The sequence below is a fragment of the Panulirus ornatus genome, chromosome 7 (assembly GCF_036320965.1).
Source record: "Panulirus ornatus isolate Po-2019 chromosome 7, ASM3632096v1, whole genome shotgun sequence".
NCBI lineage: Eukaryota > Metazoa > Arthropoda > Malacostraca > Decapoda > Palinuridae > Panulirus > Panulirus ornatus.
In genome coordinates, this window is record NC_092230.1 from 34,119,057 (window position 1) to 34,606,354 (window position 487,298).

At 42.7% G+C, this 487,298-nt stretch overlaps 4 protein-coding genes across 8 annotated transcripts; 3 read left to right on the top strand and 1 right to left on the bottom strand.

Annotated features, from left to right (window-relative positions):
* Window positions 1–54,882: 54,882 nt before the first annotated feature.
* On the bottom strand, window positions 54,883–323,919 carry LOC139749512 (serine/threonine-protein phosphatase PP1-beta catalytic subunit). Of its 3 annotated transcripts, XM_071663462.1 has the most exons (8): window positions 323,791–323,919; window positions 176,237–176,367; window positions 124,875–125,006; window positions 114,764–114,994; window positions 97,469–97,645; window positions 85,792–85,943; window positions 74,829–74,963; window positions 54,883–59,153 (listed from the first exon to the last, which is right to left on the bottom strand). In XM_071663462.1, the coding sequence occupies exons 2-8, from the start codon at window positions 176,286–176,288 to the stop codon at window positions 59,049–59,051; spliced, it is 984 nt and encodes a 327-aa protein (XP_071519563.1). In that variant the 5' UTR covers window positions 176,289–176,367; window positions 323,791–323,919; the 3' UTR covers window positions 54,883–59,048. The 3 variants fall into 3 exon arrangements, with proteins under 3 accessions (XP_071519563.1, XP_071519562.1, XP_071519564.1); XM_071663461.1 differs by lacking the exons at window positions 176,237–176,367; window positions 323,791–323,919 and adding an exon at window positions 129,196–129,272; XM_071663463.1 differs by lacking the exons at window positions 176,237–176,367; window positions 323,791–323,919 and adding an exon at window positions 129,146–129,219.
* LOC139749511 (dnaJ homolog subfamily C member 28) lies at window positions 128,675–188,426 on the top strand. Of its 3 annotated transcripts, XM_071663459.1 has the most exons (9): window positions 129,612–129,719; window positions 138,483–138,606; window positions 144,241–144,354; window positions 145,486–145,617; window positions 149,647–149,805; window positions 161,923–162,131; window positions 177,780–177,924; window positions 182,760–182,897; window positions 183,075–188,426. In XM_071663459.1, the coding sequence occupies exons 3-9, from the start codon at window positions 144,247–144,249 to the stop codon at window positions 183,330–183,332; spliced, it is 1,149 nt and encodes a 382-aa protein (XP_071519560.1). In that variant the 5' UTR covers window positions 129,612–129,719; window positions 138,483–138,606; window positions 144,241–144,246; the 3' UTR covers window positions 183,333–188,426. The 3 variants fall into 3 exon arrangements, with proteins under 3 accessions (XP_071519561.1, XP_071519559.1, XP_071519560.1); XM_071663460.1 differs by lacking the exons at window positions 129,612–129,719; window positions 138,483–138,606 and adding an exon at window positions 128,675–129,163; XM_071663458.1 differs by lacking the exon at window positions 138,483–138,606 and having other exon boundaries at window positions 129,601–129,719.
* LOC139749320 (serine/threonine-protein kinase 32B) lies at window positions 226,752–431,266 on the top strand. The gene is made up of 11 exons (XM_071663046.1): window positions 226,752–226,900; window positions 243,444–244,081; window positions 370,195–370,250; window positions 381,920–382,085; window positions 389,996–390,155; window positions 396,363–396,400; window positions 413,524–413,613; window positions 416,343–416,560; window positions 418,671–418,796; window positions 420,561–420,698; window positions 431,099–431,266. The coding sequence occupies exons 2-11, from the start codon at window positions 244,030–244,032 to the stop codon at window positions 431,264–431,266; spliced, it is 1,212 nt and encodes a 403-aa protein (XP_071519147.1). The 5' UTR covers window positions 226,752–226,900; window positions 243,444–244,029.
* Window positions 431,267–433,080: 1,814 nt separating this feature from the next.
* On the top strand, window positions 433,081–442,472 carry LOC139749513 (uncharacterized). Its single transcript, XM_071663464.1, has 2 exons — window positions 433,081–433,266; window positions 434,887–442,472. Exons 1-2 carry the CDS (start codon window positions 433,165–433,167, stop codon window positions 436,114–436,116), a joined length of 1,332 nt encoding a protein of 443 aa, XP_071519565.1. The 5' UTR covers window positions 433,081–433,164; the 3' UTR covers window positions 436,117–442,472.
* Window positions 442,473–487,298: the final 44,826 nt, after the last annotated feature.

Below are 487,298 nucleotides of genomic sequence, written 5' to 3' on the forward strand. Positions count from 1 at the left end.
GGCCCAACCCACCCACATGCACATGCATATACATACACGTCCACACATGCACATATACATAACTATACATTTCAGCGTATACATATATATACATACACAGACATACACGTTTATACACATGTACATATATATTTATCATACTTTGTTGCCGTCTCCCGCGTTAGTAAGGTAGCGCGGAAACAGACGAAAGAATGGCCCAACCCACCCACATACACATGTATTTACATACACGCCTGCACATATACATACCTATACATTTCAACGTATACATACATATACATACACAGACATATACATATATACACATGTACATATTCATACTTGCTGCCTTCATCCATCCTGTCACCACCCCACCACACATGAAATGGCACCCCCCTCCCCCCGTGCACGCATGAGGTAGCACTAGGAAAAAGGCCACATTCGTTCACACCCAGTCTCTAGCTGTCATGTGTAATGCACTGAAACCACAGCTCCCTTTCCACATCTAGGCCCCACATACACATATATATTTGAATTTTAGGGAGAATAAAAAAGATGTTTTGGAAGGAGGTAAATAAAGTGCATAAGACAAGAGAACAAATAGGATCATCAGTGAAGGGGGTAAATGGGGAGGTAATAACAAGTAGTAGTGAAGTAAGAGGGAGATGGAGTGAGTGTTTTGAAGGTGTGTCCAATGTGTTTGATAGAGGTGGTGTGCGAAGAGAGAGGGGTCAGGGAGAATGACTTGGTAAACAGAGAAGAGGCAGTGAAAGCTTTGCAGAAGATGAAAGCCAGGAAGGCACCGGGTTTAGATGGTATTATTGTGGAATTTATTAAAAAAAGGGGGCGACTGTGTTGTTCAGTGGTTGGTAAGGATATTCATTGTGTGTCTGGTTCATGGTGAAGTGCACGAGGATTGGCGGAATACATACAGTGCCATTGTACAAAGACAAAGGGGATAAATGTGAGTGTTCAGCTTACAGAGGTATAAGTTTATTGTGTATATCTAGGAAATTATATGGGAGGGTATTGATTGACAGGGTGAAGGCATGTACAGAGCATCAGATTGGGGAAGAGCAGTGTGGTTTCAGAAGGGATAGAGGATGTGTGGATCAGGTGTTTGCTTTGAAGAAATTCTTAGAAAGACAGATGGATTTGTATGTAGCATTTATGGATGTGGAGAAAGTATATGATAGAGTTGATAGAGATGCTCTGTGGAAGGTATTAAGAGTATATGGTATGGGAAGTAAGTTGCTAGAAGCAGTGAAGAGGTTTTATTGAGGATTTTAGGCATATGTAAGAGTAGGAAGAGAGGAAAGTTATTGGTTCCTAGTGAATGTCAGTTTGTGGCAGGGATGTGTGATGTCTCCATGGTTGTTTAATTTTCTTATGGATGGGGTGGTTAGGGAGGTGAATGCAAGAGTTTTGGAGAGAGGGACAAGTATGCAGTCTGTTGTAGATGAGAGGGCTTGGGAAGTGAGTCAGTTGTTCGCTGATGATACAACACTGGTGGCTGATTTGGGTGAGAAACTGCAGAAGCTGGTGACTGAGTTTGGTAAAGTGTGTGAAAGAAGAAAGCTGAGAGTAAATGTGAATAAGAGCGAGGTTATTAGGCTCAGTAGGGTTGAGGGACAAGTAGATTGAGAGGTGAGTTTGAATGGAGAAAAACTGGAGGAAGTGAAGTGTTCTAGATATCTGGGAGTGGATATGATTGTGAAGCGTAGGCTATAGATAGAGTTGTGCAGAGGATGGTGGATGTGTTGGAAAGGAGATGTTTGACGACAATGTATAGTGTGAGGTGGTTTGGTCGAGTAAGTAATGAAAGGATAAGAGAGATGTGTGGAAATAAAAAGAGTGTGGTTGAGAGAGCAGAAGAGGGTGTATTGAAATGGTTTAGTCACATGGAGAGAATGGTGAGGAAAGATTGACAAAGAGGATATATGTGTCAGAGGTGGATGGAATGAGGAGAAGTGGGTGACCTAATTGGAGGTGGAAGGATGGAGTGGAAAAGATTTGGGCGATCAGGGCCTGAACATACAGGAGGGTGAAAGGCATGCAAGGAATTGAGTGAATTGGAATGATGTAGTCTACCTGGCTTGAGGTGCTGTCAGTGGATTGAACCAGTGCATGTGAAGCGTTTGGGGGAAACCATGGAAAGATTTGTGGGGCCTGGATGTGGAAAGTGAGCTATGGTTTTGGTGCATTACACATAACAGCTAGAGACTGAGTGTGAACAAATGTGGCCTTGTTGTCTTTTCATAGCACCACCTTGCATGCACACAGGGGGAGGGGGGTGCCATTTCATGTGTGGTAGGGTGGCGGCGGGAATAGATGAAGGCAGCATCTATGAATCTGTACATGTGTATATATGTATATGTCTATATATATATGTATGTATTTATACGTTGAAACGTATAGGTATGCATATGTGCGTGTGTGGGCGTTTATATATATATACATGTGTATGTAGGTGGGTTGGGCTGTTCTTTCATCTGTTTCAATGCGCTACCTCACTAACGTGGGAGACAGCGACAAAGTATAATAATCATATATATTATCCTTGGGGTAGGGGAGAAAGAACACTTTCCACGTATTCCCTGCGTGTCGTAGAAGGTGACTAAAAGGGGAGGGAGCAGGAGCTGGAAATTCTCCCCTTTCCTTGCTTAATTTTCCATGAGGAACAGAGGAGGGGGCCAAGTGAAAATATTCCCTCAAAGGCTCAGTCCTCTGTTCTTAATGCTACCTCACTAATGTGGGAAATGGCGAATAGTATGGAAAAAAAATGTGTACATATATATATTCATTTATTTATTTTGCTTTGTCGCTGTCTCCCGCGCTAGCAAGGTAGCGCAAGGAAACAGACGAAAGAATGGCCCAACCCACCCACATACACATGTATATACATACCCATCCACACACGCAAATATACATACCTATACATCTCAGTGTATAGATATATATACACACACAGACATATACATATATACACATGTACATAATTCATACTGTCTGCCTTTATTCATTCCCATCGCCACCTCGCCACACATGGAATAACAACCCCCACCCCCCTCATGTGTGCGAGGTAGCACTAGGAAAGACAACAAAGGCCACATTCGTTCACACTCAGTCTCTAGCTGTCATGCAATAATGCACTGAAACCACAGCTCCCTTTCCATATCCAGGCCCCACAGAACTTTCCATGGTTTACCCCAGACGCTTCACATGCCCTGATTCAATCCATTGACAGCACATTGACCCCGGTATACCACATCGTTCCAATTCACTCTATTCCTTGCACGCCTTTCACCCTCCTGTATGTTCAGGCCCCGATCACTCAAAATCTTTTCCACTCCATCTTTTCACCTCCAATTTGGTCTCCCACTTCTCCTCGTTCCCTCCACCTCTGACACATATATTCTCTTCGTCAATCTTTTCCCACTCATTCTCTCCATGTGACCAAACCATTTCAAAACACCCTCTTCTTTCTCAACCACCCTCTTTTTGTTACCACACATCTCTCTTACCCTATTATTACTTACTCGATCAAACCACCTTACACCACATATTGTCCTCAAACATCTCATTTCCAGGCACATCCACCCTCCTCCGCACAACTCTATCCATAGCCCACACCTCACAACCATACAACATTTTTGCTTTCCGAGATAATGTTCTCGACCTCCACACATTCTTCAAGGCTCCCAGAATTTTCGCCCCCTCCCCCACCCTATGATTCACTTCCGCTTCCATGGTTCCATCCGCTGCCGAATCCACTCCCATATATCTAAAACACTTCACTTCCTCCAGTTTTTCTCCATTCAAACTTACCTCCCAATTGACTTGACCCTCAACCCTACTGTACCTAATAACCTTGCTCTTTTTCACATTTACTCTCAACTTTATTCTTTCACACACTTTACCAAACTCAGTCACCAGCTTCTGCATTTTCTCACCTGAATCAGCCACCAGCACTGTATCATCAGCGAACAACAACTGACTCACTTCCCAAGCTCTCTCATCCACAACAGACTGCATACTTGCCCCTCTTTCCAAAACTCTTGCATTCACCTCCCTAACAACCCCATCCATAAACAAATTAAACAACCATGTAGACATCACACACCCCTGCCACACACCTACATTTACTGAGAACCAATCACTTTCCTCTCTTCCTACACGTACACATGCCTTACATCCTTGATAAAAACTTTTCACTGCTTATAACAACTTGCCTCCCACACCATATATTCTTAATACCTTCCACAGAGCATCTCTGTCAACTCCATCATATGCCTTTTCCAGATCCATAAATGCTACATACAAATCCATTTGCTTTTCTAAGTATTTCTTACATACATTCTTCAAAGCAAACACCTGATCCACACATCCTCTACCACTTCTGAAACCACACTGCTCTTCCCCAGTCTGATGCTCTGTACATGCCTTCACCCTCTCAATCAATACCCTCCCATATAATTTCCCAGGAATACTCAACAAACTTATACCTCAGTAATTTGAGCACTCCCCTTTGTCCCCTTTACCTTCGTACAGTGGCACTATGCAAGCATTCCGCCAATCCTCAGGCACCTCACCATGAATCATACATACATTGAATAACCTTACCAACCAGTCGACAATACAGTCACCCCTATTTTCAGTAAATTCCACTGCAGTACCATCCAAACCCACTTGCCGACTTTCATCTTCCGCAATGCTTTTACTACCTCTTCTCTGTTTACCAAATCATTTTTCCTAACCCTCTCACTTTGCACACCACCTCGACCAGAACACCCTATATCTGCCACTCTATCATCAAACACATTCAGCAAACCTTCAAAATACTCGCTCCATCTCCTCACATCACCACTACTTGTTATCACCTCCCCATTAGCCCCCTTCACTGAAGTTCCCATTTGTTAACTTGTCTTACGCACTTTATTTACCTCCTTCCAAAACATCTTTTTATTCTCCCTAAAATTTAATGATACTCTCTCACCCCATCTCTCATTTGCCCTCTTTTTCACCTCTTGCACCTTTCTCTTGACCTCCTGCCTCTATTATACATCTCCCACTCATTTGCATGATTCCCTTGTGAAAATCGTCCAAATGCCTCTCTCTTCTCTTTCACTAATAATCTTATTTCTTCATCCCACCACTCACTACCCTTTCTAATCTGCCCACCTCCCACGCTTCTCATGCCACAAGCATCTTTTGCGCAAGCCATCACTGCTTCCCTAAATACATCCCATTACTCCCCCACTCCCCTTACCTACTTTGTTCTCAACTTTTTCCATTCTCTACTCAGTCTCTCCTGGTACTTCCTCACAAAAGTTTCCTTCCCAAGCTCACTTACTCTCACCACTTTCTTCACCCCAACATTCTCTCTTTTTTTCTGAAGACCTCTACAAATCTTCACCTTCGCCTCCACAAGATAATGATCAGACAACCCTCCAGTTGCACCTCTCAGCACATTAACATCCAAAAGTCTCTCTTTTGCACGCCTATCAATCAACATGTAATCCAATAATGCTCTCTGGCCATCTCTCCTACTTACATACGTATACTTGTGTATATCTCTCTTTTTAAACCAGGTATTCCCAATCACCAGTCCTTTTTCAGCACATAAATCTATAAGCTCTTCACCATTTCCATTTACAACACTGAACACCCCATGTATACCAATTATTCCCTCAACTGCCACATTACTCACCTTTGCATTCACCTCTCAGCACATTAACATCCAAAAGTCTCTCTTTTGCACGCCTATCAATCATCATGTAATCCAATAACGCTCTCTGGCCATCTCTCCTACTTACATACGTATACTTGTGTATATCTCTCTTTTTAAACCAGGTATTCCCAATCACCAGTCCTTTTTCAGCACATAAATCTACAAGCTCTTCACCATTTCCATTTACAACACTGAACACCCCATGTATACCAATTATTCCCTCAACTGCCACATTACTCACCTTTGCATTCAAATCACCCATCGCTATAACCTGGTCTTGCACATCAAAACCACTAACACACTCATTCAGCTCCTCCCAAAACACTTGCCTCTCATGACATATATATATATATATATATATATATATATATATTTTTTTTTTTTTTGTCGCTGTCACCCGCGTTTGCGAGGTAGCACAAGGAAACAGACGAAAGAAATGGCCCAACCCACCCCCATACACATGTATATACATACGTCCACACACACAAATATACATACCTACACAGCTTTCCATGGTTTACCCAAGATGCTTCACATGCCCTGATTCAATCCACTGACAGCACATCAACCCCGGTATACCACATCGATCCAATTCACTCTATTCCTCGCCCTCCTTTCACCCTCCTGCATGTTCAGGTCCCGATCACACAAAATCTTTTTCACTCCATCTTTCCACCTCCAATTTGGTCTCCCACTTCTCGTCGTTCCCTCCACCTCCGACACATACATCCTCTTGGTCAATCTTTCCTCACTCATTCTCTCCATGTGCCCAAACCATTTCAAAACACCCTCTTCTGCTCTCTCAACCACGCTCTTTTTATTTCCACACATCTCTCTTACCCTTACGTTACTTACTCGATCAAACCACCTCACACTACACATTGTCCTCACACATCTCATTTCCAGCACATCCATCCTCCTGCGCACAAGTCTATCCATAGCCCACGCCTCGCAACCATACAACATTGTTGGAACCACTATTCCTTCAAACATACCCATTTTTGCTTTCTGAGATAATGTTCTCGACTTCCACACATTCTTCAAGGCTCCCAGGATTTTCGCCCCCTCCCCCACCCTATGATCCACTTCCGCTTCCATGGTTCCATCCGCTGCCAGATCCACTCCCAGATATCTAAAACACTTCACTTCCTCCAGTTTTTCTCTATTCAAACTTACCTCCCAATTGACTTGACCCTCAACCCTACTGTACCTAATAACCTTGCTCTTATTCACATATATATATATATATATATATATATATATATATATATATATATATATATATATATATATATCTTTCTTTTATACTATTCGCCATTTCCCGCATTAGCGAGGTAGCGTTGAGAACAGAGGACTGGGCCCTTGAGGGAATATCCTCACCTGGGCCCCTTCTCTGTTCCCTCTTTTGGAAAATTAAAAAAAAAGTGAGAGGGGAGGATTTCCAGCCCCCTGCTCCCTCCCCTTTTAGTCGCCTTCTACGACACGCAGGGAATACGTGGGAAGTATTCTTTCTCCCCTATCCCCAGGGATAATATATATATATATATATATATATATATATATATATATTCTTTTCTTTCTTTTTCTTTCAAACTATTCGCCATTTCCCGCATTAGCGAGGTAGCGTTAAGAACAGAGGACTGGGCCTTTGAGGGAATACCCTCACTTGGCCCAATTCTCTGTTCCTTCTTTTGGAAAATTGAAAAGAATACTTCCCACGTATTCTCTGCGTGTCGTAGAAGGCAACTAAAAGGGGAGGGAGCAGGGGGCTGGAAATCCTCCCCTCTCGTTTTTTTTAATTTTCCAAAAGAAGGAACGGAGAAGGGGGCCAGGTGAGGATATTCCCTCAAAGGCCCAGTCCTCTGTTCTTAACGCTACCTCGGTAATGCGGGAAATGGCGAATAGTATGAAAAAAAAATATATATATATATATATATATATATATATATATATATATATATATATATATATATATATATATATATATACGAATAAAGTGTATATGAACGCGCACCTTCATAGAACATACAAAGCTCCAACAGCCAGGATCGAACCTGGGACCCCTTGTGCAAGAGGCAGGCATGCTAACTGCTAGGTTAAGGGACTGTATAATAGGAAACAACTATTCGAAATACTAAGTACTCGAATACCCTTCGTCTCACAATGTATGTATTGTATGTTCTATGAAGGTGCGCGTTCATATACACTTTATTCGTATTCATATAACTCCGCGTTGTACAGTCAGGTTCGGTAAAACGCTATCAGCTGGCTATGTGTTCTGTTCGGAAACAACCGATAGACCCCGTTGCTCACCATTGTGAGACGAAGGGTATTCGAGTACTTAGTATATCGAATAGTTGTTTTCCTATTATACAGTCCCTTAGCCTAGCGGTTAGCATGCCTGCCTCTTGCACAAGGGGTCCCAGGTTCGATCCTGGCTGTTGGAGCTTTGTATGTTCTATGAAGGTGCGCGTTCATATACACTTTATTCGTATTCATATAACTCCGTGTTGTACAGTCAGGTTCGGTAAAACGCTATCAGCTGGCTATGTGTTCTGTTCGGAAACAACCGATAGACCCCGTTGCTCACCATTTGAAACGAAGGGTATTCGAGTACTTAGTATTTCGAATAGTTGTTTCCTATTATACAGTCCCTTAGCCTAGTGGTTAGCATGCCTGCCTCTTGCACAAGGGGTCCCAGGTTCGATCCTGGCTGTTGGAGCTTTGTATGATATATATATATATATATATATATATATATATATATATATATATATATATATATATATTCCTATGAGTCCACGGGGAAAATGAAACATGAAAAGTTCCCAAGTGCACTTTCTTGTAATAATCACATCATCAGGGGAGACACAAGAGAGAAGTATAACAGTCAGTTCATATACATCGAAGAGACGAAGCTAGGACGCCATTTGGTAAACATGTGATTGGTTTTGGACAATCACATGTTTACCAAATGGCGTCCTAGCTTCGTCTCTTCGATGTATATCAACTGACTGTTATACTTCTCTCTTGTGTCTCCCCTGATGATGTGATTATTACACGAAAGTGCACTTGGGAACTTTTCGTGTTTCATTTTCCCCGTGGACTCATAGGAATATCTTGATCACGCGCAAAATTGTGATCCTTTCCAACAATATATATATATATATATATATATATATATATATATATATATATATATATATATATATATATATATATACATTAAATAACCTTACCAACCAGTCAACAATACAGTCACCCCTTTTTTAATAAATTCCACTGCAATACCATCCAAACCTGCTGCCTTGCCGGCTTTCATCTTCCGCAAAGCTTTCACTACCTCTTCTCTGTTTACCAAATCATTTTCCCTAACCCTCTCACTTTGCACACCACCTCGACCAAAACACCCTATATCTGCCACTCTATCATCAAACACATTCAACAAACCTTCAAAATACTCACTCCATCTCCTTCTCACATCACCCCTACTTGTTATCACCTCCCCATTTGCGCCCTTCACTGAAGTTCCCATTTGCTCCCCTTGTCTTACGCACTTTATTTACCTCCTTCCAGAACATCTTTTTATTCTCCCTAAAATTTAATGATACTCTCTCACCCCAACTCTCATTTGCCCTTTTTTTCCACCTCTTGCACCTTTCTCTTGACCTCCTGTCTCTTTCTTTTATACATCTCCCACTCAATTGGTGAGGTGCCTGAGGATTGGCAGAATGGGTGCATAGTGCCATTGTACAAAGGCAAAGGGGATAAGAGTGAGTGCTCAAATTACAGAGGTATAAGTTTGTTGAGTATTCCTGGTAAATTATATGGGAGGGTATTGATTGAGAGGGTGAAGGCATGTACAGAGCATCAGATTGGGGAAGAGCAGTGTGGTTTCAGAAGTGGTAGAGGATGTGTGGATCAGGTGTTTGCTTTGAAGAATGTATGTGAGAAATACTTAGAAAAGCAAATGGATTTGTATGTAGCATTTATGGATCTGGAGAAGGCATATGATAGAGTTGATAGAGATGCTCTGTGGAAGGTATTAAGAATATATGGTGTGGGAGGCAAGTTGTTAGAAGCAGTGAAAAGTTTTTATCGAGGATGCAAGGCATGTGTACGTGTAGGAAGAGAGGAAAGTGATTGGTTCTCAGTGAATGTAGGTTTGCAGCAGGGGTGTGTGATGTCTCCATGGTTGTTTAATTTGTTTATGGATGGGGTTGTTAGGGAGGTGAATGCAAGAGTTTTGGAAAGAGGGGCAAGTATGAAGTCTGTTGGGGATGAGAGAGCTTGGGAAGTGAGTCAGTTGTTGTTCGCTGATGATACAGCGCTGGTGGCTGATTCATGTGAGAAACTGCAGAAGCTGGTGACTGAGTTTGGAAAAGTGTGTGAAAGAAGAAAGTTAAGAGTAAATGTGAATAAGAGCAAGGTTATTAGGTACAGTAGGGTTGAGGGTCAAGTCAATTGGGAGGTGAGTTTGAATGGAGAAAAACTGGAGGAAGTGAAGTGTTTTAGATATCTGGGAGTGGATCTGTCAGCGGATGGAACCATGGAAGTGGAAGTGGATCATAGGGTGGGGGAGGGGGCGAAAATTCTGGGGGCCTTGAGGAATGTGTGGAAGTCGAGAACATTATCTCGGAAAGCAAAAATGGGTATGTTTGAAGGAATAGTGGTTCCAACAATGTTGTATGGTTGCGAGGTGTGGGCTATGGATAGAGTTGTGCGCAGGAGGATGGATGTGCTGGAAATGAGATATTTGAGGACAATGTGTGGTGTGAGGTGGTTTGATTGAGTGAGTAACGTAAGGGTAAGAGAGATGTGTGGAAATAAAAAGAGCATGGTTGAGAGAGCAGAAGAGGGTGTTTTGAAGTGGTTTGGGCACATGGAGAGAATGAGTGAGGAAAGATTGACCAAGAGGATATATGTGTCAGAGGTGGAGGGAACGAGGAGAAGAGGGAGACCAAATTGGAGGTGGAAAGATGGAGTGAAAAAGATTTTGTGTGATCGGGGCCTGAACATGCAGGAGGGTGAAAGGAGGGCAAGGAATAGAGTGAATTGGAGCGATGTGGTATACCGGGGTTGACGTGCTGTCAGTGGAGTGAATCAAGGCATGTGAAGCGTCTGGGGTAAACCATGGAAAGCTGTGTAGGTATGTATATTTGCGTGTGTGGACATATGTATATACATGTGTATGGGGGGGGTTGGGCCATTTCTTTCGTCTGTTTCCTTGCGCTACCTCGCAAACGTGGGAGACAGCGACAAAGTATAATAAAAAAAAATAAATATATATATATATATATATATATATATATATGTATGTATATATATATATATATATATTTTTTTTTATTATACTTTGTATAGGGGATTAAGAATACTTCCCACGTATTCCCTGCGTGTCGTAGAAGGCGACTAAAAGGGGAGGGAGCGGGGGGGCTGGAAATCCTCCCCTCTCGTTTTTTTTTTTAATTTTCCAAAAGAAGGAACAGAGAATTGGGCCAGGTGAGGGTATTCCCTCAAAGGCCCAGTCCTCCGTTCTTAACGCTACCTCGCTAATGCGGGAAATGGCAAATAGTTTGAAAGAAAGAAAGAAAAAAGATATATATATATATATATATATATATATATATACGAATAAAGTGTATATGAACGCGCACCTTCATAGAACATACAAAGCTCCAACAGCCAGGATATGTGTGTGTGTGTGTGTGTGTGTGGGTGGGTTGGGCCATTCTTGTCTCTGTTTCCTTGCGCTACCTCTCTAATGCGGGAGACTGCGGTTAAGTACGATATATAAATGATTATATATTTATATATTATTTCATTCATACTTGATTGCCATATCTTGCATTAGTGAAGCACTGCTAGGAACCTACAAAGCTAGAGCACATTCGCTCACTTCCATGTGTAGTGCATTTATTGAACCCGCAACCCCTTGTCCACTGCAGGCCCCACAGACCTTTCTCTGGTTTACCTTCCCTGCTTCACATTTCTTGGTTTGTTCCATTGACAGCACTTTGATCCCTGTATACCACATTGTTCCAAATCACTCTGATCACTTAAAATTGTTTCAATCCATCCATTGCCGATTTGCCCTCCTCCTTATCTTATCCACTTCTGACACATATATTCTCTTTGTCAAACTCTCCTCACTCTTTCTCTCTGTATTTCCAAACCATTTCTCTCGACTTCACTCTTTTTATTACCAAACCTCTCTCGTACCCTTTTATTACTTATTTAATCAAGCCATGTCACACCAGATATTTTCCTCATACATTTCATTTATAACATCCTCTTTTGCACATCGTCATCTACAGCCAATACATCATATCCATACGCTGATTCTCCCCTGCACACCCTTATCTATAGCCCATGCCTTGCATCCATACAATATTGGTGGGGCTACTATACCCTCAGATATAACCACTATTGCCCAACCAGATTTTCCACACATTCTTTGCTCCCAAAACCATTCTTCCCTCACCCAGTGTGACTCACTTCTGCTTTCATGGTTCCATATATTACCATGTCCACTCCCAAGTACCTGAAATACTTCAATTTATCCAATTTTTCTCAGTTTTACATTCCAGTCCTCCAGACACCCATCACAACAACATTACAAACACCATTTCAGTATATCCCAAGACTCACGATGCACTTACTATAAAGAGGGTAATGAGCACTTCTCAGTTGCCCTGCACTATCTGCATATAGATGCAAACTCAGTATTGCAAGCTTTACAGCTTCTGGTCCCATGTGTTGGACCTGCCCAGCTTCCTAATTACTGCAGGAGCCTTTTAAGGATAGAAGGGACTCCTGGGGCTGGATGTATCTTACATAGTATAGTTAACTCTTAGTATAATTAGGTACATTCTTTATGAACTTGCCTCAGATAAGTGTCATAACTGACTGATACAAAAGGTTTTAGGGTGGGTGAGCTAAAATTCAGGAACATATCCCAGTCTCTTACATGCAGTAGTGCATGATAATACATACTTATTACATTCAAATACTGTGTTGTTTCCTTATTTTTTAAATACTGTATTGCTTTTGTCTCCTCTTGAAATCCCTAACATGCAATGCTCCTTGATGAGCTGAGTGGTGGGTGAGGGCTGTCTGGGAATGGTTTGTGATGTCCAACTGGAAACTGAATATGACTCCCAGATTTTTAGCTGTGCATGTTAATGTGATGTACAAATTGATTTTTTTATCTCAGTGCAAACACAAAAAGGAAATAGATATTTAAGTAGTGTGTTCTTGATGCATATCTTTGTATATGCTGTATACTTTTAACCCCATGATGCTTCATTTAGTATGATTCTGCCTTGCTTTGAGCAGTGTACATTAATGTTTTATACAAATTAGTATTTTGTTTTTGTACACCAGAAAAAAAAACGTTATATAATTTTATTTTTTTGCTTTATGAATGAACTTTTGATAATATCATCTTTTGTTGCACAGAAAGTCAATAGTCAGTCCCATGAGTGAGGATGGGCATTGAAAGGGAGAGAGAGAGAGAGAGAGAGAGAGAGAGAGAGAGAGAGAGAGAGAGAGAGAGAGAGAGAGAAAGATGTGGCAGGGCTACCACACCCATACTCATCCCTCCTTCCCCTGTAACACACTCCCTGTAACGGTTGGGTTTTATGATTGGTTGTTACTGTATTTTAACTTTCCTTCTTTGATTTTATGTTTAGTATATTCATAATACTTTTACATTTTAGATTATTATTGTTCTCCACAAATGTAATAGAAATGATAATAGGAAATCAGGGAGGGTATCCACCAGTTGGTATGCTCTATCCATACTGAACATATTGATGTCAAATTGCAGAAAATTTGCAAATTCTGGTGAATCTAATGGTTCCTTAAGCAAAGTTCTGGGACATTTGTAGGAAATTAGGTGATTTCTTGGACCACATCATCACCCTTCAACTGAAACTCCACCACCAATCTTTACCACCATGTTCACCTGTGTCTGCATGTTTGCTTGTACTGAGGAATGCTTTTGTCAGCATTTTAATTCCTTCTTACAGTATTCATATGATCTTTACATGTAATACTTTGTGTAATTAGGTTCATTGTGTATGAATTTGTGATTGTATGAAAGAACTTTTTGTACACTCTTTTATTGTGTCAAAATTGTATGTTTATTAATTATATTCCATACCATGTATAGTTTTGGACATAAATTTCTTGACATTCTGTGGTGGGCAGTAATGATATCTGGGAGTTCAGTAACATAAGTGATTGGCAGGCAAGAATGTTTACTTGTATTGTTTTTAATATCCAGTTGAAAACAGATGTATGGGTACTGAAATCATTGAATTTATGTTCCTTAAGTCAAACTAAAATGGCAGATCAGTGCAAAAGCTAACTTAATATCTTGCAAATGAAAGTTTTCTTGAATTCATCATCATACATCAAGAGATGTGACCTTTCATGGAATAAATTTCATGGAGGGGAAAATATATATTTAAACCTCATTCTGTATATTCCTATATTAAATAAACAATTAGTGAAAGATGTAGACATCTTACACTACATTTTTCACATGTCAGGATAGATATTCTTGGTCTTTACTCATACCGAGAAACCTAAGATCTCCAAATGTCGTTAACAATGCAGACTGATTGCTAAACTTTACAATATTGAACTATCACACTTATTAGGGACTGGTAGACCATATATAATTCAAGATCAATTAAAGTTTCCTTGTCAGATATGTGGTTTCACTTAATTTTGATCCATCAAGTCCTGCAGGTAAGCATTGAAACGATTGCATGATTAAGAAATTTTATGATAAATTGCTTCATAGCTACTTTGCATGTTTTAGAAAAAGGGAGCCATATTATATACTTTATATTATAATTTCAAGTGCTGAAGTGGGGGATAGTAATGCTGTTTCCTGTGGGGCATGGTGGCATCAGGAATGGATTGAAGGCAGGAATGAATATTTATTTTATATTTATTATACTTTGTCGCTGTCTCCCACATTAGCGAGGTAGTGCAAACAAACAGACGAAAGAATGGCCCAACCCACCCACATACACTCGCCTATACATACACGTCCACACACGTGCATATACATACCTATACATTTTAACATATACATATGTATACATACACAGACATGTATATGATGTTATCAAGTTTGTGGCAGGGGTTCAGAAAAGTTCCCCGACTCATTCAGGTATTTCATCTCAACAACTTTCTTCGACTCCCAGGACGTCCTCAAACACCACAGGTCCGTACCTGTGTTATTTTTTGGTTTAGAAAAGCTCCTCGAACCACTCGGGTATTTTATCTCAACTTTGTTTGACTCCCAGGATGCCCTCAAACAACACAGGTCCATACCTGTGTTGATTTTAGGTTTAGAAAAGTGACTCTAACCACTCAGGTATTTTATCTCTATCTCTACAAATTTATACGACTCCAAGATTGTTAAAAAGCACCACAGGTCTGTACCTGTGTCGATTTTAGGTTCAGAAAAGCACCCCGACCCATTTGGGTGATTTATCTCAACAAATTCCTTCAACACATGATGTCATCAAGCATCACAGGTCCGTACCTATGTTGATTTTTGGTTCAGAAAAGCTCCTTGACCCATTTGGGTATTTTATCTCAATAACTTTAATAGACTCCCAGGATGCCCTCAAACACCACAAGTCCGTACCTCTGTCAATTTTAGGTTCAGAAAAGTGACTAACCACTCGGGTATTTTATCTCAGAATCTTCGTTTGCCCTCCTAGAAAAGTGCCTCGACCCATTCAGGTATTTCATCTCAACAACTTGGTTCGACTCTCAGGATGCCCTCAAATACCACAGGTCCATACCTGTGTCATTTTTGGGTTTAGAAAAGCTCCTCGAACCACTCGGGTATTTTATCTCAACAACTTTGTTCGACTCCCAGGATGCCCTCAAACAACACAGGTCCGTACCTGTGTTGATTTTAGGTTTAGAAAAGTGACTCTAACCACTCAGGTATTTTATCTCTACAAATTTATACGACTCCAAGATTGTTAAAAAGCACCACAGGTCTGCATCTGTGTCGATTTTAGGTTCAGAAAAGCACCCCGACCCATTTGGGTAATTTATCTCAACAAATTCCTTCAACACTCATGATGTCATCAAGCATCATAGGTCCGTACCTATGTTGATTTTTGGTTCAGAAAAGCTCCTTGACCCATTTGGGTATTTAATCTCAATAACCTTAATAGACTCCCAGGATGCCCTCAAACACCACAAGCCCGTACCTCTGTCAATTTTAGGTTCAGAAAAGTGACTAACCACTCGGGTATTTTATCTCAGAAACTTCGTTTGACTCCTAGAAAAGTGCCTCGACCCATTCGGGTATTTCATCTCAACAGCTTCGTTCGATTCCCAGGATGCCCTCAAACACCACAGGTCCATACCTGTGTCATTTTTAGGTTTAGGAAAGCTCCTCGAACCACTCGGGTATTTTATCTCAACAACTTTGTTCAACTCCCAGGACGCCCTCAAACAACACAGGTCCGTACCTGTGTCGATTTTAGGTTCAGAAAAGTGACTCTAACCACTCGGGTATTTTATCTCTACAAATCAGTTCGACTCCCAAATTGTCAATAAGCACCACAGGTCCATAACTGTGTCAATTTTAGGTTCAGAAAAGTGACCTGACCTTTTCAGGTATTTTATCTCAACAACTTTGTTGGACTCCCAGGACACCCTCAAACACCACAGGTCCGTACCTGTGTCGATTTTTGGTTCAGAAAAGTGACTAACCACTCGGCTATTCTATCAACAACTTTATTCAACTCCCAGATTGTCATAAAGCCCCACAGGTCCATGCCTGTGTCGATTTTAGGTTCAGAAAAGTGATTCTAACCACTCAGGTATTTTCTCTCAATAACTCCTTTCGACTCACAGATTGTCATAAAGCACCACAGGTGCTTATGACAATACGTACCTGTGTCGATTTTAGGTTTAGAAAAACGCCTTGAACCAATCGGGTATTTTATCTCACCAACTTCATTCAACTCCCAGGATGTCATAAATCTCCATAGGTCCGTACTTGTGTCGATTTCAGGTTTGGAAAAGCTCTCTGACCCATTTGGGTATTTTATCTCAACAACTTTGTTGGACTCCCAGGATGCCCTCAAACACCACAGGTCCATACCTGTGTCGATTTTCGGTGCAGAAAAATGACTAAGCACTCAGGCATTTTATCTCTACAACTTTATTTGACTCCCAAATTGTCAAAAATCACCACAGTTCTGTACCTGTGTTGATTTTAGGTTCAGAAATGCGCCCCGACCCATTTGGGTCATTTTTATCTAACAAATTCCTTCGGCTCAGGATGTCATCAAGCACCACAGGTCCATACCTGTGTCGATTTTAGGTTCAGAAAAGTGCCTCAAACCACTTTAGTATTCTATGTCAACAACTTCATTCAACTTCCTGGACGCCTTAAAACACCACAGGTCTGTACCTGTGTCGATTTTAGGTTTAGAAAAACACCTTGAACCACTCGGTTATTTTATCTCACCAACTTTATTTGACTTCCAGGATGTTATAAATCTTCACAGGTCCGTATCTGTGTCGATTTTAGGTTTGGGAAAGCGCTCCGAACCATTTGGGTATTTTATCTCAACAACTATGACTCCCAGGACGCCCTCAAACACCACAGGTCCGTACATGTGTCGATTTTAGGTTCAGAAAAGTGACTAACCACTCGGATATTTTATCTCAAAAACTTTGTTCAACTCCCAGATTGTCGTAAAGCACCACAGGTCTGTACCTATGTCAATTTTTGGTTCAAAAAAGTGCCCTGACCCATTCGGGTATTTTATCTCAACAACCTCGTTCGACTCTCAGGATGCCCTCAAACACCACCTGTGTTATTTTTTGGTTTAAAAAAGTTCTTCGAACCACTCAGGTATCCTATGTCAATAACTTTGTTCAACTCCTAGGACTCCATAAAACACCACAGGTCCGCACCTGTGTCAATCTTAGGTTCAGAAAAGTTACTAACCTCTCGGGTATTTTATCTCAACAGCTTTAACCGACTCCCCGATTGTCATAAAGCACCGCAGGTCCGTACCTGTGTCGATTTTAGGTTCAGAAAAGTGCCTCAAACCACTCTAGGATTTTAATTCAACAACTTCATTTGACTCCCTGGATGCCTTAAAACACCACAGGTCCGTACCTGTGTCGATTTTAGGTTTAGAAAAAAACCTTGAACCACTCAGGCATTTTATCTCACCACCTGCATTCGACTCCCAGGATGTTATAAATATCCGTACCTGTGTCGATTTCAGGTTTTAAAAAGCGCTCCAGCCCACTTGGGTATTTTATCTCAACAACTTTGATTGACTCCCAGGACACCCTCAAACACCAGTAAAAGTGGCTCTAACCGCTTGGATATTTTTTCTCAGTAACTTCATTCGACTCACAGATTGTTATAAAGCACCACAGGTCCATACCTGTCTCGATTTTTCGTTCAGAAAAGTGCCCCTACCTGTTTGTTTAGTTCATTTCAACAACATTGTTCGACTCCCAGGATGCCCTCAAACACCACAGGTCTATACCTGTGTCGATTTTAGGTTCAGAAAAGTGTCCCTACCCATTTTGGTAATTTTTCTCTAACAAATTCCTTCGACTCAGGATGTCCTCAAGCACCACACATCCGTACCTGTGTCGATTTTAGGTTCAGAAAAGTGCCTCAAACCACTCTAGTATTTTATGTCAACAACTTCATTTGACTCCCTGGACACCTATAAATGCCACAGGTCCATACCTTTTTCGATTTTAGGTTTGGAAAAACACCTTGAACCACTCGGATATTTTATCTCACCAACTTCATTTGACTTCCAGGATGTCGTAAATCTCCACAGGTCCGTACCTGTGTCGATTTCAGGTTTGGAAAAGCGCTCCAACCTATTTGGGTATTTTATCTCAACATGTTACTTTGTTGGATTCCCAGGACACCCTCAAACACCACAGGTCCGTACCTGTCTCGATTTTCCATTCAGAAAAGTGCCCCTACCTATTCGTTTAGTTCATTTCAAAAACATTGTTCGACTCCCAAGAGACCCTCAAACACCACAGGTCCGTATCTGTGTCGATTTTAGGTTTAGAAAAGCCTTCAAACCACTTGAGGTATTTTTTCAACAACTTGTTGACTCCAGGAGCCTAAACACCACAGGTCCTGTACTGTGTCGATTTTAGGTTCAGAAAAGTGCTCCACCACTTGGGTATTTTATTCAACAACATTTGACTCCAGGGCTAAACACCCAGGTCCATACCTGTGTTCGATTTTAGGTTCAGAAAAGTGCTCAACCACTCTGAGTATTTTTATGTAAAACTTCATTCGACTCCAGATGTCTATAAAGCACCACAGGTCCGTACCTGTGTCGATTTTGGTTTAGAAAAGTGCCTAACCATCTAGTCATTTTATTCAACAACTTCATTGACTCCAGGATGCTTAAACACCACAGGTCCGTACCTATGTCGATTTTAGGTTTAGAAAAATACCTTGAACCACTCGGGTATTTTATCTCACCAACTTTATTCGACTTCCAGGATGTTATAAATCTTCACAGGTCCGTGCCTGTGTTGATTTCAGGTTTGGAAAAGCACTGCGACCCCTTTGGGTATTTTATCTCAACAACTTTGTTTGACTCCTAGGATGCCCTCAAACACCACAGGTCCGTACCTGTGTCGATTTTAGGTTCAGAAAAGTGACTAACCACTCGGGTATTTTACCTCAAAAACTTTGTTCGACTCCCAGATTGTCGTAAACACCACAGGTCCGTACCTATGTCAGTTTTTGGTTCAGAAAAATGCTCCCATTCGGGTATTTCATCTCAACTTTTTTCAACTTCCAGGACGCACTGAAACATCACAGGTCCGTTCCTGTGTCATTTTTTCGTTTAGAAAACTTCTTTCAACCATTCATTTGTTTTATTTCAACAATTTTTTTCGACTCAGGATGCCCTCAAACAAGACTGGTCTGCCGAACCTGTGTCGATATTAGGTTCAGAAAAGTGACTCTAACCACTTGGGTCTATCTCTACAAATTTATTCGACTCCCAGATAGTCAAAAAGCACCACAGGTCCATACCTGTGTCATACCTGTGTTGATTTTAGATTCAGAAAAGTGACTCTAACCACTCAGGTATTTTATCTCAATAACTCCGTTCGACTTGCAGATTGTCATAAAGCAGCACAGGTCTGTACTTATGTCAATTTTCGGTTCATAAAAGTGCCCCGACCCATTCCAGTATTTTATCTCAACAACTTTGTTTGACTCCCAGGACACCCTCAAACAAGACTGGTCCGTTCCTGTGTCGATTTTAGTTTCAGAAGAGAGACTCTAACCACTCGGCTATTCTATCTCAACAATTTTATTCAACTTCCAGATTGTCATAAAGCACCACAGGTGTCGATTTTAGGTTCAGAAAAGTGCCCCGACCCATTTGGGTCATTTTTCTCTAACAAATTCCTTCGACTCAGGATGTCATCAAGCACCACAGATCCGTACGTGTGTCGATTTTAGGTTTAGAAAATTGCCTCAAACCACTCTAATATTTTATGTCAAGAACTTCATTTGACTCCCTGGACACCTTTAAACACCACAGGTCCATACCTTTTCGATTTTAGGTTTGGAAAAACACCTTGAACCACTAGGGTATTTTATCTCACTAACTTTATTTGACTTCCAGGATGTTATAAATCTTCACAAGTCAATACCTGTGTCGATTTCAGGTTTGGAAAAGCGCTCCGACCCATTTGGGTATTTTATCTCAACTTTGTTGCACTCCCAGGACACCCTCAAACACCACAGGTCCGTACCTGTCTCGATTTTCCGTTCAGAAAAGTGCCCCTACCTATTCATTTAGTTCATTTCAAAAACATTGTTTGACTCCCAGGAGGCCCTCAAACACCACAGGTCCGTATCTGTGGCGATTTTCCATTCAGAAAAGTGCCCCTACCTATTCGGGTAGTTCATTTCGGAAACATTGTTTGACTTCCAGTAGGCCCTCAAACACCATAGGTCCGTACCTGTGTTGATTTTAGGTTCAGAAATGCGCCCTGACCCATTTGGGTCATTTTTATCTAACAAATTCCTTCGGTTCAGGATGTCACACAAGCAACACAGGTCTGTACCTGTGTCGATTTTAGGTTCAGAAAAGTTCCTCAAACCACTTTAGTATTTCATGTCAACAACTTCATTCGACTCCCTGGACACCTTAAAACACCACAGGTCCATACCTGTGTTGATTTTAGGTTTAGAAAAACACCTTGAACCACTCAGGTATTTTATCTCACCAACTTTATTTGACTTCCAGGATGTTATAAATCTTCACTGGTCCATACCTGTGTGAATTTCAGGTTTGGAAAAGCGCTCTGACCCATTTGGGTATTTTATCTCAACAACTTTGTTGGACTCCCAGGACACCCTCAAACACCACAGGTCCGTACCTGTATCAATTTTAGGCTCAGAAAATTGACTCTAACCACTTGGGTATTTTATCTCAAAAACTTTGTTTGACTCCCAGATTGTCGTAAAGCACCACAGGTCCATACCTATGTCATTTTTTGGTTCAGAAAAGTGCCCTGACCCATTTGGATATTTTATCTCAACTTTGTTCGACTCTCAGGATGCCCTCAAACACCACCTGTGTTATTTTTTGGTTTAGAAAAGTTCTCCGAACCACTCAGGTATCCTATGTCAACAACTTTGTTCAACTCCTAGGACGCCATAAAACACCACAGGTCCGCACCTGTGTCAATCTTAGGTTCAGAAAAGTTACTAACCACTCGGGTATTTCATCTCAACAACTTTAGTCGACTCCCCGATTGTCATAAAGTACCACAGATCTGTACCTGTGTCAATTTTAGGTTCAGAAAAGTTCCTCAAACCACTCCAGTATTTAGGTCAACAACTTTATTTGACTCCCTGGATGCCTTAAAACACCACAGGTCCGTACCTGTGTCAATTTTAGGTTTAGAAAAACACCTTGAACCACTCAGGCATTTTATCTCACCAGCTTTATTCGACTTCCAGGATGTCATAAATCTCTGTAACTGTGTCGATTTCATGTTTCGAAAAGCGCTCTGGCCCACTTGGGTATTTTATCTCAACAACTTTGTTTGACTCCCAGGATGCCCTCAAACACCAAAAAAAGTGACTCTAACCATTAGGTTAGGGTATTTTATCTCAATAACATCATTCGACTCGCAGATTGTCATAAAGCACTACAGGTCTGTACCTGTGTCGATTTTCCGTTCAGAAAAGTGCCCCTACCTATTCGGTTTGTTCATTTGAACAATATTGTTCGACTCCCAGGATGCCCTCAAATACCATAGGTCCGTACCTGTGTCAATTTTAGGTTCAGAAAAATGCCTCAAACCACTCTAGTATTTTAGGTCAACAACTTCATTTGACTCCCTGGATGCCTTAAAACACCACAGGTCCGGGCCTGTGTCGATTTTAGGTTTAGAAAAACATCTTGAACCACTCGGATATTTTATCTCACCACCTTCATTCGACTCCCAGGATGTCATAAATCTCCACAGGTCCGTACCTGTGTCGATTTCAGGTTTAAAAAAGCGCTCCGACCCATTTGGGTATTTTATCTCAACGACTTTGTTGGACTCCCAGGACACCCTCAAACACCAAAGGTCTGTAACTATGTTGATTTTCGGTTCAGAAAAGTGCCCTTACCCATTTGGGTAATTTTTCTCTAAAAAATTCCTTCGACTCAGGATGTCATCAAGCACCAAAGATCCGTGCCTGTGTTGATTTTAGGTTCAGAAAAGTGCATCAAACCACTCTAGTATTTTATGTCAACAACTTTATTTGACTCCCTGGACACCTTTAAACACCACAGGTCCATACCTTTTTCAATTTTAGGTTTGGAAAAACACCTTGAACTACTCAGGTACTTTATCTCACCAACTTCTTTCGACTCCCAGGATGTTATAAACCTCCACAGGTCCGTACCTGTGTCGATTTCAGGTTTGGAAAAGCGCTCCAAACCATTTGGGTATTTTATCTCAACAACTTTGTTGGACTCCCAGGACACCCTCAAACACCACAGGTCCGTACCTGTCTCGATCTTCCGTTCAGAAAAGTGCCCCTACCCATTCGTGTAGTTCATTTCAAAAACATTGTTTGACTCCCAGGAGGCCCCTCAAACACCACAGGTCCGAATCTGTGTCGATTTTAGGTTCAGAAAAGTGCTCCGACCCATTTGGGTATTTTATCTCAACATCTTTGTTGGACTCCCAGGAAGCCCTCAAACACCACAGGTCCATACCTGTGTCAATTCTCCGCTCAGAAAAGTGCCCCTACGTATTCGGGTAGTTCATTTTGAAAACATTGTTTGACTCCTAGGAGGCCCTCAAACACCACAGGTCCATACCTGTGTTGATTTTAGGTTCAGAAATGCGCCCCAATGCATTTGGGTAGTTTTTATCTAACAAATTCCTTCGGCTCAGGATGTCATCAAGCACCGCAGATCCATACCTGTGTCGATTTTAGGTTTAGAAAAGTGCCTCAAACCACTTTAGTATTTTAGTTCAACAACTTCATTTGACCCCCTGGGTGCCTTAAAACACCACAGGTCCGTACCTGTGTCAATTTTAGGTTTAGAAAAACATCTTGAACCACTCAGGCATTTTATCTCACCAACTTCATTCGACTTCCAGGATGTCATAAATCTCCGTACCTGTGTTGATTTCAGGTTTTAAAAAGCGCTCCGGCCCACTTGGGTATTTTATCTCAACAACATTGACTCCCAGGACGCCCTCAAACACCAGAAAAAGTGACTCTAACTATTAGGGTATTTTATCTCAATAACTTCATTCGACTCGCAGATTCTCATAAAGCACCCCAGGTCCGTATCTATGTCGATTTTCCGTTCAGAAAAGTGCCCCTACCTATTCGGTTAGTTCATTTGAACAATATTGTTCGACTCCCAGGATGCCCTCAAACACCACAGGTCCGTACCTGTGTCAATTTTAGGTTCAGAAAAATGCCTCAAACCACTCTAGTAATTTATGTCAACAACTTCATTTGACTCCCTGGATGCCTTAAAACACCACAGGTCCATGCCTGTGTCGATTTTAGGTTTAGAAAAACATCTTGAACCACTTGGATATTTTATCTCACCACCTTCATTCGACTCCCAGGATGTCATAAATCTCCACAGGTCCGTACCTGTGTCGATTTCAGGTTTAAAAAAGCGCTTCGACCCATTTGGGTATTTTATCTCAACAACTTTGTTGGACTCCCAGGACACCCTCAAACACCAAAGGTCTGTAACTATGTTGATTTTCGGTTCAGAAAAGTGCCCTGACCCATTTGGGTAATTTTTCTCTAAAAAATTCCTTCGACTCAGGATGTCATTAAGCACCACAGATCCATACCTGTGTTGATTTTAGTTTCAGAAAAGTGCATCAAACCACTTTAGTATTTTATGTCAACAACTTCATTTGACTCCCTGGACACCTTTAAACACCATAGGTCCATACCTTTTTCAATTTTAGGTTTGGAAAAACTCCTTGAGCTACTCGGGTACTTTATCTCACCAACTTCTTTCGACTCCCAGGATGTTATAAACCTCCACAGGTCTGTACCTGTGTCGATTTCAGGTTTGGAAAAGCGCTCCAAACCATTTCGGTATTTTATCTCAACATCTTTGTTGGACTCCCAGGACGCCCTCAAACCCCACAGGTCCGTACCTGTGTCGATTTTAGGTTCAGAAAGGTGCCTCAAACCACTTTATTATTTTAAGTCAACAACTTCATTCGACTCCTTGGACGCCTTAAAACACCACAGGTCCGTACCTGTGTCGATTTTAGGTTTAGAAAAACACCTTGAAGCACTCGGGTATTTTATCTCACCAATTTTATTCGACATCCGGGATGTTATAAATCTTCACCTGTTTTGATTTCAGGTTTGGAAAAGCGCTCCGACCCATTTGGGTATTTTATCTCAACAACTTTCGACTCCCAGGATGCCTCAAACACAACAGGACTGTACCTGTGTTGATTTTCTGTTCAGAAAAGTGCCCCTACGTATTCGGATAGTTCATTTTGAAAACATTGTTTGACTCCTAGGAGGCCCTCAAACACCACAGGTCCGTACCTGTGTTGATTTTAGGTTTAGAAATGCTCCCCGACCCATTTAGGTAATTTTTATCTAACAAATTCCTTCGGCTCAGGATGTCATCAAGCACCACAGATCCATACCTGTGTCGATTTTAGGTTCAGAAATGTGCCTCAGACCACTTTAGTATTTTATATCAACAACTTCATTCGACTCCCTGGATGCCTTAAAACACCACTGGTCTGTACCTGTGTTGATTTTAGGTTAAGAAAAACACCTTGAACCACTCGTTTATTTTATCTCACCAACTTTATTCGACTTCTAGGATGTTATAAATCTTCACAGCTCCGTACCTGTTTTGATTTCAGGTTTGGAAAAGCGCTCCGACCCATTTGGGTATTTTATCTCAACAACTTTGTTTGACTCCCAGGACGCCTGAAACACCACAGGTCCGTACCTGTGTCGATTTTAGGTTCAGAAAATTGACTCTGACCACTTGGGTATTTTATCTCAAAAACTTTGTTCAACTCCCAGATTGTCATAAAGCACCACAGGTCCGTACCTATGTCAATTTTTGGTTCAGAAAAGTGCCCTGACCCATTCGTGTATTTTATCTCAACAACTTTGTTCGACTCTCAGGATGCCCTCAAACACCACCTGTGTTATTTTTTGGTTTAGAAAAGTTCTTTGAACTGCTCAGGTATCCTATGTCAACAACTTTGTTCAACTCCTAGGACGCCATAAAACATCACAGGTCTGTACCTGTGTCAATCTTAGGTTCAGGAAAGTTACTAACCACTCGGGTATTTTATCTCAACTTTATCCGACTCCCAGATTGTCATAAAGCACCACAGGTCCGTACCTGTGTCGATTTTAGGTTTAGAAAAGTGCCTCAAACCACTCTAGTATTTTAGGTCAACAACTTCATTTGACTCCCAGGATGCCCTAAAACACCACAGGTGTGTCAATTTTAGGTTTAGAAAAACACCTTGAACCACTCAGGCATTTTATCTCACCAACTTCATTCGACTCCCAGGATGTCATAAATCTCCATACCTGTGTCGATTTCAGGTTTCAAAAAGCGTTCAGGCCCACTTGGGTATTTTATCTCAACAACTTTGTTTGACTCCCAGGATGCCCTCAAACACCAGGAAAAGTGACTAACCATTAGGGTATTTTATATTGATAACTTCATTCGACTCACAGATTGTCATAAAGCACCACAGGTCCGTACCTATGTCAATTTTCTGTTCAGAAAAGTGCCCCTACCTATTCGGTTAGTTCGTTTGAACAACATTGTTCGACTCCCAGGATGCCCTCAAACACCACAGGTCCGCACCTGTGTCAATTTTAGGTTCAGAAAAATGCCTCAAACCACTCTAGTATTTTATGTCAACAACTTCATTTGACTCCCTGGATGCCTTAAAACACCACAGGTCCATGCCTGTGTCGATTTTGAGTTTAGAAAAACATCTTGAACCACTCGGATATTTTATCTCACCACCTTCATTCGACTCCCAGGATGTCATAAATCTCCACAGGTCCATACCTCTGTCGGTCAGGTTTAAAAAAGCGCTCCGACCCATTTGAGTATTTTATCTCAACAACTTTGTTGGACTCCCAGGATGCCCTCAAACACGTAGTGACTCTAACCACTCGGCAATTTTATCTTAACATCATTATCCGACTCCCAGATTGTCATAAAGCACCACAGGTCCGAACCTGTGTCGATTTTTGGTTCAGAAAAGTGCCTCAAACCACTCTAGTATTTTAGGTCAACAACTTCATTTGACTCCCTGGATGCCTTAAAACACCACAGGTCCGTACCTGTGTCGATTTTAGGTTTAGAAAAAAACCTTGAACCACTCAGGCATTTTATCTCACCAACTGCATTCGACTCCCGGGATGTCATAAGTCTCCACAGGTCCGTACCTGTGTCGATTTCAGGTTTCAAAAAGTGATCCATCCCACTTGGGTATGTTATCTCGACAACTTTGTTTGACTCCCAGGACGCTCTCAAACACCACAGATCCGTACCTGTCTTGATTTTCTGTTCAGAAAAGTGCCCTACTTATTTGTTTAGTTCATTTCAAAAACATTGTTCGACTCGCAGGAGGCCCTCAAACACACAGGTCTGTACCTGTGTCGATTTTAGGTTCAGAGAAGCGCTCCGACCCATTTGGGTAAAATATTTTATCTCAACATCTTTGTTGGACTCCCAGTACGCCCTCAAACACCACAGGTCCGTATCTGTGTCAGTTTTCCGATTAGAAAAGTGCCTTTACCTATTTGGGTAGTTCATTTCAAAAACATTGTTTGACTCCCAGGAGGCCCTCAAACACCACAGGTCTGTACCTGTGTTGATTTTAAGTTCAGAAATGCGCCCCGACCCATTTGGGTAATTTTTATGTAACAAATTCCTTTGGCTCAGGATGTCATCAAGCACCACAGGTCTGTACCTGTGTCGATTTCAGGTTCAGAAAAGTGCCTCAAACCACTTAAGTATTTTATGTCAACAACTTCATTCGACTCCCTGTATGCCTTAAAACACCACAGGTCCGTACCTGTGTCAATTTTAGGTTTAGAAAAACACCTTGAACCACTCAGGCATTTTATCTCACCAACTTCATTCAACTTCCAGGATGTCATAAATCTCCGTACCTGTGTCGATTTCAGGTTTTAAAAAGTGCTCCGGGCCACTTGGGTATTTTATCTCATCAACTTTGACTCCCAGGACGCCCTCAAACACCAGAAAAAGTGACTCTAACCATTAGGGTATTTTATCTCAATAACTTCATTCGACTCGCAGCTTGTCATAAAGCACCACAGGTTCGTACCTGTGTCGATTTTCCGTTCAGAAAAGTGCCCCTACCTATTTGGTTAGTTCATTTGAACAACATTGTTCGACTTCCAGGATGCCCTCAAACACCACAGGTCCGTACCTGTGTCAATTTTAGGTTCAGAAAAATGCCTCAAACCACTCTAGTATTTTATGTCAACAACTTCATTTGACTCCCTGGATGCCTTAAAACACCATAGGTCCATGCCTGTGTCGATTTTGAGTTTAGAAAAACATCTTGAACCACTCGGATATTTTATCTCACCACCTTCATTCGACTCCCAGGATGTCATAAATCTCCACAGGTCCATACCTCTGTCGATGTCAGGTTTAAAAAAGCGCTCCGACCCATTTGAGTATTTTATCTCAACAACTTTGTTGGACTCCCAGGATGCCCTCAAACACGTAGTGACTCTAACCACTCGGCAATTTTATCTTAACATCATTATCCGACTCCCAGATTGTCATAAAGCACCACAGGTCCGAACCTGTGTCGATTTTTGGTTCAGAAAAGTGCCTCAAACCACTCTAGTATTTTAGGTCAACAACTTCATTTGACTCCCTGGATGCCTTAAAACACCACAGGTCTGTACCTGTGTCGATTTTAGGTTTAGAAAAAAAACCTTGAACCACTCAGGCATTTTATTTCACCAACTGCATTCAACTCCCAGGATGTCATAAGTCTCCACAGGTCCGTACCTGTGTCGATTTCAGGTTTCAAAAAGTGATCCATCCCACTTGGGTATGTTATCTCGACAACTTTGTTTGACTCCCAGGACGCTCTCAAACACCACAGGTCCGTACCTGTCTTGATTTTCCATTCAGAAAAGTGCCCTACCTATTTGTTTAGTTCATTTCAAAAACATTGTTCGACTCCCAGGAGGCCCTCAAACACAGAGGTCTGTACCTGTGTCGATTTTAGGTTCAGAGAAGCGCTCCGACCCATTTGGGTAAAATATTTTATCTCAACATCTTTGTTGGACTCCCAGTACGCCCTCAAACACCACAGGTCCGTATCTGTGTCAGTTTTCCGATTAGAAAAGTGCCTTTACCTATTTGGGTAGTTCATTTCGAAAACATTGTTTGACTCCCAGGAGGCCCTCAAACACCACAGGTCTGTACCTGTGTTGATTTTAAGTTCAGAAATGCGCCCCGACCCATTTGGGTAATTTTTATGTAACAAATTCCTTTGGCTCAGGATGTCATCAAGCACCACAGGTCTGTACCTGTGTCGATTTTAGGTTTAGAAAAGTGCCTCAAACCACTTAAGTATTTTATGTCAACAACTTCATTCGACTCCCTGTATGCCTTAAAACACCACAGGTCCGTACCTGTGTCGAATTTAGGTTTAGAAAAACACCTTGAACCACTCGGGTATTTTATATCACCAACTTTATTCGACTTCCAGGATGTTATAAATCTTCACAGGTCCGTACCTGTGTCGATATTAGGTTTAGAAAAACACCTCGATCCACTCATGTATTTCATCTCACCAACTTCATTCGACTCCCAGGATATCATAAATATCCACAGGTTCGTACCTGTGTCGATTTCAGGTTTGGAAAAGCGCTCCGACCCATTTGGGTATTTCATCTCAACAAGTTTGTTGGACTCCCAGGATGCCCTCAAACACCACAGGTCCATACTTGTGTCGATTCTAGGTTCAGAAAAGGGACTAACCACTCGGATATTTTATCTCAAAAACCGTTCGACTCCCAGATTGTCGTAAAGGACCACCGGTCCGTACCTGTGTGAATTTTTGGTTCAGAAAAGTGTTCTAACCCATTCTGGTATTTCATCTCAACAATTTTGTTGGATTCCCAGGACGCCCTCAAACACCACAGGTCCATGCCTGTGTCATTTTTGGGTTTAGAAAAGCTCCTCAAACCACTCTGGTATTTTATCTTAACTTTGACTCCCAGGACGCCCTCAAACAATACAGGTCCGTACCTGTGTCGATTTCAGGTTTCAAAAAGCGATCCAGCCCACTTGGGTATTTTATCTCGACAACTTTGTTTGACTCCCAGGACGCCCTCAAACACCACAGGTCCGTACCTGTCTTGATTTTCCGTTCAGAAAAGTGCCCTACCTATTTGTTTAGTTCATTTCAAAAACATTGTCCAACTCCCAGGAGGCCCTCAAACACACAGGTCTGTACCTGTGTCGATTTTAGGTTCAGAGAAGCGCTCCGACCCATTTGGGTAAAATATTTTATCTCAACATCTTTGTTGGACTCCCAGTACGCCCTTAAACACCACAGGTCCATATCTGTGTCAGTTTTCCGATTAGAAAAGTGCCTCTACCTATTTGGGTAGTTCATTTCGAAAACATTGTTTGACTCCCAGGAGGCCCTCAAACATCACAGGTCTGTACCTGTGTTGATTTTAAGTTCAGAAATGCGCCCCGACCCATTTGGGTAATTTTTATGTAACAAATTCCTTTGGCTCCGGATGTCATCAATCACCACAGGTCTGTACCTGTGTCGATTTTAGGTTCAGAAAAGTGCCTCAAACCACTTAAGTATTTTATGTCAACAACTTCATTCGACTCCCTGTATGCCTTAAAACACCACAGGTCCGTACCTGTGTCGAATTTAGGTTTAGAAAAACACCTTGAACCACTCGGGTATTTTATCTCACCAACTTTATTCGACTTCCAGGATGTTATAAATCTTCACAGGTCCGTACCTGTGTCGATATTAGGTTTAGAAAAACACCTCGATCCACTCATGTATTTCATCTCACCAACTTCATTCGACTCCCAGGATATCATAAATATCCACAGGTTCGTACCTGTGTCGATTTCAGGTTTGGAAAAGCGCTCCGACCCATTTGGGTATTTCATCTCAACAAGTTTGTTGGACTCCCAGGATGCCCTCAAACACCACAGGTCCATACTTGTGTCGATTCTAGGTTCAGAAAAGGGACTAACCACTCGGATATTTTATCTCAAAAACCGTTCGACTCCCAGATTGTCGTAAAGGACCACAGGTCCGTACCTGTGTGAATTTTTGGTTCAGAAAAGTGTTCTAACCCATTCTGGTATTTCATCTCAACAATTTTGTTGGATTCCCAGGACGCCCTCAAACACCACAGGTCCATGCCTGTGTCATTTTTGGGTTTAGAAAAGCTCCTCAAACCACTCTGGTATTTTATCTTAACTTTGACTCCCAGGACGCCCTCAAACAATACAGGTCCGTACCTGTGTCAATTTAAGGTTCAGAAAAGTGACTCTAACCACTCAGGTATTTTATCTTTACAAATTTTTTCAACTCCCAGATTATCAAAAAGCACCACAGGTCCGTACCTGTGTTGATTTTGGGTTCAGAAAAGCACCCCGATCCATTCGGGTAATTTATCTCAGCAGTTTCCTTCAACTCTCAGGATGTCATCAAGCACCACAGGTCTGTACCTAAGTCGATTTTCGGTTCAGAAAAGCTCTTTGACCCATTTGAGTATTTTATCTCAACAGCTTTTATCGACTCACAGGATGCCCTCAAACACCACAGGTCCATCCATACCTTTGTTGATTTTAGGTTCAGAAAAGTGACTCTAACCACTCGGATATTTTATCTCAAAAACTTCATTTGACTCCTAGATTGTCGTAAAGCACCACAGGTCCGTACCTATGTCAATTTTTGGTTCAGAAAAGTGCCCCGACCCATTCGGGTATTTCATCTCAACAACTTTGTTTGACTCCCAGGACGCCCTATAACACCGCAGGTCCGTACCTGTGTCGATTTTGGGTTAGACATAGGGACATATGACTCTACCACATGGGTAATGCTGCAGTTAGGGCACATGTTCCATGAATTTAGTTGTAATTTATCAGTATGGCATGATGCCATGAATTATGACTATCTATCTATCTGTCTCTGATGCCCGTTCCTTCCAGGCACTTTCATCAAGGGGAAGGCCACGGGAGAAAGGTCTCCACTTGTTCTTGTATGACCCCTTAGCATACACTTCCACATATTCTTTCACAATTTTTCTCCCTCCGATATTTCTCTACTATACTTCCCCATGTTGCTGGTGACCAATAACTCCTTTCAAGTAGCTCATTTCCACACCCTGAATTCTTGACCAGTGTGACTCGTTTCATCTTTGTTTCAGCTATGCTGTCAACAAATTCTCTCGTCACTTCCATACATCTCTACCCCTCGTTATTCTATTAAAGAACCCAACCTCTCTTCTGTCTTGTACTGCTCTCTCCCTCCATATCACCAAATTACTCAAGACAACTCATAAACACTTAAATTCTCCCACCTCTTCCAATCTTTCTCCTCCTATATCCAAAGCACAGTTTTGTACACTTTCTTCTTTCTATATATATAATTTTGCCGAATCTATACTTACACTGTTTCCTTTCAAATACCATTATCTTACTTTTACTTGTATTAACTTCAATTGCTTATGCTTACTCACATCATAAAACACACAGCCTTCTGCAACTCCTCTTCACTCTCAGCAAACAGTACAGCATCATCCACAAACAGGATTGCCATTACCCTTTATACCTCACTGCCACGCTCCATCTCTGCAGCCCCTTTCCCTAGTTTTGCCTTTATCTCTCTTATCATTCCATCCATATGTATATTAAAAAGCCATTGTGACAACACACAACCCTGCCTCACACTCACATGTGCACCAAAACTTTTGCTCAACTTTCCATCCACTCTTACACATGCATTTACTCCTATATAGTAGAAGGCTTTCACACCAGTTATCCCTTCGTCCATATATCCTTAACACATCCCGTAAAGTATTCCACTCAACTGTCATAAGCTTTCTCCAGCTGCATACAACTTCTTATCTTTGTCAAAATACTTTTCCACTGTCATCTTCACAGAAATCTGATCAAGACATGTGCTACTTCTTCTAAAACCCCCATGGTACTCACTTAATTCAGTCACTTCCATCACTCTATCAATCAACATTCATGCATACACTTTTTCTGGTATACTTAACAGACTTTCTCCCTATAACTGCTACATACATCCTTAGTGCCTTTTTCATTGAATAAAGTAACAATAATAACTTAGCTAATCCTCAGGCGCAACCTTCTGTCCTTCTTGCTATAAGTCCGTTCATGTAACAACTGCAGCCTGACCTTCTCCTATTTTCTGCAATTCTTCAAAATACTCTTTCCATCTTCCTTTCACTTTCTCCTTTTGATTTAGCAAATCCGCTTTCTTCCCACATCAATATTTCCACTCTAACATCCACCACCCCATTCCTTCTTCACCTCCTTCCAAAGTAGTTTTTTAATATCCCAAAACCTTCCACTAAACTTCCTCCTAAAATCTTCATCTACTCTTTCTTTGCCTTCCTCTCTCAGCTTCTTAATATTCCGCTTACATATTTTTGTATTCTTCCATTGGTACATTCCTTCGAGCATTCTGCCACATGCCTTTTTCTTCTCTTTTGTCCACCATGCATTTCCCTTTTTATTCTTACATCTCATGACCTTATATCCCACAAACATTTTACACACTTCATTCATACATGACTACATTCCTACATTTACTGCACTTCCTTCTAAACATTCAGTCACCCTACTTTCATACAGCACCCTGCATTTTTTTCATTCATTTTCTTGCTTAACACTTTTAACTCTCCATTCTTGCTTACACCATACCTCCATTTCTACCTGATCCATCTCCAAATAATCCTCTCGCAACTCTAGCATCTAGGATGGTCTTTATCAATCTTTCATCCATTGCCACATAGTCAATGAAACCCTTTTGCTCTTCTGTTCCATCATTACAACCACATTTATCTCATTCTCAAAACAGTGATAAAAAGATAATGCACCTAAGTAGTTCATTAACAGACAGGATTTCTATCAGTAAAATTAACAGAAGAATGTATAACAAGGCTGTAATCATTAGAATGAACAAAAGGAGGGCAGTGTAAAATTCTTTATTAACTGACCACTTTTTACAAAAGGTTCTTTTTGCATTACTTTGGCCAAATTTCCACTCCACATCTAGACTGAAAACTCATTCTCTCTGTAACAAACCTGTACTCATAAAGATTTTGTAGACAAGCAATGTTCTGTTTATGTGCCTTTACTTTAAAGTTACTTCCTAAAACAGAGACTTGATTATTTCTTTTGCTACACTCAGAAATCAAAATACAACACTCATTCCATGCTTTTGTGGTTTAAACGCATCTATTTTCTAAAGTTTTCAATTGGTATTATGTGGATGGATTATTTACCTGTGGATTTTGCTGAATAATAGTATAAAAAAATTTACTTTCCAATAATTAACCAAAGATCTATTTATACACACATGAAATGGGTCAGTTACACTGAAAAATGTAAAAAATAACTAACTTGCTAAAGAAAGCAAAAAAATATCAGAAAGAAATTATGGATCACCTGAAGACCCCCCCCCCCCTACACACACACATACAAATATTTAAAAATAGTTCAGGTTAAGGTACTTGAAAAACAAAATGTATCTTTAGGTGATCTGAGAAAAAAAATTTGTAATGAAAGTGCCCTTATAACACTAAAATACAGCAAGTCAGTGAATAACTAATTCAAACATTGCATTTCACTATGGGTGTACATAAAGTTGGATACATACACCAGTTAGCAATTATGAGACAACTGTTGATCCAAGGACATTTTAAGTACTAATCCATTTGGGAAGACTCTTAAGACAAGACTGGACTTCTATCATTCTCACACCTATGTGGTTCCAAGTCTGGCCATAAGGAGGTATGTATGTTTAGGCAAGATTCTCAAGGGTCAAAAAAAGGAGTAAACTACCAAATTCTACAATAACTGTAGTCGCCTTATGATATATTGCTAATTGTCTTATAAATGCTTTTATGCCAGAACATTCACTTCCCACAGTAAATTTTCATATTCAAGCTAGTTTGAATAAAAAAGCACGGCATACTAAATATGACAATGCTCAGTCAAACAAGATATTAAGCAATTTGAAAGTAGTTCCAATGCAGAAATTTTACAATGTATGCACTTTAAATCTTGGGATTAATGAAATCCTTGCGAGACTGAAAACAATGCATTTTTAGTTTCATTTCTTCCATCTTTAATGCAACTGCTTGGGTTTAGAAAATATAAATGGCTCATATTAATAAACTTTAAACCTTTAGTTATTTGTGAGCTCACTAAAGGTTAATTTTTCCTGTATTCTGACATTTTTTTTGTCTCTCCCTATGTGCCACCAATATTAGCCAAATTACAAAGTATTTCCCATTTCTGTGGCAATGAAATGTTCTAGAACTCTTTAGCAAACATAAGCCTTAAAAGTAATACTTACCAGTGAGCATATTCCATGTTTAGATTATCACTTTTTTGTCTAACACAAACCATCAAATTACTTAGAGAACCTTGCAAGAGTTCTTCCTTTATTTCCACTGACTATTATTTTATACTTTAAACAACAAAATGCTCATTCCTGTTTTGCAATTCCATTCTGTCACCTTCTGAAATACATACATTTTTGATGCTCCACACAAAATTAATTCCCTAGTATCCTTTATTTCCGTTTCAGCAATATCATATAAAATGCATCATACTATTCTGGCTTTATATAAACTGTACATAGCAAATTAACAACCCTGACCCAGTATGAATGATAAACCCCACATCTTCCTACATTTCAAGTAAATCCAAGCAATCACAAGCAACCCTGGGTGAACTCTGAAACTAAATAAAGTGTATCCTAAAACATTTCTCGTACTAAGCAAATATTGCAGATTGCTGACAAAAAAACAAGTAATTTGAAGGTTAACAAGTCTTCACTTAATGTTCTTGCTTTAACCAAGATACTTCTTTCCAATCATAAGCTAAAATTTGACTATTCCTTTCAGTAATGGGGAAGTCTAAAACAATTTACATCGTGGTAAACCTTTCACAATGAAGTATTAGAAATGTTCAGTACTGGTGAACAAAACAGAAAAGGCAGGGCATCTAAATGCTCCTAAAAACATACCTGTAGGGTGTAACATATTACAGCTCTTTACTTGCAAGTATTACTTATGGGACCTACAACACAATAAAATACTCAATACTTGTGACAATCAGATGGGTGCACTCAAAATTTCAAAAAGATGAAAGGGTAACGGTCATTGTTACAGCTTGGATGATCCACTTTAAAACTGAATCATCCATATTTGTACGACATCTGAGACAGCTGGTTAAACCACCCCAAAAAAACTACCATTTGTATACTTTTCAGGTATTTAGGTCAAATAAACATATTTCCCAAGTATTTTGATAAAATATAAATATATCTTAAGAATAAATACTGGCAGACCATATTATAAGTGTGACACATTTAACTTCCAGATGTCAACTTTAAAATGCCTTGAATCTAATAAAATGCTTTCTCTCATTCTGTACTTTTTTGTACCTTATAGTCCCACTAATGTGCAGGACTTGAAGAAAAAAGTCTGTGGAGATGGGGACAAAACTTACCTTTGATAAAAAATGAAAAATTCCAGACTTACTAAACAATATGGTTCCCAATCCAAAATTCTTCAAATACTACATAAATCTTAAGAGTGTACTAACTCTAATACTACTTATAGATCCACATATGATGCAATTACAAGTGCTTGCATCTGTCTTTATCAATGTCAGTTTCTTTGTTTTTTTGCTCTCTCTCAAAAACAAAACCAGTTTTATAAACTGCATTTAGGCTGCATACTTTATTACATTTCTTGCTTTACTGTGAGCCTTGCTTTCCGTTTAATACACTTGTCTTAATTTAAAGGTACATATGAACATATTTCTAAGCTCCTGTGTCTTGCTTACATTTGGTTACCTTATTATCAAACAACATGAAACATTTTATTCCCATAGATAACATTTATGTATTTCATGACTGTGGCCATACTTATGTACAGTACATATGATACATAGTGATTTTAAGTGAAAAAAAATACAAGGTTAACAGACTATATATATATATATATATATATATATATATATATATATATATTCCTATGAGTCCACGGGGAAATTGAAACATGAAAAGTTCCCAAGTGCACTTTCGTGTAATAATCACATCATCAGGGGAAACACAAGAGAGAAATATAAGAGTCAGTTGATATACATCGAAGAGACGAAGCTAGGACGCCATTTGGTAAACATGGCGTCCTAGCTTCGTCTCTTCGATGTATATCAACTGACTGTTATATTTCTCTCTTGTCTCTCCCCTGATGATGTGATTATTACACGAAAGTGCACTTGGGAATTTTTCGCGTTTCATTTTCACCGTTGACTCATAGAAATATCTTGATCACGCGCAAAATTGTGATCCTTTCCAAAATATATATATATATATATTGGCCATTTTCTGCATTAGTGAGGCAGCGTCAAGAACAGGTGACCGAGCCTAAGAGGTGAAAATCCTCATTTGGCCTGCATCTGTTTCTTTTGGAAAAACAAAAATTATATATATATATATATATATATATATATATATAATTTTTATCATACTTTGTCACTGTCTCCTGTGTTAGCGAGGTAGCGCAAGGAAACAGACGAAAGAATGGCCCAACCCACCCACATACACATATATACACATAAAATTAAATATATATATATATATATATATATATATATATATATATATATATATATATATATATATATATATATATTTTTCATACTATTCGCCATTTCCTGCATCAGCGAGGTAGTGTTAAGAACAGAGGACTGGGCCTCTGAGGAAACATCCTCATCCAGCCCCTTCTCTGTTCCTTCCTTTGGGAAAAAAAAAAAAAAAAAAGTGAGGGGAGGATTTCCAGCCACCTGCTCCCTTCCCTTTTAGTCGCCTTCTACGACACGCAGGGAATACGTGGGAAGTATTCTTTCTCCCCTATCCCCAGGGAATATATATATATATATATATATATATATATATATATATATATATATATATATATATATATATATATATACGGGAGCGGGGAGCTGGAAATCCTCCCCTTTTTTCTTCCCAAAGAAGGAACAGAGAAGGGGGCCACATGAGGATATTCCCTCAAAGGCCCAGTCCTCTGTTCTTAACGCTACCTTGTTAACGCGGGAAATTGCGAATGGAATGAAAAAAAAAATAAATATATATATATATATATATATATATATATATATATATATATATATATATATATATATATATATATATATATATGTATGTATATGTGTGGACGCGTATGTATATACATGTGAATGTGGGTGGGTTGGGCAATTCTTTTGTCTGTTTCCTTGCCCTACCTCTCTGACGCAGGAGACAGCAACAAAGTATAATATATATATATATATATATATATATATATATATATATATATATATATATATATATATATATATATATGGTGGTTTGATCGAGTAAGTAACGTAAGGGTAAGAGAGATGTGTGGAAATAAAAAGAGCGTGGTTGAGAGAGAAGAGGAGGGTGTTTTGAAATGGCTTGGGCACATGGAGAGAATGAGTGAGGAAAGATTGACCAAGAGGATATATGTGTCGGAGGTGGAGGGAACGAGAAGTGGGAGACCAAATTGGAGGTGGAAAGATGGAGTGAAAAAGATTTTGTGTGATCGGGACCTGAACATGCAGGAGGGTGAAAGGAGGGCAAGGAATAGAGTGAATTGGATCGATGTGGTATACCGGGGTTGACGTGCTGTCAGTGGATTGAATCAGGGCATGTGAAGTGTCTGGGATAAACCATGGAAAGCTGTGTAGGTATGCATATTTGCGTGTGTGGACGTATGTATATACATGTGTATGGGAGTGGGTTGGGCCATTTCTTTCGTCTGTTTCCTTGCGCTACCTCGCAAACGCGGGAGACAGCGACAAAGCAAAAAATATATATAATATATATATATATATATATATATATATATATATATATATATATATATATATATATATATATACTTAGTCACTGTCTCCTGTGTTAGTGAGGTAGTGCAAGGACACAGAAGAAAGAATGGGCCAACCCACCCACATACACCTGTATATACATAAAAACCCTCACACGCACATATACATACCTATACATTTCAGTGTATACATACATACACAGACATATACATATATACACATGTACGTATTTATACTTGCTGCGTTCATCCATTCCCATCGCCACCCTGCCACACATGAAATGGCACCCCCCTTTCACATGCATGCCTGCAAGATAGCACAAGGAAAAGACAACAAAGGCCACATTCGTTCACACTCAGTCTCTAGCTGTTATGAGTAATACACCAAAACCATAGCTCCCTCTCCACATCCAGGCCCCACAAAACTTTTCATGGTTTACCCTAGATGCTTCACATGCCCTGGTTTAATCCACTGACAGCACATTGACGCAGGTATACCACATCGTTCCAATTCACTCTATTCCTTGCACACCTTTCACCCTCCTGTATGTTCAGGCCCCGATCACTCAAAATCTTTTTCACTCCTTCCTTCCACCTCCAATTTGGTCTCCCACTTCTTCTCGTTCCCTTCACCTCTGACAATATCCTCTGTCAATCTTTCCTCTCATTCTCTGCATGTGACCAAACCATTTCAAACCACACATCTCTCTTACCCTTTCATTACTTACTTGATCAAACCACCTAACACCATATATTGTCCTCAACATTTCATTTCCAACACATCCACCCTCCTCCACACAACCCTATCTATATAGCCCATGCCTTGCAACCATATAAAATTGTTGGAACCACTATTCCTTCAAAAATACCCATTTTTGCTTTCCGAGATAAAGTTCTCTCCTTCCACACACTCTTCAACGCTCCCAGAACCTTCATCCCCTCCCCCACCCTGTGGCTCATTTCCGCTTCCATGGTTCCATTGATATTTGGGAGTGGATTTGGCAGGGAATGGAACCATGAAAGCTGAAGTGAGTCATAGGTTAGGGGAGGGGACGAAAGTTCTGGGAGCATTGAAAAATGTGTGGAAGGCGAGAACATTATCTCGGAAAGCAAAAACGGGTATGTTTGAAGAAATAGTGGTTCCAACAATGTTTTATGGTTGCGAGGCATGGGCTATAGATAGATTTGTGCAGAGGAGGGTGGATGTGCTGGAAATGATATGCTTGAGGACAATATGTGGTGTTAGATGGTTTGACTGAGTAAGTAATGAAATGATAAGAGAGATGTGTAGTAATAAAAAGAGTGTGGTTGAGAGAGCAGGAGAGGGTGTTTTGAAATGGTTTGGTCACATGGACGGAAACATACATACCTATACATCTCAACGTACACATATATATATACACACACAGACATATACATATATACACATGTACATAATTCATACTGTCTGCCTTTATTCATTCCCATTGCCACCTTATCACACATGAAATAACAACCCCCTCCCCCCTCATGTGTGCGAGGTAGCGCCAGGAAAAGACAACAAAGGCCCCATTCGTTCACACTCAGTCTCTAGCTGTCATGTAATAATGCACCGAAACTACAGCTCCCTTTCCACATCCAGGCCCCGCAGAACTTTCTATGGTTTGCCCCAGACGCTTCACATGCCCTGGTTCAGTCCATTGACAGCACGTCGACCCCGGTATACCACATTGTTCCAATTCACTCTATTCCTTGCACGCCTTTCACCCTCCTGCATGTTCAGGCCCCGATCACTCAAAATCTTTTTCACTCCATCTTTCCACCTCCAATTTGGTCTCCCACTTCTCCTCGTTCCCTCCACCTCTGACACATATATCCTCTTTGTCAATCTTTCCTCACACATTCTCTCCATGTGACCAAACCATTTCAAAACATCCTCTTCAGCTGTCTCAACCACACTCTTTTTATTACCACACATCTCTCTTACCATATTATTACTTACTCGATCAAACCACCTCACACCACATATTGTCCTTAAACATCTCATTTCCAGCACATCCACCCTCCTGCGCACAACTCTATCCATAGCCCACACCTCGCAACTGTACAACATTGTTGGAACCACTATTCCTTCAAACATACCCATTTTTGCTTTCCGAGATAATGTTCTCGACTACCACACATTCTTCAAGGCTCCCAGAATTTTCGCCCCCTCCCCCACCCTATGATTCACTTCCACTTCCATGGTTCCATCCGCTGCCAAATCCACTCCCAGATATCTAAAACACTTCACTTCCTCCAGTTTTTCTCCATTCAAACTTACCTCCCAATTGACTTGACCCTCAACCCTACTGTACCTAATAACCTTGCTCTTATTCACATTTACTCTCAACTTTCTTCTCTCTTACACTTTACCAAACTCAGTCATCAGCTTCTGCAGTTTCTCACATGAATCAGCCACCAGCGCTGTGTCATCAGCGAACAACAACTGACTTACTTCCCAAGCTCTCTCATCTACACAGACTGCATACTTACCCCTCTTTCCAAAACTCTTGCATTCACCTCCCTAACAACCCCATCCATAAACAAATTAAACAACCATGGCGACATCACACACCCCTGTCGCAATCCTACATTTACTGAGAACCAATCACCTTCCTCTCTTCCTACACATACACATGCCTTACACCCTCGATAAAAACTTTTCACTGCTTCTAACAACTTGCCTCCCACACCATATATTCTTAATACCTTCCACAAAGCATCTCTATCAGCTCGATTATCATATCCCTTCTCCATTTATATATATATATATATATATATATATATATATATATATATATATATATATATATATATATATGGTATGGTATTGGGGTGACTGTATTGTTGACTACTTGGTTAGGATATTCAGTGTATGTATGGTTCATGGTGAAGTGCCTGAGGATTGGCAGAATGCATGCATAGTGCCATTGTACAAAGGCAAAGGGGTTAAAAGTGAGTTTTCAAATTACAGAGATACAAGTTTGTTGAGTATTCCTGGGAAATTATACGGGAGGGTATTGATTTAGAGGGTGAAGGCATGTACAGAGCATCAGATTGATGAAGAGCATGTGTGGTTTCAGAAGTGGTAGAGGATGTGTGGATCAGGTGTTTGCTTTGAAGAATGTATCTGAGAAATACTTTGTAAAACAGATGGATTTATATGTAGCATTTATGGATTTGGAGAAGGCATATGATTGAGTTGACAGAGATGCTCTGTGGAAGGTATCAAAAGTATATGGTGTGAGAGGTAAGTTGCTAGAAGCAGTGAAAAGTATTCATCAAAGATGTAAGGCATGTGTACGAGTAGGAAGGGAGGAAAGTGATAGGTTCTCAGTAAGTTGGTTTGCGGCAGGAGTGCCTGATGTCTCCATGGTTGTTAATTTGTTTATGCATGGGGTGTTAGGGTGGTGAATGCAAGAGTTTTGGAAAGAGGGGCAAGTATGCAGTCTGTTGTGGATGAGAGAGCTTGGGAAGTGAGTCGGTTGTTGTTCGCTGATGATAAAGCGTTGGTGGCTGATTCGTGTGAGAAACTGCAGAAGCTGGTGACTGAGTTTGGTAAAGTGTGTGAAAGAAGAAAGATGAGAGTAAATGTGAATAAGAGCACGGTTATTAGGTACATTAGGGTTGAGGGACAAGTCAATTGGGAGGTAAGTTTGAATGGAGAAAAACTGAAGGAAGTGAAGTGTTTTAGATATCTGGGAGTGGATTTGGCAGTGGATGGAACCATGGAAGCGGAAGTAAATCATAGGGTGGGGGAGGGGGCGAAAGTTCTGGGAGCATTGAAGAATGTGTGAAAGTCGAGAACATTATCTCGGAAAGCAAAAATGGGTATGTTTGAAGGAATAGTGGTTCTAACAATGTTATATGGGTGCAAGGCGTGGGCTATAGATAGAGTTGTGCAGAGGAGGGTGGATGTGCTGGAAATGAGATGTATGAGGACAATATGTGGTGTGAGGTGGTTTGATCGAGTATGTAATAATAGGGTAAGAGAGATGTGTGGTAATAAAAAGTGTGGTTGAGAGAGCAGAAAAGGGTGTTTTGAAATGGTTTGGTCACATGGAGAGAATGAGTGAGGAAAGATTGACCAAGAGGATATATATGTCAGAGGTGGAGGGAACGAGAAGTGGGAGACCAAATTGGAGGTGGAAAGATGGCGTGAAAAAGATTTTGAGTGATCAGGGCCTGAACATGCAGGAGGGTGAAAGGCATTCAAGGAATAGAGTGAATTGGAACGATGTGGTATACCAGGGTCGACATGCTGTCAATGGATTGAACCAGGGCATGTGAAGTGTCTGGGGTAAACCATGGAAAGTTCTGTGGGGCCTGGATGTGGAAAGGGAGATGTGGTTTTGGTGCATTATTACATGACAGCTAGAGACTGAGTGTGAACGAAAGTGGCCTTTGTTGTCTTTTCCTAGGACTACCTCACACACATGAGGGGGGGGAGGGGGTTTTTATTTCATGTGTGGTAGGGTGGTGATGGGAATGAATAAAGGCAGCCAGTATGAAGTATGTACATGTGTATATATGTATATGTCTGTGTGTGTGTGTGTATATATATGTATAGGTTGAGATGTATAGGTATGTATATTTGAATGTGTGGACGTGTATGTATATACATGTGTAAGTGGGTGGGTTGGGCCATTCATTCGTCTGTTTCCTTGTGCTACCTCACTAATGCAGGTGACAGCGACAAAGCAAAATAAATTATTAAATTAAAAAGTATAAAAAAAAAAAAAATATATATATATATATATATATATATATATATATATATATATATATATATATATATATATATATATATCTTTCTTTCATACTATTTGCCATTTCCTGCATTAGCGAGGTAGCGTTAAGAACAAAGGACTGGGCCTTTGAGGGAATATCCTCACCTGGCCACCTTCTCTGTTCCTTCTTTTGGAAAATAAAAAAAAAAACGAGAGGGGAGGATTTCCAGCCCCCTCGCTTCCTTCCCTTTTAGTCGCCTTCTACAATGTGCAGGGAATACATGGGAAGTATCCTTTCTCCCCTATCTCCAGGGATAATATATATATACATATATATATATATATATATATATATATATATATATATATATATATATATATATATATATTTTTTTAAACTATTTGCCATTTCCCGCGTTAGCGAGGTAGCGTTAAGAACAGAGGACTGGGCCTTTGTGGAATATCCTCACCTGGCCCCCCTCTGTTCCTTCTTTTGGAAAATTAAAAAAAAACGAGAGGGGAGGATTTCCAGCCTCCCGCTCCCTCCCCTTTTAGTCGCCTTCTATGACACGCAGGGAATACGTGGGAAGTACTCTTAATCCCCTATCCCCAGGGATTTATATATATATATATATATATATATATATATATATATATATATTCTTCTTTTAAACTATTCGCCATTTTCCGCGTTATATATATATATATATATATATATATATATATATATATATATATATATATATATATACACAAACAAAGTGCATAGGAACGCGCACCTTCATAGAACATACAAACCTCCAACAGCTAGGATCGAACCCGGGACCCCTGTGCCACAAGTGAAAATGCTACCGCTAGGCTATGGGCCAGGCCAATAGCCTAGCAGTAGCATTCCTACCTGTGGCACAGGGGTCCCGGGTTCGATCCTAGCTGTTGGAGATTTGTATGATATATATATATATATATATATATATATATATATATATATATATATATATATATATATATATATTTAATTCATAATTGACCCAAGACTAATTTCTATGACAGAGGCCTGGTGTTATTCAGGAGCTTTTAGATAGGACCTTTCTGAAAGCACCTGCAGTGTTACTTCAAGTAGCAGGGAAATGAAGGCTTGCTTGAAGGGAGAAGTTCTTAGAAGAGATAGTATTCCAGTGATAAAGCCTTTTTAAAGGTGACTTCACATGCGGTGTACCTTCTAGTAGGTGGATACGGCAACAATGTTTGCTTTGAAGAGTGTGTATGCATTTGAGAAATGCTTCTAGGGCCATATGGATTTGCGTGTGGCATCTACGGATCTGGAGAAGGCATATAATATGGTAGATAGGGATACTTTCTGCAATGTCTTAAGCATGTATAGTTTTGGAGGTAAGCTGCTAGAAGCAGTGAAAAGTTTTTAGCAAGGGGGTAGGGTGTGTAAAGAGAGGAGAGTGAATGGTTCTAAGTGAAGGTTGGTCAGTAGGGGTGTGTGATGTCACCATGGCTGTTTAATATATATATGGATGGGTTGGTGAGGGAGGTGAGTGTGAAAGTCCCGGAGAGAGGGGCAAGTGTGCAGTCCACTGAGGATGAGAGCTTATGATGTGAGACAGATATTTGCTGACGAAACATCACTGATAGATCTGAGTGTGAAGCAGCAGAAACTGGTGACTGAATTTGGACGAGAATGTGAAAGGAGAAAGTGGAGAGTGAATGTACATAAAAGCAAGGTTATTAGGTTCAGCAGGATTGAGAGAGAAGTTAGTTGGTAGGTAGTTTGAATGGAAAGAAATTGGAGAAAGTGAAGTGTTTTAGATATCTGGGAGTGGACACTGCAACAAATGGGACTATGGAAGCAGTGGTGAATCATGTGGTGGCGGACGGGATGATGGTTCTGGGAGTGTTGAAGAATGTGTGGAGAAAACTTTATCTGAGAGGGAAAAAATGGATATATTTAAAGGGATAGTAGTCCCAACAACATATGGATGCAAGGCATGGATGACAGATAGGGTCATGCAGAGGAGAGAGGGTGGATGTATTGGAAATTAAATATTTGAGGCCAACATTAGTGTCAGGTGGGTTGATCGAGTAAGTAATGAAGGGTTAAGAGAGATGTGTGGTAATGGAAAGTGTGTGGTTGAAAGCAGAAAAGGGTGTGTTGAAATGGTTTGGACATATGGAGAGCATGAGCAAGGAAAAGTTAACAAAAGGGATAAATAAGTCATTAGTGGAGGTAATAAGCAGAACAGGAAGACTAAATTGGAAAAGTAATTGAGGCCTGAAGATACAGGAAGGTGGAAGGTGTGCAAGGAATAGAGCGAATTGGAATGATGTGGTATACTGGGGTCAATGAGTTGTCACTGGACCAAACCAAGGCACGTGCAACATCCGGGATAAACCATGGAAAGGTCTGTTAAACCTAGATGTGGACAGGGAGCTGGGGTTTCGGTGCATTACACATGACAGTTTGAGTATGGACATGAGCAGACGTGGCCTTTCTTTACTGTATCCTGGTGCTACCTCACTGATGCTGGGAGTGGCGATCAGGTGTGAGGGAGAAGAAAAGAATGTATATGTATCATTTTTTCATTTCTTTCATGCATTTATGCTGTTTCCTGTGGGGAAGGGTGGTGTCGGGAATGGGGACAGCGAACAGGTATGAATTTGTAGAAGTGTATGTGTATGGATACACACACACTAGATATTCCTATGAGTCCACGGGGAAAATGAAACACGAAAAGTTCCCAAGTGCACTTTCGTGTAATAATCACATCATCAGGGGAGACACAAGAAAGGAATATAACAGTCAGTTGATATACATCAAAGAGACGAAGCTAGGACGCCATTTGGTAAACATGGCGTCCTAGCTTCGTCTCTTCGATGTATATCAACTGACTGTTATATTCCTCTCTTGTGTCTCCCCTGATGATGTGATTATTACACAAAAGTGCACTTGGGAACTTTTTGTGTTTCATTTTCCCCATGGACTCGTAGGAATATCTTGATCGCGCAAAATTGTGATCCTTTCCAAAACACTAGATATATATATATATATATATATATATATATATATATATATATATATATATATATATATATATATATATATATTTTTTTTTTTTTTTTTCATACATATTCGTTATTTGCCGCATTAGCGAGTAGCATTAAGAACAGAGGACTGAGCTTTAGAGGGAATATCCTCACTTGGCCCCTTCTCTGTTCCTTATTTTGGAAAATCAAAAATGAGAGGGGAGGATTTCCAGCCCCACACTCCCTCCCCTTTCAGTTCCCTTCTACGACACGCATGGAATCGTGGGAAGTATTCTTTCTCCCCTATCCCCAAGGATAAGATATCATTTTATATCCCTGGGGACAGGGGAGAAAGAATACTTCCCATGCATTCCTGCGTGTCGTAGAAGGTGACTAAAGGGGATAGGAGTGGGGGGCTAGAAACTCTCCCCTCCTTGTATTCTAACTTTCTAAAGGGGGAAAGAGAAGGAGTCACAGGGGGAGTGCCCATCTCCTCGAAGGCCCAGACTGGGGTGTCTAAATGTGTGTGGATGTAACCAGGATGAGAAAAAAGAAGAGATAGGTAGTATGTTTGAGGAAAGGAACCTGGATGTTTTGGCTCTGAGTGAAACGAAGCTCAAGGGTAAAGGGGAAGAGTGGTTTGGAAATGTTTTGGGAGTAAAGTCAGGGGTTTGTGATAGGACAAGAGTAAAGGAAGGAGTAGCACTACTCCTGAAAGTGGATGGAGAAAGATGGGTGATTATTGGGGCCTATGCACCTGGGCATGAGAAGAAAGATCATGAGAGGCAAGTGTTCTGGGAGCAGCTGAGTGTGTTAGCAGTTTTGATGCAAGAGACTGGGTTATAGTGATGGGTGATTTGAATGGGTTATAGTGATGGGTGATTTGAATGCAAAGGTGAGTAATGTGGCAGTTGAGAGAATAATTGGTGGACACTGGGTGTTCAGTGTTGAAATGGAAATGGTGAAGAGCTTGTAGATTTATGTGCTGAAACAGGATTAGTTATTAGGAATACCTAGTTTAAAAAGAGAGATATACATAAGTATACATATGTAAATAGGAGAGATGGCCTGAGAGCATTACTGCATTATGTGTTAATAGATAGATGCGAGAAAGAGAGACTTTTGGGTGTTAATATACTGAGGGGTGCAACTGAAGGTTTCTCTGATCGTTATCTTGTGGAGGTGAAGGTGAAGATTTGTAGAGGTTTTCAGAAAAAAAGAGAGAATGATGGAGTGAAGAGAGTGGTGAGAGCAAGTGTGCTTGGGAAGGAGACTTGTGTGAGGAAGTACCAGGAGAGACTGAGTGCAGAAAGGAAAAAGGTGAGAGCAAAGAATGTAAGGGGAGTGGGGGAGGAATGGGATGTATTTAGGGAAGCAGTGATGGCTTGCGCAAAAGATGCTTGTGGCATGAGAAGTGTGGGAGGTGGGCAGATTAGAAAGGGTAGTGAGTGGTGGGATGAAGAAGCAAGATTATTAGTGAAAGAGAAGAGAGAGGCATTTGGATGATTTTTGCATAGAATTTGGGCAAATAACTGGGAGACGTATAAAAGAAAGATGCAAGAGGTCAAAAGAAAGGGGCAAGAGGTGAAAAAGAGGGCAAATGAGAGTTGGGGTGAAAGAGTATCATTAAATATTAGGAAGAATAAAAAGATGTTTTGGAAGGAGGTAAATAAAGTGTGTAAGACAAGAGAACAAATGGGAAAATCGGTGAAGGGGGCTAATGGGGAGGTAATAACAAGTAGTGGTGATGTGAGAAGGAGATTGAGTTTTTGAAGGTTTGATGAATGTGTTAGACGATAGAGTGGCAGATATAGGGTATTTTGGTCGAGGTGGTGTGCGAAGTGAGAGGGTCAGGGAGAATGATTTGGAAAACTGAGAAGAGGTGGTGAAAGCTTTGTGGAAGATGAAAGCTGGCAAGGCGGTGGGTTTGGATGGTGTAGCAGTGGAATTTATAAAAAAAGGGGGTGACTTTTGTTGACTGGTTGGTGAGGATATTCAATGTATGTATGACTCGTGGTGAAGTGCCTGAGGATTGGCGGAATACATGCATAGTGCCACTGTACAAAGGCAAAGGGGATAAAGGTGAGTGTTCAAATTACAGAGGTATAAGTTTGTTGAGTATTCCTGCTTAATCATATGGGAGGGTATTGATCGAGTGGGTCAAGGCATATACAGAGCATCAGATTGGGGAGGAGCAGTGTGTTTTCAGAAGTGGTAGAGGATGTGTGGATCAGGTGTTTGCTTTGAAGAATGTATGTGAGAATTAGTTAGAAAAGCAGATGTATTTGTATGTAGCATTTATGGATCTAGAGAAGGCATATGATAGAGTTGATAGAGATGGTCTGTGGAAGGTATTAAGAGTATATGGTGTGGGAAGTAAGCTGCTAGAAGCAGTGAAAAGTTTTTATTGAGGATGTAAGGCATGTGTACGAGTAGGAAGAGAGGTAAGTGAGTGGTTCCCAGTGAATGTTGGTTTGTGGCAGGGGTGTGTGATGTCTCCATGGTTGTTTAATTTGTTTACAGATGGGGTTGTTAGGGAGGTGAATGCAAGGGTTTTGGAGAGAGGGGCAAGTATGCAGTCTGATGCAGATAACAGGGCTTGGAAAGTGAGTCAGTTGTTGTTCGCTGATGATACAGCGCTGGTGGCTGATTTGGGTGAGAAATTGCAGAAGCTGGTGACTGAGTTTGGTATAGTGTGTGGAAGAAGAAAGCTGAGAGTAAATGTGAATAAGGCTATTAGGTTCAGTAGGGTTGAAGGACAAGTAAATTGGAATGTGAATTTGAATGGAGAAAAACAGGAGGAAGTGAAGTGTTTTAGATATTTGGGAGTGGATTTGGTAGCAGATGGAACCATTGAAGCAGAAGTGAGTCACAGGATGGGGGAGGGGGTGCAGGTTCTGAGAGTGTTGAAGAATGTGTGGAAGGTGAGAATGTTATCTCAGAGTAAAAATGGGTATGTTTGAAGGAATAGTGGTTCCAATAATGTTATATGGTTGTGAGGCATGGGATATAGATGGGGTTGTGCAGAGGAGGGTGGATGTGTTGGAAATGAGATGCTTGAGGACAATATGTGGTGTCAGGTGGTTTGATCAAGTAAGTAATGAAAGGGTGAGAGAGATGTGTGGCACTAAAAAGAGTGTCATTGAGAGAGCAGAAGAGGGATTATTGAAATGGTTTGGTAACATGGAGAGAATGAGTGAGGAAAGATTGACAAAGAGGATATATGTGTCAGAGGTGGAGGGAATGAGGAGAAGCGGAAGACCAAATTGGAGGTGGAAGGATGGAGTGAAAAAGACTTTAAGTAATCAGGGCCTGAACATACAAGAAGGTGAAAGGTGCACAAGGAATAGAGTGAATTGGAACGATGTAGTATACCAGGGTCAACGTGCTGTCAATGGATTGAACCAGGGCATGTGAAGCGTCTGGGGTAAACCACGGAAAGTTTTGTGGGGCTTGGATGTGGAAAAGGAGCTGTGGTTTCGGTGCATTATACATGAAAGCTAGAGACTGAGTGTGAACGAATGTGGCCTTTGTTGTCTTTTCCGAGCGCTACCTCACGTGCACTTTTTTTTTTTTTTTTTTTACATGTGTGTTGGGGTGGCGACAGGAATGGATGAAGGCAGCAAGTATTAATATGTACATGTGTGGGCATTTATGTATATACATGTGTATGTGGGTGGGTTGGGCCATTCTTTTGTCTGTTTCCTTACGCTGCCTCGCTAACACAGGAGACAGCGACTAAGTATAATGAAAAAATAATATTATAATATTCATCATACTTGATCGCCGTTTCCAGCGTGAGCGAGGTAGCGCCAGGAAACAGACGAAGAATGGCCCATCCCCTCATATACACACATAATACATAATTGCCCATATATATATCAACATATAAATACACACACAGACACATATATATATATATATATATATATATATATATATATATATGGGAGCGGGGGGCTGGAAATCCTCCCCTCTCGTTTTTAATTTTCCAAAAGAAGGAACAGAGAAGGGGGCCAAGTGAGGATATTCCCTCATAGGCTCAGTCCTCTGTTCTTAACGCTACCTCGCTAATGCGGGAAATGGCGAATAGTATGAAAAAAAATATATATATATATTTACTCATTTTTTATTTATTTTGCTTTATAGCTGTCTCCAGCATTAGCAAGGTAGTGCAAGGAAACAGACGAAAGAATGGCCTAACCCACCCACATACACATGTATATACATACACATCCACATATGCAAATATACATACCTATACATCTCAATGTATACATATATATACACACACAGACATATACATATATATACATGTACATAATTCATACTGTCTGCCTTTATTCATTCCCATCGCCACCTCGCCACACATGGAATAACAACCCCCTCCCCCCTCATGTGTGTGAGGTAGAGCTAGGAAAAGACAACAAAGGCCCCATTCATTCACACTCAGTCTCTAGCTGTCATGTAATAATACACCGAAACCACAGCTCCCTTTCCACATCCAGGCCCCACACAACTTTCCATGGTTTACCCCTGACGCTTCACATGCCCTGGTTCAATCCATTGACAGCACGTCAACCCCGGATGGAACCATGGAAGCGGAAGTGAATCATACGGTGGGGGAGGGGGCGAAAGTTCCGAAAGTGTTGAAGAATTTGTGGAAGTCGAGAACATTGTCTTAGAAAGCAAAAATGGGTATGTTTGAAGGAATAGTGGTTCCAACAATGTTATATGATTGCGAGGCGTGGGCTATAGATAGAGTTGTGCGCAGGAGGGTGGATGTGCTGGAAATGATATGTTTGAGGACAATATGTGGTGTGAGATGGTTTAATCAAGTAAGTAATAACAGGGTAAGAGAGATGTGTGGTAACAAAAAGAGTGGTTGGGAGAGCAGAAGATGGTGTTTTGAAATGGTTTGGTCACATGGAGAGAATGAGTGAGGAAAGATTGACCAAGAGGATATATGTGTCAGAGGTGGAGTGAACGAAGAGAAGTGAGAGACCAAATTGGAGGTGGAAAGATGGAGTGAAAAAGATTTTGAGTGATCGGGGCCTGAACATGCAGGAGGGTGAAAGGCATGCAAGGAATAGAGTGAATTGGAACGATGTGGTATACTGGGGTCGGCGTGCTGTCAATGGATTGAACCAGGGCATGTGAAGCATCTGGGGTAAACCATGGAAAGTTGTGTGGGGCCTGGATGTGGAAAGGGAGCTGTGGTTTCGGTGCATTATTACATGACAGCTAGAGACTGAGTGTGAACAAATGGAGCCTTTGTTGTCTTTTCCCAGCGCTACCTTGTGCACATGAGAGGGGAGGGGGTTGTTATTTCATGTGTGGCAGGGTGGCAATGGGAATGAATAAAGGAAGTAAGTATGAATTATGTACATGCCTATATATGTATATGTCTGTGTAAGTATATATATATATATATATATATATATATATATATATATATCGGGGGGCTGGAAATCCTCCCCTCTCGTTTTTTTATTTTTTTTTTTTTAATTTTCCAAAAGAGGGAACAGAGAAGAGGGCCAGGTGAGGATATTCCCTCAAAGGCCCAGTCCTCTGTTCTTAACGCTACCTCGCTATCGCGGGAAATAGCGAATAGTATGAAAAAAAAAATATATATATATATATATGTATACGGTGAAATGTATAGGCATGTATATGTGCGTGTGTGGACGTGTATGTATATGCATGTTTATGTGGGTGAGTTGAGCCATTCTTTTCGTCTGTTTCCTTGTGCTACCTCGCTAACACGGGAGACAGTAACAAAGAATAATAATAATAATAATAATAATAATAATGATGATAATAATATATATATATATATACATAATATATATAAATATATATAATATATATAAAAATAAAAAGAGCGTGGTTGAGAGAGCAGAAGAGGGTGTTTTGAAATGGTTTGGGCACATGGAGAGAATGAGTGAGGAAAGATTGACCAAGAGGATATATGTGTCAGAGGTGGAGGGAACGAGGAGAAGTGGGAGACCAAATTGGAGGTGGAAAGATGGAGTGAAAAAGATTTTGTGTGATCGGGGCCTGAACATGCAGGAGGGTGAAAGGAGGGCAAGGAATAGAGTGAATTGGATCGATATGGTATACCGGGGTTGACGTGCTGTCAGTGGATTGAATCAGGGCATGTGAAGCGTCTGGGGTAAACCATGGAAAGCTGTGTAGGTATGTATATTTGCGTGTGTGGACGTGTATGTATATACATGTGTATGGGGGTGGGTTGGGCCATTTCTTTCATCTGTTTCCTTGTGCTACCTCACAAATGCGGGAGACAGTGACAAAGCAAAAAAAAAAAAAAATTGGATGGTATTGCAGTGGAATTTATTAAAAAAGGGGGTGACTGTATTGTTGACTGGTTGGTAAGGTTATTTAATGTATGTATGACTCATGGTGAGGTGCCTGAGGATTGGCGGAATGCGTGCATAGTGCCATTGTACAAAGGCAAAGGGGATAAGAGTGAGTGCTCAAATTACAGAGGTATAAGTTTGTTGAGTATTCCTGGTAAATTATATGGGAGGGTATTGATTGAGAGGGTGAAGGCATGTACAGAGCATCAGATTGGGGAAGAGCAGTGTGGTTTCAGAAGTGGTAGAGGATGTGTGGATCAGGTGTTTGCTTTGAAGAATGTATGTGAGAAATACTTAGAAAAGCAAATGGATTTGTATGTAGCATTTATGGATCTGGAGAAGGCATATGATAGAGTTGATAGAGATGCTCTGTGGAAGGTATTAAGAATATATGGTGTGGGAGGAAAGTTGTTAGAAGCAGTGAAAAGTTTTTATCGAGGATGTAAGGCATGTGTACGTGTAGGAAGAGAGGAAAGTGATTGGTTCTCAGTGAATGTAGGTTTGCGGCAGGGGTGTGTGATGTCTCCATGGTTGTTTAATTTGTTTATGGATGGGATTGTTAGGGAGGTAAATGCAAGAGTTTTGGAAAGAGGGGCAAGTATGAAGTCTGTTGGGGATGAGAGAGCTTGGGAAGTGAGTCAGTTGTTGTTCGCTGATGATACAGCGCTGGTGGCTGATTCATGTGAGAAACTGCAGAAGCTGGTGACTGAGTTTGGAAAAGTGTGTGGAAGAAGAAAGTTAAGAGTAAATGTGAATAAGAGCAAGGTTATTAGGTACAGTAGGGTTGAGGGTCAAGTCAATTGGGAGGTGAGTTTGAATGGAGAAAAACTGGAGGAAGTGAAGTGTTTTAGATATCTGGGAGTGGATCTGGCAGCGGATGGAACCATGGAAGCGGAAGTGGATCATAGGGTGGGGGAGGGGGCGAAAATCCTGGGGGCCTTGAAGAATGTGTGGAAGTCGAGAACATTATCTCGGAAAGCAAAAATGGGTATGTTTGAAGGAATAGTGGTTCCAACAATGTTGTATGGTTGCGAGGCGTGGGCTGTGGATAGAGTTGTGCGCAGGAGGATGGATGTGCTGGAAATGAGATGTCTGAGGACAATGTGTGGTGTGAGGTGGTTTGATCGAGTGAGTAACGTAAGGGTAAGAGAGATGTGTGGAAATAAAAAGAGCGTGGTTGAGAGAGCAGAAGAGGGTGTTTTGAAGTGGTTTGGGCACATGGAGAGGATGAGTGAGGAAAGATTGACCAAGAGGATATATGTGTCAGAGGTGGAGGGAACAAGGAGAAGAGGGAGATCAAATTGGAGGTGGAAAGATGGAGTGAAAAAGATTTTGTGTGATCGGGGCCTGAACATGCAGGAGGGTGAAAGGAGGGCAAGGAATAGAGTGAATTGGAGCGATGTGGTATACCGGGGTTGACGTGCTGTCAGTGGATTGAAGCAAGGCATGTGAAGCGTCTGGGGTAAACCATGGAAAGCTGTGTAGGTATGTATATTTGCGTGTGTGGACGTATGTATATACATGTGTATGGGGGGGGTTGGGCCATTTCTTTCGTCTGTTTCCTTGTGCTACCTCGCAAACGCGGGAGACAGCGACAAAGTATAATAAATATAAAATATATATATATATATATATATATATATATATATATATATATATATATATACACACACACACACACATGTACATATTCATACATGCTTGCCTTCATCCATTGCTAGTGCTATACCACCCCTACAGGAAAAAGCATTGCTATCCCCAACTTTAGCAAGGTAGCACCAGGAAAACAGACAAAAAAGGCAGCATTCACTCACACTCTGTCTCTAGCTATCATGTGTAATGCACTGAAACCACAGCTCCCTATCCACATCCAGGCCCAACAGACCTTTCCATGGTTTACCCCATATGATTCGCATGCCCTGGTTCAGTCCATTGACAGCACATCAACCCCAGTATACCAAATTGTTCCAATTCACTCTATATTTTTTTCACGCCTGTCACCCTAATGTATGTTCAGGCCCTGATCGTTCAAAATCTTTTTCACTCCAATCTGGTCTCCCACTTCTTGTTCCCTCCATCTCTGACACATATATCGTCTCTGTTAATCTTTCCTCACTCATTCTCTCCATATATCCAAACCATTTCAACACACCTTCTTCTGCTCTGTCAACCACACTCTTTTTATTTCCACACATCTCTCTTATCCTTTCATTACTTATTCAATAAACCACCTCAAACCACATACTGTCCTTAAAAATTTCATTTCCAACACATCCACCCTCCTCCATACAACCTTATCTATAGCCCATGCCTCACAACCATATAACATTGTTGGAACTACTATTCCTTCAAACATGCCTATTTTTGCTCTCCGAGATAATATTCTCTCCTTCCACACATTCTTCATTGCTCCCAGAATCTTCGCCCCCTCCCTCACCTGTGACTCACTTTCACTTCCATGGTTCCATTTGCTGGCAAGTCCACTCCCATATATCAAAAACATTTCACTTCCTCCAATTTTTCTCCATTCACACTTACAGCCCAAAAACGGGGTGAGTGAAGGGGCTGAAAATCATCCCCTACAGTTTTACTTTTCCAAAAGAAGGAACAGAGAAGAGGCACATATAAGGAGTTTTCCCTTTAAGGCTCGGTCATCTGTTCTGGAACACTACTTCGCTTATGAAGGAAATGGCGAATGTGTAAAAAAAAAAAAAAAAAAAAAAAAATGTATATATATATATATGATTTTCCTGAGAAAAAAATTCATGATTCTTCTTGTAATGTAAATATGATTTAGACAGGTTCCAAAGGATCAATTAATAATTTCAAATCCTCAACATTTGTCAAGGTTTTTAAATGGAGAACATTACAGCAAGGATGAGCTTGTAAAGCAATGTCTAACAAATTTTCATCAAATAAAGCTTCAAATACTTAATGTGTTGTTCAATAAATGAGAACGGTAAATTAATTTAAAAATAGTTTAATATTAATACTAATATCAACTGTATACATTTAAGTATTTACAAGCACATCCATTACCTCATCTGGTTGCATTCCTAGAAAATTAGTTTTCTGTACACAGGGTAATATACACACACTATATACACTAACACATTAAGGCAACATAGAGTGATATCAAATTCAACTACAAGGATTTCACCTTATTACTACTGCATAGAACAAAGCATCTTTGCCTGACTGCTACGCTTTTAATATGGGAGATCTCAATGACATACAAAATACCCCAAAAGAATATTATAAAGTTGTCGTTTCCTTTTTCTGAATCATAAAAGCAGTTCAGTTGACTTTCAACACCTGATTGGTTCCAAACACTAGAGACCGACAGATCAGTACCTGAGATTGTTTATTTAATTGGCAAATTTGAGGTTTTAATTTACTACTTTAATCCTGCATAAGCATCATGTACACAATGGAGCTCGAGCATTTTCTGCATTTAGAAATATGTAGTAATATTTCACAGTAAACTGAGAAAATCATACATTATTGTGATGCTCATGACTCACAATCTCAATTTTCAGGACTTAAGTTCAAGTTTCCAGTTTCACTAATGCGAATTTGCATGGCCTAATTCTTGACTTATCCCAAGGGGCACTTTTTGTATCCAAGAGAATCTGAGGAACCGATGGATATAGAAAGACTTAACAGTTCAATAAACAGTGGTATCTCACTGGGTACCACCAAGTTTTCAGAACTTCAGACAAGATGTATGGAATGGTTCCCTCACAAAGTGACACTGGTCCCACGTTCACAAAGAAATGCAACTTCACAGTTATTTCCCTAAAAAATGATTTTAATACCACATTGTGACACCGCATTTGTGAATAAATTTCAATGGTAAGATTATCAAATTAAAATGTTTTCTTAAAATGAATAGAATGTGGATGCTATTTGGTACAGCATCTTATGAAGAAAGCTCAAATAATTATAGGGCTGTTACTGAGAATACATTGGGAACAAATATTTTCCTTCTCATAAATACCAATTAAAAAGAAAGAAAAACATGACATTGAGTGAACTTGATGTTGCCCTCCAGTGCCCTAAATCAGTGTATAATACACTGATTTCTAGAGTGAAACGTCTTCCAAGGGATGGATGGATAGCCAATGCCAACCCTCACATCACTGCCCTCATAATGAACAATCATGAATTTGTCTTGATGAAGGGTAAAAGCCCAAAATACTGCTTAAGGTGTCTGTTAAGTAAATCTGATGGGGTTAACATTGCTCTTAACAGGTTTAACTTAAGTATTCAATGACTGAATGTCACAGAAATCAACAGTGATTGTGACAAATGATTTCTTACACTGAATTCCAATATCAATTAGTATCAACTAGAATATATATATCTATATATAGTTGGCCTACTTTGTTACTTTATTGAAAGACATATTCAATCTGACAGATAACTACATGAGGCACGTTTTAATATTAATATTCTTTTTAAAGTGGAACCGCTACCTAATTAAATATCTTTATGCAATAAATAAATTTTTGATTTTTTTTACACTTTTGCTATTGGTTCCAACCTTCACCCACTACATTTGTCTAAACATCAGATAAATGTATCACTGCAGAGAGGTACTTTATCCTTGCACAATGTGCAAGAAATTAACATTCTTTTTTTGAACATGTATTAACATCATTGGTGTAAGGAATACGACAAATCCAAGTCTGTTCTAAGTGCTATAAGATGCTTGTCAGTCAAGGAATACTCCCTTCATATTGGCTGCATCTGAGTTTAGCACATGGTTAAAAGTGTACATACCATTATGTAACAAAAAGGCAACTTTTGATTGTTAAATAACTGCTTGCAACTCACACAGATGAATGTGGCAAATACAACTGGGGACACTTTTCAATGTCTATGCATGTATTTCTTTTACAGCCACCAGCTTTTTGAACTGAATATCAAGAAAATCCAATGATGCTGCAACATTACAATTTACAGCCAGTTCTTAGAACAGATTTTACCTAGTGCCAAGATTGTGGATAATGGTATGGCTTTTTATCACTGCTGGAACAAGGCTACAACTCAAACCTGACAATTCTATATCTACAGACATATCAAGAAAACCATGCAGGGGAAGACATGACTTATCTATCCAGGACCCACATTTTTAATGTTGCATGAGATATCCTTAATTACAAGAATGGTTTGCAACACAGGTACTAAGGCAGTCAATAAAATGCCAAACTAAAAATACATTTATGATCAATACCTTAATTTACCAAATCCATATGAAATAATCATCGACATGCATTACGGTAAATATAAGAAATAATTCATCTGGCATATGGTACAATGAAGTACCATCTAAGCTTTACATCATCTGATAAACCTCAACAACTGGTGAACCAAATCTAATCTTAATGAGATAAATGTACTCTGAGTTGATTTACACCACATTTGAGAATTTAAATCATAATTTGTGTGTGCAGGTTCTTGAGCCCCATAATCAGGACACATACAGGAAGCAAAGCACTCATTATACAATAATGCAAACTAAAATACTACCAACAGCATATTCCAAAGTGATCTCATTTTATTCTTCACTCCATTACACAATCAATGACATGAAACCCCTAAGAGAGTAGGGTCAGAATACGCTAAGAGTGCATCTGATGCTAACATTCTGTCAGGGCTGTGTTTCTTGTTGGATGTATGTACCTCTCCAAATATGGGTTTAAGAACCAGAACTGCCCTGATTGGCTGTGAGCCCCATTTTAGTTCAAAATATGTATAGCTAACTTTGCACATATGTAATGAATCATTTAAACTATGACTGCAAGTGGACTAGCCTAAAAAATATTATACCATACTTCAAAATAAATCATATATAGAGAAAGAATGTTTAGGTTCATTAATGGTATCATAATCTAGTGGACTGCTGTTATTTCAAATTAAATGAAATAAAAATCATCAACCATGAATAAAGCTATGTATAACTGATGCAGGTCAAATTACAATGAAAAACTCACACATTCAAGACTGAACTAACACTCAATACTGTGATGTTATGGACCTACAATTACATTACATAAATGCAAGGTTAATCATCTTATATTTGTCTGCAAACTACCAGCACTGCTGATGTTACATTGCTGATTATTTGCAATTCATAATACTACTGAGGAAAATACTTAGTTTCTATAGTCTATCTTCACTGTTCATTCTCAACAGCGGGAAAAGTCCTCAGAATACATTCTTTTAAGAGGACTACTTTCACTTTCCCTATATAGAGAACCTAGCAATTCAATGCAAGTGATGAGATGTTAACCATAACCAACTCCAATGCTGCTATTCCACACACCACATGGGCTTGACACTTGCTTTTTCTTTGTAGAATGTATTTCTTATTTTTTTTGCTGTGGTCGCTGTTGTCGATTCGGTGGATTGGGACGGTTTTGGTTTAGTCCACTGTACTGGTATTTCGCTTTCTTCTCTGATGGTTTTAAAATCTGTTGGAAAGAAAAATGCATTCAGCAATATTCCTCTATAAGGAAAATTTCTCATTCTATTAGCACTTTTAAGCAAACACCATTTCCTGCACTGCAAAAATACACTGATGAGATTAGCTTTCTTCTCTGATGATTTTAAAATCAGTTGGAAAGAAAAATGCATTCAGCAATATTCCTCTATAAGGAAAATTTCTCATTCTATTAGCACTTTTAAGCAAACACCATTTCCTGTACTGCAAAAATACACTGATGAGATTTGCTTTCTTCTCTGATGATTTTAAAATCAGTTGGAAAGAAAAATGAATTCAGCGATATTCCTCTATAAGGAAAGTTTCTCATTCTATTAGCACTTTTAAGCAAATACAATTTCCTGTACTGCAAAAATACACTGATGAGATTACAGTCTTTCCAAAACAAGTGGAAGGAACAATAAAAAGAGAAAAAGCAAGAAGGTAGAAGGACAAAGTGAAAATTGCTTTGAATTATAAGGGCTTTAACATGCAGGAAAGTGTGAGGCATGCATGGGGACAGGTGAGAAAGAATTTTTCCCATTGGAGGCGACTAAATGGGATGGGAGTGGGGGCTAGAAACCCTCCCCTCCTTGTATCTTAACTTTCTAAGAGGGGAAACAAAGTCATGCAGGGAGTGCTCATCCTCCTTAAAGGCTCAGATTGGGGTGTCTAAATGTGTGTGGATGTAACCAAGATGAAAAAAAAAGGAGAGATAGGTAGTATGTTTGAGGAAAGGAACTTTGATGTTTTGGATCCGAGTGAAACGAATTGCAAGGGTAAAGGGGAAGTGTGGCTTGGGAATGTCTTGGGAGTAAAGTCAGGGGTTGGTGAGAGGTCAAGCATTACTGAAGCAGGAGTTGTGGGAGTATGTGATAGAGTGTAAGAAAGTAAACTCTAGATTGATATGGGTAAAACTGAAAGTGGATGGAGGGAGATGGGTGATTATTGGTGTCTATGCACCTGGTCATGAGAAGAAAGATCATGAGAGGCAAGTGTTTTGGGAGCAGCTGAGTGAGTGTGTTAGCAGCTTTGATGCATGAGACAGGGTTATAGAGATGGGTGATTTGAATGCAAAGGTGAGTAATGTGGCAGTTGAGGGTATAACTGGTGTACATGGGGTGTTCAGTGTTGTAAATGGAAATGGTGAAGAGCTTGGAGATTTGTGAGCTGAAAAAGAACTGGTGATTGGGAATACCTGGTTTAAAAAGAGAGATATACATAAGTATACATAAGTATGAGAGATGGCCAGAGAGCATTACTGGAATACATGTTAATTGATAGGCACGTAAAAGAGAGACTTTTGGATGTTAACGTGTTGAGAGGGGCAATTGGAGGGATGTCTGATCATCATCTTGTGAAGGTGAAGATTTTGTAGAGGTTTTCAGAAAATAAGAGAGAATATTGGGATGAAGAGAGTGGTGAGAGTAAGTAAGCATGGAAAGGAGACTTGTGTGAGGAAGTACCAGGAGAGACTGAGTGCAGAATGGAAAAAGATGAGCAAATGACTTAAGGGGAATGAGGGAGGAATGGGATGTATTTAGAGAAGCAGTGAGGGCTTGTGCAAAAGATGCTTGTGGCATGAGAAAGGCGGGAGGTGGGCAGATTAGAAAGGGTAGTGAGTGGTGGGATGAAGTAGGATTATTAGTAAAAGAGAAGAGAGAGGTGTTTGGACGATTTTTGCAGAGAAGTAGTGCAAATAACTAGGAGATGTATAAAAGAAAGAGGCAGGAGGTCAAGAGAAAGGTGCAAGAGGTGAAAAAGAGGGCAAATGAGAGTTAGGGTGAGAGAGTATCATTAAATATTAGGAAGAATAAAAAGATGTTTTGGAAGGAGGTAAATAAAGTGTGTAAGAAAAGAGAACAAATTGGAACATCAGTGAAGGGGGCTAATGGGGAAGTAATGACAAGCAATGGTGAAGTGAGAAGGATATGGAGTGAGTATTTTGCAGGTGTGTTGAATGTGTTTGATGATAAGAGTGGCAGGTATAGGGTGTTTTGGTTGAGGTGGTATGCGAAGTGAGAGGGTCTGGGAGAATGGTTTGGTAAATAGAGAAGAGGTACAGAAAGCTTTGCGGAAGATAAAAGCTGGGAAGGCGGTGGGTCTGGATGGTATTGCAGTGAAATTTATTAAAAAAGGGGGCGACTGTGTTGTGGACTGGCTGGTAAGGATATTCAATGTATATATGGTTCATGGTAAAGTGCCTGAGAATTGGCAGAATGTATGCATAGTGTCATTGTACAAAGGCAATGGGGATAAAAGTGAGTGTTCAAATTACAGAGGTATAAGTTTGTTGGCTATTCCTGCTTAATTATATGGGAGGGTATTGACTGAGAGGGTAAAGGCATGTACAGAGCATCAGATTGGGGAAGAGCAGAGTGGTTTCAAAAGTGGTAGAGGATAAGTGGATCAAGTGTTTGCTTTCAGAAATGTATGTGAGAAATACTTAGAAAAACAGATAGATGGACTTGAATGCAGCATTTACTGATCTGGAGAAGGCATATGATAGAGTTGATAGAGATGGTCTGTGGAAGGTATTAAGAGTATATGGTGTGGTAAGTAAGCTGCTAGAATCAGTGAAAAGTCTTTATCAAGGATGTAAGGCATGTGTAGAAGTACAGAGAGAGAAAAGTGATTAGTTCCCAGTGAATGTCAGTTTGCAGCAGGGGTGCGTAAAGTCTCCATGGTTGTTTAATTTGTTTATGGATAGGGTTGTTAGGGAGATGAATGCAAGAGTTTTGTTGTGCATGAGAGGGCTTGAGAAATGAGTCAGTTGTTCACTAATGATACAGTGCTGGTGGCTGATTCGAGTGAGAAACTGCAGAAGTTGGTGACTGAGTTTGGTAAAGTGTGTGAAAGAAGAAAGCTGAGAGTAAATGTAAATAAGAGCAAGGTTATTAGGTTAAGTAGGGTTGAGGGACATGTAAATTGGGAGGTAAGTTTGAATGGAGAAAAACTAGAGGAAGTGAAGTGTTTTAGATATATGGGAGTGGATTTAGCAGCGGATGGAACCGCAGAAGCGCAAGCGAGTCACAGGGTGGGGGAAGGGGCAAAGGTTCTGGGAGTGTTGAAGAATGAGTGGAAGGTGAAAAAGTTATCTTGGAGAGCAAAAATGGGTATATTTGAAGGAATAGTGGTTCCAACAATGTTATATGGTTGTGAGACATGGGCTATAGACAGGGTTGTATAGAGGAGGGTGGATGTGTTGGAAATGAAATGTTTAAGAGGGTGTATTGAAATGGTTTGGTCACATGCAGAGAATGAGTGAGGAAAGATTGACAAAGAGGATATATGTGTCAGAGGTGGAGGGAATGAGAAGTGGGGGACCAAACTGGAGGTGGAAAGATGGAGTGAAAAAGATTTTGAGCGACTGGGGCCTGAACACACAGGAGGGTGAAAGATGTGCAAGGAATAGAGTAAATTGGAACGATGTGGTATACCGGGGTTGATGTGCTGTCAATGGATTGAACCAGGGCATGTGAAGCGTCTGGGGTAAACTATGGAAAGTTTTGAGAGGCCTGGATGTGGAAAGGGAGCTGTGGTTTCGGCGCATTACATATGACAGCTAAAGTTTAAGTTTGGACGAATGTGGCCTTTGTTGTCCTATCCCAGCTCTTCCTCGTGCACATGTGGGGGGAGGGTGTCAATTCATGTGTGGCGGGGTGACGGCGGGAATGGATGAAGGAAGCATGTAACATATGTATTTTGCTTTGTCAGTGTTTCCCGCATTAGCGAGGTAGCGCAAGGAAACAGAAGAAAGAATGACCCAACCCACCCACATACACATGTATTTACATACATGTCCACACACGCAAATATACATACCTATACAACTCAATGTATACATATATATACACACACAGACATACACATATGTACATATGTACATAATTAAAACTGTCTGCCTTTATTCATTCCCATCGCCACCTCGCTACCCATGGAATAACAACCCCCTCCCCCCCTCATGTGAGCGAGGTAGCGCTAGGAAAAGACAACAAAGGCCCCATTCGTTCACACTCAGTCTCTAGCTGTCGCGTAATAATGCACCGAAACCAAAGCTCCCTTTCCACATCCAGGCCACACAGAACTTTCCATGGTTTACCCCAGACGCTTCACATGCCCTGGTTCAATCCATTGGCAGCACGTCGACCCCGGTATACCACATCATTCCAATTCACTCTATTCCTTGCATGCCTTTCACCCTCCTGCATGTTCAGGCCCTGGTCACTCAAAATCTTTTTCACTCCATCTTTCCACTTCCAATTTGGCCTCCCACTTCTCCTCATTCCCTCCACCTCTGAAACATATAACCTCTTGGTCAATCTTTCCTCATGCATTCTCTCCATGTGACCAAACCATTTCAAAACACCCTCTTCTGCTCTCTCAACCACACTCTTTTGATTACCACACATCTCTCTTACCCTTACATTACTTACTCGATCAAACCACCTCACACCACATATTGTCCTCAAACATCTCATTTCCAGCACATCCACCCTCCTGCGCACAACTCTATCCATAGCCCACGCCTCGCAACCATACAACATTGCTGGAACCACTATTCCTTCAAACATCCCCACTTTTGCTTTTCGAGATAATGTTCTCGACTTCCACACATTCTTCAAGACTCCCAGAATTTTCGCTCCCTCCCCCACCCTATGATTCACTTCTGCTTCCATGGTTGCAACCGCTCCCAAATCCACTCCCAGATATCTAAAACACTTATTTCCTCCAGTTTTTCTCCATTCAAACTTACCTCCCAATCGACTTGACCCTCAACCCTACTGTACCTAATAACCTTGCTCTTATTCACATTCACTCTCAACCTTCTTCTTTCACACACTTTACCAAACTCAGTCACCAGCTTCTGCAGTTTCTCACATGAATCAGCCACCAGCGCTGTATCATCAGCGAACAACAACTGACTCACTTCCCAAGCTCTCTCATCCACAACAGACTGCATACTTGCGCCTCTTTCCAAAACTCTTGCATTCACCTCCCTAACAACCCCATCCATAAACAAATTAAACAACCATGGAGACATCACACACCCCTCCCACAAACCTACATTCACTGACAACCAATCAGTTTCCTCTCTTCCTACACGTACACATGCCTTACATCCTCGATAAAAACTTTTCACTGCTTCTAACAACTCACCTCCCACACCATATATTCTTAATACCTTCCACAGAGCATCTCTATCCACTCTATCATATGCCTTCTCCAGATCCATAAATGCTACATACAAATCCATTTGCTTTTCTAAATATTTCTCACATACATTCTTCAAAGCAAACTCCTGATCCACACATCCTCTACCACTTCTGAAACCACACTGCTCTTCCCCAATCTGATGCTCTGTACATGCCTTCACCCTCTCAATCAGTACCCTCCCATATAATTTACCATGAATACTCAAGAAACTTATAACTGTAATTTGAGCACTCACTCTTATCCCCCTTTCCTTTGTACAATGGCACTATGCAAGCATTCCGCCAATCCTCAGGCACCTCACTATGAATCATACATACATTAAATAACCTTACCAACCAGTCAACAATAGTCACCCCCTGTTTTTATATATTCCACTGCAATACCATCCAAACCCGCTGCCTTGCTGGCTTTCATCTTACGCAAAGCTTTTTCTACCTCCTCTCTGTTTACCAAATCATTTTCCCTAACCCTCTCACTTTGCACACCACCTCAACCAAAACACCCTATATCTGCCACTCTATCATCAAACACATTCAACAAACCTTTAAAATACTCACTCCACCTCCTTCTCACATCACCACTACTTGTTATCATCTCCCCATTTGCCCCCTTCAATGAAGTTCCCATTTGTTCCCTTGTCTTACGCACTTTATTTACCTCCTTCCAAAGCATCTTTTTATTCTCCCTGAAATTTAATGATACTCTCTCACCCCAACTCTCATTTGCCCTCTTTTTCACCTCTTGCACCTTGACCTCCTGCCTCTTTCTTTTATACATCTCCCACTCATTTGCATTATTTCCCTGCAAAAATCGTCCAAATGCCTCTCTCTTCTCTTTCACTAATAATCTTACTTCTTCATCCCACCACTCACTACCCTCTTTAATCTGCACCTCCCATGCTTCTCATGCCACAAGCATCTTTTGTGCAAGCCATCACTACTTCCCTAAATACATCCCATTCCTCCCCCACTCCCCTTACATCCTTTGTTCTCACCTTTTTCCATTCTGTACTCAGTCTCTCCTGTTACTTCCTCACACAAGTCTCCTTCCCAAGCTCACTTACTCTCACCACTCTCTTCACCCCAACATTCTCTCTTCCTTTCTGAAAACCTCTACAAATCTTCACCTTCGCCTCCACAGGATAATGATCAGACATCCCTCCAGTTGCATCTCTCAGTACATTAGCATCCAAAAGTCTCTCTTTCGCACGCCTGTCTATTAACACGTAATCCAATAACGCTCTCTGGCCATCTCTCCTACTTACATATGTATACTTATGTATATATCTCTTTTTAAACCAGGTACTCCCAATCACCAGTCCTTTTTCAGCACACAAATCTACAAGCTCTTCACCATTTCCATTTATAACACTGAACACCCCATGTATACCAATTATTCCCTCAACTGCCACATTACTCACCTTTGCATTCAAATCACCCATCATTATAACCCGGTCTCGTGCATCAAAACCACTAACACACTCATTCAGCTGCTCCCAAAACACTTGCCTCTCATGATCTTTCTTCTCATGCCCAGGTGCATATGCACCAAGAATCACCCATCTCTCTCCATCAACTTTCAGTTTTACCCATATCAATCAAGAGTCTACTTTCTTACACTCTATCACATACTCCCACCACTCCTGTTTCAGGAGTAGTGCTACTCCTTCCCTTGCTCTTGTCCTGTCACTAACCCCTGACTTTACTCCCAAGACATTCCCAAACCACTCTTCCCCTTTACCCTTGAGCTTTGTTTCACTCAGAGCCAAAACATCCAGGTTCCTCTCCTCAAACATACTACCTATCTCTCCTTTTTTCTCATCTTGGTTACATCCACACACATTTAGACACCCCAATATGAGCCTCCTTTCTCCCCTATCTCTAGGGATAGGGGAGAAAGAATACTTCCCACGCATTCCTCACATGTCGTAGAAGGCGACTAAAGGGGACGGGAGCGGGGGGCTAGAAACCCTCCCCTCCTTGTATTTTAACTTTCTAAAAGGGGAAACAGAAGGAGTCATGCGGGGAGTAAGATATATACATGTGTATATATGAATATGTCTATGTATATGTATATAACATCGGTGAAGGGGGTAATGGGGCGGTAATAACAAGTGGTGGTGATGTGAGGAGATGGAGTGAGTATTTTGAAGGTTTGTTGAATGTGTTTGATGACAGAGTGGCAGATATAGGGTGTTTTGGTGAAGGTGGTGTGAGAAGTGAGAGGGTCAGGGAGAATGATTTGGTAAACATAGAAGTAATGAAAGCTTTGCGGAAGATGAAAGCCATCAATGCGGCAGGTTTGGATGGTATTGCACTGGAATTTATTAAAAAAGGGGGTGACTGTGTTGTTAACTGGTTGGTAAGGATATTCAATGTATGTATGGCTCATGGTGAAGTGCCTGAGGAATGGTGTAATGCATGCATAGTGCCAATGTACAAAGGCAAAGGGGATAAAGGTGAGTGTTGAAATTACAGAGGTATAAGTTTTTTGAGTATTCCTGTTAATTATATGGGAGGATATTGATTGAGAGGGTGAAGGCATGCACAGAGCATCAGATTAGGGAAGAGCAGTGTGGCTTCAAAAGTGGCTGAGGATGTGTGGATCAGGTGTTTCTTTGAAGAATATATGTGAGAAATATTTACAACAAATGGATTTGTATGTAGCATTTATGGATCTGGAGAAGGCATATGAAAGAGTTGATAGAGATGCTCTGTTGAAAGTATTAAGAGTATATGGTGAGGGAGGTAAGTTGCTAGAAGCAGTGAAAAGTCTTTATCAAGGATGTAAGGTATGTGTATGTGTAGGAATAGAGGAAAGTGATTGGTTCCCAGTGAATGTTGGTCTGTGGCAGGGGTGCGTGATGTCCCCATAATTGTTTAATTTGTTTATGAATGGGGTTGTTAGGGAGGTGAATGCAAGTTTTGGAGATAGGGGCAAGTATGCAGTCAATTCTGGATGAGAGGGCTTGGGAAGTTAGTCAGTTAATGTTCGCTGATGATGCAGTGCTGGTGGCTGATTTGGGTGAGAAACTGCAGAAGTTGGTGACTGAGTTTGGTAAGGTGTGTGAAAGAAGAAAACTAGGAGAAAATGTGAAAAAGAGCAAGGTAATAATATTAGGTTCAGTAGGGTTGAGGGACAAGTCAACTGGGAGGTAAGTTTAAATGGAGAAAAACTGGAGAAAGTGAAGTGTTTTAGATATCTGGGAGTGGATTTAGCAGAGGATGGAGCCATGGAGGGCAGAGAGGGAGGGGGGTGAAGGTTCTGGGAGCATTGAAGAATGTGTGAAAGGCGAGAACGTTATCTTGGAGAGCAAAAATGGGTATGTTTGAAGGAATAGTCGTTCCAACTATGTTATATGTGTGATGCATGGGCTGTAGATAGGGTTGTGCAGAGGAGGGTGGATGTGTTGGAAATGAGATCTCTGAGGACAATATGTGGTGTGAGGTGGTTTGATCGAGTAAGTAATGAAAGGGTATGACAGATGTGTGATAATAAAAAGTGTGTGGTTGAGAGAGCACAAGAGGTTGTACTGAAATGGTTTGGTGACATGGAGAGAATGAGTGAGGAAAGATTGACAAAGAGGATATATGTGTCTGAGGAGGAGGGAACGAGAAGTGGGAGACCAAATTGGAGGTGGAAAGATGGAGTGAAAAAGATTTTGAACGAATGGGGCCTGAACAAACAGGAGGGTGAAAGGTGTGCAAGGAATAGAGCGAATTGGAACGATGTGGTATACCGGGGGCGACGTGCTGTCAATGGATTGAACCAGGGCATGTGAAGCATCTGAGGTAAACCACGGAAAGTTTTGTGGGGCCTGGATGTGGAAAGGGAGATGTGGTTTCGGTGCATTACACATGACACCTAGAGTCTGAGCTTGGACGTATGTGGCCTTTTTGGCCTATCCCAGCTCTACCTCGCGCACATGTGTGGGGAGGGGGTGTCAATTCATGTGCAGCGGTGTGATGGCGGGAATGGATAAAGGCAGCATGTATGAATGTGTACATGTGTATATATGTTTATGTCTATGTACGTATATGTATATAACATTGGTAAAAGGGGCTAATGGGGAGGTAATACCAAGTAGTGGTGATATTAGAAGGAGATAGAGTGAGTATTTTGAAAGTTCGTTGAATGTGTTTGATAATAAAATGGCACATATAGGGTGTTTTGGTCAAGGTGGTGTGCGAAGTGAGAGGGTCAGGGAGAATGATTTGGTAAACAGAGAAGGGGTAGTGAAAGCTTTGCGGAAAATGAAAACAGCCAAGACAGCGGGTTTCAATGGTATTGTAGTGGACTATATTAAAAAAGGGGATGACTGTGTTGTTGACTGGTTGGTGAGGATGTTCAATGTATGTATGGCTTATGGTGAAGTGCCTGAGGAATGGCGTAATGCATGCATAGTGCCATTGTACAAAGGCAAAGGGGATAAAAGTGAGTGTTGAAATTACAGAGGTATAAGTTTGCTGAGAATTCCTGCTGAATTATATGGGAGGGTATTGATTGAGAGGGTGAAGGCATGTACAGAGTATCAGATTGGGGAAGAACAGTGTGGTTTCAGAAGTGGTATAGGATGTGTGGATCAGGTGTTTGCTTTTAAGAATGTATGTGAGAAATACTTAGAAAAACAAATGGCTTTGTTTGTAGCATTTATGGATCTGGAGAAGGCATATGATAGAGTTGATAGAGATGCTCTGTGGAAGGTATTGAGAATATATGGTGTGGGAGGCAAGTTGCCAGAGGCAGTGAAAAGTTTTTATCGAGGATGTAAGGCATGTGTACGAGTAGGAAGAGAGGAAAGTGACTGGTTCTCAGTGAATGTCGGTTTGTGGCAGGGGTGCGTGATGTCTCCATGGTTGTTTAATTTGTTTATGGATGGGGTTGTTAGGGAGGTGAATGCAAGAGTTTTGGAGAGAGGGACAAGTATGCAGTTTGTTGTGGATGAGAGGGCTTGGGAAGTGAGTCAGTTGTTGGTCGCTGATGACACAGTGCTGGTGGCTGATTTGGGTGAGAAACTGCAGAGGCTGGAGACTGAGTTTGGTTAAGTGTGTGAAAGAAGAAAGCTGAGAGTAAATGTGAATAAGAGCAAGTTAATTATTAGGTACACTGGGTTTGAGGGACAAGTCAGTTGGGAGGTAAGTTTGAATGGAGAAAAACTGGAGGAAGGGACAAATCAATTGGGAGGTAAGTTTGAATGGAGAAAAACTGGAGGAAGTGAAGTGTTTCAGATATCTGGGAGTGGATTTAGCAGCAGATGGAACCATGGAAGCGGAAGTGAGTCACAGGGTGGGGGAGGGGGCGAAAGTTCTGGGAGCGTTGAAGAATATGTGGAAGGCGAGAACATTATCTTGGAAAGGAAAAATGGATATGTTCGAAGGAATAGTGGTTCCAACAATGTTATATGGTTGCAAGGCATGGGCTATAAATAGGGTTGTGGGGAGGAGGGTGGATATGTTGGAAATGAGATCTTTGAGGACAATATGTGGTGTGAGGTGGTTTGATCGAGTAAGTAATGAAAAGTTAAGAGAGATGTGTGGTAATAAAAAGAGTGTGGTTGAGAAAGCAGGAGAGGGTGTACTGAAATGGTTTGGTCACATGGAGAGAATGAGAGAGGAAAGATTGACAAAGAGGATATATGGGTCAGAGGTAGAGGGAAGGAGGAGAAGTGGGAGACCAAATTGGAAGTGGAAGGATGGAGTGAAAAAGATGTTGAAAGATTGGGGCCTGAACATGCAGGAGGGTGAAAGGTGTGGAAGGAAAAGAGTGAATTGGAACGATGTGGTGTATCGGGGCCAACGTGCTGTCAATGGATTGAACAAGGGCATGTAAGTGTCTGTATAAACCATGAAAAAATTTGTGGGGCCTGGATGTGGAAAGGGAGCTGTGATTTCAGTACATTATACATGACGGCTAGAGACTGAGTGTGAACGAATGTGGCTTTTGTTGTCTTTTCCTAGCGTTACCTCACCGCGTGCGGGGGGAGAGGGTTGTCATTACATGTGTGGCAGGGTGGCGACGGGAATGAATAAAGGCATGAAATATGAATTATGTACATGTGTGTATACCTATATGTCTGTGTATGTATAGATATGTATACATTGAAATGTATAGGTATGTATATGTACATGTGTGGGTGTTTATGCATATACATGTGTATGTGGGTGGGTTAGGCGATTCTTTTGTCTGTTACCTTGTGCTACCTCGCTAACGCGGGAGACAGCAACAAAGTATAATCAAAGATAAACAAAAAAACAAAAAAAAAGAAAAAAAAAGAAAAAAGGAGTTTCAGAAGGAGGTAAATAAAGTGCATAAGACAAGAGAACAAATGAGAACATCGGTGAAGGGGGCTAATGGGGAGGTAATAAGAAGTAGTGGTGATGTGAGGAGATGGAGTGAGTATTTTGAAGGTTTGTTGAATGTGTTTGATGATAGAGTGGCAGATATGGGGTTGTTTTGGTCGAGGTGGTGTGCAAAGTGACAGTGTAAAACAGAATGGTTTGGTAAACCGAGAAGAGGTAGTGAAAGCTTAGCAGAAGATGAAAGCAGGGAAGGCAGTAGGTTTGGATGGTATTGCACTGGAATTTATTAAAAAAGTGGGTGACTGTGTTGTTCATTGGTTGGTGAGGATATTCAATGTATATATGGTTCATAGTGAAGTGCCTGAGGATTGGAGGAATGCATGCATAGTGCCATTGTACAAAGGCAAAGGAGATAAGGGTGAGTGTTCAAATTATAGAGGTATAAATTTTAGCATTCCTGGGAAATTATATGGAAGAATATTGATTGAGAGGGTGAAGGCATGTACAGAGCATCAGACTGGGAAAGAGCAGTGTGGTTTCAGAAGTGGATGAGGATGTGTGGATCAGGTGATTCTTTGAAGAATGTGTGTGAGAAATACTTAGAAAAACATATGGATTTGTATGTAGTATTTATGGATCTGGAGAAGGCATATGAAATAGTTGATAGAGATGCTCTGTTGAAAGTATTAAGAGTATATGGGGTGGGAGGTAAGTTGCTAGAGGCAGTGAAAAGCTTTTATTGAGGATGTAAGGCATGTGTATGTGTAGGAAGACAGGAAAGTGATTGGTTCCCAGTGAATGTCGGTTTATGGCAGGGGTGCGAGATGTCTCCATAGTTGTTTAATTTGTTTATGGATGGGCTTGTTAGGGAGGTGAATGCAAGTTTTGGAGATAGGGGCAAGTAAGCAGTCTGTTCTGGATGAGAGGGCTTGGGAAGTGTCAGTTATCATTCACTGATGATACAGTGCTGGTGGCTGATTCAGGTGAGAAACTGCAGAAGCTAGTAACTGAGTTCAGTAAAGTGTGTGAAAGAAGAAAGCTAGGAGAAAATGTGAATAAGAGCAAGGTTATTAGGTTCAGTGGGGTTGAGGGACAAGTCAATTGGGAGGTAAGTTTAAATGGAGAAAAACTGGAGAAAGTGAAGTGTTTTAGATATCTGGGAGTGGATTTAGCAGCAGATGGAGCCATGGAAGCAGAAATGAATCACAAGGCAGGGGAGGGGGAAAGGTTCTGGGAGTGTTAAAAAATGTGTGGAAGGCAAGACTGTTATCTTGGAGAGCAAAAATGAGTATGTTGGAAGGAACAGTGGTTCCAACTATGATATATGGTAGTGATGCATGGGCTATAGATAGGGTTGTGCAGAGGAGGGTGGATGTGTTGGAAATGATATCTTTGGGGACAATATGTGGTGTGAGGTGGTTTGATCGAGTAAGTAATGAAAGGGTAAGAGATGTGTGGTATTAAAAAGAGTGTAGTTGAGAGAGCAGAAAAGGGTGTATTGAAATGGTTTGGTCACATGCATAGAATGAGTGAGGAAAGATTGAGAAAGAGGATATATGTGTCAGAGGTGGAGGGAAAGAGAAGTGGGAGGCCACATTAGAGGTGGAAGGATGGAGTGAAAAAGATTTTGAGCAATCGGGGCCTGAACGTACTGGAGGGTGAAAGGCATGCAAGGAATAGAGTGAATTGGAATGATGTGGTATGCCTGGGTCAATGTGGTCAATGGACTGAACCAGGGCATGTGAAGTTCTGGGGTAAACCATGGAAAGATTTGTGGGGCCTGGATGTGGAAAGGGATCTGTGGTTTTGGTGCATTACACATGACAGCTAAAGACTGAGTGCGAATGAATGTGGCCTTTGTTGTCTTTTCCCAGGGCTACCTCAAGTGCCATTTCATATGTGGCGGGGTGGCCACGGGAATTGATGAAGGCAGCAAGAATGAATATGTACATGTGTATATATGTATATGTCTGTGTATGAATATGTATGTATACGTTGAAATGTATAGGTACGTATATGTGCGTGTATGTATACATATGTGTATGTGAGTGGGTTGGGCCATTCCTTCATCTGTTTCCTTGCGCAACCTTGCTAACACGGGAGAGAGAGCAGTGTGGTTTCAGAAGTGATAGAGGATGTGTGGATCAGATGTTTGCTTTGAAGAATGTATGTGAGAAATACTTCAAAAACAAACAGATTTGTATGTAGCATTTATGGATCTGGAGAAGGAATAAGATAGAGCTGATAAGAGATGCACTATGGTGTGGGAGGTAAGTTGCTAGAAGCAATGAAAATTTTTTATCGAGGATGTACGGCATGTGTATGAGTAGGATGAGAGAAAACTGAGTGGTTCCCAGTGAATGTTGGTTTGCGGCAGGGGCATGTGATATCTTCATGGCTGTTTAATTTCTTTATGGATGGGGTTGTTAGGGAGGTGAATGCAAGAGTTCTGGAGAGATGGGCAAGTATGCAGTCTGTTGTGGGTGAGAGGGCTTGGGGAGTGAGTCAAAGGTTGTTTGCTGATGATACAGTGCTGGTGGCTGATTCGGGTAAGAAACTGCAAAAGCTGGTGACTGAGTTTTATAAAGTGTGTGAAAGAAGAAAGCTGAGAGTAAATGTGAATGAGAGCAAGGTTATTAGGTTCAGTAGGGTTTCTAGCAACTTACCTCCAAGACCATATACTCTTAATACCTTCCACAGAGCATCTCTATCAACTCTATAATATGCCTTCCCCAGATCCATAAATGCTATATACAAATTCATCTGTTTTTCAAAGTATTTCTCAGATACATTCTTCAAAGCAAACACTTGATCCACACATCCTCTACCACTTCTGAAACCACACTGCTCTTCCCTAATCTGATGCACTGTACATGGCTTCACCCTCTCAATCAATACCCTCCCATACAATTTCCCAGAAATAATCAACAAACTTATACCCCTGTAATTTGAGCACTCACCTCTATCCCCTTGGCCTCTGTACAATGGCACTATGCATGCATTCCACAAATCCTTAGACACTTCACCATGAACCATTTTTCTTTTTCTTTCAAACTATTCGCCATTTCCCGCATTAGTGAGGTAGCGTTAAGAACAGAGGACTGGGCCTTTGAGGGAATACCCTCACCTGGCCCAATAAATTTTTCAATAAATTCCACTGCAATACCACCCAAACCTGCTGCCTTGCCAGATTTCATCTTCTGCAAAGCTTTCATACCTCTTTTCTGTTTACCAAACCACTCTCCCTGACCCTCTCACTTTGCACACCACCTCGACCAAAACACCCTATATCTGCCATTGTATCATCAAACACATTTAACAAACCTTCAAAATACTCACTACATCTCCTTCTCACTTCATCTCTACTTGTTATTACCTCGCCATTAATCCCCTTCACCGATGTTCCCATTTGTGTTCTGCACTTTATTTACCTCCTTCTAAAACATCTTTTTATTCTCCCTAAAATTCAATGATACTCTCTCACCCAAACTCTCATTTACCCTCTTTTTCACCTCTTGCACCTTTCTCTTGACATCCTGCCTCTTTCTTTTATATGTCTCCCAATCATTCGCACTACTTTCCTGCAAAAATCGTCTAAATGCCTCTCTCAACTCTTTAATTAACAATCTTACTTCTTCATCCCACCGCTAACTACCCTTTCTAATCTGCCCACCTCCCACCTTTCTCATGCCATAGGCATCTTTTGCGCAAGCCATCACTGCTTCCCTAAATACCTCCCATTTCTCCCCTACTCCCCTTATGTCATTTGCTCTTAACTTTTTTGATCCTGCACTCAATCTCTCCTAGTACTTCCTCACACACACACACACACACACACACTCCTCGAAGGCTCAGATTGGGGTGTCTAAATGTGTAGAGGGGAAAGTGTGGCTTCTGATGGGCATATATCTATAGAAGTGTAGTCTCAGACTCAGTTGGGAGGGCATCTCTTTAGCACTCCTTAGTATGTATATGTTTTCCTGACTTCTGCTTGTGTTTCCTTTGCTACAATATTTCAATCCGTCCAATGAATTGCATTCATTCACAAAGTGAAGTTAAAAAATGTAATGTAATTTCTCAATAACCGAGCATATTCTAAGAATTGGGCATGGTTGTTCTTAAGGATAAAACATGTGATATTAATGTCTTACCTGAAATGAGCAGAGCAACGTTTCATCCACTGACATCATTCCCCCGGCATTGTCAAACTCCCCACAGTAGTTTGGAGCAGAAAACAATGTAACCAATTGTCTTTTGGCAAAGAATTCATACCCATCTTCAACAACCTGCAATGTTTGATAATGTTCAATGATATCAACTTGTAGAGCTTTAAATGTTGTTTCTGAAATGACTTTTAATACATAGAAAACTGTGTAATTCAAGCTATACTTAAAAGCATTGTAATGAAAATCCCACAAGAAATGTCGTGACATTAAACACTAAATGTATAACATTGAATTTTTTTTTTTTTGTAAAACTGTAAAATACAACATATTATGGCATTTAAAAATTAACACTGTAACATACATGTTTTCAACAGAAAAATTACCCAATATTTAGCTTAAGGAAAAACTAAAACATTTATTATTAAGTAAGAGAATTATAAGCCTATACTCTGAAAAATCAATATTAGTAGCCACCTCCCTCATAATGAACATGATGCCTTCTGATTGTAAAATGGTAAGGAGACATATATTTATTGCTAATTCTTAAAAGCTACTTTCATTGATTCAGAAACAAAATGTGATGTGCAGATCCACTGTAGATGATTAACTTGGCCTCACAGCAAGATCTCATTAAATCATTATATGATTTAATTTGGCCACTTCAAGAACCTATTAAATCCTAAAAAAAGGTATCTTTTTTCTATGGAAGCAATGTGGCATAAAAGCATTCTCGAATTGAAGCCAAGTTGGTTAAATGTAAAATTAAGAGTTCATTAAAAATAAAATGCAAAGGAAACCTAAAATGAGTTTCTTCGGTGTCTGTACACTCAATTCTTGAAAGTCAAAAGGTTACATGAAGAGGGAAGATGAAAGAAGGATAACAAAGCTTCACTGTGCAAAGAAAAGAGGCATGATAATAGCCTATCCTCATGTGGATGCTCTCCACACAGAAATTATTGAAAAAAGCCAGCTGTATACTATGGTCCACATCCTAGGATGTTGGGGTATACACACTCTTTGACTGACATGACATTGTTTTCCTCCTGTACCACAGGAGGAAAACAATGTCATGTCAGTCAAAGAGTGATAAATGAAGAGAGGTAATAGGAGGAGAGGTAGTAAGGTGAAGGACTTTCACTCCACTCTTGCTAAAAAAGAAAGAGGAAAGAAGAGCCACCCCAGATAAGCTTGGAATACTCAATAATGGGGTAAATAAGAGCCCAGTAAAGATTGAATAACTTGTCCAAATAACAATAATAATTCCAGCAACTTCAGGCAAGCTTAGCTTTTGAGAAGCAGGTTTTATAACATTCATTATGTGGGATTTCCAGCAGACAGTAGAGAATACTGAAGGGTTAGACTGTAGTGTCTTGAAGTCTCCTATGAAGTCCCATAATATATGCATTACATACATATGCAAAACTAAGTTCAGCATCTGAATTACAGTGAAATGTCTTTAATCCAGCAATCTACTCTTTGGAAACCCTCACACTTTGGGAGACAAAATTTGACCTAGTTTGGCAAAATTTCTATAGTTTGGAAAAATGCCTCTCTTCCATCAGTTGCCATGGTTGCTTGGGTACTTCTCGGTCAGCCACTGTAATCTTTTGACTCGTACTTTTGAGTTATTTTTCATGTAATTTATTGCAAAATGTTATGAAACAGTATCCAATAAAATCATCAAGAACTGGGAAACTAAGCAAAAATAGAGAATATTATCATACGATTGAAAAGATCACTTCCTCATGAGATTAGAGCCATGGCCAGCTATTGTGAAAGCATGGGCATGCACCTGATACAATGACTCATTTTTCTATGTAAATGCATATTCATTATCATGCTACACTAATGGTTCATGTGATTTAATGAACATTAAAATAGAAGAATATATAAAACTTCAGAAAAACTATGTAAAAATAGAGAAGGCTATCCTGAACTTAAAGAATAGTTTGCTCCTCACAATGGGTTCAGCCATGGTCACCCACTGTAACAGTGTGAACAAATGGCTAACATAATGACTCATATTTGTATATATATATATATATATTTTATTTTGCTTTGTTGCTGTATCCCGCGTTAGCGAGGTAGCGCAAGGAAACAGACGGAAGAATGGCCCAACCCACCCACATACACATGTATATACATACACGTCCACACACACAAATATACATACCTATACATCTCAATGTATACATATATATATATATATATATATTTTTTTTTTTTCTTTTTTTTTTTTATACTTTGTCGCTGTCTCCCGCGTATTGCGAGGTAGCGCAAGGAAACAGACGAAAGAAATGGCCCAACCCCCCCCATACACATGTACATACACACGTCCACACACACAAATATACATACCTACACAGCTTTCCATGGTTTACCCCGGACGCTTCACATGCCTTGATTCAATCCACTGACAGCACGTCAACCCCTGTATACCACATCGCTCCAATTCACTCTATTCCTTGCCCTCCTTTCACCCTCCTGCATGTTCAGGCCCCGATCACACAAAATCTTTTTCACTCCATCTTTCCACCTCCAATTTGGTCTCCCTCTTCTCCTCGTTCCCTCCACCTCCGACACATATATCCTCTTGGTCAATCTTTCCTCACTCATTCTCTCCATGTGCCCAAACCATTTTAAAACACTCTCTTCTGCTCTCTCAACCACGCTCTTTTTATTTCCACACATCTCTCTTACCCTTACGTTACTTACTCGATCAAACCACCTCACACCACACATTGTCCTCAAACATCTCATTTCCAGCACATCCATCCTCCTGCGCACAACTCTATCCATAGCCCACGCCTCGCAACCATACAACATTGTTGGAACTACTATTCCTTCAAACATACCCATTTTTGCTTTCCGGGATAATGTTCTCGACTTCCACACATTTTTCAAGGCCCCCAAAATTTTCGCCCCCTCCCCCACCCTATGATCCACTTCCGCTTCCATGGTTCCATCCGCTGACAGATCCACTCCCAGATATCTAAAACACTTCACTTCCTCCAGTTTTTCACCATTCAAACTCACCTCCCAATTGACTTGACCCTCAGCCCTACTGTACCTAATAACCTTGCTCTTATTCACATTTACTCTTAACTTTCTTCTTCCACATACTTTACCAAACTCCGTCACCAGCTTCTGCAGTTTCTCACATGAATCCGCCACCAGCGCTGTATCATCAGCGAACAACAACTGACTCACTTCCCAAGCTCTCTCATCCCCAACAGACTTCATACTTGCCCCTCTTTCCAAGACTCTTGCATTTACCTCCCTAACAACCCCATCCATAAACAAATTAAACAACCATGGAGACATCACACACCCCTGCCGCAAACCTACATTCACTGAGAACCAATCACTTTCCTCTCTTCCTACACGTACACATGCCTTACATCCTCGATAAAAACTTTTCACTGCTTCTAACAACTTGCCTCCCACACCATATATTCTTAATACCTTCCACAGAGCATCTCTATCAACTCTATCATATGCCTTCTCCAGATCCATAAATGCTACATACAAATCCATTTGCTTTTCTAAGTATTTTTCACATACATTCTTCAAAGCAAACACCTGATCCACACATCCTCTACCACTTCTGAAACCACACTGCTCTTCCCCAATCTGATGCTCTGTACATGCCTTCACCCTCTCAATCAATACCCTCCCATATAATTTACCAGGAATACTCAACAAACTTATACCTCTGTAATTTGAGCACTCACTCTTATCCCCTTTGCCTTTGTACAATGGCACTATGCACGCATTCCGCCAATCCTCAGGCACCTCACCATGAGTCATACATACATTAAATAACCTTACCAACCAGTCAACAATACAGTCACCCCCTTTTTTAATAAATTTCATATATATATATATATATATAATTTCATATATATATATATATATATATATATATATATATATATATATATATATATATATATTTTTTTTTTTCTTCAAACTATTCGCCATTTCCCGCATCAGCGAGGTAGCGCCAAGAACAGAGGACTGGGCCTTGAGGGAATACCCTCACCTGGCCCAATTCTCTGTTCCTTCTTTTGGAGAAAAAAAAAAAAAAAAAAAAAAAAGAAAAAAAAAAATGAGGGGAAGATTTCCAGCCCCCCGCTCCCTCCCCTTTTAGTCGCCTTCTACGACACGCAGGGAATACGTGGGAAGTATTCTTTCTCCCCTATCCCCAGGGATATATATATATATATATATATATATTTTTTTTTTTATACTATTCGCTATTTCCCGCGATAGCGAGGTAGCGTTAAGAACAGAGGACTGGGCCTTTGAGGGAATATCCTCACCTGGACCTCTTCTCTGTTCCTTCTTTTGGAAAATTAAAAAAAAAAAAAAGAAAAAAAAAAAAAAAAAAAAACGAGAGGGGAGGATTTCCAGCCCCCCGCTCCCTTCCCTTTTAGTCGCCTTCTACGACACGCAGGGAATACGTGGGAAGTATTCTTTCTCCCCTATCCCCAGGGAATATATATATATATATATATATATATATATATATACATTAAATAACCTTACCAACCAGTCAACAATACAGTCACCCCCTTTTTTAATAAATTCCACTGCAATACCATCCAAACCTGCTGCCTTGCCGGCTTTCATCTTCCGCAAAGCTTTCACTACCTCTTCTCTGTTTACCAAATCATTTTCCCTAACCCTCTCACTTTGCACACCACCTCGACCAAAACACCCTATATCTGCCACTCTATCATCAAACACATTCAACAAACCTTCAAAATACTCACTCCATCTCCTTCTCACATCACCACTACTTGTTTTCACCTCCCCATTTGCGCCCTTCACTGAAGTTCCCATTTGCTCCCTTGTCTTACGCACTTTATTTACCTCCTTCCAGAACATCTTTTTATTCTCCCTAAAATTTAATGATACTCTCTCACCCCAACTCTCATTTGCCCTTTTTTTCACCTCTTGCACCTTTCTCTTGACCTCCTGTCTCTTTTTATACATCTCCCACTCAACTGCATTTTTTCCCTGCAAAAATCGTCCAAATGCCTCTCTCTTCTCTTTCACTAATACTCTTACTTCTTCATCCCACCACTCACTACCCTTTCTAATCAACACACCTCCCACTCTTCTCATGCCACAAGCATCTTTTGCGCAATCCATCACTGATTCCCTAAATACATCCCATTCCTCCCCCACTCCCCTTACTTCCATTGTTCTCACCTTTTTCCATTCTGTACTCAGTCTCTCCTGGTACTTCCTCACACAGGTCTCCTTCCCAAGCTCACTTACTCTCACCACCCTCTTCACCCCAACATTCACTCTTCTTTTCTGTCGGTGGATTGAATCAAGGCATGTGAAGCGTCCGGGGTAAACCATGGAAAGCTGTGTAGGTATGTCTATTTGCGTGTGTGGACGTGTATGTATATACATGTGTATGGGGCGGGTTGGGCCATTCTTTCGTCTGTTTCCTTGCGCTACCTTGCTAATGCGTGAGACAGCGACAAAGCAAAATAAAATGTAAATAAATAAGAATATGAAAACTTGTTGTTCTTTATATGGTGAATATCAGTGGTTGGAACATAAGAATCTAGTATCATTTTGCTTTAATTTCATTATAAAAGGCTTTATAACTGAAAACCTTACAATGTACTGCAATGTTTCATCATTACTTTAAAAGAATATTAAATAAAAAGCACTAATTTCCTTCAAATCTGCAAACTTTCAAAGAATAATATATCAAAAACACTAATTTCCTTCAAATCTGTTTCTAGTGTGAATTCTTACTACTGTTCTACAAATTCTAAAGTACTTCTCGGATATCGCTATCATTCTGGGAGCCAATGTTCAGCAAACATCATCTGTATAACAAAAATAGGTAAATGAACAGATATACTGACATACAAGAGGTGGTAATACTAGAAAAACAATGATATATTAATATAAGTTGCCTGAGAGTTAGCAGAGAGCCTTTGTAATGCCAATGTATGAAAGCAGAGGAGACAATGCCAATGTATGAAAGCAGAGGAGACAAAAGTGAATGTTCAAATTAAAGGGGTATAAGTAGGTTGAGTGTACCTGTTAAGTTGTATGGAAGAGTGGTGGCAAAGGATGGTTGAATGTACAAATTTTCAGAATGGGTTGGAAAATGTAATTTCAGGAGAGCTACGTAAGGGACGTATGGATTAGGTTTTTTTTTTTTTATACCTCGTCGCTGTCTCCCACGGTTGCGAGATAGCGCAAGGAAACAGACGAAAGAAATGGCCCAACCCCCCCCATACACATGTACATACACACGTCCACACACGCAAATATACATACCTACAGCAGCTTTCCATGGTTTACCCCGGACGCTTCACATGCCTTGATTCAATCCACCGACAGCACGTCAACCCCTGTATACCACATCGCTCCAATTCACTCTATTCCTTGCCCTCCTTTCACCCTCCTGCATGTTCAGGCCCCGATCACACAAAATCCTTTTCACTCCATCTTTCCACCTCCAATTTGGTCTCCCTCTTCTCCTCGTTCCCTCCACCTCCGACACATATATCCTCTTGGTCAATCTTTCCTCACTCATTCTCTCCATGTGCCCAAACCATTTCAAAACACCCTCTTCTGCTCTCTCAACCACGCTCTTTTTATTTCCACACATCTCTCTTACCCTTACGTTACTTACTCGATCAAACCACCTCACACCACACATTGTCCTCAAACATCTCATTTCCAGCACATCCATCCTCCTGCGCACAACTCTATCCATAGCCCACGCCTCGCAACCATACAACATTGTTGGAACCACTATTCCTTCAAACATACCCATTTTTGCTTTCCGAGATAATGTTCTCGACTTCCACACATTTTTCAAGGCTCCCAAAATTTTCGCCCCCTCCCCCACCCTATGATCCACTTCCGCTTCCATGGTTCCATCCGCTGACAGATCCACTCCCAGATATCTAAAACACTTCACTTCCTCCAGTTTTTCTCCATTCAAACTCACCTCCCAATTGACTTGACCCTCAACCCTACTGTACCTAATAACCTTGCTCTTATTCACATTTACTCTTAACTTTCTTCTTCCACACACTTTACCAAACTCAGTCACCAGCTTCTGCAGTTTCTCCCATGAATCCGCCACCAGCGCTGTATCATCAGCGAACAACAACTGACTCACTTCCCAAGCTCTCTCATCCCCAACAGACTTCATACTTGCCCCTCTTTCCAAGACTCTTGCATTTACCTCCCTAACAACCCCATCCATAAACAAATTAAACAACCATGGAGACATCACACACCCCTGCCGCAAACCTACATTCACTGAGAACCAATCACTTTCCTCTCTTCCTACACGTACACATGCCTTACATCCTCGATAAAAACTTTTCACTGCTTCTAACAACTTGCCTCCCACACCATATATTCTTAATACCTTCCACAGAGCATCTCTATCAACTCTATCATATGCCTTCTCCAGATCCATAAATGCTACATACAAATCCATTTGCTTTTCTAAGTATTTCTCACATACATTCTTCAAAGCAAACACCTGATCCACACATCCTCTACCACTTCTGAAACCACACTGCTCTTCCCCAATCTGATGCTCTGTACATGCCTTCACCCTCTCAATCAATACCCTCCCATATAATTTACCAGGAATACTCAACAAACTTATACCTCTGTAATTTGAGCACTCACTCTTATCCCCTTTGCCTTTGTACAATGGCACTATGCACGCATTCCGCCAATCCTCAGGCACCTCACCATGAGTCATACATACATTAAATAACCTTACCAACCAGTCAACAATACAGTCACCCCCTTTTTTAATAAATTCCACTGCAATACCATCCAAACCTGCTGCCTTGCCGGCTTTCATCTTCCGCAAAGCTTTTACTACCTCTTCTCTGTTTACCAAATCATTTTCCCTAACCCTCTCACTTTGCACACCACCTCGACCCAAACACCCTATATCTGCCACTCTGTCATCAGACACATTTAACAAACCTTCAAAATACTCATTCCATCTCCTTCTCACATCACCACTACTTGTTATCACCTCCCCATTTACGCTCTTCACTGAAGTTCCCATTTGCTCCCTTGTCTTACGCACCCTATTTACCTCCTTCCAGAACATCTTTTTATTCTCCCTAAAATTTACTGATAGTCTCTCACCCCAACTCTCATTTGCCCTTTTTTTCACCTCTTGCACCTTTCTCTTGACCTCCTGTCTCTTTCTTTTATACTTCTCCCACTCAATTGCATTTTTTCCCTGCAAAAATCGTCCAAATGCCTACTATCAGTAAATTTTAGGGAGAATAAAAAGATGTTCTGGAAGGAGGTATGGATTAGGTGTTTGCTTTAAAAAATGTGTGTGGAAAGTACTATGAGAAACAGAAGAAATTGTATTTCTCATTCATGAAACTATAGAATGTGTATGACAAGGCTGACAGAGATACTCTGAGGAAGGTGTTGCAAATATCTGGTGTGGGAAAAAAGCCACTGGGAGCAGTGAAGAGTTTCTATCAAGACAGCAAGGCATGCGAGTGCAAACAATAACAAAGAAGGGCAAGTAGTACCAGGTAAAGGTGGGTCTATGGCTGGGGTGTGTGATGCCACCATAGCTGTTTAATTTGTTTACACATCAAGGGATGAGGAGGTGAATGTAGGTAGTCTTGGGGAGAGGAGCAGGTATGCAGTCCGTAATGTGGTACAGGTGTCACAGAGGTAAGTCTACTGTTTGCAGATGACATGGCACTGGTGGCAGATTCAATTGAGAGACTGACCAACCTGCTGTCTGAGTTTGGGAGAATGTGTGATAAAGAGACAGTTGAGAGTAAATGTGAATAGCGGCAATGTTATTAGGCTTTACGGTGAAAAGAGACAGGTTATTTGGAGTGTGAATTTACATGGAGGGAATTTTGAGGAAGTGAAGTGATTTAGAAACCTGCAAGTGGATATGGAAGAAAATGGAACCAAGGAAGATGAAATCAGCCATAGAGCAGGAGTGGGGGCAAAGGTCCTGGGCACTTTGAGGAGCATGTGAAAAGAAAGCTCACTGTCTTTAAGGGTAGAGAAGGGTATGTTTGATAGAATATTAGTACCCCTGGTGCTGTATGAATGGAAAGTGTGGTCCTTAAACAAAAATGTAAAGAGGGTTGTTGTGCTGGAAATGAAATGTTTGAGGACAACATGTGGTGTAAGAAGGGTTGATGGAATACGTAATAACTGGGTAAGAGAAAGGTGTGGTAGTAAGAGGAGTATGTATGAAAAGGTTGAAGTGATTGTGCTGAAGTGATTTGGTCGTATGGAGAAGACAAGCGAATATAGGATGACTTAGAGGGTATAAATGTTAGGTGTGGAGGGAATAAGGTTAAGGGGGAAGGTTAAGGGGGAAGGTTAAGGGGGAACCAAGGAGGAGGTGGAAGGATGGAGTGAATGATGCTCTGAAGGTTTGAGGCTTGAACATGCATGATGGCATAAAGCATGCAAAGGATACAGCAAACTGGAGCTACGTGGTATACAGAGGATTATGTACTATCAATGAGCAGAACCAGAACATATGAAACAATTGAAGGAAACCACAGAGGTTTGTGGGGCCTGGTTGTGCATAGGGGGGCTGAGCTTTCAGTGCATTATACATGATAAGCAGAGAGCTGATGGGAGTGACTGATGTCACATCTTCATCTGTTCCTGTCATAGCACTACCTCAATCATACAGGAAATGGCAAATGAGTTTGAAAAAAAGTAATACATCTGTAAACAACATACATACAAGAACACCATCAAAATACGTAAAAAATATACATACAAGAACACTATCAAAATACATCCTATAAATAAAACTAAAGAAAAGGATACTAATCCATGAGCTATTCAGATGACAGCAGCAATGTGCCACACATTTTGACTGAGTGCAATCCCAGAGAATTGTCAGATGGAACTGAAAAGGTTGATTATGTTAACCCTGTGACGGCTGCTATTTGGGAAAGGGTAGGCCTTAATAATGACCAAGCAACTATGATTACCCAAGGGTCATCTGTAAAGGGTGAGTGAAGGCTGGTGCCTCCTCACCTGACTCATACCTTCCCAAGGAATATCTCATGCTCATGGGACAGACCAAAGATGATGATAATTCATAAGATATAGCAGTTATCAAAAGAATCTACATGATGAATGGAAATGCATGAAATCTAAGTCGAATTTAGAAGCCACTTGAGTACCTTATGAATGAGAGCCTATAAAAGAGAACACCATTACATGTGACACAAGAAAACCTAAATCATAAGAGTTACCGGTAAAGGCACACTATAAAGGAGATGGATACACTCAGTGACTAAGTTCAAAAGGGACTAAAAGTATTTCAAATGATGTCAAGCCCAACAGAATAGTTCTGTTTTGATGGATGTGTAAAAGGTAATGCAAGTCAAATTTAGTAATTCACTGTACACAAGAGAATTGATATGAGGTGCCATGAGGATGGAAGAATGTTCACCTGGTACAGACTGGGGATGCTTCTGAATGCTATATTCAGCCTTATACAATTGATCAAATATATATCAAATGAGAATATAGTAAAAAAAAAAATACAGAATGTAGAAGAATTCCAATATATTCTTAACTGGAATTTTCAAGTTCTGTAATAATTTCTTACTCCATTTACAGATTTTATAGCTTTTTTCACTATTCACCATCAACACTGGTGGAGAATTTCACATGCTGTGTCAAAATTGTAGTTTTTCTTAAAACTTGCAGCCATCCTTATTTCAACATCATGAAAAATACCTTAACTCTCCATTTTCTTATCAATTACACATTCTATCCAATTCTAATTGCAAAGATATTCACCCTTGAAAAATTTCTACTGTAACACATCATGACATGTATTTAGAGCACTTTTCATATACAAACTTCCTCATTTTCACTATTTACAGTTTAAACATTTCCTTACTTGATGTGCTCTGCATATCAAATCCAAGTCGTGGCGGTTCAAGAATTTACTAACAACATCGGCTCCAAATGTGAAGGAAACTCCACGATCATTCTCACCCCAGCCTTGTACATCCTTATCAGGGTCTGACCATAGTAAGTCACACAGCAAACCTAAGTATGGAAGATTAGAAAACAGCTTACAATAACTGTCTCCATTTCTTATCCATATCAACGTATGTTTATACATAGTCATAAAATACAATACCCTTACATAAAGGCCTGAAAGTATCAATTACAAGTAATATAGGTATGAAGCCATGCTAGAGATGTTCTTGGGCCTACCAGTATTATTCTTTTAAACACTTTTGCTTCTCCTACTTCAGAAGGGCATTATCTGGAATATATGAACAATTACTTCATTTGCACATCCACTCTCAAGCTGTTATGCACAATGCACTGAAACAAGAGCCTATCATCCACAACCTAGCCCTACAGACTATTCCAAGGTCTACCTTAAAAGCTTCTTATGCCCGGTTCAACCCACTTGCATTGTGTCATATGCCATAAACCAAAAAAATCAAATGCATTCTTTCACATGCATGCTTTTCATCCTCCTCAGTGTGCAGGCCCTGATACCCCAAAGCCTCCTTCACTTCATCCTTCTGCACTCTCTTGGTCTTGTCCTTCCCCTTCCTTCCTCCTTCTACTTCTGACATATATCCTCCCAGTTAGTCTTTCACTGTTCATCCTCATCCTATCTAAATCATTTCAGCAAACACTTGTCAGCTCTTTTGATCAGATGCCCATTCCCTCCAGGAACTCCCATCATGGGGTGGCCATGGCAAAAGAGTCTCCACTTATCCGTCCTTACAAGCTTCCCTTGCTTACACCATTTCATGCATTCTTCCACTATTTCTCTCCCTCCAGTATTCCTCCACCCTATTTGCCTATGCCAAAAGTGGTCTTCCACTCACACAAACCCCTTTAATTGTACTATCACATGCCAAAAAACCTCAAAGTAATATGTTTCACCATTCTACCACTCCACAATTAACTCCTGCATTTCCTGCTATAGCACATCACTCATACACCCTTTCACTTCTTTCTTCATTCCATCTAGTCACATCACATGATCTCAAATAGCTCATTTCCACAGCCTGGATCCTTGATCTATGTGACTCATTCCATGTCCATGTTTTGGTTGCATAGGTCAGGGTTGGGAGGACTATGCTGTCCTTTAATCCTTTCTTCACTTCCAAACTTACACCTCTACCCTTCATTATTCTATTAAGGGACCCAATGACTCCTCTACCCTGTACTCCTATCTCCCTTACCTCTCCTTCCATATCACCAAACTTACCCAAGACAGCTCCTAGATACTCAAATTCTCTCACTTCTTCCAGTCTTTTTCCCACCACATCCACAGCACAATTTAGTACACTTTCTTCTTTCACTCTATGTGGTTTTACAAAATCTATAATTTCACTCTGTTTCTTTCCAAACATCATTACTTTACTTTTACTTGCATCTACCTTCAATCGCCTACACTTACACACATCATAAAGCACACTTACAAACTTCTGCAACTCATCTTTGCTCTGCAAACAACATAGTATCATTCACAAACAGGCTTGCTACTAGCCACCATATATCTCACTGACATACTCCATCTCTTCACCCCTTTTCCCTAGTTTTGTTTTCATCTCTCTTATCACTCCATCCATATATATATCAAAATGCCACAGTAACATCACATGGTCCTCCCTCACACCTACATGTGTCCTAAAACTTTCACTCAGTTCTCCATCCACTCTTACACACACATTTGCTCCTCTATAGAAGGCTTTCACACCATCCAACAGTTGTCCCCCCTACACCATATATCCATAAAACTTCCAACAAAACATTCCACTCAACTGTCATAAGCTTTCCCCAGATCTATAAAAGCTATATATAACTTCTTACCTTTCACTAAATACTTTTCAATGGTCATTTTTACAACAAAAATCTGAACTACCCATTCCCTAACTTTGCTAAAACCTTCTTGCTCTTCACTTATTCTGCATTCAATCACTTCCATCACTCTGTCAATCAATATTTTCTTGGTATTCTTAAAAGACTTATAACCCTATAGCTGCTACACACATCCTTTGCACCTTTTCCATAGAATGAAGGAATGATAATAGCTTCTACCCAATCCTCAGGCACAACCTTCTGTTTCCATGCTAAATTACATATAAGATGCATCCACTCTATCATGCTTTCTCCTCCATGCTTCAGCATTTCAGCTGTAATCCTATCCATTCCAAGTGCCTTTCCTACCTTCAGCCTCATTATTGTGCTTCTTACCTCCTTTTTTGCTGTAAGCCCTTGCGATTGTATCCTCTTCCTTCCATTCTCTATTCCCATGCATGTAACAACTGTTGCCTCCCCTTCTCCCACATTTATCAGTTCTTCAAAATACTCTTTCCATCTTCCTTTCACTTCCCCCTTTTGATTCAGCAACTCCCCTTCCTTACTTCTCACATCAAGATTTCCACTCTTACATCCACTTCTTTCCTTTTTGACCTCCTTCCAATATAGTTTTTTTATTATCCAAAAACTTTCAATTTAACTTTCTTCCATAATCTTCATCTACTCTTTCTTTGCTTTCTTCTATCAGCTCCTTAACATTCCACTTACATATTTTGTATCCTTCCCTCCTCCTTTGCTGAGCTTCCACTGGTACATTCCTATTGAGCAATTTACCATGTCTTTTTCTTCTCTCCCACAAAATTTTTAACATCTTCTGTCTACCATGCTTTGCCCTTTTAATTCCTGTATCTCACAACCTTGTATCCAACTACTGATTCTACAACCTTTAACTGTATTTCTCTCAACATTTTAAACATCTCTCACACATGACTATATTCCTACACTCACTGCACTTCCATCTAAGCATTCAGTTACCTTCCTTTCATACTCCTCCCTGCATTTTTTCTGATTCATCTTTTCGCTTGCCAGCACTTTTACCTCTCCATTCTTTCTTACACCATACCTCCACTTCTCTCTGATCCTCATCCCTGACAAGAACTGCAAAATGGCCAGAATCTCCAAAGAATCCTCTCAAGACTCTAGCATCTAGTACAGCCTTTCTCAATCTTTCATCCACTGCAACATAGTCAATCAAAGCCTTTGCTCTTCTCTTCCATCATTCCTCATCCATGTATATCTGTTTATCATCTCGTGCTGAGAAAAGGTGTTTGCAAGTTATAAACCCCACTCAGCATAGATATCCACAGGATAACTTCCATTCTCATTTACTCCAGGCACACCTAATTTACCAACTATCCCACCAATTTCATCACATCCCACTTTTGCATTCCTATCACCCAATACAACCACGTTTCTTTCATTCTTAAAGCCGTTTACAGAGTCATTCAAATTCCCCCAGAAAAGCTTCATTTCATCCTTACCTCATACCGTCTTCATATTTACTGGCACGTATACATATACCCATGCATAATTCACAATCCCAATCTTTCCTTTCACCCACACTATTTTTGATCCATTCCATCCATGCTCTGTAACACCCTCCCATACTCTTGGTGATAGCAGAATTGCACATACTTCTTTTTCTCCTCTCCAATAATTTTCACTCATTCCTGTCCATACCACACCTCCTTCCATGCCCTCCCATAACTTCCATTCATCATTTTCATTTTCACTCCACACACCCTGCCCAAGGATATGGGTTACCCCAATCCCTAACACACCCACACTAAAACTTTTAAACCCCTTAACAATTTCCCTCCTTTTACTCTCACCAGCCATCCTATTCAAATTCAGCACCATCACTCTCCATTGCTTACTAACTTATCTCTCTCTTCACAATCCCATGCCTTGCAAAACCAATCCAACTTATATCAAATACTGACCTCGGGCATTTTATTTAAACATGTCAACCATCTTTCATGCTTTTGCTTTAAGGACCAAGCTCCACATTCATAAAACACTGCCAGGACTACTATACCTTCAAACATACCCAACTCTGCCCTACCACACACAACATTTCCTCTCACAAACTCCATAATGCAAACAGGATCTAAGCCCCCTCTTCCACACTATGATATTTCAGCCCCAAAGTTCCTTGCAATACCATGTCCACCCCCCAGGCAACTACAGCACTCTACTTCCTCTATTGTATTCAAACTTACAAACATCCTGTGTTATAACCCTAATACAACTCGTTACTTTACTATAATTCAAATTTACTCTCAGCTCCCTCCTTTCACATCACTCCCAAACTCTGTCACCAGATTCTAGAGTATTTCTCTGGAGTCTGCCCATAAAACTGTGCCATCTGCAAACAGCAAATGATTAATCTCTCATCTCTAATCCCCAACTCAAAGTATACTAGATGTATACCAATGTACTAGAAAATTAAGGAATAAAATGTTTGCATAGGAGGAACATGACACTGCAATCTTACTGTCTGCTGCAAAGTTTTATCGTCTTGAGCTGAGTTATTTTTAGACATTTATACACATTTCAGAAGCAAAAGTGCCTGTAAATACACACATACATTATCTCCAGCTTTACTCTTTTATGACAGACAACTATATAACAACAAATCAGCAAAGGAACTGTAAAGATAAGTAAAGAAAATTGGAAGTCTAAACATGGATTTAAGAAAGCAAAATATTATGTAAACTCTATTGCAATACTTGGGCATGTACTGGAAGATCAAGAGAAGATATACACATCAATTACACATCAAGAAGAAGCCCATGACACAGTTAATAGAAAAGTAATTTTGAAATCTGAGACCTTAAATTTGGTGTACACTAAAGATTTCTAAAAGTTAAAACTTTTGTAATGGACATGGTTTTGCTTGTGTGAAAGTAAATGGTGCATTAGTGAGTGGTTTAAAATAAACATGGGAGTGCATCAAGGTTGTGAAATATCACTATGGTTACCATATGTTTGTATGGGTGAGGCACTACGTAAATGAGTGTTAGGTGAAGTAAATGCAGTGAACTGCTGAACTATTGTGAAACAGAATGGAATCTATCATATTTACTGTATACAGATGCTGCTGCTCTATTAGCTCAATCAGAGGTGGAGGTGGACAGAATGAAAGATTGCCCTGAAGTGTCCAGGTGGATCCTGAGCATACATGAAAACAAGAACACAAGAATGAAAGCCTTTCAAAATAAGGATGCAGGTGAGAGGACAGGTTGAAGGTACAGTAATCCCTCAATTTAATGGACTGCAATATAATAGATTTCGGATTTAACATGCAAATAATAATACAGTACATTAATAATAATTTGGATGGTATTGCAGTGGAATTTATTAAAAAAGGGGGTGACTGTATTATTGACTGGTTGGTAAGGTTATTCAATGTATGTATGACTCATGGTGAGGTGCCTGAGGATTGGTGGAATGCTTGCATAGTGCCATTGTACAAAGGCAAAGGGGATAAGAGTGAGTGCTCAAATTACAGAGGTATAGTTTGTTGAGTATTCCTGGTAAATTATATGGGAGGGTATTGATTGAGAGGGTGAAGGCATGTACAGAGCATCAGATTCGGGAAGAGCAGTGTGGTTTCAGAAGTGGTAGAGGATGTGTGGATCAGGTGTTTGCTTTGAAGAATGTATGTGAGAAATACTTAGAAAAGCAAATGGATTTGTATGTAGCATTTATGGATCTGGAGAAGGCATATGATAAGAGTTGATAGAGATGCTCTGTGGAAGGTATTAAGAATATATGGTGTGGGAGGCAAGTTGTTAGAAGCAGTGAAAAGTTTTTATCAAGGATGTAAGGCATGTGTACGTGTAGGAAGAGAGGAAAGTGATTGGTTCTCAGTGAATGTAGGTTTGCGGCAGGGGTGTGTGATGTCTCCATGGTTGTTTAATTTGTTTATGGATGGGGTGGTTAGGGAGGTGAATGCAAGAGTTTTGGAAAGAGGGGCAAGTATGAAGTCTGTTGGGGATGAGAGAGCTTGGGAAGTGAGTCAGTTGTTGTTCGCTGATGATACAGCGCTGGTGGCTGATTCATGTGAGAAACTGCAGAAGCTGGTGACTGAGTTTGGTAAAGTGTGTGAAAGAAGAAAGTTAAGAGTAAATGTGAATAAGAGCAAGGTTATTAGGTACAGTAGGGTTGAGGGTCAAGTCAATTGGGAGGTAAGTTTGAATGGAGAAAAACTGGAGGAAGTAAAGTGTTTTAGATATCTGGGAGTGGATCTGGCAGCGGATGGAACCATGGAAGCGGAAGTAGATCATAGGGTGGGGGAGGGGGCGAAAATCCTGGGAGCCTTGAAGACTGTGTGGAAGTCGAGAACATTATCTCGGAAAGCAAAAATGGGTATGTTTGAAGGAATAGTGGTTCCAACAATGTTGTATGGTTGCGAGGCGTGGGCTATGGATAGAGTTGTGCGCAGGAGGATGGATGTGCTGGAAATGAGATGTTTGAGGACAATGTGTGGTGTGAGGTGGTTTGATCAAGTAAGTAACGTAAGGGTAAGAGAGATGTGTGGAAATAAAAAGAGCGTGGTTGAGAGAGCAGAAGAGGGTGTTTTGAAATGGTTTGGGCACATGGAGAGAATGAGTGAGGAAAGATTGACCAAGAGGATATATGTGTCGGAGGTGGAGGGAACGAGGAGAAGTGGGAGACCAAATTGGAGGTGGAAAGATGGAGTGAAAAAGATTTTGTGTGATCGGGCCCTGAACATGCAGGAGGGTGAAAGGAGGGCAAGGAATAGAGTGAATTGGATCGACGTGGTATACCGGGGTTGACGTGCGGTCAGTGGATTGAATCAGGGCATGTGAAGCGTCTGGGGTGAACCATGGAAAGCTGCATAGGTATGTATATTTGCGTGTGTGGACATATGTATATACATGTGTATGGGGGTGGGTTGGGCCATTTCTTTCGTCTGTTTCCTTGCGTTACCTCGCAAACGCGGGAGACAGCGACAAAAAAAAAAAAAAAAAAAAAAATCAATAATAATAAAAAGAAATAAAGTCTTAAACACTCCACCATGTGCATTTCATACCACACTTGTTTTTTGGTAGCTTGGGGTAGACTCGCTTTGTTTCAGTCTGAGTCTGCCTCAAGCTATTGTGTGGTCAGGTTCTATACAGAGCGTTTCTGTTACCTCAAAATTGTGACTTTATCTATTAAACAATTTTACAATCCTTACAATTCAAAATGGCATCAAGTGATTGTAAAAAGTGCAGGTAGTCCCTCCTCACTTTATTATAAATTGTCCTTTCATAGGAGAGGGGCGGAATCATCTCTAATCTGACTCCTGCCTCCAACTGCCTGGTGAGCATTCCCACGTTGCCAGGTGCCCGACACCCAATTATCATACTACACACTAAACCCTACACCCCCACTCATGAGATTCTGGTAACTAAATGTGACATTTTGTTACAAAAAAACAAAAACAAAACTAAAAACAAGAAAACAAAAAAGAATGAAAATTCAACAAGGAATAAGGCAAATATACACACAAATCACTGGTCAGCAACAATACACTTCCTTTACATGTGAGTAGAACAAAAATGAGATAAATTAGTGTGTTCACTCTTCAAAGGAGTCACCACAAACATAATTTTGCAAATGTGCAGGTGGTGTCTCACAGTGAGGGCACTGCCATCTGAGGCTAGGTGTTGGCACAACTTGGAGCAAAGCTGCTGCTTGTTAGTGCTTCCCTTGATCCATGGGTGTTATGGGGACTGGCAAAACCCAGGGGTGTAGGTGATGTCAGTTTCACAAAGGCAGGGGGCTACTGCCGTTCAGCTTCACTGAGCATTGTCTATGAGGCTTCACCTCCACTACCACACCCAACCTATCCCACACCTTTGAAGTGACATCCTGAATGCAGACAGTGGTGTCCACGGACAGCTCGGGCAGCATAGCAGCGTCACCTGCTGGACTGCCCTGAACAAGAGCCAGACCCTATGCTATGGCCCACTCCCTGTTTCACAAAGCAGTTCTCCATAGCCAGTATATCAGATAGTGTTGCCAGAGCACCAGGACACAATCTCGCAACTGTCTTCCTGCTGCCAGCTGTGCAGGTGACTTATCCCCCTCTTAGAGGGGTGTCAGATACTGGAACAGCTTTGCTGTTGTGCAAGCTACATCCAACACATGTGCTGCCTCTCAACACCTGATTGGCTACCTTTACTGTTGCTTTAGTGCATTCATTGGACTGGGGGAAGTGAGCTTAGGAGATGCAGGCCATGATTCCCCATTCTTTTGTAGAAAGCTTCCATCTCCTCACAACTTAAGATTGGTTTCCCCATCTGAGGCATTTCCTTGGGTGCGCCTCATGGTCTGAAGAAGGTGAGCAGCCTTGCGATAACTTGGGATTCTCCTGTGTATGTTCAAATCCTACTCTCTGCACCATGTAAGAGGTGCAATGAATGCAGGTAGTCCGTCCTCACTTCATCATATAGAAGTACCCTTTCATAGGAGAGGAGTGGCATCACATCTGTCTCTATTCCCATGTTGCTGAGTACCTCCCACCCAACTAACATACCACATATTAAACCCTATATTGATTGAGGAGTTAGAAAGCGTATGAATTTAAATGTAGTACAGAAATAGGTCACATTTAATTTAATGGACTTTTGGCAATAACGGACACCCCTTCCCCCCTTCAGTCCATTAAATCGGGGGTTTACTGTCAATAGAAATATAATCAAAACATGAATAAGATTATAGAATACAGCACTGGAGGCATATTCAATTGAAAATCTACAGAAGCTGGTGGCTGAGTTTAGAAGTGTATGAAACGGCATCTTAGCTAAGTCTCTTCCTTGTACATCAACTGACTGTTCTACATCTTCTACCTCATTCTTGCATCTCCCCTGACAATGTGATCATTACACGAAAGTTCACTTGGGTATTCACACTTGCTGCCTTCATCCATTCCCGTCACCACCCCGCCACACATGAAATGGCACCCCCCCCCTCTCCCCGTGCACGTGTGAGGAAGTGCTAGGAAAAAACAATAAAGGCCACATTTGCTCACACGAAGTCTCTAGCTGTCATGTATAATGCACCGAAACCACAGCTTCCTTTCCACATTCAGGCCCCACAAAACTTTCCATGGTTTACCCCAGACACTTCACATGCCCTGGTTCAATCCACTGAGAAGCACGTCAACACCAGTATACCACATCGTTCCAATTCACTCTATTCCTTGCACGCCTTTCACCCTCCTGTATGTTCAGGCCCCAAACACTTAAAATCTTTTTCACTCCATCCTTCCATTTCCAATTTGTCTCCCACTTCTCCTTGTTCCCTCCACCTCTGACACATATATCCTCTGTCAATCTTTCCTCACTCATTCTCTCCATGTGACCAAACCATTTCAATACACCCTCTTCTGCTCTCTCAACCACATGCTTTTTATTACCACACATCTCTTACCCTTTCATTACTTAATCAAACCCCCTCACACTACATATTGTCCTCAAACATATCATTTCCAACACATCCCCCCTCCTTTGCACCAATAATCACCCATCTCTCTCCATCAACTTTCAGTTTTACCCATGTTAATCTAGAGTTTACTTTCTTACACTCTATCACATACTCCCATAACTCCTGCTTAAGGAGTAGTGCTAGTACTTCCTTTGCCCTTGTCCTGTCACCAACCCCTGACTTTACTCCCATGACATTCCCAAACCACTCTTCCCCTTTACCCTTGAGCTTCATTTCACTCTGAGCCAAAACATCCAGGTTCCTTTCCTTAAACATACTACCTATCTCCTTTTTTCTCATCTTGGTTACATCCATACACATTTAGACACCCCAATCTGAGCCTTAGAGGAAGATGAGCACTCCCTGCATGACTCCTGTTTCCCCTTTCAGAAAGTTAAAATACAATGAGGGAAGGGTTTCTAGCCCCCTGCTCCCGTCCCCATTAGTTGCCTTTTATGACATGTGGCAAATGCGTGGGAAGTATTCTTTTTCCCCTATCCCCAGGGATAAAATGTATGATATTCAATGTATGTACAGATGTATGATATTCAAAGTACAGATAATGGTGAAGTGCCTGAAGATTGGTGGAATGCATGTATAGTGACATTATACAAAGGCATATGTTTGTTGAGTATTCCTAGGAAATTGTATGGGAAGGTATTGATTGAGAGGATGAAGGCATGTACAGAACATCAGATTGGGGAATAGCAGTGTGGATCAGGTGTTTGCTCTGAAGAATGCATGTGAGAAAAACTTAGAAAAACAGATGGACTTGTATGTGGCATTTATGGGTCTGGAGAAGGCATATGATTGGGTTGACAGAGATGCTTTGAGGAAGGTTTTAAGAACATATGGTGTGGGAGGTAAGCAGCTAGAAACAGTGAAAGTTTTTATCAAGAGTGTAAGGGATGTGTACGAATAGGAAGAGAGAGGAGTGATTAGTGTCCATGGAAGGTCGGTCTGTGGCAGGGGTGTGATTTCATCATGGTTGTATAAGTTGTTTATGGATGGGGTGGTTAGGGAGGTAAATGCAACAGCTTTGGAGAGAGGGGTGAGCATGCAGTCTGTTGCAGATGAGAGGGACCCGGGAAGTAGGTCAGTTGTTGTTTGTTGATACAGCACTGTTGGCTGATTCAAGAGCAACTGCAAAAGTTGGTGACTGAGTTTGGATGAGTGTGAAAGAAAAAAGATGAAAATAAATGTGGATAAGCACAAGATCATTACGTTCAGCAGGGTTGAGGGACCATGGAGTCACGTGGAGGGAAAGAGGACAAAGGTTCTGGAGGTGTTGAAGAATGTGTGGAAAGAGAATATTATCTTAGAGAGAATAAATGGGTATGTTTGAAGGAATAGTATAGTTCCAGCAATATCATATGGTAGCAAAGTATGAGCTATAGACAGGGTTGTGCAGTAGAGGGTGGATGTGTTGGAAATGAAATGCTTAGAGAACAATATGTGGCGTGAGGTGATTTGATTGAGTAAGTAATGAAAGGGGAAGAGAAATGTGTGGTAGTAAAATGAGTGTGGTTGAGAGAGCAGAAGAGGGTGTGTTGAAATGGTGTGGACATACAGAGATAATGAGAGGAAAGGTTGAGAAAGGTTGACAAAGAGGATATATATGTGTTGGAGGTGGAGGGAACATGAAGAAGTGGGAGACCAAATTGGATGTGGAAGGATGGCGAAACAGACTTTAAGCAACTGGGGCCTGAACATGCGGGAGGGTGAAAGGTGTGCATGGAATAGAGTGAATTGGAACAATGTGGTACACTGGGGTTGACATGACATCAATGGACAGAACCAGGGCATGTGAAATAATCTCAGCAAACCATGGAAAGGTCTGTGGGGCCTGGATATGGATAGGGAGCTGTAGCCTTGCTGCATTACACATGACAGGTACAGAATGAGTGTGAGCAGATGTGGCCTTTTTTTGTCTGTTTCGTGGCACTACCTCACTGATGCAGGAGGTGGTAATGCTGCTTCCTGTGGGGCAGTGTGTGTGTGTGTGTGTGAGTAGATGTGTTCTTTCTTCGTATGTTCCCAGCACTACCTTTGTAACATAGGAAACGGCGAAAAAAAAAAAAATGAATAGGATGAACAAATGAAAGAGGTATTTCAGGTAAGAAAGCAGTAAGAGTGATCTTGGGTCAAGTAAAACTGAAATGCTTTGCGGGTGTAGGAGGTCCTAAAGGTATCTGTCAATTATATGTTCTCAGTCATACCTGTGTCTGGGACATCTGTAGGTCTCATGATGCGACGGATTTGTTCCATGCTTTGTAAGTCAGGACTTAAGCCTCCATGACAGCAGAATATCTTTTCATCAATAATAGCAGCAATGGGAAGACAATTGAAGCAGTCTGTGAATGTCTTCCAGAGTTTGGTACCATATCTTCGTCGGCCTGAAAATGTCAAGTTATAACGGTACTTGTTCTCGGCATATCTAATATCAGCTATAATGGAGTGACTGCAATAATTTGTTGGGTACACTCCTAGAAATAGAATGAATATTCTGGGGCTGCTTATCAAAATCTTTTTTAACATTCTTAATATGAAGGTATGGTTTCCTAAGAAGTTTAGACTTAACTTACACAGAATAAAAGCATAAACAGAATGGCTCCAAAAAGAATGAAAAAAAAAAAAAATTCAGTTCTGAATTGAAAATTTTTGCTTCTTGATATAGTTGCAATCATTCTAACTTACACAGAATAAAAGCATAAACAGAATGGCTCCAAAAAGAATAAAAAAATCAATTCTGAATTGAACATTTTTGCTTCTTGATAGTTACAATAGTTACAATCATTCTACCTGTTGATGTGCACTATATCAGATAGTAAATGACAATACTAGCTCAACCAAATGTCTGTTTTAACCATACATAATGATTAACCTAAGCAATATCAAAGAAACTAAGGATTCAAACAAAACAAGTAGTATGCCCACCCCAAACACAACACTACACTTTGTTCACCTTAGTCAATCTGGAATTTCATAATTCTACAGCAGTCTACACTAGAATACCACTCATGGGGTGGATATCATGATTAGTCTAGTCTATGTCATACATGTGATAATATACAAAATGAAATCCAGTCTGTCACAAAAAATGTTTTTTCTCTCATACACCAGGAATATGTACTATATCCTTTATTGGCTCAGACATGGAAAACGGGAACAATCATTATCTTGCAATCTAACAATTTAGACTTTCTCCAATTTAGACTTTCTGTAACTTGAGTAACTTGAAACTAATATGCATATAATCTATCCATCTATCTACCATCATCTCTTAATGCCTGTTCCCAAATGGAACTCACTCAAGGGGGTGGCCATGGCAATGGAGTCTCCATAACTAGTGAACTCCAGTGTCGCATCTTTGCCTTTAGTACCTCACCCTTAATAGGCCAGTGGCAGAAGGCAACTCTTGCACAGTGTTTGCAGAGACTCCTACCTAATGTTCCTACAGTAATAACTGTTCAGCCAAAACAAATCCAAATATTCTGCTGAAAATATAGCTCATAAGCATGAATAATATTCAACTGAAAGCATTAGAGTACATATGAGCATATCCTGAAAAGTAAGAAACAGCAGTTCTTACCAACTGTAGTCTCCTGATTCTATTACAATTTGCAAAACACTGTGAATGCTAGAAATGGCCTCAATCTATATCAAGAATTTATTTCTGCTAAATCTAATCCCATTTATGTCAAAGAAACAAACATGTAAATGTCTTTTGTTAACACCTTTTCAATGGAGACAGTAACAACTGATATAAATGTTCTTACTGACTGAAGGACATCCTCTTCCAGTCAGTTCTACAAGGCATTTCCTCATTCACTATTTGGTTTCTCTTCAGGCTCAGATACCACTCAAAAGGGACTGATTTCAATGTTCCTGTTAAGTGTAGGACATCCTCTTTCAGTTACTTTATGAGACATTTTTCCCTCTTAAACTCTGAGAAATTCAAATGGTTCATCTTCACAATTTAGTTTCTCTTCTCACCAAGACACTATCTTTTGGTTCTCAATAAAGATCATCTCTCAAGGCTTCCTTGGCATTAATGCTAAAAAGTTCATCAAAGCTAAAGAAAATTAGAAAGGTGTTCCACAGAACACTTACATCACCAGCAGTGCAGCACACTTATTAGGAGTAAAATAAGAAAGGGTACAAATAGTTTGGAAAATATAAATGTATGACAATCCAAGGCCTAAAATAGTTTTGATAATACAAAAATATGAGTGAACCAAAGACCATTGATCAAAGTAATGTTTATGATTACATACTTAAGACATCTCACAGAAAGTTATGTTCTGCTTGAACACATATAACAGCATGTTAATTGCAAACAAGATACCCATAAACTTGTACTCGTCCCTTTTGACTGCAGTTTATATGAAAAATTTGAAAGAATAACTATCTGCAGCAGAGAAGATCATTACAATTATTTGCAATACAACAGAAGCTGTGTTACCAAATGATCAATGATAACAATCAGTATTTTGGCCAGGGGTAGATAGTTAACAATATAGTCCCAACAATAAAAAAACATAATGATATCGCTGAGATGCATTTTGACACACTATGTCCACGCTGTAATATAAGAACAACACCACAGTAACCCTAAGCTGAGCTTTCTGGAAATGGATGTACTGAAAGTGTCTCAGTTTAAGAAAAAAAATCATTTATGGATTCTAAGTGAACAATCTAAATAATCTTCTTTATGAATATCAAGTCACCACCACTGTGTTCACGACGATGAACTTTCTACAAGTGCATCATCTAATAAAAAGAGTCATAGCCTTTGTTATATTTGATTCTTAAATGGAAGGGATGGTTTGGATAGTCTATCATGGCGGAAAAAATAAAAATGATACGACAGTATACAAAAGTTAGAGGGAGAGGAATTGTAGTTGACATGTCTGACAGCTTTCAATATGAAGTGAGGAAGGGAAAATGTTTCTTCTTCACCTGAACTTGGTTTGCCACTCTACTCTTACTTCAAACATCGGTATAAGCATTGGTGGTCAATAAAATGCATACATTTAAAAGCATTTCAATGAATCTTTTGTTGTGGCCCTTGTCATCTCCATAGTATTTAAGGAGTGGTACAAGTCTTCCCCTTCCAAATTCCCTTCCTTTGGATTTATTTTATTTATTTATTTTGCTTTGTCGCCGTCTCCCGCGTCAGCGAGGTAGCGCAAGGAAACAGACGAAAGAATGGCCCAACCCACCCACATAGACATGTATATACATACACGTCCACACGCGCAAATATACATACCTATACATCTCAATGTATACATATATATATATATACATACACAGACATACACATATATACACATGTACATAATTCATACTGTCTGCCTTTATTCATATTCATTCCCATCGCCATCCCACCACACAAGAAATAACAACACCCTCCACCCTCATGTGCGTGAGGTAGCACTAAGAAAAGACATCAAAGGCCACATTCGTTCACACTCAGTCTCTAGCTGTCATGTAATAATGCACCAAAACCACAACTTCCTTTCCCCATCCAGGCCCCACAGAACTTTCCATGGTTTACCCCAGACGCTTCACATGCCCTGGTTCAATCCACTGACAGCACATTGACCCCGGTATACCACATCATTCCAATTCACTCTATTCCTTGCATGCCTTTCACCCTCCTGCATGTTCAGGCCCCGATCACTCAAAATTATTTTCACTCCATCTTTCCACCTCCAATCTGGTCTCCCACTTCTCGTTCCCTCCACCTCTGACACATATATCCTCTTGGTCAATCTTTCCTCACTCATTCTCTCAATGTGACCAAACCATTTCAAAATACCCTCTCCTGCTCTCTCAATCACACTCTTTTTATTACCACACATCTCTCTTACCCTATTATGACATACTTGATCAAACCACCTCACACCACATATTGTCTTCAAACATCTCATTTCCAGCACATCCACCCTCCTCCGCACAACTCTTATCTATAGCCCACCCCTCGCAACCATATAACATTGTTGGAACCACTATTCCTTCAAACATACCAACTATTTTTCCCTAATGCACAACTTCTCTAGCCAATCCATTGCAGTGATCAGTGATGAAGTGACTTTCCCCTCCTACTCTATCAGCAATGGTGTCCTTCAGCATTCTGACTTATCATCAATTCTCTTCTCTCAATAAATGATCTGTCTTTAAGATCTAACCCTATTTACTTTTATGCTGGTGATTCTAATTTACATTCTTCAACTCATTTACCCTCCTCTCCTCATTATAACAGTCATTCTCTTTTTCATACAAAACACATCTCTCTTCACCCACACCAATGCAATATCTCAGAATGGGGAATTACATACCTGGTTAAATCTAATAGTCCTACAATGCAAATTGTACATGCATCTCTTTCTAAATATCATTCTATTTCCCTCTGTTAAATTTCAAAACACCACATTTATCCCTGCAATATCTTAAACATGATGGCCATTAACATATTCTCCATTCTATCCTAAAACCACACATAATCAAATAATCAACATTACAAAATTTGCTTTCCAAAGCAAGGGGGTGCTGTATAGGTGCCATGATTACTTCTCTAGTTAACAGGTTTTTCAAATCCACAGGGAATTTATTTTTCCCAGCATGGAGCATTGCTCATATACTTGGAGGCTCTTCCTCCAGACTTCTTTATAAGCCAGAGAGGAATTAAAAGCCTTCTAGTTAATAATTTCATTAGAATGGAATTAAAAGCCTTCTAGTGCATTACTTTCATTAGAGTGGAATTAAAAGCTTTCTAGTACATTCATTTCATTATAGTGGAATTAAAAGCCTTCTATATCATCTCTTCCCAACCATCTCTCTCTATCAATTGTGATGCTGCTTCCTTCTCCTTATGTTCATGTATTATTTCGGCTACTGTTCTCAAGCTGTCAGCATGTGTTCCTGCCATCAAGGCTTTACCCAACTTACATCTGTCTGCTGATTCCCAAAGTTTCTGTAAAGAAAACAGCCATATGAAAATTAACCATCATGATATCTCCTCTTCTTACAACCTTTCTACCTTCAGAAGTAAGGTTTACAATCACCCAAGGAGCTCTTTCTACCTTCAGAAGTAAGGTGTACAATCACCCTAGGAGCTCTGATACATTCCTTAAGCCTTTTCCTTTCCTGTTTCCTTTCACCGTTCTGCCTATGCCAAGTCAGGGAGAGGGGGTACCGACATGTGTGGGGGAGGAATATTGGAGTTCTGTTTTTCTTTCCTTCCCTTAAACTTTACTTCTGAGTCTACTCTTATTTTATACAAAGACAGCAAGGCAAGGGAGAAAACACACACACACACACTGAATATCGGAACGTCCATTTGACCTTACGGGACACACAGTCATCCTCGAACTTGACCTGAAGACCGGGCTCAGAGTGAGTTTATCCTCATCAAGTTTGATCTGAGTAACTTGTTTCATCGCAGCCAGCCATCAGCTGGCAGAGTTTGGGACGGGCGCATTCTATAGCATGAACTTGAGTCACTCATGACTCAAGTTTCATTTCGGAGATCTTGTGCCTCTGAAGATCCATGGGTCGAGTGAGCACTTGGCAAGTTCTCCTAACATCCTAAATAATTACCCGAGTGACTTAGCGGCAATTAAAGTTTGGAATGGACGTAGTTACTGGCGAACCGACGTAACTAACATCCCCCCCCCAACCCCACCACACACACACAACTTTGCGTTAAAATGCTTCAACATTCGTGGCGAACTTAGGGCCATTTGAGGCATATTCCTCGTTCTCTTGCATGAGTCTTTCCCTCCTTGTATTTCTCCTCTCCCCTCTCACGATATATTTCTTTACACGAATTTTTTTTATACTCGCTGTTGTTGTGCATTCCCAGCTGGGGCTGTAATGTTACCCTCTTTCATACGTTCGTGTAAATTTTAGAATAACATTACATTCTCCCGCGCGGAGGAAGGGGGGGGGGGGGGGGGGACAAGGGTGTAAAGATTCGTAAAGGGATATCGAAGGAAAGGCATTACTACGAAAGACTCATTCGAGAGAACACGTTATATATGTATATATATATATATATATCCCTGGGGATAGGGGAGAAAGAATACTTCCCACGTATTCCCTGCGTGTCGTAGAAGGCGACTAAAAGGGAAGGGAGCGGGGGGCTGGAAATCCTCCCCTCTCGTTTTTTTTTATTTTTCCAAAAGAAGGAACAGAGAAGGGGGCCAGGTGAGGATATTCCCTCAAAGGCCCAGTCCTCTGTTCTTAACGCTACCTCGCTATCGCGGGAAATGGCGAATAGTATGAAAGAAAGAAAGAAAGCACTGATGGTGAATGACAAGAAAATTTTGAAAAGCATACTTCTTTCATTCATACCTATTTGCCGTTTCCATCATAGTAAAGCAGTAGCAGCAACAGTAAACTAAACCCTAAAGAAAAAATCTTTTCTTACTTGTTTCCTATGTTCTTTCATAAGGAAATCTAACAGCACAGAAAAAATGGATTTTCAACCCCCTTTTCCTGCCCCTCTTAGTTGCCTTCCACAATATACAGAAGATACACGGATAGTATTCTTCCTAGCCTATCCCCAGGGATAACTACCTCATCACTCACACTAAAACCACGAGTGAGCATGGAGAGCAACATTAGTGCGGAGAATATCAGAAGTGATTTGCCCTGGAACTAGTTTGGTTCTTTACTATCATGTATAACCAGAGTTCATCATCCCAGGATTACGTAAAGAGAAAATCAATAGTAACGATGAGATATCTTCCATATGAACAAGGCCAAGCCTAGGATGATAAGGGATGCAGGTTTTGGTCTCCCTCCTAAAGTGATCCCCCCAAAAATAATTTCTGAAGTCACTTATTTCATCATTTCTAATGCTGTTGTTCTTCACTCTTCTCATCAACCAATATGAATGAGGGATTCCTCCTCATCACTTAGGTCTTGTAACAATCCTAACTATTTTCTATTGTGTCACTATGTATGTATAATCAATAGATCAATGGCCATGACCACAGTGAAGGTTGTTGGGGGTAATGAGAGCAGATCTTTTTCCAGCACCTTATTAGTAAAGGATGAAACTTCTCTTAAGTTACTACTGACATGACAAGTCAGATGGATTCTTAAAAAGAGACAGAAAACATGAGTATACCAGATGATGATGGCCACCATTCCCCAATTGTGCATCAGTCATTATAGGTTGCTATTTAAGGGTTAACATTAGAGAAAGGGGGGTAAAATCCATATTCAAAATGTGGGTCTCAAGCCATTCAATCGTTCAGATGCTGGGAAACAACTGTAAAAAGATTAATGAGTATATGACAAAAACTTTTCAGGTAATGTTCTATGTTAAACTTCTTTTCATAAGTGGCATAAAGTAAGCAAAATCCAAACCAGTGTTATGGATTTGTGTCATAATTCTTTAATGCTTACAAACAACTGTATAAAGTTTAAAAAGTATTAGACTCAGACTTTTCAAGCTGTGACTATGGTTGTTTCAGATTAAATAATTCTATATGCAGCATAATTCATATAAAATCTAACTACATGTATAGGTCTCATGCCATTCAATTCTATAGATACTGGGAAATAAGAGTATAAAGTTTAGAGAGTAACTGAATTATATTCAAAAAGCTTTGACCAAGATTCTGCTGAAGATCAGAGTGCGGCTCCTAATAATGGATGGACGTAAACAGACAATGGGTATGCGGGGTACGACACTGACCATGAACAAAATTTTCCCAAGTGTCTGCTAAGCCATGCATGCAATATTAAAATTTTCCACCTGTTTTCCAACTGCATTTTCTAATTTGATGATGACACTTTCGGACAATTTCTCTATCGTTCTTGACATAATCATGCTTCGGGAAATGATATATTATTCCTCTGAGTGATTATTTCATCTATCTATATATTATACTTAACCGCAGTGAAAAGTTTTTATCGAGGATGTAAGGCATGTGTACGTGTAGGAAGAGAGGAAAGTGATTGGTTCTCAGTGAATGTAGGTTTGCAGCAGGGGGTGTGTGATGTCTCCATGGTTGTTTAATTTGTTTATGGATGGGGTTGTTAGGGAGGTGAATACAAGAGTTTTGGAAAGAGGGGCAAGTATGCAGTCTGTTGTGGATGAGAGAGCTTGGGAAGTGAGTCAGTTGTTGTTTGCTGATGATACAGCGCTGGTGGCTGATTCAGGTGAGAAACTGCAGAAGCTGGTGACTGAGTTTGGTAAAGTGTGTGAAAGAAGAAAGCTGAGAGTAAATGTGAATAAGAGCAAGGTTATTAGGTACAGTAGGGTTGAGGGACAAGTCAATTGGGAGGTAAGTTTGAATGGAGAAAAACAGGAGGAAGTGAAGTGCTTTAGATATCTGGGAGTGGATTTGGCAGCAGATGGAACCATGGAAGCGGAAGTGAATCATAGGGTGGGGGAGGGGGCGAAAGTTCTGGGAGCGTTGAAGAATGTGAGGAAGTCGAGAACATTATCTCGGGAAGCAAAAGTGGGTATGTTTGAAGGGATAGTGGTTCCAACAATGTTATATGGTTGCAAGGCGTGGGCTATGGATAGAGTTGTGTGGAGGAGGGTGAATGTGCTGGAAATGAGATGTTTGAGGACAATGTGGTGTGAGATGGTTTGATAGAGTAAGTAATAACAGGGTAAGAGAGATGTGTGGTAATAAAAAGAGTGTGGTTGAGAGAGCAGAAGAGGGTGTTTTGAAATGGTTTGGTCACATGGAGAGAATGAGTAAGGAAAGACTGACCAAGAGGATATATGTGTCAGAGGTGGAGGGAATGAGGGGAAGTGGGAGACCAAATTGGAGGTGGAAAGATGGAGTGAAAAAGATTTTGAGTGATCGGGGCCTGAACATGCAGGAGGGTGAAAGGCGTGCAAGGAATAGAGTGAATTGGGACGATGTGGTATACCGGGGTCGACATGCTGTCAATGGATTGAACCAGGGCATGTGAAGCGTCAAGGGTAAACCATGGAAAGTTCTGTGGGGCCTGAATGTGGAAAGGGAGCTGTGGTTTCGATGCATTATTACATGACAGCTAGAGACTGAGTGTGAACAAACGTGGCCTTTGTCGTCTTTCCTAGCACTACTTCGCACACATGAAGGGGGAGGGGTTTTTTATTTTCATGTGTGGCGGGGTGGCGATGGGAATGAATAAAGGCAGCCAGTATGAATCACGTACATGTGTATAAATGTATATGTCTGTGTGTGTATATATGTACACGTTGTGATGTATAGGTATGTAAATTTGCGTGAGTGGACGTGTATGTATATACATGTGTATGTGGGTGGGTTGGGCCATTCTTTCGTCTGTTTCCTTGCGCTACCTTGCTAACGTGAGAGACAGCAACAAAGCAAAATAAATAAATATAAATAAATACTTAACTGCTGTCTCCTCTGTCGGCGAGGTAGTGCAAGGAAACAGATGAAGAATGGTCCAACCACTCATATACACATATACATACATAAACACCCATACACACACATATATATACATATACATTTTAACGTATATATACATATACATACACAGACACATACATACACACACAAGTATATATTCATACTTGCAGTCTTCATTCTTTCCTGTCACTACCCCACCACACAGGAAATACCTTCCCCACACCCACAGCAAGGTAACGCCAGGAAAAAAAAAAAAAAAAGGGCCACATTCGCTCACACTCAAACTCTAGCTGTCATATGTAATGCACTGAAACCACAGACCTTTCCATGGTTTAACCCAGACGCTTCAAATGGCCTGGTTCAATCCACTGACAGCACGTTGACCCGGGTATAACACATTGTTCTAATTCACTCCATTTCTTGCACGCCTTTCACCCTCCAGTATGTTCAGGCCCTAATCGCTCAAAATCTTTTTCACTCCATCCTTCTACCACCAATTTGGTCTCCCACTTCTTGCTCCCTCCACCTCTGATACATATATCCTCTTTGTCAATCTTTCCTCACTCATTCTCTCCATGTGTCCAAATCATTTCAACACACTCTTCTGCTCTCTCAGCCACACTCTTTCTATTATCACACATCTCTCTCATACTATCATCACATACTCGATAAAACCACCTCATACCACATACTGTCCTCAAACATTTCATTTCCAACACATTCACCCTCCTCTGTAAAACCTTATCTATAGCCCATGCCTCGCAACCATATAACACTGTTGGAACTACTATTCCTTCAAACATACCCATTTCTGCTAAGATAACAGTCTCGCCTTCCATACATTCTTCAATGCTCCCAGAACCTTCGCCCCCTCCCCACCCTGTGACTCACTTCCTCTTCCATGGTTCCATCCACAGATAAGTCCACTCCCAGATATCTAAACCACTTCACTTCCTCCAGTTTTTCTCCATTCAAACTTACCTTCTAATTAACTTGTCCCTCAACCCTACTGAACCTAATAACCTTGCTCTTATTCACACTTACTCTCAACTTTCTCCTTTCACACACGTTACCAAACTCAGTCACCAACCTCTGCAGTTTCTCACCTGAATCAGCCACTAGTGCTGTATCATCAGCAAACAACAAATGACTCACTTCCCAGGCCCTCTCATCCACAACAGACTGCATAATCACCCCTCCCTCCAAAATTCTTGCATTCACCTCCCTAACCACCCCATGCATACACAAATTAAACAACCATGGGGACATCACACAAACCAACATTCATTGGGAACCAATAACTCTCCTCTCTTTCTACTCATACACATGCCTTACATCCTTGGTAAAAACTTTACACTGCTTCTAGCAACTTATCTTGCACACCATATACTCTTAAAACCTTCCACAAACCATCTCTATCCACACTATCATATGCCTTTTCCAGATCCATAAATGCTACATACAAATCATCTATTTTTCTAAGTATTTCTCACATACATTTTTCAAAGCAAACACCTGATCTACACATCCTCTACCACTTCTGAAACCACACTACTCTTCCCCAATCTAATGCTTTGTACTTGCCTTTACCTTATCAATCAATACCCTCCCATACAATTTCCCAGGAATACTCACAAACTGTAACTTGAACACTCACCTTTATCCCCTTTGCCATTGTGCAATGGCACTATGCATGCATTCTGCTAATCCTCAAGCACTTCATCATGATCCATACATACAATGAATATCCTTACCAACCAATAAACAACACAGTTACCCCTTTTTTTAATAAATTCTACTGCAATACCATCCAAACATGCCACCTTGCCAGCTTTCATCTTCTGCAAAGCTTTCACTACCTCTTCTCTCTTAACCAAACCATTCTCCCTGACCGTCTCACTTCATACACCATCCCGACCAAAACATCCTATATCTGCCACTCTATTTTCAAACACATTCAAAAAACCTTCGAAATACTCACTTCATCACTACTTGTTATTACCTCTCCATTTACCCCTTTCACTGATGTTCCCATTTGTTCTCTAATCTTACACATGTTATTTACCTCCTTCCAAAATATCTTTTTATTCTCCCTGAAATTTAATGATACTCTCTCACCCCAACTCTCATTTGCCCTCTTTTTCATTACCTGCACTTTTCTTTTGACCTCCTGCCTCCTTTTATACATCTACCAGTCATTTGCACTACTTCCCTGCAAAAACTGTCCAAAGCCTCTCTCTTCTGTTTCACTAACAATCTTACTACTTCATCCCACCACTTACTAAACTTTCTAATCTGTCCACCTCCCACCTTTATCATGCCACAGGCATCTTTTGCACAAGCCATCATCGCTTCCCTAAATACATCCCATTCCTCCCCCACTCCACTTTTGTCATCTGCTCTCACCTTTTGCCATTCTACACTCAATCTCTCCTAGTACTTCCTCACACAAGTCTCCTTTCCAAGCTCACTTAATCTCACCACTCTCTTCTCCCCAACATTCTTCTTTTCTGGAAGCCTCTACAAATCTTCACTTCACCTCCACAAGATAGTGATCAGACATCCCTCCAGCTGCCCCTCTCAGCACATTAACATCCACAAGTCTCTCTTTTACACATCTATCTATTAACACTTAATCCAATACTGCCCTTTGACCCTCACTCCTACTCCTAATCACATACGTATACTTATGTATATCTCTTTTTAGACCAGGTATTCCCAATCACCAGGCCTTTTTCAGCACATAAATCTACAAGCTCTTCACCATTTCCATTTACAACACTAAACACTCCATGGACACCAATTATACCCTCAACTGCCACGTTACTCACCTTTGCATTCAATTCACCCATCGCTATAACCCTGTCTCGTGCATCAAAGTTGCTAACACACTCACTCAGCTGCTCCCAAAATACTTGCCTCTCATGATCTTTCTTTTGATGACCAGGTGCATAGGCACCAATAATCACCCCTCTCTCTCTGTCCACTTTCAGTTTTACCCATATCAATCTAGAATTTACTTTCTTACACTCTATCACATACTCCCACAATTCCTGCTTCAGGAGTAGTGCTAGTCCTTCCTTTGCTCTTGTCCTTTCACCAACCCCTGACTTTACTCCCAAGACATTCCCAAACCACTCTTCCCCTTTACCCTTGAGCTTTGTTCACTCAGAGCCAAAACATCCAGGTTCCTTTCCTCAAACATACTCCCTATCTCTCCTTTCTTCTCATCTTGGTTATATCCACTCACATTCAGACACCCCAGTCTGAGCCTTCAAGGAGGATGAGCACTCCCTGCTTGACTCCTTCTGTTTCCCCTTTTAGATTTTTGAATACATGGAGGGGAGTTTCCAGCCCCTCGCTCCCGTCCCCTTTAGTTGCCTTCTACGACATGCGGGGAATACATGGGAAGTATTCTTTCTTCCCTGTCCCTATCTGAGTGATGGAGTAAGTAATAAATTTTTCATTAAAAGTCCTACAAATTATATTGTGTTCATGACATTATGTGGAATCTGTTAAAGTGCTTGAACATAATGGTTATTCAGTGCTACTTCACATAAAAAAGATCAGAAACTTAAAAAACTGTTTATACAGAATCACATGTTTTGACTTCCTATAAGAAGTTCACCAACCTTTTAACATTAACAGTAATGCTTAAAATCTCTCCTATGCTTTTATTTACCCATAGTTAGAATTCATGTAAAACTGAGAGACTCCTATATTTTTGGCATTCCATTTGCACATGCTCCAAAGTAAAAATACATTTCTAGATGCTCCTACATTTAATGACCATGGATCAACACAGTAGACTAAGAACTGTCTCAGCATGGTAATTCCTGCTGAAAAAGTAAGGCCATACTTCTACATCTTTTTTCTATCTTCCATAATTTTTTATTCTTCTGTGTTTCTAAGTCCCATCAAGCTTGCCTATAAAATCATTGTAACGTATAACTCTCATGTATACACAACTTGATGTACCAGCTTTAACCTCAGCATCTGCTGTTTCATTACTGTTTATACCCACATGTCCAGGACATCAACAGAATTCTTTACTCTTATGCTCTGAGTGGACTGATACCATCAAGACCTTCCACAATGTTTACTTACTACATTGCAGCTTTTCATTTATCTATTTACTGCCAATAAATCTGCTCACAATGGGGTGGCTCAAGTACATACAACCATTTAACTGTGGAATACCTCTAAAATGGCTTACACCAAGTGAAATTTTTTCATCTTTTTCATTGCAAAATATGTCTGTATTACATACTAGTAAAAAAAATACCCAAAAAAATAGTATACTTACCTCCATATCAAGGGAGGAAGCAAGTAGAGAGCAAGTGTACAACAATGATTTTTTTCTAAGAGTAATTTTACACTACATTTTCTTTTCAGGTGTGATTTCACACTATACACACTATGTGCACCACACAAATATGTACTACTTACCGATTATTTACATACCTATACCGGCAGAACTTCACTTACATGAGTAAATGAACAAATGATTACAGACGCTCCTTGACTTATGATGGAGTTACGATCCGATAAACCTATCATAAGTTGAAAATACATCTAATACATCTAATACTGTACATCTAACCTACCAAACATCATAGCTTAGCCACAGCATCATGAGAGAGTATCATGCTGCATATCGCTGGCCCAGGAAAAGATCAAAATTCAAAATTTGAAGTATGGTCTCTAATAAATGTGTATTGCTGTTGCACCATCACAAAGTTGAAAAATTGTAAGGCAGGAAGCATCTCTTTATAATCAAAAGTATAAACACCAATACTGCAGTAATGGGGGTCCCTGTTATCTGTAAGGGCTGCATAAAAATATGTGCTTAATATGAAAATGAATTTATCTTAAAGCTAATAAAATATAAAAAAATGGGATGAATTCCAAAGGTTAATCTGTATTAGGCCCTTATCCATTTCTAAGACTTTTCCTTAAATTCAAACAATATATTTTCTCATACTTGTTTACCATTTCATATGTTAATGAGCTATCACCAGAAACAGAGAAAGAATGCCCTCAGTTGCTCACATTCACACTCTACCTGTCATGAACTTAAACCAGTAACCCTTATCCACAGCCAAGACCCACAGACCTTTCCATGATTTTCCCTGACTGCTTCATACATCCAAGTTCAGCCTAATCACTGCTCATCATCCCCTGTACATCAATCATCTCTATCTCATGCATGCCTCTGACCCTCCTCCATGTTCAAGTCACAATAACTCAAAGCTTCTTTCATCTCATCATTCCATCTCCTTCTCAGCCCATCCCTAATTCTTGCTCCTTCCAATGCCAATATGTATATCCTTTTCATCAGTCTCTTTTCACTCATCCTCTCCATTTTTTTCCATATTTGCTAAGACGACATGGGAAACTGAATGCCCTAATCATGGCTACCACCCATTACTGTAACACTACAAATACTGTTTCAAAATATCCTAAGACCCTTTATGTTCACAATGCAACTACCATAATAAAGACATCGACCACTTCTTACTCAACTGCAGTGTAACTTTTTGCACATAGACAGATATACATCACAACATTCTAACACCAGTGGACATGACTAGCTTCTTGAGTGTTACAGGAGCCTTATAAGGGGAGAAGGGACTTATTGGGCAGGGAGGAGAGGTATGGTTACCTAGTCTAAGCCAGGTACTCATTTCATCAACCAGCCCCTAAGGGAGGATGAACAGTTGGGTAAACTGTATACTAGAATACACGACCAGGATATGAACAAATACAAACTCGACCCCACGCGGTGTTTGAATGCCTCATGGTCAGCAACACTAGCCACTATCCCATGATCAGTAACACTAACCACTACACCATGGAGGACCATACCACTTCAATGTACCCTGTTCTGTTCTCTCAATCATACTCAGCTTACTAATAAAATCTTTGCATAATCAACTCTTCTCACACCACATAATGTCCCCCGGCATTTCATTTCCAACAAATCCATCCTCTTCACTTCTCTTGCATTTAGGGCCCTAGACTCACACCCACTGAACACCACTGGAAATAGTAAACACTTCTGCCCTTGTCTATATACTATAGCACTGCAAAGCATTCCACCAGTCCTCAACATACTAACATAGAAAATCCTAATAAAGCAGCAACACTGTCATTCCTTGCCTGAGATATTTAACTGCAATTCAATCCAGGTATGGTTTCCACCATCTCTGTTCACCAAACCATTCTCCATGACTCTCTTACTAGGCGTATCTCATCATCCCAAACACCCCAAATAGGAAACTTTATCATTTAACACATTCAAAAGCCCTTTAAAGTATTCACACCATCCTCTCCTTACCTCTTCTTTGCTTGTTAACACTACCCCATCAGCTCTCCTTTCAAAATAATTTTTCATTCCCCCCAACATTTACTAATACTCTTGCATGTTACTCCTCACTTCCTATCTTTTTCAGGCCTTGCACCTTCCCCTTGACCTCCTGCTTTCTCATGTACATCTAATCACTCACACTCCTTCCCTGCAAGAATTGCACACACACCTTCTTTCTCTTTTACTAGCATCAGAACTTCCTGATGTCTACCATACCCTTATCCCATTTTCAGGGCAACACACACTTCACCCATTCATGTAAGCAATACCTCCTTAAATACCTTACATTCCTCATATACTCCCTCAATCTTATTGATCTTACTGACTCTTACGTCATTCTTCATACACTCTCTCTTGGTATTTCTGCCCACAAGTCTTTTCCAAACTCAAATACTTTCACCACCTTTTCCATCCACGTCACTTCTCCTTTTCCTAAAGCCACAATAATCTTTCACACTCACTTCTATTAAGAAGTGATCAGACATCTCACCAACTGTCTCTCTGGGCAAATCTCCTTTGCACTCCCGTTAATCACTAGATATCATAATGCCCGTCAACCCTATCCCTTCTCACCCACACATCCCCACATACTTACCTTTCTTAGACCAGGTGTTCCCACTCACCAGTCCTTTTGCAGCACAACTTACCAAGCTATTCACCATCTACATCTACAATGAGTACCCCATGCCCCTAATTACATCATCAACTACCACATCAAATACTTTTACATTCAAGTCTCCCATCACTGATAACTGAAATCCTCGCTCTAAACGTTCATGTGGCACTAAATCAGCTTGCCCAAAAATTGTCTTACAGTCTTGAATACCAGAGGGAGAAATACATGAAAACATATGTATGACAACGAGCAGGAAAAAAAATGTTTTGAGCCTAAAAGCAACCTGACGAGGATGATACAGACTTATTAGTCAAGGGTTATTCCCGGAATCATACCAAAAATGCATAAGACAGAGATACATGAATTGTTGCTGGGACAAAAGCCATCAATATAGTCTATACGTAACAGCTGTAGATTGTATAGACATTGGAAAGAAAAAATTCTAAGTGCAAGGTGCAAAGCATAAATGGTGATTGAAAAGAGGATGTTCTACTGATAACTTGATGATTTCCCTTGACCTAACTGCTGACAACTTTTTGCATAATTAACTTTAAGTGCTTGTCATACATTACCTGTTATTGATATGAAGTCAACAGTGAAAGCTGATGAATACTGCTGAGAAGAGTGGTACTATGGTTAGGGTTTGAGCTAACTACTCAGTTTAAATGTGTGGATTCCAGCAACTGGATGACTGGGATGGTCAGGTTGTCTCTTAAACTTCTATCTTTCACAGTTATCATATGATCTACTAGGGTAGTAAGAGTGGACAGAGTATGTGTAGTTTCAGAGTCAGAAACATAAATACTGGTCAAAATTACTTAAATATTTATCCCAGTGGGGATAGGGGAAAAGAATACTACCCTTGAATCTCTTCTGAGTCATATCATGGCAAATAAAAGCAGCAGGAGTACATGGGTGTGTGTGTGTGTGTGTGTGTGTGTGTGTGTGTGTGTGTGTGTGTGGTGGGGGGGGTCATCCTCTTTTGTATTACCACTTTCTAAAAAGAGGAACAAAAGGGGCAAAGTGAGGATTTTTCCTTGAAGAATAAGTTCCTGATGCTAGCACACTGAGGGAAATGCCTTAGGGTGGCCTTAAATTTTCAGGTTTTAAGAATGTTAATACTTACATTCATCAAAGAAGCCATAGATCCTGTTGATTGATGCACATTCATGGTTACCCCGTAAGAGGAAGAAGTTCTCTGGATACTTGATCTTGTACGCCAATAACAGACAGATGGTTTCTAATGACTGTTTGCCACGATCTACGTAATCTCCGAGAAAAAGGTAGTTGGACTCTGGAGGGAAGCTGCCATATTCAAACAGCCGCAACAAGTCTGTATACTGGCCATGGATATCACCTAAAGAAAATGAGGAAAATCTTCTATTTAGCATTCTATAATATCCACTACTTCTCTAAAATTAGCTCTTGGGTCATGTCTCTACTTTCACATTTCAGTCTGGGATTTAATGATCAGTACAAAGACAATAAACAACTCAAACAATATGCTATTAATCTAAACTTTCTGCTGCCTCCAATGAAATTTCAAAGCATCACTGTAAAAGCTTGAAAATTAACAGTCATCCCTAGTTCTTGCCTTAATCATCCTGCCAGCTAGAGTAAATCATTTGAAAATAATCATTAAATAATACTATTTTTAGCTTGAAAATTAACAGTCATCCCTAGTTCTTGCCTTAATCATCCTGCCAGCTAGAGTAAATCATTTGAAAATAATCATTAAATAATACTAACTTTATATACCTACACAATATCAATTCTGTATCAAAAAGCTTCATTAGGAGCTTGTTTTCAGATGCTTCTGATATAACTCTGACTTTAAAGTGCAATTCTGAATACTTCAAACTTGTCTCCAATCAGAATTTAGGAAAACCCTGTCATTGATAAGTATGACTCTCACAGCTTGTCCAGTAAATGTATTAATCATAATTTGACCCAAATCATCCTCAACCTTTTCGAAAGAGTGATTGCTGGTATACTAAGAGACCCAGAAGAAAATTATCAAGTTGTGCAACAATGTGTAGTGGTAAACCATCAGTTTTGTGATAGCTGAAAGTATAGTTTAGTTATGCACGATTGTTTTTTCCTTAATCATCCTTCCTTCTACTTTTGTGATGTGATGATTTACCAGCTGCATGCATAAAACTGTCATCGACATTTCACTTCCTACAGTCCATTTGAAAACAGTAGGGTAATGCTTAAGCTTTAGAAATTCTACACGAATGGCCTCATTTCTTAGACATATGAGAGTTTCCATAAATAGGTAATATCTTTCATATAGAGAATCAAAGACCTCCCCCCTACCTGAGAGAGGTTGCAATATCACAAACCTGATCCTAAAGGAAGAAAACGAGTTACCAGATCAATGTGTTTCAAACCGACAAATGTACTATCTAAGTGAAAGTAACACAACCCTACATGGAATCAGGAGTCACATGAGGTCTTAACATGCTTCCACAACAAGAAATCTTTCCATGGTTTTCTCCAGCCCCTTCACTTACCCTAGTTCATTCCACTGACATCACATCAAACAATTCTTCCAATTCACCAATCCCTTGCACGCCTTTCACCCTCCTGCCCATTCAAGCGCTGAGCATTCAAAATCTGTTTCACTCAAACCTTCTCCAATTTGGTCTACTCCTTCTCCTTATCACCTCCACTTCTGACACAAATATCCACTTTGTCAACCTCTACTCACTAATTCTCTCCATATGATGACAAGAGTGGCAGATATAAGGTGTTTTGGTCGAGGTGGTATGCAAAGTGAGAGGGTTAGGGAGAATGATTTGGCAAACAGAGAAGAGGTAGTAAAAGCTTTGCGGAAGATGAAAGCCAGCAAGGCAGCGTGTTTGGATGGTATTGCATTGGAATTTATTAAAAAAGGGGGTGACTGTATTGTTGACTGATTGGTAAAGTTATTTAATGTATGTATGACTCATGGTGAGGTGTCTGAGGATTGAGGGAATGCTTGCAAAGTGCCATTGTACAAAGGCAAAGGGGATAAAAGTGAGTGCTCATATTACAGAGGTATAAGTTTGTTAAGTATTCCTGGTAAATTATATGGGAGGGTATTGATTGAGAGGGTGAAGGTATGTACAGAGCATCAGATTGGGGAAGAGCAGTGTGGTTTCAGAAGTGGTAGAGGATGTGTGGATCAGGTGTTTGCTTTGAAGAATGTATGTGAGAAATACTTAGAAAAGCAAATGGATTTGTATGAAGCAGTTATGGATCTGGAGAAGGCATATGATAGAGTTATTGATAGAGATGCTCTGTGGAAGGTATTAAGAATATATGGTGTGGGAGGTAAGTTGTTAGAAGCAGTGAAAAGTTTTTATTGAGGATGTAAGGCATGTGTACGTGTAGGAAGAGAGGAAAGTGGTTGGTTCTCAGTGAATGTAGGTTTGCGGCAGGGGTGTGTGATGTCTCCATGGTTGTTTAATATGTTTATGGATGGGGTTGTTAGGGAGGTGAATGCAAGAGTTTTGGAAAGAGGGGCAAGTATGCAGTCTGTTGTGGATGAGAGAGCTTGGGAAGTGAGTCAGTTGTTGTTCGCTGACGATACAGCACTGGTGGCTGATTCATGTGAGAAACTGCAGAAGCTGATGACTGAGTTTGGTAAAGTGTGTGAAAGAAGAAAATTAAGAGTAAATGTAAATAAGAGCAAGGTTATTAGGTACAGTAGGGTTGAGGGTCAAGTCAATTGGGAGGTAATTTGAATGGAGAAAAACTGGAGGAAGTAAAGTGTTTTAGATATCTGGGAGTGGATCTGGCAGCGGATGGAACCAAAGAAGCAGAAGTGAATCATAGGGTGGGGGAGGGGGTGAAAATTCTGGGAGCCTTGAAGAATGTTTGGAAGTCGAGAACATTATCTCGGAAAGCAAAAATGGGTATGTTTGAAGGAATAGTGGTTCCAACAATGTTGTATGGCTGCGAGGCGTGGGCTATGGATAGAGGGTGGATGTGCTGGACATGAGATGTTTGAGGACAATATGTGGTGTGAGGTGGTTTGATCGAGTAAGTAATGTACGGGTAAGAGAGATGTGTGGAAATAAAGAGTGTGGTTGAGAGAGCAGAAGAGGATGTTTTGAAATGCTTTGGTCACATGGAGAGAATGAGCGAGGAAAGATTGACCAAGAGGATATATGTGTCAGAGGTGGAGGGAACAAGGAGAAGTGGGAGACCAAATTGGAGGTGGAAAGATGGAATGAAAAAGATTTTGAGTGATCAGGGCCTGAACATGCAGGAGGGTGAAAGGCGTGCAAGGAATAGAGTGAATTGGAACGATGTGGTATACCGGGGTTGGCGTGCTGTCAATGGATTGAACCAGGGCATGTGAAGCGTCTGGGGTAAACCATGAAAAGTTCTGTGGGGCCTGGATGTGGAAAGGGAGCTTGGGTTTCGGTGCATTATTACATGACAGCTAGAGACTGAGTGTGAACGAATGGGGCCTTTGTTGTCTTTTCCTAGCGCTACCTCGCACACATGAGGGGGGAGGGGGTTGTTATTCTATGTGTGGTGAGGTGGCGTCGGGAATAAATAAAGGCAGACAGTAAGAATTATGTACATGTGTATATATGTATATGTCTGTGTGTGTATATATATGTGTACATTGAGATGTATAGGTATGTATATTTGCGTGTGTGGATGTGTATGTATATACATGTGTATATGGGAGGGTTGGGCCATTCTTTCGTCTGTTTCCTTGCGCTACCTCGCTAACGCGGGAGACAGCGACAAAGCAAAATAAATATAAATAAAATAGAAAAGATTGTTCTGTATCATCAAGTCATCGAAGGGGGATACGGTTACAAACATTCTGCTTGTCTGCCAGTACCATGCTCCGAACTAACCTACATAATAAGGGTACTAAGTAGGAAATGGTTTATCATTTACTGCCTCTCAGTTCATGTCCCATGCATGTAACAGTTATGTCTTGTGGATATATGGGAGGAGCTTCACTTAAGAGACTCAGGGAGTCAAGTGTCTTTTTCAGTATCAGCTTCACCATCTCTGAGACTACTTAAATATTGAACTTAATCCTGGGATTCACCTGCTTTTGCCCTTGCACGTTTTACTAGTTGCTGTCTACCTATGTAGCAGAGGTACAACTAAAAACTGGGAGTCTTACACTTTGGTCTAGGCCTTAGGGGAATGTTGATTACCCACCTATGGTATCCATAATTGAGTCTTACACTTTGGTCCAGGCCCTTGGGGAATGTCGACTACCCACCTATGGTGTCCATAATCAAGGTTTTTTTCCTTAATATAGCCTTCAGATCATCTCTCAACAGGAGTTTCTGGCATTTCCTCTACCTGAAGCAGCATTACTCGTGAAGACCAAAGTGTCTTGTGCTGACAACTGCAGAACAAACAGAGAACCTGATGATCCTCATATGAAGTACATTTCCCATGGCAATCGTACATCCTCTAAATGTTTCTTCACCCCTGAGAGGTATTCAGTATGCTAAGGATGGGTTTCAACACTTACCAAAGCTAAAATGCTTTTTGAACAAAGATTATTGCCACATTTATGTCTTTCAAAAAAAAGCCACATCCTGTGGGAGCCTATCATTTGACACACAATCTTGATAAATCTTGATAAATGGAGACCCATTTTTCTCTTGGACAGACCACCAGCTGATACAGGATCTTAGGTTCTGATCTTCTGGTGCATCAACCTTGCACCTCTCAAAGCATTCAGACTCTGTTACAGTTGGATTTCAAGCTGATCATGTCCATCTATTGGCTCAGTACGATTCTCTTCAGGCAAACTTTCTACAGTTTAAAGATGAGGGAGATCCTTTCAAATTTTCAAACTAAGGTAAGGACTCTCTTGTTTGACTCTTATGACCCTAAGCTAGATATACTTTTGAGGAGTTCAAGCCTTCCATTTTCTGGTTTCAGCCAGCATGTTTCCCTTCTGATAACTTGTCTAAACCTTTTCTGACGAATCAAGAACATTTACTAGGTTTTAGAAGACAATGAGTCCTTCATAAACTTTGGTTATGGAGGACAATGACTCAGACCCTAGAGGTTATTATGAGGAAGGGGATTCAGGAGTCTCATTCAAAAACCAAAGAATCATGGGAAAAAAGATGACACCCTGTTTTCATTTATTATTGACTATAGGTCCTGGCTTCTTTATCATGGAAACAATTTCTTGCCAGTGGGTTACTACAAATTGAATATTAATTCATAAGGGGGCTTGGTTCTGGTTGTACTCAGAATTTTCTCTTCTATAACAAACTGGACATGGAAGGATGGAGGGAAAAAGATTTTGAGCGATCGGGGCCTGAATGTAGAGGAGGGTGAAAGGCACGCAAAGAATTGAGTGAATTGGAACGATGTGGTATACCAGGGTCGACATGCTGTCAATGGATTGAACCAGGGCATGTGAAGCGTCTGGGGTAAACCATGGAAAGTTTTGTGGGGCCTAGATGTGGAAAGGGGGCTGTGGTTTCAGTGCATTACACATGACAGCTAGAGACTGAGTGTGAATGAATGTGGCCTTTGATGCGGGGGGAGGTGGTGCCATTTCATGGGTGGCGGGTTGGCGGCAGGAATGGATGAAGGCAGCATGTATGAATATGTATATGTGTATGATATGTCTGTGTATGTATATGTATGTATACGTTGAAATGTTACCTATTCATATATCATACTTTGTCGCTGTCTCCCGCATTTGCAAGGTAGCGCAAGGAAACAGACGAAAGAATGGCCCAATCCACCCACATACAAATGCATATACATACACATCCACACATATACATACCAATACATTTCAACGTATACATATAAATACATACACAGACATATGCATATATACACATGTATATAATTCATACTTGCTGCCTTAATTCATTCCCACTGCCACCCCGCCACACATGAAATGACAACACCCTCCCCTCGCATGTACACAAGGTAATGCTAGGAAAAGACAACAAAAGCCACATTCATTCAAACTCAGTCTCTCGCTGTCATGTTTAATGCACCAAAGCCACAACTCCTTTTCCACATCCAGGCCCCACAAAACTTTCCATGGTTTACCCCAGACGCTTCACATGCCCTGGTTCAATCCACTGACAGCATGTCGACCCCAGTATACCAGATTGTTCCGATTCACTCAATTCCTTGCATGCCTTTCACCCCCCTGCATGTTCAGGCCCCAATCGCTCAAAGTCTTTTTCACACCATCTTTCCACCTCCACTTTGGCCTCCCACTTCTCCTCATTCCCTCCTCTAACACATATATCCTCTTTGTCAATCTCCAATTTGGTCTCCCACTTCTCCTCATTCCCTACTCTGACACATATATCCTCTTTGTCAATCTTCCCTCATTCATTCTTTCCATATGACCAAACCATTTCAAAACACCCTCTTCTGCTCTCTCAACCACACTCTTTTTATTACCAAACATCTCTCTTACCCTTTCATTACTTACTCGATCAAACCACCTCACACCACATATTGTCCTCAAATATCTCATTTCCAACACATCCACCCTCCTTCGCACAACACTATCTATAGCCCACACCTCGCAACCATATAACATTGTTTGAACCACTATTCCTTCAAACATACCCATTTTTGCTTTCTGAGTTAATGTTCTCACCTTCCACACATTTCTGAATGCTCCCAGAACTTTCGCCCCCTCCCCTACCCTGTGGCTCACTTCTGCTTCCATAGTTCCATCTGCTGCCAAAACCAATCCCAGATATCTAAAACACTTCACTTCCTCCAGTTTTTCTCCATTCAAACTTACCTCCCAATTAACTTGTCCCTCAACCCTACTGTACCTAACAACCTTGCTCATATTCACATCTACTCTCAGCTTTCTTCTTTCACACACTTTACCAAACTCAGTCACCAGCTTCTGCAGTTTCTCACCCGAATCAGCCACCAGCCCTGTATCATCAGCGAACAACAACTGACTCACTTCCTAAGCCCTCTCATCCACAACAGACTGCATACTTGCCCCTCACTCCAAAACTATTCCATTCACCTCCCTAACAACCCCATCCACAAACAAATTAAACAACCACGCATCCTTGTCGCAAACCGACGTTCACTGAGAACCAATAACTTTCCTCTCTTCCTACTCGTACACATGCCTTACAACCTTGATAAAAACTTTTCACTGCTTCTAGCAACTTGCCTCCCACACCACATATTCTTTATACCTTCCACAGAGCATCTCTATCAACTCTATCATATGCCTTCTCCAGATCCATAGATGCTACATACAAATCCATTTGCTTTTCAAAGTATTTCTCACATACATTCTTCAAAGCAAACACCTGGTCCACACATCCTATACCAATTCTGAAACCACACTGCCCTTTCCCAATATGATGCTCTGTACATGCTTTCACCCTCTAAATCAATACCCTCCCATATAATTTCCCAGGAATACTTAACAAACTTATGCCTCTGTAATTTGAGCACTCACCTTTATCCCCTTTGCCTTTGTACAATGGCACTTTGCATGCATTCTGCTAATCCTCAGGCACCTCACCATGAGTCCTACATACATTATATATCCTTCCCAACCAGTCAACAACACAGTCAACCGCTTTTTTAATAAAGTCTACTGCAATACCATCCAAACCCACTGCCTTGCCGGCTTTCATCTTCCACAAAGCTTTTACTACCTCTTCTCTGTTTAGCAAATCATTCTCCCTAACCTTCTCACTTTGCACACCACCTCAACCAAAACACCCTATACCTGCCACTCTACCATCTAACACATTCAACAAACCTTCAAAATACTCACTCCATCTACTTCTTACATCACCGCTACTTGTTATTACCTCCCAATTAGCCCCCTTCACTGATGTTCCCATTTGTTCTCTTGTCTTACGCACTTTATTTACCTCCTTCCAAAACATCATTTTATTCTCCCCAAAATCTAATGATACTCTCTCACCCCAACTCTCATTTCCCCTCTTTTTCACCTCTTGCACCTTTCTCTTGACCTCCTGCCTCTTTCTTTTATACATCTCCCAGTTATTTGCACTAATTCTATGCAAAAATCATCCAAATACCTCTCTCTTCTCTTTCACTAATAATCTTACTTCTTCATCCCACCACTCACTATCCCTTTCCAATCTGCCCACCTCCCACGCTTCTCATGCCACAAGCATGTTTTGCGCAAGCCATCACTGCTTCCCTATATACATCCCATTCCTTCCCCACTCCCCTAATGTCCTTTACTCACCTTTTTCCATTCTGCACTCAGTCTCTCCTGGTACTTCCTCACACAAGTCTTCCTCCCAAGCTCACTTACTCTCACTGCTCTCTTCACCCCAACATTCTCTCTTCTGAAAACCTCTACAAATCCTCACCTTTGCCTCCATAAGATAATGATCGGACATCCCTACAGTTGCACCTCTCGGCACATTAATATCCAAAAGTCTCTCTTTCATGCGCCTATTAATTAACATGTAATCCAATAATGCTCTCTGGCCATCTCTCCTACTTACATACATATACTTATGTATATCTATCTTTTTAAACCAGGTATTCCCAATCACCACTCCTTTTTCAGCGCACAAATCTTCAAGCTCTTCATCAATTCCATTTACAACACTGAACACCCCATGTACACCAATTATACCTTCAACTGCCACATCATTCACCTTTGCATTCAAATCACCCATTACTATAACCCGGTCTCATGCATCAAAACCACTAACACACTCATTCAGCTGCTCCCAAAACACTTGCCTCTCATGAACTTTCTTCTCATGCCCAGGTGTATAGGGACCAATAATCACCTATCTCTCTCCATTAACTTTCAGTGTTACCCATATCAATCTAGTTTACTTTCTTACACTCCATCACATACTCCCACAACTCCTGTTTCAGGAGTAGTGCTACTCCTTACCTTGCTCTTGTCCTCTCACCAACCCCTGACTTTACTCCCAAAACATTCCCAAACCACTCTTCCCCTTTACCCCTGAGCTTCGTTTCACTCAGAGCCAAAACATCCAGGTTCCATTCCTCAAACATACTACCTATCTCTCCTTTTTTCTCATCTTGGTTACATCCACACACATTTAGACACCCCAATCTGAGCCTTCGAGGAGGATGAGCACTCCCCACGTGACTCCTTCTTCTGTTTCCCCTTTTAGAAAGTTAAAATACAAGGAGGGGAGGGTTTCTGGCCCCCCGCTCCCGTCCCCTTTAGTCGCCTTCTATGACATGAGCGGAATGCATTCTTTCTCCCCTATCCCTGGGGATAGCAGAGAAATGTATAGGTATGTATATGTGCGTGTGTGGGCATTTATGCATATACATGTGTATGTGGGTGGGTTGGGCCATTCTTTCGTCTGTTTCCCTGCGCTACCTCGCTAACGCAGGAGACAGCGACAAAGTATAATAAATGAATAAAAAAATACAACCATCTCCATGGAAAAGGAAACATGCCCCTTCAGGGTTCAGACAGATTGGTGCTGTGTTCTAAAGGATATAACAGAGATCCTCATGGTGGTTAAATCAAATTCTAGGTGAGGCAAAAACATTTCTTTGAACTTCCAGACTGCCTGCTTACCATGGAGGAATTTTTTGGCTGATCTTGAGATGATCAACAGCCCTGATAAAAGCTGACTCCAGTTTCACCGTTTTTTAAGCTTCTTTTGGAAATGAGAATGCTCAATCTGTTTTAGACTTTCCCCAAAGCACTGCCATACTTAAAGGTACAACAAAGTCCCCTTACTTGGAGGTAAGTAATATTTCTCCTTGCCTTATCAAGTTTAATGGACTTTGGAGATAATCAACCCTCAAACTGTTTGACCTGTCTGCCTTCCTGCACATTACCCTAGAAGGTCTTTTCAAACTCTCAAAAGATATATCCACCCTGTGTGAATAATGTCACTCGCTGATGGAACATTCAATTAACCTGGAGCTCCTCAAGGGAATCTTAGGGTATGCATTTCACCCATTACCTTTCTCTTTCCCTCCTTTGAATGAGCTCGGTGTTTAGATAATGAAAGAAATAGACTGTTTTAAGAGAAGGTGAAAGGACACTTTTAAAGGTAAGGAGAAAAATAAAATCTGTGATATGATAGGCTTTCTATCGGTCTTCCCATGATCTTATGTTAGCATTCAACTCCCTCTTTATCTTATCAAAACTCTCCTTCCTATAGGTTTCCCAGAAGAAGTCTTTGGAACACACCTGACCAAACTACTTATCTAAAGCTAATCTACAAAAATTCTCTCACCACAGATTTTAAGGGGAGCTTCTAGTTCCAGAAGAATTGGCTGTTGTAGAAATATTTCCCTTGACTTAAGACAAAGTCCCCGAACTTCTGCCTCTGTCATCTGAACAGTCTTCCCTGGCCGACATCCTCGCACTGTTGACAAAGATAAAATATTGCAAAATCAATGACCACATAAGAATTATAAAAGGTTAATGCAAATTAAGGTTTACTTTAAATCTAAATAAGAAGCAATAAACTGTATTTTGATCCCCTCTACACTCCTATCCTGGGTGATTTACAATTAAACCAATTCCATTATTTCACTACCATACAACCTATATTAGCACTTCACCTCCCAGCTTATCTTTTTCTGGTGGAATCTCCAATCACAGATAAGTGTAAATCATGGCTCAACCTTAATCAAAATATCAAAAGGGTTAACAAGGGGTAGAAAAATGGAGAATAACATGGAAAATCTACCATTAAAAATGTGGTGTGTTATTACTGTTAGGGAAGACCTGAGAAGGTTAAGAGCTCTAAAGCTTCCTTGTTTAAGAAACAGATATCACTATGGCCATCTGTGAGTTATATAGTGACAAAGTGAGGCAGTAGCTTGCCAAGTATTATATGGTCTTACTAATGCATGAGGTACACAAGTAACCAGATCTCTTGGTCAGAAATGAAAGTATTATCTGTAGAGATGGGAAAGTAACACAACACTGCAGTACAGTCCAAGTGGTTCAAAGTTAATTTCAGAAGAAGAGAGTATAAACGTAAAGCTAGAACCTACCCACATGTGAAAGCAGTACTCCATACAAGGACTGATCAGTCAATTGTATAGCTGAAACACTACTATGATCAAAAGAATCTAAAGGACTGCATCTAAACAGGGCTCTCATTTTCTTAGATGCAAACTTGGCTATTGTCCAATATGGGGTTTTCAAGACAGGTGAATGTTACTGTGATACTGCATATATTTAATGTGTTGAATTACAGATACATCAGAAGAGATGGGAAAGCTGTGAGAGATATCATTAAGTGATAAGAAGAAAATTGGCTTTAAAGGCATCAAAATTACCAAGCCATTGGGAAATCCTGTCCAAGTTTATAAGGGAAGAGGAGGAATGCAGCATTGAGTTGTAAGTATATGAATGTATCTGGAAATCTGTAAAGGGAGGAAATCACGAATGAGAAGGAGGAAGAGTGTATAAGACAGGACAGAAGCCTGGGAACACTGTTGTTGATAAGGAAAGGGCATGATCCATCAAGAGTTAATGAAAGTTTAGCTTGAGAGGAAGCTAATGAGGGAATAATTTTTAGTGAGGAAGGAAAACCAAAAGAGGGGAACTTGAGGATGAGACACCAAAACCATACCATCAAAAGCCCTTAATATATCAAGGGTTACTGTACTACATAAAATTCTCCAACGTTTGCCAAAGATGATGACTATGCATTAGGAATGCAAATAAGGATATCACCAGTGGATCTTCCTTGTGAAAGCTACACCAATGATCAGTGAAAATACTAGATTCAAGACGTTTATGTAAATGGGAGTTTAAAGGGGATTAAAATCTTTGGAAACAATAGAAGCCAAAGCAAAAACATAACAATTGGAAGGGTGAGAACAGTCATTTTTTTTTTTTTTTTTTTGATAGTATGTGTCTATGCATGTTTCCAAGCAGAGGGAAAGTTTTGGATTTCAAATGTATACAAAGTTGAAAAGCAAATATAAACAAGTTTGGAAGCACATACCTTTAAAACAAAATGATGAATGTCACTTAATCCCTGTAGGTTGCTTGTGTCCATTGAGAGAAGAGCTTTTTGGGTTGTAAGAATAAGAGTATAGGGATAGGCACAGAATTAGGATGATACACATGAGGTGAGGGGAAGTAAGAGTCAACCAGGGTAGAATATGAGCAGCCAAAAAGAGTTGCTTATCAATGAGAGAGAAAGCTATCACCAAAACAGAAAAGAAGGAAAGCAATGCGAGTTGTTTTTGATGCTTTTGGCTAAAGACCACAAAAAATCCATCAGTGGATGAAGAGAAGTTGTCCCACAAGGGGAAAAAAGAATGATAGATTAGTCCTCCATGGGCATTTCTGCAATCACATTGAATTGCAAATATGAGGTGTAAAAAAATGTAACCATATATAAGTTTTACAAATTTCAGAGGGAGCTTGGCTCTCGTGGGGGCTGGGTGGAAAAACCAGCCTAACCTCTTAGGCCCAGTGCTTAGGCCCCTCATCACTGGCAGGCCACCCTAGAGTATGGGGCCTGTACCTCCTGAGTTGTAGGGAGGTTTAATCTCAAACAACAACAAAAACAACTTTACAACTTAAGGATATAACAAAGTAAAAACTGTTTACTTGGTAACACAGAGGTCCTTGATCTTTATACATATTTGGTTCACTGAAAAACTGTTATTCATCATTCTCTAAATCATAGTGGCACCTGCACAGGACTGACTGATATGCTGCAGCACCATCTTCAACCGTAATTTCTTTAAAAGCATTACTGGTCTGTCTTTGAGCTTTTCATTTGTATAAGGCTTCTCAGTACACTCAGTTTATTGACAAAAAGTCTCAGTATAAACATGGTCTTCTGCACTGACGGTCCAGGCTAAGCCTAGACTGCCAAGTCAGGTAGTTGGCTGATGAAGCAGTTAGAATCCACCACCTGTAGGCCCACATAGTGCTCACAGTCTGGCTAGTTTGGTACACTCTGCACGCACTTGTCCAGTGCACTCTCAAAATTCTCTAGCGTGCATGCCATGGTGGTTCTATTGATCGCAGGCAAGGTGTTGAACCTTGGGCCCTGGTTGATTAAAGTGTACCCTAAGTGCATGTCACATCTTTGAATTTCATAAGTAGTATTTTACAGTCTTCCATGCCTGTTGTGCCAATGGAATGATAATTCCGATTGCATAAGTTGGGAACCATGCCTTCTAAGATTTTTTAGGTATCGATGATTACCTCTCCCATTTGTGCTCCAAGGACTATAGCTTAAGAGATTTCAGCCATTCCCAGTAATTTGGTTCCTTTACCACTCTGTGTGAGGAATGCAGTGATACTATATTTGTCCAGTCCAATAAAATTTCAAGTGGTGGGCCTAAACTGATACCTCAACTGGACTTTTGAGTCTGTGAACAAGGCGTATAAAGGAAGGTTCAAGACAGGCCACTCAATGCACAGCAGTACTATTAAAGTGAGAGAGCCACAAAACAATAAAAGCCAAAACAACCAAATCAAATCAAAAATGACATTTCCATTGATGGGTGAGATTAGCAGAAGCTTTGGAAGTCTGGGGATATGAGTCAATCTGCATGTGCTGAGTTCACTGGGCTGACATGCATTACATGAGCCAGCCTATCAGTAACCTCAAGAGTTCATTTTAGTAAAATTACCGTTTCAGACATCCACCTGCTCATGATAGATATGAAGGTTGGAATCATTCAAAAGACATCAAAAGCCATCAAAAAACCAATTTCTACCAAACCAAGCCTAACAAATATATCCTGATCTTACAAAATTTGATAAATGTCCAAAAATACAATAATACCAGTATCAATACCATTTCAAACATCTAGCAAATTTTATAAGGCACAATTAGGTCTGTTAAGTAAGGTGAGGGTTGGTTGAAATAGTTTTTCCAGTGGTTTTTGAAGCCTTTTGAATGACTCATTTCTATTGCACACAAGTGGATATAGGAAGAGGTAATTTTCCCATAATACCTTCATATTTTCATGACAACATTATTTGTATCTATCAATTACTTTTAAAAATTCTAATAATCTATTCACTTTGAAGAACTTTAGACTTTCATTACTATGGCACAAAAGTGGATATAGGAAGCAATTTTCCCATAACTTATTTTTCTTCATGACATCAATATCATTTGTATCTATAAATCACTTTTTAAAATTCTAATAATCTATCTAAACATGATTAAATCAACTTTGCCTCTGAAATTCCCGTTAAGACCTGTTTAAATAAGGATGATTTTTATAAAGGGACCCTTATGTGCACCTATACGATATGATTTCTGATCATATATTTTTTGCTAACAATCTGAATGACATCGAAATACTTCTGCTTTATCGAAAGATCCAGGTGTGAATGACATTTAGGCATGAGACTCCCAATCAAAAGCTACATGCAGGTGTGCCAACCCGAGAATAAGGCTAGTCAAGCCTGTCAAAACATAGGGACCGAGACTCGAGCTTTGACTGCATCCTTTTCCGTGCCTTAAGAGGGGTACATACATCCCAGTTCCTTTCTAACTCTGGTTCTTACCTTCAAACAATATATGAGGTAGTTAGCATCGTGGGACGAGCACAACATACCTTCTAACAGGCGAGAAATTAAATTATCAACGTCGAGCTCTGTTTCGGCCATCTTGCAAAACTTTGTTACATGTGTTCGATTCTTAAATTGACATTAAATTTGCATGTATATACAATCCCTGTAATCAATGTGAAGGAAACAAAAATGTGTAAGGTATACAAAAATAATGCAAATGTCATATATAAAATATTAGTATATGTCATATCAATTATGTTTAGTAGAGTACATAGACCCGTAGCTCTTGCCAGAGTCTGGAACAGAATCAGACAAAATATAGATACCGAAGAATAAATTTAGCTTTATTAAAAGAGGATCTCCTCTCGACTCCTAAGTAGGTTATTTCTCCCAATGTTTAGACAAAGAGTACTCTATCTCTTCAGAAGGATTATGGCTTTCTCAAAGTACTTATACACATCAGCTGTTAGCGTAAACAAACCCCTTAGGAACAAGTGAAGTGTGATAAAATTGAAGAATTTATGTTCTCACATTTGATACCGTGTCATGTCCATCAGTCAAACTCTCAGTGAGAATATATTTACTTTCCACTTTGCCTTAGTTTGCGAGTCATGTCTAATTTACTATGTGGTTGTCCTCAGCAGTGTGTTACATAATGGATAATCAAAGTTAGATGCACATAGGAAAACTTTCATAATGCTTTGGCAATTTAGTTTTCATATTGTATTAACTGAATTTGAAATTATCTTGAACCACATTAACCTACATCATACTTAAGACAGATGTCAGACTATCCAAAAAGAGTGAAACCGGAACCGGTACCGGTCCCTGATTTCTCTAGGCTCGTAAATCGGTAGGACTGAGTTTATGTTTTTTTTTTTACGGTGATTGAAACGGCATAGGTAAAACATACCCCAATCAAGGCCATCTCTAGTAAAAGTGAATGTACACGAAACATAGAATTAGATAGGGTCCATCAGGTGTTTGTAGACCTGACTCGTTAGGGAAGAACGGTTATATGAAGAGATAGATAAGAAAAAAAAAAAGAGAGAATTCCACAGCTCATCTGTTCAAGGGAAGGAGGAGGTATCTTAACTTCCACTGCTTGAGTGGCCATTCCCCACACAGAAACTGAGGAAAGCAGCAGCCAAACTTGTGCTGCGGTAGACGTCTAAACATTGGGGTTGGGGACAAGTGCAGACAGCTCTTAAGAACGATGGCCAACATAATATCTACAGAGCAGAGAGAGAAACAACAAACGACAGCATGGTATAAAGAATGTTGAGGAGAGGTGATATCAGGAGAATTATTGAGATGAAGGCTTTCAATTCCGTTTTAATAAAGAGAGGTGGAGGATGAGCCACCCAAGATGTGCGAGGAGTATTCCAAACGTGGGTGATTTGAAATGGATGGCTTCAGCAGAATTGAAGATGGTACCTGTATAACACCCCGAGATTTTAGGAAGCAGACTTTGCTATGTTGATTATGTAGGGTTTCCAGGATAAAGTAGAGGATATGGTTATGCCCAACATGTTTATATTATTACAGGGTTGAACAATAGTATTTTTTTTAATTTATCAGAAGGAAACAAATTATTCATAGAGACAGACATATGGAGAAATTGCATTTTAGCATATCAGATTTTAGTGTTACTGCTTCCCCACTCAGAAATGTTGCATAGGTCTTGCAATGTGTGTTTAGGTTATGTCCTGAGTTAGGTCCTTAGGATTATTTTTAGGACACCTTTGAAAGCTACAGCTTTCAGGCAACTTAATGAAGAACAACATAAATTTCAAAATCCACCAGCAGCCAGCATAGGTGAAGGTAACTGGGCTGTGTGACCGAGGGTGTAGTCAGGCCGTTAACCTTCAGCCACATGCTAGAATCGACCTCATTGGACTAGGACAGAAGAACAATGTTACTTCAATCAGTCAATTAGCCTCAACACCTGTGAGGCATGTTGGAATTGACTCACTGGACTTGATCCTAAAACTTGTTTTACTACTATCAGCAATAACATTACAAACTTTAGGGATCTCACGATTTACATGAGTTATATTCTTGAAAATGGTTGCCTAAATCAAAAACATATAGATCAAATAATATTATTAATGGAGATTTAAAGGGTTTTCATTATTGATAAGACAGAACCAAATATAATACCAGTGAAAAATTACAGTATACACATGCAAAGAAATAATTTTTTTTATAAAATACATATAAAATACATGGAAGCGGAAGTGGATCATAGGGTGGGGGAGGGGGCGAAAATTCTGGGGGCCTTGAAGAATGTGTGGAAGTCGAGAACATTATCTCGGAAAGCAAAAATGGGTATGTTTGAAGGAATAGTGGTTCCAACAATGTTGTATGGTTGCGAGGCGTGGGCTATGGATAGAGTTGTGCGCAGGAGGATGGATGTGCTGGAAATGAGATGTTTGAGGACAATGTGTGGTGTGAGGTGGTTTGATCGAGTGAGTAACGTAAGGGTAAGAGAGATGTGTGGAAATAAAAAGAGCGTGGTTGAGAGAGCAGAAGAGGGTGTTTTGAAGTGGTTTGGGCACATGGAGAGAATGAGTGAGGAAAGATTGACCAAGAGGATATATGTCTCGGAGGTGGAGGGAACGAGAAGAGGGAGACCAAATTGGAGGTGGAAAGATGGAGTGAAAAAGATTTTGTGTGATCGGGGCCTGAACATGCAGGAGGGTGAAAGGAGGGCAAGGAATAGAGTGAATTGGAGCGATGTGGTATACCGGGGTTGACGTGCTGTCAGTGGATTGAATCAAGGCATGTGAAGCGTCTGGGGTAAACCATGGAAAGCTGTGTAGGTATGTATATTTGCGTGTGTGGACGTATGTATATACATGTGTATGGGGGGGGGTTGGGCCATTTCTTTCGTCTGTTTCCTTGCGCTACCTCGCAAACGCGGGAGACAGCGACAAAGTATAAAAAAAAAAAAAAAAAAAAAAAAAATATGAAAAAATGAATTTCATTGATGAAACAAAATGACAAACTGAATCCTGATGGGGTCTTCTCTTCAGGAGAAATTTATGTTCTCAGAGGTGGTCTCTTTCAAAATAATCCAGTCTCCACACTGCAGGTCCAGTGATGATTGCCTTATTCCAAACTTAAGCCTGCATAGATTAAAGAAAAGGTGTAAATGGACCATGCACATTATTCTAAAAATGCCATTAATCAATTGAAAACATTGGTTTATTAGCTGTGATTTATTTTCCAACTAGCTAAAGTACTTTGCCTGATCTAATAGTGTACTTTTGCTAGAAACACTTCCTGCCTCATCTTGGTTAACTTTCAGTGTTGAAAGAGCATGTCCACAAAATCAGTCTTGACATGATCCAAAGATGTATCATCATTGTCAGGTAATTTTATGATCATCTGCCTTGTTCTCTAAACCTTGCTAAAAGCCTTTCAGTTTCTCTCACAGAAGACTCATAAAGATGTGCTGTCATTGGCATGGCTGGAGGATGACTGACACTGAGGAAAAGTTATCAAGCATTGTCACCTCAATGATCACCCAGGTTTGGATTGGATTGAATTGGATTACAAAATATAGGCTTATAAGCCAAGCACTGGAGCATCTAAGGCTATTCAGCACTCTTAATACAGTCTAGAATATTCTTAGAAATTAATTTTCACTCAAACAAGTGACCAATTCCAGTTACGATAGACCAAGAAGGAAAGAACAAAAAGTATAGCAGAAAACAGCCAAAATGTGTTCGTGTGAGAGCTCAAACTTGACCATTGCAGCATAGTTACACCTACCAGGGAAAGGAAGATCCCTGCTGCTATAGCTCAAGCCATCACTGCTCCACACAAACCCCACCACTGCATTAAGGTCCATGTAGATTGGGGGACCCAAATTTGGTGTATGGCCTTGAAACAGCGGCTCAAAATTTGAATCCTAAGTATCCATCTAAAGGAGTCATCAAAGTCATGTAATTATTCATTTGGTATAGTTAAGGGGCTAAAGATAAGCATGAGATTTGCCCTCTTTTAAATCTCTCAGACTACCCCTTCCTCAGTTGCCCTGTTAAACAGTATTTTGAGTATCCTGAGTATGAACATCCTGTTTAGATGTCAGAACTTTTCTTGTGCACAGTTGCTCCATTTATACAAAGGATTGATTCATGTTGTATGGAGTACTGCTTTCACATCTGGGATGGTTCTAGCTCTTCATCCTTACTTGACAAAGTTGACTTGAAAGTGGTTCAACTTATAAACTCTACCAGGCCTTCTCCCCAACTTGACCTTCTTGCCCTACACCCCAATGTTCTTTCACTTTCCCTCTTCCATAGGTACTAATTTTGTTTTTGCTCTCAAGAGCCAGCTGCTTATGTGCGAACACTACTAGTTAGAACACAATACTCAGCAAGCTGCTGCCTCACTTGATTATTGTGTGGCTGTTAGCAACTCAAGGATAGGCCATTTTCCTAACTGTTTCTTTCCCTACACTTTGAACCTTGGAACTCTCTACCTTCTCATGTTTTTCCCAATAGCTATGACCTAGAACATTTTGAAAGAGAGGTTTTTCACTTCCTCAAAAGTTCATAAATACTTTCCCTTGTCTCTGGCCTTTCATGATCCTCTCTATATTTCAATTAAAGCCAGACCTTATGTGGACTTTAGTCTGTAACTGGAGCCTTCAACATAATAATATAAAAAAAAGGCAGCTCACTGATATCAAAGAGTTACTTGGATATTGTATTGAAAATCTGCATGTAGCAGTGAAGCAGAAATAATTGTTGGCACAAAGAATTAATTCATTTAATCTATTAACAAGGATCATGTGTTTTCATATATGAACCAAAGTGGTGCATTTACTATAATAGAATGGACCTATGTTGATTAGTAGGTCTATTTATCTTACAGTGACCAACATGGAAAAAATGCCTAAATCAAGGCCCCAGACGCTTCACATGCCCTGATTCAATCCACTGACAGCACGTCAACCCCGGTATACCACATCGATCCAATTTACTCTATTCCTTGCCTGCCTTACACCCTCCTGCATGTTCAGGCCCTGATCACTCAAAATCTTTTTCACTCCATCTTTCCACCTCCAATTTGGTCTCCCACTTCTCCTCGTTCCCTCCACCTCCGACACCTATATCCTCTTGGTCAATCTTTCCTCACTCATTCTCTCCATGTGCCCAAACCATTTCAAAACACCCTCTTCTGCTCTCTCAACCACGCTCTTTTTATTTCCACACATCTCTCTTACCCTTACATTACTTACTCGATCAAACCACCTCACACCACACATTGTCCTCAAACATCTCATTTCCAGCACATCCACCCTCCTGCGCACAACTCTATCCATAGCCCACGCCTCGCAACCATACAACATTGTTGGAACCACTATTCCTTCAAACATACCCATTTTTGCTTTCCGAGATAATGTTCTCCACTTCCACACATTCTTCAAGGCTCCCAGGATTTTCGCCCCCTCCCCCACCCTATGATTCACTTCTGCTTCCATGTTTCCATCTGCTGCCAGATCCACTCCCAGATATCTAAAACACTTTACTTCCTCCAGTTTTTCTCCATTCAAACTTACCTCCCAGTTGACTTGACCCTCAACCCTACTGTACCTAATAACCTTGCTCTTATTCGCATTAACTCTTAACTCTTAACTTACTCTTAACACCTACAGAATAGATAAAGAGTGCAGCAGCATCACAGTCCACTTTTTTTGGCCTATGTGTCTTGATGGGCCTTGGGCTGCAACCCCATCAGCCCCCTGTCTAATCTGTCACTGGTCTTATCTGCCATTATGTGTGTGTGTGTGTGTGTAATGATTTTTGAAGTTGAATAAATCACTGAACAAGCTGTCAATCAGTCTTATCATCATTCACTGTCATTATATCACCAGTTATTAATAATTTGGGTGAGGTGAGAATGACATTGACATTAACAGTATGATATGCAGTTATTTAAATGAATAGATGTATAATAATAGTTCATTGGATGTATGCAGCCATTTGGCTAAAAATACACAGGTGAAGTACTACAGATATCACAGAACTGGGAGACCATGATAGTTATTAATTAACTAATCATGCAAGAGCTAAAGATTAGGGTGAGTTGGATATTTCCACACTTTGGATAAGCATTAATGTGAGGTACTTCTAGATAGCCAGGGAGGCAGATATGCAGGAATGTTTACAGAGTCAGTGTTATGTTTCATTATATGTAATGAGCTTGATTGAACATAAGAATAGTTACTGTAATGCAGTGGTAGACATACCACATAGTCTAAGACGAGATTGAGCTGTTCACTTGCATAGCTGTGCACTGGTTCTTGTATGGTTTATGAAGTTCACAATGTTAGGTATAGGATTGTTCTAATATCTGTATGTATGAGCTCTGATTAAAACAAGTGATTTGTAGTGACAAGTGGCAGTCTTTGGTGGAGGAACGGTGGAGTGAGAGGATGTCTCCATGATAAGGGTGTAGCAGCAGTTTAGTGCTATATTGCTGCATGAGCTGCCAGTGTTTGTCAGAGGTGGTGGACAGGTTCAGCATAATAAGTGTCTCTTGGTAAGTGGTATAAGAAGGGCCCAGGATGATTCTGCATGCCCTTTTCTGCACTTTTTCCAGCTGATCCCTCTGTGTAGCTGTTAATGAGGAGGACAAGGCTGGGGAGGCATAGGTTAGCTTAGGTAGAATGAAGATGGTGTGATACCTAATAATTTCAGTCGGTAGAGAAGATACAGACATTATGAAGAAAATTTGATGATAGTGATAACATGACTCCTCCAATTTAACCTGTTGTCTAGTATGACACCAAGAAGTTTGAAATTTCCAACTACATGGAGGATGTTGGGGCCTAGTGTGATGTCAAGGGACAGGATGTTGTCTATGCCTAGGTTGATATGCATCATCACAGTTGTGGTGTGGTTGATAGTGATGTTGTTGGCTGAAGTCTACTCCTTAAGGTTTCTGATGATTTGCTGAAGGGCAGTGAAGTAAGGAGATTTGATTTTGATAGTGATGCCAAAGATGGAGTCATCAACGTACTTCCAGCAGTGGTTTGTGTCCTTCAAGGCATCACTGATAAGTAAAGAAAGCAGAGCTGACCCCCATCTTGGTGCCCTGTTAAGGTTAGTGATGCCAATGTGGCTCCCCTAAAGTGGATGGTTTGGTGTCACCCAGTCAGGAAGTTCACCAGCCATGAGATGAGACACCCATCCAGTCACAGATCAATAGCCTTCTATATGATGATGTTATAGTTCACCAGGTCATAAGCCTCAGTGACGTTTATGAAGGCGAGTGCCACTGAGGTCTTGCATTTCTCCAAGTTGAGGTAAACGAAGTCTAGGAAGCTGAAAAGGCAGTACGTGAGGCTATGCTTATACTGACTTGAAATGTAAAAAATCTCTGAAATAGCTATCTATCATCACTGCATCATCATTCAACTATTATAAATTAATAATAAGGATAGGTCAAGATACCCATAGGGTGAGATCAATATTGGCCAAAATATTTTCAGGTGCACAGCTTTATTTTTTGTACATGTCCATGAGAATAGTGGCCAAAATGACACTTGTAGAACAGAGTGTAGCAGCATTGCAGAGTACAGGAAAAGATGGCTGAATATGTGTTGTGCAAGGAGAATAAATGAAGTTGAAGGCTTTTGACTCCACTCTGGTTAATAGGGAAGTGGAGGATATTTGAACAGTACTATATATTAGGGTGAATGATACCCCTGTAGACCTACAGTAGCTGGTCACAGTAAAAATTATTCCTAACTTTTAGGAAGTAGGCTTTGTAATGTTGATTATGTGGGGTCTCCGAGGTACAGAAGAGTGGAGGATGTGGTTAAGTCCATCATGTTTATACACCCCCTCCCTGACATACATCCGAGTTCTGTTCTGACCAACCAATTGGATCTTGAAATTGACGAAAGTTAGACACATGTAGACTTTGTATACCTGTACAGCATTCTCTTTTCCTCCTCAATTTCTATCATGATTATCTTGCTTTTTATTAACCAGCTTTATTTTATAATTCTGTAGTTTCTTTTTACCTTTTATTTGAAATTATTTTCTTCATATTTCATAATTTTTCTTTTGTAATATATGTTTTTCTGGTATGTATGGATGGTCAAAGTTACACAGGTTGTTAGTAGGGGAGAGTCTGTAATATTACAGGGCTGAATTGTTGTGTTTTGAAAGTTAACAGAGGGAAGTGAGGGGCTTGTCGATTGAATTATATGGAGAAATTGTTTTAATTCTAAAATTTAACTAGATTACTGCTTCTCCAAGATGTTGCACTGGACCAAACAGAGGAGGGAAATGTGTTCAGTACATGCAAGTGAATAAGTGTTAGAAGGAGGAGGAGAACAAAGTAAGTTGAAATAAGGAAAAGTAGAATCATCAGCTAATGAATGAATAGATATATAAGTACAAGAGAGAGGATCATGTATTAAGAGAAGGGCAATAGGACAAAACCCCGAGAATCACCACTGTTGATCGAATAAGAGGGGAAGTAACTCTGTCAGTGACTAATGCACTGAAACTGCCAGGGAGGAAGCAATGTTTTATGAAACAGAGAGAATGGAAAAACCAAAGACAGCAAATTTAAAAAGCAGACATGCCACAACCAGCCAAATGTATTGGAGATGTTGAGGGCAAAAGTTTCAACAAAATGAGAAGAAAAGAGGAGAGAAAATCACTTAGAACTGCAAAGCCCATATTGATGATCAAAGAGAAAGGAATGGTATTCTATGTGTTTGAGAAAGTGAGAATTAAGGAAATTCAAAGACAGAGATACCAAAAGTAAGATCAATTCAACAATAGTTGGAGGTGTTAGAATGGTCTCCGTTTGTTGGGATGGGCTTCACCAGGGTATGCTTCCTAGAAGAAGGAAAAGTCTAAGTCTTAAGACAAAGGAAGGGTAGGTGAGCAAGGATTGGAGATAGCTCAGAGGCACACTCCTTTAGGACTCAAGGGTATGCCATTTGGGCTACATACCTTATCCATCTGAATTTAGAGCACTTTGGAGACCTTGTGTGAGGAAAATGTAGATGGCATAGTTTCAGAGGGAAGAGATGGGGACAGAAGATTAAAAGCAAAATCATGCAAAGTTCAATTAGAGGAAAACAAGATACCAAAAGAAGTGTCTTTATCAAAGGATTAATCCACCCTTATAAGGAGTATTGCTCTCACATCTGAGGTGGTTTTAGCTCTGCATCCTTACTTGGCAAAGTTGAGTCGAAAGCAGTTTGACTTATCAGCTCTTCCAGGCCAACTTCAAAACTTGAATCTTTTACCGTACAGCACAATGATAGTTCACTTTCCCTCCTCTACAGGTATTACTTTAGTGCTTGCTCCTGAGACTTGGCAGCTTATGTGCCTGCAACACGAGGTAGACCACGCAATACTCAGCAAGCTGCTGCATCACATGCTTACTGTATAACCTTTGGCAACTCAAAGGTGGGCTGTTTTTTTAACTGTTTCTGTTTCTTTCCCTGCACCTCAAGCTTTTGGAATTCTCTACCCTCTCATGTCCTTCCCTGTAAATATGACCTGGCATTTGTTAAAAGACAGGTTTTTCACATCCTCGAAAATTTGTAAATACTTTTCCTTGTCTCTTCTGTTTCTCTTTCATTAATATCTTTTTTTTTTACTTCAACTGTGGCCTGGCCTTGATGTGGAATCTTCTCTGTAACTGGAGCTTCCAGTGGAAAAAAAGAAAAAAAACCCTGAAGAGGTAGTTGATTTATCAGGTTGGATGAGAGAGTTCAATTACAGATGTTGTTCATGTTTTTGATTAAGGACCAAGAAGATTTATTAGTAGAAGTCAAATCAGCACCAGTTATTTTTGTGAAGGTGTGCTTAGCTTCACAAAGAACAGGTTTGCTGTGATTTTGAGCAGATATGAAAACAGAGTGGAATTCAGGAGAAGGGAGATGCTTCATGGCTCAATACCCTTGTCCTCAATGCAACATGCATCAGAGCAGGAGTGATCAAACCATAACTGGAGCGAGAAAAATTTGGCAGAAGGTGGTATGAAGGATTCCATCCAAGCCAGGATAACTTCTCTATGCATTCAGCACAACATGAGGTATCATAGCCAATGAAGCAATTCCTGTCCCATAGAAAGTCAGTAAAGAAGCCAGGCTAGGATGACTGCTGAGCTCCTCTGAAGTGGTAAAGTTGGCATTTCACAGGAGAGATGGGTGTGCTCAATTATAAGTGACAGAAATTATTTGTGGTTGGAGGATCCTAAGGGGGCACAAATACCATCGTACAAATATAGTGAGAGGGTTCAGAAGTGTCTCCAAAGGGTTTGTCAGAAAGTAGAGAGGACTCCTCGGTCAGCATTCTGTATCAAGATTTTTGACAGTATGCAGATAGAATTTGTACAAAAAACTGTTGTAGAGTCAATGTATGGATTTGGATTGATTCCTATTTCATGGCATTTTACCTCTCAAATTAGATCATAAATTAGTGCTTATTTGGCTCTCACATTGCTTGGAAACATTTATTGAAATGGTTTATGAAAGGCCTTACTCTGAAAGCCCTGATGTTCATTGTATTGGTCCTTGGAAGCATCTCTTCATAATTAGAAAAACTGAGAACAGACTGAATAACTTCAAGTCTCTTCCTAGGTATAATATTGGAAATTTAGGGAACTTGAGGACCAGTGTGTATTGACCTATAATATCTAACAGAGGGCAATTTATGATAATCCATTGTGAAACTTATTTATAAAAAGGCCTTCATTACTGCCAGCAGTAAATGGAACACTTTTTCTGGTCCATTCATTTTTCACTGTGGGTGACTATGTCAGATACCAATTTGTCAAAATTGCAGACTTTCACAAGAATTAGGATCTTAATTATTCACATCATACAGCAGCTTTACTTTTCACATGGATAATGCAATTTTTGCTGTGGCATCATAATATGCTGTCTTTTCACTCAACTGATGTTTCATCCAAGTCCTTTTTGGTACATATTTTTTGGTGGCACACTAAACACACTTTCTGACATAACAAGGATTGTCCTTTCTTGTGAATTTTCAGGCTCGGCATACATATGTTTGTCCTAGTCCCTGATAACCACTTCTTTATCCACTTTATCAGTATCACTTGAAAGCCATGTTCTTCATCTAATTCTGAATCCTTTTAGCAATTAAAATCTAATGGATTTCTTCTTATTTATGTAATTTTAAATCTTTTTCTTTGAGCTAACATTCTGAATAGAACTTAAAAAGGAATAAAAAGACCGTAGAATTTATGACCTTGCTGATGTGTCTGTTGTTAAGTTCTAAGCTTTTAATGTATAACAAACAGAAATTACTACAACTAATTACTCATGAAGAAAGTGACTTGTGGACCACAGGAATGCAATTGTCATATTGCACAAATATTGATGCCATGCAAAAGAATTATATTCAGTATTAAACAAGACTTTCCTTAAAGATTTAGGTGCTGCCTTACTTGATAACCATTGTTTAGAGATGAATACAGCACAGTATGTTAGCAGTTCTGTATTTTTAGGAAATCTTGAAACTCAGGAGGGTTCACAATGTTTTTCTAATCAAAAACAACAAAAAATATATTAACAACAAAAGCTTTTACCCAGTATTACCTTTTTTTTTTTTTTTTTGCCGCTGTCTCCCGCATTTGCGAAGTAGCGCAAGGAAACAGACGAAAGAAATGGCCCAACCCACCCCCATACACATGTATATACATACGTCCACACACGCAAATATACATACCTACACAGCTTTCCATGGTTTACCCCAGATGCTTCACATGCCTTGATTCAATCCACTGACAGCACGTCAACCCCAGTATACCACATCGCTCCAATTCACTCTATTCCTTGCCCTCCTTTCACCCTCCTGCATGTTCAGGCCCCGATCACACAAAATCTTTTTCACTCCATCTTTCCACCTCCAATTTGGTCTCCCTCTTCTCCTCGTTCCCTCCACCTCCGACACATATATCCTCTTGGTCAATCTTTCCTCACTCATTCTCTCCATGTGCCCAAACCATTTCAAAACACCCTCTTCTGCTCTCTCAACCACGCTCTTTTTATTTCCACACATCTCTCTTACCCTTACGTTACTTACTCGATCAAACCACCTCACACCACACATTGTCCTCAAACATCTCATTTCCAGCACATCCATCCTCCTGTGCACAACTCTATCCATAGCCCACACCTCGCAACCATACAACATTGTTGGAACCACTATTCATTCAAACATACCCATTTTTGCTTTCCGAGATAATGTTCTCGACTTCCACACATTCTTCAAGGCTCCCAGAATTTTCGCCCCCTCCCTCACCCTATGATCCACTTCCGCTTCCATGGTTCCATCCGCTGCCAGATCCACTCCCAGATATCTAAAACACTTCACTTCCTCCAGTTTTTCTCCATTCAAACTCATCTCCCAATTGACTTGACCCTCAACCCTACTGTACCTAATAACCTTGCTCTTATTCACATTTACTCTTAACTTTCTTCTTTCACACACTTTACCAAACTCAGTCACCAGCTTCTGCAGTTTCTCACATGAATCAGCCACCAGCGCTGTATCATCAGCGAACAACAACTGACTCACTTCCCAAGCTCTCTCATCCCCAACAGACTTCATACTTGCCCCTCTTTCCAAAACTCTTGCATTCACCTCCCTAACAACCCCATCCATAAACAAATTATACAACCATTATTTACCAATAATGTTTGCCAGCGCAAAAACATATAATCTAAAATTGCAGGGAAAATACAGGAGATATATCAGTTTAAAGTACACAAACGTACCTTTCCCATTGTCCTTTGAGAGAAAACGAAGAGGCCTTAGCTTTGTTAGGATCTCCCCAAGTAGAGCCTTATCAGTCTTTGTGGTGTGCATTAAAATCTCCTGCATACAGGATTTCAGCACTTGAATGTTAAGAGATTAATGCTTCATGGCAGTGTCTAATATATATAGCTTTATATATATATATATATATATATATATATATATATATATATATATATATATATATATATATATATATGTTTATTTATTTATTATTTACTTAATTTGCTTTGTCGCTGTCTCCCGCGTTAGTGAGGTAGCGCAAGGAAACAGACGAAAGAAATGGCCCAACCCACCCACATACACATGTATATACATACATGTCCACACACGCAAATATACATACCTATACATCTCAACATATACATATATATACACACACACAGACATATACATATATACACATGTACATAATTCATACTGTGTGCCCGTATTCAATCCCATCGCCACCCCGCCACACATGAAATAACAACCCCCTCCCCCCAAATGTGTGCGAGGTAGCGCTAGGAAAAGACAACAAAGGCCACATTCGTTCACACTCAGTCTCTAGCTGTCATGTAATAATGCACTGAAACCATATATCCTGGAAACTGCTTGGAATTACTACTACTTTTTGGGAGGCTGGGCAAGAGTGTCATCAGCTGCTTTGTGTCATTTGCTATGTATATATATTTTAGAAGTTTGTACAACACTAAAGTCATTGGTGTGTAGGGTATGTTTTCACTATAAAATTGAATATTAAGATATATGCCTCAGGGATTTAGGCGAAGTTTTCTTAGGTTCTCATGATTTATACAAGTGTTCACTTACTTTTATATTAATTTACCCTATATTTGTCATGCTCTTCATAGCCCTCCCTATTATTATATGATCATAGATAAGATATATTGTTTTCAGCTCCTGGTCTTGACTTATTCTCCTCAATAAATTGTATGATTCTATGAGAAATTCTGTTAGACCTCACCATTAAATAGGAGGCAAAACTATACTTCAGCATTACAACTTTATCTCCCCTTTAATTAAGTGCAGGTGAAAACCAGTAACATGGCCATCTGGCCAGAAACTTTAGTTTCTAAAGCTTTGAATTGATAAAATCATAGACTGACTGCTATACATATTCACCATAGATATTGATGATAATGAGAACATGAATGAAAGCTAGACCATGCAATACTTGGCAAGCTGCTGCATCACATGATTATTATGTGGCTATTGGCAACTTACGGGTGGGTTGGTTTGATATCCATTTCTTTCACTACACCTTGAAGCTATGGAACTCTCAACCATCTTGTGTCTTTCCCAATAACTATGATTTGGCACATTTTAAAAGATGGTATTTCAGTCCCTCCAAAATTTGTAATGCTTTCCCTCGTCTCTTTTCTTTGCCTTTCATGAATCTCTATATTTTAACTATCCATGACTGGAGCCTCAAACATCAAAAAAAGGAAGACTATTTACATTAGAAAAAAAACTCTCTCCTTGTATCTACAAAGTTTGCAGATACTAATATTACTTTATTTACTGACATAATTTAAAAGCTCTTCAAAGGCAAGGTTATATGTATCAAGGTTAAATGCATAGGAAATTCTAACAAATCATCATATAGTACTATGAGTTTCATACTTTTGTACACCTAGTGATATCCATACTAACAATTGTAGTTGCTCTCACTGCTCAAAGGATGATATAACTTGACAATAAATTCCATTCAGAATTATATTAATACTTTGAGCTAACAACAAAGATTGCACACTATAGTATTTATTGAATCGGTATTTTCGTTCATTTGATGATTTTACTAGACTTCTCTCTTAATGCGACTGCTTAGTAAGTGCTCCTCTCTTAGAATGCACATCTTGTAAAGCAATTTTCAATTATGATAAAATTACCCTTATTTACTCTGAGAATCCACTAGAATTTGTTGAGAATCTGTAAACATTTGTCTCGTAACACATTTCTCATGAAATCTCTCATGATCATTAGAATAATTCATGCCATAATCATTTCATGTATGCCAAAAATATTTTAAGTAACACATCTTTATTACCAGCAGATTTAAGAATAAAGATGACCTTTACTGGTTCCTTTTTTGTTTCTGAATTATGATTTCCCTATAAACAGAAGTGTGAGGTTAAAGAGTACATGATAATTTTTACTGAAATATTTTTGGATATAGATCATTAATACCCAGAAAATTATGTAATTTTAAACATTATTCACAAGAAGGGTTCAAGTTTTCTGTGTTTCCAGATTAAAATGCTGACATTGTCTCGGAGGTTGCTCTTTTCACAAGTGCTTTTCATCAAGTGTGGGAATTATTGGATTTGTACACAAGGCTTTCACTCTGAAAAAAGAGACTATTCAGTAAGTTTCTATAACATAGAATTCTTTTCCACTTGGCCTCTCATTTTTACATGATTTATGTTATTCAACATATCATAGTTAATATTGCATATGGTGGCTTGCAGCCTTTCATAAATACAGATGTAGTTGCTTAAAGCAAACTTCCAACTTAGAGGTATCCTTTGTCTTATATGTCTGTTAACATTTTTTTGTACATAATCATCTTTAAATCTCAATTATAATCTCTAAGAAATAATATGATGTGCATATGATTTATCTTGTTGAAAGCAGAATCATGTAAAGGAGTAAAATTAGAAAGAACCTTGTATATTGAAATATTTTTCCAATTTATGTGCAGATGTGAAATTACTGGTTTTCTAGGTTTTGAGAAAAAAGTGTAAACAGTTTAGACAAATATATCATACAGTATAATAGAAATTATGAGAAGACATAAGGTAAATAGTGAAGATGAGGAAAATATGTGTCAAGAAATCAAAAGCAAGGTACATTGATGAAAGCATGTTGAGATGACATGGTCATGGGATGTATGGCAGATGTTTAGCAGAGAAAGAAATGTTACAGTATTATGTTTGAAAGGGAGGAGAGATATGCGATGAAAGAGATGGATCGCTGCAATATTTGAACTGTTGAAGTTTGCAGGCACTTCATTTCAGATATGGTTGTGTATGTAAAATGATGGGTGTCTGTGTGCGAGGGTAAAAATGTGAAAGTTGATGTTTATCTCTTTTGATGACTCAACTTGATGTGCAATGATGATTATTAAAAGTTCCCTTTAGCATGCAAGACATTTGATTGGATGTGTTTTTGTGGTTGTTTGTATGTGATCCACCCTAGTTACATTGGAAGAATCAAAGATGATCCATGAATCTGAATCAATAGAATTTCTTTAGTAATTTTGTTTTTGAATTATATTCAGTGGAGGTAACTTTTCAGTCACAGTGCTCTACACGCATAGTTATCACCTATTCTGAAACATACTGGAAAAGAAAAAGATTACTTTACAGTATAGTATTATAACCCAATAGCACTGTAGTAACAATTTGCAAGTCCATTAATTTTCAGAGTAAGATTAAGATGTTTATGGTCTTCTTAATCTTTTATTTAATTCTCAATTACTGTTTTTTGTCTCAGCAATACTTTGAAGAACTAGGTCTCCCAAACAACTGTGACCAAGGGACTGTGCGTGATGCTTTTATTAAATTGACCAAAAAGTTCCACCCTGACAGTGGCCACCCAGAAGCTAATGCTGCAAAGTTTCAGCAGGTAAGAGGAATGGAGAGAGAAGAAATTACTTTAAGTGTTTCAAGTATGTATATATCTCTTCATTTATTTATCTGAGTGCTGCAGGAGCTTCATACAAGGGGTTCCTGGGAAAGGAAGGTATAAAATTTATTTGTCTGTATTATGAATGACATCTTTGTATTTAACTACATCTCATGTCATTTCTTGCAGTCAGAGCAGTCAACCTGCTTTAAAAGGTAACTGCAACTGTAGACAATTTATGAACAATATGACTGCATTTCATCAATGTCCGTAGTCATTGCAAGTATGTTATCCATCAAGCTAAGCATTCCTTTATTCAATGGAAGTGAGATAACCTCTCCTCATCATCCACTGATGTGTCTTTCTGGTCTTTGGCTAAGGGTATTTCTAACAACATCTGTTGCTCTATCTTGTCTTCTCTGTTCCATTCTGATGGTGCTATAGCTGTCTCTCCCACTAACAAGCAACTCTCTCTGCTTCCCATTTCTCCTCTAACTCCATTTTGGATGACTAACATTATATCATCCCCTAATGCTTCTCTTATCAATCCCAATCCCATGCCCCTTCCCAAAATCTCTTTGGACTATCTGAAAAGTGTCTCTCTCTCTGGACAAAAGCAATGCTTATGGTCCTGATGGCACCCATTCCTGTGTACTGAAGTGTGCCTCTGAACTTGCATATATGCTTGCTTGTCTGTTCCATATCTGTGTGAAAACCTAAAATTTCCTTCTCCTTGGAAGCATGCTTTGATGCATCCCATCCCTGAGAAGGGTGACTGTTCTGACCCCTCTAACTAGTGTCCTACTGCTTTGACATCTACCATTTCCAAAGTCTCTTAATTCCTCCTCAATTCCCATATCCTTAGACACCTTGAAACTCACAGTCTTCTCTCTGATCACCAGTACAGCTTCCATAAGGTGAGATCCACTGGTGATATACTTTCCTATCGTACTTATGTCTAGTCATCATTTCTGAGAGATTTTACTTGACATATCCTAAGCTTTTGACAGGGTGTACCATCGGGGTCTCATCTCTAAGTTCCCCTTTTTTGTCTTTCTCCCTCACCTTGTTCCTTCATATCAAGCTTCCTGTGACTGATTTATCTCTGTAGTTGCTGATGGATCAGCTAACCCCCTCCCCCTTTCTCCTTTAATAAGAGAGTCCATCAAGGTTCTGTCTCCTGTCCCCTATACTTTTTCTCCTTTTCTTTTACAATTTTCTCTCCACAATAATCAAACGTACTCATATGCTGAAGACTTAGCATTGCATACATCCACATCCATCAACTCTGCTCCTTCTCACACTCAATCTGCATCTGGTCTTGACACAGCTTCCTCAATAAACTCAGACTTAGACAGGATATCTAAGTGGGATGGACATAATCTAGTTAAATCTAATGCCTCCAAGACCCAGTTTCTACCCATCTTTCTTTTGAAAACTCCTCATAACTTTTGTCTATCCTTTGACAGTTCTGTCATAACACCTGTTGAGTCACTGAACATACTTGGTATTACTGTAACATCCACTCTTTCTTGAAAACCCCACAATATGGGAATAACTAAGTCTGCTTCTAAGAAACTGGGTGTCCTATTTTCTTCTAGATAGTTACTCCATTTATACAAAGGATTGATTCCCCCCTTGTATGGAATACTGCTCTCACATCTGAGGTGGTTCTAGCTCTGCATCCTTACCTGACAGAGTTGAAAGCAGTGTGACATAAACTGTACCAGGCTAACTTCCAAATTGACCCTCCTGCCCTATGCCACAATGTTGGTTCACTTTCTCTCTTCTACAGGTATTACTTCATTTTTGCTCCTGAGAGCTGGCTGCTTGTGTGCCCCTACCACTAGCAAGATCACATGGTACTAGGAAAGTTGCTGCATCATATATTTACTGTGTGGTCGTTGGCAGCTCAAGGGTGGGCCTTTTTGATAACTTTCCCTACACCTTGAAGATTTAAAACTCTCTACCTTCTCATGTCTTTCCCAGCAACTATGACTAAGCACATTTTAAAAGACAGGTTTTTCACTTCCTATGATATTCATAAATACTTTCCCTTATCTCTTTTTTTTCCCTTTCATAATCCTCTGTATATTTCAGTTAAGCCCGTGGACTTTTGTTTGTGACTGGAGTCTTTAACATAAAAAAGGGACTTATTTTCTTTATTTACTCAATAACATATCTTACATTTAGATTTTCAGTGACAGTTTTATATTTTTGTTGTCAGCTGTAGTCACAGTCTTTTGAAAATTAATTGATAAATGTATTACATAGATTCTGTGTTATGTAGACATTCATTGGTGGGGTCAGACTAGTTATGTTATAATTAACAAACATTATTTCTTTAAAGAATTAGAGACAACTAGTTGTTGCTTTATTCTCATTTGCTAACATCACACATCTGTATGTAATGGAGAAAGAGAAGTATTACAGAAAAAAAATCACATGTGGATCTCTTTATAAGCTTTTGAGACTTGGTTAAGTCCTAAGACAAAGATATAAGCTTTTGAGACTCAGGTTAAGTCCTAAGACAAAGAGAATGTATAGGATATTTTTTAACTTTATGTACAAATCTAGTCAATGTGGCATTTTCAGTCTGCAATTGGTGTTTTACTCATTTTTTTTTCTTTGTACACATATCCAGTTTCTTTTACCAATAAAAGCAGCTTTATGCAAACAGTCTTAAAAAAGTAGCAGTTCTCAGCAGCAGCACGTAAATAATATTCCTTCGTTAAAAAAAAAATCAATCTTCTCATTCTTTTGGCATTAGCTTCTACCATTTCATTCAAATGTTATTTGATATTTATTACAGGTACACCACTGATTTTCTGGCACCCTTGATTCCAAAGCCTTACCGGATTAAACATTTTGCTGGACCAACCATTGTCATGTAATAATAATTCATCAGCACACCTCTAACCCATTAATTATACATCTCCCATGTGTCTAAAGTATACCAAGGACTGCTGGAAATTCAAATTAAACAAATATTAAATGTTTGAGCACCCAAAAATGGTAAGTCTGTCCTTAGATTGTTTGAATCCTGTGGGGTCTTCTTCGTCTTCTGTTGTTAGTGTTTTCCTAGGTGTGCATCACCAGAATAATGCAGTTTTGTCTGCATTACACACCTGCTCAGGACTGAGGTGCTCGTCAGCTATGAGTTTCGCAAATTCGTCCACATACTCAGCAACTCCTTTGTGGTTTGCAGACTGCTTTTCTCTGCACACTTTATTCATGGAAATTCCATGACACTTCTTGAATCTTTGAAGCCATTTTTCACTATAGTCTTGCTCATGTTGTAATTTAAGTTCTTTATGGAACAACTTAGCCTGGTCCATTATCATATTACCTGACAAGTCCACTCCATCACTCCAACGCTGTCGAATCCATTCCATCATCACTTGATCATGCTCAGTACTCTTACCATCTTTCATAGTTTTTCTAATGGTCATTTGCTTCTTGCATTCGCTGTCTGCATAGAATTTCAATATTTTCTCCCTTTGCTTCTTTATATCATAAACAGTTGATGAACCAATACTGTAGATGTCACACAGCTTCTGCACCAAAACACCACTGTCCATTTTTTTCAACAGTTCTACTTTATCTTGGATCGATATGGACTGGTGTTTATGTTTGACACCACGACTGACACTCTCATATGTCTTAGAAGGCATAGCTAGGGTTAAATTTCAGCAAAATAAGCTAAGAATCTCCCAGAATTTGCAGTATCACCACGAGCAAGTGCAGTGTAAAGGATGTAAATAAGTGTGACCTACACAATGCCATCTGTGGCCACCCAGTAAACTAGTCTGGTGGCCGCCGTACTTTCAAGTTCCCTTGCGTAATTTTGTCCGGACTAAAGGAGGTGCCGAACCATTAGTTGCCGGATGTTGTACTTGTATTTATCTGTTGAGCTGTGCCAAGAAAAATTTAATGAAGCTAGACAATATTTTCACAATTTCCCACCACCAAAGGAATAATCTGACATTTATCAATACCCAGAGCTGTAAATTCCTTGTAATTTCACAGGTAGAACAAGCCTATCGTAAACTCTTACACAAATTTAGTAGTGATCGATGGAATGACAACAACTGTGAGGGAGAATTTGGTCTGTATTATGATCAAAAGAGGAAAGATCAGGCAAGAGAAGAGGAGGAAGAGGATGAAGACAATAGATATAATATTAAGGTAAGAATCAGAGCTCCTCATTGGTGCTTACTTTCTTTTATGCCAGTTCTTTATTTTCAGTATGACTATCAAAGATTTTGATTCTTATTTGTTTCTTTATTTGTAATATCATTCCATAATGCGTCTCTTTGAATCTGTTTTAATTGCTAATATTAAAAACTTTAATTTGTCCCTAGGCAACTTTAAAGCCCATCCTAGCCTTAATCAAATCATTATTAGAGAATTGAAAAAACATGAATACATAAAAAAAAAAGTTGTTCAAGACACACCCAGCTACCCAGGTTGACCCCCGCCACGTGATCCTCCTTAATCACTTTCCCTTTTAATGATTACTGCTAGCCGAAGCAAAAAGTGGTCAGTGTATGCTGACATGTACTACACGGCAGTACTCTAGCATGAAGTTGGGATTTAAATAACTTTGATCAGTACTGGCATCTGATGAGGTGGATTGTCACCTTGAAACATGTCATGCCACGTATAGAAAAATTCCATGTTATAAATATATATATATATATGAAAATAAAGTAAAATAAATATATATATTTTGCTTTGTCGCTGTCTCCCGCGCCTGCGAGGTATATATATATATTTATTATATTATTATTATTATACTTTGTCGCTGTCTCCCGCGTTTGTGAGGTAGCGCAAGGAAACAGACGAAAGAAATGGCCCAAACGCCACCCTATCTACCCAACGCCACACCCACCCCCACCACGAACCCCCACGCGTCCCCCCCCACACACCCCAAACCACCACCAACCAACCCGCCCCCCCCCCACACCCCCACTTCACCCGCCCCCCCACCCCCCCCCGACCCCCCCGCCCCCCCCCCCCCCCCCCCCCCCCCCCCCCCCCCCCCCCCCCCCCCCCCCCCCCCCCCCCCCCCCCCCCCCCCCCCCCCCCCCCCCCCCCCCCCCCCCCCCCCCCCCCCCCCCCCCCCCCCCCCCCCCCCCCCCCCCCCCCCCCCCCCCCCCCCCCCCCCCCCCCCCCCCCCCCCCCCCCCCCCCCCCCCCCCCCCCCCCCCCCCCCCCCCCCCCCCCCCCCCCCCCCCCCCCCCCCCCCCCCCCCCCCCCCCCCCCCCCCCCCCCCCCCCCCCCCCCCCCCCCCCCCCCCCCCCCCCCCCCCCCCCCCCCCCCCCCCCCCCCCCCCCCCCCCCCCCCCCCCCCCCCCCCCCCCCCCCCCCCCCCCCCCCCCCCCCCCCCCCCCCCCCCCCCCCCCCCCCCCCCCCCCCCCCCCCCCCCCCCCCCCCCCCCCCCCCCCCCCCCCCCCCCCCCCCCCCCCCCCCCCCCCCCCCCCCCCCCCCCCCCCCCCCCCCCCCCCCCCCCCCCCCCCCCCCCCCCCCCCCCCCCCCCCCCCCCCCCCCCCCCCCCCCCCCCCCCCCCCCCCCCCCCCCCCCCCCCCCCCCCCCCCCCCCCCCCCCCCCCCCCCCCCCCCCCCCCCCCCCCCCCCCCCCCCCCCCCCCCCCCCCCCCCCCCCCCCCCCCCCCCCCCCCCCCCCCCCCCCCCCCCCCCCCCCCCCCCCCCCCCCCCCCCCCCCCCCCCCCCCCCCCCCCCCCCCCCCCCCCCCCCCCCCCCCCCCCCCCCCCCCCCCCCCCCCCCCCCCCCCCCCCCCCCCCCCCCCCCCCCCCCCCCCCCCCCCCCCCCCCCCCCCCCCCCCCCCCCCCCCCCCCCCCCCCCCCCCCCCCCCCCCCCCCCCCCCCCCCCCCCCCCCCCCCCCCCCCCCCCCCCCCCCCCCCCCCCCCCCCCCCCCCCCCCCCCCCCCCCCCCCCCCCCCCCCCCCCCCCCCCCCCCCCCCCCCCCCCCCCCCCCCCCCCCCCCCCCCCCCCCCCCCCCCCCCCCCCCCCCCCCCCCCCCCCCCCCCCCCCCCCCCCCCCCCCCCCCCCCCCCCCCCCCCCCCCCCCCCCCCCCCCCCCCCCCCCCCCCCCCCCCCCCCCCCCCCCCCCCCCCCCCCCCCCCCCCCCCCCCCCCCCCCCCCCCCCCCCCCCCCCCCCCCCCCCCCCCCCCCCCCCCCCCCCCCCCCCCCCCCCCCCCCCCCCCCCCCCCCCCCCCCCCCCCCCCCCCCCCCCCCCCCCCCCCCCCCCACCCCACCGCCGCCCCGGGGGGGGGGGGGCCATTTCTTTCGTCTTTTTCCTTGCGCTACCTCGCAAACGCGGGAGACAGCGACAAAGCAAAAAAAAAAAAAAAAAAAAAAAAAAAAAAATATATATATATATATATATATATATATATATATATATATATATATATATATATATATATATATATATACATATATATAAGTTTCTATCGAGGATGTAAGGTATGTGTACGTGTAGGAAGAGAGGAAAGTGATTGGTTCTCAGTGAATGTAGGTTTGCGGCAGGGGTGTGTGATGTCTCAATGGTTGTTTATTTTGTTTATGGATGGGGTTGTTAGGGAGGAGAATGCAAGACTTTTGGAAAGAGGGGCAAGTATGCAGTCTGTTGTGGATGAGAGAGCTTGGGAAGTGAGTCACTTGTTCTTCGCTGATGATACAGCGCTGATGGCTGATTCAGGTGAGAAACTGCAGAAGCTGGTGACTGAGTTTGGTAAAGTGTGTGAAATAAGAAAGTTGAGAGTAAATGTGAATAAGAGCAAGGTTATTAGGTACAGAAGGGTTGAGGGTCAAGTCAATTGGGAGGTAAGCTTGAATGGAGAAAAACTGGAGGAAGTGAAGTGTTTTAGATATCTGGGAGTGGATTTGGCAGCAGATGGAACCATGGAAGCGGAAGTGAATCATAGGGTGGGGGAGGGGGCAAAAATTCTGGGAGCCTTGAAGAATGTGTGGAAGTCGAGAACATTATCTCTGAAAGCAAAAATGGGTATGTTTGAAGGAATAGTGGTTCCAACAATGTTGTATGGTTGCGAGGCATGGGCTATGGATAGAGTTGTGCGCAGGAGGGTGGATGTGCTGGAAATGAGATGTTTGAGGACAATATGTGGTGTGAGGTGGTTTGATCGAGTAAGTAATAACAGGGTAAGAGAGATGTGTGGTGATAAAAAGAGTGTGGTTGAGAGAACAGAAGAGGGTGTTTTGAAATGGTTTGATCACATGGAGAGAATGAGTGAGGAAAGATTGACAAAGAGGATATATGTGTCAGAGGTGGAGGGAACGAGGAGAAGTGGGAGACCAAATTGGAGGTGGAAAGATGGAGTGAAAAAGATTTTGAGTGATCGGGGCCTGAACATGCAGGAGAGTGAAAGGCGTGCAAGGAATAGAGTGAATTGGAACGATGTGGTATACCGGGGTTGACGTGCTGTCAATGGATTGAGCCAGGGCATGTGAAGCGTCTGGGGTAAACCATGGAAAGTTCTGTGGGGCCTGGATGTGGAAAGGGAGCTGTGGTTTCGGTGCATTACTACATGACAGCTAGAGACTGAGTGTGAATGAATGGGGCCTTTGTTGTCTTTTCCTAGCGCTACCTCGCGCACATGAGGGGGGAGGGGGTTGTTATTTCATGTGTGGTGAGGTGGCAATGGGAATGAATAAAGGCAGACAGTATGAATTATGTACATGTGTATATATGTATATGTCTGTCTGTGTGTATATATATATGTATACGTTGAGATGTATAGGTATGTAAATTTGCATGTGAGGACGTGTATGTATATACACGTGTATGTGGGTGGGTTGGGCCATTCTTTTGTCTGTTTCCTTGCGCTACCTCGCTAACGCAGGAGACAGTGACAAAGCAAAATAAAATAAATAAATAAACAAATAAGATACATATATATATATATATTCATTTTATTTATTTATTATACTTTGTCGGTCTCCCGCGTTTGCGAGGTAGCGCAAGGAAACAGACGAAAGAAATGGCCGAACCCCCCCCCCATACACATGTATATACATACGTCCACACACGCAAATATACATACCTACACAGCTTTCCATGGTTTACCCCAGACGCTTCACATGCCTTGATTCAATCCACTGACAGCACGTCAACCCCGGTATACCACATCGCTCCAATTCACTCTATTCCTTGCCCTCCTTTCACCCTCCTGCATGTTCAGGCCCCGATCACACAAAATCTTTTTCACTCCATCTTTCCACCTCCAATTTGGTCTCCCTCTTCTCCTCGTTCCCTCCACCTCCGACACATATATCCTCTTGGTCAATCTTTCCTCACTCATTCTCTCCATGTGCCCAAACCACTTCAAAACACCCTCTTCTGCTCTCTCAACCACGCTCTTTTTATTTCCACACATCTCTTTTACCCTTACGTTACTCACTCGATCAAACCACCTCACACCACACATTGTCCTCAAACATCTCATTTCCAGCACATCCATCCTCCTGCGCACAACTCTATCCATAGCCCACGCCTCGCAACCATACAACATTGTTGGAAACACTATTCCTTCAAACATACCCATTTTTGCTTTCTGAGATAATGTTCTCGACTTCCACACATTCTTCAAGGCCCCCAGAATTTTCGCCCCCTCCCCCACCCTATGATCCACTTCCGCTTCCATGGTTCCATCCGCTGATAGATCCACTCCCAGATATCTAAAACACTTCACTTCCTCCAGTTTTTCTCCATTCAAACTTACCTCCCAATTGACTTGACCCTCAACCCTACTGTACCTAATTACCTTGCTCTTATTCACATTTACTCTTAACTTTCTTCTTTCACACACTTTACCAAACTCATATATATATATATATATGAGGGGGGAGGGGGAAGGTATTCCATGTGTGGCGAGGTGGCGATGGGAGTGAATGGGGGCAGACAGTGTGAATTGTGTGCATGGGTATATATGTATGTGTCTGTGTATGTATATATATGTGTACATTGAGATGTATAGGTATGTATATTTGCGTGTGTGGACGTGTGTGTATACATTGTGCATGGGGGATGTTGGGCCATTTCTTTCGTCTGTTTCCTTGCGCTACCTCGCAAACGCGGGAGACAGCGACAAAGCAAAATAAATAATAAATAAATAAATATATTTTCATTATTATTATTTATTATACTTTGTCGCTGTCTCCCGCGTTTGCGAGGTAGCGCAAGGAAACAGATGAAAGAAATGGCCCAACCCCCCCCCCATACACATGTATATACATACGTCCACACACGCAAATATACATACCTACACAGCTTTCCATGGTTTACCCCAGACGCTTCACATGCCCTGCTTCAATCCACTGACAGCACGTCAATCCCGGTATACCACATCGCTCCAATTCACTCTATTCCTTGCCCTCCTTTCACCCTCCTGCATGTTCAGGCCCCGATCACACAAAATCTTTTTCACTCCATCTTTCCACTTCCAATTTGGTCTCCCTCTTCTCCTTGTTCCCTCCACCTCCGACACATATATCCTCTTGGTCAATCTTTCCTCACTCATCCTCTCCATGTGCCCAAACCACTTCAAAACACCCTCTTCTGCTCTCTCAACCACGCTCTTTTTATTTCCACACATCTCTCTTACCCTTACGTTACTCACTCGATCAAACCACCTCACACCACACATTGTCCTCAAACATCTCATTTCCAGCACATCCATCCTCCTGCGCACAACTCTATCCATAGCCCACGCCTCGCAACCATACAACATTGTTGGAACCACTATTCCTTCAAACATACCCATTTTTGCTTTCCGAGATAATGTTCTCGACTTCCACACATTCTTCAAGGCCCCTAGGATTTTCGCCCCCTCCCCCACCCTATGATCCACTTCCGCTTCCATGGTTCCATCCGCTGCCAGATCCACTCCCAGATATCTAAAACACTTCACTTCCTCCAGTTTTTCTCCATTCAAACTCACCTCCCAATTGACCTGACCCTCAACCCTACTGTACCTAATAACCTTACTCTTATTCACATTTACTCTTAACTTTCTTCTTCCACACACTTTTCCAAACTCAGTCACCAGCTTCTGCAGTTTCTCACATGAATCAGCCACCAGCGCTGTATCATCAGCGAACAACAACTGACTCACTTCCCAAGCTCTCTCATCCCCAACAGACTTCATAAATAAATATATATATATAAATATATAAATATATATAAATAAATATAATATATATATATATATATATATATATATATATATATATATATATATATATATATATATATATATATATATATGTGAATAAGAGCAAGGTTATTAGGTACAGTAGGGTTGAGGGTCAAGTCAGTTGGGAGGTAAGTTTGAATGGAGAAAAACTGGAGGAAGTAAAGTGTTTTAGTTATCTGGGAGTGGATCTGGCAGCGGATGGAACCATGGAAGCGGATGTGGATCATAGGGTGGGGGAGGGGGCGAAAATCCTGGGAGCCTTGAAGAATGTGTGGAAGTTGAGAACATTATCTCAGAAAGCAAAAATGGGTATGTTTGAAGGAATAGTGGTTCCAACAAAGTTGTATGGTTGCGAAGCGTGGGCTATGGATAGAGTTGTGCGCAGGAGGATGGATGTGCTGGAAATGAGATGTTTGAGGACAATGTGTGGTATGAGGTGGTTTGATTGAGTAAGTAACGTAAGGGTAAGAGAGATGTGTCGAAATAAAAAGAGCGTGGTTGAGAGAGCAGAAGAGGGTGTTTTGAAATGGTTTGGGCACATGGAGAGAATGAGTGAGGAAAGATTGACCAAGAGGATATATGTGTCGGAGGTGGAGGGAACGAGGAGAAGTGGGAGACCAAATTGGAGGTGGAAAGATGGAGTGAAAAAGATTTTATGTGATCGGGGCATGAACATGCAGGAGGGTGAAAGGAGGGCAAGGAATAGAGTGAATTGGATCGATGTGGTATACCGGGGTTGACGTGCTGTCAGTGGGTTGAATCAGGGCATGTGAAGCGTCTGGGGTAAACCAAGGAAAACTGTGTAGGTATGTATATTTGCGTGTGTGGACGTATGTATATACATGTGTATGGGGGTGGGTTGGGCCATTTCTTTCGTCTTTTTCCTTGCGCTACCTCGCAAACGCAGGAGACAGCGACAAAGCAAAAAAAAAAAAAATATATATATATATATATTATCCCTGGGGATAGGGGAGAAAGAATACTTCCCACGTATTCCCTGCGTGTCGTAGAAGGCGACTAAAAGGGAAGGGAGCGGGGGGCTGGAAATCCTCCCCTCTCGTTTTTTTTTCTCTTTTTTTTTAATTTTCCAAAAGAAGGAACAGAGAAGAGGGCCAGGTGAGGATATTTCCTCAAAGGCCCAGTCCTCTGTTCTTAACGCTACCTCGCTGTCGCGGGAAATGGCGGATAGTATGAAAAAAAAAAAAAAAAAAAAAAAAAAAATATATATATATATATATATATATATATATATATATATATATATATTAATATATATATATATATATATATATACATATATTCTCCCCTATCCCTGGGGATAGGGGTGAAAGAATACTTTCCACGCATTCATCATGTGTCGTAGAAGGCGACTAAAGGGGACGGGAGCGGGGAACTGGAAACCCTCTCCTCCTTGTATTTTCACTTTCTAAAAGGGGAAACAGAAGAAGGAGTCACGCGGGGAGTGCTCATCCTCCTCGAAGGCTCAGATTGGGGTGTCTAAATGTGTGTGGATGTAACCAAGATGAGAAAAAAGGAGAGATAGGTAGTATGTTTCAGGAAAGGAACCTGGATGTTTTGGCTCTGAGTGAAACGAAGCTCAAGGGTAAAGGGAAAGAGTGGTTTGGAAATGTCTTGACAGTAACGTCAGTGGTTAGTGAAAGGACTAGAGCAAGGGAAGGAGTAGCACTACTCCTGAAACAGGAGTGGTGGGAGTATGTGATAGAGTGTAAGAATGTATACTCTAGATTGATATGGGTAAAACTGAAAGTTGATGGAGAGAGATGGGTGATCATTGGTGCATATGCACCTGGGCATGAGAAAAAAGATCATGAAGGGCAAGTGTTTTAGGAGCAGCTGAGTGAATGTGTTAGTAGGTTTGATGCATGAGACCTAGTTATAGTGATGGGTGATTTGAATGCAAAGTTGAGTAATGTGGCAGTTGAAGGAATAATTGGTGTACATGCGGTGTTCAGTGTTGTAAATGGAAATGGTGAAGAGCTTGTAGATTTATGCACTGAAAAAGGATAGGTGATTGGGAATACCTGGTTTGAAAAGAGAGATATACATAAGCATACGTATGTAAGTAGGAGAGATGGCCAGAGAGCATTACTGGATTACGTGTTAATTGATAGGCGAGCGAAAGAGAGACTTTTGGATGTTAATGTGCTGAGAGGTGCAACTAGAGGGATGTCTGATCATTATCTTGTGGAGGTGAAGGTGAAGATTTGTAGAGGTTTTCAGAAGAGAGAATGTTGGGGTGAAGAGACTGGTGAGAGTAAGTGAGCTTGGGAAGGAGACTTGTGTGAGGAAGTACCAGCAGAGACTGAGTACAGAATAGAAAAAGGTGAGAACAAAGGATGTAAGGGGAGTGGGAGAGGAATGGGATGTATTTAGGGAAGCAGTGATGGCTTGTGCATCACTGCTAATGGGGAGGTGATAACAAGTAGTGGTGTTGTGAGGAGATGGAGTGAGTATTTTGAAGGTTTGTTGAATGTGTTTGATGATAGAGTGGCAGATATAGGGTGTTTTGGTCGAGGTGGTGTGCAAAGTGAGAGGGTTAGGGAGAATGATTTGGCAACCAGTCACTTTCCTCTCTTCCTACATGTACACATGCCTTACATCCTCGATAAAAACTTTTCACTGCTTGTAACAACTTGCCTCCCACACCATATATTCTTAATACCTTCCAAAGAGCATCTCTATCAACTCTATCATATGCCTTCTCCAGATCCATAGACGCTACATACAAATCCATTTGCTTTTCTAAGTATTTCTCACATACATTTTTCAAAGCAAACACCTGATCCACACATCCTCTACCACTTCTGAAACCACACTGCTCTTCCCCAATCTGATGCTCTGTACATGCCTTCACCCTCTCAATCAATACCCTCCCATATAATTTCCCAGGAATACTCAAACTTATACCTCTGTAATTTGAACACTCACTTTTATCCCCTTTGCCTTTGTACAATGGCATTATGCAAGCATTCCACCAATCCTCAGACACCTCACCATGAGTCATACATACATTGAATAACCTTACCAACCAGTCAACAATACAGTCATCCCCTTTTTTTAATAAATTCCACTGCAATACCATCCAAACCCGCTGCCTTGCCGGCTTTCATCTTCCACAAAGCTGTTACTACCTCTTCTCTGTTTCCCAAATCATTCTCCCTAACTCTCTCACTTTGCACACCACCTCGACCAAAACACCCTATATTTGCCACTCTATCATCACGCACATTCAACAAACCTTCAAAATACTCATCCATCTTCTCACATCACCACTACTTGTTATTACCTCCCCATTAGCCCCCTTCACTGAAGTTCCCATTTGTTCCCTTGTCTTACGCACTTTACTTACCTCCTTCCAAAACATCATTTCATTCTCCCTAAAATTTAATGATACTCTCTCACCCCAACTCTCATTTGCCCTCTTTTTCACCTCTTGCACCTATCTCTTGACCTCCTGCTTCTTTCTTTTATACATCTTCCAGTCATTTGTATTATTTCTCTGCAAAAATCGTCCAAATGCCTCTCTATTCTCTTTAACTAATAATCTTACTTCTTCATCCCACCACTCACTACCCTTTCTAATCTGCCCACCTCCCACGCTTCTCATGCCACAAGCATCTCTTGCGCAAGCCATCACTGCTTCCCTAAATACATCCCATTCCTCCCCCACTCCCCTTACATCCTTTGTTCTCACCTTTTTCCATTCTGTACTCAGTCTCTCCTGGTACTTCCTCACACAAGTCTCCTTCCCAAGCTCACTTACTCTCACCACTCTCTTCACCCCAACATTCTCTCTTTTTTTTTTTATTATACTTTGTCGCTGTCTCCCGCGTTAGCGAGGTAGTGCAAGGAAACAGATGAAAGAATGGCCCAACCCACCCACATACACATATATATACATAAACATCCACACACGCACATATACATATCAAGTATACATATATATACACACACAGACATATACACATGTACATAAATCATACTGTCTGCCCTTGTTCATTCCCGTCGACACCCTGCCACATATGAAATAACAACCCCCTTCCCTGCATGTGCGCGAGGTAGCGCTACGAAAAGACAACAAAGGCCACATTCGTTCACACTCAGTCTCTAGCTGTCATGTATAATGCACCAAAACTACAGCTCCTTTTCCACATCCAGGCCCCACAGAACTTTCCATGGTTTATCCCAGACACTTCACATGCCCTGGTTCAATCCATTGACAGCACGTTGACCCCGGTATACCACATCGTTCCAATTCACTCTATTCCTTGCACACCTTTCACCCTCCTGCATGTTCAAGCCCCGATCACTCAAAATCTTTTTCACTCCATCTTTCCACCTCCAATTTGGTCTCCTACTTCTCCTCGTTCCCTCCACCTCTGACACGTATATCCTCTTTGTCAATCTTTTCTCACTCATTCTCTCCATGTGACTAAACCATTTCAAAACAGCCTCTTCTGCTCTCTCAACCACACTCTTTTTATTACCACACATCTCTCTTACCCTTTCATTACTTACTCAATCAAACCACCTCACACCACATATTGTCCTCAAATATCTCATTTCCAGCACATCCACCCTCCTCCACACAACTCTATCTATAGCCTACGCCTCGCAACCATATAACATTGTTGGACCTACTATTCCTTCAAATATACCCATTTTTGCTTTCGAAGATAACGTTCTTGACTTCAACACATTCTTCAATGCTCCCAGAACTTTTGCCCCCTCCCCCACCCTATGATTCACTTCCGCTTCCATGGTTCCATCCGCTGCCAAATCCACTCACAGATATCTAGAACACTTCACTTCCAGTTTTTCTCCATTCAAACTTACCTCCCAATTGACTTGCCCTTAACCCTACTGTACCTAATAACCTTGCTTTTATTCACATTTACTCTCAGCTTTCTTCTTTCACACACTTTACCAAATTCAATCACCAGCTTCTGCAGTATCTCACCCAAAAATCAGCCACCAGCGCTGTATCATCAGTGAGCAACTACTGACTCACTTCCCAAGCCCTCTCATCCACAACAGACTGCATACTTGCCCATCTCTCCAAAACTCTTGCATTCACCTCCCTAACAACCCCATCCATAAACAAATTAAACAACCATGGAGACATCACGCACCCCTGCCGTAAACCGACATTCACTGAGAACCAATCACTTTCCTCTCTTTCCACTCATACACATACCTTACATCCTTGATAAAAACATTTCACTGCTTTAGCAATTTACCTCCCACATTATATACTCTTAATACCTTCCACAAAGCATCTCTATCAACTCTATCATATGCCTTCTCCAGATCCATAAATGCTACATACAAATCCATCTGTGTTTCCAAGTATTTCTTACATACATTCTTCAAAGCAAACACCTGATCCACACATCCTCTACCACTTCTGAAACCACACAGCTCTTCCCCAATCAGATGCTTTGTACATGCCTTTACCCTCTCAATCAATACCCTCGCATATAATTTCCCAGGAATACTCAACAAACTTATACCTCTGTAATTAGAACACTCACCTTTATCCCCTTTGCATTTGTACAATGGCACTATGCATGCATTATGCCAATCCTCAGGCACTTCACCATGAACCATACATATATTGAATATCCTTACCAACCAGTCAACAACACAGTCAACCCCTTTTTTAGTAAATTTCACTGCAATACCATTACATTATTATTATTTCTATTATTATTATTGTTATTATTATTATTATTATTATTATTATCATTATTATTATTATTATTATTATTATTATTATTATCATTATTATTATTATTATCATTATTAGATTCTACTGTTTCTCCTGCTGTCTCAATAAATTGAAACGTGAATGAATTTGAATTGATTATTAAAATTACTATTTAATAACTAATGAAGAGTTATTAACTAGTTAATTATTGTTGGAGAACTTTCTGATTTGCAGGGTAGGAAGGACCTGAATGGCAAGGGAAAACCATATGTTTCATGACTCATTCTACATAAGCAAGGAAACAAGTCCTCCATTCAGCAAAACCTTTTTATCCTGCAGCACACAGCCTCTCAACACCGTCAGTATTTGAGCTATGACGGAATTGGTCTAGGGACACCATCTCAACGTCAGAAGCAGTATACAAGTTATAAGGCCCTTAGAGCTTCAACAAATGTGGTGGATTACAAAGTACAAAGGCTATCATCACAATATCCAGAGACTGCACTGATTGATAAGGACAGAGCTGCCGCAAAGAAGATTCGTACCAGGTAAGATAACAGTTTTGTTGAGGTAGCAGTGCAGCTGATACCATAGTATTACAGCAGAGGTAATTAATGGAAAAAATAAAAGGCTTCAAGAAAACTAATCAGAAAAAAGAAGAGTAAGTAATAAGGTGTGGTAAAGAGTAAGAATAATGTAAAGAAAACATTTTTATGCTCATGACATATGGGCACTACACATGATATGAAAGTGGTTTGTAAAGCCCGTTAGACTTTTGAAGAATGGAAACAAAGCTTAGAGAAAGGATTTATTAAAGATTAAGTAGATAAGAGAGATTTACATTATTTTGAACGGAGTGATTACTAATGTGAAAGGTGAAATCTGATGGTGGTGCGATGCTGATGGATATCGAGAGAATTACTAAAGATGAGTAACTGAATCTGGGGAGCTGGAATGGATGTAGAGGAAGGCCACAAGTAAATTGGAAGTACAAAGTGAGGGAATTCATGGATACCTGGGCAGTAAGTTGGGAAATGTAAGAATTTCATAATGTGTATTTCATATTTATTTGATGAGGTTGGTGTCAGTATCATAAAATGTGGCTTCCATCAATGTAAGCATAGTGGCTCGTTCAGATATTTCAGTTAACATTCTGGATATTGTTTATCCATAATTTTAACCTTTAAATGCCAGGAGTCTTCATATGAAGACTTACACAGCAAGCACTAAAAGTCATCATGTGAGTGTTATTTTAGTGTCTGCAGGCTTAGCTTAAGCCCATCTGCCAATATTTTGATAGTCTGAATTGTTGTAAAGTGTTGTCTTGGTCGCAAAGGAGCACATTGCTGAGATTACCAATTTTTGGACAAAATTTTGAAGTGCAATTTTTTTCATACTTTTTTGCCGTTTCTTGTGTTAGCAATGTTGTTGGGCCTGGGAGAGATGAAGAAAGACTGCATTCACTCATGTCCGCTCATTAGCTTTCATGTGTAATGCAGTGAAATCACAGTGATTTATACCATGAATATATATGTAAATAAATGTGCTTATTCAAAGCATAATAGAAGTATCTAGCAATACCTTGATCTTAAGCTCCTTTGTGATTAATATTAATTAATTAATGTTATGACCCCCAGTTTTGCAATATCTCAACTAAGTATTTTCAGCCTAATGACTGCTCAAATTGAATAATCTATTCATTATGATTATATTATTACTTTTGTTGATTTCATACCATAAATATTTCCAAAGTTGTGGACCATTCCGATCATTATTTTTTAATTTTTTTTAATATACTTAGTCGCTGTCTCCCACGTCAGCGAAGTAGCGCAAGGAAACAGATGAAAGAATGGCCCAACCCACCCACATACACATGTATATATATATATATAAATGCCCACGCCCGCACATATACATACCTAAACATTTCATCATGTACATACATATACATAACCAGACATAAGCATATATACACATGTACATATTCATACTTGCTGCCTTTATCCATTCCCGGCGCCACCCCGCCACACATGAAAAACAGCACCCCCTCCCCCCTGCACACGTGGGGTACCACTAGGAAAAGACAACAAAGGCCACAATCGCTCACACTCAGTCTCTAGCTGTCATGTGTAATGCACCAAAAACCACAGCTCTCTTTCTACATCCATGCCCCACAAAACTTTCCACGGTTTACCCCAAACGCTTCACATGCTCTGCTTCAACCCATTGACAGCACGTCGACTCCAGGATACCACATCGTTCCACATGCCTTTCACCCTCCTGCATGTTCAGGCCCCAAACACTCAAAATCATTTTCACTCCATCCTTCCACCTCCAGTTTGGTCTCCCACGTCTCCTCGTTCCCTCCACCTCTGACACATATATCCTCTTTGTCAATCTTTCCTCACTCATTCTCTCCATGTGACCAAACCATTTCAATACACCCTCTTCTCTCTCAACCACACTCTTTGTATTACCACACATTTCTGTTACCCTTTCATTACTTACTCGATCAAACCACCTCACACCACATATTGTCCTCAAACATTTCATTTCCACCACATCCACTCTCCTCTGTACAACCCTATCTATAGCCCATGCCTTGCAACCATATAACATTGTTAGAACCACCATTCCTTCAAATATACCTATTTTTGCTCTCCGAGATAATGTTCTAGCCTTTCACACATTCTTCAATGCTCCCAGAACCTTTGCCCCCTTCCCCACCCTGTGACTAACTTCAGCTTCCACGGTTCCATCCAAAGCTAAATCCACTCCCAGATATCTAAAACATTTCACTTCCTCCAGTTTTTCTCCATTCAAACTTACCTCCCAATAAACTTGTCCCTCAACTCTACTGAACCTAATTACCTTGCTCTTATTCACATTTACTCTCAGCTTTCTTCTTTCATACACTTTACCAAACTCAGTCACCCACTTTTGCAGTTTCTCACCCAAATCAGCCACCAGTGCTGTATCATCAGCGAACAACAACTGACTCATTTCCCAAGCCCTCTCATCCACAACAGACTGCATACTTGCCCCTCGATCCAAAACTCTTGCATTCACCTCCCTAACAACCCCATCCATAAACAAATTAAACAACCATGGAGACATCATGCACCCCTGCCGCAAACCGACATTCACTGGGAACCAATCACTTTTTTTTCTTCCTACTCGTACACATGCCTTACATCCTTCATAAAAACTTTTCACTTCTAGCAACTTACCTCCCACACCATATACTCTTGATACCTTCTACAAAGCATCTTTATCAACTCTATCATATGCCTTCTCCTGATGCATAAATGCTACATACAAATCCATCTGTTTTACTTCTCACATACATTCTTCAAAGCAAACACCTGATCCACACATCCTCTACCACTTTGAATCCACACTGCTCTTCCCCAATCTGATGCTTTGTACATGCCTTTACCCTCTCAGTCAATACCCTCCCATATAATTTCCCAGGAACACTCAACAAATTATACCTCTGTAATTTGAACACTCACCTTTATCCCCTTTGCCTTTGTACAGTGGTTCTGTGCATGCATTATGCCAATCCTCAGGCAATTCACCATGAACCATACAACCAGTCAACAACACAGTCATCCCCTTTTTTAATAAATTCCACTGCAATATCATCCAAACCTGCTGCCTTGCCGGCTTTCATCTTCCACAAAGCTTTCACTACCTCTTCTCTGTTTACCTAATCATTTTCCCCTGACCCTCACACTTTGCACTCCACCTCGACCACAACACCCTATGTTTGCCACTCTATTATCAGACATTCAACAAACCTTCAAAATACTCATTCCATCTCCATCTCACTTTACCACTACTTGTTGTTACCTCCCCATTTTCCCACTTTACCGATGTTCCCATTTGTTCTCTTGTCTTATGCACTTTATTTACCTCCTTCCAAAACATCTTTTTATTCTCCATAAAATCTAATAATACTCTCTTACCCCAACTCTCATTTGCCCTCTTTTTCTCCTTTTGCACCTTTCTCTTGACATCCTGCCTCTTTCTTTTATACATTCCCCAGTCATTCGCACTATTTCCCTGCAAAATTTGTCAAAACGCTTCTCTCTTCTCTTTCACTAACAATCTTACATCTTCATCCTACCACTCACTACCCTTTCTAATCTGCCCACCTCCCACGCTTCTCATGCCACAAGCATCTTTTGTGCAAGCCATCATCGCTTCCCTAAATACATCCCATTCCTCTCCCACTTCCCTTATGTCATTTGCTCTCACCTTCTTCCATTCTGCACTCAATTTCTCCTGGTACTTCCTCACACAAGTCTCCTTTCCAAGCTCTCTTACTCTCACCACTCTCTTCACCCCAACATTCTCTGTTCTTTTCTGAAAACCTCTTCAAATCTTCACCTCCACAAGATAATGATCAGACATCCCTCCAGTTGCCCCTCTCTGCATGTTAACATCCAAAAGTCTCTCTTTCACACGCCTATCCGTTAACACGTAATCCAATAATGTTCTCTGGCCATCTCTCCTACTTACATACATATACTTATGTATATCTCTTTTTAAACCAGGTATTCCCAATCACCAGTCCTTTTTTCAGCACACAAATCTACAAGCTCTTCACCATTTCCATTTACAACACTGAACACCCCATTTACACCAATTACACCCTCAACTGCCACATTACTCACCTTTGCATTCAAATCATCCAATCCTATAACCCTTTCTCTTGCATCAAAGCTGCTAACACACTCAGCTGCTCTCAAAACACTTGCCTCTCATGATCTTTCCTCTCATGACCAGGTTCATAGGCCCCAATAATCACCCATCTCCCTCCATCCACTTTCAGTTTTACCCATATCAATCTAGAGTTTACTTTATTACACTCTATCACATACTCCCACAACACCTTGCTTCAGGAGTAGTGCTACTCCTTTCTTTGCTCCTGTCCTCTCACCAACCCCTGACTTTACTCTCAATACATTCCCAAACCACTCTTCCCCTTTACCCTTAAGCTTTGTTTCACTCAGAGCCAAAACATCCTGGTTCCTTTCCTCAAACATACTACCTATCTCTCCTTTTTTCTCATCTGGGTTTACATACACACACATTTAGACACCTCAGTCTGAGCCTTCGAGGAGGATGAGCACTCCCTGCTTGACTCCTTCTTCTGTTTCCCCTTTTGTTAAGTTAAAATACAAGGAGAAGAGGGTTTCTAGCTCCCTGCTCCCATTCCCTTTAGTTGCCTTCTATGACACACGGGGAATGCATGGGAAGTATTCTTTCTCCCCTATCCCCAGGGATTATTTTTGAAATAATATTTTCAGTATAGAAAACTAGTAAGACAGGAATTAATATTTTGGAAATCTGGGAGTTTTGGCATAGATTAAGACTTTTTCTTTAAGTGTGACAACCATGGGTGAAGCAGTTGCTGGATTTCAAAACTTTTTGAATTCTGGGGTATTGATATTCCTAAAGGGTCTTGAAAGCAGATGAAATAAATCATGTCTTTACCTGTTGAGTTTTTTCCAAGTGTACAAGTTCCTGTTGGTCTTAAACATCATTAATATTACCTATGTGCTTTCATGTCCTTCATTTATACTGAATTCACAAGGGGTAAGTTATTGCTCTCTATCTATCTATATCTCTGATGCCCGTTCCCTCTGGGAACTCTCATCAAGGGGTGACCACGGCAAAAGTCTCCACTTATCCCTGTCATTACATGCCACCTCCATATACACCATTCCACGGATTCTTTCTCTTTCTCTCGCTACAGTATTCCTCCACCCTATTTGCCCATGTCACAGGTGGTCTTCCACTCACACCAACCCCTTTAATTGTACTATCATACACTCTTCTTGTAAACTCCCAGTTTTGCATTCTTTGCACATGCCCAAACCACCTCAAGAGTATTACGTTTCACCCATTCTACCACTCCACAATTCATTCCCTTTGCTTTCCTTGCAATACCACATCTCCCATACACCCTTTCATTTCTTTCTTCATTCCATCTAGTCACACCACATGTTCTTCTCAAATAGCTTATTACTATAGCCTGGATTCTTGACCTTGGTGCCTCATTCCACATCCAAGTTTTGGCTGCATAGGTCAGGTTGGGAGGACTGTGCTGTCCCTTACTTCCCTCTTCACTTCTATACTTACACCTCTACCATTCATTATTCTATTAAGGGACCCAATGACTCTTCTACCTGTACTGCTCTTTCCCTTATATCTCCTTCCAAACCACCACAGTGACCCAAGACAGCTCCCAGATACTTAAATTCCCTCACTTCTTCCAGGCTATTTTCCCCCCATATCCACAACACAATTTAGTACACTTTCTTTTTTCCCTCTATAGGGTTTTACAAAATCTATACTCTCACTCCGTTTCCTTCCAAACACCATTACTTTATTTTACTTGCATTTACCTTCAATCTCCTCCACTTACATCATAAAACACACTTACAACCTTCTGCAACTCCTCTTAACTCTCAGCAAACAACACAGTATCATCCATAAACAGGCTTGCCACTAGCCACCATATCTCACTGCCACACTGTCTCTGCACCCCGTTTCCCTAGTTTTGCTTTCATCTCTCTTATCACTCCATCCATATGTATATCAAAAAGCAACGATGACATAACACAGCCCTGCCTCACACCTACATGCATCCCAAAACATTTGCTTAGCTCTCCATCCATTCTTTCATACGCTTTCTCCAGATCCATAAAGGCTGCATACAGCTTCTTACCTTTTGCTAAATACTTTTTCACGGTCATCTTTGCAACAAAAATCTGATTCACACATCCCCTACCTTTCCTAAAGCCTCCTTGCTCTTTACTTAAGTATTCTGCATTCAGTCACTTCCATCACTCTGTCAATTACTACTGCATACACCTTTCCTGGTATACTTGACAGACTTATACCCCTATGAATGCTACATACATCCTTTGCACCTTTTCCTTTGAATAAAAGAACAATGATAGCTTTCACTCAATCCTCAGATACAACCTTCTGTTTCCATGCTAAATTACTTATAATGTATCCACTGTATCACACTTTCTCCTCCATACTTCAGGATTTCAGCAGTAATCCCATCCACTCCAGGTGCCTTTCCTACCTTCAACCTCATTATTGCCCTTCTTACCTCCCTATTTGCTATAGGCCTCTGCACTTGTATCCTCTTCCTTCCATCCTCCATACCCATGCATGTAACCACTGCTGCCTCTCCTTCTTCCACATTCATCAGTTCTTCAAAATACTCTTTCCATCCTCCTTTCACTTCCTCCTTTTGATTCAGCAATTCCCCTTCCCTACTTCTCACATCAAGATTTCCACTCTTACATCCACCTCTTTCCTTTTTCACCTCCTTCCAGTATAGTTTCTTATTATCCCAAAACTTTTCTCTTAACTTTCTTCCAAAATCTTTATCTACTCGTTCTTTGCTTTCCTCTGTTAGCTTCTTAAAATTTCTATTTACCAATCTACCATATGCCTTTTTCTTCTCTTCCACAGCATTTCTAATCTTTTCTCTTGCCAAAATTCATTATAACCTAGCTAGGATTTGCATTTATGTCATTATGCATAAAAAAAACAGTAAGTTTGAAGAGTAAAGTTTTTTTTTACACTTGTAAATATAAAGCATGCCACATTGGATGTAAATAAAAAGCATGTCAGACTGCTAATGGTAACAGGATGATTAATAAGACATGGTGAACTGTGAAGCTAGGATACGTCATAAAGAAATTTTCTTGTGTCAATAGCACTTAATCATGCAAAGTCTGGCACCACACTCTGCTAATTTTTTGTATTTTTATTTTTCTAGCTGAGATGGTATGGGCAATTGAATGCCTTTATGAAGGCCACCCAATTAATGCTACATGCATATAAATACCCTAGCCTGAGCCAGGTACCCATTTGATCAAACCTTACGGGAAGATGAACACTTGGGTTGACATTGTACCAACTACTGTGACCAGGATTCAAACTATTTCATAATAAAAATCATCAAATCATATTTTATTTCTGATGAAAGAGTCTAATGAAAACTTGATAAACAATATTAATGTTTGAAAAGAAGCATTGTAAACATCAGCAGTCAAAAATATTATGATCATCTGCTAGTTGTCTGTCTGAGCAGTAACAGAGAAACTTTTAATATGAAGTTGCTAAGATGATGTTAAAAAACCCAAAACTTTTCCATAAATTCATTAGGGGTATACACATATCTACATCTACATTGACAGTCAGAGTAGAATTCATGGTAGAATACTTAAAATGGCTAGAATAAACTACCAAAGAATTAAGAAATATGAATATACTAAAAGGAACTAAATTCATCAATAGAAACAGGACTATATATATATAGGGTTAGGGAAAATGATTTGGTAAACAGAGAAGAGGTAGTAAAAGCTTTGCGGAAGATGAAAGCCGGCAAGGCAGCAGGTTTGGATGGTATTGTAGTGGAATTTATTAAAAAAGGGGGTGACTGTATTATTGACTGGTTGGTAAGGTTATTTAATGAATGTATGACTCATGGTGAGGTGCCTGAGGACTGGTGGAATGCGTGCATAGTGCCATTGTACAAAGGCAAAGGGGATAAGAGTGAGTGCTCAAATTACAGAGGTATAAGTTTGTTGAGTATTCCTGATAAATTATATGGGAGGGTATTGATTGAGAGGGTGAAGGCATGTACAGAGCATCAGATTGGGGAAGAGCAGTGTGGTTTCAGAAGTGGTAGAGGATGTGTGGATCAGGTGTTTGCTTTGAAGAATGTATGTGAGAAATACTTAGAAAAGCAAATGGATTTGTATGTAGCACTTATGGATCTGGAGAAGGCATATGATAGAGTTGATAGAGATGCTCTGTGGAAGGTATTAAGAATATATGGTGTGGGAGGCAAGTTGTTAGAAGCAGTGAAAAGTTTTTATCGAGGATGTAAGGCATGTGTACGTGTAGGAAGAGAGGAAAGTGATTGGTTCTCAGTGAATGTAGGTTTGCAGCAGGGGAGTGTGATGTCTCCATGGTTGTTTAATTTGTTTATGGATGGGGTTGTTAGGGAGGTGAATGCAAGAGTTTTGGAAAGAGGGGCAAGTATGAAGTCTGTTGTGGATGAGAGAGCTTGGGAAGTGAGTCAGTTGTTGTTCGCTGATGATACAGCGCTGGTGGCTGATTCATGTGAGAAACTGCAGAAGCTGGTGACTGAGTTTGGTAAAGTGTGTGAAAGAAGAAAGTTAAGAGTAAATGTGAATAAGAGCAAGGTTATTAGGTACAGTAGGGTTGAGGGTCAAGTCAATTGGGAGGTAAGTTTGAATGGAGAAAAACTGGAGGAAGTAAAGTGTTTTAGATATCTGGGAGTGGATCTGGCAGCGGATGGAACCATGGAAGCGGAAGTGAATCATAGGGTGGGGGAGGGGGCGAAAATCCTGGGAGCCTTGAAGAATGTGTGGAAGCCGAGAACATTATCTCGGAAAGCAAAAATGGGTATGTTTGAAGGAAGAGTGGTTCCAACAATTTTGTATGGTTGCGAGGTGTGGGCTATGGATAGAGTTGTGCGCAGGAGGGTGGATGTGCTGGAAATGAGATGTTTGAGGACAATGTGTGGTGTGAGGTGGTTTGATCGAGTAAGTAATGTAAGGGTAAGAGAGATGTGTGGGAATAAAAAGAGCGTGGTTGAGAGAGCAGAAGAGGGGTGTTTTGAAATGGTTTGGGCACATGGAGAGAATGAGTGAGGAAAGATTGACCAAGAGGATATATGTGTCGGAGGTGGAGGGAACGAGGAGAAGTGGGAGCCCAAATTGGAGGTGGAAAGATGGAGTGAAAAAGATTTTGTGTGATCGGGGCCTGAACATGCAGGAGGGTGAAAGGAGGGCAAGGAATAGAGTGAATTGGATTGATGTGGTATACCGAGGTTGACGTGCTGTCAGTGGATTGAATCAGGGCATGTGAAGCGTCTGGGGTAAACCATGGAAAGCTGTGTAGGTATGTATATTTGTGTGTGTGGACGTATGTATATACATGTGTATGGGGGTGGGTTGGGCCATTTCTTTCGTCTGTTTCCTTGCTCTACCTCGCAAACGCGGGAGACAGCGACAAAGCAAAAAAAAAGAAATATATATATATATATATATATATATATATATATATATATATATATATATATATATATCCCTGGGGATAGGGGAGAAAGAATACGTCCCACGTATTCCCTGCGTGTCGTAGAAGGCGACTAAAAGGGAAGGGAGCGGGGGGCTGGAAATCCTCCCCTCTCATTTTTTTTTTTTTCCAAAAGAAGGAACAGAGAAGAGGGCCAGGTGAGGATATTCCCTCAAAGGCCCAGTCCTCTGTTCTTAACGCTACCTCGCTATCGCGGGAAATAGCGAATAGTATGAAAAAAAAAAAAAAAAAAAAAATATATATATATATATATATATATATATATATATGGTGACTGAGTTTGGTAAAGTGTGTGGAAGAAGAAAGTTAAGAGTAAATGTGAATAAGAGCAAGGTTATTAGGTACAGTAGGGTTGAGGGTCAAGTCAATTGGGAGGTGAGTTTGAATGGAGAAAAACTGGAGGAAGTGAAGTGTTTTAGATATCTGGGAGTGGATCTGGCAGCGGATGGAACCATGGAAGCGGAAGTGGATCATAGGGTGGGGGAGGGGGCGAAAATTCTGGGGGCCTTGAAGAATGTGTGGAAGTCGAGAACATTATCTCGGAAAGCAAAAATGGGTATGTTTGAAGGAATAGTGGTTCCAACAATGTTGTATGGTTGCGAGGCGTGGGCTATGGATAGAGTTGTGCGCAGGAGGATGGATGTGCTGGAAATGAGATGTTTGAGGACAATGTGTGGTGTGAGGTGGTTTGATCGAGTGAGTAACATAAGGGTAAGAGAGATGTGTGGAAATAAAAAGAGCGTGGTTGAGAGAGCAGAAGAGGGTGTTTTGAAGTGGTTTGGTCACATGGAGAGAATGAGTGAGGAAAGATTGACGAAGAGGATATATGTGTCGGAGGTGGAGGGAACGAGGAGAAGAGGGAGACCAAATTGGAGGTGGAAAGATGGAGTGAAAAAGATTTTGTGTGATTGGGGCCTGAACATGCAGGAGGGTGAAAGGAGGGCAAGGAATAGAGTGAATTGGAGCGATGTGGTATACCGGGGTTGACGTGCTGTCAGTGGATTGAATCGGGGCATGTGAAGCGTCTGGGGTAAACCATGGAAAGCTGTGTAGGTATGTATATTTGCGTGTGTGGACGTATGTATATACATGTGTATGGGGGGGGGGTTGGGCCATTTCTTTCGTCTGTTTCCTTGTGCTACCTCGCAAACGCGGGAGACAGCGACAAAGTATAATAAAAAAATAATATATATATATATATATATATATATATATATATATATATATATATATATATATATATATATATATATATATATATATTTTTTTTTTTTTTTTTTTTTTTTATACTTTGTCGCTGTCTCCCGCGTTTGCGAGGTAGCGCAAGGAAACAGACGAAAGAAACAGACGAAAGAAATGGCCCCACCCCCCCCATACACAGGTACATACACACGTCCACACACACAAATATACATACCTCAGCTTTCCATGGTTTACCCCGGACGCTTCACATGCCTTGATTCAATCCACTGACAGCACGTCAACCCCTGTATACCACATCGCTCCAATTCACTCTATTCCTTGCCCTCCTTTCACCCTCCTGCATGTTCAGGCCCCGATCACACAAAATCTTTTTCACTCCATCTTTCCACCTCCAATTTGGTCTCCCTCTTCTCCTCGTTCCCTCCACCTCCGACACATATATCCTCTTGGTCAATCTTTCCTCACTCATTCTCTCCATGTGCCCAAACCATTTTAAAACACCCTCTTCTGCTCTCTCAACCACGCTCTTTTTATTTCCACACATCTCTCTTACCCTTACGTTACTTACTCGATCAAACCACCTCACACCACACATTGTCCTCAAACATCTCATTTCCAGCACATCCATCCTCCTGCGCACAACTCTATCCATAGCCCACGCCTCGCAACCATACAACATTGTTGGAACTACTATTCCTTCAAACATACCCATTTTTGCTTTCCGGGATAATGTTCTCGACTTCCACACATTTTTCAAGGCTCCCAAAATTTTTGCCCCCTCCCCCACCCTATGATCCACTTCCGCTTCCATGGTTCCATCCGCTGACAGATCCACTCCCAGATATCTAAAACACTTCACTTCCTCCAGTTTTTCACCATTCAAACTCACCTCCCAATTGACTTGACCCTCAACCCTACTGTACCTAATAACCTTGCTCTTATTCACATTTACTCTTAACTTTCTTCTTCCACACACTTTACCAAACTCCGTCACCAGCTTCTGCAGTTTCTCACATGAATCCGCCACCAGCGCTGTATCATCAGCGAACAACAACTGACTCACTTCCCAAGCTCTCTCATCCCCAACAGACTTCATACTTGCCCCTCTTTCCAAGACTCTTGCATTTACCTCCCTAACAACCCCATCCATAAACAAATTAAACAACCATGGAGACATCACACACCGCTGCCGCAAACCTACATTCACTGAGAACCAATCACTTTCCTCTCTTCCTACACGTACACATGCCTTACATCCTCGATAAAAACTTTTCACTGCTTCTAACAACTTGCCTCCCACACCATATATTCTTAATACCTTCCACAGAGCATCTATATATATATATATATATATATATATATATATATATATATATATATATATATATATATATATATATATATATATTTATTTATTTATTTATTCATTTATTTATTTATTTTGCTTTGTCGCTGTCTCCCGCATTAGCGAGGTAGAGCAAGGAAACATAAGAAAGAATGGCCCAACCCACCCACATACACATGTATATACATACATGTCCATACACGCACATATACATACCTATACATCTCACTGTATACATATATATACACACACAGACATATACATATATACACATGTACATAATTCATACTGTTTGCCCTTATTCATTCCCGTCACCACCCCACCACACATGAAATGACAACCCTTTCCCCCCGCATGTGTGCGAGGTAGCGCTTTGAAAAGACAGCAAAGGCCACATTTGTTCACACTCAGTCTCTAGCAGTCATGGATAATGCACTGAAACCACAGCTCCCTTTCCACATCCAGGCTCTACAAAACTTTCCATGGTTTACCCCAGACGCTTCACATGCCCTGGTTCAATCCATTGACAGCACATCGACCCCGGTATACTACATCGTTCCAATTCACTCTATTCCTTGCACGCCTTTCACCCTCCTGCATGTTCAAGCCCCAATCACTCAAAATCTTTTTCACTCCATCTCTCAACCTCCAATTTGGTCTCTCACTTCTTGTTCCCTCCACCTCTGACACATATATCCTCTTTGTCAATCTTTTCTCACTCATTCTCTCCATGTGACCAAACCATCTCAATACACCCTCTTCTGCTCTCTCAACCATACTCTTTTTATTACCACACATCTCTCTTACCCTTTCATTACTTAATCAAACCACCTCATACCACATTTTGATCTCAAACATCTCATTTCCAGCACATCCACCAAATTGGAGGTGGAAGGATGGAGTGAAAAAGATTTTGAGTGGGGGGATGCTATTTCATGTGTGGTGGGGTGGTGATGGGAATGAATGAAGGAAGTAAGCATGAATATGTACATGTGTATATATGTATATTTCCGTGTATGTATATGTATACGTTGAAATGTAAAGTTATGTATGTGTGCATGTGTGGGCGTTTATGTGTGTACATGTGTATGTGGGTGGGTTGGGCCATTCTTTGTCTGTTACTTTGTACTACTTCGCTAATGCAGGAGATGGCAATCAAGTACAATGAAGTAAAATCTAAAATATGTACATATCATTATTATCATTATTTCATTATACATAATCGCTGTTTCCTGCATCTGCGAGGTATTGCCAGGAATACAGACAAAAAGGCCCCATTCATTCACACTCAGTCTTTGACTGTCATGTGTAATGCACCGAAACCACAGCTCCCTATCCACATCCAGGGCCCACAGACCTTTCCATGGTTTATCCCAGATCCCAGATGCTTCACATGCCCTGGTTCAGTCCACTGATGGCACGTCGACCCCACATCATTCCAATTCACCTTGTTCCTTGTATGCCTCTTACCCTCCTGTATATTCAGGCCCCAATCATTCAAAATCTTTTTCACTCCATCCTTCAACCTCCAGTTTGGTCTTTCGCTTTTTTTTCCCCTCCACCTCTGACATATCCTTTTTGTCAATCTTGCCTCATTCATTCTCTCCATTTGTCCAAACTATTTCAACACACCCTCTTCTGCTCTCTCAACCATGCTCTTTTTATTTCCACACATCTCCCTTACCCATACATTACTTACTCGATCAAGCCCCCTCACACCACATACTGTCCTCAAACATTTCATTTCCAACACATCCACCCTCCTTCGTGCAACCCTATCTATAGCCCATGCCTCGCAACCATATAACATATGTAAGAGATACGTAAAAGAGTGTGTAGTGGGAAATCATGCCTGGAAAAAAGTTTATAATTTGATTATGTGCATGAAGAATGAAATCACTCCTGGCAAAAAACATAATTATCTTTTAAAATACTTACATAGATGAGGAGCATCCATACCACCTGCTCTGTCCTTCTTCCATCCACTCATCACCCTTCCACATCAACATAGAGGAGAGTGCACTTCTTTTTTGGACATTTTCTCCAATATCATATTATGTACACATATTCTGAAAAAAAAATGGTCCTTTCTGCATTAGACGAAGGTAATTTCTGAGGAATTACATTGTTAAAGGGTTACAAAAACATTAAAAATGAAACTTTCTATCTAATCAGAAAGTGTGAAAATACAGGTGTATTTCTTTAATATTCATAGCAGTGATCAATAAACTTGCTTCATAATGTTGATGTAAGACTTACTACAGTATTTGCTTTATATAAATTTGCTGTGGAATCATATATGAACAAAAGCATTCAATGAAATATGACAAAATCATTACCTCAGATTGATAAATATTGTGAATATTCATATATTAATGGTATTATGCATCTCTATAATGGTGATGCTGGTATAAGACTTGCATTCTGTTGTATATGTTTTACCAGTTCTATTTACATCTATGATGCCCACTCCCTTTGGGAATTCCCTCAAGGCAAAAGAGTTTCCATAATTGATGAACTCCAGTGCTGCTTCGTAGCTTTTTGAGCCTCATCCTTAACAGAGGGCAACTGTGGTTCAGTGTTTTCAAAGGCCTAGGAACCTAATGTTCCTAGCACTGGCACTGGACAACTGTGATGCAGTGTTTTCAAAGGCTCCTACCTAATGATCCTAGCAACTACTTTTACCTAATGTGTATATGTTATCACAGAGTAATGATTTTTCTGCAAAAGCATGTAATTTTTTTTTGTAAAACAAAAACAATGTCACAGAATAATGATCAGAGACATTTTCATTTATGATGACTGTGGGGTGTACATGCCTTGTTCACCTCAGGACAACAGGAGGACTTACACCCATACACACAAGAGTATTGGTTATTTCCAGTCCAAAAATGTACGTGAAGATTTAAGTATTGATAGGTAATTACATAGTTAAAGTGGTGTAGAAGGCTTTTGGTCCTTAATTTTAAGGTTAAAATTGAGTAAACATGAAAGTCACTTTCCTGTGATGGGATTGAAGCCTAAGGAGAAGTAAAGGGCAGGTCTTTCATTTCACCCATTAAAGGAGTTGGTCTGGATGTGCTGAGAGGAACTTCAAAGCTCTGCTCTGGCTTGGAAGCATCAAGCAAGGGCATGGTGCAGTAGCTGTAGTTTCTGAACTAGGATTTCTACAAGGCTTTGATGACATCCATAGCTGTTCTTGCAGTGTCACTGGTTTAATATAATTAGGTTTCTTTAGATCCAGGATGAGTTAGTGTTAGGTTTTTACCTAGAAGTTGGAATACTTGGAATTTAATGAGCACCAATACCCTTGTAAGTGCTGATTTTGGGAGTTGCTGGATTTTAGAATAGCTGATTTGAGATATTAGTGTATACAGTACAAGATTTGAATGACCAGTTGACAAGTAAAGCCAAATTAAAATCAACTGCGATTTTTATTTGAATTTTAAACTAATTTTGATGTTAACCAATATTGTTTCAGATATGGCATTGAACGAATAGTGGATGACATGATACAAGAAGCAATGGCAAAGGGGGAGTTTGATAATCTCTCCAATGCTGGGAAGCCACTGGAACAACAGAACTTCAACCCATATGTTGATACTGTTACACATAAACTTAATCAGGTGTCTCTCATTATCATTTTTGTGATTTTTGATAAACTTACCTTTTAAGAGACTTTTTCAGTATTGCAGGCATGTGAATTCAAGAAGGAATTACAGAATACAGTATATCAAATTCAGTCAAAGCCGGGGAAATAAGTAGCTTTAATTGATTTAGAAAAAATGCTGTCAGAGAGCACAAAAGATCTGAGTTCAGTTTAGAGATCAGGAAGCAGTAGTGTAGAAGGGCCAGGACTACACTAACCTTTGTATAAAAGGCATCTCCCAGTGAAAGTGTTAGACAGCATTAAAGTTGCTAAGTATTTCACAGGAAAAGGTTTTGTGGGTACTCACCTGGAAGTGTATTTTTTAATTTGAATCATTCTGATTCATACACACTGGATACTCTTGGATTTGTTCACATCAATTTTTTCATACTTGTTTGCTGTTTCCCATTTTATCAAGGTATTGGCAGGAACAGATGAAAAGTGGCCTCATTTACTCATGTATATTCTCTAGCTTCCATGAATAATGAACCAGATACAGATTATCATCAACAGACAAGTCCCACAAATCACTCTGTAGTTCCTCCTGGCTGCTTTATATACCCTGGTTCAGCCCATTGTTGGCACATTGCTCCTTGTATACCACACTGCTCCAGAGCATCCTATCCCATGCATGCATCTCACCCTCCTGAATGTTCAGATCATGATAGCTCAAAAAGCCTCTTTCACACCAACCGTATACTTCCCCCTCTGTACTCCCTCTCCTACTTTCTCCTTCCACTTCTGACAGGTAGATCATCTTTGTCCATATTTCTTTGTTTAATCTCTCATTATGCCCAAACCATTTCAGCACACCCTAGTCAACTCTCATGAATCAGACTGTGCTTCCAGGGGTGTATCTCGGGGAAATAGTGCCTATGGCAAGCACTGAAATTGTGCCCCTGTCCAAACATATGACACCAATATATTTCATTTTTATTACCTCCACCAAGGAGATTATGTTTTTATCGGTATTTGTTTGTTTGTCTGTGAGCAACTTTCAACAAAAGTTATGAACAAGTTTTGATGATATTTTCAGGGAAGGTCAGAGATGACACAAGGACCAATTGATTAGATTATGAGAGTGATCCAAATCATTGTCTGGATCCAGGACGCTATCACGGAAATATCAATTTTTGTGAATAACTATCGAACTAATAATGATATCAATGTGATTCCAAATGCCAAAGATATGTTTTCATGGAAAAAATCTAAATTTTTAGGATTTAACAATGCCATATGGGTGATAGGAGCTGCCTTGGCAGAGGTTTGCACTTTCCGAATGCAATATCTATTTTATTCAAATATATCTAGAGAGTATTGTAGTAGGATATGGAGAGAACTATTCAAAAGAAGAATCCAAAAGACTCTGTGAAATGGAAAACCGAATTTAGGAATTGTGAGGTAAATGTGTGATCAGGATGAGATTATTAAGAAAAATAACCAAATCCAACCACCCTTCATTGAATAAAAGTTTTATTCAAATATATATCTGGGCTTTATATAAGAGTTTTGTTCAAGTATATATCTAAGACTATGTATTATATTTGTAGACATAAATATTTAGGTTAAGCAGAAAGTCTCACCAGAACATAAATTAAACTATAACCTACTTAAGCCAGAGGTACCCAAACTATGAAAATTACACTGTAAAATTAATGCTGAAAACCATTGGTTCTTTGAATAGTAAATAAAAAAAGTAGTATGAACTTAAAAGTATTTTTGGAAATATATGTATATGTAGGTTTGCGGCAGGAGTGTGTGATGTCTCCATGGTTGTTTAATTTGTTCATGGATGGGGTTGTTAGGGAGGTGAATGCAAGAGTTTTGGAAAGAGGGGCAAGTATGAAGTCTGTTGGGGATGAGAGAGCTTGGGAAGTGAGTCAGTTGTTGTTCGCTGATGATACAGCGCTGGTGGCTGATTCATGTGAGAAACTGCAGAAGCTGGTGACTGAGTTTGGTAAAGTATGTGGAAGAAGAAAGTCAAGAGTAAATGTGAATAAGAGCAAGGTTATTAGGTACAGTAGGGTTGAGGGTCAAGTCAACTGGGAGGTGAGTTTGAATGGAGAAAAACTGGAGGAAGTGAAGTGTTTTAGATATCTGGGAGTGGATCTGGCAGCAGATGGAACCATGGAAGCGGAAGTGGATCATAGGGTGGGGGAGGGGGCGAAAATTCTGGGAGCCTTGAAGAATGTGTGGAAGTCGAGAACATTATCTCGGAAAGCAAAAATGGGTATGTTTGAAGGAATAGTGGTTCCAACAATGTTGTATGGTTGCGAGGCGTGGGCTATGGATAGAGTTGTGCGCAGGAGGATGGATGTGCTGGAAATGAGATGTTTGAGGACTATGTGTGGTGTGAGGTGGTTTGATCAAGTAAGTAACGTAAGGGTAAGAGAGATGTGTGGAAATAAAAAGAGCGGGGTTGAGAGAGCAGAAGAGGGTGTTTTGAAATGGTTTGGGCACATGGAGAGAATGAGTGAGGAAAGATTGACCAAGAGGATATATGTGTCGGAGGTGGAGGGAACGAGGAGAAGAGGGAGACTAAATTGGAGGTGGAAAGATGGAGTGAAAAAGATTTTGTGTGATCGGGGCCTGAACATGCAGGAGGGTGAAAGGAGGGCAAGGAATAGAGTGAATTGGAGCGATGTAGTATACCAGGGTTGACGTGCTGTCAGTGGATTGAATCAAGGCATGTGAAGCGTCTGGGGTAAACCATGGAAAGCTGTGTAGGTATGTATATTTGCGTGTGTGGACGTATGTATATACATGTGTATGGGGGTGGGTTGGGCCATTTCTTTCGTCTGTTTCCTTGCGCTACCTCGCAAACGCGGGAGACAGCGACAAAGCAAAAAAAAAAAAAAAAAAAAATATGTATATAGATAGTCTTTCTTATCCCTGGGGATAGGGGATTGAGAATACTTCCCACGTATTCCCTGCGTGTCGTAGAAGGCGACTAAAAGGGGAGGGAGCGGGGGGCTGGAAATCCTCCCCCCTCGTTTTTTTTTTAATTTTCCAAAAGAAGGAACAGAGGGGGCCAGGTGAGGATATTCCAAAAAAGGCCCAGTCCTCTGTTCTTAACGCTACCTTGCTAACACGGGAAATGGCGAATAGTTTAAAAGAAAGAAAGAAAGATAGTCTTTCTATAGATATATGTATACAGATATTCTTTCTATATATATATGTATATAGATATTCTTTCTCCCCTATCCCCAGGGATAGGGGAGAAAGAATGCTTCCCACACATTCCCCGCGTGTCGTAGAAGGCGACTAAAGAGGACGGGAGCGTGGGGCTAGAAATCCACCCCTCCTTGTATTCTAACTTTTTAAAAGGGGAAACAGAAGAAGGAGTCACGCGGGGAGTGCCCATCCTCCTCGAAGGCTCAGACTGGGGTGTCTAAATGTGTGTGGATGTAACCAAGATAAGAAAAAAGGAGATATAGGTAATATGTTTGAGGAAAGGAACCTGGGTGTTTTGGCTCTGAGTGAAATGAAGCTCAAGGGTAAAGGGGAAGAGTGGTTTGGAAATGTTTTGGGAGTAAAGTCAGGGGTTGGTGAGAGGACAAGAGCAAGGGAAGGAGTAGCACTACTCCTTAAACAGGATTTGTGGGAGTATGTGATAGAGTGTAAGAAAGTAAACTCTAGATTGATATGGGTAAAACTGAAAGTGGATGGAGAGAGATGGGTGATTATTGGGGCCTATGCACCTGGGCATGAGAAGAAAGATCATGAGAGGCAAGTGTTTTGGGAGCAAAATTGTAACGTAGAAGCAGTAATACAACTGATAGTAGCAAAATATTACTATAGTTGAAAAGTAGGCAAGTTTCTTTTTCATCTCAAAACCAAACTGTAAAAAATGTCAATTGGGTAGCATATGTCAAAAAACAAACCTGTTGAATGGCGCCCCCTTCAAGTGGCACCCAGGGCACCTGCCCAACCTGCCATACCATACACCACTGTGTGCTTCCTACCACACCTCACTCTTACACTGTCCTTACATGTTCAACCTGCCTTACACTACATATTGTCATCAGGCATTTCTTTTCTTGCATGTTTACCCTCCTTCATTCTTTTACATTTAGGGCTCACAACTTGCACCTGTGCTACACTGTCAGGATACTTTATCTTCAAACATATCCATCTTTGCCCTAACACTGACCTCTCCTATGCATTCTTCAATGCCTCCAGCACCTTTTTGACTCACTTCAGCTCCCAATGTCTATTCCCAGGTACCTAAAGTACTACACTCCCTCCAGGTTCTCCTCATTCATACTCACACTTGAAACATTCTTCTTGCTCCCTTACTATACTTCATTATCTTTAAAGTGCTTTTGTTCACATTTATTCTCAACTTCCTCCTAAACAAATGTGTGGATGGAAAGCTACTAAATGCTATAAGGAGTCTTTCTCAGGAGAATCAAACATGTTTGAGTAAGAAGGGAGAAACAGTAGCTCGAAGTGAAGGTGGGTCTGCATCAAGGGTGTATTGTGTTAGTATTGTTCAATTTGTTCATGGATAGGGTGGTGAAGGGGTTTGATGCAAGCATCTTGGAGTGAGGGATGGGTCTGCAGTATGCTAAGGATGGGGAGGGATGCTCTACTGGTTGCAAATAACAGGCTCTTATGGTTAACTTGAGAGGAAAACTCCAGAAGCTTGTGTGAGTTTACAAGTGAGTGTGTGAAACATCAAAATTTCAGGATATGATTACACAAAATAAACTAGTAGGAGAGCTCGCAGAAGTCATGTGAGAAAAGACAGACATTATAAAACAAAAGGATAAATTTTTCTTTGTTGACTAATATTTTTTCCCTTTGTAGGTATTGATTAATAATGGCTATGCACCAGAATGGGTAATGCTAGAAAAAGAAATAAGAGAAGACCGAATGCATCTTCGAAAATTGCTATGGAAGGAGCGAGAAAGACTGGGTTCTTTGCCATTAACCCCTCAAGATGAGGTGATTTAGATATTTTCTTATAATTCAAGAATGAATAAAATCTGCAAAGAAGCATGTAAAAAATGTGTATGTAGAAAAATAGTATGAAAAATTTTTTTATGTATAAGAATAGTAGGTGAAAAATGAGTATGTCTGAGAGCCATATTTCATTTTCTTTCATAGTGATATTTGTTACAGGTACTGTGGAATGCATCTCTGGAACAGCTTCAAGACAAAATCATAATGATGAATAAGAAAATCAACAAATATAATCTGTTAGTTCCTTTGCTTAATCAACAAATGGTGCACTTCCCATTGCAGTTGGAAGCTGAAAAGGCTTTAAAGCAAGGTTTATCAAAGGATCAAATACCAAAGAAAGAGGATAAAAAGATCACCCCTAAAAGAAGAAAATTTTTTAGACCATGGAATATCCTAGGAATATTTAGGAATTTATAGTCTGAGGGTCTTGTTTTTTATATTATGCAGTGTTCAACTTTCAGAGTTGTAGATTTCTGTTGAATTATTAAGTTATTAAACTAGCCTATATTTGGTAGTAGTACATACATAAAGTTTTAAATTATAACAGCACAAATATGGTTACCCATGGGGGCTGAAGTGAGTCATAGAGTGGAACAGGGTGCAAAGGTTGTGAAAGCATTGAGGTGTTTCAGTGGTCACTGTCTATGAGGGCAAAGATGGATGTGTTATGATATAGTAGTACCAACATTGTTTTATTGGTACATGCCTTGGGTCCCAAATAGACAAGAATGGAAGATGAAGGACATGTTCGAAATGAAATGCCTGAGGACAGTATGCAGCGTGAGGAGGGTTGATTAAATAAGGAATAATAGTATAAGAGAAATGTGTGGTTGTAACTGGAGTTTGACTGAGAAAGCTGATCAGGGTGTGCTAAAATGGCATGGAATATGGAGAGGATGAGTGAAGAGAGAATGACTAAGGGGATAAACATGTTCATCCCAGAAATGGAGGAAGCAAGGGGAAAGGGTAGACTGACAAGGATATGGAAAGATGGACTGAAAGAGAGTTATTGGGGCTTGAACATTCAGGAGGATGAGGGGCATACATGGGGATAGAACAAATTAGATCAATGTGGTATACGGGCAGCAATGTGCTGTCAGTGGTAAAATAGTTTCAGGAAGTGGTGAGAGGAAACCACAGAATTAATGGCTTGGATGTGGATGACAGCAGTGGTTTTGGTGCATTATTTCTGACAGCTAGAGAGCAGGATTGAGCAAATAAGACCATCTTAGTTATTTCTGGTACTACCATGCTAATGTGGGAAATGGGAAGTTATAAAGAAATGGGGTATTGTTTGAGGAATTTTGATTTTATCTCATGAATATGAATACTATTTGATGTGGATTTTATTGTGTGTACTACTGTCTATGCAATGAAATTAGTGAGAGAGGTGCAATGTAGTATAATTCATTAGTGAGAGAAGTTGCCAGAGTATTAGTCATCACTAATAAGTTTTACCACTGTATACCATCAGTAAAGAGGTTTATCACTATATACCTCCAGTGAAGGCAGTTTACTGCTTTTATATATGCACCATCATTGATTGTCATACGAAAGCATGGATGTCACTTTACTACAATTGTAGACCAATGGTTCCAGCACTCTTCCAAGTTGGATTCGACATCATTGCAAACATCCTACTAACTTTAGTATGAAGTCTCCGCAGTTTAGAAAGGTTCCTATTTTTCATGTTTTTTAGTGTTAGAATTTTGTTAGGTTTCTTTCCTTTAGCAAAGTGGGAATCTAGGTTTTCTGAGTCCTTTTTGGCCTTTCTTCAGTACCTTTGCCTCTCTTGGGAGTTATGAAGCCTGTCAAAGTATTTTATCTCACAATTAAGTTTTGTAAAATATTTCTGTCTAGATATGATTTTATTCTGAGTATCAACAGCATCTCAATTTTGTTTTAAGTCAACTGAATATTTTGTCTTTCATGAGATATGTAAAAAACATCACTTGTGTTTTGGCAGCAACCAGGTTTCTTTGCATGATATTCAGTTATTCCTAAATATTGCTGAGTATTTCTTTAGCTATACAAAAGCAAGTAAAGGAAACACAGCAAGGATTTTTATCAAAAGGGCCAATCTACAGAAGGAAACTAATCTGGAATAGGACACCTGAGTTTTATAGCTCCTTTGCTTATGAATGGGTATAAGTTTTGAGTATAATTTCTCTCTTGTGGATACTCCAGAAACTGCCTATGGCAACTTTGTGCTTAAAGATTGCCTGATTAGAATTTTTGTTAAAGCTTTTTGTAAAAGGAACCCAAAATATATAATCCTATGCAAATAATTCTAAGTTTTTAGGTATCTTTTTCATGCCAAAAGGTGCTAAATTACCATCAGACTTTGGTGTTTTACAAATGTCACAAAATCAGTAAAGGCTATAGAACTATTTTGTGTGAATGTGTGTATAAGGCATAATGCATCTGTGACTTTTGGAAGTCTCGGTATGCTTTAGGAAATGAAGGCAATCTTTGAAGCACTGTAACAATCTACTTCCTTACCAAAAGGCAAGACTGATCAAATTCTTTCATGTTTGATAACTTATTTTCTTATGTCATAAACCAATGTTTCTTGAAAAATAGGGAATTAATGATAGACATTTTGATGTCCTTAGATGAGAACTCTTTCCTACACATTTTCGAAGCAGGCTGATTTTTTTAGTGGACTACCTGTTGTGATCAAAATGTATGGCCAGAACTTCCTTTAAACCTAAGAGAATTGTGCCACATTTCAAGTATAGCTCCATGCAACTGGAGGCACATTTATAAATTCCTCAGTTCATAATTCATATCCAAAGCAGTGTATACTGTCTTGAGAATGGAGCCAATGAAGTCCGGTATCTTTTTCCTTTTTTCCTTTCTTTGTAGGTTGTGGTGACCAAACTTTATTCTGGTGAGGCAAGAGTACTGTAGGTGTTTTGTATGTTCTCTTCAGTTTGTAGTTTCCCATGTTACTCCAGAGGTTGAAGCAAACTATTCACTACAAATGTTTCCTAGAGATTCTCAGTTAGTTTGAAGGTCACCTGGTGTTTGATATTCATCCTCAAAGCATAGCTCTTCAAGTTTTATTCGTTATTCACTTTAATTAGGTCAAATGGATTTTCTAAAATTGCTGTTAAGATCTACATAAAGGACATTTATCAAATTTTCCTATTATAGGTATATCTGTTTCTAGGGGTAAAAACCTCAAATATTGTGAGAGGTTTTCATATTAAGTAAGAAGTTGTATTCAATTTTCCAGCTTTTCAAGCTATTTTCCTTAAAAGAAAGTACAGGATGAATAGTGCTATTGTTTCAGCTTTAATTGACATTATAATTTTAATTTACCATTCCAGCTGTGTAATGGCAAGTGTATACCCATAGGAAGCTAAGATCCTTTACCTAGGGTACTGCAGTTTACACCACATGGAATAGTTGAAACCCTTCACACAGATGGCAGAGGAATGAAGCCCTCACATTTTCAATGCTGAATTACCTGTAGCAAATTACCAGCCCTCTTATCATGTTCCAGGTTACATACATGTGGCTACATTCCCAATGCTATAATTCTGTCTTCCTCTTTTTTCGTACGTGTCATACCTACACAGTCTTGCCTCTTGTGAGTTCACCTAACTGCACCTCATCCTCTATTTATCCCTTCTAAATACTGATACTGACACTTTGATAATAGTGACTAGACTAATTAATATCAGTCCTTCATGACTTTTCATGGGAAGATGACTGCCTCTTCTTGTATGACTCTTGTCTATGCTGAGGGTAAAGTAGAGGTTATTGTTAAGCAGTGTCACATATCCCCATTTTTTCTATGACCAATCTGTGGCTCAGCCACTCTTATTACAAGGCAACTCAGGTGAAGGACCTGTCATACTGAATCTAGGAGAACTCTCCTACCTCTGACTCACATTTAACTTTCATCACCTGATATCAATGCAAATGTGTTAATCATGAGGTGAAGCATTCTTTTATCAAAGGGAATTGTGACAACCTGTTCTTCCACTGATAGGTCTTTCTGGTATTTAGCAAAAAGCATCTGTGACAGCTTCAGACATACTATCCTTCCTTTGCTTTTCTATGAAGAGCAACTAATTTTGATTCTCTTTGTTCCTCTAACTTCATCTTGGAAGACTCCAACATTCTCTCAACTCCTTGACACACCTCTTTACCAATCCAATGTTCCTACATATTACCATCATCTCATATAACCATAAAAGCACTTCTCTCTCTGGACTAAAGTGAGGAATATGGACCACATGTTACTCTTTCTACTGTTTGGAAGGCATGCACTTTTAAACTTGTGCCTATGCTTGTCAGTCTTTTCTGCTACTGCTTAGAAACCAAAACTTTTCCTTCATTGTGAGAACACCTATTGGTACAGCTTTTCTGAAAGATGGGCAAACTTGAACTTTTCTAACAATTGTCCTGCTGCTTTAGCTTTTATTGTTTTACAATTTGCAAATTTCCTGTTAACTTACATTTTCATAAGCATCTTGACTCTCACAGTGTTTCCTTTTATTGATATGGCTTTTGTCAGGAAAGATACATCAGATTTCCTTTCTCGTCTTACTAGTGTCCAGTCATCCCTCCCCGAGGGACTTTATGGAACCCTGTTTTGTAGCCTTTGATATCTTGGAAGCTTTTGATAGGGTTTGGCATCAAGGTCTGATCCCCAAGCTCCCCTGTTTTGGCTTTCCTTGCTCACTGTTGGCTCATATGTAGCTTTCTTTCGGGCTGGTCTGTCTCCACAATAATTGATAGATCAACCATTTCTTTTTCCCTATCAGCACTGATGTTTGATAGCATTCTGTCCGGTCTCTTATTTTGTTTCAATTTTTATCAGTGATTTCCTTTAATCAACTGATAACCAAATGAAATGATATGCTGATGATTCAACGCAATTTATATCAGACCTGCTTCATCTTCCCTCGCTTGATCCAAGTCTTATCTCACTACAAATGCCTACATAAACTTACATTTGTACAGGCTTTCCCAGTAAGGCAGAGGTAACCTTGTTACATAAGTCTAATGCATGTAAAGCCTACTTTCTCATTTTTTTGTGTAAAATTCCTCACAGTTTGTTAATGTCTGATGGTTCTTTAATTCCAACACTAAACACAATAATCAGTAACAGTTAATCTGTCTTGGAAATCCCAAATTGGACAGATAGCTAACTCTATCTTCAAAAAACTGAGAGTGCTGAAAACTTTTCTAAACAGTTAGATACAAGGAACAAATTTGTCCATTTATGAAGAGGTGACTGCTCTCACATTACAGGAGATTCTAGATATACAGTGCACATATGGTAAAGTCATATGTAAAGTAGCACAGCATATCAGCTCTATCAGTTTATTCACAATTTTTTTTTAACTATGGAACATTTAGAAGTTCATGTATTTTTATATTTATAGTGGAATTCAAAATTCTTTTTTTCATTTTTATAAAAATCTAGTTGATGACAAAGTGTCCTATGGATATATGGTAAAATAGATATGAAAATATATGAATTAAAAAAAAGAATGTGTATTTTGACTGAAACCACAGTGACCCTAAAAAATGACCATTAACAGTGGAATTAAGAATGGTATTCACCAAAAACTTTTTATTCCTAGAAAATTATCTGTTATTGATGTCTGCTTTTGATTAATAATTCCTTCAGCACCTATAGTAATGAACAAAGCTAGCAAAAAGCACACACCAAAGAAATATAGCCCAAATTTCAACTCACTAGTTACACACCTCATAAAGCAAAGAATACAGCTCAGATACAACCATTCACCATCAACAGAATCAGAGAACAAATCCAAATTATAAACTGCACCATCACTAACCTAATCTCTTAAAGACAAATTGAAAACTGGCACTCAAATTGGTGAATCACAAGACCCACACCAACCAACTCTGATGCACATTAAAGAAAATCCATTCTTATCATGCCAGTCCACTCCCCTTTCATGAAACACCCCTGACCCATTCCAGTGAAATTCCTTTTCCCAAAAAACACACAAACATACTCTTGAAACCATTCAAAACTCAGCCACAAACCAACCAAATCCCAAAACAGGAAGGTCATGTGTCACCTACACAAAATCCAACCAGAAACAAATGCCCACCCACTCCCACTGATGTAAGCAATGCAATTAAAACCATAAAGAACTCACCTGCTACAGGCCCTGACCAAAATATTGGACTGCACATAATTCATTAAGGCCCATTTGCAATCCATGCACTTAACAGAGATCTTCAATGACTCCTGACTAAACAACAACCAGCATAATACCAATCCTAAAACCTCCAAACCATCCAAGTTCCCCTCCTCCTACAGCCCTGAGTCACTTCTATTATTATCCAAACTCAGTGAAAAAGTGATCAACAAAATCAAATAAAACATCTCTCTCCATCCAACACAGCATGGCTTTAGACCCAAATCTATCACCATACTACACATTGAACTTGCACAACACATCCTAGGTGGATTTAACTTACCATACCTATCTTCAGCAGAGTCCTATTTGACACTGTACCTTGACACATCTTTACACAAAAATTACTTGAAACCAACCTCCATAACAGTGACAAAAAAGTAGCTGCCAATTTCATGGCTGGCCACCATTCCAGAGTCACTTACAACAGTGTCACCTATGAAACGCTTAACTCTACAATGGATTCCTCATGGAGCAGTTCTCTCTCTGAATCTCTCCAATCTCTTCCTACATGACTTCCCATTACCTCAGGTAAACCTCAATTTGAAGGTCCTTTCATATGCAGGCAACCTCACAAACATATCGCAACCTAACACCACAGTAGCAACTGGAACAATCACTCACCCAGAACAGAATGTCTGCATCTCCACGGAACACTTCAATCACTCTTTTAACCCAATGACATGAATACATGAATACAACTCACATCCTCTAATTATTTTGAACAAAAAGACTCCCACTGAGCAAAACGCCAAACATTCTAGCACTCACAATAATCATTGACTGGCTAGCTCCAAAACACACAAAACAGCACTCAGAACAATCATTGGCTGCCTAGCAAGGGCAAACAGTCAACACCTTCACAATGAAGCAAAGAATCTCCCAGTACTGCCCCACCTCAACATGTTTGGTACTCATTTTATGTAACAGCACTAGCTGTCTCCCACTGAAATCACTTTATAATTAACCATCAACCCCAAGTAGAAATAAAAAAAAACCTTTCTCATTCTTCAGAAACCTCTAGTCACAGATCCCCCCACCAACAACAAAAAGAACACTGTCAGAACATATAAATACTGAAATATTCAACAACATAAAACAGCCAACCTCCTCCCACAGTCTTCATCTCCACCCCACAAGACAAATATGGTGACCCATCAGTAACCATTCACCAGAGACAAACACATCACTCTCCCATGTATGCTCTCAATATCACCCATCATTAAAACCCTACAAACACCATTTCAACATTTCCCAAGACCCTTCACACCCAAGATACAACTATCATAAAGAAGACGTTGGGCATTCACTGCTCAATTGCTCCACACTGCATAGAGACACATACTCAACATAATGTGTTATGACCTATTCTCCCGATTGGTGAACATGGCCAGCTTCCTGTTCCCTGCAAGAGCCTCAAAGTAAGTAAAGGACCATATATATATATATATATATATATATATATATGGGGATTGGGGAGAAAGAATACTTCCCACGTATTCCCTGCGTGTCGTAGAAGGCGACTAAAAGAGAAGGGAGCGGGTGGCTGGAAATCCTCCCCTCTCGTTTTTTTTTTAATTTTCCAAAAGAAGGAACAGAGAAGGGGGCCAGGTGAGGATATTCCCTCTAAGGCCCAGTCCTCTGTTCTTTACGCTACCTCGCTAATGTGGGAAATGGCAAATAGTATGAAAGAAAGAAAAATATATATATTTTCTTTCGTCTGTTTCCTTGCGCTACCTCGCAAACGCGTGAGACAGCGACAAAGTATAAAAAAAAAAAAAAAAAAAAAAAATATATATATATATATATATATATATATATATATATATATATATATATATATATATATATATATATATATATAAAAAAAAAAAAAAATATATATATTATATTTTTATTATTCTTTATTATACTTTGTCGCTGTCTCCCGCGTCTGCGAGGTAGCGCAAGGAAACAGACGAAAGAAATGGCCCAACCCACCCCCATACACATGTATATACATACGTCCACACACGCAAATATACATACCTACACAGCTTTCCATGGTTTACCCCAGACGCTTCACATGCCCCGATTCAATCCACTGACAGCACGTCAACCCCAGTATACCACATCACTCCAATTCACTCTATTCCTTGCCCTCCTTTCACCCTCCTGCATGTTCAGGCCCCGATCACACAAAATCTTTTTCACTCCATCTTTCCACCTCCAATTTGGTCTCCCTCTTCTCCTCGTTCCCTCCACCTCCGACACATATATTCTCTTGGTCATTCTTTCCTCACTCATTCTCTCCATGTGCCCAAACTATTTCAAAACACCCTCTTCTGCTCTCTCAACCACGCTCTTTTTATTTCCACACATCTCTCTTACCCTTACGTTACTTACTCGATCAAACCACCTCACACCACACATTGTCCTCAAACATCTCATTTCCAGCACATCCATCCTCCTGCGCACAACTCTATCCATAGCCCACGCCTCGCAACCATACAACATTGTTGGAACCACTATTCCTTCAAACATACCCATTTTTGCTTTCCGAGATAATGTTCTCGACTTCCACACATTCTTCAAGGCTCCCAGAATTTTCGCCCCCTCCCCCACCCTATGATCCACTTCTGCTTCCATGGTTCCATCCGCTGCCAGATCCACTCCCAGATATCTAAAACACTTCACTTCCTACAGTTTTTCTCCATTCAAACTCACCTCCCAATTGACTTGACCCTCAACCCTACTGTACCTAATAACCTTGCTCTTATTCACATTTAACTTTCTTCTTTCACACACTTTACCAAACTCAGTCACCAGCTTCTGCAGTTTCTCACATGTATCAGCCACCAGCGCTGTATCATCAGCGAACAATAACTGACTCACTTCCCAAGCTCTCTCATCCCCAACAGACTTCATACTTGCCCCTCTTTCCAAAACTCTTGCATTCACCTCCCTAACAACCCCATCCATAAACAAATTAAACAACCATGGAGACATCACACACCCCTGCCGCAAACCTACATTCACTGAGAACCAATCACTTTCCTCTCTTCCTACACGTACACACGCCTTACATCCTCTATAAAAACTTTTCACTGCTTCTAACAACTTGCCTCCCACACCATATATTCTTAATACCTTCCACAGAGCATCTCTATCAACTCTATCATATGCCTTCTCCAGATCCATAAATGCTACATACAAATCCATTTGCTTTTCAAAGTATTTCTCACATACATTCTTCAAAGCAAACACCTGATCCACACATCCTCTACCACTTCTGAAACCACACTGCTCTTCCCCAATCTGATGCTCTGTACATGCCTTCACCCTCTCAATCAATACCCTCCCATATAATTTACCAGGAATACTCAACAAACTTATACCTCTGTAATTTGAGCACTCACTCTTATCCCCTTTGCCTTTGTACAATGGCACTATGCACGCATTCCGCCAATCCTCAGGCACCTCACCGTGAGTCATACATACATTAAATAACCTTACCAACCAGTCAACAATACAGTCACCCCCTTTTTTAATAAATTCCACTGCAATACCATCCAAACCTGCTGCCTTGCCGGCTTTCATCTTCCGCAAAGCTTTTACTACCTCTTCTCTGTTTACCAAATCATTTTCCCTAACCCTCGCACTTTGCACACCACCTCGACCAAAACACCCTATATCTGCCACTCTATCATCAAACACATTCAACAAACCTTCAAAATACTCACTCCATCTCCTTCTCACATCACCACTACTTGTCATCACCTCCCCATTTGCGCCCTTCACTGAAGTTCCCATTTGCTCCCTTGTCTTACGCACTTTATTTACCTCCTTCCAGAACATCTTTTTATTCTCCCTAAAATTTAATGATACTCTCTCACCCCAACTCTCATTGGCCCTTTTTTTCACCTCTTGCACCTTTCTCTTGACCTCCTGTCTCTTTCTTTTATACGTCTCCCACTCAACTGCATTTTTTCCCTGCAAAAATCGTCCAAATGCCTCTCTCTTCTCTTTCACTAATACTCTTACTTCTTCATCCCACCACTCACTACCCTTTCTAATCAACCCACCTCCCACTCTTCTCATGCCACAAGCATCTTTTGCGCAATCCATCACTGATTCCCTAAATACATCCCATTCCTCCCCCACTCCCCTTACTTCCATTGTTCTCACCTTTTTCCATTCTGTACTCAGTCTCTCCTGGTACTTCCTCACACAAGTCTCCTTCCCAAGCTCACTTACTCTCACCACCCTCTTCACCCCAACATTCACTCTTCTTTTCTGAAAACCCATACAAATCTTCACCTTAGCCTCCACAAGATAATGATCAGACATCCCTCCAGTTGCACCTCTCAGCACATTAACATCCAAAAGTCTCTCTTTCGCGCGCCTGTCAATTAACACGTAATCCAATAACGCTCTCTGGCCATCTCTCCTACTTACATATCCGTACATATCCGTGGGGATAGGGGATTAAGAATACTTCCCACGTATTCCCTGCATGTCGTAGAAGGCGACTAAAAGGGGAGGGAGCGGGAGGCTGGAAATCCTCCCCTCTCGTTTTTTTTTAATTTTCCAAAAGAAGGAACAGAGGGGGGCCAGGTGAGGATATTCCACAAAGGCCCAGTCCCCTGTTCTTAACGCTACCTCGCTAACGCGGAAAATGGCGAATAGTTAAAAAAAAAAAAAAAAATATATATATATATATATATATATATATATATATATATATATATATATATATATATATATATATTATTATTATTATTATTATTATCATACTTAATTACCGTCTCCCGCGCCAGCGAGGTAGCGCAAGGAAACAAGACAAAAGAATGGCCCAACCCACCCACATACACATGTACATACATAAACGCTCACACACGCACATATACATACCTCTACATTTCAACGTATACATACATATAGATACACAGACATATACATATATACACATGTACATATTCATACTTACTGACCTCATCCATTTCCGTCGCCATCCCGCCACACATGAAATAGCATCTCTCCCCCGCAACAAAGGCCACATTCGTTCACACTCAGTCTCTAGTTGTCATGTGTAATGCATCGAAACCACAGCTCCCTTTCCACATCCACGCCCCACAAAACTTTCCATGGTTTACCCTGGACGCTTCACATGCCCTGGTTCAATCCATCGACAGCACGTCGACCCCGGTATACCACATCGTTCCAGTTCACTCTATTCCTTGCACGCCTTTAACCCTCCTGTATGATCAGGCCCCGATCGCTCAAAATCTTTTTCATTCCATCCTTCCACCTCCAATTTGGTCTCCCGCTTGTCCCCGTTCCCTCCACTTCTGACACATATATCCTCTCTGTTAATCTTTCCTCACTCATTCTCTCCATGTGACCAAACTATTTCAACAGGCCCTCTTCTGCTCTCTCAACCACACTCTTTTTATCACCACACATCTCTATTACCCTTTCATTACTTACTCAATCAAACCACCTCACACCACATATTGTCCTCAAACATTTCATCTCCAACACATCCATCCTCCTCCGCACAAACCTATGCACAGCCCATGCCTTGTAACCATATAACATTGTTGGAACCACTATTCCTTGAAACATACCCACCTTTGCTCTCCGTGATAACGTTTTTGCCTTCCACACATTCTTCAACGCTCCCAGAACTTTCGCCCCCTCCCCTACCCTGTGACTCACTTCCGCTTCCATGGTTCCATCTGCTGCTACATCCACTCTCAGATATCTAAAACACTTCACTTCCTCCAGCTTCTCTCTATTCAATCTTACCTCCCAGTTAACTTGTCCCCCAACCCTACTGAACTCTTTTTCACATTTACTCTCAGCTTTCTTCTTTCACACACTTTACCAAACTCAATCACCAACTTCTCCAGTCTCTCACCTGAATCAGCCACCAGCGGTCTACTATCAGCGAACAACAATTGACTCACTTCCCAGACCCTTTCATCCACAGCAGGCTGCATACTTGCCCCTCTCTCCATATATATATATATATATATATATATATATATATATATATATATATATATATATATATATATATATATATATTTTTTTTTTTTTTTGCTTTGTCGCTGTCTCCCGCGTTTGCGAGGTAGCGCAAGGAAACAGACGAAAGAAATGGCCCAACCCACCCCCATACACATGTATATACATACGTCCACACACGCAAATATACATACCTACACAGCTTTCCATGGTTTACCCCAGACGCTTCACATGCCTTGATTCAATCCACTGACAGCACGTCAACCCCGGTATACCACATCGCTCCAATTCATTCTATTCCTTGCCCTCCTTCATGTTCAGGCCCCGATCACACAAAATCTTTTTCACTCCATCTTTCCACCTCCAATTTGGTCTCCCTCTTCTCCTCGTTCCCTCCACCTCCGACACATATATCCTCTTGGTCAATCTTTCCTCACTCATTCTCTCCATGTGACCAAACCATTTCAAAACACCCTCTTCTGCTCTATCAACCACGCTCTTTTTATTTCCACACATCTCTCTTACCCTTACGTTACTTACTCGATCAAACCACCTCACACCACACATTGTCCTCAAACATCTCATTTCCAGCACATCCATCCTCCTGCGCACAACTCTATCCATAGTCCACGCCTCGCAACCATACAACATTGTTGGAACCACCATTCCTTCAAACATACCCATTTTTGCTTTCCGAGATAATGTTCTCGACTTCCACACATTCTTCAGGGCTCCCAGAATTTTCGCCCCCTCCCCCACCCTATGATCCACTTCCGCTTCCATGTTTCCATCCGCTGCCAGATCCACTCCCAGATATCTAAAACACTTCACTTCCTCCAGTTTTTCTCCATTCAAACTCACCTCCCAATTGACTTGACCCTCAACCCTACTGTACCTAATAACCTTGCTCTTATTCACATTTACTCTTAACTTTCTTCTTTCACACACTTTACCAAACTCAGTCACCAGCTTCTGCAGTCTCTCACATGAATCAGCCACCAGCGCTGTATCATCAGCGAACAACAACTGACTCACTTCCCAAGCTCTCTCATCCCCAACAGACTTCATACTTGCCCCTCTTTCCAAAACTCTTGCATTCACCTCCCTAACAACCCCATCCATAAACAAATTAAACAACCATGGAGACATCACACACCCCTGCCGCAAACCTACATTCACTGAGAACCAATCACTTTCCTCTCTTCCTACACGTACACATGCCTTACATCCTCGATAAAAACTTTTCAATGCTTCTAACAACTTGCCTCCCACACCATATATTCTTAATACCTTCCACAGAGCATCTCTATCAACTCTATCATATGCCTTCTCCAGATCCATAAATGCTACATACAAATCCATTTGCTTTTCTAAGTATTTCTCACATACATTCTTCAAAGCAAACACCTGATCCACACATCCTCTACCACTTCTGAAACCACACTGCTCTTCCCCAATCTGATGCTCTGTACATGCCTTCACCCTCTCAATCAATACCCTCCCATACAATTTACCAGGAATACTCAACAAACTTATACCTCTGTAATTTGAGCACTCACTCTTATCCCCTTTGCCTTTGTACAATGGCACTATGCACGCATTCCGCCAATCCTCAGGCACCTCACCATGAGTCATACATACATTAAATAACCTTACCAACCAGTCAACAATACAGTCACCCCCTTTTTTAATAAATTCCACTGCAATACCATCCAAACCTGCTGCCTTGCCGGCTTTCATCTTCCGCAAAGCTTTTACTACCTCTTCTCTGTTTACCAAATCATTTTCCCTAACCCTCGCACTTTGCACACCACCTCGACCAAAACACCCTATATCTGCCACTCTACCATCAAACACATTCAACAAACCTTCAAAATACTCACTCCATCTCCTTCTCACATCACCACTACTTGTTATCACCTCCCCATTTGCGCCCTTCACTGAAGTTCCCATTTGCTCCCTTGTCTTACGCACTTTATTTACCTCCTTCCAGAACATCTTTTTATTCCCCCTAAAATTTAATGATACTCTCTCACCCCAACTCTCATTTGCCCTTTTTTTCACCTCTTGCACCTTTCTCTTGACCTGTCTCTTTCTTTTATACGTCTCCCACTCAATTTCATCTTTTCCCTGCAAAAATCGTCCAAATGCCTCTCTCTTCTCTTTCACTAATACTCTTACTTCTTCATCCCACCACTCACTACCCTTTCTAATCAACCCACCTCCCACTCTTCTCATGCCACAAGCATCTTTTGCGCAATCCATCACTGATTCCCTAAATACATCCCATTCCTCCCCCACTCCCCTTACTTCCATTGTTCTCACCTTTTTCCATTCTGTACTCAGTCTCTCCTTGTACTTCCTCACACAAGTCTCCTTCCCAAGCTCACTTACTCTCACCACCCTCTTCACCCCAACATTCACTCTTCTTTTCTGGAAACCCATACAAATCTTCACCTTAGCCTCCACAAGATAATGATCAGACATCCCTCCAGTTGCACCTCTCAGCACATTAACATCCAAAAGTCTCTTTTTCGCGCGCCTGTCAATTAACACGTAATCCAATAACGCTCTCTGGCCATCTCTCCTACTTACATAAGTATACTTTTGTATATCTCGCTTTTTAAACCAGGTATTCCCAATCATCAGTCCTTTTTTAGCACATAAATCTACAAGCTCTTCACCATTTCCATTTACAACACTGAACACCCCATGTATACCAATTATTCCCTCAACTGCCACATTACTCACCTTTGCATATATATATATATATATATATATATATATATATATATATATATATATATATATATATATATATATATATATATTACTCACCTTTGCATATATATATATATATATATATATATATATATATATATATATATATATATATATATATATATACTATCCCTGGGGATAGGGGAGAAAGAATACTTCCCACGTATTCCCTGCGTGTCGTAGAAGGCGACTAAAAGGGGAGGGAGCGGGGGGCTGGAAATCCTCCCCTCTCAATTTTTTTTAATTTTCCAAAAGAAGGAACAGAGAAGGGGGCCAGGTGAGGATATTCCCTCAGTGGCCCAGTTCTCTGTTCTTAACGCTACCTCGCTAACGCGGGAAATGGCGAATAGTTTGAAAAAAAAGTATATATATATAAATATATATATATATATATATATATATATATATATATATATATATATATATATATATATATATCCATACAAACATCCAACAGCCAGGATCGAACCCGGGACCCCTGTGTAACAGGCGGGAGCGCGTTCATATGCACTTTATTCGTATATATATATATATATATATATATATATATATATATATATATATATATATATATATATATATATATATGTGTGTGTGTGTGTGTGTGTGTGTGTGTGTGTGTGTGTGTGTGTGTGTGTGTGTAAAACACAACAAAGAAATATGTTAGGATGTGAAATTATTCAGGCTATACATTTTTTTCTTATCAACTGTCTTAAGGTAAAAAAATAGGAAGAACACGTTGCATATGTTTAAGGGACATAACTTTTTGGATTGAGGATACTTGCACAAATATTCAGACAAACGTAAAAAACTGAAAACGTTTTATATGTTGGGAGGTCTGTTGGGAGGAGCCGCCGCCAGGGGGCTCAGGTGGTGGAGGTTATCACGCTAGAAACACTTAACTCAAGGGTCCTTGAGTCGGACTCGGCTCTCAGGGACTCTTGGCTTTGACGTGGAAGGCTGAGGGAGCCAGCAGGTGAGGCTGCCCGACCCATCACGAGACACTTGCCGTCTGCTGGCGTGTATTATGTGCAACACGAGGACGCTTTGCCTGCAAGTGCGTATGTATCCAGGTACATCCTGACGCCTAGCCTTCTGTAGCGGCACATGCTCATACACTGTATCCCGGAACGAAGGCTCTCCGTCATAGGCAAAACACACACACACACACACACACACACTTGCGATCATCACCAAAACACTCCATATCTGAACTAGGAGGGTTCGAACTCATGTTGTGGAGAACTGCAACGAGGCACAAGCACTCCAGCACTATAGGCGACAGTCTTGTTCTTCAGGTTACTGATCTTGACTCAATAAATATTTACTTTATTCTTACGATTCTGAAAATGTCCTCATCTGTGATTTGAAAAAGACCTGTGTCTATCAACTCCCTTCACATAAATCAATAACTCTTGATTTCTTCCACTACCATAATCAGCCATGTTAGCAAGACCCAGTGATTTGTTGCTATTTGAATTCAGTTGTATATATATATATATGTCTTCGTTCAAGTGTGTTTCTTTCATGAAAATCTATGTCGTGTATTTGAGGATATCTTGGTTGCAATGTGTCATTCAAGCGACTTGTTTTTCCCTACCTCTCTTAGTATGACCTATGTCAACACTACACATCACTTTTGTGTACACAGTTCACTAACACGAACCAACACGGTGCTGTCTGCTATCCTCACCACAGAACTAACGTGTCAGAAGACTAACTTCAGTCAGCACATCTAGAGCTGCTATGTAAATACCGCTTTCTTAAAGTGGAAACAATACCCACCTTCGTCCATGACCCTCTCTCTCTCTCTCTCTCTCTCTCTCTCTCTCTCTCTCTCTCTCTCTCTCTCTCTCTCTCCAACACTAGCCCTTCTACCGTCCCGTCAGGTGCCTCACGATAATCTTCCGTCTCCCGTCAGATGTCTCACGATAATCTTCCGTCTCCCGTCATATATCTCACAGTAATCTTCCGTCTCTTTCTTACATCCATCGTCCTCTTTTCTCTTCAGGATCTCAATATCCCCACTACTTAATGTCTATATTTTCTCTTAATTTCACGGAACGCAAGTCAAGGAAACAATGGCATAGCCAGCAACGTAGGGAGGTAAGGGGCACAGCCAGCAACGTAGGGAGGTAGGGGGCACAGCCAGCAACGTAGGGAGGAAGGGGGCACAGCCAGCAACGTAAGGAGGAAGGGGGCACAGCCAGCAACGTAGGGAGGTAGGGGGCACAGCCAGCAACGTAGGGAGGTAAGGGGCACAGCCAGCAACGTAGGGAGGAAGGGGGCACAGCCAGCAACGTAGGGAGGAAGGGGGCACAGCCAGCAACGTAGGGAGGTAGGGGGCACAGCCAGCAAGGTAGGGAGGTAAGGGGCACAGCCAGCAACGTAGGGAGGTAAGGGGCACAGCCAGCAACGTAGGGAGGAGGGGGGCACAGCCAGCAACGTAGGGAGGTAGGGGGCACAGCCAGCAACGTAGGGAGGAGGGGGGCACAGCCAGCAACGTAGGGAGGTAGGGGGCACAGCCAGCAACGTAGGGAGGTAGGGGGCACAGCCAGCAACGTAGGGAGGTAGGGGGCACAGCCAGCAACGTAGGGAGGTAAGGGGCACAGCCAGCAACGTAGGGAGGTAAGGGGCACAGCCAGCAACGTAGGGAGGAGGGGGGCACAGCCAGCAACGTAGGGAGGTAGGGGGCAGGTGAGACCGCATGTGTCACCAGATGGGTGATAATAGCAACGCAGGAAGCAGGCGCGCGTGCTGGAGGGTCGAACCCCAAGCCATAAGAGGACCAGACTAGTGTCTCTCCAGACCTCCCTCAACCCCTCATGCGTATGCCCCTCCTTCCGTCCCTTCCACCTCAACCCCTCATCAATATCCCCCTCCTCCTGCCTTTCCTTGGGCTCCTTCCACCTCAACCTCTCAGCCACATACCCTCCCTCATCCGCCCTTCACCAAACTGAAGCCTCCATTTGTATCTAACTCCCCGGGAAAAGGTCTGCTGACGCAGAAGAGCGGTGAGGCTCATGCAGTAGTGAGGCAGGGCAGGGGTGAGGCTCCTGCAGTGGTGAGCCGCCTGGCCTGAGGAGTCTCTAGATCATGAACTTCAGACCTGATAACTGATGGTTCAGTGGGTTATGCACAATGCCTTCAGCTGGTGTACCAACGCTTGTCGAACTGAATTATGGAAATAGAATTACTTTTGTGCTGAATGTGTTGTACATAACGAGCATTGGAGATGCTACCACTGTGGCTCCAGTGTGTAGGCCAGCAAGTGCTCCGGGAAGAATGTATATAAAGGTCAAGAAGTAAGACTTGCTATGAGGTTCCAACACCCAGATGAGGGCAGGGTGCGAGGTCAAAGTCGCCTCCGGGGATGCTAAAACTCACGAAGGAGAGAGAGAGAGAGAGAGAGAGAGAGAGAGAGAGAGAGAGAGAGAGAGAGAGAGAGAGAGAGAGAGAGAGAGAGAGCATAATTGGGCTGGGGGAATTACCAGGGGGGGGGGGGTGATGGGATTAGAACCTCTCGAAGACTAGAAAGACGTGAGACACACACACACACACACACACACACACACACACACACACACACACACACACACACTCAGCACTTTAGAGTTCGTCAGATAAATAAACACAATAGCTTCTCCACTTCACAACAGGATACCTGAAGCCACTTTCTTCTCTCTCTCTCTCTCTCTCTCTCTCTCTCTCTCTCTCTCTCTCTCTCTCTCTCTCTCTCTCTCTTCTCGTAATGATCCATGTTGTATAAGTCAGCTCCTCAAGAAGAATACAGAAAGTGATTTTCTTTATATTTGTGCTGTGTCGTATATCTACCAATACAAATGGAATATCTACCAACTTTAGCAGGCGATCATAGTTATTCAAATATCAATTAATTTCCATCTCACGCTTAACCCTCGGCAAACGAATGATCATCATCTGATTAGGTTCACTAGTTAATCGTATTACTTAGTAATTAATTCTGTACTGATGGTCTGCATCCCCAGTTAATCACGAGTTATTCATCAACTCTGCAAATGAAGTTGGGACACTAACCACAGGAGTGGGAGGACATAGCAATAGATCCCTGTGTGGCCAGGCACAGTGAGCAAGCACTGGACGAGCCTTGGTTACACTGAAAAAAATTCCCTTGAAGATGGTATAGTGCCGAGGGGGTGGATGAGAGCAACTGTTGTGTCTGTCTGGACTAATTTTAAGGACGGAGATCGGGAACTTACTTTGAACCACAGACCAATATCTCTGACAATAATGGTTTGGAAAAGTGCTGAAAATAGGTAATCAGGAAGGAAATAGATGATGACTTGCGAAGAGCAAGTGGGAGTGAGAGGCAACATGGGCTCAAGGGAAGGAGGTCATGTCTAACAAATCCCTTGGACTTTAACGAGTGAGTGAGCTTTCGTTTACACAAGAGCTGCCCAGGTGGACTGTGCCTTAGTGGACTGTTGGAGAGCATTTGACGCTGTCCCACAAAGAAATTAGGTAAAGAAGATGGATTTCTGGGAGAATAAAGAGGAGATTACTCTCATGAGAAAATAATCTTTGAGGATAAGAGCAGATGGTACGTCAGAGGAGCCCTCTTGAAATGGGTTGGGGGTCCCTAAATGGCGTGCTCCAGGGCTCGGTCCTGGGACCATTGCTCTTCTCGATCTATGAAAATGATTTGTTAAAAAGAGTGAACATACACCTAATCATGTTTACTGATGATGTTAAGCTTAGAAAGACAAATGAATGAGGAGGACTTCATCTCTTTACAAAGAGGATTGGATAATCTCAATAGATAGTCTGATACATGTTGGATGATATCTAATCCGGATTGAATATAGTAATGAATTTGGGACACAGTGAAGAAAGTCCTCGATTTGAATGTAATAACAGTGAATAAACCACCGGAATTTGTATGCAAGAACAAGTTGGAGTCGAGCTTGTATGCATACTGTAGGCAGAGAACAACAAACCTAACAGGTCTGTAAGGATGAAAGTGTCTGCTGGCAAATATTAGAATGACTTTTAATTACATAGATAAGGAAATGTTCAAGTTTATCATAACGTACATTAATCCTACATCAGAATATGCCTCTCACATTTGGTCATCGCATTCAAAGAAGCCACAAAGAACTAATAAAGAAGATCCCGAGAAGGGCGACAAAGATCTGAAAAGAGAGAACTTTGTCACATGGAGAGGTTAGAAACAAAGATTTTCCTATTTTAGAAGAGAGAGAGAGAGAGAGAGAGAGAGAGAGAGAGAGAGAGAGAGAGAGAGAGAGAGAGAGAAAGTGATTAATCATAATCTCTAAAGGTATAAAACAGTTTGGGTAAGTCGACTGCCAACAATTATTCAAAAGATACAAAGGCAGAGCAACCAGAGGCGATGACTTAGTCAAGCAAGAGGCAATGACCGAATCAAGCAAGAGGCAATGACCGAATTAAGCAAGAGGCAATGACCGAATCAAGCAAGAGGCAATGACCGAATCAAGCAAGAGGCAATGACCGAATCAAGCAAGAGGCAATGACTGAGTCAAGCAAGAGGCAATGACCGAATCAAGCAAGAGGCACTGACCGAATCAAGCAAGAGGCAATGACTGAGTCAAGCAAGAGGCAATGACCGAGTCAAGCAAGAGGCAATGACCGAATCAAGCAAGAAACTTGTTATAAAATATGTGAAGAAATACTCTTATAGTATGATGATAGTAGTGGATGACTGGTAGTATAACAGCAGTGGATGACTGGTGGTATGACAGCAATGGATGACTGATGGTATGACAGCTGTGGATGACTGGTGGTATGACAGCAGTGGATGACTGGTGGTATGACAGCAGTGGATGACTGATGGTATGACAGCTGTGGATGACTGGTGGTATGACAGCTGTGGATGACTGGTGGTATGACAGCAGTGGATGACTGATGGTATGACAGCTGGGGATGACTGGTGGTATGACAGCTGTGTATGACTGGTGGTATGACAGCAATGGATGACTGGTCGTATGACAGCTGTGTATGACTGGTGGTATGACAGCTGTGGATGACTGGTGGTATGACAGCAGTGGATGACTGGTGGTATGACAGCTGTGGATGACTGGTGGTATGACAGCAGTGGATGACTGGTGGTATGACAGCAGTGGATGACTGGTGGTATGACAGCTGGGGATGACTGGTGGTATGACAGCTGTGGATGACTGGTGGTATGACAGCTGTGGATGACTGGTGGTATGACAGCTGTGGAGGACTGGTGGTATGACAGCTGTGTATGACTGGTGGTATGACAGCTGTGGATGACTGGTGGTATGACAGCTGTGGATGACTGGTGGTATGACAGCTGTGGAGGACTGGTGGTATGACAGCTGTGGATGACTGGTGGTATGACAGCTGTGGAGGACTAGTGGTATGACAGCTGTGGAGGACTGGTGGTATGACAGCTGTGGAGGACTAGTGGTATGACAGCTGTGGAGGACTGGTGGTATGACAGCTGTGGATGACTGGTGGTATGACAGCTGTGGATGACTGGTGGTATGACAGCTGTGGATGACTGGTATAAACTAATGAAACTATGGATGTGGACAGTATAAAAAAAAGTATAAAAAGTTGTATAACAGTAGAGAACGTTCACGAGATGGAGCCACGCGAGTGTAGAACTCCCTCCCCGTACTGAGGAAATAGGTAATTACACACACACACACACACACACACACACACACACAAGCACAGAAACACATACACAGACAGACATACAACATACATGCACACCCACACGCATCAGGCGTTACGGGACCTGGAGGAAGAACATAAGACACGAAGGAATGAAATCAATGGTCGTGCAGCGTTTCATCTGATGATAGAGGAAGTTAGGGACGTGAGAAGTATAAACCACAGAGTGATAATCTAATCACATCATCTGAAGGGATTCAGAAGGAACATAACCTGAGGAAAAGAGATCCACTGAATGAAATGGTTCGGACGTCACTGAGATAGAACAACAAAGAGATATGGTCATAACACAAGCACCAGAGGATCTGACAACAGAGGTCAGGGAACCACAGCGAATTCTGGACCTGATGAGTCGAACCAGATGGTACTGGTTGACGTAGTGGAACACACTGGGGAACACTGGCAACTAAAGGCCCTAATCATGGTGGCTATGATATATATTCAATCTATCTATCTATCTATCTAACTACTTTCTAACTCAGGAGTCCCTTTGTCTTGACCAAAGTCTCGCAGCGCTCAGGAAGCCGGCCATGTCCACCTGGAGGGACCGAGGTCATAAAGCAGTGATGTGTGTGTATGTATGCGGGACATCTGAGCTGTATATGTGCTCAGTGTCATCACTATGGTTGTTGCATCGTAGGCATGGTGGGTCCTGGGATGGGTTGACTCGGTGTCTGTAGTGATGTAAGGACGGGCGATGTCCAGAGCAGAGCCGGGAGTGTGACTCGTGTTTGTCTGGGGAGTGTCGTTCATAGATGGATGTATGCCTGGTGTGCGGGAAACAGAATTGGAAGGGAAGTTGCTTAGCTCTTGTCGGGTCATTTTAGTGTGTGTGTGTGTGTGTGTGTGTGTGTGTGTGTGTGTGTGTGTGTGTGTGTGTGTGTGTGTTCTGTCATTATTACGGTTACCGGGTGTGAGAGAATTTGTGAATAAAGATTGCTGAAGTGTGAGGCAAGGGAAAGCTTTGCACTTCTGCTAAGGGGTTGATGGTTAATTATGGAGTCGTTTGGACGGGAAGGGTCTAGTGCTGTTGCAAAGGAATGTTGCCAATCATGCTGAGGTGAGATTGTATTGGGTGGATCTTTGTTTCATGGTGTAAGCGATGAGTATTTGTGGTTCTTCAGCAACCAGCGACTGTTCTGAGTGCGCTATTTTCTATGGTTTCTTGGTCTGTCATGTTTTCTTTTGAAAGGGTGGAAGATCTGGCAGGTGAGGCGTACTTTAAGAGTGGAGCGGAGAAATTGTTTGCAAAGGACGCTAAAAGATTCTCTTTCAAGTTCAGATCTGGTGCAGTGGTGTTCTGGGGGCATTTGTATATTGCTTTTGTGTTGTTATTCGTATGGGGAGTAAATGTCACGTATGTGTTGCATGAGATGCCTAGGAGTGATGTGATGTGTGTGAGATGAGTGAAGGACATTTCACCTCATCAAGTGGGAAACAACATGAGTTCAGAAAGAAAAGATCTTGCGTAACGAATCTACTTAATGTCTGTAAGAGTCAGCAAGAACTTCGATAAAAAGTCATGGGTGATTGGATTGTATATACTGGAAGCGCTAGAAAGCCCTTAATATTCTTCTTCATAGGATGCTGATAATATGATGATGATGCTAAACGTCTAAGATGGAGCCCCAGGAGGAGGACTGTATAGATATGTTAACCTAACCTAACTGTAAGAAAACAGATGACTTACGTCATAGGATCCTTCTCAAGCTGGGCCAGGGTGACAAGTGAGGTCCCCCAAGGCTCCCTGCTGGGGATATTACTATTACTGATGAACGTGGATGATATGACGAACGAGGTGGACTCATCCCTGAGTATGTTTCCTGATGATGCTAGAATTATGAAGACAGGACGAAGCACCAGGGATATGATGCAATATCGGTCGGACGAATGGCGAATAAAATTCAACCCAGACAAATGTAAAGTCACGAAGATGTGAACAGACCAGACAGTGAGGGAAGCTGACTATGTTTTGGTCAGTGTTATAATGACCTACTGGTTCAAGGACAGTGACATGTTCAGAAACACACAGACACAGACACACACACACACACACACACACACACATATATATATATATATATATATATATATATATATATATATATATATATATACATCCAACATTCACTGTTAACAATGAAAAACCGCAGCAGCCTGGTCCCCTCACTTGAGAAACCACATAGAGTTGCTGGAAAGAGTCCAAAGAGACGCAACAAGAGTGGCACCAGAATTGAAGGGAACGAGTTTTGAAGAGATGAGAGAAGCCATCAACCTACCCACACTGGAGGAAAGAGGAGTAGGAGGAGAAATGTTAACGGTAGATGAATCTACGACGTTTACATACAGGAGAACAGTTCTATGACGCTGGAGGAGAGTCCGGAACAAGAAGACAACTAGAAATTAAGCAAGAGGGACGTGGGGAAATATTTCCTCAACAAAACAAATGTGGACGAGCGGGATAAGCAAAGTTACTAATGAGTGAACATGGTTGTTGCCTCTGGGGAATTCAAATTACGACGTGACAGCAGAACAGGAAGGCTTGGGGGGGGGGGGCACACACACACACACACACACACACACACACGAGCGTGACGGTCCTGCTTGTATGTACCAGCAGGTGACACACCCACCAACCACCCCAGGACTGGCCATCAGGTGACACACCCACCCATCCACCCCAGGACTGGCCAGCAGGTGACACACCCACCCATCCACCCCAGGACTGGCCAGCAGGTGACACACCCACCCATCCACCCCAGGACTGGCCAGCAGGTGACACACCCACCCATCCACCCCAGGACTGGCCAGCAGGTGACACACCCACCCATCCACCCCAGGACTGGCCAGCAGGTGACACACCCACCCATCCACCCCAGGACTGGCCAGCAGGTGACACACCCACCCACCTCAGGACTGGCCAGCGGGTAACACCCACCCACCTCAGGACTGGCCAGCAGGTAACATCCACCCACCTCAGGACTGGCCAGCAGGTAACATCCACCCACCTCAGGACTGGCCAGCGGGTAACACCCACCCACCTCAGGACTGGCCACCAGGTAACATCCACCCACCCCAGGACTGGCCAGCGGGTAACACCCACCCACCCCAGGACTGGCCACCAGGTAACATCCACCCACCCCAGGACTGGCCAGCGGGTAACACCCACCCACCCTAGGACTGGCCAGCGGGTAACACTCACTCACCCCAGGACTGGCCAGCGGGTAACACTCACTCACCCCAGGACTGGCCACCAGGTAACATCCACCCACCCCAGGACTGGCCAGCAGGTAACATCCACCCACCTCAGGACTGGCCAGCGGGTAACACTCACTCACCCCAGGACTGGCCAGCGGGTAACATCCACCCACCTCAGGACTGGCCAGCGGGTAACAACCACCCACCCTAGGACTGGCCAGCGGGAAACATCCACCCACCCCAGGACTGGCCAGCAGGTAACATCCACCCACCTCAGGACTGGCCAGCGGGTAACATCCACCCACCTCAGGACTGGCCAGCGGGTAACATCCACCCACCTCAGGACTGGCCAGCGGGTAACATCCACCCACCTCAGGACTGGCCAGCAGGTAACATCCACCCACCTCAGGACTGGCCAGGAGGTCGGCTTTAAGGTACAGTCTGCCCCCGGCCACAGGGCACCGTCTAAGTGTCTACCTGCTGGTGAAGACGGTGCCTGGGGTTAGGTGTGGGGCTAGATATAGGGCAAGGCCTGGGTACAGGTGTGGGGCCAGGTGTGGGGCCAGGCGTGTGGCGCGGTGTGGGGTGGAAGGAGGGGATAGTTGTGGGGCCGGATATAGTGGCAGGTCTGGGGGCCTCTTAACTCAGGTACCAACTTTGATGCTCTCCTCTGGACCTTAGTAATAATTCTTTTTGCTTTTTAGCTGCAGTGACCATACCTGAGAACAACATTCTAGCTTTGGCTTTATGTAGGAAGTTAACAGCTAACTGAATTATTCCTTATCCATATGCCTGAATGTAATTCTACCGTCAGCAGACAAATGGTTTCCTTTCAAATACTATCATGTCACTCTGGCAACAGGTTATGGACGGTGTCAACACCGGAGTTTCTCTCACATCTAGACTCCAGCAACATTTTCAGGCTAGATAATACTTCTATCAAGGCCTTCTTTCAGAGCGTCCCATCCTTATCATTCTAGATTCACTTGGGTTGCATTTCATCGAACATGTATCAGACAGACTTGGGAATCTGTCTATCTACTCCTATAAGTTGATGCAAACCTTCACGCTTTTCACTTCCTTTTGTAACGAATCCATAATGTGATAAGTGACTTACATAGATAAATTAGTGTATATTTCCCTTCCACTGAGATAATCTTCTATCCAGTGAAGGAGTATCTCCGTTACTCCAGCCAGGCGATTCAGCTTCGTAACCAGCCTTCCCTGCAGTATAGTGGCGAGCCTCATCTGCCAGTGTAGACACAAACAATCCATCCAGTCTTCTCGTTTGTTTACAACAGAACTCCATCACTCGGAAGAATCTAAGTGGATCGTGACACGCGAGAGCCTTTCCCTATAACCGTACTGTATCTTACTCAAGTAATTTCTCCTCTACAGGAAGTCATTTACTTTGTTGCATGATTAATCCTCTTCCCGGTACCTGACAGACCACAGTCGTCATGTGATCCGATATTCTCGGTCTTTTGTTTTCGAGGTTGAAGACGTTTGCTCTATTCCACTCCCTTGACACTACACATTTTTCCAGCGACGTTTTGAACATTCCAGTCGGTTTCTTAAGTATGACCTCACACACCTCAACCACACAAGGACAAATTTCATCAGGACCATAAGCCTTGTGTGGCTCAAGATTCTTGAGTATTCGGTTCACGTCTTACTCTTAGGTATTTCACTGCTGTCCAAGACCAGAATCTTCCCTTCCCTGGTGCTGGGGCTGACGTGTCCTCCCTCCATGATAACAATTTTGAACTTGTCATTCAGTTCCTCACACATCTTTACATCATCCTCTACAACTCTTCCCTTAGGATCCCTAAGTCTCATCAGTTGTTCTGTAACCAACAAGTTACTCCTGATGGATAAATGGAAAAGTTTTTGTTTATCTCCTGCCTTGTCCAGAATATTCTTTTCAGACTTTGTTTCTCCCTCCTTTCTTCTCTCTCTATACTTGCTCCTTGCTCTCTCATACCTTATATGTTGCCTGGCTGGAGTGTCGCCTATAGCTTTTGGTACAGCACATCAGGAAGATACTTCGCTTTTCAACATCTTCGATTAAACCATTCCTTCACCTTCCATAACCTTTTCTTTATATCTGAGGCTAGAGGAACACATGTTCCTACGTCTTGACTGTACATTTCACAGAACCTTCCACCACAATACCCTGTAACCTGGCTCCTGAACTCCATTTTTCCAGTACGGTACGGTAGAAAGTGGAGTTGCGTGGTTTTCATGATTTTATCTCCTCTTTGAGTCTGGTCTCATATCTGTTCTTTTCACATTCTCATTTACCACGTAATCAAAGCGGAGTAGGACGTGTTCACTTCTCCCAATTGGTGCATAGTGCATGATATTATTAATATCTATGCTAGCACGAGTGAAGATAAAAATCAGTAATGACAATGTATCACTCCTCAAATTTTTTTTCTGTATAAGTTCTAAGAACTTGCGTCTTCATGATTCACCATATGGCTACATGAGAAGCCAAATGTTCCAAATCTTTTTTCTTGCGAGTGAAATCCTCCCATCATAGCACTTTGCCCTGGCTAAGGAATGCGTGTTTATCTGTTTTCTGTACCTTCCTGGTTCTTTCATTGTCATCATTGCAAATTCATTCTGGTTCATTATCATTCTATGGAGGATTATCTATCATACACGTCTATCCAATGGGTCTTCTTCCCATCAGGTATAGTATTGTTTAAGTGACTCATCTTCCATTATTCCCGAGACTTAAGGTTGTTTCTTATCAAGAGACTCAGTCCTATTCCTCTTTTGTCATCTCTTTCCCTCTTCAATATCATGTATCTCTGTGGACAGAACACGTGAGACCTTATCTTATCTCTCTCGTACGTTTGGTCTCCATAACTCCAACAGTATCAGGTGTGTTTTCCCTGATACGATCCCTGAACTCCAACTCCTTACCATGTAGTACCCGCTCATCTGCATTTGTATACACTACTTGCAGTCAGACATCACCATCACTTGACATTCATGAGCTATCTGCGGGGTCGTTGGGAGTGGTAGGTAACCCTTACACCTCTCACCTAATGTCTCCTGATATCTGCCTCCTGACCATAACCTCTCTCTCTCTCTCTCTCTCTCTCTCTCTCTCTCTGGTCTACCACCTCTGTCTAAAAGTTTTTTGTATCCTGCCTAAGTACCTCCCGGCTACATGACTCTTATTCTGGTGTGCGTGTGTGTGTGTGTGTGTGTGTGTGTGTGTGTGTGTGTGTGTGTGTGTGTGTGTCCAAGAGTTGTCTCCTAAACCCGATAAATCATTACTAAGGTATTCTTTTCATCAATGATCATATTTATTGTCCAGTAAACTAATCTTATGTACTTAACAAAAGAAAAAATGATACAGCACAAAACAACATCAATACAGTACAACTACATGAAACTGCAAGAGAACTTTGCTCCTGAAAGCGTTGTTGTTGGAGACTGTATGTTTCCTGATCCGTGCGGGGGACCCCACCATGGACGGGTCTTCTCCATATTTGTTTATAATTCTCCAGTGAAGAAGAACTCGGGAGGGTAAATATCCCTGGGGCATCTAGCCCCGGGGCGGCCTGTGGGAGGAGCCTGACGCCCTGAGGGAGGTGGGGAGGGCCAGGGGGTCGTAAAAGAAGCGGAGTTAAAAAAAAAAAAAGTGGGAAAAAGGCAGGAAGGAAGAAGTGGTTAAGGAGACGAGGAAAGAAGAAGAATAGGACAAAGTTTGAGATGTGTGGTAGGGTCAGAGTGGGAGGGTGGAGAGAACCTGGAGCTACTGAGTAACGCCTGATAGTTGACCAAGGCTAGAGAGACCAGGGCTCTGAGAACAGGAGTTGACGGGAAGTTTTGTATGGAAAGGTTAGAGTTGAAGATAGATGAAGAATGAAAGGTTAAGATGATGGAGAGAGTGAAAACTACGGAGATACGTGAGACCAAATATCTGGCGTCTTGCTGAATTAACCCAGCTGGCGTCCACCTGAATTAACCCAGCTGGCGTTCTGCTCAACCAAACCAGCTGGCGTACTGCTTAACCAACCCAGCTGGTGTCCTGCTCAACCAACCCAGCTGGCCTCCTACCTAACCAACCCAGCTGGCGTCCTGCTCAACCAAACCAGCTGGTGTCCTGCTCAGCCAACCCAGCAGGCGTCCTGCTGAACTAACCCAGTTGGCGTCCTGCTCATCCAACCCAGCTGGCGTCCCGCTCAACCAACCCAGCTGGCGTCCTGCTCAACTAACCCAGCTGGCGTCCCGGACTGTCATCACACACATAGTAGACAAAGTCTGTGGTTGGGGGAAACGAGGTCCCCCTCTTCTGCCCCTTGTCCCTCATTTCCTCTCCCATCTCCCTCCCTCGCCACTCATACCCACCATTCTCCCCTTCCTCTCACTCTCACCCCACCCCCGACGCTCTCCTCCAAGCCCCTACGAGAGACCTTGATAGTTCCTCTAAACTCAATATTTACCCAAGTTATCAAATTTCCTCTGATATTTACGGGGGACGATGGGATACCTGGTGGTCATGGGTTGTTTGAGAGAGAGAGAGAGAGAGAGAGAGAGAGAGAGAGAGAGAGAGAGAGAGAGAGAGAGAGAGAGGTATCTGTGTAGTGTAGGCCTCAAGCTGGGGGAAAGTACTAACTGGATGAACACCAAGTCTATATGTAATTATCTGTTCATACAGTACGGGGAGGGAGTTCTACACTCGTGAGGCCCCCAGCCCTTGAACATTCTCTGGTATCATATAACCTCTTAAAGTTCTGTATGGGGTCCACATTCAGACGCATCATTCAGTGGTTTGTGTGTGTGTGTGTGTGTGTGTGTGTGTGTGTGTATGTGTGTGCGTGTGCGTGTGTATGTGTGTGCGTGTGTGTGTGTGTGTGTGTCTGTGTGGACATCACAGCAATATTGGTTTCATGACGAACGGACATCCGACATTTCCAAAAAATGTCGTATGTTTTCAGCGCACAGCATAAAACTACAGGAGTATGACTCGATCCTTGACACCAAGACTTTCAATGTCATTGTTCACACACACACACACACACACACCACTGGGCAGCGTGTTGTGTCGTATTCTCAGAGCACATCAGCTCTGTCACATCATACTTCACCTTGAGTTGTAAACTGACCCAGAAATAAGCCTCTGAGGTGTTACAAGGTAACACCAATAACCCCTTGCCATGTCCGGTCCTCAGACTACACCAAACTTCCGGGGTTTCGACCGTGACCCTTGCTGTGTTGTGACCTCACCTCAAAAACGTAAAATTACCAAACGAACTTCCCTGGTCTGGTCGACGCCATGGTAATGGCAGTCGCCACCAGAGGTCTCTCTACTTCTCTCACTCTAACTAACAACGTTTCAGTGTCTTTAAGAACGTTCAGGGTCTTGAGGAACGTTCAAGGGTCCATAAAAAACATTCAGGGTCCTTAAGAACGTTCAAGGTCTTTAAAATACTTTTCAGAGACTTTAGGCAAAGAAGAGACGTTTCCAGAAGTCTCAAGAATCTTTCATAAGTCTTCAGGAATATTCGAAGTATATCCATGAATCTATAAAGCTCTCAACACTGTCAATGGAAACCTTGAGAGATTTCGAAGATCTTTAGAGTTGGATTCAATGGCTTTCATCAGAGACATGAAGGCCATAAACAAGGTCAGCGGCGACCACGCCTTCTTCAGTAGCCTCCACCAGCAGGTTACACAGGCTATCACAAACCTTCAGTGATACTCCAAACACTCTGAATAAACTTTATAGGAGTTGATAACCCTGAGCGTTTGTAAGTACGTAATTTCCATGGGATCTGAAGATCAAATATAAGGCTTCCTGAATCCCCTTCCCTCGTAGGCGTTTAAAAGACCTCGATCAGAATTCGATAGCTTTCATAATACTCAAAAAGCCTTATTAATCCCTTCAGGAACTTTGTTTCAAACGCTCTATAAATCTTTAAGAACTTCCTTACCTCCACCTTAAAGATCGTCAATACCACCCATAACTCAACAAAAAAAAGACTCCATATTCTCCTACAAGACTCCAGAAAAAAAGTGAAAAGTTACAGAGTTTTCATAAGCCTCCAAGAGCCTCCCCAAATCTATAATTGTTTCCATAAGTTTCCAAAATTCTGTAGCGGGGTTCATCAGCCTAGGAAACCTTCCGTCAACCCACAAGAGTTTCTCTAAACCTTCAGGAGTCTTTAGAATGCTTCAAGAGTTTCCATGAGCCTCCAGGAACTTCCAGAGGCCTTCAAGAGTCTCTCGTCATCCTTCCTGCAGGCAATCACGACAGATGCGGTCTGCATGGAACGGACAATCGCCAGGTATTTTTATAAATATTCGACTATTGATGAAGGAGAACCCCTCCCCCTCAGGGTAACCACGGAGAGGGGAATGGAAGGGGAAGAGAGGGGAAGGGAGGATTAAAGGGATGGGAGAGAGAGAAAGAGAGAAGTAAACAGAAGTAGAAAATTGACGGCGATTTTGGCAGGTCAAAACGTGATATCTTTTCCTCCCAGGATGTGTATAGACGCATGAAGTTTGCTTTACCCTGAGCCAGGGTTGCTAGGGCTCGCGCAGACTAACTGATTAAATAGTAAACCACAAATTTCCTCACAAAGTTGTCTTGATGACATGAGTCATGTTTAACGTTGGTCTGGGTCAGGCACGGCAGAGGTACGTAAGGAAGGTCAAACACGGCTAGGATAGGTAAGGAAGGTCATGCACGGCTAGGATAGGTAAGGAAGGTCAAGTACAGAGGGCTGAGGTTACGAAGGTCAAGTAAGTACGGCTGCGAGAGGTGGTTAGAAACGATACGTTCAGTTGCTTAAGGAAATTTGCTTGTAATGTTTGATTATGAGTACCTACCTCGGTACCTATGACCAGATGTTGCATCACGCACCCCACACACACTCTTCATCTGCCACACACATTCTTTATCTGTATCACGCACCTCCACACACTCTCCCTCTTCAGCACGCACTCCCCACCACACGCATCCTCTAGACCACGCACTCCCTACACGCTCTTCCTCAGCACCACGCACCCCCACAGACTCCTCCTCTTAACATACCTCAGAACACCAACATTCTCACAATCCCTCAGTTCTCACAATGCCTGACCTTACTTACTATACTCCTTGTCTCCACTTCTGCCACGTCCTTATCATTCTCATTGACCTTTCTCATCATACGTACTGAGAAACGTAGATACAGGACTCCATGGACGTGGAGAAATATCGGAAAAGGATATGTGAGCATGATAGAGATGCGAGTTTGAAGGTGAAAGGGAGAGAGTATTGGGAGAGGGAAGTGAGCGTAGAAATTGTGAGGGGTGTGGGAACAAACGGAGTTAGAGGGATGAGAGGCAGCGAGGAAATGGATTAAAACATGAACTGAGAGAGAGAGAGAGAGAGAGAGAGAGAGAGAGAGAGAGAGAGAGAGAGAGAGAGAGAGAGAGAGTCAAAGGTCTCCTCCCAAATACCAGGGATCCCAAAAAGCGCTGCTTTAATACGTGGAGAGACTTCAACAGAGCCACTCATCCCCTTTGTGAGGTCCTTGCAAATCCAGTCTTGCGTACGAGGGGGGTCCTAGACCTTGGACGGGTGGGTAGGGGGCGAGGGGAAGAGGAGGAGGAGGAGGAGGAGGAGGAGGAGTGTAGTAAAGCTGAAGAAGTCTTGTGTGTCCACAGGTGAAGCTTACTCCCACCACCACCACCAACCCCTGAAAACATCCCATTTTCGTATTCCAGTCTCCCATTTTCTTCCATTAGGAAGGGGGGTACTTTCCTTTATTTCTTTCTCCTGCAAAATAACGACCAAGATTTTTTTTTTTTTTCCAACAGTAGAAAAGGACGGCAGATATGTTACTGAACGAATGATTTAAAGAAAACGTTCCTACAAATGTTAAACTCGACCACCGCGGAATACTCTGGTTAAAGAAAACGTGTTTGACTCCACACAGGAGAGAAGCTACGCTGGGGATGAACACGAGGCAAAAATCTTGCGTCTTTTGGGCTTGGCTATGAATTCCGTACGTACGTATTAACACAAAACTCCCCGACTGTAATATAACCTGGAGATGACTTTGACATAACCCGGTCTTTACGAAACAAACCTGGATCTGACCTATATAACCCGGATCTGCTTTGACTGATATAATCTGGATCTGACCGATGTAATCTGGTTCTGAATGTAATCTAACCGGGATATGATCAATATAATCGAGACTGACTATAACAAAACCTGGCTCTAACATACACTGAAAATGACTGCCCCGTAACCCTGATCTGCCTGTAATATAACCCGGGTTTGACTGTAATGTAACCTAAATATGATTTTGATATAACTCAGTTCTGACTTTACCACAGCCTGAACTGACTGTGATATACTTCGGCTTTGATCGCAATCTGGGCTGGATTGAGTGTAATACAACCTGGATCTGACTGGACGTGACCCGGATATTACTGTAGCATAACTCTGGGTTGACTAATATAATTCGTAACTCACAACAATATAACACGGGGCAAACGCCACTATAACCCGGATATGAGTGTAACATAACCCCGGTCTGAGTGTAACATAACCCGGACCTTAGAAACAGCTGACGTGTATCTAACACGACAAGACAACGGCTCAGTAAAGAATGAGTCTTGGGCTCAGTCTCTCAGGGCACCACGACACGACGGGAGACTGAAGGGACGCCCAACATACGGGGGGCAACGACCACACGACCATACGGCAGACAACGACCACACGACCATACGGCAAGCAACGACCACACGACCATACGGCAGACAACGACCACACGACCATACGGCAGACAACGACCACACGATCATACGGCAAGCAACGACCACACGACCATACGGCAGGCAACGACCACACGACCATACGGCAGGCAACGACCACACGACCATACGGCAAGCAACGACCACACGACCATACGGCAGACAACGACCACACGACCATACGGCAGACAACGACCACACGATCATACGGCAAGCAACGACCACACGACCATACGGCAGGCAACGACCACACGACCATACGGCAGGCAACGACCACACGACCATACGGCAGACAACGACCACACGACCATACGGCAGACAACGACCACACGATCATACGGCAAGCAACGACCACACGACCATACGGCAAGCAACGACCACACGACCATACGGCAGGCAACGACCACACGACCATACGGCAGGCAACGACCACACGACCATACGGCAAGCAACGACCACACGACCATACGGCAGGCAACGACCACACGACCATACGGCAGACAACGACCACACGACCATACGGCAAGCAACGACCACACGATCATACGGCAAGCAACGACCACACGACCATACGGCAAGCAACGACCACACGATCATACGGCAAGCAACGACCACACGACCATACGGCAGACAACGACCACACGATCATACGGCAAGCAACGACCACACGACCATACGGCAGGCAACGACCACACGACCATACGGCAGACAACGACCACACGACCATACGGCAAGCAACGACCACACGATCATACGGCAAGCAACGACCACACGACCATACGGCAAGCAACGACCACACGATCATACGGCAGGCAACGACCACACGACCATACGGAGGGAACGACCACACGACCATACGGAGGGAACGACCGCACGACCATACGGAGGGAACGACCACACGACCATACGGCAGGCAACGACCACACGACCATACGGAGGGAACGACCATACGGCAGGCAACGACCACACGACCATACGGCAGGCAACGACCACACGACCATACGGAGGGAACGACCACACTTCATTTGAATAACGTAAAGTGTGCGCATCCCGATCTGGAGCGGGCAGGGCGACTGGGAATTCTTTATTTGGGATACGAATTCCGGTGGGGAAACGAGGACAGTGGAGTAAAATACAAATTGGAAAATTGTCGGTGGTCCGATTTTCGGTCAGAGATAATCCAGTTCACTATATAACATGCAAATACCAATTCATTTCACGTTGGTATATTGTTTTTACCTATTTGAAGTATTGGGTTTGGTCAGGATTGTGTACCGGTGGAAACTATATAAATAAAATAGATATATTCTTTAGTGCATGTAAAGAAATGGCAAGAAAAAGGTTTATCTTCCGAATTGAAAATAATATATTATACTCATTTCTCGTCAGTTAGAACCAGACTCGTCCTGGTTAAGTTATATATATTCTATGTAACACGTACAAATGGTCCGAAACCATCAACAGTTTCCCGGAGGAGGAATATATCTGGTGCTGCAGACTTTGATGTCTTTACCACCGACCACCGATCCGACCACAGATCGTAGACCACCGTCCCGACCACAGGCAACCGACCCGCCCAAAGACCACCGTCCCGACCACAGACCATCGTCCCGACCACATACCAACGACACGATCACATACCACCGTCCCGACCACAGACCACCGACCCGACCACAGATCATAGACCACCGTCCCGACCATAGGCAACCGACCCGACCACAAACCACAGTCCCGACCACAAACCATCGTCCCGACCACATACCATCGAACCGATCACAGACCACCGTCCCGACAACAGACCACCGACCCCACCACAGACCATCGTCCCAATTACAGACCACCGACCCAACCACAGACCATCGTCAAGACCACAGACCACCGACCCAAACACAGACCACCGACCCGACCACAGACCACCGACCCGACCACAGAAATTGGTTTACTGACCTTTTGAAGACCCAGTTCAAGCTTCGTTTTCTATAAAGGAGTTGTTGTCCGTTTGTTGAAATAGTTGAAAAACATTTATGTAATATTAAAACAATAGAAATGCATTAAATCTTTGAGGGATGTATTTTTACGGATTAGTTCACGTATTTTCTATTACATCAAATATTTACCTCGGTGTCCTCAGTTCTCTGTTTCATATTTATTCTAGAAGTCTATATTTTTCCTCTCAATGTTTCATTTTCCATTCCCTGCCAAATCTAATATCCGCCTTGGAATAGGCACGTAAACCTCATCACTACCTCAGTATAAATGACACTACGCTCCACTTCACTTGTTTACTTCGAAATTATTCTCCTACTTGATAAACTGAATATACATAAACATTTATATATATATATATATATATATATATATATATATATATATATATATATATATATATATATATATATATGGCGAAGGATGGTTTGAGAATGTACCAGAGGTAAAGTCTGGTATTAGTGTGTGGACGGGAACAAAGGAGGGGATGGCAGTTTTACTGAAGGAGTTGTGGGAATGTGTGGCGTGAGGGGAAGCGAGCCCCAGACTGAGGCGGGGAATATGGAAGTAGATCACGCAAAGTGGATGGTGTCCTGTGTAAGATTGGCTGGCCTTCAGCAGGACCCCGTGGCCACAAGGGCCATATGCATACTGAAGGTGTGTACGCTTCCTGAACACCTTAAGAATGTGTTAGATTTTTCTTTTTTTTCTTAGGTTAGTGGTTAGCAGACGACCTTGATGGCCATAATGACCGTGACAGTAGTTACGTCTGAGGCGCCACCAGCCAACCCACCTGGAGCCGCCACCAGGCAACGTGGACGGCCACACAACCTGCCACCACTGCCCATCTTCTCTATATCCCACGTATCTCTTCTCTGGTCACTACCCTGAGGGTGTTCCCCCTCTCTTGACTTCAGGTTACCTCAGCTCAGGAGGTCACCTTGACCTCTCAGCCCCTCTAGATGACACCTCGGTCTCCCAGTTGGTTACCTTAGCCTCAATCTCCCTATTGGTCATCTCGGCCTAATAACCGCCCTTGGGATCACCTTAACGTCTTAGCCTCTTTAGAGGCCAGTTCGGTCTCGTGGCCCTCCCTGAAGGTCACGCAAGTTTTGCAGACGCTCTGGCCTCGCAACACCATAGGGACCTCCAACATCGCCTTCTCTCTCCTATAGCAGCACCACGAGAACCAGGCATGACCTCCTTCCTCCTGCAGCAGCACCACCTCCTTAAGCAATATCATGGGACTCCTGCCTCGCCTCTCCTGCACCAGCAGTAGCTACTGTCCGGGAAGCATCACGCCCTACTGTACGTTGAATAAAGGCCCTCTTGTGTTCCACGAGTTTTTATAAGCTTCTCTGTCCTCACCGTCTTCACGACAGGAGTAAACATCCTCATCACCAAACCTAAATGGTTGTGTTGATGTTATCATCAACACTCTGCTCACACTCACGTACATCCGCCTTAGGTCTACCCATGTTAACATAATGCTTCAAAACGAAACATTGGTTAAGACAAAGAAAATCATGATCAGTCTCATGTTATCGTACATGAGGCAGCCCCGACATGACTCAGATGGTAATCTGTCGTTAAGGAAAACGTGTTACAGATGGTTTCCTCATGTATGTTGTGTGACCCCAGCTGACCTGTCTCCCTCGGGGTCATGACTCAGTGCAGTCATCACCCACTGATCAAGATGACAAGACCAGGCAAGCCCACACTGAGCTGTGGTATAATATACCATTTTTCATTTGAAGACACAATTCTCACATGTTGGCTAAGTGTGTCTGTATCAGGCCCTGGTAAAGTGCAGCGTTGCCATTTCATCATTTTGATACAAGAAAATGTTTTAGGTGAACGCTGGCAGACGCCGGCGTCCTGCTGGGCAGGATGTTGTGACCTACAAAAAGTTTATTGCCCAGATTTCAGCCCGAAGTGAAGACAGTGAGTGATCTACTTGATAACGAAATATCTATGTATGTTAAAAACACTGGCGATGTTCTCGCTTGTGCTCAATGCAGTCAGTCTATAAACTTTAAAAAACAAAACATGGTCAGACGCACTGAACACTGGCACAAGGGATTTTTTTTTTTTTTTGCAAGACCAAAATGGCCAGCCAGTTGCCTTACGTTAAGTCGTTTCGCAGAACATAATGACCTGCGTGTGTGGGGGGGGAACCGTGATGACGTCACTCGTGTCAAGGTCGAGGGAATCGATGTAGTCACGTGTGAACTGACGCACAAACGAAAGAATCTAAGATCCTTCTGTGGCTACAAACAAGTCTACGTCATAGGAACCTCCCTATTAGAGGCGTAATGATAATCATTCCACGCATGGAAGATCTGCAGACAGTGTACATACATTCTGTGACGCGGGAAAACTAAATCCAGGTTAAGTTAGCGAGTCTGTGTGACTCAGATATAGTTTAGCTAGTGAAGTATAGCACGTCTTAAGGGTGAATAAAAAGTAAAGGTGTGTATGAGAGAGAGAGAGAGAGAGAGAGAGAGAGAGAGAGAGAGTAAACAAACTGTACTTGATGAAAACTAATGCTTCCCTCGGTTTTTGAGTCCGGAAGTTGACCCTGGCTTCGGCAGACCATCCTCGACAGCTGGAGGGGTTTACTTGCCCTATTGCGTCTCATGACCTATCTAACGATAGAGTTATATCTCGGGTCAAGGCAAGGCAGCTCATTCCAGATACCTGGCCGGTAATTATCTTATTAATGATTCAGCGAAGCCGGATACAGGGATCCTGATGACATGTTTATTAATTTACGCTAAGGGGTAAGACTGGGCGGACGTGAGCCGTCTAGCGAGAGATGGCGACTCTCACATGAAAGTTGCTATTCACTCGACTGCTGGGTATTTAAGAACACCCACATTGGCTGATCTTCTGTCAGCGTTAATTGATGGTTCGGGTTAATGACCACTAAGAAGATGGTAACCATTATGGTCATCATAGGATTGTGGGGCATAGTAAACCTTACTGTGGCACCGCTGGAGTAGTTGTTGTGTGGTAAGGTCACACCATTAGAGGGATCATTGTGTGGTAGGTCACACCATTGGAGAGGTCCTTGTGTGGTAAGGTCACACCACTGGAGAAGTTGTTGTGTGGTAAGGTCACACCACTGGAGAAGTTGTTGTGTGGTAAGGTCACACCACCAGAGAGTTTATTGTGTGGTAAGGTCACACCACTGGAGGTATTTTTATAAGGTCACACCATCGGAGAGGTTATTGTTTGGTGAGGTCACACCACTGGAGAGGTTATTGTGTGGGAAGGTCACACCAAAATTAACTTTCCACATCTTCATAATGTTTTCTCAACTTTCTATAACTCTTCATAACTTCATAACTTTCAGTAAGTCTTTATAACTCTCTATTCCCTTATAACTTTCCATATTTCTTCACTGCTCTCTACAATCCAGCACAGTTTTTGATATTCCAGCTATCCATAACTCTTCTCAAGTCTTCATGGTTCTGTACTAATGTCCACAACTCTTCATAACCCTTCATAAGTCTTCATGGATCTCAATAACCCCCTTTAATTATCCATGTCTATCGGTAACATTAAAATCTTACATAACTTTCCACAGTTCTTCATAATAACCCTGCATGGGTGTTTATAACCCTCTACAACACTCCATGACATTTCATGGCACTTCACAACTCTTGACAAGTCTCCATAACTTTCTGTGACCATGTGTAACTCTCCACGGCACTGCATAACCTTACATAGCTATTCATAACTATCTAACTTCATCCACAGCTCTTCACAACTCGTCATAAATCGCCACAAGCATCCGTAACTCTCCACAACTCCTCACGAATTGCCACAACCATCCATAAGATTCTTTAGCTATGTATACGGCTTTCTGTAACAACCCATACATCTCTACAACTCCCTATGACTCTCATTGCCTCACTGTAACTCTCCACACCTCTCCCCACACACCTCTCCCCACACACCTCTCTGTCGTGCGGGCCGTTCTGGGACGAACCTCTGCCACTAACAAAATCACCATTACGTCCTTATCAAGAAAAACGAACCACAAATTACACAGACAACACAGCGTTTGACGCATCGCGTCTTCCCAATTTAGCGTCCGAAGTTATAAATTCACGTTTCCTGCAATTTCTGTTTCCATCCCCTTTCACATTTGTGCAAATGAATGCAAGTATTCACTTGACATGCATGGGAAATTCAGGAACTGATGTCTTCAGATGTGCTCCCTTGAGTGAAATTCTTGGACAAGTTCTTTCAGCACACACACAATTCCGGCGTCAGTGTGTCTGTCTTGTGGTTATGTATGACGGATGGCCAGGCTTACGGTGGTCTTTGCTGGATTATGAAGACCAGGGTCATAACCTGGTCAATAATGAACTTCGGTTACTAATGTCAAAGTGATGTTAGTGAGAACTACAATACACGGATGGGAATCATGAGACCAAATAGAGTACAATGACTGACACGTTCAGGATAAAGTTTATACAAACATAATATCATAAAGATAGGTAGTATCAATTCAACAGATTGACAGAATGAATGTAATACCGACAGTCATATAACCCAAGTACACTTTCGTAAACTTAATGTCCGGGTAGTTTGTAGGTGACGTGTTCAGAGAAGGACCAGTGAGTGGTCCCAGGCAAGCGACTCTCACAGAGCTGGATCACGGAGGTGAGGGCAGCCACCTGCCCTGCCATCATCACGTGAGCGAGGAGGAGGAGGAGGAGGAGGAGGAGGAGGAGGAGGAGGAGGATCAGGAGGAGGAGGAGGATGAGGAAGAGGAGGAGGAGGAGGAGGAAGAGGAGGAGGAGGTTGGCCCAAGAGTCACAGGTGAACGTTGTGTCAACATTGTATGAAGAGTTACGGGAGAAATCCGTCCCTCAGTTCTGTGGTTATTTTGAGAACAGTCTCCTGTGGTATCAGGAGTGGCAGAAGGATGTGTGTGCATCAGGATAGAGTGAATTACAGGGATGTGGTATACAGGAGGCGACGTGCTGTCAAGGCATATAAGCAGGCGGAGGAAACTACCGTGGGGCTTGGTTGTGGATAGCGGCTGAGGCGCATGTTACATGACAGCCAGAAAATGGATGTGAGCGGATGAGGTCTTTCTTCCTCTGTTCCTGCCGCTACCTTGCTGACGTGAAAAATGGCGAGCTAATAAGTAAAACACACACACACAGACACACACACACACACATATATATATATATATATATATATATATATATATATATATATATATATATATATATATATATATATATTTTTTTTTATTTTTTTTATTTTGCTTTGTCGCTGTCTCCCGCGTTTGCGAGGTAGCGCAAGGAAACAGACGAAAGAAATGGCCCAACCCACCCCCATACACATGTATATACATACACGTCCACACACGCAAATATACATACCTATACATCTCAATGTACACATATATATACACACACAGACACATACATATATACCCATGCACACAATTCACACTGTCTGCCTTTATTCATTCCCATCGCCACCTCGCCACACATGGAATACCATCCCCCTCCCCCCTCATGTGTGCGAGGTAGCGCTAGGAAAAGACAACAAAGGCCCATTCGTTCACACTCAGTCTCTAGCTGTCATGCAATAATGCCCGAAACCACAGCTCCCTTTCCACATCCAGGCCCCACACAACTTTCCATGATTTACCCCAGACGCTTCACATGCCCTGATTCAATCCACTGACAGCACGTCAACCCCGGTATACCACATCGATCCAATTCACTCTATTCCTTGACCGCCTTTCACCCTCCTGCATGTTCAGGCCCCGATCACTCAAAATCTTTTTCACTCCATCTTTCCACCTCCAATTTGGTCTCCCACTTCTCGTTCCCTCCACCTCCGACACATATATCCTCTTGGTCAATCTTTCCTCACTCATTCTCTCCCTGAGAGAAAATATATATATATATATATATATATATATATATATATATATATATATATATATATATATATATATATATATATATATATTATACTTGTTCACAGTTTCCCACGTTAGCAAGCAGACAAAGAAATGGCCTCCTTCGTTCACAACCATTCTCTAGAGATGTGTGTGTGTGTGTGTGTGTGTGTGTGTGTGTGTGTGTGTGTGTGTGTGTGTGTGTGTGTTCAGTTTCCACCACGACTGCAAAGGAAAGATCATCTTTAGCGAGGCTGTATCACTGGGAGTAACGTCTCGCCCAGAACGTCTTCCTCTAGGGGGAATTCACGTTTCCCTTCCACTACAAGTAGCGCAGGATCGCCTGGAGAGAGAGAGAGAGAGAGAGAGAGAGAGAGAGAGAGAGAGAGAGAGAGAGAGAGAGAGAGAGAGAGCTCCTGGGCAACACCTCCCCTATCACAGCTGGTCCTGGGGTCATAACAGATGCCACCTTATGAGCTGGAGCCACGCTCAGAAAATTGCATGTTGTCATTCCTCAGTGACCTGAACAGCGAGCAAGTCGTGTATGAACTAGACACTTTCATGATCACAAATATTGTGGACAAACCTATGAGCTCCTTCATGACCTGACCTTACCGTTGGTGACCCTACACGTGCCTTTGTTGATCACAGATTGCTTGACCTTCCTGCTTGACCCTCATCTGTTAATATGGTCAAGCGTCTTATATACAAAGCTTTTAAATGTTGAACGATTACGTCAAATTCTAATCAGAACACAAGAATGTTGATACAATTAGACCTGACCTGGGTAAGAGTTAGGTCAGGCTGAGACGTAGAAACGATACACTACTTCCGTACACACGGCAGATAACGAGACGTTGGTGGTGGTGTCATGCAACATGCACGAGAAGATAACGAGACGTTGGTGGGAGAGGCTGGCAACAAAGAGAGACATAACAAGAAGTAATGTTGGTCTTACATTACACACCTAACATAACCTGCGGGAAAAATGTTCACACTTTAAATTTCTGTTGCGGTAACGAGTACGTGGGGACCACTCCCAGTGTGGCTATCTGTACGTGGGGGCCGCTCACAGTGTGTTGTCTAGCTGTACGTGGGAGTTACTCTCAGTGTGGCTATCTGTAGGTGGGGGCCGCTCACAGTGTGTTGTCTAGCTGTACGTGGGAGTTACTACTCCCAGTGTGGCTATCTGTACGTGGGGGCCGCTCACAGTGTGTTGTCTAGCTGTACGTGGGAGTTCCTACTCCCAGTGTGGCTATCTGTACGTGGGGGCCGCTCCCAGTGTGGTCGTCAAGCTGTACGTGGGAGTTCCTACTCCCAGTGTGGCTATCTGTACGTGGGGGCCGCTCCCAGTGTGGTCGTCTAGCTGTACGTGGGAGTTACTCCCAGCGTGGCTATCTGTACGTGGGGACACTCCCAGTATGGCTATGTATCTGTACGTGGGGGCCACTCCTAGTGTGGCTATCTGTACATGGAATTCTGTCGCCTCGTATTGCTATCTGTACGTGGGAGTCTGTCACTGTAGTTATCTGTACGTGGGAGGCCAAAGATAAGGGGTCTAGTATACGTGATTTCCTATGTTAATATCTCCGTGCATATCCTCTCTGATAACGACTGTCCACAAGTGAATGCAAGACACTGGGTGTTTGTCCTATGTTAGCTTGGTTAAGTATGAGCTCCTTTGTTATCACGACCACATGGGATAGGTTATCTTATCCCATGTTAGGTTAGGTTAGGCTTTCTCTTGCCGTGTGTGGGAAGGGAAGGAAGCGTTCTGTGGGTCTGACTGACCCCAGCAATCTTTAGATTATGGTACAGACGTCCCAGGTCATCGTGAAAGAGGACGCAGTCGAGGCCTCTTAGCGACGCTGTGGAGGTTGGTGGGGGTGGGGGAAGAGGTAAGGACGGAAAGGGGGATTGAGAGGGTGTAAGAGTGAGGGGAGAGGTGAGCGATGTGTGGGGGAGAGGGAGGGAGAAAGATAAAGTCAACCGCGGACGAGCAAGACTCACAGGAACAAATTAACTTGATTTATCATCCTCAACTGTTGCGTCTCCTGGTGATTACAAGGGAGGTTACATCAGAGAGAGAGAGAGAGAGAGAGAGAGAGAGAGAGAGAGAGAGAGAGAGAGAGAGAGAGAGAGAGAGAGAGAGAGACGACAGACAGAGGAAGTGAGTTGGGGTGAGCGCGCGTAGGTCGGTGCGAGACACATGGGGTCCAGTCAGTCAGTCAGTTCAGTGCGCCACTGGCAGTGTGAGGTGGAGGGTGTGATCGCTGAGCCTCTGCCGGACCAGACCCGCTTGGCCGACTCACTCTGCCACGAACAGATCACACTCCATGTGTCAACTCGCTCGAAGTGCGACTTGAAGCGCTTACGTAATTAGCAAGTGTTGCATGATACAGGAAAATGCTAATGATAAACACATAATACAAGTGTTAAGTTATACCTGAGGTTACTGAAAGTAATTACTGACACGAAATGAGAAGAAAACCGCACGAAATTAAAATGAGCTCAAACGTGTGTGTGCCAGTGAGACTGTACTGCTGTTATGTATATGTAACACTCGTAACTCACACATTACGACTCAAGTAACATGTGATACACAAGTAACGGTGCTACTCAGGGTCCAGGAAAAGTAATAAAGCCAAGCAAAAATGTTACTTAACTAAACAGTAGTTCAAGTAGCAGTGATAACCAGAGAAGAGTAATAGTGATACTGAAGTTATTAAGATCAAGTAACTTTTACTGAAGGTGAAGGAGCAGTCGTACTAAAACTGAGATCAAGTAACAGTGCTAGTGAGGGTTAAGTAACAATAATGTTTATACAGAAGTAATACATCTACTGAAGGTTAAGTATTGATGCTGGCTGATGTCAAGTAACAGTGCTACTTAGAGTTAAGCAGCAATGTCTATCAGGACTAAGTAACAATGTTTCCTAGGACCAAGTAAGAATGATTACTGGAATCAAGTAACAATGATTGTTCGGGTGAAGTAACAGCGCTACTAGAAGGCAAGTAACACAGGGTCAATTAACAATGGATATCAAGGTTAAGTAACAGCTCAAGAAACAATGATGCGGCCAAGTAACAGCCATCGAAAGTCAAGTAACAGTCATAAGGGTTAAGTAACTGCGCTACCGAAAGTTATAACGCTACAGGTGGGCAGGTATGAGAGGTCAAGGTCACGTAACTGTGCTACCGAAAGTCACATCCAAAGGTCAAGGTCACGTAACTGGGCTAACGAAGGTCACATCCAAATGTCAAGGTCACGTAACTGGGCTAACGAAGGTCACATGCAAAGGTCAAGGTCATGTAACTGGGATAACGAAGGCCACATCCAAAGGTCAAGTTTACGTAACAGTTACTATAAGTAAAAGTTAGGATAAAAGTAACAGCTACTTAAAGTCAAGTATCAGTTCCTTGAGATAAAGTAGTATCTTAACATTCAAGTAACGGTTACTGCTGAAGATAAACTACCAAGACTAAACAAGAGCTACTTAAGCTGATGTAACAGTTATAGAAAGCCAAGTAACAATTATCTAAGGCCAAGTAACAGATAGATAAGGTCGGGTAAAAAAAAACACGTAAGGTCAAGTAACAGATACTCGAGGTCACGTTACAAATGGTTGAAGCTCCGTTTTTAAGTTCCTTCATCAAGAACCAATCACTGATGATCAAGTGAAATGTTCCTTAAGGTCGAGGAAGAATGATAACGAAGCCTGAGTGCTACTTGACCTTACACAAAATTGGGTTGGACGAGTTACTGCTGAGCAGGAGGAGGAACACAGGGCTCTGCTGCTTTGTATATGAGGGAGGAAGAGCATGAGGGGAAGATGTGAGTATAAGAATGAGGAATATGAGGGGAAGATGTGAGTATAGGAATGAGGAGCATGAGGGGAAGATGTGAGTATAGGAATGAGGAATATGAGGGGAAGATGTGAGTATAAGAATGAGGAGCATGAGGGAAGATGTGAGTATAGGAATGAGGAATATGAGGGGAAGATGTGAGTATAAGAATGAGGAGCATGAGGGAAGATGTGAGTAAAGGAATGAGGAATATGAGGGGAAGATGTGAGTACAGGAATGAGAAACATGAGGAGAAGAACGAGTTGGAAATGACTGAAAACAAGTCAAGTGATGAGGTAATGATGAGGAATGAGGAATGAGGAGGCATCGAACACCTGGATATATGAGGCGGGGGAGGGGAGGGGGGAGGTGGGATGGTTAAGGGGAGGGGTGAGGGGAAATGTGAAGGGAGGGGCGAGAGGAGAGAGTGAAGGGAGGGGGAAGGGTTTCGGAAGTTGGTGAGGGGAAATAGTGAAGGGAAGGGGGGGGGAGACGCTGACGTTAGGAATAAGGGGATATACTGAGGGAGGGATGAGGGGAGACAGTGAAGACAGGATGAGGGAATAATGAGGAAAGGATGAGGGGAAAATGAGGAAAATTGGTGAAGGGAGAGGAGAGGCGAGGGAAGGGTTGTGAGGAAAAGTGGAGATGGGAGATAGTGAAGAAAGGGGTGATAGGGAAGAAGACGTTGGGGAGATAGTAAGGGAAGGGGGTAGGGAATATAGTGAGGGGAGAAAGTGAGTGGAAAAGTGAGATGGTATAGTGAGGGGGAGATGGAGGGAGGTGGTTGGGAGATAGGGAAGGGAAGGTGACATAGGGAGGGTAAAGGTAATTGGAGACAGCAAGGAATAATAGTGAGGTGAGAGGAGAGGTGAGAGGAGAGAGTGGGGGAGAGGAGAGGAGAGGTGAGAGGATAGGAGAGGAGAGGTGAGAGGAGAGGTGAGGAGAGGTGAGAGGAGAGGTGAGAGGAGAGGTGAGAGGAGAGGTGAGAGGAGAGGAGAGGTGAGAGGAGAGGTGAGAGGAGAGGAGAGGTGAGAGGAGAGGTGAGAGGAGAGGTGAGAGGAGAGGAGAGGTGAGAGGAGAGGTGAGAGGAGAGGAGAGGTGAGAGGAGAGGAGAGGTGAGAGGAGAGAGTGGGTGAGAGGAGAGAGTGGGGGAGAGGAGGAAAGTGATTAGAGGAGATAGTGACTGGGAGAGGATGCAGTGGAGGGAGGGGTAATGAAGGTATTGTTAGGGTGAGAGAGGGGAGAGAGTGAGAGTGAGGGGAGTGAGCAAAGGGAGGTATGAAGAGGTAATGAGGTAGAGGGGTGTGGAGTGTGAGTGAGGGTGGGGGGGGATGGGTGACGAGATATAATGAGGGGAGGGGTGAGGGGAGGCAGGGACGTTAGTGGTGAGGGTGAAGGGAGATAAAGGGGGGAGGGAGGGGTGTTTAGTGAGGGTGAGGGAGGAGGGAGGGGTGTTTAGTGAGGGTGAGGGAGGAGGGAGGGGTGTTTAGTGAGGGTGAGGGAGGAGGGAGGGGTGTTTAGTGAGGGTGAGGGAGGGGTGTTTAGTGAGGGTGAGGGAGGAGGGAGGGGTGTTTAGTGAGGGTGAGGGAGGAGGGAGGGGTGTTTAGTGAGGGTGAGGGAGGAGGGAGGGGTGGTTAGTGAGGGTGAGGGAGGAGGGAGGGGTGGTTAGTGAGGGTGAGGGAGGAGGGAGGGGTGTTTAGTGAGGGTGAGGGAGGGAGGGGTGTTTAGTGAGGGTGAGGGAGGGGGGAGAGGGGGTTGACGAGATATAATGAGACAGGGAGTGAGTGAGTGAGTGAGTGAGGAGAGACAGTGAAGGAGAAGAAAGGAGCGAGGGATGTAGTGGAAGAGATGAGGGGTGAGATGAGATAGTGAAGGGTGAGGGGAGATGGTGAGGAGACGGGGAGTAGTTATGAAAGATAGTGAGGGGTGGGGTGAGGGGGAAGAGCAGGGGAGGGGAAGGTTGAGAGGAGAGAGTATGGTGAGAAATGTGGTGGATGAGGGGGAAATAGTGAGGAGAATGAGAGCAGGAAGGTGGATGTATGAGGGGATATAGTGAGGATAATGGGAGATAGTGAGGAGGAAAGTTGTTAAGGGAGATAAGTGTAGAGTGAGGGGAGCAGGGAAGGATGAGGAGGAACTGTGAGGGGGGAAGGAGGAGTCATTGGAGGGAATGAGGGGTAGAGGGTTAGAAAAGGTGATGAGGGGAGGGAAGGAGAAGGGGGAGAGAAAGTGAGGGGAGAGGTGGGGATAGACAGTGTTGGGGAGGAAATGGGCGAAGAAATATATATAAGGGAAGGGTGAAGGGAGATAGTGAGGGGGAGGGGAGATAATGCCATGGAAGAGAGGGGATGATGAGAGATGCTGAAGGACAAGGAGCGGTGAAGAGAGACAGCGAGGGATAGGGAATGGACGATGAGAGATAATGAGGGATATGGAGAGGCGATGAGAGATACTTACGAATATGGGTGGGATGAGGAGAGACAGTGAGGATGAGGGTAGGATGATGATAGTGAGGGTGAGGGTAGGATGATGATAGTGAGGGTGAGGGTAGGATGATGATAGTGAGGGTGAGGGTAGGATGATGATAGTGAGGGTGAGGGTAGGATGATGATAGTGAGGGTGAGGGTAGGATGATGATAGTGAGGGTAAGGGTAGGATGATGATAGTGAGGGTGGGGGTAGGATGATGATAGTGAGGGTGAGGGTAGGATGATGATAGTGAGGGTGAGGGTAGGATGATGATAGTGAGGGTGAGGGTAGGATGATGATAGTGAGGGTGAGGGTAGGATGATGATAGTGAGGGTGAGGGTAGGATGATGATAGTGAGGGTGAGGGTAGGATGATGATAGTGAGGGTAAGGGTAGGATGATGATAGTGAGGGTGGGGGTAGGATGATGATAGTGAGGGTGAGGGTAGGATGATGATAGTGAGGGTGAGGGTAGGATGATGATAGTGAGGGTGGGGGTAGGATGATGATAGTGAGGGTGAGGGTAGGATGATGATAGTGAGGGTGGGGGTAGGATGATGATAGTGAGGGTGAGGGTAGGATGATGATAGTGAGGGTGAGGGTAGGATGATGATAGTGAGGGTGAGGGTAGGATGATGATAGTGAGGGTAAGGGTAGGATGATGATAGTGAGGGTGGGGGTAGGATGATGATAGTGAGGGTGAGGGTAGGATGATGATAGTGAGGGTAGGATGATGATAGTGAGGGTAGGATGATGATAGTGAGGGTAGGATGATGATAGTGAGGGTGAGGGGAGACAAGAAACACATGTAGTATGGGAAGGGGAGGGAAGTGGGAGGGATAAAGACGGGAAGTGACAGAGAGAGACTCACTTAGCCATGAACATCTGAAACCTCACAAGAGGAGGAGGATTAGCACGAGAGGAGGAGGATTAGGACGAGAGAAGGAGGATTAGCACGAGAGGAGGAGGATTAGGACGAGAGAAGGAGGATTAGCACGAGAGGAGGAGGATTAGGACGAGAGGAGGAGGATTAGCACGAGAGGAGGAGGATTAGCACGAGAGGAGGAGGATTAGCACGAGAGAAGGAGGATTAGCACGAGAGAAGGAGGATTAGCACGAGAGGAGGAGGATTAGGACGAGAGAAGGAGGATTAGCACGAGAGAAGGAGGATTAGCACGAGAGGAGGAGGATTAGGACGAGAGAAGGAGGATTAGCACGAGAGAAGGAGGATTAGCACGAGAGGAGGAGGATTAGCACGAGAGGAGGAGGATTAGCACGAGAGGAGGAGGATTAGCACGAGAGAAGGAGGATTAGCACGAGAGAAGGAGGATTAGCACGAGAGAAGGAGGATTAGCACGAGAGGAGGAGGATTAGCACGAGAGGAGGAGGATTAGCACGAGAGGAGGAGGATTAGCACGAGAGGAGGAGGATTAGCACGAGAGGAGGAGGATTAGCACGAGAGAAGGAGGATTAGCACGAGAGAAGGAGGATTAGCACGAGAGGAGGAGGATTAGCACGAGAGAAGGAGGATTAGCACGAGAGAAGGAGGATTAGCACGAGAGAAGGAGGATTAGCACGAGAGAAGGAGGATTAGCACGAGAGAAGGAGGATTAGCACGAGAGGAGGAGGATTAACACGAGAGAAGGAGGATTAGCACGAGAGAAGGAGGATTAGCACGAGAGAAGGAGGATTAGCACGAGAGAAGGAGGATTAGCACGAGAGAAGGAGGATTACAAACATGCTAATGTACTATAATGACAGTGAATAATTAAAGTAAAAATTAGAGGGAAAAATCATAATTACTGAAAAGGAAATGAGTGTTCATTAAGGACTGATCATAGAATAAGTCAATTTAAGATTTTCCAGCACGAGGAGTTTTAACATCTGATGACATGATATGTAATCAAGGGTAACGTAAGTAGCAGCTCCAGCAACAATAATCAAAGGATAATAGGATTTGATTCTACAATAAGTAGGGAAAAATATTATGATACCATTCATAGTACTGGCAGTAGTTGTAGTATAGCAGCAGCAGCAACAGTTGTAGTAGTAGTAGTAGTAGTAGTAGTAGTAGTAGTAGTAGTAGCAGTAGTAGTAGTAACAGTAGCAGTAGTAGTAGTGGGACGAAAAGAACACGACCCACGTCAGGTGGTGAGTGTGGCAGGTGCCAGGTGGCAGCGTACCTATGATGACATAGTGTTTACTGAATGATCCTTTGTGTTCATAACAGTGTTACTCTGGTGGAAACCGTGGAAAATAAAGTGTTGTATACAACAAGCGGTTAACTGCTGCACCCACCTCTCAAAGTGAGTGGACAATAATGTTACACTTCCCTCCCTCACTCCCTCCCTCCCTCTCTTCCTTCGTCCAAACTTCTGAGGAAAAGATTGGCCTCAATTGATACTGGAGGATCAGCCACCGATCACACAGGCAGCTCAGTGCGCCCTCCCTCCCCGCCTGTGTGGGACCCGCTGGCCGCACGAGTTGCCCACCGTCTGCCTGCCCCGCCACATGACTGCCATCACGTGAGGCCAGGGTGGGCTCGGAGGGCGTCAGCTGCTGTGCTTCAGGAGGGCTGGGTGGCAGGTGGTAGTTGCCCTCGTGGAAACCTACGTCTCCACAGGTGTGGGTCTACCGGTGGCTCTCAGGGTGGGGTGGGTGAGGAGGGCTGCTCCCTTCCGGATGATACAGACGCCCTCATACCACACCCCTCACCACCTGGTGCTGGCTGAGGCAGTCGTAAGTCTGCCAATAAGGAAATAATATAATGGCTCGAGTCCGATTCTGAGGACACCAGGGGGACTGATACACTACGTCATGACGTAACTGGATCCTAGACACGTCTCACGTGATCTGAACACAACAATGTATTGTAGTCCATATCATTATCATGCAGCCTCAAGACCCTTTCTCATTGATCCAGAGGCTCCTGCAGCTTCAAGAATGCGCTACACTCAGTAGCAGGGGCAAGAAGGACTCATATGAAGGAAGAAGTTGTTTGAGACGTGTGTGTGTGTGTGTGTGTGTGTGTGTGTGTGTGTGTGAGCGGGATTTCCCAGCCTCCTCTGTTGCCTTCCACTCGACCAGCAGTTCTCACGTCACTGTGGACCTGCAGCAGTCAAGGTGTCGAGTGTGAGCGGCGGGGAGGGGGGCACGTGTTATCTACACACACCATCAACATACACACCACACTCTTGCTATCTTACCTATAAATATTAGGTTAAAAAAGAAACAGAAAATAACTGAAAACGCTGCTGCATCCACGCGGAAATTAAACGACAGAAAAAAAGAAATATACCTTCAAGTTAAGGAAACGGTGGGAGAGGGAATAACAAAACCTTTCCCTTACTACGTGGTTATCGTGAGGTGGTGATGATCTGTATGTACACATTACCTCCAGCTCGGGACACGACGCCGCACGAAGTGGACCAGGTATTCGAGGTGGATGTACAGGTGTACTACATGTACACTGCTGAGGTTGCAAGATACATTGTTTGTGATGATCAGAATGATCAACTTGCTTTATCAAGAGTTCAGTTTTAGGATGTAGAGTACGGCTATATCTATCGGTCTATGACAGTCATCGGTAGATAGATAGGTATTAAGGGTAGATAGGTAGACAGACAGGTAGGTAGATGGGTAGTAAGAGTAAAGAGGTAGATAGAAGGCATTAAGATGTCCACGAAACGAGTCTCTCAAGAGTGGACGACACCTATACATGGGTGGGATCATCGCCAGTTTATTCATCGTTGATTCGTCTGGATGAATCGCAAAACAGAAATTATATTGTTAATGATACTCTGTCCACGTTAGATTATGACCCTCCCCCACCCCCAACCACCTCCACCCCCCCTGTACAGTCATAGCATCAATAACCCCCCCCCCTTTTCTCTTCCAGCCTGACACGCTTCATACATAACAGATATATTAATGGAAAAATGAATTATTTTATAAATATGCTAGTAGCTAAATAGATAATGGAATAAATGAATACAAAATTACACATGCAGAGAAATAAATGAATGAATATTGAGAAAGATGAAGCCTGACATTTCAGCCATTGTCATAAAGGTATATATATATATATATATATATATCAGGGCATGTGAAGCGTCTGGGGTAAACCATGGAAAGCTGTGTAGGTATGTATATTTGCGTGTGTGGACGTATGTATATACATGTGTATGGGGGTGGGTTGGGCCATTTCTTTCGTCTGTTTCCTTGCGCTACCTCGCAAACGCGGGAGACAGCGACAAAGCAAAAAAAAAAAAAAAAAAAAAAAAAATATATATATATATATATATATATATATATATATATATATATATATATATATATATATATATATATATTATAGACAAAGTAGTAAAGAAAATATATGAAGTCTTATTACTCTCTCAGTGATCTTATATATCATGTTGAGGTCAGTATCTATGTGGCGTACAGACCGGCAGTCCAGACTGTCACACAGACACACGCTAACATCCACCCATACATCCACCACCAGCCTCCACCCACGTACTACGTCATCCACCTCATGTTCGGTCGACAGTCAGGGGACGAGCGTCACCCAGAGGACGACACTCATAGCAGAGGTCAAGCCTCTCTTGACCTACACCCACCCACACTAGGGCTGGACCTACACCCACCCACACTAGGGCTGGACCTACACCCACCCACACTAGGGCTGGACCTACACACACCCACAGTAGGGCTGGACCTACACCCACCCACACCAGGGCTGGACCTACACCCACCCACACTAGGGCTGGACCTACACCCACCCACACCAGGGCTGGACCTACACCCACCCACACTAGGGCTGGACCTACACACACCCACACCAGGGCTGGACCTACACCCATCCACACCAGGGATGGACCTACACCCATCCACACCAGTACAACTGGCTCTGTGTTCTGCCTCCCTGTACTGGTGAGATCATACTAGGTAATGTATGTAATATTCTCAGTGGTTTTGGAGAGCTGTTGTTACAAAGGATGTAATTGTGTCCTAATGTGTACGTTGGTAATTTACATATTCAATTTTTCTTTCTTTTCATAAGATTATTTCTATAATCAATTTACATATTTTCTATAACTACTAATATACAAAGGTTACAGACAGGAGGGGCTATACAGAATACGGAATTCACCAAAGGGTAAGATCAATACCATACACAGAAATATGTAAATAATGTGGAAATAATATAAATCAGACGGGTCGTATAAGACGTGTTCGTGTAGTATATAATATGTAAAACAGCATCGATGATGATAGTGAGGGTACATCCACAATATACATTATAAAATGTACATACAATACATTACATACAGAGCGAACATTATAGAATACAGTAAAGTACAGCATAGAACACGTAGATGATACCAATATAGCACAGAACATATAATATAGTACGCATGCAGTACAGTATCAAACATACACAACACAGTATAGACCACAGAACAAAATATAGGATACAAAGAAGTTTATAGAAGACAAAATACATTATAACACACACAGAGAACACCATACAGAACACACATTTCATTATCAACACACAGAACACAAGGAACAGTATATAACATGCCAATCATACAAAACACAGTGTAGAGCACACAACACAGTATAAAACACACAGAACATTACAGAGCACACGATGGAGTACAGAACACACAAAACTATCACCACAGGACAGAGAACACAGCAGAGATCGCACAGTATACAACACACACTGGAAAAAAAGGTAAAATGCCAAGGGAATGGAACAGGGTAAAATCATGCCCATCTATAAGAAAGGAGACAGAGAGGAGGCGCTGAACTACAGACTGGTATCCCTGATGAGTATGGTCTGTAAGGTAACAGGGAAAGATAACCACAGAACAAATGGATGACTTCCTATAGAGGAAAAGGTCAAGGGTAAGGGACCTGTTGGATTTCTACAGCAGAGTGAGCTGTGTTCTAGTCAAGAGAGGAGGCTGGATGGATTATCTTTTAGACGTAAAAAGTGGTGTGCCACAAGGATCAGTTTTGAGACCGGTTTTTTTTCCTCATATACGTATGCTATTGATTTTGGTAATGGGTTATATTGTCAGGTATCAAAATTCGCAGACGGTATTAAGGTGAGAAATAAATATGTAACAGAAACTGAAAGTCTGTTGCTTCAAACAGACACAGGCAAACTGATAGACTGGGCTCACAGGTGGCCAATGAATATTGATATCAATAAGTGCAAAGTTTTACATATCGATGGTAAAAACGAGAAGGCAAACTACATTATGCTGAAGTACAAAAGGTAAATGAGGAAAAGGCTTGGGTGTAATAATCTTTGTTGGTCTAAAACTAAGTAAGCAGTCCACAGAAGCTTTAAAAGGGGAGAACAATATTCTTGGGTTCATAGGTATGGCTTTCGACTTCAAGTCCAGGAAAATCACCATCATTTTCAATAAGTAATTCCTGGTGCTTCTCCTGCTTGCACAATATGTTACGTCATCATCACTCACAGGAAGGTGTCACCTGATGACAACAAACCCTCCAGTGGTGTCAGGTTATGACGCGGAAGAATTCTCCATTGATGTCGGCTTATGAGACAACCAACCCAGTACTCTCCCTTCCTGCCAGTACTCTCCCTTCCTGCCAGTTCTCTCCCTTCCTGCCAGTTCTCTCCAGCCACTCCCAGCCTCACCCATAGCAGTAGTCAAGAAGATCAGCGAAGTCTGCTCAACAGTTTTGCTTCATGGGAAAATTGCGCAACAGTTTCGGGTTTCGTCTCGTTACAGAACCCCCCCCCCCCCTCTCTCTCTCCCTGTCTTTTATTCCCTCGTTCTCCCTAATTGAGTCATTTCTCCCTTCCCCTCCCTCCCCCTCCTCCAATCCCTCACTCTACAAGGACTACAATAACTATCTCGGCCAAGCTGAACGGGCGAGTTACACAGGCGAGCGACGCAGTGAACGAGGCCGTCCAGCCGTGAGGACGCACCTCTCAGCTGGAGGGACGACTCAAGGAAGCCATGAAGACGTGTGGCTGCTGATGGGGCATCTCATGGAGGTCATGAAGACGTGTGGCTGCTGGTGGGGCATCTCATGGAGGTCATGAGGACGTGTGGCTGCTGGTGGGGCATCTCATGGAGGTCATGAGGACAGTTCATGGAAGGGACTAGCCTCATGTTTCCGTACGTGGCCGCTGGAAGTTTAATAAATTTATAAATGTTGCTCTCGCGGCAACGACCAGGCTTAGGCTGGTATCGACCAGGTCCAGCCTGGCAACCCAGGAGGAGGAAGTAAGGACGACCAGGAACAACTTCAACCACAAAACTTATAAACGCAACATTGGCAAAGAAGGGAAGAGAGAAGAGTAAGTGAATGAGAGGAAACTAGGGAGACCCAGACACGACAGATGATAAGATGAAGGGGAATAGACGTCTTGGTATGAACCTGGGGGGCGTGAGACCCCTGCTCGAGACATGTATGTACCTGGGGGGCGTGAGACCCCTGCTCGAGACATGTATGTACCTGGGGGCGTGAGACCCCTGCTCGAGACATGTATGTACCTGGGGGGGGGGGGGGGGGGGGGGGAATGAGACCCCTGCTCGAAATATGAGAGTCGAACGAGGCAACTTGCCATGTTGGTGCTGCTTGTGCCACAGTTACACAAATTTAAATTAGTACCACAAAGACTTGTGAATATGAAATGAGGAGACAACAACTTGTAGACACACGACACACAATTCAGTAAAACGGACGAACAAAACATAACAGAACTTGGTGATACACGGCGAGAAATGTTCCAGTGAGCAGATAACAACATGAGGGAAATCCTGACCGACAGGTATTATTAGGGTCAACAACACACACACACACACACACACACACACACACACACACGAGAGAGAGAGAGAAAGACAAACAAATAGATTAACATGTAATAAATGAATATATATATTATCATCTATCTATACATTTTCTTTCTTACTAGTTCGCCTTCACCTGAGCACAAGGAACAGACGAGATGAGGCTTCATCTGTTCACATGCACGGACACCAGAGCCCCCTGTACACAGCCAAGCCCCAAGACCTCTCCTTGGGTTCCCCTAACCACTACACATGCCCTGCTTCAGCTCACTGACGTGTCGCCCCCAGTAAACCACGTAGCTTCTCGCTGGTGTTACCGGGCTCCGCCTGCTCGGGGTTATACCTCGAGTGAAAATGAACTTCTGGAAATAACACAGCCTTGAACTTCGGGAACTTTTAGAAGGATCTTGGATAAAACCAGGACTCTTTCATAGCACTGGCCCTGGGGTAATTATAAATGAAATACACCCTTCTTTCCCGCGCACGCCTCTCACCCTCCTGTATGTCCAGGCGTTTCCCTCCATCCTTCTGTTTCCTTCTCGGCCTTCCGCTTCTCCTTTCTCCCTCCATTTCTGACACATATCGTTTTATTCTCATTTCACTCATTCTCTCCGAATGTCCAAGCCATTTCAGCATACTCTGTTCAGCTTCTCAGTCATACTCAGCAAGCATATAATTTCCAACACGTCCCTACACCTATACACCTCCACTACTACTCCCCATTCACCATATAATACACTTCAGTTCCCATTGTTCCTCCCACTGCCATTTCCGCTCCCAGGTATCTGAATACTCCACTTTCTCCAGGTTCTCTCGGTCCAGATGCACATTCAAACCATACTGCATCTTTACCCTGCTAAACCTCATACGTAACGTTACTTTCATTCATATTTACTCTCATATTTACACTCCCCCAAACTCAGACACCAGCTTCAGCAGTTTCTCACTCTGGTCTGCCACAAGAGCCGTGTCATCCGCAAACTGCAACAGCCTCACCTCCCAGCCCCACCCAGTAGCATCCAACCAAACAACCAACCAACCAGTCATCCAGCCAGGCAGGCATACATCCAAATAGTCATCCATTAGACAGCCAGACAGTCTGGCAAGTCAAACAGTCAACCAGCCAAACAACTGACCAGCAAAATAACTAACCAGCTAAGCAGACAGCCAGCAAACCAACCAGCCAGCCAACCACCACGCCAGGCAGCCAACCAAAAGGCCAGCCAGAAAAAGAGCCGGCTAACCGGTCAGCAACCCAGACAACCAATCAGTCAGCCAGTCAGCCAGCCAAACAGTCAGCCAGCCAACTAGTCAGCTAGCCAGCCAATCAAGCAGAAAGTCAGCCTCCTAACTAGCCAGCCAGTTAGCCAACCGGCCAACCAGCCAGCTAACCAACCACCAAACCAAATAAACAACAAGGCGGCCAACTAGGCAGACAAGCAACCAACCACCAACCGGTCAGCCAGCCAACCATCTTATCAACAAACCAGTCAACCACCTTATCAAAAAGCCAGCCAAGCAGACGGCCAAACAACCACTCAGACAACCAGCTAACCAGCCAGCTGACCACCTTGCCAGACAAGCAACCAACCAATACGACAGCTGGCCAATCAGTCAGCCAGCACACCAGCCAGACAACCAGCTGACCAGCCAGCAAGCCAGTCCACCATATGGTAGCTTGAGAACCAGGTCGCCAACTAGCTAGCCAGTCAACTGGTCAGTCAACTAACCAATTAGCCAACCAACCAGCCAGCCAGCACATGAGCTAGCCAGTCAACCAGTCACTTAGTCAACCAGCCAGCCAACCAGCCAGATAATCAACCAAACAATCAGCCAGGAAACCATCCAAACAGCTAACCAGTCAGCTAGCCAGCCAGGCTGCCAGACACCCAGCTAAGTAGCCAGCCAACCACCTAGTAGGCCAGCTAACCAACTAGCCAACCAACCAGATAACCAGTTAGCAAACATACGTATATGTATATACGTCTCCAGCCAGCCAGCCAGCCAGTACACACACACAGCGGCCCAGTATCTGAGGACCGACACATGTCCACTTCCGGTGAGATTACAGGAAGGTCTAGCTGCTGCTACTGCTGCTCCTGCTGCTGCTGCTGCTCCTGCTGCTGCTGCTGTCGCTGCTGTCGCTGCTGTTGCTGTGCTGCCGACACGAGCACTAAGGTCAACATAGGATTTCGTTATAATGACAAGTTAATCATTTCTGATCAACATATCATCTCGTCAATTGATTGTGAATAATTCCAGTTCATGAATATGATTTACATTTAGAGTTTATCTTGAGTCGAAGCTTGATTATACACTTTCATTATATTTTAGAATTTAAATTTTCTGAAGAGGAACATCAATAATAGTCATGATAATCAAGTCTGATATTACTCCAATGGTGATGTCTTCACTCTCTCTCTCATTCACTTCTCATTCTCTCTCTCTCTCTCTCTCTCTCTCTCTCTCTCTCTCTCTCTCTCTCTCTCTCTCTTTACAGCTCTCCCTATCTCTCTTCCTCTACCTCTACCTTTCTTTACCTCTCTCTATCTATCTCTTCCTCTACCACTACCTCTCTCTACTTTTCTCTTCCTCTCCCTTCCTCTTCCTCTCTTTACCTCTCCCAGAATTATCTCGTTCATCTCTTCTCCTTACGTCTCTCACATTCCTTCACTTCTACAAGCAAATCTTCCATCTCACCATTTCTGACCAGTCTATCACATGGTTCTAACCACTCAAACTGCCTTTATTGACCAGTCATTCAGTCCAATAGGACAAATGTATCTATCCACTTGATCAATGTACTCGTCTAATGTGGTCAGTATGGTTCACATTTCTATCTTTCTTCATCTTACTCCCATAACTTCGATCATTTTCACAGAGATCTTTCATTCGTTTGGTCTTCTTTCATTCTTTCATCCACTTCTATCTCCCGCCCCCGTCAACTTGCTCTATAGTGTTAGCACTACAGAGCGGGTCTCTTCAAATCTCTCCCGTCATCTCCTGTCTGTTTACCGTCGTCAATTTTCATCCCCGTCCATCTCTCAGCGATCATCCGCGTCAAAATCCGTCCCCGTCAACGACTCCCTTTCCTTCCCCCATCAAGTCAATATTTCCCTTCCATCAACCATTTCTTCCCTGCTGCGTCAATATTTCCTCCCACGTCAACATTCCGCCGATCTTAACCCCATTCCACGTCAACACAGCGCCACGCCCCTACCTCCATCAACCACGCCACGCCCCTGCCAAGCCATACCCTTCCCTCCCGTCAACTCCCACAACAACAACAAAAAAGAGACCTCCCTCACAATGAACTAGATTCCTTTGAAGGTAAAACCCCAACAAGCAGGGATTTAATATTACAACACAAATCACGAGACATAAATTCTCAAGAAACACTTGCATTAATTACGAAGCGCTACGTGTTACCTCATTCGTGTGTGTGTGTGTGTGTGTGTGTGTGTGTGTGTGTGTGTTACAAGGCTGCCTCACGAGTATGTGAGGAATCTTCGTACGTAACCAGTTATCATGAGTAACGAAGACTCATACCATCAAGGTGTCAAGTATGAGTAACATGAGTAATATGTTGAGTACAGGAAAGGGTGACCCAAGGATGCAAGACATTCTAATGGTCTTGAACACAGGGACAGACATAAGTGGTGAGTCTAGTGAACAGGAGGATATAAGACTTTCCTGATGTGTGATGGGGAAACATGTGCAACAGACTAGAGAGAGAGAGAGAGAGAGAGAGAGAGAGAGAGAGAGAGAGAGAGAGAGAGAGAGAGAGAGAGAGATGATGATGTGAGGAAAGGCCCGGCCATCAGGGAGAACAGGCAGGGAACGTGAGCAGTGAGCGGCTCGGGGAGAGACGGGAAGAAGAGAGGGCAGGGAGAGTGGCCTTGGACAGGGCAAGGAGAGTGGCTTAGAGTAGCCTGGGAGAGTGACCAGTGAGAAGCCAGGGAGAGTGACCAGAGAGAATAGCCTGGGGGAGAGTGGCCAGGGAGAGTGACTGATGTAAAAGCCCCACTAAACGTTTGTACGTCCATAAAGGCGACAATAACATTTGTGAGTCAAGGAATGTGGTCATTAGAGTGAGAGTGGGAGGGGAGAGCGTCACAGCGAGGAAGGAAGAGAGAGAGAGAGAGAGAGTATCTTCCTCTTCATTATACCTGAGGCGGGAGAGCCTTGCAGGTGGGGGAGAGTGTGGGAGAGGTGTACAGTGGAAACTATTATGTTGGAGAGGTGGATGGTGGAAAGTACTGTGTGGGAGAGGTGGAGGGTGGAAAGTACTGTGTGGGAGAGGTGGAGGGTGGAGAATATTGTGTAGGAGTGGTAGATGGTGGAGAATATTGTGTTGGTGAAGTGGATGGTGGAGAATATTGTGTAGGAGTGGTGGACGGTGAAGAATATTGTGTTGGTGAAAAGGAGGGTGAAGAATATTGTGTAGGAGTGGTAGATGGTGAAGAATATTGTGTAGGAGTGGTAGATGGTGAAGAATATTGTGGTGGTGAAGTGGATGGTGGAGAATACTGTTTTGGTGGAGAGGATGGTGGAGAATACTGTGTTGGTGGAATGGATGGTGGAGAACATTGTGTAGGAGAGGTGGATGATGCACATCAAACAACGAATCAAAGGAAAATGATCAGTAAAATTATTCGAATAACAGGCAACCTCTTACAAAAACGAGACAAAAATAACCAGTTGACAACTCACAATTTTCCCCTCGATTTACAGATATTTCTGTCTTTTTCCAGATTAATATTTCAACAAACCAAATTGGCCTTTAATGGACAGATGGATTTCATCAGGATACATAGACTGAAAATAGACTGAGAATCCAAATACGTAAACTGGATACGACATCTAAGTGTTGTGAAAAGCATTATGTAGGAAGACTGGACACTTGGGCGGTTATAGTGTGATGTATGTTGATGTAAGACAGATAACTTGGCCTCTACCCACAGGCATGATATCCCAACAGGTGTCGCACAATGACAGACGCAGCCTAGCGCTGCCATCTGGTGCCAAATCTTGAAAAAAAAGGAGAAAAAAACAGTGTGAAGAAAAATGTACGTATTATTTGTAGAATATGTGAGCAAATGAATTACAGGTAAAGAAAATGTAGATAAATACTATGTGAGGAGTGAGTAGAGACGAATAATAAAATTAAGAAAACTTAACGAAGAATCTTTCCTGTGATGTGACCAACAGAGAACGGGAAAGTGACAGGTTCATGATGATGAGCAAGAGACGTGAGGAATGGAAGTGAGTGATGATGAATAAGTGGTAGAGAGCAGGCGAGGAGAAGAGGCGTAGAGTGACAGCTGCCGAGCCACCGCCATGGGCGCCTTCATCTCCAAGAGGAAGGAGTCCTCACTGGACGGCGAGGAAAGTAAGTATGGCTTCTACTGTTGGTAACAGACTGTATATATGTACGTGAGGAACGGGGCCCCGTTGCTACTGAGACGGGGTCCCGTTGCCATTGAGACGAGACCCCCGTTGCCACTGGGACGGGGTCCCGTTGCCACTGAGACGAGACCCCGTTGCTACTGAGACGGGGTCCCGTTACCACTGAGACGAGACCCCGTTGCCACTGAGACGGGGTCCCGTTGCCACTGAGACGAGACCCCGTTGCCACTGAGACGAGACCCCGTTGCCACTGAGACGGGGTCCCGTTGCCATTGAGACGGGGTCCAATCGTCAACAAATTGAATCCTTCGTTGCCCGCTTTGGTAACGAAGGGTCGGGGATTCGTTCCTGTTACGTCGTCCAGTTCGTTTTCGTAACGCAGGTCGTGCGACGCAGCGGGGATGGCACGTCTAGCCTCCCGGTGCGTCTGGTCGCAACAGATACAAACATCAGACAATAAAAGACGCAGGAAAAAATTGAATGTAACCCAAGTTCAGGTGAGGTTTAATCTCGGAAGCTCTTGTGAAAAAATCATTTTTTTTGTGTAAAAAATGATCGTAAAGTGACTAGTTCATATTGTATAACTCTCTCTCTCTCTCTCTCTCTCTCTCTCTCTCTCTCTCTCTCTCTCTCTCTCTAGGCAGATCAAGAAATAATACATGTTAGTGTTGGAGAGAGAGAGAGAGAGAGAGAGAGAGAGAGAGAGAGAGAGAGAGAGAGAGAGAGAGAGAGAGAGAGAGAGAGAGAGACAATTATGGTATAGGCTTAAATTGAAAGCCTACAACCTATATAGTAGCATTTTCCGGCTGTAAAGCAACAGGCTACAAGCTCCGACTACAGACTGTGGTCTACGAGCAACAAGCCACAAAACAGGGAGCTTAAACCTACCTAGCACAAGCTACAAGTTGTAAGTTACAACCAACCATCTTCAGGGCACAAGGTGCAGCCTACCAGCTTACAAGGCACGTCCACAACCTCGGAGTTGTCATTAGCAACAATATGAAGTACACTAAACAGTGTCAAGCAGCAAGTATAAAAGGCAACCAAGTGTTAGGTTTTATAGCCAGGAACATATAGATTACAAGACACCAGAAACAATTCTCACACTTTATAATTCTCTAGTAAGACCACATCTTGAATATGTAGTCCAGTTCTGGTCCCCAAACTTTAAAAAATACGAGGAAAACTAGAGTAAGTACAAAGATGCACGATAAAACTGATCCCATCCTTTAGAAATCTGGCATACGAATAGAGGCTAAAACGATTGCATCTCTTCTCCCTTAAAAACTGTAGACTTCGCGGCGACTTAATCCAAGTGTTCAAAATTCTGAACAAGTTCGATAAAGTAAATCACGAACATCTTTTCGAAATGGAAGAAAGTACGGATTATTATGGATTAAAACTCAAAGCTAAAAGATGTAGTACGGACGTGGGAAAATGCTTCTTTTCCTGTAGGTGTGTTGAGTACTGGAATAAGTTACCGTCAAACGTAGTGAATGCTGAGACTATAAACACCTTCAAAAGTCATTTAGATAAACTATTTCATAAATTCAGGTATACTGGGAGAAAAAGCCATAAATACATGTATAAACGACAGCGTTAACGAGGACACTTGAAGGCTAATGTTGCAGCAGCGGGGAGTCGGTGATAGCTTAACAAAACTGCGGAGCGGAATTTCATTTTCTTGTCAATATATATATATATATATATATATATATATATATATATATATATATATATATATATATTCATATTTCTTTTTTTTTTCACTAGACAACCCAGTCTGGGCCAATCATGCCTCCGGTTGTCTTTCTCATATAATTCTCATATCAAAAAAACACCTTTCACAGTAATTCTTCCTGGGGAATTTATGTAACTCCAGTATTGGTGACCCACCCTGGGAGTGGGGAAGATACGCAAGAAAGCGTGGGATGTGTGTGTGTGTGTGTGTGTGTGTGTGTGTGTGTGTGTGTGTGTTGGCGGAGCGTGGGGGATGATGCGGTGGGTATAAAGTTATGGTGATATGTTTAGGAGGTGTGTAGGGGTTTAAAGGGGTCAAAGGAATACAAAGGAATTCAAACAGCAACAGAAGAGAAGCTGTTTGTGGTAGTGAAGGCGACCACACACTTAGAAAGTGGTGAGGTGAGAGAAGTCAAACATGCAAGTGGTCGAGAAGTTACTGCCCGCAGACCTTACATGTGCAGAAGTGACATTACCATCTGTGGTGGGCATGACGGGAAGTGGTGTGTGTCCTGGAAAGCAACCATGGTGATTGTGTCACCCACTAACTCGTAAACCATTCCATATGTTAACAACCATATTAAAGAAAAAGGCTTCGCCTCATCCGAGGTAAAACGTTTGGTTATCATTATGAAATTATTTCAACATCTTTTCTAAACTGACAAACATTATGTCGTCCAGCTGGGGGTTATAAGATCTTTTTTTCAGTCCGGGAATCATCATGGTTGCTCGCCATTATGTTTTCTTTATTGTGTGTCTGTCTTTTCTCAAGAAGATTGACACATCCGAACACAATATTTAAGGCGGGAACGCAGAGCGAGGATTAAATTTTTAGGTTGAAATTCGAATATTTTACCCACGAAGCCTTGAATTTTGTTTTCCTGTCGTAAATTTACTGCTTCTGATGACAGCTACTTAGCTTGATGTCATCAGAGATTATCACTCTTGTCTCTTTTCCTCAGTTACCTTTTGTAGCTTAATAGACTTCAGACAGAAGCTTGCCTTCAGGTCTTGACTGAAGCTGTAAAACTTTACACTGATCAATACTGAAATTCACACGCCGCCTGTAAGCCTAGTCAATCTGTTTGTTTATGTCATCGTGCAGCTCTAGACGTTTTAATTTCTGTTGTGGCTTTCATTTACATCAAATATCTTGCAACGTTAACTATCATTAGTATTTGAAGCTTAACTGTTTATCACTACTCTTTGTTGACGGCCAGTCAACCAATTTTCTAGCCACCGAAGTACAACCTCATCTGTTTCCAGGTCGATGATATAGTTAATGAGCAGCATGGGTCCTGGGAGTGAACCCTGTGGCACCCCACTTGTCACGTGAAGCCAGCCGGATGATCACCACATTCAATATCATTTGTCGTTTCCATTCTGAGAGCCAGTCCATAATCCTAGCCCAGACTGAGTCTCCTCTGCTATAAGCTTCAATTTTACTCAGGAATTTTCATGTGGCTTTGTTGAAGGTTTTAAGAAATTACAAGTATATAAAGTCAAAGGGTATTTTGCAGCCCTGAATATCATATATATTACTAAATAATTAAATCATTCGTTAAACAAACTTTTTTCCCACAAACCATGGTGATGGTCGAATGTCAGTCTATTGTCTTCTTGGAATTTCACGATTTTGTCTCTGATTATCTAAATTTTCTGTTAAACAAGGTCTGTCAGGGGAGTCCACAAGACATAAGGTTCAGATAGTGAATTTTCTAACTACTTTTTTGAAAATTAAAGGGAAGTCATTTCTATGTTGTTACCAATTAGGGTGCCATTTCCACTCGACAATGAACCAAAAGTGTATTTCTGTTTTATTTTCTTCCTTCTAACGTAGTTAGGGAATTCTTTAGGACTTTTCTTCATGTGAAAAATTCTTATTTCTCTAAATTTTTCCCGCTGCTTCTGATTGTTGTCCTGTAGTCTCTCTGAAATCATATATATATATATATCCCTGGGGAAAGGGGAGAAAGAATACTTCCCACGGATTCCCTGCGTGTTGTAGAAGCGACTAAAAGGGAGGGGGGGGGGGGGGGGGCTGGAAATCCTTCCCTCTCGTTTTTTTTAATTTTCCAAAAGAACGAACAGAGAAGGGGGTCAGATGAGGATATTTACTCTACGGCCCAGTCCTCTGTTCTTAACGCTACCTCGCTAATGCGGGAAATGGCGAATAGTATGAAATATATATATATATATATATATATATATATATATATATATATATATATATATATATATCCCTGGGGATAGGGGAGAAAGAATACTTCCTACGTATTCCCTGCGTGTCGTAGAAGGCGACTAAAAGGGAAGGGAGCGGGGGGCTGGAAATCCTCCCCTCTCGTTTTTTTTTTTTTAATTTTCCAAAAGAAGGAACAGAGAAGGGGGCCAGTTGAGGATATTCCCTCAAAGGTCCAGTCCTCTGTTCTTAACGCTACCTCGCTGACGCGGGAAATGGCGAATAGTTTAAAAGAAAGAAAATATATATATATATATATATATATATATATATATATATATATACATATTTGACGGTCCTGTTCTCTGCCGCTTTACTTACATACCCAGCAAACCTTTCATTTACTTTTAATCAAAGTATCAGTTCCCTTAGTCGTTCAGTCTGGCCTCTCCCTCACACAGCCACTTTTCACTCACCAGGGACGCTAACTCTCTCAATAGCAGGTATTGTCGTCTGCAAGTTTCTCCACATTTTTTTTCCCAGTGTCCGCGACTAAGAGTCTGATCCAATCTACGTTACCTGAATCGCGGGCGCAATCTGTCGCAGTCTGCCAATCTAAAAGTAGGTATCGGAATGTTGCTTTGTTTGGAATCGAGCCTTGAGAGGACGGAGAGAGTTTGGTGAGGGTGGGACCCTGGCGTGGGAGGGAAGGTCTGTGAGAGGAAAGCCGGTGAGAGGCTGCTGTGGGAGGAAAGGTCAGCGAGAGACTGGTGAAGAAGGAGGACGATGGTACACATGTGGGAGATGTGTGAGAGACGTGTGGGAGATATATGGGAGGTGTGTGGGAGTTGTCGTGTGTGGGAGATGTGGTGGTAAGTGGGAGATGCAAGCCTCATTATCCCTCTTGACACGATCTCAACATGGAGACTCCTGGGCCAGCGCCCCCTACACATGATGCTAACTACAGTGTGGGAGAGAAACTCAGAGTACTTCAGTAGGTTCAAGGTGTCCTTCTTTGTGGCTGAAGTGGGTGTTCTCTGGGTCAAGTTACTCCACCAGATGCTCTCTCTCTCTCTCTCTCTCTCTCTCTCTCTCTCTCTCTCTCTCTCTCTCTCTCTCTCTCTCATATGTGTGTGTGTGTGTGTGTGTGTGTGTGTGTGTGTGTGTGTGTGTGTGTGTGTGTGTGTGTGTGAGCCAAGTCCATGAAGGAGGGCAGGAAACTCCCTGGGTGAGTATTTTCCCCGACTGTGTAATAAGTGCAGCGAGTTAATGACAGTGATGGTAATTACCCCCTGAAGCTGGGGTTAATCAACAGGTCTCCTGCTGGAGAGTGCGAAATCCCGAGGCCCTCTGATGAGAGAAAGAGAGAGAGAGAGAGAATTATAATAATCTCTCTCGTGTGTTGGTTGACCCAACACTTTTCTCAAGCATGTATAAAAACCTTAAACTGCAGGTTGCGCCATCAGCAGCCTTGGTGCACCCGAGGACAATGATCAGGATATTAAACTATCTCTTCATTCTTCTGGTCAGATGATCTCAAATATTTGAAGTCGGTCCCTTTCTAATAGATTCCCAGGGATCATGTAGCGGCTCTGATTCTTCCCAGAGGCGAGGTTTTTAGTTATATCCTTCTTAAGGACTTACTGCCCGTTGTCATATGTAAATCAGCACACACGTCATTCTCTTCCTTTAATCTTTGATAACTAAGAAATAGATCGCAGATCGCAGCAAAACACCGGCAAAGTGGTCAGACAAATGGGAGTTGATATTTGAAATGGACAAATGTAATTTCATGCAGTTTGGAGATAAGAATATTAAACACGACTGTAAAATGAATTTCGCTGGCTAGTTCAAATAAAGAGAAGGATCCTAGAGTTGCAGCAGTCAGTAACAGTTTAATGTACAGTAAACAGTGTTAAGCAGCAACACTTAAAAATGAGAACTGGATTCTGGGTTTTACAGCTGGGTACATCAACTATATAAAATTGGTAACAATACTGACTCCTGTAACGTGCTAGTGGGATAACACCTTAACATGCAGTCCAAATCTAGTCCACAGACTACAAAAAGGATGTAGTAACAGTGGAACAAACACAAAGATGAACGACAAAACTTATTCCAGTTCTGAAAAATCTGCCGTATGATGCGAGTCTTAGATATTTTTATTTTCTACGACGCGTCCGTCCACTTCTGCGTTACATACTACCAATATTTAAGATTTGAAACAAATATGATAACATTAATCACGAGTATCCTTTTAGGATCTAAAAATATACAGTTACTGTTTAGAAAATGGAATAAAACTTGGAGGTTAAAGGTGCAATACTGACGTGGGGAAAAGTCTCTGCATATTAATGCGTTGAACATTGGAAAAAGATGTTGTGAAATGTTGTTGATGCAAAGATTATTATTAATACTTTCAAAAAACGATCAGACAATATTCTCATCAGTTCTGGTACCCAGTAAATGAATGCAAGAAGAAAATATACATATGTATTAATTCTTTCCTCGTTTCAGCGTAGTCGTGGGTGGGATTATGTAAAAACATTTGTCTTGGGGAATTTTTTTCTTTCTTTCCTGTTAAATTCCACGCAGGTTTACTTCACGACTGCCCGGTATTTCTTCCAATCTCTCTGCTACCGGCTCTTGTTACCAGTGGGAGTGTAGGATGGGGGAGAAAGCAGTCTTACTTTTCTATCTTTCCCTCATCCACCCATGTTAGAAACAGGAATGCCATATAGACATTACATAGACATGGGTCAACAGACCTTTTATTTAGCTACCTTTCTCTTGTAAATTACTTTTACCTTCATTGAATAAGCTTAATTCAGCTCAGAACGAACTGACAACACTAGCACACGACAACAACGTGACAGTAACAACTGAACTATGCAAATGGCTGGTCTACCCAGTCAAGGCCATCATTCATTTCAGTCATCGCAAAAGAATAACGGATTTTGGGTCACTCTAAAGTGTCTGGAATTTTCAGCTTCTTTGTAGAGTGAGTGAGTGGGCTTCACAAACTGCTTGTAAGTTTCAGTCATTTCATGAATTGCCTAGTTCTGTACATCTGACTGTAATATACACATATTTCCAACCCTCAGCTACATTACCTCCCGTTAGCAATTTGTGAAACATTTCGGTGATAGGATATATCAACTGTCGTCTTAAATACTCTAAAAAAAAAAAAATGCAGCTAGGCTACCATAGCAAGTCGATCTGTTAGGTTTAATTCGGTCAGGTATTTACGTATTTCATAATTGTTAATTTCCGTGACCTTTCATTTTTCCTTGTCAGATCCTCGAAAATCGTGTGCAATTGAGGTACGCATAATTTTTCTTCGCTCGTATAAACACAGTTGAGTGATATTTGATGAGTATGAAGGCCATTTTCATCTTATCAGTTGCATTATCAGGTCCTATTGTATGTATGTCGGGTTTTAACGACCATCCACCTATAGGAGGTCACTAGGCTAGGCATCATTCTATCATCTGATCTCACTGACCAGGAACCTATCATGTGACCCACAAAAAATCCAGAGAAAATCAGAACGAAGGTATGTGTTGTACACAGGGAACGCGGCATAATAACAAAGTACGAAAGTAGCAGTTGTAGTAGTAGTAGTAGTAGTAGTAGTAGTAGTAGTAGTAGTAATAGCAGTAGTAATAATGATGATGAAAATTATGAATCAGTATGATTACACAGTGATAAATCACATTACCTTGATCACTCGAATCTCCTTAAGGAAAGTAATCTAATTACCAATCATAGTGTAATCATTTCAATGTCCATTGTCTAGACGTTTTATCAATTCATGGCGCACTTGGGTGAGTAGTGGACATAGAATCAGTAAATGGTTAATCGCTACCATTCGGTTTCATAGCTGGCATGATGGAGGCAAGTCTTCCCGGATATGTGGCATATCGTGTGTTCTGACGGTACAGTTCGCCCTTAACCTTGCAGAGCCAACCTCTTCCCTTCTCTTCCTGCGGAAGGAGGTGTCCCACTCAGCCATTTCCTTCGTGATTTTGTTATGGATGCTCAGGTGGGTCCCCTGACTTTGCCACGGTAGATTAATGGACCATCTTTCCCTACAGAGAGGCGAAAATTGCACCTCTTAGGGGATGCCGTTGACCTGAAGTTCTGCAGTTGACTTTAAAAGTCGGTTTGTCTGTTCACTGCCGGATGCACCAGAGCGACCAGGGCTGCATGATGGATCCCCCACATACAGTATACCCAGCTGGTCCATAATGCAGCCCTGATTTTCGTTTGAATCCGTAGCAGGACTGAATATCACTGGCACCGTCAGTCGCAAACAATTCCGCATGAAGACAAATAACAGATGTACGTTTTGGCCAACTGAACGTGAGGTCACATTCACAGGGCCACACACTCCCTCACCTCCCAACACATTCGTCTGTCGTGGAGACGCCTGTGTACAGGTGGGAACAGTCAGGATGGTCAGTAATGACTCCCATTGTATCTTTTACGTTCTCTCTTTGTGTGACAACTCTGAAGAAATTTCTTTTGCGTTCTTTCTTTGTTTTATACAACTGAGGAACTCCTTGGTTTATATATGACATTTAAGGAAATTCTTTTTTCATTTTCGCGTTTACATTGTCTCATGACCTTCTTACATTCCCTTTTTATTTTCACAGTTCTTCACGAATTTCATTGTTTTCGATTAAATTTCTTAACTATTTCTTTCTTTTGGCAAATGAGTTCTTGTGCTCTACAAGTTATCTTGGCCGGTGTTGAGGTGACATTGTCTCTTGGTACGTCAACATTCTTAACAAGAAGTTATCTGTTATCTAGGAACACTCCATATATTCACCACTCAATTCAGGAGCTTTAACCAGTTCGTATTGCTAATTTCATATAATTTCCTTAAAGTTAGCTACTTTGGAATTTGGGATCATGCGTTTCAAATCGGTGATTTCATGTACTGTATTTACTATGATCATCTTTAAACATATGAGAATCTAACATATAGCCATAATATTCTTAGATTCACCTTTAGTGACGATATTAGTTCTCACCTGTAGAACGGAAGTCATATCATCGGAAATGTTTGAGACAATGTGTCATCAAACTATCGTAGTATATCCTCTATCATAGCCCATGGTTAGCACAAGGTGTTTACCCCACTTACTCCTCTTACCACAGAACTGGTCTTGTCTTACCAGAGTCCACCAACCAGAATGCTACCACGATCATCCTGTCCTTCATCCTACAGTACACTAAACCTGTATTGGATTAGCATCTCCCTGGCTTGACCTCCTCCTGCTGCAGGCTGATGATGTACGTCTTCTTCACTGGCTGGAAGGAACCATAGTCTTCTGATTTCGTTTCCATACCCACCATCTTGGTCTTGTTCAACCCCATCTAAAGTCTCCTCTGCTCTGCTGAATATTCAATGCTTTGGCACAAGCCAAACCTGCATCAGTTTTCCACAGCTTCACCTTATCATCTGACTCCCAAACGCTTCACTGGTCTTTCCTCATGTCTACTCTCTCTCTCTCTCTCTCTCTCTCTCTCTCTCTCTCTCACACACACACACACACACACACACACAACACACACACACACACAAAACACACACACACACACACAACACACACACACAAACCACAATACACATAGAGACTATACTTGTCTCTTTCCCTGATGCCTAGGAAGTCTCGGGTCAGCTCCCTCATGTAACTGGGACAGGTGACCATTTTCTTGGCGCCTGGCTGGCTGGAGACTGTAGGGGACGTGTGCATTCGCGAGAGAGAGAGAGAGAGAGAGAGAGAGAGAGAGAGAGAGAGAGAGAGAGAGAGAGAGAGAGAGAGAGAGAGAGAGAGTACTACTTACAACGAGGTCTTGCCTAATGGCAGGGACTAGTGGGTACCCGAGAAACATCTTGGCTTACAAAGAAGAGTCAAGTGAGTGAGGCGTCGTCAAGTGTCATGTGTGAGACGTGGAGATTATACGCTTGTAGACTGAAAACCAGCAGCCCACGTTTGGCCGAGGCTGAAAGAGGAGACTGTTACTACGGCCGATGAAGTGAAACTTAACAGCCACTGAAGTGGTAAGGATTTGCAGCCGGAGAGAGAGAGAGAGAGAGAGAGAGAGAGAGAGAGAGAGAGAGAGAGAGAGAGAGAGAGAGAGAGAGAGAGAGAGAGAGAGAGAGAGAGAGAGAGAGAGCGCAGGGAGGCTGGTAGCCTGCAGGCTCCTCCTAATTGGATACTTTATAGTAATTCACTGGGTTTAATTAGAGCCGGAAGAAGTCGCCTCACTAATGAGATAAGAGTCATTAGCTGTCCTCGTCTGCGTCTGCCACCACATTAATATTTGTGACCTAAAATTATATATATCTTACTCTAAAACTATATATATATATATATATATATATATATATATATATATATATATATATATATATATATATATATATATATACTTCTTAAGTATGATCCTACTGTGGAGGGGAGGTATAGGTGATTCTCAAGTCATTGATAATTCTACAGACATCACATCCACATCCTCGAGCCACAACTTCCAGCCACAACCTTTAACCACAACCTCCAGCCGCACCCTCTTGCCGCTACCTCCAGCCACAACCTTTAACCTTACTCCCATTACCTTATTTTCCTCATATGCCTTTCATGCTCACATTCTCAGAAAACATAGAGAAAAATTTATATTTCCACACACACACACACACACACACACACACAAACCACACACACACACATATATATATATCTTTCTTTCTTTTACACTATTCGCCATTTCCCGCGTTAGCGAGGTAGCGTTAAGAACAGAGGACTGGGCCTTTTTTGGAATATCCTCACCTGGCCCCCTCTGTTCCTTCTTTTGGAAAATTAAAAAAAAAAAAAACGAGGGGAGGATTTCCAGCCCCCGCTCCCTCCCCTTTTAGTCGCCTTCTACGACACGCAGGGAATACGTGGGAAGTATTCTTAATCCCCTATCCCCTGTGATAATATATATATATATATATATATATATATATATATATATATATATATATATATATATATATATATATATATTCCTATGAGTCCATGGGGAAAATGAAACGATAAGTTCCCAAGTGCACTTTCGTGTAATAATCACATCATCAGGGGGAGACACAAGAGAAATATAACAGTCAGTTGATATACATCGAGGAGACGAAGCTAGGACGCCATTTGGTAAACATGCGAATGTCCAATCGCATGTTTCATTTTCCCCGTGGACTCATAGGAATATCTTGATCACGCGCAAAATTGTGATCCTTTCCGAGAGAGAGAGAGAGAGAGAGAGAGAGAGAGAGAGAGAGAGAGAGAGAGAGAGAGAGAGAGAGGATCATCAGGTGGGTTGCGGGTTGTGAGCGGGTCATCAATAAACATGACGTGTTTATTCACCAGTTGGCACCCTCTTAATTACCTGACCTTCCCACTGCCAGTTGCCACAGTAAATACGAAAAATGTTTAAAGATAGTAAAGCAAATTTGGAAAAAAAGATTGAGTACGTATATACCGTTATATATTACTGACAGTTTTATACCGTCATAAACCTTTTTCTCATATAATATCGTATCATGCACATGGAACGTTCAAATTTTTTTTAAAAATTTGAAAATTTTCAGATATGTTACGTTCTTCAAACTAGCGGAAAACTCGTGCCGAAAAGAAATGAAATATTACCAGAAGCTAAAAAAAAAAAAAAATGAATTTAGTGATGAAAGCAGTGGATAATAAAACTGAATGAAGTTTCTGGTAAGGGGAAGGATTTTCAATAAATTTCATTCTCCCAGCGAGATAATCGGTCCATCAACCAATCCCGTTTTCCTTCTTTCCTTCTCTTACCATGTTCACAGAATGAGATCAGCTGTTTTATGGTATTGTTGTGGTAACACAGCTGATTGTTACCGCCAGGGACCAGCTGATGTTTGATATGGAATAACTAAATATTTCCTACACTTGGCTAAGGAAACGTTTTCTATATCTGGCCAATAAGATTATTTCTCTTTTTATTTGACTTCATGACATTCTTTTTTTTCACTCTCGATCGTCACACAGCTTCGAGTACTCGGCCAGGGACGCCTTCCTCGTCCGAAAAAAAGTTTCAATATTCCACCAAGGAAACTTTATTTTTTTTGAACTTGGCTCAAAGCAATATTTGCAGCACTGGGCCACACAACATTTCCTATCATCACCTGGAATTTTGATCAGCGAATTTGAACAATATTCTCCTTTTTTTCCTATTTTTTTTTTTTCTTTTTCATTTTACGGTCAAGAGAACGTCGCCAACATCAAATCTGTTAAACCTGTTTCCTCCGTCCTGATCAGTAACAGTGTAGCCAACGTCTGGCCAAGAGAAGGCAGGAACTTTGCATCCGGCCATCATACAGAAGTCCTGGCCTTTGGCCAACATGATGTCTTCTGTGCTGGGTGGGTCATGCAGTGTTAGCCCGCTACCCTCTGGAGTCATGCGGTGTTAGCCCGCTGTCCTCTGCAATCCTAAACTTCCACGAGACAAAAATTTTCAGTTACTACGCGCACAAGAATGATGATGGATGACGCAGGCATAGAGGCCGCCTCGTTGATGTATTCTGCCGCAACTTTGACAAAGATGGTCACCAGTCGTCTGGGACGAGATAGTGCCATAATGTCGAGCATGGGAGCTGCTGACATCAAACCTGAACCTCACTGAGCTGGAGGTTACCCCTCTCTCTACCTGAAGCTTTGACCATCAAGTTCCATCTCTCGCAGCGTGATGAACATCTCCTTCATCAATCAAATCTTCTTGCAATCATCATGAATAGAAAGCGAATAACGAAAATCTTATTCACTTCATTCAATTTTTTTTTGTTGAACACGACGCTGCCACGGTCAATGATCTCCAGTGAGTGAACTTGAACGCCGATCAGTGTCTAATGAATGAGTTCATTTTCAGTGCACGACGTCATCCACATCCAATGACGCCACTACGTTGAACGATGACGTCATGCTACCGTTAAATGATGACGTCATGTTACCAGTGTAGCCACACGTGACAGTCGAAAACACAACCACAGACTTCCTCATTAATCTATGATCGCATTATCATTTTTTCTTATTCTATCTCGGTGAGCAGTTGACGAGTGCTTGGCACTCTGATACAGAGTGAGTGGCGCGACCCACGCTGATAGATATTAAGGGTTGTTCGGCATACTGATAGATAATGAGGGACGCTAGCCATGACAACAGAGAATGAGGGGTTGCTGGCCACACAGGAAGATAATGAGGGGCACTAACCACGACGGTAGATAATGAGGGGCGGTAACTACGCTGATAGATTATGAGTGGCGCTACCCACGCTGGTAGATAATGAGGAGTGCTAGGAGGGCTGATAGATAATAATGGGCACCAGTTATGCTGATAGACAGACATTGCTCTGGTTCATCCTTTGATAAACAGGTTAATTAATCACAGAGAATCCTTGTCATTTGTTCACTAATTAACGTGAAAGGTATTGATTATATACAACACTGTCAAAGTCTTTTACTTAACAATATGGAGAAAATCATGAAGGAAACGAGAAAGAACAAGATAGCACAAAAGAAAATGGAAAATAGATAAAGAAAATGGAATATCTTAACAAGACAGGATATAACTTTTCCTTTATAGCCACAGTCGTGCAAAATACCTCCAGAGCCACTCATTTACCTCACATACTAAGCCCGTCTACTTATTTATTTCCTCTACACACAACCTGCATCGACCGTTGTGACGTAGTGACAACAATGGTGAGGGAGTGTTGGCAACACTGGCAGTCACTGACCCCAGCTGGGTTTTGTTTACCTTGTGTGCCAGCGGCCCCGTCCCTGACCTGGGCTGACTCGCTTACCTTATGTACAACTGGCTGGGCAACGTGGAGTGCCAGGGCGAGGCAATGATGGACCTCACAACCTCAGACGAAGCCCTGGCTCAGTGGATGGCCATAGCTGGGAGGTGAACAAGGAAGCGACTGGAAAATGTCTGGAGCTCACTTCACAGAAGCGTTGCGAGACAGACTACACGTTATAACCTCACGGGTCAGCCAGTCGTGACTACACACGACCAGGGTATCCGCCCTGTATGTTCTAGAGAGGCAGCGGCATCTGGCTAGACGGGAATCACCCCAGTACAACATGACAAGAAGAGGAGGTGAGGAGGATGTGAGGAGGAGGAGGATTGTGGAGGTGGAGAGCACCCTGAAGGGTGCCGTCAGTGTACTGGCTCAGGTGCAGCAGCCACAGGGGAAGACTAGCACCAAGCTCAACATTCCCAGCAGCGAGGTCGTCCTCCACTGGGCACGAGAGATACAGGAGAGGATGAAGCGATGACACTGGCGATACCTCACACGATAGTCTATTATAGACTCGAGAACCGATAAGGTGTAACAGGTGTGTGAGCCCTGTGCATGCCAGAGCCAGGAGGTGGCCAATGAGGAGGCAATGTAGGCTGTCTGTCCTACCTGCTCAGGTGATCATTATGCCTGGAATCGGATCTGTCAACTAAAGCCTCGAACAAAGCTTTAGAGAGCGAGCGAGACTCTATGAGACGGTCGGTCATCCCTGCTTGAGGGTCTCGAATCTTGGCCTATGAACCGCTCCAGTAGTTTCATGCGAATCCCTGAAGTACACCAGACTTCCTGCCTCTCACGAAAGTTACCAAAGTCTCCTCCCTGCGGACGAAGGCCCCAAGACCCAGTACCCTAACTCATCTAGACTTCCTGATGAAAGATCAGGGAAAAGTTAGAGTGAACACACCACTGAGAAACGGTTTCTGAGAACTACTGACTTACGCGTCGTCTGGTGGAGTGGTGGAGAGTCTGGCAGATAGTGTTGGGGAGACCTTACAAACATTACGCCAGACGACCTCCACTACAGAGGAGAGGGGAAGTCATTCAAGTTCCGGGCGACAACAAGTCAAAATTCTGCGAGTAAACACCCCACTACAGCACCAGAAACAGAGTCGAGCACAACATACGGACCACAACAGCTACGTACAGTGGCACGTCAGGACCTGCAACCCCCGGCACCCACCAGCCACCAGCCTCATCGTCCGATCACAGACAAGTGATCGTAATCCAGCAGCAGACAGTGTGCCACCAGCCTCACTGGCTGGTACAGACATACACTACCCACCTCAGGCTCGGAGGAGGACCCGCATGTATCACAGAGATTGTCTACGATATGGCGGACGATGACGGAGTGAACAGGTCAGTGGAGATGACGAGAGATACAGGATCCGACACAACCTGAGCCACTCATCATGGCAGAGTTACGGGATCTGCCACAACCTGGCACTCACCATGACAGAGTTACGGGATCTGCCACAACCTGGCACTCACCATGGCAGAGTTACGGGATTTGCCACAACCTGAGCCACTCATCATGGCAGAGTTACGGGATCCGACATACAACCTGGGTCGCCCATCAAGGTCATCCAGTGGTGTGTGGGTGCCACCATCTTCGCTGCAAAAGATTAAGCACTGCTTTCACAAGGTGAACTCCTTGCTCCAGTCAAAGGACTGGTTTTAACCTTAAGTATATAACCTGCTGTAAGTGTATCATCATTTATAAGTGTAGCATCTGGTGTAAGTGTATCATCTGCAGTAAGTGTATAACATCTGTTGTAAATGTATTATCTACAGTAGGTGTATCATCGGTTGTCACTGATCAGCTAGTGCGATGGTGTGCGAACAATATGCAAAAATCATCAAACACAAAGACTCATTCCCAAAATTTACGATCAGTGTAAAGAATATACTGAGGCTTCTCACTGACTTGACCCGAGACCCTACTGACAACACGGAAACTGGGGGCCATGATCTGGCTCATCAACTCCTTCACCATCATAGAAACTACCGTACGATTTCCCTCCCACTACACCAACCCATTACTGCTTCTGATCACCAGCCATGGAGCACCATCACCAACCCATCCATCACTAGGATGGGGCATGATGAACTTCAACACCTTGGTCCGACCCATCACGAACATGGGGAAGATCACCAACCCATTAGATCCCTCCATTACCAAGCCGAGGGACGATCACATACCCATTAGTCCGACCCATCACCAACATGGGGGACGATCGCCAATCCTCCAAGGTTTAAAAGCTTTGTCGATGGGGACCAAATTTAATTATGCGGGAGGCGAGTGGCAAGGTTCGAACCACTTCGGTCTTGAGGGCTGCTTCATGACTCTGCTTCACCGATGTGGTTCATGGGCTCCTCTACGTTTGTGCGAGCCGTGAAAGACAATTTGCTATTCGTTATTGATGCATCGAGTGAAGTCTGGTTGTGTCAAGGGATTCATCAGGGAAAATATAAAAGGCTCGACGGTGGTTTATTGGTTTACTTGTGTTTCAGACGGTTCATGTGGACCCCTCAAAGCTCGTGCCGAGTTCCGACGTCTATCATGAGCAAAGTATTCAATCCCTCATTTGCATTCAGTACCAATCGTCTGCCATGCCAATCAATTTTTTTCATCCTCTAACATGTTCATCTATTCTTTTATTTCTGTACCTCCCTATTCATCATATCCATTCTATCTCACAGATGCTCGCTCCATCTATCCATTACCTCCATCAACGCAAGTATTCTCCTATCCAAGTACGTATCTCTCCACTTCTGTTTCATCTACGTATCCTCACTACTGATGGTCGCGACTGGAACAGACTCTGTGAATACAACGAGATACAATCCGTCAAAACACATCTTTCATGATCTGAAGCCAAACACTAAAACTCGGGAGGGGAAAACTGACGGTTCTAAAATGGAAAATGTCCTGGATAATATCTGTGAGTTGAGTGGTCATTCACCTTCCCTTCGTCAATATCCCTGGTCAATAAGAGACTCCTCTACCGGTGACACTAGGTCAACGATCCTTCTCTGGTCAATATCCCCGGGTCAATGACGGGTCCTCTCCTCACCCATACAACCTCACACCCCCTCCAGCTCCGCCATTGGTGACTGAGGCTCTTACTTCTAGGGTATATTGATCCATGGTTGACACACAGTGTCTATTGATCCATGGTTGACACACACTGTCTATTGATCCATGGTTGATACACAGTGTCTATTGATCCATGGTTGACACACAGTGTCTATTGATCCATGGTTGACACACAGTGTCTATTGATCCATGGTTGACACACAGTGTCTATTGATCCATGGTTGACACACAGTGTCTATTGATCCATGGTTGACACACAGTGTTTATTGATCCATGGTTGACACACAGTGTTTATTGATCCATGGTTGACACACAGTGTCTACTGATCCATGGTTGACACACAGTGTCTATTGATCCATGGTTGACACACAGTGTCTATTGATCCATGGTTGACACACAGTGTCTATTGATCCATGGTTGACACACAGTGTCTATTGATCCATGGTTGACACACAGTGTCTATTGATCCATGGTTGACACACAGTGTTTATTGATCCATGGTTGACACACAGTGTTTATTGATCCATGGTTGACACACACTGCATCATCTAATCCATGGTTGACATTCGTCGTCAGCAGGTACTGAGCCGGTCCACCAAGAACTTAAAGGACGTATTTGTCTTATATTGTGATGACAGGGCTGTGTGTGTGTGTGTGTGTGTGTGTGTGTGTGTGTGTGTGTGTGTGTGTTGAAGTCTCTAACTCTATGATAAACCCACAATCCAAGGTCCTTCATATCCACACCACAGATTACAAATTTCATTTATTTTTTCACCATCAAATTAGGACATGAAATTGCAGATCTTTGGCATCAAAAATATCTGTTACTTGATACTACTGAATGGAGGAACAGACCTGTGGGTCCTTGCGAGGCTGTTTGCGGTAGTGGAAGACGTCAGGAACATAGATATCAGTGCGGCATAACAAGATATTAAACAGATGAGGAGATATACCTATAAATATTATATGTAAATAAGGAGGAGCAAATAATGCCACCTGGGGACCTGGAAGCATTTGGTTGAAAATATGGATGAAATCCGAAAATTATCGAAAGTGTAGCAAAAACTTCCCGAAGCTTGAGTTGACCTAGAAGCTTTCAAGGTGTTTTTCAACTACCGTTGTTGGTCAATCATTCCATACGTTTACGCTACTGTTGAAGAAAATGTACTTCGCCTTATTCGAAGTAAAACATTTACCCACGAGTTTGTATCAGTTACCACAAATGGAATCCGATAAATTTGACCATGATCGGCTGCCTCGATCGCAGCCATCAAATGCCTTTGATAATCTTCGGTGCCGGTAACAAATGACACCTTAACCCTCTCATTCCTGCTGCTCTCATTAAGTTTACGTTGTGTTGCCGGCGTTCATAGCTGTTCTTACTCAGCCCAGGTAGCTCTAAGCTCGGATTACACTATTCTCTTTGTCTTTCCTCAAGTTGGATGACCCAAACTGAAGACAGTAATCCATCTGGGGACGCACAGGTAAACTGTACTGTGAAAAGTGACTCCCTTGTCGAAGAAGTTTCATTTTTTTATTTGCTCCTTTCGTACTGTATCTAAGCACTTCTTCGTAACTTTAGGTCATCCGAAATTATCCTCCCCAAGGCTTTGTTTTCCCTTTCATGTGCGTAGGTGTACAGAGATCTTATCGTAATTGTTTTTTTTTTTTTTAATCACTGATGTGTAAAACTGAACTTATCGATATTCAGGTACATTTGCCACCTGTGAGACCTGTCCGTCAGTTTGTGTATGTGAGCTTGCAGCTGTGGACTTTCACTTTCTGCTGTTGCGTTATTGTCCACCTTATTATCGTCCGCCAATTTTGATATCTTACAGCACAGTCACATTACTAAAGTCACTTATATGTCATATTAGAAAAAGAACTGGCCCTAAGACTGATCCCTGGGGGCACAGCACTTGTTACATCAAACCATTCTGATCCTTGACCATTAACCACTGCTCTTTGTTTACAGGCAAACAAGTAATTTTCTAAGTACCGCAGTACAACGCCATCTATACCTCCGAAAATCTAAAAAAGTGACATAAGCTGCTTTACTTTCTTCATATATGTTGATAATATCTTAAATGTAAATCAAGAAGGTTTGTCAGATAAAAGCTACGGCGTCCAAAGCCAAAGTTTAGGTCGTTAAATGGAGATCAGAACGATTTCTGGTCTTATCTGTACGATGGATGCTATAACTTTCCCAACAGCAGACCTCAAGGTTAATGGGAGATAATATCCGGGAGGAGACGTGGTATCTTTTCTGATACATCAGTGTAACACTGGCTTGCTACCAAGCCAGTGAAACTTCCCCATAGTTTGTGACAAACGGAAAAAAGTTTAAGTATCTCATCTTTGGTGTCTGTTGTTGTTCTCAGGTGAAACTTAACGGGATCTGCCGTTTTCATTTCCTTTCACTCCGTTTAATGCCGACAGTGTATCATGTTCGTGTGGGTCAGTATGTTGCAATGTGTTATCCTCCACTAGAGATGGGACCAGCAGGAGCTATGATAAATGTGGATCATTTAAGACCTTTACCATGGCTTCATTGTCGTGATCCAAGTCATTATTTTCCATAAGTAATGAATCAGTTGACTGGGTAGTGACGCTCTTGCATCTAACTTAAATATAAAATGTTTCATGATTTCTTAAGCTATTTTCAGCAATATACCCTTGATACGTTTGACTGAAAGCATTGGTTTTTTCTACAAGTAATTCACTGCATCGTGTTGGTAAATGCTCTGTAAGAATGTATGAATTCATTCTTGAATAACATATCGTTGTTTATATCACTGTTCCACCGTCAACTTCACTTAGCTATGAATGTATCACTGAAACTTGGCCCAAGTTAGGTCTATCCGTTTTCATTGATGATGTCATCCTAGCCTGACCCGTTAACAGCCATGGATGATCATTAAGACTTGGCGCCTCAAATCTTGACAATTTGTACCAAACTTTTCCCCGTTCGCCATGTTACGGACGAGATCATCTTTCATAGCCAAAACTTTGTCTATTTACGTTGTGAGTGGGTTGATCGACGCACTGTATTAGGGCACTATCAAAGTAAGGTAAGGTCCAGGCCACAACCAAAGTTGCTAGAAGGGAGATTCTCGCCACTGAGAAATAAATAAACTAATGTCCTCCAACCTAACCTAATCCTACTCCAACAAACCAATCTAAAAACATAAACCAATCTTGCCCAGACAAGGTAATCCCAAGATCTAACCTAATCCTTGCCATATAAGCTAACCCCAAACAAAGTAAGCCCAAGATAGGCTGCATACTGATCATCCTTCATCTTAATCAAGTTACCTTGATGATGAAGTTATGGGGAAGCCACAGCTTCTTGGAGTCAATCACGCGGGATAATAATTAAATTTGCTTATATTACCAACTCGGGGAATTATTTCAAAATGATCGCGTCTGATGATATTTGGGAATCCTTACGATAGCCAGAGAAAAATACTCTCTTGACTGTGGGACGTGGAATTAAAAAGAGATGTCGGGAAAACACTTTCTTAATCATGTAATCTGGAAAACTTTCTTGATTATGTATTCTAGACTTAAACATATGAATGATAAACCTTCTTGACTGTGAAACCTGGAATTAACAAAGACTAATACCAATCTTTCTGGGTTCTGTAATACAGAATTAGAGTGAATAGCAAACTTTCTTGACTATGTAACGAGGAATTAACCGGTGAGAATAAACCTTCTTAAGAATGTAATCTGAAATATAACATGTGAACAAGTGACTTTCCTAAGCATGTAATCTGATAGTAACACATGTGAGTAAAACCTCTTCATTAAGTAAACCGGAATCAAACATGCAAAAATCGCCCAAATTCTTTCTTATTACTAGGATGAAGTACTTCAAACGTTCATGCAGTGGTAGAGGATGTGTGGCTCAGGTGTTTGCTTTGAAGAAAGTAGGTGAGAAATACTTAGAAAAACAGATGGATTTGTATGTAGCATTTATGGATCTGGAGAAGGCATATGACAGAGTTGATAGAGATGCTTTGTGGAAGGTATTAAGACTGTATGGTGTGGGAGGTAAGTTGTTAGAAGCAATGAAAAGTTTTTATCAAGGATGTAAGGCATGTGTACGAGTAGGAAGAGAGGAAAGTGATTGGTTCCCAGTGAATCTCGGTTTGCGGCAGGGGTGTGTGATGTCTCCATGGTTGTTTAATTTGTTTATGGACAGGGTTGTTTGGGAGGTGAATGCAAGAGTTTTGGAGAGAGGGGCAAGTATGCAGTCTGTTGTGGATGAGAGAGCTTGGGAAGTGAGTCAGTTGTTGTTCGCTGATGATACAGCGCTGGTGGCTGATTCGGGTGAGAAACTGCAGGAGTTGATGACTGAGGTTAGTAAAGTGTGTGAAAGAAGAAAGCTGAGAGTAAATGTGAATAACAGCAAGGTTATTAGGTTCAGTAGGGTTAAGGGACAAGTTAATTGGGAGGCAAGTTTGAATGGAGAAAAACTGGAGGATGTGAAGTGTTTTAGATATCTGGGAGTGGATTTAGCAGCGGATGGAACCATGGAAGCGGAAGTGAGTCATAGGGTGGGGGAGGGGGCGAAGGTTCTGGAAGTGTTGAATGAATGTGTGGAAGGCGAGAACGTTATCTCGGAGAGCAAAAATGGGTATGTTTGAAGGAATAGTGGTTCCAACAATGTTATACGGATGCGAAGCATGGACTATAGATAAGGTTGTGCGGAGAAGGGTGGATGTGTTGGAAATGAAATGTTTGAGGACAACATGTGGTGTGAGGTGGTTTGATCGAGTAAGTAATGAAAGGGTAGGAGAGATGTGTGGTAATAAAAAGAGTGTGGTTGAGAAAGCAGAAGAGGGTGTATTGAAATGGTTTGGTCACATGGAGAGAATGAATGAGGAAAGATTGATGAAGAGAATATATGTGTCAGAGGTGGAGGGAACGAGAAGTGGGTGACCAAATTGGAGGAGGAAGTATGGAAAGAAAAATATTTTGAGCGATCGGGGCCTGAACATACAGGAGGGTGAAAGGTGTGCAAGGAATAGAGTGAAATGGAACGATGTGGTATACCGGGGTCGACGTACTGTCAATGGATTGAACCAGGCCATGTGAAGCGTTTGGGGTAAACCATGGAAAGTTTTGTGGGGCCTGGATGTGGAAAGGGAGCTGTGGTTTCGGTGCATTACACATGACAGCTAGAGACTGAGTGTGAACGAATGTGCTTTGTTGTCTTTTCCTAACGCTGTTTCATGTGTGGCGGGGTGGCGACGATAATGGATGAAGGCAGCAATTATGAATAAGTACATGTGTATATATGTATATGTCTGTGTATGTATATGTTTGTATATATCTGTGTATGTATATGTATGTATACGTTGAAATGTATAGGTATGTATATGTGCGCGTGTGGACGTTTATGTATATTCATGTGTATGTGGGTGGGTTGGGCCATTCTTTCGTCTGTTCCCTTGCGCTACCTCGCTAACGCAGAAGACAGCGACCAAAGATAATAACAATAACAATAATAATAATGATAATAATAATTATATTGTTAATGAATGAATATATATTATATATATATATATATATATATATATATATATATATATATATATATATATATATATATATATATATATACAGAAGACAACTCCACCCTGGGGCCATACACTGGCGACGCACTCAGAGTCGTCCTTCTCCCGTAACAGGTTGTAATACAAGCCTCAGAGACGAGCGTGGGTTAGCCTCGTCTTGCCCCAGCCCTCCCACCAAGACCGTGCGGACGAAGACTCGTCAAGGCAATCGGACGGGTAGATGAGATGTAAATAGAATAAGCGAGTCTCAGGCGCCGGGCCCGGGGAGCCCTCTGGGGTGGGAGGAAAACTGTCTAGGGGTGTCTGGGGTGACGATCAGGGGAGAACAGCGCTCTGTGGGGAGAATGAAACATCGAGGGATAAATGTACAAGGTTGTGGGGGGAGATAAGAGGTGTATGGGAAGGGTCTGATGTGATGATAAGTGGCAATAGACTGTGGGGTGATTAAGAGGGAGAGTAAACGGACATGTAGTCTCCCCGCGGATGAAAAAACACCAAAATCAGGGGAGTTAAGGATAGTGAACAGGATAAGGGTTTCTGGGGAGGTTACTTGATGCAGGACGAGTACCCTGTATACTCTTTGGAAGACAAACGAAAGGGAAGAGTGTGTGGTGGTAATTAGGGGCGACAGACGTGTTGGGGGGGAACTTAGGAGACCGAGATGAATTGAACGGGAGTGTGGCCTGTATAGTGAGATAACCAAGAAGGTAATTAGGACTTCTCGCGAGATTAAAAAGTGTACTAACGGAGATGGAACTGTAGGCTGTATAGAGAGCATATAAGGGAGATAGCGGTGCGTGGGGAGTTAAGGGATCTTATGAAAGACTATAAAGTAAATGAGTCCAGACTCTATGGGGAAGTTATCCAGAACGACAAAGGTGTTTGAAATGTGTTTGGGGAGGAGAGAAGACAGAGCCATTGGGTGATGAGAAGAGTTTGTGGTATGTATGGGGAGATTAGATCTAAAAACAGAAGAAAGGGTGAAGGTATTGTGGTGTCTCTGGGGAGAAAACAATGGGGTCAGGGAGCAGGGCCGAGGTTGGGGAGACAATATGGGAAGATTACATAAGAGGAGGAGGAGGAGGAGGTCGAGCAATACTATGCATTTCTGCTTGAGGTATTATCTATCTAGGTCACTGTCTCTCTGGGTAACTGCTTATTTTAGTCACTATCTGGGTTCCTGTCTAACTGGGGTCACTGTCTATCTGAGTTCCTGTCTTTTTAGGTCACCGTCTATAACGATACTATTTATCTGAGTCAGTTGTGTGTGTGTGTGTGTGTGTGTGTGTGTGTGTGTGTGTGTGTGTGTGTGTGTGTGTCGATGAGTTGTTCAATGATGACATCATCAAACTGGCAAAAAAAAAAAAAAACTAAAATATCGTGATCAGCTCACCCGCTACTCTTGTCTCTTCCATAGTGGACAAACGTAAGGTCTGTATGTAGCCTTTGCCTGTAACTCAGTTTTCTTGATTCCGATAACATCTTTGTTGTCCTCCTCTAAACCTTCTCTATCAGCTCTTTGTACTGCTTTAGGTACGGTGACCATACTTAAAAAGCATACTCTAACTGTGGCCTTATGTAGAATATGAACACTTTGTTGAATATTTCCTGAATATATGTTTGCGTGTGTGTGTGTATGTGTGTGTGTGTGTGTGTGTGTGTGTGTGTGTGTGTGTGTGTGTGTGTGTGTGTGTGCGTGTGTGTGTGTGTGTGTGAGATAAATTCTTTGTGTTCATACCTATTCATTCTCAGTTTTCGTCGAAATTTCTGGGGAATTTGCGAGAAAATCCCATCAAATCCCTCATCTCATGCCTAGAATAATCCCTTTTAGGTTGAAGGTTCCAGCCACGGACGAAAGTCCACATCAAGGCCGGGCCTTACTTGAATTAAAGAAGAGGTCAATGAAACGAAAAAGCACAGACAAGGAAAGGTACTTGCATGTTTTAGAGGAAATGAAAAACCTGTCTTATAAAACGTGCGATGTTATAGTTATTGGGAGAACCATGAGAGGGAGGAGAGTTCCAAAGTTTCGAGGTGTAGGAAAAGAAACAGTTATCAAAACGGCCTACCTCTGAGTTGCCAATGGTCACCCAGTAATCATGGGACGCAGCAACTTGTCGATTTTTGCGTGGTCTAGCTAGTGGTGGGGGCATACAAGCAGCCAGCTCTCGGGAGCAAAAACCAATGTAATACGAAGGAAAGTGATCCAACATTGCGGCGTAGGGCAAGTGGGTCAAATTTTGAAGTTAGTCTGGGACAGTTTATAAGTCGGGTCGCTTTCAACTCAACTCAGTCAAGTAAGGATACAGAGCTAGAACCACCCCAGATGTGAGAGCAGTACTCCATACAAGGATGGATCAATCCTTTGTATAAATGGAGCAACTAATAATTGTTATCTCATACTTTTAACGGTTCCTCGAAATCCCTCATTAATCAACTTCTGTAAAACACTAAACAATCATGTGTTATCTCGTATCCTTTACCAAATTTTCCTACAACAGCTAAAATTTATCCATAACGGATCCTCTTGATTATTTCATAATGTCTTTCTTCTCTTCCAGCTAATTCATCTATAGCATTCATATTAGATCGAAATACACAAAAAAAATCTTTAATATTTACGAGGAAGTATCTACCAGGAATCTCTTCCAGTATTATTGTAATCTCTCTTTGTAAACTCTACCTGTAATCCCGAGGCTTATCAAAATTCATTGGTAAAATTCTACTTTAATATCCTAGCGTAATCCCCCCTTTCTCTATACCCTCGTAAATCCCCCCCCTTGCGACCCCGATCCTGTGCCTTAATTCACCTAAATCCCCCAGACGCTCGGGCTGAGGCCTGACCTAATTTGCATACATCGTTCAAGCCATCAAAAGTCTTCACCGGGAACACAGTCGATCAGTCTTTCTTTTGTAACTTTTACAAAGTCTTGGCCAGGTAAAGTTCTGTGGCATCTTTGATTACTTTTGTATCCCAGGCGTTCTGTACTGTATGCCGGCAGACTGTCTGGACATTTTTTTGTCCCTATCAATACATTTACATACATTTTGGATATGTTCTTTAAACTCTACGGATAGTTTTCACTTATGAATGACGTGAGTTTGTCAACATATGTACTTTAAATGTTTAAGGTAAGTAATTTGCTCTTCCCTGATGTTTACATTTAACGTGTATTAACTCAAGTGTGACTGCACCAGGACCCATTTTACAAGAGCTGTTGCAGCACCATGGTGGCGCTACTTTCAGTAGCAGGGAAGTTATGGACTCTTTGAGAGTGAGAAGTTCCTGGACGGGACTGTCCTTCCAGCGATACAGCCTCGCTAAAGGTGATTTTTTTTTTTTAGCACACACGATGCAACCTCGAGCAAGCGAAGTCCGGTAACACCAACTTTATGTGTGTAACTTCACACACACACACACACACACACATACACACACACACACACACACACACACACACGTACCTCGCCACACAGGGTTCGAACACCTGACCTTAATCTAACTGATTTGGTTGACCAGCAGCAGAGAGGCCAGCCAGTCTCACATGAGCGGCCGTCCACACACCAGCTGCCTGCTCTACTGCTGACCCTCACACCAGCTACCCAATATCTAGGGCCCACTACCAACACACGGAGGTCGGTCAATCAGCCAACTGCTGGTTAACGAATTCACTGCCGGTTACCGAGTCCGCAATACGCCACTGTAGGTCGTCCGTGGTTAACATTTATCTGACTCCCCTGCCGAGGCGGACCACAGCATCAGCCAGGGGTGTGGGAGGCTGAAACAGCCGAGTGGTATGAACGAAGTCACTCCTGTGTTGATCACCTCTCCAGTGATGAAGCTGTTTAACATACAGACGACCTTCCTACCGTCTGCCAAAGACTCTCGCCATCTGCCTCACAGCTCCCCCTCCCCAGCCCCAACATACCCGCGTCAGCCACTTGAATTTAAGACAGTATCACGGTAAGGGCGCTCCAGTACGCCGCCCAGTACCTCACCTATGGAATTGGACCAGGTATTCTGGGCTGAACTAGATGAACCAGTCCGTCATCCCCTCCATCAGTCAAAGTGCTGCCGTATGTAAGGCTCCGGGTCTCGCCAGTACTGAGGTCAGCAACCTCACAGCCTCCCAGCGTAGCACCATCCACTACCATCATGTTGTTGTCTGGGTTATTCTGTGAATGTTTTCTGTCTCACTGGGTGTTGCACAGACCTGGCAAGTCCCGTAAACTCTCAGCAGCATCGCAACCTAGAAAGCACAAACCTCTTTGGCACAATAGGGGACCACCCCAGACCTCGGCTCCTCTAACAACTCATTCAAGAACTGCCCATCACGCTGGTCCTCCCATCTCCCTCCAACCATCGACGGGACCTCATCCAGTGGTTCTTGGTGAAGCTGATGCATCAACCTCACCACCGTCACCTCCTACCACCAGAGATCCCTCGTCTCCAGGTTGCAGTGGGGCACCACAACCACATGGAGGCCATCCTAGCTGGTACAGACCACAAGAAGAACAGTGCCATCCCAACCATTGTGAACATCATTAGTAATTACTACACTAACAACATCATCAGTAACCACTACACTAACAACATCATCAGTAACCACTACACTAACAACAGACTCTTTGTTTAACTTTGTTTAACTCTAACCTTTTATCAGGGCTCCGTTCTCTATATTGCTCTATTTTCCATTGTATAGCATCAATGTCTGGCTACAGACAGTTCAATAATCCCTTGATCACTATTGTTGCTATTATCATTATTATTGTAATTATCATCATTACCATTAAAATACCAACCACACACACACACACACACACACACACACACACAGATACACACGCACACACACACACACTCACAGGGATATATATATATATATATATATATATATATATATATATATATATATATATATATATATCATACAAACCTCCAACAGTCAGGATCGAACCCGGGACCCACATACAAACCTCCAACAGCCAGGATCGAACCCGGGTCCCGGGTTCGATCCTGGCTGTTAGAGGTTTGTATGTTCTATGAAGGTGCGCGTTCATATGCACTTTATTCGTATATATATATATATATATATATATATATATATATATATATATGTATATATATATATATATATATATATATATATATATATATATATATATATATATATATATATATATATATATCATAAACATACATACGTTAAAATACGTCTTTCTTCCCCCTCCAACGCCTGTAATAAAGAAATCGAGGCCAAATGATTGGTGGATGGAGAAGTGTGTGTCGGCCACAGGCTGCGTTCGTGTGTGTATGTAATTATTTATTTGTAATTACTTATTTGTTCAGTATAGGGAGGGAGTTCTGTACTAGCACGGCCCTATCGTGTGTGTGTGTGTGTGTGTGTGTGTGTGTGTGTGTATCTGTTTGTGTGTGTATCTGTGTGTGTGTGTATTTGTGTGTGTGTGTGCGTGTATGTATATGTGTGTGTGTGTGTGTGTGTGTGTGTGTGTGTGTGTGTGTGTGTGTGTGTGTGTGTGTGTGTAACTCACAAAATAACAACTAGTACAGCAGATATACTGAGTAACAGCAAGTATGGAGAGAGCAGGTACAGGAAGGAATAACAGATACACCTAGTAACAGCAGGTACACCTAGTAACAACAAGTACACCTAGTAATACCAGGGAGACCTAGTACAGAAGGTACACCTAGTAACAGCAGGTACACCTAGTAACAGCAAGTACACCTAGTAACAGCAGGTACACCTAGTAACAGCAGGTACACCTAGTAACAACAGGTACACCTAGTAACAACAGGTACACCTAGTAACACCAGGTACACCTAGTAACACCAGGTACAAGCAGTCAGAACAATTCCTAAGCTGTTCTTCTGTCGTACAACCTCCAGGAAACACCAGAGTCTCGGGGGGAAATGAAGGAAATGATTGATATAAAAACTGATGGTGTGCACCTGTGTGTGTGGCCCAGGACGACCCCAGCCGACGTACACCTCGCAAGATATATCCTCCTCTGATAGATGGACTTGTGGATAGATAGACGGACAGATAGATAGACAGATAGGGAGATAAATGGAGAAAGAGATAGATAGATAGATAGATAGATAGATAGATAGATAGAGAGAGAGAGAGAGAGAGAGAGAGAGAGAGAGAGAGAGAGAGAGAGAGAGAGAGAGAGAGAGAGTCATTCATAAACAATCAAAGTATATAAAAGGAAAAAGAAATGTGTAGATTTGAAACATGGACAAAAGCTTATAACATTGTGAAGAAGCACGTTCCTCAGTGGCTCAAGGTACAGTGGGTCTGGTCGTGGCCACTGGCAAGACGCGACGGCTCCAGTGGACCGACAGACTCTCCTGTGTGCCCACTAGATTAAACTCAGTGGGGATTACAAGCGCCAGGTTAAGTTCCTGGGATTATTTTTCCAAACAATGCGGAGCGCGGGGTTAAAATTCTTGGGCGAGTTATTGCTCATTTTTATTTCCTTCAGAATTTCATTTTAAGAATTTTGTTGGTTCGAATATCTGGCGAGGCTGATAAAGTTTTCTCGTGTTATCATGATCGTGTTATCATCTCTGTCGCTCGCTCGAAAATGAACCATTTTCCTTATCATTATTTGGGTTGGTTCTCTCGCCCTAATTACTCAATAATTATCACCCTGGTGTAATTACTAATTGGTTAATGAATATGTGATTACGTAAATGAGGGAGACACACGCGCGCACACACACACACACACACACACAACAGGACCTGGCACCAGTGTAACAGAGAAGCCCCAGAGGATCAGTGAGTCTGTAGATGGAACACTTCGCACGGCTGAGAGACGACAAGAGTCACCAGGAAGACATCTGGTCCAGCACATGAAAAGTGGTGATCGTCCAGCACCAGTGATGGCTGGCATAAGAGTAGATTTATACGCAAAGCCAGAAACATAGAGCTTGATGAATGATAATGACTGGACAGAGCTATACAGTGGGTGGCACCAGGACAGAGCCATACAGTGGGTGGCACCAGGACAGAGCCATACAGTGGGTGGCACCAGGACAGAGCCATACAGTGGGTGGCACCAGGACAGAGCCATACAGTGGGTGGCACCAGGACAGAGCCATACAGTAGGTGGCACCAGGACAGAGCCATACAGTGGGTGGCACCAGGACAGAGCCATACAGTGGGTGGCACCAGGACAGAACCATACAGTGGGTGGCACCAGGACAGAGCCATACAGTGGGTGGCACCAGGACAGAGCCATACAGTGGGTGGCACCAGGACAGAGCCATATAGTGGGTGGCACCAAAGTTAGAGACAATGATAAACCAGAAGGTAGACGCTCGTTAACCTGTAATCATTCTTAGACGTAGGAAGATGACACACAACTAAACAGAGCGAACGGGAAGAAGAGACGAAATGCACAGTAAGATGTTACTGGAGATTACTATCCCGTGCATGCTTTTCACCCTCCTGCATGTTCAGGCCTCGATTGCTAAAAATCTTTTTTCCACTTCATCCGTCCATATCCAATCATGGTTTCACGCTTCCCCTTGTTCCTTCCAAGTCTGACACATATATATCCTCTTTTGGTCAACCTCTTTTCCTCATTGTCTCCATATGTCCAAACCATTTCAGCACACCCTCTTAAGCTCGGCTGTCTACCATCTACCACAGAGAGAGAGAGAGAGAGAGAGAGAGAGAGAGAGAGAGAGAGAGAGAGAGAGAGAGAGAGAGAGAGAGAGAGATGAACTTTGCCCTGGCAGGATGCGGGGGAATTTCCGGTCCATCGGGCAGTGATGGGTCCAGTCTTACGGGCCCATCGATTTCCCCTCAGCGGCTGGAGGTGCTGGATGGGGCCGGCCACCCTCGTCTTGGGACGAAGGAAAATGATGGTTTGTTGTCAACTTTGGCGGCGGGTGATTGGTCGTTTGTCGTCAGCCGGAGGAGCAAGGCCAGGCGCTAATTCCCACTCGGCGACCCCCTCAACCGTTCTGGGGTGACAGCTCTCCTCTCAGCACTCGGCTGAGAGAGGAGAGCTGAGGACAAACTAGATCCATTGGTGATTGATGGATGGTTCTCCTCAACGACTCGAGACAATGGATGGTACGTCGCCGACATGAGATCTTGAAGGGAGAAATGTTTCCCAGTCTGGTGAGGCGGTGTGCGTCTCATGACTCATGAATCTCGTCAAATATAAAAAGGAAATTGAGGAACAGTTGTGACGATCTTTTCCTTCTGCAGACGTGGGTGAGCGATGGATGATGTCACCATCCTCGCTCACCTGCTGAGGAGGAGGAGGACTGATGGCTCGTCGTCAGGCTCAGAAGTGAGGGAGTGAGGGCCAGACGTGAGGGAGTGAGGGTCAGACGTGAGGGAGTGAGGGCCAGACTTGAGGGAGTGAGGGCCAGACTTGAGGGAGTGAGGGCCAGGCGTGAGGGAGTGAGGGCCAGAAGTGAGGGAGTGAGGGCCAGAAGTGAGGGAGTGAGGCCCAGAAGTGAGGGAGTGAGGGCCAGACATGAGGGAGTGAGGGCCAGACTTGAGGGAGTGAGGGCCAGACTTGAGGGAGTGAGGGCCAGGCGTGAGGGAGTGAGGGCCAGAAGTGAGGGAGTGAGGCCCAGAAGTGAGGGAGTGAGGGCCAGACATGAGGGAGTGAGGGCCAGACGTGAGGGAGTGAGGGCCAGACGTGAGGGAGTGAGTTCCAGACGTGAGGGAGTAAGGGCCAGACATGAGGGAGTGAGGGCCAGAGGTGAGGGAGTGAGGGCCAGGCGTGAGGGAGAGGCCCAGACGTGAGGGAGTGATGGTGTGTGTGTGTGTGTTGTGTGGCCGTGATGGGCCCATCCTCGTGAGGTCTCCACACCAAGTATTTGTTCTTAACTGTGGTCGTCTGGTGTTGATGGCGTCTCCATAACGCGAAGAATGATGGCTTCCCCTTCACCTCTCCCCGCGGTGGACCGATATTTTACTGTCACCTTCCGGGCCGCTAGACCGACGGAATATTCACGATTTACCGGAGCCTCAACTCATACCAGCCGGATGGCGCTTCGTCGTCCGTGAATCAGGAATAATGATGGTATATCGTCGTGTGTGATGATGGACTGGTGATGGTATTACGTCATCTGTGATGGTGGAGTGTTGATGGTTTATCGTCGTGTGTGATGATGGACTGGTGATGGTATATCGTCATCTGTGATGGTGGAGTGTTGATGGTTGACCACCTGCTCGTGTTAGATTTGTGGAGTTACTGTGAGACTTGGCTACTCATGATGGCAGACGTGTAGCCTCTCACTGTGCATAACTAACATCCGAACACTAAGAAATACATTTCATATTAAATTATAATTCACGAATATGTGTGTGTGTGTGTGTGTGTGTGTGTGTGTGTGTGTATAAAGTAGCAAGGAATCATGAGAGAGTCCTACAAATCCATGGCCTCTGGTCCCCAGCACCACAGGGTGTTAAGAATCCCTGGGTATTCCGCCTGACTCTACTGCTAATGAGAGGGAGGGTTCAGACAGCCCCTCCCACGACCTTTCCCTCTCTAGTAGACCTTCCTCTTATTCTGTTCACTATGCCAACACTCGTGGTCTCTCTCGTGACTTCTCTGTTGACTACCATCAGTCAAGTACATCTAATATCATATTTCTCTCTAAGACTCATTTGTCTAATGATGTTCTCATCATTCGCCCCTTTAATACATCCAACTATGATCTGCATTCACGATTCCAGTTCAAAGATGGTGTCTGTGCTCATTCCACCATCAGTACACCTGCTGTCTGCCTCAATGACTTTGAGTCCCCAAACTCTGAGATGTTGTGTGGCTCATGATCTGTCTCCCAGCTACCACACTTGTCCTCTGTTTCGCCTACTGTTCGCCTAATTCTACAAATTTCATATCTTTTTTCTTCGAGTATCTCAACTCCTGCCATGAGACTGTGACTTCCTCTCACCCGCAAGCCGAGATCCTCGTCTTAGGGTTGAATTCCTCCCATACGGAGGGTGGAGGTGGTTGAAGCCCTCACGTTCTCCATTCTTAATGATCTTGAGCAAATCATCTCCCACCCTACTCACATCCCTGACCGCCGTGACCACTCTTAATATTCTGGATCTGTTTTTCACCTCTTGTGCATCCCGCTGTAACTACACAGTTTACCACCAGTTGGTTCATCTGATCACACTCTCATAAATGTATCTGTTTTAAAAGGCACCTCCGCTTCAGCAGCCCCTTCTGAGCCTAAATACTGACGCCTTAACAAAGCTGACTGGAAGAACTTATGAACATTCCCTTCTGACTCTCCTTGGGAAAATGACTGTGTCTTACGTGGTGATGCTTCTGTCTCCGCCAGACGCATAGCAAAGGTTATTCTTATGGGAATGAAAGCATTTATCCTCTCTTACTCCAAGACGAACTCTTCTTCATATCCATAGTTCAACCGGTCCTGTTCTGAGGTCATACAGGCAAGGATCAGGCATATCGGGCTTGGCAAAACTCTGCTTCCTCTGGTCAATACAGCAAGTATCGTGACTCGGGCAGCAGGTGGAGGAGTCCAGCATGTGTACTGGTTTTGTTTTCATCATTCCCATCTTCTCTCATTAACCCCTTCTGTTTGTCTCAATCTCTCTGCTCTTCCATCTGCCGTTTTCTCTCTCTCTCTCTCTCTCTCTCTCTCTCTCTCTCTCTCTCTCTCTCTCTCTCTCTCTCTCTCTCCCCCCCCTCTCTCTCTCTCTCTCACTGGCTGTTCTGTGTCTATCTGTCTCTGGATGTTGGACGATAGAACACAAAATCTATCAACAACAAACACGTCACGTCACAAGGTCACTCCCAGCAGGGGTCACTGACGTCAAGGAGTCAGGAGGGGAGGTCATATAATGACTCAAGGGTCAGGAGGGGAGGTCATATAATGACTCAAGGAGTCAAGTGTGTTTTGAGAGGTTCGTAAACATAGGTCACGTGACGGTATATTCTTTTTTTTTTTTTTCATACTATTCGCTATTTCCCGCGATAGCGAGGTAGCGTTAAGAACAGAGGACTGGGCCTTTGAGGGAATATCCTCACCTGGACCTCTTCTCTGTTCCTTCTTTTGGAAAATAAAAAAAAAAAAAAAAAAAAAAAAAACGAGGGGGGAGGATTTTCAGCCCCCCACTCCCTTCCCTTTCAGTCGCCTTCTACGACACGCAGGGAATACGTGGGAAGTATTCTTTCTCCCCTATCCCCAGGGAATAGGTCACGTGACGGTATATATATATATATATATATATATATATATATATATATATATATATATATATATATATATATATATATATATATATATTTATACATATTCGCCATCTTCCGCATTAGCGAGGTAGCATTAAGAACAGAGGACTGAATTTTAGAGGGAATTCCTCACTTGGCCACCTTCTCTGTTCCTTTTTTTTTTTAGAAAATTGAAAAACGGGAGGGGAGGATTTCCAGCCCCCCGCTCCCTCCCCTTTTAAAAACTCGCCTTCTACGGCACGCAGGGAATATGTGGGAAGTATTCTTTCACCCCTATCCCCAGGGATATATATATATATATATATATATATATATATATATATATATATATATATATATATATATGTGACCGTACATGATGCCCATGGGATACATATCCCCTTACCTTATACATAGTGGGCTCAGGTAAACGTAAGCCACCCAGCATCTCCTACCATCACCTATCCCACACCTGCCCTGCTGGCCTGACCTGACCTGACCTGACCTGACCTGATCTGACCTGACCTGACCTGGGTGATCCTCTCCCACCCACATCACAGACATATGACGAGAGATACATAGATAGATAGTCTGAGAGACATAGATATGGAGAGACCATAGACTGATAGATATATAGGCGAATATAGAGATGGAGAGAGAGAGAGAGAGAGAGAGAGAGAGAGAGAGAGAGAGAGAGAGAGAGAGAGAGAGAGAGAGAGGAAAAACAGTAAACAATTTTCCAGTAATCAAGGAATAATTAACGATCAGTAGTGGTAAGGTTGCCAGATCTCACCCAAAATCATTCTTTCGAGGAGCCAATCAACGTCCAGACCAGGGAAGCCTCCACCAATCACAGGCCTCCAGACATTGATTACAATCCATCGATGAATTTCAAGAAGTCTCGACTCCCATACCTTCATTACGGGTCGTACGTCTTAATAATGGTATGCAAATGAGGAACACGCTCGCCAAGGAAAGACATTAAAAAAAAATATATATATACTCTTCCTGTATCTAGGTCGCGAGTTCGAGCTCCACCTGCTCTTGTCAATGTGTGTTAATGATGTGGGCTTCGATGCCGCCATGTTTGTATAATGAGAAGCCTTACGAGTGGATGATGAAAACGAGTCACACACACACACACACACACACACACACACACACACACACACATACATACACGAATACATATTTATGTAGAGGTTGATGGAGGTGGAGAGGGAGACCAAATTGGAGATGGAAGGATGAAGTGAAAAAGATTTTGAATAATCAGGGTTTCAACATGCAGGAGGGGGAAAGGCATGCACAGGACAAAGTGCAATGGAACGATGTGGTATACAGGGGTCGACGTGCCTTCTAGTATCATTTCCCTAAAGAAGGAACAGAGCAAGGAGCGATGTGAGGATTTTCCCAACTAAGGATCTGTCATCTGTTCTTGACTCTATCACGCCTATACGGGAAATGGCGAGCATGAATGACACACACACACACACACACACACACACACACACACACACACACACACACATTGTGGCACTGCAGGTAACACACTGGGTCACCAGTGTGCTGGTCATGACTGCAGGTAACACATTGGGTCACCAGTGTGGTGGTCATGATGACGGGCAACAGACGGGGCTGCTGTAATGATGATGACTACGACTTGGGTCATACTGGCCGCCAGCTGGCTGGTCACAGCAGCAGCAGTAGGAAGGTGCTGGTGGAGGCGGCCACACACCGGGACACAGACGACAGTCTCACTGCGCATATAACATTATATATCATTCATATAAACATATATATCATTCATATAAACATATAACATTATATATCATTCATATCAACATATAACATTATATATCATTCATATAAACATATAACATTATATATCATTCATATAAACATATAACATTATATATCATTCATATCAACATATAACATTATATAATCATTCACATCAACATATAACATTATAACATAGACGACAGTCTCAGTGAGCATATAACATTATATATATATATCATTCATATAACATTATATAATCATTCATATAAACATATATATCATTCATATAAACATATAACATTAAATATCATTCATATCAACATATAACATTATATATCATTCATATAAACATATAACAATATATATCATTCATATAACATTATATAATCATTCATATAAACATATATTATATATCATTCATATAAACATATAACAATATATATCATTCATATAAACATATAACAATATATATCATTCATATAAACATATAACATTAAATATCATTCATATCAACATATAACATTATATATCATTCATATAAACATATAACAATATATATCATTCATATAAACATATAACAAAGGCAAAGGGGATAAGAGTGAGTGCTCAAATTACAGAGGTATAAGTTTGTTGAGTATTCCTGGTAAATTATATGGGAGGGTATTGATTGAGAGGGTGAAGGCATGTACAGAGCATCAGATTGGGGAAGAGCAGTGTGGTTTCAGAAGTGGTAGAGGATGTGTGGATCAGGTGTTTGCTTTGAAGAATGTATGTGAGAAATACTTAGAAAAGCAAATGGATTTGTATGTAGCATTTATGGATCTGGAGAAGGCATATGATAGAGTTGATAGAGATGCTCTGTGGAAGGTATTAAGAATATATGGTGTGGGAGGAAAGTTGTTAGAAGCAGTGAAATGTTTTTATCGAGGATGTAAGGCATGTGTACGTGTAGGAAGAGAGGAAAGTGATTGGTTCTCAGTGAATGTAGGTTTGCGACAGGGGTGTGTGATGTCTCCATGGTTGTTTAATTTGTTTATGGATGGGGTTGTTAGGGAGGTAAATGCAAGAGTTTTGGAAAGAGGGGCAAGTATGAAGTCTGTTGGGGATGAGAGAGCTTGGGAAGTGAGTCAGTTGTTGTTCGCTGATGATACAGCGCTGGTGGCTGATTCATGTGAGAAACTGCAGAAGCTGGTGACTGAGTTTGGTAAAGTGTGTGGAAGAAGAAAGTTGAGAGTGAATGTGAATAAGAGCAAGGTTATTAGGTACAGTAGGGTTGAGGGTAAAGTCAATTCGGAGGTGAGTTTGAATGGAGAAAAACTGGAGGAAGTGAAGTGTTTTAGATATCTGGGAGTGGATCTGGCAGCGGATGGAACCATGGAAGCGGAAGTGGATCATAGGGTGGGGGAGGGGGCGAAAATTCTGGGGGCCTTGAAGAATGTGTGGAAGTCGAGAACATTATCTCGGAAAGCAAAAATGGGTATGTTTGAAGGAATAGTGGTTCCAACAATGTTGTATGGTTGCGAGGCGTGGGCTATGGATAGAGTTGTGCGCAGGAGGATGGGTGTGCTGGAAATGAGATGTTTGAGGACAATGTGTGGTGTGAGGTGGTTTGATCGAGTGAGTAACGTAAGGGTAAGAGAGATGTGTGGAAATAAAAAGAGCGTGGTTGAGAGAGCAGAAGAGGGTGTTTTGAAGTGGTTTGGGCACATGGAGAGGATGAGTGAGGAAAGATTGACCAAGAGGATATATGTGTCGGAGGTGGAGGGAGCAAGGAGAAGAGGGAGACCAAATTGGAGGTGGAAAGATGGAGTGAAAAAGATTTTGTGTGATCGGGGCCTGAACATGCAGGAGGGTGAAAGGAGGGCAAGGAATAGAGTGAATTGGAGCGATGTGGTATACCGGGGTTGACGTGCTGTCAGTGGATTGAATCAAGGCATGTGAAGCGTCTGGGGTAAACCATGGAAAGCTGTGTAGGTATGTGTATTTGCGTGGGTGGACGTGTGTATATGCATGTGTGTGGGGGGGGTTGGGCCATTTCTTTCGTCTGTTTCCTTGCGCTACCTCGCAAACGCGGGAGACAGCGACAAAGTATAAAAAAAAAAAAAAAAAATAAACATATAACAATATATATCATTCATATAACATTATATAATCATTCATATAAACATATATTATATATCATTCATATAAACATATAACAATATATATCATTCATATAAACATATAACAATATATATCATTCATATAAACATATAACATTATATATCATTCATATAACATAATATAACATTATATATCATTCATATAAACATATAACAATATATATCATTCATACAAACATATAACAATATATATCATTCATATAACATAATATAACATTATATATCATTCATATAACATAACATTCCCTAAATATTAGATAGAATATGTGGCTAATAGACGATATGGCAACTCTTTCGATATCAGGGCTACCAACGTGTCAGACACAAATATTGTGTACCGATACTTTTTTTTTTTGACCGAGTGTACGTATGTGTCTGAGCAAGTATGAACTTATGTGCGTATATGTATGTGTGTATGTGTCTGTGTACACGTACTTCTGTTTGTGTGTACGTATCATCGTGCCACTTACATCACACACTATTATCTCGCCAGTACTGTTATAAAGTACTTAAAAAAAGAAAAAAAAAGGATCGATAAATAATAACAATATAAAAAAAATGTCTGGGGCGATTCAGCGTTCCCGAGTGCCTCACCAACTGGCCAACACACTCGAGCCAGACTCCTTCCTTGCCCAAGTCGTCTGAAGGTGGACTTACACACACTCACGACGCAGGAGGAGGAGGCTCACCATGCACTCACAACACACTCACCTGCATGATTTCATGGCAAATTACTTCTTACATGCGTACTCAACCTGTACTCCAGGTGTACTCATCTTGCACTCAACTGGCACTCAAGACATAATAAAAGGGAGGGAGAAATGAGCAAACTGGCAGCCTAAACAGGGGTTTGGGGGGGGGGGGGGGGCAGCTTTGGTGTTGACAGACGGGCGATAGAGGACAAAATCCTTCATAAGTGGACAGGATCGACGCACTAAAGACCTGAGTCAACAGTGAGTGTGCAGTGGCACTCTCTGCGACGCTGGCTGGACCATTCCCGGTGGTCCATTACCATCCTGGTCCACTCTGACTGGCTGGACCGTCCCTGCAGTCCCCCACCCATCGTCCATTTTGGATGGGCGGACCTTTCCCGGTGGTCCACCATCCCTGGTCCACTCTGGCTGATTAAACCATCCCAGGTCTACCATTCATGTTTTAATCTGGCTGGATGGACCGTCCCTGGTCCTTCACCACCCTAGTACTCCCTAGCTAGATGGACCGTCCCTGGTCCTTCACCACCCTAGTACTCCCTAGCTAGGTGGACCGTCCCTGGTCCTTCACCACCCTAGTACTCCCTAGCTAGATGGACCGTCCCTGGTCCCCCACCACCCTGGTACTCCCTAGCTAGGTGGACCGTCCCTGGTCCTTCACCACCCTAGTACTCCCTAGCTAGATGGACCGTCCCTGGTCCTTCACCACCCTAGTACTCCCTAGCTAGGTGGACCGTCCCTGGTCCTCCACCACCCTAGTACTCCCTAGCTAGATGGACCGTCCCTGGTCCCCCACCACCCTGGTACTCCCTAGCTGGGTGGACCGTCCCTGGTCCCCCACCACCCTGGTACTCCCTAGCTAGGTGGACCGTCCCTGGTCCTCCACCACCCTAGTACTCCCTAGCTGGGTGGACCGTCCCTGGTCCCTAACCACCCTGGTACTCCCTAGCTGGGTGGACCGTCCCTGGTCCTCCACCACCCTAGTACTCCCTAGCTAGGTGGACCGTCCCTGGTCCCCCACCACCCTGGTACTCCCTAGCTGGGTGGACCGTCCCTGGTCCAACACTACCCTAGTCTAACCTAGCCGTCTGATCCGGCCTTGGTCCAGTACCATGCTGGTCCACTCTAGCTAGTACTGGTCCACCACCACCCTGGTGCCAGAGGATGATCCTAGGTGTACAGATGATCCTGTGTGTACACCGCCTGAGTACATCTTGTGTGTACATCCAGTATGTATACCTTGTGTACATCCCTGATATAAACCCTAGACGTACATCCTTCATGTGCACCTTGCACGTACACCTCTTGTGTGTACATCCCTCGTGCACACCTGCTCTGTTATACCTAGTTCTATCATGTAGTTGTGTGTGTGTGGGTGTGTACATCCAAAGATGACTCAAGTAATTAATTACTTTGTACTTTTTTTTTGGGGGGGGTGGGGGTTTAAACTCGTGGTGCCCCCATTTCTCTGAACATTCCCCTCCATCATACAGTGTATGTTGTCTGTATTAACCACATCGTCACCCAGTCGGCTCGAGTCATCCACCATCCATACTATGAACGCATTTATTTTCATCCTTATTTACAAGTGTTTAATCATTTTCATGTTATGTCCTCCAGTTCCTCTATCCCTTCACCTCTCAAAATACTATCCACTGTCCACTTCGTCCATCTATTTAGAAATTTAAAAGTCTGTGATCACGTCACTCCTCAGTCTTCTCTCTTCCAAGGAGGGTAAACTTATAGCCTCCAAGCCTTTCCCTGTAACTCAGCTCTCTTAATACTGGTCCCATCGTTGTTGTCCTCCTCTGGACATTCTCTACCAGCTCTTTGTACATCTTCAGGTGCGGTGACCAAACCTGAGAAGCATAGTCTAGTTTTGGTCTTATGTAAGATATGAACGACTTGCTACATACCTCTTTACCCGTATACGTGAAAGCTGTTCTGATGTATGAGAGCAGACAGTTAGCTGGTCTCCTTAACTATTCTCGCAATATGGGACTCTGAGCCACAGGTTAGGTTAGGGACGATGTCGACCCCCACGTCCCCCCCACCCCCAACCACACACACACACACACACACACACAATTCTAAAGCTTACTATTTCCTGCTGAGTGTTTGTGTTTGTGTTTGTGTGTGTGTGTGTGTGTGTGTGTGTTTGTTCCTTATCTCTACGTATAAGGGAAGTGGTCGCCATACTGATCCCCGCCATAACCTCGTCTCTGTCATGATTAGTTCCATGAGTTACCCGCTGATGGTCGTGAGTACCTGGTCGTGGTTCAGCTTCGCTCGTGAGTCCACAACTCTGGTGCTGAGGTAATTCATCCTCACGTCCCTCCGTGCACCTCCCCACGTCCCTCCGTGCACCTCCCCACGTCCCTCCGTGCACCTCCCCACGTCCCTCCGTACATCTCACGTCCCTCCGTGCACCTCCCCACGTCCCTCCGTGCATCTCCCCACGTCCCTCCGTGCACCTCCCCACGTCCCTCCGTACATCTCCTGACGTCCCTCCGTACACCTCCTCACGTCCCTATGTACACTTCCTCACGTCCCTCCGTACACTCTACTTGTCCAGCTTCCAGGTAACCCTCTCGTCCTGGAGTCTATTACTGTCTGAGAACTGGTCAGTGTTGCCCACATGAAGGCCTCGTGGAAGCGTCTAGATAGTTATCATGGTTCCTGCAGCTCCTCCTCCGCCCAGCTTGTGCACCTCAGGGGTTCTGACTCCTCCTCCTCCTCTCGTGGTGGCTCATGCCGTCAGTTCTCGTACCCATGTTTGTGGCAGGACTTCTGGATCTTTTCCAGAAACTCAAGTGCGACTCTCCAGGTGAGGGAGTCAGGCTACTGGGTCGTACTCCAGTTTAAGATGAGTGTAGGTCGCGCATATCCTCCCTAACATCTCTCACACACATCCAGAACTTGGAGACAGTTGTGGTCTTAGCCTAACTCTAATTTGCTTCCGTGATGATCTATCTCAGGTGCTGCTCTAATGGTGAGTATGGCGCCACATTGCCACTACTGTAGTGTGATCACTCAGTCCAGCTGTACTGACCGTGTGGTGTGTTTCAAACCTTTCCCTTCGTCGTGACTATACATTAATGTTCTCTCTGTAAAGATAACGTTCCTTTATCAGTTCCTTAATCTGATAATTTGGTCCTGGACTATCACTTTGCTCTTGGTAAATCTGTACAATTTTTGCGAGGTGTTTCCACTCAGCGATGATATTTTCTTTCATATAATTATCTTTCATACCTCAGCCTCCTGCTCGTCCTGACGTGGTCATGCCTGGTCCTCCTGCAGTAGTCACACACAGCTTGGCTCTATCGTCTCCTACGTCTTCATAACGCGTCCTTACGTTCTCATGTTTCACTAAATCCATCAAACCACACATTCAATTTTTCTCTCCCTCGCTCCTTCGCCTCACTTTACTCTTGGTACGTACATCTCTCCGCCCTGCTTGTAGATGTCACAAAATCGATCATAACTTCGCTCTTTGCCCAGGTTACGGCACTCAGCCTCTCCCTCTGTCTCCATGAAACAGGTGTTTAACCTGAAGACCCAGGTAGGGGTTTTTCATCCATCGTTTCAGTTTCATCGCAGACGTTCACGCCATCATGATCTTCCCTGTAATCTTCAACAAATGAGTTATGCAATCTAGTTTTGAATCACTGTCGAAAGGTATACACTGATCCGGGCAAAATGATGTTCTATAATCACAACCCTTACATTCCACTGTCCAACACAACCTAACATATTCATTTTCTTCCAACAAACGTAATTACAGTAATCGTTCCTGTATGCGTTGTTCATGACAGCTTACCATAATGTAACCTAACTTCGTAAAGGACAGTACAACAACAACAACAACAACAATAACAACCTCTGACATGAAAATTTGTGGCACTCTACCCAGCATGACACTGGCAGTGCCTCCCCTGAGGCACGAGGAACCTTGACAAATGTGTGTCTGACAGACAACGTTACGATGGTGAGCTGTGTCCGGGAGGGAGGGTGGAGGGGCTGTCATCATGCTGAGCACAGAGCAGCAGATGAACGGTGGCAGAAAACCAAACGTCATCAAGTATTATAGTGAGACAAAAGATGGTGTCGACGTGACAGATGCGACGCTTCTTATGTATTCCCGTCAGCGACGGAGAGGAGAGTGGGGCCTGGCCCTGTGGTACGGTGCTCTGTATGTAGCACGTCGGAATAGTGGCGTTCTTCACACATCACAACACCTGAGGGTGAGATAAGCCGGGTACACAAAGCTTCGTCTTTTTTCCTAAAGGAACGGGTGAAGCAGCTGGTCTACTAGTTAGACTGTACGTGAGAAACAGATTGCAGAACAGTCCCAGTCTGTCTTGAGCAGTCATCACTCCATCCTACCTTCTCTTGATGAGCTACACATCCCTCCCTCCTGCACACGACACCCCCCACCCTCCACACTTCCAGTCTTCCCTCTTCCATAAGCCAGTACGTGCAAGACCTCCTCCTGCCTCCTATCCCCTACTCCTTCCAGTACGATCTCTCTCTGGGGAACTTAGACCATAAGCCACCAACTCCTTACCATTTCCCGGTTCGTTATTTTACTTTCTTTGTGGTGGACTTTGATGCACTTCAGCCGCGCGCGCGCGTGTGTGTGTGTGTGTGTGTGTGTGTGTGTGTGTGTGTGTGTGTGTGTGTGTGTGTACCTATTCATACATGCTCTCCCATACGTACTTACGTATATACATACAGACAGACAGACAGACACACGTATACATTAGCATGAGAGCCACGTTTCTCCCTCGCTAGCTGAGGTTTTGCCTGGCACTACACGCCACACACCTGACATATCTCCTGACCTCTGACCTATGGCCGGGTCACGCGGCCCAAAATGACACGAAATACATTTCAGTTGCTGCCCACTCACAAGTGCACACACGTATTACATATTCAATGGAATCTACACACATATTGCGTACATACTGCACAGTCTACACACATATTACATATATACTGCAAAGTCTAGACACATATTACATATATACTGTAAAGTCTACACACATATTACATATATACTGCAAAGTCTACACACATATTACATATATACTGTAAAGTCTACACACATATTACATATATACTGCAAAGTCTACACACATATTACATATATACTGTAAAGTCCACACACATATTACATATATACTGCAAAGTCCACACACATATTACATATATACTGTAAAGTCTACACACATATTACATATATACTGTAAAGTCCACACACATATTGAATGTATACTGTAAAGTCTACACACACATTACATATATACTGTAAAGTCCACACACATATTGAATGTATACTGTTAAGTCTACACACATATTACATATATACTGCAAAGTCTACACACATATTACATATATACTGTAAAGTCTACACACATATTACATATATACTGTAAAGTCTACACACATATTACATATATACTGTAAAGTCTACACACATATTACATATATACTGTAAAGTCTACACACATATTACATATATACTGTAAAGTCTACACACATATTACATATATACTGTAAAGTCTACACACATATTACATATATACTGTAAAGTCTACACACATATTACATATATACTGTAAAGTCTACACACATATTACATATATACTGTAAAGTCTACACACATATTACATATATACTGTAAAGTCTACACACATATTACATATATACTGTAAAGTCTACACACATATTACATATATACTGCAAAGTCTACACACATATTACATATATACTGCAAAGTCTACACACATATTACATATATACTGCAAAGTCTACACACATATTACATATATACTGTAAAGTCTACACACATATTACATATATACTGCAAAGTCTACACACATATTACATATATACTGTAAAGTCTACACACATATTACATATATACTGTAAAGTCTACACACATATTACATATATACTGCAAAGTCTACACACATATTACATATATACTGCAAAGTCTACACACATATTACATATATACTGCAAAGTCTACACACATATTACATATATACTGTAAAGTCTACACACATATTACATATATACTGCAAAGTCTACACACATATTACATATATACTGCAAAGTCTACACACATATTACATATATACTGTAAAGTCTACACACATATTACATATATACTGCAAAGTCTACACACATATTACATATATACTGTAAAGTCTACACACATATTACATATATACTGCAAAGTCTACACACATATTACATATATACTGCAAAGTCTACACACATATTACATATATACTGTAAAGTCTACACACATATTACATATATACTGCAAAGTCTACACACATATTACATATATACTGCAAAGTCTACACACATATTACATATATACTGCAAAGTCTACACACATATTACATATATACTGCAAAGTCTACACACATATTACATATATACTGTAAAGTCTACACACATATTACATATATACTGTAAAGTCTACACACATATTACATATATACTGCAAAGTCTACACACATATTACATATATACTGCAAAGTCTACACACATATTACATATATACTGTAAAGTCTACACACATATTACATATATACTGCAAAGTCTACACACATATTACATATATACTGCAAAGTCTACACACATATTACATATATACTGTAAAGTCTACACACATATTACATATATACTGTAAAGTCTACACACATATTACATATATACTGCAAAGTCTACACACATATTACATATATACTGCAAAGTCTACACACATATTACATATATACTGTAAAGTCTACACACATATTACATATATACTGTAAAGTCTACACACATATTACATATATACTGTAAAGTCTACACACATATTACATATATACTGCAAAGTCTACACACATATTACATATATACTGTAAAGTCTACACACATATTACATATATACTGTAAAGTCTACACACATATTACATATATACTGTAAAGTCTACACACATATTACATATATACTGTAAAGTCTACACACATATTACATATATACTGTAAAGTCTACACACATATTACATATATACTGTAAAGTCTACACACATATTACATATATACTGCAAAGTCTACACACATATTACATATATACTGTAAAGTCTACACACATATTACATATATACTGTAAAGTCTACACACATATTACATATATACTGTAAAGTCTACACACATATTACATATATACTGTAAAGTCTACACACATATTACATATATACTGTAAAGTCTACACACATATTACATATATACTGCAAAGTCTACACACATATTACATATATACTGCAAAGTCTACACACATATTACATATATACTGCAAAGTCTACACACATATTACATATATACTGTAAAGTCTACACACATATTACATATATACTGTAAAGTCTACACACATATTACATATATACTGTAAAGTCTACACACATATTACATATATACTGTAAAGTCTACACACATATTACATATATACTGTAAAGTCTACACACATATTACATATATACTGCAAAGTCTACACACATATTACATATATACTGCAAAGTCTACACACATATTACATATATACTGTAAAGTCTACACACATATTACATATATACTGTAAAGTCTACACACATATTACATATATACTGTAAAGTCTACACACATATTACATATATACTGTAAAGTCTACACACATATTACATATATACTGTAAAGTCTACACACATATTACATATATACTGTAAAGTCTACACACATATTACATATATACTGTAAAGTCTACACACATATTACATATATACTGTAAAGTCTACACACATATTACATATATACTGTAAAGTCTACACACATATTACATATATACTGTAAAGTCTACACACATATTACATATATACTGTAAAGTCTACACACATATTACATATATACTGTAAAGTCTACACACATATTACATATATACTGTAAAGTCTACACACATATTACATATATACTGTAAAGTCTACACACATATTACATATATACTGTAAAGTCTACACACATATTACATATATACTGTAAAGTCTACACACATATTACATATATACTGTAAAGTCTACACACATATTACATATATACTGTAAAGTCTACACACATATTACATATATACTGTAAAGTCTACACACATATTACATATATACTGTAAAGTCTACACACATATTACATATATACTGTAAAGTCTACACACATATTACATATATACTGTAAAGTCTACACACATATTACATATATACTGTAAAGTCTACACACATATTACATATATACTGTAAAGTCTACACACATATTACATATATACTGTAAAGTCTACACACATATTACATATATACTGTAAAGTCTACACACATATTACATATATACTGCAAAGTCTACACACATATTACATATATACTGTAAAGTCTACACACATATTACATATATACTGTAAAGTCTACACACATATTACATATATACTGTAAAGTCTACACACATATTACATATATACTGTAAAGTCTACACACATATTACATATATACTGTAAAGTCTACACACATATTACATATATACTGTAAAGTCTACACACATATTACATATATACTGTAAAGTCTACACACATATTACATATATACTGTAAAGTCTACACACATATTACATATATACTGTAAAGTCTACACACATATTACATATATACTGTAAAGTCTACACACATATTACATATATACTGCAAAGTCTACACACATATTACATATATACTGTAAAGTCTACACACATATTACATATATACTGTAAAGTCTACACACATATTACATATATACTGTAAAGTCTACACACATATTACATATATACTGTAAAGTCTACACACATATTACATATATACTGTAAAGTCTACACACATATTACATATATACTGTAAAGTCTACACACATATTACATATATACTGTAAAGTCTACACACATATTACATATATACTGTAAAGTCTACACACATATTACATATATACTGTAAAGTCTACACACATATTACATATATACTGTAAAGTCTACACACATATTACATATATACTGTAAAGTCTACACACATATTACATATATACTGTAAAGTCTACACACATATTACATATATACTGTAAAGTCTACACACATATTACATATATACTGTAAAGTCTACACACATATTACATATATACTGTAAAGTCTACACACATATTACATATATACTGTAAAGTCTACACACATATTACATATATACTGTAAAGTCTACACACATATTACATATATACTGTAAAGTCTACACACATATTACATATATACTGTAAAGTCTACACACATATTACATATATACTGTAAAGTCTACACACATATTACATATATACTGTAAAGTCTACACACATATTACATATATACTGTAAAGTCTACACACATATTACATATATACTGTAAAGTCTACACACATATTACATATATACTGTAAAGTCTACACACATATTACATATATACTGTAAAGTCTACACACATATTACATATATACTGTAAAGTCTACACACATATTACATATATACTGTAAAGTCTACACACATATTACATATATACTGTAAAGTCTACACACATATTACATATATACTGTAAAGTCTACACACATATTACATATATACTGTAAAGTCTACACACATATTACATATATACTGTAAAGTCTACACACATATTACATATATACTGTAAAGTCTACACACATATTACATATATACTGTAAAGTCTACACACATATTACATATATACTGCAAAGTCTACACACATATTACATATATACTGTAAAGTCTACACACATATTACATATATACTGTAAAGTCTACACACATATTACATATATACTGTAAAGTCTACACACATATTACATATATACTGTAAAGTCTACACACATATTACATATATACTGTAAAGTCTACACACATATTACATATATACTGTAAAGTCTACACACATATTACATATATACTGTAAAGTCTACACACATATTACATATATACTGCAAAGTCTACACACATATTACATATATACTGTAAAGTCTACACACATATTACATATATACTGTAAAGTCTACACACATATTACATATATACTGTAAAGTCTACACACATATTACATATATACTGTAAAGTCTACACACATATTACATATATACTGTAAAGTCTACACACATATTACATATATACTGTAAAGTCTACACACATATTACATATATACTGTAAAGTCTACACACATATTACATATATACTGTAAAGTCTACACACATATTACATATATACTGCAAAGTCTACACACATATTACATATATACTGTAAAGTCTACACACATATTACATATATACTGTAAAGTCTACACACATATTACATATATACTGTAAAGTCTACACACATATTACATATATACTGTAAAGTCTACACACATATTACATATATACTGTAAAGTCTACACACATATTACATATATACTGTAAAGTCTACACACATATTACATATATACTGTAAAGTCTACACACATATTACATATATACTGTAAAGTCTACACACATATTACATATATACTGTAAAGTCTACACACATATTACATATATACTGTAAAGTCTACACACATATTACATATATACTGTAAAGTCTACACACATATTACATATATACTGTAAAGTCTACACACATATTACATATATACTGTAAAGTCTACACACATATTACATATATACTGTAAAGTCTACACACATATTACATATATACTGTAAAGTCTACACACATATTACATATATACTGTAAAGTCTACACACATATTACATATATACTGTAAAGTCTACACACATATTACATATATACTGTAAAGTCTACACACATATTACATATATACTGTAAAGTCTACACACATATTACATATATACTGTAAAGTCTACACACATATTACATATATACTGTAAAGTCTACACACATATTACATATATACTGTAAAGTCTACACACATATTACATATATACTGTAAAGTCTACACACATATTACATATATACTGTAAAGTCTACACACATATTACATATATACTGTAAAGTCTACACACATATTACATATATACTGTAAAGTCTACACACATATTACATATATACTGTAAAGTCTACACACATATTACATATATACTGTAAAGTCTACACACATATTACATATATACTGTAAAGTCTACACACATATTACATATATACTGTAAAGTCTACACACATATTACATATATACTGCAAAGTCTACACACATATTACATATATACTGTAAAGTCTACACACATATTACATATATACTGTAAAGTCTACACACATATTACATATATACTGTAAAGTCTACACACATATTACATATATACTGTAAAGTCTACACACATATTACATATATACTGCAAAGTCTACACACATATTACATATATACTGTAAAGTCTACACACATATTACATATATACTGTAAAGTCTACACACATATTACATATATACTGTAAAGTCTACACACATATTACATATATACTGTAAAGTCTACACACATATTACATATATACTGCAAAGTCTACACACATATTACATATATACTGTAAAGTCTACACACATATTACATATATACTGCAAAGTCTACACACATATTACATATATACTGCAAAGTCTACACACATATTACATATATACTGTAAAGTCTACACACATATTACATATATACTGTAAAGTCTACACACATATTACATATATACTGTAAAGTCTACACACATATTACATATATACTGTAAAGTCTACACACATATTACATATATACTGTAAAGTCTACACACATATTACATATATACTGCAAAGTCTACACACATATTACATATATACTGCAAAGTCTACACACATATTACATATATACTGTAAAGTCTACACACATATTACATATATACTGTAAAGTCTACACACATATTACATATATACTGTAAAGTCTACACACATATTACATATATACTGTAAAGTCTACACACATATTACATATATACTGCAAAGTCTACACACATATTACATATATACTGTAAAGTCTACACACATATTACATATATACTGTAAAGTCTACACACATATTACATATATACTGTAAAGTCTACACACATATTACATATATACTGTAAAGTCTACACACATATTACATATATACTGTAAAGTCTACACACATATTACATATATACTGTAAAGTCTACACACATATTACATATATACTGTAAAGTCTACACACATATTACATATATACTGTAAAGTCTACACACATATTACATATATACTGTAAAGTCTACACACATATTACATATATACTGTAAAGTCTACACACATATTACATATATACTGTAAAGTCTACACACATATTACATATATACTGTAAAGTCTACACACATATTACATATATACTGTAAAGTCTACACACATATTACATATATACTGTAAAGTCTACACACATATTACATATATACTGTAAAGTCTACACACATATTACATATATACTGTAAAGTCTACACACATATTACATATATACTGTAAAGTCTACACACATATTACATATATACTGTAAAGTCTACACACATATTACATATATACTGTAAAGTCTACACACATATTACATATATACTGTAAAGTCTACACACATATTACATATATACTGTAAAGTCTACACACATATTACATATATACTGTAAAGTCTACACACATATTACATATATACTGCAAAGTCTACACACATATTACATATATACTGTAAAGTCTACACACATATTACATATATACTGTAAAGTCTACACACATATTACATATATACTGCAAAGTCTACACACATATTACATATATACTGTAAAGTCTACACACATATTACATATATACTGTAAAGTCTACACACATATTACATATATACTGTAAAGTCTACACACATATTACATATATACTGTAAAGTCTACACACATATTACATATATACTGCAAAGTCTACACACATATTACATATATACTGTAAAGTCTACACACATATTACATATATACTGTAAAGTCTACACACATATTACATATATACTGTAAAGTCTACACACATATTACATATATACTGTAAAGTCTACACACATATTACATATATACTGTAAAGTCTACACACATATTACATATATACTGCAAAGTCTACACACATATTACATATATACTGTAAAGTCTACACACATATTACATATATACTGCAAAGTCTACACACATATTACATATATACTGCAAAGTCTACACACATATTACATATATACTGCAAAGTCTACACACATATTACATATATACTGTAAAGTCTACACACATATTACATATATACTGTAAAGTCTACACACATATTACATATATACTGTAAAGTCTACACACATATTACATATATACTGTAAAGTCTACACACATATTACATATATACTGCAAAGTCTACACACATATTACATATATACTGTAAAGTCTACACACATATTACATATATACTGCAAAGTCTACACACATATTACATATATACTGTAAAGTCTACACACATATTACATATATACTGTAAAGTCTACACACATATTACATATATACTGCAAAGTCTACACACATATTACATATATACTGTAAAGTCTACACACATATTACATATATACTGTAAAGTCTACACACATATTACATATATACTGTAAAGTCTACACACATATTACATATATACTGCAAAGTCTACACACATATTACATATATACTGTAAAGTCTACACACATATTACATATATACTGCAAAGTCTACACACATATTACATATATACTGCAAAGTCTACACACATATTACATATATACTGTAAAGTCTACACACATATTACATATATACTGTAAAGTCTACACACATATTACATATATACTGCAAAGTCTACACACATATTACATATATACTGCAAAGTCTACACACATATTACATATATACTGTAAAGTCTACACACATATTACATATATACTGCAAAGTCTACACACATATTACATATATACTGCAAAGTCTACACACATATTACATATATACTGTAAAGTCTACACACATATTACATATATACTGTAAAGTCTACACACATATTACATATATACTGTAAAGTCTACACACATATTACATATATACTGTAAAGTCTACACACATATTACATATATACTGTAAAGTCTACACACATATTACATATATACTGCAAAGTCTACACACATATTACATATATACTGTAAAGTCTACACACATATTACATATATACTGCAAAGTCTACACACATATTACATATATACTGTAAAGTCTACACACATATTACATATATACTGTAAAGTCTACACACATATTACATATATACTGTAAAGTCTACACACATATTACATATATACTGTAAAGTCTACACACATATTACATATATACTGTAAAGTCTACACACATATTACATATATACTGTAAAGTCTACACACATATTACATATATACTGTAAAGTCTACACACATATTACATATATACTGTAAAGTCTACACACATATTACATATATACTGCAAAGTCTACACACATATTACATATATACTGTAAAGTCTACACACATATTACATATATACTGTAAAGTCTACACACATATTACATATATACTGCAAAGTCTACACACATATTACATATATACTGCAAAGTCTACACACATATTACATATATACTGTAAAGTCTACACACATATTACATATATACTGTAAAGTCTACACACATATTACATATATACTGTAAAGTCTACACACATATTACATATATACTGTAAAGTCTACACACATATTACATATATACTGTAAAGTCTACACACATATTACATATATACTGTAAAGTCTACACACATATTACATATATACTGTAAAGTCTACACACATATTACATATATACTGTAAAGTCTACACACATATTACATATATACTGTAAAGTCTACACACATATTACATATATACTGCAAAGTCTACACACATATTACATATATACTGCAAAGTCTACACACATATTACATATATACTGTAAAGTCTACACACATATTACATATATACTGTAAAGTCTACACACATATTACATATATACTGTAAAGTCTACACACATATTACATATATACTGCAAAGTCTACACACATATTACATATATACTGTAAAGTCTACACACATATTACATATATACTGCAAAGTCTACACACATATTACATATATACTGCAAAGTCTACACACATATTACATATATACTGTAAAGTCTACACACATATTACATATATACTGTAAAGTCTACACACATATTACATATATACTGTAAAGTCTACACACATATTACATATATACTGCAAAGTCTACACACATATTACATATATACTGTAAAGTCTACACACATATTACATATATACTGTAAAGTCTACACACATATTACATATATACTGCAAAGTCTACACACATATTACATATATACTGTAAAGTCTACACACATATTACATATATACTGTAAAGTCTACACACATATTACATATATACTGTAAAGTCTACACACATATTACATATATACTGCAAAGTCTACACACATATTACATATATACTGTAAAGTCTACACACATATTACATATATACTGTAAAGTCTACACACATATTACATATATACTGCAAAGTCTACACACATATTACATATATACTGTAAAGTCTACACACATATTACATATATACTGCAAAGTCTACACACATATTACATATATACTGCAAAGTCTACACACATATTACATATATACTGTAAAGTCTACACACATATTACATATATACTGTAAAGTCTACACACATATTACATATATACTGCAAAGTCTACACACATATTACATATATACTGTAAAGTCTACACACATATTACATATATACTGCAAAGTCTACACACATATTACATATATACTGTAAAGTCTACACACATATTACATATATACTGCAAAGTCTACACACATATTACATATATACTGTAAAGTCTACACACATATTACATATATACTGTAAAGTCTACACACATATTACATATATACTGTAAAGTCTACACACATATTACATATATACTGCAAAGTCTACACACATATTACATATATACTGTAAAGTCTACACACATATTACATATATACTGCAAAGTCTACACACATATTACATATATACTGCAAAGTCTACACACATATTACATATATACTGCAAAGTCTACACACATATTACATATATACTGCAAAGTCTACACACATATTACATATATACTGCAAAGTCTACACACATATTACATATATACTGCAAAGTCTACACACATATTACATATATACTGCAAAGTCTACACACATATTACATATATACTGTAAAGTCTACACACATATTACATATATACTGCAAAGTCTACACACATATTACATATATACTGTAAAGTCTACACACATATTACATATATACTGTAAAGTCTACACACATATTACATATATACTGTAAAGTCTACACACATATTACATATATACTGTAAAGTCTACACACATATTACATATATACTGCAAAGTCTACACACATATTACATATATACTGTAAAGTCTACACACATATTACATATATACTGCAAAGTCTACACACATATTACATATATACTGTAAAGTCTACACACATATTACATATATACTGCAAAGTCTACACACATATTACATATATACTGTAAAGTCTACACACATATTACATATATACTGCAAAGTCTACACACATATTACATATATACTGTAAAGTCTACACACATATTACATATATACTGCAAAGTCTACACACATATTACATATATACTGTAAAGTCTACACACATATTACATATATACTGCAAAGTCTACACACATATTACATATATACTGTAAAGTCTACACACATATTACATATATACTGTAAAGTCTACACACATATTACATATATACTGTAAAGTCTACACACATATTACATATATACTGTAAAGTCTACACACATATTACATATATACTGCAAAGTCTACACACATATTACATATATACTGTAAAGTCTACACACATATTACATATATACCCCTTCCATCATCTTAGCGAGTGATCAATATTTACCTGATTGAAAGCCTGCGTCTGATTTATTTTTAGTCACATCTCTGAATGGCCGGTCGAGACGCCTGATTCCCCGCACATGATTGGTCGGTCTGTAGCGGTGCAGGGGCTCGTGATTGGTCGGTTTCATGGCGGTACTGTGACGCCCCCCCCCGCGCGCTCCGTGATTGGTCGGTGACAGAACTGGTTGAAGACGAGCCATTGGTCAGTTGCTGTGACTCGATCTCCTTTGTCCCAGCCGGCGATTGGCCGCCTGAACCCGGGATTGGCCAATCCTGACGGCCAGAGTTGAGATTGGAGGTCCTGAGCCAAACAAAACAGGAAATGCCTCCCGAGTTAATGATTGGCTGGACTTACGAGCATTGCAATTTACCCCCAACAAACGTGACCAGACTTTTGCAAGGAACTGAATCCCAAGGTTCGATACCAGGACACAAACCTGGTACGCCTGGTTACCTGGGGTTATGAACCCCTGCTTGTTTGGCTGGTGGGGGTTGTACCTGACTGGCTTGTGGGTTGTACAGGTGATGTACTAGGGGTTGTACTAGTGAGTGAGGCACGCACGAGGATAATGATGGTATAGCAAAGTTCTGGGTTCATGATGAAGGGTGAGTAATGTACACTCGTGTATTCCTTCATCTTAAGGGAGACTCAGGTTCTATCTAGGTTCTATCTAGGTTCTATCTAGGTTCTTGGTAACCATGAGGGCAGACTAGGTTCTCCCTAGGTACTAGATCGATGTACTACGTCATTAAGGGTTAATCTTGGTTCCTTGTTATGGTTTGCTCTGAAGGTTCAGGGTGACCTGCAACGGAGAGGAGTGTTCTGCAGGATATTCCAGGCACAGGACGTATTGTGCGGCCTTCCAGGGAGAGTGAGCTTCTGTGTGGGGCTCGAGGGAGACTGAGGTTCTCCCTAGGTCACTGTTGACCAGGTCATGACCATGTTGACCAGGTCATGACCATGTTGACCAGGTCATGACCATGTTGACCAGGTCATGACCATGTTGACCAGGTCATGAGCACTGTTGACCAGGTCATGACCATGTTGACCAGGTCATGACCATGTTGACCAGGTCATGACCATGTTGACCAGGTCATGAGCACTGTTGACCAGGTCATGACCATGTTGACCAGGTCATGACCATGTTGACCAGGTCATGACCACTGTTGACCAGGTCATGACCATGTTGACCAGGTCATGAGCGTTGTTGATACTGTTGAGGGAGGAGAGGCGGGGAGGGGGGGTACAGGACCTGCCCTGGAGGCTGACCCCCCCCCCCCCCCCCCCCCCCCCCCCCCCCCCCCCCCCCCCCCGGGTGGGAGCAGGCGCCGCTGTACGGCTTGAAACACTAAGAGTCTGTCACGGGAAATGAGTGCGTGGAATGCTGAGTGCATGGGATACTGAGTGTGTGAGATACTAAGTTTGGGATACAGGGTGCGTGGGATACTGAGTGTGGAATACTGAGTGTATGGGATACTGAGTGTGTGGGATACCGAGTGTGTGGAAATACAATGTGTATCAGCAACTACGTGTGATACAGAGTGTGTGAGATGGTGAGTACGTGGGAGACTGAGTGTGTGAGATGGTGTAGGAAGGGCTGAGTGTGTTGAAAGGTTGAGTGCGTGTGGGGGACTGAGTGAGTGGCTATACCAGGATGGTTCCCCTGTGTGTGTGTGTGTGTGGCTATCAAAGAACTATTTCCCATCTCACCCCCTCCATCCTTGACTTTCTCTTAAGGACTTTCAAACTAGAAGAGTTGGTCTTCGACGCCGGCTAAATCGACCGCCATAATGGAGGGGAGGTGAAGGTGAGGGAGGGAGAGTGGTGTGTGGGGTGGCTCCTGGTGTGTGGAGGGAGGGAGGGAAGGAGGGAAGGAAGGAAGGAGGGAGGGATGGAGTGTCACAGGTAAGGGGTTGAGGCAGGTGGGTGCAGGCCCCCGGGCGGGTTTAAAGGCTGGCGCGGATATTGGTGCTTAGTGTGAGGAGGGAGACGCCCACCTCAAGTGGATGGGCCAGTGTTTATGGAGTGGGTTGCCAGGTTCCTCCAGCTTGAAGGTCCGCATGGGCAAGCTGTTCTTAAAGCTTATATAGTCTCTGGGGTTGATCGGCCCATAGTCTCTGGGGTTCATCTACCCTTAGTCTCTTAGGGGTTGATCGAGCCATAGTCTCAGGGGTTGATCGAGCCATAGTCTCTGGGGTTGATCGAGCCATAGTCTCAGGGGTTGGCCGGCTCATATCGCCTGGCTTAACTACCGCCAAAGTCACTTAAAAGTTAACTCTCAATTCCTGACTTATGACCTTTAGAAGAAAATGTTTTCCCCACCACATCTTCCCCTCTACAGCTTCCCCACCACATCTTCCCCTCTACAGCTTCCCCACCACATCTTCCCCTCTACAGCTTCCCCACCACAGCTTCCCCTCTACAGCTTCCCCACCACAGCTTCCCCTATACAGCTTCCCCACCACAGCTTCCCCTCTACAGCTTCCCCACCACAGCTTCCCCTCTACAGCTTCCAGTGTTACCACCTCACGATGGCAAAGGATTACAATTGACAGGGAGGCCACCCAGCAAGGATGTACCTCTTCCTGTAAGAATTTTAAAGATTACGAATTAGAGTATATGTTACATTACAGGTTATATTACATGTTACATTACAGGTTACATTACAGGTTATATTACATGTTACATTACAGGTTATATTACATGTTACATTACAGGTTACATTACAGGTTATATTACAAGTTACATTACAGGTTATATTACATGTTATATTACAAGTTACATTACAGGTTATATTACATGTTACATTACAGGTTACATTACAGGTTATATTACATGTTACATTACAGGTTACATTACAGGTTATATTACAAGTTACATTACAGGTTATATTACATGTTATATTACAAGTTACATTAAAGGTTATATTACATGTTACATTACAGGTTACATTACAGGTTATATTACATGTTACATTACAGGTTATATTACATGTTATATTACAAGTTACATTACAGGTTATATTACATGTTACATTACAGGTTACATTACAGGTTATATTACATGTTACATTACAGGTTACATTACAGGTTATATTACAAGTTACATTACAGGTTATATTACATGTTACATTACAGGTTACATTACAGGTTATATTACATGTTACATTACAGGTTATATTACATGTTATATTACAAGTTACATTACAGGTTATATTACATGTTACATTACAGGTTACATTACAGGTTATATTACATGTTACATTACAGGTTATATTACATGTTATATTACAAGTTACATTACAGGTTATATTACATGTTACATTACAGGTTACATTACAGGTTATATTACATGTTACATTACAGGTTACATTACAGGTTATATTACAAGTTACATTACAGGTTATATTACATGTTATATTACAAGTTACATTACAGGTTATATTACATGTTACATTACAGGTTACATTACAGGTTATATTACATGTTACATTACAGGTTACATTACAGGTTATATTACAAGTTACATTACAGGTTATATTACATGTTATATTACAAGTTACATTAAAGGTTATATTACATGTTACATTACAGGTTACATTACAAGTCATATTACAAGTTACATTACAGGTTATATTACATGTTATATTACAAGTTACATTACAGGTTATATTACATGTTATATTACAAGTTACATTACAGGTTATATTACATGTGAAATTACAAATTACTACAAGTTACATTACAAGTTACATTACAAGTTATATTACATGTTAAATTACAAGTTATAATACATGTTACATTACACGTTATGTTACAAGTTATTTTACGTTACAAGTTATATTACATGATACAAGTTATATGTTACACTACAAGTTATATTACATGTTACAAGTTAAATTACATGTTACAAGTTATATTACATGCTGATCACAAGTCAGATCTGTATTCATGAATTTTCTGTAACTCTGTATTCAGCAGCTACCACGTCAAATACTCGAAGTGGCGGGAGGAATGAGTGAGTGGCGATGGTAATGCAATTACATGTTCTTTGAATGAGTAATTGGGTTCATAATCAGGGTTGAACTGTGGTAGAATTATGCTCGTGTCACACGCTCGAGCTAACTAGCTATACTAGTAGTTAAGCTAGTGACTGGTGACAGGTCAGGGTTGTGGGAGGGTATTAGCTAGTTATACTAGTAGTCAGGCTAGTGACTGGTGACAGATCAGGGTTGTGGAAGGGTATTAGCTAGTTATACTAGTAGTAAGGATAGTGACAGCTCAGGGTTGTGGGGTCCTTCATTAAAGACAAAGATGAGGACCAGATCAGGTCTATGTATGATGAGTGAAGAAATATGTAGTGATACGACATACATACATACATACACACACACACACACACACACATATATATATATATATATATATATATATATATATATATATATATATATATATATATATATATATACATATTATCCCTGGGGATAGGGGATTAAGAATACTTCTCACGTATTCCCTGCGTGTCGTAGAAGGCGACTAAAAGGGGAGGGAGCGGGGAGCTGGAAATCCTCCCCTCTCGTTTTTTTTTTAATTTTCCAAAAGAAGGAACAGAGGGGGCCAGGTGAGGATATTCCAAAAAAGGCCCAGTCCTCTGTTCTTAACGCTACCTCGCTAACGCGGGAAATGGCGAATAGTTTAAAAGAAAAAAAAAAAAAAATATATATATATATATATATATATATATATATATATATATATATATATATATGATGACACAGTACTCGGGACACATGATCATATAACATACGTAACAATTATCTACCATACGATATCCCTTTTCATAATTATCATGTGATGATTGGGCGATTATCAATCGTAGCTGAGTGACTAGGTCAGGCATCTCAATGGTTACTACAGGGTAATGTCCTGTTATACAGGTGAGAGAGAGAGAGAGAGAGAGAGAGAGAGAGAGAGAGAGAGAGAGAGAGAGAGAGAGAGAGAGAGAGAGAGACAGACAGACAGAGACAGAGAGAGAGTTTTACCGTCACTAATTACAGATAACACTAATAATAATCATTCTTCATTCTGAAGGCGAGTCGAATTATCACCAGCTACGCCCGTGCAGTATGTCTACATGTTCAAAAAATAAGAAATTACTATAATTATGTAAATATTTACGCGATCTATTTACTCGATATGTGGTGTGAGGTGGTTTGATCGAGTAAGTAATGAAAGGGCGAGATGTGTGGTAATAAAAAGAGTGTGGTTGAGAGAGCAGAAGAGGGTGTGTTGAAATGGTTCGGTCATATGGAGAGAATGAGTGAGGAAAGATTGACCAAGAGGATATATGTGTCAGAGGTGGAGGGAACGAGGACAAGTGGGAGACCAAATTGGAGGTGGAAAGATGGAGTGAAAAAGATTTTGAGTGATCGAGGCCTGAACATGCAGGAGGGTGAAAGGCGTGCAAGGAATAGAGTGAATTGGAACAATGTGGTATACCGGGGTCGACGTGCTGTCAATGGATTGAACCAGGGCATGTGAAGCGTCTGAGGCAAATCATGGAAAGTTTTGAGGGGCCTGGATGTGGAAAGGGAGCTGTGGTTTCGGTGTATTATACATGACAGCTACAGACTGAGTGTGAACGAATGTGGCCTTTGTTTTTTCCAAGCACTACCTCGCGCGCATGCGGGGGGAATGAGTAAAGACATCAAGTATGAATTATGTACATGTGTATATATGTGTATGTATACATATGTATACGTTGAAATGTATAGGTATGTATATGTGCGTGTGTGGACGTGTATGTACATAAATGTGTAAATGGGTGGGTTGGGCCATTTTTTCGTCGGTTTCCTTGCGCTACCTCGCTAACGCGGGAGACAGCAATAAAGAATAATAATGATAATAAAATAACAGAATGAAATCAACAAAAAATGTAACTAGAAATGTAACACAAAAGGACACGAAAATTAGGGACTATATACAAATAGGAAATATGTAAGTATCGGAAATGTCCAATGTACACGAGTGTGTAATCATTACAAATCATGTAACAGTTGGAAAGGAATTAACATCGCAATCGGACCTTCAATGTAATCGGGAAGGTAATCATTCGGATTATACACTATTGACAACGTGGGAAACAAAATTATCGGGCGAGCAATTAATGATAATCTGCAGGAGGTGTGGGAGGCTCCCAACAACACATACGAAATTCCCAAATAATGAGGGGATGGTGAGGAGGGAGGGAGCGGGCGGGCGGGCGGGCGTGTTGGGAAGCCTTTGTGGCAGCGAGAGAGGAGCCATTAGTGTGTTTAAGAAGATTATATTACTGCCTTCATGGCCAGGATTGGAAGTCCAGGGTATCTCTCTCTCTCTCTCTCTCTCTCTCGATATATATATATATATATATATATATATATATATATATATATATATATATATATATATATATATATATATAGTTCAATATACTTTACAGTAAATACTTTGCGGAGTTTTGGAATGGTGTTTGTATAACCTTAGCCAATCAACAGCCGGATCTCAATTCTCACGCGAGTCTGACCAATAAAAGAGCGGCTCTCATGTCACACAGTGATTGCATCAACCAATGAGCGACCAGGTCTTGATTCATACGGCCTGGTAGGTTACAAGGGTCATTTTACCGTGAGAAATATCATGAAGATGGGCTTTATGAGGGTCGGACAGCTCAAGCTGAAGGACTCACGCGCGGTGGACAGCTTAAGTTGAAAAGGATTTCCAGCTTAACCCGAAGGATTTACGAGAGGTGGATAAGTTAAGCTGAGAGATTTTCGAATGATGGGCAGCTTAAGCTGCATGATTTACGAGCGCGCACAGAGAGAGAGAGAGAGAGAGAGAGAGAGAGAGAGAGAGAGAGAGAGAGAGAGAGAGAGAGTGTGTGTGTATTTCAGTATGACGTGAGGGTATTAATTTCAACCCATTAATTATACCCGTGATTATTTCTGATCACAGGTGTCTTAACCCATCACAATATCAAGCCAGAAGTGATCATGGGCGTCAACTGTGATTTCCACAGTACGACCCCCGACCATAGTGACGTGGCCTTCATAAGTCGTACTAAATGGTGCTCAGCAGCACCGTGCTCAAAGGTCGTTCCGTAGTGTTCAAGGGTCGTACCATCGTGTTCAAGGGTCGTACTGTTGAGTTCAAGGGTCGCACCGTCATGCTCAAGGGTCGTACTGTTGTGATCTAGGGTCGTAGCGTTGTGCTCAAGGGTCGTGCCGTCGTGCTCAAGGGTCGTACTGTTGTGATCTAGGGTCGTACAGTCGTGCTCAAGGATCGTACGTCCCGTCGGCCTCTGAAGTCATAACGTATATGGCGATAATCTATGAACTATCCATTACACAACCACGTAACAAGGCATTCAACTAATTATTAAACCGCTCGACCTCGTCAATCAACCATTGTTATTTCAGAAGACTTTATATGTTCTTACTGACTTCCCTTGCGACATTTTATTACCGCTCTGATGAACGTGTCCGGATGATTGCTTTTTATCTATTTAAATTCCTGTAGATATGTATTTTGAAGTTAAAAAGGAAATTTTGAATTCAATTAGAAAATATGAAAGTCCAGCACAAACCATTAGAGAACGAGCACTGTCCGGCATCCATGTTTGTTTTGTTCCAATAATGTTTCACGGTGATAATTCTAACTTCGATTCTGTTATCATTTTTGGAAATATATGTTTGTGTATCAGTGAATACCATTCTTTCCTTTTATTTCTCTTTTGTTCGTAATGTGACAGACTTTTAATATTTATTATCACAAATAATTTTAACACGTAAAGTAAACGTCTTCGTTTAAAACGTATGATCGTGTCAAATCGTTTATAATGTTCTTACCAATCCTGTACATCTATACATTTGTGTTTACAGAAAAATCTGAAGTTAATTGGGGAAAAAAAAAAATTACATTCGAGCAACCTTCCCTTTCCACTTATCCTGGCTGACGTCTGTAAATATCTGGCTAAACAAGAAACTTAACATTATTTTCTGATTCTTTCACCTGGGAGGGAGGTTTACCTGGAGGGGCTCTGACCCACCTCTGGTTAAGTTTCGATGACGTAATCAAAGCTCTGGGGGAGAGCCTGGGGCCGGACTCCCTACTTGGGAGCTTAAACTGAAATCCCTAAAAGTTGACTACGAGTATAAACTTTTCAGTTACCGTCTCTCTCTCTCTCTCTCTCTCTCTCTCTCTCTCTCTCTCTCTCTCTCTCTCTCTCTCTCTCTCGCTAATTTTCTCTCAGGGACTGATTATTAGTTTGAATATTGTTGAAATTCCTCAAAGAACAGTACTGGTGAGGTAGTGAACCTGTGTGTCGAACATAGATACTTTACCGAGGGTGTTGAGACATGGCTGACTTGGACTTGACCAACGGTATGCGCAGCCACACTCCTTCACCTGAGCCGCGCGCAGGATGGATGATGACGCTTTGAATCTAACCCAGAAACCATATATAAACCCTATATATATATAAGACCATATATAAAATCCCCCTTTCTTTTACCCTGACGTAATTTCTTTGGCCTACACATTCCTTTCACAAAATTCTAATAAAGAATATTACGACCTCTGCTTTTGGGGTTCCAACCCACTAAAATCCCTGAAGCATCCAATTTCCACACCCCATTTCTTCTCAAAGCAATAGGGCAGAGGAGTTAACTGAGGGAAAATTCGTATTCAACCCAAGGCATATTATTCCCAAGACCCCCCCACCATCATCTGGCCTGGGAAAGGTATATCATCTACGAAATTTTATTCGAGGGATTTAGGGTCGCGTCTCCCTATTCCCTGAGGGGCGCCCTGTGTTTTCAGACCCTGCAAGCCCTTAATAATGGTTTCCGAAATTCTGGCAAGAATGTTTTATTGAGAGGAATATATAATGTGGGAGGTGCATGACCTGCTTACTGTTGTGTGAGGCGGATCTAATGATGGTTGAAAGTCCTTATTATTCAGGACTTTGTGTGTGTGTGTGTGTGTGTGTGTGTGTGTGTGTGTGTGTGTGTGTGTGTGTGTTTGGGGTTTCCCATGTGTTCTTCAGACCAACTGATGAACATAACACTTGTGATACGAGATCCTTTGTGGACAGTGTTGAATTGAGTTACTTGAGTGTAATAACTTTATTTCCAGATCATGTACAAGAGGTTTAGTGTTTGGTTCATCTATAACACAGAGTATCATTCTATACCACAGAACAGCCATCCAACAGTTTGTTCTCCCTCTTGATGAACATTAAGAACAGCAGCACTCTGGCCAGCAGGTCGAGGCAGCTGTGGTACCGGAGTTCTTCACTAGCGAACAGATAAAGAGAGAACAGCTTAAGTTACCAATTATCTGGAAGGCGTGCTATCAGGGGCCTGGCCACCCATCAGGAGCCTGGCCACCCATCAGATGCCTGGCCACCCATCAGTGCCTGGCCACTCATCAGGAGCCTGGCCACCCATCAGTGCCTGGCCACCCATCAGTGCCTGGTCACCCATCAGTGCCTGGCCACCCATCAGTGCCTGGCCACCCATCAGTGCCTGACCACCCATCAGTGCCTGGCCACCCATCAGTGCCTGACCACCCATCAGTGCCTGGTCACCCATCAGTGCCTGACCACCCATCAGATGCCTGACCACCCATCAGATGCCTGGCCACCCATCAGTGCCTGACCACCCATCAGTGCCTGGTCACCCATCAGTGCCTGGCCACCCATCAGTGCCTGGCCACCCATCAGTGCCTGACCACCCATCAGTGCCTGGTCACCCATCAGGAGCCTGACCACCCATCAGTGCCTGGCCACCCATCAGTGCCTGGCCACCCATCAGGAGCCTGGCCACCCATCAGTGCCTGACCACCCATCAGGAGCCTGGCCACCCATCAGTGCCTGGCCACTCATCAGGAGCCTGGCCACCCATCAGTGCCTGACCACCCATCAGATGCCTGGCCACCCATCAGTGCCTGACCACCCATCAGTGCCTGGCCACCCATCAGTGCCTGGCCACCCATCAGTGCCTGGCCACCCATCAGTGCCTGACCACCCATCAGGAGCCTGGCCACCCATCAGGTGCCTGGCCACCCATCAGGTGCCTGGCCACCCATCAGGTGCCTGGCCACCCATCAGGTTCCTGACCCTCATCAGGTCACGTGAACCTGTGGACACTCGGTCAACAATAAGAAAGAGCCATACGGAACCACAGAGCTGGGAATTGGCTCAATAAAGGTGTAGGGTGAACCTTATGGGCAGTTACGAGAGAGTGGGGGGTATGTTGAAAGGTCAGGTAATGGAATTGTTTGAGGGTAAACACACACACACACAGACACACACACACACACAGACACACACACACACACACACACACACACACACGGTGTAGCAAAGCCAGGGACGGGTGTACATCAGGATAAGAAGGAGGAACAAAGAAACCTTGAAAGGTATGTTGAGGACATGGAGGAACACGGTCTAAAACCTGACCATAGATTCATTAAGAGTAAATAGTTACAGAGGAGGTAATCAGGTTAAGGGACCACAGGGTAGAAATGTAGAGCATGATGTGAGGAACTGAATATAAAAAGTCAGAAGCGTTTTCACGGTGGAAGACACTATAACACCAACACTAGTGGGATGAAATGGAAAACAGGTCTTAGAAAGTATTGAAGTATCTAGAAATGACATGAACAGAATAGTAACGAGTCCTGACCCATACAAGGCTCAAGTCCTGATGAAATTACATCATACGTGCTGAAGACGTGTGCAGATGTACACTAGACAGACCTCAACAAGACGTTGACGGGGAAGGTAATGTGCCAGGAGACAGGAGGACAAACGTCACATCTCTGCGTAAGGAAGGAGGACCTGGGAGAGGCGCTGAGCCACAGACTAGCCTACCCAACGAGTGAGGTCTGTCAGGTTCTGTACAACACGAAACCAATGGATGATTTCTCCCGAGGATGAATTACCTGAGAGACTGACTGCAGGGAGTCAGGGAAAAGCCATCATGCGTGATGAACCTCTTCCGTTTCGTCGTGAGAGTGAGCTCTGTCTCAGACCAAAGGGAAGGCTAGGTGGACTGCTGGCATTTGGACTACCAGAAAGCATTTGACACTGACCCCGCATGCGAGGGAGGATCACCAGCAGGAATTAGAGGAAGGCTCCCCCGCTGGAAGGGAATAATGTCCGCAGGTCGGAGAAGTCTTCTCCAGATGGGTGGAGGTGACAAGTGTATGTAGTATCGCAAGGTTCTGTTCTGGGACCGTGACTCATCTTCATCAATGTGAGTCATCTGCCAGAAGGTGTGGACTCCTACATGAGTGTGTTTGCTGATGATGCAATGTCATGAGGGAAGTGAAAAATGGGAAGAATTGTGTCAAGTCACAAGAGGACCTACCTAGACCCCATGGTTAGTTTGATACATAGTTGATGGAATTCACTTTGAGCACATGTAAAGTAATGAGGATGAGACACAAACAGATAAGGACTTATCATGAAGATAATAAATCAAGAAATAGCTTCAGGATCCTGTGTGTGAGATGGACTTAGAAATCGATATCGTTCCTAAGTTACCGACCGTTTCACATTAGAGGAACAGTCTGACAGTCTTACATTAGTGAAGGAGACAAACTGTGTGTTGACAAATATTGGAATAACTTTCAAGTATATGGATTTAGCGAGATGTTCATATGATACTTAGAGTGAAAACTGGAATGTGCTTCTCAAATTTGGTCACTGCACCTAAAGAAGCACAAAGAACGAACAGAGAGGGTCCAGTGAAGGGGACGAAGATGATACCAGAATTAACACAGCAAAATTACAGGGAAAGGCTAGAAGCCATAAATTTGCCCACTATGGAAGAGAGATGAATGAGGGGTGATTTGATCATAAACCTTAAGTTATTAAACCAGATGGATGATGTAGACAGTAAACATTTCTCCGAAAGATGTGGTGCAATGATAGAGCAACCAGAGGACATGATATGAAGTTAAATAAGAAACTTGATAAAAAAGATGTAAAAATTACTTTTATCGTAAAAGACTGGCGGATGAATGGAATAAACTGAAGGAGGATGTGGTTAATGTAGAGAACATACAGACATATAAAAAAATTGTACGATAATACAGTATGTTTAAGAGATGGGGTCCCACGAGTGTACAACTCCATCCTCGTATAATACCAATGGGTTATTACAAATTGATAATAACAACATACCACAACACAACATATGACACCACACCACAACACAGCACAACACAACATATGACACCACACCACAACACAACACACCACATCACAGCACAGCACAGCACAGCACACCACAACATACCACAGCACATCACACACCACAACATAGCACAGCATACCATACCGCACTACACCACACCACACCACAACATAGCACAGCATACCATACCACACCACAACATAGCACAGCACACCACACCACACCACAACACACCACACCACAGCACACCACACCACAGCACACCACACCACACCACAACACACCACACCACAACACATCACACCACACCACAACATATGACACCACACCACACCACACCACAGCACACCAGCCATCACTGCCACCGTATCGGTGATAATAGAACATCTGGCGAGGCTGTACAAGTGGCCCCAGCCACCAGGTATCATTCTCAGTGGCCAGTCCTCGACGACGAGTGGGAGGATGAGCCGAGTGAGACAGGGCGACTGGGAGTGAACGAACTGGTGACTGTGAGGCGACGGGTGAGAGTGAACTGACTGGTGAGAGCGAGCTGATTGATGACTGTAAGGCGAAGGGTGAGAGTGAAATGAGTGGTGAGTGAGCTGACTAACGACTGAAAGCTGTCGACTGATGGTATGCATGAAGGAAAGAACTAGGCCTTCAAGGTACAGGTACAATTCCTTGTAGCATCGCTGGCCGCCACACTACAAATCTCGAGTGTTGGATTTTGAAATCACACTCCCATGTGTTCAAACCAACCCAAAGTATCTCATTAAGTATCTTATATGAACCTCAGATAACCTCACATGACCGCCAGGTACCTGAAGGAGGAGCTAGGGCACGCCGCGGTATTAGGCATAGCAGCCACGCTCATACATTTAGCACTATCAGCATGGTCAAACTCTTCCCTTAGACGTGGGCAGCAGGCAGTCGGGTGGTCAAGTTGGCTTTTGGACACTGAGATGCGCCTAGCAAACGCCCATCATGGGCGAGAGCTGAGTGGTGCTTCATCTCCCATGGCCTCCTTTGGCAGCAGTACCCATGTTCTGGCACCTACTTCTTCGATAATACTCACATAGAACACTGCCACCGTCTATTTCAAGAAGCAACTTGATTTACGGGACCTACGGCAAGGCTCTCCCGCTGCACAAAGCACAGATGACAACCTCCCACTGAGGACCTCGAATACGTCTCTTTCCCTCTGAAGAAGCTCCACGAGACCCGGCAGGCATGCAACTCGCACTTCCCGCACCTACAATAGCGCCATGGGAACTCGGCCAACCTTGACTCACAGAAACTCCCCCGACCTCTCGTACCTGAGCCTGAACCACCAGCAGCGTCTCACCCTGAGACAACACCACCTCTGAACTGACCAGGAAAACCGGTGTGTTTGACTGGGTGCTTCGATGGGGTCTCTCTTTCTGTCCCTCACCTTCACAGAAGGACTCAGACACATGATCACTGGGCACTTAGTGGGATGAAGAGGATGTTAATATGCAGGCAGCAGCCCAGGTGGAGGGTGAGGTAGAAAGAAAAAAAGAATGAGCCAGGGGAGAGCAGTTTGTCAGGCAGTGAGGTGGTGACTCTGTGTGCAGCCGTCACTAGCCAGGCGAGTGTTGCCAATGATACACCACCTCCCTCGTTGGTGGCTGCCTACCACCTGCTGCCTCTCAGTGGAGAGAGAGAGAGAGAGAGAGAGAGAGAGAGAGAGAGAGAGAGAGAGAGAGAGAGAGAGAGAGAGAGAGAGAATTATAAATGAAATGGGCAGGTGGATACATAAACGGATAGGTTTATAGATAAATAGAGACAGATAAATAAATAGACAGACAGACAGACAGCCAGACAGATAAATACACAGGCAGGTGTGTAGATAGGTATACAGGTATACAGATAGAGAGGCAGGTGTACAGACAGATATACAGATAACAGTAACCACTCGTCAGGGGAAGACCAAGTTTACCTCATCGTAAATACGAAGGAGAACCATCTAACCAAGTTACTAGGTCGACCAGCCATAATGTTGTCGGTGGGACAACCGACCTTACTGCAGCCAGCAGGTGAGGGGTAGGGGGAGGGGAGGGGACAGGATGGATGGGACGCCCCCCCCCCCCTCCCCCATCAGGTAAACACTCGCTGGCGGGGGGGGAGGAGAAGGGAGTGGAGGGGAGGGGAATGAGGTGCTGATAAGAGCCTTGGAACTCCTGGAACTTATGAGTGATAAGGCAAACTCCACCTCCAGTGGTATTTTGAGTCAAGGACAGACTCTCTCTCTCTCTCTCTCTCTCTCTCTCTCTCTCTCTCTCTCTCTCTCTCTCCCTCCAGTGGAGTCAGAGTGTGAGGCTAACCTCATGGCAAAACTTGGTGGTAAGCATTGGTAGGATGGTAGACAACTACAGGCTACGTCACGCAGAGGGGAAGTGTCGTACTGGCTGATGACGTAAGGATAGGCGAGGACCTGAATGACACGTTCGACGATGTTGTCACAGTGGATGATGCTTGAGTCCCAACACCAGTGGGGGTGGGAGGATGAAGACGGGTTGCAAAGCAGTGAAAGTGCTAGAAAATACAAGACGGGTTACTAAGGAGCCTGGCCCATATAAAGTTCATGGACACGATGAAGTTTGTCCATGTTTGTTGTCGAAGTGTGCAGGTACACTTGGCGGGAAGCATGACACGTTGTTCAATATATCGCTGGAGGAGACTGTACTGCTGAGGGAGTGGTGAAGATGACTGTACTGCTGAGGGAGTTGTGAAGATGACTGTACTGCTGAGGGAGTGGGAGAAAGAAAATATACTTCTCTTTCGGAATGGGGACTGGTAAACTGTGCTGAACTACAGAGCAGTTTCTCTAACTAATGTGGTCTAAAAAGATAATAATCAGAATGTAAATGGATGAGCACTTGCAATGGACAATTTCCCCTAGTCTGAGACAACAGACTCCGGGAAAGGTCAGGCGAAACACATCTAGCTAGAACTTCTACGAGAGAGTGAGCTCCGAGATGTATTTGAACGCGTGTGACACCATGCCACACTGGAGGATGGTGAAGAAGCCTATTCTTCAAAAAAGGAATAAGGGGAGACTCCTTCCACGTCAGTTGAGCCAGCTCGAAATGGGCTACGATCACCACTAGTGTGCAAAGGCTATGTAAAAGACTTACAGAATAGCTGGACTCACACATGAACAGGTATGTGGATGGAGACTGCATCAATCTACAAGGGGACCTGGACAAACCCCACCGTCGGTCTGATACACGGCTGGTGAAATTCAAGCTGACTAGATGCAGAGAAATGAGGGTGGGAGAACCTAAACGTAGGCTTGGATGCCAAGATCATCAACCAGGAAACAAACTGAGAAGGATCTGGGGAGTCATTATACTTCAACCTGACATCAGAGTTGAATCCGAGGAGAACTGTGAAAGAGGCAAAGTGTCCGTTGGCGAATATTAGGTTTGTATCTACATACGTGGAGGAGGAAATGTTCAGTAAACTGTTCACAACGTTCATCAGGTCTCAACTGGAACATGTGTGGTCATCGTACTTAAAGATGCAAAGAGAACTTCAACAGAAGGTCTAGAGGAGGACATTAAGAGATGATCCACGATAAAGAAAGCTACAAGTTACAGTGAGAATTTCCTCTATGCTATAAATTTTCTCACAGGGGAAGAGAGAAGAGTGGTGGGTAACTTGATCACAACCCGCAAGTTTGGGTGATGTGAACGACCCAAGATGGAGAGGATGAGCAACTTACTAGGATGAAATATAGCAGGAAATTTGTTAGACAAGATGTGTGGAGGTTGTTATGTTGCACAAGGCTGGTGGAGGAATGGACTGAGTTGCCTGAGGAAACTTGCGAATGTGGACAACATACAGAGGGTTACGATGTTACATGACACTAGAGAATGTTCAAAAGATGAGGTCCCACGAGTGGGGAACTCCCTCACCGCACTGTACAAGTAGGTAATATGATTCTCTCTCTCTCTCTCTCCTCTCTCTCTCTCTCTCTCTCTCTCTCTCTCTCTCTCTCTCTCTCTCTCTCTCCTCCACTCAGTGCTATCTTGACAACTTGACTTTTGTAAACTGGCCCTTGACCTATATGGCCTGACCTCTGACCTTTCCTTCTCAATGACCAATCTTTAACACCTTTCTCAAGAATCCTTAACCTTAATCCCCTATCTCTTGACCTTTATCTCCCAACCCTTGACCTAAACCTTTCGACCTTTGACCTTAACATTCTTACCTTGACTGTTATCTCATGTCCTCTGCCCTTCACTATCTATCCCTTGACTATTATCTACTAACCTTTGATGATCGCCTTATACGTGACCTTTACCCTTTGAACCCTGACCTTTACTTCATCTCCTGATCCCTGACCTTTGCCTCAGAAGTCCTCACTGATTGCTCTACACTGCCGACCAATCAGGAGGCATCTGTACATCATTTGACTACATGAAAATCTCAGATCAGAATTTTATTCGTGTGTATTTATCTAAAAAATACTCTTATTCATCTATGAATCCATCTGTAGTTAGATACTGCACTATATTCTTGTATATCTATCTATATTATATATGTATATATATATATATATATATATATATATATATATATATATATCATACAAACCTCCAACAGCCAGGATCGAACCCGGGACCCCTGTGCAACAGGCGGGAGCGCTACCGCTAAGCTATGATTGTACAGTTAGGTTCGGTAAAATGCTATCTGCTGGCTGTGTGAGTCTGATGGGAAATGACCGGTGTAGACCCCGTTGCTCACCAACGTGAGACGAAGGGTATTCCAGTACATAGTATTCGAATAGTCATTCCCTCCACTTCTGACACATAATCCTCTTTGTTAATCTTCCCTCCCTCATTTTCTCCACATATCCAAACCATTTCAACACACCCTCTTCAGCTCCCTGAACCACATTCTTTTTATTTCCACACATTTATCTCATCCTTTCATTACTTACCTCCTCAAACCACTTCAGACCACATATTGTCCTCAAACTTTTCATTTCCATCACATCCCACCTCCTCCGCACAATTCTATCTACAGCCCATGCTTCGCAACCATATAACATTGCTGGAACTACTATTCCTTCAAACATTCCCATTTTTGCTCTCCGAGATAACGTTCTCTCCTTCCATACATTCTTCATCGCTCCCAGAACCTTCGCCCCCTCATCCACTCCCAGGTATCTAAACCACTTCACTTCCTCTAATTTTCCTCTCTTCAAACTCTCATTCCGACAAACCTGTCCCGTAACCCAGCTAAACCTAATAATCTTGTTTATCATTTTTTTATTTATTTTGCTTTGTCGCTGTCTTGTTTATATATATATATATATATATATATATATATATATATATATATATATATATATATATATATATATATATACACACAAAAGTATCACTTCCTTTTAATAAAAAATGTTACAAGAAGTGTTTGAAGAGGATCGGCCTGTGTGAGTTGCAATGACTGGCAGGGATCAGTACGGTCCCTTGCCTGATCCCGTGTTGGCAACGCCGCCTCCGGCTGCTGCCCACACAAGATCCCGTGATTACTGTCGGCCCGGCCCGGCCCGGCCCGGCCCGGCACATCCAGCTGGGGATTACATATTGATGCGGAAGTCCCATAGAAACCTCAGTAATTCACCTAAGGTGGATGGCAAAGGATCTGTCGACTGGGTTAAACATGTTTTTTGTTCTTATCGTACGTAATGGACCCAAGTGTCGTATGCCAGGAATGTTGTCGTAATGACGAAGAAAAGTTATTGTACTCGAAATTCTTAACTCGCGTAAGAGATGAATTACTTTTCCTTTAGGAATACAGAGGCTGTTGTCGTACCGAAGGAGTTAAGTTAACGAGCTAAAGGGGCTATTATCATTCTTCAGAGATTAAGCTATCGACAGAGGGAACTAAGTTATCGTACTCAAGGGGTTAAGTTATCGAAGTGAAGGAGCTGCTATTGTTCTTAAGGGGATAAACTATCAAACTGAAGTAACTAACTTATTGTATCCAAGGACTTTCGCTACCGAACTGAAGGAGTTATCGTACTTATGAAGTTGAATTATCGTAATTTATCAGGTGTTATCGTACTCAGAGGACTGAAGTAGCGACTCGAGGTTTTCCTCACCCCCCCCCCTCCCTCCCTCCGCACCCTCCATGCTCGAGGGGGAGCCTCCCCATCCCCTCCCCTCACCACTGCCATCTCCCCCCCCCCATCATCATCCTCGTAGATGTATCTCCGAGATGGCCAAGATGTGTTAATATCCTCTGCTCCTCCCACGTCATTCGCTACGCCTTATGCACATAACCTAAGAATGTACAGTCAGTCAAAAAAGTATCAGCGCTCAATATGTGTGAAACATTATGACAAACGGTCCAACGGATACTGAGAAATTTGGGTCTGACCAGCCCTGATGTCGAGAGAGTTGCCATATCGTCTATTAGTGACATATTCTATCTAATATTTAGGGAATTTTATGTTATATGAATTATATATAATGTTATATCATGTTATATGTTTATATGAATGATATATAATGTTATATAATATGTTGATGTGAATGATATATAATGTTATATGTTTATATGAATGATATATAATATGTTTATATGAATGATATATAATGTTATATGTTTATATGAATGATATATATGTTTATATGAATGATATATAATGTTATATGTTTATATGAATGATATATAATGTTATATGTTTATATGAATGATATATAATGTTATATAATATGTTGATGTGAATGATATATAATGTTATATGTTTATATGAATGATATATATGTTTATATGAATGATATATAATGTTATATGCGCAGTGAGACTGTCGTCTGTGTCCCGGTGTGTGGCCGCCTCCACCACCACCTTCCTACTGCTGCTGCTGTGACCAGCCAGCTGGCGGCCAGTATGACCCAAGTCGTAGTCATCATCATTACAGCAGCCCCGTCTGTTGCCCGTCATCATGACCACCACACTGGTGACCCAATGTGTTACCTGCAGTCATGACCAGCACACTGGTGACCCAGTGTGTTACCTGCAGTGCCACAATGTGTGTGTGTGTGTGTGTGTGTGTGTGTGTGTGTGTGTGTGTGTGTGTGTGTGTATGTATGTATGTATGTATGTATGTATGTATGTATGTATGTATGTATGTATGTATGTGTGTGTGTGTGTGTGTGTGTGTGTGTGTGTGTGTGTGTGTGTGTGCTTCGCCTCAGAGAGTAAATGCATGACTACTTGCAAAGGAGGAACTACTTAAGCAAGAGACAACATGGGTTCAGGGAAGAGGAGGTTGTGCAGGACAAGCCTCACAGTCAGAGAGAGAGAGAGAGAGAGAGAGAGAGAGAGAGAGAGAGAGAGAGAGAGAGAGAGAGAGAGAGATGGACAGACTGTTTCTTACTGTACTGCTCAAAAGCGCCTGCCACCGTACCACACAGGAGGCTGGTGAAGACACCGCATCTTGAGGCAGGAGTAAAGGCGACACGACCAAACCTCACAAGAAGCGAACAGAGAATGCACGTCAGTGGAGGCTTCTTAAAACGGGCTGGGGGTCACCAGCGGTGTTCCGCAAGGTTCTGTCCTGGGTCCACTGAGTTTCATGATCTACATGAATAACATGCCAGATGGAGTGGACTCGTACCTGAATATCTTTGCCAAGGCCATGAGGGAAGCAGAAGTTAAGGATTGCATCATCTTACAAGGGGACCTAGACACTCTCCAAAGTTGGTTTGATACAAAAGTTGACGAAATTCAACCTAAGTAAATGTAAAGTAATGAGGATGCGACTCAGTGGAAAAAAAGGGGGGAAAAAAAATCCAAGAGACAGATGATACCCCTGGGGCACTAAGCTGTAGGAATGTTGGTGTAAGGGGAACATTAGAGGGAATGACCAAGGATATGTTCATCAAACTGATCATATCGTATATCAGACCGAAACTAGAGTATACTGCTAAAGTTTAGTCACCGTAATTAAGGACAAAGAATTAACAGAGAAGGTCTCACGGATGGCAACAGATATGGTGGTGCTAGAGTTTAGGGAGTTCACTTACAGTAAGAGGTTAGAGGCCTTAAATCTATTCATCATGGAAGGCAGATGAGTAAGTGGTGACTTGATCACAACCCTAGAATTCTTAAAACTTTTCTTTGCAAGTTGCAAGACAGAGAACAGTTAGAAACTAAGAAAAGATGTGAGGAATTACTTTCTTATTATACGAGTCGTGGATGAATGGCTAGGTTGAATCATGGAATGTGGACAACATACAGAATTTACAAAGTCGTATAGCAGAAGAGAATGTTCAAGAGATGGGAACCCACGAGTGTAGAACACCCTCCCTGTACACTACAAGAGATGGGTCCCCACGAGTGTAGAACACCCTCCCCGTACACTACAAGAGATGGAGCCCCACGAGTGTAGAACTCCCTCCCCGTACACTACAAGAGATGGAGCCCCACGAGTGTAGAACTCCCTCCCCGTACACTACAAGAGATGTGGCCCCACGAGTGTAGAACTCCCTCCCCGTACACTACAAGAGATGGGTCCCCACGAGTGTAGAACTCCCTCCCCGTACACTACAAGAGATGGGTCCCCACGAGTGTAGAACTCCCTCCCCGTACACTACAAGAGATGGGTCCCCACGAGTGTAGAACTCCCTCCCCGTACAGTACAGATGGGTAATCACAAGTCCTGGACTAAAGTGTCGTAAGGGGTTATCTCCGGGGACCTACGGAACATTATTCACCCCTCGATAAAGATGCATATCATTTGGGGTGAAGCGATACGTTTTGTCACGTAGATAATTGTCTCTGGGGAAGAAACATAACTCTCAGGGGGTAGATACGTCCATATCCAGACGTTGAAGAGACTTACATTCTCTGGGGTTATATATATACATCAATGAAACTTTGAGTATACACACAATAATTCTCAGGGGAAACATATTCCTATTGGAATAATTCTTTTTTAAAGCAGACAGGCTCATTACTTATTTACTGACGACAGTCATTTGTCTGTCTGTCTGTCTAGTTTTCCGTCAGCTGATACTCCCTCTACAAAGTAACAACGAAAATTCTAAAATTATGATTATTTTCCCGCCAGTCTTTAATATCCAGATCATAATTGTACCACAATGGATCGTTTCATCTTATATAGCTCCAGCAAGTACAAAGGTTCAAGTTGCCTTATCCCTGAGCGATGCAATATGGGATAAAAGGTCTCTCTCTCTCTGTCATCGTTCCCGCCACTGAGGTCTACATTATTGCCTCCCGCCCTTTGATCTCAACCTGAAAACAATCTTCTAAAAGGTCTCCTCTTTTTCCCTCCCGACAATATATTTCCAAACGAGCGTTTCCTCACTTCATATAGTGGAAGAAACGTTATAATATATCAATAAACGTGTCCATCAACCGTTTTCCAAAATTATGTGAGAAATTCTATTAATAACCATAGATAAATATTGGTCCGAGACGCCATTTTGATCATGTGATCTTATTTACCTTCACATATTCGAACTTGGCTTTGTGTTCAGAATGTTATTTCCAGAAGGCTACAGGTGACATCAAGGCACAAGGATCTAGAATCTTTTAAAGTCTCGTGATATTAGACTTTAAAGACTTGTCAGCGGGAGCCCAGCGGTGAGGAAATGTGTTTCGTGTATTAAATCTAAGTGGTCGTGGACGTTCCAATAATGGTGGGTGAGCAGTGCGGGGGAGACTGGATTCCTACGTGTTGAAATGCATCGCGATCTTGGCAGTGGTGTTGGTAGGAGTGGTGGTGGCAGCGGTGATACTAGTGATGTGGTGTTGGAAGCTAACTGGTGTCGGACGTGGTGTTGGCAGCCATGCTGGCAGAGATGGTGTTAATAGTAACGTTGATAGCGATGTGATGTTGGGAGTGGCAGTGAGAGCATGATGGTAATCAGCTGTAGTGGTGGTAGAATAAGAGTTTCGGTTGTGGCGTTACAAGCATGTTAAGTGTTGGCAGTAGTGGTGGAAATGTAATCGACATGGCTCTAAGTGGATTGCTGTCAGTATACATGGCTGACGACGTAAGTGGTGTTGGCAGTCTAGCGCTTGGGAGGCTGTTGGCAGCTGCAAACGTAATGTTGTCAGACCCGTCTCTTTCCATATCCACTCTGACCACACACTAATGTATTTCCGGTCTGTCCCAACATCACGAAACAACCACGAAAACGACCCCCTTTGCCGTACGTAAATTCCTTCGTAATTCGTGTGTGTCCGGCCAGAGGTGTCCACCAAGGAAGGGCCCAGCCCTTCACGCCAGCATCCCTGGCCGGCCCTCAGCACACACACCCACCCCTAAGACCTCACGGGTCATGGGAGAGACTTATACCTCAGTAAGTCAGGCTAAAGAGACTTCTACGAGGACAAGGGACGATGGGGAACTAAACCAGCCAACATTATTTCCCTTGGAAATCATGATTTATGCCTGGGAAAGGTCGAGAAAATTTCATTTAAAATTCAGAGGTGGATATTACAAAGGCTTTTTCCCTATTTTTTTTTTTATCTTTTGTTTAAAAGCTAAAGATTAATAACGGGTGACTCTTAGAAGAAACGTTGTTATAAGATGAAGTATTTACGTCATGGGGTTTGTGTAACTATACTTCAGAGGTGAAATGATTACTTAAGAATGAAGGGAATTAAACGATTGGAAATTTGCTCTCGAGGATGTGAACCAAGTCATAAGGTAGAAACAACGACTCCCTTACCTCTGCAGGACTCTGGACCAAACCTGTAGGTCGGGTTTGTCCAGAGTCCTGGACAAGAGACTGCAAGTATCCCTGTAGTGGGTCAACTACTGACAACTGTGACGTAATGAAGCTAATTAGAAGATTAGAAGACTCACCTGCCTGCCCTGATGCAGGTGTGTGGCACTCACCTGCCTGCCCTGATGCAGGTGTGTGGCACTCACCTGCCTGGCCTGATGCAGGTGTGGCACTCACCTGCCTGGCCTGACGCAGGTGTGTGGCACTCACCTGCCTGGCCTGATGCAGGTGTGGCACTCACCTGCCTGGCCTGACGCAGGTGTGTGGCACTCACCTGCCTGGTTTGATGCAGGTGTGTGGCACTCACTTGCCTGGCTTGATGCAGGTGTGAGGCACTCACCTGCCTGCCCTGATGCAGGTGTGTGGCACTCACCTGCCTGCCCTGATGCAGGTGTGTGGCACTCACCTGCCTGGCCTGATGCAGGTGTGAGGCACTCACCTGCCTGGCCTGAGACAGGTGCACATTATATGTAAATTATGTAAACATAAGTCATGTCTATATAGATATAAGCATCTTATGACGGAACACAGGAGTGGCCATATACATTTATCTACGTGACAGAAATAGGTCAATCCCAGACGGGACTGGAGCTTGTAGACTTGATAGGAATGTTGGGTATCACCGAATAGCACACCCTCCCCAAGCAGGACTCCCAGGAGAAAAAAAAAAAAAAAATACTTTGTTTTTTCAGTCTCTTCATAATGGACCATGTCCGGCACGGGCCACAGCGACCTCAGTGACCGGAAATGGCCGTGCAGGAGGTAGGAGAAGGGGGGAGTGAGGCTTGGAAAAAGGGAGGGGGGGATGTGCATTGGGGGTGGGGGATGCGGGTAATATATTGGAGGAAGTATGGACTATCCGAACACCGAAGATCCCAAAATGATCGAAGCTCCGAAACCTAAAGCGATCGAAGGGTCGAATCCTAAACCGACCTAAGCTTCGAAACTTCAGAATGATCGAAGCTTTGAAGCTAGGTTCAAAGCCGGCCGAGGACCCTGACACACGTAGACGAGTAACATAACAAGGACACAAAATATACTATAACTTGAATTATTCATCAAATAATGTTTGTTACTTACAGATAACTGCAACGGCTTGATAAATGATGTTAAACGTTCACAGACGGTGTCGAATTATCCATGAATTCACTCACAAAAGAATGTAAACTTCGAGCATGGGTCGCCATCGGCTGTCCGCTGTGGCAGCTGATGGTTTGTTTACAATGTACTAGCAGGTGGGAAACGTTAGAACGCCAGACAGAATTTCACATACTGCTGGTAAATAAGTAACTATTGTCTGTAATATCCAATAAAAATTTCGAATTGCTATTTAGAACATTTTTCTAAAATGTTCATATGAACAACAAAGACGTAGGTATGATTACCAAAAAGTTACGAAAATAGACAACAAAATTTTCAGTTATGTTTACAGATCGTGTCTAACTACGCGGAGAGGCATTAGAATATCTTTATTATCTTTATGTTTGCTATAGGCTGAGCAGAGTGTGGTGTGGATTCTAATGATAAGAAAAATCTAGCTGACCGTGATATTACCCGTATGAATTACTGAGACGTAATTAGGGTGCATTTAATACGTGTGTCAGCGAGGCATTTGGCGTCTAGGGAAACTCTTTTATCAAACTTGATTATTTCAAAAGGTTCGACGAAGATCATCACTAACTACAACTTTAAAGTTCTTTACAAATGCCATTATAGACCTGACGTTGTGGTTAAAAAATGATTTCTATATAATTCTAAGTTCTTTGTTTGAAAAAAACAAATTCTTGTTTTGCATACGTTTATGAACGTAATTCTCAACACATAGGTAATTTTTCTCCTAATGTTAACGATAGTGTGCCCATGAAAGGTGAGTTTAATATACTTTACCTTCACATGAGTCTATATTTACCTATTTATTGAGAGGAAGGTGCAAGGGCTGAAAAAGAGGGCAAGGAAGGATGCGTCGAGAGAATATCGGTAAACTACAGGGAGAATACAAAAGGTGAGGAGGAGGAGATATAGTGTGTATACAGTGTGCATTTTGAAGTCGTGGCAAATGGATCTGGTGATAAGTGAAGAGGTGGTGGAAGCCTTGCATAAGAAGTGTGGCAAAGCGAGTGGAGTGGATGAAACTCCAGTTGAATTTCTCAAGCTTGGGAGAGACAGTGTTACTGATTCCCTAGCAGGAAGTTTCAGTGTTGAGGTGCCATATGACAGGTGGAATGCCTGTATAGTGCTTTTGTATAAAAAGACATGGGGAGCAAAAGTGAATGTTCAAATTACAGAGATACAAGTCTGTTGAGTATAACTGGTAAGTGATATGAGAAAGTAGTGACAGAGGGTGGTGGCACGTACAGAGCATCAGACTAGGAAGGAACAATGTGGCCTCAGGAGTGGTAGAGGATGTGTGGATCAGATGTTTGCTTTGAATAATCTATGTGAGAAATGCTTAGAGAAAGAGAAGAACTTGTATTTAGTACTTATGGATCTGGAGAAGGCATATGATAAGGTTGACAGAGATGCTTTGTGGAAGGTGCTGCGAATATGCAGTGTGGAAGGCGAACTATCAGAAGCAGAGAAATTTTTGTTGTAGAGTAAGGCGTGTGTGTGACTAGTAAGAGAGGAGAGTGAGCGGCTCAGGTGAAGGTAGGCTTGTGTAAAGAGTGTGTGATGCCATCATAGCTGTTCAATCTGTGTAAGGATGGGGTGGTGAAGGAGGTGAATGCGAACGCTTTGGAGAGAGGGACAGGTGTGCAGTCAACTGAGGTTGGGGTGGGGCTCTAGGAGGTGGGTCAGCTACTGTTTGCAATTGACATGACTATGGTGGCACACTCAAGTGAGACACAGACACAGGTGTCTGGATATTCACCAGGAAATAAAAATGCCTAAAGACTACAATGAGACATCAAGGAAGTCTTTAACTGGACAACCGAGAATAGCATAAGTTTTACTGGAGATAAAATTCAACTCCTCCGGGATGGAGAAAATAAAGAAATGAAAAACAACACAAAACACCAGACAGACACAGACGCTATCATAAACCACTTGAATAACGTGAAAGACCTTGAGGTAATAATTCATGGAGACCTAACCTTCAACGAACACAGCAAATCAACAGTTGCCTCCATGCAGAAGGATGGTAGGCTGGATCCTGCGAACCTTCAAGACAAAAGAAAAACCAATGATGATGTTATTCAAGGTACAAAACCTCTCACGAACTTAATATTGTCGTGTCCTAATATCATCAGAAAGTGTTCAGAGATCTTTCACAGAAACACACTGATGTGGTAGAGGAACTAAATTACTGAGAAACGGTTTAAATTCTGAGGCTATACTCCCTGGAGTGGAGACGGGAGAGGTATATCATCGTCTTTATCTGGAAAATCCTAGAAGTTATGGTTCCCAGCATATATTCTGACATAACATCCTACTGGCACGACAGACATGGAAGGCTTTGTAAAATACTTCCTCTGAAATACAAAGGTGCGACATGGACAAAAAGAGAGAACACCTTAAACATTCGGGGCCTAAGACTCTTCACCACCTTGCCTCAGGTCACCAGAAACACCATGGGATGCACGGTAGAGAAGGTTGATCAAGACTGCACTGGACAAGTACCTACAAAGTGTACCAGACCAACCAGGCTGTAGGGGCTGTGTGGGCCTGAGGGCTACGGCTTCCAACACTTTGGTCGACCAACGACCCAACCCAAGAGCCTGGGGTCAGCCTGGGCTGTGGGTGTGAAGATCCCCGAAGACTTCACTAGGTATTCACCAGCTTGGGAGAGTATGTCATATGGGGAAGTTGAGAGTTAGTGAGAATAAAAGAATCAGTGCGAATAAAAGTATGATAAAAGGGTGAAGAGAGAGAGAGAGAGAGAGAGAGAGAGAGAGAGAGAGAGAGAGAGAGAGAGAGAGAGAGAGAGAGAGAGAGAGAGAATTTGTAGTGAGGATGAACAGAGAGAACCAGGTGGACATGATAGCGAATGGCGTTATGGGAGCTGAAGTGAGTCATAAGGAGGGGGAGGCAAAGCTCTTGGGTGCGGTGAGGAGTGTTTATAAAGAGTGATCACTGTCTTTTAAGTGCAAAGATGGCCATGTTGGATGGTGTGGTACTTCCGTGGGATGTGGGACGTAGATAAAAAACTACGGAAGATGGTGGACGTCTTGGACATGAAATGCTTGAGGACCACATGTGGTGTGAAGAAGGTTGATGGAATAATAAGTAGGTAAGATAGAGGTGTGGTGCTAAGATGAGTATGGGTGTGGGAGGTGAGGAGGGTGTGCTGAAATGATTGGGAAGTATGAAAAGATTGACGAAGAAGGAATGCTGTGTGTGTCAGGAGTGGATGGAACAAGGAGGGGGAGGCAGAAACGAGATTGAAGGACAAAGTGAAAGATGGTTTGAGTTATATGGGACAGAGCATGAAAGAGGATGCGAGGCGTGCACGGGATAAAACACTTTGGAGCGCTGTGATATACAGGGGACGATATGCTGTTAATGAGCTGAACTAGAGCGTGTGAAACGGTCCAAGAAAACCACGGTAAATTTGTAGGGCTTCACTGTGGATGGGGGGATGGGCTGTGGGGGGCTATGGTTTCGGTGCATGACACATGACACAGAGAGTGGGTGTGAGCAAATGTTTCTTCATCTGTACCTGGCGCTACCATACTAAAGCGGGAAACGGCGAGCAAGACTATATAAAAAAGAACTATATCAATTTCTGTACGTATATCTGTCTGCTTATCTATGAGATCATAGTGAGGGAAGTGAAGCCCCAGACAGTGTGAGGCAAGTGGAGCCGGAGGAGCACGAGACAAGTGGAACCTCAAACTGTGTGGGGGAAAGTGGATATGGTAGAAGACTGTAGCGATCTCTCTCTCTCTCTCTCTCTCTCTCTCTCTCTCTCTCTCTCTCTCTCTCTCTCACACACACACACACACACACACACGCTGTAGCAGGGAGAGAGTAGCCAGGAGTGAGCGCCAGGGAGCTTATATTGATCACGGGGCCCAAGCAAGGTAAGGAGAGGCAACCAAAGTCAACACCAGGTGCACCACCACCACACCTGGTGCTAGGCTCCACACGGGGTCACGGGTCCCCGTGGTGTGTGAGCGTGTGTGTGTGTGTGGAGAGAGAGAGAGAGAGAGAGAGAGAGAGAGAGAGAGAGAGAGAGAGAGAGAGAGAGAGAGTATCATGACTCAATGCCTCGCTGATGGCCTTGGATTGCTTGCTTCCGGCACTTGGAACATCTCTGGCCGAGCCAACTCTGCCAGCTGGAGCATTAGCTGGTCGAGTTTTTCCCAGGTCGAGCCAACTCTGCCAGCTGGAGCATTAGCTGGTCGAGTTTTTCTCAGGTCGAGCCAACTCTGCCAGCTGGAGCATTAGCTGGTCGAGTTTCTCTCGGGAAGAACCAGTAAAGTGCTTCGGATCAGGTTTCGCATCACGTTTCACTTAGTTCGACTGTTGTCCTGATTCGGTTAATGGTGCTCTGACCCATGTGGATTTAGTTGGCTCTTCTAGACGCCTTTCATTTGACAGCTGGCATATTGGCTAGACCATCTGGCGACAGGAATATCAGCTTGTCCAGCTGGCGACTAGAATCTTATTCAGAGCATCTAGCTGCAGGAGTGCTGGGCATATTAAGCTGCTTTTCGACTGAGTCATGAAAATGCTTCGGATCTGGTTTCGTTTCGGTTCGAATCATGTCCCGATTCAGCAAACTGTGAGGTGTACCAATAACTGCAGCTCTTGACCACTTGTTCAGTGCCTTCTACGGTTCAGACCCGGACTGTAATTCTTCCTGACATACTCGGGCTTATGGCATAACATCACAGAAATACTAGTGCTTGTATCGAGGAGGCGTCCCAGACTCTATACTGGCATGCTTATTTCACATATTGCTTTAGTGAGAGAAAAATATAATCTTTTTCCCCAGTAAGGCTGATGTAACCTGGTCAAATTTGACGCTATGAATGGCTTGATTTCTTAACATCTTCGAAAAAATTCTTCACAGCTTTCCCATCGCCTGTGATAGCTCTATAGTTCCATCATCCAACGTAATACACATTCCTGATATCAACGTAACATTTAATGCATCTTGGAATCTCCGTGTTGAACAAATAGCCATGATAACGTCTAAAGAAACTGGGAACTTATTTGAGCTGTCGAAGATTCCTCTCTTCTGAAAAGGTGCTCCTACTATACCAAGGATTGATCCGTCTTTGCATGTCTCGCTCTCGTGCGGGGCTTAATGTGTTAGAAGCATAACACTGACGTTGACCTTTGACCTCCTGGGAAGGGTTTCTTTATACATACATACTTCACAGAGTGGTGTCCAAGGTGAACCGACTTTATCAGCTCTGCCAGTCTGAGGTAATAGCTTGATCCACTTGTCCTACTCCGCTACAACACTGGTTCTTTTTCTCCTCCTCTGTAGGTTCTCATTCTGGGACCTGTGTCCGTGAGCTGGGTGCTAGCTACTTAGACCATATGATTCTGGGCGCACCACTGCGTCTGATGATCACAGTGTGGCCGTTACTAACTCAGTGGTGAACCGTTACGACGTCTGTTTCTTTTACTACACCACGAAATTTTGGTACTGTTTACCTGCACCTTCTTACATCTTTCTTAACACCGACGAACTGACTCATTTTGATCAGACAGTTTTCCATTTCTTCAGAAACGGTTAAATTCGTACTTTTTCCCCCTCGTTTCCATATTGTTCTTAACTCTTTTTTTATGACTCATTTACGGTCTGGCTTCAGCAATGTGTTTCGTCCCTGGCTGCATCCTTCCACATTATATAAAGATGAAAGACAAAATCGTAATTATTCTGAATTTGGGACGAAATAATAATTCCGTGTAAATCGGTCTGTCAAAACTTCAATCATTAACAATGTTAAAACCGACCAATCATGAGGTATATCACACGGTACTGACCAATCAGAAAACACTCCAACTATGAATGTCCTGATTTCTCTACAACCAGCCAATCAGAGCCATTATTTCATAATTATTTTGAAATGAATCAGCCAATCCCTGTCTCTCTACCAAGTCTCCTCTACAACCAGCCAATCGCAGGTCACGTCTCAGTCACCTCAGCTCACGTTCCCACACTCTTTACGGTAAAGATGAAAAGAATGAGCGAGAGAATTGCAGGTTACCATACATAAGACCCTCAGCCAGGCCCTTTTGAGCACCACAACCATCATGACCACTGAGCTGGATGACCTAGTCTTTGACCTGGTCCTGGAGGCCTACGGGAAATATTCCAGAGGACTGGAAATTGGCCAGTGTAACACTAATATACAAAACAAAGGTCGTAAATCAACACCCGACAATTATCGTCCCATTAACCTTGAAGTCTGCAGTTGGTCAACAAGTGGTAACCATCATTCGGGATAAGATTGTGAACCATTTAGAGAACCATCACTTACTCAACAATTCTCAACATGGTTTTCGACGAAATCATTCACGTCTGATAAATCTGCCCGATTTCTTTTATGATATAATTAACATGTATGATGGAAGTAAAGCAGCTGATATCATCTGTTTAGATACTCGAAAAATCATTCGGTAAAGTTCCACAGGAAAGATTATTAACTAAAGTTGAATCACATGGTGTAGATGGCGTTGTATTCCGGTGATTAAGAAACTGCCTGACTGGACGTAAACAAAGAGTAGTAACTGTTTAAGCCTTAAAATGGTTAGACGTAACAAGTGGAGTGCCGCAAGGATCAGTCTTGGGATCGGTTGTCTTTCTCATATTAATGATGCTGGTAATGTGCTGCATCGTAAGATATCGAAACATGCAGACGATACTAAGCTGGGATACAAAATCCACGACAGAAGCTGAAAACGTCTGCAGCTTCAAACTAACTTACACGAACTAATGGACTGGGCAAACAGGTTTTCAAACGAATTTGAATATTGATAAAAGCAAATTTTTACATATCGGTGGTAGAAATGGAAAGTCAAGAAATGATTTAAACTCCGTTGAGCCACAAAATGTCAATGAGGGGAAAAAAAAATGGATGTGATAATCTGTGGTGACGTAAAGCCAAGTGAACACTGCAGAGAAACTGTGAAAATGGCGAATATAATTCTTGGATTCATCGGTAAGGCTTTTGAATTTAAGTCTCAGGAAATTATTCTCACTGAGTACAACTCACTGTTGCGTCCCCATCTGGAATATTGTCTCCCGTTAAGGGAAGACAAGAGAGGATGGAGAGAGTACAGAGGCGAGCTACCAATGTGATTCCTGACATGAGAAAAGAATCTTATCAGATCCAAACAACGGAACCAATTTCATTTAGCTTGGAAACAAGGTAAACAAGTGACACAAGTGTTCGAAATCGTCAAAGGTGTCGATAATTTCGATAAACACGAGTCTTCCTCGTTCAAAATGGTGTTAATCTCTCTACTGCTACTGCAAATACCTATCAAATATTTGTCTGATATTCTCCACCATCACAAACAGCCTCGTTAGGACCCAGTGGTTTGTTGCTGTTTCACTTCAGCTGTATTCAGTGGGTTTGTTGTTACATGACCAGACCATCATACACAAGGGCGGAGCCGTCTTCACCCAAGGGTCGTGGTGTCGTGTTCAAGAGTGGCGTCCATCGTCGCTAAAGCACGACTTGGGAGAAATGATTTCAGCGAGTCCAGAGCGACCGCAATATTTACATAACCAGGACCCATCTGTCTGTCTAGTTAGGAAGACCTGTTAACTCATGATTCCCTTTATCTTTATACCATTAATCAAAATGACGCTCTACTTGAATCATATATCCTTTAGATAATCATTACGTGGAAAAGATATATTTCGTGTGTGTACATAACGTGAAGAACAGTGAAAGACAAAATAGATTACTAACATGCTCATTTAATCATTTACACACACACACACACACACACACACACACACACGAGGTCATGATGGGAGAGGCGAGGTCCCCACAGTAAGCCAAGCTGATCCGGGAGGCAAACCTTGTAAGACCTCCAACCTAACGAGCTATCCGGGTCAAAGGTGAAGGAACTAATTTGACCTGCGAGAGAAGACTGACCCTTGTGACCATAGAATCACGTGGAACTTGACACGATCCATAACTAACAGGAGAGAGTGTGTGTGTGTGTGTGTGTGTGTGTGTGTGTGTGTGTGTTACATCTATCAAACATGCAGATGACGTAGCGGAGGTGGCCGGGGATACGAACCTAAATAAGCCATACACGTGACATGATTTAATTAATCATTCATCAGGAAGTTATTCATGGAAAGCATCAAACTTTTCCAGAGCATAATTATTTTTGTACCACGAGTCATTCCCCGGTGGATTCATTTATCACGACCTTCATTCATCGTTCCATTTACTGATAATCTAATTTACTACACCATCCACACATCTCGCCATTCACCAATCTCTTTCCTATATTCACCGTTACATTTCATTCATGTTTTACTCACATCCATTATTCGTCACTGTGTGTAACTCTCTTCATTCATAGCTTCATTCATCTTTCACAATTCCTTCTTCAATACATCCTTATCACGTCTTCCAAGTATGTCTTTTTCCATCAACTTCCTTCATCCTTCAACTCGTCCAGCTACAGTGGACTCAGCCTGACCTCTCACGTGGGGTCAAAGGTTAACCCTTCCCCAGTGAGAGAGGTCGTGGTACTGAAAGGGTTAGGTTGTGGTACTCAAAGGGTCACATTGTGGTGCCCATAAGGTAAGGTTGTGGCATTCAAAGGGTTAGGTTGTGGTGCTCCAGGGGTTACGTTGTGGTGTCCATAAGGTTAGGTTGTGGTGCTCCAGGGGTTACGTTGTGGTGTCCATAAGGTTAGGTTGTGGTGCTCCAGGGGTTACGTTGTGGTGTCCATAAGGTTAGGTTGTGGTGCTCCAGGGGTTACGTTGTGGTGTCCATAAGGTTAGGTTGTGGTGCTCCAGGGGTTACGTTGTGGTGTCCATAAGGTTAGGTTGTGGTGCTCCAGGGGTTACGTTGTGGTGTCCATAAGGTTAGGTTGTGGTGCTCCAGGGGTTACGTTGTGGTGTCCATAAGGTAAGGTTGTGGCATTCAAAGGGTTACGTTGTGGTGTCCATAAGGTTAGGTTGTGGTGCTCCAGGGGTTACGTTGTGGTGTCCATAAGGTTAGGTTGTGGTGCTCCAGGGGTTACGTTGTGGTGTCCATAAGGTTAGGTTGTGGTGCTCCAGGGGTTACGTTGTGGTGTCCATAAGGTTAGGTTGTGGTGCTCCAGGGGTTACGTTGTGGTGTCCATAAGGTTAGGTTGTGGTGCTCCAGGGGTTACGTTGTGGCGTTGAACGGAGTTTGGCTTTCGTACTCGAGGGGTAGGCTTTATGTTTGTTTGTTGTTAGTGTGAGGAACATAACCCACGCCAAACATGATCCAGTTAAAGTCAACTCAGGTGAGAAAAAAGATCCAAGATCAAAAAAACAATTTAATCAGGGCTCGGCACGCGTTTGTGAAGCTGACTCTAACAAGGAGGAAGATCACGGTAAGAGGGAAAGACGAGTGAAGAAAGAGAATTCAACAGTTACGTTGTTCGAGGGAAGATGGAGACGTCATAACTGTCACTCCTCGTGTGACTGGCCGCTACATGGAAACGGTGGGAAGCAGCGGCCAGAACTGTGCTACCGGACCAAGCTTTGAGGGCGGGGAGGCGCACGCACACACACACACACACACACACACCTCACGAGGGCAGCGGCCACATTAATACCCGCAGAACAGGGAGAGGAAGACAACGTCTTGACGAACAGAATGGGATGGTAGGAGCGGGGGTGGATCATGCCTGGAGAGATAATGACACGGATGGCTTCTGATTCCACTCTTGATGATAGAAAGGCGGGCGGAAAACCATCTCAGTAGATACGTGAGCATTACCTACCTACATTAAGGCGAATAAGGCCCGTGTAGATCTGAATCAGCTCCTCACAGGAAAGGTAATCGCGTCATCTCTACAACCCTGCCACGTTCTGAGAGGCAGACATTGTAATGTAGAAGATTATGTGGGTCTTCCTGGATGGTCTGGAGAGGGGAGGGGTTGTGGTTATAGCCAGGGTGTTCGTGTTGTTGTTAAGGTGAAGTGTGGCGTTCCAAATCTGAACAGAAGGATGCCAGGGAGTGTTAGGTGGTGACGTAGTGAGGAACCGAGTCTTAGCGATGATGAATCCAACTAGCTGACGCTAAGTTGCCCAACGAGGGCGTGCGTGATCTCACAACACGACGACGGTACGATCCCTGGGCACGACGGTACGATACTTAAGCACGACGGTACGGTCCCTGAGCACGACGGTACGATCCTTGAGCACGACGGTACGATCCTTGAGCACGACGGTACGCTCCCTGGACACGACGGTACGATCCTTGAACACGTGTGTGTGAGAGAGAGAGAGAGAGAGAGAGAGAGAGAGAGAGAGAGAGAGAGAGAGAGAGAGAGAGAGAGAGAGAATCATTCTGATGATCATCTATGATGCTGTTGTCTTGACGTTGTTATCTTGGATGCTGTTATCTTGAGATTGTTATCTTGCTGCTGTAACTCTTTCCCGCTATGTCAATGCGTTTATCTTGATACTACTATCTCGTGTTATCTTAAAGTTGTTATCTTGGGTCTACCATCGTAATGCTGTTCTCCTGATTGCTATCTTGCTGCTGTTATCATGACTCCGCTATCGTGTTGGTATTATATCAACGTGCCATTATTACAACACGGAATTAAGCCTATCAGTTAGTGGAGGTCATAAGACCAGGTCTCGTACCATACACGTCAAACACCCGTTACCAGACATCAATATTTTTCTCACATTGTTGACATAGGAAGGCCACGGAGCGAGGTGCCAGATGCCGCCAGACAGCTCCACCCTGCCTCCCCCTGTTTGCTCAGGCAACAGACGGCCGAGGGGCTGCCAACAGAAATGCTTGTATGTTTGCTTCTCTAATGTGGCAAGCACAGAGGCAAGATGTGTGTTTGATATACGTCTCGTGTTTCCTAAGGTTACGGGCAGACGTGAAGGAAAATGGCGAGACACTGAAGGAAATGAAAACATTAGTCAACACAAACCTGTTCAGAGTAAAAGGAAAATTAGAAATTAAAAGATTTCTGTTTGTCTCGTGTGTTTCTACGTTTTCTTTACTACTCTATCTCTATCTGCCTCGCTGTTACTTTATATTATATAATACGACACGAAAATCATCATGAACCATGAAACCAATGAATGAAGAATGACGTGAGGACAGCTCAGGTACTGGTTGAATTGGCCAGAACAGATCCTTCCTTTATGTTCACTGTCAACAAAAACGGAGCGAGAGACTCGTGTGATCTAACGTAAACAGTACACGGAGCTCGGGGAACAGCTGAGCGGATGTAAACAAGGCTCCAGCACGGGGGGGTATGACCGTATTCAGTGTGGCAATATACCAAAACTACACACCTCACCTCACCTCACCTCCTCCTCCTCCTCAGTGGCAGTGAGGCTCGCTGCTTCATAACGCCGTGAGCCTGATGAGAGAATCTCCCATGAAAACAACATTACCACCATATATATTGGACTGGCGAAATCGGCTTTGATGGCTGTACGAGACTTTGTGACCTAATGCGCCACTGTCATAGGGTGAAGGTCCCTTGCTCGGCGTCCTGTGCCGGGGTATAGCTATACATATATTGAGGGAGGGAAGGGGGGGGGGGTGAGCCTAACAAGGCGGGGGGGGGGTGAAGGATGGGGAGCTAATGGAGAAAATGGGGGAAAAAAAAGAGGGGAAAGGTATAGAAAACGCGTACTGTGCGAATGGTGAAGACAGTGTCAATAGGGAGAAACAGGAGAGATTGTGAGAGTGTAAATTGTGAGACTCTACCAAGGAAGGAACGTGAGTGGAATAAAGATATAAATGAAGGGAAAAAAGAACTTGCAGAAATAACGGAAAACTGGATGATGGTTGAGGATATTACCCGGGGAATCTGTGACTGACAAACTTACGATGAATGAGTGAACTGAGAGAGAGAGAGAGAGAGAGAGAGAGAGAGAGAGAGAGAGAGAGAGAGAGAGAGAGAGAGAGAGAGAGACATTCCTTGAATTCCCTTCTGTGTCTAACAGAGGCAGTCTGAACCTAACCAGACGCGTCATCACTCACGGAAGTTACGTCAATCTCACATATTGATGATGTTCAGCTCACGACGATGTTCAGCTCACTGATGATGTTCAACTCACGATGATGTTCAGCTCACGATGATGTTCAACTCACGACGATGATCTTCAGCTCACGGTGATGTTCAGCTCACGATGATGTTCAGCTCACGATGTTGTTCAGCTCACGATGTTGTTCAGCTCACGAAGATGTTCAGCTCACGACGATGTTCAGCTCACGATGATGTTCAGCTCACGACGATGTTCAGCTCACGATGATGTTCAGCTCACGATGTTGTTCAGCTCACGATGTTGTTCAGCTCACGATGTTGTTCAGCTCACGATGTTGTTCAGCTCACGATGATGTTCAGCTCACGATGATGTTCAGCTCACGATGTTGTTCAGCTCACGATGTTGTTCAGCTCACGATGTTGTTCAGCTCACGAAGATGTTCAGCTCACGAAGATGTTCAGCTCACGACTAAACTCTGAGAAAATTGCTATCACTGTCGGGTTTTGTGACCTTCCGGTAGCCAGAGAAGCAGCTACTGATGTATGGTCTACACCGGTGATGGAGTCTGATTGGCCACAAAGATACTGATGATTATCACCTCACACTCAGGAATGCTGGAGGTGGACCTTCACGACGTCACATCTTAAAAAGATCTTCCGAGGATCATCCCCCCCCCCCCCCCCGACACCTCCTCTGTAGGATGTGTTCACGAGGAACCAAGAACTACTTGTTCGTCAGGAAACTCATAGATTTTCATACACAAAGAATGGCCTCTCAGCGTCAGATATCTAACACAACGTTCCACATATCATAAGAGTATGTTCCAGGTGGTTCGCCCGTCATGATCTCGAACTTACGTAACTACTGGAGGAGGAGGAGGAGGAGGAGGAGGAGGAGGAGGAGGAGGAGGAGGAGAACCCTCGCCACAATATATCAGACGACAAAAAAAGGTGTTTACGTCACTGGTTTTGGATCATCTGTGTATGATAGTCTGAGACATCTCGATAAAGTAGACCCTGTCATGTTATGACCATGATTCTCCATGTTATATATCACCACACACACGAGGCCACACCTGAGGTCACAACGTGTGACCTCGCCTGACCTCTTCGTCCTCGGGGAACAGCTAACGTAACCAGGGGTCACGCAGTCTAAGACGTGGGGGGTCAGAACCAACCACCTTCGAACGTAATGACATATGCTCCGCTTCCCTCGGGTCTTTGCCAATCAGCGACGCGTCTCCTGGTCGTTAGTCAGTCAAGCGTATTGTGCCCGATTACTCCCTCCAACCAATCCTGAAGCTTTTACAATTCCCAAAAGGTCATCTTCATCGACTGGGGCCACCACCATGACCTTACATACCCGGGGCATCACCGGACACAACAAACCAGTCAGTCAGTCAGTCGACTTAGGTTAGACAAGTGCACCAGCGTCCTGGTGGTCCATGACTGAAGGAGTCGCTAGGGCGTCTCCAGCAGGTTCAGTCCCACACCGTGTGACCACCGACGACGACATGTCGTCTTCTTCCTGTCGGTGGTCTGGTGGTGCATCAGGGACGACCCCTCACCTTCGACAGGGGTCAGGTTGGACACGTCCACCGCCCCGACTGCTACGACGGTCAGCGGCAGTGGCGCTGGTCAGTGTGGGGCGCTGCAAGAAGAACTGGTCTTCGTCGATATGAGTCGCGCACGACACACGTCTGCCAGGCAGGGAGAGGCGGCGTCACACGGTGGGTCACACCGACGACCGAGACGATCAAAAGGAGGTCTTGAGTCGAGGGTCACCTGGCCACGACTTCTGCACTCGTCACACGCAGGTCAACCCACCTGACCGGGGTCGTCCACGCTGATGACCGGGTCTATGACAGGCGGCGAGACCAGGTCACGAGGGCGATGGTCGCATAATTGGCTGGTTACGAGGTCAGGCGTCGTTAATTGCTGGAGATCCGAGGGATGGGGGAGGAGGGTAGGTGTCATGTCATTAAGGTCGAAAGTGGTTAGCTCTAACCACACTACTTACGCCGCGTGACCCAAGTTAGGTCAGAGGAGCCATGGGTGACCACTGCTTCCTACGGATGAGGTCAGGCGAGGTCATGGGTCGTAACGTGTCAGGCGCAGAGTTTTCGCTGTGGCAGCCTCGCTCATGACCGTATGACGTAATCATGACGATGACGCTACACTGTTTTTGGTGACATAATGTCTCCAGGCGTTGAGGTCAATTTCCTATGTATTTGTAATGAGAGATAACTTGTTTATACCCCCTCCTCCCCAACCATAACCCCCCCCCACACACACATACACGTGCTTCCCCCAGACCCACACACACACACACGTGAATAAACAAATTAGCCAGTAACTAAATAACTGTATGATGAAGATGCACGTGGCACATTATGCCATGATATACTGTACCATGTGTGTGTGTGGAGGGGGAAGATAGATAGATAAATAGAGAGAGAGAGAGAGAGAGAGAGAGAGAGAGAGAGAGAGAGAGAGAGAGAGAGAGAGAGAGAGAGAGAGAGAGAGAGAGAGAGAGAGAGACTCGGATAAATAAAAGGAGCGAAACTATTAACAGGAAACGCAGGATTATCGCCCTTACTGTGGTACCGGTAGGCTGGGCAGCGGTCAGAGGCGGGTATTTACAGGCCAGGAAGCACTTGGTGTGTGTGCTGACCCCTGGTGAAGGTCAGGGGTCACGTGATGACCCTCCGGAAGCTGACCACTGCCGGTATGGAACAAAGAGCAGAGTCATGGCTCGTTAAGCGCGTTCACTGGATGGGTGAATCATAATGATATAGGGTAATTAACGAAATTCGGAATAAAGTTAATTAGTTGTCTGTCAGCTGAGAAAAAGTAAAGCAGGAGAAAACTTCACCTAAAACTTCACCTATAACTGTCAGTTTGTCCTCAAGTTTGGTGGAAGTTTAATGATGAGCGGAGCAACGTACGTGTGTTTAACGAACGGAAGTTTAATGATGAGCGGAGCAACGTACGTGTGTTTAACGAATGGAAGTTTAATGAAAAGTGAAGCAAAATGCAAATATTTGTTTTTGATTTTTTTTTAGTTAAATTTCAATATTTAACCAAACTTATGTTTACTTAAACATACAGATAGATACATACACATAACATAATATAAAGACAAAAAACGCACAGTAAACACAGACAAAGTATAGTATACAGACAGACACATACCTATACATAATCACATACATATACATACACAGAAACGCACACACATATGCATATATACACATGCATATATGTGGTTACACGCACACATATATGAACACGAAGACATACATAGATATACATATACATAAGCAAAAACTTATACATACATGGCACATATATATACACAAAGAGAAGTACACACATACATATACAAACACATATCTTACACATTTGATTCAGTCTTGCATAAAAGCTTATTTAACAGTAACAAGCTGTTAGGTCGTTTGATCACAAGTTGTTATGCTGTTGGACCATAACCAGTTGCTAACCTGTTGGGCCATGACAAGTTGTTAGGTTGTCATACCACAACAAGTTGTTAGGTTGTTATACCACAACAAGTTGTTAGGTTGTTATACCACAACAAGTTGTTAGGTTGTTATACCACAACACGTTGTTAGGTTGTTATACCACAACAAGTTGTTAGGTTGTTATACCACAACAAGTTGTTAGGTTGTTATACCACAACAAGTTGTTAGGTTGTTATACCACAACAAGTTGTTAGGTTGTTATTCATAACACATTTGCCTCGACTTTATAAGAAATATGTTTATTTTCCCCTCTGTATTTGTTCCTGTTGTTTATCTCCTCTGCATCACACAAACTTCACCTTTGATATAATGTGACATTTACAGTACCGATGGAAACTATCTATCTGATATATATATTGAGATAATTAATTATCTGGAAATATATCATCATGTTTTATGTAACGACGTATCACACACTCACGCAAGCTAGAGTTATACCCCGTCTCGTTCAACGTGGTCAATGATATCGTTTAAGAATACAGTGATAATCGTTGACCCTAACAACAGTCTCTCTCTCTCTCTCTCTCTCTCTCTCTCTCTCTCTCTCTCTCTCTCTCTCTCTCTCTCTCTCTCACAACGAGCCAGTATGGCTCTGGGTAAAAACCTGCCACTGTTGTGGTCGCCTCGTATGTCAGGTTAGGTTGATGATCGTGGTGAGAAATGGGGAGGAAAAAAAAAAAATATTGAAACTACATCAGTGAGTAAGTCCCTGGCGTTCCCCAGACGTGTGTAGATGTGAGTCTTGTATGTGGTCAGGTCAGAGGGAGGTGGGTCAGGCGGAGGGAGCGAGACAATACCACAAACTGGTGGTTCAAAATGAGAGGTCCCCCACAACAGTCCATGCTCGTGTGGCTGGTCGTCACACAAAAGATAAGGGAAGCAGCACCTTCAAGTCTCAGTGGCTGAGACACACACACACACACACACACACACACACACACAAACACACACGCGCGCAGTTCGCGCGCGTGTGGTGAGTGACATAATACCTATAGAACAGAAAGGAGGAAGCCAACATCAGGGGGAGGAGGATGAGGAGGCGCGGCAGAGGAGGGGCGATACCTGGAAAAATAATCACGCCAGCTTGTCAACCCCCGCGGAGCCTTGCCTCACCCCAGACCACAGAGAGAAATCAGGAAAATCACAGTCATATAAACACCGTTAAGCTAGAATGATGTCCCTTGATGTGCGTCCCTGGCTGTGGTGGAGGGTGTGGGGGTAGTGGGTGTCCCGGGACACGTGGGAGGCAGGTCACAGGCGTGGCTGTGCACGACCACCACCACCACCACCTGGCTCCTCGTAACGTACGGCAGTGTGGACTCCCTCCCACGTGAATCATCATCCACTCTGCCAGGCGGTCGATCGCGTTGAGGAACACACGAGCCACGAATGCAATGCCAGCTGCTCCCTCGGTGCTTGAAGGAACAGTGTCTGGTGTGCTTGCAGTGCCTGGGAGGTATGCTGTAAACTGTCTGGTATGCTTGCAGTGCCTGGGAGGTATGCTGTAAACTGTCTGGTGTGCTTGCAGTGTCTGGGAGGTATGCTGTAAACTGTCTGGTATGCTTGCAGTGCCTGGGAGGTATGCTGTAAACTGTCTGGTATGCTTGCAGTGCCTGGGAGGTATGCTGTAAACTGTCTGGTATGCTTGCAGTGCCTGGGAAGTATGCTGTAAACTGTCTGGTATGCTTGCAGTGCCTGGGAGGTATGCTGTAAACTGTCTGGTGTGCTTGCAGTGTCTGGGAGGTATGCTGTAAACTGTCTGGTGTGCTTGCAGTGTCTGGGAGGTATGCTGTAAACTGTCTGGTGTGCTTGAAGTGCCTGGGAGGTATGCTGTAAACTGTCTGGTATGCTTGGAGTGTCAGGGAGGTATGCTGTAAACCGTCTGGTATGCTTGCAGTTCCTGGCAAGTATACGATTAACTGTAATCCCACTTGGGTGGGGGGGTGGGGGGGTTACTGTCTCGCGGGTCCTGGGTTACAAAGGAACTCAATCAACAACAGACCACTGGGTCCTCCCCAGCCTGTTACTGACGACGTACGAGTCAGAGACTTATAGACCAGTGTAGCACAGACAGGGGCATACAGACCAGTGTAGCACAGACGGGCATACAGACCAGTGTAGCACAGACGGGCATACAGACCAGTGTAGCACAGACAGGGGCATACAGACCAGTGAAGCACAGACATACGGATATTTAACTAAAAATGTATAAACTTTTAACGCAACAAAGAAAGCGCAAATACTGTTAAGTCGAGGACTTGAAGAATAACATCTATCAAGTCTATTCTTAAACGTAACTCTGGTGCTGCTTCCAGCTACTCTAATTACTCTAATAATTCCATATATCAACAATCACGTGGAAGAGAAATACACGATTATACGATTCCATAATGTTTCGTCTAGTGTCTGAGTGTGGGGGGCTCATAGTCATGTTATATATATACAAAACTTACATTAATTTCTACAATAATGAAGTCGACATTATCTACAGCTACAGCAAATTTCATAACAGGATCTTGAACAAAGAGCAAGACACTAGTATGTTTCCTTCCTCTCTGTTAAATAATGTATCCTGGGATGACGTATCCGGCAGGGCAATCTATCATCAAACCAAGGATCACAAATACCATTTACATCATCATTTTCTTCCAGTGTTGTTGTCTCTTTAACTCGGAAGTGTTGGTACGTATACACCTGGAATCATTACACGTACAATAGCTTTACATACGACTACGACTTATCTCGAAAGCTTCGTCCTGAAAGTGACCACGAACCTGCTGTACACTGGCCGTCTTTCTGACCATAAGGTTCGTCAAGACTCGGTAAACCCGGCGCCATCCATGTTAGTGGTAGGGAGGTAATACTACATGATGGTCTGGGTCAGGATAAATGCCGTTTTCTGTGGTGATTTTTCAAAGTGTCGTCACTTTTCGTGTGTTTGTATGTATTATTTGTGTCTGATAATGTTGTTCTCAAAAGTGCCATAAATTGTGACGTAGTATAAGTACAAAGTATATGTATACCACAGGGTCGCGTGTGGGGAGGAACGCTGAGCAGAGTCGAGAATAATGTGGGACGCTTTTCTTGTGTTATAGAAAACGGTTGTGTTTTCGTCGCGAGTTATCACTAAATATTCTCAAACTGAACTTTGGTCTTTTTTCTCAAAGTTGTTGTTAACTACTTTACATACCATACCATAGAATTAAACTGGGACAGAAAAACATAGGAACTTTACAACCATAAGTCACTCGAACTGAGGCCAGCCTACATGTGTCAAGGAACGAAATTACGATGTTGATGTTCGACATGAAAATGGTGAGAGAGAGAGAGAGAGAGAGAGAGAGAGAGAGAGAGAGAGAGAGAGAGAGAGAGAGAGAGAGCTATAAGTCAAACGTTCATCTTCAGTTCTGTAATTGGTCTTGCGTTCATGGCTACGTTAATGACTTCCAACTTCATGTTCGTCCTTGATATACCTACCCATCGGTGTTAAGATGTTACCGGACTCCGCCAGCTCGAGGTTACACCACGAGTGAAAAGTCACCTTTGGCGAGGCTGTATCACTGGGTCTCCTCAAAGACCTTTTCCCTCAAAAGGAGACTACATTTCCCTGCTAACGGAAGCAGCGCAGCCTTTGGAAAGCGACCCTGGTTAACACCATGAGTCTTTCACAGTAACTGGTCCTGTGGTAGTTATGAATAAATGAATAAATGATTCACCAGACGTTAGTTAGTACAATAATTATGTTCGTGACCTTCTTTCAAGCGTTGCCATTCTTCGAGGGTAGTTAAGTCAGGGTCTTTAACATTAACAGTTTGGTATGTAACTCGAATGACTTATGATGTATTAACAACCCCTAACTACCAACTAACTGGTGGTTACCGGGCTCTAATAACGTCAAACAACGACTCAAGTCACCAATCACGTCACGAAGCCACAGGCGTTTCCTCATTGGCTGACGGACGATCATCTGGACCAATCACAAGACGCCAAACAATCATCACCAATCACTTGGCAGGAGACAGGCTCGACAAGTCACGTGTCTCTTAGTGTCAGCCAATCGCAAGGCACCCCAGAACTCTGGCAACCAATCAAAGGCCTCGGCCTCCTCCTCCGACGCCTGCTGTTCACACGTGGGCCTCAGCTCCAGGTCGTTTCCCCCATCCAATCATCCACAATTGTCTCCCAGTGGGAACGACAAGTCAATTTATACCGTTAATTACTTTATTCGTTATCAAGATGGACGCCACAAGTGGTTAGTTACGGGGAAGGGCGGGCGACAGGCGAGTCTGATGAGTCATGAGTACTGTTGTGGGTATGGTGAGTCTGGTGGTGTGGTTGAGTACTGTTGTGAGTCTGGTGGTGTGGTTGAGTACTGTTGTGAGTCTGGTGAGTCTGGTGGTGTGGTTGAGTACTGTTGTGAGTCTGGTGGGGTGGTTGAGTACTGTTGTGAGTCTGGTGGTGTGGTTGAGTACTGTTGTGAGTCTGGTGGTGTGGTTGAGTACTGTTGTGAGTCTGGTGGTGTGGTTGAGTACTGTTGTGAGTCTGGTGGTGTGGTTGAGTACTGTTGTGAGTCTGGTGGTGTGGTTGAGTACTGTTGTGAGTCTGGTGGTGTGGTTGAGTACTGTTGTGAGTCTGGTGGTGTGGTTGAGTACTGTTGTGAGTCTGGTGGTGTGGTTGAGTACTGTTGTGAGTCTGGTGGTGTGGTTGAGTACTGTTGTGAGTCTGGTGGTGTGGTTGAGTACTGTTGTGAGTCTGGTGGTGTGGTTGAGTACTGTTGTGAGTCTGGTGGTGTGGTTGAGTACTGTTGTGAGTCTGGTGGTGTGGTTGAGTACTGTTGTGAGTCTGGTGGTGTGGTTGAGTACTGTTGTGAGTCTGGTGGTGTGGTTGAGTACTGTTGTGAGTCTGGTGGTGTGGTTGAGTACTGTTGTGAGTCTGGTGGTGTGGTTGAGTACTGTTGTGAGTCTGGTGGTGTGGTTGAGTACTGTTGTGAGTCTGGTGGTGTGGTTGAGTACTGTTGTGAGTCTGGTGGTGTGGTTGAGTACTGTTGTGAGTCTGGTGGTGTGGTTGAGTACTGTTGTGAGTCTGGTGGTGTGGTTGAGTACTGTTGTGAGTCTGGTGGTGTGGTTGAGTACTGTTGTGAGTCTGGTGGTGTGGTTGAGTACTGTTGTGAGTCTGGTGAGTCTGGTGGGGTGGTTGAGTACTGTTGTGAGTCTGGTGGTGTGGTTGAGTACTGTTGTGAGTCTGGTGGGGTGGTTGAGTACTGTTGTGAGTCTGGTGGTGTGGTTGAGTACTGTTGTGAGTCTGGTGGTGTGGTTGAGTACTGTTGTGAGTCTGGTGGTGTGGTTGAGTACTGTTGTGAGTCTGGTGGTGTGGTTGAGTACTGTTGTGAGTCTGGTGAGGTGGTTGAGTACTGTTGTGAGTCTGGTGGTGTGGTTGAGTACTGTTGTGAGTCTGGTGGTGTGGTTGAGTACTGTTGTGAGTCTGGTGGTGTGGTTGAGTACTGTTGTGAGTCTGGTGGTGTGGTTGAGTACTGTTGTGAGTCTGGTGGTGTGGTTGAGTACTGTTGTGAGTCTGGTGGTGTGGTTGAGTACTGTTGTGAGTCTGGTGGTGTGGTTGAGTACTGTTGTGAGTCTGGTGGTGTGGTTGAGTACTGTTGTGAGTCTGGTGGGGTGGTTGAGTACTGTTGTGAGTCTGGTGGTGTGGTTGAGTACTGTTGTGAGTCTGGTGGGTGGTTGAGTACTGTTGTGAGTCTGGTGGGTGGTTGAGTATTGTTTGAGTCTGGTGAGTCTGGTGGTGTGGTTGAGTACTGTTTGAGTCTGGTGGTGTGGTTGAGTACTGTTGTGAGTCTGTTGGGTGGTTGAGTACTGTTGTGAGTCTGGTGGTGTGGTTGAGTACTGTTGTGAGTCTGTGAGGTGGGTTGAGTACTGTTGTGAGTCTGGTGGTGTGGTTGAGTACTGTTGTGAGTCTGTGTGGTTGAGTACTGTTGTGAGTCTGGTGGTGGTGTTGAGTACTGTTGTGAGTCTGGTGGTGTGGTTGAGTACTGTTGTGAGTCTGGTGGTGTGGTTGAGTACTGTTGTGAGTCTGTTGGTGTGGTTGAGTACTGTTGTGAGTCTGGTGGGGTGGTTGAGTACTGTTGTGAGTCTGGTGAGTCTGGTGGTGTGGTTGAGTACTGTTGTGAGTCTGGTGGTGGTGGTTGTACTGTTGTGAGTCTGTTGAGGTGGTTGAGTACTGTTGTGAGTCTGGTGGGGTGGTTGAGTACTGTTGTGAGTCTGGTGAGTCTGGTGGTGTGGTTGAGTACTGTTGTGAGTCTGGTGGTGTGGTTGAGTACTGTTGTGAGTCTGTTGAGGTGGTTGAGTACTGTTGTGAGTCTGGTGGGGTGGTTGAGTACTGTTGAGTCTGGTGAGTCTGGTGGTGTGGTTGAGTACTGTTGTGAGTCTGGTGGTGTGGTTGAGTACTGTTATGAGTCTGTTGAGGTGGTTGAGTACTGTTGTGAGTCTGGTGGGGTGGTTGAGTACTGTTGTGAGTCTGGTGGGGTGGTTGAGTACTGTTGTGAGTCTGGTGAGTCTGGTGGTGTGGTTGTTATCTTTCTTAGTTATTTTTTGTTTGTCAAGTTTGGTAAGGCTGTTTATGTGGAGTTTATTTATTTTCGTCTTTTATTGTTTCTGTTTGTGGGGCAAATAAGTGTGGTATACAAAGTAAACAGACAAGCTAAAAGGTGACTCGAGTAAAATTAGGCAAAGAAGGAAGGTAAACAAATCAAGTAGACAAAACTATTCAACAAATAACGTTAACAAGGAAGTCAAACAAGTGTGGTAAACCAAAAAGCAAACAAAAGAGGCTAACAAGTGAAGCAAAGGCAAAAGAACTGAGGCAAACATATAAACCACAAAATGAAGTAGACTAAACAGCAAACAACTCAAGGAAACAAGTAAACTGGACAAGTGAATCACGCAAGGCAAACAAGGCAAGGCGCCCCAACAACCGAGGCAAACAACATGTGGGCAAACAATCTTTACGGGCAAACTTAGTTTGAAGATGGGATGGGGAGGTCCTTTGTTGAGGGGAGAGAGAGAGAGAGAGAGAAAGAGAGAGAGAGAGAGAGAGAGAGAGAGAGAGAGAGAGAGAGAGAGAGAGAGAGAGAGAGAGAGAGAGAGAGAGAGAGAGAGAGCTGCTCATGTTTTGAAAAGCAAGCAGGGAACTCTCACCCCGGAAACACTAAGAGTGAGGAACACGATGAAAATAGGTGACATAACAGGTACGGAAGGTGACATAACAGGTACGGAAGGTGACATAACAGGTACGGAAGGTGACATAACAGGTACGGAAGGTGACACAATAAAAATTATATAAATATCTGATAAATAACAACACGAGGGATAATTACGTTTATTTCAGATAACTATAGTGATTACAGACTTAATATACCCTAATATAATGTGGATAGGAGAACATATAAATGGTATGAGAAGAATAACAAGAAATATCCATAAGTAACACGTGGCTGACACTATGGGAAAAACAGAAGAACAATTAGATAAATGAGAATAAAGATAAAGGAAGTTATCACTGAGAAGAATGTGTGGAAGAAGGTACGTGAGGGAGCGTCAAACTCCAGGAGAAAATGGAGAGAAAAAGAACGAAGAAAATAATATGTCAAGTATGCTTAAAAGGAGAGAGAGAGAGAGAGAGAGAGAGAGAGAGAGAGAGAGAGAGAGAGAGAGAGAGAGAGAGAGAGAGAGAGAGAATATTATCATGGTCGTTGGCAACTGCCTGGGACGCTTTATAAAAATCAGAAAAGAATACCCCGAGTGGAGGGGAGGGAGGGAGAAGAGGTGAGGTGGAGGGTAAGGAGACAATGGAGGGAAGCATGAAGGGGGAGGGAGGGAGGGAGGGAGGGAGGGGGAGCAAGGACTCGTACGAGCAAAATAATAGCCACACCGGCAACTGTCGCCCCCGTGAGTTGCCATCTCGTAAACATGGTTGCCGAGGCGATGCTAAAAATACAACACACGATACACCTTCAACACAGGATACACCTTCATCCTTCTGGAAGGGTTGGACCGTACGAGGCGAGGGTGTATACGGTCATACACCTGACGTGAACACCTGCACCACAGTCACGTGTTCAAGATGACCAGAGTAGTGGACATATATGACACCTGATGGTAAGCTTAGTAATCTAAAACCCACACAACCAACATCATCTCTCAGTGTAGTGACCCATCTATAATGTACAGGCAGGGCGTCCTGCACTCGTGAGGCCACACCTACTGAGGCTTACCTCCCGCTAGCGAGTGTTTTATACCAAGACTTTCCTTCACTGTGGTCCGTCTTCATCACCTGACGGTTTTACTCGGGTTCAATTTCATAAACCATATAACCAACTTCGGAGTCTATCCAGATCCTGTTTTAAGCAGATCCAGTCCTCCTCAGTCTTTACTTCCCTCAAGACCGTGGCATCATCGGCGAACATGTTCAGGAAGGAGTCTGATCCTCCTGGTATGTCACTGACCCCAGAGCAGAGCCCTGCAGTACGCCACGAGTGACCTCAGCCCATCTCGAATAAGTTCGTGTGATATGTGTCGTTCGTCTCCCTCCACTAAGGTGATAATGTATACATCATTAGGAACCTCTCTCCATTATTTCTGCCCGGAGATCCATCTTCTTTACCAGCCTCCCTTGTGAACCAGGATCAAATATTTTGTGTGTGTGTGTGTGTGTGTGTGTGTGTGTGTGTGTGTGTGTGTGTGTGTGTGTGTGTATCATACAACACTGTGCACTTCTGTATGCCGTCCACACTCACAATATCACCAGTTAGTTTATCACCAACATCCACGACTCTGATACTATGTGATAATTCCTTTATATCTTTTAGAACATGTTTCTTGTTTGGTTTCCTGCACAGCTTCTGGTTCCCTTATCTCTGCATCTTTACAGCCTCCCGTTCCTTTATCTCAGCATCTTTCGATGAGCTGTTCAGTGTCGACACATTTCAGAAGTTTGAAGGCTGTGAAGAAGTCACCCCATACTGTTCTCTCTTTACGCTGGTCAAGGTTCAGTCCTGCAGCCTCTTATAGTATCTCTTCTCTTAATTCTGGCACCATCTTTAGTGCTCTCCTCTGGACATTCTCTATCAGCGTACAGTGCTTCTTTAAGTGCGGTGATCAAACTTGGAGAGGCATATTCTAGTTTTGGCCTAATACAGAATATAAACAGTTTGATGACTTTTTCCTACGTAAATTATGTACTTGTAAAGAAAATCTAATATTCATTATCACAGTTTGTGTCCCCGACGGTTCTCCTGAGTTGGGGCTCTGGCGATACGGTGAGATACAGTGTCGACTCCCAGGTCCTGCCACACTCACATTCCTACAGCTGATTTCCTGATGAATATCATTCGTATTGAAGCCTCATTTAACTGTCTCATCCTCTTTACTTCTCATTTACTTGGGATGAAATTCATCAACCGTGTAAGATCAGATCAACTCTGGAATTTGTCTAGTCAGTCTTCATCACTATTTTCACTTCTCACATAACCTTAGTATTATCTGTAAATATATTAAGATATGAGTTCAGTCTTTCTGGCAAGAAGTTTATGTACATCAAGAAGAGCAATGGTCCCAGGACAGAGACCTGTGGTACGCCACTTATTATTCCAGCTCATTTGAAGAAGATTCCTCTAACTTGCGTCCTTTGTGTTCTTCAACTAAAGTAATTTTCTATCTATCGGTGTTTCCACTTCATCCCAACCTGGATATCCACCTTTCTTTTTTAAAAAACAACTTTCTGTGTGGTATATTGGCAAGCACTTTTCCAGCACTCCAGGAACACACGCACTACCGATCCTACTCTTCTGTCGGAAACAGAGCTCACTCTCCCGTAGACATCTAGCGGAGCTGTTATTCATGATCTTTTACCTAGTCCTTGTTGTCGATCTCTTAGGTACATTACCTACGCAGGTACTCATCCACTTACTCTCTGACCACCTTTTCCAGTATCCTACAGACCACACTAATCACAGAAAACACTGTTTTTAGTTCGGTGTAATTTCATAATATTTCTCAAAGACAGGCACGGCACTTGCCCTTATGTATTTCCCTAGCGTTACATCCTCCTCTTGTGAAATACTTAAGAATATTTCAAGCGGTCTGTCAAGCGTATCAGCAAACTTTTCCAGCACAAAAAAAGGATCTTCGTGAAGAACAAAAGCCTTATATAGGTCAAAACCTTTTAGGTTTTGTCTTCAACGCTTTCCAAGACTTCCTTCCCCCAATTCCATCTCACAAATGCTGGGGTTAAGTGTCTTGATCATCTCCATTAGTTTCTCACACATATATAAATCGTCCTGTACATCTCTTCCCTCTGGATCATTATTCTGATCAGCTGCTTCTTAACCTGCAATTTACCTGATGAATCTATGGAAAAGATTTTGATCATCTGCCTTGTTCACAATATTCTTTTCAAATTTTCTCTGTTCCTCTCTTCATATCTTGCTATACACGTTCTTTACCATCTTCTACAGTTGCTGGCTGGCTATAGTGCTGTCCTGCTCTCCTTCACAGTACATCCTTGAGATCTTTTCCTTTTTGATATAATGATGGAACTCACACTACGTCTCTCGCCCCTGGAACCTCCTTGAACGTTGTCCCTAAATCCTGGAAACTATATATAGCCCCTGGAACCCTACTGGACTATGTCTCTTACCCCTAAAACCCCCTTGAGCTATGTCCGTCACCAATGGAACTCCCTTGAGTTCCGTTCTTCACCCATGGAATCCCCTTGAGCTGTGTCCCTCATTCCTGGAACCCCAGTGACCTATATCCCTCAGCCCTGAAACTCCTTAGAACTGAGGTGTTGTCCCTAACAACTTCTGCCACACTGTCAACCACAGCTGAGGGTGTGTGTGTCAACCACAGCTTGAGCCGTCCAAGTTGTTGCGGCTCCAGCTCCCTCACCTGCTCGTCAAGGGAGATGGTTTTCGCCACTTCAGTCGTTCACTCCCTCTCCCTCCCCTCTCTTCTCCCCTCCTTCTCCTTATCTCCTCCCTTCCTCTGGTAGCTGGTAGACAGCCATCGACCAGGGAGGGATCTTACTGGTGCGACTCGCCTGGGTTTCTGGAGGGGTCACTGACGGCCGCGCAGTGAGCCAGAACTTAAGTGGCTGTTAAGTTTCATTGCTCTAGCCTTGGTAGCTGATTTTTCTTTCAGTCTCACTCACACGTGTGCTGCTGGTATTCAGTTCACAAACAAACAATGTTTCCATCTCACATAAAATATCTGACCACACGTAACTCACACGACTTCTTTGTAGACCCAGATTGTCTTATGGTGAGCGCTACGGGCTAGCCTCGCCTTTTGGCATTATCCCGTCGTAAGTACTCGTAAGTACTCCTTCCTCATTCCCCTCTCAATTATTTCTTTTGTTCTAATTGGATCGTCAGGAAGGGGGGGGGGGGAGGTGTTGGCCGGGGGAAGGTGCGGGTGGGAGACAGAAGATAGTCTCGCAGTGTATAGGTGGATGGTGCAGGCTATACTGTGTACTGTGTTGGCTGCTCACGTGTTTTGAATACTGGGAGTAAGAGTCTGTGTGTGTGTGTGTGTGTGTGTGTGTGTGTGTGTGTGTGTGTGTGTGTGTTGTTGGTTTAGGAAGGTAATTAGCTCAGCTAAGGTAAGCATAGTTCATCATGTACATAGATGGCAGACTGGAGCCTCTCGTAGCGCTCCGGGTCATCGTGGGAACCAAGAGTGTTCCATGTTGCTACCACCACTGGACGTCCAGGTCTTGCATGTGGCTGTAGTCTGGGTCTCCGGTGTCGTCTAGTCTCTGCCACACTGCTCGTCTTGCTTCCCTGAACCACGTAACTGTTGCTTTGATCTTAAGTCGTTGATGTTCTTCGTCGGGTGCCGATAAGAGGTACTGGTCCTGTGTGATGAATCGTAAGGTTCTCCTTATGTCTCGTCTGTGGCTTCAGCAGATGTGGTCTGGAGGCGAGGTGTGTGGGTAGTAGGGAGGAGGGTCACGGCCTTCACCAGGGGTGTGTCCGCTGCTCTGGAAGGTGCAGTTCCTTTGTTGATATGCTCCACCCTCAGGCCTTCTGCTGATTGCGTGTGACCCAGGATTCTACAGGTTCTCTGGTGTATTTCCTGTTTCCCTCTATATGGCTATGTCGTTGGGTTCCATTTTTCCCTACGACACTTTAACGTATTCGTTTATGTTGGTCTATAACTTTTTCTATCCAATTCGGATCAGTAAAGTCTGAAGTTCGTGAATATTCTGTGAGTGGTGGCGTCTACGTAGAAGACAGCGAAGTTCATGTTTACTACTGAGGAAGGCAAGGCTGTTGTGCAAGATATGAACAGTGTGGGTGACAGGACGTTGCCTCGCGGTATTCCACTTAGTAAACGAAGTTTTGATGACGTTGCAGAGTTGATGGTGACCGCAGCGAGGTGCTGACTAAACAACCTGCACAGTAGTTTCCTTGTGATTTCTGGCATCTCTAACTATAGCAACACATGCTTTCCGTCCTTCATCCATACTTTGTCGAAGACTTTGCCAATGTCTCTTTGCACAACAGTGCAGTTTCGTAGCAAGTTAACAACGAGACACAATCCGCTGATCAGGATTCCGCTCTCAACGTTCCAACACTTGTCTTCCTCAGATGTGAATCAAATCCTGATGAACAGCAGGTGTCTCACTGCTGCCTTACTCCCCACCTGTTACAAGGATCAACAGAGTTGAGTTGAAAGCGGTCCAACTTGTAAACTCTCCCTGGCTAATTTCAGAACATGACCCGCTTGCCCTGCGCCGCAATGTTGGTTCACGTTCCCTCTTATATAGGTATTACTTTCGATTTTGCTCCTGAGAGCCGGCTACCTGTGTGCCCCCACCACTACGTAGACCAAGCAATACTCGGCAAGTTGCTGCGTCAAATGATTGCTGTGTGACCGTTGGCAACTCAAGAGTGGACCGTTTTGATAACTGTTTCTTTCCCTACACCTCGAAGCGTTGGAATCCCTATCGTCTCGTCTTTCCCAATAACTATGACCAGGCTAATTTTAAAAGACGGATTTTTCACTTCCTTAAAAATTCGTGAATACTTCCCTTTGTTCCGTTTTTTTTTTACCATAAATCTCTGTTTTTCTTATAAGGCCTGGCCTTGATGTGGCCTTTTGTCCGTGACTGGAACCATCAACGTAAAAACGATGTAGGAAGATGGGAGGGAGTGGGTTGGGGAGGAAGATAGGAAGGACACGGGTTGGGTACGAAGATGGGGAGGATTTAGATTGAGGAGGGAGGTGGAGAAGGAAGGGTATGGGGTCGTAAGGTCTCCTCTCAATCTAATGCCATCTATTCTTTCTGAGATTTTCCTCTGGTACTTTCAGCAGTAAAATATATCGGCATCACTTTAGGGTCTCTATCTGGTGCTCAGATCTTGGTATCAGTGTTGCCCTGGCTTCCCTGGACCTCAGGGTAGGGTCTCCTGTGCTTCAGGTATAGTGCTAGATGTGTTGGGAAGGCCTGGATGTTGTCGCATCCTGACCTGTTGTGTCTTGTTTATTTAGTCCTTTCCTGAGGCTGAGCTCTTAGGTCTTTTCAATGGCTGTGTGTGTGTGTGTGTGTGTGTGTGTGTGTGTGTGTGTGTGTGTGTGTGTGGCAGGTATATTCTCACTGCGAGGCAGGTGTTGGGGGGCCGCCGTACTGAGACTATGGTCTGGTATGGGATGGTTCCCTCCTCTGTGTGAGTGAGCCAGCAGGTAATATCTCTAAAAAAGTTTGCTTACAATTTCTATTGTCTTCAAGTGTAATTTCGTTTTGCTTGTGCTCATAACTGCGTACGCCATACCTTGGGTCGTACGTCATACTTTGGGTCGTACGTCATACCGTGGGTCGTACGTCATACCGTGGGTCGTACGTCATACCGTGGGTCGTACGTCATACCTCAGGTCACACACTATACCTTCGTTCTGCATGAATTTCGTGAAGTTTAACTTCCCCATCTTTGATATCGTCCCGGGAGATCCTCTGTCGTGATCTATCTTTGCCTTGGGATCAGCACATCATAGCGGAATGACGTTGACCGTGTTGGCCTCAGTGGATGTTGCGTTCTACGTACGTTTCTCCCTTTTATGTAATGCTGGTGTATCGCAAGTGTCCAGCCGTGGGGGAGGAGTGTAGGCTCCCCTAGTACGTGGGTGAGACATCACTTGGTTCCTCAGGTGTCGTTGGGTTGGTGGCGTGTGTGGGTGATGTTACTCAGCGTGCCTCCTATAGTTTCATACCAGGTATTCGATACCTTTATGTCCTTCCTCAGTGTTCGTCCATTCACGACCTGTACTGTACTGTTGTGTTTTACGTCTATGTACGTACATGGTTCAGCTTGTATAGCAGGTAGCCAGCGTTGGGTTCAGAAGCAGAGTGGTTCATCTACTGACTACCCTGGGGTTACGGTCGCTCCCGGTGGGGTCATATCGTCTGAGGTGGACGTTATGGCGAAGTTTACCATCTCCGAGAATCATATCAAGGGGGTTGTAAGGGTAGTTTGGCTTTTATAAGGCGGGGTTAGTGAGGGCTGAGTGGTCTATAAATGTTAGAAGAGAGGTCGACCCTGGGAAGTGCTTGCTACATCCGGGAATATTTCATCATTTACGTTATATTTCGTCATGTGGTGTTTGTTGAGGAGCGTCCCAGCCTCGGACATCTTGCTCGACCATCACCACTGCTACAGTAGAGGCGAGTTCATGTGTAAGAGTCTTGCGGTAGTCTGGTGACATCTGGCACCCCTCTGCCTTGGGGGTATATAATCTGTTGCAACAATTACCAGTGCCAGAAGTCATTCATTTCACTTAGAGGGTGGGTGAGTAATGAGGGTCATTAAATAGTTTATCATCTGGGGCCTTTCATGACGACTGTGCCAACTGCTGGTAGTAATTAATGGTTGGTAGGCAGTACAGCTCAGGGTTGTGATATTTGGGTAGTTCTGAGGACCACTGTTGTTAGCAGAATGACGTCAGGTTGTTTGAGTATATGTAAGATACGGTGAGAAGCGCCTGTTTGTCCAGTTCCTGTATATCATGTTGGATTAATGTAATTACTGAAGGGTGACCGTGTTGATGGTGGTGGGGTTGGAGGGGGGTTTATATCCTCCCCTCCCTTCCTCCTTCCGTGCATGACTCTGTCACACTAGTCCGTTACGTTACTGACCACCACACACACACACACACACACACACGGTCTGCTCGAGAGAACGTGACTGATGGTTCCCTCCAGACTGCCTCTTGTCATACCATGATCAACCATCATGATCATGTCACGACCAACAGGTGTGTGTGTGTGTGTGTGTGTGTGTGTCTCGTGCCAGACGGACGCCTCAACCTTGTGACCTGAACCAGGAGGGTCAGGTCTGCACACGATGATGCTTCGTCATGACCCGCGAGAATTAATTCCGGTCACAGCTAATGGTCGACCCGGTGGGTCTAGCGTCCAGATCATACGTCAGGCGTTGGATCAGTCAACACTCATACGATCAATTAGTTCCTGATATTGTGGCGTTATGACGGCCAGGACCAGCAGGGGAGGACAGCTATATCCAGCTGGCAACTTGCGGTCTTAAACTATATATAATATGGCCTGAGCTAATGTGATAAACACATACGAGAACACTACATCATGGGGTGCCCCTTCATCTGCCTGTACGAGCTTTGATTGGAGCGAGTCGATTGTGGTGACGAGCGGCGGTTCGTGGTGGATGATACGTCCGTGGGAATGGGGGTAGGGGGGGAGGGGGTGGATCTGTGACGGGTGTGCGTCCTAAGTTTATTGCCAAACTGGCGTGTGAGCTGCCGGTGTTGGTCAGAAGTTGGACAGGTTCAGCGGAATGAAGGCCTCAGTAGCTGGTGTAAGAAGGGCTCAGGATGATTCTGTATGTCCATTTCAGCCCTGTTTCTAGCTGTCTCCTCTGTATAAACTAATAGTGAGGAGGACCAGGATGGGGAGGCGTAAGTGAGGTTAAGTAGATTGAAAATGGTATAAACATTCGTGAGCTCAGTTGGTGGGACGCCTAGTAGTTCTAAACGACGGAGAAGGTACAGACGGTATGAGGAAGAAATTGTCGTCTACAGTGAAACCAAGAAGTTTGTGTATGTGTGTGTGTGTGTGTGTGTGTGTGTGTGTGTGTGTGTGTGTGTGTGTGTGTGTTACCGTACTACTCCTACCTGAGGTCACACCTCGAGTGAACAGTCACCCTTGGCAAGGTTATATGAAGTCGTGTCGAGGACTTCTCACTCCAGAAAAGCCCACCCCTTTCCCTCTCGCTGAATGTAGCGCAGTCTAAAAGCAGCAGTAGCTTCGGACACGGGTTCCTCTGGTTATATATATATAACGATCCAACCTGAGATAAGGTCTGTATTAGTGCAGTGAGAGCATGGGGTCCTCGGCCAATCCCTGTAACGTGAGACATATCCATCAATATTTGTACAATTCTGCAGCCTCAGGTTAACTGTGAGTCTATGGTGGCTGGCCCACACCACACCGAGATCCAACTCCCCACGATTTTCTAACTATCACTTCTTCATCCCACTCTCCCTACCGTCCTGAATAGCCAACAAAGACCCCTAGCCCCACACCCGTGCTGGGGGAGCTAACAAAGACCCTAGCCCCACACCCGTGCTGGGAGAGCTAACAAAGACCCTAGCCCCACACCCGTGCTGGGGGAGCTAACAAAGACCCTAGCCCCACATCCGTGCTGGGGGAGCTAACAAAGACCCTAGCCCCACACCCGTGCTGGGGGAGCCAACAAAGACCCTAGCCCCACACCCGTGCTGGGGGAGCTAACAAAGACCCTAGCCCCACATCCGTGCTGGGGAGCTAACAAAGACCCTAGCCCCACACCCGTGCTGGGGGAGCTAACAAAGACCCCCCAGTCTCAGCTAAGGCACCTCGGTCAATTATCTTAATAGAGACGCTTGGGTCAAAACTTTCCACTGTTAATTAACGAGAGGCTATAGTCTTAAGGGTAACAATGGCTCCCTCCTCCTCCTCCTCCTCCTCCTCTCTGTAGTGGTATTATTCATCAAGTAATGGAGCGAGTGAGCGACCCACCGTAACCCTGCCCCTTGGCCAAATCTGGTGGTAGGCTGGTCGGAACTCTACGCTGGCCCGTTTATCTCTGATTAGAATACGTCAGTGTTCACTCCAAGAGAGAGAGAGAGAGAGAGAGAGAGAGAGAGAGAGAGAGAGAGAGAGAGAGAGAGAGAGAGAGAGAGATGACGTAATGTTTAATCAGCATGATGATGAGGATGCCTGGGCAGGTATTGAGTTGCCAGAAGTTGACACAATCAAGACAATGAATGAAGTGAAAAAGAACCTAGCAGCCGGACTGGCTGGAGTATGAACTGGTTGCCTTTATAATGACTAAAGATCACCATAGCCAAACCAGCGATGATACTATTGATGACACGGACGTACACCACAACGTCATCATCATCATCACGGCAGATAACCCTACAATAGCATGTGTATTACTGATTCCTAAACGACAATTCACGTTTCTCCTGATGCATTACAGACCAGTTAACCTGTATTTAAGTGATCAAAAATCACACACTGGACTCACGTGACTCATTACAATTACGTTGCTGAAGCAAAACATGGATTTCTACTTGATAAAACGACGCGCACTCTACTACGACACCATCACCAGGACGTATGTGAAACTATAAGGAAGGAGGAAGACTGGATACTGTTTCCATGACTCTGTTAACACATACGATAAAGTAAACGACAGAATCCAAACAGGTAATGGTACGACAGAAAATGTGAAGGATATAAAAGGAGGTTGGATCAAGCACTACCTGGCAAACAGGGAATTCAAAGTAGTAACAAATGGGATCATATGTGATCAGGTACACCAAAGTGGTGTACCTCAGGGAACACCGCTGGCTTCACTACTGTTCACAGTTATCATAGATACAGTTACTGAGATAAACAACGTACACTGAGAGGACACACCAGAGTCAACAAGATGTCAGGATCAAAGAGAAAAACAGATGGATCTTGCAGGAAGACTTGGATATGATTTACAACTGGATAATAGAAGTTAGTGATGATACATTCTGAGCAAATGAATGATGAATGATGAAGAATACAGGGTGGGGGGGGGACGCATTATAAAGTTCGAACAGAGGAAGAGATAACAAATGAAGCGAGGGATCTTTGGGGTCTTCATGCATGAGAAGATTGAATCATTTGAGTACACTAAAAAGATACAAATGTCGAGTCAAGTAATGACTGGTACAATAATGAAAACATTAACTAAAAAGTATACGTGCATGTATGTATACACTTTTTTTCATACTTGTTCGCCGTTTTCCGAGTTATCAAGGTAGCATCAGGGACAGACGAAGAAAGGTTGCATTCGCTGTCATGTATATAACATTAACACTGACAAAACACACAACACACACACACAATCGGTGTCTATCCACACGCTTGCTATCTATCCTTTATCTAGTGATCTATTCAGGCCCAGGTACATCTTCCTAGAACGAGGCAGGATGAACACAGACTCGTCAGTATCGAGGTCAGGTCACACCGAGTCTGGGTATACTGATCACCACCAGTTGGCACGTGCTGCACATGCGCAGTGGGACTTAACATTGGGTGCGTTCCCATCATGTCTGGGATTTGCGTCGCTAAGCAATCCCGACTTTCAGATCATATTATCCCTCGAATACATTAATCAGTACCTGGAGTTCTGATCTTTGTCTTGTGGATACTCTCTCTCTCTCTCTCTCTCTCTCTCTCTCTCTCTCTCTCTCTCTCTCTCTCTCTCTCTCTCTCTCTCTCTCTCACGTCTCGAGAAGCGTTGGTCGGTCGTCATCACGCGTCGTTACCACCACGCCTGCAGCAGAACACTCCGCTTTGACCGCTTCATCCTGAGGAGGTCTTGTCATTTATTCATGTTGTCCCTTAAATGGGAGGCGGTAGAGGGAGGGAAGGAGGGGCTGGGGTACTGGGCCAGTACACGAGGTCCTGGGGTGTGGGACGGGCCTGGCCTCCTCCTCCTGCTGCTGCCACACTCTCTCTTTATGTCCCATCCTCCCCACGTAGGGCACTCTGCTTCCTCTCTGTCTCATCCCTCTCTCTCATCTCACTTTAATCTTTCCTCTCTCTCTCTCTCCATTTCATTTTCTTTCTTTCACTCTCTCTTTCCTTACTATTTTTCCTCTCGTGTTTTCCTTCTTCCCTCACTCCCTTCATATTCTTGTTCACCCTCTCCCGTTTCCTTGCTCTCCTCTCATCACCCTGCAGCAGCCAGTCATGGTAGAGGCACAACACGCCTCAGTCCCAGCCTTGCACACAAGATTTCTCCTGAGTATAGTATTAAAACCAATCAATAAAGGACATTCAAGATGCCCCTCAGCCAATCAACTGTTTCCACTGACGTCAGCCATTGCGTAATGAACGGTTCTTGCCAATCAGCACTATTCTCTGACGTCAGTGATTGTGTAATTAATTGTTCTGCCAATCAGCAGTTTCCTTATGGTCTCCCTGATTACATAATGAAGCGTTCAGCCAATCAACGTTTTTCTTTTCTGTGACGCATTTTTTTCCCCCAACAAAAACCGAGTCGTCTTTCAAGCTCGATGACACCGTAGCAGAGTAGCCACTTAGACTGAAAGGTCCCGGGTTCGAACCCTGTCCCGCAGCAGCGCAGTAATGGACAAGGTACTTTTCCAGAGACAGACCAGGTGAAGGGGAGGCAGCGCGTCGCCCCAGGTACACCACAGGCCTCCCAGGGGCGCCGCAGGTGTGGCTTGTGGCTCAACCTGGGCCTTGTGCTCATGATGGATGACCTCACCAAGGGTCGTGGTGACTCTCTCTCTCTCTCTCTCTCTCTCTGTCTGTCTGTCTCTCTCTCTCTCTCTCTCTCTCTCTCTCTCTCTCTCTCTCTCTCTCTCTCTCTCTCTCTCTCTCTCTCTCTGTCTCTCTCTCTCTCTCCATCACTCTTAATCATTTATTTTCCTGTCTCTTAACATTTCCAACATACATACAGGATGTTCCAAAAAAATGTACTCACTTCTTGACATCCTATAACTCACTGAATTTTCTTCAAGGTCAATTGGATCTGAAAAAAAATATATATATAGCTTTCTACGAACGTTATGACATCACACAGATCATGCTCAGGTGCTGGAGCTTAACGTGAGTCTGGATCCGAACAAGAGGATCAGATCCGCTGGAGCAGCCACGACTTAAGACACGCAGCTTCCAGGAGGGACATATTCCAGCTGGCAGCAGTGCGTGGGGGTCTGGCTGGGGAGGTACACTCATGCCTCCCAGGGTCTGCAAATAATGGCCTCTGGTAGGCGTGTTGTCTAGCACATCTCGCATTCCTTATCTCCACAGATCTCTCTCTCACTCTCTCTCTCTCATCGGAAGTATTGGAATCTTGAGAAAGATATGATATATTGATGGAAAACGGCATTCGGGTATGTGGCTCCATCTTCCTGTATGACAGACGAAGGTCGGACGGTATGGCAGCCTTCCAGGTTTGGTTGTGCTTTCTGTTGTGTTCCAGATTTGGCTTCCATACAGGCTTCCAGGCCGTGGGGGATCATGTGTTTACTTCGGGGATCTTCAGATGTTAGGCATTCCAGGACGGAGGCTTATCCACTGGAACGGTCGCTTCACAGCAACACTCAAGGCATGTTACACAGCTACACCTTACACAGACAACCATGTGGCTACACCTTACACACACACACACACACACACACACACACACACACACACACACATACACACACACACACACACACATACACACACACACACACACACACACACACACACACACATACACACACACACACACACACACACACACACACACACACACACACACACACACACACACACATACACACACACACACACACACACACACACACACACACATTATCTTGAACACAGAGGGAAGGTTGAGAAAGGGCAAGAGCGGCTCAGTATAGGATATCGAAACACGAAGGAGCGTAGTGATGAGCTGGTGATGTGATGTGAGGAAGATATAAGCGGCCTTCTAGCCAGCCAATATTCATAAGGTGTAAGAGATGAAGACTCGAGCATAACACGGTAAGTGAGGAGGAACTGAGAAAATCGGAAAAGAAAATTGTGGACAAGGCAGGACACGATCTAGAAATCTGCCATGAATTCATCATTAGTAAATTGTCACTTAAAAGAGTGAAAGATAACCAGGACACAGAAATCCAGAGGGTAGCATGATGAAGGATGACGTAAGGGTATGTGGGGAACAGAATGACACTTTGTCTTAGTGGAAGACACTGTTGTTCGGACAACACTGACATGGGATGGGCAGGAGGTCTTGCAATACGTTGAAATTTCTAAAAAGAACATAAACGGTATACTAAAGGGTCTTGATCCCTGTGAGGCTCACGGTCCTCATATCTCCACAAGTGCTGAAGTTGTATGCAGATACACTGGACAAACCGCCTGTAAGGTTGTTCAGGACGTCAGTGGCAAGAAGTAAAAGTGACAAAATAGTGGAAGTGAGCAAACGTCATACCCGTCTATAAGAAAGGAGAACGTCAAGTTTGCCAGACGATTGAGGTTTGTAAGGTCCTGGGAAACATGGAGGAATGGAAATGGATAATTTCCTGCAAGAATGAAACTACCTAAGTGAGAGACAACATGGTTTCAGGGAGATCCTTCGTAGACAAGAGAGAACGCTCAGAGGAATGTTTGGATCTGCACTGCCAGAAAACATTTGACACTGTCCCACAATGACGGATGATAAAGGTTGGATCTTGAGGCAATAACAAGAGAGACTCTCTGGATGGATAGAGAATCAGTAGAACTGAACATTAGATACTTGTCAGTGGAGTGTTCTCGAAATGCGTTTGGCCACCAGTGGTGTGCCACAGGGTTAAGGTCTGGGGCCATTACCCTTTTTCAATCTTGATAAATGACTTGTTAGAAGACTGGACTTCGACCTAAATATGTATGAGGTCAGGGTCATGAGGGGAGCGAAGAATTACGAGGTTTGCATCATGGTACAAGGGAACTTGACGATCTCTTAAAGCTGGTATGATACGTTGTTGATGAAATACAACCTGATGGGACGCGATGAAAGGAGGCCTCGATATGAATATCATCTAGCAGGAAATCAATTCCAGAATGTGTGTGTGTGTGTGTGTGTGTGTGTGTGTGTGTGTGTGTGTGTGTGTGAGGGACGTGGGAGTCGACCTTAGATCAAACCCGTCGCCAGAACCTCACAGCGGGAAAAGTGCAGTGAGAGGTTAAAGACCGTAGATCTGCCCATCCCGGAAGAGAGAAGAGTAAGGTCACAAGTTTTAAGTTTTCAACCAGTTTGATGATATCAAAGGCGAACAGTTCTTGAATAGCTGTAAAGACAGAACAACCAGAGGACATAACATGACAATACGCACAACTCATTGGAAATCACGTAAAGAAGTTCTTATATATCATTGGGGTGGAGGATGCCTGGAGCACACTGAATAATGAAACTTTCAAAAAAAAAAAAAAGAACAACATACAGAAATGAAAAAAAATATGACAGTAGAGAATGTTCAAGGGATGGAGCCCCACGAATGTAGAACTCCCTCCCTCGCCCGTACAGTACAAAGATAGGTACATACACACAACCCATCTGATACCAACACACACACACACACACACACACACATATGATAGACGCCCAACACACATACATACCTCTACACCTGCATCTACACGAACACTTACACCTACCTAGACCCAGACACCCCTCCTCCACACTCAGCCTTACACCCATGACCTCCCCACTTCTCTCTCTCTCTCTCTCTCTCTCTCTCTCTCTCTCTCTCTCTCTCTCTCTCTCTCTACTGTATATCATCGCTATCGTAAGGGTCGTGTGACCATGGGATACAGTATGACTCTGGGTTGGTCTTGTGAGTCTTGCTGAGGCTGTACCGTTTTGCCCTGACCCACCTGGAGACGTCGGAAGATGTCCCGCTCACTGGCTTATGTATTGACACATTGCCACCACTTCACGCCAGCACCCGAGGGGTAGTGTTGGTAGCCGGGGGCTGCTGCCAACCTCCCGTGTTGGCAGCCGGGGGGGCTGCTGCCGACCTCCCGTGTTGGCAGCCGGGGGCTCCTGCCAACCTCCTGTGTTGGCAGCCGGGGGCTCCTGCCAACCCTGCGTCACGTCTGGCTACTGGAGAAAATCCTGATGTGTTTACATTCAGAGACTTAGGTTCGACGCGATTCAAACCCCCGTGGTAACACCTGGGGTGATCCCCCGTGGTAACACCTGGGGTGATCCCCCGTGGTAACACCTGGGGTGATCCCCGTGGTAACACCTGGGGTGATCCCCCGTGGTAACACCTGGGGTGATCCCCCGTGGTAACACCTGGGGTGATCCCCCGTGGTAACACCTGGGGTGATCCCCCGTGGTAACACCTGGGGTGATCCCCCGTGGTAACACCTGGGGTGATCCCCCGTGGTAACACCGTGGACCCACGTGCTGAGCGAGTGTGTTCTCAGCAATGCAGCATCAGCATGCCTCAGTAACTTGGCGGGGGATTAAACCAGAGAGAGGCGAGCCAACAACAAGGTACTGAGTTCATAATTACCAAGAGAAGGAGTCAGCAGATCTTACCAGCCATCACGACTTTGTTTCTCTCCATCCAACTTTCTCCATCAGTCTTAAACTCAGCCTAAGCTGAAGTGCTTCTCCCAGACTCAGGGAAAGCTCTCTCAAGTCTTCACTAAGTGTTTGGATTCTTTCTTTCTCTGTCTGTCTGTCTGTCTGTCTGTCTGTCTCTCTCTCTCTCTCTCTCTCTCTCTCTCTCTCTCTCTCTCTCTCTCTCTCTCTCTCTCTCTCTCTCAAATCACTAGCCATCTACCTTTCAACTCGCCTCTAGGATCCCTTTAAGGTTTAATCAGGTGACCTTCTACGTATGGCCAAAGATAGCGGGAGGGAATGTCTTTGGTGTAGCTGGTGTGGGCGGGCGTCCGCTGGTTATTGTGTACAGTCAGACGACGGTATACAACACTGAAATAACCTCGAGATAGCGACGGGGGTTGTGTCGTGGCGATATGACTGGGTATTGTGTCGTTGGGTGGTGTATGACGTCAGGTAAAGGGGGGGGGGAGGAGGTTGTGAAGCGATGGTGTGAGGTTGTGGAGTGGCGAGGTTTACTTGTGGGGGTAATTGGGTTGGGTTATGGGGTTAGGTTATGGGATCGTGTGGTCAAGCTATAGCGTGCTGGGTAGGGGTCATGTTGTACACTGACCCTCAATATAGTTTCATATATTGACTTTACTCTGGTGTGTAGTGACCAGCTGGGTTGACACCACCTCCTCACGGTGTGGAAAGGGTTTAAGGGGGGATGGGGGGGATATTGATGCATCATCCAGGCATTAATACATCAATTACAAGCTAGGGTCTCAAGCAGTTACGAAAGGCATCAACATGACATTGTGAAACCAAGCCATCAACCCAGGCATTAACCAAGTAACAGGAATTAACCTGGTATTAATTCATCAACCAGTCATTAGGACATCAATGAGATCTTAGAGTATCAATGAGACGTACGGGCATCAGTTGTCCATTCAGGAATCAATCAGGCATTTGATTTCAACCAGGCATTATGTAGCCATATGGGTATCAACCAGACATTAAGGCATCAACCGAGAATAAGAACATCAACCACAAATTAGGACATCAACCAAGTATTAAGATATCAACCAGGCATTAAGGCATCAATCAGACATTAAGACATCAACCAGGAATAAGGGCATTAACAAGCGACTAGGTTATTGACCCAACACACGACCTTCCAAGCGTGAGTCATGTGTTATGATGATGTTGTGACATGTTATCATAACTGGCCCTGTCACGTACTACGTCTTCGTCAACGTTGAGCTGTTGACTCCTTGTGATGTCCGTGTTTCATTACCGTCCGTTATTGATGAGTCATACGTCCACTACCGTTATTGATGTGTGAGTCATACGTCCACTACCGTCCGTTATTGATGTGTGCGTCATACGCCAGGACACAGCCGGCTCAGGTATGGGAAAGATTATCTGTGTCACAATAGATATGCGGTATTTCTATAGCACAAAAATGTTCTTTTGGCTCCTCTAATATATCAATTAAAGCTAGTAATTAACTACTACATATTATTAATACAATACTGGAGGTTATCAGTTATCATTTGCCCTGTTATCAGTCACGGCAGAGCAACATTAATCACCTCATAACAAGTTGTCATGTGTCAATAAAATGAGCAGTTATCATACACTCATTCATGACATCATTACAGCCGGGGACATTAATAATAGTACGTCAGAAAAGAAGAGAAGGTAATTTCGCCCATTGGTTGATTAAACGTTACGTCATTCATGTAATGATTTATTCATTTCGTGTCAGGGAATAAATTTTTTATACTCATTCCCTTTTTTTTTTAGAGGTTGCCAGCGAGGGCAGGATATAAGGTTTGCTGAAGTCTCCCTTTTGCTCGTCCCCTTTCCAACTGGACAATTATATGGGAGAAATGATGAAAAATGAGGACTCATCAAGAACCAATCAAAATCCTTAGTTGATGACATAATCAACTCAACCAATTAGATCATTGCTTGGTTATGACGTATGACAAACCTTCAAAAATTTGAAGAAAGAAAACGTTCCTTTGCAGTGACGTCATACCACCTAACCAATCAGATTTTTTCCCCTAAATGTATCATTTTCTTCTCGAAAGTGTTGCCACATTTCAGTGAAACCACAAACCATGGTAACTATGCATAACATTGTTAAATGATACATTTCAGGTTAGATATTAATTTCATACGATAAAAACTAGCTGCAGTTCATCATTGATCATCTGTACGCTTACCAATCAAATTGGGCCGGCATTAATCACATGGGAAGCAGTTATGATGTTTCACTGAAATGAGCTGTTATCAAGCGCTCATTTACGGTCACATTACAGCGGTGGACATTAAAATGGTCACGTCATAAAAGAGAAAGGTAATTTCGCTGATTGGTTGATTAAACATGACGCTGAGCAGTAATCATTGAAAAGTTCCGTATTGGCCGGGATATTTCACAATGATTCATACGTGAAAGGAAGCCAGGGATGATGGCATGGGGAGATTAACGGGTCGGTGACCACGAGAGAGAGAGAGAGAGAGAGAGAGAGAGAGAGAGAGAGAGAGAGAGAGAGAGAGAGAGACGACGAAAAACATTTTGCCAATGGTCATGGCTGGCGCGTAGCACTCACCGTAGGAAAATCTCAAGAATTACGAAGAAAGAGCCATGCGAGTTACGCGTTCGCGAGTGTGGAGGGTGAGGCAGAAAATATGTACCGAGCTACCTGGGCCACAGGAGCGAAACGTGACACCCACTGAAGTGCTGGCTCACTGTGCAGCCGTCACCAACCCTACCAATACCTAGACGAGAAATACCAATAATATCATCTCATCTGTGGCTGCCTACCAGCACCTGGCTACCACCAGAGCGAGGGATATTGTCGTCACCCAGATGGAGATATGTAAACACTTCATCATGAGCCACTCAGAGCATTCTGGGTCGATGACATAATACAATGAACCAATCAGATCACTGCTTGCTTATGACGTCGTTCAAAATGTCATATGATTTGCCCAAAGAAATTTGTCATTCTAATGACGTCATATTGCTCAACCAATCAGAACTATCTATATAACAGTGTTGCCAGCTTTCAATCAAACCACATAATTTTGTATATCTGTTATAGAACGTTATACTATGTTATGTAGTTTCTCGTTTGTGTGAAATTTCCTGGAAGGCAGTATTATTAACAGCTACTTTCGTCATAAATGGAATATTAAATTCCACTCACACAATCAACCTTCAATAAGAATTCAAAAAAATTTCCTTTACGAAACTGATATTCAGTTCTTCAAGATGGAAGAATTTTTCAACACTGAGGCAATTCCGACTCTCTAGATATAACATAAGTAAACATAAATTGACCATAGAAAACGGCAAGATCTCCGTTAGGCCTGAGGGTTACCACAGGGACGAGTCACATTGTTGCCACACGTCACTGGATTCGTAAAATTCAAATCCATATTTACATTTATCAATCTATCTTAATGTATGTATTTATGTATGTTTGTATGTTCGTAAGTATGTGTTTTTCATACTTTTTCGCTATTTCCTGCGTATTGAGGTAGCGCCAGGAGCGGACAAAGAAAGGCCACATCTGCTCACATCCATTCTCCAGCTGTCATGTGTAATGCACCGAAACCACAGCTCCCTATCCACATCCAGGCCCCACAGACCTTTCCATAGTTTACCCCAGACTCTTTATATATCCCGGTTCTGTCCCCTAACATCACGTCGCTCCCTGTATACCATATTGCTCCATATGAAGCAGCCGGGGGAACCATGGGAAGGTCTTGGGGCCTGGTTGTGGATACTGAGCTGTGGTTTCGGTGCATTACACATGACAGCTAGAGACTGAATGTGAGCGAATGTGGCGTTTCTTCGTCCGCTCCTGGCGCTACCTCGATACGCAGGAAATAACGAAAAAGTATGGAGACACATCTTTCCACCTCCAATTTGGTCTCCCACTTCTCCTCGTTCCCTCCACCTACGACACACACACACACACACACACACACACACACACACACAAATATATATATATATATATATATATATATATATATATATATATATATATATATATATATATATATATATATGAGACGTGAGGGACACTTACACATAAACATATTTGTTGCTTAAATGTTGAATACACAACACGATGCGTGGCGTACCCTGGTAGTGAGTGCTGAGTCTGAGCTTCATGACAAACAATTTGCATGACATCAGGCACTGGAAGTGGGAGGGGGGAGGGGGGGAGGGGGAGCTATTTGACCGAGGGTTGGGAGGGCCAGGTATGCATGTCACGTGACCATATAGGTAGGCGTAACACTACTGCCACGCGTGACGAGTAGGTGTTCGTGCTGCTGGGTATGTCACGCACTCCTGGCCGAACACTACTACACTTGTGTTACAGGGTGTGGCTGACTACATCAACACAGGACAACACAAGGCTGCATGACAAGACGTAGTGTAACACTACATAACACAGGACTGTATCACAGGTTATGGGTCATGGTAACACAACACAGGATAGTACGGTAGGACGTAGCTTCTGGTAACATAGCATCAGGTAAAGCAACACAAGACAACACATCAGAGTGTGCACAACACAGTGGAGGTGACCATAACAGAGCAACACAGCTCAGGAGGAGAGGCAGGTAGCTCAGGTAATGACTTAGTTAAAGCCACGCTCCCGATGGCCCGGGTCGTTTTGGCTGAGGGTCGTTTTGGTTGGGGGTCGTCTTGGTTAGGGTCGTCCTGGCCGGGGGTAGTTTTGGTTGGGGTCGTCTTGGTTGGCGGTCGTCTTGGTTGGGGTCGTCTTGGTTGGGGTCGTCCTGGCCGGGGGTCGTCTTGGTTGGGGTCGTCTTGGTTGGCGGTCGTCTTGGTTGGGGTCGTCTTGGTTGGGGTCGTCTTGGTTGGGGTCGTCTTGGTTGGGGTCGTCTTGGTTGGGGTAATCTTGGTTGGGGTCGTCTTGGTTGGGGTCGTCCTGGCCGGGGGTCGTCTTGGTTGGGGTCGTCTTGGTTGGCGGTCGTCTTGGCTGGGGTCGTCCTGGCCGGGGGTCGTCTTGGTTGGGGTCGTCCTGGCTGGGAGTCGTCCTCTACAGGGGTCGTCCTCCTGATCCACATTTAATGGTGTTAAGAGAGAGATTCTTTCTTCCCCTGGGGTGTGTTGAGTGCCTGGAGGGGAGACGGTGCGTTCAGTGCGCTGAGTTCGATACGTGAAGGGTAGGGGTGCGTTCACAGAGGCGTCTTAAGTGCGTGATGGAGGGCAAAGGTGCGTGCAATGCGATGAGTTCGGCGTGAAAGGCGGGGGTGCGTTAACTGGGTTGTATTAGGCTCGGGGAGAGGAAGGGGAGCGTTCATTTGGGTGCGTTCAAAGAAGTACATGGGATGGACACATAACAGAACACCTGATGATTCACGAACACGTTATATGTTACGTTACCATGAGCAGGTTATCTGCTACGTTACCAAGAGCAGGTTATCTGTTACGTTACCACGAGCAGGTTATCTGGTACGTTACCACGAGCAGGTTATCTGCTACGTTAAACAGAGAGGGAACACAACATAGCATGGAGAGAGTATACTGCCATGGACGTTTTATATGAAAGTGGCAACGTGGAGAAACTATATATATATATCTTACCTGAACATGTGTGGGCTTCTGCAGGTAAGGAGGTCAAACCTGAAACAGAAAGAAAGGTTCAAGATTTAGACATAAGCTTTCTCCCTCTTACAACATGTGTATTTACTGATGGCAGGTATTTATATAGTATTTGTCTTGACTTGAAGGTAATGATGATATTCATATTTACTACATCTGCTGGTTATGTATTCCCAATGGTGTACAGGTATTTAGTTAAGAAAACCTTGGCCCACATTACTACATCACTTCCTTCCGTTGAGTATCATACAATCGCTTCAGGTTATTGACTCTATCTGACGAAAGAAAATTATATTTCTGGTTATCGAAATTCTTCTGTATTATGAAAATTTCATTAATTTCTTATGAAAGCTGTATTATGAAATTCCTCTGTATTATGAAAATTTCATTAATTCCCTATGAAAGCTGTATTATGAAATTCCTCTATTATGAAAATTCAATTAATTCCCTATGAAAGCTGTATTATGAAATTCCCCTGTATTATGAAAATTTCATTAATTCCTTATGAAAGCTGTATTATGAAATTCCTCTGTATTATGAAAATTTCATTAATTCCTTATGAAAGCTCTTCTTTTTCAGAGATTACAGTTTAAACTTTTGATCGTTTCTTTATCATGCGTATTTCTGAGTGACGGAACTAGTGTTGTTGCACTTCTTTGAACCTGTTCTAAGTCTTACACATTTTCCCGCTGAACTCTGATGACCAGAACTGAACAGTCTGTTCAAACTGAGGTCTGAGTTATGTAGCGATAACATTTTGTCACATTCGTTTTAACATCATGGCGTCTGGCCATGAAAACCAGAACCCCGTTACCACAATCATACACTTATCAGAACTTGGGTTTGCTACTGTATGGAGCCGAAATGTTGTGTGTGGACGTTGTGTGTGTGTGTGTGTCAGTATGATGACGCCTGCATAAAACACTCGTGATGAGGTGGATTTCGTGTTGGTTTTGACGTTATGTTCTGTGGAGGAATGTGGTCAGCTTTTGACCGAGATGTGAGTATGTAGTGTCCTGGGTGTGTTTGTATCGTCTGTGGCAAAAGGGGAGGGGGGGGGGAGGGGGGGAATGTTGGCGTTCCCTGCCTCTCGTATATATATATATATATATATATATATATATATATATATATATATATATATATATATATATATATATATTTCTTTCTTTTCTTTTAAACTATTCGCCATTTCCCGCGTTAGCGAGGTAGCGTTAGGAACAGAGGACTGGGCCTATTTTGGAATATCCTCACCTTATCATCTTACAGTGTATTAGCCAAGCTTATTTTGGTTTCTAAAGACAATGTAAAGGGAAAATATCAGGAAAGCCAGATACCTAATTAGTTGCATGGCCAGGCAATAGCTAATGAGAACTTAATTACATAAAGTTAGGGAGACATTCGACCTTATCGCACGACTAACTAGAGCTCTCTTTTCTTTGCAGTTAGTTTCGACCATTTCCAAGTTCTGCGAGCGATAGGAAAGGGAAGTTTTGGTAAGGTAAGTCCCCTCCCCTACACCTGCGTCACAGTACTAAGGTAAGTCCCCTCCCCTACACCTGGGTCACAGTACTAAGGTAAGTCCCCCTCCCCTACACTTGGGTCACAGTACTAAGGTAAGTCCCCTCCCCTACACCTGGGTCACAGTACTAAGGTAAGTCCCCCTCCCCTACACCTGCGTCACAGTACTAAGGTAAGTCCCCCTAACCTACACCTGGGTCACAGTACTAGGTAAGTCCCCTCCCCTACACCTGGGTCACAGTATACTAAGGTAAGTCCCCCTCCCCTACACCTGGGTCACAGTACTAAGGTAAGTCCACCTCCCCTACACCTGGGTCACAGTACTAGGTAAGTCCCCCTCCCTTACACCTGGGTCACAGTATACTAAGGTAAGTCCCCCTCCCCTACACCTGGGTCACACTACTAAGGTAAGTCCCCCTCCCCTACAGCTGGGTCACAGTACTAAAGTAAGTCCCCCTCCCCTACACCTGGGTCACACTACTAAGGTAAGTCCCCCTCCCCTACACCTGGGTCACACTACTAAGGTAAGTCCCCCTCCCCTACACCTGGGTCACACTACTAAGGTAAGTCCCCCTCCCCTACACCTGGGTCACAATACTAAGGTAAGTCCCCCTCCCCTACACCTGGGTCACAATACTAAGGTAAGTCCCCCTCCCCTACACCTGGGTCACAATACTAAGGTGAGTCCCCCTCCCCTACACCTGGGTCACGGTACTAAGGTAAGTCCCCCTCCCCTACACCTGGGTCACACTACTACGGTAAGTCCCCCTCCCCTACACCTGGGTCACAGTACTAAGGTAAGTCCCCTCCCCTACACCTGGGTCACAGTACTAAGGTAAGTCCCCCTCTCCTACACCTGGGTCACAATACTAAGGTAAGTCCCCCTCTCCTACACCTGGGTCACAATACTAAGGTAAGTCCCCCTCCCCTACACCTGGGTCACACTACTAAGGTAAGTCCCCCTCCCCTACACCTGGGTCACAATACTAAGGTAAGAGTCCCCTCCCCTACACCTGGGTCACAGTACTAAGGTAAGTCCCCCTCCCCTAGACACTACTGGGTACAGTTTACTGTAAGGTAATGTACACTCTCCCATTCTAAAACCTGGGTCAACTGGTTCTCCTAGGATATCTTATCTAGTTAGGTCGTAGTGGTGCTCCATCTACTTACCTCAGGTCACTGTCCTAAGGTAGATAAAGACAGTGTCTATGTTACGTGTCCTGTGTGAGGTCAAGATGGTCGACCATGTACTGTACGTGTCCTGTGAGGTCATAATGGTCGACCATGTACTGTACGTGTCCTGTGTGAGGTCATGATGGTCGACCATGTACTGTACGTGTCCTGTGTGAGGTCATGATGGTCGACCATGTACTGTACGTGTCCTGTGTGAGGTCATAATGGTCGACCATGTACTGTACGTGTCCTGTGTGAGGTCATGATGGTCGTCCATGTACTGTACGTGTCCTGTGTGAGGTCATGATGGTCGTCCATGTACTGTACGTGTCCTGTGTGAGGTCATAATGGTCGACCATGTACTGTACGTGTCCTGTGTGATATTATGATGGTCGTCCATGTACTGTACGTGTCCTGTGTGAGGTCATGATGGTCGACCATGTACTGTACGTGTCCTGTGTGAGGTCATAATGGTCGTCCATGTACTGTACGTGTCCTGTGTGAGGTCATGATGGTCGTCCATGTACTGTACGTGTCCTGTGTGAGGTCATGATGGTCGACCATGTACTGTACGTGTCCTGTGTGAGGTCATGATGGTCGTCCATGTACTGTACGTGTCCTGTGTCACTGTCCTGTAGGTCATGATGGAGGGTTCCAACTGTTCATTTTTGTCTGTTTCCTCATCTTGCCTCATCCCCCCCCCCCGGTACAGCCTCCCCGTGGGAGCCCTGGGGGCCTGCCTGACCTCCAGCTGTCAGCTGAACCAACTAACCTCCCCCGTCCCCCCCCCCCTTGAGGCACACACACACACACACACACACACACACACACACACACATACACACACACACACACACATACACACACACACACTATTCTGCAAGAAAATAACCTACGGTTTTCCAGGTCATGAGAAGAGATAGCAGGTCACAGGTCGTTAAATCATATGTCTCCAGGTCACAGGAAATCAGGTTACAAGTCGCCAGGTCACAGGTCATCTGTTCACGATACTCCATCTTGCGTCACCATCTTACACGATGGCTGGTCACAGGTCACCAGGCCACAGGTGGACAGGTCTCAGGTCGGCAAATCACAAGTGTACAGGTCACAGGTAGCTAGGGCACAAGGTCAAAGGTTGCCAGTCACAAGTAGCCTTCTTCAGGGCCAGGTCACAGTTCCTCAGGTCACAGCTTGTCAGAGCACAGGTAGTCATGTACCGATCGCAGGTCACAGGTCTCCAGGTCAGAGGTGCCTTGGCACAGGTCATAAGTTCCTCTGGTTCCTCTGACCTGTGATATTGGTGACCTGGGGCATTGGTGACATGTTGACCTGGTGATCTATGACAGCGGTGACCTGTGGACCTGGTAATTTGTAACGCTGGTGACCTGTGACCCTAGTAACCTGTGACCCTGGTGACCTGTGGGCTTAATAATCTGTACCTCTGGTGACCTGCTCCTCTGGTCAGCTGTGATCCTGGTTACCTGAAGCATTGGTGACCTGATGACCTGTGACCCCTAGTACTATGACCTGTGACGCGCTGTCTGGTTCGCTTCACCACGAATACCAAGATTAAAGGGCAACATAAACATACAACAGAGGCGTTAAGGTCGAAGTCAACACTGAAAAGAGAGGGAGAACTGATCCTTATGTCTTGGGATGCAGGTGGCGTTTAGGGTTATCTGGCCTCGTCTCGTGGTGAGGCTTGACACTGTCTACCCCCTCGGGTCAGGAGGGAAGCCAACATTAGTCACTATGTACACCAGACACACGAGTGATGTAGCTACGTCGAACATTGGGAGTAACCTCTCAACTGAGCCTAAGAGGAAACAAAGAGCCACATTTGGCTCTTTCGTGTGTTCCCTCGTTTGGAGAGTAATACAAGAGGGGAGGATTTCCAGCCCCTCCGCTCACGTCCCTCTTAGTCGCCCTCTACGACACGCAGGGAATACGTGGGCAGTATTCTTCCTCCCTTATCCCCATATATATATATATATATATATATATATATATATATATATATATATATATATATATATATATATATATATATATATATATATATTTCACTGAGTCCACGAGGAAAATGCAACACGATGTTCCCAAGTGCACTTTCATGTAACAATCACATCATCAGGGGAGACACAAGAGAGAAATATAACAGATTGTCTTGGACAATCGCATGTTTACCAAATGGCGTCCTAGCTTCGTCTCTTCGTTGTATATTAACTGACTGTTATATTTCTGTCTTGTGTCTCCCCTGATGATGTGATCATTACACGAAAGTGCACTTGGGAACTTATCGTGTTTCATTTTCCCCGTGGACTCATAGGAATATCTTGATCACGCGCAAAATTGTGATCCTTTCCAATATATATATATATATATATATATATATATATATATATATATATATATATATATATATATATATATATGTGTGTGTGTGTGTGTGTGTGTGTGTGTGTGTGTTACCCATGGAATGTACACATAATATCTGATGTAAACTGTTCACTACTATACCTCGAGAATCGAACCCCGGACCATCTGTTGTGGCAGCCAGGTAACCTAACCCACCAGACCACGATGAGCTTACGACATCACTTCCTCCGTCACCACTGGCTACTTCACGGCTCTGCGTCACCCACTAGTTAAGGAGCGAGCAGACGAAGTCTTAAGTTCATCATGGCCTGGGGGAATAGGCTACCAGGCTGCCACACAGAAGGTCCAGGGTTCGATTCTCTCGGTGTGTTGGCAACCAGGGTTCGATTCTCTCGGTGTGTAGGCAAACAGGTTACACAGACAGACAGACAGACGACACACACGTCAGCTGGGGAGTTCCCTCACCAGCCAGGGTGGGTGGGTGGGTGTGAGGTGAGGTATGTGAGCCACAGAGGCTGAGGCTCGAGTGATCAGTTCAGACATCTGGCCAGCAGTCAGCGACCAGCCAGGAGATAGCAACTTCCCCTCACTTCAAACGGCTGACAGCAGACGACGATATCATGGGTCACGTGATGGAAAAACTCATCAAAATATCACACACACACACACACACACACACACACACACACAGAGGAGCGCCAACGTTAAAGGTTTCTCATTTTGGTAACTCTTTTATCTTTAATTTTAGTAGTATGAAAGTTGGCCTCTGGTAACATCCCTGAGGTGTTGCTGCTCATATCCTCAGAGAAAAAAATGATAATTAGCTTTTCAACTTTGTCATCAAAAGCTTTTGAACTCCAGAGAAAAAAAAGCTAAAATGAAAAACTTTGATAAAGGAGGAAAAAAAAATATTTGAAACAGACCAGAATGATTTTGGTGGAAAGAAAATTAAAGACTGTGGTGGATCACGCGTTTACGTCGCTCATCTGGGCATTTGTGGGTACAGGGTTCGAGCCCTACACAGGCCTGGGTACGTCATCACGCCCTGCGCAAGTTTTCTTAACCTAGTCACTCAGTGGTGGCGCTTCCGCATCCAGGATGTGGACAGATGAGGCGTCAGGCATCCAACCTGAAGCAATAATACTTTTGCGACTAATCAGTTTCCCGCCTTAGCGAGGTAGCGTCAAACACAAGCGAGTAACGACCTCATGTGCCCACGGCCACACTCTAGCTGTGGTGGGCAACACACTGAACCTACCATTCATAACCTGGCCCCACAGACAATGTTGTGCTTTACCTTGACCGCTCTATATGCCCTGGTTCAGCTCACAGACAACACGTCGTCCCTCATATAACACATCGATCCAGTTCATTCCATCCCATGCACGCCTCTTACCCTCCTGAATACTCACTTCTCGATACCACAACACCTTCAACACTCCATCATTTCATCTCCTTTATGATCTCCTCTCATTCCTTCTTTCCTCCACTTCTGAAGTAAATCCTCTTAGTAATTCTCTCTTCACTCATCTTCTCCATACATCCAAACCGTATCCGCACACCCTTGTCAGTTCTGTCAGTCGGGCTGAACTTTCCACCACACCGTTCTTATGTTGGTATTCGCCACATGATTAACCCGTTTCACACCTCATATCTTCCTCAGGCATTTCATTTCCGACACGTCCAGCTGTTTCATTTGTCTTGCATTTGTAACCCAAGGTTTGCGTCCATACAAGACTGCTGCGACTACATTACCCTCAGAACTACTGATCATGACCCTAACAGCCAGGGACCACTATCATTCCTTCCCCACACTCCTCACTGCACTCTGGATTATAGAGAGATTCCTCCACCATCCTGTGAGTTACTTCCGCCCTCAAGGCTCCTTCTGCTGTTATGTCCATTCCCAGTCTTGTCTCATCTCCCGGCTACACTTCATCACTTTCTCCTTTACACATACATTTCCAAACTCAGACACTACTAGCATTGAGGGTTTCTCTCCTGAGTCTGCCACCAGAGCTAAGTCATCCGCAAATAGCAACTGATTTATCTCCCATGTCCTCACACCCGCAGCATACCGTGGACACACAACTCGCTCCGAGACCCACACTTCCATCGGTGTAAATCCCATCCATAAGCAGATCAAACGGCCATGGTGACATCACGCATCCTTAGAGCAAACCCACTTTCACCTGTGACCACCACTGTCGACACTCCCTTCCTTCTCGCACTCGTGGCACACATGACTTTGGCCGATCAAACCTTAGCGGCATCGGCACAAGCTGTCAACTCTGGTTTAAAGTCGCTGATCTCTCACGTCACTAACTCAGGTTAAGGGTCATTAACGTGTCACTCAATAATCTCGTAAAAACATTAATTTTAGACACTGTCACTGACCTCTATCAGTGTTAGCAACATTAAGAGTCCTTAATATGAATCACTGTAATTACCTCTTGGAAATACTGTAAACTATTGAAAGTCATGAATATTTGTAAATGTCACTTCATTCTGTATACGTCACTGAATATTGTAAATAACTTTTGTAAACATTATTGAGTTTTATAAATGTCATAACGTCTGTAATTAGAATTACATTTCGTGAAGGTCACTAAATGAATGTTAAGTGCAGGTAATGATTCCTAAATACCAGTGACCTATAATGACCCCCCCCCTCACAACAGCGAAAGACCACCTGTAGACAGCTGACAACACCTGTAGACAGCTGACAACATCTGTAGACAGCTAACAACACCTGTAGACAGCTGACAACACCTGTAGCCAGCTAACAACACCTGTAGCCAGCTAACAACACCTGTAGACAGCTGACAACACCTGTAGACAGCTGACAACACCTGTAGACAGCTGACAACACCTGTAGCCAGCTAACAACACCTGTAGACAGCTGACAACACCTGTAGCCAGCTAACAACACCTGTAGCCAGCTAACAACACCTGTAGACAGCTGACAACACCTGTAGACAGCTGACAACACCTGTAGACAGCTGACAACACCTGTAGCCAGCTAACAACACCTGTAGCCAGCTAACAACACCTGTAGCCAGCTAACAACACCTGTAGACAGCTGACAACACCTGTAGACAGCTGACAACACCTGTAGCCAGCTAACAACACCTGTAGACAGCTGACAACACCTGTAGACAGCTGACAACACCTGTAGCCAGCTAACAACACCTGTAGACAGCTAACAACACCTGTAGCCAGCTAACAACACCTGTAGCCAGCTAACAACACCTGTAGACAGCTGACAACACCTGTAGACACCAAGAAAACGTTCCCACCAACATGTGAGAACGAAAAGTAGTTTTAGAAACCTTGTGACACCCTCTCCTCACCCACCTCCGTGACAACTCTCTCTCTCTCTCTCTCTCTCTCTCTCCCTCCCGGGGGTTGATCAACACGCTGGTCGTCACACAGCTAACCCCGCCTGCCAACCCTGATGGAAGGAAGGAAAATATTTTCCCTGGCGAGCAGGAAGGAAGGTTGGGGGGGACGGGGTCGTGGCAGAGGTTGGGGGTACAGAAGTGGGGTAGGAGGGGGAGGGAGAGGAGGGGGAGGGGAGGGGGAGAGAGAGGAGGGGGAGGGGAGGGGGAGAGAGAGGAGGGGGGGAGGAGGAGGAGGAGGAGGTGGGGAGAGGGGGAGGTGGGGAGAGGGGGAGGTGGGGGAGAGGGGGAGGAGGAGGAGGAGGTGGGGGAGAGGGGGAGGAGGTGGGGGAGGAGGTGGGGGAGAGGGGGAGGAGGAGGAGGAGGTGGGGAGGAGGAGGAGGAGGTGGGGGAGAGGGGGAGGTGGGGGAGGAGGTGGGGGAGAGGGGGAGGAGGAGGAGGAGGTGGGGGAGAGGGGGAGGTGGGGGAGGAGGTGGGGGAGAGGGGGAGGAGGAGGTGGGGGGAGGTGGGGGGGAGGTGGGGGGGAGGAGGAGGTGGGGGAGAGGGGGAGGAGGAGGTGGGGGGAGGTGGGGGGAGGTGGGGGAGAGGGGGAGGAGGTGGGGGAGAGGGGGAGGTGGAGGAGGAGGTGGGGAGAGGAGGTGGGGGAGGAGGTGGGGGAGAGGGGGAGGTGGGGGAGGAGGAGGTGGGGGAGAGGGGGAGGAGGAGGTGGGGGGAGGTGGGGGGAGGTGGGGGAGAGGAGGAGGTGGGGGAGAGGGGGAGGAGGAGGTGGGGGGAGGTGGGGGGAGGTGGGGGAGAGGGGGAGGAGGTGGGGAGAGGGGGAGGTGGAGGAGGAGGTGGGGGAGAGGAGGTGGGGGAGGAGGTGAGGGAGAGAGGGGGAATTTAATTTGCTGGGGTGCAGAAGGAACGCTCCCCCACCCTCACCCACCCCAGACATTTATGGTGTTGGACAGGCCACACTGATTGGCTCTGTTGGCAACACTGTCCAAGGAATATGAACGTTTCTTCTCTTCTAATAATTATCAGAATAAATGATAATCTTATCATTATCAATATAAATGATAATCTTATAATCATCAGAATAAATGATAATCTTATCATGATCAGAATAAATGATATAATTATCAGAATAAATATCATATTGATCAGAATAAATGATAATATTATAATTATCATAATAAATGATATAATAGTCAGAATAAATGATAATATCATGATTATCAGAATGAATATGATAATGATCAGAATAAATGATAATATTATAATTATCAGAATAAATGATAATATAATGATCAGAATAAATGACGATAATATTATTGTGATAATGTTACCCGTCGTCGTAAAAATAATGAAAATGATAGTAATGATGATATATGTAAACATGATCAAGTATGATATTCATAATAACAATATTCATTATGATAATAACAACAACAATGATAATAATAATAATAATAATAATAATAATAATAATAATAATAATAATAATAATAATAATAATAATAATAATAATAATGATAATAATAATAATAATAATAATAATAATAATAATAGCACAATGGCACGTTTTAATCATTAGCCAAATGCTGTTTGCAAATTAATCTCATTTCTCACCTATTTATCTGTATTTATGAGACTATATTATCAGCTGTTAATAATTGCCTTTATGTACGATTTAAATAATTATAGGCAATTATCGCTAGGATTGGATCCCCAGGATAACACACGAGTTATTGGATTATAGCTCCGATAATTGGCGATTATGATACACTGAATTTATGCATTAAGGAAATTATCGTGATTACTCAACCTGGGTGAGAGGCGAGTGTTCATCCCCCCCCTCACTCTTACCTCACTCTGAACTCTCACTTACTCTCTATACTCTCACTTCCCTTCACTTCCATTCTTACCTCACTCTGAACTCTCACTTACTCTCTATACTCTCACTTCCCTTCACTTCCACTCTTACCTCACTCTGAACTCTCACTTACTCTCTATACTCTCACTTCCCTTCACTTCCATTCTTACCTCACTCTGAACTCTCACTTACTCTCTATACTCTCACTTCCCTTCACTTCCATTCTTACCTCACTCTGAACTCTCACTTACTCTCTATACTCTCACTTCCCTTCACTTCCATTCTTACCTCACTCTGAACTCTCACTTACTCTCTATACTCTCACTTCCCTTCACTTCCATTCTTACCTCACTCTGAACTCTCACTTACTCTCTATACTCTCACTTCCCTTCACTTCCATTCTTACCTCACTCTGAACTCTCACTTACTCTCTATACTCTCACTTCCCTTCACTTCCATTCTTACCTCACTCTGAACTCTCACTTACTCTCTATACTCTCACTTCCCTTCACTTCCATTCTTACCTCACTCTGAACTCTCACTTACTCTCTATACTCTCACTTCCCTTCACTTCCACTCGCACCTCACTCTGAACTCTCACTTACTCTCTATACTTTCACTTCACTTCACTTCCACTCTTACCTCACTCTGAACTCTCACTTACTCTCTATACTCTCACTTCCCTTCACTTCCACTCTTACCTCACTCTGAACTCTCACTTACTCTCTATACTTTCACTTCACTTCACTTCCATTCTTACCTCACTCTGAACTCTCACTTACTCTCTATACTCTCACTTCCCTTCACTTCCACTCGCACCTCACTCTGAACTCTCACTTACTCTCTATACTTTCACTTCACTTCACTTCCACTCTTACCTCACTCTGAACTCTCACTTACTCTCTATATTCTCACTTCCCTTCACTTCCACTCGTACCTCACTCTGAGCTCTCACTTACTCTCTATACTCTCACTTCCCTTCACTTCCACTCTTACCTCACTCTGAACTCTCACTTCCCTTCACTTCCACTCTTACCTCACTCTGAACTCTCACTTCCCTTCACTTCCACTCTTACCTCACTCTGAACTCTCACTGTCCTTCACTTTCACTCTTACATCACTCTAAACTCTCACTTACTCTTTATCCTCTCACTTTCCTTCACTCCCACTCTTACCTATAAACTCTTACTTACTCTCTATACTCTCCCTTCCCTTCACTTCTTGTTCTCACTTTAACTCTTACTTCACTCTAAACTCTCACTTCACTCTCTCCTCTTCCTTCACTCCTTTCTTTCATTTCACTCTTATTTCACTCTTAAATCTCACTTCACTCTCTTCTTTCGCTTCATTCTCACTTCACTCTCCACCCCTCACTTCACTCTCTACTGTCATGCCACGATAATCTCATTTCACTCTTACTTCACTCTTACTCTACTTTCTCCTCTACTATCATTTCACTTTCTACTCTCACTTCTTTCTTTACTCTCATGTCACTCTCTACTCTCACTTCAGGCTACCTTCACTTCCCTCTACTCTCACTTCATTCCCTGCTCTCACTTCACTCATTATTCGCATTTCACTCTGAAGTCTCACTACGATATTTACTCTCACTTCACTCCCTGCTCTCACTCCCCCCCCCCCTCTAGGCCCCTCCAAACTCTTTAAAAGCCTCCAAAACTTGCCTTCAGACCTTCTCCCTATACCTCTCCCTTTCTCACCCTCTCCTCCCTCTCCCTCACTCCCTCCTCTCCATCGTATCATTTCCTCTCCCTCCTCCCTCACCGTCCGGACCATCTCCACCACCTGGCCTCACCTCAGGCCCAACACACACACCCTCACAATTCAACCCAACTAATGACCTGGCGTCTCCTCCAACAATATGGCATCTCCCTCAGGCTCCCCACCATCTCATCTTTCCTCTCCCCCACTCCCCCAACAAACTCCCCCAATCCGAGCCCCCATCCTCATCCCCCCCAAGCAGGTAAATCTACCCTTCCGGAGCGGCGGGCCAGAGCTGACCCTACGTTCAGTAGCTGGGAACACTATGAACAACCTCATCCACTTGGAACAAATTACGTCGTGTTATGTTCGTGTTCATGACCTCGCACACGCGTAATGACCTCCACATTCCTTAACAACACCTGCGTGGCCTGAATCTATCTTGTATCAGTTTCTTCCTCGATATTTGATATATTGAGTAATTTCCCCAGTCTGGTTCCCTCAACCATCAGCTTTGGTTCTCTCTTTCCAAAACACAAGAAGGAAACGATTGTATTCAACACACAACTTTACAACTTAACTCTGACGTAACATTCCCCCTTAAGCTATGTGGAGAATGTTTTCTTTGCCTCAGAGAACATGAGGCTCAAGCTTCCTGTAGACTACACACAGACACACACACACACACACACACAATATATATATATATATATATATATATATATATATATATATATATATATATATATATATATATATATAACCCTTTCATCACCGTGACACAAAAGTTCTCAGACTATACAAAAAATAGGAAAAAATAAAAATTCTCTCTGTATCACTGGCACAACAGTACAAGTATCGTGGCATCATCTGCATACAGGAACCTCTATGTGTTGTGGCTCCTTCTACCGCACTGACTGGTGAGAGAGAGAGAGAGAGAGAGAGAGAGAGAGAGAGAGAGAGAGAGAGAGAGAGAGAGAGAGAGAGAGAGAGCCGTCCATCCAACCCACGAGACACGCCCTTAGTAAGACAGACACCAGCACATTCCTAAACACCTTTCTTCCCCTCCTTCCTCTCACCTCCCTCCCGGCTCTCACCGCTCTCTCCCCTGGTCCTCTGCAGGTGTGCATCGTGCAGAAGCGGGACAGCAAGCAGATGTTCGCCATGAAGTACATGAACAAGACGCAGTGCGAGGCGCGGGACGCCCTCAACAACGTCTTCCGCGAGATCGAGATCCTGGCCTCCCTCAACCACCCCTTCCTCGTCAACCTCTGGTTCAGCTTCCAAGGTGAGTCCTCCCTCCTGCTGTGGCTGCCAGCTGCTGTGGCTGCCTCCTGCTGTGGCTGCCAGACGCTGTGGCTGCCTCCTGCTGTGGCTGCCTCCTGCTGTGGCTGCCAGCTGCTGTGGCAGCCTCCTGCTGTGGCTGCCAGCTGCTGTGGCAGCCTCCTACTGTGGCTGCCAGCTGCTGTGGCTACCAGCCGCTGTGGCTGCCAGCTGCTGTGGCAGCCTCCTGCTGTGGCTGCCAGCTGCTGTGGCTGCCAGCTGCTGTGGCTGTCCGCACGTCTGAGTATACTTCCCAGGTCTGTACTTAACTCGTAAACTAGGTACCTATGTCGACTGGGGCCGCAACCATTCATTCCACATTGCTAAACACATTTTTCCCGTGTTCTACCGGGAAATGAACATGTAATCTTTAGAAATCAGACGAGAATCAAAGGAACCGTTATGTAAATGAGGTCGAGAAGTCGTAGTTCTACATGAACAAGTCCTGTTCTTCGCTAGACGCGGAAGAGAAAAATTTTCTGCGTGGGATTAAAGGGTTAGCTAGACGCAAGAATAAGTTAATCTCATTTGCATACTCAGTAGCTAGTGGCCAGGCTCATCTTTGCTGCTCCAACACCAACCTCTGAAGGATTTACAAAAAGCAAAATATATATATACTTCCTCTTTTGTTTATAAATGAATAGATGATATTTTTCTTCTTTGTTTTATAACATAATCGTACTTTCACAACCCCAAGATACTCAAAAAGAGAGAGAATACATTGCCGACATGAGAGAGAGAGAGAGAGAGAGAGAGAGAGAGAGAGAGAGAGAGAGAGAGAGAGAGAGAGAGAGAGAGAGAGAGAGACGAAATATACTATATTGTTCCACGGTTCGCTTGGTGCCATTTTGGCCCATCCAATATGTGCGTCCCACACCACGCCAAGCAATACGCATCCATAACCAATCACACTCCAGCAAAAACGGGCGTAACTGGACAATTTGCAAACAGTCGACTGGAAATGCTTTTTAAAGGGAACAGATGACGTGCCACAGGCAATACGCTACTCATAAATAACCAGAGCAGCGTTCCAAATGAACAGCGGCACATGATCGCAGCGACCATAAGCTTCAAAGGCAACAGAATGTGCTATTTTCGTTTTTCCCCCTCAATCCGGATTTGTTTTGGATACCATCAAAAGAAAAATCCGCGAACGCCAGCCTGACATGTGACCTTACATAAATGCACTAATTTTAATAATTATCTACGCAGCTGATATATAAATCTTCATTGCATTATCGTGGACATAAATGCATGAGATTAATCAACGGTATAGTGTAGTGATAAAAAAAAATGTCCTGCACTTAAGAGAATATTGATTATATATGTTTTTCAACGTCAGTGCGTTCACAGACACACACACACACACACACACCCGCCCTAACACGAAACGCGAACGCAGACGTTTGCGCCAACGCCAACGTATATGTAGTAAGCCCACGTCAACGCCATGTCGATCACATGATAACATTATTATCTGAAAAAAAAATAAAGGTTCCAATTCAGCATTAAAGAGATGTAGATCTTAAAGGGATTCATAGGGTAGTAATCCCTCATGTCGTTCTTCATATCGGTCAATCCTTCATTCTTCACCTCATCTTTTCAAAACTCATTACTTCCGGAGTCTCCTCTACCTCCCGCTCTGTCTGTCTAGCTGAATTCCACCTTCACTTGGGGCGGGTCAGGGAGACACAATAGCCAGTGAGATGCATTGTCCAGGTTTTCCTAAGCTTCCATTATATAAATATATAATTAGCCCTTTCACTGTGGGTCGGCTCGTATATATGCCCTGATATTTATTTGTTTATCTCTTCTTCGCTGTGGTTGAGGCGTATATACTAAGGTACTGATGTATCTAAATTTTGTGTTTACTGCGACGAGGACGTACGTATACGGTCAATAATGGTTGTGGTGGCAACGTCAGAGGTCATTATTTACAGACACTACAGCCAGAATTACATCATACGTGACGTCAAGGATGCCCGTACGAGATCTGTCCCCTCACGTTATGTAATAATATATTTGAAGTTGTGTCACTCAAACAGGATAACAGACATCACCGATGAAAACCTATAGTAATCATATTTGTCTTTGACAAAACAAAACACAAAAATATACCACACATTAAACTACGTATGCCTGAAAATACGCCAAGAGTCCATCTACGCCTGGCAGCGGAGCACCATAAGTTGAGGGACACGTAGCAGAGGTAAACAATGTCTCTCACTAGGTCAAGTTGTTTCTCATTTTCTTTAGACAACTGTGTTCTAATTACCCGTCATGACAAACTTGTGCTGGTATTAGAATACTTGAGAATATCCCGCACACTAGTGTCCCTAGAGACGAGGTCTGCTGTAGCGTTGAATGGAGTTTGAATCTCAATGTATTACTATACAATACGACATTCCCCTCTCGTACCTTGACCTTTTTATAAACATTTTTGAACACATTATTATCGGCCCTTAATTAATGCGCTAACGCCCACTTTGCCTCTAGACACTGATGACCATCTGTAGCGTTAACAAACTGCTTTACGGACCTTAGAATATGAAGGAATTTAGCTAGGCTACACTCTGTATCACTAGTATTTAGCTAGGCTACACTCTGTATCACTGGTATTTAGCTAGGCTACACTCTGTATCACTGGTATTTAGCTAGGCTACACTCTGTATCACTGGTATTTAGCTAGGCTACACTCTGTATCACTGGTATTTAGCTAGGCTACACTCTGTATCACTAGTATTTAGCTAGGCTACACTCTGTATCACTGGTATTTAGCTAGGCTACACTCTGTATCACTGGTATTCAAAGTAACCCAGTAACTCATGATGAAGAGCTATGTTATAACTTGTTACATTTATTTCTCTATTTCATTCACTGATTTTATAATTGATTATTCTACTTTACCATACAATAACAGTTACTGGAGATTAAATCAAAATTTTTGGATAAGTCACCAGAGACTCTGTGCATAATTATTCAAGTAAATTGGAATTCTATGAAACCAGTGATCGCTACTTATAAAATAATCAATAGAAAAAAATATTCGTCCTTATCTTCTGACAACGTAAAATTCCCTTTCCGTTTCGCATCCTGATTAACTGTGTATTACCTCACTAATTCCCTGGAGATGACTTCTAAAATCTTTCAGCGGTTTCACTCAGCTGTTTACACACACACTGACTTTAAAGCAGTTTACAGTGAGTGGAAGGAAAAGCTTTCCTCCCACACTAAACTCTTTGACAAAACAGAAAACGTCCATTAAGGGGCCATCTGAACGTGGCCCAGATGCAGGGGCCGGCCCAGGTCCACGACCCTGGTCCAAGACTCCGGTCCAAGACTTCGGTCCACGACCTCAGCCGAAGGCTTCGGTCTAGGATCCCGGTTCAGGACACCGATCGGGGCCTGAACATGCAGGAGGGTGAAAGGCGTGCAAGGAACAGAGTGAATTGGAACGATGTGGTATACCGGGGTCGACGTGCTGTCAATGGATTGAACCAGGATATGTGAAGCGTCTGGGGTAAACCATGGAAAGTTTTGTGGGGCCTGGATGTGGAAAAGGAGCTGTGGTTTCGGTGCATTACACATGACAGCTAGAGACTGAGTGTGAACGAATGTGGCCTTTGTTGTCTGTTCCTGGCACTGCCTCGCTGGAGGGGTGGGGGGAGTTTGCTAGTAAGTGTTTGGCGGGGTGGCGACGAGAATTGAAGACAGCAAGTAAGAATATGTATATGTGTATGTATGTATATGTCTGTGTATGTATATGTATGTATAAGTTGAAATGTATATGTATGTACATGTGCGTGTGTGAGCGTTTGTGTATATACACGTGTATGTGGGTGGGTTGGGCCATTCTTTCGTCTACTTCCTTGCGCTACCTCGCTAAACGCGGGAGACGGCGATTAAGTATAAGCGACTGGGAAGGAATGAAGACGATCTAATCTCGCTGATGGTGGGTCTGCGCCAAGGATACGAGATGTCACCGTGGCAGTTTAATCTGTTTGTGGACGGCGAGGTGAGCGAGTTGAACGCTAGTGTCGCTGAGTGAGGAGTGGATCTACGGGAGGGTGGGAGGCATGAGAGGCGAGTCAGTTGCTTTTTGAAAAAGACGGTTCCGGTGGCAGACTCCAGAGAGATATTCTAGAAGCCGGTGAGAGTGTCGGGAAAACTGTGCGTGGAAGGAGAATGTTGAGAGTGAATGTGAACTAAAGTGAGGTCACAGTGTGTCGCAGGGAGATGAGGTAGGCTGGTCTGAGTGTATGTTTACATGGTGAGGACCTGGAGTGGTTTAGGTACGTGAGTGGACGTCGCAGTAAATGGAACCACAGGTACTTACGCCAGTAGCAGGACTGGGAGAGGCTAAAGTTTTAGATGCAATAAAGAGTGTGTGGTGGAAGGAGAGGTTAGCGTCTGACAGGGCAGATATAGGCATGTTTGAAGGTACAGTAGTCTCCACTGGTGTTGTATGGATGCGAGTCTTGGGGCCTTGAACAAAATACGAAGGAAGATGATGAAGTGGACGTCCCGGAAATGGATTGTCCGAGGAGGGTGCGTGATGTGAGGAAGGTCCATCATGTGAAGACTAACACTGTAACAGAGAGGTGTGGCAGTGAGCGCAATCTGATATGGAGAGAGAGAGAGAGAGAGAGAGAGAGAGAGAGAGAGAGAGAGAGAGAGAGAGAGAGAGAGAGAGAGAGAGAGAGAGATGACTGAGGTGTGCGCAAGTGGTCTGGACATACAGAGATGATGAGAAAAGATAGACTGGCGAAGAGGATCTCCCTGTCAAAAGTCAAGGGAGGAAGGGAGAGCGGAAGATCAAGGAAGTGGAAGGGAGGAGTAAGGGAGTCTTTTGAGTTCTCTGAACCTGAACATTCAGGAGGGTAAGAGGCGTGCATGGGTCAGAGTGAATTAGGTCGATGAGGTATATGGGGGGCGACGTGCTGTAACTGGGCCGAACCAAAGGCAGTGGGGTCTGGCTGATAGGCTCAGGTTAAGCAGGCCGTGTATGACAGCTGTGGGGTGGCGTGGGGGGGAGGGTTCCTGGGTCAGAGAGGATGTTAATAGTGTTAAGTGGATGTTAGTCGATTGAGAGGAAGTCAAATTGCCTTCGGGAAAGTTAGATGACCGGACGTGAACAAAAACGGCCTGAAAGGAAGTTAGATTGTGTAGAGGAAGTAAATGTTGTGGGGAGGAAGTCAAAGGTCCGAGAGGGGGGTCAGATGGTCTGGGGTGAAGTCAAAGTCTGTTGTGGTTGAAGATTAGATGTTATGAGGGAAGTCAAACTATTCGCTCGAAGTCAAATGGCCTGAAGGAGAGTGGAAGGTTGTGGGAGGAGATCAAACAGTGCGAGAGGAAGTCAAAGGGTCTGGAAAGACTGAATGTTTTCATGTCAAATAACTGTCATGTAATATACTTCTGTACTATATCAATTTCCCTGTTGCATATTGATTACAAGGTAAGATAATCAGCAACTGGAAGTAATCACTCCGTTATGAAATAAAAAAAATTCATAGACTTCTTGAACGAGTTCATTGGCTGTTATTTCCTCGCTGTTATCGTGGTAGAATACTGGAATATTAGGTCATCTTTATTTTAATTAGGAGTTGCGGGCAATAGAGGCGGAAAAAGTTCTTGTAATCAATTTACTGCTTACAAAACTTTTATAGGGTCACCCAGAGTGTTTACTTTTTAACCCTAAGAAGCGACCAGCCTCTGGCGCTCATTGTGCCTGGCGATGTTTACGATTGCACCAGCTGCAGTGCTCATTATGGCTAGCGATGTTTATGATGTCACCAGCCCCCAACATTCATTATAGCTGGCGATGTTTATGAAGCTACTAGCCCCTCGCACTCATTATGGCTGGCACTGTTTATGGTGCCACCATCTCCCAGCGCTCATCATGCCTGGCAGATATTTATGGTGCCGCCACCAGTCCCCAGCGCTCATCATGGCTGACGTTGTTTATGGCGCCACCAGCTCCCAACGCTCATTATGGCTGGCGATGTTTTGCCAAAGTTTGGGTCAAAAGTCACTCAACTCGTGGCTTTCATCTCTGCCTCCACCTCAACCATGACGGCAGACCGTCACGCTGAACCAGCCTAGCGTGTCCAACTTTAAATAGGGTATATGTGTTGGATACTGGTTGTGTTGGTGGCTGGTTGTGATGGAGTATGGTTGTGTTGGAGTATGATTGTGTTGGAGTCCGGGTATGGAGAAGTTTCGTTGTGTTGGAGGTGGGTTGTGTTGGAGTCTGGTTGTGGGGGAGTTTGGTTGTGTTGGAGGCTTTGTGTTGAATTCTGGTTGAGTTGGAGTCTAGTTGTGGAGGAGGACTGTTGTGCTGGAGCCTGCTTATGTTGCTGTCTGGTTGTGCAAGTGTCTGGTTGTGTTAGAATCTGGTTGTAGGGGTGTCTGGTTGTGTTGAAGTCTGGCTGTGGGGAGTCGGACTGTGTTGGAGTCTGGTTTTGGTGAGTCTAGTTGTGATAGAGTCTGGTCGTGTTGGAGTCTGGTTGGAGGTGTGTGGTTGTGTTGGAGCCTGGTTGGAGGTGTGTGGTTGTGTTGGAGTTTGGTGTTGGTGAGTCTAGTTGTGATAGAGTCTGGTTGTGTTGGAGTCTGGTTGGAGGTGTGTGGTTGTGTTGGAGTCTAGTTGGAGGTGTGTGGTTGTGTTGGAGTGATGGTTAAGCTTATCTCTCTCATACTAAGAGAGAGACATGGTGATCAGGCAAGAGACAGTGTCTCTCAGTCACTGGAAGCAGAGATGGATGTACCGGGGAGACTCAAGTGTTTAGCAAAAGATCAACAAACACTTGTTATATTTTCGACACTTTAAAAAGAAAGGAAACACCTCACATTGAGATCGTATCACAAGAGAAATGTTACGGTATTGTCTGAAAAGATAGTAAAGCTAACTCTTTTAACTTTGACGTCAATATACGGTGGTTGGGCGTGAACAGCCTTACTTAATCACGTTGTGTCCTGTGTAGAATACAATCTCTCTCTCTCTCTCTCTCTCTCTCTCTCTCTCTCTCTCTATATATATATATATATATATATATATATATATATATATATATATATATATATATATATATAAATATATATATATATATATATATATATATATATATATATATATATATATATATATATATATATATATATATATATATATATATAAGCGAGGTCAGAGATAAACAAGGTCATTAAGGAAGCCTCAGACCCAGGTCAGGTCAGGTCCTTGCGAGTAAATAAGGTCATTAGCGGTTAAGTGTCTCGCGAGATATTCTGAGACGGACTCACAAGGCCTCCTGCTGCTTACATACACTACGTGTTGACCGTGACTTGTGTGTGTGTGTGAGAGAGAGAGAGAGAGAGAGAGAGAGAGAGAGAGAGAGAGAGAGAGAGAGAGAGAGAGAGAGAGAGAGAGAGAGAGCATTTCAAAATGAGACGACCCAGCCCAGGGTGAGTGGGTGGGTGAGTGGGTGTATCAGGGGGAGGATAAGTGTGGTATAAGGCAGGTGAGGCCCCTGGGAGGTGGCGCCCGGGACACAGCAGGAAGGAGATGCTTAATCTTGAAACAAAAACAAATATCGACAAGAAAATGGAAAATGGTAATCAACACGTAAAAAGAAAACGTAGTGAAAGGTGTGTGTGTGTGTGTGTGTGTCTCACAAAGTCAGAGAGACCAAGACAATATGACCAGAAACTGTGAATCATTATTTCCATATGAAACTTTCACCGTAAAGTTCCCAAACTTTGAAGTTCCTTGTTTTGCAGACTCTCGAGGTGTTTACATCCAAAAGTGAGGAGGAGTTAAGTGCAAGTAAGGAGGAGTTAAGTGTAAGTGGCTCTCACCTGTCCCTCCCTCCCTCCCCACAGACTCAGAGGACATGTTCATGGTGGTTGACCTTCTACTGGGCGGTGACCTGCGCTACCACGTCCAGCAGGGCGTCCAGTTCTCTGACCAGGACGTCCGTCTGTACATCCTGGAGGTGGCCTCCGCCCTCAACTACCTCCACGCCCGCAACATCATCCACAGGTGAGGCCAGGTGAACCTCCTCCTCCACAGGTGAGGCCAGGTGAACCTCCAGAAGAGGTCAGGTGAACCTTCAGGTGAGGCCAAGTGAACCTCCTACTTCACAGAACTATAAATAACCCACACAGGTGAAACACCACCTTCCTGTATACCACCTGCGTAAACCCCACTCCTTCTAAGGTGAACTAGAACCTTCAGTAAACCACTTTAGTAAACCTCACCATCTTCATTTAAGCCACATCCTCCAGTAAACCCTACAACATCTAGGTAAACTAGTGCCATAACTACTTCCCCCCCCCCCTAAGTCAATCCTATTGCCTCTATGTAAACCACAGCCTTCAGCAAACCTGCCAGGTAAACTATAGTGCCCCTGGGCTCGCGACACCGACCCAGCTGAGTCAGAGAGGTATACCTGTAGAGCTATATATAAACATTTGTGCCACTAAAGCGGAACTCTCACTTACTCTTCAGCATCCTTCTTCTCCTGGGAGAGCAGACTGGTTTACACTCACCTAGTATACCTCAGTATACCCCCAGGTGCCACGGGGTAAACTAGTACACCGTCCTGTACACTACCACCTGACACTGGTTTACAGTGCACTGGATGGTTTACCTCATCATTAAACTGTGAATTTATTTGTTCTAGTTGAATACTGACAATCAGAAGAACAATTATCTAATGAATTTGTGTATTTGTTTTATGCAATATGTAATTATTTTCAGCCAAGAATATTATATAAATATTTAGTTATATAAATTCTGTCTCCTGAACATATTTGAGGTAATGCAGATTTTTTTTTGTGCGTATAAAGTTTTTAAGGAATTAGGTGTCACTTACAGGGTCATCAGGTAGTTAGGTTAATCATGTAGGGTTGTCTGATACAGTAGTTGAAAGATAACGAGAGCTGACTGGCTGTGAACCCCCGCATTATGTACGTACGGACATGGCACGACTGACCACGACCAAGAAGGTGATCTACATAGAATGGAATTTTGTCAGCACTGAGCGTGACGGTACGTTCTAAAGGCGTGAGGGTACGTTTCTAGGGCGTGACGGTACGTTTCTAGGGCGTGACGATATGTTCCTTGGGCGTGAGGGTACGTTCCTAGGGAGTGACGGTACGATCCTCGGGCGTGACGGTACGTTCCTCGGGCGTAAGGGTACGTTCCTAGAGCGTGAGGGTACGTTCCTCGGGCGTGAGGGTACGTTCCTCGGGCGTGACGGTACATTCCTAGAGAGTGACGGTACGTTCCTCGGGCGTGACGGTACATTCCTAGAGCGTGACGGTACGTTCCTAGGGCGTGACGGTACGTTCCTAGGGCGTGACGGTCTTGTCTTGACCTGACCCTTAAAAGTCAGGTCAAGGGTCACGTCATCATACATAAGGGGCGTACCGTTGTGCTTAAACGTCGTACCGTCGTGCTCAAGGGCCGTACCGCCGTGCCCAAGGTTCGCACCGTCGTGCTCAAGGGCCGTACCGTCATGCTCAAGGGCCGTATCGCCGTGCTCAAGGGCCGTACCGTCGTGCTCAAGGGCCGTACCGTCGTGCTCAAGGGCCGTACCGCCGTGCTCAAGGGTCGTACCGTCGTGCTCAAGGGTCGCAACGTCATGCTCAAGGGCCGTACCGTCGTGCTCAAGGGCCGTACCGCCGTGCTCAAGGGTCGTACCGTCGTGCTCAAGGGTCGCAACGTCATGCTAAAGGGCCGTACCGTCGTGCTCAAGGGCCGTACCGCCGTGCTCAAGGACCGTACCGCCGTGCTCAAGGGTCGTGCTCTGGGGTGAACACAGAAGGACAAAGAAGAGAGGGAGGGGAACCATAATTGGATAACTGGCTCAGGATGAGAGACGAGGGTGGAGGGAAGAAATATGTACACAGAATTACGGGAGGAGTTGAAGACCAGCGGGATGACAAGGAGAGGGTGCGCACAGGTACGTCGGTGGGGGAGGAGGAGGAGGAGAAGAAGAGGGGGAGAAAGAGGAGGAGAGGAAGAAGAGGGGGAGAAAGAGGAGGAGAGGAAGAAGAGGGGGAGAAAGAGGAGGAGAGGAAGAAGAGGGGGAGAAAGAGGAAGAGAAGAAGAAGAAGAGGGGGAGAAAGAGGAAGAGAGGAAGAAGAGGGGGAGAAAGAGGAGGAGAAGAAGAAGAGAAGATGATGGAGAAGATCATGTATTTCTAGTGAGATATGTATGGTAAATCCTCGAGGGAGGAGCCCACCATCTTAGTGATTAATTAGAGACGAGTCTCTGGGGAGAGGGAGGTGACCACTGTGTGATGGGTGGGCACCACTGCTGGAGGGGGGGACGAACTCCATGGTATCGGCAGTGCCTTCCGTATCGGGTATCTGAGAGATATATACCGATATCGTGTAGAATGATTCATATAGATATCGGCATGTAATTAGTGGGTAGTGGGGACTGTCCTGGCCAAAAAGAAACATAACATACATACATACATACATACATACATACATACATACATACATATATGCATACTACGTGCAGGAGACGTGGGGAGCAGTGCAGCCTGACAGCATTTGTAAAGTGTGAGAGCGAGTCCACGAGGGTGAGGAAGGATGATGAACAGATCAACTTTGAAAAGACCATTGTGGAGGAGGAGGCAAGCAAGAGATGATCCCCAACTTCTCAATTCATCAGGAGCAAACTGTTAGTTAAGGAGCAGTTTATAAGTACGAGTCATCCAGAGGGAAGCGCTGTAAAGGCTAATGATCATGACTTAAGTATATTCGAGGAACTGAATAACAAGTTCAACAGTGTTGTCACAGTGGAAGACATTATAGCCTCAGCACCAGTGGCATGAAATGTGCAGATCTTGGGAGACACTGGAACTGTAAGAAAAACAAAAGCAGACTAACAAAAGACCTTGACCTATGTAAAACCTCAGCTCATGATTGTAACGAAGGTCATGCAGATATGTTGAGGAAGTCTGTACTTACGTGTGACAGACAGGTTGTTTATAATGCTGTCCACTGTAGTGAGGGAGGAAAGTATGGTGACAAGGTGGTGGAAGATATAAATGTCGTACCGATCTTTAAGAAAGGAGATCGGGAAGTTACGATTAAAATGCGACCAGTCTCTGTGACAAGTGAGGTCTGTAGAGCACTGGAATGAATAATAATAAGGGAAAGGGATGATTACTGCAAAGGAGAAACTTCCAGCTGTAACCGAAAAACAATACGGAAACAGAGAAGGGAGATCATGTGTCACAAATCTCTTGGACTTCCACGAGAGAGGGAACTCTGATTGGACTAAGCAGTGCTGGACTACCAGAAAGAATTTGACACTGTACCACACAGAACGTTACTGAAGAAGTTGGGTCTTCATAAAGGATCGAAGATACGATCGAGAGAAGGGTTCAGGAAAGTACTAAGGGAAGTATTACCTCCACGTCTGAAAAGATTAACAAGGTAGATGGGAACAAAGGACGCACGTCAATGGAACCTCGCAACAGGTTGGGGGTCACAAGTGGTGTGCCACAGGGCTTGATCCTTGGACCACTACTTTCGTTATTGATGGAAATGACTTGCCAGAAGAATTGAACTTACACGTGAATAATTTTGCAGATGATGCCGAGGTGATGAAGGCAATAAAGAATGACGTGGATTGCATCACTTACATCAAACTCTAAATCTAAAGCTGGTCTGAGATATGGTTCATAAACGTCAGTCCAAGTGAATACAAAGTGATGAGGATGTGACACAGAAAGAAGGTGTTGATACGTATGTTATGTTGCAGGATGTAAGCTGCACAGATCTGGATGTGAGAGGAAATGAACTCAACATGGTACCCACCTTGTCACCGGAACCTCACCTTAGAATTACAGTTATATAGATGACATACAGTCTGTTGACAAATATTATAATCGCCTTTTTTAAGTATACACATAAGAAAGTATTCAAGAAACTACAATTACAATATGTCGGGCCAAAACTACTATATATTGATCAAGTTTGGACTCAGCATTTAGAGAAGAAGGAACTGATAAAGAAGGTACAGAGGAGAACAACAAAGAAGAATCAAGGACTAAGGTGGTGGAGTCGCAGCGTGAGCTCACACACCATTCATTATGGAGGGAAGTTTCTGTTCCAGTTTGATGATGACGTCAACAGTCAAGAGTTACTTGCAAGATGCAAACAAAGAACAACCAGAGGTCATGGTCAGAACAACCACAGGTCATGGTCAGAACAACCACAGGTCATGGATAGAACAACCACAGGTCATGGTCAGAACAACCACAGGTCATGGCCAGAACAACCACAGGTCATGGTCAGAACAACCACAGGTCATGGCCAGAACAACCACAGGTCATGGTCAGAACAACCACAGGTCATGGTCAGAACAACCACAGGTCATGGTCAGAACAACCACAGGTCATGGTCAGAACAACCACAGGTCATGGCCAGAACAACCACAGGTCATGGTCAGAACAACCACAGGTCATGGCCAGAACAACCACAGGTCATGGTCAGAACAACCACAGGTCATGGCCAGAACAACCACAGGTCATGGCCAGGTAGTAAACAAGAGACTTGCGCAAAATGACGTAAAGAAATGCGTACTGCTGTAGTATACGACCGGTGGAGGAATGAACAAACTGAATAACGACATTGTTCATGTGAACATTATATAGAAAAATATAAAAAAGTTATATGACAGTGGAGAACGTCCATGTGATGGGCACCCAGGAGCGTAGAACTCCCTCCCTACACAACACAAACTGGTAATTATATAAATACCAAGAAAATATAGACATAGGGAATGTTCACATGTGAATTTTGAACCTTAAGTGTACATGAGAGTATCGCGTGACGTCATAGTGTTCCGTGTGACGTCATAGTGTACTATGTGACGTTACTACGTATGCCTTATGACGTCACTAGTGTATCATTGTTGCGAGGTCGTCTCATAACCCCCCCCCCCCAGGCCAAGACCAGAGGGGTTTAATGTTGTATATACGTGAAGCAAGTGAACCCCAGCCTGGCCAAATGAGGCTTCAGTAACCACAGTGGACGAATACAAAATAGGTTTCATTAACTCGGTGAAGCCCGTGAACCAGTGCCAAAACCAGCTGAGGCTTCAGTGACCCCACCAGTGGACGAGCGGGTGAGGCTTCGCTAGCTGTTCGAAGCCAAGCCTCTTCCTTATATGGCAGGTAAAGCTAAGGCAGCTATAGTTATAGCTCGGTTAAAGGCTAACAAGATATCAAAGCTATAGTTACACCTCCTACAGAGTAACAAAGCTACAGTTACGTCTGTTATATAGATATCAAGCCTACAGTTACAGATCCTACAGAGTAATTAAGCTAGAGTTATATATCCGTTACAAGATATCAAAGCTACAGGCAGAGCTAATATATGAAAAAGCTACAGCTATAGCTGTTATAAGTTAATAACGCTACGGTTATAACCATTACAGTACAACAAACCTGCAACAGGTAGAGACATGGAGAGACAGATGGACGGAAATTTACACAGACATACACAACTGCTTCATTTATGTCATACCAAATATTCCGCCAGGCTGTCCACTTATACATTATTATACACTTACAAACCATCGACCTCAACATTCAATGAATGATTCAGGAACTGTAATTCACTCACGTAATCCTACCCCCGTCCCCCCGCCCCCACGGGCAGTATTTCATCTTTAATTTAAAATATGACGTTAAAACAAACGTATGAAAAAAAAAAAAAACGTTTCATATTTAGATAATGAAATGTTGTAATTGCAAAGACGAGCGGGGGAAAAAGTGAGTCTCTTTTTGCAGAATTAATTCCTGTGTAATAATCGAGAATGTATTGAAAACGGAACCTGGTCTCATTCCTTTTTTAATGTTTACATAGCAATAATGCCAATTATATGGTTACATCAACAATGATGATAATGATAATAGTAATGATAATAATAATAATAATAATAATAATAATAGTAATAATAATATCAATAATGAATTAGTCATTTTTCATACAATTTCGCCATTTGCCACGTTAGCAAGACAGCGCATGGAACACAACAAAGAAATGACCTTGTTCGCTCACATTCAGTGATTACATTATTTCTACCATTATCATCATTACTTATTATTATCATTATCAATATTATTCTTATCATAAATTTATTATCATTATTGATGATGATGATGCCTCACAAGATGTCACTAATGACAGGTTGATGTCCTTCTCTCCCTGACAGAGACATCAAGCCGGACAACTTGCTGCTGGACGAGGAAGGTGAGACTCTTGGCAGTACAATTTGTCTACCCTCAACACCACCTCATCCTCCTCCCTCAGAAAAGTTGTCCTCGAGATAGAAAACCCTGGTGTGTGTGTATGTGTGTGTGTGTGTGTGTGTGTGTCTACTGACGTCACCACAACGACGTCAAGACAGCAGGAAAGTAGACTTCTCCATCTCGACGCGTGTAAATGAACATTGAAATGGTGTGTGAATCAAAGGTAATTATGTTATAGTTTCCCCTCTAACCCAGTGACTCTCGCACAGTTTTAAGTGAATTATCTTCAAGTTTTTCTTAACCTCGTATGTGATGCGTAAGCCTGGACTGTTTAACGTATATCAATACTTATTATTCACTCAGGTAAGTCATAAGAAAGACGAGGTGTGGGGTAGTTAACTACGTAAGGAAAAATATCTAAATATTGCGGAAGAGCCTGACGGAGGAACAGAAAACGGGCAACGACGCAAGTTCCAATCAACTTTGTTTATATGAACGTTTACGACGAAGTGATATAAAGTTTTATAAGATTCCCATCATCGTGTCATCCCCTGGGATGGGATCTACACGTACCTTGATCCTAACACAGGTGTATCATTTAACGTAGACTCAACACTAAATCAAAACATTCAACTGTCAGTAACAGTTTGTTATATCCGTCATAATGAAACAGCTCACAACGTTTCCTCTGTCGTGTTAAGAATCGAGGAAGTGCACTTACCGTTATTAGATAGCTATACCTCCGTTTTCTATTGAAGACGCGTCGAGAAATGGCCGTGTTTCTTTATCTTTCCCGCCATCCCATCAGTTGGCTGACTCCAAGATGTGGGAAATATGTTGTTGGTCTGTCTGTGTGTAAACACCTCCACGCTCGCACGCACGCACGCACGCCGTACATTCCACTGTTCATTTTCAACACACGGAAATGATCACCACCAGACATCACCACGACACCAGCCAGCTGCCACCTCACACCACACCACACCACACCTGCTGGTGTTGATATAGCGGAGGGGGAGTCTCCCGCCACCACACACACACACACACACACACCGGCCCCCGCCCCACACCACCGCCACTCACGAAAGCTATTTTATCATTTTTCTTTTTACTAAATAGTAACCAAATCAGGCAAATGAAAAGTAACAAATACATACAATCGGTTCACATGGTAAAATCAACGGTAGAACTTAACGTTGTTTATCACGTGTTATTGTTAACTTCCTCACACAAACATAAACAACACGACCACCATGAGTGTACCCGGGGAGGAGAAACAAGCAAGCAAACGAGTGGTAACTACCTCGTTAAGGACGAACCTGTTGTTAACTTGGCAGGACAAAATTCAAGAGAATTACTCACGTACGCCAACCATAGACCAATCACTACAAACTTCCTTCTTATGTAAACATAAACATATGGTACAAGACTGACTGAGGGAGTAGATATGTATCATATACACTGGGCAGTGATTATCATACACATCGTATTGACTGGGGAGCAGAAATCCCAGGGAATGATGATTAATATCGAGACACAACAGGTTGGATCCTCGAGGACGGGTCTCGTCATGCTGGGTCACTGTGTTAGAGTGAGGGGTCTCGAACCCCGGGTTCAACGTGACCTATGGAGGGAGGGTGAGGGCCAGCGTTGCAGCGACTTTGCACCTCATAATCTCCGTAACAGGAGTGAATGAGGCACGTCACTGGGGTTCATGGTCAAAGATACGATTTACTTCACTTCTGAAAGAACTGGGGTGTGTCTGGGGAGGGAGGGGGGGGTGTAATTCAGTTTCTGGGGGTCTGTTTCAATGGCTGTGGGTTTGGTTCAATGTCTAGGGTCTGGTTGAGTGTCTGGGGGTCTGGATGAGTGTCTGGGGTCTGGATGAGTGTCTGAGGGTCTGGTTGAGTGTCTGGGGTCTGGATGAGTGTCTGAGGGTCTGGTTGAGTGTCTGGGGTCTGGATGAGTGTCTGGGGTCTGGTTCAATACCTGGGGTCTAGTTCAGTAATGTCAGTTTACAAATAATTCATTGCTCTCGTGATATCTTGATTATATGACTGACTCAGTGTAAGACTGATGGAATGGCTGATTCTCTGGCGAAGAATTTCATGTAATAATTGATTGATGATATTAGCAGACGGGGGTCTGCTGGTACCATCTGTAGTGTGATAGAGCGACGGGCTGTTTTCTTACTTGACTAAATGACTGATCAAAGGTTAAATGATACAGTCAAATTAGTGTCTTGAAAACACTCCCCTTAAGTTAATGTCCCATCAACTCACTAGGGTAACTCAGGGTAAGTCAGAGCTACAGAGTTGGAACTCTTAAATCACATGTTAGTTCTCTTGTCTAGACTGACTGATGCAATTCCTTATTCATTTCGATTCTTTAAACTCGGCGAAGATGGCGAGGATTCCTTCCCGTTTGAGTCGCTGAAATACATCAGTGGTTTGTGATGACGTCCTCGGTATTGGGAACAACGAAACAGGATTCACGAGTAAGACATTTGCAGATGATACGAGATCTTGTCTGCCACGCTGATTATTTGAAGCCTCACGGCATCCAGACGAGGGTCGCGGGATAGCCGTAAGATCCGAAGCTTCAAAAGGTTCAGTCGTCGCGAGTCCATCCTGGTCGAACTCTGTTTCGAAATATGTATTGAACACTTGGGCAATTACCTGTTTCTTGATTCTAGTTGTTGTTTCCCCACTTTCTGAGGAACCATAATGCCAAATTGTGTATATATATAGCACATACTTATTTGTCGTTTCCCTTGTTAACAAGGTAGCGCCGGGAACAAAGAACGCCCTCGTTTCCTCACATCCAATCTCTAGCGGTCATATTTAAAGCATTAAAACCAATCAAGCCCCACAGGCTCTTTTCATGGCTTCCCCTGACCGCATCATATATTGTAATTCAGTCCACTGAGAACATGTCACTCTGTGTACACCAACCACATCGCTCCAACTTGTTCTATCCCTTGCACGCCTTACACCTTCCTGCATGTCCAGGACCCGGTAAATCAAAGCATCTTTCTCTTCGTCTCTCCATCTCGTTCTCCTTGTATCCTTCACTTCCGACAAGCACAGCCATTTAATAAGTCTTTCTTCACTCATCCTCTCCAAATAGCTACACCTTATACATACTCCACTTACTACCACATCTTTGTATAAACCCCAACACAATCAGTCCATCTCACACCACACATCATCTCCAGACGTCTCACCTCCAACACACTCACTCCTCTCCTTCCCTCTGCATCCATGCAACAATGTTGTGAATACCACAACTGTAAACACAATCAACTCCGGGCCAAAGGTGCCGACCTCGCCCTGCACACTCTCACAGCGCATCCAAGACCCCCAGCTCCTCCCTCCACCGTATGACCCATTATATATATATATATATATATATATATATATATATATATATATATATATATGCTAAGTTGGGGTTCATATATGATCTCTAGCTCCAAAAGTAACCTAATGGTCTTCCTTTATCTATGGTCTTAACAACAAACCATATGAAGACAACTGCTTCCAAGCCTGACACAGTGTTGTTATGGTCTGTGTCTGCTGCCGTCTGTGTCGCCAGGCTGCTGTGGTCCCAGCCCTGCAGGGTAGGCAAGGCCCGCCACACATCCTAACTCAATTAAACACAACAATAACAAGTTATAATTAATTTAGAATCACTGAGGCCAAGAGGTGATTCCACGCGGGCGTGACACAAAATTGATGACGTTGGACAATATTGGTTGTGTTGGACAGTACTGATTACGTTGGACAATATTGGTTGTGTTGGACAGTACTGATTACGTTGGACAATATTGGTTGGGTTGGACAGTACTGATTCCGTTGGACAATATTGGTTGTGTTGGACAGTACTGATTACGTTGGACAATATTGGTTGGGTTGGACAGTACTGATTCCGTTGGACAATATTGGTTGTGTTGGACAGTACTGATTACGTTGGACAATATTGGTTGTGTTAGACAAAATTGATGACGTTGGACAATATTGGTTGTGTTAGACAGTACTGATTACGTTGGACAATATTGGTTGTGTTGAACAGTACTGATTACGTCGGACAACATTGGTTGTGTTGGACAGTACTGATTACGTTGGACAATATTGGTTGTGTTGGACAGTACTGATTACGTTGGACAATATTGGTTGTGTTGGACAGTACTGATTACGTTGGACAATATTGGCTGTGTTGGACAGTATTGATTACGTTGGACAATATTAGTTGTGTTGGAGAGTGTTGATTACTTTGGACAATATTGGTTGTGTTGGACAGTACTGATTACGTTGGACAATAATGACTATGTTCGAAAATGGTAATGATCTTGAACGCTCGTAATTACATTGAACAATATCGACATTGTCGGACGATAATGATGATGTTGGACATTAATGATTATGATGGACAATAACAGTGATGTCTGGCATTATTGATTATGACTGACTATACTGATTACTTTGGACAATAATGATAGTGTTGGCAATACTGACTGTGCTGAAGATTATTGATTATGTTGGATGATGATGATTATATCGGGCAATATTGATCATGCAGGACAATAATATTTATGATGGACAATACTAACTATATAGAGACAATATTGTGTTAGATAATATTGATCACACTGGATAATATCGATCATGTTGGACAATACTGAATATGTTGGACAACAGTGATCATGCTGGACAATAATGATAGAGATAGGAGTTCTGGTTCCATGGACAATACCGGTTACAATGGTCAATACGATCCCTCTGGCAGCCTGCCCCACACATATGCATCACCCGTTGGCTTATGTAAATGTTTCTTACGAGAAGGAGAGAAAACGTGAATATAATCCTTTGAAAAATCCAGTAGTGTCCCATGAAATAAAATTAGTTTTCTTTTACGAGATTTTGACGACGTGTGTAAAGTTAAACACAGAACTGAAGGTTTCCAGGTCAACATGTTGTAGATGTGAGAAAATGTTTTCATTAGATTATTGAACAAGATGTTACTGATAACGTCCCGCATGATCCACAGGGCGATGATAACCATCATCAAAGGAAAAAAGATAACACTAAACAAAGAAAAAAGGTAACACTAAACAAAGAAAAAAGATAACACTAAACAAAGAAAAAAGATAACACTAAACAAAGAAAAAAGATAACACTAAACAAAGAAAAAAGATAACACTAAACAAAGAAAAAAGGTAACACTAAACAAAGAAAAAAGATAACACTAAACAAAGAAAAAAGATAACACTAAACAAAGAAAAAAGGTAACACTAAACAAAGAAAAGAGATAACACTAAACAAGAGAAAAAGATAACACTAAACAATGAGAAAAAGGTAACACTAAACAAAGAAAGATAACACTAAACAAAGAAAAAAGATAACACTAAACAAAGAAAAAGATAACACTAAACAAAGAAAAAAGATAACATTAAACAAAAGAAAAGAGATAAGACTAAGCAAGAGGAAAAAGACATGCTAAACGTGGGACAAAGACAACACTAAACATGAGACAAAGACAAAACTACACATGAGACAAAGACAACACTACACATGGGACAAAGACAACACTAAACATGAGACAAAGACAACACTACACATGAGACAAAGACAACACTACACATGGGACAAAGACAACACTAAACATGAGACAAAGACAAAACTACACATGAGACAAAGACAACACTACACATGAGACAAAGACAACACTAAACATGAGACAAAGACAACACTACACATGAGACAAAGACAACACTACACATGAGACAAAGACAACACTACACATGAGACAAAGACAACACTACACATGAGACAAAGACAACACTACATATGGGACAAAGACAACACTACACATGAGACAAAGACAACACTACACATGGGACAAAGACAACACTACACATGAGACAAAGACAACACTACACATGAGACAAAGACAACACTACACATGAGACAAAGACAACACTACACAAGAGACAAAGACAACACTACACATGAGACAAAGACAACACTACACATGAGACAAAGACAACACTACACATGAGACAAAGACAACACTACACAAGAGACAAAGACAACACTAAACATGAGACAAAGACAACACTACACATGAGACAAAGACAACACTACACATGAGACAAAGACAACTCTAAACATGAGACAAAGACAACACTACACATGAGACAAAGACAACACTACACATGAGACAGCTTCACTTCTTTGACAGTGGAGATGAGATATAGTGTGAAAGGGAAGCTTGTACACCGGAACTGGAGTCTTATTACATGTTACAGTGGGAAGTCTGAGATCAGTGTGGGAAGTCTGAGACCAGTGTGGGAAGTCTGAGACCAGTGTGGGAAGTCTGAGACCAGTGTGGGAAGTATGAGATCAGTGTGGGAAGTATGAGACCAGGTGTGGGAAGTCTGAGACCAGTGTGGGAAGTATGAGACCAGGTGTGGGAAGTCTGAGACCAGTGTGGGAAGTATGAGATCAGTGTGGGAAGTATGAGACCAGGTGTGGGAAGTATGAGACCAGTGTGGGAAGTATGAGACCAGGTGTGGGAAGTCTGAGACCAGTGTGGGAAGTATGAGATCAGTGTGGGAAGTCTGAGACCAGTGTGGGAAGTATGAGACCAGTGTGGGAAGTATGAGACCAGGTGTGGGAAGTCTGAGACCAGTGTGGGAAGTCTGAGATCAGTGTGGGAAGTCTGAGACCAGTGTGGCAAGTCAGAGACCAGTGTGGGAAGTCTGAGACCAGTGTGGGAAGTCTGAGACCAGTGTGGGAAGTATGAGACCAGTGTGGGAAGTATGAGACCAGTGTGGCAAGTCAGAGACCAGTGTGGGAAGTATGAGACCAGTGTGGGAAGTCTGAGATCAGTGTGGGAAGTCTGAGACCAGTGTGGGAAGTATGAGACCAGGTGTGGGAAGTCTGAGACCAGTGTGGGAAGTATGAGACCAGGTGTGGGAAGTCTGAGACCAGTGTGGCAAGTCAGAGACCAGTGTGGGAAGTATGAGACCAGGTGTGGGAAGTCTGAGACCAGTGTGGGAAGTCTGAGACCAGTGTGGGAAGTATGAGACCAGTGTGGGAAGTATGAGACCAGTGTGGGAAGTCTGAGACCAGTGTGGGAAGTATGAGACCAGTGTGGGAAGTCTGAGACCAGTGTGGCAAGTCAGAGACCAGTGTGGGAAGTATGAGACCAGGTGTGGGAAGTCTGAGACCAGTGTGGGAAGTCTGAGACCAGTGTGGGAAGTATGAGACCAGTGTGGGAAGTATGAGACCAGTGTGGGAAGTCTGAGACCAGTGTGGGAAGTATGAGACCAGTGTGGGAAGTATGAGACCAGTGTGGGAAGTCTGAGACCAGTGTGGCAAGTCAGAGACCAGTGTGGGAAGTATGAGACCAGTGTGGGAAGTATGAGACCAGGTGTGGGAAGTATGAGACTAGGTGTGGGAAGCATGAGACCAGTGTGGGAAGTATGAGACCAGTGTGGGAAGTATGAGACCAGTGTGGGAAGTCTGAGATCAGTGTGGGAAGTCTGAGACCAGTGTGGGAAGTATGAGACCAGTGTGGGAAGTCTGAGACCAGTTTGGGAAGTATGAGACCAGTGTGGGAAGTATGAGACCAGTGTGGGAAGTATGAGACCAGTGTGGGAAGTCAGAGACCAGTGTGGCAAGTCAGAGACCAGTGTGGGAAGTATGAGACCAGTGTGGGAAGTCTGAGACCAGGTGTGGGAAGTATGAGACCAGTGTGGGAAGTATGAGACCAGTGTGGGAAGTATGAGACCAGTGTGGGAAGTATGAGACCAGGTGTGGGAAGTCTGAGACCAGTGTGGGAAGTCTGAGACCAGTGTGGGAAGTCTGAGACCAGTGTGGGAAGTATGAGACCAGTGTGGGAAGTATGAGACCATGTGTGGGAAGTCTGAGACCATGTGTGGGAAGTATGAGACCAGTGTGGGAAGTCTGAGATCAGTGTGGGAAGTATGAGACCATGTGTGGGAAGTCTGAGACCAGTGTGGGAAGTATGAGACCATGTGTGGGAAGCATGAGACCAGTGTGGGAAGTATGAGACCAGGTGTGGGAAGTCTGAGACCAGTGTGGGAAGTCTGAGACCATGTGTGGGAAGTATGAGACCAGTGTGGGAAGTCTGAGACCAGTGTGGGAAGTATGAGACCATGTGTGGGAAGTCTGAGACCAGTGTGGGAAGTCTGAGACCAGTGTGGGAAGTATGAGACCATGTGTGGGAAGTATGAGACCAGTGTGGGAAGTATGAGACCAGTGTGGGAAGTATGAGACCATGTGTGGGAAGTCTGAGACCAGTGTGGGAAGTATGAGACCATGTGTGGGAAGCATGAGACCAGTGTGGGAAGTATGAGACCAGGTGTGGGAAGTCTGAGACCAGTGTGGGAAGTCTGAGACCATGTGTGGGAAGTATGAGACCAGTGTGGGAAGTCTGAGACCAGTGTGGGAAGTATGAGACCATGTGTGGGAAGTCTGAGACCAGTGTGGGAAGTCTGAGACCAGGTGTGGGAAGTCTGAGACCAGTGTGGGAAGTCTGAGACCAGTGTGGAAAGTCTGAGATCAGTGTGGGAAGTATGAGACCAGGTGTGGGAAGTCTGAGACCAGTGTGGGAAGTCTTATAAATCATTATATCAAAGTAAGACTTACAAATGATATCTTTTTTTGTTCCATCATTTTAATTAAGCTCCCTAGCCTACGGCTTCGTGTATTTCACTGATTAAACCATAGTATATATAGACGGACTCGTCAAAATATGAAATTGTAATATATATATATACATATATATATATATATATATATATATATATATATATATATATATGTATATATATATGTATATATAGTGAGTAGTAGAGACAGAGGGAACCAGAGTATACTACACAAGCATTGGCCACTGGGCTGAGGGGCCACAGGTGATGATGTATTAAGACACAGGTGAAGGTGATGAGGGCACAGCTCACCCTCGACCACCTCACCTCTCTCTCTCAAGTTACAACTCAGGTGAACCTGAGAAATATACTGACCATCACTTTTACTTATAAAGTAATCTAACTTTATAAGCGAAAGATTAGATATATTTCCCCAGTACACACACACACACACACACACACACACACACACACACACACACACACACACACACACACACCATCACCACACTTTATGACCCGCCCAGTGGATGTGGCCAGCTTCCTGAGCGCTGCGGCAGCTCCAATGAAGAAACTACCAAGGCAGAGAAGTAAGGTCAGTTATCTATCTATCTATCTATCTATCTATCTATATATATATATATATATATATATATCTATATCTATATCTATATATATATATATATATATATATATATATATATATATATATATATATATACAGAGAGAGAGAGAGAGAGAGAGAGAGAGAGAGAGAGAGAGAGAGAGAGAGAGAGAGAGAGAGAGAGAGAGAGAGAGAGAGAGACCATTGTACATAAGACCCATCATCATATCACCTCCAGAAGGGCATAATTACTATCTTGCCAGCTTATATACCGGTCTTTACGTCCCTTTTGCTCAGAGAGGTTCAGGAGCCTACCGTCCCTCGTCCATAAGAGCGACTGTCGCCTGCACAGGAAGTTCACATTATCTTGTATTTGTATCAGGGCTGTACCCACGCTTCATGTGTACCGTAGGTACAGTCATGGTACACGTACCGTGGGTACAGTCATGGTATACACGTACCGTAGGTACAGCCATGGTACACGTACCGTGGGTACAGTCATGGTACACGTACCGTGGGGTACAGTCATGGTACACGTACCGTGGGTACAGTCATGGTACACGTACCGTGGGTACAGTCATGGTACACGTACCGTGGGTACAGTCATGGTACACGTACCGTGGGGTACAGTCATGGTACACGTACCGTGGGTACAGTCATGGTACACGTACCGTGGGGTACAGTCATGGTACACGTACCGTGGGTACAGTCATGGTACACGTACCGTGGGGTACAGTCATGGTACACGTACCGTGGGTAAAGCCATGGTACACGTACCGTGGGTACAGTCATGGTACACGTACCGTGGGTACAGTCATGGTACACGTACCGTAGGGTACAGTCATGTTACCACGTAACCAAGGGAAGGTGGATCTGTGTACTGATCACGTAATAATCTAGTGTGAGTGTTCACCTGGGGCCACTGTACACACACACACACACACACACACACACACACACACACACACACACACACACACACACACACACACCAGCAGTAATACTATACTTTCTTCGTAGGTGGAAATGCTATGAGCCAACTTCTTCTATCCAGAGCGGGTGATCATCTCCCCTTCCACCAGACGGCGATGGTGTGGTGCCCCAAGAGAGGGAGCGGTACACACCTTCCCTCCCACTACAGAGGGAGGGGAAGAGGCGCTGCTCCCCTCACCATAATATCGACGTTTCCCCTCATTTTCCGAGGATTACATTACCTCATTTATGTAGTTTGGTGGAAGATCTATTATTACTACGTGGGATGAGGTGACCATGGGAGGTTGGTAATACCTGAGGGATATTACCAGGGGAACATGGGTGTATGTGGGAGATCATATCGTCATGAAACATCATGGAAGGCCGTTATCATGGGTGATAACACCACCTCCGTACTATGGGTGATAACACCCCACGTAACCAGGGTGGGTGATAACACCACCTCCTACCTATGGGTGATAACACTCCACGTAACCAGGGTGGGTGATAACACCCCACGTAACCAGGGTGGGTGATAACACCCCACGTAACCAGGGTGGGTGATAACACCCCACGTAACCAGGGTGGGTGATAACACTCCATGTAACCAGGGTGGGTGATAACACCCCACGTAACCAGGGTGGGTGATAACACCCCACGTAACCAGGGTGGGTGACAGCACCTCACCCAAGGGAGGGAGCTGGTAACGCTCCCTTATAGGCAGGTGGTGTGGCTCCTCCACCAGGTGTACATGGGGGCTCCTCCACCAGGTGTACATGGGGGCTCCTCCACCAGGTGTACATGAGGGCTCCTCCACCAGGTGTACATGGGGGCTCCTCCACCAGGTGTACATGAGGGCTCCTCCACCAGGTGTACATGGGTGCTCCTCCACCAGGTGTACATGGGTAATGTTTACTACGTGGGGGGGGGGGGGGAGGTGGGGGTGTGATGAAGGGGACTGTACGTGGGTAAGGTGACCATGGTGGTATAAGCTGTGGTTACTTTCATTAAGATTGAGAAATAACTCTCACCCACTCTCACTCCTCTCCCACACTCTCATTCCTCTCCCTCGTTCACCACCACTCTCTCTCTCTCACTCTCTCTCCCACACTCACTACCCATCTCCCTCACTCTTACTCCTCTCACGCTCTTATTCCTCTCCCACACTCTCTATTACTCTCCCTTACCCTCACTCCTCTCCCACACTCTCATTCCTCGTACAGTAACCAACCCTTTCTTCCGTTCCTCTCTCTCTCTCTCTCTCTCTCTCTCTCTCTCTCTCTCTCTCTCTCTCTCTCTCTCTCTCTCTCTCTCTCTCTCTCTCTCTTCCCTTGGAGTGATACCAAAGTACATGTGGTACTGTACATGTTACACTGTGTACTGTACATGGTAAGCACACTGTGCCACAGTAATATTCCTTTAAGGTTTATCTAGAAGAGTATAATATCAACCTATTATATTCGCAACGTCATGTCTAAAGGCACGGCCTTACACGAACGTCAGACAATAACAATGGTCACTTTAGCCTAAAGGAACAGCCCTGGACGCAGGTCAACGCTGGCCACGTTAGCCTAAAGGAACGCCCTTGCGCGAACATCTACCAATAACGCTGGCCACGTTGACCTAAAGGAACGGCCCTGGACGAACGCACCAGACACCGTTGATATAACCTTTGAAGTCATGGTCCAGTACACACATATTCTCATGAACTGAAACAAATGAATAAATGAATTTGTGTGTGTGTGTGTGTGTGTGTGTGTGTGTGTGTGTGTGTGTGTGTGTGTGTGTGTGTGTGTCTGTATGTAGGTCATACAATGTTAAGTGTCGTGTAGGGTTAACCAGTGCTACAGGGTTCTTACCATCGCCTGTGGCTGCAACAAACAATATATTGCTACCTCAGTGTCTCTCTCTCCCAGCGTCTCCCACGGTGGCAAATAAGGTGAGTTGAGAGTGGATGGACGTGTGTATAACTCCCACATTACAATATATATGTTAATATCCAATTCTGATGGTAATGGAAAATGATGATGACTTCACTGAGATTTGCATGTAAAGGACGGGTACTGAAGACCATTGTGAGGCAGGTGTGGGACGTGTTCTGCAGGTGTGTGGGGCACATCAGGTGTGTGGCCCACCAGGTGTATTCTGCAGGTTGGGGATCCGTCAGGTGTGTTCTGCAGGTGTGTGGGGCACATCAGGTGTGTGGCCCACCAGGTGTATTCTGCAGATGTGGGGCCCAGCAGGTGTGTTCTGCAGGTGTGGGACGTGTTCTGCAGGTGTGGGACGTGTTCTGCAGGTGTGGGGCCCAACAGGTGTGTTCTGCTGGTGTGGGGCCCATCAGGTGTGTTCTGCAGGTGTGGGACGTGTTCTGCAGGTGTGGGGCCCATCAGACGTGCCCTGGTGGCATGTGTACCGGGTCCTGGGCCCATCAGAACACGTCCACGACAGGTCGTGTTCAGCTCGTGTCTTGTGGCTGTAAACACGTATGTTCGTACGTCTGTCTCTCTGTGTTTACAGTCATATACGGTGGTGTAAATGTTGATTTACAAAACCATATAAGACTACTGGTATAAAGCATACAATACATCCATAACACAGCAACTACTTTATCATCATTGCCTCATATATGAATAGTTCGTCGTCAGATATCATGTGTGTGTGTGTGTGTGTGTGTGTGTGTGTGTGTATCAAGATGTGGACGGGTGTGTGCACATGTGCACACAATAGTCTATAAAACAATTATCTTAATGACACATCTGGCTAAGTGTTCAACGGTAAGCGTAAACAGACACAGAAACAGACAGACAGACAGACACACACACACAGACACACACACACAGACACACACACACACACACACACACACACACACACACACACACACACGGCTAGCGTGGTAATGAAGAATATTGTAGTATGGCGTGTCGTCCACCCTGGGAGGAGAAATCTGCACCACGAACAAAGACGACGCAGATTGGCAATTGTACCCTTCTGCTCTATTGTATAGGGCTTGTGTCTGACTCATTCTGGCCTCTATGGTGCCTCTGCATAGGAATGAACTTAGGGTAAACGTAGAATCAAGTAGGGTTGTCGATAGGGCGGTCAATGGAAAGCAGGCGTAGACTGTCCTGGGATATGAATACATATGTGTGTGTGTGTGTGTGTGTGTGTGTGTGTGTGTGTGTGTGTGTGTGTGTGTGTGTGCGTGTGTGTGTGTGTGTGTGTGTGTGGATGTGTGTGTGTGTGTGTTTGTGTGTGTATGTGCGTGTGTGTGTGTGTGTTTGTGTGTGTATGTGCGTGTGTGTGTGTGTGTGTGTCTGTGTGTACTGTACGGGGAGGAAGTTCCACACACGTGTGGCCCATCTCTTGAACTTTCTTTATCACACAACATCTTCAACCTTGTGTATGATGGCCACATTCACCATCTCTAGTGCCTGCCACACCTCCACCACCACTAACACACCATGAAGACACACCTTCACATACTTTGTTCTATCCTCTGGTTGTTCTGTTGTTCTATCCTCTGGTTGTTCTGTTGTTCTATTCTGTGGTTGTTCTGTTGTTCTATCCTATGGTTGTTCTATCCTCTGGTTGTTCTGTTGTTCTATTCTGTGGTTGTTCTGTTGTTCTATCCCCACATCTTTCGTAGAACTGTTCGTCGTAGACGTCATTATGTTGAGTTGTAAACTGAGAGATTATGATCAGGTTAACCCTCACTTTTCTCTCTTCTATGGAGGGCAGATTTAGGGCTCCCAGCTTTGGCCTGTAATTCAGCTCTCATAAATTTGAAATCATCTCAGATGACCTCCTTTGGACCTTCTCTATTAGTTTCCTGAGCTTCTCTACGTGCCGTCACCAAACTTGAGAGAAGCATATCCAAATTTGGCCTCAGTGGGATGGGAGAATTTCCTCACTCGTATAATGGAACGCTGTTCCAGTACTCGCCAGCTCAGGATCCGTCTCCTTTACTACTGTTCTCTAATGTGGAACTCTGGCGACAGGTTAGGAACAATGTCAAATCCCAAGTCGCCTGTCATAAGTCAACATCTGCAGCTAATTTCCTGATAGAAAACATTCATATAAAGGTCTGCTATCCCAGCGTCCCATCCTCATTACTGTACATTTACTCAGGTTTAGTTTCGTCAACCATGTATCACACCAACTTTGGAGTTTGTCTAGGTCCCCTTACAGGTAGATGCAATCCCCATTACTCTCGACTACCCTCATGACCTCGACATCATCTGTAAACATATTTACGTATGCGTCCAGTCCTTCCGGCAACTCATTCATAGAGATCAGGGAAAACAATGGTCCCAGGGCTGAACCTTGCGGCACGCCAATACAGACCGCAGACCAATTTTGAGTTGCATATCCGAATTACATTTAATGCCTGAGCAGCCATCCTGTGACGTCTCATTCTTGACAAGAAACCTCAACAACCACTCGTAAAAAAATAGCAAACAGGTCACTGTCTACCCAAATTTTCCCTTGTCAATTGCTTCAACGTAAACAGACAGTGTGTACAGTGGGTCTAGAATATCTGGCTATAGTCACTTTGTCAATAATGTAATCACACAGAACACAACACAGATGGGTTACCACTCACGTCCAGGACAGCCGCACGTGTGTACTCCGGCTGTGTTGATCAAGGAGAGGGGGGGTCATTATGAACCGGTCTAAAACGCTATCAGAAAACTCTGTCTTTCATAATACGTTCCATCAGATGTGTTGAGCTTCTCCTGCAGCACGGGGGTGTTGGGAGAGGGAGGCAATGGACCTATGGAAGGAAAAAAAGGAGGGGGGGGGAGTGGAATCCCGTCCACTGAGGCGGAAAGGTGGGAATTTCATCGAGTGGATGACAAGGGAGGATCTTATCGACTGATAACTAATGACTTATCAGATGAGGAACAGATGTCCATGTTGCTTTAAAGACGAAGGTGAACTGTGTGATCCATAATGATATAACAAGTTCCTATCACTATTGATATGTTTATTTATTCATTCATATACTTACTTATCTAATCATTTATTGATAAAAAGAGAGCGAGACTAATCCTCTCTTTGTGTTCATTCCATTACTGAAACGCTGAGAAATTACAATGTTTTGACTTGTGACGTCAGTGTGGTGGAAAGGCCAGTAGTGTGTGTATCTCGGTGTTTCACTGTCTCTCCAGACGGGTTGAGACAATCAATATCTCTGTCAGTACAGGACATCCACTGTCCCTTCCGGGTTGAGACAATCAATATCTCTCCCTGGATAAGACGTCCTCCATCTCTCATCAGGGAAGTTTAGAGACAGTTTTGATTAGGAAAAGAGAAGTGTAAAGATATCTTTATCTTGGCCATTTCCACAACCATTTATTTCAGAGACAATAGACCCCATAACAGCATCTCTCTCAGCCTCGTACAAGATGGGAAAGGGTCTCCATTTCCTGTAGAAAGTCCATGTAATAACATTAGATCTTTTTAAAGTGATGATCCCACTGATAAGTATAAGATTGTCGACCAAACGGAACATTGTGAGTGGTTTATAGACTAACAGACCAGATTTCCACATGAGGAGCTTATAGATATGAATGAGGAGCCAATAGATAAGAATGAGGAGCTAATAGATAAGAATGAGGAGTCAATAGATAAGAATGAGGAGCCAATAGATAAGAATGAGGAGCCAACAGATAAGTATGGAGAGTCAATAGATAAGTATGGAGAGTCAATAGATTAGAATAAGGAGTCAATAGTTAAGAATGAGGAGTCAATAGATAAGAACAAGGAGTCAATAGATAAGAATGAGGAGCCAATAGATAAGAATGAGGAGCCAACAGATAAGTATGGAGAGTCAATAGATAAGTATGGAGAGTCAATAGATTAGAATAAGGAGTCAATAGTTAAGAATGAGGAGTCAATAGATAAGAACAAGGAGTCAATAGATAAGAATGAGGAGCCAATGTAATAGATAGCAACACACACACACACACACACACACACACACACACACACACACACACACACACACACACACACACACACACACACACACACACTTACTAACATTATTTAACTTTTAAAAAATATACTTAGGACTTTGATGGAGTATACCTACTCATGTAGATGTGAGTATATTTCACATTTTCTTTCTAACAGTTTCAACCGATTATTTCTGACAACTGGTGATGGTGAAACACGGGAAAATATATTTCATCTAATGATCACTCAGTAAAATGAAGGAATAAACTTTCGTTTTGTTTATTGATTTACAGATTTATTCAACTATCAATCAATTTGTCTATCTATCTATCTATCTATCTTTCCATCTATCTATCTATCTATCTATCAATCTGTCTATATTTTTTCATATATATATTCGCCATTTCCCGCGTTAGCGAGGTAGCGTTAAGAACAGAGGACTGAGCTTTAGAGGGAATATCCTCACTTGGCCCCCTTCTCTGTTCCTCCTTTTGGAAAACTAAAAACGGGAGGGGAGGATTTCCAGACCCCCGCTCCCTTCCCTTTTAGTCGCCTTCTACGACACGCAGGGAATACATGGGAAGTATTCTTTCTCCCCTATCCCCAGGTCATGTGTACTAATATGTATGTACATCGGCAGGTCATGTGTACTAATATGTATGTACATCGGCAGGTCATGTGTACTAATATGTATGTACATCGGCAGGTTATGTGTACTAATATGTATGTACATCGGCAGGTCATGTGCACTAATATGTATGTACATCGGCAGGTCATGTGTACTAATATGTATGTACATTGGCAGGTTATGTGTACTAATATGTATGTACATCGGCAGGTTATGTGTACTAATATGTATGTACATCGGCAGGTTATGTGCACTAATATGTATGTACATCGGCAGGTCATGTACATCTGACGGACTTCAACATAGCTACAGTGCTACGCTCGGGTCAGCTGGCCACCTCTATGTCCGGCACAAAGCCTTATATGGGTGAGTCCAGCCCTGACCTGCCATCCCAGCCCTCACCTGCCATCCCAGCCCTCACCTGCCCACCCAAGCCCTCACCTGCCATCCCAGCCCTCACCTGCCCACACAAGCCCTTACCTCACATGCATGCATCACCAGTGAGTCAAGTTTATCTTACACATACATTCTTGTCTTTTAGAAACGTCAAGTATTTTGATATAAACACCAAGGGGTTCCCCTCCCTCTGTACTACACCAGGAGTTCCCCTCCCCTGTACTAACACCAGGGGTTCCCCTACCCTGTACTAACACCAGGGGCTTCCCTTACCTGTAATAACACCACAGGTTGTGATGGCTTTAACAAAATGTATTTTCATATAAGTGAACCCTCGTAGTATATCATGATCATTGAATATATACTGTTTTGTCACACTTATCATCATCATCACTATATATATATATATATATATATATATATATATATATATATATATATATATATATATATATATATATATATATAAATCATTATGACGAATATGTGGACTGGAATGGTGAACAAACACAGGTGAGTACTCTTGAGTTTTACTCTTCTAACAGAAACTTTCTTCAGAGAAACTGAGTCACATACAGAGATATAAGTTTGTATATATATCCCACACATCCCCTCAAGCCAAGCCCATCCCGGCAGACGTCGTGCCGTGTTCTATACCCCCTGGCCGCCTACCCCAGTCTGCTACCTCTGCGTCCACTATCCGGCAGCTTTATCACTGGTCCAACGTAGAAAGCCCTCACGATGGTCGATCCACCTCTGCTGCGTACATGTGGGCAACGTCAAAGGCTTTCCTCACTTGCTCGCTCAGTCCTTTATGCATTTTCTTTAGCTTATTGTTTACCTTGGTAGGTAGCCAGTCTTGTCTACGTAGAGAATAATCGCATTCAAAGTACTATGATGACATATATGTTCACTGATGTTTTGACCATACCTCACCCTTTATCCTCATAATACATGCCGGACATCCGATACATGGTATACCGTATACCACGCTATCCTAACCCATACATTTTCCACTTCTAGTTATCAGTCCATCACCTTAACAGTAGCAATGATTATTCCCGCCTTTTTTTGTAAGTATTTATCCACATCTGAGGTCGTCCTTGAGCTGAGGACTGAGATATTACTCTCATCATCCACTGGTCTGCTCTCAACACTGGCCTCCGCGTCTTTGCATTACGCTGATAACGTTCTTCTTTGAGGTTAACCCAGGGTTCTTCTGGACAACACATCCTCTGGAAACGCCTCCAGGATTTACCTGTCCTCCACCTGCAGGTACACACCACTTGCGTAGGGTGGAGTCTCTCCTGAGCGTGAAGCCAGCGATCACTCCAGACTTTGTGTGTGCTCTCGTCATCATGACCCGGGGAGATAATGGATGACTCCTGTGGCTGGGTTGACGGTACACCCAGACCTGTACACCTTGGTCAGTCATCCATGATCGTGTCTTAACATTAAAACACAATCACTCATTCTCTTGCTCTGCCAGTGTGTGGTGTGTGTGTCTCTCTCTGTGCTGACGTTGTCTCACGTACTTAAGATGTTGCCCATCTACACCAGGTGGCACACCCCTGCCCTTGCTGTAGCGCTCTGTCCGTCTACACCGTCTACGTTCTACACACTCTACGTTCCCAGACGTACCTCTACAACACCAAGCGGGGAACCCATCGTTACACCCTATGTTGTCGGTTCTCGTTGAACGTGGACAGACGTTCAACGAGGTATAAGTATTTTCATCACTGACCGTCCATGATTTACTCGATCTTGAGGATGATATCAGTATAAGGTGATGACGTCAGTGGCCAGATATACCGTTCGAGTTAAACGATGACGTCACGGGTTGGATGACAACATTCATGATCTACTTATGACATCACAGCCAATGGGACGGTACCACCAGTAGAGTGATGACGTTTCAGCTCGAAGAATAAAGTCGCTTGTCAAGCGATACCGTCGTTGGTTGAGTGATGAACGTATTGGTCAAACAATGTCATCAGTTTTAGCGACGTGACGTCACCGACTCGACGATGTCGAACGATGACGTCACCATAGACGGCAGATGACGCCACAGGTGCGTCACTGAGACTGCCACATTCACCAGACACTTCAATATCCTCGGACCTTCTCATTACAACTTCAAATTCGAGCGTGGCATCTCGTTAATGGCTTCTAACCATTCCAAAACACCTGGCAATTAATGTATGAGAGAAAGTCTTCATTACACAAACTCCTGTAGCCTTCCTCTTGACCAGGTGGTCAAGGGAACGGTCATTTGAGAGCCACATTGGCTGCTGGAGGAGGTCAAACGTCTTCATCAATTACATTCTTCCTCTCCTCCTGCGCTGGGCCGACGACCCAGGCCACAACCTCGAGCGAGGCGGGAACACACAGCGCTGGCCCGACTGCACACACCATCAGGGGAAACAAAGTTAAAGAACATGATTTTCCATCTATAGAATTTCTTTTGCTGATTTAGTCACACAATTAATCTTAATAATGACTTTAAACTGCTTGTTATGATAGATATTATGTGATGTGGTATAGACACGCGTGACGGAGGGGTAGATATAGATACTAGTGCTATGGGAATACTGATAGAGAGATAGGGGGTAGATATAGATACTAGTGGTACCACTGATGGTAAGGAGTAACTATAGATAACTACAGATACCTGACCACCACCCCTTCCTTCCCTCCAGCCCCGGAGGTGTTCGAGTGTGCAGCCGAGACGTGCGAGGGTTACAGCTACGCCGTGGACTGGTGGTCGCTGGGGGTGACGGCGTATGAGGTGCGACGTGGGAAGCGACCGTACGACATCCACTCCAACACCTCACTGCACGAGATTCGCCACATGTTCCTGCAGGCGCTCAAGTTCTCCCCAGACTGCCATCCTAGCTTGGTGCACGTCCTCTCCAGGGTGAGTTCCCTCCCCGGCGGTAGGGGACTGGCTGGGTCTGTGGTGGGTTCAGGGTGGGTCTGTGGTGGGTTCAGGGTGGGTCTGTGGTAGATTCAGGGTAGGACCTGGCTGGGTCTGTGGTGGGTTCAGGGTGGGCCTGTGGTGGGTTCAGGGTGGGTCTCTGGTGGATTCAGGGTGGGTCTGTGGTGGGTTCAGGGTGGGTCTGTGGTGGGTTCAGGGTGGGTGCAGAGTAAGAAGGGTGAGCTCTAGGAGAGAACAGGAGGTCCTAGGATGAATCTAGAATGCTCTAGGGTAAATCTAAGGTGTTCTAGAATAAGTCTTCTGTATTCTAGAATGTTTACGGGTTCTAGGGTGAGCTTAGTGTGTTCTAGAGTGAGACTGGGGTGTTCTAGGGTGAGCTCAGTGTGTTCTAGAGTGAGACTGGGGGTGTTCTAGGGTGAGCTTAGTGTGTTCTAGAGTGAGGCTGGGGTGTTCTAGGGTGAGTCTCGTAGAGTCTAGAGCAGGAGACCTAAGTTCTCTCTAGGTTCCCTCATCTTGATACCATCTAGAACATCTGTAGGTTGAGGGTAGGTCGTCCTAGGTTTTCTATACACAGTGTCCTAGGAGTTCTAGAGAGACATTTCAAGATGTTCCACCTGTAAGGGTGAATCTAGAGTGTTCTTCAGTGACTTTATAGCCTTAACTTGAGTCTCTAGATTGCCTGAATGTCTTCAAGAGGTAATCTAGGAGAGAGAGAGAGAGAGAGAGAGAGAGAGAGAGAGAGAGAGAGAGAGAGAGAGAGAGAGAGAGAGAGAGAGAGAGAGAGAGAGAGAGAATTTTTCTTAAAAATGTCGTACTTCTCTCGACAAAACAGAGAAATATAATTATGTTCTCTGACCTGTGTTGACCTGAGTTGACATTGTGTTGACCTGTGTTGACCTGAGTTGACCTGTGTTGACCTGAGTTCACCTGTGTTGACCAGTGATGTCTAAGTTGACCTGTGTTGACCTGTGCTGCCTGTGTTGACCTTGTGTTGACCAGTGATGTCTAAGTTGACCTGTGTTGACCTTTTCCATGGGTTCCATCCTACCATAATGTCATCTAGACTAATTACAGGTTAATCACTCGTCAGGCATCTTAATTACATTACTTCCACTCCTTCACTCGCAACAATGGAGAATGTAATCCATGTGTCTACATGTATCACAGTCACCTGACCCTTCTCAGCTTTGGAATGTAATCCAACGTGAATAATGTAATTGAATGATAATCATATTGACCTGTACATACAAATAAATGCTTTAGTAATTAATCAATAGCTTTATCGAAAGTCATTCCGATATTAATGATAAGGGCGACAGAGTGTGTAATACACTTCAGGCAGATAACACTTATAGAGGTTGTAATAACATGTTCATTAGAATAATGTTCTTATTAATGTTTCCGGAGCTCATTAACTCCCTAATTAATTACTATGTAGAGAGTGTTTGCTCTCGGGTCCTGTTCTAATTACCCGCCGAGCCTTGTGTTGTTTGCCTTACTTGGCTTAGAGGTTGTTTGGGTCTTGATGTTTGATTGTTTGTTAATCTTTGTACTGTTGTTTACATGGACGCCTGAATGTGTCGTTCATATGTATGTATGTGTGTGTGTATGTATGTGTGTTGTGTATGTATGTGTGTATGTATGTATGTATGTATGTATGTATGTAGGTATGTAGGTAGGTATGTGTTTGTTTGCATGTACATATGTATGAACTACACGTATGTATAAGAAAGTATAAATACATGTATTTCTGTATGTCTTATGGATTATTATCATGTATTTAGGTTCTATATTCAGTGTTTACCTCTCAATCTTGACCATGTTTTTATAATATTGCTTTATCTTCTTTTTTATCATCTTTCATTATTTTTTTGCCTGTTTACTCTTTCACTGTCTGTATATCTTTGTCTGTCTGTCTGCATGTCTGTCTGTCTGTCTGTCTGTGTGTCTGTCTGTCTGTCTGTCTGTCTCTCTCTCTCTCTCTCTCTCTCTCTCTCTCTCTCTCTCTCTCTCTCTCTCTCTCTCTCTCTCTCTCTCTCCCTAGCCTTCGTCTCTGGAGGTCCGGATAATGTTATATCTCCTCCCACAGCTGCTGGTGGTCAGTCCGGATAAACGCATCAGTCGTCTGGAGGACCTGGTCAAGATCCCGTACGTGGGCACGCTGGACATGGAAACCCTCCTGCAGAAGAAGTGCCGACCGAACTTCACCCCTCCGGTAGGAGAGAGGGAGAGAGAGAGAGAGAGAGAGAGAGAGAGAGAGAGAGAGAGAGAGAGAGAGAGAGAGAGAGAGAGAGAGAGAGAGAGAGAGAGAGAGCAACGGGACAGGGCCTAACGCGTAGTGCTCACAGCATTTTCCTTATAACGCATATCTTTACGTACCATCTGTTTATATTTCTGTATGTCTCCTTCTCTTCCATTAATCACACAGTGGGTGAGCCACTTCGTCCACGCTTTCAATCCTTTCCATTAATCGCAGTGGTGGGTGAGCCACTTCGTCCACGCTTTCAATCCTTTCCATTAATCGCAGTGGTGGGTGAGCCACTTCGTCCAAGCTTTCAATCCTTTCCATTAACCGCAGTGGTGGGTCAACCCCTTCGTCCAACCTGCCAGCCTCCCACTCCAGTACCCACAGTGGTGACTTACCCAGTTCGTCTAACCCGCCAGCCTCCCACTCCATTAACCGTAGTGGGTGTCTGAACCACTTCGTCCAAGATGATATAAATCCCTTCATTAACTGTCATTAATCTATAAATCCTGCCATAACGTGTCATTAATCCATTAATCCACCCATTATCTGCCCCCTCCCCCCCCAACCATATTCAGCAGTGTTGTTCGCTACTAACCAGTATCAGCAAACTCTTGAACACGACGGTACGATCCTTGAGCACGACGGTACGACCCTTGAGCACGAGGGTACGATCCTTGAGCACGACGGTATGACCCTTGAGCACGACGGTACGATCCTTGAGCACGACGGTACGACCCTTGAGCACGAGGGTACGACCCTTGAGCACGACGGTATGACCCTTGAGCACGACGGTACGATCCTTGAGCACGACGGTACGACCCTTGAGCACGAGGGTACGATCCTTGAGCACGACGGTATGACCCTTGAGCACGACGGTACGACTCTTGAGCACGACGGTACGACCCTTGAGCACGACGGTACGACCCTTGAGTATGATGACGTGGAGGACGGGCCAGTTCAAAGACCACGTCATCATACCCAGGGAATGTATGGTCTTCCTCAAGCCTGACTCCCTTCCTGTATGAAGAGGGTTAAGCATCTTACTCTCCCAGCTCTCCTTACTCTCCCAGCTCTCCCTACTCCCCAGCTCTCCTTACTCTCCCAGCTCTCCTTACTCTCCCAGCTCTCATTACTCTCCCAGCTCTCCTTACTCTCCCAGCTCTCCTTACTCTCCCAGCTCTCCTTACTCTCCCAGCTCTCCTTACTCTCCCAGCTCTCCTTACTCTCCCAGCTCTCCTTACTCTCCCATAATAATAAACGTTTATCTGTCACGTCCTGCCACTTCATAAGCCCCAGTCATCACACCTCAACATAACAAAAACACTCACTTTCTTGAGTCCACAGATATAAACACACTTTCCCTCCCCCTCACACTCGACCTTACCCTAAGAGGATATGACTCATCGTATATAATATATTATCGTATATAATATATTACTCATCGTATACAATATATCATCGTATTCAACATATTACTCATCGTATATAAGAGTATATGACTCATCGTATGTAATATATTACTCATCATATGTAAGAGGATATTACTCATTGTATATAATATATTATTCATCGTATGTAAGAGGATATTACTCATCGTATATAAGATATTACTCATCGTCTACAAAAGCATTTTTTCATCAAACAGAGAGTTCCTATACATGATCAATATTCTAATCATAAATTTTCATTATCTGACATTACAAAATGTTTTTCTTTCTTCATCTCCGACAGAAGGATCATTTGAACTGTGACCCGACCTTTGAACTGGAGGAGATGATCATAGAGTCCAGACCCCTGCATAAGAAGAAGAAACGACTCTCCAAACAGAAGAGCATCAAGGAAACGCAGAGCTCACTCTCCGGCACCACCGTGAGTATACGTCCGGCACCGCTGGTAGCACATGTGGAGAGGGTTAAGTCATACGTCTGGCACCACTGGTTGTACATATAGAGAGGGTTAAGTCGTACGTCTGGCACCGCTGGTAATGTGGAGAGAGTTAAGTTATATGTCTGGCAACACTGGCTGTACATATAGAGAGGGTTAAGTCGTACGTCTGACACAGCTGGTAGTACATGTGGAGAGGGTTAAGTCATACGTCTGGCACCACTGGTTGTACATATAGAGAGGGTTAAGTCGTACGTCTGGCACCGCTAGTTGTACATGTGGAGAGGGTTAAGTCGCACGCCTGGCACCACTGGCAGTACATGTGGAGAGGATTAATCGTATGTTTTGTTGTTCAGTGCGTCGGGAGGTTCTTAAACTGGTGACAACTGAAGCAGTAATGGCAGTCTCTCTCTCATGCACTGGCATAGTTAGGCAGGTGAACGTGGGAGGGGGAAAAATACTTATATACAACATACATACATAGAGCTACATATACACCGTACCACTGGGGACAGTGTAGGAAGTATACTGTCGATGCATCTTGTGTGTGTGTCGTAGAAGGCGACTACGAAGGTCGGGAACACAGAAGCTGGAAATCCTCCCCTCCTGTACGATCAATTTCGAAAAGGAAGAACAAAGGAAGGAACCAAGTGTGTGAATCTTTCCTCTAACTCAGTCATCTGTTCCTGACGCTACTTCGGGAAACAACGAACTGATACGAAAGGAAATGATAAACCTACTTATGCAGATACAGAGCAACACACAGATGAAATAGAAACACACACACACACACACACACACACACACGCACACACACACACACTAAAAACATGAAGACAGGCGTAGTGGAACAGAGACCTGAAAACATTAAGATAGAATCGAAGGTGTAAAGAAAATGATATGTACCAGTCAGAGAAAACAATGGGAGTAGTTATGGTCAGGTTAATGAAAGGTTTAGCCAAAATAATAGGTCCAGAGTATAAAGGATGAGAACTTGGTAGTAAAATGGGAAAATCGTAGAGAAAGCCAAAGACATGGAAGCTGACACATCAACACTGAAGGATCAGCAGAAAGTTGGGCGGCACAAACTTAAAAAGATTAGTAAAGGAGGGAAAATGACAGACGTAAGTGACTGATGATTTATGCAGTGGAAGATTATATTCCTGGAGAAGATGGAGAGAGAGAAGGAAAGCTGATTATCAAACTAATAACGGCTTTAGTAATGCCAATCAAAGTTTCAGTTATGGTGAAGTTTGATATTGAGTCATCTAGCCAGGAGATACTACAGTTGGCTGAGACACGTAAGACTCTGGTGAAACTCAGTAAGGCATTCCTCACACGTGAGGGAGAACGAGAAGAGAGGGAGAAAAGCAAACAACACAATCACGAGGCAACAAACGGGTGACACCAAATCAGGCAAGAAAACAGATCAGCCCAGCCATGACCACAGAAAGGTCTGGGATGTTAAGGGATGGAAATATCACAGCAAAAAAGTCGCGTCGACGAATATAAATGAATTGCTTGTGAATAAAAAGAGAGCTGAATTCAAAGATTGAATCAAGGAAAATGAAAATAAATTATCTGATATTGCTGGAGTTGGGGAACCAAACTTACCGAAGAGACGGAGGAGGAGGAGGAGGAGGAGGAGGAGGAGGAGGAGGAGGAGGGAGAGGAGGAGGAGTCAACTTTTCATTAAGAAAAAACCTTGTTTCATGAAATACTGGCGGGCGGCCTATTCAAATAATGCACAATGGGAAGAGTACTTTAAGTTACATGTAACTAAGTAATCTCAACCTAAACTAACAAAGGCTATTGAGAACATCACATATGATACACCAATTGGTAACAGTGATCAGGCAATGCTAGAGTCAGAATATGTGGTAAATAAACACGTATAAATAAAAGCGATGAAACCAGAAGCAAAGAGGAGATATGATGGGAGGCATTATACAGAAGGGAAGAACATCTGTAGTAACATGAATGGAGTTCAAAGCTGTCAGAAACAGGGCGTTGTGGTGGCAGGTTCTGTGACATGTTCTGGGACTCTGTGACACACCCTCACGTCTTTACTGAAGTGAGGAATTGGAAGACAGGTAAGGGGAAGGGAAAGGGGAAGGGGGAAGAGAGGGAAGAAGGAGGGGGTGGTTCACTAAAACAAGTCAAAAAGTGATTCAATCTTAGCGATAGTCTGTGACGAAGATGTACACGACACTCCAGCCAGCAAGCGTTTGTCAGGCCATGAGAGAGAGCAACGAACACGTACTAGACCAGGATAAGAAACGAGGAACACACAAGCTCTCGAAAGCGTAGACAAGGCGGGAGATAATGCAAAACTTTTCCATAAATTCATCAGGAGTAAATTGCCATTCAAAGACCCGCTAAAAAGGCTAATGGACTCAGAGGGATGAGTTTGCAGTGGATGACGTAAGGATGTGGGAGGAGCTAAATGACAAGTGCAACAGTGTTGTCACAGTGGAAGACACTGTAGCCCCAACACCACTGAGACGGGACGGAGAGGAAGTCTTCGAAGTCATTGCAACATCTAGACGAGACATCAGCAGACTACTGAAGTTCTTCACCCGCACAAGGGTCATGGTCTTGGTAAGAATTTCCATACGTGCTGAAGATGTGTGTAAATACTGTGTTCACTTGACAGACCGTCTGAAATGCTCACGACGTCGCTGGAAAAACTGCTAAAGGAGAGGAAGGATGCTAATGTCACGCCTGTGACAGGAGTCTGGGAGAGGCATTGAACTGTACACCGGTCACCCTGGCGAACATGGTGGATTTCTTTTGCACGGAACAAGAGAGAGGTCGGAGGGATCGTCTGCATCATACCTTCCAGAAAGCATTTGACACTATACCACACAAGAGGCTGGTGAAGTAGTTGGATCTCCAGGAAGGTACGGGCGGGAGACTCCTCTGTTGGGCAGAGCATATCTCAGTGGAGAGGAACAAAGGTCACACGTCAGGGTAGCCTCTCGATGTGGGTTGTGATCATGAGTGGAGTGCCGCAAGGTTCAGGTCTGGGTCCACTGCTCTTCCTGATCTAGGTGAATGACTTGCCAGATGGAGGACTGGACGCCAGTCTGAACGTGTGTTTGCGGATGATGCCAAAGTCACACAAGAGGTGAAAAGAGACGAGGATTGCAGCGACCTACAAGGGGACCGAGACAAACTCGAAAGTTTGTTTGACACATGGGTGACAAAATTCAACCCAAGGAAATGTAAAGTAGCGAGGGTAAGACACAATGAACGGCCATGATGTGACTATGATCTAGTGGGGAAATAACTTATAGGAATGTGTGTGTGGAGTCGACATCGTCCCTAACTTGTCGCCAGTGTTCGTACTTGAGGAGAAATATAGGTGACAAACTCTCTGCTGGCTAACGACAGAATCGCATTCAAAGGAATGGATAAGGAAAGTTAATGCTCATCAAGCTGTTCACATCCTACGTGAGTCCAAAACTAGACTATGCTTCTCAAGTTTGGTCACCGCACCTGAAGATGTACAAAGAGCTGTTAGAGAAGGTCCAGAGGAGGACAACAACGATGGTACCAGCATTAAGAGAGTTGAGTTACAGAGCAGGGTTAGAAGACTATTATTTGTCCATCTTGGAAGAGAGAAGAGTGAGGGATGACCTGATCATGCCTTCAAGTTCTTAAACCCAACTGATGATGTAGACAGTGATCAGCGTTGTGGGAGATGTAGAGACAAAAGAATCAAAAACTTATCAAAAGCAAAAGACTTATTGAAAATGTTGTAAAGAAATACTATTATGGTATGATAGGTAGACTGATGGAGTAAACTGATTGAGGAAACTGTAAATGTGGACCTAATAAAGAAGTGGATAAGGTTGTATGATAGAGAATGCTCAAAAACTGGGGCCCCACCAGCGTAGAACTTCCTCCCCGTACAGTACAATCACACATTACCATGTTAACATTAATCAAGTCAGTGTCAACAAAACATTTGGTCTGTGTGTCACAGGTTATATAACCAGATGATCAGAAGACATGATTGTATTGGTGGCAACCGTAAACATAAACTCTTCCAAAGACTTTAAAAATCTCGAAGATTGAATCTTGGCTAGAGATAAAAAAAGATCTAATACCATCGTTATCAGTGTATAATTAGATTAGTACTACAGTGTCTTTATAAAGTAGGGGGGCTAGCCATTAAGGTCAACTATAACACTAAAGGTCAGGTCTTCAGGCTGACCTTATCAAGCTCATACTTGATAATTATCTACGTCACGTCTTAGAAAGTTAGAGGATTAATGACTTATCCTGGAGGTTAACTTTCTAAGTATCAGGTGAGAGAGAGAGAGAGAGAGAGAGAGAGAGAGAGAGAGAGAGAGAGAGAGTCCACAAGGCTCTTTCTCACCGATACTCACAAGGTGTCAGTGACTCAGCAACCACATCAGCGACAGCTTCAGTGTGAATACACAGTGTACTGGTTCACACTGAATGACTCCAGTGTCAACACTCAGTGTCATGATTCACGTTCAGTGACTGTAGTGTCAACATTCAGTGTATAGTCAGTAAAGTCAGCATAGTTATAAGGATGAGTGATATAGAGTTAGTCTATCCAGTATAGTTGGCAGTATACTTAGTATATCTGTCAGTATACTGATCATTATAGTCAGTACAGTCAGTTTTGAAGTCAATGTAATCAATATAGCAGTCAGTATGATAGTCAGTATAGGAGTCAGTATAGTCAGTATAGCAGTCAGTATAGTCAGTATGGTGTCAGTATAGTCAGTATAGTAGTCAGTGTAGTCAGTATGGTAGTCAGTATAAGTCGTGTTATAGTCAGTATAGTCAGTATGATAGTCAGTATAGTCAGTACTATAGTCAGTATAGTCAGTATGGTAGTCAGTATAGTCAGTACTATAGTCAGTATAGTCAGTATGGAAGTCAGTATAGAAGTCAGTATAGTCAGTACGGTAGTCATTATAGTCAGTATGCTAGTCACTATAGTCAGTATAATAGTTGGTATAGTCAGTATAGTAGTCAGTATAGTCAGTATGGTAGTCAGTATTGTAAGATTTTAAAACCAGAATAATTCCCTTGCTACAGCTGATGATCATAGTGATGATGGAAATAAACTTACAAGCTAACTTGTAGTGAGAGTGTAAAGTGTGAAGTATAAGTGATAAGTGAGGTATAGTGAGCGACTTGTGAAAACTTTATAAGACCAAGCTAAAGGAAGGATTCACTTTAACTGCCTCGTTTAAGAGAATAGTTTTATGGTTAAGATGATACCCTGCTCAAGTGGAAACCGCCACTCTCATTCAAATGCACTTACACTTATGTGAAACTTATATAAGTACCATCCTAGATGGGAAATACTTTATATGTATTAATTGCCTTTATGTGTCAATTTCTTTCTTCCTCTTCGACTCACAACGTGAACTCGTATTAGTTTTCCTGAGAATTTACGAATAACTATGAAATATCAAAATGTTTGTAATTACAGCATGAAGTTTAACAGCAGTATTGATGATTACAGACTGTAAGGTGTGTGTGTGTGTGTGTGTGTGTGTGTGTGTGTGTGTGTGTGAGTGTGTACATGTACATATTATTCCATACGGCTTCTTTCTCCCTGTATCAACATGTGAATATTACCTCACTAAACTGTACCAGAGAACATGTCCCGCCTGCACAGATGTGTACGACACTCTCAACCAGATACCTGGCAGTGGGCACATGCCGATAGACCAACCAGCGACCACACTGCCAGCCGTATATCGTACAATCCTTTAGCATCTGCCACACGGCTTCACCACCTTATATAGCAGTTATCAAAACAACTTCCTACACCACAGAAAAATACATCTAACTACGACCAATAGACGGACGGTCATCTACACAGACATAGAGAGGGGACCACAACCCCCCACCTGTAGACATGAGCGGGAGCGAATATTCATTATAAGCAAATTCATGTTTGTGTACCACTATATTTACACGTAGGTTCCCGTTGAAGCCAGACACACGGCAACTCTCTCCAGCGGACTGAATGCAAATGAGACAGATTACCATATCATAGACTTAGCATGTATTGTGAAGTTCCCCAAGCAAAACCTTCTTTAACTCTATTAAAAAAAACATGAATACGTTCCTGACAATATTATATGAACCCACAAGTGTCCAGGATCTTCTGAGTCAAATATTTTCATTGCTATATTCAGTCCGAAGATTCCTGATTCAACGTTATGTTTCTCTTGCACGTTATTACATACTGGAGGTTATATATGCTTACTGCCAGGTGGATATAGTCGGTTTTATCTACAACTACATTTTAAATCGATTAAATTGAGTTTTGAGTAACTTTTAATCTTCTCCCCAAAGAATACTTCCCACGTATTCCCTGCGTGTCGTAGAAGGCGACTAAAAGGGGAGGGAGCGGGAGGCTGGAAATCCTCCCCTCTCGTTTTTTTTTTTTTTTTTTCTTCCAAAAGAAGGAACAGAGAAGAGGGCCAGGTGAGGATATTCCCTCAAAGACCCAGTCCTCTGTTCTTAACGCTACCTCGCTATCGCGGGAAATGGCGAATAGTATGAAAGAAAAGAAAATATATATATATATATATATATATATATATATATATATATATATATATATATATATATATATATATATATATATATATATGAGAGAGAGAGAGAGAGAGAGAGAGAGAGAGAGAGAGAGAGAGAGAGAGAGAGAGAGAGAGAGAGAGAGAGAGAGAGAGAGGTGAGCGTGGAGCGTGTGGCCCCGGGGCAGCCTTTACCATCTTGGTTATGAATCATGTAGAAAACATCCGCGATTTCTCAGATGTTTCCTCGTCCGCCGGTGATGCTCAGGTTTCCTGCAGGAGGATCCGTCAAAGGATCTGCCCGTCTGGAAATGTAATCCTGGCTTGTTTATGATGACTATCTGGAGGCTGCCGGGCGTGCCCTGGGGGAGGACAGGCCAACTGATGCATCTTCCTCTGCCTGCATCCTCCTCCTTCTTCCTCCTCCTTCCTTCTCCTCCTTCTTCTTCCTCCTTCCTTCTCCTCCTTCACCCTCCTCGTGCTCCCTCTCTTCTCCTTCCTGCTCCCTCTTGATCCTTCTCCCTCCTTCTCCTACTGCATCTCCTCCTTCAGCTCATAATTTCTATTCCTCCTCCTGATATCCTATATGGTGTAAAAGTCCTCTTATGTACTACACAGACATTTCAATCACGTCACAATATCCTAACACTACACCAGCAACACGTAACACGTAATGCGTCATAACATAATACTTCATAATACAGTTCTAACGATGGTTTACTCAGAACACAATGTCTGCGTGTTAAGACAAGACTTTCGTCACTCTTTCTACCCCAGAGAAAGACAATTCCATTATGTACCCTTATGCCACACTGATGGGAAAATCACTTCCATTCAACGAAAAAGCTCCAGTTTTTTTGGGCGTCACATATAACACACATGTGACATTCACTCCCTGAAACAAACACAACAAAAACAAATTTGGACAAGAAAATGAATTCTTTAGTATCCTCTACAATTAATTCATCCAGCCCACACTAAACTACGCCTCGCCTGCCGGAACAACCACACTGTCAAAAGCAAAAGTTGCAAACCACAGAAAACAGAGCACTCAGAACAACCACCAGCTGCCCAGCATCCACAGACACTATACACCTACATAACGAAACAAAGATCCTCCCAGTACAGTCCTACCTCAGTTTGCTCGGCGTTCACTTCTTTCCAGCAGCACTAGAACCTTCCCCTCCAAAGTTACACCTGAAGCAGATATGAAAATCCCACTCCTACTTCATACAACAACAATAACCTGTAGTCTCAGATCTCCCTCTCTCAACAGCTCCAACAATAACAAAACATACAACCACGGAAATGACCCACCAAATACTAACCTGCCGTCGCAACACAGTCTTAAACACCACTTCAGAAAAAATACACCCACATGAAACCGCATCCCCGAGTCATCGACCAGTTACACTTTCTCTTTTGCGCCCTGGACACGACCCATCCTTACATCATCACAGACACAGGTTGACCATGACACAAGACCATCAGTGATGACCAAGATGCAACAACTGTTCTTCAGACACTGAGCACCTACACTGTCCTGCACGCAGCTGACACTGACATACACTGATCATCACACCCCATGACCAATCATCTCGCCCAGTGGAACTGGCTGGCTTCCTGAGCACTGCAGGAGCTCCTTAAAAGGGGCTTCTGGGACAGAAAGATTGTTACACACACACACACACACACAAATATATATATATATATATATATATATATATATATATATATATATATATATATATATATATATATATATATATATATAATCCCTGGGGATAGGGGAGAAATAATACTGCCCACGTTCTCCCGGCGTATGGTAGAGGGCGACTACAAGGCGTGGAAATATAGTGCATATGAACGCGCACTTTCATACAGCACATAATACCCTCCAACAGCCAGGATTCGAACCCAGGACCTTTTTATGTGGTAGTCAGGAACGCTAACCACAAGGTTATGATCACCTCTAATAAGGAAATGATTATTCGATTACAAGTAATCGAATACTCTTCGTCTCACATCCATGAGTAACGTGTGTGTGTGTGTGTGTGTGTGTGTGTGTGTGTGTGTGTGTGTGTGTGTGTGTGTATTTTTGACATAGGACTGAGTGGTTCGGGGCATGAAAATGCTCTACCTCGCGAGGACTTTTGTGTGTGTGGGGGGGAATAGTGAGGGGGAGGGGTATGGGGAGGAGAGGTGGAGGGAAGGGTGGGGAGGAAGGGGTCGTGATGGGGTGGGTGTAGGGGGGGGGGGGGGTGTGGTACCCTATATGAAGTTACACGGATTTTTCTCAATTCCTTTTCTCTTGTGGATTTTTTTTTTTTTTTACATTTCCTTTTTTTTTTTTTCTTTGTTTCGTCCTGGCGTTGGAAGCCACCTGACCCACCCAGCGGTGACACAGTGAAAGCCTCCCCCTCCCTCACGCTGCTCCTCCCTCCCTCACCCTACTCCTCCCTCCCTCACGCTACTCCTCCCTCACCCTACTCCTCCCTCACCCTACTCCTCCCTCCCTCACGCTACTCCTCCCTCACCCTACTCCTCCCTCCCTCACCCTACTCCTCCCTCCCTCACCCTACTCCTCCCTCCCTCACCCTACTCCTCCCTCCCTCACCCTACTCCTCCCTCCCTCACCCTTCTCCTCCCTTAAAGTAGAGACCATATGCGTGTCAGGCTGGCAGTGAACGTCCAGGTGGGCAGGAAACCTTGTGTGTTTTCCCCGTGAGGGTTGAGGCGTGGCGGGCTGGGGTGGGTTGAGGCGTGGCGGGCTGGGGTGGGTTGAGGCGTGGCGGGCTGGGGTGGGTTGGGTTGGGGTGTAGAGGGAAGCAGGTGTGGCGGGCTGGTGTGGAGGGGAGCAGGTGTGGCGGGCGGACAAGTGTGGTGATATATTTTCAAGTTACTCACCAGGACTCACGTAACAACACTTCTCGTGTACAAATGTGGACCACACACTGTAGAGAGAGAGAGAGAGAGAGAGAGAGAGAGAGAGAGAGAGAGAGAGAGAGAGAGAGAGAGAGAGAGAGAGAGAGAGAGAGAGAGAGAGGCTGATCATGATGTGGTAGTCTTAAGTTAGATTAGCTGTAAATACTCTAAGGTATGACACACAGTTTTCCCTCATACCACAATCACCTTCACAGTTACTGAAACACACACACACACACACACACACACACACACACACACACACACACACACACACGTCTAACATACTTCAATATAATTCACCACACACATCCTCAGACCAGCTGACGCACTTCACAACACTCTTTCTTTATAAACACGCACTCTAACTCTCTTTATCCTCACACGTAAAATTTCTTTATAATTCTCACTATAATTCCTTTTAATAATTCAGTATATACCATTCTTACCTCCAGATTCGCTTATCTCTTATCTCTTGTAATCTCCATAAACGTGTGGAACGATTTATGCCAACCTCCCCTTATCTTTCGTTGCATAATTCTTATCTCTCATTCCTAAACACAGATGCTAATGTTCTCATGACTTATCTCTCACCAGAGGGCAAATGTGGGAGCCTTTATCTCCTATCGTTGACCAGGAGGGAGAGGGAATGGCCCGCCGAGGGATGCTGGTGTTCTTATCTTTTATCTCCCCGGCAGGAAGGGGAGGCCCTTGTGTACGAGGGAGGATGCTGGTGTTCTTATCTCCCTAGCAGGAGGGCGAGGCCCTGGTGTACGGGAAGGGGATGCTGGTGTTCTCATCTCTCATCTCCCCGGCAGGAGGGCGAGGCCCTGGTGTACGAGGGGATGCTGGTGTTCTCATCTCTCATCTCCCCGGCAGGAGGGCGAGGCCCTGGTGTACGAGGGGATGCTGGTGTTCAACAGAGAGCAGGAGGAAGCCCGCAAGGTCAGGGAGAGGCGGGAGCAGGAGTGGCAGGCGGAGCTGGAGGAGTCCATGAAGATGTCTGACCCCACGGGACACGGTGAGAGGCAGGGGCAGGTGTTGTAGGTTGTAGGGTGAGAGGCAGGGGCAGGTGTTGTAGGTTGTAGGGTGAGAGGCAGGGGCAGGTGTTGTAGCGGGTACTGCTATACACCAGTTACCTGCAGAAGGTGTTCCTCACAGCTGGGACACACCACAGCGCCTGACATACAACCCTGAGAGTGACTGAGAATATCATATACAGCTGTAGTCTGGCACTCAGTATCAACATACAGTATAGTGTATCATCATATGTCTAAATACTCTTATGAACCAAACTCATCCATGAACACAGAATAGATCAGTCCCATCAGAATAATTCAGTCCTGCCTCCACTTCTCATCGTAAAATTTACTGAATCAATTATAAAAAAAAATATTATAAATATACGAGAAATAAAATATCTGAATACAGCTGTAGTCAATACAACATGAAGCTTTAGGTAATGAGGTGAACGTAGCCTCTGACGACATCTTTTCATCTAGACTTTGACCTTGACCTGTAATGATGCTAATTTCCCAGAGAACGTCTGACCTTAAGCTGTCTCCATTAATACTAACTCCTCAAGACTCTCTATTCATCGCTCACTAATGACCTCCATTTACCTCATTAAGATCGTAATAAATCAGATCTTCTTTCCCCCCCCCCCCCTCATCCCCTGACCTAACTACCCTGGTGACCTGGAACAATTTCGACCTATGACCTTGTCTTACCATCTAGGATGACCTATGATAACTTGAGTTGAACTTCCAATTTCAGAAGCCGGAATAACTTTAACCTATTTTGACCTTTCATAAACCCTAATGACCTACGACCTTTGACCCAGGTGTCTGCAGAGGAACAATTGTGACCCCAAACCAACCTAAATATGACCTTAATTTCTACAAATGTTGATAATTAACCTAATTAACCCTAATGATCTGTTTATTACCTCATTCTAATCATCTGTATCTTATCCTAGAGTTGACTTTGACCTCTGACCTCAATCACCTGCCTATTCATTCCTAATAACCATGGTTGACCTTGATCATTTTCCCCACTTAGGGTGTAACTTCCCCCCCCCCCCCCCCCCCCCCCCCCCCCCCCCCCCCCCCCCCCCCCCCCCCCCCCCCCCCCCCCCCCCCCCCCCCCCCCCCCCCCCCCCCCCCCCCCCCCCCCCCCCCCCCCCCCCCCCCCCCCCCCCCCACAGTAATATAAATCAAGTCAGTAATAAGAAGGTATGATAATATACACTGACTGACCCACCAACAGCAACCATACAAGTACAGTATATAACTCAATCTATAATACGATATTATTTTATATTTTTATTATATATTATTATTTTATATATATAATAATATAAGCTGCAATTGTTCGACTGTATACAATAAAGGAGAAGTCGGCCAATTGACTATCTGCAATAGAGTTCACATGTTTTAACTTTTATATGAGTTTTGGATATGATTTTGATGAAGCAAAACTTCTGTATTGGGTTGATCAACACCGAAGGCGAAGTTTGTTATTAATAATTTCTATATGCCGAATTCTCTACTAAATACATAAAGTAGTAGTCTAACTTGGTAGTTAGCAGCAGACAGTATAATAATAACTATTAAGAATATATTCAAGATGAATATATATATAATATATATAATAATAATATAATAATAATAAATAATAATAATAATAATAATAATAATAATAAAATAATAATAATAATAATAATAATAATAATAAAAATAATAATAATAAACGTCTAAAATTCAGTAATAACATCAATTATTTATACTACCCAAAGACACTAATTCTGGACAAGCAAAACTACTGCCGAAACATAAAACAATACACATGCATAATACCAGAGAAATTAATATAATACAAAATGAGTCAGCCACATTTATCATAGTTCGCCCCTAAGATCCCTCCTGAAGTCCTCGTTTTCTCTGATGTCTCTCGTCCTTCAGGTGAAGGTTCGAGGAACCACGGTCACCATCGAGTCTCCACGCTCCTCCTCCAGCCTCACCAAGAGCAGCACGCAGCAGCTCAAGGTTCGTGCCACACCACACCACACCACACCACACCACCACACACAAATATATCACTGAATGAGTTGGTGTAAATCATTATAATATGTGGCCTCGGGAGCGGTAGCTGGAACCCAGGAGGGTGAAGGTTTAAAGGACCACAGATTTAAGGGTTTGGGGCGCCGTCCTGGAAGGTTACAGAAGACGACATTACTGTACTTAAGTGGGTCCAGTTACCTTAATTAGGGAATGTAAACTTTTTGAGGGTAACGTTGTTGATCAAATGAAGTTTTCTTTATGTTAGCTGGGACGTCACGGCCAGCTGGGGCCCTAACCAAGGCCGTCCCATTGATGATATATATATATATATATATATATATATATATATATATATATATATATATATATATATATATATGTATATATATATGTATATATATATATATATATATATATATATATATATATATATATATATATATATATATATATATATATATATATACATATGGGATCCTGAGCCAGGATCCCATGTTCTCGACCAACCACTAGGGGTAGATGAACAGCTGAATATTTGTGGACCAACTGCCGTAACTAGGATTCGAACCTATGCGCTCGACCCTGAGCGGCCCGTGAATCAATATATCTTGAAGGTCGAATCATCGTAGCCAAGGGAATAATACAGTTTAATATAGTATTCTCAGTGGGTTAGGTTAGGTTATTCCAAGGTTTAAGTTAACATACTCAAAGGGTTTGTATCTTTATGTTACGTTGAAGGAACAGGATACATGTTCCTATATCCCAGTGGCAAGATACATGACTCTACATCCAGGAGCAGGATACATGACCCTACATCCAGGAGCAGGATACATGACCCTACATCCAGGAGCAGGATACATGTCTCCACACCCACATCAATCGTACTCTGACACGTCAAGACCCCAGACTGTGTAATGTTAACCCTGCCACCTGCACTGTAAATATTGTCATAATTACCAGATGGATACACGACCTTTGACCTTATATTGACCTCGGCACAGGGAACGGATTCTTCGTAGCTGTCACAGTTTCATCCATGCATTGTTATATAATATTTACATAACGTAAGCTGCTAGACTGACGCTGCTGTAGTTATAAAGAATTTCCTGTATTCAAGTAACTGTATTGCTCTATCATACTTAGTAATCTGCTGTACTCTAGTCATGTATAAAGTGAAAAAAGTATACATGTTATCCATCAGGTTAGAATGGATGGTGTTATCAACATATAAACTGCATAACATTGCTGTTAATCTTAGTTCTATCACCATTATCACCATCATTTTTATAGTTATCATTATCCTCATTATCATCATCATGAATACTCTCATTGTTATCATTATGATTCCCTTCATTATCATCATTATGATTATCTACATTATCGTCATTATGATGCCCTTCATTATATTGTTTACATTATCATCATTATGATGCCCTTCATTATATTGTTTACATTATCATCATTATCATGCCCTTCATTATATTGTTTACATTATCATCATTATCATGCCCTTCATTATTATCATTGTTTACCTTCATTATCATCACTATGATAACCCTTATCATCACTATGACCGTGGATGACGTCATGTCTTGTGGTCGACAGGAACGTCTTCGGGAGCTGAAGGCAGACCGTCGACGCCAGGGAGAGTCAGCCTCGGAGTCGGAGTACTCGGATGTGACCCAGAGCGATGACCTCACCCTGACCGGCCGGAGGTCACCCAGCCACTCCCCGGGCAAACCAAAGAGGAGGTCAGTCAGCAAGTCACCGGAGAGGTCACAAAGGAGGTCGACCAGTAGGTCACCCAAGCTGTCGCCCAGGAAGTCCTCCACAAGCGGGTCGCCCAGGACGCCAGGTAGGTCTTCCAGGAAGGCAGCTGGAAGGGCCTCCAGAGAGCTCCGGGAGTCCTCCGCTGTGACCCACGAGGGCAGGGAGGAGGCCTCCGCCTCCTTAGCCATTGAGGAGCAGCCTCCAGTCACCTCCGTCGCTCAAGAGAACTTCAGGGAAGATGAAGACAAAGTCCTTTCCAGGCCGGTCTCCCTGCCTGCAGAGGTCAGGCACGAGTTCCAGGAATTTTCCAAACTGAGGATCTCTGAGCCACCGCTGAGCCTCTCCACCACAGAGGACAATGCCTGCGAGTCCAGCGCGTCTGTCCACGACCAGACGACTGCTGCAGAAACGACCAGTAAAACGGCGGAGGATGAAGAGGATTTCCACAAGAGCGTGGAGGATGTTCCCCAGAACACTGCCCTGTCAAATGGCTGTCTCGCTTCAACTCGAATTTCGAGGACGTCTTTGGAGATCCAAGACCTCAAGTTGGAGGCCAAAGTCCGTGATGGTAAAGCTACTGTTCTTCTGGACCAGGGAAGAAGACACTCAATGGAGCCTCGAAGAAGGACGACTGAAGCCAGCAAAAGATTTTCAGAAGGACACAGAAGTTCGTCGGTGACCAGTAAGGCGAATCCAGACACCTGGAGGAGGTCCTTCGAGAGTCGTAGGGAAGTAAGCGAACCTTGTAATAACTCGTCCGATTTCCCAAGAGACTCGTCTCGGATTCTTAAGGATCCGGTGGAGGCGGGCGAGAGCTCCTGCAGGAGGAGTGAGGACTCTGGCGAAGTGCAGACGAAGTCGTATGAAAGTCTGAGGAGGTCATCCACCGACAGTAGCAAGTACTCATCATCTGGAGTTCGTACCATATCCTGTGATGGTACTGAGGACTCATCACACACTCATCACATGACCGAGATTCAGCCAAGTGAGAGTCAGAAGAGCCCATCTGGGTCACCGGACTCGAAGAACGATACTAGTGACGAGGGAATAGAGATAACCTTCTAACAAGCGAGAGGAGCTAAACACAAGAACAAAAGTGAACCTTCCTAGTCTTGATGTGTTCAACTTTCCGGTTCATATCCTTTGAACATGTGTAACACACAAACAAACTGGGATATGTTGAACTTTATCTCTCTACATAAACGTGATGAGGCATCATTAAAAGTTACATAAAGCTGAAGGATATTCGGGATCTTTATGAAATGTGAAGCTAGATGCATGAATGCGAATATCTATACTTCACGCACGAACTATTCTGGACACATTAATCTTGTGATATTTTTTTTCTAAAACTTGTGACGATACAGCTGAAGAACACTTTGAATTTAGCTAGTATAGACATTTTACAGTATTTATTAGTTCTGAGGATTTCTAATGTTACAGCTCTCCATATTCTGTATATACACGTCTAGATAACTTGAATATTACGAGATATGAATGTGTTACCTCACGTACCGGTGTCAGCGAGATTACATACATAGGTCGAACACACGCAATTAATGCCCGGATGTTTCAAACGTGCATAAGTAAATATACATATATATGGAAGCAATGCGTCCCTGACTCCATAGATCAATACAGACATCCTGATCAAGTAAAATATCACAGAGAAAACTCATGACCAAGATCATTCCGTTCATGATCCAGTCACTGATGAACCCATGAGTGACTTCTTCACCTTACAACCCCGGCGCGGAGTCGTGCATGATGATACCAAGTCTGCGGGGCCATCAGGTCATATTTCACTTACCACCAACAAGGTCATCATCGGCAGGTCAACGGGCATTATCATTCTCACCTTTGACCTTGCCGCTCAAGTAGCCCCAGCGTATGGCTAGGTCAAGGTCAATTCCTGTACCAAGCTTAAGCTTTGGGGCATCACTTGTTCCTAAGTTACAGAGAGTCAGACAGCTTAAAGCTTCCTACCTGCCGTTAAACTACGAAGCTAAGTTCTCAAAGCTAAAATTGATTTCAAGCTAAATTCATTAACTTTTCAGGATGATGTACCTCAAGCTAAGTATTAAGCTAACGCATGGAAGTGTCCAAGCTAACTTACTGAAGCACTTAAGCTGATGTACCCAAGATAATTAATCAAGGTGATGTACCCGGGATAATGTACTAAAACCTAATGTACTCAACGTGATGTACTTCAGCTGAAGTACTCAATAAACATCACAGAACCATATTGTCTCACGATAGTACACTCAGCCTTATGCACTCATAAAATCATATACTTAAGCACATGTACTTAAGCTATCGTGTTCAAGCTAATTATACTTTAGCTGAGGTAAAGAAGCTAACATACTTCAGATATCGTAACGAAGTTCTACAGCTAATGTAATGAATGTAACAAACTCAGGCTAATGTAGTCCAGCGAATGTACTCAAGTAAGCATATTAAGGTACTCGCTTGTATGTATGTACTTAAGCTAATGTACTTCAGCTGACGTTTTGAACTTCAGGCATTCAGTGGTCTTTGTCTTGGCTACAGGTCGTACAGACCAACCGAACCCTTGAGGCACGACGGTACGACTCTTGAGGCACGACTGTACGACCCTCGAACACGACTGTACGATCACCGAACACGACTGTGCGACCCTCTAACACAACTGTACGACCCTCGAAAACGACTATACGACTCTAACACGACTGTACGACCCTCGAACACGACTGTATAACCCTCCAACACGACTGCAGGACCCTTAAGACACAGCGGCACGACTTCTGCGACAGGAAGACGACCTTCGAACAAGACGGTATGACTCTCGAACACGACGGAACGCCCTAGAACACGACGGTACGACCCTCGAACGTATCGATACGACCTTCGAGCACGACCGTAGGATCCTTGAGGCAGACGATGTGACTTTTGAAGACGATACGACCCTCGCACACCTCGGTACGACCCTCGGACCGCGGTACGACCCTTGGCTACGATGGTGTGACCTTTCAAACCAAGCCGTACTGGTCAGGTCAAAGGTCACGCTATCATACTGAAGGGTCGTTTCATCGTGCTTAAAGGTCGTATCATCGTGCTCCTAGGTCGTACCGTCGTGCTCAAGCGTTGTGTCGTCGTGGCCAAGAGCTAAAGCTTTCTCAGTCGAGGCACATGGCCTAAGCTGCTAGACAGGATTAAGTCGTAATCAAGCTGGGAAAAAAGCTTGGGACAGCTTAAACAAGCTGTAAAGGAGGCTTATGGTCTTTAAGATAAGCTGGAACACGAGCTTAAAGCCTCTCAAACAAGCTGTAAAGGAGGCTTATGGTCTTTAAGATAAGCTGGAACACGAGCTTAATGCCTCTCAAACAAGCTGTAAAGGAGGCTTATGGTCTTTAAGATAAGCTGAAACACGAGCTTAATGCCTCTCAAACAAGCTGTAAAGGGGGCTTATGGTCTTTAAGATAAGCTGAAACACGAGCTTAAAGCCTCTCAAACAAGCTGAAAAGAAGTCTTATGACTCAGATAAGCTACTAAAAGCTTAAGACCTATCAGATGAGCTTGGAGGTACGTGGTCTTATAAGCAAGCTGGGAGAGGGTATTATGGTCATCAGTCTTCACCAACCCCTGCTCGAGACACAGGCTTATACAATATTATGAGTCTTATTACGAGCTGGGAAGGTCTCGTTGCCGCTACCAAGCTGGGGGTAAGAGCATTATAAGCTCTATATAAACAGGCTAATGTAGGAAAGCGATACAGTACGTTGTTACAGGAAACAGAAACGAATTTTGAAATATGAGTCTCATAGAGGATTATGTATTAGGAGTCTCATTCACATCTTGTGGGGAAACAATTAGAATACTGTATTCATGTACCAGCATTATATCCACATCTTGTGGGGAAACAATTAGAACACTGTATTTATGTACCAGCATTATATCCACATATTGTGGGGAAACAATTAGAACACTGTATTCATGTACCAGCATTATATGCACCGACACACTAATAAGTCTACGACATTAGGGATGTGTGTATTAGACTATAGAGACTAATGAATAAGAATAAACTCTATCATGAAGGCTGATGATGATGATGAACCAGGCTCCAAAGCATAATGAGAAATGTTCTAACGAGTCAGATATGTGTGGTTAAGTAATTACACTGATCGGAATTGTGTTAACTGATATGTAATGACCAGGAGTTAAATACATTTAACAGTTTATACTTATATATTACCAGACAGTTATACAATGTATGTAGTCTGATGATCTACTGGTGTGAGAAATACTAAAATACAAAATTACTTACAGAAAAATGATAATACACAAAATTACTTCCTGTACTTTAAAATTACTTCCTGTACTTTACATAGATCTCACCAACCATTCAGGATACAGCAGAGTTTAACAAGTGGTGTGATACACATATAAACAAGTAGTTACAGGTGATAACTGTGAGGCATACAAGACAATGAACTATGGATATACGTCATCATAATACAGGGTGATTACAGCAGTGATGATCATTATGTATTTCTTAATGATGATACGTCAGTGGACACTGAAATGTCCCGTTCAGGATACAGCGACGTCCTGTGATGATACAGTAGTGATCTATGACGGATACAGCAGTGTTTCATGACGGATACAGTAGTGATCTGTGACGGATACAGTAGTGTTTCATGACGGATACAGTGGTGATCTATGACGGATACAGTAGTGTTTCATGACGGATACAGTAGTGTTTCATGACGGATACAGAATAGATCTGTGATAATACACAGTAGTTTTATTTGATGGATACCAACACTGTCTATGATTGGATGCGGTGGCTATCACTGCCAATACAGCGATTTCCTACAAATGATACAGTGACTTCAAAACGCAGAGAAACGGGAAAGAAGAGAAATGCCAGTTACAAAAAAGACACTGTAAACCTCTCATTGCAGTATACTGAGTCTACCTGTAGCAGTATACTGAGTCTACCTATAGCAGTATACTGAGTCTACCTACAGCAGTATACTTGGATCTGTCAATAGCTGTAAACTGGGTCTACCTGTAGCAGTATATTTGGGTCTACTAACAGCAGTATAGAGTTTACTTAAAGCAGTATGCTGAGTCTACTAATAGCTGTATACCTGGGTCTACCTAAAGCATTATACTGAGTTTACTGATATCATTATACCGAATCTACCTATAGCAGTATACTTGGGTCTAACAACAGCAGTATACTGAGTCTATCTATGGCAGTATACCTGGTCCACCAATAGCTGTATACTGAGTCTACTAAGAGCAGTATACTGAGTTTGCCTATAGCAATATACTTGGGTCCACCCATAGCAGTATACTGAGTATACCTATAGCAGTATAATGAGTGTACCAATAGCAGTATACCTAGCCACTTGGAGCCTAGTATAATACGTTCTTCACTCTTATTATCTTCTCTAAGATTACGTATTGTGAGGCCTTTATCTTATCTTATCTGTCGTTGCATTTCAGTCATTACTAGGTCACTGATATACTGATAAGCTTTTATACTTCAATTTATTCAGTGTTATATAATTACTTTAACTCCACTTTGTGTGTGATATTCATGAATGATTCTTTGATATGATGTCATTAAACCCCAGTATACCCTGATATGAAATGATAATATGCCCTTATACCCAACTATATCCAACTTTTGTATGATAGTATATCAGTATACCCCAGTAAGCCTAACATTGGTATGTTAGAATGTCAATGTACTTCAGTATACCCAATTTTGGTATGCTACCATACCAGTATACCCCTTTGGTATATTAGTATGACAGTATACACAACTTAGGTATACTACTATATCAGTATACTCAAAGTTAGTGTGCTAGTATGTCAGCACAACCCAGTATATCCAACGTGTGTATGCCACTATGCAAGTATACCAGGATTTGGAATATCAGTATGCAAGTATACCCCAGTATACTCAGCTTTGGTATGCTAGTATACCAGTATACCCCAGTATACTCAACTTTGGTATGCTAGTATACCAGTATACCCCAGTATACCTAAGTAAGCGTTATATCATCATTGATTCTAAATTTGCTTTTCTCATACTCATGGAGAGATCCAAAAGACATAGTATTACCTATGAACTTAATAATTATTAATTGATAATTAATAATAAATCAATAATTATCACAACGGGAGATTAACAGAAACGGTAAATAACAGTAACTCATACAGAGAACCGTAACAGCTAACTGCAGTGTTCATCCAGTGATAACAGGATATGGTGAACACAATGTTCATATTTTTTGTTCAGTAAGATGAACAGCTCAGGAGACCAGCTATAACTTTAGTATCTTATCTTTAGTGTAAGATAAAGATAGCACACAGGACTGTCATGGTTACGTGTGAAGACAACAGGATAGAGAGGTAATGATGTAGACAGACGGATAGACAGATGCAGACAGACGGATAGACAGATGCAGACAGACGGATAGACAGATGTAGACAGACGGATAGACAGATGCAGACAGACGGATAGACAGATGCAGACAGACGGATAGACAGATGCAGACAGACGGATAGACAGATATATAAATGTACTTTGAAAATGTTTATAGATTCCTCATCTGGTGCCAAAGAAAATGTTCATTGTATGAATATTCTGGTGAATATAGATAGAAATTGTCACCAACGTATGACCAAAGAATATATATATATATATATATATATATATATATATATATATATATATATATATATATATATATATATATATATATATATGAAATATGGTTGGCATGGGAACATATCGACTGAGAGGTCAAGTAAATGGTTTTGTAAATAATAATGTCATTCATGTTATTAATCATAAGTGTCTAGTTTCCGACCTTTGTATAGTTCCTCTTCTCTCCACAAGATGGCATCAGCCAGCGCTCGCTCGCCAAGTATGTGATACAAGGTGTTTGTTCGGTTCTGTGTTCGTTCCTTCTCTTGTTTCCAGCCGGGGATACAAGTCTCTAGCGTAGTTACAAAAGTAGGAGTCTCTTAACTCCTGTGTGCCATGCACCCGTGAAGAGAGGCTCTGTGTTTACAGTGTGTCAGTGCCATCTATGATCCTGCTGCAGAACTAGGGTTCCAGAGGTTCACTTATGTAAATAGAAGGTCAGCGCCATCTCTGATCGTGCAGCAGAACCATGGCTCAGGTAGTTCATCTTAGAGTGATCACTAACTTCATAATTGATCTCTGGTTAATCTCTTGCCCCCAGGCCGAGGCTAGGATCATTTTGATCATTTTGATCATTAGTGTAGTCAAAGATCTTATCATCATTAAACCATCTAACTCTTTAGATATTTAGATAGTGAGAGTAACTGTATGGAAAACTCAGAATAATTTTATATACACACGTCTATATAAATAATTAAATCCTTAAAAAAAAGTGTTTTTAACTCCATTACCCTGTAGATAGAGACGATATGCCGTTATGATATCAGAGAATACCGTATGTAATCACTTCATCACATCATTAAATTACACACACACACACACACACACACACACACACACACATATATATATATATATATATATATATATATATATATATATATATATATATATATATATATAGAGAGAGAGAGAGAGAGAGAGAGAGAGAGAGAGAGAGAGAGAGAGAGAGAGAATTTCAAAAGGGAATAACTGGTGGTGATGGTGGGGGGGAGGGGTGGGGGGGTCAGTCACCTGGGGACGTCTAGGGACGTAAGTGAGGTCAGGTCGGAGTCCCCTGCAGGTGTGGTGTGGCTTGTTACTCTCGAGTTATGGAAGTTACTGGGTGGCCGTTGGCAACTCAAGGGTGGGCCACTTTGATAACTGTTTCTTTCCTTACACCTCGAAACTTTGGAACTCTCTACCATCTCATGTCTTTCTATGACCTGGCACAGTATAATAGACACGGTTTATCACTTCCTCCAAAAATCGTAAATACTCTCCCACTGAGAACCCTTTGTTCACAACTACGTATTGAGATCCTGAGATGAATACCACGCCGGAGGAGGACCTAAAATAAACAGTGTCTGTAAGGCTTGTCCTGAGGTCTGTGTTGGGGGGCCAGTAACCTCATACCTTCCCAGGAACCATCCCTGGTCGGTCACCCTGCGGTACACATCAGTTGTATGTTCACCAGTGTGAGGTTTGACGTCCAGTACGTAGCCAACCCAGTGGCCACTCTACGTCCACACTTCATCATGGACGCCTCTGTGTCTCGTGTGTCCAGCCACAGTACTGTGTTGCAGCTGCTGCTGGTTCTCCTATGATGACACCCTTTCAGGATGACGCTAAGATACACCCCCTCCAAACCCTCCCAGATTACGTCATCCTCAAGACGTAATATGGAAAGAGAATTGTAATTTTTTTCCCCCAGTGTTTCAGCGCCTGTGAGCACCACTGTAAGGTGATTAAAACAGATCAATCAAATACTGGCAGAGACCCAACGTGGACCATATCCAGGCGAACCTTGTTTTAGGGCCGGCCCTCCTGCCTTCATGTACACCAACGTACAAATGTGTGTACACAAGATGAAAATTATCATGTACACCAACATACAAATGTGTGTACATGAGATGAAAATTATCATGTACACCAACGTACAAATGTGTGTACATGAGATGAAAATTATCATGTACACCAACGTACAAATGTGTGTACACAAGATGAAAATTATCATGTACACCAACGTACAAATGTGTGTACACAAGATGAAAATTATCATGTACACCAACATACAAATGTGTGTACACAAGATGAAAATTATCATGTACACCAACGTACAAATGTGTGTACATGAGATGAAAATTATCATGTACACCAACGTACAAATGTGTGTACACAAGATGAAAATTATCATGTACACCAACATACAAATGTGTGTACACAAGATGAAAATTATCATGTACACCAACGTACAAATGTGTGTACACAAGATGAAAATTATCATGTACACCAACGTACAAATGTGTGTACATGAGATGAAAATTATCATGTACACCAACATACAAATGTGTGTACACAAGATGAAAATTATCATGTACACCAACGTACAAATGTGTGTACACATGATGAAAATTATCATTCGTCAAAAATATTACAAAACATAAAAGTTGAATTTAATTCACTGGCTTTCGTTACCATTCAAATGAATCTGATACATACGTGTCTCTGAGCGAAAACTTGTGGTGTCCTGGCCACACCACCTGGTCTCACATGACACACATCAAACTTTAACACAATAAAGGAAGGAAAGACAACATGATTATACTGATAAAAGGACAATAAAACTTCTACAGTAATCTATGAATTAAAACATTACAATTCAAATAGTTATTTACTAAATTAAAACATTACAATTCAAATAGTTATTTACTAAATTAAAACATTACAATTCAAATAGTTATTTACTAAATTAAAACATTACAATTCAAATAGTTATTTACTAAATTAAAACATTACAATTCAAATAGTTATTTACTAAATTAAAACATTACAATTCAAATAGTAATTTACTAAATTAAAACATTACAATTCAAATAGTTATTTACTAAATTAAAACATTACAATTCAAATAGTTATTTACTAAATTAAAACATTACAATTCAAATAGTTATTTACTAAATTAAAACATTACAATTCAAATAGTTATTTACTAAATTAAAACATTACAATTCAAATAGTTATTTACTAAATTAAAACATTACAATTCAAATAGTTATTTACTAAATTAAAACATTACAATTCAAATAGTTATTTACTAAATTAAAACATTACAATTCAAATAGTTATTTACTAAATTAAAACATTACAATTCAAATAGTTATTTACTAAATTAAAACATTACAATTCAAATAGTTATTTACTAAATTAAAACATTACAATTCAAATAGTTATTTACTAAATTAAAACATTACAATTCAAATAGTTATTTACTAAATTAAAACATTACAATTCAAATAGTTATTTACTAAATTAATCAGACAAATATCAAAGTTCCTTCTTTCATGTAATGTCAATATATATATATATATATATATATATATATATATATATATATATATATATATATATATATATATATATATATATATATACAGAGACCTAATTATACACAGACCTCAGTATACATAAACCACTGTTTCAGAGACTACAGTGTACTCAGACTACAGTATACGCAGACTACAGTATACATAGACTACAGTATACACAGACTACAGTATACACAGACTACAGTATACATAGACTACAGTATACACAGACTACAGTATACATAGACTACAGTATACATAGACTACAGTATACATAGACTACAGTATACACAGACTACAGTATACACAGACTACAGTATACATAGACTACAGTATACATAGACTACAGTATACATAGACTACAGTATACATAGACTACAGTATACACAGACTACAGTATACATAGACTACAGTATACATAGACTACAGTATACACAGACTACAGTATACATAGACTACAGTATACATAGACTACAGTATACATAGACTACAGTATACACAGACTACAGTATACATAGACTACAGTATACACAGACTACAGTATACATAGACTACAGTATACACAGACTACAGTATACATAGACTACAGTATACACAGACTACAGTATACATAGACTACAGTATACACAGACTACAGTATACATAGACTACAGTATACATAGACTACAGTATACACAGACTACAGTATACATAGACTACAGTATACATAGACTACAGTATACATAGACTACAGTATACATAGACTACAGTATACATAGACTACAGTATACATAGACTACAGTATACATAGACTACAGTATACATAGACTACAGTATACATAGACTACAGTATACATAGACTACAGTATACATAGACTACAGTATACACAGACTACAGTATACATAGACTACAGTATACACAGACTACAGTATACACAGACTACAGTATACACAGACTACAGTATACATAGACTACAGTATACATAGACTACAGTATACACAGACTACAGTATACATAGACTACAGTATACATAGACTACAGTATACATAGACTACAGTATACACAGACTACAGTATACATAGACTACAGTATACACAGACTACAGTATACATAGACTACAGTATACACAGACTACAGTATACATAGACTACAGTATACATAGACTACAGTATACACAGACTACAGTATACACAGACTACAGTATACACAGACTACAGTATACATAGACTACAGTATACATAGACTACAGTATACATAGACTACAGTATACATAGACTACAGTATACATAGACTACAGTATACATAGACTACAGTATACATAGACTACAGTATACATAGACTACAGTATACACAGACTACAGTATACACAGACTACAGTATACATAGACTACAGTATACATAGACTACAGTATACACAGACTACAGTATACATAGACTACAGTATACACAGACTACAGTATACACAGACTACAGTATACACAGACTACAGTATACACAGACTACAGTATACACAGACTACAGTATACACAGACTACAGTATACATAGACTACAGTATACACAGACTACAGTATACATAGACTACAGTATACACAGACTACAGTATACATAGACTACAGTATACATAGACTACAGTATACACAGACTACAGTATACATAGACTACAGTATACATAGACTACAGTATACATAGACTACAGTATACATAGACTACAGTATACATAGACTACAGTATACATAGACTACAGTATACATAGACTACAGTATACATAGACTACAGTATACATAGACTACAGTATACATAGACTACAGTATACACAGACTACAGTATACATAGACTACAGTATACATAGACTACAGTATACATAGACTACAGTATACATAGACTACAGTATACATAGACTACAGTATACACAGACTACAGTATACATAGACTACAGTATACATAGACTACAGTATACATAGACTACAGTATACACAGACTACAGTATACATAGACTACAGTATACATAGACTACAGTATACATAGACTACAATATTAGCCCTCCCACAATACCACAACTCCTACAGTATTATAATTCCCACAATATCATAACTCCTACAATATTAGAGTACCCATGATAACCTAACTCCCACAATATCGTAAAATCCTCAGTTTTATAAAAACCACAATATTAGATCCCTCACAATATATGATCTCTCACAACAAAGGTTACAGAGATAGAGTTCCCAGAGCTTACTTAAAGGAGACACGGTAGATTTCCCCACACATGAGTTGTGAACCATAACCCAGTGAACCGTGGTGGCTTCAGGTATTACCCAGGTCAGGTGGCTTCAGGTATTACCCAGGTCAGGTGGTCAGGTATTACCCAGGTCAGGTGGTCAGGTATTACCCAGGTCAGGTGGTCAGGTATTACCCAGGTCAGGTGGTCAGGATATCCTAATATATCATACGTGTGTCCCCACCCAAGTTCCTCCATGTAACTCTCATCTTTGTGATCCCTGGTTATTCTTGTGGTCATCATTTTATCGTAGTCGATCAGTGTCATCATCCATGAAGTGTACCAATCCCCCACTCCCTGAGATTGATCATATGGGGGCGTGTTGGCACCACGACCGCTACTCTCGCGTCCGCTCGTGAGCGACACCCTCCCCACGCACACACATACACACACACACACACACACACACACACACACACACACACACACACACACGTAACGTTTCCTTTCTGCAAGGTGAACCTTGTGATTACAAACGACTTCCTCAGTTCATCTCTCTCTCTGTTGTGTTGACTTTTCCCTCACGTGATACTTGCTTATGTCATTATCTTACTTGCTTACTTTATGTTACTGACGTAATCTACATATACATTTCCCCTGTTCCTGGTCTAACATCATTATCTGTCATAACTTCCATATTTATCTTGCTTCACTACTCGTGTTACTTACTTTCTTAAATCAATTTCTTATTCATCAAACCTTATTACTTGAATTACTTTCTCGTCCATCTTATTATCCTTATTCATCTACATCCTTCATCATGACACGTCTTTACGTGTGTCTTAACATCTTCTTCATCCGACTTAATATATCTGATCTAATATGCTTAACCTCACCACTCTCCGGTCAGCGAAATGTTCACCAAATTTCTACCGTATGTCAAAGTTGCATAAGACCGGAAGTTTGCTGATGTAACGCTCGAGTTCACCAAGTGAAAGTTAAAAACGTACTTGGAGCCACCGTCCAGACAGCCTCTTTTCGTTTCTAAGGGAAATGATTAAAAACAATTTGAAATACAATCGTAAAATTTACAGAAGAAAATGAGGTGATAATTAACTACAGACACTGGTTTCGAAATGCCATACCGTGTTTAACGAATGTTATATATTTCTTGGCATATAGTCAAAATACCCTGAGGTTATATATGATGAAGACTTCTTAAAAGTCTTCGACACAGCACTAATGCTTACAAACAGAGACCAACACGTTGTGATAGATAGGGGGAGACGTGCGTCCGACTGGCTCCACGTGATAAGTGGGGTGCCACAAGGACCAGTCTTTGGACGGCACATACTTTTCTTGGTCTGTGACAGCGACCTGAAGACATGACTCACTTGAAGAACTACAGCATTTGACGACGACAAGAAACAGAACATGTCGTCCAGTGTATGGAAGACGGTGTACAGATTCAACGCGATTTACGAATACTGTTGGAATTGATGGAACGGAGAGAGAGAGAGAGAGAGAGAGAGAGAGAGAGAGAGAGAGAGAGAGAGAGAGAGAGAGAGAGAGAGAGAGAGAGAGAGAGAGAGAGAGAGTAAATGAGAGTCATAGTCAACGAAATTCAGTTTAGACAGATGCGTAGAAATGTATTCTGGCGATAGAAGCATCGGGTCATGAATATAAAATATTCAGTTAACTATTGTTGGAAATAATTGAAGGAATAGATCTTGGCGTGTTTGTTAGTGGTGACCTAAGGCACGATAAAACAATGCCTAGCTATATCTAATATAGCCAGCGGAATGATCGATTTCACGGATAGAAACTTACAACAGAAAATAAAGAATAAATTATTTACTCCTTACAATGCCTTGGTCAGACTTCTCTTGGGTTACGCTACACAGGTCTGGTCACCAGACTTGATGAAGGATGAGAGAGAAAAAAAAAATAGAAGTAGATAGAAATAATGAAGAAAAGAGCAACAAAACTAATTCTATCTCTGAGAGATAAGCCTTAAGAAGAAAGTCTTGCGGCTAAAATTAATCTTTCTAAAGAACCACAGAGCCCGAAGCTCTGGAGATATGATGAAAGTTTTTGAAACATTCAATGATTTTGACAACATAACATCCCAAAATTAATCAACATTATTGTACAGATACAACCATCAGATATAACAGCATTTTTTTTTTTTACATAACGTTGTTACATAACATTGTTCAACACTGGTGTAATCTACCACAAGAGATAGTCAATCTATCATCAGTAAATTGGCTTGTCTTCAGAATGAAACACACACACACACACACACACACACACACACACACACACACACACACACACACACACACACACACACAAACTTAGTTACGGTTTAAAAATAATATTTTTTCTACTACATCAGCCCTGAGTCTCCTCCCAGGCCCACCTAAGCAAGTGGAGTAAGGAATTCTTTTTTGTCGTTTACACTTTCATATGAAATTCCCATGGTAGCATACCCTCTCCATGCAACATGGTGTTCCTCCGCAGTTTTCCTCCAGTCGGCTGTTGAGCCGGAGGGAGAGGTGGTCGTGTAGGTACCGTCCACTTCACTAATCTGTCTCTCTCTATATATGACTAGGAACCTGGGTTCTATGACTGCCCTCCAGCAGATAACCTTGTGATATACAACCAGATCTCCCATCATCTATCCTTCCCATGTATCTATCTTACTTTCTTACTTACTTCCTTGCTTATCTTACTTACTTCCTTGGTTATCTTACTTACTGCCTAGGTTATCTTACTTTCTTACTTACTTCCTTGGTTATCTTACTTCCTCAATCATTTCACCCCCTTACTTGTCTTAACTTATCTTACCTCCAAATCTAACTTCCTCACTTAACTCACCTTCTTACACATCTTACTTTCTTAAACCATCTTTAACCCTCTTTCTTATCTTACTTTCTTATTTCCCTTACATTTCTTTACTGACCTCATCCCCCCCTTACTTATCCCCCCTCCCCCCCTGACCTCACGTGACCTGCTGACCCACCTAATAATACCTCTCTAACAGACCATAACTTCAACACAGTGGTGTGTGGTACAGTATTTCCACTTTACACTTGACAGGATTCTACTTATACTTGAGGGGTTCTGAGCCTCCTGTCAGACGCACGGTGATGAATTGGCAATTTGCGGGCAAAAATGGAGAAGGATTGAGAAGGAAAATCGTGAAAATTGGTTACATAAATATTATTCGATGGTCGAAGACAATTTGGGCCAATTTACGTGTTTTCCTGGTACCTGGTGGTGGCCCAGGGCTTGTGTTGATGGATGTGTGTGTGTGTGTCTGTGTGTGTGTGTGTGTGTGTGTGTGTGTGTGTGTGTGCTTATTGGCGTTTCTGTTCTTATCTGTGTATGCGTGTCTGTATAAAGTGTGCTTTTATGTGCACATGTGTTTGAATTCATATATATATATATATATATATATATATATATATATATATATATATATATATATATATATATATATGAAAACAAGAAATCAACGAAAATTTACATATAGCCTTTCCTATACATACGAACAGACATCTCTGAGTACGTACATAAGGACGGCTGACACTACGTACGGACGTGGAGCTCTTATGGACGAACAGTCTCTCCCCCGTCCGTAGATGAGTCTCTGGCGTATATATAGACAGTACGTGGTACTTGTTTATATATATATATATATATATATATATATATATATATATATATATATATATATATATATATATATATATATATATATATACACATTCAAACATATACACACTATTAACACGTGCACATAAATGCACACTTTATACAGACACGCATACACAGATAGGAACAGAAACCCCAATAAGCGCACACACACACACACACACACACACACACTCACACACACACGCCTGTGTCATGATTGGTGTGGAGCTTTTCATGTTGTGGGAGGATATGGTTATGATACCCTGAAGGAGCCACGTTTTCTGAGTTACGTTCTCCATATCGAGATCTAATATCGAACCTTGGTGTCATAACAACACCTACAGGAGCTTCATATCTACGTCCTCCGTCACAAACATGCCTGCACGGAGCTGGTGGTCTGTTGCTGTATGAATTCCTCTGTATCTTTGCATGTTGTGGTGGTGGAGGGCGTCCCATCCTGCCACGGGTGGAGGCGCTGCAGAGCTTCCTTCGGGGAGACGGTGTGTGTGTGTGTGTGTGTGTGTGTGTGTGTGTGTGTGTGTGTGTGTGTGTGTCAGTCCCCAGCTACCTGGTGGACGTAACTGGCACAACGGTATCGCCACCGGCAGACTCGACCCCGGTGGGTCGCCAGGCCGGAGTGAGGCAGCAAGAGGAACGTCTTGGTGGCGCCGCCGCTCTTGTCCCAGACTCACACCTGAGGTGTGTGGTGAGGAGGCGACTCACGGGAGATGACCGACCACTCTGGAGCAGGTGTTGCTGAGGACGTGTGAGTCATGGTGAGGACGTGTGAGTCATGATGAGGACGTGTGAGTCATGACGAGGACGTGTAAGTCATGATGAGGACGTGTGAGTCATGATGAGGACGTGTGAGTCATGATGAGGACGTGGGAGTCATGATGAGGACGTGTGAGTCATGAGGGGTCGTAGTGCAGGGGCCAGCTGACCTCAGTGGGGCGACCCAGGACCACTGGGGGTCTCTAAGTCTTGCACAAACTGCTTCATCTTCCATGGTGTATGGTCGTAGTGCGTCTTGCCATTGATTGGAGTATTTGGGTTGGTATTTCTATAATACCATTAATCATGACTCGCTCATTGGTCTGTAAGTCCACTAGATATGGTTCTAGGTTGGATTCTTCATACATCCGGACATCTTGGTCTTTGGTTAATAGCGACCAGCATCCTCGACCCTGCCCAGGGCTCGTCCACCTGGCGGGGATTGCTATATGAGGTGTCATTTCCTGACGGTGTGACACTCCTCCCATGTTGTGAGTGCCTCCCATACCTCACTTCCCTCCTTACTCTATATTGTGTTGTTCCTGAAGCATCTGTTTCTGTGAACCATCTTGCTCTACCTCCGCCAGCCGCCTCTTGACCAGGGTCGCCTCATCCCAACTGTCTCACTGAAAAACCCTGACACTCTGTTATGTTCTCACTCTCTTAATGATTCAGATGTAGTTATAATGCACAAAGACTGTGATTCTGATTCGTATATAGTCATATGTTTCTTACTCGTCCCACTAGTCAGTTCACTGGTGTTTACAGACAAGCTTTGCTTTGTAGCATGATTTTGATCTACACATTCTTCTCTACAGTTCCACCATTACACTTCGTTGTAGCTCAGCCTCTTATCATCTGGAGGTAGGATGTAAGATCGGGCGTTCTACATTGTCAACACTGAGTCTGTTATGCCAACAACACGGGCGTGGCTCCTTCCCACACTCTCCTACATTATCTTGGCCTCAGGAGGATCACTGTGATTCCTCAGTCCTGGTCCCCTAGTGGAGCCCTGCTCCTCCTAACGCCTCCCGAAAGTGTCCGCGACTCCCTTCTGAGCCTTCTGCTGCTACCCGAGCTGCTCCTCAAGCCTGGAGATCAAGCATTCCTCCTCCACTCCATCACCTGCACATCTTCCCAGGAGGGAATCGTCACAAACTCCGTCCCAAAGTATCACATCCACAAACCGGGTTGAAGACGTTGTTCGTTCACCTCATCCAGCTCACCTGGCCACGGCTGCTGGCCAGGCTATACCGACGTGGGGTACTACAGCAGGAAAAGTATGTGACGGAGAATTTATGTGAGTTTATGACGCCAAGACTGCGCCATCTATGGTCTTAAGCCCAAGTACGACCCCAATCTTGCCCTTGACCTAGTTACAACGTCCTGTAACTCCTCTGGCATTACACACGTACGAATAATACCCTGGAATACGTGATGACCCCCTTACCCAACTTATGATATCCCGACACTGAATTATGACCCTATAGACCTATCTAAGGTGCCATTATCCCATTCCTATCACCCTAAGCCTACGTTTGGCAGACGGGCTTCTGTGGTAGGCCTGACCTACGACATTCTTAACTATGGCACCCATGTCTCATATGGCACCACTGACCAGGTGGACTCGAGAACCAGAGGGAACGGTATGAGACCAGGTGGACTCGAGAACCAGAGGGAACGGTATGAGACCAGGTGGACTCGAGAACCAGAGGGAACGGTATGAGACCAGGTGGACTCGAGAACCAGAGGGAACGGTACGAGTCCAGGTGGACTCGAGAACCAGAGGGAACGGTTCGAGTCCAGGAGGACTCGAGCCAGGAATAAGGAGTACGAGACCAAGGATTCGAACTCTGGAGGAAACAATTTGAAACTTGGTCACCTGAGCCTAGATGATGGCGGGTCACATCTGGTAGCTGGTCACGTGCAGGATACAGCTGGTCACGTGCAGGATACAGCTGGTCACGTGCAGGATACAGCTGGCTACGTGCAGGATACAACTGATCACGTGCAGGATACAGCTGGTCTCGTGCAGGATGCAGCTGGTCACGTGCATGATACAGCTGGTCACGTGCAGGATACAGCTGGTCACGTGTAGGATACAGCTGGTCACGTGCAGGATACAGCTAACAAACTTGACATAATGATAACAGACTTGTCATAAATGGCTAACAGATTTGCAGCATAAAGCTAACACACTGGCAACCGAAAGCTAACACACTCGCACCATAAAACTAACATACTAGCAGCATAAAGCTAATATACTAGCAGCATAAAGCTAACATACTTGCAGCATGAAGCTAACATACTAGCAGCATAAAGCTAACATACTAGCAGCATAAAGCTAACAATTCAGCAGCATAAAGCTAACATACTAGCAGCATAAAACTAACATACGAGCAGCATACAGCTAACATACTAGCAACATTGAGCTATCAAAGTGACAACAGAAAGCTATCGAAGTGACAACAGAAAGCTAACACACTAATAATATAAAGCTAACACACTAACAACATAAAGCTAAGACACTAGCAACATAAAGCGAAGACACTAGCAACATACAGCTAAGACACTAGCAGCATAAAGCTAACACATTAGCAACATAGAGCTAAGACACTAGCAACATAAAGCTGAGACGCTAACAATATAAAGCTAACACACTAGCAACATAAAGCTAAGACACTGGGAACATAAAGCTAAGACACTAGCAATATAAAGCTAACACACTGGGAACATAAAGCTAAGATACTTGCAGCATAAAGCTAACATACTAGCTGCATAAAGCTAACACACTTGCAGCATAAAGCTAACGTACTGGCAACATAAACCTAACACACTAGCAGCATAAAGCTAACACATAAACAGCATAAAGCTAGCACACTAGCAACATAAAGCTAACATACTGGTAACATAAAGCTAAGACACTAGCCACATAAAGCTAACACACTGGCAACATAAAGCTAACATACTGGCAACATAAAGCTAAGACACGAGCCACATAAAGCTAACACACTGGCAACATAAAGCTAACATACCGGCAACATAAAGCTAAGACACTAACAGCATAAAGCTAAGACACGAGCAACATAAAACTAACACACTGGCAACATAAAGCTAAGATACTTGCAGCATAAAGCTAAGACACTAGCAACATAAAGCTAAGACACTAGCAGCATAAAGCTAAGACACGAGCAACATAAAGCTTACATACTGGTAACATAAAGCTAAGACACAAACAATATAAAGCTAACACATTGGCAACATAAAGCTAACATACCGGCAACATAAAGCTAAGACACTAGCAACATAAAGCTAACATACTGGTAACATAAAGCTAAGACACAAACAATATAAAGCTAACACACTGGCAACATAAAGCTAACATACCGGCAACATAAAGCTAAGACACTAGCAACATAAAGCTAACATACTGGTAACATAAAGCTAACACACTGGCAACATAAAGCTAACATACTGGCAACATAAAGCTAAGACACTAGCCACATAAAGCTAAGACACTTGCAGCTCACTTAGTGTGTCGAGCAGGGTAAAGGGCGTCTGTGGTCAGTGTGTGGAGGGAGGGGACGCCACTCTGGGCCTTATGTTGACCCTGTCGTAAGGACCAGTTTCTCGTTATGTTGGATGGCAAATCCACTCTTGTGAATGACACTAAACACGACGTCATTTCCTGTGAGAATAATTACAGGGACTGACTGGCTGAGGGAGTCGAACCAACAGATCTTCTCTTGGGTAAAGGATTGCCATCAAACGTCATCAAACCAGGAAAGTCCTGGATTACAGGTTGTTAGAGGCGATTATGTAATTTCTGAGAGTTATACGACCACCCTTATGGTCAGGAGACGGAGGGCTACGTAAACTGATGGCCTTGGTCAGAATGAAGATTGATGGCAGAGGAAACTGTTTGTGTTTGTAAGCGGCATTTTCCTCCACGGGGGAGGAACAGCAAGGCTTTGGAAGACTCACGCTCCTTCCCCCACTTCTGGCCAACGTTCACGCCAGGTACAAGACGTGGGGAACATCTAGTGTTGTTGGTCCAGTAGTGCAGGTCACAGTGACCTTTGACCCGTGGGGTTATCACGCTAGACCCGTACTTACTCGCTGTTTCCTGCGTTGGCGAGGCAGCGCCAGAAACAGACGGAGAAAGGTTGCATCCGGACACATCCATTCTCTAGCTGTCATATGTAATGCACCGAAACCACAGCTCCCTTTTCATAGTTTACCCTGGCCGCTTCACATGCCCTGGCTCAGTCCAAGGACAGCACGTCGACCCCAGTATACCACATCGTTCCAATTCACTTTTTCCCTTGCACACGTTTCACCCTCCTGCATGTTTAGGCCCCAGTAGCTTATATCTTTCTCACTCCCACTCTATCCTTCCATCTCCAGTTTGGTCTCTCCGATCTCCTTGTTCCCTTCACTTTTGACACATACATCCTCTTTGTCAACCTCTCCTCACTCATTCTCTCCATACGTTCAAACCATTTTAGCACGACTTCTTAAGATCTCACAACTACACACTTTTTATCAACACATCTCTCTTAGCCTTTCATCGCTTACTAAATAAAACCACGGCACACCACATACTGACCTCAAAAATGTCACTTCCAACACATTCACCCTCCTCCACACAGCATATCTGTAGCCCACGCCTCGCATGTATATATTGTTGGGACTACTATACCCTCAAACAGAACCATTTTCGCACTTCCGGATAACGTCTCTCTATCCACACATTCTAAAGCGCTCCCAGGACCTTCCCCTTAGCCACCCCTTGATTCACTTCTGCTTCCATTGTTCCATTCGCTGCCATGTCACTCTGAGGTATCTAAAACACTTCATTTCCTCCAAGTTTTCTCGATTCAAACTCACACCCCAACTAACCTGACCCTCAACCCTGCTAAACCTAATAATCATTCTTTATACGCATTTGATATCAACCTCCTTTCATACATTCTTCCAAACTCAGTCACCAACTTCTGCAGTTTCTCACTCGAATCTTCCACCAGGCCTACTTATCTCCGACAGACTCCATACTCGCCTATCTCTCCAAGACTCGCACTTACCTCCCTTACGGACTCATCCAGAAACAAATCAAACAACCATGGTGACATCACACAACCCTGCCACAGACTGACCTTCATTTGGAACGACTCCCTCCCCTCTCTTCCCACTAATGCACATACCTTTCACCCTTGATGAAAAGTGCGCACTGCTTTTAGCAGCTTTCCTCCCACGCCGTATATTCTTAAGACCTTCCATAAGGCATCTCTATCAACTCTTGCATATGCTTTCTCCAGATCCATAAACGCGACAAACAAAGCCATCTGTTTCTTTAAGGGTTTTCTCAAATACATTCTTTATAGCAAACACCTGACCCATACACACTCTGACACCTCTGAAACCACACTGCTCCTACCCAGTTTTGATGCTCTGTACATGCCTTCACTCTCCCATATAACTTACCAGGTATACTCAACAAACTTATACCTCTGTAGTTTGAACAATCACCTTTGTCCCACTTACCTTTATACAATAGCGCTATACGTGCATCCCCGCCAATCCTCAGGCGCCTCATCATGATCCATGCATACTCTAAAAATTCTAACTAATCAGTCAACATCACAGTCACCTCCTTTCTTCATAAATTCAATTGCAATACCATCCACTTCAACTGCCTTGCAATAATTCGTTTTACGTAGGGCTTTCACCATCTCTTCACTCTTCACCAAACCACTCTCCATTACTCTCTCACTTAGCACATCACCCTGACCAAAACACCTTACATCTGCCCCTTTATCATCAAACACATTCAACAGTCCTTCAAAGTACTCACTCCGTCTCCTCTTCACTTCATCCTTACCTGTAACCATTTTTTTCTCATATCATTATGCTCCTAAAACATCATATTCTCCCTAATGTTTACTGATACTCGCTCACACCAACTCTCAATTACCCTATTTTTCAACCTTCCTCTTGACCTCTAGTCTCTTCCTCTTATACATCTCACAATCATTTGCACTCCTTCTCTGTAAGTTCCGTCCAAATACCCTTTTCTCTTTCACGTGTAACTTTACTCCTTCATCCCACCACACACTATCCTTTCTAATCTGCCCCCCTTAAAACTTTCCCATGCCATATCCTTTAAATACTTTCCACTCCTCACCCACTTCCCTTGCTTTATCTGTTCTTACCTTTTACCACCCTACATTCAAATCTCTCCTGGTATTTCTTCCCACAAGTTTCGTTTCCAAGCTCACGTACTCTCACCACTCTCTTCTCACCCATTTTGCTTCCTCTTTACCGAATACCCTACAAATCTTCACCCTTGCCTCCACATGATAGTGATCACACATCCCACCAGCTGCCCCTCTCAGCACATTAAAACCCAGACGTCTATCTTTTACACACCTATCGATCAAAATGTAATCCAATAATATCCGTTGACTACCTTTCTGACTAACTTGCGTTTTATGTACATCCCTTCTTTTAAACCAGGTATTCTCAACCACCAGCCCTTTTTCAGTACACAACTCCACAAGCTCTTCACCATTTCCACTCATAACAATGAATACAACATGCCCCCTAATTGTACCCTCAACAGCCACATTACTTACCTTCACATTCAAATCATCCATCACTAATAGCCAGTCTCGTGCACCAAAGCGGCAGACACACTCCCTCAATTGCTCCAAAAACACGCCCACTCATGAACTTCCTTCTCATGGTCACTCGTATAAGCACTAATAATCACACATCTCTCGCCATCCGCTTTCAGCTCTACCCAAATCAGTCTAGAAGTTACTTTCTCACACTCTATCACATACTCCCACAACTTATGCTTCAGGAATAGTGCCACCCCTTCCTTGGCTCTTGTTCTCTCACAAACTCGTGACTGAACTCCCAGGACATTTTCAAACCATTCTTACCAATTCCCCCTCGATCTTTGTTTAACTCAGAGCCAAAAACATCTTGGTTTATACATTCCTGATTGTCTGAAATAATGCCTGTGCACCATCCAAGCTGGGGATCCCTTCACTCCCGTACGTTCCCAGGAAGATATCTTTAGCTCAGTCTCCCCCTCATCTCACTCCGTTTTCTCCGACGTTCTTCCTTCACAGGCAATTCAGTCTTTTAAAGTAAGTCATAACACTACCTTCAGGGGCCTAGGGGTAACTGCGGGGGGGGGGGGGGGGTCGTTAAGACTCCGTTCCCGGACACAAAACACCGGTTGTGTTACACTGGAGGTAATTAACGTCACACACACACCTGTAATTATCTCCTAAAAACATTTTCAGATCCAGTAACAAGACAAGCCAATTATATATTCCTCGTCATATTCCGAAAGTTTGAACTTTGACCTGAGATGCTAAACATGGGGAAGACCCTGGCATTTCAGTTACTATGGACGGTTGGGTGGCGGTAATTAATGCCTTAATGTTGCCGTCAGATGAGGTCAGGTTCAGAGGTCAAAGGTAGAGTGCTGGCTGGGGTCAGAGGACAGCCTTTCGAAGGTGGGCTGACCAAGCAAGTGGGAGAGGGAAGGGCCCTTGACATCCACAGTGGTCTGACCCTCTGCTGCCAGACATTGGCTAAGTGTAAAGTACTAAACATAAAATTTTTGACCTTTGACCTAGCCTACTGTCGATCACAGGAGGCTTGACCTTTAGACCTGTCGTGACCTGGGAGGTCAGGAAGGGCAGTGATGCAGATTGACCCATTGAAGGAGATCCTGGAGCTAGGTCAGTGTTACCAGCTCTTTGGGGCAGGCGTTGCCGGGGGTTGTGGAGCAGGTCAAGGCAGGTCACGGAGGTCGACCGGGTCAGCGAGGCCTATGGCACGAGGCACGACAAAATTCATCTTCACTCCACCCCTAATCTTTACTCCACCCTCATCTTCACTCCACCCTAATCTTCACTCAACCCCTAATCTTCACTCCACCCTCATCTTCCCACCACCTTCATCTTCCCTCCACTCTTATCTTCCCTACCTCCTGGATATGACTGCTAGTTGCGGGAAACAGTTCTTGACCTGACCCTACAAGTCAAGTCAAACACGACTTCACTAAAACAAGTTTTGGGTCCTGACTCTTAGAAAAAGAAAAATGAAGAAAAAATGAAAAAGAAAAACAACGAAAAAGCAATATGTTTTCCTCTATCGGAGGGAGAGATGAAAACACGACTGAACGATAAACAAAACAATACGTTGGAGGAAAACCTGGTTATACAACAACAACGTTACAATACTGGAACAAGAACAACAAACACACCAGTTATTTTTTTTTAGCGAGAGCGAGCAACATACAGAGCAATATACAGATAACCATATTAACACAATCACATTATACACAGTGAACATTGTAACTATACATGATGACAGTATATATATATATATATATATATATATATATATATATATATATATATATATATATATATATATATATATATATTCTACTCACTCTCCCCTCACTTTTCACTCTCATCTGAGTCTCACGTAAGGCACTGTCTTCATGCTACCCAGACCATTGGTCAATCAAGACGGAATTACCAAAATCAAAGTGAAACAATGCGTGTCTTTCATCCACTCGAATCCCCGGCCTGGGGTTCTCCCATCCCCGGCCTGGGGTTCTCCCGTCCCCGGGCTGGGGTTCTCCCATCCCCGGGCTGGGGTTCTCCCATCCCCGGGCTGGGGTTCTCCCGTCCCCGGGCTGGGGTTGCCAATCCTCGGGCTGGGGTTGTCTTGGTCCGCCATCATGATGACGCAGGACCTGAGGTGTACATCCTGAACAGCCCTTCGCAAGAAGCCTTCTGGCCCAGAGATGTACCACCTCCCGCCTCGCCAGGGCGTGTGGGTGGAGGGAGACACCCACCCTCCTCACTTCCCCGGGGCTGGTGCGTCACTCGTGCTGGTGAAGCAGCACAAGACCCGGCAGACGTCCTTCATATCCAGACTTAATCCAAGAACGAAAAGGAAAATGGATATCCAGTCTTAATCCAAGAACGGCGAGGAGTAGCAATATCCAGTCTTGTGTTCATTACTGCTTCGGTGTTTACGACACGTTCCTGCCTGACTCTACTCCTCGGAATTGGAAGATTCGAAGTTCAGTAAAGTATCAAATCCATTCCAGGAGCAAATCATGAATAAATCAGGAACATCAGTGAGTAACAGAGCGAGTCAAGGTGGTAAGTTATGGTATACAGTGAAAGCAATAACTCTGCTTTATCTTTCTTCTCGTTCCATTAGATTCGAGGCTTCATTTGAGGCTTCACTGAGGACTTCTCGAATCATTGAACCATCAAGGCCTCACTGAAGCCATCACGAACCGACACATACAATTTACCCACAAGTCGAGGGACGAAATGACATAATTTGTCCATAAAGTGTTATTGAAGGAACTGATGCCAGTGGCCAAACGAAGGCGTTCCACGAAACAACGCTCAACTCTCCCGATAATCTTCGTCTAATAAGATATTAGAAAATACGATTTAGACCGAAACTGATCGAAACTGTAATGGTCTTCAAAACTGATGTGATTTTTCCAAGGAAAAGTCTACAAACTTTGACAATATAGACATTACTATTGTACTCAGATATGTTATTTCCAAAAAATATAATTTAATATTCTTCCATCTTTATATTCCTATTTTCTTGGTCTCCATTATGGCTAACGGCTGAGGCAGAATATCCGGTGTAGACACTAACGGAAAAAGTTTGATGATATATTGAAGTATTATAAAGGAGAAGAACATTATCTTAAAGATGGACGGCCAATCTCTACATCAAGACCAGACCCGTATATCATATGCCTCAGTAGAAACCAAATATTCCTTACTTCAACAGACACCAATATTCTTTACTTCAACAAACACTACTATTCTTTACTGCAATAAACACTAATATTCGGTACTTCACCATGCACAAATGTTTCTACATCAACAGACACCAACATCTCTTACCTTAACAGACATCATGTGTGGTTCTTTGAGGCATTGGAAACGATAATCAAAAAGTAAATGTTGATGACTTCCTGCTAAAGAGAACTTACCAGGTTTCCATGAAAGGTCATGTGTAAGGAAACTCTAATGATTTCTACGAGAGAGTGAGCTCAGTTGTAGACACAAGAGATGGCTGGGTGGATTGTGTCTGTATGTGGAGTGTCAGAAGGTAACTGACACTGTACCGCACAGGAGGCTGAGTAAGAGGCTGGATCACCAGATGGGATATAAGATTATCTTAGCGGAAGGAAACAAAGGACATACGTCAGAGGAGCTTTTTCCATATATACATCAAGATCACAAACATGACTTCCGACAATGAGTTTCCGGAAGGTATGGACTCCAACCTCCAGATGTTTGCAGATGACGGAATGTTTACGAAGAAAAAGGAAAGTGACGAGAGTTGTATCAATATCCAAGGAAACCTTGATAGATTCCAAAATGGGTCTGATATATAGTTGAGGCAAATTTACCCTCAGCAGGCGATAGTAAACGATAAGTAATGAAGTTGGGATACAATGAAAGTTCTCGAGACAATTAATGTCTACGAGGAAATAAGTTGTTAAAATGTGTGTACAAGAGAGAGAAAGCCTTCTGAGTCAGTATTATCCTAAACCTATTGCTGGAGTCCCATCTGAGGAGAAGAGTTGAGGAGACCAACTGTCTGCTGGCAAATATTAGAACTGCAGAGAAGGTCATGGAGAATATTCAGCAAGCTGGTCATATCTCACACAAGACCAAAACTAGAATTTACTACTGAAGTTGGATCTCATTATGAACGAGAGAGAGTCCAAGGTAGGGCAACAAGAATTAAGAGAGACATACTACAAGGAAGAGAGAAGAGTGAGGGGTGACCTGGCCATGGCCCTTTAAGTCTATAAACCAAACTGATGACTAAGACGGTGAACACACGACGTAAGGAAAGAACAGAAAACGTAATAGAAAAGTAAGCAAAAAAAAAAACTTATTAAAGGAAATATAAAGAAATATATCGACAGTATACAACAGAGGTGGATGACTGAAATCTATTGAGTGAGGTCAACACAAACAAGGTACAGATGTTTGTAAACTTACGCTACAGTAAAGTTTGAGGACTGGGTCCCCTACTGTGGTACAAGCAGGTAACCACACCCCAGTAAGATATACCGCCATGATTAACAGACAAACATAATCTGTTCATTACTCCAGAGTAATAATGATTATATAACAGGAGGTGAGCACTACTGGCTAAACTGCTCTAGACAATTACTTCACCTTACTGGATAATCCGCAGAGTTCGTTATACCGAAGACATACCCCGTTGTAAAAGGACATAGACCTCGTTAAGACTGACCCTTACCTTCGTTATAACGGGTTCATGCCTCTTTATATCGGTAACAGACCTCCTTATAACGGACAAACACCTCGTCATGAGGGGCCTGGACCTCGTTGTAACGACCCCTGACTTCGTCACAACGGGTCCAGACCTCATTATAAAGGACACAGACCTCGTGATGACGGACACAGACCTCGTTATTACAGGCAACGTGAGATATTATCTGATAATAAAGCGATTATGAATAATATGCAAATTGATGACATCCTACAATCTCAAAAGACCCCAAGATGGAGCCACGGGGTCATTAGGACTATATCGATGAGATGTAATATAGGATCATCATCCTTACCGGCCCAGCTGAAGAAAATATGAGGGAAATAACGACAAACGAGATGGAGAGAGATTCGAACACGTGTATCTTTGAGTCGAAGGTGTGTTTATCATTCCACTAGGCCAACGTTATGGAATTAAAGACATTTTTATTTTGAACATAATTTCACCTTCTGCCATACCCAGGTGAGGACAATAATGGCCTAAGTAGCATCAGATTGGGTTAGCTAACCAGGGCGACTCTGTAAAGACAAATGCAAGAACATGGGTTCGATACCGGGTCAGGTATGGTCAGTAAGCTGATTATGACTCTTATGGGATGGTGGGGTGGGAGTCGAACCCTGGAACACCCTCTCTTGTCTTGTGGGATGCTAACATCCTCGCCACTCACGTCAAGTCCCGACACGTACGTACGTACAGACTCACGTACACACGTACGTACGTCAAGTCCCGGCACGTACTTACGTACAGACTCACGTACACACGTACGTACGTCGTCCCGGCACGTACTTACGTACAGACTCACGTACACACGTACGTACGTCGTCCCGGCACGTACTTACGTACAGACTCACGTACACACGTACGTACGTCAAGTCCCGACACGTACTTACGTACAGACTCATGTACACGTACGTACGTCAAGTCCCGACACGTACTTACGTGCAGACTCACGTACACACGTACGTACGTCGTCCCGGCACGTACTTCGTACAGACTCACGTACGTACGTGGTGCAAGCTGCAGTGAGTCTGGTCATCTCTACATTTCTGTTTCTGGTGTTTATTAATAATTTCTTCGTTTCTGTCTCTGTCTGACTGTCAGTCTGTCCATCTGTCTGTCTGTGTTTCATTTTCTCAACTTTTCTCTCTTCCCCCAACTCTCTCTCTCTCTCTCTTTCCATTCCTCCACTCTCTCTCCCTCTCTCTCTCTCTCTCTCTCTCTCTCTCTCTCTCTCTCTCTCTCTCTCTCTCTCATAATACCCACCTGCCACTCTCCCCTGACTCTCCCTACTCTCACTCGCTCCCAAATGAGAGGCTTCCGGCCTAGGTAATTAGAGAGATTATTATATAGGTCGACACAGCCGCCAGGTTACCTGGCCTCACTAGGCGGCACCTGGTGGTCAAGCTACTGGGTCGTGACTGGGGTTACTAGGTACTAGGTGGTAGGCTGGGGGTACTAGGTGGTAGCTGGAGGTTCTAGGTACTAGGTGGTACCTGGAGGTTCTAGGCACTAGGTGGTACCTGGGGGTGCTAGGTACTAGGTGGTACCTGGGGGCTCTAGGTACTAGGTGGTACCTGGGGGTGCTAGGTACTAGGTGGTACCTGGGGGTTCTAGGTACTAGGTGGTACCTGGGGGCTCTAGGTACTAGGTGGTACCTGGGGGTTCTAGGTACTAGGTGGTACCTGGGGGTTCTAGGTACTAGGTGGTACCTGGGGGTGCTAGGTACTAGGTGGTACCTGGGGGTTCTAGGTGCTAGGTGGTACCTGGGGGCTCTAGGTACTAGGTGGTACCTGGGGTGCTAGGTACTAGGTGGTACCTGGGATTCTAGGTACTAGGTGGTACCTGGGGGCTCTAGGTACTAGGTGGTACCTGGGGGCTCTAGATACTAGGTGGTACCTGGGGGTTCTAGGTACTAGGTGGTACTTGCTTTTACTGGTATCCGGGGGTGCCAGACTCTCTGGGGGGGTTAAGGGGGTGATTTCTCTTTGGTGGTAACCTCGAGTGACGTGGTCATGTGACCAACCAGGTGACCAGGGGTTAGAGGTCATTTGTGTCACGAAGACCAGAGGGATCAGCTAGGGCGTCCTGTGGGCTGAGGCTGAGACAGTGGTGGTGACTCTCCACTGCAGGAACTGCGTCAGTGGTGGCCTGGGAGTCGAACCTGTGAAGCCAAGGATTTGACACCTCAAACTCTCCCTTTATAGAGTATCTATCTATCTATCTATCTATCTATCCATCTTTGTCTATCTATCTATCAATTTATCTATCTGTCTAACTATCTATCCATGCTTCCATCTATCTATGTATCTATCTATATGTATCTATCTATCTATTTACCTATGAATCTATCCATCCATCTATCTATCCATGGATCTATCTATCTATCTATTTGTCTATCTACCCATTCATCTATCTATCTATCTATTCATCTATCTATCTGTCTGTCTGCCGATCTATCTATCAATATATATCGATGCTGACACCAGTTTCTTTTTATCATACAGAGGAGGTTCAAGCATTCATCAGGTGTTGTGTGGTGTGGGTTGATCATACCCGGGTGGTGTGGGTTGATCATACCCGGGTGGTGTGGGTTGATCATACCCGGGTGGTGTGGGTTGATCATACCCGGGTGGTGTGGGTTGATCATACCCGGGTGGTGTGGGTTGATCATACCCGGGTGATCGTGGAGATGGTTCGCCCTTCATCATACTGACGCTGGACGTGTCTCGTACGTGAGTCATACCTGGCAGGAGGTGACCACCGTACCCTGCTACACCAGGCTCCTGGTGCGCATCATGCACTCCGTCACGCAGCAGGGCTAGGCTTGCTTACCACTTGCCCTCTCATGAGACCGTAGGATTATGGCGCGTTCGCGTAATTTCACTCCCCAAATAAGCGACTCGCGGTTCACACACGTATAATTTCATTTCCTTGATACAGGTGTGTTGCATCGCCCACCCAGGTGAGTGTAAACACAAAGAACCCAGGTTTTGGGGGCGACAGGTTGGTCAAACTGGGGCCGGATTAGCGTAAGTAAAAGATGTATGTAAATATGCAGGTATATCACAACCTCATTTGCATGTTGGCTCCGACCCTTCCATTACAACAGGTGTTACATGGTTACAGGATTATCTCTGTCCCTGATCACAGAAGGCCCGTCACCAGGTGTGTGTGTGTGTGTGTGTGTGTGTGTGTGTGTGTGTGTGTGTGTGTGTGTGTATGTGTGTGTGTGTATGTGTGTGTGTATGTGTGTGTGTGTGTGTGTGTGTGTGTGTGTGTGTGTGTGTGTAATATATATATATATATATATATATATATATATATATATATATATATATATATATATATATATATATATATATATTATCCCTGGGGATAAGGGAGAAAAAATACTTCCCACGTATTCCCTGCGCGTCGTAGAAGGCGACTAAAAGGAAGGGGAGGGAGCGGGGGGCTGGAAATACTCCCCTCTCGTTTTTAATTTTCCAAAAGCAGGAACAGAGAAGGAAGCCAAGTGAGGATATTCCCTCAAAGGCACAGTCCTCTGTTCTTAACGCTACCTCGCCAACGCGGGAGATGGCGAGGTTTTTCTGTGATTTTCTGTGGCAGAGGCCTGGTGTTGCCCAGGACCTTTCTGAAGGCTGCTGTTGGTCAAGGCTGCGCTAATTCCAGTAGCAGGGAAAGGTAGACTCCTATGGAGTGAGAAGCACACTGAGGAGGCTGTCCTGCCAGGGACACAGCCTCGCCAGAGACGACTCCTCACTTGGATCATGGCCAGGTTGAAGATCACTTTTCGTGTTCTCACTATTCGCTGACAGGCATCAATCATATATCATCATGTATCATCATATATTATCTTATAGCATCATATATCCTCATACATCCTTATATACATATATATCATCATATATTGTCATACATCATCATATATCATCATATATCGTCACACATCATCATATATCACAATACACCATCATATATCATCATATATCACCATACATCATTATATATCATCATAAATCGTCGCACATCATCATATATCATCATATATCGTCACACATCATCATATATCACAATACACCATCATATATCATCATATATCACCATACATCATTATATATCATCATAAATCGTCGCACATCATCATATATCATCATATATCGTCACACATCATCATATATCACAATACACCATCATATATCATCATATATCACCATACATCATTATATATCATCATAAATCGTCGCACATCATCATATATCATCATATATCGTCACACACCATCGTTTATCATCATATATCACCATACACCATCATCTATCATCATATATCACCATACATCATTATATATCATCATAAATCGTCGCACATCATCAAATATCATCATATATCGTCACACATCATCATCTATCATCATATATCACCATACACCATCATCTATCATCATATATCACCATACACCATCATCTATCATCATATATCACCATACACCATCATCTATCATCATATATCACCATACACCATCATCTATCATCATATATCACCATACATCATTATATATCATCATAAATCGTCGCACACCATCATATATCATCATATATCGTCACACATCATCATCTATCATCATAGATCGCCATACACCATCATCTATCATCATATATCACCATACATCATTATACATCATCATAAATCGTCACACATCATCATATATCACCATATATCGTCATATACCCAGCTAGGTCATACATCATCATATATCATCATATATCACCATATACCCAGCCAAGTCACACATCATCATATATCACCATATACCCAGGCAGGTCACACATCACCATACATCATCATATATCGTCACACATCACCATATATCGTCACACATCATCATATATCGTCACACATCACCATATATCCCAGCCAGGTCTTGTGTATGTTCTCCTCGTCAGTACTGGTTGTTCATCCCGTTGTGTTAAGGTCGTGTCACCCAGATGTGGGTGGAGGCCAGCCAGACCCGTGCGTGCGTGTGGTGAGGTGTCGTCTTCTACATCAACCCCTCACATTATGACCACATCATGTTCATGACACATATCCGCCAAGGTGATCATAAAGTCTTACCTCTCCCTACGTAGGCTGGGCAGGGAGTCTGCATGCTAACTAATCTTACTGTTATCTTCCATCGAAGTTTATCTTGAACTCCAACGTATTAAAAGTACAGGTGGATTAAGTCTAGGTATAGCGTAGTGCAACCCATCTCCTCCTTCTTCATATTTGATAATCTGAATAGCTAATCAAGATTCCGAAATCTCAATCAGATCCAAATCTTCTTCCAAATCAATTGTCTTTATTTCCGAAAATTATTTTGTTACGAACGCTCAGTGGGTTAACATGAAACATTATGATATGTGAATGAGACTTGTCGTCAGGGGCACGTGTGTGTGTGTGTGTGTGTGTGTGTGTGTGTGTGTGTGTGTGTGTGTGTGTGTGTGTGTGTACAATGATGTGGTTTCCCTGCGACTGGTGCGCACCTCTGCGCTCTGTGTCATGCGTCTGGTGCAGCGATCACGGGCGAAGTGTCACTGTAGGTACGCTATCCCGCCACGCCACCGACGACAGACAGACACACACACACACACACACACACACACACACACACACACAACACACACACACACACACACACATACACACACACACACACACACACACACACACACACACACACACACACACTCAATAGCAAACCACAACCAGAAGCCCACAGTCCCTTCTCCCTGAGCTGTCTGTCTATTCCTGTCACTACACCAGCTGCTGACAGCCCTGTCCCTCATGGATCTGTCTATTCCTGTCACTACACCAGCTGCTGACAGCCCTGTCCCTCATGGATCTGTCTATTCCTGTCACTACACCAGCTGCTGACAGACCTGTCCCTCATGGATCTGTCTATTCCTGTCACTACACCAGCTGCTGACAGACCTGTCCCTCATGGATCTGTCTACTCCTGTCACTACACCAGCTGCTGACAGCCCCGTCCTTCACGGATCCGTCTACTCCCGTCACTACACCAGCTGCTGACAGCCCCGTCCTTCACGGATCCGTCTACTCCCGTCACTACACCAGCTGCTGACAGCCCCGTCCTTCACGGATCCGTCTACTCCCGTCACTACACCAGCTGCTGACAGCCCCGTCCTTCACGGATCCGTCTACTCCCGTCACTACACCAGCGACCGTCCCCCAGGGTAACCCAGCTGGTCCTGAGTCAGATGGCTGGCCAAACTTTATTTCATACCACGTTAAGAAGATCCATCACGTGACAGACGCTGCACCAGAGAGGAAATCCCTCCCCTTCCCCCCCAATCTGGGGATTACATGGGGATTCCTCCACTCCCAATCTCCCAAGATGCCAGTAATGGTAATCCCCTTTCCAAAATCCCTTTGATTATGTCCGCATTAGACTTGTTCCGTGGGACGAGGGATTGGCCGGCGGCAGATAATCAGACGTATGATTGGTTCCCCTAATCCCCAACCTTAGGTTCAAATCATCTGTCGTTGTTGATTATCTGGGTTGAACGTCCGGTTCCAATCATCCTCTGTGGAGAATCACCTTGCCATTGTGGACAGTCGATCTACTTGTGTTTTATGATTCCTTCGTCAGGTGTATGACCCGTGTTTATGATTCCTTTGTCAAGTGTATGACCCGTGTTTATGATTCCTTTGTCAAGTGTATGACCCATGTTTATGATTCCTTCGTCAAGTGTATGACCCGTGTTAATGATTCCTTCGTCAAGTGTATAACCCATGTTTATGATTCCTTCGTCAAGTGTATGACCCGTGTTTATGATTCCTTCCTCAAGTGTATAACCCGAGTAAAGTCTCTGCTAATGACCAGATTACAAGAAGACTTGATAATGAGATTTCAGAATTCATGGGAAGCTCCAGTGAGGGATTTACTTAATGAGACGCTAATGGCCAGGATTAAGATCTTTGAGTTTCATCTATTTTACTATAGTTTCCTGGAGAGTTGATTGCCTGGTGCTTACGATGGTACTGCAGCGACTTTGTTACACAGTAGAGCTTCCTGGAGAGAGAGAGAAAGGGTTTCGTAGAATGGTGTGTGTGTGTGTGTGTGTGTGTGTGTGTGTGTGTGTGTGTGTGTGTGTGTGTGTGTGTGTGTGTGTGGCATCACGCCCATCTATCACGGAGCCTCGGTCAGCACGACGGCCGAGGGGAAGAAGGGCAGGCCGAGTTTGGCCAAGTTCAGATGGCCAGTTCGCTGGGCCTCACTCACGCGCAGGTCGATCACCTTCTGCAGGTTGACTCCTGACCTGCAGGGCCCTGATCGCTGATTGCTGCCACTCAGGTCAGAGGTCACGATGGTCGGAGGCAGTAGTGGGTGGGTGGTGGGAGGGACCTCTGGGTCCAGGAGAGAACAGTAACTGGTCACCTCCTGTTGTTGTGAGCTTCTTGTGTGAGTTGTGGCTTCTCTTGAGGGAGCGATGTCTTCGGCACTTCCAGGAACACCTTCGTCTGCGTCTGGCTGAACTAAGGACGTTCTGGAGGCTTCGGTTTCTTCGTCGTCTTCTTCAGTGCCCACTTCTGAGTCCTGGTTATCGATCAAAGTCTCAGCATCTGGGGAATTTCTATTGACTGTCCCGTCCTCCGAGTCTGAGGAGACCTGAGACTCTTCTTGGGTTTCCAGGAGTTCTCGTGGACTGTCCAGGGGAGGAGTCTGGACTTGATGGTCGTCTGGAATGTCTCTGGTCATGCTGGAATCCAAGGCCGAGTTCTCGGACCGTGGAGTGTCCAGGGTAGGAGCCTGGACATGATGTTCGCCTGGAGCGTCTCTGGTCATGCCGTCTGTGCTGGAACCCACGGCGGAGTCCCTGGAAGCCTGAGTCACAAGTCTGTAGGGCGCCGCGGAGGACGTGTCCTCTGCTGCAGCTGCTGGAGGGTCGTCCTCAACAAGATCAGTCGTTACGTCCAGAAGACTCTCATTCTCGTCCTGTGATTGGTCGACGGTGTTGTTCCCCGAGTCCCTTGATAGGCTGAGCGACCCGTATCCCGCATTTGATTGGCCAGCGTTGGAGTAAGCAACATCTGATTGGTCAGTGAAATAGAAGTGTTTTAGAAAAGTATTCCTGAGAAATCTTGTGTGCTGCTGGTGTGTTGTGAAGATACGTATGGTAATTCACGGTCTGTTTACTCTCATTCATGACTTGTACACTTCTGCATTCACTGATACGATCATAAATGAGGTACGGACATACAGGACAATATCCATACTACTCCCATGGTAGGCCTCTCTCCCACCTCACTCTAATGGTATTTCTCCACAGTCACACTCCCATGGCAACCCTTCACCACCACACTCCCATGGCAACCCTTCATCACCACACTCCCATGGCAACCCTTCACCACCACACCTCCCATGGCAACCCTTCACCACCACACTCCCATGGCAACCCTTCACCACCACACTCCCATGGCAACCCTTCACCACCACACTCCCATGGCAACCCTTCACCACCACACTCCCATGGCAACCCTTCATCACCACACTCCCATGGCAACCCTTCATCACCACACCTCCCATGGCAACCCTTCATCACCACACCTCCCATGGCAACCCTTCACCACCACACTCCCATGGCAACCCTTGACCACCGCATTCCCATGCCAACCCTCCTTCACCACACCTTCCATGGCAACCTTTCACTACCACACTGCCATGCTAACTCCCTCTCTTGCAGACAGACCATCACCACGTCTCCACACCTCCCTGGCAACACTTGTGCCCCGATCTGTGAGCACATCACTGAAGACACCACATCAGTGTGAGAGTTAGAGTGTGAGAGTGGTTGCCACGCTCCCACGCAGGCTGCCTCTCTCTCTCTCTCCTCACCGGTAATGGCTCATTTAATATAATCACACAATTATGCAGGATGTCGCCTCCTATTATGTTCCGGTCCTTAAGGGCTTCTTCCCGAGGACGCTCAGCAGTGGATCCCTGGCTGCTGCAGTCTGGCCCAGTGTGGTGGATGCTGTGAACACATCTCGTGAGGTCTGAATGTTCAAGAACATATCTCGAGGAGTTTGAGCGTTCGTGAACACATCTCGTGGGTCTGAACATTCGTGAACACATCTCGTGGGGTCTGAGAGTTCGAGTCTCGTGCAGTATAACTGGGGTATGAGAGTTCGTAGACACATCTCGTGCAATAATATCATCAGTTATATGGCTCGCTCTATCATGTTCATCGGTTATGCCTTCATGTTCAAGAGCACATTTCAGATATCATTCACATCAGATGATATCAAAATACATGATGCCCATGTGGGGTCAGAGCAGCGACTAGTTCACTGTGGTGAGTCATGTGCTCATATTCTGTACGTGAGGAAGGCGACAGATGGACGAGTAATACAATGGAGAGTCTGCTGGGGAAACACGGGTTCAGGGTAGACAACTCACAAGGTGTGTCCCTCATCGTCCAGAGGTCAGAATATATCATGATCACTCCAGGAGAGAATATAGGACGACGTAGATAAGTCAGATGGAGAGGGAGGGAAAGAGAGAGTTGTCTGAGTGAGTGTAAAGATAAAACTGCTATTTGACGGGAGAATCTCTATCAAAGGGAGATAAGAAGGAAGAGATGCCTCAGAAGATTAAAGGTAACTTGAATAAATAGACTCAATAAATATATCTGCGAGGAGATAAATGTGTGGAAGATTATAACATTGGTTGTGGACGGTGGAGTGGGAGGGAATGTTTGGCCTGGCTGGGATAGGAGATGTGGGAGAGTGGTTCACTCCTCTCACACTTTGGCCTGGCTGGGAGAAGGGATGTGGGAGAGTGGTTCACTCCTCTCACAATTCAACCTGATTAGGAGAAGGGATGTGGGAGAGTGGCTCACTCCTCTCACACTTCAACCTCACGTGTTCCTACTAAAAAAATATGACAATTTATAGTACAGGATATAGTCAACACCACAACTGCATTACATAATCTATATAATTCTGAAAGTGTTCAGGACACTGAATCTCGTATAGATTACTGTCCTCTGTGTTCCCCTGAGTATCAAACCCACTTATATATAGTTGAACGTTCATGGAAAAGACGATTTTTCGTATTCTCTGATATTTCTTGGATCACTGGAAACGTTGACAGGTCACCATGATATGAGATCCTCTTTAGCTAAAGCTCTAACTCCGTTATTGAATATTAAAGGCATTTATGAACTGGTAGTTTACAGTGTATATGATGCATAAGTTTTCGTGGCCACGTGAACATAACGTGTACCAGATGAGTTAAAAAAGTGGTACTGAAACGTGGACTAACACGTCCCAAGACTTTCTGTTTGTTATTGAAATATGAGGAGATGTGTGTCCGTGTAGTGTGTTGTGGTATTGGGGGTGTGGTGGTCAGTCCTGAAACACTTAAACTGTTCATGTAACGTAAAGTAGAAAGTACGTAGACATATCGAACGGTTCATGTAATGTGAGGTAGAAAGTACGTAGACATATCGAACGGTTCATGTAATGTGAGGTAGAAAGTACGTAGACATATCGTAACCGACGTGTGCCCACCAGATAAGTCTGTGAAATGTATAAAAATCGAAGTACTTCAGTTGGACCCGAGGTTCTATTGTACCTCTACCAGTTTTCTTTATTGTATTGTAACTTTCTCTGGATCACCAGACACCAAGGAACCCTGCAGCAAACCCGCTCCCAAAGCCCTCACCTCCCAGAACCCGTCCCTCCGTCAACAATCAATCTGTCCATGGTTCATACCCGTCCAGCTAGACAGACATGGAGGGGGCCATTCCGTGAGCCGCTGTTGTGGGCATTTCACAGTGTTGTCCTGACCTGTGTCGTGGGGATTAATGCCTCTTGTGTTTAACGGAATTCTGAGAAACTCAGAATAATTTCATGAGTGTTAGTGGGTGTGTGTGTGTGTGTGTGTGTGTGTGTGTGTGTGTGTGTGTGTGTGTGTGTGTGTGTGTGTGTGTGTGTGTGTGTGTGTGTGTCCAGTGCGAGAGTGGACTTGATCTTTCCTTTAGATACGCCACACATCATGAACGTATGTTCTTATATACAGACATGTGTATACCCAATCGTCCCATGTATACAACACACACTGTGTACACACGTGTGTACACCACCTATCATCTGTATACTTACGTACTCATTCATGTATGTACACTTATGTATGTAGACACTGGTGGTCACATCCTGGGTGGAAATATCTTAGCCAGTGTCTGGGATCTTTTAGAATTTGTGTCTGGGATGTTTCAGAATTTGTGACTGGGATCTTTTAGTATTTGTGTCTGCCGTATGTTACGTGGAAGAACCGACTTAGCCAAAGACGAAGACATTAAGACTCAAATTACGACTTACGGGGGAATGAATAGTCTCTTGATTAACATGATAATTACCTTAATACCAATAATTACCATCATCATCATCAGCGTCAGACGCACAGCAGAACAGCTTAAGATAATTTTCGCCACAAAGATAATAATGAATGTGAAATTATCTTGCAAGAAGGAAACAGTCATTATTATTAATGAATATTTGCATATCATTAACCTCACTGAAGATGTAACAAATTAAGATGGTCAACTGAAGGGAACAGAGACGCATGGCTTGAGTGAAGCCACTAAGGCAAATGCCATTATCTTTGAGTCGAGGATTAAAAACGAAATTCACCGGAATGATGGGAATTTATCAACTCAGACCCAATTTAGATATCATGGGTACGATAGCAGACCAGGGACTGCCAGGGTGTACGGCAGTGATAACAAAACTAAACTACAAGCGAAAGAAGAGCCTTCATCATGTACATACAAGCAAAACAAATTATCTTTCAACATACTGAGACAACAAACAGGAGAATTTTATGTATATACACCAAACTACCTAAAAGTAAGAAAGTATATAAAAAAAAGTATTAGAAAGAAATTTAAGTTCTTAAAGAGTAAAGGTTAAAATAATCTCGAAGTGAATTGTTAACTGGAGGGGGAGCCAGCTGTTGGGGGTAGAGGGGTGGGTGAGGTAGGGTGGGGGTCTTGGGTTAATTAGAGGGAAGATATGTTAGCCTCTTGAAGATCTGTTAATTATGCTAATAAGCTCAGGCTGCTTAAGTGAGGTCAGCGAGGTCATTAGCAAAATGTTCGGAGGGAAGTGAGTGAGAGAGAGAGAGAGAGAGAGAGAGAGAGAGAGAGAGAGAGAGAGAGAGAGAGAGAGAGAGAGAGAGAGAGAGAGAGAGAGAGAGAGAGAGCACGGGTAAAACCATGCGCTGATCGTAGCCAATTTAGTTCAAGATTGTAAAGTGACAAAAGTTTCCCCTAAGATTCATTTATATATTTTTTTCCCCGACTGGCCACCATTTAGTATTTACCTTCTTCCATACTGGTCAAACTCATTAGTGAGGGAATCGAAGGAGGGTATGTACCAGCCAACTGATGAATGACACTGATATATATATATATATATATATATATATATATATATATATATATATATATATATATATATATATATATATATATATATATATATATTCCTATGAGTTCACGGGGAAAATGAAACACGAAAAGTTCCCAAGTGCACTTTCGTGTAATAATCACATCATCAGGGGAGACACAAATGGCGTCCTAGCTTCGTCTCTTCGATACATATCAAGTGACTGTTATATTTCTCTCTTGTGTCTCCCCTGATGATATATGGATATATATATATATATATATATATATATATATATATATATATATATATATATATATATAAATATATATATATATATATATATATATATATATATATATATATATATATATATATATATATATATATATATATATAATCATCAGCCACTCGCTTAGATTAAGATGACGACAGAATAGCAACACCAGTGACACAAACTTGTAACGATGACGTATACCGCAACGTCTGAACGTTAGTAAGGAAGGCGTAGCATTTCTCCACGGAGAGGCTGTGAGCATTTCCTCGCATGGGAGGCCATGGCCACTACTGGCACACATAAATCCGCCCATGAAATGCTATCAATTTCACGCCATGAGCTCGAACGACCAATGAAAAGGGGAAAGAAACATCGTGGTCAATAAATGTGTCATAAATATGTAGGAATATTACTTTATATACATATTTTCCAGCATGAAAAACTTATTTTTCCATTTTGATATAACGTTGGCGGATGGTGAGGGAGCACAGGGTCCGAACTGCACAGTCTGACGTCATACCGTCAACAAACCCGCCACTAACGTATCGGGCTCGTCTCGTTTCCAGATTCCTTCGTATCTCACGCATTTTTAGCTTATAATTACAGAATACGATGAGATCTTGCGTGGAAGAAGGCTGCAGTAGGAGTTTCTTTCAAGCACAAGTAGATTTAAACAGGGTACAGAAAGCATTTAGGGAGATTAATGGATGGGCGTCATGCGAGCCGACCGTAATCATCGCACAGCTGGCAGAGGCAATCTCGAGAAAGTTACCGGAGCGTCTTGAATGCACGAACGGCGGCCGAGACGTAAACACGAGGCTCTCAAGATGATGGACTTTCTCGTACTTTCTTGAATCAAATAATGCACGTAGTCATTTCCAATTTGGAATAACTACAATAATAATAATAATAATAATAATAATAATAATAATAATAATAATAATAATAATAATAATATTTTTTTTTTTTTTTTGCTTTGTCGCTGTCTCCCGCGTTTGCGAGGTAGCGCAAGGAAACAGACGAAAGAAATGGCCCAACCCACCCCCATACACATGTATATACATACGTCCACACACGCAAATATACATACCTACACAGCTTTCCATGGTTTACCCCAGACGCTTCACATGCCCTGATTCAATCCACTGACAGCACGTCAACCCCGGTATACCACATCGATCCAATTCACTCTATTCCTAGCCCTCCTTTCACCCTCCTGCATGTTCAGGCCCCGATCACTCAAAATCTTTTTCACTCCATCTTTCCACCTCCAATTTGGTCTCCCTCTTCTCCTCGTTCCCTCCACCTCCGACACATATATCCTCTTGGTCAATCTTTCCTCACTCATTCTCTCCATGTGCCCAAACCATTTCAAAACACCCTCTTCTGCTCTCTCAACCACGCTCTTTTTATTTCCACACATCTCTCTTACCCTTACGTTACTTACTCGATCAAACCACCTCACACCACACATTGTCTTCAAACATCTCATTTCCAGCACATCCATCCTCCTGCGCACAACTCTATCCATAGCCCACGCCTCGCAACCATACAACATTGTTGGAACCACTATTCCTTCAAACATACCCATTTTTGCTTTCCGAGATAATGTTCTCGACTTCCACACATTCTTCAAGGCTCCCAGAATTTTCGCCCTCTCCCCCACCCTATGATCCACTTCCGCTTCCATGGTTCCATCCACTGCCAGATCCACTCCCAGATATCTAAAACACTTCACTTCCTCCAGTTTTTCTCCATTCAAGATCCTAAGAATTTATAGTTTTCACTCCATCCAGGGAACGGATGTTTGGTAGCTAAGAAATCTATGATTTCAATTAAATCCTTGTCACTTCATGTAATCATAATTGGTCATCAATTTACCGTAAAAAAGACAGAATCCTTCTCTTTCATACTCAAGGTTATTTAAACTAGCTTATTCATTTCAGTTCATATTACATTAAAAAGACTCATCTTGACGTCAAAAAATACTTAAAGTTACGTATGACGTCAACAAATCTATCCGTGACGCCACGCGTGACGTCATGGGAAATACTTTTTTTCTTAAAACTGTAGAAAATAATTATCTTCTCCATACGTATATCCTTAGTGAAACAAATATCATTTTGGATAACAGTTTATATATCTTCGCTATTTACGTACTGGAAGTATGTTTTATGGCGACTTTTGAATGATTATCTTGATTAAGACCGACACAAGTCCAAAAACAAATTTGACATACGTCTGGCAACGGTCAAACAGCAGGACAGAAAACGAAATTGAAAATTGCCAGTAATGGCCTCAGTGTTTGGGGTCCGGATATAATGACAGATCCGTTTTTACCACAACAGCTCAAGCGGTGAACATACGGCACGAGACATGAGGAGCAAGACTGTGGCAACGGCAGGGACGAAAACCACTACTCCAGTCAGTCAGTAAGATCTTTATAAGGTAATGTAGTCCAGCTTTGGTTTTCTAATTATGTATATCATGTACATACCATGGTTAGGACAATATGTGGTGCAAGGAGGTTAGTAATAAGAAGAGCGTGGCTGAGAGAGCAGAAGAGGTGTTGATTTGGACATATGGAGAGAACGAACGAGGAGAGGTGTTGACAGAGAGGATATATGTGTCACAAGCGGAGGGAACAAGGTGAATGGGGAGACCAAACAGATGCAAGGATGGAGGGAACAGTGTTGAGGGCCTGGTCATGATGCAGGAGGGTGAAAGGCGTGCACAAGAAAAAGTGATTTGTAGCAATGCTGTCTGTATACAGGAGGAGAATCTAAAAGTGAATAGGAACCTGTGGTTTCGGTGCATTACACATGACAGCTGGAGAATGGATGTGAACGTATGGTGCCTTTTCTTCAACTGTTCATGGCGTTACCTCGGGAACGCGGGAATATATATATATATATATATATATATATATATATATATATATATATATATATATATATATATATATATATATATAGGTGCAAGAGGTGAAAAAGAGGGCAAATGAGAGTTGGGGTGAGAGAGTATCATTAAATTTTAGGGAGAATAAAAAGATGTTCTGGAAGGAGGTAAATAAAGTGCGTAAGACAAGGGAGCAAATGGGAACTTCAGTGAAGGGCGCAAATGGGGAGGTGATAACAAGTAGTGGTGATGTGAGAAGGAGATGGAATGAGTATTTTGAAGGTTTGTTGAATGTGTTTGATGATAGAGTGGCAGATATAGGGTGTTTTGGTCGAGGTGGTGTTCAAAGTGAGAGGGTTAGGGAAAATGATTTGGTAAACAGAGAAGAGGTAGTAAAAGCTTTGCGGAAGATGAAAGCCGGCAAGGCAGCAGGTTTGGATGGTATTGCAGTGGAATTTATCAAAAAAGGGGGTGACTGTATTATTGACTGGTTGGTAAGGTCATTTAATGTATGTATGACTCATGGTGAGGTGCCTGAGGATTGGCGGAATGCGTGCATAGTGCCATTGTACAAAGGCAAAGGGGATAAGAGTGAGTGCTCAAATTGCAGAGGTATAAGTTTGTTGAGTATTCCTGGTAAATTATATGGGAGGGTATTGATTGAGAGGGTGAAGGCATGTACAGAGCATCAGATTGGGGAAGAGCAGTGTGGTTTCAGAAGTGGTAGAGGATGTGTGGATCAGGTGTTTGCTTTGAAGAATGTATGTGAGAAATACTTAGAAAAGCAAATGGATTTGTATGTAGCATTTATGGATCTGGAGAAGGCATATGATAGAGTTGATAGAGATGCTCTGTGGAAGGTATTAAGAATATATGGTGTGGGAAGCAAGTTGTTAGAAGCAGTGAAAAGTTTTTATCGAGGATGTAAGGCATGTGTACGTGTAGGAAGAGAGGAAAGTGATTGGTTCTCAGTGAATGTAGGTTTGCGGCAGGGGTGTGTGATGTCTCCATGGTTGTTTAATTTGTTTATGGATGGGGTTGTTAGGGAGGTGAATGCAAGAGTTTTGGAAAGAGGGGCAAGTATGAAGTCTGTTGGGGATGAGAGAGCTTGGGAAGTGAGTCAGTTGTTGTTCGCTGATGATACAGCGCTGGTGGCTGATTCATGTGAGAAACTGCAGAAGCTGGTGACTGAGTTTGGTAAAGTGTGTGAAAGAAAGAAAGTTAAGATAAATTTGAATAAGAGCAAGGTTATTAGGTACAGTAGGGTTGAGGGTCAAGTCAATTGGGAGGTAAGTTTGATTGGAGAAAAACTGGAGGAAGTAAAGTGTTTTAGATATCTGGGAGTGGATCTGGCAGCGGATGGAACCATGGAAGCGGAAGTGGATCATAGGGTGGGGGAGGGGGCGAAAATTCTGGGAGCCCTGAAGAATGTTTGGAAGTCGAGAACATTATCTCGGAAAGCAAAAATGGGTATGTATGAAGGAATAGTGGTTCTAACAATGTTGTATGGTTGCGAGGCGTGGGCTATGGATAGAGGTGTGCGCAGGAGGGTGGATGTGCTGGAAATGAGATGTTTGAGGACAATATGTGGTGTGAGGTGGTTTGATCGAGTAAGTAATGTAAGGGTAGGAGAGATGTGTGGAAATAAAAAGAGTGTGGTAGAGAGAGCGGAAGAAGGTGTTTTGAAATGGTTTGGTCACATGGAGAGAATGAGTGAAGAAAGATTGACCAAGAGGATATATGTGTCAGAGGTGGAGGGAACGAGGAGAAGTGGGAGACCAAATTGGAGGTGGAAAGATGGAGTGAAAACGATTTTGAGTGATCGGGGCCTGAACATGCAGGAGGGTGAAAGGCGTGCAAGGAATAGAGTGAATTGGAACGATGTGGTATACTGGGGTCGACGTGCTGTCAATGGATTGAACCAAGGCATGTGAAGCGTCTGGGGTAAACCATGGAAAGTTCTGTGGGGTTTGGATAAGGAAAGGGAGCTGTGGTTTCGGGCATTATTACATGACAGCTAGAGACTGAGTGTGAACGAATGGGGCCTTTGTTGTCTTTTCCTAGCGCTACCTCGCACACATGAGGGGGGAGGGGGTTGTTATTCCATGTGTGGCGGGGTGGCGATGGGAATAAATAAAGGCAGACAGTATGAATTATGTACATGTGTATATATGTATATGTCTGTGTATATATATATATATATATATATATATATATATATATATATATATATATATATATATATATATATATATATCTTTCTTTCAAACTATTCGCCATTTCCCGCATTAGCGAGGTAGCGTTAAGAACAGAGGACTGGGCCTTTGAGGGAATACCTTCACCTGGCCCAATTCTCTGTTCCTTCTTTGGAAAATTGAAAAAAAAAAAAAAAAAAAAAAAAAAAAATATATATATATATATATATATATATATATATATATATATATATATATATATATATATATATGCATATATATATATATATATATATATATATATATATATATATATATATATATATATATATATATATATATATATATATATATATATATATATATATATATATATATATATATATATATGTTGGAAAGGATCACAATTTTGTGCGTGATCAAGATATTCCTACGAGTCCACGGGAAAAACGAAAGAGAGAGAGAGGTTACCGGACTCCTTCTGCTCGAGGTTACGAGGCGAGTGAAAAGTCACCTCCGGCGAGACTGTATCATTGAGAGTAATAAAGTCTCGTTAAAGAACTTCGTAATACAAAGGAGTCTACAATTTCCTTCTACTGGAAATAGCGCAGTCTTGGGGTGCAAGACTCTTTCATGGGAGCCGGTCCTGAGTTCATTTTTTTCTTTCCGTTTGAGGCTCCAGTCACGAACAGAAGTCCACATCACGCCCGGGTCTTAGTTGAAATATATGAGGTAAATAAAAGGGTAAATGAAGAGACAAGGAAAAGTGTTTAAGATTATTTGGAGGAAATGATAAACCTGTCTTTAAAATGTGCCAGGTCAAAGTTGTTGGTAGAGACATGAGAGGGTAGAGAGTTCCAAAGCATCAAGGTGTAGGGAAAGAAACAGTTATCAAAACAGCCCACCCTTGAGTTGCCAACCGCCACACAGTCATGTGACGCTGCAGTTTGCCTAGTTTTGCGTGGTCTAGCTAGTGGTGTGGGCACACAAGCAGCCAGCTCTCAGGAATAAAACCAAAGTAATACCTGTAGAAGAGGGAAAGCGATCCAACATCGCGGCGTAGGGCAAGTGGGTCAAGTTTGGAAATTTGTCTGGGACAGTTTACAAGGCGGATCACTGTCAACCTAACTCTGTCAAGTAAGGATGCAGAGCTAGAACCACCCCAGATTGAGAGCAGCACTTCATACAAGGACGGATCTGGCAACTGTTCGGAAGAAAAGAAATTTCGACATCTAAACAGGATTTCCAATTTTTTTAGAGGCAGATTTAGTTATTTTTGACACTTGGGTTTCCAAGAAAGATGTTGCAGTAATATCAAGTATGCTCACTGAGTCTACAGGTGGAATCACAAAGCCGTCAGAGGAGAAAGGAAAGTTGTAAGGTATTTTCGATAGGGAGATGGGTAGAAACTGGAACTTGGAGGCATTAAACTTAACCCCATTTCGTCTACGCCAGTGAGATATCCCGTCCAAGGCTAAGCTCACTGAGGAAATTATGTCGAGAAGAGATGTTGATCCAGAGAGAAGAAGAACTGGAGGATGAGGAGGAATGCAGTGTTGCGTCGTCAGCGTATGAGTTCGTTTGGTTATTTGTGGAGGAGAAGAAATCGTTGATAAGAATGAGGAAAAAGTGGAGGAGACAGAACAAAACCTAGAGAGAACACCGAAAAGGGGACAGGCTGATCCATCAGCAACTACAGAGACAGAGCAGCCAGAAAGGAAGCTAGACATGAGGCAGGAAAGTAAGGAAGGGAAGCCAAAAGAGAGGAACTTAGAAATATGACCCCAGTGTCACACCTTGTCAAAAACCTCGGATATATCGAAGGAAATTACATAGGATTTGTTTGAAAGTATAGTCGTCCCGGTAGTGTCGTTTGGACGAATCTTGGGCTCTGAATACCAAAGGATGGAAAAGGGTTGGATATGCTAGAAATAAAACGCCTGAGGACGACATGTGGTGTGTGAGGTGGGTTGATAATGCAAGGAATAACAACACTGGTCACAGATAGAGGCGGAAGAAAGCACAGTCTGACTAGGAGGGCTGACCAGGGTATGGTGAGGTGGCTCGGTCATGTGGAGAAGATGAGCGATGAGAGATTGACCAAGAGGAGCTGTGTATAAGAAGTGGTGGGAGGAATGGCAGGGGGAGACAGAGGAGCAGATGGAAGGATGGACGAGAGGAGGAGGCTTTGGGGTATCGGGATCTGAACATTTTGGAGGGTTGAGGCGCTCATGGATTAGAAAAATAAATGGTCGCTGTGGTTTATGGTGGGCAGAATGTTGTCAGCGGAGGGAACCGAGTGGTATTAGAAGCAGTGGCACTAAACCGTGGAGAAGTGTGTCAGGCTTGGCTGTCGATGGTAGGCGCTGCTGTCGGTACATCACACACGAGAGCAGGGAGTGGAGACGCTTGCAGCACACCTCTGTCGCAGACGAAAGTGTTATTGATATGCCATCACGAGATTTTGCCAGAAATCAGCAGTTCCCTTGACGTACTTTAACTCATGCTATGCACCCCAGGAAACCTAGTGGTCCCTACCCGGCAAATCAAGACAGAGACCAAGACCATGGTCTTATGAACACTAGCACAGAGGAAAAGGTCCGAGTGATGGTCTATGAACCGCAGTAATGGTCCAGTGAAAGTTAGGTAATGACAATTCAAACAGAAGCGATCAAGTCCCCCGTGTGGTGGAGGCCAGCCTGTCCCGAGCTGATCGATTACTTCCACTTACGACTCCTTAATCGAAGTAATGATCAACCTCCTGGACCTAAGGTGAGGTTCCTTAAGTCTTGTTCTCCACCGTATGTTTTCGTCCACGATAGCGCCCGTCTTCTGTGCAGAACAGAGCACTACACACTGATAGCTACAGGGTCGAGATACCCCAGTCATTGGAACGTCATGAATATTTGATCACATCACATTGCGGTGGATGATCAACGTCAGTAAGAAACGCCATTAGTTTAGTCTCTTGTCGGAGCCCATGGGGTTCCCATCACACATGCTGGAGCCTCTATATCACCATACACAGCCCCTGGAGCCTTATACTGGCATTATACAGAGTATCTGAGCCTCATAGCGGCATGATACAGAGCACCCGAACCTTATAGCAGCACCATACAAATCACCTGAGCCTTATAGTGTCATCATACAGATCAGGTGAGTCCTATAGCGTCATCATATAGAGCAACTGAGCCTTATAGTGTCATCATACAGAGCAACTGAGCCCTATAGTATCATCAAACAGAGCAACTAAGCCTTATAGCAGCATCATACAGAGCACCTGTGAAGAGTTTTCCACAAGACTCCAGTCAGTGCAGTATGTCAGGTGGGGTGAGACATCCCCTGGCCTTACTGTTGGCCATCCTGAACATCGTGGGAAATTTCCCGTACACTTTGAAGCGCAGGAGGCGCCACTCTGACGCTCCGGCACGACCAACGAACGCCACAATAAGAGACGCCGGGAACACACGGGACAAGAACGTGAACATTATTACGTTTCGAACGACTGTGGAGGATGTGGAGAACGTAAGAGCCAGCATGTTCATGGGTTCACATGATACGACGACGAAGGACCGTCAGCTGAAGAACAGTGTACAACATCCGGAGAATGTGAAGTTAAACGTCTTCCACATTGGTGAACATGACGTGAGGAACGTGTGGATAAATGGTGCACGGTCCAGCAAGGGGAACGGGAGGTCATGCAACCCTCACAACAGAGTGCCAATGGGTCTGGAACACACAGGCCCAAAGGCTGTTCAAGACTTGGTCCTGGAGAACAGTGTTTGCGCCCAGGTGTGGTCGGTGGTGTCGTCTCTGGCAGTGGCTGCAAGTTCCCTCATTCTCCTATTGATAGGGCAGCAAGAGGGTTCCAGCACCATGAATGTCATCATCATTATAGACCAAGTGTTGCTGAGTGTCACAGCACTCTTCGTTTCCCTCTACTTCCTGTGCTACAGCTCCCATCTGGCCAGAGCTGTCAGGAAACTTTTGAACGTCCAGGTTCCCCTGGAAGGCGGATACCTGCAGACCCCATATCTTCTGGTCTATGTTGCACTGGGAACAGACTTCACGTTATGCCTTTACGTCACAGTAACTAACATGTTATGCAGTGGGAAGGGAATTACTTTAATAAGTACTGCTAATGTAATCCATTATGCGTTCTTCTTACCACTCAGCTTCCACGTTACCTATGGACTACTGCATAGCGTCTCGATCGCGTTAGCTTTGGACATGGAGAGCAAAGTCTCAAGCTTAGAAGATCAACTTTCCCTCGTTCAGAATACTGGGAAGTGGCAAGAAGTTACCCGTCATCCTTCGTCAAGTGTCAGTTACTTCCAGAGATTGCTGGAACGTTTCCTTCGACAGATCTTCACAGGACTGCAATGGTTTCATGATAGGCCACAGTCCAAGGGTTCCTGTGATCGTCCACAAAGTTTGACCAGCGTAGCAGTAGCAGTCGCCGAAGTTCAGAGGTCTCCAACAGTCCTCGTGGATGAGGTCGTTGACTTCCTGGAAGCGGCGGATGATGCCGTGGAAGCCTTGACCAGGGTCCAGGGCCCGGTCCTCCTGGGGGTCCTTGCCACCTGTATGGTGGGGATAGTCTCCATCTGCATTGGCGTCATCTTGAAGGTCTTCCCGGCCTCAGACATACTTCTTCTTCTCAAGGTTGTCGCAAACCTCCTGTGCATCGTCTGCGCTCCGGACATCCTTCAAGTCAAGGTCTGTCCATCACTGTAATCCTCATCATCTTTGGATATGTCCTCACGTATCTGTCTCATTAGTGGATGTAAATGTGTCCTCATCATCCGTGGATATGTCCTCATGTGTCTGCCTCATCAGTGGATGTATCATGTATCCTCGTCACTCGTGGATATGTCCTCACGTATCTGTCTCATTAGTGGATGTAAATGTATCCTCATCATCCGTAGATATGTCCTCATGTGTCTGCCTCATCAGTGGATGTAAATGTGTCCTCATCCCTCGTGGACATGTCCTCATGTGTCTGCCTCAGTAGTGGATGTATCATGTATCCTCATCATCCGTAGGTTAGGTACTCCGAGGGACCTGACCAACACTTCTGAAACCATTCCAAACCGTTTTATTTTTCTATTCAGTTTTGCCATATTTTCAAACTCACATCAAAACTACCTCGTGGAGAGCACGACTTGTATATTTCTTCCCATGATATTTCTGACACTTAACTATCCAAGGCTGCTTATCCTCAACCTTATTAAGTCTCAAAACATAATCATGGCCATCGTTTCCCTGCGAGGGAGAGGATTCTGCTTCTCTCAGCTTAGGAGCCATGTAAGCCATCTGACACAAAAGGTTTCTATCCTCTGTTGATTTGGTTACATATTGTGTGTAGCCACCACAACCCACACCCACTAGATTCCTCTAAACTGATACACCTCTTCGACTGTCTGACCTCTTGCTACAAGGATCAGTCTTCTTTACATTCACCTTCTGAAATATTCTGTGCAGTGAACACGATGGAGATTGTTTAGCTCGACCTTGGAGTCGACACTCTTTCTTTCTCTCTTTACAAGAACTTGTAAAAAAAACAAAAGTAAAATGAAAACATAAGCTTTTAAAGGCCATGTCCACTTCTCCAATATATTTGGCCACGTTTTATTTTCATCTATAAACCTTCCCACTATACATAATCTATTTCTTCCCCTATCAAGTCTCTTATCACTATAATTTTCATTAGGGTCAGGCCCAACTTCTACCCCACTATCGAAAGCCAACTTCGACACGTTGGGAGAGCTTAGTGGACATCCCTGAATATATTCTTCATTGACTTTCTTTGGGATGAATGATACTTCACTGGCTGGGAAGCCTGCAGCTGTGTGCTGACCGAATAGCGGAGGTCATTTTGACTAGGATGGCGTCCATCGTCACTTCTCTCTCTCTCTCTCTCTCTCTCTCTCTCTCTCTCTCTCTCTCTCTCTCTCTCTCTCTCTCTCTCTCTCTCTCTCATTCAAAACCCCATCCTGGTTTCATCTCTACTGATTGAACCTCTGCAGTAACAGGACAGATCGGGTCGAGCCATGAGACTCCCAAAGTCCCACTCTTGTGTGTTTACACGTCTAGTGGGAGTCACCACAAAGGTGTCTTCTTCCTTCGTCGACTCCAGCAGACCAGGGAGAGTGAGTGTACTAACCTACCTTCTTCTTCTTCTTCTTCTTCTTCTTCTTCTTCTTCTTCTTCTTCTTCTTCCAGTAACAAATCTCTCTGTTAATCGACCACAAACATCAAAACATCTCCGTCCGTGGCTTGTGTTCTCGGGGTATGGA

What these genes read in the sequence shown, in the direction of transcription:
- LOC139749320 (XM_071663046.1), top strand. Translation starts at nt 244,030, where the DNA reads ATGGGCGCCTTCATCTCCAAGAGGAAGGAGTCCTCACTGGACGGCGAG. An exon ending in CTCACTGGACGGCGAGGAAA is followed by an intron (nt 244,082 to 370,194) that starts GTAAGTATGGCT and finishes TTTTCTTTGCAG; the next exon opens with TTAGTTTCGACCATTTCCAA. An exon ending in GCCCGCAACATCATCCACAG is followed by an intron (nt 390,156 to 396,362) that starts GTGAGGCCAGGT and finishes TCTCCCTGACAG; the next exon opens with AGACATCAAGCCGGACAACT.
- LOC139749511 (XM_071663460.1), top strand. Translation starts at nt 144,247, where the DNA reads ATGCTGACATTGTCTCGGAGGTTGCTCTTTTCACAAGTGCTTTTCATC. An exon ending in CTGAAAAAAGAGACTATTCA is followed by an intron (nt 144,355 to 145,485) that starts GTAAGTTTCTAT and finishes TTTTTGTCTCAG; the next exon opens with CAATACTTTGAAGAACTAGG. An exon ending in ACAATAGATATAATATTAAG is followed by an intron (nt 149,806 to 161,922) that starts GTAAGAATCAGA and finishes TTTATCCTGCAG; the next exon opens with CACACAGCCTCTCAACACCG.
- LOC139749513 (XM_071663464.1), top strand. Translation starts at nt 433,165, where the DNA reads ATGTCTCTCGTCCTTCAGGTGAAGGTTCGAGGAACCACGGTCACCATC. An exon ending in GCAGCACGCAGCAGCTCAAG is followed by an intron (nt 433,267 to 434,886) that starts GTTCGTGCCACA and finishes TGTGGTCGACAG; the next exon opens with GAACGTCTTCGGGAGCTGAA.
- LOC139749512 (XM_071663462.1), bottom strand. Translation starts at nt 176,288, where the DNA reads ATGAGTGGATGGAAGAAGGACAGAGCAGGTGGTATGGATGCTCCTCAT. An exon ending in TACAGATGTCCCAGACACAG is followed by an intron (nt 85,944 to 97,468) that starts GTATGACTGAGA and finishes TTCCATACTTAG; the next exon opens with GTTTGCTGTGTGACTTACTA. An exon ending in TGATATGCAGAGCACATCAA is followed by an intron (nt 74,964 to 85,791) that starts GTAAGGAAATGT and finishes CAAACATTGCAG; the next exon opens with GTTGTTGAAGATGGGTATGA.